Source organism: Megachile rotundata, chromosome 4 (assembly GCF_050947335.1).
Source record: "Megachile rotundata isolate GNS110a chromosome 4, iyMegRotu1, whole genome shotgun sequence".
Classification (NCBI taxonomy): Eukaryota; Metazoa; Arthropoda; class Insecta; order Hymenoptera; family Megachilidae; genus Megachile; species Megachile rotundata.
The window spans coordinates 12,586,755-13,117,646 of record NC_134986.1 but is presented as its reverse complement, the minus strand read 5'-3'; the positions used below and the strand labels follow the sequence as shown (position 1 = coordinate 13,117,646).

Genomic DNA, 530,892 nt, shown 5'->3' with positions numbered 1-530,892 from the left:
TTTTGTATCATCACGCGTGGTATTACTACGCGTCGAATTTCCACGCATAGTATCGTTAACGCGTAGTATCACTACTCTCTATATTTCCACGCGTGATACTGTCACGCTCTGTACTTTCACGCGTGATACCTTCAGTCCTATATACTATTTTGCTCCTCCTGAGTACCTGTATACTTTCAAGCTAATATTGAAGAGCCCACTTGTGAAGTACTCGGTCCGCCATTATTCATAAACCGTGACAATGATCCTAAATAAATGACATCCTAAATTTTCAAGGAACTATCAAAAAGAATTCAACGAAGACGATGAAAGGGAATCCCTGACGATGAGTCGTTCATCTAAAAAAGAAATTGCAGAAGGTGTCCGCATAAAATCGATTCGCGACCAACATCCTCTGCGGTCGTCTTCGTGTGAGGCACGAAGATCCGCTCATTGTTTCTCTAATGCATATTGACTATTAACAGCGAGCCGGTGTTCCTTATACGCGAGGATATAACTACGTCACGTCCTTATTCGATGAACGTCGTCTGATCGGCTACGTTCATCTTCGAGCTGTGTCCATATTCGGCTGTCCCACCCACAGGACAATGCCAGCCGCATTCATAAAGCGGCTTACCAGTTTGGTGATCAATCGAATCGAATCGAGGCAATTGATACGCGTCGCGGACGCGAAATCGGAATCTAGTTGTCGGTATTCAACGGCCTTATCCAGTCCGGTAACGTTAGCCGAGATACTTAAAATAGATCCTCTACGATACTCCTTGGAAACGTAATTAGCCGTCTACAGAGTCTCTTCGGATGTTCTTCTCTTTTTCTTTTCTTTTTTGTTTATCTTATTGGAGACTATTGTGGTTTATTTATGTAACGTTGATAGATTACATTGTAGACTTGATTATACTTGGATTATTTTTGGAGTTAACCTATGACACTTCAGAGGTGACTCACACTTGTCATTTGGTTTAATACAATAATTTAAAGTAAAGATTTCAACTAAATATATTATACTCAGATTATATTAGAAATTAACCTATGGTACGCCAGAGGTGACTCGTCATTTAATTTAATACAACAATTTGAAATAGAGATTTCAACTAAATCGGTAGATTGAATAAATATCAGGTGAATTCCATGAACTTGTCTGCATAGGGGTTTCTCCGCTTTGGAATAGGAATGGGAAATCGGTTGTTTTATTGGAATTCTTGTATTCCCTAGAAATTGATTTCTCACTACTCGGTATAGACTTCTCTTCCTCATTTTATTTAGCAAGGAATGTGAATATAATGTATAAATACAATGGTGCTGCAACGTTCTCCGACTTACTATGTATACATTAGATAGGGTTATTTTAGTGCAAGTTTTAGTTCATCAAGTTTGTTGTATTTTATACATTTTGTTAAATGTTCAACTTCATACATTTAGTTCAATGTTCAGGTTCATACGTCTTGTTGAATCTTCAACTTCATATGTTTTGTCGAATGTCCAGCTTCATAGGTTTTGCTGAATGTCCAACTTCATACATTTTATTGAATGTTCAACTTCATACATTTTATTGTATGCCTAGCTTCATACATTTTGTTGTATGTTCAACTTCATATGGTTTGTTAAATATCCAGCTTCATAGGTTTTGCTGAACATGTAACTTCATACATTTTGTTTAATATCCAGCTTCATACATTTTGTTGAATGTCCAGCTTCATGCATTTTATTGAATGTTTAACTTCATATGGTTCTTTAAATGTCCAGCTACATATGGTTTATTTAATGTACAGCTTCATAGGTTTTGCTGAATGTCCAACTTCATACATTTTATTGAATGTTCAACTTCATACATTTTATTGTATGTCCAGCTTCATACATTTTATTGAATGTCCAGCTTCATACATTTTATTGAATGTCCAACTTCATACATTTTGTTGAATGTTCAACTTCATAGGTTTTGTTGTATGTCCAGCTTCAAACATTTTGTTGAATGTTCAACTTCATAGGTTTTGTTGTATGTCCAGCTTCAAACATTTTGTTGAACGTTCAACTTCATAGGTTTTGTTGAATCTTCAACTTCATAGATTTTGTTGAACATTCAACTTCATTGATTTAATCGAACGTAACTACATGTATCGAGCCCATCAAGCAAAGAAATGATGGAGGTCAGACTATCGTCTGATCACTTTTCACCTGGAAAACCTCGAATCGTATGGAGACAGAACGATTGGAATGTTCGTCGCGAAAGCCTGGAGCTCTCCTATTCACCGGCCCGATAATTTGGACGTTGCACAGCGTGTCGTGGCGAAGTAACTGGCACATACACACCGCCACCGAAATACCGGCGTACAAGAGAGCCACCAGAGGAACGTGTACGGGGACACGAAGAGTACGTGTTCTGCGAGTGAGAGGCGATCGAGGGATAAATGCTCGCGAGCGTATGGCTCTGCTTCCGCGTCGACGGGCAATCGCCTTTGACGAACGCTCGCGCGAGCACCGACTCCTTTACCAATACAAATTTCTCTTCTTCGTCCTGTGTACTTACATGTAACCCTATTGCGTATCTTTAGCTCGCTGGACGTACACTGTCGTTCATAAGTACTTTTGGACTTCTATTTTTGTGAGGTTACGCTTCAGGATCTTTGCGATGTCGAACCTTCATATCTCACCCTTGAGGTTTTGGATCTGGACATATTATCTTTGAGTTTTGGGACCTTGGTACTTTCTCTTAGAAAGTCAAATCGACTTTTTTTTCTGTGGGTTCATATGTTATATTACTGCACATTGTATTCTTATGGGTGGATAATACGTGTTTTATTTCCACGCGTGGTATTGTCATGTGTAGTATCCGTACACGTTGAATTTGCACGAGTAGTATTACTGATGCATAGTAACACCATGCTCTGTAATTCCACGCGTGGTATCGGCACGCTCTGTATTTCCACGCGTGGTATCGGCACGTTCTATACTTCCACGCGTGGTATCGGCACGTTCCATACTTCCACGCGTGGTATTGGGATGTTCCATACTTCCACGCGTGGTATTGGGACGCTCCGTATTTCCACGCGTGGTATCGGCACGTTCCGTACTTCCACGCTTAGTATTGGGACGCTCCGTATTTTCACGCGTGGTATCGGCACGTTCCGTACTTTCACGCGTGGTATTGGAACACTCCCTATTTCCACACATGGTATCGGCACGTTCCGTACTTCCACGCGTGGTATTGGGACGCTCCGTATTTCCATGCGTGGTACCGTAACGCGTTCAATTCCAACACGTGGTATCATCACGACTAGTATTACCATATTTTGTATCACCACGCGTGGTATTACTACGCGTTGAATTTCCACGCATTGTATTTCTACGCATGGTATCCCTAACGCGTGGTATCACCACGTTTTGTATTTCCACGCGTGATACCGTCACACGTGGTATCGCTTCACGCTACGTCTTCCAGCGCGGTACCGTCACGCGCTATATCTCCACGCATGATACCGTCACGCACCACATTTCCTCGCAAGATATCATCATCCACCCTACTTCCACGCGTGATATGCTCAGCCATTACATCTTCCACGTACTCTAACATCGAAGAAGCAAATATCCGTAAAATTTGCCCATGATAAGTCCCTACATTTTTTCCATTCCGAATGTAACCAATCCGGATACTTATGAACGGTAGTGTATTACGCGTCGAGGAAAGCTGTCCGCTCGAGCCACGCCACGGAACTCTCTCAGTCTTCTCCTCTCGTCTCTGGATGACCGCGGCCGATACACGCATGAGCATTCGAATCACGACGACGAAGCGGGCACGTAACAATTTCTGTTCTTGGGACTGGAGCCACTGGATGGATCGAGTCGATCCTTCCAGTTGGCCGTGTTGCACATCCGTGCTGCTGTCCCGTCTCGGACACGCACGTTTCTAATCTTCCTTGTTGCTCGAGCCACCTTGGGTCAACTTTCTTCTTCATCTTCCACCCTTGTTCCATCGACAATTTCATCATGTTTGATCTTGAACTTTCTATTTGGAACATTTACAAGTCAGCTGCGAGTAGGTGGGTCAACTGCTTCATTTACAGAGGATGAAAAGGGTATTTGAAAGGAGTCGAGGACGAATTGACTCTTAAGATCCATAACGAGCGTAATAGAGATGCAAGCATTTACTGTACGCGAGAAGCGAAATTTATGCGAATATTCAACCAGACATTAATTTATCGCGGTTCTACGTGACTGTTGGGAGAATGTCGAGCTTTCAGCTTCTTCGGGAATTTATCTTCGTAACGCAGACTCCAAAGGTTGACTGCCTGGGTCAGGAAGTTCAGAATTTTACGTCTCTTCTGGGTAATAGACTATTTACGAAGAAGATGAAGTTAACTCCATATGAAGATACAATTAACTAGAACACCACCCTTCATCACTTTTAGCAAGAACACTAATGTGTCCATTGTAATCCACATCGTTAACAATTAATTTCTCCGAAACAAGACCTAATTCACAAAAACTGGAACCAATATCTCACACGTCCCTCACGTGTCCTCGAAATGTCAAAGTTACACCTGCACATTACCAAATAACAAGTGACTAAAAATAGAAAGAGCCTCTCATCCGTAAGAAGAAGAGATGCGGCAATAGATGTATCAATTTCTCGGACACGTTTCGCAACAAGGTTCGCCGTTCCCAGAAAAGCAGCGGTCGGTTCCCCGTTAGGTCTCCCGGGTCCCGTGTCCCGTCGGGTCAACGTGTCCCAGGTTTCAATCGTCGATGACGATATTTCACCATTCGAGCGTCGCGGTGATCATGGTGCAAGATTTAAGTCTTGATTCACCGGGACGGCCATTGATACGCGGATCATGTACACGCTGAATTCTTATGCTAATGCGAGAAAGGAGCCGAGAAGACAATACATCCACATCCACACGGTGGTACGCTCTCCCGCATCTGTATACACTCTGCGTCCCGTATTCTGTATTCTGTCAAGTGAATTAATACAATCACGAGGACCGCCGGGTGATTTTAGATGCGGTGAGATCGTGATCGTCGCTCCGCGCCACTCTTTATTGAGCTTTCTCAATCGGGAAAAACGGAGATGTGACCTTGGAAAATTACGTTCCAGGAAAACTGGCTCGAGGTCTATTGGGTTCTTTAGACGAGGACTGGTTATTTAACCAATGACGGAATTATGTAACGAGGTAAGTCAGTTGCGGTGAGATACCACGCATGGAGATACGAGTGATGATATTACGGGTGGAGATTCAGCGACAAATTCAGATTCAGTGATAAACGTAAGGTTATACCTGACAAACTTTATGTATGGATGTATAGCAATACTGTGAGTGAAAATATAGGGCGTGGAATTACAGAGAATAGTGGTGCTACTCGTAGAAATACAATATTTGAAAATTCAACGCGTAGTGATACTTTACGTAACCATACATCGTTTAGTAATATCATTTATGTTGGTATCGTGTGTGGAGATACCACGCGTCGAAATATAGCGCACGGCAATACTTCGTGTAGAAGTAGTACTCATTGAATTATAACGCATGGAGATACGACGTGTGCAAATATAGCGCGTGGTAATACCATATGTGATAGTATCACGCGTGGAAATATAGCACAGGTGAATACAGCGCGTGGTGGTACCTAGCGTGGAAATAGTATGCGTCGAATTACAACGCGTGGAGATACCATGCGTGGAAATATCGGTGCGTGGAGATACCATGCGTAGAGATATCGGTGCGTGGATATATCACGCGTGGAGAAACCATGCGTGAAAATACCATGCATGGAGATATCGGTGCGTTGATATACCACGCGTGGAGATACCATGCGTGGAAATATCAGTGCGTGGAGATACCATGCGTGGAAATATTGGCGCGTAGAGATACCATGCGTGGAAATATCGGTGCGTGGAGATACCATGCGTGGAAATATTGGCGCGTGGAAATACCATGCGTGGAAATATCGGTGCGTGGAGATACCATGCGTGGAAATATCGGTGCGTGGAAATACCACGCGCAAAGATACCATGCGTGGAAATACAGTGCGTGGCAATACCACATGTGACAGTACCACGCGTGGAAATATAGCGCGTAGCGATATCACATATGACGAGATACGATGCGTCGAAATTTGAGGTATGGTAATACCACGCGTGGAAATACGTAGCGTAGAAAAATGACGCATGGTAATACAATACTAATATTCAAAATAAATACTAAATATTCAAAGTGTCCCTTTAAATGTAATATCCTCTCGTAACACATACTACAGCTAAAATACAAACTCTCCTCCACGAATCTCATTTTTGAAACAACAAGTATTCTGCAGCCGAACCATCTGTTTCTTCTTGCGTGATTCAATGAGTTGTCCATAAAACGTTGTTAATCTTTCGAAACCGGCTTCTTCTTCGTGCAAATTAATCGTCATTGGCCCGAGAGTCCTTTAATAACTCATCATACATATGCGAAAAACATTGCGCATAAGTTTCTTTTACGTGATTGATTTATTGAGTCGTTCGTTAAGAAAGCCATCGTACAGGCAACAGTCTCCGTTGCCCCTTCCCGTTGTTTCTCCTGTAGCACACGTGGAACCTGCTTCCGGTTCGCCTGGTACCCGAACATTACGGTATCGACAACTTCCGGTCATCACTGCGAATCACCAAGCCGTCAGGTGATCTTTTGAACCGAATACATATCTACGTGACGCGTATGTATTTAGATAACGTGTGCTCTTTTCCGTTTTTTTGTTCTTTGAGCCTCGCTGATAATGGAAGCGGTTGGTGCAGGAAAAGCGTTCCTGTTTTTTTTTTATCAGAACACCTTTCATCCACTCTAAGAAAATATTCTGAATTCCTCTAACTATTATTAATATTACTATTGTTAATTACTACTGTATTGTTGCACTATTACTACTTATTAATATTATTGGTAGTTTGTAAAGGAGGAGCTTATTTCACAAGATTCGACGCATTCTTCTTAATTTTACTTCTGATGAAGAAATTCAATGTCCATATTGATGAAGTCCTCCTAAAATCCGAATATATGCTAATAAAATGCAAGTTGAAGAAAATTGCAAATAAATATGTCACCTATGGTTTTACAAATTCTTAATTTGAGAAAGTAATTCAACGTCCACATAGTCTCTCTAAAATCTGAATATATGGACAAGTTGATGAAAAGTTGCGCAAAAGGAACGAAAGGAAATATCTGAGAGTTGATCGTCGGATCTGCTCGGTTCACAGAAAAATTACTGGTATCTGGAGTAGCTTTTCTTTTTCCACGATTGACCATTGACGCAGAAGAGAGAACAGCAGTTAAGAGCACACGATGTAACGGTCGTTCTGCCTGGCCAGGGTAGATGAGTGTAGCATTTCCCGTATTGCCATCGTAACTCGCGACTACCATCCGCGAAATGACAACTGCTAAACAACGGATAGAGGTTCTCGACCATTGACTCGAGGAATTTCGACTTTCTATCGATTTCGATGCCAGTTTCCTTCGCTGTTCGAACCTGGATTTTCCTGCTATTTACACAATTTAATTTTCGCCCGCTAATTTCGTTAATACACCCATCTTTTTGGGGGATTTTTTTCAAGTCTTTTTGCAAAACTTAAGGAGATTTTTAGATACTTTATTAGATTAGATAAAGTTTATTAGATACTTTAACAGTATTTTAAAAATATGAAATTATGGAGGACTGTAGTAAAGAATGTTATTGAATCATTTTTGAGAAATTTTAAGTTATGGAGAACCACTGTTATTCTGAGAATCAAGATGGTAAAGTTACCAATAATGCCACGTTAATCAGAGTATATAAAATGATATATTTCTCGTCGAGAAACAGGCACGGAGAAAATTATGAATTGCACTGTAACGGAGCTGTACTTCGATTTCGTAACGATTCGTGAAATTGGAAAATCTTCGATGATATTTTTTAAACAATTTGCACAAAAAAGTTTCCTTCAATCATCTAAATTCTAGTATGTTATTTTGAGAGTATTCTTCACTATTATTATAGTAAAAATATTTTTACAAACATTACTTGAAGGTAATGTGTAACTCTAGACTGAATCAAGTTTTTCATAAACAAAAATTATCAAACAAATATTCTAACACTAACGTATTGTATAATAGGATATATTAAATTAAACAAAGGTACTAAATTGAAGATATCAGACTAAAGATATTAAAAAAGATACAATAGAAAGATATCAAGCTTTCAACAATAAATTAAGTCTTTATTTTATTATAAACTTAAAATATCTTCATAAAATATTTCAGTGTATTTTTCATAATGTTTAACATGAAATAATAATTGTATAATAAATTGTAGAATATTTGCAAATCGGACAATTGATTATAAAAGGTAGAAAAATGAAAGAATCGAATTTATCAGCCAAGTTTTCCGCCATTTTGCCGTCGCGCCGGCAGATGTCGCGGAGTTTCCTTAAATTCTCGCCTTTTATCGGAAAACGTTTGAAAAGTGTTGTTAATAAACATAAGCGCATACGTGTCCGCAAACTTCTGACTCAGGAACGATTTATATTCACCACTCGACGTCATATTGTCCGAGTCCATTATCTCGTCATCGATTTCGTTTGATGTTACATCCTAGCGTTACAAGACCGATAACGCTGCACGCTCGCGTTACTCCAGAGTTATCAATAATTTCTGCAAGATCCAATAAGACACAGATATCCATTGCAGCGTAATAAAAATTCCTTTCAGTTATTCGAAAACGTAATTTCCAACGAGCTTCCTTCTTCAATTACAAATATTGTGTAACGCCTTTATCCTTGCTAGTTTTCTTATCAATTCACGCTCGAAGGTGCTTACGGAAAATTGTCGCAAATTGTTATATTTAAATTTCTGTATAGTTTCAGTAATTTGAAACTTTTTTAGATTTCTCAATTTGAGGGAAGTGATTTGCAGATTTATTGTTAAAGAAAATCTATAATTATGGCTTCTTAAAATTTATATGTATATGAAATTCATGTATGATTCATTCATGTATGAACATATCTACACAAAAATTAATTTTTAGCTGTTATAAGAGGGAACATAAGTATGGGATATAAGAGTGGTATTATATTATACATTTTTTTAAACAAAGTCTTATGTAAAGAATTTTATTTTATAATTCCTATAATGAATACATATTCATATTCAGTAAAGAACTATTAGCTCTATTATAAAGAATTACTGCTTGTTCACAAAAGGATCGAACCCATCACTACCACACGTGACACCCCTAACACAAACGCTAACATAACACTACAAACATGTCATATTAAATTAAAGTTTCATTGCAATAAATTTTCTATTGTCGGCTACTGTAAAATAAAAAATAGAGAACATGGATTATGTACAAAATAATAAAAATGGAGAATGTAGAAATTCTGAGAATAGCCAAGTTCAGACCGAATTCTTGAAACTCGAACGAGTCATACGTTTAATGGAGCAATCGGTAACGAAATGATTATCATCTCGACCGAACGGTCGGCAGACGAGTGGCCGTCGTGCTGTCTAGAAGAGGGAAACCGTAGAAGGTGGGAAACCTCTCGGGTTCTTCCAACTCGAAGCTAGGAATTAGCATTGCTTCTCTGGCATCTCTTCTCCGTCTGTCTCCTCCCCGTCTTTTGCTCCGCTTCCTCTTCTCCTCGAGCGGAAAAAACGTTCCCTCTCGGAAAAAACGGCCCGCTTCCCGCGATTCTATCTCTCCTCTTTCGACCCGCTTACCTCAGCCTTCATCACGCTTATTCGTTGAAAGCTGAGTAATTTTCCTCGTACGTCGCGTCGTGCGTGTTATCCCTTTTTCATTTTTAATTGCAAATACGCTTCGTCCCATTTTTACAAACTTTTTTACCCTACTCGTTTACTTGCTTTGTTTATTCGGTTTTTTACGTCGTTAACTCCTTCGTGAGTCAGCTAATTTTTAATTAAAATATGCATAGATATTTTTAGATATACTCATACAGTTGAGATATACTTTAAATATTTTGTAATTCTGTTTAGTGTAAGGGTATATTTTTTTGTTATTTGAGAAAATATGTAAGCACCTTTGTTTGTAATTTTAAGTTAATTTGAAGTCAATGATATTTATAGCGAATCTTCATGTAGTGTACATACGACACACCCATTTTGTAATTCAGGGTTGAAATATCGTTGCAGTGTATAGGTTATGGTGCATCATAGTATACTTGGTACATGATACAGCACGCTCTTTATTTTTCAATAAATACAGTCATCATTCTATGACAGTTATTGTATTGTAATATTTATAATATTGTAACAGTCATAATAATGTGAGAGTCATATTGTAACATGCATGATATTATAACGATCATCATATTGTAACATTCCTCGTACTGTAACATTCATGATATTATAACGATCATCATATTGTAACAGTCATCATATTGTAACAGTCATGGTATTATAACGATCATCATATTGTAACAGTCATCATATTATAACATTCGTGATATTATAACGATATTGTAACAGTCATCATATCGTAACATACATCACATTATAACCTTCATCACATTATCAGTCATCACATGACAAACAGCAAATTCACTCATCAGAAAGATTCACCAACTCACAACATAAAGAAAAAACAAAATGGAAGAATCTATATGGAGAAATAGAAAGTAAAATATGCAACATGAAAACTGAGCAAGTTGATAGTTTCTTAGGGGCAATCTTTCTGATCGATACGAGAAATATCGCTGCAAGCATTGGACATAAGTAACGAAATTAGCTGGCGTATACTGCACGTTTTTGTGCCGCATAAGTCGATGCTTCTAAAGCTGAAGAGGACGTCCAGTTTGTCGGTCTCTTCATCCGATTAAGCCCCACCAGACCAACTATTCCACACCACTAATCCATCTCCGATGCTCTTTCGTTTCTCACAGCTATTCCATTTTCTCGATTTCTTTTCCAGACTAAAATCTTGCATTCACATTGTACTTTAAATAACTGAAAAGTGAGGTGATCAGAAAATGAAATGATGAAAGTTCATGTCACATCTTCAAACTCCATTGCATCAGACAATGAAGTGTTTCACAATCCATAACGAACTTATGCTGGAAAATTGAAGACTGAAGAATGTAACAAAGATAGAACTTTAGAAGTTCAACCCCTTCAGTGTTGATTAAAAAAAGACCTAATTTTAGAAACTCTAGAAATTTATCGGAGTTTGAGAAAAAGTTATGAAACAAAATAATGAGACTACAAAATTCAAAGAGGATATTACGAAATAAATAAAGAAATAAATGAATGTCAATTTTTGCAAATGTAGCCAACAAAGACAGACCCCAAAAGCGATACCAGATAAAATCTCCCAGTATTTGTCGAAAGATCGAAATTTGGAGAGTGTTATCTTGGTCAAAGATTTATTATTTGCACTCATCGAGTCAGAAGCGACAGAAGTTTGCGAAATTGGAGGAAATTTACCTTTCGAGCGGTCACGTAGACCGGCTTACTTGGTCTTGCGTGTAAATAAATGCGTGAAACGCGTCTAATCGTGTAACCGTCGATCACTTGGTTTAGCTCGTACACCTGCACGCGGCACGTTACCTTTCGAAGACGCATCGGATTCATCGCTATGTAATACGTAATGCGAATTTCACCGAGTTTCGTGTCCCCTTTGTGCTTGTTTTCTTGCCCGAGACAGCGACATGCCACGCATTGGGAGCAGAAAGCTGGACGATCGAGTCTCGAAGAGACTCCATCTTCGTCTGAGGCTTGTCTAACGCTAACTTCACTGCACTTCACGGCATTGCGTGATACAAGGATCAGTATTGCAAATTTTTACTATTTCTAGTTTTCTATAGCAAAAGGTTATTCATCTCGAAAAGTTAGCAATTTTATTAATTTTTGTGATGTAAGATGAGAAATTTAGGATTCAGTGTGAAGGGTTGCTTCAATGGGGTGTCAAGAGATTCGTTGAGAAATTTAGATTTGAAAATTTATTTTTATTTTATATTAGGTTAAAGGTTAAGATTACTTTAATATCGCGATATATATTGTAACGAGAGGAATCGAACAGTTAGGCCGGTGTGCATAGCAGGTGGTGCACACATTGTGTTGCTGTACGTTACCGACTTTCTTTTCACCAAGATAGAATTCGGTGTGTTCGTTTCGAATCGATTCTAAATCTCTATTAAAATATCCTAATATACAATTATATCAAATGGAATTGAAACTGCTACACTACAGCAGAATATCAAATTTGAGGTAATTCAAACTGCGGTGTTTTCACAGAACTGAAATGAACGTTCAATAATCCACAATGAAGGTGCATGAAACCAAGGCCGTACATTAATATTGAAAAGGTCAAAATCATCAGTCTTATCGTAGAAAAATATCAGTACCCACAAATTACGTTATCTTCACAGAACTCGATGGATCGTTCAAATAATCCGCAACGAAAGTGCATAAAACTACAATAGTATATTAATATGAGAAGGATTAAAATCGTCAGCCTCATCGCAGAAAAATATCAAAACCCTCAAACTACGATATTTTAATAAAACTTAATTCAAATATTCCGCAACAAAACTACATAAAACTACAATAGTACACTAATGCCAAAAAGATCAAAATCGTCAGCCCCATCGAAGCAAGATATCAATACCCTCAAACCACAAAACTTCCACAAACCTCGATTGATGCAAATAATCCGAAACAAAGGTGCATAAAAATAAAGTTGTATATTAATATGAAAATGATTAAAATCATCACCGCAGCAAACTACGAAAAGCCTGAAACCGGTGTCTCGACAAAAGCGATCGTTCAAATAATCCGCAGCGAAAGTGCATGTAAAGGCAACGTTATCAGGGTGTCCCCACACGTAACGATCGTGTGCCACGTGCACGGTGTAGCTCCGGAAATTCTCGCAAGGGATCAGAGCAGTTTGGTCGATACGAATTGGTAGGATCGAAATTTCGGTTAATCGAGCGACCGTACGCGTCTGTCGGTGTAGTCCGGAGAGGTGTACGCATGCACGCACGCACGCACGCGGGCACGCATGCACGCACGGTGGTACGGGCGAGGGGACAGACCGACAGAGATAAAGAGCACTTCCGGAGGCACACGGGGAGACCAAGGTCCGCGTATCTGTTGCTGCTGGCAAGGAGAGGCAGGAGAACCCGCGGGAGAGTCACACCTGAGTGCCCACGCTTCCTCTTATCCATGCCCTCCCCGTCTCTCCCTCGTTCTCCAGTTGTCTCTCCCGCTCGTTGCCCCTCCGAGCCGCAGGTCTTATCGAAGCCCGCTCGGGCCCTCTTGCTCGTTTCACGGGCTACTCCCCGTCCCTGGGGTACATTATCTCTCCTTTTTTTCCTTTTTTTCACCCTCCCCTCTCCTTCCTTCTGCTTCCCCTCGCAAATGCCGCACTCCATCTCGTTCTACTCGGTAACCCGGACTACGTACACGTTCGAATTGGTCACGATCACGGGATTATCTTCGAGAACACAGGGCGTGGCTCCTATTTACGTTATTGACACCGTCACGAAATGTCGCTGCAAATTTTCGCCTTAACACGGTCTTCATCGACCGCGAGTTAATTCGCTTCCAACGATGACACAAATCACGAGCTTACTCAAATTACCTGCTTCAACTTTTTAACGAACCGCTCTAAGACACTAGCTTTCTTCATCACCTTTCTTCGTCATCGTAGAAGCTTCGTAGTTCTTCGTCGATATCGTAGATAAAGTTTAACTTCGTTCCAGAAAATTTTCATTAACAAAAACTCCCAGGCCTCATTACTCGGTAAAGCGTGTGTGATCGACGATACGTCACTCCGCGCGTTGTAACGCTTCAATATAATCAACGTAGATAGCAAGATAAAGGTGCTAGGCGTCGGGGCAAGGTTAGCTATCGATAGTCGATCCAGGGAAGCATGTGCTCGATCATCTCTTGCTAATCGTCCTATGACAGGGGGGCAGCTTGTAACAACTGAATTAATACGAGGCGAGCTATTGCGTGGCATGTTCGGATGCTTTTGCGTATATCACGCAATCTTATCGAGTTGATAACGACTCGTATTTTGGCACCGTTCACACCACGGCGATCGATCTTCTTCGACGAATTGTTGAACGCTCAGGAGAGAAATTACTCTCCATTCTGATAATTGTACGTGTACTTGTAAATTGCAATTGTACTTGTACTTGTACTTGTAAATTGTAATTGTAAACTGTACTTCTAAATTTGTACTTGTAAGCGTAATTGTCGACGTTGGTCTCTCTATCTTTAAACCTAAGAGACAATATCAGTCGGAGACAAAATTTTGTACCAGATGTTCAAATTCATAGAAAGTTTATAGCAGCACGAGTCTGCTCGGAGCATCCAATAATAATATACTTAAAATACAGAATAATTGTAGAGTGGCCTATATCCTCGGTCCTGTATGAAACGCGAGGATGGTACAAATATTGTGCCATTTATTGCGGGCAAAACTAAGAGGGAACCGTAACATTTCCATGATTCGTCACGGTTACTTCTCACGATTCACTTTCTACGCTCTTCTCACGCCCTGACACGTTTGAAATTCCGGCTGGCCGTCGCGGCGTCTCGATCCCGAAAAAGTATTCCCCTTTCGAAAGATAATCATTAAAGAGACCCAGGAAAATTCAGCGCGGCATACATATGCATGTGTCCGGATCGATCGTTCCGGGAAACGTGATGTTGGTCGATTCCCGATTCCGAATCCGTCGCCGAAGGAGGAAAGGTCGAAACAAAGACGAAGGAACTGGCGAGCGTGTAACAACCGATGAAGGGACAGACAGACAGGTTGTTACGGCAGGGGAAAACATAGGAGAATTTGATGGAATATAAACTTCTCATCCTCCGTTCTCCAACGTCTCCGGACGTAGTTCTCCTTAATCGAAGGAGGATGTGGAGTCGGTTAAGCCGAAGTCAGTCAGTCAGTTTCATTTGAACGTCAGCTGCCCGGATGTCTCCCCCATCTGTGGGACTCGTGTTGCAGGGAACAGAGGCACCCATGTGAGACACCTTCTCCTCCGTGCTCACTCACTCGTCTGCTCGCTCAGGTGGACCTACACACCGGCCTGCACGTGTGTGCGGCTTTAATGCGCGCCTATCTCCACGGACGTGGATACATCTGGACGGAGAAACGCATCTGCGAATCCTATGCTTCTGCCTCGCGAAAATTCCCTAGATCAATTCGTTACCGATACCGTCGATTTCAACCACCCAACCCTAATGCACACCTAATGCTTTGTAATTTCTTTCTTCTACCGGTATACTTGGTCTCTGTTCTTTTCTACCTATTCGTGGGTATTCGATCAAGTCTGTTATGGTTTTGTCTAACATGATTATAAGAGGTTACATATAGGCAATCTTGGTAACTTAGCAGAAATTTGGAACATTGAGTTAGCATAAAATATTGTAGGACTGGTTTGAGTTTAATTTTCTGCACTGGTCCAGGTGTTGAATTTAAAGGAAGCTTACCACGAATATATTTGTGAATTTTATGGTTCATCTAATAATACCAACCCCTTGGGTCTGGTGAGCAAGAGAAGGTCCAGATAACTTTAGCTTCTAACTTTTACCAGAATCAATTTGCAACACTGAAATGGCATATACTGTTGCAAGAGTGAAGTACAAGTCTGACATTTTGAATTCATCAAGGTACTGTACTTGGAATAATTTGGACCTCAACATATGAGTCTTGTGAACTTGTGATTTGCGAATATGTAAATTTGTGAATATCATACTTCATCTATTCACAATCTATTACCAGTCTATCTACAAACCAGTAAAGTAGCAAACTAGTCACCTCCCAAACTAGTCATCACCCAAACACCTACCTCCCTAATCAATAAGAGTTCAAAGTCAGTCAAAAAATCCGAAAGTCCTCTAACCTTGCGTCTCTAACAAAGAGAGCGTCTCGTCCAAAGAAGCAATAAAGTCGCAATAAACGATAAAATTGCACCGAGCTCGAACCTCATCTTCTAAGGCTTCAAACACTTTCCCGAGTGCTTGCATCACCTGTCGGTCGACAATTAACTTTTTAACGCTGCTTGTTCGATCGACGGAAACTTTTGAAAATTCCGAAACAGAAATGTACATCGTCCGTTTCCGAGCACCGTAAAGGAAGCGCGTTTCTCCCATCGTGGCCCTCGTTTCGTATTCATTAACGCGACCATTCGAGAAGACCCGGTCCGTTGATGAGTTTTTAGGATGGGCGTTAAAGAGGATGAATAATTCACGCGTGGCCGGTATAGGTGAAAAGGTCAGTAATCAAGGGTCATCCAGCGCATAATCAGGCCCCTTGTTTATTCGATCTCGAGACCGTATCAGCCGGCTAGAACGATCGAATACATATGCATTTTAATTCGACGAACGTGCACAACCCATCAACGACATAAACCGGGGTTGTTCGCGTATTTCGCGCGTGTTTTCATCATCGTGGTTCGATGCAACCGTGGAGGGTGTTCGCAGGCGGTTCTGCATCGGTTTTTCCCTGCGTTCCTTTAATTATTCATACCTAAGATTACAGTGCATTAAGAAGATCAGGATACCTTTATTTCGATACTTTGCATTTTTTATGCGCTTACGTGCGTGTACTGTGAGGTTAGGTACGGAGGTACAAGAATAATCTTGCGCTGTACGTTTCATTTCTTATGGACTTTAGATTTGAAAACTTATAGATTTCAATGAACTTTGAGATTTAAAAATATTTAGTCCGCTTAAGAATTTCGATAAAATATACACAGGGAAATAATGGAGTTTACAGAGAAGCCAAGATGTAAAATATTGCTTTGCAGTAAAATAAAGTTTGTTAAAATCCATAACTTGGACGAAAACTTTGTGTTAACCCAGTTGGATATTTTGTGGAATTACGAATTAAATGTAAAATTTCGAGAAACATGGAAATTCGGAACAATAAATAAAAGGTAACGGTACAATAAATTTTACCGAAACTTGCGGGCAATAATTATGCAGCAGTTGCGTTGTCGATCGTTTGACAAATGCATTTTCAGTTTCCTTACAAGTATCTTTATTACTTTCTCCAATAACTCACAAGGTTCCTGCAGCATTTGACAAAATTTCATCCTGTTATTGTGCATATTAAAACGGCTATTTACATTGTAACTCCACGTGTTAGACAGCCGGTGAATTTATGACCGTTTCGAACGGCCATTATCGTGGACACCGTTTATTACCCTTTACGTTAATTGCCACCATTTGTTACTTTGACTAAAGGCACGACGAAATACAGAGACATTATTTTAATAACACTAGACTAGTCATTTCGCTCTTTCGAATCGACGATTCGCTACGTAATTATGCAATTTTAGTTAATCCTCTGCACCGTTGCAAATATATAAAGTATTGCCAAAAGCAATTAATTTGTGTTTCCAAAATTTTATATACGAACAATTCGTAAATATTTCTTAAAATTGAGAGACTACATAAAGTGTAGCAAATGGTACATAAATATTTCTTCAGGAACGAGAAAGTACTCTTAAATTTCTGTAATTGGCTCAACATTGCTGTTGCAGAAATGCTACATAAAGTTGCATTGCCGAAAGCGATTATAATTGCATTTCCAATATGTTGTATATTAAGACAAATTTTATTAATTTCGTTTATTTTTTGAGCAGCAAAAATGAAGAAGTCTTAATACATTTTAGTGCTGATTATTTTATATCAATGTCAAAGGTGCAACATAAAGTAGCATTATCAAAGAAGACTACTATTAACAATATTTCTAAAATGTTATACATTAAGAAAAATTTCATGAATGTTGTTTATTTCTTGAGCAGCAAAAATGAGGAAGTCTTCATACATTTTAGTGTTGATTACTTTATATTAGTGTCGAAGGTGCAACATATAATAGTATTGTCAAAGAAGGTTACTATTAGAATATTTCTAAAATGTGACACAATAAAAAAATTTCTAAATATCGTTTACTTCATGAGGAATAAAAATGAGAGTCTCTATAAATTTAAATATTTATTATTTTATATTACTGTCGCTAAAATGCAACATAAGGTAGCATTAGCCAAGAAGACTGCTATTAACAATATTTCTTATATGTGACACATTGAAAAAAAATTTGTAAATATTTACACCTTGAACAACAAAAATTAGTCTCCATAAAAATCTCTATATTTATTATTTTATACCACTGCATAGATGTAACCTAGACAAACAAAATAACTATGAAAATTATTTCCAAAATGTGTCTCAAAATGAAAATATCATTTCCTCGAAAGTGAGAAAGTCTCCTAAAGTAAAACTGTCGATTTAACGTAATAAAAATTTCGCTCCGTCACAGTTGTTAATGGAACAACGTCAAGACTATAGTATGTTAATTTCCGTAATTACGAAAATGCGTGGATGGTTGCGCCGACGTATATGCTTGTCGAAGAGTACACAAAAGGCAGAAAAGAAGCGAGCGCGCGCATCTGTCGGTGTTCTAGAGAAAATTTCGCGGGTTTGGCGATTTTTTCGAACGTGCGTGTTATACACGTGGCACGGAAATATTAGCGCCGCATCCGTTTTCTCAGAAGCGTTCTCGTATTATAACGGCGACAACTTGCTTCGATGACACCGGTGCAAATATAGCAGATCGCGTATCACAAAAGGCAGTTGATAAAACGAGAAGCATAACTTCTCCACGGAAGATATTCATCGTCTGCTAACGTTATCGCGTTTGAAATTCTTCGACGTTCTTTACTGCAAAAAAATCGTTACCTTCAATTATACTCGTTTATAGATATCATTAAATATTTATCAGTTAAATCACAAATTTCGTTTATTTTTGTTGTTATCTTTTACTTGTCGTTTATTAGTAAATTTTGTTAATATTGTATGATGTTGTGAAATATGAAAATTGTATGTAGTTGTGTGAATTATAGGCACATGTGACCATATGTGATCATATGTGAATTATATGTATCAGTATATTCGTACAATATACGTATACATACACACAACATATGTGTATACACATACATGTATGTGTCAGTGTATGATCATATGTGATCATATGTGATCATATGTGATCATATGTGAACCACATGCATCAGTATATCAATACAATATACATATACATACACACAACATATGTGTATATACATGTATGTGTCAGTGTATGATCATATGTGATAATATGTGATCATATGTGATCATATGTGATCATATGTGAACCACATGCATCAGTATATTAATACAATATACTTATACATACACACAACATATGTGTATATACATGTATGTGTCAGTGTATGATCATATGTGATCATATGTGATCATATGTGATCATATGTGAACCACATGCATCAGTATATTAATACAATATATATATACACATACAACATATGTGTATATACCTGTATTTATCAGTGTATGATCATACGTGTTCACACGATCATATGTGACTCACATATGCTCACATATGATCTTTCAAATTTTTAAACGATGTAGCAACGACAGATAAAAATTAATTTTATCCAAAAACATCCTGCTTCATTGTACATTTAAAAGTTCAAAAACATCTTTATCTTCGAATGTTTTAAAATATTTAAAAAAATGAATAAGTGTCAACTACATTTTACCTAACGAAGATCTCAAAGATTTCATCAAAATCGATCGCACGAATTAATTAATCAAAACCTGACTATTCAACCATATTGTGTTTGAGTAAAAAAGAAACGTTTAAAAACGATGTTTTATCAAGAAAGATCTAAGCAAGTCAAAGTTGCAACGAATCAGAAAAACAGTAGCGACAGAAGTTTTTGTATCTCACTTTGGCGCTGAAAAGTTCACGTTCGCACCCTAAAGTGTTCGCATAAAATGCGCGATTAATCATCATCACCCCGTACACCAGAACAAACGTATCTACGTCCGAATCAGCGTTGCAACATCGTCTGAAAATGATCGGCAAATGGCTGACGGCAAAAACGAGAAGTCCGAGGCAGGCAACGCGCGCTATGTTGCATTGAATGTTAATTAATGAGAAATGCGATCGACGTGGTTCGTTTCGGAAGAAATCGAGAATATAGAAAGTAACCGACAGAGAGAGAGAGAAGCGACTGTACTGCTGGGAAATTGTAGCTAGAGCTATCCGGAGGCTAAGAAAACTTTTGTCTTCTGTCAGACTGCATTTCGAGTTCAATGTTCCCGGATGATATCACGCGATACAGACGCCATCATTCTATAGTTTCCGTGAAAAACCGAACTCGATTGTCGCTCAATTATTTATGTGTACTCGGTGTACACCTTCTGTTATCATTTTTGTAGCTAACACTTTCTAACAAAATGCGGTTAGCTAATTCGTGGAACGAGTAATAGCTTTGAGGGTGGACGACGAGGTGCAAGAAATTCTACCCCTTGAAATTATTTTATCGTGGGTTTTACGGACCCTTCTGACGTAACTTTTGTGATTACGGTATCGCTTTCAGTTTCTTTTACCTCTTAGGATTCATATTTTGTGGTGTGGGAGCTGTTTTGGTTGTCATTCATCTTATTAGATTTTTAACTTTAGGGACACTTAAATTTAAGGGACAAAGTTAGGTTGGGTTAATAACACTTATCAGATAATATTATTTCTTTTGGGAGACTAAATTTAAGGTCTCACAAAATTATTTATTATTGTTGGACTAATAACTCTTTTCAGACATAACCTCTTCTATTAGATTGTCGTCTAAACTCACGCCCTTAAGTTGCATAAATTTATTCATTCAAGTAGGACATCTAAGTTTTCATTTAGTATAACATCTTTTATAAGACTGTGAACTAAATTCATGACCTTAAATAGTAAAAACTTATTCATTTCAGTTGGACTAATAATTCTCTTCATTTAACATAACCTCTTTCATTAGACAGTCATCGAAATTCGTAACCTTAAGTTGCATAAATTTATTCATTCAAGTAGGACATCCAACAATTTTCATTTAGTATAATCTCTTTTATTAGACTGTGAACTAAATTCATGACCTTAAATAGTACAAACTTATTCCTTCAACTAGAACTAATTAAATAAATGTACTATTCAAGTTGAAGAAACAAAAGAAATATTTATTGAGGTTAAAGTACATTTCAGTAACTGTACCATGTCAGTAATCGATTTAATGACATAAACAATAATTCGGTGAAACTTCGCAAAAGCGCTAAAGCTTCTCGCACGATGTTCAACCGAGCTTGACGAGTCTATAACTCGATCCAAGTCAGAATAAAACACACGTCGGTGTTGTCAAGCGGTAGGAAGCCAACATTTCCATAGCTTCTCAGCGAACGCACGAATGCGTTAAGTCGGTTATCTCGCCACGAGAATTGATCAAGATTAGAATTCCCACATCCGGAAGCGTTTCTTATAAAGTTTCCCTCTTTCTTTCATCTTCTGCGACTGTTCAACAATCTGTACTCTCCCGTTGAGAAACGCTTCATCACATATAGATTCGTTAACCATTCAGACTCTTTTCTTTTCCTCGCACAATAAAAACAAGATCTTCATTAAAAAATATTATGTTTCATAAATTATTTCGAAGCTTCATTTTTGGTATAATTTAGACAAGTTTGAGGTAATTGTAAAAAATTTACAACGCGAGAAATGAGGGAGACAGCCATTTTATCAAGTCACTCATTCAATGGTTTATTTTTAATGACTGAAATTGAAGAAGATTTTTCTTGAAGTCTGTATTGATTTTTTATGGAGATGAATTAATGTGTACGTTCAATTATGTTTTATCGTTTGTTCATCTACAACTGTATTTTTTATTTCAGAGCATGTGTGTCAATGTCTGTTATTGAATAAATGTAGTCATTACTATAATTTAAGCTTAATCAGTCAGTCTTCATAAAATGATTAATGTAGAACATTGAAGTATAATACAGTGAACTTATTTGATAACAAAAACACACATAACAGCATGTATTACAAGCAACAAAAATTAACATGCTATATATAATTCAATAATTTAATAAGATTAAATACAATCAATAACTAAATTCATTAATTAAAAATATTTATAGTCTTCATAATAAACAAGCAATGTCCTAATTCTTTACCAATATCCTAAAACAATTTCTCAAAAAAAAAATTGCCTCAAAAATAAATAAAAACGAAGTATCTCGGAAACAGTCAGGAATCGATCCACACGTTTATGATTCCATATAACGTAACAAACGCTCGTTCGCCGTATTACGGTTTAAAAGCGTGCAGAGGAAAAATCTCCATATACGACGCACGGCGAAAGAGTAGTCCCCTCGACGATGGCGCAATCGTGTCTGTCTAATCGTTAATGTGGGAGCTGGAGAACGTTGAGAAACTTTGTGATGTTTAAATGGTCGCCACAAAGTGGATCGTACGCATTCAGCATCGCCCACGTTGGGGTAAGGAAAGTGAACGGAAGACAGGTGAACGCAGGTGAGCAACCAGACTGTGGAGAGGATGTACACGCGGCTGAAACTGAGGAACCGACTTGCCTGCGGGTAGATTACTTGACTCTGTGGATCAGGGCCTTTTCAAAGATGCCTCAACAACTCTATGACTGTGCTGTATATCTTTATCGATCGGTGAACTTCGTGAGAAGGATGTTGCTCATTCTTTGTGGATTAACACGCGATTATTGAACTTTCGTAATTTTTCTCTGGTGAGATTCAACCTTGGATTTTGAAGGACTTTTGAGATTTTTATGGGAAAGCTGATGAAGTGAGCTTCAAAGAATGAAAACCTTATTTTGAAATATTTTAGAAAAAGCGATTTGATGAGCCTCTACTTTGGTTTCTTCCAAAGGTGGATAAAATGAGCATCAAAGGGTAACAATTTTACATTGAAATATTTTAGAAAAAGCAATTTGAAGAATCTCTATTTTGGTTCTTTCCAAAGGTAGACAAAATGAATATCAAAGAGTAACAATTTCACATTGAAATATTTTTAAAAAAGCAATTTGAAGAGTCTCTACTTTGGTTTCTTCCAAAGGTGCATAAAATGAGCATCAAAGGGTAACAATTTCACATTGAAATATTTTAGAAAAGTCAATTTGATGAGCCTCTACTTTGGTTCTTTCCAAAGGTAGACAAAATGAATATCAAAGAGTAACAATTTCACATTGAAATATTTTAGAAAAAGCAATTTGAAGAGTCTCTACTTCAGTTCCCTCCAAAGGTAGACAAAATGAGCATCAAAGAAAGAAAATCTCACCTTGAAACATTTAACAAATAGCAATTTGAAAAACGTACCCAATCTAAGCACTATTAAGTACTAAAACAACATCCAGTTTTCGAATTTCTTCTGAAAAGATTATATCTAGAAAGTGATGAAGTAAATAATAATAGCAATAATCTATATAGAATGCTCTTACGAGAGGTTAATAGTGTGAGATTGTACATCCTGACGATTTTCTGATAAAATCAACTCGTTAAGAGGAGTAATCAAGCTTTCTAACCGAAATGTTAAGACACTAGGAGTTAAAGAGCTTCTAATGAACCCTATGGAGGCAATAATGCTTAGCTCGCAAACGAGCCATTAACAGATACTTCAAATGTCGTCTAAGATATTCTCGTTCCTCAAAGTATCAGGAAAATTTGGAGAAATTGCTATCTCTGTGTTTAACCTAATAGGCAATTAACTTCATCACAAATATTCTTACATTTTCTGTTATGAAATTTTTATCGTGGATCTTGGTCTTTGGGTACATTATTGGAATTCTTATGGATCTTGTTATTAGTCATTCTTTTAAACTAGATTACTATGTCTTCCGAATTTTAATTAGATGACGAGCAACTTTCGTTGTGGATGCTATTTACGAATTTATTTAGAAGTTTTGTATGGGGATATCAGATACGATGTAGAATAGATGAAACTAAAGTTTTCTTGAATTTTAACTTACACTACTTTCATCGTCTATGTCATAACACTTATTTATTTTCAGTGTAAATGTCTTTATATATAAAAGAAGAATGTGATGTAGCTGAAGAAGATTGTGTATGTCTTACAATTTTACAAGCACTTGGTGCAGACAAAAACACTAAAGTTCAAACTTAAGTTCAATATGATATATAACACATGTAACATACATCGACAGAAAAATAAAAAACACCTATGTATCAAAAGAAAAATATAACACATAAATAATAAAAATGCATCAGGTCGACGTTTCTAAAACGGACATTTGATGCGCAACAGCGCGATCTAGAATGGTAGGTAAAATATCGAGTGGCACGGAATATACGGCAGTGGGTACGTCACGTGGAGACAAACCGCAAGGAACCGCAACGAAATACACACTTGGTCATGCAGGGAGTGTTCCCGGTAATAGAGGCGACCTTTTAGCAACGAAAGGAAGGCTTCGTCCGAAAGTAACGTTGTCATCGGGTCGAAAAATGGCGGAGAGGAAGCGGCCGCAAGAAGCGTTCGCCCTCCATCGGCCAGGGGATGCATCAGCACACACCTACACACGTACACACGGAGAGAAAAGAGTTGCGTGTTTGCGGGTGGTGCAGAGCAACGAGAGGGAGAGAAATAGAGCACCCTTTCGCTCGTCCCTGGGGCTTCTCGGGGCAAGGGGTGCCCCATGGCTGCGGTTCCCGGAAATGGGTGGCTGGCTGGGACGCCACGAAAGGAACACGCGTGAACACGAGTACTCGCGAACTCGGATATCGTTCTTCTTCGAACATTCTCCGTCGATCTCTTTCATTCAAGGATGAAACTCGTATTATACCTAATTGTCGAGGACGTTATTTATTCATGGGCTAAGTGACGTTCGTGAAACTTCCTCTTCGACGAGCGCATGCGACGTCAAAGTCAACTCTGCAAATATATGGGCTAACGGAAAAAGGGTCTGCTTTGGTACACCTAGATGACTGCTTGTACTTAGGTACGGTAGCTAGCAAGATGTACTATGTACCTACGTAAGATATAACTTTAAAGACGTACTCTATGTACCTACGTAAGATATACCTACAAAGATGCAGTCTATGTACCTATACAATGTGTACCCAGAAAGATGTAGTCTATGTAGCTAGACAAGGTGTACCTAGAAAGATGTAGTCTATGTAGCTAGACAAGGTGTACCCAGAAAGATGTACTATATGTACTTATCTAAACTATACCTATAAAGATATACTTGTGAAGATATACTATATGTACCTAAGTAAAATATACCTATAAAGATGTACTCATGAAGATGTCCTATATGAACCTACGTATTTAAGATGTACCTAGAAAGACGCAAAAATTTAGATAAATAAATAATTTTGCCAGTAGAAGTATTTGAGCAAGGCCGACCATTTGGTTTTCGAAGATAAAATATGCAAAGGCGGCCAACAAGCGGTCTCCAAGTTCGCCAGTGTGGCGACGAGGATCCTCGGTAGGTTGGTTTGGTAGCCTGGCAACCTGGGCTAGTTCCAGCGGTAACCACACCCTCGATTGACCAATTTATTACTCATCCAGCGACCCGTCGTCGGCTACTGCGCGCATTGTGTGATTCTGATGCCGGTCGATCCCCGGTATCCCGTATCGTGGCTTGGATAACCTAGATTTCGATGCTCTCCCTCTCCCACTTTCAATTAGCCTCTGATAATCCTCCGTCTGGTCGGATCGATAACGCGAATGGTTCCAAAAATTAAGAGGACCACAATGATGACGTTGCTGATATTGATGGTACTGTCTCGCGTTGAGTCTCGATCGTAAATCGACAGATCTAAAAATCTATCAGGGATGGACAGTCTATTCGTGACGCGAGGATGATTCCACGGTGGTAATAACCATCTGGCCTCCCTTGTGGTCGGGGATTCGTGACGTGGGCGGAGGTACGAATGCGAGAACTTGCGAGGAAGCCTTAATGATCGAGCGTTCGCTTCTTCCACGAACCCGGGGAATCTGATTCAAGGGGGAGAAAGAGGTGGCCGCGTGGGTGGACGGGTGGCCCGTAGGCTAAAGTCAGATCTCCAAGGTTTCATAGGTGTGTTGGCTACAAACGGTTGCTAGGCTACCGCTAGGGAGGCAACCGGTCAATACCTCGCCTCTGCTGCTGCCGCCTTTACCTCCGCATGAGCTAAAACGTCACCGGTGGAGAGTTGCTCTCCACCTGTCCCACCCTTCCTACCGACCCTCCCCGGACGCCACCGACGCGACGCCAGCAGCAGCACCACCAGGACACCATCCCCTCTTTGCCCCTCCTTTACGGTCACGCCACCATCATCCAACCGCTTTTTTTCCCGACAACCACCACCGGGACACCAACCCCTCATCCGCTTCACGGTATCTCCCTTTTTTACGCTACTTCTGCTGCGATCTGCAATATTCCTGATGAGGGAATCTGACTACCTTTCATGAGACGTGTACTTCTTGTATTATACGCTGCTAGTAAATTGTAAGTTTACTTCATTTTTATCTTACTGTTATGAACAGTACTTATGAACAGTAATTCTTATTTTTGGATATTCAAAATTATATCGATAATAATAAATCAATAATAAGCATGTTGTAAAGCAAACCATCTTAACAAGGTAACTCAAAATGAGGAACTTGTTAAACTGTCATGTTCACCGCTTAAGTTTAATATCAATTATACATACTAGAAAACAGAATCAGAGAAAAAGAAAGAATATCAAATTTTGTACTATATGTACAGTTATACAGAAGTGGTAATGTATCAATGTACACTTGAAGTGTACTATAAAGTTTAAAGCGTGAATAATTGGCTACTTTATGCTCTCGTTAAAAAGAGAAACAATCAGTCGTTGAATTTCCGAAACGAAGCCATTGCTCACCGAATCAGCTTCCAGAGTAATCGAAACCCTACGAGAGGAGACCTAATCTTCGCTAAGAGAATAAGAACATAAGCTGTTGGTTGGACGTCAGGCTTGTAGCCAAATTTCCAGAACGTAATATTCCGTCGAATCATCCCTGCAATCGGTATCTGCGCCGTTCCCTCGTGCAGCCACGATGGTCTACGTGTAGCACGACGAGGCAGGTGTGGGTGTACCACGTAGGTATAGGCGACCATTATCCATACCACATCCAGTATGGTCCTCCTCGTGCTGGGAGTAAAATCAACCAGCCAGTCAGCCAGCCAGCCAGCCAGGCGATCAATAACCGGGGACCTCGCCAGCTCCACGAGCTGTCTTCCGTGGAGTACACACCTTTCATGGAAATTGCGTTAACGTGCCTCACCTGAGAAATCCGCCGGATTGTCTGCGAAGACCATCGTCGTAATCGTGGCCATTGTTTCGACCGCGAGATGACGACGGGAACAGGAATCGAGGCTAGCCAACGATGTATGGGGGACCAATTGGCATTTGCGTAACGGGGCAAAACTGCTCTTAAGGTCTTATTGAATTAACGACGTTGAGAAACCATCTCCGACCGAGTCTTTTTGGTCAGGCAGTTTGGTAATTCGTTTAGTACATTGTTTTCTCTCGGGCAGATGTTGGTTCGATAAAAAACTATTAGCATTAGGAGAGATACGAGTATCGCTAAGGCTGATTTAGAAGTTTATGCTCGCATTATATAAGTTCGAAAGCCTGTTTGCTGGAATGGTATAGTAAGGAAAAATGGAACGTTAAATATAATAGCGAGATAGTAAAATGAAGTAAAACACTCTGCTAATAATATCAAGGTAATTAAGAACGGAATTCACCCAATTAATTGAAAACTTACAGAAGATATCAAGTATCCATCGGAAATTCTCAGCATAGTATTAGGAAGGTGTATCGTCTTGTATCGCGATAATGATCAAGGATCCAGGGTCTCTTCCTCTGTCTGGAGATCACGTAATCCTGTACACACAATTATGATTTCATTAGCAACGATGAACGGCGGAGAAGCGCGGAGGACGACGAGGATACAAGGGGACGCCTTAGTCATCGGAAAGTGACAAAGCTACACTTTAGAACAGTAGCTGAGGCTGCTGATGATCTTGGAAGCAGCAATGCGAAACGGCCACCGACAGTCCTGTGCATTGTTCCGCCTGTTGAATAAACACTAATACTGCTAACCCACGCTCTTGAAAGATACTACACCAGTTCCCACGATTCGCGAACACGCGAATTCAAGGTACCAGGCCGCCACCGCCGCCGTTCTCCGTTGTGTGTGATTACAGGCATCTTGCATGACGTTACCACATCCGAGATACGAGACGCTTGATGAGCCTTCGAAAAAGAAAAATACGTTTTTCCCTAATTCCAAGCCGGACGCGACGCGACGGCTCGAGAATAGGTCGCCATTAAACGTTTCGTGCAATTCATTCGGGTGCACTGTGTCATTCTCGGGCTTGTCCCGCGGTTGCATGCGGATATTTAATTGCACGATACGGGAGTCCTGCAATTTATTTAGGAGCCGCGATCAATCTGCCTTTTCTTCTTTTAACGAGGAAAACTTTGATATACATCTTTCTGTTCCGCGTATTTTCATCATCGAGGAATGTTTCACGCTATTTGCAATCTTTTATTTTTACGCTTTTATGTTTTCATCCCTATACTTTTGTTTAACCATTTGTTATTAACCATTTATTAATTTAATCATTTGATTTAACCATCAAGTCCTTCGTTTAGATTAAGTCCTCCGTTTACGTTACATGATATGTAATGATCAATTCACAGCATCTTCACAGAGAATGTTTATTCATAAAATAAGAGTATCCACATTATTCGAAAATTTCTAACTGTATCTTATTATAGCTCTTTCTTTTACAGTCTGATGATAGTTGTAATATTAATTATTTACCCTCCATCTCCAACAAAGATATAGGAGTTTCGACTCGGTGACCGGTACGACTCGTTAACGACATTCCGCATTGTTGTCTGACTCATCCAATACCTTAGGCCCATACAACTCTGCATACCTGAACACAGAAGCTGATATTGTGATTTCGATTTCACAGAGCCGATAATCGCCCTTGGACAACGGTAATAATATTGCCACTTAATGTACCTCCTTACACATTTTCTGTATAACATAATATAGCACTTGTCAGGTACAAGAGTTTGAACATGACATGCTATCTTTAGAAGCTTGTATTGTGGCTGTATGAGGAGGATTTATTGAAAGCAAGTTTGATTGAAGTTATTAAAAAGATCAGATCTGAGGGTGTAAACCCTTGTAAACTCTTCTCATTCAATTTAAATGAGAGGTCCATAAAGAGTTTACCTTTGTTGTTTGAAGTCACTTATTTTAGTATTAATTACTAAATAAAAGAGTTTGCAGAATATTCGAGTTCATCAGAAGCTCCAATATTTTAGGTCCATATTTTTTCGCTATTCGCACTGTAGTAGGCCGAATAACAGGATATACGGTGTCCGATGAACATCCTACAGTCTGCGACGTCTCTACCCGTTATCGACCAACCAGTGGACACGTTTGCACGCCGATAGCTGCACGCTCCGTTTCGATACACTCCGCGATCGTGTGGGTGGCCACCTCCACACACGAGGAAAAATGTGACACTCGAATATGTGTGTTGTCTCTTCGCTCTGGGAACACATTCGAACTAGAGAACGACTACGACTTCCGAGTCGAAGATTTTTATCGAGCTGTGATCTACGATTCCATTATTAGACTTATGTTTGCGTTAGAACGAAGCCTGGAGAATGAAGTTGACATAAATCATTTGATGGGCTGAATGTAAATTCATGTAAATTTATCATGGAGATTATGTACACGTTGCAGATCTTGTCGTTATAGTTTGTCAAATATTTTGTTATTTTAATTGTTTATATTTAGTCTTACTTTAAGTATAGCTATTTTAGCATCGCTGTCTGAGTTTGTTATGTTTTCATATTTTTATGCGATTCGAAATATTTGATGTCGAAGAAATTGAGAAACTCATTAAGCGGATTATCAGTGAAGGAATTCCTCGAGCTCAGGAAAAATCTCCGTTTCTAATATTGTATAATCGTTTGGACGTCTCGTCATCGAGGAAAGTTGCCGTTTCACGGTACAGCAACGTAGCAGAAAGAACAAAGGAACAGTTTGCGAACAGAACGAATGCTCGCGGGCCCCCGTTGGTTTTCTCTCTTCTTGAAATTAAAAAGCATCTTCGAACCGTGACAGAACGCGGCCTGAGCGAGCTCGAAAACAAAGATTTCTAAGTTTCAACAACGCGTTCGTGCGCCTGCCTATTCGTTTGCACGCGTCAAAACACCGGAATCATCTTGTAACTCGCACGCAACGGCCACTATGTAACTTGATAAACCTGGAAACTGTTCTTATCCCGCAGCGATCTAAAATCGATAGCCAGTCTCTTTTTCAACTTTCTCTGTGATTGAATTATTAATTTCGGGAAACGGCCGGTTTCACTATCGGTAAGTTCTGTGCGAAACGTTTCGGTTTCCCGTTGCTTTCTATTTCGCACTTTTCATTACATGTAAAATGTTGGTAAAATGATACACGGAAGTCTGCGAAATTTATTTGTAGAGATAACTTCATAATGAATCGCTTTTTTATACATGTTAGAACTGTTTTAAAAACTTGGGTTTTAAACTTGAATGTCTGAATGAATAAATAGTTGAATATCAGTTTAAGTTTCTTATAATTCAGACATGAATATTCGAATGCTCGATGGCGGCCATTTTGAGGTTAGGTTACGGCGCACCGCCATTTAATCATCTCACGTTTTCAATTCTATTCAACAAATATTATTCTAGTTTCTAGATATAATTAGGTATAATTATATTTATAATAGAATTGAACAAAGTTGTAGATTAAATATGAAGAACGAATTAACAACTAATTAATTAAAATTCTGCGAGTAATTCTATTGTACCATAATTTTTTGCAAGTTCGATAACATTGAGCCAAAAAATCATTTTTAAAACTTCATTTTTAAAATCAGTTTTAAAATAAAGAATGTATTTATTGAATATACGTTTTATTTGATATAATCCTATTGCAAGTGCTAAAAAAAATATATATAAAATTTTGAACTTAACCTATTTGCCACCGTAAACAAAATCGTCTTGAATATTTGAACTTCCCAAAATGCAGTCCTACAAAAAAAGGAAGAGAAAAAGTGTATCTCACGAATCTCCCCTCCCGACAGCTCCAAACCGTGACAAAGTGACTTGATGAACTATATAGCCCGACAATAGGTCGGCAGAGTGGTACCGGCCTAATAGAGGGATGCTGTTCTGACATTTTAACAGCGTGGCATTTTGGCCTCTCCCTTCGCAACCTCGTTAAACATCCCCATACAATTTCCTATCTGATCATCGTAGGCCAATATTAGAACATTTCCCGCCTTTCCGGACGGCATAATACCGTCATCTCTGTTCCCCCGTGTGCGTGTGTGTGCTCTTCCCACACTCGGTTTCGGTGGCACACGCGTGCCAAAAACCACCGTCTCGAAACTCTGTCCCCTGGATAGAATTGCACTTCGACCACGTCCAGCTTGTCATTTTCATCGTTGTATCAAATATTTGCCGTGTATCTGGTGGCCGCAAGTATATTAATTGCTCGTCAGGGGTAATCGTTTTCGTGGTCCAATTTGGTGGAGTACTGTGCTTTTGGTGATCATTCAATTATGGAGGGAGTAGATTTGGGAAGATGAAATTGGAGTTTTGTCAAGGTTATACTTGTACACTTTTTCATTTATACTTGTACATTTGCTTGTGGCCTCTACTTTTATTCAAATACAGTTCAGTACATTTTGTAATTGTGTTTGAAGCATTGAAAAATATGGCGGTACATATTAACAGAGTAGGTTATGTTTGTATGAATTATTCTTATTATTTGTTGAGGTGGTGACATAATTTCTGAGTTCACCGTCATTTGTGTCTAAATAGTTGAATAATAATTTAATCCTAGAAAAAGCTCATGAAATTGTCACTTCTTAAAAGTTTATTTAATACAATTTATAAAATACCTAAATTTAGTAAATTACATTTCTTGATCCTCTACAGTTATTTTATCGAACTACATCATAGATCATCTTCATTAAATCTTAAGTACTGACCAAATCATTCTTAAATAACGAATTGAATAAATAGTTCAATCAGCAGTGTTCATAAACCACAGATATTGTTCCAAACGGAAGAAGAAACAAGGTACGATAATGTCCGCATCATCCGCTGATCAGCGCTCTTCTCCGAGTCAGCTGTCTTCTGAGTAGCCACCTTCGATGACGATAATAAATATCCATTAATGCGGTCGTGAAGGGGGAATAGTTATCGCATCGCGAGCTACACAGGCAGATGACTCGAGGAAGGTCCAGCTGCCTTCGATCAGTAGGTTATTGTCAGTTCCATCCGTTAACCAAAGATGCGAACACATATGGGTTGCCGAGCCTTAAAAAAACACGCATCAGATATGTCCTTCAAATTATCGGCTTTATATCGCGTAATTATTCACCTGTAATTGACGCGAGGTGCTGGAGCATCGATCATAAGAAAATAGCATCTTAGGCGGAGGGTGAGTTTCTACCAAATATGTGAATTTAATTTGATATAAATACGACTTTAGGTGAGAAATTTTTGAGCAGTTTCAAATTCTTAGCTTCTGTATCAAACCTTTAAATTCTTAGTTAGTTCTTCAAATCTCTGCATCCCCAAATTTCCTAAACCACCCCCAGAAACCTCAAATACACTCGATCTCAATTACACCTAAGAATAACCAGCGCTCTCGTACGCCCATAAGATATTCCTATTTCATTTTTAAAATATCCCTTTTCTACTCGTATCCTAAGGATCAGATAAAATACTTAAGAAATTCAACAATGCTGCAACCGGACGTCATAAATCTTTCAAAGCAACACACGAGTGAAGTAAATTATAAAAAAACATAGCATAAAAGTAGGTGATCGTTTTTAATTGGATCAGCATGTTACGCGGAGCATTATCACGACCGGAAAACGCGCGAGCGGGGATGATGGACGATGCGGCGGGAAATTCGAAACGAATCGAAACTAAAACATCCTGTCGTCGATCGTCGATATGCATCTTGTGTATTGCGCGGCCCAACTAAAAACCAGCACCCATCGTTCTTGAAGCAGCAGGTGACATCCATGAATTTAAACGGACCTTCGCTGCCCCATGAAAGGAACAGATGAGAGATGCGATCTTTATCTCGGCGCCTCAACGAGATCTTGATGTTACACGATGAAGACGCGGTTAGAGGTCACTGGCGGATATCGTTCTCTGTTCAGAATTTTAAGTACTAATTATACACAAGTTGTGTATAATTGCTGTGGACGATTTCTTTGGGTGCAATATTGTTAGATGGAGAAGTAGATTCACATGTGAAAATAGGTTAGGTTTGGATACAGGAATATGGAAGGTTTTCAGGTTTATAGGTCAAGTTTTTAACTTCTGAGATTTTCGTATTTTCTAAATTTCTAATTTTTAGATTCTGAAATTTTTTAATATTAATGTTCTCAAATTTTTACTCTTTAAAATTTCCAAATTCTCAAATTCTTAAATTTCGAAATTTCAGTGATTTCAAAAGTTCTCAAACTTTTCAACGTCTCAAGTTCTCAAGTTTCTACATTTTCGAATTCTCAAAGCCACAAATTTTCATATCCTTAAATTTCCACATTTTTAAGTTTTAATTTGCAGCTCCTCAAGTTTCCAAATCCTTAAATCTCAAACTTCTAATATTTTCATCTTCTCAAATCTTCAAGTTCTCATATATCTAAATTTCTCAATATAGTCAAGCTTTTTTTTGTGAAATATTCATATTCAGCAGTCTGACAAAAATGTGACAAACGACAATATAAACAAGAATCTCAATAAACGTTCTAATAAATCGAACACCTATTATCATTTATAATTTTGATATTTTTATTTCATTTACAATTATGATGTTTTTATTTCATTTACAATTTTGATGTTTTTATTTCATTTACAATTTTGATGTTTTTATTTCATTTACAATTTTGATATTTTTATTTCATTTATAATTTTGATATTTTTATTTCACTTACAATTTTGATGTTTTTATTTCATTTATAATTTTGATATTTTTATTTCATTTATAATTTCGATATTTTTATTTCATTTATAATTTTGATGTTTTTATTTCATTTATAATTTTGATATTTTTATTTCATTCATAATTTTGACATTTTAATTTCATTTATAATTTTGACATTTTAATTTCATCTATAATTTATGCAATGATACACTTGCATACTTGATATACTTAAAAAAGATCCACCAATCACGAAGCAAGTATCCCGCGCTATCTCACATTACGAAACCGCCGAACAATAAAAGATTAAGCATCCATTCGAATCGAGAGTCCATTAGCAAGAGTGCGTTTAGCAAAAGGCTCGGTGTGAAAGTAAAAGTGAAAAATTGTCTGAAAATATCTGCGGACGTATCTGGGTTAAGGGAACGCCGAGGAGTTCACGAGAAGGAGAAGAAGAAGAAGTTAGCCTTCTTCTCCCGTCTGCTCGTGCAACGGTGATAAAAAATTTTATGCAAGGATCTTCGTCCGAGCAAGCATTGTTGGCTCAGCTGGCAGGTGCTACCCTTCATGCAACGGGATGAATACTGCGATATATACAACTCGAGAGAGCTGACTTACAACACAAGCAAACACCGCTCCCCGCATCTGCAAGATGGTCGCGATCTTATGCCGCGTTCGCAGATGCAACGTTTCCCTGTTGACATCCCTACTTGCGACTTTTTTAAACTCTCATTGTCTTTCTCTTTGCGTTACTCGATTATGCAATGCACTCGTGCAATGGCTGTCGATGTGGTATTACTCATAGGAATGTCATTTTTCAAGTTGGATCATTTGCTTTGAGAGGTGACTGGTGGAAGGTGACTGGTCAGAGACTTTGGAGGATTGAGATTTGGATCAACGATGAGAAGTCTTCTTTTGGAGTCATTGTGTATTATTTTGCATCACTGTTTAAGTTGACCATTTAGAAATAGGTTATTCTTCAATAAGGAGCTTTCTTGTCTGAAAAGCTTCAGCAAATTCACCAGGCAGAATCTCAATAACTTTGCAAAGAAGTCCCACATGCATGACATCTCACATACTTAAACCTCTCACATATTTAACAGTCCCACATGTTACTTTGCACATGAATTCTGAACTATCTATGAGAAGAGCATGAAGAAAATCCTTTCGAGTCCTAGTGACTAACCCGGAAGAAAGAAACCGCGATTTCCGCGGTATGCCATAAGTAGCGAGTAAATTTCACCGGGTCCGATTCCGGGAGATAAAAGGCAAGGAGGGCAACGGCCAGACACACGAAGGATCTCGGTATTCACATCTTGAAGGCTGCCGGCACGCGTCTGCAGCAAGGTGTGCCTCTCACTTTATTCATCCAGCTCCGGTGTTCGGGCACAAGAGCAGCTGTTGCCGAGCGGGCGCGTGCCACCAGGTACCTATATAATAAACCGGCAGATAATGTCAGGGTGCGTGGCACCACGCTACCAAAGGGCCTTCGACTCCGGTCAGAAGTGGCGAGAAACCGGCCGAGGAAGTTTCTTCTTCTTTTTTTCTTTACGTTTTCTCTCCCTCTTTGGGCAAAGAGAGAGACTCGTTTATCCTTCTCTTCGCGTCTACGTAGGTGGACCTATTCGTCCTTCTTGATGTTCCTGGCCCCTCGATCGATCATTCGCTTTTTCTTCTAATTGGCTTTCAGGGAATCGATCTTGTGCTTGTTTCGCTGGGATCGTTCGCGAAACGTTTGAGGGATTAAAGGGATGTTTTGGGGTCGATTTGGATTTCTAGATTTATGTGGACTTTTTAATGTATGAGGATTTGGATTGATATGGAGTTGAGTTAATATTTGTAGGTCTATGGACTTTTTAGTATATGTGGATTTGCATTGATATGGAGATGTCAATGTGGAGTTTGATCGATATAGATTTGAATACCCACATGGACCTTTGAGTCCTACTATAATTGAATCAATATAGATTTGGATCAATGTGGATGTGATCGATGTAGATTTGCATCAAAATAAATTTGAAGCAATGTAAGTTTGGGTTGTTATGAATTTGTAGATCTATACAGACTCTTGAATCCATGTGTGTTTGCATCGACCTGAATTTAAATCAATGTGTATTTGGGTCAATATAGTTTTGTAGATCTATGTAGAGTGTTACATTTACTGTTTTGAATCCATGTGAATTTGGGTGAACCTATATTTTGGTCCATGTGGATTGATACAGCTTTGGGTCCAAGCGAATGTAACTCAATGTGGATTTCCTTCATCTGAATTTATCTCTAGCTGGATTTTTGAGTCCACATAGACTTATTGTTAGATCAATGTGGATGTCGATGTTGATTCAACTCATGGATTTTTGGTCCACGTAGATTTGAATTGATGTGAAGCTTCGCATAATAGTTTCATTTCAAACTTCATCAATGAAGTTTCATATAATAGTTTCATTTCAAATTTCATTAACGAAGTTTCATATGATAGTTTCATTTCAAACTTCATTAATGAAGCTTCATATAATAGTTTCATTTCAAACTTCATTAATGAAGTTTCATATAATAGTTTCATTTCAAACTTTATTAATGAAGCTTCATATAATAGTTTCATTTCAAACTTTATTAATGAAGCTTCATATAATAGTTTTATTTCAAACTTCATTAATGAAGTTTCATGTAATAGTTTCATTTCAAACTTCATTAATGAAGTTTCATGAAATAGTTTCATTTCAAACTTCATTAATGAAGTTTCATATAATAGTTTCATTTCAAACTTCATTTTGAAGCTTCATATAATAACAAAGACAATATCTTTTATTCCATTTTTCATCTTTCACCAAAAAGTCCCTTCATCCCAAACTGTTTACATTTCACAGGGTTCTCGATTAAATTCAGTTATCCGGGGTTGAGCCGAAATCACAGGGGTTCCGAAAGGTCAGTAGAAGTCAGAAGGTTAGATTCGCCCCCATCCCTAATAAAACTAAACAGTCGATAATCATCCCTCCACGCCCGTCATTCGGGATCCTCGTCCGATTAATTATCTAATGCGGCTGCAACATCTGTCATCGCTTTATCGTGGTGGGTGCAGCTTCATTCAAGCTGCGAACTCTACACTTTTTTTTTCCTCTTTGCCAAAGCTATTAATGCGGAAATTATTGTTCGAATATTAACCATCCACGATTATATCTCGCGTACTTGTTTACAGCTATCTTGTTTAAACTATCTGTCTCAAACACCTTTGCAAATTTGACTTCACCAAACATACTCTGCAAAAATACCCCAGATAGACTTCGCAAGTCTGATGAGTGTAGTCGCGTTAATTTCATTTTTGCGGTCATCGAGCATCGCGGTCGAATTTATTAAATTGACTTGTCTCCGTCACATTACATACTTGATATAAATTCAAGGCTCGATGATCGCAGTAATGAAGTTTTCACAAGTGCCACTTGGACAGCAACGCCAAATTTGAAAGATGCGACAGATGTAAACAAACAAGATGGCCGTAAACAAACAACTCCACTCCGCAACTGCAGCTCGTATCGGATCGATTAATCGCGACTCTCTCCTCGTCGTGCTTTTTATTATTAATTAATTACCATTACTTATTTCGAGACACCGTGTTATTGTTAATTTAACCACGTACTCGTGAGTTATTTATTTGATTGTATCACGTCCTTCTGTTTGCCTGACTGGTTCCTTCTTGAATAGTTATCGATCGAACAGCTCGATCGATTAATCGAGAAATTTGCGGAATAGAGGGAAGAATTCGGGTTCGGTGAAAGATCGAGTGCAGAATCAATGATGCACGCGGAAAGTCGATTAATCGGCAAGCTGACCATCCACGATTATATCTCGGGGCAATAAATTTCAGGCAAGCACCCCGCATGCGATTTGTAAGACAGCCACGCGAGCACGTGTTAAGAACGTTAACAGTTTATTTTCGGTCGGCGTGCACGCATAGTTCGTTGACGACGCCTAATATATCCGATGCGTCGCCGAACGTCGGCGCCCGCATAAGCAAGCGTGGCACGCGTCACGACGCCTCTACCCGTAAACAAGGCGGTGCTAACGAAAAATAACGGGATTTAAAAACCGAGCGGAGATCTGGACTCTTTTTTTCTCTGATTTTTATCTTACTGGATTATTTGCTTTTGGGGGATTGGGTATTTGGGATTTGGGAATTTCGGAATTTGGGGATGGGAAATTATAGAGTTAGGGAATTAGAAGATTGGGAAATTAGAGAATTGGGGAGTAGGAAAATTGGGAATTATGAAATTGGAGAATTATGGAATTAGAGAAGCATGGAATTGGGAGATAAGGGAATTGGGTGATGAGGAAATTGGAGAAGCATGGAATTAGGGAATTATGGAATTGGGGAATTATGGAATTGGGGATTTATGGAATTGGGGAATTATGGAATTGGGGAATTATGGAATTGGGGAGTTATGGAATTGGGGAGTTAAGGAATTGGGGAATTATGGAATTGGGGAATTATGGAATTGGGGAGTTATGGAATTGGGGAATTATGGAATTGGGGAGTTATGGAATTGGGGAATTATGGAATTGGGGAATTATGGAATTGGGGAGTTATGGAATTGGAGAATTATGGAATTCGAGAAATTTGGAATTTGAGAATTTGGGAATTTGGAATTTGGGAAATTTGGAATTCGAAAAATTATAATTTAGGAATTTGGAATTTGGGAAATTTGGAATTCGAGATCTTCAGCACATTACAAGTTACACATTACTTTTAAAAATTTGGAAATTAAAAGTTTTGAAACTTTGAGATCCCAAAACTCCGCAACATTGACATCAACTATTTCCAAACATTCTGTATTTTTGCAGCTTTCAAACCTAGAATTTCAAACGTTACTTTGAATCGTAATTCTTTAGAATTATCAAACATAACATAAAAATTTACAAATTAATTTTAAGCTGTGAGATCACTTCCCGCCATTTTGAAATAGTTCTCCACCGACAAATAACAGTGATGAATAATCTATTCGTTATTTAGAAATCGAAGAAAGTATTAAATTAGAAGGGAATCTGTTAGTTCATTGAAGTATCGATATTTAATAGTGATCGACATTAATTTTCCCTTCCATTTGATCCGACTGACCCGTTGACCAAGAATCGACGGATTGATTGGTCAAGAGACTTCCGTTACCGCCATGAAGTAGGCCTTACAGTGACAGCGTTCGCCTTCTAAGTCGCGATTCTTATTACCCACTCTCTTCTCCATAAAAATCCATCATCTATCGATATCCGTGATCGAAACCTTCAACTTCGAGACACCCATAATTATGGGACATTTTTTAAGTACCCAATTGACGACATAATTAACGACGTCTTTATTATACTATGTCACATGCACCTCATATATTTGTGTTCCTGAATTACCATAAAATTCTTATCTTTTAATTAAAAATATTTTAGACTTCTACGTTTTTAAATTTTAAAATCAAATTATGATATTCGAAATTTTCAAAAAATTTGCATTATTAACAATCCTAAAATTCCTAATTATCAAAAATGCCGAAATCCACAAATCCCCAAAATTCCCAAAATTCCCAAAATTCCCAAAATTCCTAAAATTCCCAAAATTCCCAAAATTCCAAATTACCAAAAATGCCAAAATCCCAAAATCCCAAAATCCCAAAATCCTAACATCCCAAAATCCCAAAATCCCAAAATTCCAAAATCCCAAAATTCCAAAATTCCAAAATTCTAAATCTCTGAAACTCGCAAAACTCCAAATTTCCAAAAATGCCAAAATCCTAAAATTCCAAACCCCTAAAACTTCAAAAATTCCAAATTTCCAAAACCCCCAAACTTCCAAAATTTCAAATTACCAAAAACGCCAAAATCGCCAAAATCCCAAAATTCCAAAAATTCCCAACCTTCAAAACCCTAAAACTTCCAAAAGTCCCAGCCATCCAAAACCCCATAATTCACAAAAGTTCCAACTCCCAAATATCCCTTGAAGGCACGCACGAACGCCAAAAACGCTTCCTCCCAAAAATTGTTTTAAACCGCAATGGAGAATTGTCTAGAGTCACGCTAAGGTTCTCATCGAGTTTATTACTCGTCGTAGCGATCCGATCATAGAGGTTAGGTTAATAAATTGCCGCCACAGAAGCAACCGAGGCGAACGTACCTGCATCGGCGTGTCTCTATTACCGGAATCTAAGTAACGAGGTATTTTCTCATATTATATAGCATGCGTACATCTCGTATTATATGCGGGAGCAACAACAAGCCTGTTGTTTAGAGCTAACTGTAACGTCTCTTTCGCTTTACAATTCACTAGCTGTTGTCCGCTTCTCAGACTCGCTCGAATGTGACCCGTGTCGTGTTGGCGCTTTCTTTTCGGCTTCATCTAATTTGCTGCATACAATTTTTATGTTTCATTTGTTCTTTTGTGAAAATTTAGGAAGTTTTCTAGGCTGTTGTGTCGCTTAGTTAATTTACTCTTAGTTACTTAATCAATTTACTCTTAGTCAACTTTTATTACAAGGTTAAGATCTTGAGGTTATTATTTTCAAGTGAATGTGGTTCAAATTTTAGATATATTTTGTATATGATCTTTGTGGATAGTCTTTGGTTATGAAGGTTTTAAACTTGAATTGAAAGTTCAATTGTGGTCAAAATACAAGTCTTTTATTACACTCAAATTATAGTGTCACGTGTCACGAGTGTTACGTGTATGAAAAGATTTCATATGGTAAGGTATTAAGCTTCGGACCTAACCATGTCAATTTTACTGTCAGACATGTATGATGACAACTTGAAAGCAACGAGCATATTGATTTATATTAAAATGAATATAGACGTATTCATATGGATCACGACACATATTAGTATTACTTTTATGATTGGTACTATAAGAAAAATATTATGTGTCTTCAGAATTATTGGCAGCGTTATTAACATTTTACAAGTCCTTTGCTATTAAGATCGCTTTCTTTCTTTTAAGATTATTTGTGAGTTCTTATGTATCGAATGTATCTTCAAGTTTTTTGCTTTTATGATCATGTAAGTCCTTTGTCACCAAACACACCTTCAAACTCAAAAGACCATATACAGTCAAGCAATTAATCCAATATCCTCAAGCTAATAGCTTCATCTGCATCATCTTTCCAAAAGATACATAGAAAGAGTCTAACTGAGTGAGTTTAAAACACTTTCAAATGCAAAGAATCATCAGTAACCAAATACTCAATCCAGACTCTCTAATCTAACAGCTTCAAATGCATTAACCTCCTAAACTACATCCACAAAGAACCTAAATGAGTCTAAAACTCTTTCAAATGCAAAAGACCATCATTACTCAAGTATTCAATCCAAACTCCCTAATATAACAGCTTCATTTGGATCACCTCGCCAAAGTACACCTACAAAGAGTCTAACTGAGTTTAAAGACACCTTCAGATGCAAAAGACCATCAGTACCCAAATTTCAACTCAAACCTCCCAATCTAACAGCCCCATCTGCATCTTCCCAAAATACACCCAAAAATGTCTTAACTGATCTTAAAAACACCTTCAGATGCAAAAGACCATCATCACCCAGTAATCCCACCTCCATAAGCTTCATTTGCATCTCCCCAAAGTACACCCAGAAATATCCTAACTGTGCCTAAAAACACCTCCAAATGCAAAAGACCATCACCCAGTAATCCCACCTCTCCACCTCCCACCCCACTTCATTTGCATCTCCCCAAAGTACATCCAGTATCCTAACTATCAGAAAATACCCTATCAGAAAAATCCTGACTACCGTTCCCAGACTATCCACCAGCATCCACATTCGCAATCCAAAAGCGATGAACTCTAAAAGTCCAGAGATCAGTCACCTAATAAAAGCGGATCGAGGTAGGTGGATAGGTTGTAATAGGGCAGGCAAGCAGGCAAGCGGGCAAAAGCGAGCAAGCAGGCAGACGAACAAACAAGCAAGAAAGCAAGCGAGCTAGCAAGCAGGCAGGCAGGCAAGAAGGCAGGTGCAACGCTGATGTTGCCTGAGGACTGAAACAGCTGTCGTCTTGCCCTGCCCTACTGCAGGCGCACGCGCCAACCGCATCCACATTTACATTACGTTGCGTTACCTTTCTCCCCGTTTCTCGTTCGTTTTTAATCGCTATCTTCTCCGTGTAACGGTCAACGATCCCTCGCGCAGATGAAAATGTCCCCTGGAAACGGGCCAATGGCAGAACCGCGCGCGGAACAAACCCGTTGACGCACTTGTCGCGATGTCGCGTGGACACGCGGCTACGAATTCGTGTCACTTCGAAATAATCGACGATCACCTTTGTTTAATGGAAAGGGAAAGCGAGGGACTTTTGATCGCTGAGATAGTGTTATGCTCGTTTTTAATAATTTCCTTTATGACCGCGTTCGATTAAACGGGTTAATTTAGACGGGATAATAAAATTCGTTTAACGGGATACGGACTTAAATCCCAAATTTATTAATGTTCGAGATGCGGGGCGTGGCTGGGTTATGCGCGGTAATTTGATGGGTGACAGGCGTGTAAGGCGGAAGATTTTGAAATTTCGGAATTTTTATTATGATGGACTTGGGGAAACTTAAGCAGAAATTCTTGAATTCACAAATTCCCAAATTTTTAACTTTGCAACTTCTCAACTCCCCAACTTCTCAAATCCTTAAATTTACAAATTCCCAAATTTTCAACTTTCCAACTTCTCAACTCCCTAACTCCTTAAATCCTTCAATTCACAAATTTCCAAATTTTCAACTTTCCAACTTCTCAAATCCTTAAATTCACAAATTTCCAAATTTTCAACTTTCCAACTCCTCAACTCCCCAATTTCTCAAATTCTTAAATTCACAAATTCCCAAATTTTCAATGTCCCAACTTCTCAACACCCCCAACTCCTTAAATCCTTAAATTCCCAAATTTCCAAATTTTCAACTTTCCAACTTCTCAAATCCTAAAATTCCCAAATTCCCAAATTTTCAACTTTCCAACTCCCCAACTCCCCAACTTCTCAATTCCTTAAATTCACAAATTTCCAAATTTTCAGTGTCCCAACTTCTCAACACCCCCAACCTCTCAAAATCCCTAAATTCAGAAATTCTCAATTCCCCAATTCCCCAATTCCCAAAATTTCAAATCACCTAAATATCTAAATCCCAAAATCCCCAAATTTCCCATCTTCCTACATCCCTAAATTCCCAAACCCCCGTCCCCAAACCCCCAATGCCCAAATCCCTAAAAATCTTCATTCCATTTAAAATAAATCAGGTTCAAAAAGCAAATAAATAAAAAATAATTGAACAAACATCGCTTATTCACGAACAGCCCTAATAAAGATGTTTTCGTGTCTATTAGTCGCTATCGCATCTTCCTCGATTTATTGCTGCTTTACTCGCTCGATAGAGCCGTGCAAGGACATTTTATCGTTTATGTACGCTCGTAAAATTTGACGATCAACTTCGATTTCAAATGCACACTTCGTCCACCATTAACGTGTCAATAGTGGTACTGTAAAAAAAAAATAAATCGCAGGGAACATTTTTTTTCTTCTACTAATATGTTGACTGGTATAATCAAACACTGTGGTGCAGTCAAACATGGTATAGTTTGAGATTATGAAGGGTTGATAAGGTTATGAAGGTTAATTTTTCAATTTTTATTTTTTGATTTGGTAGTGTATATTGTGGTTTCAATATTAAGAGCTTTTGAACATTACTTTTGTTTGTTTTACTGTAAATAATTAATTTAACTGGATTTTTAGTGCTGACCATACATGTCACATATGATGTGAGAACAAGAGTACTTTAATTTTTCAATTTTATCTTTTAATATGTTACTGTATACTACTGTCTCAATATTAAGAACAAGACAAAATTATTTCTGATTGCTTTTACTGTAAATAATTAATTTAACTGGATTTTTAGTGCTGACCATACATGTCACATATGATGTGAGAACAAGAGTACTTTAATTTTTCAATTATATCTTTTAATATGTTACTGTATACTACTATTTTAATATTAAGAACAAGACAAAATTACTTCGGATTGCTTTTACTGTAAATAATTAATTTAACTGGATTTTTAGTGCTGATCACATACGTCACACATGATGTGAGAACAAGAGTACCAATCTTCTTTTATATAAAATATACAATTTTTTGAAATAGAAGTAGTTCACTTGTTCGCCATTAGATAACCTGTTACTTGGTCGTCAGAGAAAATCTCATGGAAATGATTCATTGGTCACAGAGAATTCCATCCCATCCAATGTGAGCCATAGTAGACGAGGGTGCTGGTGAAAAGGCAGACCCTTTCAAGGACTTTTGGGCAAAAGTAGGGGCGTAGATGCGTCGAAGCACGCTATTGGTCGTAATTTGTACTGCCAGGGCAGGAAATGATTTCCTGGCCACTTTGACTGCCACCTTAAATCAAACGAATTTCCATTTGAATTGTAATAGACGTTTCTATGTTTCTTTCATAATATCTCATTTTTCTTTTTATATTTATTATAACTTAACTATTAATTTTTAGAGCACTGTAACATTGAGGTATCATTTCTATATTTACTATTAACTGAATTAAGGTTTATATAAGTTATAATAATTACTATAACATATATAAGTTATGTAGCTTAGAATAATTACTGTGACAGGTACTTGTATAATTTATAAACTATTTTAATAATTTATATAATTTGTATAACTTGTAATAATATACTATAACTTACATTATTTATTACTACTGAAACATTAACAACTTGTGCAATTTCTAAGTTACTCCAATAACTATTATAATTTCTATAACTTGTATTATTTATAATAATGTACAATAACTTACTACCTACTCTTTCAAATAATTAGAATTCACAATTTATTTAATTACACTCAAGATTTATTACAAAATATATTTTATGTTATTAGAAAGCTTCTGTCAAAAAAGAGCTATTATCAAAGCATTGTGTTCAGATAAATAATTCTCCACTTCGAGCAGAGTACATTATAGAATGTTATCAATTTCGTACACTTACGTTCTATACACAAACTATATTGAAAGACGCATATTATCAACCTTGTGACAAATACTTTCGCTTACATTTCGCATCGAATTTGCATGGATTACAAAATCAATAGCTACATTCATTTCCGTGTTTTCTTTTTTTAGAAAACAAACGGAGTCAAAGTTTAAATGATCGAATGGTCTAGTAACATTTCTTAGAACAAAGTTGTTGTATGATGCAATAATGAAGAGTTGTTGCTGGGGGACGAATGAACGAAAAGAAAATGAGGGACGAACCAATAGCAGTCATTTATCGTTATCAGCGTCTTTTCTGCGTCGTTCTTCCGCGGCCATCTTCTGGTCAGTTCTTGCCAACTTATGGAACAAAGCTTTCAATTATTCAAAACTATAGAAATTTTATATAAAAAAGGGTACTTCTTAATTTACCTTGTACATCTTGTTCACCTTAATCTCAATTAATTTGATATCTTGTGGACCCAGCAATTTTGGGAAGTGATAGTTTGACTGTCACCGAATTCGACAACCAGCCAATATAAAAATTAAAAACCACAAATTAGGATATTAAAAATTGTCATCTTCATATACTCGCATACATGTATCCTTCTTCAAAGCCTAAATTTCATCCGACAAAACCTACACAAACTAAAGAACTGAAAAATTATCGAACGATCTGAACTTTCGTTCAGCGAAATCGAAACGGCCGATGCACCGCGAATTTTCGCAATCGTGCGCAATAAATAATGGTTGATGAACGTCCCTGCATCTTATTGGCCACGCCAATCGTTAACTAACGCGAATCTAACCGTGTTCTGTTACTTGCACTTTCACTCGTGCCACGTGATATCTCTGTTTTCTTTTTTCACCGTGTAAGGGAATGCTCGTCCTTTTTCTAATGCTGATTTCTAGCCCCTCGTCATCTGCGAACCCATAAATCATGAATCAGATCGCACACGAATTTCGAGCGAACAAAAATCACGTAACGCTTCTCGATCGGTTTGGAAATTATAGACCATTACTCGTTCGAAACGTTCGTTAGTATAATCATTTAACTATTCTGTACTGGCATGTTTCAAACATTTGACAGGAAAAAATTCTTCTTAAATAATAGGTATGCTTGTTCAACTTTATCTCGCGAATAATTTTTGTTCAGAAACGAAATTATTAATTTTTGTTGGAAAGCTTGAGTAAGTCGAGAGAATTTCATTTTTTAATTCATTGAAAATTTCATTGTTTTAGTTACTTGAAAAGTTTATTATAGTTAAAGTTAAAGCATCAAGGTTTACAGGTGAGAGATTGATTTTTAATTCATTGTTATCGATTTATTGACTACCTGGATCTTATTAAATTTTTTGTACAGCTTGACCAATTTTAATCAACTTCGTTTCATACCAAAATTCATCACTTCTTTCTACATTCGCAGAAAATATTTTTATTAATTTTCATTCTCGAAAAAAATTTTTCCTCAAAATTATCTTCAATCATCCATCTTCGGACATTCGAAGATTCATTAAAAAAAAAATGAAGATAAATAATATATTATATTGTACATAGACAAAGAATTATTATATATTTTAAATAAAAGTGTTTTAAACATTGTCTTTTACTAACATTGTCTTTTCCTCAACATTAACCTCAATCATCCATCTTCGGACATTCGAAGATTCATTAAAAAAAATGATAAAGATAAATAATATATTATATTGTACTTAGACAAAGAATTATTATATACTTTAAATAAAAGTGTTTTAAACATTGTCTTTTACTAAACCTATATACATATTTTAAATAAGAAAAGAAACTAATAATATTGAACCCAATACCACATCAATTTTCGCCATTTTGAAAGAATGCGTTTTCCGCATACGAGCTGTCGATAAACATCCGTGACGAAACCTAGTGATGAAATCTCGATAATTAAAATGAAGCAAGGCGTTTCGTTAGCGTCGAGAAAAACCTCCGATTCCGCGGTCGGAAAATCGTGAGGAGAAATGGAAAACCGGGGAAAAACGACGCGGCGCTTGGCGTCCGTATTTACATAACAATCGGAGATCACGTAACGCAACGCGTTCGCGTGTGTGTTCGCCTTTATTCGTGGTTTGTCTTTAATAGCCAATGCTCGGCTTGTGTGCACATCGCAACGAGGAAAGTCGCGCGAACGCCTTCTCTTGCGATAGCTTGGCTTTCCATCAAAATTATCCAAATTTGCACCTCAATTATCTTCTTTCTTTTTGACTTAAATTCTTAGAATCATATTTTTTTATTTGTACAAATGAATTCTACACTAGAACAAATTATCAAGTTTTTGTCTATTTTTATGTTTGTGTCATAAGTTGTAGTTACTCATGGATCAGACTTGTGTCAAGCTTTAATTCATCTTTGGTTTATTGACATAGAATTGACAGTTGTAATAATCTATAATTTGTAATGGTATAGTGGAGGAAGATTTTTGATATGTCAAATTAAAACTTTGTACTGGATGTACATATACACATAACTTTTACCCTAAAGTAGTAACACAAACAATATTACAAGAACAGTTTAAAAAATTTTTATTTTTACAAATTATAATAGTCTGTCTCTTCAAATATTATTTTGTTAACATTTACCTTTACCTTCAGTTTCAGTACTAATTTTGAAAAAGTGTATACACAATCTCATTTAAACTTGCATACTCTTATAACATTTTTAAAATGTGTTTATACAATCTCTCATTTAAACTTGCATACTCTAATAACATTTTTAAAATGCGTTTCCACAATGTCTTATTACATTTAAACTTGCATACTCTAATAATATTTTTCCTCACCTACATGTATACAGTATGATAAATGCAAAGTGCGAAATCATCTTCAAATGAGAATAATGAAGACAATTTGTAGTGAGAAGAATTTCAATTATATTTGAATATTTGTCGAAACAGAGCGGAAGAGGAAAAGAAACTTCACCGCAAGCAGTTTTCGACTTTATCGAAGAAAATAGAACCGCAACGGCCGTGTGGCGTGTGAGCTTGAACTTGAGATCGTTATACTTAAATGCACACGGTAGCAACGCCTAAATACCTAAATACTCGTATATGACGCAGTGGCTTATGCGTTTGTTGCACGAACATCGGCGTCCATAGGTATATGTACAGCTGGCCAAACGGAGCCATTGATCCGAGCCACAATTCACTTGACGAAACGTAAATTATCGACAACTTGGTAAGCAGAATCGAGAGAGAAATGCTCGTTACGAGAAGGCCAGGAAAAAGATAAGTTACGGAGATACGTATGCAAAAGAGGTACAAATTAACGTAGATAAGATAGCATTTAAAAAGGAAGACTGTTAATCGAAGTATTTCGCTGACTGTTTCATCACGGAATTTTGATATTTTTGGAGAACAATAAATGTGCGTTTATCGTTCTTCAAATAAACAACTATTTCGAACTTTTAAATGACTCATCTCCTACAATGACACTATTTAAAATTTTATTGAATGCTTAGAATCAAAGGAACTGATAATGAGTACCTGTGTGAACCGTCAGAAATAATTTCGTCAATGATGAAAACAAAAAGAAACCATGAAGAAATTAAGCTGAGATGCTGAGAATAATAAACAGTCAAAGTAGGAATGTTGAAATCTGACTTCAATCTCACCTACCAGAGTAAACTATCAAGCTATAAAAATTCGATAATGAATACTTGTGTGAACTGTCAGAAATAATTTCGTCAATGATGAAAACAAAAAGAAACCACGAAGAAATTAAGCTGAGATGATCAGAATAATAAACAGTCAAACTAGAAATACTCAAATGTGACTTCAATCTCACCTACCAAAATAAACCTTCAATTCACATAAAAATTCGAAAGAACATCTCTAAATGTCCTCCAAGCTCAGACACTCAGATATGCACAGACGTAGAGTACATAAAGAAATAAATAAAACAGATGATCGTATTTTCAGCAATAGTCTGAGACCACACCTGTGCAGACCTAACAGTAATCTAAAATAACCCAACTAATTTTAGTTTCACTAACAAGAATTTGTAAGCGAAGATAAAGAATGAAATCCAAGTCCAAGAAAATTGAAAAACAGTAGCCCAAAGTATAGCAGCTCGAAAGTGAATTCTTGAAGGAAAAGTAAACGGTGCCTCGTCATCGGCGTCGCCATTAAAAGGGATTACACGAGGCTGGTGGAAGGAATTCATTTCCATGCGAGAAGCAGGGCAGACATGAAAGGGTGACTCAGGAGCAAGTCAGCGGTCGTGTAAGGATATTAAGCTCGAAAATGAAGTATCCATAGGATAATTCATGGCGGGTAAAAACGAGACAGGCGAACGTTCGGCGAAGAGGGTGGACGAAGGGTGAAATTGATTCTCGTGTGGCATCAATGGCCCGAAACAAATCGTCAAAGTGGCGATTTTATGTTGTGGCCGGGTATCGCGATGGCAACCGGCCCGGTGGCCATGGTAACGTTGCTAGCTCATTCGGGCTTTAATTCACAAACGTAGAGACGGCTGGCTGGCTGGTTCTCCGTTTTGCGAGATATTCCGCTTCGGTGAAAGAGGTCGAGCGCGGTGAAAAAGCACGAGCCAGAAAGAGGAGAACCGGGGGTGGCAGCCGGAGGGCGGAGAGGGTTGAAAAGAGACGGAGAGGAAAAAACGGGAGCGAGCTACTACAACCCCACGTGTGTTTCTCCACGGGTCGCTATGGTGACGCTTTGGTGTTCGTTATAGTAATGGGTTGGGAGTTGCGCCGGGAGCCGCTCCACTCTCCCACGCTCGTCGGGGACACCTGCTTTAACGATTATCCGCTCGAAAGAGAAGAAAATGGGGAAAAATGGACGGGGTTATCGTAGACCACCGATTTCACCTCCCCCGAGTTTTTACCAATTTTTTTCGTTCGGGGTTTCGAGGGTTGAACTTCGATACTCATCAACTGCAATACAAAGTTTTCTTGCATAAATTGCCAGTGTCGAGTGGGATTAAACAGAAACAATAAATGGTGGATGCTTGGGGTTTTCTTATAAATATATAAATTATAGCTTAATTTACTGATTATGATTGTTAGAATATTAGAATATCTAGCTGTTGAAGAATTTTACGCAATATTTTGTCACGTAGATTTCTATTTTTCGTGATAAAAGACAGACACGTGACGCGTTTGGACACAGGTTCTGATTACTCAGTTGTTCCTCCATCTTTGACGCTAGAAGTTTCTATTTAACACCATGACACGTGATTCGTGACATTTCATGTCCTTCGCCCTATTTACATATTCTCTATTACATACACACATCACTATTGACAAAAATTGAATATGACTCTCACATTCAATATTAAATCTATCAAATTGACCAAAGTGATCACTACAGAAGTTCCTCATTTTAAATAATAAAATTAAAGAAGCTTCTCTTGAAGTTACGTTTAATATCTACCTTCATTTATCTTCTATATTTACTCTTCACCATAACTTGATCATATTCGAATATTTTCTGTGTCGTCGTCGAGTAAATCGAACGCAAATATTCCAAACGAAACGTAGGAAAATTCGCCGAGCATCTAACGACAGTTAATTGGTCGGTTCTGTTAATGGTCGCGCAATTAACCGCGATAACGGGGACGTTAATGTTTTGTCCCAGCGTTTATTGCAGATACGTAAATCGTAACAAGAAAAACAGGAACCAAATAGCTGTGTACGCCAGCGATATATGCTCGCATAATGCCGGCCATTGGTTATATTTGGCATATCTAGAGCTGGAAACGCGTGACTCACTCTTTCGTATCTGCGGTGAGCTCGTCGAAAAGAATTCCCCTGTTCTCGTTGAAAGCATGATGACAATTGTGTTGGGGAAAAATGATTATTGATTGCTTTCGAGGTTATGAAAAATTAGGGAACGTTATGGTTTATGTTACGTTCTTTGTATTATGCATAAGTCTCATTTCTTTTTTTGAGGTTGCTGAATGTTTTAACATCTTTGGATTCAAATAGGTGAATCATGATAATGATTGTGAGATGTAGGTTTATGATAATGATTATGATATGTAGGTTCATGATAATGGTTATGACATGTAGGTTCAAGAAGATGATTATGACGTGTAGGATCATGACAATGATTATGACATGTAGGTTTATGACAATGATTATGACATGTAGGTTCATGATAATGATTATGACATGTAGGTTTATGACAATGATTATGTTATGTGGGTTCATGATAATGATTATGACATGTAGGTTTATGACAATGATTATGATATGAAGGTTCATGACAATGATTATGTTATGAAGGTTCATGACAATGATTATGACATGTAGGTTTATGACAATGATTATGATATGAAGGTTCATGACAATGATTATGTTATGAAGGTTCATGACAATGATTATGTTATGAAGGTTCATGAGAGTGATTATGACATATAGGTTCATAACAATGTTAACATTTAAAATTCTATCATTTCATCAATTTATATTTTTCACTTCTTACTTGCAGCTGACATTGTTAAACATTTTTTGATACTTTCATTCTCAGATCAAGTTGTATCAGATTCATGATGATATCAACACCTAAAATTGTAGATGGCGCTGCATCAATTTATATTTTTCATTTTCCACCTTGATGTTGTTAAACATTTTTTGATATTTCTGTATCTAGATCAATTTATATCAGCTTCATGACAATGTCAACATCTAAAATTGTGTTCATGTATTGACTTATATGTCTCAAGTTCTTGAGTTGATGTTGCTAAATATTTTTTAGTACTTCTATATTCACATCAAGTTGTATCAGCTTCATGACAATGTCAACTAAAATTGTAGATGACATTGTGTTACATTAATTGCATCAATGTCCCCTATGTTCTACCTTGACTTAACCTTGCTGAACATCTTAAGAAATTCATACCCAAATCAAGTTGTATAAAATTGTCCCTCAAAATTGTACATTATGATACATTAATTGCATCAATGTCTCTAATGTTCTACCTACAGTTAACCTTACTAACCTTACTATTTTAACAAACCTATCCACACCTAAATAGTATCAAACTCAGCTCGTCTCACCAGAATAGTTCTAACACAACATTTAAGAAAAAGATTCCTACTCTCAATTGTGCCATTCATTTCCTCGATCTCCATAGTGGTCTGGTTTCCGCGAGGCCATGACGGCTGTCGTTACTGTCACGAGTACGAAATTCCTGTGTTCCCACATGAAGGATTGTTTGCAACGACCTGTGACCCGCGGTATACGCGTCGCAACATCATCGTAACATTCACGCAAATGAGCCAGTCGATTCTCGAGGCTAAAGCGTCGAGACGTCGAGCTTCTTCGTCGTTGTTCCTCTGCCCCTGGCTCATGAATCCGCCATGAATATGGATCGATCAGGCTCGTTGTCGATCACTCATTGATCCTCAGGTCAGAAGGATGCTCTAACTTCTGCCCGATATCATGGCCTACGTCACCGATTGTTTATCGTATCACTTCGATCTGACATCTTTTTCTGGCCGCTTGGAAATCGACGGACAATCCTTTCGCGTCGTTTCATTGAATGCAAATCAAGAACGACGCGACGATGCCATCCGAATTGTCACGAAATTATGGTTCGGTGATGGTGGAGCTGCTCAGATTTGTATGTTTGGAAAGATATGGATGTTATGAGACTTTGGAGTATGTTAAAAATATATATTCTTAATTTTCTACATCTGATTAGATTTTTTTGTGGAAAATTTATTCGAACTAACTCAGAAATAATTTCTAATTTTTGCGTTAACTATGACTTTGAAAAAATTAAAATCTTTAAATTTAAGAATCATGCCAAGTTTGTAAAAAAATATAGAAAATAGACTTCCATGAAATTAAACACATCTATAGAGAAAACGAAGAGTAATTAGTATTTACATTTTGAGGTTAGTGCATGAAAATATACGATGCTCTTCTCGAATATTGTTGTTGAAATATTGCACGTGTACAGCGTTTAAAATATCGTAATATCAGCGTGAAATATGTTACAGTTTTTTCCTCTTATTCTCTGTTTACGAACTCGTACAATGGATCCATAGAAATAAATAACGCTTAGGGATTAAGTATATGCAAAGCAGACGGTTACCACGCTGATAGCCAGTCGCAGGCCAGTACACCGGACGTTCCGTCTGTAAATTTATGTTAATCGCGATGTATCAGTAGTTCTAGAAGCTCAAACCGACCGACACCGGTATACTTTAGAAATGAGACACGATACGGAGACCTGTTAACACGACCTGAATAAGTAAATCCTTCTTAAATGAATTTTATTTGCAATAATATAAGCGTTTGAGGATCATTCTGAAATGGAACGATCAAGTAAGGCTTTTTATATGATTTGGAGTTTGATACTATTCTGAATTCATTGCATTTTTAAATTTTTATTGTTTCAAATGTACAGATGATCAGGTTTTTTAGCTGATTGAAATTTTCAAGTTTGTAAATTTTTTTATTTTTTACAATTTGGAATTCTCTGGTTCTCAGATCTTCAAGGTCCCATATTCTCAAGGGTTCAAGTTTTTCTCTAAGTTTCCGAGTTTCTAAATTTTTAAATTTTCAATTTTTCAATCTCTATAACTTCCAAATTTCCAATCTTCCAATCCCCTAAATTTCCAATCCCCAAATTTCCAAATTTCCAATTTTCCCAAATTTCCAATTTTCCAACGCCCCAAATTTCCAATCTTCCAACCCCCCAAATTTCCAATCTTCCAATCCCCCAAATTTCCAATCTTCCAATCCCCCAAATTTCCAATCTTCCAACCCCCCAAATTTCCAATTTCCCAATTTTCCAACCCCCCAAATTACCAAATTTCCAATTTTCCAACCCTCCAAATTTCCAACTTTCCAATCTCCCAATCCCCCAAATTTCCAACCCCCCAAATTTCCAAATTTCCAATTTTCCAATCCCCCAAATTTCCAAATTTCCAATCTTCTAATCCCCCAAATTTCCAATCTTCCAACCCCCCAAATTTCCAACTTTCCAATCTCCCAATCCCCCAAATTTCCAACCCCCCAAATTTCCAAATTTCCAATTTTCCAATCCCCCAAATTTCCAAATTTCCAATCTTCTAATCCCCCAAATTTCCAATCTTCCAACCCCCCAAATTTCCAACTTTCCAATCTCCCAATCCCCCAAATTTCCAACCCCCCAAATTTCCAAATTTCCAATTTTCCAATCCCCCAAATTTCCAAATTTCCAATCTTCTAATCCCCCAAATTTCCAATCTTCCAACCCCTCAAATTTCCAAATTTCCAATCTTGCAACTCCCCAAATTTCCAAATTTCCTCTTCCTAAACTTCACCAAACTTCCCAACATCCCAATCTCCCCAAGAGCACATTTCCCACATCTGTAATCAAGTACGATAACCCCAGTTTCCCATGAGACCCCATGGACCAACCTTCTTCCAAAGAGTTGCATCCTGAAAAGGTTCATCCTCTGTCCTCTCAAGGGTATATTCTAATTTCTAGATCGACTGACCTATGCGAATGGTCAGTCGGCCTAGATTCCCATGGATTTCGTCTACCTGGATGGTGGTTGATTTCGTCCCGTGAAAAAGGACGCGGTCATCGAATTTTACCTGGACACCCGTGGTCGCCATTTCACCAGTCTTTCACCATCACCACGACGGATAGATAGGCCGCGTTCCTATTTAAATCAGGTCGAAAAGATCCGTTGGCTGACCTTCCTCGTGTCCAGCACCGATATCTTTCGACGATGGGAAAAAAGCTAATATGGCAGACCGTTAAGGGATGCGGGGTGCACCTGGACTGCTCGATATTAACGTCGTTGTCTTCCGTTCTATTTTTTTTTGTGCTTTCTTCTGTCCATTTCGTTAACTGGAGCAACGGACGAAATTTTGCCCCACCACGACATGGTTTTGACTGGTCAGATTCGACCGTTGGTTTGGGGGTTGACCGGTGCCTCGATTTTATGTGGAGCGACGGATTTGGGGGTTGATTGATCGAGCTTTGCTTTTTCCGTTGGATAGGCGACCCTCTGGCACCTTGTGAAGGTGTTTGAATATGTGTTAGGACACATAGGGTAGGACACACGTGAAATTTAAGGTTGAATTTTATGGAGCAAGTTTCTTTTTAAATTTCACTTTAGAGTCTCACTATAGACTTCTGTGTATTGGACTATGGATGTCTGATTATTCATGATGCATCAGACTTGTGGATTTATAGAATGTGGATTTATAGGAAAAATGTGACTTGTAGGTTAGAATATGTACGTCATGATATTCGAACTGAACGACACCTCTTAGCAGCCTTATGAGAAGAATGAAATAAAACCAGGGACTTTTGAGTATGATTGAACTGTGGCTCATACTTTTATAATACATTGAAGTTTGCAGAATATATATAAATTATGAGATCTGTAGAAAGAATATAATGTTGCATGTCAGAATATGTGAAACGTCACAAAATTTGATCTGAACGGCAGCAGTCTTAGCAGTCTCTCAGGAATGAAATGAAACCAGACACTTTAGAGTATGATTGAACTGTGGTTCATGCTTGTATTATACATTAAAGTTTGCAGAATATACGTAAATTATGAGATCTGTAGAAAGAATATAACTTTATACGTCAGAATATGTGAAACCTCACAAAATTTAAACTGAACCACAGCAGTCTTAGCAGTCCTTCAAAAAGATAGAGATATAACCACAGACTTTTAAGAATAATTGAACCTTGGTTTATGAATTCATGATACATTGAAGTTTGCAAAATACAATAACAAATTTTGAGACCGCAGTAAATTATTATAAAAATTAGCTTTGTACAGAATATGTGAAACGCAGAAATATTCAAAGTAACTCTTAGCAGCCAACGTTTTCCATCAATTCCACGTGTCCTCAGCTATGAACCTTGAAAAAGCATATTGGTAAAAGTTTATCACCTGTTATCGGGACCACTGTACCGTATTCTTTACATTATTCAACAGATACTCTGAGGTTATATTCTCGAGAATCGTATCTCGTCACGAATATTCATATAAAACGTCGTAAAGCGATAAAAGATGGACGCAGTAAAGTTCGTAAATGTTTTATGAAGATACACGTTGGAAGACAAAGAGAATCGCAAGCTTCTGAAAAAAACGCTTTATCGTGACGGGTTTATACGGTCTCCATTGTTCTTGCACCTATTTTATCTTTATTTATTTATTACGACCCGACTGACGACTTGTTTCTGTCATTCTTTTAGAAATCTGGAAATATTGTTGCTTTAGAAATTTGTTATTTTTCTAGAAGCTTTCATCTCTTCAAATTTTGCTCTTTGTAATTATAATGTATCTCTATATTAATAGCATACGTTATACATTTTCATATCATATACTTTTAATTAGCAAGATTAAATAATTTGTTGGATTGGCAGATTTGCTCAGAGACTTTTATATAAACTTGTAATTTGCCCCACATAAATTTGGCTTTTTTCCTAAATTACTCTCTTTTGAAAGATGATTTTATTCTTCAAATTTTAGGGGTTGTTCATGAAAACATACGTTGCTATGAGTTTGTATAAATTGATAGATCGTCGCTCAAGATGGACTAGTTTTATATGAAACAGCCTGTAATACTTGTGACAAAATATGAACAACCACACAAAACATATGCTCCATGCGTTTATACAAAATGATATCATCGTTCAAGATGAGTTAGCTTCATATGAAACACCCTGTAATACTTGCGATAGAATATGAACAATCACATAAAACATATGCTTCATGTGTTTATACAAAATGATATCATTATTCAAGATGGGCTAGCTTTACATGAAACACTCTGTAATACTTGTGTTAGAATATGAACAATCACACAAAACATATATTACCATGTGTTTATATAAAATGATAGATGATCGTTCAAGCTGAGCTAGTCTTATATGAAACAGCCTATAGTACATACGTCAAATATGAACAATCACATAAACAATATTTACTAAAAATTTACAGAAATCATTAAATATTTCATATTTATCAGTTCGTTAACGAATAACCAACATCATTCAATGAAGTCTATTATTCAATTACCACTACAAGCTCTATATCAGTATCAGGTTTTCAATTTTATAAAACACAGCTCCTAATTCATTAATAATACATTTTTTAACATCTTCAAATTAGTCAGCAATAAAATCGTTGCAGAACCAGTAATCGTTAATCAACCCCTGTCATCCGAGACCCACTAGATCATTCCAACGGTTCCATCTTCCTCGAAAACGGTTTCAAACAACTGGACAGTCCCTTCCATTCACTTCTGTCCACGTGGAATCGTCCAATCGCAACCAAGAAGAAGTTTTTATCAGAGGTATTTTCTAACACCCTGTCCGAGAAAGGGTTTGCGTGAAACGAGGACATTTAAACGGACCCCCGAAAGGGTTATCTACCTGCGTGACCCGTACCGTTTCACCCTCGGGTCCATTTTGACCTGCGAACCTGACGGTTCCCCTTGGTATGGCCCCTGGATCGAATTTGATCCCTCGGGAAACAGGTTTTTCCACACGCAGCGATCGAACAGGTAGTGGATGTCCCCGAGGAGCGTGCAGGTATATGATCCTGTGACCCCTGTGTCCTGGTCCACTTCTTATTGATTTCCGGTTGTTCCTGCTCTCTGGATGACCCTGTTAGGCTTTTTTTCAGAAGTTATCTGTAGATCTGATTATAGGAAGTACTCTTGAGGAATGCGTTTATGGCTGTCGATGGTGGATTTTTCAAATCATAGCTCTGTTGGTTTAAGCATGTTGGATTTTAAGTATGTTCGGTTGGATCAAGTTCAAGGGACAATTAAATTGGATCAGTTTCAAGGAACAATTCGGTTAGATTGCAATTTGATTTATGCATTTTTCCAATTTCCTAAGTTTCCACTCTCTCAAACTTCCAAATTCCCAAGTTCTCAATTTCTCAAACCCTCAAATTCGCAAGTTTCCACTCTCTCAAACTCCCAAATTCCCAAGTTCTCAATTTCTCAAACCCCCAAATTACCAAGTTCCCACTTTCTCAAATCCCCAATTTCCCAAGTTTCCACTCTCTCAAACTCCCAAATACCTAAATTCCCACTTTCTCAAACCCCCAAATTCGCAAGTTTCCACTCTCTCAAATTCCCAAATTCCTAAATTCCCACTTTCTCAAACCCCCAAATTCGCAAGTTTCCACTCTCTCAAACTTCCAAATTCCTAAATTCCCACTTTCTCAAACCCCCAAATTCGCAAGTTTCCACTCTCTCAAACTTCCAAATTCCCAAGTTCTCAATTTCTCAAATCCCCAAATTCGCAAGTTTCCACTCTCTCAAACTTCCAAATTCCCAAGTTCCCACTTTCTCAAACCCCCAAATTCGCAAGTTTCCACTCTCTCAAACTCCCAAATTCCTAAATTCCGACTTTCTCAAACCCCCAAATTCGCAAGTTTCCACTCTCTCAAACCCCCAAAGTCCCAAATTCCCACATTCTCAAACCCCCAAATTCGCAAGTTTCCACTCTCTCAAACTCCCATTAACTGTGATCGTCGTGTACTTAGTGTTTACTTCAAATCAGTTGTGCTGATCGAGTCACTGAACAGTGCACAGTAATTCAGTTGCACAGTAGTTCAATTTCGTTGTATAAAGTTTATTGTATAATGTAATACTATTTACTAGAAATGTCAGTGATGTTCTATAAAATTAATTGGACCTTCATGTATAATAATTAGTGAAAGTTTGGTATATGAGTCGAGAGAGTACAGAGATGAACGAGGAGATGGGATGCTGCGCAAGCGTGATCTTCCGGCTCCCCATTGGCCCGTGGACCAGAACCAATCCGAAAGCAGATCTCCCCACTTTCAGAGTGGTCCAGCCCCTCGTGCAGTTATCAGAATCATTCCCTACGTGACTATTTATCATCTCTTCTCCTTAACCAGCCTTCTTCAATTTATTACCCTTAACTTGATTTTAAGAAAGTAAACATTTTATTTGTTCAAAATAAATATATACAGTTACAATAATTTAATATATCTTGAAAAAGATATGGAACTACTTTTCACGAATTTATTAGAAATTACAATATCTATATTTATTAAAAACTTTAATATTGTATTAAACTTTAATACTGTATTAAAAATTGTAATATCTGTATATTTATTCAACGTTATAATATTTGTAAATTTATCAAAAATTGTAATATCTACAAACTTGTTAAAATTAATAATATTTATAAATACGTTGAATATCACTGTTTGTAAAAAAAATAGAGAAATACAGTAAGTTAAAAGGAGAAGGTAACAACAGAGAAATTTTCCTTCAATGATTTGAAAACGAGCACAAGTTTTGCATACGGAGCAACACGGTGTCTTTTCTGCCTCATAATCGTTGCGCAAGCAAGCAGCGAACGCGAGTTATCGTCGATGATAAAATGAACGCGGCGAGTTGTTCGATACCGATTTGTAACCGGTTTCTTTGAGAATAGTTCAACGCAGAAAAACTTGCCTTCTAAACATCGCCTACGTTCACATTCAGCGATGGAATCAAGATGGTCGCGTATTAAACCATTTTATGAATAATTTGTAAATTTTATCGCGTTTTAATAATTAAGTAGAAATGTTTTGTCATGTTTTAGTTGTTATTATTAGAACTTTTGGGATATAGTTGTATTGTAGTAATAAATTAGAACTTTTATTTTATGCTAATAATAAATTAGAACTCTTATGGCATCCTAATAATGATTAACAGAATTTCTATCTTGTTCTAAAAATTAATTAGAATATTTGTCATATTGTAATAATAAATTAGAACTCTTATTGCATCCTAATAATAATTATCAAAATTTGTATCTTGTTCTAAAAATTAATTACAATGTTTGTCATTTTCTAATAATAATTATAAACGCTTATCGTATCCTAAAAGTACTTATTAAAATCCTACTCTAATAATAAATGAGTACTTTTAATTTATCCCAACAATAACTATTAGAATTATAAATAAACTTTCATTGAAATGTACAGTATTGAACAGTATACAAATAATAAGCAAAAAATACATGAATCATTATTTCTGTTAACATAGCATGTTCAGTTTCTTACATAAAAGAGTTAACAGATTCGAATCTAGCCGGTAATGTTCTCGAGCCGATTACTAATTCAAACATCGATGTAAGTGGGACGTCTACTTCGTTTGTATGTAATTAATTAATTAACGAAACGTTAGGAACGCGTCTTATACACGCGTTTTACGCGTGCTTTCTACAAGTAAAACCTACAGAATATTCTACAATTAGAATATTAAGAGAAAGTATTTGATTTTCTTCCGCTGGTAATTAAATTGTTATCGATGGATAATTTTCAAATTTAACGAAGGCTGTTGAAATTTTTAGATCCATCAAGATTTATGTTTCTGCATGAAAATCTATATAGTCGGTTTTTTAAGAAATACGAATGTCAGCTTGCTATTAATATCGATATTAATATTAAGAAAGCTATTATATCGATTTTCGATGCATTTGTTAAGATGTACGTAGGAGATTCCTTGAAATGAATTATTTCTGGAGGGTTGAAATATAGATTTGTGGATTGTATCTAACCTTTATTTAGAGAAAAATTATATAAAGTTATCTACACTTTTACTGACTTGATGATTGTTTTTTCTTCACTTTCTCAAATTTCCAAATTTCTAAGCTTTCACTTACTCAAATTTTCAAATTTTCAAGTTTCCATTTTCTCAAACCCCCAAATTCTCAAATTCCCACTTTGACAAATTCCCAAAATTCCAAGTTCCCACTTTGTCAAACCCCCAAATTCTCAAATCCCCAATTTCCCAAGTTTCCACTCTCTCAAACTCCCAAATTCCCAAGTTCCCACTTTCTCAAACCCTCAAATTCTCAAGTTTTCACTTTCTCAAACCCCCAAATTCCCAAGTTCCCACTTTTTCGAGCCCACAAATTTTCAAATCCCCCAATTTCCCAAGTTTCCACTCGCTCAAACCCCAAATTCCCAAGTTTCCACTTTCTCAAACCCCCAAATTCTCAAGTTTTCACTTTCTCAAACCCCCAAATTCTCAAATCCCCAATTTCCCAAGTTTCCACTCTCTCAAACCCCAAATTCCCAAGTTCCCACTTTCTCGAAGCCCCAAAATCTCAAATTCCCAAATTCCCAAGTTCCCACTTTCACAAATCCCCAAATTCTCAAATCCCCAAACTCTCAAACCCCCAAATTCTCAAGCTTCCACCTTCTCATCCCCTCAAATTCTCAACCTCCCAATTCCCAAATCCCCAAACCCTCAAACCACCTCCTAAATTCCAAAACCATCATCTACCCTCATCGCATCCCCAAATTCTCAACCTCTCCACCTTCCTTCACCACCACCTCTTTCCATCCACAAACGGTTATAAAATTCCAGTCTGCAAATTCGTTTCCTCTACCTCAAGTTTAAATCTTAAGGTACGGTTTCAATCCTTCCTCACAAGGGTAGTAACCCTTCCAAAGGTGACCTAACGAAAACTCGAGCATCCCTAAACGTAAACTGGAGCATACAATAAAAAGGGTGGTCCGTCAGCATGGCGGGAGAAGGGTTTGGTCTTCGTTCATATCGCGTTTGCCTTCAGCTCGATGACGGTCTTTTCGTCTTCTGCCTTCAGATCGGTTCTGAACGTGGTCCAGGAACGTGGCTCTAGTTTATTTTTTTCTCTTGGACATCTTGACGTAAAAGTATGTCTTGAACATTTTAACATTAAATCATATCTTGAATATTTTAAAATAAAGTCATTTATATAACATTTTAAAATAAAATCATCTTTTGGACATCTTTACATAAAATCATATTTTGAATATTTCAAAATAAAATCATTTCTATAACATTTTAAAATAAAATCATCTCTTGAACATCTTTACATAAAATCATTTCTTGAATATTTTAAAATAAAGTCATTTCTATAACATTTTAAAATAAAATCATCTCTTGAACATCTTGACATAAAATCATTTCTTGAATATTTTAAAATAAAGTCATTTCTATAACATTTTAAAATAAAATCATCTCTTGAACATCTTGACATAAAATCATATCTTGAATATTTTAAAATAAAGTCATTTCTATAACATTTTAAAATAAAATCATCTCTTGAACATCTTGAAATAAAATCATTTCTTGAACACTTTAAAATAAAATCGTCTTGAGTAAAAATCACCTTCGATAAAATTTGTAAAATCGTGTGTACACTCCTGGTCCAGCTTCTCTGTTTTAACGGAACGTGTCGCGAATTATTTCGATTCACAACTATGTAATTGATCGATCAACGGTTTGGTCGATTGACAGAAGACGATCGGCGTATGAGACGCGCCAGAGGACTCGACGCTGCCGAGAGAGCAGAGAGGTTAACTCGCCCGCCGGAAATCCACTCGACAAAATGGGTAAGTAATTATTTTACTCGTTATTATTAAAGAAAAGGAGCTGTATCATAGTTGTAGAAACATGCGATACTTTGGAATGCAGAAGTTTATTTGATTTGAGAATAGATTGCTTTGTTTGTGAGGAGGGGCTTGATCTGAGAGGATTTTTTTCGCGTTTTTCATTGCGTTTCGATTATTTGCACTCCATAAGAAGTCAAGAATCCATAAATACAGAGAACCATTTCGACTGTATTTATCATAACATTACGTGGTAGTTTCTCTGACTCTGCAATTGAGAATCCTCCCTGACAAAAATTTCATGAAATGATAAATTTTAAGATCCAAGAGTAAATAATTGTCTCTTAAAAATGCAGACTCAATGGAGCTCTCAACTCTATTATTTTTATAGTAACAAATTTATGCGAATTATAGGTTAGTTGATTTTCTTGCTATTCCTAATGCAAATAGCTTGCACATATCACACCCTTGTGTAAACTTTCTGAAATCCAAATTACGCAACGCGATAAAAATTCTATTACGATAACAATAGCAATCTGTGTATCTGTGTGTCCCTCAATGATAACGATTGAAAAGTTCGTTGTCAAGGATGAAACATCAACAAAGATGAAAAAACACGAGTGTGTTCTCTTGTTACTTTGTAACTCTTCAGAAATTTATGTGACTTACAATTAAACCCCTTACCAATTTGTCAGATGCGTTTCAACTCTTCATAGCTATAATATTTAAACAAAATTGAAATGTTGCTAGAAAAGAAAATTAAAATGTATTTCATATTCAGTGACCCTTGGTTGTGCAAATTATAGTTAGATCTAAATTTCAAGAGTATTAAAAATTTAATTAAATTTCGTCACATCTATACGTCCCAAATGAAACAACTAGAAAATACATCAAATTTTATCTCGTTACATAAAAAGATCTTTGTAATCATCTTGCAGAAAATAGCAACATGATTAAGCCTTACAGGGACAATTTACAGGGTTATTTGAAAATCATAGTTCGAATTAATAACCCCAGCACAATTTTCTCGAAGAAATAGGTTCAAGATCATGTGTCACGCTATACCAAAGTCACGTGTCGACGTTACATTTCTGTACAACACTTTTATCGTTACTATTTACCTGTGCTCTCCAATGATCGGAAAAAAATACGAAACTGCCAAGGTGCCTCGTGTTTATATCCACTCCTTGTTGATCGTTTACGAAGATACTCGTAAATGCGACTGATAACCGCGTTGCACGATATCAATCGACAATTTCCATGGTCTTTTCCTCGAACCGTGTAATACCACCGATCGATAAATAATTTCCCGGTAAACATCGAAATGGTGCCTAGGCTCGCGTATAACCTTGACATTGCTCAGCTTGGAAATTCTTCACGTTTGTTCTTTTAATGGTTTTATGTAGGGACAATTTTGAGATCAATTTTAGAATAGAAGTCTCAGATCAAAATTTAAAATTGATGAAAAATACTGTGAGGTTACAAACAAGTTTTATAAAAGAAGTTTGAGATGAAAATTAAAAATGGTGGAAGGTATTGTATGGTTAGATTCAAGTTTAATAAAAGAAGTATAAAATCAAATTTAAACTTTTTAAAAGAAATTGAAGATCAAACTTGAATGTAGTAAAAGATGTTTGAGATCAAATTTAAAAATGGTGAAGGGTATTGTAAGGATAGATTCAAGTTTAATAAAAGAAGTATAAAATCAAATTTAAACTTGTTAAAAGAAATTGAAGATCAAGTTCAAATATAAGAAAATAAGTTTGAGATGAAATTTAAAAATGAAGAAGGGTATTGTAAGGTTAGATTCAAGTTTAATAAAAGAAATATAAAATCAAATTTAAACTTGTTAAAAGAAATTGAAGATCAAATTCAAATATAATAAAAGAAGTTTGAGATCAAATTTAAAAATGGTGGAGGGTATTGTAAGGTTAGATTCAAGTTTAATAAAAGAAGTATAAAATCAAATTTAAACTTGTTAAAAGAAATTGAAGATCAAACTTGAATATAGTAAAAGAAGTTTGAGATCAAATTTAAAAATGATGAAGGGTATTGTAAGGTTAGGTTCAAGTTTAATAAAAGAAGTACAAAATCAATTTTAAATTCAATAAAAGAAACGTAAGGTTAAATTCAAATTCAACAAAAGAACTTTAAAGATACATTTTTATTTCCTTTTCAAACATCGCCCAATAATTTTTGCATTCGCCATAAAAATTCCCCACGTGCGTTCCGTCAGAAACATCCTCGAACTTTATTGGCAACGGAAGCTCCGATCGTAAATCATAATCCGATGACGAATATCGATGCCCCTGTGTTAAAAGATGAAAACAAGTAGTCTCCGAGTGGATTTTGAAGGTGGGCCACGGGTCACGAAGAAGACTCAGGATCCAAAGTATGAGTCACAAGGAGGCCCCTGCTGTCAACGCGTGCCTCGATATGCGTGCGGACACGCATTCACTCCGGAAAGCACGTGATTCATCGGCCTCACAATCGGCCAATCTGCATTAACAACGTGCTTCGTGATTCTGAAGCGGCTTTTCCTATCCCCTGTACCCTTGCTGTTTTCTCGTTACATGCTCCAGGTATACATATTGTATGGTGTACCGTTAGGCGATTACGTTAGTGACATTGAGTGGAAAACTGGAAATTGTGGTAGTTGTTTTGAGGAAGTTTGGATGAGTTTCATTGTGGTTATTTATCTGAAGTAAGTTTTTGGGTTTATATTAACACTTGTGGAAGACATGTTGGCTTTAGGTGTTGTTTTTCTTTTTTATTTTGATCTGAGATCTTATTAAATTTTTTTAGATACTTGTAAGTTTGGTATTCTTTGAGGAGAGTTCTTTTGATCGGTACATAGAGGGTTGAAAGAGGACGTAAGAGGAATCTCCAGTACTCTAGTTTGATAGTAAAATTTAATGTGTGGATGTGATTCATATGTGGTTAGAATTCATATATGGACAATTCATATATGATTAGAATTTATACATATATGAATATGACAATTTATATGTTGTTAGAATTTACGTATCAATACGATAATTCATATGTTAGAATTTATATACAATGAATGTGACAGTTCATATGTTGTTAGAATTTACATATCGATATGATAATTCATGTGTGATTAGAATTTACACATATGTGGATGTGACAGTTCCTATATGGTTAAAATTGATACATAGGTATGTTAATTCATATATGGTTAGAATTTATATACTAACATGATAATTCATATGTGATCAAACATGATAATACATATGTGGTGAGAATTGATATATTAATATGATTAAACATATGTGGTCAGAATTGATACATCAATATGATAATACATATGTGGTAAAAATTTATAAATCACCACGAAAATTCATATGTGATCAGAAATAGTATATCAACATAAAAAATCATATGTGGTCAAAATTGATATATCAGTATAATAATTGATGTAACATACTTAATCGATAAGAAACAGATACCCAAGGTACCTGTCTGTCCAGACAAGGGTTAAATCAAAACAGTTGTTTCCAACGCGTGTATCAGGAACATCCTGTGTTCTTATGAATCCAACATGGATAACACAGCTAGTATTCAGATGATACGAATGTATAACGTTACAGAGATTACACGTGCCACACGATTCATAATCCCTGACCTTTTCTTGTATCACCCCCATATCCAAACATCCTCCAACTATCTTCTAAAGTATCGTTTAACCAAAATCATCCTTGTTTTGACACTCTATCCTCTGTCTCAGGAAGCTCTAAATATTACTGGTAATCAACCTACTCGGAGATACATTTAATTAAATATTGACAAATGATTTGAAAATTTCAAAATATAAATTGAAGACTTTTTAAATAATTTAAATTCATGAAATTTTAAATACTTTAAATTGATGAAATTTTAAATGTCTTAAATTAATGACATTTTAAATGCTTTGAATTCATGAAATTTTACAAGCCTTAAATTCATGAAATTTAATTGGTAATGCTTATTTATTCGAACAATTAGGACAATTCAAACTCCATTCTTAATTAACTTATTATTTAATGTATTACACTGAAGTGAAATAAAATTCTGAAGGTTAATTTTACAACTAAACATTAAAGATCAATTTTGCACAAAAATTTTGAAGTTTAATTTAAAAAAAAAGAAACGAAGCTCATGATGAGATCTGCAATTAATAATTGTGCATATACTGCTCGCAATTTATTAAATGAGAAGACTATCCAGACGAGAAGGTTGAAATCCAAGTAAGAAGGCAGCGAATGGAAATCAGATTCCAATGTAATTGATCAATTAGCGTCGCACGAGCAAATCTTGCAGCGTTATGTTCGTTCTCTTCCTGCAACAATCTCGAGTGACTCGATGGGATCAGCATTCTCGAAGACATCCTACACATCAAGATCTAGCGATAAGAAAACGAACAATCGCGAGATGGGACAGCTCGTATCCTTGTCGTCTCGCGACGTATATACACGTCTATACCATTTCGATGTGTTATCACTTGATACGTGGGGGGTATGGGTACGTGTATACACATCATCTCCGGTTAAACGGCACAGTGTCTCGTTGCCACGTGCTGAAATAACTCACCAGTTCGGTTTGCATGTGTGATTACAGTCACGATCAAAAGTATGTATCTACATCTTGTGATATCGTTTCGTTTATCATATATGTTCATGCATGTGTTCATATGTGTGCATGTGTGTTCGTATATGTACATGGATATTAGATGGAAAGTATTGTTATAGTGGAAATTATATTGGATTCAGAAATTTTTAGACTTTTAGGGTGCTTTTGGGGATTTAGCAAGTTTTTACTGGAACAAATTTCTACAGGAGCAAATTCTTGAATTTTCAAATTTCTAAATTTTCAAATTTTAACAATTCCAAACTCTCAAATTTGCAATTTTCCAAATTCCAAATTCCAAATTCTTACAATTCCAAATTCTCAAGTTTGCAACTTTCCAAATTCCAAATTCTCAAATTTGCAACTTTCCAAATTCCACATTCCTGCAATTCCAAATTCTTACAATTCTAAATTCTTGCAATTCCAAATTCTTACAATTCCAAATTCTTGCAATTCCAAATTCTTACAATTCCAAATTCTTGCAATTCCAAATCTTTACAATTCCAAATTCTTGCAATTCCAAATCCTTACAATTCCAAATTCTTGCAATTCCAAATTCTTGCAATTCCAAATTCTTACAATTCCAAATTCTTGCAATGCCAAATTCTTGCAATTCCAAATCCTTACAATTCCAAATTCTTGCAATTCCACATTCCTGCAATTCCAAATTCTTACAATTCTAAATTCTTGCAATTCCAAATTCCTAAATTTCCAAATTCTGACAGGTCCAAATTCTCAAATTAGGAACATTTCAAATTCAACAAATTTGCAACTTCTCAAATTCCAAATTCTTATATTTCCAGAGTCTCAAATTAGCAACTTTCTAAATTTCCAAATTTCCATATGCAATTAATTAAATCACCAAGTACCTGAACTTCTAAATTACAAAATTCCCAAACTTGAAAATTTTTCTAATTAGAGGAGCAAACAAATTTTTAAACTTGGAACCTTGAAAACTTCAAGAACTAAATTTACAAAAAGCCTTCCTTCTTCAAAAAGGAAAAACAACCTACAACTAAAAAAAATCCCAAAAATTCACTCTTTCCAAATCTCCAAACTCCCAAATAATAAAACTTAATAATATTTCAACAAAATTGCAAATATATCTCTAAAATGATACTTCTTTGAGACTTCTTATTTATTTTAAATATACTCTTCATGAAGCGTCACAGCGGTCACGTAAAAGGGGAAACTGTTGATATCTGCGGGGTGATCAGGCATTTCCATGGTGTCATCCAAGAGATGTCCCATGGCTATGAAGTTTCTTTATAGTCGAACGGCGTTTCCACCTAAAACTGGTAGTCCACAACAGCTGGACAAAAAAAGAAAGAAAGAGAACAGCAATGGTTCTGGAACGTCATATAACGTTCAACGGTCTGAAGCTTTATGGGATTTATGGGGTTGGGTGTAGCAAGACTCGTTTAATAGCTCTAGTTCTCCTGTAAGATGACTGCGTCGCTTGTAACCCCGTGCACTGTTTCGAAAGAAGTCGGACTTTTGTTCTAACGCTGCGCAACGTTTTTTCATCTTTTGAATTTGGAGACCTACTTCTCTTTTTTCTTTGAATTTTGTTTTAAGAGGGAGAGATATAATTAGGATTATAATATGGGTTTTGTAGGTATTGGTATAATAATAAGGTAGTAGGTTCTAGTATAATATATTTAGGTTTTTAATGTTTTTTAATGGGAATTGTTATGTTGACATTTTGAAATATATTTATTATTGATGAAGAGGTTTTCTTTTCATCTTGAAGATTTTGTGGACCTTCTCTTTTATCTTAGATTTTTTTTTAGAAGGAAGAGGTATAATTAGGATAATAATATAGGTTTTAGGTATTGATATAATATTGCATCTATTAAATTCTAGTATAATAATTTAGGATCTTTACGTTCTTTAATGTACATTCTTATGTTGTCATTTTGAAATATATTTATTATTGGTGAAGAGGTGAACTAAATGAACATCAATACTGTAAATCATTAATGCAAAAAATAATTTCATTTCTTAAACAATATTTTGTCGAACGAATATAGTTTTATACTGTTTACAATTTTGAGGTTATACCATTAATTCTACATATATCAAGGTTAAGCTAACGAATGAGATCTAACCTCTTCAAAGATACACATATGTGTTTAATTTGCTTTTAAGTTGATCAAGCAAAGGTCACATATGTGGATATTATCACAACGTTTGTGTATTAAACTTCCTGTATCTTTAGGTTTATGAAATGTACTTTAGATTTATTATGTCAATCTTCATCAAGATAAAGAATCATTATATAAACTAGTTTATTATCCACGATTTATTTATTTGTATAACTTACTTCCATTTTAAATATATTAGTAAACATTAAACATCTGTAAACTTAGGTTCAAAACGAAGAATGTAAAAGTTTCTATTTCTAACCTTAATAAAAACATCTCTGTAGAGGTTAGGTTAGGTTGATCACGATCAAGAAGAATAATCAAAACGATTCGGTAGCCTTTGCCCTGGAACCTGTTGAAAATCGCCTTGTCAGGTATCTGTCGCTATTGGAATGTCACAGCTGGTGTCAGGAGCCACGTTACAGGTAGGGTTACACGTGCTCGTTATTCGACTTCTGTTCGTGGCCTTCGAAAAGAATCATTAGAACAGTTTAGACACGTTTCCATTTAAAGAGAATCGTATTTCTCTCTCAACTAACTTAACAAGATCAAGAGAACAAGTTAAGTGTGAAAAATATTGAATTGGATCGAAAATTTTCTCACTCAAATTTCACTTATTTCCTAGCTCTAAATTCTTACAATTTTTAATTCTTAGGTGCTCAAAACCTTAGGGTACTAAATTTCTATGTCTTCAAATTTCTATATTCTCAAACTCCTAATTTGTCAAATCCCTAGATCTCAAATCCCTATATTTCCGAATTCTCACGTCCCCAAATCCCTAAATTTCCAAATTTTCACGTCTCCAAATCCCTAAATTTCCAAATTCTCACGTCTCCAAATCCCTAAATTTCCAAATCCTTAAATTCCCAAATCCCTATATTTCCAAATTCTCATGTCCCCAAATCCCTAAATTTCCAAATTCTCACATCTCCAAATTCCTAAATTTCCAAATTCTCACGTCTCCAAATCCCTAAATTCCCAAATCCCTATATTTCCAAATTCTTACGTTCCCAAATCCCTATGTCCCTAAATTTCTACACATCCCAACTCCTAATCTGCCAAATCCCTAAATCTCCAAATCCCCAAATCCCTAAATCCCTAAATCCCCAAATCCCTAAATCCCCAAATCCTTAAATTCCCATCTCCCCAAACCCCAACGTCTCCCTAAACTTCTCAAAATCCCCCAAATACCCCAACCTAAACCTAACCTAACCTAACCTCCACCATCTATGCATCCATCAAACAGAACCTCCCCATTAACACATAAATTGAATAAACATCAAACATTAACAAAAACCAACTATCTTTTTCCACACTCCAATAAAAGAAAACACAAAGTTCGCATCGATGTATGCTTATGGTCGCAGCTATCCTCCACGAGAAACTTTCATTTCGTCCAAATCGAAAGAAACGTTTCGCCAATCGCGAAGAATGATGCAGAGCACGAAGAATGTCTAATTGCAGAAACCATCGCTCTTCTGTAACGATAATTGCATAAGTTTTTCGATTTCCATTAGAACCGCTGAAAAAGGTGTACATACGGTTTCCTTATAGCCTTCGTGGTACACTATTTTCCATACGTTTTTCACCATTATCGTATTTGCCATCTCTAAATACACCAAGCTTTATTCCGGACTTTCTGCATCAGAAGGTTTTCAGCATCTGATAGGTTGCGTATCTTGGATGTCAATCGATGTTTGCAATAAATTGTAGATAAACTTTGCGATTTATTTTTTACTTTCTAAACTTGGGTTAATTGAATTGTTTACAGATAGGATTCACGCAATATTGTAATTTGTTTTGAGGTTGTTTGGTTTTGTGAATCGGTTTGAGAATGGTGGAGTGTTGTAGGTGTTTGGGGGATGTTAATGGCGTATGTTAGGTTTCGTATGTTAATGGAGTTTAAGGGACTGTATTTTATATGATGTTTTGTTATATGGTCATTATATTCTCAATTTTCATGAGTTTATAAATACTTAAAAATTAGAATTTGCAAGTTTTTGAACTAAGATATTCGCAAGTTCTACATTTCCAGATTGTCAAATCCCTAAAAGCTGAATCTCTAAATCCACAACTTTCCAAATTCTTTGATTCACAAATTTTTAATTTCCAAATACACATGTCCAAATTCTTAAATTTCCAAATCCATGAATTCCAAAACTTACAAGTCCCCAAATTCTCAAAACCTCAAATTTTCAACCCCCTAAATTTTCAAACTCTCGAATTCAATGACCTCCAAATTCTCAAACCCTCAAATTCTCAAACCCCCAAATTCTCGAACTCCCAAATTCCATAACCTCCAAATTCTCAAGCTCCCAAATTCCATAACCTCTAAATTCTCAAGTTCCCAAATTCCATAACCTCCAAATTCTCAAGCTCCCAAATTCCATAACCTCTAAATTCTCAAGTTCCCAAATTCCATAACCTCCAAATTCTCAAGCTCCCAAATTCCATAACCTCCAAATTCTCAAACTCCCAAATTCCATAACCTCCAAATTCTCAAGCTCCCAAATTCCATAACCTTCAAATTCTCAAACCTCCAAAACTCTCAACCCTCCAAGTCCCCAAAATCCCCAAATTCTCACATTTACAACTTCCTAAATCTTCAAATCTCCACTACCTCTAACTCTCCATATATTTTCAAAGTCCACCGTTATTAAGGAACTTGAGCTAACTTCCACTCTCCTCAAATTATTCCTCCCTCCACCCTCAAGATTCAAGATCCTTATCCGCAATAAAAATCCGTGAGCCAGATGAAATCGGTGAAAGCGAGCAACAAAGAGGGAAGTGAAGATTGCCGACTCGATACCGTCTGAACGTAACATTTTTCTAACTACACTAACTAAATTTGACATGGACTTAACGTCCTATAAATTATCGAAGCAAAAATCCTCATGTCGACTAATTGACTGCACTAAATGTGACATGGAATATAAATCCTGATTATGCAACCAAATCGCTCAAATACAAGAATGATAACCAAATGCAAATGTCTACTAATTATTACAAAATAAACTTGAAGAGTCTAAATTCTAGCGCCATCCACAAACACATCGTCTGACTACACTAAACTTGACAAAGAGTAAATTCTAGCTATATTCAGAAATACATCGATTCATTTTCCCGAATTCCAAATTTTGCAAATTCCACATTTCCCGAATTCTAAATTTCCCAAATTCCACATTTCTCGAATTCTATATTTCACAAATCCCAAATTTCCTAAATTCCAATTCTTCCAAATTCCAAATTCTCCAAATTCCAAATTTCCTAAATTCTACGTTACCCAAATTCTAAATTTTCCAAATTCCAAATTTCCTAAATTCTACATTACCCAAATTCCAAATTTTCTGAATTCTAAATTTCCCAAATTCCACATTTCCCGAATTCTATATTTCCCAAATTCCAATTCTTCCAAATTCCAAATCCTCCAAATTCTAAATTTCCCAAATCACAAAATTCCCGAATCCCAAATTTCTCGAATCCCTAATCTCCCGAATCCCAAATTTCTCGAATCCCTAATCTCCCGAATCCCAAATTTCCCGAATCCCAAATCTCCCGAATCCCAAATTTCCCGAATCCCAAATTTCCCACCAACAATAAACTTGAATATAAATCCCAACAATAACCCGTCGACTAATTAATCACAATGTTACTCCACAGTAAAAAGAGAATTTCGATTGAAAATGCGTAAACCAGAAGATCGATCATCAAAGCGTTAAAAGCTCCTGATGATGCTCGCTAATGATGATTTCAGCTTAACGAGGCGACATGAATTATTAAAGAGCAGGGATTATTTATCTGTCTGGCTCTGCCGAAATGCTTCCCGATAGAACGAGACCAAACCATGTATCTCCGGATGCGTTACACGCGTGCAGAATGTACAGCTGATAGTCCGTTCTCTCTTTTCCGCGTTAACCGGCTCGCTCGCTCACGAAATTCATTTCACGGTTCTTAATTATTTTTAATTATCATTGACCGGGCCCGTTCGCTCTAACGATCCAACATCGTCCGATAATACTGCTCCTCTCTCTTTCTTTCTTGCTACAGTAGCGTTACACGCGGCTACTCAGAATCGAGCTAGACGTGCGAACCCGTGAAACGAGCCTGTGTCAACTGATCCAAGCTCGTAGAACAGGATCCAGGAAGTCTGTCTGATGATGAAACATGATTTTTAGCGGAGTTTCGAGGGTCACGAAAGCGTTAAGTTTCTTATATCGCTGCTGGAAACGGCTGGAGCGTTTCGTCGCTGAATTAACATTCGATTCGGTGATTAACATTTTTCTTGCGGATTTTATGTACGATTTCGTTGTGTAGTTGTTATTGTGTACCATATGGAATTTCAGATAACTTGTGTGTTGTTGAGGTTATTTTAATTTTTGGTTATGAAAGGAATTTTTTAGGTTAGTGATGTCATTTTTTTAGGTTAGGAAGTCTTTGGGTTAGTTTTTGTTAGTTTAGTTAGTGATTTTTGCGAGTTAGATGTTGGTTTTTTTAGGTCAGTGATTGTGTTAGGGATGTAGGTATTGGGAAACCTGGGAATTTGGGAATTTAGGTAGTTGGGGATGGGGGAAGTTGCAGAGGTGGGGATTTGGGAATTTAGCTATTTGGTAATGTGGGAATTTGGGGATATAAGGATTTGGGGTGTGGGAATTTGGGGACGTAGAGATTTGGGAACGTGGAGATTTGGATATGTAGGAATTTGGAAACGTGGAGATTTGGATATGTAGGAATTTGGGGACGTAGGAATTTAAAGAACGTGGAGATTTGGGGACGTAGGAATTTAGGGAACGTGGAAGTTTAGGGACGTAGGAATTTAGGGAACGTGGAGATTTGGATATATAGGGATTTAGAAACTTGGAGAGTTAGATATGTAGGGATTTGGAGACGTAGCAATTTAGGGAACGTGGAGATTTAGGGATGTCGGGACTTGGGGACGTAGAATTTTGGGGATGTGGGTATTTGGGGACGAAGGAATTTGGGGACGTGGGGATTTGGCGACGAAGAAATTTGGGGACGTGGTGATTTGGGGACCTAGGGATTTGGGAACGTGCAAATTTGGGGACGTAGGAATTTGAGGACGTAGAGATTTGGGAATGTGGGGATTTGGAGACATGGGAATTTGGAGACGTAAGGATGTAAGGATCTGATTTTTTTAGGTTAGTTAATGATTCTTTTAGGTTGCATGTGATTTTTTTAGGTTACTTAGTGATTTTTTAGATTACATATGATTTTTTTAGATTCATAAGTGATTCTTTCAAGGTACATATTATTTTTTAGGTTAGTGATTCTTTCAAGCGACATGTGTTTTTTTTAGGTTAGCACACTAAGGTATAAGGTTAGAAATTAGTTAGGTTTCATTACGTAAAATTATGCCTCGAGCTTCAGTCTCGTTGCGTAAATTGCATGAATGTTTTATCAATCTACAAACTATTTTTAGCAACTATTTCTCAGATAAAACTGAGGGGAATTTTACTACATTGTAAGAACATACTCCTTTGAGAATAGTCATTTTTCATCGCATCAGCAATGTCATCATACAATATTTATCCCTTTAAGTTTATGACTAAGTCCATTCATTTTATGCATTGAATTTCTGTTATTATATCATTAATTACATATTTTTGTAAATTTTAACAATATTCAAAATACAAAATTGATACAGCTTTACATCTTACCTAGTACATATTTAATTTTGTAGATGTATCTTCTTTTCAACCAAAAAGAATTCAACCAAATTAATCATGTACTAATTGTTTTTTAATAAGAGCTCACCTAAAAAAGCACTGAAGACGACAAACTTTTTTTAAAGAAAATAATAATATAGAAAATGATATATTGTACTTATTCTAACATAGAAAACATACTCTAAAATAGTTGAAATAATCGTAAAACCTTTCATTAAAAAATTTGAAGACTCGAAGCTATTAATTGGCTGTGAAGCTATTTGTCTATTGTTAATTGTCTGTGAAGCCATTATTTCTCTATTGTTATAAATTGCCACTATTACCCGTTCGTGTTTATACATCACACTGTGATGTACAGCGCAATCCCTTCACGCTTATACAACACTACCCGAATAACTATTAAACAAACCGAATTACCTCGCCTTTCGCAAGCCTCCAATAATTCGATCAGCGTAAATTTTCTAAAATAAACACACCTCGTGTGAAATAATCTCTGTATACCTCGCAAAAGTTGCCAAACTCATGCATAATTCAACGAAATGATGGATCATTTTAATAACTCATGATTTTATCTAACTGCCCCACTGCGCTGCTTCCGTTCACTGACCCGCTCGATACTCGAAGAGGTTTCTTCGAATCTTCAAGTTGGATCTTTGTTAGAGCCGATCGGCGATTTCGAAAAGTGACTTTCGAAAAAGGCGAGCATCGATTCCCCTTCGTAATCCGACAATTTTCTGCATTTCCCGTGTTGAACCAATTAAGTAACTACATCGTTCGGATCCACGCGTAACGGCCGAGAGTTCGCCGTAAACAACTCGACCGATCGGAGATTGGGACCGGTGAAAATTGCCTTTCGAATAAACATGAGGCTTCTTCCTTTCGAAACTTTTGCAATCGATTATTAACCGTTTAGACTGGAGATTTAGATCAAGTCGGGAGAATTTTTATATTTGGCGTGATTACGTATGGTTGGGAATATTAAAAATTATGAGTTAAGGGTAATTTTCTGTAATCAGAGTGTGATGGTTAGGTTTGGTTAGGTTAGGTCTTCCAAACTTCCCGAATTCTGAATTTTCCTAATCGAAAAATTCTCAAATTCCAAATTTCCCAAATTCTAAATTTCTCAAATTCTAAATTTTCCGAATTCTGAATTTTCTGAATTCCAAATTTTCCGAATTCCAAATTTCCCAAATTCCAAATTTTCCGAATTCTAAATTTCCAAAATTCCAAATTTTCCCAATTCTAAATTTTCCGAATTCTGAATTTTCTGAATTCCAAATTTTCCGAATTCCAAATTTTCCGAATTCTAAATTTCCAAAATTCCAAATTTTCCAAATTCTAAATTTTCCGAATTCTGAATTTCCCAAATACCAAATTTCCTAAATTCTAAATTTCCCAAATTCCAATTCTCCCGAATTCTAAATTTCCCAAATTTCAATTTTCCCGAGTTCCAAATTTCCCAATTCCTAAATTTCCTAAATCCCAAGTTTCCCAAATTCTAAATTTCCCAAATACGAAACTACCCAAATCCTAAATTTCCCAAATCCCAAGTTTCCCAAATTCTAAATTTCCCTAATTCTAAATTTTCCATATTCTAAACTTCCCTAATTCTAAATTTCCCAAATTCCATTTCTTCCGAATTCCAATGTTCTCAAATTCTAAATTCGCCAAATCCCAAATTTCCGAACTTCTCAACACGAAAAATTAAATTTCTCTGCTCAAAATTGTTAATCTTTGTTGCACCCGACAAAAATAGATGCTAGAAGATAAATGTAAGCAGAAATATGAATACCTAAAAAAATATTTGCTCTACAATGTAATAATAATAATTATTGATTAAATTAAATAAATATTATAATATTAAATAAATTATTAATATTTTGTACTAATAATTTATACTGATAATTTGTACTAATAATTCATTCTAATTTATACTAATAATTTGTACTAATAATTCATACTAATTTATACTAATAATTTGTACTAATAGTTTATACTAATTTGTACTTAATAATTTATACTAATTTATACTAATAATTTGCACTAATAATTCATACTAATTTATCCTAATAATTTGTAGTAATAATTTATTCTAATTTATACTAATAATTTGTACTAATAATTCATACTAATTTATACTAATAATTTGTACTAATAGTTTATACTAATTTGTACTAATAATTCATACTAATTTATACTAATAATTTGTACTAATAGTTTATACTAATTTGTACTAATAATTTATACTAATTTATACTAATAATTTATACTAATTTATCCTAATAATTTGTACTAATAATTTATACTAATTTACACTAATAATTTACACTAATTTATATAATAATTTAAGATTGAATAAAATTCTTACAATTTCATCCAACTTTCCGTTCGTATAATTTCTTTTTGACGGTGTTCCGAGCACGAAGACGTAATCTCGCAGGCTTTCTCCGTGCAGCTCGGAAAGTCGGGTATCGCGATTTATTTCCGCGGATGGTACGCGAGCAAAACTCGCTGCTAATCCGCTCGCAACGGGCACGAATCAGCAATTGTCCAGGTCGGATTACGTAAAACTGGACGCGTTTATTGCACAGCGAACTTTTGCTAATTAGCGCGGGAGAAACCGGCGGTCAGCCAGCCGAGATAGCCGCTCACACGCTTCTATTTTGCGCGCGTGTTGCGTGCGCGTGCGTTAGAACACGCCGAGGCGGATACGATGTTCGTTGCCGCCTCGTAATCGCGCCGAGCTGTTCGCGTCGTCCAAATTGTTCCATAGAAATCCGCATCTCTCAATTATATTTTTCTGTTAATTAACTTTTTCGTTCTTACGCAAACGTAGGTGGGTGTTCAAGGTTTATAGATGGACATAACGATATCAAAATTTAGGGATCTAGAGATTCGGGGATATAGGGAAAATCTGGAATTATAGAAAATTTAGAAATTTAAAAATTTGAGTAGCTTTCTTTAAATTTAGAAATTGTACGAAATTTGGAATTCGGGAGAATTGGAATTTGGGAAATTTAGAATTCGGGAAATATAGAATTTGGGAAATTTGGAATTCGGGAAATTTAGAATTCGGGAAATTTAGAATTTGGGAAATTTGGAATTCGGGAAATTTAGAATTTGAGAAATTTGGAATTCGGGAGAATTGGAATTTGGGAAATTTAGAATTCGATAAATGTGGAATTTGGAAAATTTAGAATTTGGGAAATTTGGAATTCGGGAAATTTAGAATTTGAGAAATTTGGAATTCGAGAGAATTGGAATTTGGGAAATTTAGAATTCGATAAATGTGGAATTTGGAATTCGGGAGAATTGGAATTTGGAAAGCTTGAGATTTGAAAAATTTAGAATTCGGGAAATTTAGTAATTTGAGAATTTGAAAATTCAAAATTTTAGGACCTTCCAAAATTTCATCGAGAATTGAATTTAAATTCCCAGTGAAGGAATTGAAATTGAAGATAACGAACTAAAATTGAAGAGAATGAAGAAGTAAAGAAACTTGCAGGAATGAAGAAATAAACTTGTATAGGAATTCGATAGATTTCCGATTGATCGACACTTTGGTAACACGAAATTATAGCGTCGGATGCAATATAAAAAGAGGGCGATCGAGAAGAAACAGGAAAAGCAGAGAAGTCGAGGAAGCGAGAGTTAGATTGGCTGTTCAGGCTAGTGAAGGCTCGCGTTATGCTTTTGATCACGCGATAAGATGAAATCACGTGCTCCAAAACGAGACGAAGAAAGAGGAAATCCCCGTACAGACCGACTCTTCCGCCTTCTTCAACATCCAACCTTTGTTTCTCCGTAATTTATACGAATTCGAACCATCCTATATATTATTTTACGCTTTACGGAGAAAATAACTGATAATTATAATCGACGCTTAAGCGAAATTGAGGATAATTAAAAATTCGCGCTATTTATAATTGCATTGAATATCATTCACTGTAACTGTGTTATTATTTACGTTCGGTTGTTGCAACACTGGCTCGCGTTTTCTCACTTTTCCTTCATTATGCATATAGAAAGGAAATTCTTTCCCTTTCGAGATCTAGTTAATTGACCGACAATCATTCTGGTGTAATGGAAGTAGAGGTGCATCGTTTTCAAAATTTTATATTACAAATTTTTTCAAATTCTAAATTTCCCGAATTCTAAACTTTTCAAATTTTAAATTTTCCAAATTCCAATTCTCCCGCATTCCAAATTTTCCAAATTCCAATTCTCCCGAATTCCAAATTTCTCAAATTCTAAATTTCCCGAATTCCAATTCGTCCTAATTCCAAATTTCCCAACATCTAAATTTCCCGAATTCTAAATTTCCCGAATTCCAAATTTCCCAAATTCTACATTTCTCGAATTCCAAATTCTTCTAATTCTAAATTTCCCGAATTTCCAATTTTTCAAATTCTAAATTTCCCAAATCCCAAGTTTTCCAAATTCCAAGTGTCCGAAATTCCACATTTTCCGAATTCTAAATTTCCCGAATTCCAAATTTCCCAAATTCTAAATTTCCCGAATTCCAAATTTCCCAAATTCTACATTTCCCGAATTCTAAATTTCCCAAATCCCAAGTTTTCCAAATTCCAAGTGTCCGAAATTCCACATTTTCCGAATTCTAAATTTCCCGAATTCCAAATTTCCCAAATTAAATTTCCCTGCACAAAATTACTCAAAAAACTTTTCCATGTAAACTTCCAATTTTCCGTTTAAAGTCGACGCAAAGAATTTCCTCGATCGATCAATCGAGCGGTGGAGAACGTAAGCTGTACGCGTTCGAGCGTCGATTTAGAAGGGAAGCGTCCGCGTTTTTGGGATTCGAGCACCGTCTTCCGGTACGGAAAAGAAAACGTGGCTCTGATTTATCCGCGAACGGCTAACTCATTTCACTCTCTCGCCTTCTTTAAAGCGCTTTACATTCGGATTCTCGTTGCTCGTTGGCATCGTGATTAATCGCACTGGAAAGGCAACGCGATTTAACTCGCCTTGATTACCTCTACACACACGTGCCCAGGAAACGAAAGAACATTTTATTATCGATCAAACGGTTGATTCTATCGGGAATAAAAATTTTCCACAGCAATTACTTCTCCTTATTTCAATAATATATATTTATTTTTTCTTTATACACTTCCTTTGCCTTTCGGAATTTATTAAAAAGGCAGAAGTTTTATGAAAATTCAAATAGTTATTTGCTCGATGAAGTTTTGAAGTGAAATTAGTTTTAGAAGTTTGTAAATCCTCACCAAACAAAGAAATAAATAAACATTCAAATTTTATTACTTTCGTCTTGATCATTCGGGTTAAAATTGATTTGTTTTACCAGAAGGCGCCATTGCGTTTCGATCAAGTCCCTCGCGTTCTCGCGTTTCTCATCGCCGTTGAAACGGAGCAATTTGTAAGCGTTTCGCAAGACGAGCCGGCAGAAAATGGGCTTTTAAGCGTCCCTGGTCCCACGCCACGAAGATCTGACACCGGACCCGCAAAACGGCCAACTTACGTACGTGATTACGCGCGTACGTGCGACGCAACGCGCCGTTACGCGCGGCCACACGCTCCACAATAGAACGTGCTACGTGTATGTACACTCCGCCGCAAATCTGCCTATCTTACGAAAAATCGGGGATGTACGTATTTAGACACCTGGGAATTAGAGGATTTAGGTAGTTGGGGAGGTAGGAAGTTGCTGAGGTGGGAATTTGGGAAGTTAGGTATTTGAGGATGGAGGAATTGGGAGTTCAAGTATTTGGAGATGGAAGAATTTGGGAATATGAAGATTTAGGGATGGAGAAATTTGGGAAAATGGAGATTTGAGGACGTGAGAGATTTAGGGACGCAGGAATTTAGGGAACGTGGAGATTTAGGGATGTAATTTGGGGACGTGGAATATGGATATGTAGGGATTTGGGGATGTGGGGATTTGGGGACGTGGAAATTTGGATATGTGGGGATTTGGGGATGTGGAAATTTGGATATGTAGGGATTTGGGGACGTAGGAATTTGGGAATGTGGGGATTTGGGAACGTGGAGATTTGGGAACGTGGAGATTTGGGAACGTGGAGATTTAGGGACGTGAAAATTTGGATATGTAGGGATTTGGGGATGTGGGGATTTGGGGACGTGGAAATTTGGATATGTAGGGATTTGGGAACGTGGAGATTTGGGAACGTGGAGATTTGGGAACGTGGAGATTTGGGGACGTAGGGATTTCGGAACGTGGAGATTTGGGAATGTGGAGATTTGGGGACGTAGGGATTTCGGAACGTGGAGATTTGGGAACGTCGAGATTTGGGAACGTGGAGATTTGGGAACGTGGAGATTTAGGGACGTGGAGATTTGGATATGTAGGAATTTGGGGATGTAGGGATTTGAAGACGTAGGATTTTGGGGACGTAGGAATTTGGAGACATAGGGACTTGGGGATGTGTGGAATTTGGGGACATGGAGATTTGGGGATGTGAGGATTTGGAAATGTGGATATTTGTACATGTAGGGATTTGGAGACGTCTGAAGATTTGGAGATTCAAGGATTTGAAGATCTAGCGCTATAAGTACAATAAAAACTTGAAGGCCCAGCGATTTGGGGTTGCAAGGATTGCTACCAAAAGTATTCTTTCATCTACAAATTTCTAAACATAAGAGCTTTATTATCCACCACCTTGCAAGTCTAAAACCCCTAACCTATAAAACTAACCTATAAAACTTGAAAATCTTAACATTCTCCAATATAATAAAGAATTCTAGCCTTTCAAAATTTGAAAAAATTCTTCAACAACAAATAATTAATTCCCAGTAAAAAAGAAGAAATAACAAAGACAAAAATAAAAGAATCGAAGATAACTGTAAGACAAGACACAAAGTTAAGAACATAAAGCCGAGCATCAAAATGAAGTATTTTGTATACACGTGTACGATGCTACGGTCGTGATCTTGTGGTCGTCGTTGCACTTGACCCCTCATTTTTCGACGAGCCCTTCTGTCCCGTTTCAGGACACACTCTGGACACACTCTGGACTCTCCAGAACGGAGCAGGTTCCGGACAATGGCACCGACGTTCAACACGTGCCGTTTCTTCTTCTCCTTCTTCTCCGGATCGTTTCCTCGTTCGCGACCAGAGAAGCATCGTAGAAGGAAACGACGTATCGTGCATGGTAAATCGATGAATCGTTCCTTGGAGATTACGATCGAAGCTACGAAAACTATGCAACCTACATTTTTCTTAAATATAAGGAAGGGGTTTAAATATTATCGGAATTGTAACTTCGATCTTGTCGTTCGGTTCATCATTACGAATTCTCATTTTATTTTGTATTATTTTATTTGCTGTTTACTTGTATTATTTTATTTATATTTTACTTGTATTATTTAGTTTATTATTTACTTGTTTTATTTCATTTATTATTTACTTGTACTATTTTATTTATATTTTACTTGTATTATTCTATTTATTATTTACTTGTTTTATTTAATTTATAATTTATTTGTTTTCTTTTATTTATTATTTACTTGCATTATTTTATTTATTATTTACTTATATTATTTTATTTATCAGTTACTTGTATTATTTCATTTACCAGTTACTTATATTATTTTATTTATCATTTACGTACATTATTTCGTATTACAACTTCACATTACATTAAAGGTCCTGTTACACGAAGGACCCCACTCTAATAACACGAATCCTGCATTCTTTGAACCATTTCATCAGAATCGACGTCATGTAGGTATACGACACCCCCCAGCAAAGTTTCAATCCCCGAAAACTAAGGGAGACTACTACCCTTTTGTTCACGTTACGGTGCACGGAGGGTACCGTTTATGATTTTACCTGTGACCATAAAACCGCGGCCAACGCTCGTTACCGATTTTTAATCTCACTGGCGACAGCTGTTAGCAAATTCCAGAAAAGAACATCCGGAGATCTGTATGGCTCAGCCATTTTACTGTCGTTTTACGAGAGATTATTGTTCTACCATTTGTACTCTTCTTTACTCTTATACTCTTCTTTAGACTTACATTCATTTGTTCGCCATTTGTAATGTATGTTTGGACATTTTGGGTATGAATATTGTTTGTGTCTTCCAACTATTTTTCTACAATTTATATCTTCCTACAATTGCAGTTAGTCTGAAAATTTTTATGAAACATTTTGGGTATATATGTTCTTTATGCGACTCATAATTATTTTTCCATAATTTGTATTTCATGTTTGAGATGTTGGATAGAGGATTTCAGATATAAATAGTGTTCATAGGTCTTACAATTATTTTTCTGCAATTTGTACTCCTCGTTTGAAATTTTTCATTGACTATTTTGCTTGTACATCTTCATTAAGTGTCTTACAATTATTGTCCTGCTACTTGTTCCTTACATTTGAGATTTTTTATTGAACATATTGAATATAAATATTCTTTAAATGTCTTACAATTATTATCTTACAATTTGTACTCTTCATTTGAATTTTCTCATTGAATGTGTTGGATGTACATGTGTCTTACAATTATGTAGCATGTTTAAAATTATTCAGTGAACATTTTGTATGTATATATTCTTTATGTGTCTTACAATTATGTAGCATGTTTAAAATTATTCATTGAACATTTTGGATGTACATATTCTTTATGTGCCTTACAATTATATTTCACGTTTAAAATTATTCATTGAATATTTTGTATATACATATTCTTCTGAGTGAGTCTGAAAAAAAAGTTGGTCCACAAGGCTATGCATCCTAACAACACACTTGTCCTAAAACATAAGTTAACCTAAAACAGAAGTTTAAAGCGAAGTCACCAAGTGTGAAGTTAGATCGAAATAGCGACAATGTGGAGGTTAATGGGTTAACCCAGAAGGTCTCCGAACCCCGTATCCTGTCCGAAAAACAAAACGGTAGAAAAATCGTTTGAACCGGAAAGAGAGAAGAGGATGGTCGTTTCACACGAAAGACGGGACGTCGAAACGAGGCCAGCTTTCGACAATTTCGTGGCGTGCCCGTTGAATCGCAGCTGTTCTGTCGCGCGTCGTTCTTCGTCGTTTCTCCTCTTCTCACGAAGCCCACGAGAAGGAAATGATGCCCCTCGCATAACAAACCGACGATACCCGGTGTTCCAGCCACTCTTCTCCTCGAGTTGTAACGTGTAACGCGTAACTTATTACGTAATGGCCGATCGCGTGGAGTCGCGTTCCGTCTTTCGATGCTTTGACGTGCTTCTACTTTTACCCGAAACCACAATCATGCTTTCGATTGTAGTACGACGAAAGTCTCGTTTTTCTCTTTTCTTCGAGACGGTCGTATTTAAGAAAAAATAGGATACTGCATCAAACGATCAATGTCGAATATGTAGACTTTGATGACAATATACTTGATTTGATTATACTATGATTTAGAGGTTGAAGTTTAACAAAAATATCTATATTAAAGATTGATGGTTTTCTTAATATACAATGGCCTATCAAGTATAATGTATATTGTCAAATATTGCAAACAATGTCTAAATTCAAAAGGTACAGAGTCTCTTGCAAATTCATGACATAAAAGTATCCCCAACTAGCACTTGTAATATATCAATCTAAAGCTTGAAGTTCAACGAAAATAATGGTATAAACACTTTAGTGATATTCTTAATACAAAATGGCTGAATCGCAATCACAGTGAACGATGTCCAAATTTGAAACCTGTAGAGTCTCTTACAATTTCATGACATAAAAGTATCACCAAATACCACTTATAATATATCAATGTAAAGCTTAAAGCTTGCCGAAAATGACTACATAAATGCCCCGGTTGATATTCGTGGTGTAAACTACTTTATTCTTCATTGAAACAGTGTAACTCTCAAGCAAGTCAATACTGACCACCAGCAAGTATCACTCACTTTAATAATTTTTTAATATAATGTATTATTTGAAATAATTCAATATAGAATGTTTGCACAGTGTTTCCTTTAAGCCTCAAGCAATAAATCGATGTGTCGTAAGTAACATTTTATACTCGTATCTGCCGTTTTTAAGTTTGAAGCTCAACGACGTGTGGGGTTGTGAAAAAGGCGAAGGGAGTCGGAAACTGTGCTTACAAATCTTGCTCCCAATTGACAGTGTTCCTTCTTCCCCGTCGTTTCTTGAAGAGACTCACGATGGAAGAAGGAAATGACGCCCCTTGCATAACAAAATGACGATACGTCAGACCGTAGCACCGTTGCTTTCCTCCAGCGACGTGTGACACGCATTACGCGACAGATTCCTCGCGCGCGCGAGCGAGCCTTCAAAAGAGATTCGAAATGCTAGCGAGAAGTATTAAGAACCAGGAACAATTCCTTACTAGGAAGAACCGTCGAATTAAACTTTAGAACGTAACAGGGGATTTCTGGGTTTTGTTATTTCAAATTATCCTTGTTTTCACTTTCTGAATTCTTTGTGGTGCGAGTATACGAATTTTTTATTTTTTGAATTTCCTGTGTGTCAGATTTTTTAAAATGTTCTTGATTTTACAGTCTTCAAATTTTTCAGCTGTTTGGTTTTTCGATTTTTCAGTTTTTCATTTTCTCAAGGTTTCAATTTTTCAATTTTTTAATATGCAATTTTTCAAGATTTCAATTTTTTAATATGCAATTTTTCAAGATTTCAATTTTTCGAGGTTTCAATTCTTCAAGGTTCCAATTTCTCAAGGTTTCAATTCTTCAAGGTTCCAATTTCTCAAGGTTTCAATAATTTTCCAATTTCTCAAGGTTTCAATTTCTCAAGATTTCAATTCTTCAAGGTTCCAATTTCTCAAGGTTTCAATTTCTCAAGGTTCCAATTTCTCAAGGTTTCAATTTCTCAAGGTTCCAATTTCTCAAGGTTTCAATTTCTCAAGGTTTCAATTCTTCAAGGTTCCAATTTCTCAAGGTTCCAATTTCTCAAGGTTCCAATTTTTCAAGATTTGAATTTTTCAATTATTCAATTTTTTTATTTTTCAATTCTCTAATTTTTCAATTCTCCACACCCCATATTTTCAACTTTCCAACCTTCCTACCTCTTCAATTTTTCAAGTCTTCATCCGTCTCCAAGCACGTGCAACTCTCCGAGACTCCAAAAACTCCATCTACGGCAATATAACGAGGATCTACTACACAACCACCGCATTTTCGCTGCAATATTCAACGCGATAATTCACCTTCTTTATAGCATCCTTATTATACTAAACTGACATACTGGATTTCTGCCTTGAATACAAGCTTCTCTTCGCGAACATTTTTAGTAGGATAATGAACCAGAAAAATGAAATGTATCTACATACCTGTTTCAAAGTCATTTCTGCGGCAAGTTGTCGAGGAATTTGCTTACGCGAAATGATCGTTTCGAGACCAAACAAAAGAGCAGAATGAACGAGTGTATGTACGAGTGGATCTTTATTCGCGAATTCGTGAAACATACACACATGTGTGTACATATATATGCGCATACACACAATGTATATATAACGCATCGTTGCTATGGACAAAAGTGTTTCGAAATTGCGCAAACTTCGTCTCGTGTGACATCGCAGAAACGGGACGCCCGTTATTGACTCATCGATCAGATTCAGCTAAAGACTCATTGCAAATCTTTTCAATTAAATACGCTTCGATTTTTTTTTGTATTTACATCGTTTCCCTTTTTGATAAGTATCAGCTTTCATTAACAATCGTTCCTTTAAATCTTCCAATTGTCATTATCTTTCTTCTTTAATTATACTTTCATTGTGGAACAAAGGATGATTCACTTTCTTTGATCTTTATTTGTCCAATTTAGGTAATTTGTTATGATGTGCGAATATTCGATAATTTGTTGTGATGTTGTCTAAAAGTCTGTAGGAGGGATATAGGACTCTACATATGAGTATAGAGATCTATGCGTATAGGGATGTATGTAGGAATATGGGGTTTAGGTAGTTAGGGACTTTGCCTCTGTCAGACTATACCTCTGTCCCCTACAGAGATATAGGAACTTTCGTAGTATAGGAATTCAAGATTGATTGATTGATTGATTTTATATGGGCCTCGACTGCTATGATCATTGGCCCAATGAGAAATTCAAAAGTGACTTTTTTTAAAGATTTTTTGATACAGAGTTTTGCAGAGATTTGGTACAGATCCTTTTGGTACAGATTTTCTTGTAAAGTAAGTAACATAATTAGATTTTCATCCGACGATGAAAGGATCGTTTCAAAGGTATCTGAAGGTTCGCTCGAATAGTCGATCGATTTCGCTCGCTCTGCGGAATAAGAGAAACGCGCGTTCCTGAAGCCGGGTACAGAGTTTCGTCGTGACGGCTTCCAGCTAAAACGGTATCGCGATCTCATCGATTTTTTTTTCCACACGCCGTGACACATAAGCGAATTCCATCGAACCGTTCCGTCCAAGTCGTTTCCGATTCGCCGGCCTTGCTCCGGAGCATCTTGAAAGACGAGGCAAAGCTGGAGACAGAAACGCAACATCGACGTGATTTGATCCGGCTCGGACGAGATCTCTATACTTTTGCAATTCGTCTGACGATATTTCTCTTATATTTCGCATCTCGCTAAGCTTACACGTGCAATTAGTCTTTTATCTTTCTATTCTGAAAAATTAGGTGGAGATCTTCATATGGGTAGTTTATGAAAATTCTTTATTTTCTTATTTTTCTTCAGTGTGGGTTCAAGATAGGAGCACTCTAAGATTTATTATGTTAAAATTTGACAGTGGTTACAGCTTTTATTTTTTTTCAGTTCAAGTTTCTTCAGTTTTTCAGGAAATTCAAGTTAGGGAGACTCTGAGATGACCAAATTTTGCAGTGATCACATTTCTTATTTCTTTTCAGTGTAAGTTCAAGTTAGAAACACTTTTAAGATTTATTATGTCAAAATTTTACAGTGGCCATATTTTTTAATTTTCTTCAGTTCAAGTTTCTTCAATTCAGTTCTTCAGTATATTCAAGTTAGGGAGACTCTGAGATGACCAAAATTTGCAGTGATCATATTTCTTATTTTTCTTCAGTATAAGTTCAAGTAAGAAACACATTAAGATGTACCGTGTCAAAATTTTGCAGTGTCCACATTTTTTATTTTTCTTCGGTGTAAGTTCAAGTTGGAAAGAGTCTAAGATGTACCATGACCAAAATGTACAATGTCCACATTTTTTATTTTTCTTCATTGTGACTTCAAGTTGGAAAGAGTCTAAGATGCACCATGTTCAAAATGCCCAATGTCCACATTTTTTATTTTTCTTCAATGTAACTTCAAGGTGGAAAGAATCTAAGGTGTACCATGTGCAAAATGTTCAATGTCCACATTTTTTTAATTTTCTTCAATGTAACTTCAAGTTAGAAAGACTTTTTAAGATTTACCATGACCAAAATGTTCAATGTCCACATTTTTTAAATTTTCTTCAATGTAACTTCAAGTTAGAAAGACTTTTTAAGATTTACCATGACCAAAATGTTCAATGTCCACATTTTTTAATTCTCTTCAATGTAAGTTCAAGTTAGAACTTCATGTCCCAAGATGAACCGAAAAATGATTTTTGATCGAGACAAAATTGTCGATGTTTCATTCAGCACGCGTTAAGGGCATAAACGAAAGGAAGGAAGAGAATGATTGAAAATTCGGAGTTCCATTTGGGATGCAAGTCAGTGGCCGTTTGCAACAGGGGGTCATTGAACGCATACGATTTCCTGGACAAACTTTCGAAGCTGCGTTTCCGTAAGGCTCTTCCTCTCTTCTTCAATGTCCCTCTCTCCTCTTAATATTTCAATTTAGCCCTTTAAAAATATCTCCAACGATATTGTCAACATTGTTAACTAAACATCAGTTGACACATCAAATTTAATTATTCCATTTCCTCCAAAATGTATCTATCAAATTCCCAACTCTTATAAATTAGCAATTGAATTAAATTTTTGAGCTGCCTTTGAAAGGTAAAACGATGAACAAATACTGTCCATAAATTAATTAAGAAAAAAGTATTTGCATTAAAAAAAATACCGTTGCTACTTTCTAATTAATCCGAAGCACGCTAATAATATCGCTAAATGCAGTGAAGAATCTATGACAAATCCAATAAAAAGATATGAGACCAATAAGAGAAAAATGTGATAACTCGATAAAGATTTCGATTGCCCATAAAATTCTCCAATCTTTACCTAATTACGATAAAAGATTGCAAAAAAGAATGCTGTTATTAAGCTGGTTTATTTGTATTTCGCGGTTAGATTGGCTCGTTAGTCGTGCGATCGCATAAGCCAGATAGCCGAGGCTAATAGTTTTCTAGCTAGGAGAGGATGCACGCGAAGCTTTACAAGAAACATCCGCAAATTTTATCTGGACGTCCATTACCGTGACGTTGCCCGTGAACAATCCACATTGCAACAATCACCGATTCTACCTGATCTACTCTCCGAGCTAATCTACTCGCTTCTTGGAACAGTTACACACAGTTGTATCCATCTTTTGTCAACATTTACCGCCTTGATAACGCGATGCCTGATTAATCTGCGGCTGTGTTGGTCTCTCGCTTTAGAATCATTTGGTAGATTCGGAGTGTGTGGACTTATGTTTGACGTGTGTAGAATCATGTGAGAGTACTGAAGATGATTTTTTGGATCGTATAGGAGGATTTTCGAGGAAGGTGCATTAGGTTATAGATATATGGAGTTATTGTTGGTAAATGGAATTATGGATAGAGTTATTGGAATAGGGGAAGTCTAAAGCAGAATTTTTTTGGGAAATTCATCCTTGGGTACAGGACGATTTTTAGAGAAATTGGTTTGTTAGCTGTGCAGGAGTATACGATGGAATTTTGGAAGTGGTTGATTTTATTGGATATTCAGAATTATTTAGTAAAAGGTTTAAAGTGGTGTATTTATTAAATCTTCAGAATTGTTCAGTAGAAATTTTGAAGAAGTTGACTTGCTACATCATCAAGTTTATATAACAGATCTTTTTTAACAAATTTATTTATTAAATCTTCAAAATTATACAGAAGAAATTTTGAAGAATTTAATTTACTATATCATCAAGTTTATATAACAGATTCTTTTAACAAATTTATTTATTAAATCTTCAAAATTATACAGAAGAAATTTTGAAGAAGTTGACTTACTATATCATCAAGTTTATATAACAGATTTTTTTTAACAAATTTATTTATTAAATCTTCAAAATCGTACAGAAGAGATTTTGAAGAAATTGACTTATTATTTCATCAGGTTTATACAGTATATTCTTTTAACAAGTTGATTTATAAAATTTTCAGAATCATGCAATAAAAATTTTGAAGTATAATAAGATTGTTAAAATTATTAAGTAAAATTGTACAAATGTAATTGAACAGTAAAATACTATATTTAGTATATACAGTATAAAAGTTACAATGTAGAATGTAGAGTAAGTTGAGAGAGTCAGAAGTTTCCTCGACACCATGAACGCGCAACAAAGCGAACCATGAGAAGCCATTAGACTCGGCTACACAATCTTTCGTCGCAAATACCGAGCGACTGAAATTGTCGACGCTGAAGAAGGAAATCTCGATAATTTGGTCGTACAATCCGGTGTACTGCTTCCTGTTATGATCGTCGTCGTCGTCGTCGATTTTCTTCTTCTTCTTCTTCTTCTTCTTCTCGGAGGCCACTTTCGGACGTGGCATAACTAAACGCACAGCCTCGTGCAACAGACCGCGAAGATGTAATAATTCTTTGCGCTCATGCGAGTTACTCGCGCTTCAAACTCAAGTTTAACTCTTAGAAGATGCGTTCACGGTCATTGACGTAACTGGCTTGGTATTTCACCTATTGTTTGGAATTATTTACTGCTTTTTGGAGTTTGAGGCTTTTGGAATGTTGATGTTTACTTCGATGATTTGGAGATTTGGTAGGGATTTGTGGTCTTTAAAATTACATAACATTGGAACCTTGCAAGTTTTAAAATTGAGAATCTTGGAATTTTTAGAATTTACAGGTTTGGGACTTTAGGTCTTTCAGATCTTACAAATTGTTGAAAATTTGTTTAAAAATTTGGGATTTACTCTTTTAATTTTAAAACTTCTTCTCTTCAGAACTTATGTTTCTGACAATATAAGGATCCTAGCAATATAAGAGTTTGAAAATATGAGTCCACAAAAATTAAAACTTTTCTTCCTCATTATTTGAATATTTACAAATTTAGTTCAACTCTATAAACTTGCAGTACCTTCATTTACAATACACTTTATCACCTTTGAATATTTGAATCTTCGCACCTAAATCTTCCTCAAAATCTTTATACTGGTTCCTCTTAACCTTGCGGGACTTTCTATAATAACTATTACGAAGTGATTAAATATCTCTACAAACGAAGTATAATATCAAAGATGATTCAAAAGGTATGAGACATCGAGTTCGATATCCGCTCGTCCAGCACCGTCTCTTGTGATCAGACGCAGCATCTGCGTGGCCTCCTCTTGCCACCTGTGTACACGAACAGCATTATCTTCTCCGGCGAAAGAACACGGCTTTGTCATCCGCTCGACAAACTTGTAAGTCAGTATATGTGTATCTTCGACGTATCTTTTTCCTACGACGTGGAAGATGTTTGCACCGTCGCGAGCTGGCTGCAGAGGGGCAAGGACGGAATATTCCGCTTCCAAAATTTTCTCGTTCCAACTCTCCTTTTCACGAATCGAACGATTCGGATATTATATCGAACACCGGTGTCCGGATAGATTCCGTTCGATATCGAAGATCTTGACGATGTCATATATTCGCTTATTTGAAGAGCGTTTAAGTGCGATTAGCTTTTTGGACTTGACACTTCTCTGTTTATCTAAGCTCTTTTAGAGTTTTGGTAGATTTGGGAGATTTTACTGACATTAACTGATATTTATTGGGTTGCAAAGTGAAGAGACTTTCGAGTACAATTTTAGTTGATTTGTATTCTTAAATTGAGGGTACAATGTTTATAATTATTTTTGTATATATTATAAAGATAATTTAGAAGAATTCTTGATAATAATTTAGAAATAATAGTTGTTGTTTATGGAAATAGTGCTATAAACTAATATACGACAATAAGGAATAGTATTTGATAAATAATTATTGGCTACGAATCGCAGAAACGATTTCCCGCCATAATTCAAAACGACGCCATATTGGAAAGCAGCTCCATTCTGTTCTAATAGCAATCAGACCTTATTCTACATGAAATAACAGTAAAATAGTATAAAATTAACATTAGAATATATTTATAATTATACTTAAAACGAAATATGATAGGTAATGACTATTTTTCAAGCTAAATACAGAATATTAAAATATATTGCAGATATATTAAAATTGTTCATAGACAATTCAAAATTAATAAACTGAATTAATAATCTTTGTTAGAAATAAACTAAAATTTTTACACAATTGAAGAAGTAATTTTATCACTCCATGAGCTTCACAGAAAAATTAAATATAAAAAATGGGAGATTTTTTTATAGATACAGATTATATTATTGAGATACTTGGTGATTCATAGAATCTCTAAAACCTATTGCAAACATACAGATATAGATTATATTTCTATGTACATATTGTATTAACGAGAGTATTTAATAATTAATAGAATCATTTATAAATAAATCTAGTATAAAATATCATTAGTTTATTGTAAAACGATTCAAATGTCACATCATAGTAAATAAAATCACGGTGTCAGAATTCCAGCTTCCACAAAATTCCCGAATCGATCTTCAGAGTTCCGAAGTACATCAGATAATTGATAAGAGTCGAATGATCGGAGACAACCGAAATCCACGTATTGAACTGCGCAAATCTTGAACGAAAAAAAATTCCATCCGTCCTCTCCGGGACTTTATCAGAGCCGTATTGATATCAAATCCGTAGATCGAAATCTGAACGCGGATGAAGCAGATTCCGTGTCGTCCAAAAGTCTGATCACCTGACGGATCATTTAAATTTCCCGCTGTAACCTTCATTAATATTTATAAACAAATCGAAGAGAAAATTCGTGGACTTTCAACGAGAGTTTTTATCGTGAAATATGAAAGACACTTCTCTTCTTAAACGTTGAGTCGTATGAATCGATTAAAATCGAAGATCACGTTTGCACGCGAAACTTGTCCCGTGACACTCGTGGATTTTATCAACGCTATCGAAGCCCCGATAAAATTATTTCTGAGCTGACGAACCTGTCACAAAACGGTTTATCGTTCTTCTGAGTTTGCAGCCTCGTTCACCGGAAGTACACGTTTGATGGATTAATTTCTTAATCGGAGAAATGGTTCGGAGAAATGTGGAAAATTTATTGACTAAAGGTTGAACGAGATATGTACCAGAATTTTTTTATTTACTTTATTTATCTTTGATTGAAAATAATTGGGAACAATCATAACAAAATTTTAAAAAGACTACTTCTAATTTTAATAATCCATAAATATGTTATCGTTACTTTTTAGAGAAAAAATTCTACTCTTCAAAGAAGAAAAAATTATTAAAATTCATTAAAGGAGTATTTCTGACTCGTCAAGCGTTCTGTTATCCAAATTACCAATAATCTTTGCTAGCACTAAAATAACACAAACACAGTGTACGAGATATTGTTCGTAACAAAACGCTTCTTTTCGAAGAAAAATGATTCTCGGAATATTACCACATATGCATACAATTAACGTAGAAGAGCTACGATTCTATTGTACCGATAGAATTAACTTAACCCACATATGGACCTTGCCACTTGTTAGTCACAGTGTTAATTAAAACATTGATCGACGCGTTTTACCCTGACTCGTGTGCATTACGTTCAACAGCCGCTAATCTCGAGAGAACATCTCTTGGAGATCTAGCAAAAATAACTGAATAGTTATTATCGTATGCTGGAATCACTTAAATAATTATCTTGGTGAAGTATTCGATTCTTGGAGATGGATATTATCGATACGAGGAATTACAAATTGGAAATTGGGAGATTGGAGAATTTGGGCAATTTTTGAGTACTTAGAGAATTTGGGGAATTTGGGATTTTTAGACAATTTGGAAAATTTAAAGAATTTGGGATTTTTAGGGATTTTGAGAATTTGGGATTTTTAGGGATTTGGGGAATTTGGTGAATTTGGGATTTTTAGGGATTTGGGGAATTTGGAGAATTTAGGATTTTTAGAGAATTTGGGAAATTTGGGATTTTTAGACAATTTGGGGAATTTAGAGAATTTGGGATTTTTAGGGATTTGGGAAATTTGGACAATTTGGGATTTTTAGAGAATTTGGGGAATTTGGGATTTTTAGACAATTTGGGGAATTTAGAGAATTTGGGATTTTTAGGGATTTGGGGAATTTGGACAATTTGGGATTTTTAGAGAATTTAGAGAATTTGGGATTTTTAGACAATTTGGGGAATTTAGAGAATTTGGGATTTGTAGGGATTTGGGGAATTTGGAGAATTTGGAGAATTTGGGATTTTTAGAGAATTTGGGAAATTTGGGATTTTTAGACAATTTGGGGAATTTAGAGAATTTGGGATTTTTAGGGATTTGGGGAATTTGGGATTTTTAGAGAATTTGGGGAATTTAGTGAATTTGGGATTTTTAGAGAATTTGGTGAATTCGGGAAATTTAGTGAATTTGAGGAGTTTGGTGAATTTGGGATATTTGAATGTAAAGGATTTGATAATTTGGAAACTTAAAAATATTGGAAATTCGAAAATTAAGAAATTTGCAAAATTGAAACCTTGCAAATAGACAAATTAAAAAAATCACACCTTGAAAAATCCGAAAATTATCAAAATAGAAATTAGAAAAATTAAAAAATTTGTAACTGACTTCCAACTTCCCCAGAACCAGAAACAAATCGAAAACGCCACTCAAACTTCACTAAAAAGCGAACTTCACTAAAAGAGTCCTAAGCCGCACGCAACTTGATACACGCGAGCCTGTACCACTCTCCCTTTCTTCTTTTTTTTCATTTAGTTCTTTCAGCCGATATGTAAAACAAGCGAGGAAGTATATTTCTAAAGGCGCCACGTCGTTTCAAGAAGGTTTCCTGTTAGAGGCGCGATAATGGCCTCCCCCTACAGATTTCTTCGACCGATACACCTACAGGGACGTCAATTGTTCGGACCTCTTATTAGATCTACCGAACACATCACGGATAATTAACGATATTCCGATTGATCATTTTTTATTGTTTCCCCGGTTGCATATTGTAAGACCTCATTAATCCATCGTTCACGTCGCTCGACCAACAATAAAAGCCTAGCATCGGGAATTTGTTCATGCAAATCAACTCTGTGAACCACGCTCCTTTCACCGATGACCCTTTCCTCGCTATGTTACATGAAAATCAGTTCCCTACGGAAAACTGGTACAACTTTCTTTTTTTTCCTTTTTCCTTCATTGTTCTTTTCTAACTTACTTTGGAGTGTGTTTTCTGAGAGTACAATTTAAGGGAATTCATTTCTAGATTGTCTTATTAGTGACGCACTCGTGACGCATCTTATAGGTCACATGTGAGAAGTCAGACTCGTAATTTCATTGTTATTGAATTTTGGGTGCATTTCTAATTATGATGTTTATAATCAAGGACTGAAAACCTAACTTTTCAATTTTCTTTATTTATCCTCACATTATAGCAATGTCTCATATGACCTCACATGACACAACTGTAGAAAATTGTAGGTTAAGGTTAACCTCAAATTGAAGTTGTCTTAGCATCAAATATGAGAGCTAATTATTTCACAATTATTTCTCTCAGATTGAGTTGATTAGTTGATTAGGATGCACTCAATTGACTCTCTTCAAATTTCATGATGGTTAAAATATTTTTGTGTATAGAATTAACTGAACCTTATCTAGCATGTCTGAATCTAGCTCCTGTGTTGAAGAGAATTAATTATTGCAACCAATTCTTGATTTCAGAACTACTTCTGTATATTAAACCATCTACTAAATCTTGTCTACCATGTCTTCATCTATTCCTAAGCTAAAGAAACCTAATTATTGCACAAAATATTGCACTCATCCTCTCTCTCGAGATGATCAATTCATCAGAAGCTTGATTTCATCACGACTTTATTATTAAACCACTGCATAAACTTCTGTAAATCAGAAGTAAACTTTTCCATCAGAAATAATCTTTATCCAGCTGCAACTCGAAGAGAACTAATTATTGCACAACAAGTTCTCTCGAAACGAGTTGATCAATTAATCGGATGCCCCGAGCGTTTTCCACATTTCCATATTATAAACAGCTTTCACGTGGCAGAGTAGCGTTCTCACGTGGAATAATACCGTGGCGGTCTTAACGACGAAACAATAAAAAAAAATCTATTCGATGAATACAAACTAATCTTGGTTCGCTGGTTGGGAGGCTGCATCGCGCACGTGGGAGACAGGTAGCTCACTTCCGGTCGGCCCAGACCATTGTACAGGGCACACGGAGTCAACGCGTTCTTCACACACTGTGGTCCAACTTCTTTTGTGGCAGGTTCATCTCGCTGGAGATGATACGTGACGATATTACACGTGTGTGTTTTCGACACTTTTAACTATTTTTAGGTTAGACAGCTTTAATGTGTCATGATTCTCTTTTTGTGCGTGGTAACATATTTTTTATACATGATGACATGTTCACTTTTTGTACTTGATGATGTATTAACTTTTTTGTACTTGATGATATGTTAACTTTTTAAACTTGATAATATATTAACTTTTTGTATTTGATGATATATTAACTTTTTGTACTTGATGATATATTAACTTTTTGTACTTGATGATATATTAACTTTTTGTACTTGATGATGTATTAGCTTTTTGTACTTGATGATGTATTAACTTGTTGTACTTGATGATATATTAACTTTTTGTACTTGATGACATATTAACTTTTTTTGTATTTGATGATATATTAACTTTTTGTACTTGATGATATATTGACTTTTTGTACTTGATGATATATGAACTTTTTGTACTTGATGACATATTAACTTTTCGTATTTGATGACATATTAATTTTTTATACATGATAGTTAATTCAACTTTTTATGTATGATGGTAAATTAACATTTTATGTATGATGGCAAATTAACTTTTTATGTATAATGGTGAATTAACATTTTGTGTATAATGACGAGTTAACAATAATGTTGAAATAATTTTTTATTTGCATGATGGCAAAATTGATACAAATTTAAGGGTTGAAAATATGAGAAATTAGGAGATGAATAAACTTATCGATTGGGAAATTGGAAATGTGGAAAATTAGAAAATTAAATTAGAAATTTGAAAGATTGAGTAATTAAGAAATTGGGGAACTGAAGAATTAAAAAATTTGAAAGAACAATCATGAATTTAGGAACTGAAGAATTAAAAACTTGAAAAATTAGAAAATTGCAAACCTTGAGAACTGAAAAGTTGAAAACTTGAAAATGAAAAATTTGAAAACTTGAAATTAAAAAATTTGAAAGCTAAAAAAGTGGAAAAACAAGAAAATAAAATAAGAAAACTAAAAAAGTAGAAAAACGAGAAATCAAAATAAGAAAATTGAAAGAATGAGATACAGAAAGCCCCAAAATTAAAAAGCTTGAAAATAAAAAAATTGTCAAGAACCTTTGAAAAACCCTAAAGGCAGAGATGAAGAACGAAAGGTATCCTAAAGGATGAAACCTTGAGGAAGGATTTCGCGCGTCGATGCTTCGGAAGGAAGCTGAGAATCACACGATATATCCCGTGCTGCAACACATACGTATGTAAGTAATATAGGATGTTTGAAGGTATCGTGTGGTGGGTCTGCGCATTTCGTGCATCCCGTATAATGGTCTCCGTCGACCGGAAGTGAGCTACCTGTCTCCCACGTGTGCGATGCAGCCAGCCTCCCAACGTGATGCAACGCAACACGACTTGAGGTCGTGCGTGCACACACCATGCGAGGACAAAAGATACCTGTCACACTCTCAACTTGTTTTCGATATACGACATTGTGAAACAAATCAGAATACACTGTCGGGTATTTGTTACTATTTGATGAAGATGACTTGTTCTATAAGATGACTAATGTTATAAGAAACACTTTATGATAAGAAACTCTTTACTACAAGAAATGAAGATATTGTTGAAGATGATATGGAAGATGTTCCACACATGTATTACTGAAGATGTAGAAAATACTATTAATTTTGAAGACATTGTTACTGAAAATATTATTAGAAATATTGTTAATATTGAAGACAAGGAAGATACAATAAATACTGCAAATATTGCTGAAGCTATACTAAAGATACAATACTGATGATATTGTTGAAGACACAATAGTATAAATGCTTCTAAAAACGCAATTAACATTGAAGATATTATTAAAGACCCAAAATGAAGTTTAGAGTTTAGACTAGTTTAGAGGTTATGAACATCCAGTCTAACTGTAACCTTGATTTGAAGATTGATCCTTGATGACAGAATTTTTTGGCTCCACAAATATCTGTGACCGAAAGGATCTGAAGGAAACCTGTGCAAGGATGCATCTTCGTTCATGCGAGTGGATGAACGGGAAACCATACGGGAGAAAGCAGTGCATACCATCTGTTCGAAATGCTTCCTTCACGAAAATATTTGCACTCGCATCTCGTTGCAATTCATACCGAATCTGACTTCTGTACTTGATACTTTTAATCTGATGTTGAAGATGTATATTCTTATTTGCAATTGACTGAGGATATTTAAAATTGAACATCGAGTACTTCACAATTTTATTCTTGCTTTATTTTTTGTAATTGAATTGTTCTTCATAACCTCAATTATACTTTGTCTTAATATAGTATACTTTTATCTTGATTCATGATTTTTTAACTTTTTTTATCATGTCTGAACAAATTTTTTTTATAATAAACTAATGTATGCATCTTAAATTTTATTCTTAAACAGCAGTAGTTCGAATAAAATTTGCAAAGAATAAATATAAATATAAACGTATGTGTATCAGTTAATCACACGTGTTATAACACCCAAGAGAATAATGGTTAACAAATAGAGAATCTCCCAACAAAGGTTCATTTATCTCTGAAAACAGCTCGTGACTGGTTAAACGTTTGGAAAATACTCGTAACAGGAGTGTCGGTTCTATCGCGATGCCAGAAGAATAGATGAGATTCCATAGGATTGAGCGATGGAGAGAAAAAAAAAGGAAAGAGGAAAAAAAAAAGGAACGTTCTATAGGAATCTTCTCGCTGGCTTCGATGTCGGAGAATAAAAACACGCGAGGAGACACGAGAGAAGAAGAAGAGAAGAGAAACGGACCAATGGCCGCTTCTCATTCGTAATTCAAACAACGTTCTGTTCACAGATGAATGAGACTTCGGCAACACGGGAAGCATAAAAAGCTCGCGAGACGATCTGTAATCTGCTCCTCATCTACGTGGAGGTGCGTGTAAATACGTCCCTTCGATTCTCTTTCGAAGAGATCTAGGGATTTTGGATTTCAAACTCGATTTATTGAATTGAGTTGATCTGTTTGGAGATGTTTGTTGGGGATGCAATTTACTATTTGGGAAAGGTGACTTATTCATCGAGGAACACTAGGTTTAATACTGGGTTTAGTACTGGGTTTAATAGTAGGTTTAATGCTAGGTTATATGGAACACAAAATGGCGGACAAACAGCATACACTTCTTACGTTCAATTACAAAAATTATTAAAAAGTTTTCGTCCACATACATAACCTTCATCAAGATTAAAAAAGAAAAACTCTGTCATTAAAAATAGCGAATGTGGAATTAATACAATGTAAACTTGAAGACAATTAATAATAAAAAAATCATAACCTCAAAGGTAATGAACTCCTCAAAACTTGTCAAGAATACTTGCTATCTACTAATAATAAAATTCTTCCAATTCTAAAGCTCTTCCAAGTGTACTTTCGCTATGAAAAACACTGTCATTAAAATATAATATTTTAACATATTGAACATCGCAATCGTAGTAAATCACTCATGACACCATTATTAAAAATCGCAATTAAGGAGCAAAGAGAAGTAATTAGAAAAAAAGCAAGGGGTGTTTTCCATGCGTGTTGCGCGTTAATGACACACATGGTACATGTTCGCAACCCCATGGAACGTAGTGGTTGATGAGCATATAATGGCGAGTTGAGGCTGAACGGAGAGTAGGGTGAGGCTAGACAGGTACTTATATTTACACAAGTCGTACCGACATCTGTTGTGTACAGGTACTACAGGTATACATAAAACTATACGCACACAAGTATACATACAATTATACACGCTTTCTGTCACACGTGTCAGAGATTTTGAATGTTGCTTTAGGTCGCTGAGGATTTTCAATGAGAGATAGGTCTTACGGTGGACTTAAGTTCTTTAGGTTTAGGGATTTTTAGGTACTGAAATCTTCTTTCATCTGTTTTTTGATTTCTCGTTTGCTAATTTTTAAATATTGCTTGGGGAACATTTCCACGATTCCTGATTTCTTGTTCCTTAATTCATTGTTACCTAATTTTTAAGTATTGCACGTGGGACGTTTCTTCGTTCCCTAATTCCTCACTTCTTAATTCCACGTTCCTTAATTCCTCGCTCTCTGACTTTTAAATATTGCACGTGAAATATTTGGAGAGTGACAAACTATAGAATTTGAGTGACTAGGAATTGGGAAATTGAGAAATTGAGGAATTGAGAAATTGAGAAATTGAGAAATTGAGAAATTGAGAAATTGAGAAATTGAGAAATTGAAAAATTGAGAAATTGGGAAATTGGGAAATTGAGAAATTGAGAAATTGGGAAATTGGGAAATTGAAAAATTGAAAAATTGAAAAATTAAGAAATTAAAAAATTGAGAAACTATAAAATTAACAAATTGAAAAATTGAGAAACTATAAAATTAGAAAATTAAAAAATTGTAAAAATCCCAAAACTGAGAAAAATCTTGAAAATCTCCAAACCTCCATGAAACTCCAACCTTGAAACCCTGAAAATATTAATGACAAATTTTAATCCAAGACCCTAACCACCCACATCCCCTCACAAAAAGTGAATATTCTAAGACATGACATAAGCCTCCGTTTCCAGAATGACCACATAATCCTCTCGAATAATCGATCAATAATTTAGCTCTGTTGCATCTACGTCGTTGAAACGTTGCTTCCAATTGCTGGTCATATTCTAACGGATAACCTACATTCGCTTTGAACTGATACGCTCACGGCCGTGTCCACGTGGATTAGCCAGGGTCCCTTTCGTATGCAACTTTCGTCGCTTCTTTTCCTCGTCCACCTCTTTATTCACGTGTATCTCTCTACCACACGAGAACGTATCGCGTCCATATACTTGGGTCAGATATGGCACGTAAGTACATGTAAGTAAGTGGGTCTCGTACCGTTGTCTCGAGTTTCAGTCAAACCCGAAGGGGAAACATAGAATTGTCCGCGAATAAAAGCCTCCCGAACAACTATATACCTGCTGCGACCATCCATTCTAATTTTGATTGATTTATTGCCGATTTCTTTTTTTTCTTGGGTCTTGTTCCCTTCGAGGCTTTCAATGGTTAATCGGTTTGGTGTTCTTGATGATGGACTCGAGTCTCATTTCTTACATCTTCGACCTTTCGAATTTCTCTTGTTTGCAAACTTTGGTAACTTTTAGCACTTTAATAAATTGTCACGGAAATTACAGAACAGAAATTACAATATAAATGTCCGAATTATGACATCTTTTTACTGCAGGTGGTTGTTCAGCCACGAAGTTGAAATTAAAATTAAATTATTTTCAGTCACACTTGCACATCGAGACTTTAGTAACATTTCAAACTTCTATAAAATTGTTGATACTTGTCAACATTTTAATAGTAAATGAATTGAAAATATTAAGAATATATTCAAAATTGATGAAAACTGAAAAGATGTCTCTTTTAAATTTCTTTCTAGCTTGTAATTAAATATGTTTCATAATATGATGCAAGAAGACGATGAATCAAATCCAACTTCAATTACAGAAACGAGATCTCGAGATGTTCGCAAAGCACGATTTTATTGAATACAGCGATTTAATCAGATTTTCTGGGGCCCGATACGAAGAAGGATATGACTATTCGTTACTTAGACACCGAGATATAGTACTTTATCTGGTGACGAGACACTGGTGATTCCAAAGTCTCGAAGACTGCTCTCGATTTTTTGCGAACGATAAACGATCCGAGAAACGCACCCGCGATGACGTATCGATTTTTCAGAATTTTTTGTACAAATAAGGCGTCGGTAAATATTGAACAGTGATTTCGTGATGCTGAGCTCTCGATTTGAACAGCGACGATATTTCAAGAAAGATCGAATTTTGAGGAAAGACGTCTCGAGGATAGTGGTTTGCGGAAATATTTTGTGGGAAGCATAATTTTTATCGAATGTTACGCTGGCCTTCTTTGGAGCGGTAATCTAGTTTGATAAGGAGTCAAATTTATACATGGTATTAAGTCATTATCGAACTGAAATTGGCGATCGAGTGACAAATGTTATTCTGATTTGGTGTTGTGAGCTATTTTATGTTTTGATTAAGTAACAGAGCAAACTTGAGGAAATTCTTTAAATGTCTACTTGATTACATTTTTAATTTTTGTTAAATTTAAAAAATATCATAAATATCAAAAATATCAAAAATATCAAAAAAGTCAAAAATAATAAATATTTAGAAAATAAACTTAGAATAAATATTTAAAATCGATACATAAAATCACATGAACATGTTACAAAACATTTTTGTTTTAAACTTAAAATATTGAACATTTCACAACAACAAAAAATGTTGAACTTCTAAACTCGGTGATCTACATTGTACTTTAAACTAGCCTGAATATAAAAAGTATTAGTAATTGCAGTAAAAACTAGGTACAATAGCTGAGAGAGGAAACAGATCACTAATATTTCACCAAGTGAAAGAAAAAACATTAGCACATATATATTAGCATTGCATCTACTGTTTACAATGTATAGAAAACGTTTCAAAACCAGGTGAAAAACAAACTACAATTTCCTTAAGCTAAAGCAGCAGTTTTTAATCTTTCACATCGTCTATACGTTTCACAAAAGAATATGATTTCGATAAGGAAATACTTCAGTAATTAATACAATTATCTCTGAATGAACTCTTTACTAATCGGGACACCGCTTGTTTCGTTACGAGAGTAACATAAATTTTCTTGCAAAATAAAAACTGATTCAGAATAATTTTCACACTACTCCATTCAAGTCAGAATGTTTCACCCCCGGTCTTCAATATTCAATAAAACCTCCATGAAATATTTTGAGAGAGAAAAATCGTGAAGGTTGTACAAAAGGAAAAGTGACAGAAAAGAATGGTGTCCTTTCAATATTTCGTTCAAAAAAAGAAATTGTACATTAACACGTTGACTGCCACATCATCCACATATAAGTGACACTTATGTTGCTAAACTGTTCTAACATGAGTATTATTAAAAATTTGTCCCCTTTCCTCAAAAAAAAATTCTCGAATTAATTCCATAGATCTATGCAAAATAAATGTAACAAGACCTTGTGAAAATATTTGGAAAAATTTATTAAAAATTAAAACACTACTTCATGCAATTTTCAGTTGTTTCATTGTGGCAGTCACTGTGTCAATATTCGATTTTCCCGAAATATTTTTATAAAGAAAAGAAGTCGTCAAAGCTGAATTTTGACAAATAAAAAAAGTCGTCAAGGTTGAATTTTGATAAACAAAAAAAGTCGTCAAGGTTGAATTTTAATAAACAAAAAAAGTCGTCAAGGTTGAATTTTGATAAATAAAAAAAGAACCATCAAAGTTGAATAAAAGAAACGTAACAGAAAGGTGTGGTACATATTGGGAGCATTTTCCCCCGATATATCGTTCAGAGAAAGAAGTTGCCGGTTAATGTTCGATTTTTATCAGTGTCGAGACTTTGACCTAATCCCGGACCGGATGGACCAACGGTGACATCACCGTTCAAACATGGGCGAGGAGAAGCAAACAAGAGCGATCTAATCGCGTGCGTCACTTATCAGCTGCGAGGCTGAAAGAGAAGTTATTGACGATGCAGCATCACTATACCGATTCCGGGACTTTCCTGTGGGAACAGCTTATCAACCACGGGAACGTCCGCGTCGGTCACGAGAACACGCGGTTGCCATCGACAGGTTTCCGTCCCGGAAATCGTGGTCGATGTTCTCCGTCTCGCTTGCTCTTTTGAGTCGTCTCTCGATTCGGTTGTAACAAGAGGAAATCGATCGGTCTAGGAAGTGGAAGGAATCGGTTGTAGGAAGTGGAAGAATAATTATTTGGTTATTGTTAATACTTTGTGGTGTAAGATTTTTAGGTTGAGAGGAATGTGGGTTTGTTGTGTTGATGATGGTGGAGGGGAAGGATTGTTGTTGGGGAATTTGGGGATTTTGGAAGTTGGGGATTTGGGGATTTGGGGATTTAGGGATTTGAAGGTCATAGAATTAGGGACTTTGAGAATTTGGAAATTTGAGAGTTTAGGTGTTAGAGAATTTGGGGATTTGGGAATTTGGGGGTTATGGAATTCGGGAAATTAGAATTTAGAAATTTGAGAATTTGGGAATTTAGAAGTTGGGGATGTGGAATTTGGAAACTTAGGAGTTGGAAAATGTGAAATTTGGAAATTTAGACATTGGGGAACGTGGAAGTTGGGAATGTGGAATTTGGGAATTTAGGAAATTGGGAAATGTGGAATTTGGAAAATGTGAAATTTGGAAATTTAGAAATTGGGGAACGTGGAAGTTGGGAATATGGAATTTGAGAATTTAGGAAATTGGGAAATGTGAAATTTGAAAGTTTGGAAATTGGGGAGCATGGAATTTGAGAATGTGGAATTTGGAAATTTAGGAATTGGGAAATGTGAAATTTGGAAATTTAGAAATTGGGGATCGTGGAACTTGGGAATGTGGAATTTAGGAAATTGGGAAATTAACAGTGAAAATTTGGGAATTTAGAAATTTGTAAATTTGTGCATTTGAAGAAATGTTTCGCTAAAAATTAAATATTTCCCATACTTAGAATTTATAACATCCCTCAATAATTACCATCACCGAATGCTTATGACACTATAGAAACTTCGTGGCAGGTCCTCTTATTCACTCAACCAGAAACAGTATGGAAAATTTCTAGGAAAATGGCTAACCGTAATAATAGGGCAATTTCTATAGAAGAAACCTTCGGATGTTCATGGCTAAGCCATTAAGGGTATCTCGTCTGTAATCGCGACCCTCTAAGCAGTAAACGATGACTTTCGTTCGCTAATCTCGAAGCGTTTCTTAAACGAAGGCAATTAGTATCGTACTATTGTGTTGGCTAACAAATATTGTTATTATGAAATAACATGTCTGTGTATGACACAGATGATATTGAATAATTCAATTGCAAATCTTGTGAATGTAAGACAAATTTTATTATATAATGTATTGATTATTTTTGAAGCGTAAAAGGGGTAATACGTAATAGGTCGAGTTCTATTAAAACATCAATATTTTCAGAAATAACATTCTATGAAAATATAAAAAAATTTTCAACAGAACATCGTAATTATCATAATCGCGATTGTTTGATTTGCCTATCTGTTGTGTGTTTTGGCTTAATTAGCTTGCCTCGCAAACAACGATACACGAGGTGCCACTAAATTTTGTTTCTTAAAATCGTAGAGGAATCTTATTTGCCATCTTGCATTCATCTTACGGAAATTAATGATCGAACAAAATTCTCAAAATTTATAAACAAGAATTCAAAACAATAAAGACTCAAAATTAACGAAGCAGTGTTGAAACGTTAGGGGATGAAGATGAGGACAAGGTTTCTTAAAATTATGTAGAAACCTTGTGTATTATCTTGCATTCGTCTTACTGAAACCAACAATCGAACAAAATCTTCAAAATTCCCGAACAATAAAAATTGAGAACAATAAAGACTCAGACGTATAAGAATAAGGGAGACGCAGTGTCGAGACGTTAGGGGATGAAGATGGTGCCGAGGTGTCGTCAACATCGTCCGTAAGACGTCATTAGCTGCAGGGAGATGACCCCTGGGTCTCGAGAACCTTCATTTATGGCATACTAATAACGCGATTGCAGATTGAAGGAGCTTTTCACTGACTTATTCAACTGGAGTCGTTGGCCAGAAACTTGTTAATCCCTTTTATTACGGTATCCATTTTACACCGCTGCAACCCCTGAAACAGGGAAATACCGAGGCTTTCCAGATTCTTCTCTTTCACCTTTGGTGACATTGTGAACATGTACTTTCTCATCACTTTTGAGAACATTTTTAACAATTTATGAATTTTCTTTTCAAAATATATTCTTTCTGTTATTTCTTTTTTTAAAGAATGTTTAAAAATTTATGGGTGATTGTAATTATTTTTTGTCAGGTATTTAGGTTAACATAAAAGGTGTGCAGATTAATATAAAACATAACATGTGTAGATTAATATGAAACATCATATGTACAGATTAATATAAAACATAACATGTGCAGTTTAATATAAAACATAACATGTGCAATTTAATATAGAACATAACATATGCAGATTAATATAAAACATAACATGTACAAATTAATATAAAAAGTTAACGTCTGTCACATTTTACAAAATCTTTCTCCTCTTCTTTCTTCTCAAAACAAAATATTCATACTTCTTCTTGTGTCATACTTTTTGAACCTGTTTAAAAATTTACAAATGAAGGTAATCATTTCCTTGTACCATACAATATAACAATTTATCATAAAAGTATATAAATTAATGTAAAAGTTTAACAGTGCTTTTGAACACAGTTCCCAATGATTTAGCAAGTTGGTCCACAAGTTTGAAGCAAACCTAAATTTTGCAAATATTATGGGAAGATCTCGTCCTCTCGATAAGAGTTATTTGTTTCCAAAGCATTATCACTCGTTTCGTCCTCTTCATTTTTGCAAATACGATTCAAAAGCATTTGCTCAACGAGAAGTGGTAATCTGTGATTTTACTGCTTTTGTAAACATTGAATTCGTGTGATGTTTGTTCTTTTCGGAGATGCTATAAAATCTTATTATCAGATTTTAGAAAGAAAATTTTTCTTCCTAAATTTGAGATTGGATTTCAATATTTAAGATTGGAAATTAACTTTTCTAAGAAATTAATTGAGATAACAAATTTTCAAGTCGAAGAGGGAAAATTTGAATACGTTGAAGCTCTAATTTTTCGAGAATCTTACAGAACGTTGCATACGAGTCCCCGAAGTGGGTCAGGTATAGAAACAGGTATGAGCCCGTAATTCCCCGTCGAAGCCAATCCACGTTCAACGCGTTAATTACACAGACGTCACCAATTTTCCGAATAACCAACCCGTAATTCTGCTCCTTTGTATTTTACTTTCTCACCCAACCGTCTTTAAATCCTTTTGTTTCTTCGTTTTTATTAAGCACATTGTTCCTCTCAAACTGTACGGATTTACTGGACACGTTTGCACTTGCGTTAATTTTATTTTGTTAACGGTACTAAATATAGACTAATGTTGTCATGTTATTGTTCGCTTTGTTATAAAATATTTCTTTTTTTTTATATTTAAATTTGTTTAACAACTGATATCATGACAATGACCATTTAACCATGTCATTGACACATGACAATATGTTTCACATATGAATTTTTCAGTGAAACATACTGCATCTTATTTTGAAATACTCAACCTGATTTTGAGTATGAATTGTTACATTCAATAATTATGTAAAAGTAAACAAGTCGTTTGTTTTTTGGGACACCCTATAATTTGCCCACCTATTATATATTATATTATAACGATTTTAAAGTTTGTATTTTACTGTAAAAAAATTGTGAAGTCTGATATAGAAAGTGATTTCGAACAGTGACTTCAAAATTTCAAAATAACATAAGCTCAACCTCAAAGAATTATTAATTTCAATTTCAACAACAAGATAATAGCCATTAATAATAATAGAATATTTCAATAAAATAGTCCATCAACATACTTATATTTGATCCTCAAGTTCTTTAAGAAGAAATAATGTCTGGTTTTGAAAGTCGTTGACGCAAAAGACCCTCTGACTTTCAGGTAGAAAAGGAAACGGTTAAAAGTCAAATACAATCCTGATTTTTTCATCACGAGATGCAATTTGACTTCCGCCAGGTCCAAGCGCGAGATATAAATGACGAGGGTTGCTCTACCCTTTCCACCCCTTTCTTCTTCTTTCCGGCTCCAGGTCACGATGGACCATCTGGACATCGCGGTCAATCTCTTTACCCAACGTTTTTGTATTTCGTGTTACGTGTCGAAATTGAAGGGATGAATTCTAATGAACGATAAAGGGATAGAGGTAACGTCGAGAATAGTGACTCTTACAAAAAATTTTTTAATTTATAGGTGCTCGAGTTTCAGCCTTTTATATTTCTCAATCATTAGATTTTATGAATTGTCAAACTCCAGGTCTCAATTTTTCAAAGTTCCAAATTTGCAAATTCTAAATTCTTCAATTCCCAAATTGCCAAATCTCAATTTTTCCAACCCCCAAATTTTAAATATCAAAATTTCAACTCTCTAATTTCCAGATCTCCCAAATTTCCACTCTGTCAAATATTCCATCTCTCAAATTTCCACTCCCTCAAATATTCCATCTCTCCAGTTTCCAGATCCCCCAAATTTTTACTCCCTCAAATATTCCATCTCTCCAATTTCCAGATCCCCCAAATTTCCACTCCCTCAAATATTTCATCTCTCCAATTTCCAGATCCCCCAAATTTCCACTCTCTCAAATTTCCACTCCCTCAAATATTCCATCTCTCCAATTTCCAGATCCCCCAAATTTCCACTCCCTCAAATATTCCATCTCTCCAGTTTCCAGATCCCCCAAATTTCCACTCCCTCAAGTATTCCATCTCTCCAATTTCCAGATCCCTCAAATTTCCACTCCCTCAAATATTTCATCTCTCCAATTTCCAGATCCCCCAAATTTCCACTCCCTCAAATATTCCATCTCTCCAATTTCCAGATCCCCCAAATTTCCAAATTCCAAATTTCCAACTCCCCAATTTCCAACACTCGAATTTCCAACTCCCCAATTTCCACTCTCCCAAATTTTCCACCTCCCCAATTCCTGAATTCCCCAAATTTCCAAATCTCAAACTTCCAACTCCCCAAGTTTCCACTCTCCCAAATTTCCCATCTCCCAATTTTGCCAAATCCCAAACTTCCAATTCCCCAAACTTCTCAACCCCCAATTTCCAAATCTTTCAAATTTCCCATATTCCCACTTTCCCGCTACAAAATACACTACCACCAAAACTAAAATCAGAAACGTTACAAGAAACGTTTACAGTAGCAGATCGCAAGTACCTGGCACAAGAAAGAATGACAAAAGGTTAAATCGCACAACATCGTTTCAGGTAAGCGATATTAACATACGGTCAGCCTGGACACCTTTCGCTAAACGTTACAGGGTAGATTCTCGTTGTTTCGTGGAATGGTCCTAATGTCTCGGGGTTACAATAATAGCCAGAGTTAACTATTGTCCTGCATTATTTTATTGGGTCGTAAGATGCAGCTGTATGACCAACAGACTTTGAAGATTTCTTCGTACGTTTTGTTTGAACGCAGGTATACGATAAAGGGACGCTACGGTGGCTTGAAAGTGGTTGACGAAAGGGGGTGGTTCGTTTCAGTTTTAACAATTAACCTGTACTGAAAATTTACCTGTTAAATTTCTGATAATTTTAGTCACACTTTTCGTATCAGTGTCATGTATTATTGTTTCATTAGTGTGGTCGTATAATTTAATTTCTATAATGTTTTATGACTTTTGTAATGTTTTCTAGCTGAGGCAATAAAATAATGTGCTGGTGAGTCGATAGGAAGTCTTTCGAATTTGTAGTGGAACGTCTCCCAAATTTTCCATCTCCTCAATTTCCACTCCCCAAAATTTTACATCTCTCCAATTTTCACTCATTTAAATTTTCCATCTTCCCAATTTCCACTTCCTCGAATTTTCCATCTCTCCAATTTCCACTCCCTCAAATTTTCCATCTCTCCAATTTCCACGCCCTCAAATTTTCCATCTCTCCAATTTCCAGTTCCTCAAATTTTCCATCTCTCCAATTTCCACTCTCTCAAATTTTCCATCTCTCCAATTTCCACTCCCTCAAATTTTCCATCTCTCCAATTTCCAGTTCCTCAAATTTTCCATCTCTCCAATTTCCAACTCTCAAATTTTTCATTTCTCCAATTTTCACTCCTTCAAATTTTCCATCTTCCTAATTTCCAACTCTCAAATTTTCCATCTCTCCAATTTCCACTCCCTCAAATTTTCCATCTCTCCAATTTCCACTCCCTCAAATTTTCCATCTCTCCAATTTCCACTCCCTCAAATTTTCCATCTTCCCAATTTCCACTTCCTCAAATTTTCCATCTCCCCAATTTCCACTCCCTCAAATTTTCCATGTCTCCAATTTCCACTCCCTCAAATTTTCCATCTCCCCAATTTCCACGCCCTCAAATTTTCCATCTCTCCAATTTCCAACTCTCAAATTTTCCATTTCTCCAATTTCCAACTCTCAAATTTTCCATCTCTCCAATTTCCACTCCCTCAAATTTTCCATCTCTTCAATTTCCGCGCCCTCAAATTTTCCATCTCTCCAATTTTCACTCCTTCAAATTTTCCATCTTCCCAATTTCCAACTCTCAAATTTTCCATCTCTCCAATTTCCACTCCCTCAAATTTTCCATCTCTCCAATTTCCACTCCCTCAAATTTTCCATCTCTCCAATTTCCACTCCCTTAAATTTTCCATCTCTCCAATTTCCACTCCCTCAAATTTTCCATCTCTCCAATTTCCACTCCCTCAAATTTTCCATCTCTCCAATTTCCACTCCCTCAAATTTTCCATCTTCCCAATTTCCAACTCTCAAATTACCGCTCCCCCAAATCTTCCATCTCCCCAATTCTCAACTCCGCAATTTCTACATCCCCCAAATTTTGAAATCCCAAATTTCCAACTCCCCATTTCCTAATTCCCCAATTTCTACATCCTTCAAATTTCCAAATCCCCCAAACTTCCACTCCATCAAATTTCACATCATTCCCATCAAATCCTCACATGCATTAAACTGTAAGATCCAGGTAAGAAATTCAAGTATCAAATCACTCGAAACAACTCGTGATATCGCTGTCAGTATCAGTTACCAACCCCAAGTTCAAGTATTCCCTCGAATTTCGCCACATGTTGTAATAACAGCAATAATATTGAAGCGGTAGCATAGGGCCCCGTGCCTGGGCCGCAGTTGAACCACCGTCAACACCCCTTTTATTGGCGGCAATAATTGTTCCCTCGAATTTATTACCTATCGATTGTACCGGTGTTTCTCGTGGACAAGGCGGCGGACATTATTACCAAAATTACCAACTGATCCCTTTCCTATTCAACTCGTTGTGTTTAAATTCGTACGAGCAAACTATTCGGTAAACTCTTTTGAAATAGTGACAGCGTGTGTCCGTTGGAGGTGCTTGTCTTACCTGCAATAAAACAGAATAGCAGAACAGTGCTCTTTGTGTTGAAAGGACATTTTATATTTTGATGTTTAACGTTGATAATTGGATTTCCCGTGAACCGGTGTTATATATATAATGCAGTATGATTGTAGTTATAAATGTTTATACAGTTTTATTTTGCTGGAAGATATTGGTGTTCTTCGAATGAAAATTTGTGATTGAAATAGTAATTGTTCAATGATTAAAATGTTGATTATTTAGTTATCAAAATGCTAATAATTTTATAATCAAAATAATTAAAATTATTATTTTAGTAGATTCATTAATTAAAATAATGATCAGAATGTTAATTATTCAGTGATGAAAAAATAATCCTGTGAAAAGATGATGAAAATCGTCCAATAAAAGAAATGTTGATCCAATAATCAAAATATAAATAATTCAATAATAAAAAAAATTAATGATGTTAACAATCCAATAATCAATTCAATGAACAAAGTAAAAATAATACAATAATCAAGATACTAATAATTCACTGATTAAATAATAAAAAATAATAATGATCCAACAAAGAAAATGTTGATAATGCAATCATGAAAATGTTAACAATCTAATAATAAAAAAAATTAATGTTAACAATCCAATAATCAATTCAATGAACAAACTAAAAATAATCCAACAATCAAAATGCTAATAATTCACTGATTAAATAATAAAAATAATAATAATCCAACAAAGAAAATATCAATAATACAATCATCAAAATATTAACAATCCAATAATCAAAAAGTGCCTCAATAAACAAACCACAAATCCAACGATCAAAATGCAGGTAATTCAACAATACAAACAACAGCAATGATCAAAATGCTAATAACAAAAATGTCAGCGACAAACAAAATGTTAATGACATAATGATCAAAATGCCAAGAGAAACTAATGATCTTTTGCCACCGGTTTCATACGTATTCATTATTATTCTAGCCGAGGTGACGCAAAAGCACGAGCAAGTACATTATCTAACGAAACTTTAATGCTCGGTCATCCATCCAATGACGGTGACCTTGCACCTTATCGACACGAGCTATCGTCGCAATTTTCGCGATTCGAGGCTAGTGCAGGCTCCGCTATTTTCCACGAAAGGAAGTCTCTTTTTCCTTTTTCAACTTCGACCAATCGATGCTACTTGTAATGGCTTCGTAATTGGAGGATAAATACGTGGTTATACAGAGAAATTATCAGGGTAAAAAATTTTCAATTGTCATATAGTGAGTTAGAGATATTCTATACATTACTATTCTATTGTTCCACTGTTCGACTTATTCTAAATAAAAAATGAGTATAAGCGTTTTAGGTTGACAGATATGTGTGTTTGTTGTGTTGATGATGGTAGAGGGGAAGATTGTTGTTGGAGAATTTGAGAATTTTGAAAGTTGGGGAATTGGGAGGTGAGACCTTTGGGAAGGTGGGGATTTAGGGAGGGGTAAGTTTGGGAATTTGGGAATTTGGAGGTTATAGAATTAGGGACTTTGAGAATTTGGAGGTTATGGAATTCAGGAAATTAAAATTTAGAAATTTGAGAATTTGGGAATTTTAGAATTTGGGGATTTGACAATTTGGGAACTTAGGAGTTGGGGATGTGGAATTTGGAAATTTAGGAGTTGGGAAATGTGGAATTTGGAAATTTAGGAATTGGAAAATATAAAATTGGAGAATGTGGAATTTGGAAATTTAGGAATTGGAGAATGTGAAATTGGCGAATGTGGAATTTGGAAATTTAGGAATTGGAAAATGTGAAATTGGGGAATGTGGAATTTGGAAATTTAGGAATTGGAGAATGTGAAATTGGCGAATGTGGAATTTGGAAATTTAGGAATTGAAGAATGTGGAATTTGAAAATTTAGAAATTAAAGAATGTGGAAGTTGGGAATGTGAAATTTGAAAATTTAGAAATTGGAAAACGTGGAAGTTGGGAATGTGAAATTTGGAAATTTAAAAATTGCGGAATGTGGAATTTGAGAATTTGAAAATAAAAAATGAGGAAACGCTAAAAATTTCAAATTGTCACATATCGAGGGGGTTACAAGGATTATTCTATACATTACTATTCTATTATTCCAATACTCGTTGTTCCATTATTATCCTAAATAAAAAATAAAAAAATCACAATGGAAGTGTTGAAATCATTTTGGTACATTTCGATCCAGTAAAACGTTTGTAATGTTACGGTAGCATTAACCCCCGTTTACGTAATTCCCGTTGCATCGAATGCACCGTTCCACGGGATCGAAAGAGGGAAAATATCGGGTCCGGAGAATCCCGGCTATCCTCCCGTCCGTACTAGGCGGGTGTGTTCGCGCGCGCCTGCGATCACGTATACATACGGAACCGAACGTATCCGAAGTTGCACGAGTCGCGATGCTACACCACGTTGGCATAGGTACAGATTACGCGGGGGTGGGGATAGATAGAGCGGAGAGAAAGAGAAAGGCCGTCGCCAAAGAGCGGAGGGAGGGGTTGATAGTCGCGTGGGAGGGGCGGCAACAGCAGGAGCCGAGGAGAACGATCACAATCGGAAACGGAGAACACCGAATGCAACAAGGATGACGAGAGAATGATTTAGAGTAGGGGCAGACATACTGAAAGGAGGGGGGGTACAGTATGTCCGGTTTTACCGTCTAATCATTATTTTATTTATTTTATCGTTAACACGTCCGATAGGGATTATTGAATTCCTTCCTGAATTATCAATTTCTTTTGTAATTAGATAATCGGGTTTACTCCGGTTTTTATAAATTTGCTTATCTTTTATTTTGGATGCTAGGGTTTATCATTTTTGGGAAAGCAAATATTTACACCCTGTGCAGGTTTCATCTATAGGTATACGATAGGTGTTGCACATATATTATAGAGATTTGTTAGTAGTAAATTATGTAACACTCATCTAATTATTTTTTACGATCATTTGTCTAATTGTTCGTGTAATTATCTAATCAGACAGTTTGGATGATTTCCAAAATCAAAAAGATTTTATCATTTCTATTGAAACAGTATGTACAGGGTGATTAATCAATATGTATATTATATTATACTCACATTGTCTCACCTTTTATACATTTATTTATCCAGTCATTTTAGATGATTTTCAAGATCAAAAGAATTTTATCATTTTCATTAAAAAAGCATATACAGTGTGGCCAAATAAAACACATATGTGTCGTCCTCACTTTATATGTCAACATCAAATTATTCATGTCATTGTTTATCTAATATTTACATAATTCTCCAACCAATTATTTATATCATTCTTTATCTGATTATTCGTTCAATTGTTCATCTAATTGTCTCCTTAATTGTTCACCTAATTATCATTATACATTTTGAATAATGTTCACAAGTAAAACTGATGTACTATTTTTATAAGAGCATGTGGTTAAAATGTATACAAACTCTACATAGTTTGAATGTTAATATCTAACTATCTATGTAATTGTCTTATGATTCATATAATTCTTCCTCTAATTATTTGTGTCATTAAATGTACTCGTTTTTGGTGCCTGAAATTTTCGACATTCTTTATAATTTATGATGATGAATCATAAGTGTGAGATTAAAACTTTTACTGCTAAATATTTATAGTGACTATGAAACACACTTTTGAATTTTCAAATTATTTATTTAATTGAGGTACCTTGAACTTTTGGGTGACGTTTGTAAAACATTTACTGACAGAAAAACGTAGAGGGTGGACGTACTTTTATGTGGACGTACACGTTCAATAGTATTAAATTTACTGTTAATGAGATTCGATTTTAGACAAATATTGTAACATTATTATATAACATTATAATCGATTATATAATTACAATTGATATTTCCTAAACCTTATACCCAAAAAATTTGACTTATACCCAACAAATTTCCCTCGTGCACCCCCAGTGCACCCTTCACATCGCGAAACAGAGAAAATTCAGTTCCACAATCTAAACATAAAAATTCCTATTACAAACGCTCGCAATCAGTTCTCGCTATAAACATATCCGGCTTAATCGTCATGGCGTCGAGGACCAAAAGAAGAAAATCTCTCCTAGACATTTAGCACGTTATGATCCACGGCGAAACCTGGCACACGGTGTATACTCCGGTGTAGAGACCACGTAGGAGCCCGATATGCAGCCAAGGCGGGAGAAGCGTCTAGGTGGGGATGACCGCAAGAGACTCAGCGAGAGCAAAAGAGGACAGCGAAACGGGGCTTAACAGTTGATAAAGCGAGATGGTACGAAGGGAGAGCCGTGGTACCCGGAGGAGATCCACGGGAGTACGCTCGCGCGAGCGTCACGGCAGTGGCAGAAGGGTGTAGAACAGGAAAAGGGGAAGAGGAAGCGGAGAAGAAGCGGTTGAAGGGTTTGCCGGTAGTGGGAGCAGCCACGCACCGTAGACCTCTCCAGAGAGCAGAGAGGGAGGGATGAGGACAGGTAGGAGGGATGATGAGGCTCGGGCGCAGGCTGGAGAGAAGTTGTCAGAAGCACCGTGTCACTTGTCCGTGGTGAGTCGGCCCGTTGTGACCTCTCTTGCTGGACCTTGCTTGCCGCGTTGTATTTTCCCCACCCTGTCGTCCTTTTCCCTCTCACGGGACACCGACGACCCCTTCGAGTTTTCGTCGCCTCCTTTTTTACTCGTCCGTGGTCCTTCGTCGAGCGAACACGCGTTTCGTGATCAAGTGCTGCGACGTGGTGATGGTGAGACAAGTGTAGAGCCACGGAGGCTGACTCGGAGGACTTGGCCTCTGGCTCTGAAACGACTGTTGTTACGGCTGTGTGACGTTTCGAGAGAGATTCACCGGTTCGCGAGTGACCCCATGACCCACCGTGATCAGTGCGATATCTATGGATGTTAAGTGCCCGGACCACGTAACTCCCTGCTCTATGAGTGTACGACGCTGACGAGGGAAGCATGGATTGCTCCACGAAAGGTACGTCTCTTCGAGAACTACTGCTACATGGCGCTGGGTGGTAGCTTCTGGATTTAAAGATGGGCGTGCTGGAGAACTCTGCTCGATTTAACCCTTCCATCGTTACATTTTCATATTACACCTTCAATTTTCAAATCAACTTGATAACCTTGAATCTTCAAATTCATTTACAAATTTAAAAATCATAAGCTCATATTGTTACTGCAGTTTCTCATTTGCATACGAGCACATAGTCCATCAAGGGTTGCAACCCTGTTGGAAAGGTACATCGAGTTAGATAATATTTGAGTATCTTCCCTCTTCCTCGTCCGTTAGACGCAAAAACAGATGAGAGTCAAAGAAAAAATTTTTGGATGTTTCTTTCGGTTGTTTTTAACGAGACACATTGTTTCGGAGTCTCCGCTGATGATGGCTAAGGTCGATTTATCCGAGGCCTGGGAATATTTGGGCACAGACAACGGGATACTCTGAAACGACCGAAATTCGATGGCTAATGAGTCGAGAGTTTGAACGAATCAGCAGAGCTGATTATTATCGTACGAGGCTCCGTTGTCTCGCGCGTCTTTCGATTAGCACACAAAATATCGATGCCTATCGGTATCTCCATTAACCTAGCGTAATGGGATTTCAAGACCGCGTTCTTCAGTGAAATATTTCTACGATGTTGGATTTTCGATTTGTTTTCGATACATCAATGTTTGTCTGGCGTTTGAGAATTTCCTCTTAGATAAATTCAAGATTTTTAAAAGGATCTCGGGAGTCCTTGTAGCTGATAACGTGAGCTGGAAACGAGAAAACCACAAATCCCTGAATCATCGCGATATCGTGCTCTCAAGATCTAATTACTGCAAATTTTATTTAATATTGCTGAATAGGATGTTCGGAATACGAATACTCGAAAAATTGCGGCATCCGCGAAATACTGAGTCATCGAGATGACTCTTCAAACAGATAACTCTCCTCTTCCAGTTACCTACTCCAATTTTTACGTCAAGATCGATACGAATTCGATAATGTCTCTGTACTCTTGATAGACAATTTAAAGACCCAGGTTTTTGTGTGCTAAAAGTTGTATATTTAGTTTGAAATTAGCATATAATCATTTTTTATCTGAAACGTATACGTTGAGCCATGATAAAATGGGTTGGTTATTAATTATATTGGAAATTCAGCTTTTAGCACAATTCTTTAGGTCATTCTGTATCATTAGAATAACTTGAACTTCTTAATTTTTATTTTCTTTGTTTCTTAATAATTTAAAGATGTTTTATATGAACATTGATTTAACGTCTCTACTTGTTCACTAAAATAGAATTATTTCAAAGATGCTGATACATTTAATCTTTAAAAACTAACTTATCTCACGTGATGCAGTCACCGCCATTTTGCAGCCACTCTTTTATTAAATATTAATTGGACCTTCAACTGTCTTCATTCTAAACTAAATAAGAAATATAAGTAATAGTTTAGCTATTAAATCTTTAAAAAAGGTTTCGAATCGTGAAAGGATTTCAACCCTGATAAACTGATGAAACGTTCAGAGTCCAACGATCGGTTCCAACATGGCGTCCAAAGACTAAAATTCGCCACGGAACGAAAGCTTACGAGATAACGAGATTACATATCGATTTTTTCCGTTGTCGTTCGATAGACGGAAACGGAGCTTATCCTACATGTCTCGTATCATCAGTTACGAGAAGCGAAGAAAAGGCGAGCCCGGAGATTCGAGGCTGACGTGTCCGAATTCTAATCTATCGACGTGGGTACATCGAGAAAAGAGACTCGACCGTTCAACTGTAGATAAGGACCTCTTCTCTTATCTGTAAAATTATCTTTCGAGGTGTTCTCGTAAAAAGGGCCTGAGGATCGTGGAAACTTTTAAAATGTACCTTTGTCGCATTTTTAACGTTGGTCCAGTTAACTGAACTTACAATAATTTTAAGGGTTGCAATTCATTCAGGGGTTGTGATTTTAATATTTATTTTTTTCACGTGAAAGGACTACTTTTTTATTTCGTCTCATCAGAAGATACAGTCTTTGCTAATTATTATTTTTGTGTGTTTTGTAATTATTATTTTTGAGTTAGAACTCTAACTAGGGGGTGGGTTTTACATTCTAGTATTCACAATTTATTTAAATTTGAAATAATTATTCATGAGTATGTCTTTCTATGTAAGCACTGTACTTGCCACAAGGTGTTTGGATTTCTGGTACGAGTTGGCACGTAGGTTGCTACCTAGGTGTTCTAAGTACCTAGGTATTTTGGGAAACTGCATGGTGCAGGTTTTGAAAGGATACCGAGGGTTTTCGATGGAGGGTAATAAGCTAGGAAAGCACGTTTTCATGGTGAAGGGTCGGTTAAAGGCGAATCAGGGCGTGGCGTGGAAAGCCAACCGCTCCCTTTTCTCGCCCCTTGACGATCTCACCCTCTGAACGAGACGTCCTAATTAACGCAGACCACCACAAAGATGTACATTTTACTCCCTATTCTTATTTTGAGCTCCCTAAATTCATCTTTAATTGCAACACATTAAGAACTAAACGTTTATGTTTAGACTATTGAGTGGGTGGATCAACGTGGATAACAACTTTATTTATTCTGTTACAAATATGTTTATTTTATGCTAGATTTAAATATTAGTATAAGCATTTAAATATTGGTATGAACAATTGAATATATGGACCCACTAGTTTAATTTTTTTCGATTAAAAGAAACTTTGATCAAGGGGGTTGATCATCATGTTTGATACTGAATAACAATTTTATTTATTTTGCTACAAATTTATTTATTTTATGCTAGATTTAACAAACAGATATTGGTATGAACAACTAGATATAAGGACTCAATACTTAAATTTTATTAAATTGAAAAAAACTTTGATCGAGGGGGTTGATCGACAACGAAGAAAATTTTACACTTTTCGTTCAAACTCTACATAAAAATAAATCTGGCAGTTAGTACCCTTTGTAAACAATGAAATACTCAATTTTATTAAACCGAAAGACACTTTCATCAGTAACGAAGAAAATCTTAAACTTTTTATTTAAATTAAACATGACATCTCACAATCGGTTTAGAAAATTTTGTTCAACGACAATTACTTAACTTACTGAACTTTTTATTTAAACTGCAGCTAAAAATGCATCTCAACATTCTCTACAAACATTCAAATTTATCAAACTAGAAAGAGTATTTAATTAAAATCTTGCACTTTTAGTTGCAATTACAAATGCCAATAAAATGTTACGTTATTTAAAAAGAGCAACGTCAAAATGTAAGAAGCGGTTGTTAGCGTATTTAACTCGAACTGCTTATTAATTCTAAGTATCTGCTCGTGGAAAAAAGCTACAGCTAGTCCCAGGTGTTAGAATCAGTCTGTACATAAGCCGGGGGTGGATATAACCGACAATCGTGTCCGGGTATATGCGGAAACACTCGGTTGGGCCACGTATACGAAGATTTCTTTACGTGACATCCTTTACCGTGGATATAGATGGACAGTTGGCCCCGTTGGTCAATAGCAACGGTCGAGAGCAACTTAATGGGCCAAACTGTCGTCCTATAATTTCTTTCCGCGACCATGTTGGATCGATGGCTTGAGAATTCATTTAAATTGAAAACTATCTTTTTTCTTTCACGTATCTTCCACTAGAAGCTAACATATTTTCATTTTTAACAAGGTTTATTATTTTTTTTAATACTTGATTGAAAGCTAAGGGGTTTTTTCTGAAGGGAGGTTTTTGAAGGAATTTCTTTTTGAAGAGAGTTCTAAAACGAGTCAGTTTCTGCACTTGATAATGCGAAGCAAGTTAATTTCAACTCCTTGTAATGAAGCTTGATAAGCTTCAAATTTTGTATTCGACAATCAACCCCTTTGCACCTAACAATTTTCAGTTCTTTGCATTTCTAAATTTTAAGTAGAAGTCATAAATAACGATAATCAAAGCAACTGAAAAATAAGCACTTTTAGTAAAAATTTCAGAATGCAATATATTCACAAATTTTAAGTAACAAAAATTACGAATAATGATGATCGAAATAAATTAAAAATGAGCAACTACAGAAGAGGTTTTAGACTGCAAGTTACTCATAAATTTTAAGTAACAAAAATTGTAAATAATGATGATCGAAATAAACTAAAAATAAGCAACTACAGAAAAGATTTTATACTTCAACTTAATTATAAATTTTCAGTAGCAAAAATTATAAATAACGATAATCGAGATCCATAAAAAATAAGCAATTTAACCCCACACTTTAAAGTGTAAACTTACAAATTTTAATCACTAAAAATTGTAAGTAACGACGATAAAAATAAATAAATAAATAAATAAGCAGTATAAAGAATTTAGAGTGTAAAAGTCAGGCATTGGAAAGAGATGCGCGAGCATCGGACTGTTAAATCAGATAAAGAGGAAATCCTCTGTTTTCTCGGAAAGTTTACGGCACGTGGAATTGTAATGAAATGGAAAAGAAAAGCTCGCTTTGTTCCACGGACGATAATCCTAATATACGAACGAGGAAAATAAGAGCAAAATAAGAAGTTAGCCGACGAGGTTTCACGGTATCGAAACGGAGAAAACGGTACGGAATTCGAACATATCGCGATCGTCCATTCGTTCTGGTTCCGCGTGGCCTGAGAAACCATTTTCCCCGCTTCGATCCGCGCGCGGAACGTTGCCTCCTTTCATTTTCCGCGTGCTGGATCCGGTGGTTCCCAAGAAAATCCTGAAAACGTGAGAATCGTTGCCCCCTTGCCTTGTTAGGGATATTCTCCCATTACGAACGCCATGTTACTACTCTCGATCGTGATTTACACGTTCAATTGCTGTGATCGATACTTAGAATTGTATTGGTAATAGCTGTTATAGGTATGGTTCGTGGTTTATTTGGGGACTTAGTGAAATTTCAGTTTTAGTAGGTTTATGGAGGTTGGGAGATTGGGGGTGTAGTGGGAGTTTTTGGAGAAGAGGGTGATGAACATGAGGGGGTTTGAGGGGGTTTGAGTTGAGAACTTGAGGATTTAGAAATTTGAGAGCTTGGGGGTGAGGATATGTGGGAGGTCAGAAGTTTGGGATTTGTTAGTTTGGGTATTGGAAGAGTTGGAATTTGGAAATTTGGAATTCGAAAGATTTGGAATATGAAATTTGAGGAATTGGACAAATTAGTATTTGGAAATTTGGGTGTTGGAAATTTGGGAGTTGGAAATTTGGGATTTGGAAAATTGGAATTTAGAAAATTTGGAAGTTGGAAAAATTAGCACTTGAAAATTTGGAATTTGGAAAATTTGGAAGTTGAAAAAATTAAAATCTGGAAATTTGGGAATTGGAAAACTTGGAATTTGGAAAATTTGGGAGTTGAAAAATTTGGAGTTTGGAAAATTTAGAAGTTGAAAAAATTAAAATTTGGAAATTTGGGAATTGGAAAACTTGTAATTTGGAAAATTTGGGAGTTGAAAAATTTGGAATTTGGAAAATTTAGAAATTGCAAAAATTACCATTCAGAAATTTGAAAATTGCAAAATTTGGAATTTGAAAACTCAAGACTTGAAAAGTTTGAATTACTAAATTACAAACTTGAAAATTTAGAAAATTGAAGAATTTAAAAATCTAGAAATTGAAAAAGTCGAAAACTGATCAAACAGTCCAACAACTGACCTCCGCAAAATTTATAAACTTGAACCCCCAAAATCTGAAAAAAGTCCTATACCAGAATTTACTCCATAAAAATGATCCATTAGCAGCGTTTACGTCGTACTTTTTCGTTCTGCTTGAAGCAAGAGCGATCTTATTGTTGGCAAGTGCTCAGACTGTTTGCTATCACGATCTAGAGGTCATTTCTTCTGTTTACACTCAGACAGATCAGCGTTTTCGAAGAAAGCAAGTCTCTGTCGAGATAATACTATGTTTCGAAATCGTTAGAACTGTTGTCGTACGTTCAAAACAATGATCCTTTAAAATTCTCTTACGAAATGTTCCAATGGTATGTTCAAAAGTAAGTCAAGTTTTCTGTAGAAGGTCAGGTATAAACATTTTTAGCATTCATTTTTAAAACCAGTAAATTACAGAACTTAGAACGATAACACAAGGTTTATGTAAGAATGTATGTATATGTACGTACATATTTTATATAGGAAGAGGTAAAAATCTCGTCACTGAATCATTCGAAAGATTTAATCGAATCAATGATTCGCATTGGAGATGCTACCTTGATCCGTTACGTTGCAGATAAAGACGATAAATAACACGGAGCACATCCGTTAGAAGATGAATTTATATCTACAGAACTTAGGAATCCTTGAATCTTTGCGCTATTTCCCTCAATTTATAGACTGTATTCACTTGAGCTTCACAAGAAATAACTTCGCAAGAAGTAACTTTACTTCGTGAAGACTGTTCTAATGGCGTGGAGTCGCACTTACGGCCATCTTGAGATGAGAAGATGAAATAGTTCACGAGTGAATATTAGGAATAGTAGATTAATATTAAGAGACAGATGCTGAAGATAACCATAAACAAGTACAACTTTATGTTAAATAAAATAGTTCTAAGAATGATGTGTTTGAGAAGATGAAATAGTTTAAAGCTGAATATAAACTGTAGTCTTAATAATATGAAGACATGTTACTGAAGATGGTCATAAACAAGTGTGACTCCACGTTAAATAAAATAGTTCCAAGAATGATGTGTGTGAGAGGATAAAATAGTTCACTGATGAATATTAATAGTTGAAGTGCATTACATTAGGGTTAATATTAAGGGTAGTAGAGTAATATTAAGAGACAGATGCTGAAGTCAGTCATAAACAAGTGGGACTCTACGTTAAATAAAATAATACCAAGAATGATGTGTGTTAGAGGATGAAATGATTCACTGATAAATATTGGTAGTCGAAGCTCATTACATTAGGGCTAATATTAAGGGTAGTGGAGTAATTATTTATTAAGAGACTGATACTAAAGTCAGCCATACACAAGTGCAACCCTACGTTAAATAAAATAATTCCAAGAGTGATGTGTATGAGAGGATGAAATAGTTCAAAGCTGAATATAAAGAGTAGTAGAATAATTTCAAGAGCTATGCTAATGTAAAAATAGCCATAAAGAAGTGACTCCACGTTAAATAAAATAATTCTAAGAATGCCATGTATGAGAAAATGAAACACTTCACAGGTGAATCTAAAGAGTAGTAGAATAATATGAAGAGCTATGCTAATACAACAACAGCCATAAACAACTGCCTCCACATTAAATAAAATAATTCCAAAAATGATCTATAAGAAGTTGAAATAGTTTACAACTAAATATTAGTAGTCAAAGTAACAAATTCAAACCGACAGATTATTTTATCTCCCTCCCGATCGTGTACCAACGGCCCTGTCTGTCCTTTCTCCGTTCTGCATCAGGTGTGTCCCCTGTAACAGACGAAAAAGGAAGAAAAAAAAGCGTGTCACCCACGAGTAAGAGCACCGGAGGGTCAGCAGAGAGGGTGGCAGGGTGTCACGGCTGGGTAAGTCCAAGGTTGTCAGGGCTACGACTCTCGAAACACACTAACCGACCGCCATCTTTGCTTCTCCTGCGTGCTGCGTGGGTGTAACCGAGCGTGGCGAGAGCGGGGCGAGGGAGACACCGAGGAGATGGAGAAAGAAAGCCGACGTTGGACACGCTCGAAAGAACGAGATGAAAGGAAGAAAGAGAAAGAGTAATGAGAATGGTGGGAGATAGGGGAAGATCAGAGAGAGCCGAACGTGAAAATTCAATGAGAGAACAGGGTGATGGAATATTTTATTTTGGGAGTCGACATTTTTGGTTTGGAGGGCTAGGTTTGAGAAGTTTGGGGTTTGGAGGGCTCGGAGTTTTGGGAATTTGGAATTTGAGGATTTGGGGAGGTTAGGCTTGAGATTTAAGAATTTTAGGATTTGGGGATTTGAGAAATTGGGAATTTAAGGGTTGGAAACTCTGAGAAATTGGGAATTTGAGGGTTTGGAACTCTGAGAAATTGGGAATTTGAGAGTTTGGAATTTTGAGGGTTTGGAACTCTGAGAAATTGGGAATTTGAGGGTATGGAACTCTGAGAAATTGGGAATTTGAGAGTTTGGAAATTTGAGAAATTGGGAATTTTAGAGTTTGGAAATTTGAGGGTTTGGAACTCTGAGAAATTGGAAATTTGAGAGTATGGAACTCTGAGAAATTGGGAATTTGAGAGTTTGGAAATTTAAGGGTTTGGAACTCTGAGAAATTGAGAATTTGAGAGTATGGAACTCTGAGAAATTGGGAATTTGAGAGTTTGGAAATTTGGGGGTTTGGAACTCTGAAAAATTGGGAATTTGAAAGTTTGGAAATTTGGGGGTTTGGGACTCTGAGAAATTGGGAATTTGAGACTATGGAACTCTGAGAAATTGGGAATTTGAGAGTTTGGAAATTTGAGAGTTTGGAACTCTGAGAAATTGGGAATTTGAGGGTTTGAAAATCTGAGAATCCAGAAATTTTAGGAATTGCAAATTTGAAAAACTGTCCGACTAAAGTCTCTCCACAACCCCAAATCTCCCAACTCCAATTCCCCTTATCACAAAAAACTTTCAATTTTCGCTCACGTAATTTACCAAGAAAAGGCGGTGTAAAAGCAAGATAAGTGCGCATAGTGGTAAAAAGAGACGGCGAATGAGGAGTAGGAGGGGTAGGAGGAGGTATCGCGCGAGAACGGTGGGGGAAGTAGTTAGAAGGATGGAGAGGGAAACGAGATAAAAGCTCGGACAGATGAGAGGCGACCAATGGGTGAGCATCTCCCCACCAATGATCGAATCGCAGCATCCAATGATTCGTAGGAGGCACGGGTTGGAAGAAGTGCGCATGTACGCCCTCGATGAACTGACACTGCTCCCTTTTCCGTGCTTCTCTGCGACGCGAAAGCTACCCCAAGGGGTGCATTGCAGATACAGGGCGTGGCGTTTGGCCCTTCGCAATGTCGCCCTTCGCCCTCGAGCTTTTACCCTTCTTTTTTACCTATCGATATTACAACTTCTTCTTGCAATTTTTATGTAGACATTTTTTATTATTAACTACGACAGAGAGTCGTAGTTTTTCTTTTATGTTGTTAGTATATGTACACAGTATTGTTAGTTTCATATATTTGGATGTGGTATTTAATTTTTATGCACTTAAATGTGGCGTTCGGTGTTTATGCATTTAGATGTGGCTTTTTATAAAATTAATTTTTCAATTTTATCGGTGAAGGTTTTTTATTTTTATTTTATTGAATTTGAAGACGTAGTTCATTTTTTACAAGATTAGTTTATAGAGTTTGTTCATAGACAGAATCTTTCATTTTTATTTTATTGAATTTAGAGTAGTGGTTCACTTTTTACAAAATTATTAGTTTCGATGTATAGAGTCTTTCATTTTTATTTTATTGAATAATTTCAGCTTATTGTAGGATGGAAGTTATGAGAATTAATAGTGTTTTGTAAATTTATGTTCCTATAATATATTGTTTTACAAAATGTTATCTACATATAACGTTTTATAAATGTTCTTTAAAATGTTATATAAATATAACGTTTTGTAGATAATGATTTACGAATATTGTACCATGAAGTGTCATATGAACACAATGTTTTATAAAATGCTGCATAAATATTTAGTCATAAATGTTTCATTACAAAGTCATGATAAAAATACCCAAAGTATGAAAGTATAGTTAGTCATGTTCACTAAACTTCTTACTGAAATTCACAGTCAGAGAAAGATACATAAATTCATTTTAAAATAACAATATAAAGAATGTCATTTTTAATTTATCTAAAGGGGATGTAACTGTAGGACCTTGAAACAGTTATACAAATAATTTACACATAAATTAAATGATTTCGAGTTGCATTCGATTCGAATCTTCTCGCTTGATCGCAGTTGAAAGTCCACTACCATGGAAACGCGTCAACGTCGACTGACGCCGAAGGAAAAAAAATAGAAATCGGTTTTTGTGGTTCGCAGAGCCTCGTAACCATCGGTCTCAAACCATCAGCGATCGTTAGAAATGGAAAGCAAGATTTCCACTTTGTCGCGACGGAAGAATCTGTTTCAAATTTCACCGGAATCTCCGCTCTTTTCATCGAAGGAATTCTGAATGTCTCGAAGATAATATCGAATTTCTTATCGAAACCTCCGGTTCAGCAGGTGTCGCTGTTACGAAAATCTGACTCAGCGGTATCTCAAGTTTCAGAATTCTGAATTGGCAGCAAAGTTTTAGCGAGATGTTGAAATTTTTGTTTGGTACTGATTTTTTATATTTTGAGTCATGCAGAATCTTCACTTTGATACAAATTGTAAAATTCAAGTTTTTAAAAATTTTAGATACTTCAGTTGTTAATAATTTTGATAAAAATGAAGTCTTCTGTAAGTTAAAAAATTGCAAATGTATATTTTGAATAAAAATATTGAAGTTGAATCTCAAGTTTGTCTCGAGACAAACATTTAATAATTTCAAAGATTATTTAATAATCTTTCTAATCACTTATCTGAATAATCTGAATCATACAATTTAATAATTGAAGTACAATAAATATTTCAGAAATTAAAATTTATTTTTTCAGTCAGTCTTATACTAAATAAAGAAATCGTAACAATTTTAACTGTATATATATTTCTTGAAAATTTCAGTATTAAATTGTTTCGAAGTTAACAAAGTTTTCAGATGAAAATTCCTGATAATTCTAAACGGAAGTTAATTCTCGAGTTAGTTCATCATATTTCTCGTATGCGATCATCACGATCGCGCCTTTCGATGATCGAGATAATATTTTAAAAACAAAATTTCTCGAAATCCAGATAAGGTTAGTCAGCTACGTTGCAGATAAGTAGTTTTTTTATCTGCTCGTTAGATAAATGTTTATTTGCTCTCCGTTGCGAAATTATCAGCCGGGGAACTTTTGCGAATTTCTTGTAACTCCGAAGTAATCTGTGCATCAGGCGCCGCGAGTCCTGATAATCTTCGAACAATTTTTAAAAATGTTACATTTCTTCAACATCGCACTTCACTTTATGTACTTTGTGATTTCATACTATATCGCTTATTATAACATTTCTGCGTTTTAAAAACGACTCAGCATCTCGGTGTTTGAAGTTGAAACTTTTATTTGGAAAATGGAATTTTAAGTGGTTGCTGAAGGAGAAGGGGAGGTTTTATCTCAACCTTAACGTTATGTAATGATCAGCTTAAATGCATGATTATACATTTTAATTTCATATGATAATATACTATAATTTCATATGATAATGCAAGTTAACTTTAATGTTATATAATAATATATTTTAACGTCATATAATAATACATTTTAATGTCATGTGATATTTTTATGTTATATAATAACAGACTTTAATGTTAGTTAATATTTTAGTGTTCAACCTATTCACTATATTAAATATTTTTTATACTATACGATACTTATTCACACATATTAAATATTTTTAAAAAAACTGCATGAACGATTAAAAATAACAAAATGTACAACACTGATGATCAACAGTAAAAAGTAATTTTACCAAATTTCATCAACTTTTCCATACAAGAATGCTTTTCACATCAAAAACTAACTTGCACATCATTACTAAAGATGCTTAATACAAAAAGTAACGAATTTAATTAAAGGGTCAGAAAAACACCTGTAGATATTTCGCAAAAGGGTTATCGTATTTCGTTGTCCACAGAAAATATATCCGGGGAACGTTAACCCCGTGAATTCGTATAAATCGTGCATTCTAAAACCCAGCCACGTGACGGATCCTCGGCAAGCGAAAAACGAGTCCTCGACTGTCGGTAAATCATTCGTATCGAATTTATTCGCGCGCTTAGCGCGAAGCGGCTCGCTAAACGCGGACGCGAACCGCAAGCTAAGTCGTAGTTAAACGACCGAAAACCCGTTTCGTCCGCGTGATTTACGTGCATGAATAAAGTCACCTGTGTGCAGCCAGTGCCACCAGTTACTATACGTACGTTTGTCACCGGAGAACGCACACGACCGCGGGTTTAATCGAGTTCATTCGCTCGCACCTGTCTTCCCCTCGTCAACTTGTCGACGACCTGTCCTTTGCAATACAATTAATTCTTTTTCGTTCTTTATTTAGGAGAATTTTACTCCACTTGGAAGTTAATGCTGATGTTATAGAGACAGCTTCAAGCTTTTGTAAATTAAATTGGTTACATAATATCGTTCTTATTTAACATTTTGCTTCTTCAAAATATTCTTCAGGTCTGAAATTGAAGCTGATGTTGTAGAGACTGTAACTTCACTTTTTATTGTGTATTAAGATGGTTACAAAATGTTGTCTTTATTTAACATTTTTCTTCTTCAAAATATTCTTCAGGTTTGAAGTTGAAGCTGATGTAACAGACTGCAGCGTCATTTCACCCCCTTCGTAGATTAAAATGATTACAAACTATCATTCTTATTTAACGTTAATTTCTTCAAGGTTAAAATTGAGGTTGTTATAACAATTACAAGTTTGCAGCTTCATTTCTCACCCCCTCATAAATTAACACAGTGGTTGCAAAGTTATCCTTCTTATTTATTTTTGAGGTTAGAAAGAATGATTTGATGTTTTTGTAAAATTGTAGCTTTCTCTTTTAACATCACATAAATTATGAATATGTCACTAGTAAAAATAATGGCAATGTCCATGTGCTTAGTTGATTTTAATTTAAAGACAAACTAAACGTCCACATATGTATAACTATCCTTGAAGGAAATTAAAAAGTGGTTGCCAAAAATGTATATCTACCTCTCACTATCTGTAGAGTTCTTAATTTTTGTATTTAATGTGCTACATGAAAAAACAAAGATCGCAGAAAAGTTGCTCATGTGCATCGAGTTTGAAGATAATTTACCGTTAAAAATGAAACGTACGGAGAATTTGTGTACAGAAGAGATTTTCGTAAAAATTCGAGTTGTGATTCCAAAGTAAATGAGAGCCAGTAAAAATTGAACGATGTTTCTCAACGCTAACTCGCTCGGACGACAATGATCTTAAGGTCAGCTAACCGTAGATCGTTGATAACACGGCGAGATGTTTTGTCTGCTTCCTGCTACGGGTCGATAATGCGGATCGACGCTGCACGATTGTCAATAGCACTTAATCTACTTGGATGAAAAGAACGCTGGAGATAAAGGCCAATGCCTAAGATCACGTATGCATTTCTGTGACGATGTGGACTATACCAAATCACTCGATAGTTTGAAATGATCGTACTTAAATAATTTATACTATAAAGTCACTTCATATATTAAATTATAACAGGGTTCAAACTCATCTCTCATATAAAATTTCATGGTACCTCAAACATAAAGACAATTTTTATAAATATCTTATTGAAAATTACACACAGCTCATACTGAATTAATTTGTCCCACGAATTTCCTAGAATACACGAATCTTTCCTAGTCACGAATCTTAGAGGCATAACGAACAAAGTAAGCTGTTATCAGCGGAATCGCAAAGGAACGCGATGGCACGTTATCGCGCGATTGACTGTTCTTGTCCTATCACCGACCCATTTTTTTTCGTTCTCTGGTATCGTTCTCGGAAGCGTGATCCAGCGGTGCAGGATCCACGTGGTACGGCATCGAAAAGCGGCGTAAATAAGGACGAGTGTGGTCAAACTCTCTGATAAGTGTCATTGTCCCGCCTTGTTCTTTGCGGTCTTGTATCAGCAGTTTCCGGAATATGCGTGTACAGCTTTCTGGCAACCTCGCTATTAATTAAAAACAATTTATAATAAGTCGAAAGAGAGTTATTTTTGAGAAACAGCTTCTTGAATTCTCCGGATCGTCGATTCTTATGAACTTCCTGCTAATGATAGTCTTCGGTTTCGTTTCAGTTACCGTCAAGAGCGGATCCGATCAGGGACACGAGAGCGAAACGCAAGCCGATGCTGCATCGTCTCCGTCGAGCGTAAGTTAATTCAAGTTCGTTGACACATAATTATTAAGAGATCCTCCATGTTGTAATCGCCCTTACAGATTGCGAACGGTAGATACATTGTATCTAAATAAGAATGTTCTTACTGCGCATTAGAGAGCAGACTTAATTACTTCTTCATGCTTTATGCCATATTTCACTTTCTGACAAACTAATCTGTCCATCATAACAAACTTGCCCACCAGAAACAAAATTCAAATTAATTTACAATTAAAGTTAAACTTAGAATGAACCCACATCATCAATCTTTCCGAACGATCTGCAGGTTCAAAATGTATTTCCCTTCCAGGTGGAGCTACCAGAAAGCGCGCATCCTTGTCCCGCGTGTCCAACGATCCTGCCAAGTTGCAGGGAGCTGACAAACCACCTGCGTGGTCACAATTCTCCCCGCAGCACGGATTGCAGCGGCGAGGAGGACTACTGCTGCGGAGTGTGCAACAAGGTTCTCAGCTCGGCTAGTTCCCTGGACAGACACGTGTTGGTCCACTCCGGAGAGCGGCCGTTCAAGTGCAAATACTGCGAGATGGCGTTCACCACGAACGGGAACATGAACAGACACCTGAGGACAGCGCACCGAGGCGCGTCGTTGAACAGCTGCACCGATTCCGAGGGCAGCAGCGACTCCGAGAAGCCGCCGAAGAGGAAGCACATCGAGGAGTACAACAACAACGATATCACGAAGAGGAATTCGCCGGATATTATCGACAGACAGGACAGATCACCCAGTCTGACGAACAAGAGAAAGTGTACCGACTATCTAAGCGACAACGAGAATCAGAAGAGGCACAAGATCTTGATGAACAACACCAGGACCGAGATCAAGTCGTCGCCGGATGATAGCCAGAACGTGTACAATTGTCCCGTGTGCGGCAGACAGGACTTCGCGACTAGCGCCCTTCTGGAAGCGCATCTGGAAAGAAGCCATCCTGAATTTCCTGCGAAATGCGAGTCCTGTAACCTGTCCTTCAAGAACCACCGAGTGCTGAATCTGCACCGATTCATGATCCACTTCGCGGACCACTCGATAGGCAACACTGCTAGGAACCTGAGGAACTCCGTGGTAGGCTTCAACGATCTGACCTTCGTCGACTTCTCGTCGGACAAGTTCCCTGCGATTGCCAGGGCGATGTGCGAACAATCCCTGCACAGACCAGCCTCCGGAGAGGTCGCGAAGTTCCAGTGTTCCAAGTGTCTGCGAGCGTTTCCCTGCAGATCGGCGTTGGATGCCCACGAAGTCGACTGTGGTACGGCTAACTCTCACACGAGAGCAACAGATGATAGTCAATCTAGACGAGATAACTTTTTCGCAGGCCTGGATTTACAAAACAAGGCTGCTTTGACGGAAGCCAAGGAGGGAAAAGATCTGGCTGACATTCAGAGTATTATATCGGTCACGTCCGGTCCGATACTGCAGAACTTTCCTCGGTCGGATGCCAGTACTCCTGAGAACAACATCAAGTATAACTCCAGTTTAAATTCGTCCGGTTCTTCGGGCGCGTTCTCCTCCGAGTACCACGAAGAGGAGGCTCAAGACGCGTTCGCGGCCGAGTTCAGAAAAATGAAGCTGAAGGGAGAGTTCCCCTGCAGACTCTGCTCGGCGATATTCCCGAACCTGAGGGCGCTGAAGGGTCATAACAGGGCGCACATGGGCGTGGGACCCGGCATGCCGTATCCCTGTAACATGTGCCCGTACACCAGCACCGACAAAGCCACCCTGGTCAGACATTTGAGGTCTCACAACGGCGACAGGCCGTACGAATGCTCTCTCTGCAATTACGCTTTCACCACGAAGGCGAACTGCGAGCGTCACGTGAGGAACAGACACGGTAAACTGACCAGGGAAGACATCAAGAGCGTGCTGATCTATCATCCGAACGAGGACTCGACGAACGAGAACGTGGAGAGGAGTTCGCCGAGAGTGATGAAGGAGAGCGACGCTAGGAAGAGTTTAGTTTACCCCAATGAACGCTCCGAGTTCCAACATCAGGCTCAGGTGCACTATCCTCCGTCCATGGAGGTCAGAGGGGACATCAGAATAATAGAGGAGGCCAAGTTGCACAATTCCGCGATATCGATGCACAACGCTGCGGCGAATCACTTCGAGAAGAGCGACGCATTCTCGAGACCCAGCCAGCCGATCGAGCTGACGCAGCGGAGCTTCGAGGACACGAAGTCCACGCAGGACACCAAGTCGGACTACTCGAAGCTGGACGAGGATCTGGAGTCGAGGTCGTCGGAGGGCAGCGTGTCCCTAGTCAGTGATACCAAATCAGATTCGCACCAAAGAATACAAGCTAGTCCGATGAACCTGAAGAAGGGTTTGAACGTGTCGGAGAACGCTGCCGGGGAGGATGGCCCCTTGGACCTCTCCATGGACGTCCTTGACCTCAGCAAGAAGTCGAAGGACAAGGACGAGGGCGACTTCGCCGCGTCGCACGAGCAGTTCGGAAAGAACCAGAAGGACTTGTACAACGCCACTAGTCAACTGTTGCTAACCGAGGCCCTTTTGAAAGCCGGCCAGGGTACCTCTCAGCCCACGTCGCTGGAGGCCCTGTACGCGAACGCGATTTACAGAAACTTTGGGACGTTCGGCGCCAGCGTGGGGGCGGGAATTTTGCCACCGTACATGTTCAACCCCCACGTGTTCGGCCAGGATTTCTCGATGAAGGAGAGACTGCAGAAGGAGTTGGTCAGAGGACTGCAGTTGACCAGCGGCGGCACTCTGGTCGAGCCGGCTATCGGTGCCACGGGATTCTCGGCCTTCGCTCAAAGGGACATAAACTCGCAATCGTCGAGCGATCAGAACGACTACGCGAAGCTGATCTCCGCGAAGATGGCGAACAAAGCTCTATCGAATCGCGACAAACCCGACATCCCCTCCTCAAACTCGGTAAAGATGGTGATCAAGAACGGGGTACTGATGCCCAAACAGAAGCAGAGACGATACAGAACCGAGAGGCCGTTCACTTGCGAGCACTGTTCGGCGAGGTTCACTTTGAGAAGCAACATGGAGAGACACATCAAACAACAGCATCCGCAGCACTGGAGCCAGAGACCCAGAGGAGGACACTCCACCAGAGGAAGACCTCCTTCAAGTCATCCCACGTTGCTGCAGAATCTTGGACAGCCTGCTTCGTCTCAGGTGCCTCAATCGTACACGAAAATCCTGCCAAAGGTCGAGCCGTCTGCTAACTCGGACTTCGCGAAGCATCCCATTTCCGATCAGGTGAAGTACGCGATCCTGGCACAGCAGCTGAAGGCCAACAAGGTGGAGGAGAACGATTCTGAAGAGGAGCTCGTGATCGACGAGGATCCTCAGGATAAGGACGGTCAAGAATCTCAGGATCAGAAGGAGAAGAGCTTGCTGAGAGGGCAGTTGGAAGGTGCAGAGCCTTCCAAGGACAGCGTGATACGGGACGAGGCTGAAGAGTCGACGAAAGACGCCTCGGAAACGGGAAATACCGAATCGGCGAACAACGAGAACGCCGATGCCGATGACGCGAAGGCGTCGGATTCCGAGAGGCCCGCTGACAGCGAGAACTCGCAGGAACAGGTGCAGAATCGACCGTTCAAGATGGAGACCGAAGACAAAAGCGAGAAGGCGGAAGACGGCGTGACAGACCTCGCGAGCGTTTCCGAGCTGCTGGATAACGCTTCTCAACAGTACCAACAGTTTCAGCCTCAATATCTGAGCGACGAAGAAGGACTGGTAGCTTCTCACAGCGACTGCAACAACTCCGGCAGCGACGACAAGTCTGACTCCGTGAACTCGCTGAATTCCGTCAGCATCTCGTCCAAAAAGAAGAAGAAGAAAAAGAAGAAGAAGAAGAAGTCCGCGTACTCGATGGCTCCAAACCGTGTTATATGTCCGTACTGCGAACGACCTTTCCCCTGGACATCGTCCCTCAGGAGACACATCCTCACGCACACGGGACAGAAACCATACCAGTGCATGCACTGCTCGCTGCTGTTCACCACCAAGTCGAACTGCGATCGCCATCTGTTGAGGAAGCACAAGGCGAACCCCAACAAGGTTCGTCGCGCCAGGAACTCCTCTTCTCCAGACTCCCAGGCGGTCATCAGTAACAACAACTCCTTCTCCATGAGAAACGTGCCCGAGAGGCCGTACAAGTGCAACCAGTGTCCCAGCTCGACCTTTTCCACGCTGGGCAACTTGAAAAAGCACCGTTCGACGAAACACGCTCGCAAAATGAAGTCGAGGTCAGACACTCCGTCCAGCGAGCCCCAGAACAGTCCTCAGGAGTGCACGAAACAGAACGAGCAGACCGATTACGACAGCCAGTCGTCCAGCGTGTCTGAGAGCATGGAGACTTCCTCCGTTCCAGGACTTGCAAAATCGAACTCCAACACTTCACCGTCCACCAACGATACGTCAAGATCGAGGAGACCCTCGCCGAGATCCTCGCCCGGACCCAGCGACGTTCCCTTCAAGTGTCACTTGTGCGATTGCGGGTTCGCAGAGCGACAAGACTGCTTAGAGCATATCAAGGCGAACCATAAACGGTCCTACGAGATGCTGGTGGCGAAAGGTGCGCTGGATATGGACATCGACACGGTGGAAGACCAGCAGCAACCTCCACCGCAACAACAGACCAGCGACGGAGAGGAGAAGAGGGGACGTTTCCCGGACTATAGTAACAGAAAGGTAATTTGTTTAGTTACGTTTGAACGTAAATTGTAGATGTACTTGGTGGAAATATATACTTTTCATCCTTGGTCATTTTTGTTGCTATCAGGGATGTGGTGAGGTGGTTTGTGAATCGTTTGGCAGCCATTTAGAAATTTAGAAATTTACAAATTGTGAGATATCCAATCATCTAAGATTGCCAGTTCTATCAAGTAGACCTATCAATTTACCCTCCCCACGTCTCTATGGTCAGGTCCATTTCAATCAGTATACTCGTTCTGTAACAGATCACGAATTAGCGAAGAACGCCAACTAAAAGAGCCAACATTTCCAGGTGGTCTGCGCATTCTGCATGAGGCGATTCTGGTCCGCGGAGGACCTTCGACGTCACATGAGGACACACACCGGCGAGAGGCCGTTCTCGTGCGATATCTGCTGCAGAAGGTTCACCCTGAAGCACAGCATGCTGCGTCACCGGAAGAAGCACGAGTCCATCGACTCGACGATGTACGTTGGCACCAGTGGCGACGAGGAGAACTCGCCCACTCAACCACCTACGATCACGCCTAGAACGCAACAGCAAACGCCGGTATTACTAGGGGCAAATGCGGGAAATCCCCAGATTCCTGATCGAATCTCGTTGTCGAGCATCGCTCCAGTCGCTACCGGTGATGCGACACCCAGTGGACTGATAAGATTGAATCCGTACAAGAAGCTGACAACTCTGACCGGGAAACTGGCGAGTATCCCGCAGAACGTGAATCCAGACGCGACCGAGAGCACGGATAACGATTTAATTTCGAATCTTCTTGGGATAAGAGACAAGAGCTTCATCGACCGGGTGTTGCAAGCGTCCGCCGACGATGCTGCTAAACTGTTGGGAGTGAAACGCAGCCACGAATAAAGCAACCTGCATCTTGTTGGTTTTCGAATATTTCACATTTGTGCCTTAGGTTCCTCCCCCTTCGTCTAAACCAGTGAGTCAATCTGTGCAAAATAGAGTTAGTCAAAATTACTGTAGTCAACTGCTTGGATCTTGAGAGCTAGCCTTTTCGATTAGCATCGATGGGCCTCGTAGAAATGTTGACGCATCGATGAATGTCCACTGTACAAAAACGGTTGTTACGACCACTCTTTATAAGGTCATTGAGTTGTTATAACAATTCCTATCAAAGTACGTGAACATTCATTCGATGACGACAGGTCTGCCACTCCGAGTAGTTTGATGAACTAAAAAAAACGATTTGTTGTGTTTTATTTATTAAATATTTATATTTGTGTCTAATTTTGTTTTAACTGAAAGCATAGTATTTTGTCGATGAATTGTTAAAATTTGGTCATTTTAATATTACTTTTTTAACTGGATATCATAGATCAAGTTAAGAGAAACACTTCGTTTCGGACTCTCCGTACTAATTCAATAGTTCGACGTTGGTAATCATTTTCAAGATATCGTTTTATGACATTGTTCGAAGAAGTCGGGAGGAACATGTTGTATGTGGGTTACGAAAGAGCCACTTTTGCTTTTCTACATCTTCATCCGTAAGACCAGAGGGTCGCTGTTCGTTCTTTCCGTCGATTACGTGCCTACCTTTCGCATCTTTTTTTTCCTACACGAAGCGCCAGGACTGTGCGTATTTTGTATTATGTACATACATGTAACCTTGCCAATACAAGGATGAGCGAACACAGAGGGAAAAAATTATACGAATGAGCCCGTCGAGTATGGGAGAACGTCGTCAATGATGAAGTATTAACAGCGTTCTCCGTTAATCGATCGGACCGTACTGAAACCCAAAGATACATTTTACACAACGAATTAAGTTAGCCATATATAATACGTACTTCTATTTATTGTTTGTCACGGTATTTAGCAGCCGAGGAAGAAATGACACTTTCCCGTCGAAATATATATATATATTTTTTTTTCACTGACGAGAATAAAGTCTCGAAACGACCGACAGGATCGAGCAACGGTACATTACCGACCAAGCTCTCGGCCGATAATCGTCTCCGTTCTTGTCGGTAAACGTGCAAAATCGAAAAATACGCAAGTAGAGCAATATAGTAAAAAAAAAGTTTATCATGACTATTATATATATAAAAATATATATATATGTAATAATCGATTTTTATTCCGTCGCGTAAAGATTACTTGTATATAGATAGTCTAATTGAACACTTTTGGTAGGCGTTAATGAGTTTTCCGAACAAGGAGACGATATTTAAAATGCAATTATACCAAATAAATCGGCATCGGTTCGCGCGTTGAAATCGACGTCGCTTAATCGATCGCTGCGATGCGAACCGACCGATAAAAGATTTATATCTCCTGATCGTGATATGTACTTTTCCTTTCCAATTTCTTCTCTTCTTTGCGGCTCTTGTTTTCTCGTTCACCGTATGATCTCTCTTGCATCACACGAGTACACGAATAATTTAACGTACTTCTATCTTTGTCCCTATACAGAAAATCTCTGACCCATTTCTATTGCGTCTCTCTCTTTTTAAGCTCACTGTATTTATTCTTTTATAGAAACGAACGACTTGCGTGAGTCGACGCGCGCTCATCGAGAAGCCGACGATACGAATTTGCTCGGGGTGCTTTCCGTTTCATTTTTAAAGTGCCGTCGATAGTATTTGGGGTATCTCCTCGATGTTGCGTTATGCATTCGTCGTGCGTAACATATTTATTGCGAATAAATTGCGTGTGTATAATTTTTGCCGAAATCGCGACGATATCGGATCATTGTACGATTCGTTGCGCGACGATTACACCGTCGAACGGGAGTGGTAGTTAAACCCTCATAATTTTTAGGATAGGAAAGTCAAATATAGTTATATATATACATATATATATACGAACGTGTTCAATGAAAATTCTTGTTAATCCCGCGAACATCGAGAATAATGCGACCTAATTGCGAACCATGTAAACCGTACGCGTGTAAATATAGAAGTATCGAATCGAGTTTGCGATTACGCTCGAAGTTTAAGGTATATCAACGATTTGTATATGTCTCTTGTGTCAACGGTGTATTTAATATAAATACCGCAACTGACCGTAACTTTAGGAAAATCAAAACGTATAATATTAGCTTTGTTCTTTGTACAATTGCACGGAAAACACCCCGTAGTGATTCGTTTGCTCTGAACCGGTGTTTCTTCGGCGCTGCAGGAAGGGGCAAATCTAGATATTATTCGACCTTTTCAAATTTAATCGGTAGAATTTAAGGGGACTTTGACGCTATTGGACGCTACGGTTGGGGCTGTAGCAGTTGACAATATAGTGGGTCTTGCATGGAAACATTGTAAATTCGAAAATTTAGTTTCTACAACTGTGAAAATATTTAGTCATAATTCATTTAGTGATACTTAGTATTAAAATCTGATACTAGTTGAAATAATTTTAGTTTACATATATCTTTAGATTTCATAACATTTGGATCTGCCACTTGCGCAAAGGTACTTCTCAAGGATACATGAAAAGTTTTTCTTTCTCATAGTTTTCTTAAAGAGAATTCGATCTAGATTATTGGAAATTATCTTTGGAAGAAAAGAGGAAACACCGTTTCAGATCTTATTCACACGTTTCCACGTCGGTGTAGCGCAACATGTCGGTTAAGTCTGCGTGCAAAATAAGAGTATGGAAACATGTAAATGATAAAGATCTATTTATTAAAGAGGCGAAATATGTTTGAATCCTTGGAGTGATGTTTTTCTTGATTCGTTTAAGAAGAATTTAAGCTATGGAGTAATTATTGTAACGCACGTGTACAAGATTTTATGTTGTATCCTTGTTTAAACTTGGCTATGAATAAGAATATAGCATATCAAAATGACGACTCGTTTTTTCAATCAAAACCCCGTTACATTTATATCTAATAATACGAAAACGGGAAATAACGATTGAAGACAAGATCCTTTCCACGATTTTATTTCCTGTCAAATACTATATAATATTTCACTAATAGTAACGTCCAGTAAATAATATCAATTAAAGTAATAAATTATTAAGAGCAACCAAGCATATATTGCGCTATTTACATATAAATATTACACATTTCGCTAAACTGCGTCCTACTTTAAAAACGCTATCGACAAAATAGCGTTGAATGCCGATATAAGAAAGACTTGCTTACATTTTGTATATTTTTTTTTTTCTCTCTCTCTAACTTTTGCACTTTCGCATTCTATACCGTTTCTGGAGACATATTGTCAAGGATATAACCTCACGGTCCCACTGTTCGTTTCAACATCTGTCATTGACACTTCTTCGTTTATCCTTTCATGATTATACAAACGTGTGCGTTTCAACGAGAGACACTTAACTATTAGATGATCAAACAACACCGACTCGCTCGTATGGAGCGTCCTATTAAAGATTTCAATCATAAACGTTCAAAGTAGCAACGATTATTCACTATTCCGGTGCATTAAAACATCTTCATATATATCTTCCTTAATCGCTTCGTGAGTTACAAACAGTTTTATATAGAAGATCTTGGTCATGTATCGAGAGAACACTATAGCAGAGGTTCCCAAAGTGTGGGTCAAACGTCGTATATTAAAATATACTAAATTTTTAAGTAGTAAAATAACGTTTCGTTATTCGCGAAAAACTTTGGAATTTTGTATGTAATGGGTTACAAGTAAGTGGGTCGTGAAAAGTTACAATTTTCGGAAGTAAAATTCAACCCAGAGAAGTTTGGGAAACTCTGCACTAGAGATGTGCGGGTAACCCAATATGTCGGGTACCCGATCCTGTCCGAAGTTCTCCGAACCGAACCGAGTCTATCACCCCGAGTACCCGCACATTCCTAGAAAACACGAATAGCACAGAGATTGGCGCCACTAATATTTTTATCTGCAATAGATCGGATCCCCTAATAAGCTATGTATTGCATTTTTAGCCAATATTTATTTTGATTAAGATACAATTGCACTTTACCGTCTTTTCAATTTTTACTTTCTTATGAGGAGAGTCCAATTTTTGCAAACCAGGTCCATCCCTGCTTAGTTACGCCAATGATGACAGATACTTAATGAAACGCTCTCAAACGTAAAATACTAACTCACACCCTTCTCGAACCCTTATACGGTCGACGTGTTACTACTATAAAATCTCTCTGTCAGTACGTTAAAAACGATCCTAAATAAACCATCTTAAGTACTTAATGTTAATGTATCATAGTGGGAGAAAAAACATGGGGCATGCAATATACGTGTATGCTTAAGAGTATGATACACATTAGTCCCTTGAACTCTGATCTTGGAATAAGAACTACAGACGAGTAATGAAAAAGCAGACATAACATGGAAGCGATTACGAAAGTACTACTACATATACTTATGTATGTACACGTATTGCAGCGATTTCTGATTTGACGATAAAAGCAGTTTACCGGTCGGTAAACTCATCTTACTTTTCAATTTCTGTTCTTCCTTTTTTTTTTTTGCCTTTTCTCGTGTTTTTGTATAAACAAATCAATAGCACTTTAGGCATTCTTCACATACAGATAACATCCATTCTATATGCACTCATAAATAAATTTAACAGAGATTGAGATTAATAAGAGTATTAGGTCGTTAGATCACTGTATGCCGAAATCATGCTACAGTATGTCATTTAGTGACAAACCAGGAACTGGTTGAGTCATGTCATTCGTCGAGAAATCAAACGGTTCCACGTCTTTAATTTCATCCTCGATTTTTACCACGTTGCTGCTCATGTCGCTGACTACCGCGTTACTGCAAACTATGTTTGACGCGTTCAACGTGTCTTCCGCTTTTATATCTTGCTTTATCATGAAAGCCTGCTTCTTCGGTTTTGTCTCCCGCTTTGTATCCGTTCTTTCTCTCTCGTACATGAAGGTTTTTCGTTTCCTTCTCATAGGCTTGCATACCTTCTTGTAGAGTACGTTCATCTCTTTTATTCTGCTGGTCGGTATCGTCCAATCCATTTCCTTACACGTCGTGTCAGGATTGCGTGTGGGATCCATTGTACTCTCGTATTCTGGGATCTCTAGTCCCAACTTTTTCATGACACTGATCATTATCTCGTCAACGTTACCGTTAATTATTAAATCTGCTTTCTTATCCTAAAAATGATATCTCTTATTTTTCAAGGTTACCTAATTAGGAACTAACTACCATATTGGTCACTCTATACGTTATGCTACGAATAATACATTATTAAATCTCTCAAATTGCTACAAAAGCAAAAAGAAATTTTCTTACGTGTTTTGTAGGTTGTAGATTACATATAACGAGTCGACCACCATACTTTTTTGTGTACAGAGGTAAATTACCACTCGGTATAATTTGCAACGTCGTCCCAAGACATATACTTAAATCCGCAACGCTATAAACATATATTTGTATACAGTATTAACTACAATAAAATAAATTCGTCAAATGACCATATCTGCAAATATTTATCTATTACCTAGAATGTAAATCGGATAAAGTTAGATCACTGTCTGGCAAGTTGTGTTCCCAATCAAGGATGGTGTCATGCATGCGTCCACGACATGGACGACCGCCTATTTGTTCAGATCTACACACAGTATCCAGAGATTTCTTGCCAACACTTTTAGTAGCGAAATTTCGAATAAATTGCCTACAAAAGATATTATAATACATTAAAGTTAATGATAAACAATTTAAATTCAACAGAATAGTACCAACCTTCCACATTTATCACATTGTTCAGTAAACATGTTTCCATGTAACTCTGCAAGGTACTGTCTCTGCACTCCAGACCGGAGGTGCAAACCATCAATGTTCTGACTTATAATAAATTTAACTTTTTCTGCAGAAAATCAAATAGATATTGGTAGATTCTTATGGCTAGTTATTACATAGCTAGCTAAGACTGTACTTACTAGCATCTAATAATTTTTTCAATGCCATATGTGTCTTTGTAGGAATCGCTTCATCAAAGGAAATATTCATGGTAGGCTTTAAACCTTTTTGTTCCAGTGTCCACACACCATTTGTACCTCTATGATCATTAGATTGGTATATAGGAAATGTCATTTTTTAAAATATTTTAAGAATATGTAGTTTCTTAAAAATATCTAATTCTTCATGCTTTTTCTAACAATTAACAGTAATGTTAGCTATTAAATTTTGCAAAATAACAGTTTTTACAGTTATATCATTTTTTAAATGATACATAAATTTTTTAGCATTTATTTTTGCATAATTACTGTACTATGCATGTTTATGTTTTTATGGGATATGAGAAGTCCTATATTTAAATATTTCTAAATTTATAAACTTTAAAAAATAATGACTTGAAAATTCGTAAATTCCTAAATTTTGAAATTTGCAAAAGCCTAAATTTGCAGGTTCTCATATTTCTAAATTTCCAAATATCCGAAATCTCAATTTCCAAGTCTCAGAATTTTTATCCACAATAAATGCATAAGTTTCATATATAATGAGCGTGGAAACAAGGCACGCAATTTTTTTTAATCGTATCAATATTTCACACATCTATTCAAGTTTCTAATGATTTGATCGTTTTTTGTCTAACTATAGAACGTTCAGCTATCAAGGTTTCCAGGAATCATCACCACCATTGTCGCCGCGCAACAATGGTGGACGGCGTCGATCAAAGGAATTTCGCTTCTTTCTTCGCGGCTCCATTTCCCGCTTGATTAATTTGAAAGAATTGACCAGTGGCGCTTTCGAACGCACAACAGATCGGAAACAGGGGGTATCGGGGTGTCGGGGAGAGAAGGGACGGAAGTACATCGAAGTAGGGTGGGGATTTGAGGGAAAAATTACAAATGATAATCACCGAAAGTCCGGAATGCCCGCAGCGGTGCTGATACCAGCACCAGTGTGAACGACAACGTGCCGTGCCGCTTGTATCCACTCGGCTAGAAGGCCACATTTCAGTCGCAACGCCTCGACGCTGTCGTATCTCTAAAAAAAGAAAAAAAAAAGAAAAATTGACGCATCAAACAAACGAACGGAACGCGTTCGAGGATGGCCGACTCCCGCCACAAACAGAACGCATAGAAACAATGCTTTTTACCTCCTCCAAACCGAGCACTCCTTTGTTTTCGTACTGCGAAAGCCCGTCCGCGTAGCTGCATGACATTTTGCCCGCACGATCGTTCGAAAATTCGATCCAGGAACCCGTGGACGACGCTAACAATGGCACGATCGTGTTTTTTATTGCGCGAACGCCAGCATTTCCGCGGCCGATATCAACGGGTTCCCATGTGCCAGACGACACGTAAACAATTTGTAAGTTAATGACCGCGTGCTGTTATGTTTATACGCTACGAATGACGATAAGTGATAGGAAACTCGAGATCCACTGAGAACGCATTCTGTTTTATAGACTGCACTGCATGCAATGAAATGGCACTTGAACAGAAAGAAGATAATAAACGTGCGGCGCGTGCGCGTTTAGCGCACCTGGGAGAGCTGGCTTGAGCGTTGCGGACGCTTGAGTTTCTCGCGTCCATTCAATTCATGCCGCGGAGAGTTAGCGCCACCCGATGCCGCCACGAAACACTAAACCACGTCCGCGGTAACATTCGAAACAATTACCGTTCGTTGAACCCTCCGGGGATAACGCGCGGTTTCGTTCTTGCATGCTTTCATATTCTTATCGATTTACCAGCCACACATTTGGTACAATGTTTTATGTATAACTCATTATTTCGCTCTTAAGTTGTACTTTCATGGACGTGGGCGGTTATTATGAATGTCGAAATTTGAATTTTTAGACTATAAATTTGTTGTCTTTAAAAATTACATACTGCTCGTAATAATGTCGCAACCTCTCAAACTCTTGTACTTCCATATTCTCAAATCTTCAAATTTCTTACTTTTAATCGAAAATCGTTGTTCGCGGGACATTAATAAATATTTCGGTGCACCAGGTGAAATACGAAGTATTAGTATAATCCTTCCGAATCACCTGAATTAAATAACTTTGCACAAGGAAATAGTTAAAAAATGTAATAAAACCATATTTTGCATGTAATAAATAATTATATTTGGTTTTCTTGGTACAATAAGGTTGCTGCATTTGAAATTTCCGCCCTGGGATGCGCTATGATGCAGCGACTAAAGAGGGTACGCTTACACGACACGTTCGGGACCAGGGTAGGAATATCACATCATTCCTTAATTCGAGATTCAAACGGACTTCGCCCTTCGCCCACGACTTTCTCCCGTGGCTTCGCCTCCTAGCAAATTTTTCTACACATGGTTCGATTCGTCTCGGCTACGTAGAGGCGTACGATTAAACAAACAAATAGGGAGGAAAATGAGGGGTGTCAGGAAAAAAAAGAAACAAAGTTGTTGAACACCACGGAACATCTACGTCGTTGGTATTCACGTTGTACGTTTCTAGAAAAGCAACACCCTCCTAGAGAGCGGCTTGGGATGCTACCGTCAAATGCTACAGATCGTCAACAATACATTCGTCTGACCTAACCTCGAACCCTCTGGGATTCTCATTACGTTTCAACAGCGTCGCAGCATTAACGTCACCTGTGCCGAATGTGCAAAACAGGATTTTCATCGTCACAGTGGATGCTTAGAAATTTTCAAAGCTTTTTTCTGCACGTAAGTTGTAAACATGCTTCTTTTTTTTTGTTATTGTGCTTACTCGTCACTGAATGATTATTTGTTTTGAAACTTTCTACTTTCTTTTTTTTCTCGTGTTTCTTCTAGTGTGATGCATGGAAACGTGACATTTGAATGACGATTCCTCTAAAAATTTTTTGTTTATATTCTGTAAGTGTGAATGAACATGTAATTATACTGCACAGTAGTGATACAACCAAAGTATATTTCAAGCATTAATTTGACTGTATGATTTTCAATGATTTACAGGTGCATACAATGCAGAATGTGTAATTATACTTGAACTTTGGTTAGCTTGGTTAGGACCTTTTATTTCAAGGAACATAGTTTATGTTAAGAAGTGAACTTTGTTCAATTTGTTTCCCTCTCTATAGAATGTACATAATGTTCTATTAATATATGCATTAATTGATACACTGTTGAATTAATTATTTATGACATTGTTAAAAATAGACAATAGAGATAATTAGGATTATTAAAGGCAGAGTAAGATTTGCATTTATGACTTATTAAAAATGTAAAGCAATCCTATACCACTAATACTTTTCTCACGATCAAAAAGAAATAGTATGGAAAGAAAAAGTTTTTAGTATGGAATCAGTTTGAAAACAGTAAATATAAATCCTTTTAGACATACCAAGATGTAAATGTTTTACTGTTATACTTGAAGCAACATTCTAAATATTATATATATGGTGCAGCTAAGTATAATGCAGCATTCTATTGCTTTCTTTAAAACCATATTGACCGTTCATTTTCATTTTCGTAAAGAATGATTAAAATTGATACTGAACATTCATTATAGAATTATAATTAATTGCTTTAATTAAGAATAATCTATAATGGTCCAAAATTATGTTATTTTATCACGTGTTATGTTATATTAATGAAAATGATAAATAATAATTATTACTCAGAAAGTGATTTATGATGAACAAATTTGCATCTGAATGCTGGTGATGAACGTGTTAATCAAAGAAGCTTAATTTAGTAGAGAGAGATTATCAAGAGACTGACATTATCAATGGGTTAAAATTTATCGGTTGTATCCCCAGTAGAACACTCTTGCACTAAATGTTTTCAAACAAAATATTACATTGACCTTATTGCAATAAGCATGTCTCGTTACTTATCCATTTTATTGTTTATCAATATCCACAGTACAATACACCACAGAATAATCTTTTCAGCTGTATTTATCTTGGGATAAGAGAAACAGTTGATTATCACCTTCTTTTATTTTAAGTAATTTTCAGTTGCAGAGCACAATTATTTCACTTTTTACTTTTTAAGCTGGATGTCTGTTTCACGCAGCCGAGTTCCGCGAATTCGTTTCTAGTACGTTTGCCTTTGACTGTACATAAACTGCGTCGATGCCTCGTGAATCTTCAAGCGATAAAAGCTAAATAAACACAATTGCACCTGCTATTCCAAACTCTGGAAATTCTACGGAAAGAAAAAAATCGTTCGTCTTACTTCGAGTACCATGGAACACTGCCACGTCAAGGCGATCGTTGATAATCCGATAAGGAGCGCATACGTAATTCTCTGATAAGCGTTTTTTATTCTCTCCGAGTTTATGATTACTCCTGCTGAAAAGCGGGAAAATTTCAAAAGTGAAATGAACAATTTATTAGCAGTTAAACGATCATTAATGGAATTCATTGATATTAATTAAAAAAACTTACAAAACTTATATTTTTGAACGTTGAACTTTCCGAGCGTTACCGATAATCGGTATCGCAGATTAAAGTGCACGATAAAAAGAGATTATTCCGAGTAGCTTCACTATACAAACAATGCAAGATAGCAAATTGAAGGCAACTATCGTTCTCGTTAAAAAGCATCAATTAAAGAAACGTTACATTATTATGTATGTTTACATAAATTATATAAACGTACATTATTTTATAACAAACGTTCTACGAATTTTCAACTAAGTACTCGTTCAACTATGTTGATACACGATGATAAAAATGGTCTATTAATTCTATAGGTACGCATAGATAAGGATAATAAGGTACACACGTGTGTTTTCAAACTTTCCAAGGTTAGTACTCGAGTTATTATTTGAAGAAGTCCATATGCAGTCTGTCATAATATCTGAATATTTTCAACGTGAGAACGCAAAAAAGTGGATGGTTAAATTGTACCGCGTTGTATCTTTTATTCATAAAGTATTTGATCCGTCACCGACAGGTGTTCAGTGCGATAGATAATTCAAAAATTAACTACTCAAATGCAGATGCAGTCTAATTGCCTTCTTCGATAAGAGGGATATAAACGACCTCACAGTCTCATCTAGATTGTTCTAGACACTTGAACAATTCTAGTAGTTTTCCCTTTGCGCTCGGATTAAATTTGGAGATGGGTATCGTAATTTTTTTGTGAACTTTAAATATATCTTTATTCAATACACTCATCTAGTGATATGTTTTTGTATAAAAATTATGTTTTATAATTCTCCATCGTGTGGTATTTTTCAAAACACCTTTCTTTCTTTTTGCCATTTTGGAGAATTATTTTGAAATATTTTAAGAAGAGAGAATGTCTAATTACTGTTAAATACAATTTATAAAATGTTCTTTGGAATCCATTGCCGAACGTTGTCGATTTCATTAGGTTCAAAAGAGGACTGACTCGTCGCTGCGTTTTGCATGACGAACGCTGGGTGGCAACATTTGTTTAGATTGGATTTCGTTATCTCCAGTCGATGGAGCACTGTATTAGTTCGTGAATAGGTTCCTTAGGCATTGAGGTTCGTATAGGAAAAGTGAAATCTGATACATGAATGCATACGATTCGTATAGTTCCTTGCTGTGCTGGCTGAGAGCAGACATACGAGCGGACCGGTAAAAAGGCTTTGATGACTGAGAGTGGACATACGAGTGCAAAGGGTTAAATTGTTATAATCGTGATATGTGAAACCAGTTTGTAGAAATAATTGCGTGGAGACGCGTGGAAAACTATGTAACGCGTGGTAAAATAAAAATACCGTTAATTAGGCGTACCAGTATGTTAGAAAATCCCAGTGACCCACCCTAATAAAGCAGGGACGACGGGCACATGGCCGTCTTACGACGACCATCGCGGGGTAGAGGCCTGACGTCCGGGCCATAAAACAACCCTAGGGCCTCAAGTTTCGCGGGGACTAGGAAACCTCGCGGAACGGGAAGAGGGCATTCGTTTGGAGACCTTTGGAAAAGGCATTCGTCCACAGACCTTGGAAAGGCATCCTTCTCTTGAGGACATTACTTCGCCCACGGAATCTGTTTATATAATATATATAGTATTTTTGAAACCGAACTCAGTTAGCGTGTCAATCATTTTTCTACCTCGTCTTACAAGTACAAAACATTGCAATCTCCATTTTTGTGTCATTGGGCGCTCATGAGAGTTCATCTGAGAACCGCAACATACCAAAAAAGGCTTGCCGGGCCATTCGTTTTGACGTGCGTTTTAGAATATTTTCAATGGCGTCAGTGATTCATGCAAACGATAAACAAATGTTTCCTTAGTTTTATCGTAGTTCCGTGACCTTGCAACAATAGGGTTCATGAAGTCTTCTTGCGTTAGTAAATGTACAACTAACGCTAGACGATAGTTCAAGGTACTTAGAATATCAATAATCAACTGTCTGTGTAATACTTTCACCGAAGACATATGTGCGTTGACCACTGTTGTAATATGGTGTTATCTTGAAATCTTTCGAGATTTCTATCGTATTCTAATGCTGTGATTCATTTATTACAAGTTTGTCGTGGCAAATGTGTACATGAAATGTGTCTGTTTATAAAGGTCCATTAGAATGAATTTATTGCGGAAAATCCAGAATCGACGAGTTCTTTCCTTGTTCAGACCTGTGTGTATCACATGTGAATAGATTAGGTGGGGAAACCGTGTAAGAAAAGTAATGTGACTATATAAACTGTCTCAAATTGTCAAGCTTCCTACTCGAGGTACTTTGCATTCGGAAATGTTTGCTATCAGCGTCATAAAGATGAGATACGAATTTCGGTTGTAACACATGTCTAATCCGGTTTTCGGGTTCTTTACGAACGAAACACGACGGTACTAGAGTCAAGTGCTTAATCTACGATCAATTTTGATTTAATTAATTATAAAAGCAAGAATTCGTGGAAAGTTCAATCACAGGTAGACAGCAACACTTTCATTATCTTATCAACTTTTATCGGTCACTTTAATCTCATCGATGCAGTCGGTTCTCAGCATTTATACAAGTGCAACTTTTGTAATGTGTCTGAAGATGGCTTATATTGGCACTATGTCATAACTGTATCGGTATGAGGTCCAAATTGTTAATTCTTAAGTTCCAAGTCACTTAAATTTTTAAGTTCTGTTATCAAAGTTCAAAAATTTCGAAGTCTATTTTGAAATTCTAGATTCAAACTTTTTAGTTTTCAAAGTTTTATAATGGTACTCTCGGTTGACAAATTCTCAAAATTCCAAATTACAAATTCCAAATTCTCCAAATTCCAAATTCTCCAAATTCCAAATTCTCCAAATTCCAAATTCTCCAAATTCCAAATTCTCCAAATTCCAAATTCTCCAAATTCCAAATTCTCCAAATTCCAAATTCTCCAAATTCCAAATTCTCCAAATTCCAAATTCTCCAAATTCCAAATTCTCCAAATTCTAAATTCTCCAAATTCCAAATTCTCAAAATTGCAAATTCCCAAAATTCCAAATTCTTAAAATTCCATATTCCCAAAATTCCAAGCTCTCCAAATTCCAAATTCTCCAAATTCCAAATTCTCCAAATTCCAAATTCTCCAAATTCCAAATTCTCCAAATTCCAAATTCTCCAAATTCCAAATTCTCAAAATTACAAATTCCCAAAATTCCAAATTCTTAAAATTCCATATTCCCAAAATTCCAAACTCTCAAAATTCCAAATTCTCCAAATTCCAAATTCTCCAAATTCCAAATTCTCAAAATTACAAATTCCCAAAATTACAAATTCTTAAAATTCCATATTCCCAAAATTCCAAGCTCTCAAAATTCCAAACTCTCAAAATTCCAAATTCTCCAAATTCCAAATTCCCAAAATACCAAATTCTCAAATTTCCAAATTCCCAAAATTCCAAGTCTCCAAATTTTTAAACAAACAAAGTTCCAAAATCACCCCCTCTGAAATGTGAAAGTCAAACACTAAATTTCACTGTATACTTTCAGCCAAGCTCGGACGTGTATGATGTAAGGGGTTCGTTAGTATGCTGGAAAAGCGGCGGCTTCATGCCTTCGGTTCGCCACCATGCACCCTGATTTTTGTGGTCGCTTTGGCACTGACTGGATGCTTCTCCTTTTGGCTTCACATCGACGGATCCGGATCCCCGACACCTTACAGTGTCGGTGGCGGTTCGGCACCCGGATACCTGCTGATCCTTCCCGGAAACGCGACGCCCTCTCCACAGCCATACTTACTGCACGAACTTCCGTTCGGTGACAGGTCCACCCTGATCGATATAAAGGACTTCAAGTTCACGATCAACCACGATCCGTGCAATCGGACGCATCCGTTGCTGTTGATGCTGGTTCATTCGGCGCCCGAGAATTTTGTTAAGAGGAACGTCGTCAGGGAGACCTGGGGTCAACAGTCACCGGATATAACTCTGCTCTTTCTCGTTGGCTGGTCAGATGAATATCAAACCAAACTGGAAGAGGAGAACAGGAGATTCAAAGATTTGATACAAGGCAACTTTCTCGATGCTTACAGAAACATGACTTATAAGCATGTGATGGCATTGAAATGGGCTACGTATCATTGTCCAAGTAAGGGAATGATTACTGGACATGTATACTAGGGTGCTATGTTGGCTTCCTTATGTTTAAATGTTAGAGGAGGAATCTGTAGCTTATGTTTCTCCTGAAGAGTAAATTATAAAATATAAACTTTAGCTAAGATCTAAGGTATTTCCTGATTGTAGATTATCTTGGATCTCTCAGAGCGTAGGTTTTCTTTAGGGACTAAATTTCCCTCTAGAATTGATGTCTTTCTCAGTGTGGAAAAACTATAGACTTCTGCTAAGTTCTCCTTATGACCTAGGTTTTTCCTAGTGTCTATATACCCTTGAGTTCTGAAGCATGTACTTATTCTTACCAGAAGGAAGCCTACACTGCATCAGAGTATACAATAACCTTGAAATACTAACTGCACAAGACTCTTGTTTGGACTATGTAAAACATCTGTATTTTGTTTCAGGTGCCAAGTATGTACTAAAGTTAGACGATGATGTTTTTGTTCACATACCCGCCATGATGGATTTCTTGACGCATGGTCTGTCACCGTGGGGGGCCAGACGGTTGATCCTGTGCGATCTTCTGTCAGCAGGCACCGTGAAGAGATCCTGGCGTTCCAAATGGAGGGTTTCGCCTCAAGAGTACCCTGGTAGACATTATCCTGCGTACTGTGCCGGATGGGCTATACTGTACTCCCCCGATAGCGTATTCCTTTTGTATCGCGAGGCGCAGAAAGAGCCTTATTTCTGGATCGACGATGTTCATATTACCGGGACGTTAGCTAGGAAAGTTAATATAACTCAGACCTCTCTGCATTATCTGGTGCTAACCAACGAGAACATGCAGGACCTTCTGTCCAATCCGAGTTCTCGTAGGGAGTTTCTATTTGGACCTCCGAATCTCAATGAGAATGAGATAAGAGCCTTACAAAGTCTGGTCATCAAACCACGGCCTAGCAGCGAAAGCCTATTGAATTGAGACATTCGTTGGGTCCTTACGAATGTCTCGTTCAACAACATTTTTGGTGTCTGATGTATTTCTCTTTTTTTTTTGCTATTTTCAAACCACCTTGATTCTGTATACACAAGAAGTGTTCAAGTTCGTGCACAGTATGGTTTATGTACCTACGAAGCGTTACAAATGTAAGTTACGCACTTATCTCATGGAATGTTTTTAATAGGTTACGACCTCTTTTGTGGATCTTAATTACAGTCAAAGCACTATATATATATATTTTTTTGTATATACATTATTTATATGTGTATTTATGATTAAGTTTTTTGTACTTAGTTAGTAACAGTTTAAAGATGCTTATTTGAAGACTCACATAATTGTAAGACGAGACGAAGCGCTCGTACCAGTATTAACACCTCATAGGAACAATTTTCTGTATAAATCGATCAATGTGTCACGAAAGTAAATAACGTAATTTGAAGGTTTTTCGAGATTAAGCTCGCGAGAGATGATATTTATAGATATGATATTACATATACCAAAATTTAAAGTATCGGATTATTATATGAAAATCTCAGACGAGTTAACGTTTGTTAGATAGCAATGAGAGTACAACCCGAAATGAAGGGTCCATTTGCAGGTCAAAAACACGTAAACTGTAATGATTCTTGTATCATGATAACGTTCTTTAAGCGATTCCGTGGAAATTCTAAGTTCCTTAATATTTAAGCGACTACAGTAAAATCGTCAAGCACTTTCTTTTTACAATTTACCGTTAATGTAATATACCTCAGTATACATATATGTAACCAATTTATATTCCTCTTTCGTTCTCTTTTAAGTATAGAATACAACGAATACGATTTACAAAAGGAATACATGAATTTCCGCGAGAAAAACGAAGAGAAAGAGAGAATATGTTTAAAGAAAAGAATGTTTATCTTAATGTAAAAAAATTAACACGCTTTATCGTTGCTTTAAATGAAATGAGTATACATTTTTCGATCGATCAGTATGTACTTATCGCATATACGTACAAATCGTTGGTGACTATTAGTTAGCGAATTGTCTTCTCTATCATTGTCTAACGTGGGATATATACAGTTTTTACTTATTTATTTAATGTACTTTAACTATAATGTAACATTTACGTCGCATCGTGTGAGAAATGAAATGTTTCTATTGTGTATTGCCGAATATGTCCATATAGCGGTGGAATAAAATCTCGTCTGTGTCATTAAATTCGATCAGTGTTTCTTTTATTGAGATTTTTTGTCTTTTATTAAAGACAGAGAAACAATAGTGCAGTTATGGACTAAAAAATTGGCGTCCATCTAGCGGCGAAACGGGTGAACTAAACCTAAAAAATGAGGGTCCGAACACGCAAATAAGGAAAATAAAAAAATGAATATTTCGGCACTTTGGCGACGTAGTATGGTTCCTGATGCATTTAGAAACAAATTTCTATTAGAGTTTGATGCCTTTTGATGCCTAATAAAGTCAGGAAATCAATTTTTGTCGAATTTGGTCCAAAACGATACAGGTGGCGCCATCTAGCGGCGAGCGGCAGAACTACGAAAAAGTAAAATTTCGATTTTCTTCGAAATTAGGCAATTTTATTTATTTCTGAGGGTCAGAAATTGTTCTGTGACATCTCTAGGACCTATATAATGCCACAAGAATCTCCTCAGAACGCTAGAAAAGAAAATAGAAAAATAGTCCAAAACATGGACTAAAAAATTGGCGTCCATCTAGCGGTGAAAGTTGGAACTACAAAAATATAAAAATGCGATTTTCTCGAAAATTAGCGAACTTTGAGTACTTCTGAGGCTCAGAAAGTGTTATGTGATCGCATTAGAAGCATTATAAAGCAATTAAAATTTCCTGAAGGCTTTAATAAAGAAAATAAAAAAAATGTCATTTTATGGAGAAAACTAGTGGCGCCATCTAGCGGCGAAACCGCGAACTAAACTGAAAAAACGTATGTCCGAAAACGCAGTAAAGGGGTCAAATAGAAATTGATTTTTTGGGCTTAATTGGCGAAAAAATGAATAACATATTTAACAAATATTGCTTTAAAATGTCTAAAGAAGCATACTACGTCGCCGAAGTTGCGGAATATTACTTTTTATATTTTTCCTTAACGCGTGTTCGGACATTCGTTTTTTCAGTTTAGTTCGCAGTTTCGCAGCTAGATGGCGCCACTAGGTTTCTCCATAAAATGCCATTTTTTTTATTTTCTTTATTAAAGCTTTCAGGAAATTTTTATTGCTTTATGATGCTTCTAATGCGATCACATAACACTTTCTGAGCCTCAGAAGTACTCAAAGTTCGCTAATTTTCGAGAAAATCGCATTTTTATATTTTTGTAGTTCCAACTTTCACCGCTAGATGGACGCCAATTTTTTAGTCCACGTTTTGGCCTATTTATTAATTTTCTTTTCTAGCGTTCTGAGGAGGTTCTTGTGGCATTATATAGATTCTAGAGATGTCACAGAACAATTTCTGACCCTTAGAAATACATAAAATTGCCTAATTTCGGAGAAAATCGAAATTTTAGTTTTTCGTAGTTCCACCGCTCGCCGCTAGATGGCGCCACCTGTACCGTTTTGGACCGAATTCTACAAAAATTGATTTCCTGGCTTTATTAGGCATCAAAACGCATCAAACCCTAATAGAAATTTGTTTCTAAATGCATCAAGAACCATACTACGTCGTCAAAGTGCCGAAATATTGCACTTTACATGCGCAGTAGAATTGACATAGGCGGCTCATGTACGCATCGCAATGCTGACACAAAGTAATTAATTACTAGTTACCTAAACATTATTTATGAACTTTTATGACTGGACCACGTTAATAATGCATTGCTGACCATTCTTCAATCATAAAAGTGCACAAAGTATATCCACAAAATGTGTAATTAATTATTCAAAGTGACCTCGTATGTACTGCTTGTCACAGTGGCTGGCCTTAGGTTATTAGTTAATAACTAATTAATTTCATTAAAAATCTGAACAAAGATGATACGACAAAGTAGCTGAGGGATCACTAAACATTCTCTTATATTAAAAGTGCATAAATTGTGTTTAGAAAATGTATTATTAATTATTTCAAATTAGCTCATGCGTACGATGTATTCCGCTGACATCGTGTTGGATATTAATTAATAACTAATTATTTACAATAAAAATGTAAACATATGTGATAAGAGAAAGTGGCTAGAGAATCACTGAACATTCTTTAATCATAAAAGTTCATAGACTCTGCTCAGAAAGTGAGTAATTAACGATTTTGCATACTCATTATCGTGTATACATATATGTATATTATAAGTAAAATTACAACTTAAATTCTAATCGTAGCTCTTAGCTCGATATCGTTTTCTAAAAATTATTCTTTAAAACATTTTTAGAAAACAATATCGATTACCAGGTCACACCACGTGGAGGTGGCTACGATAGTAACCCACCCTAACTCCAAATCCCTTCCACCCTCCAAATGCAACCTCATTTATCGGAAGGATAAATGAGTTTTGACTCTACTTAGCTCACAGGCTCGCATATACAAGCTCTTTACCACAATCCAGCAAAGAACTTGTATCACACACACACACACACACACATACATTAACTTAATACAAATCGCATGGGATCCCACACACGCACGCTTAACTTATTCTAAACGCCGCACGGTACCTCTCATTCTAAGATTGCACTCAAATAATCTACGACGAAGTAAAAAAGCAAAGGGGCAAAAAAGAAAGTTAGAAGAACTTTCTACTAGAAGCTAAGAAAGTTAGAAGAACTTTCTACTAAAAAAAAAAAGAAAGTTAGAAGAACTTTCTACTAAAAGAAAAGAAAGTTAGAAGAACTTTCTGTGAAAAAAGGGGACCATTATTTTTCGCCAAGTGAACCTTGCTTTCCATGGGTCAAAGGGCAGTCCATAGTGGCTTACGTGAACCACGACGGCAAAGATGAACCGAAGATACCTTTGGCAAGAACGAGTGATACACCCCAGTTGGCGGAGGGTTCCCATTTCCCCCAGCGCTCTCGCGTCTTACCACAGAGAGGATACCCAGACCGTGATGCCCCTTGGCAGAATGGCGGCGGGTCGGGGAGGCACATCAGAGTATGAGAGGTGCCAACCCCGATCCGCCCCGCCGGGCAAAGAATATCACTCGCGCTACACCGGCACTTGCAGCTCACCTCTACCGCGTGTTCACAGCGCTATGAACCCCCAATGATCCACTTGGGCGCAGAACAATTGACAAAAAATAAGTGGGTATGCTACAAGCTAACGCGTACAAAGTTTGAGAATTGTGAAGATGAGTGCAAGTTGGAATGAGAGGTACTTACAGGGACCCACCCGCCCTGCCCACGAGCACACTTAACTTAAAACTAACGCACGCGTACAATTAACTTAAAACTAACGCACGCATCCCTCGATGGTCCCTCGATGATCCCTCGATGATCCCTCGATGATCCCTCGATGATCCCTCGATGGATGTCTTCAATGATGACCTATTCATTAACTACAGAATAATTAGACGTAACAATAAAAAGAGAAAACGGAAAAACAAATGCAATATTAGTAACATTATAATGTTTAGGCATGCACAATTCGTGTCGACTCAATAAAAATACACCTGTAAAATATACAATATACTTGAGAAATATTCAATTACTTAATTAAAATAAGGACCTGAAACATCCGAATAAAATTAAGACACATATGAATAAATAAACTGCTACATAAAATTAAAACCTGAAACATACAAAAATGATTAAGACAAATATGAAACATTGAAAATTACTTACATAAAATTAAAACCCTAAATGTGCCTTTTATTCTAAAATTGCACTCGTATAATGTAAAAGTAAGTAAAGAAAAGAGTAAAAGAAGAAAGTTGGAAGAACTTTCTTTTAATTTTAAAGCAACTGTTGATAAAAATGATAGGCTACTATTACAAACTAATATCTAACAAGTTAAAAAATTGTCGTCAAGATGAGTGCAAGTTAGAATAAAAGGCACAATTTGCGTAAGTTTTTCGTCACCATTTGTGACGAAAAACTTACGCCCGAGCCCACCCTTCCTCCCACAGCTCGGAATTAACTTAAAACTAATGCACTGAACATAACTTACCAAGAATTAAATTCTGAAACAGACAAAAATTTATTAACATAGAAATTTGAGAAGAGAGAACATGTTAACTTACCAAGAAATAAAATTTGAAACATACAAAATTTTATTAACCGATAAAATTGTACGAGAAGAAGTGAAACAACCCTATCGAGAAACAAAAAACACAATGAAAAATACGAATTTACAATCAATCAACAATAAAACAATTTATTCAAAATCAATTCCTGAAACAGAGAAAAATAATTAACATATAAAATTCAGGGAAATTAAAATCGCGAAGGGGTATACAAATCTCGAAGCTCGAGATAAAATCGCGAAGGGATATAAAAATTTTTAATTTCGTAATTTAATCGCGAAGGGATACAAAAATTTTTAATTTCGTAATTTAATCGCGAAGGGATACAAACATTTTTAATTTCGTAATTTAATCGCGAAGGGATACAAAAATCTCTAATCTCGAAATGTAATCGCGAAAAGATGCAAAAATTTCTAATTTCGTACTGTAATCGCGAAGGGATGCAAAGATCTCTAATTTCGAAATGTAATCGCGAAGGGATGCAAAAATCTGTAATCTCAAAATTTAATCGCGAAGTTATGCAAAAATTTTTAATCTCGAAATTTAATTGGGAGGGCATAAAAATCGCGGGTGGCTTTGCTCGTAAAAATTCGAGCAAAACGATACATTTTGTATCGTTTAAAAAAATACCTGTAAAACACAAGAAAATAATAGCGAGCATAGTGACAAAATGACTGTCCATCCTAAGATGGACAGCCATTAATAGTTCCCCTCTTCTTTGGCAATTTTGCCGGGGCTCTTCGGCATATAGCCTCTTCTCTCTTCGGCACAGCCTCACAAAAATCACTCGCGAAATTTTACGGTAACTCGGACATTCTTAGTTTTCACAATTACATAAATTTTCAATTTCGGTATCAATCTCCACAAACAGATAGCCTACAATTTTATAGAAATAAAATTGCAATACTATCCATTTATTTCGATCGATAACAAAATCGAAATTTTATATAATATGTGTAATAAGTTAGAAAGAAAAATTACTCAAAATAAAAATACGACCAGCGATTCTTAGAATGCGCTGTCCGTAAAAGAATGTCCGAGCAGAATATTTTATTTCACTCACTTCACTTCACTTTATACTTCATTTTTGCAGTCGGATCTAGAATCCGACTGCGACTTACAAACTAAAAGGCCTGGCCTGAACGAACAATCGAGTTCAAGAGATATTAAATATATTCATATGTAATTTTTCTCTTCTCGATTTTTCGTGAACCCCCCAGATGCAAGCATCTCACGTGTGAGAGAGGAGGAGAGAGAAACGTGAAAGCTTGCTCTGGCCCTACCTACTTAAAACTAACTCATTCACACCAGAAGTAAGCTACCTGCCTACCTATCGCTATATTTAAAAAATTGCAAAGTCCATTCACACAAAAACACACTCCACGGTTCTCACACATACCACCCGGGTGCAAAAAAGCCTAATCCTAGGGAGTACGTCCCGGGACGTCTCCGACACCCGAGTTCAATACTACATTCACACTCTAAGTTCATACCTTTTTGCTGAAATCGATCGACAATCGACAGTGAATATACATATTTCATTTTCGTACTCTTTCGAATATTCAATGTAATATGCACATGTAATAATTTTAACTACTCATACAATTTTCTAACTTAATTAATTTATAAAATTTTCAAATGACTCTACTTGCATTTTGTATGCATTTTCAAATGACTCTACTTGCATTTTGTATGCATTCTCAAATGACTCGACTTGCATTTTGTGTGCATTTTCAAATAGAATTTTGCAAAATTTAAAAAATAAATCTATAGTTTAATCGACACAAGGTCCACGACCTAACCACACACACACGTGTAACTTGTGTCGATAATTCACTGTCAATTTGTCGATCGCCAAAACATCTTAAAACTAAACCGTGTCCACCTGCCCTAACTCATGCGAGTAGCAACTAAGCACGCGCATGAATTTAGAGCATAAAAATGAACACGGCCACATGTATTTTGACCTACCAGTTTTCTTCATGTGTGCTGAAAATCCTGAGCTAAAAAACATGATTAGAAACATGCTAATAAAGTGTCTTCCAGTAAAAAATTGACTCTAACTTTAAAAAATGTTCAAAATGGAAAATGGGAGATCACTTTGCAAAAATCTAAGTATATCGGTAGTTTCATTTTTAACAGATTTGTGATATCAAAGTAAATTTCTAAATGACTCAAACATTCGTAAATAACTTTGATATCGAAATCTGTTTCTCGCGATACTTTCTTGTACATTTATTTAACAAATTTTCAAGCGTACGTAAAAATTGAAAGTGACTCTATAACTTTATAAAAGTGACTCGACAACTACTGTGAAATCGGAGGGTCATCCGACTTCTATGTACTAATTTTAATTTTAAATTGAAAAGAAGTTAAAACGCGATGTACAAGAAAACCCTGACCTGATCTAATAAATGAAATAAACAGTGTGTACGAATTTTGCACGATCGTACAGTCGTGGTCACTATGCTCGCTCAAAAATATAAAATACAACCAGTTCCCGTGTCGATTCGGACCATTCGTCCTACGACATGATGGGAACCGGAGGAATCGTAAAGCATGCGACTCACCGATCGCTGACTTGCGCCACTGAGATCGTTTTATCGGTAAGGCATCTGAGACTGCACATCTGGTAGGCATTGCATCTTAGAGATTAATTTGCTGCTTGGCTAATTGGCTGCTTGATTGATTGGCTGTTTGGCTGCTTTTATCAGATTCGGACGTGGTGGTGTGGCAGCTGCCCTTCTGTAATCATAACAGAATCACAACGATTAATTAACTGTATTTATCGATTTGCATTTTGGTAACATAAATGTTTTCTAACTTCTACTCGTGCAAACATGTAATAAGCTTTTGATTTTGAGATGTACAAACACATAGAGGCATGCAGGAGTCGGTATAAATTCACAAACGTTCATGTCACAACGTGAAATATCGTAAAATATTTGAAAATGTATGTCAAAACTCTTGGATAATTACTTTAGAAAGCATGTTAGAACGTTTGCAAAAATATACCGGAACACGTAGGTAACTACACATTAAACACCAGTAACAGTTTGTCAAAACATTTAAATAATCATTATATAAAGTACACTAAAACACTATCAACCGTTTGTAAAAACAATCAAATAATCATTCTATTAAGTATACTACAACACCAGTAATTGTTTGTCAAAACACTTAAATAACATAACCATAAAGCACACTAAAACACCAGTAACAGTTTGTCAAAATATTTAAATGACCATTGCATAAAGTACACTAAAACACCAGTTACAATTTGTCAAAATATTTAAATAATAATTGCATAAAATACACTAAAGCACCAGTAACAGTATGTCAAAACACTTAAATAACCGTTGCATAAAGTGCACTAATACCCAGTAACGATTTGTAAAAACACTTAAATAATCACTCCACAAAATATATTAAAGCAGTAAAAAATTAATAAAACATTTAAATAACCGCACCATAAAACACACTAATATATCCGTATACACGTGCACAATCAGTTAAGAAAACACACTAGTAAAGTCACTGACACTTGTAAAACAACACCATAAAATTTGTTAATACACCCCCACAATTAATAAAAAATATTTATTAAAGCACACTAAACACTTGTATTAGTACACTAGGTACATTTATATATCCATATATGCATGCAGGAAACACACCGGTAAAGTCACTGACACTTATTGAATCACACCATAAAATTTATTAATACACCCGCATATTTATTAAAAAATATTTATTAAAACACACTAAGCACTTATTAAACCACAGTAGGTAATACAGGGACAAGCACAATATCGGTAAAGTAAACCCTTGACTCGTACCGGTAAGTGTTGACAGGACCGATCCGACCGCCTCGACTTCCAAAACAAAACTGAGCACCGGCGACCTCTTCAAGTGTAAGTGCGATTGGTAGTTTACAGTAGCCAATTAGACATCATGTAATCGACCAATAGCGTGCAACCACTATGATTGCTTGTTGTATAACTATTTAACATTAATTTTTTTATAATTTTATACTTCTCGATTGTTTATTAACAAATTTATTGTTATAATTAAATAAATTTATTATTTTTTTTAACTTACTTTTGCAGATATGTTGCAAAATGATTTTTAACAAATATATGACGATATGTTTTATTGTAATTAATAATTTTTTAGTCATTTATTTATAAAATTATTGTTGTAACTATTCAAATTCATCGTTTTTATTAACTTACTCTAACAGATATGTTGTAAAATTATTGTTAATTAATATATTACGAGATATTTTGTTGTAACTCATTATTATATAAATTAATTATTGCAATTCATTATTTTAATAACCTTCCCGCGCGAATACCTTGTAAATTCATATCTTGTATTCGAATGTATTTTTATTTAATTTTTTATAACTATTTATTACCGAAGAGATTCAGTATAATGTGCGAACTATTTTGAACACATAAGTTTCATGTTTTTTAAAAAGTTTCATTTTTATATGTTGTTAAAAATTCATTTACGCGCGGTTTTTTAAAAAGTGACGTCATCAACGAAAATGGAACCAACCGCCATCTCTCCGGCGAACAGGGTGAACTACACGTTTTTGAAACTGTAGTTTCATTAGTTCTCCACACTGCCACAGGACGGCACCACTTGTCTTTTCCGTTAAATTCAATTAATATAGTTGATTTTATTAGTATAATTAATTAAGTAATAATTAAAACAGAATCATTTTTAAGATAATATACTTGAAGAAGTATAAGAACACTTAGGAGGAATAAGACGTACCTGTAACGAGATCCCTCGATGTTAACCATTAAATGACTATTTCAGCAGCATGAACCATATTGAAGTAAACAGTAGGTTCAACTTAAAATTCTTCGAAAAACTTTTAAAAAAGCCATCACGATCATTTATTTTTCATTCCGTTTACGAATAAAATTTTGTAATTTTTGACTTCGTAAAAAATAGTACAAATAAGTGCCAAAATCAAGTGAGTAAATTAGCAGGAATGTTATAATCGTAATTAATCATAATGCTTTTCGATTTTCTTATAATTTTTAATAATTCCTTATAAAAGCTTTATTTACAGTAAACTTATATACGCATAGAGGAAGAATGACAATCGAAAGAAATATACGTTCGGGAAATGATCAGGTTTTTTATTTTTTATTGCTATAATACAATTTGATTGTTGTGTAAAATCTGTTGTAATATACTTAAAAAAAAAGAAGAAAAAGAGAGAAAGGTATCTATGCTTACATTATTAAGGAATAAAACGCGGAAGCATAGCACAATAGAACAGAACAACAACCCTATTGTGAACGTTAGATTATCTTTATTATTACATCTGTTTAAAAAGACATAACTTATAAAAAATATGAGGATCGGGTACCGGAAGTAATGGGACGATAGGGAAGGGACAGGGGAAAGAAGTGGCAGGATACACATAGGACCGAAACAAATCCTTAGCTTATGGAATAGTTAATACTAATAAAACTCAGTACTTTTTACAAGTTACAAGGAATAACAAAGATCTATCATAATAATTGGGAGTTTTCTAACTTATCATTTAGATAACTGTAGATTGGAGGGGTGTAACTTATCCGTTGTCTTTTTTCGCTTTTACAATTCCTTATTTTTTGCTTCCTCTTATAGCTGTAAAAACATCTCTGTTTGCCACAATTTTGAACACATTGATCATCCTTAATTACACCTGTTCAACAATCTCTAAATTTACGTACACATTTTACGTACCGATTACAATGTTCGATGTTCGACGATCGTACACGACGGAAAATATCAAATTCGTATGTGTCTTTCAACAACAGCTATCGAGAACCTTAACCGCGTTATTTATTGTCGAATCTCGTATCAGATCTATCGCAATATACTATCGTAGAAAAAAGTATAAAGAAGGAAAAGTATCAACACGTGTCTTGATATTTTCGTCGTTCGCTATTTGGCAGACTTTTCGTGGCTTTAACAATTACAAAGGCAGTCGCGTGAAAAATACACTTAATTCGTTACAAAATTTCTATGTATATGTATATATATATATTTATATATAAATAAAAAATATTTCTCCTTAGGAGCATACAGGTTCGTGAAATAGTCGTGGAAATTGCGTTGGACCCTCGTGTTCCATCGATCGGAAAACTCCTCGCACATCTCTAAAAGTAATTCAGAATTGCATGAAGGACACCTGAGCGCGACGATTCCTCGATGCAACAGTCAATTACACACGCGTGTGCGCGCGACAAACAAAAAATATATATATATATTTATTCAATTACGATTATTTAAAAAACTGTCTATCGGTTCTTCACACTGTGGCAAGTCGAAGGCACCATTGTTCGTTGAGCCGCGTGTTACCACGAGCAAGCGGGGGAAGTAATATTATCCGGAAGAAGGCACAATCGTTGAACGAGCACGTTAAAACGGCGTGTGTTTCCGATCCAAAGAGAACAGAACATCTCCTCGCGTACATATACATATATAAAATTACTCGTCTATATTTATATTTATAAATATATATATATATATAGCAGCCGTAGTAGTGTACGCATTTCGTGAACGCTCCGTCGAGGACGAAGTACGTCGTCCTCGTTCGCATTTTTATCCTCACAGGAAAAAAAGGAGACAAAGTAGAGATAGAGCGTTACGAACGGTCGCACCCGCGGATCCCTACGCAAAGATACCAACAACAAGACGCTACGAGAAAAAACCATAGGCGACGATCACCCTCGAACTCGACGAGTCAATCACAGGCAGTTCATGTGCGCTTTTCACGGCTCACGATCTACTCGTGCGAGCAAGAGAGCATCGCCGGCTTCATATGTAGATCGCCTCGGAGCCTTTGTTGCTTTGGTGGGCAGCCCCGGCGCCGTACGCGTTCGGCGATGCCATGCACTCGGACCAGTCGCTGTTCGAATGTGGGGAACTGGAAGACCAGTGTCCTGGACTGTCGGGCGACGGTGTCGGAAAACTTTCGGGCGCCTGCATCAGGTGTTGCGGTGTGACGTCGGGTCCGGAGTGATGAGACGGTGGCGTCAAGTACTGGTAGTACTGTTGCGTCTGTTGTTGCGGCTGTGGTTGTTGCTGCTGCTGTTGCGTGCTCTGCTGCTGCTGCTGCTGTTGCTGCTGCTGTTGTTGTTGCTGCTGCTGCTGTTGAATTTGCTGCTGCGTCTGCTGCATTTGCTGCTGCTGCTGCTGTTGTTGCTGTTGTTGCTGCTGCTGTTGTTGACTCGACGAGTAAGGAAGATTCTCGAAGTCAAAACCTACCGGTGGCATTCCACCGTGTTTCTGATGTGTCGCCTGTCGCATGGCGGCGATGTGCGTAGGTGAAGTCGGTAACGACGGCCTGCTTTTCGCCGGAGACGGTGAACCCATGTAACTCGCCTGTGGCGACAAGGTCATGTTCGACTGCACTGAGTGTGGCGGAGATTGATTACTGTATGGTGGTGACAACGTGTTCACCATGCCTTGAGCTTGCCGTTGGTGCGGCGCTAACAGTTGGTCGTGAAAATTAGGCAGACCGTAGTTAGTCGTGAACGTGTCTAACCCCAACTGCTGAAGACCCTGCATGGATTGACCCTTTATGCAATCCTCGTACGGTGGTGGCTGTTTTGCCGTGACCGTGTGACCCACTAGAGGTTGGGCGTTGCTGTACAGGCTCGCACTGTCGTATGGGCTCGGTAAATTCCCTTCCGCGCCCTCTGCTCCCTGAGGAATTTCTTGATTCGGCGGCTGAGCACCGCGCTTCGCCGGTGGCTTCTTCACCGACGGCTTTCGCCTCACCACTACAACTCCTCCTTCCGAGTCGGGACTGTTTGGGTTTCCCGCTGTCCCTGTTTTCGGTCGTTTCTTCGATTTCGCCTGCTTCGGGGCGGAACCGATCACCGTTGGATGCGTGATGAGTTGTGGGTGATTTGGAGATCCTGAAAAAAGCATTGCATATTTTAAAATCGTTGAATATTTTTAAATACACGCGTATATAAATAATACATTAACAGTATAACACTTACCCATAAGAGGACCGTTTGGTATCATGGTGACCATCTGCGGGGATCGAGGCACGTGTTCGTCGAGCAATCTAACGATGTCGTGATGCAATCTCTCGCTGGCTACGTCCCTTGGTAATCGATCCATGTGATCGGTGATCTCTCTGTTGGCGAATGTATCTAACAATGCCTTGCAAGCTTCGAAGCTGCCTTCTCTAGCAGCAAGGAACAACGGTGTCTCGTCCTTGTCGTCCTGGGCGTCTCTGTTCGCGCCGTGAACGAGGAGTATGTTTACAGCGTCAACATTGTTAACAGCTGCTGCCCAGTGCAGAGCCGTTTTACCGCTGTTATCGGCTGCGTTGATGTCCGCATCTGCGTTAATGAGATCCTCCACCATTCCCTCGGTGGCTAAACGCGCGGCTAGAATTAACGGTGTGGTGCCGTCGTGCATACGGGCGTTGAGATTCGTTGCCCTGTTCCTTAGCAATATCTGGAACACTCCCATCGCGTCTGCAGCGACAGCAGAGTGAAGAGGTGTTCTACCAGTATTGTCCTGGGAATTGGCGTCGGCTCCAGCGTCGAGGAGCCTCTTCGCGGCATCGGCTCTGGCGTATCTGGCCGCCAGGTGAAGAGACGTCTCTCCGCTCTTGTCCGTAGTAGCGTTTAGGTCAGCACCTTGAGCGACCAAATCGGCGATCACAGCAGCTGTACCGTCACTCTCATCCTCTTCTTCTCCGGTGTCCAACCCTCCGCCACGAACCGCAGCCACCATCAATGGCGTCATTCCACAGGGTCCTCTGGCATCCACATCTTGACCGTGTTCGAGACTAGGTGGTGTCAATACTCCAGCGTCGGGTCTACGTATCTCTGCAGCATCCAAGTGTTGCTGAGTCCACATGCGAGGTTCCGTTTCTTCGTAGTCGGTGATGGCTGTATGATCGCTGGCGTATCCAGGCTCTATCGCTCTCATTCTCTTGGACGGTGGTAAGTCTGATTCATCGTCGGACCACTGTTGTGCTCTTCCGTTTCCTACATCCAGGTCCATGCAGTTCACTGACGGTTGTTTGTTCAGATTTCTCATCTCTTGGCCATCCGGACCTCGTCTTCTGGATCTTCGACGCTGCCCACTTCCGCTGCTGGTGCGAAGGAAACCTTCTGGGAACCATGTGACTCCCACAGCCCGTTTCCTCTGTGCCGTGACCAGGACACCGACGAGCATTCCTCCGAGTACCACGATGACCACACCGATGAAGACATACTTGTAGTTGGTTGGCGTGTCCGGGTATTCTGGACCCTGCGGACCAACCACACCTCGAACTTGTTCGATGGGGAAGTTTCGAGACAAGGAATGCTTGGACGCGGTTGCTGCCAGGTACTCTGCCGCCTCGTTGGCTGAAGGGAAACATACTGCTCCTTGCGTTACTGTACATTTCCTGTTGTCGATCTCCAGATAAGCGATCACACCGCTCTGGGTGTTGGTGTAAACCGTTGTTGGTCTGCCGAAGAAGTTCGTTTGGAGACTTGGTTCTTTTTCTCTTTTCCAGGGATATATCATATCATTGCCCAGTTCGTCTTGCTTCACTCTCAACGTTGTTCTCAACTCGTGGCCGATGTCCCTCAGGAAAGCGACAACGTTCGAGCGGAAAGTTTGCATGTCCATTCTCACCACCACGGAAATCACTCCTTCAGCTAAGGAGGGTGGTTCTCTGTCGCAGTCGAGACCGTCCCAGTTGCACTCTTCATTATTACAGCCGTAATCGCAGTGTCCATTGGCATAGTGTTTGCGGCAGTAGGCGTCGTAAATGGGACTGAAAACGTGAAAATTCGCATTAAGTAAAAATGTTCATATCGAAATATAAATTGCAATAATTAGATTATTAAATTACTATAATTATTCAAGTTTAAAGTACTTACTTGCACGGTGCTAATTTTCTTTCGCAGTCCCTTCCATCGAACAGACACTGAGCGTTGTTGCAAACCTCGTCGCAGACATCGTTCATGAAGACATCCCAGCAGTTGATCGGAGCTGTGCAATTGCGCCACGGATTGATCCCCAAAGAACAATCGTTTCCATCAAAGTTGCAGGCGTATCTGTTGCACTCTTCGTCGCAATGATGATTGCCGGACTTCTCTTCGCACCTGTTCTTTATACACTTCTTCCGTTCCATCTCAAGATCAAGATCGTACTCGTTCATTGCTTTCGGAACATGCGAGCTAGGATTGCCAAAGATGCCACCTCCATAATTAGGGTCGTAAATTTCGCAGTTCTTGCCGGTCCATTTAGGCGGGCAGTCGCAAGCGTAATCGCCAATAAGATTCTTGCAGACGGTGTTGGACTGTTGGCAAGGGTTGCTGGCGCATTCGTCTCTAGCATCCAATTCGCAGTGGGTTCCAGTGGTTCCAGGAGGACAATAGCATCTGTACCCAACTTCGGTTTCCGCAACTCTGCAAGTACCGCCATTCAAACAGGGCTCTCTGTCGCAATAGGACCCCGCGAACTCGCAGTTGCTTCCATAATAATCGCTCTGGCACAGACACGTGTGTCCAGCTTGTTTGGCCGTGCAAACTCCACCGTTCTGACATGGCGAACTGTCACAGAAGTTCACCTTGACTTCACAGTGTCGTCCCATGTAGCCAGGTTTGCAGTTGCAGTGATAGTTGTTGACGAGTTGCACGCAGTCCTGCGTTCCTGGCGACGCACACGGATTGGACAAGCATTCGTTGATGTCGCCTTCGCATCTAGGACCAACGAAACCCGGTGGACACTTGCACTCGAACCCGCCAACCTTGTCCGTGCAGGTTCCATTGTTGTGACAAGTGCCCACAGCGCAGTCGTCGACGTTGAGTTCGCAGATGAAGCCCAAAGTTCCAGGTGGGCAAGAGCAGCTGAAGTTGCTGATGAGATCGTGGCAAGTACCACCGTTCTGACAAGGATTCGGCCTACAGTCGTCCACGTTGAGTTCACAGTTTTGACCTTGGAAACCTTTGGTGCACTGGCACTGATAGGACCCGACCAAATCCTTGCAGGTAGCGCCATTCTGGCAAGGAGCAGAGTCACACTCGTTGACTTCTTCTTGACAGTAGGAGCCGGTGTATCCCTCCAAACAGTGGCAACGATGACTGTTACCGATATCCTCGCAACTGCCATTGTTACACAGGTTCTTCTCGGGTACTCCCTTTCTGATCGCAGCGTCTTTACACGAAACCATCTCCACGTCGCAAACTTTGCCCGTCCAACCGGGCGAGCAATTACAGTGGTACTTGTTCTTGTGCTGCACGCACGTGGCCTGGTTCTCGCAAGGATTATCCGCGCACCAATCGACATACTGGTCGCATCTGGCTCCCGTGTAGCCGTACGGACAGTGACAAGTGTAATACTGAATATGATCATGGCACGTGGCTCCGTTCAAGCAGGGCGAACTATCACACTCGTTGATACGATACTGGCAGTTCGATCCTGTATAGCCCGGTTTGCAAACGCAGGTATAGTTGTTGATACCGTCGATACACTTCCCGCCGTTCATGCAGCTGCTGTCCGTGCAATCCTCGTCGTTCGTTTGACAATTTATCCCAGAGAATCCGAGCTGACACTGACACGTGTACGAGTTCACGTACTCCTTGCAGATAGCACCGTTCTGACAAGGTTGCGACAGACACTCGTCCACGTCGATTTCGCAGTGCTTGCCGCTGAAACCATCCACGCAGAGACAAGTGTAGTCGCCGATACCGTCTAGGCAGGTGCCACCATTCTGACAGGGAACTGTAAGAAATTCATTGTGGTTAAATTACATTGAAGAAATAGTGAACCGAAGTGTTGATTTCAAGTATGTACTTACAGGAGGCGCAATCGTCGGTGTTGATGATGCAGTCTCGTCCTTCGTATCCTTTCGCGCAGAGACACTGATAAGATCCGTTGGTGTTTCTGCAGGTAGCACCGTTTCTGCACGGAGATGTCATCACGCACTCGTCAACGTCCTCGTCGCAGAGTCTGCCGGTGTAACCGACCGAACAGGTGCAGGCGAAGTCGAGGAAGTTGGATGACGGTGAACACTTGGCGCCATGAAGACATCTGCAATCGTAAAATGATGTTAGGTCAAGTTTGACATATTAATGGATTATTTTACTCCGGATAGAGCTAGCTGTGATACTGGCGAATTTATTAGTCTCTGACTTATTCTTACAACTAACAACTTGATTGCTGACTAGTGTAGAAATCAGGGCAGGATTGGTTTGGGTAGAAGTTGGAGTCAGGAGTATTTCTGTATTTCTATATTTTAATTCCTAAATTTTCCACGTTTCCAAATTCTTAAATTTTGTAACTTTCAACTTTGTAAATCAATTTTTTAATTTTTGAGATATTCTTAAATTTTTTAAATCTTGAATTTCACAATTACTAAATTATCAATTTCTTAGATTTCTTAATTCTTTAGTCTATATTTCTTATATTACTCAATATACAAAATTGTTAATTCTTCAATTTTTCAAACGCTAACAAATCTCTAACTTCAATATTTAAACCTCATTCCTAAATTTTCATATCCTCAAATTTCCAAATTCCCAAATCTTCAAACTTCTAAATTTAACCACTCGAAATCTCTACATCTCCCTTGATAGCTCTACAAGAGCATCGGAATTTAGGTTCTCCCTTCCGGTCTCCAAACCAAAACCTCACCCTCTGCAGCCAAAAAAAGTAAAACCTCCATTAAAAATGTTACAAGGTTTAAAGGCTACAAAGTTGCTCTAATCCAAAGAACTCCTCTGCGAAATAGCTCAGTATGGTCTGAGGCTAAAACACAGCTAGCTACATCGGGGTCCACGTTACTTATCCATAACCGTTGAAGCCCATACTTGTTTGGTGAACAAGGATCTAGTTTATCCTCGCAGTTTCTGCCCGTGTGAGGCAGCTCGCACACGCATTTGTAATCGTTGACAAGATCGATGCAGGAGCCGCCATTCTGGCAAGGATTGTTAGCGCAATCGTCGATGTTCGTCTCGCAGTTCGTTCCCGCGTAACCAGGCAGACATTTGCAGCTGTAGCCGTTGAGGTGATCGTTGCAAGTGCCGCCATGTTGGCAAGGATTCGAGCCGCACTCGTCGATGTCCGCCTCGCATCTTTTGCCCCCGTAACCGGGCAAACAGTGGCAGATGAACTGATTCACCCCGTCCTCGCAGGTGCCGCCATTCACGCAAGGATTGCTCGCGCATTCGTCCACGTCGCTCAAACATCTAGCGTCGTAGTAACCACGTGGACATTCGCACCGGAAGCCGTTTATCAGGTCTATGCAACGACCACCGTTGGCACAAGGGTTGCTGGCGCACTCGTTGATATCCGTCTCACAATGCTGACCCGTGAAACCTGGCTCGCACTCGCAGGAGTACCTACAAGATCATGTGAGAATGCAGTAACAGCGAGGACTTTAAACTCACTGTTGCGGGGGTTATTAAGATAGTGCCAGCAGATCTGGATTTTCTAGGAAATAGTTGTACTCAAGGTAATGGACCATTTGGACATTTGAACATTTGAAAGCCAGAAAGGGTGTAAATATAGACTGAGCTAGAAATTTAAGAATGCACAGTTAGACGTTTGGGAACTTGGGGATGTAAACATCTTTAAACTCAATTTGAAAATTAGAAAATTCGGAAATGTAGAGATTAAAAAACATGGAAGAAGCTCAAAGAAGAACATGAAAATTTTAGGATGTCACATTCTGGGAATCTGAAAATTTGGAAACTTAACGAATGCTTGAAAATTTAGGAATTTCAAGAATATCGAAAATGACTAAACCTTAACCAGAAATAAAATTATTTACCTGTTGATACCGTCGATGCACCTGGCTCCATTTCTACAGGGATTGCTGTAGCACTCGTTGACGTTCACCTCGCAGTTGATACCGGAAGTCCCCGGTCTGCAAATGCACTGATATCCGTTTATCCTGTCCTCGCATCTTCCTCCGAACTGGCAGGGGTTACTCTCGCACTCGTCGATCTGCGTTTGACACAGTTTGCCGGTGAATCCAGGGAAACAATTGCAGCTGAAACTGTTCTCTCCGTCGATGCAGGTCCCGCTGTGGCAGGGATTCGATTGGCAGTCGTTGATGTTCGTCTCACAGGAGGCTCCTGTGAATCCTGGAGGACACTCGCAGGTGTATTTCGCGATGGAGTCCTGGCAAATTCCGCCGTTTTTGCAGGGTGAGGAGGCACAGTCGTCTATGTTGATTTGGCAGTGGGAGCCGGCGAAACCGTTCGCACAGGTGCATTTGAAGGAGTTTATCAGGTCGGTGCAGACTCCTCCATTCAGACATGGCTTTGCGGCGCATTCGTCTATGTCGATCTCGCATTGGGTTCCGGTGAAACCTGCAAAAAGAATTTTCATGTTTACTTCATCTGCTGTTGATGCTAACTATAATCATCCAAATTGTTTCAAGTTTATAAAAAGTTACAATTTTTTGAAATTTAAAAATGTTCAATTTGCTTGGAATTTATAAAAATGTACAGATTGTCTCATATCTATAAAAAAGTACATATTGTTTCATATTTATAAGACAGTTTATAAAAAGTTCAGATTGCCTCAAATTTATAAGAAAGGTCAGATTGTTTCAAATTTATAAAAAAATACAGATTGTCTCAAATTTAGACGAAAGAACAGACAGTCTCAAAATTATAAATACATTGTCTTCACAACGAACGAAACAAACAGTATAAAGTAAATTGTAAAACACGTCAACGATAATCGTTAACAAAGTGCATAACTGTATTTACCCGCCGTTGCACCTGAATTGCATCGCGCTAAATTTTGGAACGACGAAACGATCAAAAAGTGTTTAATCGCGTCGATTCAATTATCCTTGATGATTCAGGAAGTACAGCATCGTAATCATAAGTTCGTAACATGCTCGTTAGCAGACTCGAAACGAGTCATCGCAATTCGATCAATCATACAGTGGTTGTTAAGTGGAAGTGGTACGAAGAAAATTGTAACAGAAGGATGAATTTTGTGATTATGACGATACGTTACTGTTGAAACATTTTGTGAATTCGTTGATTTGAAAGTTAATCAGAAAGTTAAGTTAATTTTGTTTCAAATGAAGTCAATCTTAATTCAAAGTTGGGGTTAGATGTTAATATGTGATTTATATGATGAGGGTGTATCAGTATTTTGTAGAATAACCTATTTCATTTGAACAATGATAAATATTAGATTTTGATCGATTATGTAGCATAGAATAATAGCAGTAATTTTACATAATTATTTTTACTGTGACCTATGATTTTAATGTCATTGTTATTTAAAGAAGATTGGGATAAACAAAAAAGTTTCCTAAGATCTTAATCAATTTTTGGTTAGTCCTTAACATTTAAACCAATCTTAGGTTGCTTCCTCATATTTTCACGAACCTCAAATTTTCATTCGACAAAATCCGAATTCTTCCAAAAACGTTAAACTCTCAATAAGTACAACTCTTCTGAATTCTCCCAAAAATGTTAAACTCTCAAGTACAACTCCAAAATTACAAAGTATTAAAATCTCATCACGGTACCAAAACACGCAGCACATCAGTTTCTTTCGGTCTCCAGGAATAATCCACCGCGTTCCACGATTCGGTATACTTTTCAACAGTTCCCCGCAATTATTCAGAATTAAAAGAGACCGAAAAAGCAGCAACAAGCCAGCCTTTAGATGTAACTACAAGGAGCGAACCATCCCCGGTCTGCTTCTTTCCGCGTTAAAAGTAATTCGGGAAATTACAAACATCCTCGAGGGGCGAATAAAGTCGTCAGTCGGCCTTGAGGCGTAATTAGCCTCAATTAAACGCGCACCAAGCTGCGAACGAGCGAGACTGGTTCGGATGGACCGGATCGCATGGCTGGCAACTGCTAATTGTATCTTTGATCGATCGACTGTTTGCGCTTTGTTTCTCTTTTTTTTTTCTTTTCTTTGACTCTTCGACGCGTTCTTAGCCGTCGAACGGTGAGCGTCGATGATCTTGCCAATTATCGGTCGCAATTAGTGCCAGATGACTATCGTTCTGTCGATTCGGGGACCGGTGGATCATTGTGCGCTGTTTGGTTTCTTGGTTTTTTATGAGGAACATTTATTAACTTTGTTAAATTACTTTAGTTTATTTACTGAAGTTACTTAGAATGTTTATATTGAAATTTCGAGAGAACTTGATACAACTATAGGGTGTTTCATAAGTCATCTTCCATGCGAGGAAGGTTTTTTCTATAGTTTCTATTATACAACTTTTTGGGCATTTTTATATCAGATTTTGAAGTATTATTACTTGGAGATTCATTGAGAACAATTTCTATTACTACAGATAGAAGTAATGAAATTTTATTTTCAAATTTAGTGTTTTCTTCTTTTTATGTGGGCTGAGTGATTGTTTTATGCAATTAGAAATCAATTGTTCTGCACTAAGAATATCGATAGAACAATTATGTAGACTTTTTTATGAAGCTTCAAACTTTAAATTGATATATCATAAGTGCCATTTTGTGATACTTTTCTGTCATGATATTATATCTGAAGTTAAATGTTTCAAAACCGATGTGCATTATGTTGATTGTTTCTTATAATTGGAAATCAGGAAGTTTGTACTAAAAATACCAATAAAACGTTTATGTAGGGTTCTTGACGAATCTTCAAGCTTTAAATTCATGTATCATAAGCGCCATTTTGTGATACTTTTCTGTCATGAATTTTTGTGTCAGAATTTAAATGTTCCTAAATCGATGTAATTTAAAGTTGATTCTTTCATGTAATTACACAGCAGCCATTTTATGTTAAAAATATCATTAAAATGCTTATGTAGGGTTATTTATGAAGCTTCAAGCTTTAAATTCATGTACTACAAGTGCCATTTTATGAAACTTTTCTGTCATGAAATTGCATCAGAATGAAAACGATTGAATCTCCCTTGGCAAGCATAATAAACTAATTATTCGAAGAAAATCAATGAATCGCCTTAACATTGTTTCCAATCGAGTAAGCATTAAGTTGCCCTCAGAAATATCAACATCGACAGCCAACCGGATGACGCGTGGATTTTTATCGTATTTACATTGGTTCGATATTTCTTCGCCTTTTTTCCCCATTCAAACAATGACCACGGCTAATTCAGTTGTGAACGCACGTACACCGCGGCGGATCCTCGTCGTTTCCTCTCGAATCTTAAAGTCTCCAAGCAACCAGGCAGCATGAATCATTGAGCAGCGTGCACTGATTTTTCTTGGCGAGGAAATTTGTATGTTTAATTATACATTGTTGCTGTAAGAACTGCCGGAGGAATAAATAACATCAAACATTACAAAATAAACCTACCCTCATTTCACGACTCTACAACAATATTTTAACCAAAGTTAAAAATTAAAGTTAAAGTTAAAAATCCTCGATTTTAACTAAAATTAAAAATTCTCGTTCTTCAAGAAAATTTCCATGATTACGATTTTCATAATCATATAAAAACTTTCGCAAAAAGTCGACGATAATGCAAAAGTCATCACGTAGAAAGTAGCAGTTAAAGAAGCAATAACGTCTGATTGAAGAAGAGTCGCTAATTTCTGCAGACTCCACAAAGTCCTACCGGAATTCTTTCGCATTGTTCCGCAATCTTCAGTACCGTTAGTCCCTGCCGTGATTCGATTTCTGCTTGATTCGTTTCCGTATCGCGGAAACGATCCCAAGACAAAGGTCTACGAAAGCTACGATCATCTTCATCATCCCATACACATGATCCCCTTGAACGTACCTCCGACTTATGCTAAACCAACCTCGACGTCGCAAATAACCATTCAGATTAGGTCCAGAATTAAATCTGTACCGATTTCAGATACATGACCTGGGAGTTTCGAATGAAAACTTGATATATCGCCAGCGATTGTTCAGTCGAACGATTTCCTTCTTATTTTTGTTCACCAAAGAGGAAACAACGCTGATATGAAAATCGAGGAGAGACAATGGCGTGTTAACTCAGCGCTGAAAAATGTTTCTTTCAACCCCGCCTCGTATGTCCCGGGACGTCTTTAATAATTCAAATGCTGCGTGTTTCTGCGGACGTATTCGTATGGAAATACGCGGTCTGGCTTCTGACATTAACAAAATGTTTGCATAAAGAGTAAATTCTGAAAAAGTAGTGTGAATTCCTGGACCTTATTTTGTCAGTTTAACACAATTTTATTGTCAATATTTGTAAGCGAATTGTGGTATTATTTTTTCTATTCAAATTTTCTTCAGATTCCCAAACACAACTCTTTGGAGAACCAAAAACAAACTTGACAGTCAAAAGGCACAAATTAGAGTCCTTTCGCCTAACTAAACTCTCACCTCACATAATCAAAAATTGTCCTTCCACATTGAAAACAGATTGTAGTTGAAAAGTATTAGAAAACAATGAATAGCAAGTTTCGACTCCCCGGTTATTTCATCGTCTTAAGGATGAACGAATAAGGCAAGAAACAGAAGAGGCGAGAATTCGATCTATGGTGGCCGTTGATCGTGGCAGCACCGTTTACTCCCACGTTTGGCCAGGCGTGTTCGGATAATTGTAATCTATTGCCTCGCCGGTGTTCTCGAAGCAGCCTACGCGCATTGATAAACTATGCGAAACCCAACACACGGTTCGTTGATGCACTCTCGGTTGTCCGTCCTCGTTTAGCCCCGGCTTCAGCATCGGGAGTGCCTCTCACCTGAACCTGTCCGCTTCTTTCGCTAGCGCTTCTGCAGCCAGCTAACGAGGCACAACCACGTGTGCGTACTTCTACGACGAAATTTGAATACGGCTTGTGTTTTCAGCTGTTTCGACGACTGATAAAAATCCGTGTGATTTCTGACTGTCGACAATGGCCTTTCAGGTTGTTTGTAGTTTGAGTTCAAGTTTAAGTGCATGTACTTGGGGAATAATAGGTCGGGTGAACTTTAATCACTCTTCACTTTCACCACCCTTTATTTTCATGCTTTGACTATGAGGGTGAGGACTTTTTGTTACGTTTATGGTCAGCATACAGATATGATGAAGATTGTTAAGAATAATATTGCAATTTCGTCTTTTAATCTGTTAGGTTATATGTACACGTATGTACACATATGTACATATACTACGTACTATATTATTACTTATATTATAGTGCATATACTATGTACTTTACTATTATAGTACTTCATGTATTATTCTACACATATGTACATATATATAGAACAATCCCTAAAGTACTATAATAATATTTACACATATGACACATATTGTACAATTTCAACGACGTTCATTCTTTGCTGTCCAATTTATTCTTCAAGTTCTGTAATTTATTCTTAAACCCAATAGATTCTAATCGATTCTTAAATCCAATTGACTCTTCAGGTATCAAATAAGGTCCTGTAATATTTGTAGCATAAGAAAATTCATGTCTGAAATAATTTAATGATACTCATAAAATATACAGTACTTTGATTTTCAATCTTTCGCTTCAACCTTCAATTTTTCAAGGAATGTCGTAGCTTGTTCCACAAACAAGGTTGTACATTTGAGAACAGCTTCACTGTCATTAAATTCTTCGAGATTTAATTGAACATCAACCCAGAACGAGTTACTTGGCAGAAAAGAATCTCGTTAATGCGTGGATTTCGTGACGTGGTCTTTTTTGTCGAGAAACAAGCCAGCCTAAAAGAGCCACGAAATCGGTTAAATGCGACGAATGAAGTCATCCACGCCGCTACAAGCATGCACGAACCACAGATTCGATCTTTCCTCGATCCACGTAAACCGAATGTTGCCTCGTCTCGATTCGAATCGATACAAGAGCCGAGTTTGTTCCTGGCGAATCACGTAAGCATCCTCAAAGGGTTCCGCAACCGCATCGTACCGCCAACGATGTGTTTGATGGCCGTCGTCAATTTCGTCGATGCTGAAGAAATCATACGGAAGAAGAAATTGCGTTCGTTTCTCTTGATATCCTTCCATTTTGTTTTCTTCTTTCCCTCGCGAGAACCGGTAGTTTTCGAGATCGAAATGCCGCAACCAAACGACCGTATCTTGCACATGCGCCGGGAGAACACGGTATGTTTTCAAGAAAATGGCGGTGTGGTAAAAAGAGTGTACTTCGTACATTTCTATTTCGTTGGTAAATATTGAGACAGGTTTCAGTTTGGAGATTTGGAGATATGGGGATGAAGGGATTTGCTATTGGTGTATAGACAGTACAGTTATTTAAGATATGTGGATTTAGAAGGATAACTTCACTACACTGAATATCACTATAACGTTTGTATAGAAACTCAACGAGTTGAGCAAGTAAGTCACAATTTCATAGGTCAATTAAAAGGTCCACTCCCAAGTATGTTGTAATACCAAGGATAATAAGAAGAATGTTACGAGCGATCAAAGCTCTGGGTCCATAGTCAGAGGTGAAAGGTCGAGCCATGGGGAAGAAGACGAAGGTGAGACTCGAAGCACCTGTGGCCAGATGATCTTCGCGATTAACGGTCGCAGCTCGGCAAACTTGGCTACCTGAACGTTCATCTTGCTGGAACGTCCCTTCGACGACGTTAATGCACGACGACACGTAATGACGAGTCGCAGGTTGAATCGCCACGGTGGCAGCTCTGGGTTATTCACCGAATCGAATGAAAAAGAGGGGTCTCATCAGGTACCTCATCAACGAAACGAGGAGACACCATGACGCTCGAGCTTTCGTCTCTCTTTGATTTGAGCGAAAAAAACACTCGTAATGCGCCGAATAAATTCGGTGCTAGAGGTGATTTCGGTAATTACGGTGGACCGTGATGTCTTAACAATCGCTCGGATTGCAAGAAACGTTTGCTTTGTGAAAAAGGTGGCTTTTGGTCTATTAGGCTAAGTGGATGATTTTGAAATATTTGGCAGGATTTGGTGGTGTACTTAGTAAATGACATTTATGGTACATTAGGCTTGAGGTTTAATCTTCACTAATTCTTATAGTAAACCCGATTGTTCGTAACATCAAAATGACTCATTTTAAAGTCAGATAAAAGATATCACAAAATGATAGCTTCAAAGTATCAACGTTTCTACATCCTTGACACTAGATAGGTAGTTTTTCAGTGGATTAATAAATTTGCATAATTATGTATGATACATGTATGCAAATTTGACAAAAAGTTTGGACTTATAACTGCAAAAACATCTTCCAATAACATTCATTAATAAAACCTCAATTTTCTCAACAACAAAGTCTCAGATCAGGAAATGTACTTATATAGAAAGGGTGACCACATACGCCGTCACTTCCATCGTTACGACCACGCCAGCATACACAGTTAGGATTAAAAGCACCATACAAGAGTTTTCTAATTCCTAGTAATTTTTCGTTTGTGACCAGAGGTCATGGCACGCCTCGAACAAGCTACGGTCATCGGATTTTCGACGCGGTTCTCTGTCTGCAATTAGTTATTTATTCCGCCGTTATATCGACGATCGACGTATTAACATGTATAAATCCCGCGTTAAGTCCACGCTGAGAGACACCGGGTTAGGCTCCTTCGTAAGAGGATTTACAGTTAACTTCGACAGATATACGGCTACTTGGACTTTTTATGGGAAGATAGGCGTGGGTAATCGCCATTTTCGTTATGACGAGTCCTTGAGGTCTCTGCAGGTGCTTTTGCGGCATTATTCTTTAATCCTTTTCCATGTGGGAAAATATTAGTATCGACAGTAACAAGATTTATGAAGTTAAGGTTGGGTGACGTTCTATAAAACTGTAATTCTTTTGGAGTTAAGGTCTTTTAAAAATGACTGCATGTACACGTTACTGCTTTTGACATAAAATGTCTGATCCTTCATTTTGTAATGTGAACTAAGTTACTGTATCCTCAAAACGTCCTACACTACTAAAATACCTCAAATCCCAAAATCAACTACCAAATCAACTTAATACAGATCTTATAAAAAAGAACCAACTAGTCTTTAAAAAGAACAGACAATAAACCCACATAACATAACCTTAAAAAAATTTCCAAGGACCTAACAGTTAGAAATTATTGCTGTGACTCCAATGTAATAAATTCAATACCACGGTCGTTATTTCATCGCAAGTCTCAAGCATATGTCTTATGCACGAATAAGGCCGTACGTGTTGAAATAAAAGAAAAAGGAACATCATTCCATCATTTTTCCTTTGAAAGAATCACCTTTAGCCCGATCGCAGCCACACCCTGTATATCTCGGGGTCTAACTGTAAACCGGTGGCGGCAGAACGGGCAGCCACGACGATGATTCGCCGGAAGGAATAGAAAAATTCCGGAAGTTCGAGGCGCTCGTAAAGTCGACTGCGTTTCTGCGGAGCCGTTGGAATTCCCCGTTGAATTCCTGGTACGCGATTCCAGGGGAATCCACCGGATCGCGAATGGCGTCCCGCAGCTTTCGACGCCGATTCCACTTTGCGGGAAATTTATCGGCGAATGGGCGTACCACGACCCCAGGCGGGATGGGTCGTATTTGTCCCGGCGAACCGTTCGGAAGACCTATTAGATCGATTTACACGGACGGTGAATGCTTGATGGAATTCTAGCCTCTGAATTGCTGCGTGATGAGAATATTTTTTAATCAAGGTACTGGTTTAAAAAATAAAATGTAATTAATATAGACTTGGAGTGACTGGATTATTTTATGATCATAATAGCTATGATCTTTATTTAAAATTATACAAGCTTTTTCTAAATAATTCACATTATACTTTTATTTAAAAAATAAAATGTAATTAGTAAAGACTTGGAGTGACTGGATTTATTTAAGATCACAACAGCTTGTATGATTTTTGTTTAAGATCGTACAAGTTTTTCCTTAATAATTCATATTATACTCTTGTATGATTAAATTTCATTTTAAGACTCTTACAGTGAATGCCAGCAAATGTATCTGTCAAATGCTAAATGTTAGTAAATGCTTTTCTTGTATATGTTAAGCGACATGTAGTGAATTTTTGTGTTGTTCTTTTTGAAATACGAGAATTATGTAAATTTCATAGGCGAGCGACCACCTTAATGACTGACAATCGTCTATTTAAAAATATTCAAGAAGATTAATAATAAATTAGATCGGCGTGCAAATACAGGTCTGGAAGACGTCATTATCATTGCTTTCATTTCTTTCGAAACCAGATCTGTCACACGATTCGCAGGAACATCCATGACAAGCGAGTAGGTAATTAGCCAACCTGATCTCTCGATTTGCATAAGAAGATTCCTCCGTGTCGCGCGGTAGAACAATTTTCTTCCGCGTACAAGCGACAGCTGGCGAACCGGAAAAACCACGAACCAAACCCGATACAGACGACAATCATCGTTGGATTTTCTTCGACCGAGTCCTTTCCAGTCACGCAACCCAGCCTGGCCAATTACGACCGATTAATCGAGTCGTCCGCCGGCGAAAAAACGCGAGAGCTGGGGAACTCGTCCGCGTTGCACGAACCACCGCCTTGGGAATCGTCAGCCAACCGCTGGATTTCATTTTATCTGTGTTTCAGACTCGTTCTCGGCCTTATTCAGACTTTCAGGAAGCTAGGAACTGAGTTGTAAAAGGAACAACGTTGATTGTCTCGTTTAGTCGTATTTGATGTTGGTGATGATTTGATGACTGTTAAAATTGGGTAGGGAAATTAATTTGGGGATGGTGGATGTTTGTCAGAATCAGAACACGCACATGATTATATGGGATTATATATAGTAGGTTATATAGGGTCTTAGAGAAATAGTTTCGAAACCTACAATACGAAACACATGCGCAGTTGCGAATAATAGAGCTTGTGCGCAGCGACGTCCTGCGCAGTGCAATTTCATTGTCGACTGCGCATGACCAATGTCAGAGTTAAGTTCGTCCCCAAATTTTTTACTCTTTAAGTGTAAAATCAGCTAATTTATAATGTTTGAACAATAGTTTATATTATACTTGTATTATATTATATTATACAAATTACATTTTATAATACAACATAGAACTTAACTAAATCTTTGAGCTATAATTAATGACACGAATTGAAAGAAAAATCAAATAAAAATTAAACAGCTGGATATTTCAAAGATTCGAAATGGTTCTCCCGACGATTTATACCAGGTAGGAAAATTCCTCGCGGTGTAATCAAAAGGATTCAAGTGATGAGTATTTCCCTCGACGATTCGATACGATTTCAGTGAACGAAGACCGGATGATCTCGTAAGAAATTCTAATTGCCTTCATACCAGTTGTTAACGTGTGATCGATTGATGGAACCATTTTTTATTAAAGCCTGTCTTTCGATAGCAAGATCTTCTCATTTGCTCGCAAGAAATCGATTAATCGTGCGCAATATGTTCCAGCCCCGGAGTTGTGTAATTATATTCCTTAGAAAGGATACTATGTTTAAAACGTTCCTTTTTTACGAAACCGATCTCGAGCGTTTGACGAAATGATTTTAGAAAGTATCATGCCGGCGGAAGTAGAAAAAGAGACGAATTCCTTGGTTCTTCTGCTCGCTTGATCGAGAGACTTAATATTTTCGTGCCAGTTTTATGATAGTCGCAAAGTTTCACTTTTATGATGAAGTTTCTTTTTGGGGAGACATAATGTGGTTGTTCAAAAATAGGTACTTTTTAATATTATGTAAAGACTTGTACGAAACACTGATTGCACAAAATACTGTTTTCTTTAATTTTTTCCTAAGTCATTTTTTAGGAGTTGTATGAAAATTTACAGAAAGAGATAATTAATAAATATTACATTTACTCTAATGTTCTTTCTGTTGATCTATCAACTTTCAACAGGACTATAAGTCAAAACAGATGTTTTCTCTTTATCTCATTAATTTCAACGTTGTTATATAAAATATATTTGTCTTGCAAATAAAAAAATTTTACGTTTACACATTAACTATATTCCTCAATAAATAAATGTTTTACTAAAAGAGTAATTCATGAAACAGCAGACTAACTGATTGGGTTGAATGTCCTCTCTTAAATTTTTATTAAAATATCTTTTTATATGACCACTCTAAATAATTGATACAAAAATTGATTACCTTGAAAAGCACATAAAGTACGTTTGTATTCGTTGAATCACTTACCCGCAAAAAATTATCAAACGATCGCGTGAAATGCTCAACACATAATTTGCACGTCGTGTTTCGGCTAACCGGAAATCGATGAAAGATTTCACGCGATGTCGGTAAGAACCAGGTTAATGCAACAAGTTCGAAATTTTCCCGTTACCCAAAATCGTTTGAACCGCCGCAAAAAAGCGGAAATTACAACACTGTTAAGTATGCACGAATTACATCCACGTTATTCGCAAGAGAATTTCGCGAATCCTACACGAACTTTGACCCTCGTACGACTGCTGTATAATCGACCTTAAACTCGCGCCGTACAAATTACCTCTCGCCGACTCAATCATCGGCAATCATTGAACATAAAGATCGGTCAGAATCTACAATTGATGGGTGGGTAGCATGTTCCCTAAAATGCTGGCCTCAAACGTGGCCAAAAATGTCGGACTTTCAAAACGTTATGTAAATGTTATGTAAAATGTGAAAATTTGAATATTCAGCGATAAAGACATTAAAATTTTCTTATGACAAGTGTGCTTTATTGTCTGACTTTCACCGAAACAAAGTTTCAACTAATTACTCGGATCCTTTCGAGCGTACACTCGTAAATATTGTATGGCTCACAAAATTTGATGGCTTACATAAATCGTAAAGAGATAAATATTACTATTTTGACTGGACTTTCAAATTTATTTGCCAATAAATTGAAGATTATACTTTTACTGGAAAGAAAGCAGATCCTATCGAGCGAGACAAATTTTATATTTATGCAAATGTTACATAAACTGTGACGAATTATGTGGAGTGTTTTATAAACGAAACTTTCGGATTTTTCTTAGGGAGATGTTTTATTAGGAAACTTTCACTCGAAAGGAATTTTAAATAATTAGTGTATTTGCAAGTGTTATGTTGCGTGAAATGCGAAGATGACACAGAAAATTCTGAGGTTTCTATTGGATCTAAAAGTACTATCAAACTTTCACCGCAGAGAGATTTCAATTAATTTGCATAAATTACGGAAGATGATAAGGGAACGGCAAAAATATGAGTAGCGTAAGAAGTGGACTTCTTTTAAATTACTTCTCTTGGTAGGCCATAAAATATTTGGTAGAGGCAAAGCTTTGTAGACAAACGATTTTCTAAACTTTTTTAATATATCTGTGTATGATAGAATTATGTCTAAGGCAAAAAGATGTTTATGTCTCTTGGCAATTTTAATCGAAAATTTGATACTTTCATTAACAACAAATTTATTTTGAAGTGCAAATTCAGTTAACTGCATTTAAAATACAGTCTTATACATTTGACTAAATTTTAAACATTAATCAAATTTTAATTTTTGATGTTTTGACATCAAAAGTTTATGTTAAGACATAAACTTGAGAATCCATATACTTAAATAAAAAATGTAAGAATCTACCAATCTGTTTGCCCACGATCGGATAAAATCCAGTGGAGATCGAAGCAGGATTGTTCGCGCGTAATTAACCGGATTATGCAAATGCACTTGAATTTTTTCGCCGATCATCTAATTATCGCAGTATCCCGGCTTCCACGATCTTTTCCACGGTTTTACGATTACTGCGCTCTCGATTCCAGTTCGCGATTCCAACGTTTTCGCTGGAGAATGTTTTCTAATACAAATATAGAACGATGATCACCGACTGGTTTTCCTTTCGTTCATTTTCTGCAATTCTTTTTTCGTTACGCGATTATCGAATCGCTGCAGGCCTCTTTTTACCTTGCTTAAGTTTCTCGTTCAGACTCATATTTTTATTTCCCGTGATCCGAAGGACGCTTTGAAAACTTGTTTCGATATTCCATCAACTTTGAATACCTGTATCGCGGCTTCCACTTCTTAATTTTGATGACTTGTTCAATTTCCATTCAGATTTATTGCCATGTCAAAAGTTTTGTTTTGTAAATTTAAATCGACGAAATTTATATGTTGTACATTTTTGTACGAGGAAGAAACATTCGTATTTTTGAGACACGTAACAATTTATGTAAAATTAATGAGTTTAGTAAAATAATTAAAATTCTTCAACCTCTTGACAGTCGCTTGAATGGACACAGTAAATGATAACTTATATTAGATCAAAAAAAGAAAAATATCTTCTCTCCTTGTATCAAAAAAACTTCCAAATATTTTTAATAGTATTTAGTCATTTTTGAACTTGAAACTCGAGTTCTAAAATTAAACGGAACAATTTCGTTGGTACCCGATGAAAATAACGGAGTACGCTATAAATCACGTTCGTCCCTGCGAGATTAACTAACTCCGAGAAAAATAAATCACGACGAAGCAACGACCCGAAGTTCTCGGATATTAAAACACATATCCAGAAAAAATCTCGAGGACACGAAAAGTGTCTGACAAATTCGTGTTGCACGCGATGTATAATCTGAACTGGAAACTTCATAAGTTATCGCTGGAAGCGATCGATCGTTCGACACAATTTATTGGCCTCCAGTAGCGAGATTCGTGGAAAGAGTCGTCGCGATTTACATTTTGAAAAGAAAAAAGAAAATGTAAGCAAGTCCAATTAAAGGATGAAAAAGAAGGTCTTGTGTCACATCAACGATAGCCTTCGAGCCGGGTTAACGATGAAATATCGGCAACGTTCGATCGGACGAATCGGATCGTACGATCGGAAGCGATTCGCAGGATATCGCGTGCGTGAGTAATATTCATTAAAACGTGGCATCTCTCACCAGGAAGCCGACGAACCGGCTACCACCAACGGCAACCGAGGGGACATGGCTTTTTCTCAAAGCGAAACAGCAGTTACAGAGGACAGATCCGGTGTGGCTTGAAGGAACGATGAAATGAGAGGCGATTAACCAGAAAACTGATGACTCATGGAGAATAATTATACTGAATTATATAATGTTTTGTTGTTCAATTTTATATTTTATAGGGAGGTCTGGATCATAATTTAATATTGCATGACTTCCGTCGTTTCAATTTCGAACTTCTATAATATAAAATGGAATTTTTAATTTTTATTGAAAGTTTGTTTCAGCATATGTTGACTAAACTTGGATCTTATTAAAAAATTTTCAAGTTTACCAATTTTTAAATTTCTATTTGAACTATAATTATAAACCAAATCCTATAACCCAAAGTCCCTAAACACTTCCTGCACTATAAAATCCCCATACCAATCTGCAAATCCCCTTATCATCACTCAAACCTCGTGAAATATGAAAATGATTGTACGTCCGCGTAAATTGCACGGTTGTTAACAGCAAGAAATTGTACAGGTAACTTTCCATCGTGCCGAAACGAAAAATTCTTTGTCTTTCACCCGTCAAACAGTACCAAGATGGCGGTAGCGAGAGATAGCGTATCAGCGGTTCTGCAGAGCGGAAAAAAAAATATTCTACCGGTGGTGTTGTGACCTGGGTGTGGCACAGAGAACTCTCGCATATGTGTAACCGTTCGAACGGCTCGGCGAGAGAGCTCCGGGAGTGTGGAACCGGGCGAAAGCACAGCCATACGAACCGAACGTTAGCACGGCTTATGGGTATCCATGAGAAATACGGATAAACGTTATGCAATCGTCGTGTATCCCCTTTCTTTTTTCTCAGCCACTGTGTGTGCGTGTTGTGGGAGTGTGTAACGAGACCGGTTAACGCGCCGCTTAGACGAAAACGAACGGGATCACGGTTCAAAGGGGCAATTAACACGTTCGCTGTCATCATCGAAATCGACGTTTCTCGTCAACGGGTTCCACCTATATTATACTTAGCATGGAACGCTACAAAAGTTACGGTATTATAAGGTTACGGTATAAAAGATCGGTAGAAAATTTATGGGTTTATGAAATATGCAACTCATGTTGCGAAAAGAACCTCATGACCGAAAACCTCGTTCTTTATGAACCTTATGAACGAGACGATATCCTTTAGAAGAGAGCATACATTCATGATAAAATGCTTTCGGTAAAAATTGAGAAACAGGGTCCGGACCGAAATTCATTTTGTGGGTGGACGTATATCTTCATTATCTTCCAACGGAACTGCGAGTTCAATTTACCGTGCGACCATCGATCATCATTTTCAGATTGTTTGTTCTGACGAGCGTTTCGACATTAGTCCACCTTTCGTCAAGGGAATATGTTTATTAATGTCCGGGCCATCGATCACCAATCCTTTCGACCGGACTTCAGCACTGCTCAAAAACTGTCGAGTTAAATTACTCGGGAGAAGACGATTTAACGAACTCTTTTTTTGGTGATGCAAATTACTATTACTGTTTATGTCTGCTGCTGATAGAATACAACTCATGTTTTTTAATTTTCTCAAACTTTAAATTAATTTCGTCAATTCTTTTTATTTAGGAAAGAAATAACCTTCGTTAAGTCTTATTGGAGATTTGGATGGTATTTGTAGCATTAGAAATATTTTATTGTTTATTTTTCATGAGTTGTTTAGGTATATGCCTAGGGTGCAACGCTGATCAAGGCTTCCGCCATATTAATTTAAGGCGTCACGTGACTGGCGCTAAAATTCAAATCTACATGAAGACGAATTGTAATAAAGTATCATAATGAATTTTACCATGGACTTGATATGAAGTGCTACAATTTATCTTTACTTAATGACTGTTAATTTTCATAAAGATCTAAATGTTATCATTTTTATTTAATTAAATAATCTCTCCTTCTTTCAAGTTTAATATGAAGATGACCAATCAAAGGAACACAGGTTTCCTATTAATCAATGTAGTATTATTAGAGGAATTACTGTGAGATAAGGACCTTTAAGCACCTTAAGTACTTGAAATGTTTTGAGGTCAGTTCATTCAAGATTTCTCACATACTTCCAAATAGTTTTCAACTAAAGTTTAATAAATAAATTTTTAACAAGTTACAAATTGCAATACTTGAAACTGACTGTTCTCTTAGCTTAGTCCCTGATTTTTCTAAACAACTTATCTGTGATTTCATAGACATGATTAATATATCCAGATGAATTGAACGATAACCTAATAATAAATCAAAAGTTTTCGAAAGATCCGAAAGATCAGAAAATTCCTGCTTAGTTATCTGATGCCCCAAGAGCGTTTATTCAGCTTATTGGTAAATCCAGCATCGAGAACAGCGTTCGGTTTCGCCCGTTCTTATTTCGCGGTGACTCAGCCGCGAGCGTGACTTTCGGTTTATTGAAATGAAGCCGGCGGGCGTATATGTCGGGATCCCCGACGACGTGGTCGAATCCACGAGATATATATCGATATAAGTCGACGGCATTCACGCGTGGGAGATCGCCGTGATGCCGGTAACACACAGCCCGCCACGCCCCGAACAATTACCAACAAGTCGAGGCGGTAAATCAGCCGTGAAACCGAACGTACGGGAACGGGACACCGGGACGCGTATCCCAGGGATAGCTCATTCTTGCTACTAGTAAAAAACTGAGTGACGGATTGTTACGTCGATACACATTTGTTTTTGCTTTGCTCGTGAAAGGAACGATGGTCAATGATTACCGTGACATTTACGTCATATCGAAGGCAAACATTGCAGAACTATATCTAATCAAATGGTGTATCAATCAGTACACGTATAATATGCATAATAGTGTATGTACGTATATGTACATGTACATGCAGACATATATGTGATGTCAATGTATGTAGACATTATGTGATGATAATGTATGTAGACATATATGTGATGACAATGTATGTAGACATTATGTGATGTCCGTATATGTAGACATATATGTGATGTCAATGTATGTAGACACATATGTGATCTCAATGTATGTAAATATATGTGTGATGTCAATGTATGTAGACACATATGTGATGTCAATGTACGTAGACATATATGTGATGTCAATGTATGTAGCCACATATGTGATGACAATGTATGTAGACATATGTGTGATGTCAATGTATGTAGACATATGTGATGTCAATGTACGTAGACATATATGTGACGTCAATGTATGTTTTATAAAATATTAACTATATATGATGTTGTCTATGAATGTCAATATACTTTTAACAAAATATGAAGTACATATGTATGTTGTCTATAAATGTCACATGTTTAATACAGTATCAACTATGTATGATGCCCATGAACATCATACGTGTTCAATAAAATATTGACTAAATATGTTACCTATGAATGTCATGTGTTAAATGAGACATCAAGTATATATGATGCCTATGAACATTTTGGTTATGTCAGCGATGTGAAAAATGGGATAATTTGAGACTGAAAGATTTGCTCCATTTAATCGAAAATAATCGTCAGAGAGAATGAACAAGATACGAATCTCGGCATTATCTGTTTCGCCGCGACTTTCTCGCGAATCGACGATCGTAAATAGTCCTCTCGTAACGGGCGTCTCCGAAGGATAAACTTTACCACGGCTCTAGCATTTCGACGCGGTGTTTCACACATTGAGACGTGGTTCAAAGAGCGTGAATCCTACTCTAACGTGGCGTGAAAAACGCGATTGCGTGTTCCGTCTCTGTTTCGTCTGGTTCGCTGATAGAATCATTCAATAATCGAAGGAGCGATACTAAAAGCATAAGTTGGAATCCTTACGACACATAAACACATAGAACAGAATCGACACTCATAGAGTCATTTAATAATTAAAAATGAAAGTTGTTATCAAACGAGGTCAAAAGTACAAAATATGACACAAAAATGATTGCATAATTAAACAGCTGTAGATTTAGGTAGCTAGACAACAAATTAATATTTTTGTTACGATACAAAAATTTCACCAAGTACAAAGTATTCTTGTTATCAATAAATAACCTGATTAATGTTAAAAAATCCTCTTCCGTTCAATTAATACAAGAGTAATGTTGATAAATGATAGAAAGTACGATGATAAATAGATAATAGAAAGTAAATTAGTATAATCCGCGTTATCTCGATGAAAGTCGGCATAGAATGATTTCGAAGCGCTTTAACGTTTCTTTTAGCTTTTGGTTTTCTACTTTTTCCTAATACCACGTTTCTCTATAACGTCCGTGATTTTTCTGTCGCCCGATACAATACGGGAGGCATTTTTCAAGCCGCCCGAGGGAAAGCCGATAATTTTCACTGGAACTTACAGTATCTCGCTCGTTTACGATCAATATCCGGTTAGTGGATGCAAGCTGGAATTGCATGGTATATGCGAACGAAGAAAGTAATGAGTTTCTGGCCTTACATTAAGCGTTCCCCGACGTCCGAGGGAGAGAAAAGTGTTTTCCGTGCTGCTTCAACGGATACAAACTCGAGCGGTATTATAGTCGCTTTAATACCGAAAGAAGCGTTTATGGCCGACGGGGCTAGTAATTTTTGTACAAGGTACGATCGTTCAAGGAACATCCTATTTTTCTCCTGATTCTCTTTCTAGTAAAATAATTCAGTTTAATGATCTCTTATACTGAAGATGAGCTGAGATCGATGCATTATAAAAAGGGTGTATACCAATTTTATATCTCGATTATTTTGTGAGAATTTCCGATACTGATCTTAATAAACTGTATAATGTTTTTTACTGTCTCTGCTTTACATAAGTGTAATTGCTAATTTTTTACTGATCTTGTTCATATATTTAAGAGATGAAGTTTTAAGAAAAGTACGAAATAACCAACACTCCAAAATTCAGTAATTCTCCCAGAACAAAAGAAGATATTTGAAACAAAGAAACAAACATGGTGGAACGAAATTGTTCACTCGTCCTTTGTCCCTGATGCTAATTCTTTCGGCAGCAAGTGGAGCAAACGTGGATGCAAATGCGCCGGAGTCGATCCACCCGGTGCAGCACCGTGATACCTGAGAACCCAGACCGTTTCTCCATGGAGAGCGTTTCCTCTCTCCGAAAGAGAGCTAAAGGAGAGCGCGAAGATGGGTGTGGTCGAAGATATCGGGCTTCGCGAGCAATACACTCTTGCATCCGCCGCGCGCTTTCCTGCGCTTCGTAACCTCTATACGAGGCCCCAGGCGTGCTGCTGAACACTCCAAGACCCCTTTTGCTCCTTCCTATCCTAACGGTTCGAATCTTTTCTAAGGTATCGACCGAGAGAGCTCGACCATCTGGAATCTCGATTGACCGCGTGTGGCCGTTCTATTGCTGGCGATTGTCCTCGCCGTTCATCGGGAATTGACGACCCGACGTCTCCATGGTTATTTAACTCCTTGATTAAGACGCTTACGACCGGTGTTTTTTTCTGGACTTTAATTTACGATACGATGGTCAGGTTTTTGAAGTCGTCGAGGTTTACTTGAGTTTAAGATTGAGCAAAGTAGTTCATAGTGTAGTCGTGCTGCGTAAACTTTCATTGATTATGGAGAACCAAAAATTAGAAAATAGTGTAGCCTTTATGTACTAAAATTCCTAAGACAAGAAATTAAAAAATTAATCTTAAAGTGTCAAAGTAAGAAAAATTAAAAAATTGTTCGTCTTGAAACTTTAAAATTCCTAAGTTCAAAATTTAAAAAATCCTAAAGTTTTTGAATCCCAAAGTTCCTAGTCCCCAAAGTCTCTAAACCATAAAGTCCTTAAATCCTTAAATCCCCAATTCCCTAAAATTCTAAAATCCCAAAATCCCAAAATCTCTAAATTCCAAAATCCTAAAATTCCTAAATCAGAATCGCAGAATTGTCATCCTGTAATACCATAACAAAAAATGAGAAGACGCGACACAAAATATATCTTGCTGTTAGTTTGGACAGCGGTGATTCGGGTCGCCATGTCATTACCGGTTGAGAAACGCTGTCAGAAGGTACGTATGCTCGAAACGATGGAGCAGATAGTCATTTTGGCTCATCCAACGTGTCCGCCGCGTTAAAAGAATCAAAAGGATTCGACCGGCTGGTGATTTGTTGCTGACGGCGCCGACAGGTCCGATTTAATGTGGGGTCCTCTTCAACTTCCATCTCCGTTGGCTCCAGGGGCTTCGTCGCTGGTTATGAATCACTTTCCGACTCGAATCAAGCCGAGGTTCTTCTTTTTTACACTCGTGAAAATCGCGAATCCAAACTGTCCAAATACATAAATAACTTCATACCTAAATGACCTAATACCTGTGGAACTTGACATGTGGATGCTCTAATACTTAATTTGATGCATGGATGACCTAATATGTGTATTGCCTAATATCTGAATGATCTAATTCCTGAATCACTGTTATAAATCAATATCAAAACTGACTAATACTTGAATAATTAAATACCTAACTAGGTAGGTACCTACATGACCCAGTATGTAAATGAATTAACAGTTAACACCTCAACAGTTCAATGTCTAAATGGACTCAGACTTGAATAGCTTAAAACCTAAATAAGCAAGTACCTGTATAATCCAGTACCTAAATGATTTAATATCTGGACTGCCAGATACCTGAAGGACATAATCATTGAATCACTGGATATCTCAATAACTGAATATCTTAATTAACTGATACCTGAATAATTTAATATCTAAACAAAGCAAGTATTTACATGATCCAGTACCTAAATGACTTAATACCTGAACTGCCTAATATCTGAATGATCGAATATCTGAACCACCGAATATCTTAATAACTCAGCATCTAAATTACCCGATACCTGAATAATTTAATACCTAAATGAGGAAGTACCTACATAACCAAGTATCTAAATGACTTAATACCTGAACTGCCTAATATCTGAATGACCTAATCCCTGAATGATTGAATACCTCAAAAACTTAATACTTAAACCAACTGATACCTAAAGAATTTAATATTTAAATGACCAAGTATCCACCCAATATCGAAATGACGGATACATAAATTATCTAATACCCAAATAACCTAAACAGTCCAAAAAACCTAAATAACCCGATACCTAAATAACCTAACCCAAATAGTCCAATATCCAAATCTTTTCGATCGCTCACATGATTGTGCAAAAGTGTCCACCACCGTTCCCATTAGATCCAAATGGCTGAACTATCAAAATGGCAACCAACATGAATCGGCGAACCTAAGAGAAAAAAAGAGAAAAGAAGGGACTCGAACGATGACGAATGGAAAATAGAGACGAAGCCTAATCCAATTAGATCGGAATCCCGAGTTTAATCAACACAGAGTGGCGCGCTGACGCCAGAGGTTCTCGAACTGGGTCCTGGAACAACCATAATTGGCTGCCCCCGGTGCGATATTATCGACGAATCAAACTCGAATCATCCTTTTTCACGGTGACTATCTTGCGGCCGGGTACCGTTACCCAGGTTTCAAGTTTCTCGATCGAGATGCTGCGTTCCGAATTGTCATTCCGATCTTGACGTGTTACGTAACACGACGGTCAAACCGGATTTTGACCGTATCTCCGTGTGTACGAGCCGTCGCGTGGAATTGGCATAATCAATTGACATCTTCTCTGACCTGTGATTGTCCATCGTGGATCGTTGAGAATGCTCGTGTACCACGCTCGGATCGACCGAAGATAAATGAAGAGACACACAGATATTTTTCGAACGATACCCGTGTACCCGGCTTGAACTTTCGTCTTCTCAACTTTTAATGATATATGATCCTCTTTGTTACCCGGTAACACGAAGTTTATCAGTTTTGAGGTATTCAGATTTCCTGCCTCTATATTTCATCCGCCATGGAATCGGGTTTTAAATTTATTAAGGTGTTTTTGTGAAATGAATATTCAAGGTGAAGGATAATTGTCACGAATGATGGATATAAAAGTGGACAAACTGTAATCGATGATAATGATATAATTATTTCATATAAGATAAATAATTCATCCAGATATTACTTCATCGTTTAACGTTGTCGATCCGGCAAAAAGATCCATTAAATCAGTAATTAGTACACGTTAAGGCCACTTTAATATTCAATGTCGAATTGATTCGATCATTCCGAAGCAAGTACCTGGCCTCTGAATTAATTACACGCGTATACATATACGAATACGAGACGTTGTATATAGGTGTTTGCAATTTAAAGTAGCCACGGGAGGGTAGAGGTCTTGCCGGGTGTAATTGACCGACGCGTCGACTCGGTCCAGCTTTCGATTATGAAGTCAGATCGAGGGCAAAAGGTGGTTAAAGTTGATTTACTCGCTCCACGACCGCGTTCTGACACGCTTCTTTGCATCATAATCACGCCGACGAAACGAGGACGATGTGTAACATCGTTACCGTCGCTCACATTTCAAACACCAGTCATCGCGAATTAAAAATTTCGTTTCAATTGAAAAACTAATATATTGTTACGATTTGATAAAAGCATCACAAAATGGCACTTATGATACATGATTTTCAAGCTTGAAGCTTCATAAAGAACCACATATAAACGTTTCGTCGAGATTCTTAGTACAAAATGGCTGCTTTTTAATTACATGAAAGAATTAATTTAAACTACATCAACTTTGGAACATTTAAATTTTGACACAAAAATTCATAACAGAAAAATATCACAAAATAGCACTTATGATACATGAATTTAAAGCTTGAAGCTTCATAAAGAACCACATATAAACGTTTCGTCGAGATTCTTAGTATAAAATGGCTACTTTTTAATTACATAAAAGAATCAATTTAATCCACACTGACTTTGGAACATTTAAATTTTGACACAAAAATTCATGACAGAAAAGTATCACAAAATGACGCTTATGATACATGAATTTCAAGCTTGAAGCCTACCAAAAATGACTGCATAAGCGCTTCTCTAATATTTTTAATACAAAATGGCTGACAGTCAATTATAGCATGCGATGGACATTTTTGAAGCGTTACAGAGGCTAACAAGATTTGATGACAGAAAAGTATCACAAAATGGCGCTTATGATACATGAATTTCAAGCTTGAAGCCTACCAAAAATGACTGCATAAGCGCTTCTCTAATATTTTTAATACAAAATGGCTGACAGTCAATTATAGCATGCGATGGACAATTTTGAAGCGTTACAGAGGCTAACAAGATTTGATGACATAAAAGTATCACAAAATGGCGCTTACGATATACGAATTTCAAGCTTGAAGCCTACCAAAAATGACTGCATAAGTGTTTCACTAATATCTTTATTCTTCCATGACTAATTATTAATCATAGCGATCAATAATATTTGTTGATCAAATAAATGTGAAGCTTAAGAGTATGGCATAATTTAAGAGATAACTGCAAAAAGGCACTAACATCAACGTTGAACATAAAGTTAACAATTACCGCATAAAGTTATTGAACTGTAATTAACACGTGATGGTACCGATGTATCAAAAGTCAAGTTTTAATTTAAGTAACGAGACTGAAGTTCATTTTAACACCATAAGAAGCGCTAAAATCAATCGACAAGACGTATTTCACGACTCAAATGGATTTCCCGATAAGCGCAGTAAGTCATTAAAACGGGAAGTCTCGCGAACAGAGCCGTTTCTCAAGCAAATTTATCAATATATCTCGCCCTAAGTGCGTCGTACACGCGGAGAAATTAGCAGCGATAGAAAGGCGTGATTAAAGGTACAATCTAACTTTCCCGGGTGTTATTCGACCCCTGTCAAATCATTTGTCTGAATTCCATTAACTCTTGATCAGAAAATTTCGAGGAAACTTTCAATGCTGTTAAAATTAAGATTCTGACAATTATCAGAGCTTTATAACTCATGAGCTATTTTATCAAACTCAAAATAATATAATTTGAATCATTGAATTAATAAATCTGATCTTAAAATATCTGACCTTAATGAAGACTTTAGTCTGACCTTAATGTACAGTGTTCGAAACAGCGACTTACCTGTAACAGAAAAAAATGGAACATGGTTAGAATGATGTAAAGCATAGTTTTTATTTTTTTGTAAAAGTTAACCTAGGGAACGTGACATTACGTGATTCTCGGACGGAGAACAGGAAGCTGTGTGAAATGAAGGAGAAACTTAAGCTGTCCTTGGCATTTAGTCGAGGTATTGTGCCATCGGTGGATAAACTTCGTATAAACTGTTGTTAGAAGTTCTTTACACGAGCTCAATCGCTATTTTTTATCACCATTTTCTCACATCGTTCATGAATGCATATCTAACAATGGCTAGAAAATGTTAATGGAAATATTTTCCAAGAATATCTACTTTGTGCTAAGAGTATTTTTCGGAATAAAAAATTGACAAGAGGACATTAGTTCGTTAATAGAAATTAGTGAAGAATGAAATAAGTACAAATGTATTTTATGAAATAAGGCGATGAACAAAAGGAGGAATAAAAAAAATGGTAGGATATTTTATGTGTGACATTATGTTTGAATATTATACTTATTTTGTATTAGTTTACTTAATATAATATACCAAGCTTGATAAATATATCAAGTTATCAAGTTGTTTCTGTTAGTCAAATGTTTCTAACACTTAACTTTCTCTATTCTTATTTTCTGAATGTAGGTGTATTTCTACATAAGCATTCCGGAAGCAGATCCGAGGCGGAAGATCTCTTAAATGGAGAACACATAAACTTGAAACTAGTCCACAACCTGGTTTACACAAAAGAGAAACGTCTAATAGTAGGATACAGTTTGTTATCCTAATCAGCTCTCAACAAGGCTTAATTTTCTTTCTAACATATTTGATGCGATTTATCATCACATCAACATTCTCTGCTGTAGAGCATACATGACTAGAGATTGCACCTATACATACGTGTACATATACTAGAAATACCAGTAATTGAATGTATGAGACAAATACATTAAAATGTTCAAGTATATATTCAGACTTGTTATGTTCTCCACTCTTGATCAAATACTTCACTATTTTTGTTACGAAATATAAAACGTCCATGTATATATTCAGACTTGTTATGTTCTCTATCCTTGATCAAATACTTCACTATTTTTGTTACGAAATATAAAACGTCCAAGTATATATTCAGACTTGTTATGTTCTCCATCCTTGATCAAGTACTTTACTATTTTTGTTACGAAACATAAAACGTCCAAATATATATTCAGACTTGTTATGTTCTTCATCCTTGATCAAATACTTCACTATTTTTGTTACAAAATATAAAACGTCCAAGTATATATTCAGACTTGTTATGTTCTCCATCCTTGATCAAATACTTCACTATTTTTGTTACGAAATATAAAACGTCCAAGTATATATTCAGACTTGTTATGTTCTCCATCCTTGATCAAGTACTTTACTATTTTTGTTACGAAACATAAAACGTCCAAATATATATTCAGACTTGTTATGTTCTTCATCCTTGATCAAATACTTCACTATTTTTGTTACGAAATATAAAACGTCCATGTATATATTCAGACTTGTTATGTACTCCATCCTTGATCAAATACTTCACTATTTTTGTTACAAAATATAAAACGTCCAACCACATATTTAGACTTGTTCTCCTTCATCAAATATTTCAATAATTTTGTTATGAAATATGTGCTTGAAAAACCACAAAAATGACATAACCATAAAGCTTCAAAAAGACATTGATAGTGCATAAAAAAAAACTAATATTTAGAAGTCCATAATAAAAACTAAAATTTGGAATTAGTATAATTCCTTGCATCAATTAGAACGAAATAGTTGGTAGATCACAAGTCTTCTCACGATCTACCCGTCCCACGAAATCTTGAAGAACATTACGTAGGCGACAAAGAAAAGTAAATTGCGATAGTACATTTGTTTTTGCGTAACATCTCATCAGAAGGTGAGCTGATTCGAGCGTAGCACCACCCGTTGGAGTAGCGATTCCAGACAAGCGTCAGGATGATCAACGTACTCTAATGATTCTGGTTCCGCGATCCTGGTCAACGAGATCATCGTACGATCTAGCTGGTACCGCGTGTGCCCGTTTGCTACCGCTTATCTCGTTGCTTAGTTGGCCACCGATGTGTCCCAGCAATTTACTTTGCATAACGTCGCGACCAGGGTCAAAGGAAATTACGCCAGGCTTATCGTACGAGTCGAGATCGAACTATCGCCGTGCTACGAACGTTTGCTTTACGGATCACTAATTCCGCTTCGTGTCTCTTGGTGTTATGAGCGCGGATAGCGGTACAGGAACACTTCCAGTATGCGAGAGAAATGTGTATGGTCGTATGGGGGATATTTATAAGTATTGGATTTGTGGAGGTAATTGAAAGGTAATTGCTGTAATTGCTTTCGAATGTGTTATTCTCAAATTTCTAAATTGACTGAATTTTTCAAATTCTCAATTTCTCAAATTTTCTAATTTCTCCAAATTCCCTAAATCCCCAAAAATTCCAAATTCCCCAAATTCATCAAATTCCAAGCCCCCCAAATTCCAAATCCCCCAAATTTCTAATTTCCCAAATTCCCAAAATCCCCCAAATCTCACAAATTCTAAATTCTCTAAATTCCAAATTTCCCAAATTTTAAATTCTCCAAATTCTCCAAATCCCCAAATCCCCAAATTTCTCAAATTCTCCAAATTCCCCAATTCTCCAAATTTCTCCAATTCCAAATTTCCCTAATTCCATATTCCAAATCCCCAAATTCCCAAATCCCCAAATCCCTAAATCCCCAAATCCCCAAATCCTCGAATCCCCGAATCCCCAAATCCCCAAATCCCCAAATCCCCAAATCCCCAAATCCCCAAATCCTCAAATTCCTCAAATTCCCCAAATTCCCCATTCTCCAAATTTCTCCAATTCCAAATTTCCCTAATTCCATATTCCAAATCCCCAAATTCCCAAATTCCCAAATTCCCAAATCCCCAAATCCCCAAATCCCTAAATCCCCAAATCCCCGAATCCCCGAATCCCCAAATCCCCAAATCCCCAAATCCCCAAATCCCCAAATCCCCAAATCCCCAAATCCCCAAATCCTCAAATTCCTCAAATTCCCCAAATTCCCCATTCTCCAAATTTCTCCAATTCCAAATTTCCCTAATTCCATATTCCAAATCCCCAAATCCCCAAATCCCAAATTCCCAAATCCCCAAATCCCCAAATCCCCAAATTCTCTAAATTTCCCAAAATTCTAAAACCTCAAAATCCTAAATTTCCAAATGATCAGCACCTAAAATTCCAAAATATCCGCTTTCATATTCCTAAATAGCCGCCATCGAAAATAATTTTTCCTGCAGCACCCGTGTAGCGCGTCCACTGCGGTATGTAGGGTAGCAATGCCATTTTACCGAAGGCGTACTAGGCAGAAGGGAACCGTAGATAGCGGTACCGTAGATCCAGTCCAGCCAGCAACAGCACCAGCCTCGTAGGAGAGGGCGAAGGTCGCGTCGGACATGAACACGCCCGAGTGCGACCTACCTCGCGTCGATTCCCTCCCGTGTATCTGTTTTATCCTTCCTGATCTCGTGCTGTATGTGGCCAGGCCCGTCATCCTGTGCTACGGCTATACCGGCGAACGTCGATCGCCAACAGATTCCATCGCTTCCTGCGTCGTGCCGCGTACGCTGGCTGGTAATTAAGTTAACTGTCCGGCTGAAATCGGACTCGGGACACGGGATGGTTCCGTTCGTAGACACGTGAGGCCGCTTTCAACGGCGGGATCGTTGAACAGGGTGTGTGCCGTGCCGATTGCAGCCACGGTAATTAGCTAGCGGACCGTGAAAACAGCAACACGAGGATGATATCGATTGGATTACAGTTAAGGAACGAGCGTGGGATGTGTTGTGCCATGAGTGGACGCTCCTTTCCATCTTCTGTTGCTTTGTATAGATTTTTTAAATCGTGAGGGAATGAAAGGGGTATGGTTGTTGTATTCTTTTCTTATGGGTCAAGTTTTGGAGTTGATGTGCTGATGGATTGTCGGTTATGTCAGCGAAGTCTTTGAGCGAAAGATTTGGTCTTTGACGAAATCGGTATTTGGGTATTTGGAGTTTTCACATATTCTGATGATTAGGGATGTGTGGACATTTGAATATCTAGGTATTTCTGGTTATAGGAAGATGTGTAGACATTTGAGTCTTTGGGTACATTGATATTTACATATGGAGACATTTGAATGTTTGGATACTCTAACATTTAGATACTCAAACATTTAGATATTGAATAATTAGGCATTCTGAAATGTGGGCATGTGTACACTTGGATAGCCTAATCTCTTGTTCCTCAAGGACCTAGAGCTCCTAAAATTAAGTAGCTATTACATCAAATAATTTTCCAAATTATGAATTCTAAATCCGTGTCCGCATCCACAATTACAGTTACATGCACTTCAGACCTATCATCAATTTACAGTTAAACAGATACACAAAATTAGAACAGTAGGAAGCATGTGAGTTTTCTAAGGATTCAAGGTTCATGTTCTTGGTCGCTTTCATTTTGCCACCTGGCTACATTTAGTTGCATGTGTCGTTAGAAAGGGAAGCATGTACTTAGAGTGTATATACATTTGCTACCTAGTCAAGCCTTCCACACTACCGTAACAGTGAAAGAGGAGTGGGAAAAAGGAAAGGAGAGCGTTTCGTACAGGACCTGTTAGTGCATCGTTAAGGTTACCTAGCAGCGCCTTAACCCGTTAACTGGGGGGATGAGTAAACTCGTTGCTGTGATTGACATTTAGCGAGAAGCTTTGAGTTTAATGAGTTAGGGAGATGGATGAATAACTTCCACGTTTTTTGCGCTAAATACTTCCATCATTAGTGCCTTTATGTCCTGCTATATTTTGCTAAAAACGTTTTGTCTGCGGGTAAAACTGAACTTGTGTATAAGGTTTCTTATGTGGTTCAGGGTATTTCTGAAACAGTACTAATGTGGTTCAAATTAATTTTGAAACATTTCTAATGTGGTTCAAACTATTTCTGAAACATTCCCAGCTTCGTGAAGAACTACGTATAAACGTTTCGCCGATATTTTTAGTATAAAATGCCTGCTATTTAATTATATGAAAGAATCAACTTAATCCACAACAATTTTGGAACATTTAAATTTTGACACAAAAATTCATGACATAAAAGTATCACAAAATGGCACTTATGATACATGAATATTAAGCTTGAAGTCTACCAAACATGACTGCATAGGCACTTCTTTAATATTTTTAGTACAAAATGGCTGACAGTCAATTATAGCATGCGATGGATAATTTTGAAGCGTTACAGAGGCTGATAAGATTTGATGACATAAAAGTATGACAAAATGGCACTTATAATACATGAATTTTAAGCTTGAAGTCTACCAAAAATGACCGCATAAGCGCTTCTTTAATATTTTTAATACAAAATGGCTGACAGTCAATTATAACACGCGATCGACAATTTTGCAGCGTTCAATTGAATTCTATCAATCAATGACTACAAAAGTATTTCATCTGACCGCCAATTTGTATTTTTCTACAAAGAACCTGTTCTTGAAGTACCATTTTCAAATTGATGCAATTAGCTTCCGAATAAAACTTGAAATTTTTGCTTGGAAAGAATGACCATAATTACAAGTCTCAGACAACGTTCAGTCATTAACATCTTACCCAACTTGTCTTTGTACAAAAGTTTTGCGTGAGAAATCGTTTAAAATGCAATTAAACATTTAGCAAGTTCAAATAAATTTTGAAGTCGCTAAATACCTGAGCCATTAACACCTTCGTCTCACGGTGTACAAAAGAATTTCGTAAACCTTCATTCCATTCTTCAAACTGACCTCGCTAAATCATTTCCGAGATCCAAATACCCAGGAAATTAGACAAAAACTAGAATTTTAGGAGGATTAGGTTTGTGAAGGTTGCGAAAACGGACAACACATAAATTTGGGATAACCAGCTATCTAGGAGGGAGTGATATCCAGCTATTAAGAAGTGTTCGCCAACACTCGGTATAATGGTGTTTCTATGGGAGGGATAATTACACCTCCACCCATTCTCTAACTCTTTCTCGTGGACCCTGCTAACAACTATCCTCGTAAATTATAGTCCGTTTATATAATTGCGACCTTCCACGCATCACGAGGTGTCATTTACAATTCTCGCATCTCGCTGCTTTCGAATTCAATTGATTAATTAGCCGCGTTAATTAACACCTCGCTGCGGGTGGTAATTAACGCTCGCAACCATTGCAATTTCTATCGGATACGCGTTCGCGTGTCTCGAAAGAGTGGCTCTTTTTGAAACCTAGTTGAAGCTTTACCTTGTACGAAGTTTCATGTAGCATATTTCTGTCTTTTCTATTTTTATCTGTTGGACTTAATTATTTATTGCTGGCGAGGAGGTTGCGAACGTGAGTTTATAACTTGTTAGGGAAGATTATAGGGCGTTCACATTAATTTCTCAATTTTTTCTTTTTTATTATTAACTGATTTTTAAGGAATTGTCTCGGAAGAACTGTTAACACATTTCTTATGAATGGACGGTATGGAGATAAAAATGATATGGAAATTTTTTAACTGAGATATTTGAGGATTCAGGGATTTGTGAGTATGGGAGCTTGGAAATTGGGGATCTGAGAATCTGGGAATTTTGAGATATGAGAACTTGAGATCTAGGGATTGTTTGAAATTGAGATGAGGTGATTTAGAAATTTGGAAATTTTGTGATTTGGAGATTTGATGATTTGGAAATTTGGAATTTGGGGAGTTTATAATTTTGGGGAGTTTGGAATTTGGGGAGTTTAGAATTTGGAGAAATTGGAATTTGGGAAATTTCGAATTTGGGGAGTTTGGAATTCGGAGAATCTGGAATTTGGAGAAATTGGAATTTGAGAAATTTGGAATTTGGGGAGTTTGGAATTTGGAGAATTTGCAATTTGGGGAAATTGGAATTTCAGAAATTTGGAATTTGGGGAGTTTGGAATTTGGGGAATTTGAAATTTGGGGAAATTGGAATTTGGGGAAATTGGAATTTGGGGAATTTGGAATTTGGGGAAATTTGAATTTAGGGAAATTGGGAAATTTGGATGTGAAATACCTAAATTTTGAAATTAGGGATGCATAAATCTGAAAATTACCAGCAAAATATTCTTTTACAACAATTCGAAAAAAAGCCCGAACCCAAGTTCCCCGAAAGAGGAAGCATCAGATGCAAAATGGAAGGTGATACATTCTCTCCTTTTTAAAGGTGCTATATCGCTTTCCATTACAGTTATCGAAGGCTACATTTGACGCAGAAGTCCTTTTATTGCCTAACCTCTCCTCCGGCTTATGCTGTTTCTCAGAACCACGTTTTACGAACTTGTATCCACCCACGTGGATGTTCGTGAAGCTGCCATTGAAATGGTCTTAGATATTATCGATGGCAATGATCGCTGCAATGAATATTCAATATGATCCTCTAAAAGGAAATTGATAAATCTTTGTTACCGTGTGCGTCTGACTTTTTGCATTTCATTTAAAAAAAATTACTCCAACGCGTTACTGGGGTTAGAGATCAGCTATCAATCTGTATATTATATAGCCACATACATCTGATACGCGTATAAGTACCTATTTGGTACATGTGTTTCTACACATATGTGATACATGTTTAGATGTACTGATAGATGTACAGGTACACGTGTGTGGTACATGTATACATGTACATATGTGGTGCGTGTTGAGGTGCATATATGTGGTTCATGTGTGGGTGTACGTATGTGGTTCATGTTGAGGTACATGTATGGGTGCACTGTGTAAATGGTACATATGTGGTACATGTTGAGGTACATGTTGAGGTACATGTAAAGATACATGTATAGGTGTACTGTGTATATGGTACATATGTGGTACATGTTGAGGTACACGTATAGGTGCATTGTGTACATGGTACATGTTGATGTACACATGTGGAACATATATTGTGTTACACATATGTAGAACATATATAGGTGCACACATGTGTTACATATATTGTGTTACACATATGTGGAGCATATATGGGTGCACACATGTGGTACATATATTGTGTTACACATATGTAGAACATATTTAGGTGCACACATGTAGTGCATACGTTGTGTTACACATATGTAGAACATATACAGGCGCAGACATATGGAATATATTGTGTAGGTTCATATATATACTACATGTTGAGGTACATATATGTAGAATATATTATATAGGTGCATGTATGTAGTGCATGTTGAAGTACACATATGTGGTACATGTGTAGACGCACATACATGATACATATACACAATATTTCTTCATCCCAAATGATTTACTAGCTAGTAGTGATATTTTTAGCTCCATTCACACAGTCTACCTCATACAGGAAGTACAGTTGGGTTTTACTCTATTCAGCAGTAATTAATGGGGCAGTCGAGATAGAAAATGATCGTAAATAGTAAGAAAAGGGGTCAAAGACCAACGTAAGATATTAGCGAGAATGATTCGGCGAGATCCAAATGTTCGACACGTTCATCGTCAAGAAGAGTCACGTAAAAGGCAGAAGTGACCTGACCCGACCCCCAGAAAGGCGGTACACCTTCGCCAAAACCAATCAAGCACGGTTTGGAATGCCGTTTTGCTCTCTCGGGGTCTTCGACTTCCATTTGCGGCATGAACTCGAAGAACCTTCCACGGTCCGCTCGTTGTACAGTTCGGTTCGCCATCTTTCTCGGTACCCTACACGGAGACCTGTTCACACTCTATTTTCTCGCAGCGTGGGGGGCAATTTAGCCTTAATTGAGATTTCTACCGAACCGCGTCCTTGATGAGTTCATCTACACCTCGATCGAGTCAACTTGTTGCTTCCATTTCACGCTTCGACAATGTTTCCATCGTAGACTCGTTGGTTTTCGTGACAAACAGCGAACACGGAATAGCTATTACTTTAATAGATTGAGGCTACCAGTGAAAATAAAATTGGATGAAACTCGATATTTCTTTTTAAGGAAATAAAATTAATGACTTATATGGACTTATTGTGTAATTGAGTTTATATTAAAAGAGTGTGGAATTCTTATCTCAAATTCCACATTTCCCAAATTCCAAAGTCCCCTAATTCCAAGCTCCCTAGATTCTAAATTTCCTAAATTCCAAATTCCTTCATTCCAAGCTCTCCAAATTCCAAATTTCTCAAATTCCAAATTTCCCCAATTCCAAGCTCCCCAAATTTCAAATTCCCCAAATTCCAAATTCCCCCAATTCCAAGCTCCCCAAAATCCAAATTTCCTAAATTCCAAATTCCCCCAATTCCAAATTTCCCAAATTCCAAATTCCCCCAATTTCAAATTCTTCAAACTTCAATTCCCCCAAATTCCAATTTCCCCAAATTCCAATTCCCCCAAATTTTAAATTTCCCCAAATCCCAACTTCCCTAAATTCCCTAAACTTCCCAAATTTCTCAAATTCCAAATTTCCCAACTTGCAAATTCCTAATTTCTCACATTTCAAATTTTTCACCTAAACAACCTAAATTCCTAATATTCCAACAATTCCAAAGTCCCCATTTCCAATACTTCTTCTCTCTCCTTATCATCCGATTCTTCATTCTCCACGAAACTTCACCAAGCAATTTCACAAACCCCCTATCTTTTATTCCAATAATTAACGAATAAATACGTCCAATATTTCCCGTTAACGAGCGCCCTTCGGATCCATTAGCAACAAGGTTGCGCATTCGCAGGAATTTCGATCAGTCGCTATCTGCTATTCCGGTCGCAATGGTCTTCAGAGTCGCATCACCGGAGACGAAGACGAAGAAATGCAACGAGACAATTTCAACGGGACAAGTTCGAAACCGTTGGCTGACTTTTTCGAGAAAAGAAGCATACTGACGTGGAGAGGTAGGGTGTACGCCGGCCAATTAAATAATTGGCTCATTAAGGAGGCGGCTCGTTTCACGATCGAGGCTGATGCTCGCTCGAGAGGAAAACGACTCCTCTGGACAGATAACGAGAACTCGAAGAAATGAGCTGACGAATCGCGTATCTTGCGGAGTCAATTAGTCAGCAGGCAATAAATCGGTCGGGAGGTCCGCAGCTGGGCTATCAAAATTGCCCTTCGAATGCGGAACTCGGTTCACCGTGACACGAGTTCAAATTCCGCCAACTTTAATTTTTAGTCTTGGTGGGCAAATTCTGATCAAAGCATTTGATGCTGAGGCACTGATGAATAATATATGCAGCCGTTTGAATCAAATTTTAAACTAAATTCTACATTGATATGTTGTTATTATACATGTCCTCATATGTGGACTCATATGCAGTCATTTAAATCAAATTTTAAACTAAATTTTACGTTGATATGTTGTTACTATATATGTCCTCATATGTGGACTCATATGCAGTCATTTAAATCAAATTTTAAATTAAATTCTACATTGATATGTTGCTACTATATATGTCCTCATATGTGGACTCATATGCAGTTATTTAAATCAAATTTTAAACTAAATTTTACATTGATACGTTGTTACTATATATGTCCTCATATGTGGACTCATATGCAGTCATTTAAATCAAATTTTAAACTAAATTCTACATTGATATGTTGTTACTATATATGTCCTCACATGTGGACTCATATGTGAATATACGAACATCATTCAATGTTAAATCCAGTATGAAGTATTAATGTATTCGTATTGATACTTAAGAGAAAATTATGAACACAATTTTATGATTATATGAATCGGCTAAGATACAAGTTTAATTATATTCATATCTAATTACCAATGAAGTAAAAGCTAATTGCAACGCATGACGACAAAACGGTGATTGAAATGCTCTGATTGGTGATTTGCGTCCTGAAGCCTCATGCAGCCAGTGAATCGATCTTTTCAGCAACTGGTGCTCAACCGCTGTTTATCGATCATTAGTCGATGAGCGTTAATTAATCGATTCGTCGAATAATGAAAGTCGCTGGTGGTAGATAGCAGCTGGCGAACGACCACGCCTCGGACCGTTGTTCGCGATAAAGCGAGGACAACGCCGGCTCTTTCAGTCATTACGCCGCGAACCGGTGATAATGATCGGTTGATTAAGTCGAGCTGACCCCTGGCTTGCCCCGAGACGTCGGTGAATCGCCATACGTGCTCGATGAAACGGTGAACTCTCCTGGCATTGAGCGGTTTATTATGAATCATCGAGCGGTACACTTTGGCCACACTGCCCGCCAAATGATGAACGCCATGCGGAAGAGAACCTCGATTGTTTTCGTGCTCGTAACTGACCACATTCTAGTCTTGAATTTTATTAACATTCGAGACGAGGTTTCGTTTGGATTTTATAGATTCGTTTATGGTTCGTTAGATTTATTTAGGATTTGTTGACTGTGTTTGGGATTTATTATGAGATTTATTTAGGAGTTGTTATGAGATTTATTTCAGATGGGATTTCTTATCGGGTTTATTTGGGATTCGGTATGAATTTATTTAGGATTTCTTATGAGACTTATTTACAATTTATCATGAAATTTATTTAGGATTTGTTATGGAACTTATTTACAATTTATCACGAAATTTATTTAGGATTTGTTATGAGATTTATTTACAGTTTATTATGAGATCTATTTAGTTTGTATTAGGAGTAGATTTATGCACCACTCATTAAAAGAAGTAAAGTTTATAATTAGTTATTAGAAGATTGATCTGTAATTTTGTATTGAGCAAACTTATCTACAATCCGTTACGAGTAAATGTATTCATCATTTACTACTAAGAATTCTCAGCTTTGTTTCGTTACGAGTTTCCTTGAAGATCTACCATGAGTAAATTCACTGATGTCCAGCTGTAACGTGACACTTAATCCTACGACATCATAATGAAACCACGAACTCAATCATGTAAATAACGATATACAAAATCATATATTTGTGTCAATATATGACATTGAAGTCAATATGTGATATTAAAGTCAATTGGCATAAAAAATGTATGTGCAGTGAGGAAGTCCTCCAAAAACACCTCGATCCGGATCAGTCGCGGGTCGATCGTGAGTCTCACGGTAACTCCGATCGCGAAGATTAGTCACGACTTAAGGGAACGAAAGTAAATCAGGCCCTCGCCCGTTGACACGTTTAGCCGCGTCCAGGATTCTCTCCGTGGCCGTTGAGGATGATGGCGGTGCCGATAGCGATGCTTATGCCGCCGGTAATGGTGATCCTGGCCAGTCGACGATGCCGGTGGTTCTTCCTCGCGTTGGCCCCGTGATAAATCACCGGTCTCTACCGTCGTCACAATCCTGCGGCCATTAATCTCGATAATTGAATCAATATCTGTGATATCTGCCTGTGTATCCGGCCCTGGCCTCATGGTAATTAGCCGGCCTCGTCATAAATCATGCCCTACGGGGGTCGGAGTGCGCCGGCAACGCAAAAGGGCCTCGCGGTATCGCCTCTCTATATATGGCAACACTTTAGCCTCGCCAATCTCGCAACTGAGACGGCTATACCTTTGTCACCTTACTATCCATTCTTGTTCCTTACGAGCTTTTTACGTCTCTGTCAGGATTCAAACGTCCTGTTTGTGGGATGCAGAGTTTGCATAAGGCTGCAAGAATCGCTTCAAACATAGCTGCTTGTCCTTGTCATAGTTGCTGGGACTTGTGTAATAGTGTCGTAAAACGTTCCTTTTACAGCTAATTTCAGTTTTGAAAAATGGAAGTAATCACATGAAGTCAGGCGAATTTCGAGAATGTTGGAGAATACAAACTTGTTAACTCGATTACGCGAAAACCTGCGATGTTGTTCGATAAAATATGAATATCGATGTCGTGAAATTCCCACGAGGTAAACGGGACCTCTATAAGGTGAAATAACCGGGAACGAGGAAAAGGAAGCGGTTCAAAAAGCGACGCCTAACGAACGGTGTATTTGCGCTAATGAGAAGAAGTGCCACCGTTCGACCCGTTTCGAGCGAAAAAAAAACTGGACCCTCATTATCGTCGAACTAATTACCTTTTACGTTTCTGCTCACCTCTCCCTCATTTTCTCGTCATGTTGATCGCCTCCCTTTTCTGGGCCTCCTTCGCGGCCTGCTTTGCTTTTTACGCAATCGTTTCGCGTATAATTTCTTCGCGGCAAAAAATCGAAGGGCAATTAATTGATACGTTCGCTCGTTATACCCGTCCGTATCGTTACCCGAGCTTGCCCCGAAGATATTCCTTGATATCGTGATACTTTAACTGACCGGAAATGAGTTTCGAATTTTTGGGGTGGTCCCCTTACCAGAATCTTAATATTTCTTTCCTGTAACGGAGATGCTTATAACTGTTTCTCTTAACGAACGATACGTGATCGCAATTACAATTTCATACTTTTACGGAATTTAACAATTTCATTATCTTCAAATACCTGATCCAGAAATTAGTAAATACTTTGTTAATTTTTCAAATTGTATGCGCATAGAAAGGCATATATGTGTAGTTACGTGTATGCGTAGATGTTTCAATAGATATATAAATTCTATACTGCATATAAATTATAAGTGACCCTACAGACTTTTTATAGTATCACTCTAAAAATTGCAGAGTTAAGAAGAAACCGAAAATATGAATACTGCGATATAAATTGGAGAGGATCACGCACAAAGTGTCGTTACGTAATAAAATATGTCCGCTCCTTTCCGTGCGGAAAGAAGAAAAAAGAAACGATAAGGTTCATTAGCATACGAGTACGGCTTTTCGTAGCCCGTGGGATTTTTGACAGTTGCCCGTTTCCTTTTATCTCATCCGCTTTCTCTTCCTTCCCTTCATTTTTTTTATAGGTGCCAGGATGACCCAAAGCGTCCATTTGGTTGCACCTCGGAGAGTATCGGCCGATCATCCGACAGCTGTTCGAAGGAAACGCGTTTCGAGCGGCCAGGGATTAGCCTGACAATGAGAGTCGCGAAAAAAAATCATCGTACGTTCAAATTCTACGTCAGTCTGGCTATACAATTGCGATTCGAGGATCATCGTTCCTTCTATTGTACGATATTGGTTGGTTAAATGCGCCCTGATGCAGCTAATTCATGCTGAGCCTGACACGACGTACACAATATCGAACAATCGGTGATTAAGGTGATTTGTTTGGTAAGAAGATCGTTTTTGAATACGTGATGTGTGGTCTTTTATCATGCGGCTATTTCTCTTTTCTTCTGTAGAGCATTATTGCAAATGACATTGGACAACACAAGTATGACAAATATAATAAATTTTATCATTTTAATTGGATTCGATTTGGATCATTTTTGTTCACTGTGCAAAAGTGTAGATAAAAAAGATTGGATTGTCAGAATTTCTTGGTACAGTATTTTACGTATTTAATTATTTTTTCATACTGAACATTTAAATTTATTTCTGAGTGCAAATAATGTATTAAGTAATTTGCTAAATTTAGAGAGTAAATTATGACAAGGTTGAAATGGATGAAGTGCCCGCTCTCATAAGAAAGGTCTTCATTAAGGGAAAAAAGAATGCTATTAAAATTGAACAATCTCCACTTTAACTTGAACCTGCTACAAATGGAAAATGATTAAAAATCCTGTACCAATTCTCGAATAATACAACATCTAAATATTAAATTTTCTAAGTATTTTCTAGTATTTCTGCATAAGCTTAATTGACGACCGTCGCAGTCTGACAAAGACACATCACCCGGTTGCTAACGAGCATTCGATACCTGTTCCGCGTTCGATTCATTGCAAGCCGATAATTTCGTCGTCTTTACGGTAAATTCAAGATACTTTTCATTTGACCGATGAGTAGTATCCTATCGCACTCAGAGGACAAAAAAGGACCGCGACGATAGTCCCCCGGATTCTTCTCTGGCAGGAAAAAAGATTGGACGACCCTTTGCGACAAACGTTCAATAATTTTAACGAGCGGCTCTTGAACGCTAGACCGAGATTCGGCTCTGTAACTTTAATTGGTGCCCAAATATTTGCATGCCGACCCGACTCCCTCCTTTCTCGACTTGCTCTTTTTTATTCACCGTCGATCACGTACGGTTCGTAACTTTTTCTCTTGTTCGGAGCCGAACGATAACGTTCCGGGCATTTCGACGCGATGGATAATTTGTAAGGTGTCGAACACGCAGGACTGCTTCGATTATTCGTCGCGATTCGTTCAACGTGTCCATTTTTTACCTTTTGGTTCTTTTCCTTCTTTTTTATTGGAATGTTCAAGGAGGCATTTTCACTGTTTCAATCAGTCTACGATTTATGTTTACGCATTTATATCGTGCTAGAGTCGAGTGTTAATTATATGGTACATATAAGAAATGAAATATAGTGCATCATAAAAGTGCTGGCACACCTTATATTTTGCAATCACTTATTTCAGTGAAAGGGATATTTCGTTACGTTTGTTATATATTACATTATAGTCAGTGGTTATTAATATCGTGATATGTTTTAGTATTTCAATTTTTAGATATGATAATATAAGTATTTTGCACTGTACAAAGTATATTCTGTATGTACTGTAAGTATACGCTGTAAGTATGCACTGTATGTATACATTAGCAAGCATACATCATATGTGTGCACTACTACATGTATGCACTATACGTATGTATTATAAATATACAGTGTAAGTGTACGTTGTAAGTACACACTGCAAGTATGCACTGCAAGTATGCACTGTAAGTATGCACTGTAAGTATGCACTGTATGTATACATTAGCAAGCATACATCATATGTGTGCACTACTACATGTATGCACTACACATATGTATTATAAATATACAGTGTAAGTGTGCGTTGTAAGTACACACTGCAAGTATGCACTGTAAGTATGCATTGCAAGTGTACACTGTAAGTAAACACAGTGACTATACATTATACGTATACGTTCTAAGAACAAGATCTGAAAAACGTGTCAACTGGGGACACCGCAGTTGCATGGTTAACTTCGAAACAGGACAATTAAACATTAAATACCTCTCCAAATAATAAGTATCAACGAAAAGAACTAAATATACGTCACCATACTTTGATCAAACTTTTTTTGGATTAAGAGCAAAAATATTCTCTAAGTGTCTGATCGATTTGATCAAAGTGACTCAGCGATTTGATCAAACTTCATGTTGTATCACGATGTCCCTCCTGAATGAACTTATAAATGAAAATATTAAGAGTGCAAACCCACAAAAAATAACCTAACCAATTATTTTGGAGATCAGGTTACTTTGTATGTGAAAAGCGTTGGCTAAGGGTTAATATCGATCACCAGTAATGATCGTGGGGTCGCAGTTGTCTCAGATCGCGAGAAATATCGCGGGATCGCGTTCATCACGAAAATCCACGTTTCCCCGCGAGCGTGGTATCAATTGTGAGCGTGGCCGATACGTTCCCGACCGGTTCCCTTGGCTGACTGGCGGCTAGTTTTCTCGGGGTCACGAGAGAGTAAATAAATTCAACGAATAATTCCGTCGGTGACCGGTCTGGGCGTGTTTAGAGTCGCTGCTATCCGAGCGAGTCCGCGGTAGCCTCGGGACATCACGAGCTGAAAAGCACGAGCTCTTTTTCCCTTCATCTTCTAGGATCTCTTCCCTTCGTTCCTCTTTATATATCGTTAGCTTCGTTGTTCGTGCGTTTCGATTGCTTCGCGTGTGTTGCATCGAAAGCTCCTTTTCGAGAGATGCTTATCGTTCGACAGTCGATTTACGGGAATCGAGATTTCTTGCCGATCTTGATGACGGTTCTGCGCTTATTAGGGAGAAACTTTGCAACGCAATGTTGGTTCTAAGGATCTTCTATAAAATGATAACGCGTTGGTTAGGTAGTCGATACTTCTAACTTTGAAGGCATAATTCTAAATATCAAGACTTCATGTACATTTCTAATAGTTATTCGAGACATAGTCATTAAAATTATACGTTTAGTCCTTTAAGTTATATATTTATATAGTCACTAAAGTCATATGTGTACACATTCATTTAAGTCATATGTGCACACACTCATTTAAGGCATACATATACACAGTCATGTTTAAGTCATATGTGTACACACTCATTCAAGGCATATATGTATACAGTCATGTTTAAGTCATATGTGTACACATTTATTTAAGTCATACATGTATACAGTCATGTTTAAGTCATATGTGTAGCCACTCATTTAAGTCATACATGTACACACTCATTTAAGTCATACATGTACACAGTCATGTTTAAGTCATATGTGCACACACTCATTTAAAGCATACATATACACAGTCATGTTTAAGTCATATGTGTAGACATTCATTTAAGTTATACATGTACACAGTCGTGTTTAAGTCATATGTGTACACTCTCATTTAAATCACACATGTACACAGTCGTAAAGTTTAATATTAAAACCTTGTATAAAATTTTGATACAACAGTATGCAGTATACAGTACCACGACAGTAAAATATTACATTAATAACTACATAAAAATTGTAAAACAAATTATTAATTTTTCAAAAAATAAGTCTCCAAGTGTCATCAACCCCAAGTCAGATGCTGCGCGTCTCCCCAGATTCGTGTTGCACGGCTATCGATCCTCGAATCGAGAGACGATCTCGCGAGCACGAGGATATCGGCCGTCAAAAGTTCCATAAACGACCCGACTATCGCTACCAAGCCGGAATTCAAGCGAATAGAATGATAGGATCTCATGAATCCGTGCGAATCCCGTAGATACCAGCGGTATTCGCTCGGAGAAAACGATATGAACGATGAAAGAGCGGCGTTCAAAGCGGAAGAAAACTCGATCTGCTTCAAAGTTTCAAACGTTTGATACTGCTATGATAGTTCGATCCATTGAGTCTGAACTGCTATGCTGTTAACCTTTCAGTTATGGGAGTTAAGTGAAAATCATCTTCGTATCTCAGGGACTGTAATTTGATCTGCAAATTGTGTATTCATTTAATTTTTGTGGGAAATATTTTTATTTACTGTCGAATATTATAATCTGATTATGAATTCTTTCTCATACTCATTTAGTGTTCTTAATATACCAATTTGAAAAATAATTTTTCACCTGAATTTACATATACATATATGCAGATGTACACATATGTAGGCATATATGTATATGTCGTATAATAAATATGTACAAACATAGTGTCCTTAGTACACCAATTTGAAAACAAAATTTTCACCTGAATCTACATATACATATATGCAGACATACATATATGTATATGTTGTATGATACATATGTACAAACATAGTGAAGCAGACGTCTCTTAACAAAGAAATAATAATTTTAAATGAATTCAACAAACTTCCTAACCAAAAATTTCCAAGATTTCTGGCAACAGTAAAAATACCTCCGAGTGAATTAATTCTAATATACGTCACAGAAATAATCGTTCTCACCGCGGTAGCCGACGCGTAACTAATCGCCACGTGTGATTCACGTGGTCCGTAACGCCTCGATTCGTATCGTATTCATTAATCGACACGACGTATCGATACGTCATTGTTAGCAAGCAAAGATGTCGAGCCGAGACAGCCAGAGCAAACATCCCGATACGATCGCGCTCATGCGAACCCGCGAAACGAAGAAGCGCGGAAGCGAAGTAGGATGAAGCGCGAGATAAAAGTTTAAAGCTGTTACGCGCCGACAAAAGCGTCCCTTTTCGCCGTTCGTTGTTCTGCACCAGCTTCTTTTCTTTTCGCCCGGGTCACGTACCTTTCTTACCGAGCTGCATTATTGCTACCCATCCGGAGGAACCGGTGCATAGGTGACTGCTCGATTACATACCGGTTTCTCCCTGGTCCTCGCGTTGCCGCGAGAGGATAAGGATCTTTCGCTCTTCCTTCGACCGAGTATCACGCCCTTTCATCTCCTTTCGACTTACCCTTATTTATTCCAAAAATTAATTTTCCTGACGTGTACCATCGATAGGACGTCCAATTTATCTGGCCATCTTAAGACTTCTTTTTGCATTAATGCAAAAGGTGTAGTTACACTTTTTTATTATCAAGATTGTAAACTTGATTTTCTTGCGTGAAAATATTGTGAACAATTATTATTATAATGATGTTTCATGTCTAATGATCATGTTTGATTTTCATTGAATGCTGTACATATCAAGTTTGAAGTGAAGACGTAAATGAATATTATTGTTCCTTTAACTTTTTTGTAACTATTAATGTTCCTTTTCAATTTGTACTAAAAATGACCCTGCACTTTATTAAAATTTTTGTAGCAATTTATTTAAAATAATATAGCATAATTGTATTTTTTATATAATAGCACTTTATAGTGTTACAGAAATTTTCATCCCTTACATGAATATAATAATTTTTTTCAACGACCAACAAAAATGCAAGAAATAATAAAAAACACTTTACAAACTCTGTAAAATGACTACAAAGTTTAATATTAATATTCTAACACGTTGTCCATTGAAATAAAAATATTCATCCACCAAGTCAGAAGAATAAAATGAAGTTATTGAACGACTCATCCCCCAAAATTCATATCCTAACAAGCCCCCAATTAAAATACATAAACCTTCACGAAGTAAGAAGAATAAAAAGAAGTCAGTGAACAATTCAGCCCCCAAAATTAACATCCTAACACGTCGCTAATTAAAATACATAAACCTTAACGAAGTAAGAAGAATGAAATGAAGTCACTGAACAACTCATCCCCCAAAATTAATATCCTAATGTGACCCCAATTAAAATACATAAACCTTCACGAAGTAAGAAGAATAAAAAGAAGTCACTGAACAATTCATCCCCCAAACTTGACATCCTAACATGCCCCCAATTAAAATACATAAACCTTCACGAAGTAACAACAACAAAATAAAGTCACTGAACAATTCATCCCCCAAAAATTAATGTCGTATGAACTTGCATATTGCAAAGTGCATTCCCTTCAGCACACAACAAAGTTGCAGCGAAATTAGAGAAATCTTCCGAAACGCGATACGCGAGAAGAGTCGACATCCTGGCGCCTTCCACGAAAAAAGAATGTTCAAACGTCCGGGCCGTGAAACGCGAGTAACAGTCGAAACGCGAGATCGACTGTGTACTGGATGGCATAATGCGATTACGTTTTACAAATGATTCGGGGACGATAGTTTGGTGGGTAGATTAAGGCCACCGGAGTTGAAACGCGATATCGAGCCAGGGTCGTTGCTCGTCAACGGTGCTCTCCGCTCGAGAAGCCAGATAACGCTTCGAGTAACGTCAGGATGATCCGAAGCGAGTGGATTTGCGAGTAACGGCGGACTCTATCGAGACTTTTCGTGCAGTGACATTGTCAATGACATTACACGGCCGTTGATCGCGTGCAGGGAATTTCTAAGTGATAGGGGTGCCTTTGTTTTTAAGTGAGACGGTGCAGACTTGGTTAGAGACGGAAGATTTGGACTTTAGGGAGGTAGGGAGGATATTAGGAGGTTGGGAGTTAGGGAGATTGGGAATTTGAGGGATTGGAAGTTTGAGAGATTGGAATTTTGAGAGATGAGGATTTGGAGAGATTCGGAATTTGGGAGATTGGAAAATTGATAGATTGCTATTTGGAGAGATTGGGAACTTGAGAGATTGGGGATTTAGGAGATTTGGAACTAGCGAAATTGGGAATTTGAGAGATTGGAAACTTGGAAGATTACTATTCTGAGAGATTGGAAATTTGAATGATTGGAATTTTGGGAGATGGGACACTTGGGAGTTTGGGAACTTGAGAGATTTGGAACTTGGGAGATTTGGAACTTGAGAGATTTGGAATTTGAGAGATTTGGAATTTGAGAGATTTGGAACTTGAGAGATTTGGAACTTGAGAAATTTGGAACTTGAGAGATTTGGATCTTGAGAGATTTGGAATTTGAGAGATTTGGAATTTGAGAAATTTGGAACTTGAGAGATTTGGCACTTGGGAGATTTGGAACTTGAGAAATTTAGTACTTGAGAGATTTGGAACTTGAGAGATTGGGTGTTTGGAAGATTGGAAACTTGGGAATTTGGGAACTTGAGAGATTTGGCACTTAGGAGATTTGGAACTTGTGAGATTTGAAACTTGAGAGATTGGGTGTTTGGGAGATTGGAAACTTGGGAGTTTGGGAACTTGAGAGATTTGACACTTAGGAGATTTGGAACTTGGAAGATTTGGAACTTGAGAGATTTGGAAACATGGGAAATTGAAAACTTGAGAGATTAGGGACTTGTGAGATTTGGAATTTAGGAGATAGAGAGTTTGCGAAATTAGCAACTAGGGTATTTAAGAACTTGGGAGATTTCACACCAAAGTACCCCATGTATGTAGTTAGTGCTAGTTTATTCTGCTACCAGCGTCGTATTGACATAACCTCAAAAGAATAATAGTAAACTTCACAATCAAGTCTATAGACGTTTATATAAACATTTATATGAACAGTAAATATGGGTAGTTAGATATAGACAGTAAATGACTTGGTTGTTTTTCTGTTTCTCACGACAGATCGAATATTCGCGCTCAAGGTGATCCTGAAAATGGCTGACAATGACATACCGGTCGCACGAAGCGAATAATAGGCGGGCATCTCAACACTCCTTTCCATGAAGTTCTATCTATATCGGCCTACCGGGAAAAGATACGAGAGGAATGTCTACCTGATCTTCTTCTCGTCCATTTCGTTTCGAAAGGGGTGCTCGTTAAGTTGCAATGAAATTGCGCGGGGAATTCGATTTAGAGTAACAATTATCTGTTCTGTTGAATTGGAAGGTGTATTGCTAGCTCTGTATCTTGCTGATTAAATAAAATTGGAATCAATATATAAAGATGTTTTCTTAAGTAAAATTTTTTAAGACAATCTCATTGAGAGCTGTCTTTAATTCTGTAACGGAGAACAGAAAATTTGGAACCTTGTCTATAAAACATTCGAGTCGTATTGAACTTCATATCTTTTAACTACCTTTCCAAACTCCGAATCTTTTCCTAATCTTTCAAGTCCCCCACATCAAGTCTCTCAAATCCCCAACATTCCGAGTTTCCAAATCTAAAATACATATACCCTTAAACGTCCCACAAATTCAATTTATCGCACTTATGCAACGAGCTCGCAAATTCTGCGAACCCAAAGAGAAAAAGGGTTCTTTTAAGTTTGTTACGATCTCGGCTGGACACCTGCTGTCCACTTGAGCGTATCCTGATTCTAATCCTTGCGTAATACGAACGCCGGTACCATCTCGAGATGGTTTATGGAGTCCATAAAATTGCCTTTAAGTCGACGACTTTAATGGTTCACGACTTTTGCCTATGCAGATTTCGTGGTTGATAATCCTTTGCCCTGGTGCTCCGACCTCTCGATCGAGAGTATCCTTTCGGTAGGCGGACAAGGGATACTGTCTTTCCACGAACTGTCCTCTTCTTTCTCCCTCGGGATCTCATCGATGTCGCGAGACGGAATTAATATACTCGATAAGTTTACAATGGTACTTTTTGCACGAGATTGCCGGATTTTTGTAATAGGCTCTGTAACGTGTACTTTCGTTTTGCTTTGCGGGTCATAACATATTTCATTCATTTTCTTGTTTCAGAAATATGAAGAGAATCTTTGCGAAGTTGACTAGCTTTTTTCTTGTAATTTTATTTTTTAATGGACAAGTATGTTTTCATTATTTCTGATACTTTGAATGTAATTTTTCGGAATGAATGCTGTATGTGGAAGTTTGGTACGACATAAGTAACATTTAGCAATAATTTTATCAGATTATGACAGCAATGTTATAAAATCGTTGGAGATATTAGAAACTTGGGGGAGTTTGAGAGATGGGAATTTTGGGAGATTGGGAAATTAGGAGATGGGAATTTTGGAAGATTGAAAACTTGGAGAAATTGGGATTTTGAGAGATGGGAATTGGGAGAGATTGGGATTTTGGGAGATTGGGTACTTAAGACATTCAAAATTTGGAAGATTGGAAATTTGGACGATTGGGAACTTGCGAAATTAGGAATTTGGGAGATTGAAAATTTGGGAGATTGCTATCTTGATCGATTTGGATCTTGAGAGATTTGGCACTTGAGAGATTTGGAATTTGAGAGATCTGGAACTGAGAGATTTGGAGTTTGAGAGATTTGGAACTTGAGAGATTTGGATCTTGAGAGATTGGAACTTGAGAGATTTGGAACTTGAGAAATTTGCAACTTGAGAGATTTGAAACTTGAGATATTTGGCACTTGAGAGATTTGGAATTTGAGACATTGGCAACTTGAGAGATTGGGACTTGGAGAGATTAGAATTTTGAAAGATGGGGCTTGGAGAGATTGGGATTTTGGTAGGTTGAGAACTTGTGAGATTGGGACTTGGAGACATTGGAAACTTGCAAGATTTGGAACTTGGGTGATTGGGAACTTGAGATATTGGAAATTTTAAGATATTGGAACTTCAAGAGTTTAGAACTTACTGTCATCAATATTCAGAATTCCAGTAACTAATATTTTGAGAAATCTCAACCTTGAATTACAAGAAGTTCCAAGAAGTTAAAAATGAAAGAAATATGAAGTTTCTATAGCTACGTGTACATACAACTACTACCTGGGCTCAATAAAAGATTCCAAACTACGAAGCTTCAAATATTTGCAACGAATCTTACATAAAGATCTTCCAACACAAAGTGGAAGTCCCTGGTGGAAATAATCGAGGGCGGTAAAGTGAATCGTTGGCCACTAAACGCGATAAAACCATAGTCCAGGATAATTCGATAAGAAATCCGGTCTGTGGAGTTAGCCATCGAGAAAACTGTTTTCGCCGCAGATGGAACCGGCTCGAAGGACGAGGCCGCAAAAACTGCCAGTGAGCGAAGCACCGGAGGAAACGAGAAGGAAGAAGCAAAGGACGAGAACGATCTGCAAAGGAAATCGAATATCGTTGTTCGAAGCTTCGGGGGATCGGATCGTGGCCCGATACTCGCAGCTCGTGGCGTGAATCCTGGCTGATTTATATTTCCAGGAAATAAAGGGGGGTGATTTAGAGGTGTCGGCGTGCTATTGTGAATCGACCAGGCACAGGTGCTTCCGCTTTCGTAAAGGAACAAATGGAAAAATAAAATTATCGACACATTTTCGTTTTTTTTGTACGGGCTGACTGATGAGAAAGTTGAACGGTATGTACTCGCACAATCGTGATAATGAATCGTAAGAGCGGGAGCATTACGCTTGTTCGCGTTTATTGCGCCTCATTCGATTCAACGAGCTGCCTCGTGAAATCGATTCATTGAAACGAGCGTTTTTGGTGTTAGCAGTCGTTGCTGATTTTATGGGCCGGGTTTGAGGAATTGAGAAGTGGGCTTGATTTGATTAACTTTGGGTTTTGTGTTTTTTTGGATATTTTGTCGGAATTCATGTTTAAATTATTTTATTCGCGGACAGTCGGATTTCATGATTGTAGTGTCAGCTTCCTGCATATGAAGTGTCGGACTTGGTTACATAAAATCACTATAAAATAGTACTTAGAGTACAGACATATCGAACTTGAAATTTGATGTAAATTATTGCTTTGGTCAATTTTGCATAAATGGTTTTGAAGAGATTTTTAAGTTATTTGATGCAAATGCCTTTAAGAAAATAATTTATTCGGTAAATAGATTTAATCAAATAATTTATTTCAAACATTTATTCCGAACATTTATTTCCAACATTCGTTTCAAACATTTTTACTAAAATAAATTATTTTGTAAAATATCCTTAATCAAATAATTTATTTCATAAGCAACTTTACAAAAATAAATTATTTCGTAAATTTCTTTGAATAAGTAATTTATTTCATGAATGTTTTCAATAAACCCAAAAATAACTAGGACAAATAAAATAATTTTCCAAAGTTTTAGACATTGTGCAAACTTATATTAAAGTTTGATTTTTTAACACGTAAGTTTCAAGCAATTTTGAATAAAAGCTGTCTTAAACTAAACTGAAATTCTTCCATGCAATTGACAGTGAGAAACGAGGTCAAGTAACGACGATAATAATTAAGAGAGTGACCAGCTTTCTCACTCTTAACAAATACGAAACTACATGGAAACTGATCATTGACTTACGAACTGACTTCCTGTGCGAAATATCACGCTCCACTGGGCCCTCGTTGATCGAAGACCCGTTTCAATTTAAACGAACAGAGAAATCGGACTTACCTGAAACACAAAAACGATAATTGACATTAATACTGGGATACGTAATGAATACGCGTGTTTCGATGAAGTTTCATTCGATTTAACGATTCCATGAACATCGAAAATTTAAACCCAAGAAATAATTTATTCAGTGGCAAAATTGGTAACATTTTTATAAATATAAAATGTATTAAATTTACAAATTTTGTGTAATTGCAAATGTTTGTTATTGTAATGATAAGAAGTTTCAAAATTCGTTTTCAAACTCGTGTTAGAAATGACAGACAGTAATTGCAAGATATGAAAGTTATTTTTGATAGAAAACTTACAATATTTTACAGTAATTTGTATGTGAAAACAATTTTCAAAGATAAGTTAATAAATAGTAAATCATCTCTTCTAATTTACAGAGGCCATAGTATTTTGTAGATCATACAGGGTGTCTCACAACTAGTGCAGCTCCCTAGGGAGAATTACTTGTGAGACACCCTGTATGTTACAGAATATTTTGAAATAATTATTTACAAATAGGTTCATTCAAATTTGCAACAACCCCAAATCAACACGAATCTCTAGAACTACACCTAAATATCAACATCAGTTCTCAGTCGTTAAAAATCCAATCACGCGATATCGCGTCCGCAATCATCACCTTCCAACAATTTGGCACTTGCAGAACATCGAAAAGCATACAAGGCACGCGTGACTTCTTGCACAATTTACTCGAAATGCGAGCACAATCTTCGTATCACCATTCACCGCCATCATTTAAAGTAAATCAGTTCAAGTTTCGAGTCCTTTTTGTCGTTCAAGCATCAGAAAAGACTCCCACGTTCGTATAATCGTTTGTATGTTTGAGCGGTCACGTATCCGAATTAAGACAATTCGCTAGTTTCTTGTTCCGCTCGGTCCGCACTCGATTTGGTAAGGCTTGCATGCGATTCGTTCGGTGCGTGCAAGAAAATCGGTTCGTTAGCTCGCGACAAGGAGAGCGCAGACTTCCGGACGTGCTTTCGAAAACTCCGGCAAAAAGCCGTTTTGCGTAAAGCCAAACGATGATCGCTTTTTACCGGGTTCCCTTCGCGACGATTCGACACGGTCAACGTATAAGAAATTACCGGGCTGTATGCGAGCTGCGTCGATCCGATAGTTGTCCCGGTCAAGTTCGAAGGCGATCTTGAACCACGGTATTCAGCTCGACCGTTGAAAATCGCGGCGAAGAAGAGTCGACTTTCGATCGAATCAGCCCGCCCAGTATTCGTCGCGCTTCCTCCACGAACAAATCGCTGGGATCAACCACCGCTTTTCACGATCTTATGGGATATTTATAGAGTGGACGTGCTTTCATGCTGCGTTCGACTGACGTCTTTGTCTTCCGTGCAAATGGTTGGAAACATTGTTGTTCGAATTTGTTTAAATTTTGGAATTTTTGGATTTTGGGGTTCAGGAATTTTGAGGTTGTTATATTTCTTAGTTTCTAGGTTTGTGTACTTAAATTTACAAGTTTTCTTCAGATGTTCCTAGATTCTTATAGTCATAGATACTAATAGTCACCTCCACATCCTAACGTCCCAAGTACCCTTATTTCTAAGTCCTCAGATCCCTAGTTTTTCAAATTCTTGAATCCTACATTTCCAGATCTTCAAATATCTAGTTTCTTCCCCCTCGAAACTCCAAAATTCCAAGATTCCCAAATCACTAAATCCCATAACTTCAAATTCCCCAAATACCAAGATCTTACAACTTCTAACCCCCCAAATCTCCAGATTCCTAAATTCCCAAGTCCAATATCCACAAATACCTATCTCCCCAAAGTCCTAACTCTTCAAACTCCTCCACCTTATCTCATTCCCAAACAAATCCCCAAAAATTTAATACTCAAGTTACCAACAAACACAAGTGAACACCACAAGTCCCATCAGGAAAAACCGTTACCAATTTTTAAAACTGGAACGAAAATTCCTTCCAAGTGACTCGGGCGAAAATTCCGATCCGAACCGCAAGTATGAGGATGACGGGGCGGAACTCATGCATTATTAACATTCGTCCAAGTATATTAGTAAATGGTCTTGGGCGATTTCGATGCGGTTCCGTCACGGGCGGCAACCTTTTTTGGCTACCGATATCTCGCTCTCCCTTAGCGAAAACGAGCCGAACTTGGCATTCCCACTCGCGTACGAATCGTTTATGCGCCTTCTTAATAAGATGCCTCGCGACGAGAAGAACGGGCCAACCCTCGTCCGCTTTTAGAGAGCGGATACTTCGGAGAGAGATCGAGCGGAATGAAGAAGCTTCGCATACGTGGGCCACATCCACGATGATCGGCTTCCCGAACGAGAAACCGGGAAGAACCACCGCGTCGCGATGTGCATTTGCATTTTAAATACGCCCGACATCCTCGCGACCCACCAAATTGTCCGCTGCCTCACCCTACCGTACATCCTTCTTCTTATTCGCCTCTCGTATTCCTCTTCTTCTTTTGCTGAACTCTTATCTCGCCACTTGCTTGTTTCTTTGCCACGAAACCGGTGGACGGGGCAGATTTGAATAATGGCGATTTTAATATCGTATCGTGTACACCGCTTCTGTTTGTCTCGCACTGAACCAGAATCCTCTTTGGTTAGTTTATATTTCTGCTCTTTTTACGGCGCGCTTTATCGTGTATGACTTGTTTATGTCGTTTAGCGTCCGGATTTCATTTAGCGTACGCAAATACAAGCTAATTGGTTTTGTTTTGTGATTTAGGGGACATTATTCGGGACTGTGTAATAATTTTAGTATTATTCTCTTTAGTATTATTATCTTTAGGGGTGCTTATATGAAATGCTATGTTAGACATGGATGATAAAATTATGATGAGTCAGGGTGTCTTGTTTGTTGAATGACTCTATTAAATTATTGCATAAAATATATTCACTGAACAATAATATTCTGACAGACAGAAAGTATTTTCTTAATGATGGAACCTACACATTTATTTATTTTCATTGTTCATATATGGAGGATCTTCAAATATTGGTAAAATTGGGGTGTATCGAATGTGTCTCTTCAAATATCATTCAATTACAAAAACTAAACAGCTGCTTCATGTATAATTTTAATTATGTTAAAACGACGTCTGATGCATAATGAATATTTGACATCATAAGCAACGTTTCTAAGCCTCGTTCCAAAGGATCGTTAAAGTCATCGTCAGAAGAACTTGAAAGTACGATTTCTCGAAATGAATTTGAAACAAGAAGTCGAATCTCGATTGAAATACGACGAACGATGAAAATTACGAAGATTTCCGATCGGTCACGGTTTCCTAGCATCAACGAGATATTTCATTCGCGTTATGGAGGTTGTCCGATTTCCACTGAATTATCGCCGCGAAAGAATAGCGAAAGGCTTAATTTAATGATGGCCATTAAACGTCAAAATCGTGGTACGCGGAGCTAACGATACAGGAATTAAGTTTAGAGGGAACACACTTTTCAGTCTGATTTTATTGGAATAGTAAATGTAACGATATCGCGATCCATAAATTTTGAAGTCTACTTTTACGATTTGCTTGTTGAACGGGCATATATCCCTTGTGATATCTCGGATGTTATAATGTGGATTGACATGTTAATTGTAGCACACTTTTGTGCAAAGAAATCTGAAAAATCTTGTTTTATGTCTGAGGAATCTTGTTTTATATCTTGCTGATAGTGATCAAAAGGTGGAGTAAAAGTTTGTCATAAACGTTAGTAGATAGTTTATTGCAGTGGAAATACGTACCAGAGATAGGAATAATTAAATTTCAGTGTGTTAAATACAACGCTGGGCACGCTCACACAACGTTAGCATAGATTTTTTTATGTCGTTTTGTGGAATCGGTTCAAACACCCATATCACAGCTACTTGGACTTGTGTGTCATAAAACGTTCCTATTACAACAAATTTCAGTTTTGGAAAAAAGAAGTAATCACATGGAAATAAGTCAGAATTTGAAGGATGTTGAAACAGACTTGTTTTTTCGTAAAAATTCACGAACAGCGACAGTTCACATGGTGCGTTATCATGCAATAGAAACCAACTTCCCGGCGCTCGATATTCGAGCCTCACACGAACGATCCTCTTCCACAAATGTTCCATAACACCCAGATAATATTCGCCATTAACATTTTGTCCCTGTGGAACGAATTCCCGAAGTATAATTCCTTTAGAATCGTAAAAGCAAATTAACATTGTCTTCTCTCGAGACTTCTGGAATCGCAATACTTTGATTTTGGAGAGCCTGGATTTCCACGTAGCACTTTGGCGCTTTGTTCGAGGTTCATACTTGAAGCACCAAGTCTCATCACTAGTTACAATTGATTCCAGGAATGTACAGTTTCGTCTGGCTGTTTTGATAAGATCCTCGCAATATTTAACGCGAGCAATTTGTTGCGCTTGCCTGTGATTTTGTGACACGGTGACGAAAGGTTCTGTCGCATTAAACGCCATAAGTTTACAATTCGTTGCTCGATTCCAATAATGATTGTTGTGTTTTGTAGGGGAGGTATACTGTTTTCAGATAACATGTTTTAATAGATACCAAGTTCTGTCACCAACAAAGTACTTCTAATTTTACATATTCCTAACAGAGTCTTTACATAAAATTTTGCAGTCATTCGTTAGAGGAACATGATATTAGCGAAGAATGTATTAACAAGAGTCAATTTCCAGGAAGGTAAACAGAAATGATGGTTACAAATCATGGTATCCTTGGCCAAACCATCGTCTCTCAGACCACGTCCTCTCGAGGACCAAGGTATTTTTTTTCCATTTAAATCGAACCCTCGATCAAACCCATCGAATAAACATATATGCACTCGGGTTCGAGGGTCTACGGATGGAAGGCTCTCAAGATTCATGGATTCACCGCGAACGATGGATCGAAAGGGTCCTACACATTATACGACTCCTAGGCGAGCCACGATCGAGATCCATCGGGATCTACATGATCGAATCCTGTCGATCCTTGCGGTCCCGACAAAGCGACACCGCTCGACTAGACACGTTGCATGCGTTGCATACTGCATGCACGGCTGCATCATTGCACTCGAGAGGAAACAGATTGCCAGTGTCTGGGGAATACGGTATATAAATCGTACGACCAGACTGAAACTGGGGATACCTTGTTAGACGTTTTAACTTTTTTTTGGTGGGGGATGAATGGCGGCTTCTTTTTTGCTTTGGATAATTCTTTTATTTTTTTGTTGCTTGGGGGATTGGTGGAATGGTGAGTTGGGTTGTTTGAATAGGGATGGGTTGTTGGTACTGATGCGATTGGGATTAGGATTGTTTAAATTTCTAAATTTCCAAATTTCCAAATTTCCAATTTCCCAAATTCCCAAATTCCCAAATTCTCGAATTCCCAATTTCTCAAATCCCCAATTTCTTAAAATTTCCAAATTCTTAAAATCCCCAAATTCTCAAATTCCCAATTTCCCAAATTCCCAAATTCTCGAATTCCCAATTTCCCAAATCCCCAAATTCTCAAAATTCCAAATTCTCGAATTCCCAATTTCCCAAATTCCCAAATTCTCGAATTCCCAATTTCCCGAATCTCCAATTTCTTAAAATTCCCAAATTCTCAAAATCCCCAAATTCTCAAATTCCCAATTTCCCAAATTCCCAAATTCTCGAATTCCCAATTTCCCAAATCCCCAAATTCTCAAAATTCCAAATTCTCGAATTCCCAATTTCCCAAATTCCCAAATTCTCGAATTCCCAATTTCCCAAATCCCCAAATTCTCAAAATTCCAAATTCTCGAATTCCCAATTTCCCAAATTCCCAAATTCTCGAATTCCCAATTTCCTAAATCCCCAAATTCTCAAAATTTCCAAATTCTCGAATTCCCAATTTCCCAAATTCCCAAATTCTCGAATTCCCAATTTCCCAAATCCCCAAATCCCCAAATTCTCAAAATTCCCAAATTCTCGAATTCCCAATTTCCCAAATCCCCAATTTCGCAAAATTTCCAAATTCTCGAATTCCCAATTTCCCAAATCCCCAAATTCTCAAAATCCTCAAATTCACAAATCCCCAAATCCCCAAATCCCCAAATTCCCAAATTCCCAAATCCCCAAACTCCACAAAAACACAAACTCCTCACATTCTCAACTTCTCAAAATCTCCAAATCCCAAAATTTCCCATTTTCCACAAAGTAATTACAAAAAACTAGAAGCAACTATAAGCATGAATCGATATCGAATAATACTTGCTAAAAAAAGAGCCACAGCATCGAACGATGAATTCACGATATAATAACCTGTCGATTTTTGCAAGCATGCCGGAAGAAAGCGGCTACGGTGTACAATTTAACAATTGAACGATACATTAATCACCTTAATTACACACCAGCCAGTGACTGGCAATGAATAATAAATACCATGATATCATCGATCAGTCGTACCCGACGTGCACCATAACTGTTCAGGCCCACACATTATTCGTTCTTCTTTAATAGACTGTGAATTAACGAAACCTTATTGACACCTTCTCGTCATACATCAATGCACTCTTCTTCTTTTTGATCAACATACTTACAAAGTTGCCCTAAATATTTTGCATTTATAAAACTTAATATTCTTTCTTTGACGCATGGGTTTAATATTAATTCACTTACACTAATATGAATGATAACTTTTGGTGGATTCATTATTCGTAATTGCAGGTCCTCAGTAATTTACATATTAAATTACAAACGTGTTCATTAAGGAAAGTTGTTCGCAATTTTTGAGGACATTATTTTTGTTATTTTTTATTTTTTGGTTAATGGAGAAAGTGTTGCTTGAAACATTCGACTTTTGTATATAATAGTTCTTGCTGTTTAAAAATTATTTTAGAGTGTACTGATTTATTGCATTGAATTTATTAATCTATTTAAGAATGTACCAATTCTTAAAATTACATGGAAGAATTAATCAATCATATAACAATTGAAATAAGCAAATAATATCTTCAGTATAAATACAAAGATGCAATAAAAACTACTAAATCCTTAAATAAATTAATAAATACAGTTAACTCCAGTAAATCAACTCTAAAATAATCCTCGAATCCTTCGACCTCCAACCTCTCCAGCTACTTCAAATCTGCATCAATTAGCAATTTTAAAAGCTATGTTGCTTAATTGGCGCAACAAATCAAAGCAAAAGGCTCTCAGCCGATTTCCATTTTCGTACCCTTTAGTTCGTAGACTTTAGAATAGTATCCTCGATTGGAAAATCGAAACAGAAGGAATTCTATTATTGTTTTACGGTAACGAGGTGAGTAATGAAACATGTTCCAGTAGATCGAAACAGCGACCAAGGCAAAGAGAGACTACGGGGAGAGAGGGCGTTACACGATCCTTACACCTTCGATTCTGGTTCTACGTTTGCTCTCGTTACTGCAGGCTCGCCATTAAGCCAGGAATGGATCAGTTGTACCGGGAATGAGGGGAAAAAACGGGAGAACGATTGGTTCGACAAATCGAATGAAACGAACGGTGAAGTTGATCGACAGTAGTGATCCTAAGAAAATCGATCGGCAAGGAGAAACAACCTTGAAAGATCCGACAAAGAACAGTCATTACAGATGGTTACACTTTGAGTCTGAGATTAGTAGTGATGTCTAGTATAGTCGAGACCAAATGTGGAAGAGGAGTGACGTCTGTTATATTTTAGGGACTTTTGAATGTACAAAAATTGGGGTGGGTTAGGAATTTTTTGGGATATGGGGTTTTGCAAAATTTGGGAATTTAGGAAGTATGAAATGTGGTTTGTAAGTTTAGGCATTTGGTGATGTAGGAATTTGGTAATATGGGGAATTTGGGACTGTAGATTCTATAGATTTGAAATATGAGGAATTTGGGGAATTTGGAATTTAGGGAATTTGGAATTTGGGAAAATTGGAATTTGGGAAAATTGGAATTTGGGAAATTTGGAATTTGGAGAATTTGGAATTTGGGAAATTTGGAATTTGGGAAAATTGGAATTTGGGAGGAATTGGAATTTGGGGGAATTGGAATTTGGGGAATTTGGAATTTGGGAAATTTGGAACTTGGGAGGAATTGGAATTTGGGGGAATTGGAATTTAGGAAATTTGGAATTTGGGGAATTTGGAATTTGGGAAAATTGGAATTTGGTAAATTTGGAATTTGGGGGAATTGGAATTTGGGAGAATTGGAATTTGGGAAAATTGGAATTTGGTAAATTTGGAATTTGGGGGAATTGGAATTTGGAAGAATTGGAATTTGGGGAATTTGGAATTTGGGAAAATTGGAATTTGGGAGAATTGGAATTTGAGAAATTTGGAATTTGGAGAATATGGAATTTGGGGAATTTGGAATTTGGAGAATTTGGAATTTGGGAAATTTGGAATTTGCGAAATTTGAAATTTGGGGAATTTGGGGAATAAATATAATTACTTAGAAATATAGGAATCTTTCTCAGTTCAGAAATGTCATTTATTTATAACGAAATTAAAAAAGTCCAAGTTTATAATGAAATTGAGAAATTCAACTTTATAATGAAATTCAGAAACGAAGTTTAATAATCTACAGATTGGCCGATGCATAGACACTTGAATTCCGATCTCACAATGAACTCTCATTATATCGCCGTCCGCTATAGAAGCATAGAATTCTACAATAAGCAACGTATTCAATCGAACAAAAAGTCATCTCGATACCCAAGTAGCCTTCCTACGGTGCAGGATCTCCGTTCACGTTTTTCCACGGTGCAAAAAGCATTAGTGTGCACAAAAGTCCACGCAAAGCGATATAATGAGACGATTCTTGTATTATCGATACGGTAGTAATACTTTCACAAATTTCTCTTACGTTTTTCATAATCATCCGATTATATTGAACATACGGTGCAAGTCATCGGGTGACCCGATAATAATCAACGCGTTAATTCGGAGAGCGATTGGTGGATATTTCGATGCGTTTGCGAAACGGCAATCGAGCGTTTCCACCGATAAAAGCGGCAATGAAAAGATTGTTCCGCACAGGTGCCGTTTCTTCCCGGTGTTCGTTAAATTCGCGAAGGAATCGCGCAAAAAACCTATCAACGCGCCGGTCGATCGATCAGAGACGAAACGGGCAGAGGAGCTGTCGTTATCGCGCCGAGGAAATTAATTTGAACGACGAAACAAGCCGCCGCTTTATTGGCGGCAGTTAATTACCGGGTGAAGTTCAATGGGTCCTCGCATCCTCTCCTCTCGTTTTCCATTAAAGGCGCGTGTAAAAGTCTCCCGTTTGTATTTCGCCGGTGGGCTTAATTAAAAAGTAAGCGTTACTCCCCGTTGCGTCACCAGTATATTCTTCAATTTTCTTACAACATTTTTTCGGTAATAAGACTGGACTTTATTTTTTACTTTTTCAATGTTTATCGAGGAAATATTCATTCTTCAAATATTCGTTAAGGAAAAACACGGATTAATCAGAGCACGAGGATTATTACACGTTGGATTATGCATTGGATTACTACGCGTTGGTTAACTACGCGTTAGATTACCACGCGTTAGATTCCTACGCTTAGAATTACCACGCGTCGCATTACTACACGTTGGAATAATACGCGTTGAATATCCACGCGCTGGATTACTATGCGTTAGATATCCACACGCTGGATTACTACGCGTTAGATTCCTACGCTTAGAATTACCACGTGTTGCATTATTACACGTTGGATTACTACGCGTTGAATATGTACGCGCTAGATTACTACGCGTTGGATATCCACACGCTGTATTACTATGCGTTGTATTACTACGCGTTGGTTAACTACGCGTTAGATTACCACGCGTTAGATTCCTACGCTCAGAATTACCACGCGTTGCATTACTACGCGTTGGACTAATACGCGTTGAATATCCACGCGCTGGATTACTATACGTTAGATATCCACACGCTGGATTACTACGCGTAAGATTCTTACGCTTAGAATTACCACGCGTTGCATTATTACACGTTGGATTACTACGTGTTGAATATGTACGCGCTAGATTACTACGCGTTGGATATCCACACGCTGTATTACTACGCGTTGGATAACTACGCGTTATTCGAAGCTGCCGCTCTCGCGTCTGCGCATGCGTAATCCTCGCGCTCTGATTGATCCGTGTTTTTCCTTAATAATTCAAAAACGAAGCTTCAAATCCCATTTTTGCAAAGGGAAATCTTATTCAAAGTCCCGTCAGCTATTTCAAGGAGCTGTACTACAATTCAGAATCACGTCAGCTATTTCAAGGAGCTACACTACAATTCAGAATCACGTCAGTTATTTCAAGGAGCTACGAATTACAATTTTCGATTGAAAGCCGTTTGAATGAAACAACGTTTCACGAAACCTTAAGCATCGACCCTATCGTAAATCTCATTATATCTGTTACATAAAAGATTCCATCATGTTTTCATGTAGCAGCACGAAGTTTATTTACAGACTCGAAAACTCGGAAGTTCCTTGCACGCGGTTGCAATTGTCGATATCTCGGAGAGTTCAAAGATCCTGGATATCTGTCAGGACGCGAGTCGATGAGTGTCCTTCGGGAAGGGCGATATATCATGAGCCGGCAACGGCGGATACCGTTAGGCAGATCGGACGTGTGACGAGGCCGCAAAAGGATCGAGACAATCCCAGATCCTCGAAGATAGGATGACGAGTCCGCTCGGTAGAAAAGAGCGTTTGACGAATAGACAAGTTCGTATAAACACGAGAGTATATATTGAGTTCGTTTTGCTACCTACAAGATAAGCCTCTTTGTTTCCGTCTTCTTCCTTTTCGAAGTTTTGTATGCTTTTTTATTATGGGATAGCTTTTAACGTAACCCTTGTCACTTGCCGAAGAATTCGATCTCGAGTGGTCCATGTTCGATTTAAGCCGCATCGGAAGTCGACGAAGACCCGAACACCGATAAAACCCACCTTCGCTCCTCGCCTTTTTTTCTGATGCTCGATTTTTGCAGACCCGACATATTTATAATTCAATCCGCTTATCCGACACACGATTCGATGACACCGACAAGTTGCCACGGGGCCCTCTTTGAAATCTCAATTTGATTTACGGCCTACGAATGACGAGAGCTCGAGATCTGTTTCGCATCGAAAGGACCGAATACATAAACGAAGAATGATGAGACGCAATTTTCGGGACACGTACCATTGGATAGCGATATGCACGAATTATAATGTGACATTAATTAATAAATGGAACTGAGAGCTTATATGAAATTCATTTTTTAAACGTACACATGCATACATGTACCCATACATACATGTATACGTATACATGCATATACATATATTCACATGTATGATTACTTACATGTGTGTACATATACATACATGTGTATGTACGCACATGTAAGTGACATATAATATACATGTATGTATATGTACAAACATGTAAATAATCATACATGTGAATATGTAATCAACTTGCTTGCTCTTCAATTTTACATATGGTGCAAAATATGAATATAATTAACCTTATAAATTTAATTTTATTATTAACATCGCAACAAAAGATACTCACGTTGAAAAAACTATTAAATTCAAAAATTATGTAAATAGTCTTTAACAACTCTATTTACAATACATACATATATGTACATGTTTCATCGAACACACATACATGCTTCAACATTAATTTTCTTTTTATAAATTTCTATTATGAAGAATGTATATGTATGAAGTGAAATGAAATAATAAAATGAAATTGTATGAAGTGAAGTGAAGAAGTAAAATTGTATAAATGAAAGTAAAGAAGTAAAATTGTACGAATTGAAGTAAAGAAGTAAAACTGTCTAAAGAAATGATAATAAAAGAAATCGATAACGAAAAGCAAAGTAATGTCAACAATTTGCCGAGCAACAGCGTCCATATTCATGTAAATCAGCATAGAAAACGCGAACGGATCTAAAGGCGAGCTGGAACAATCCTTTCGCTCTTTCCTCGGCTTCATAACTTCTTCTGATTCTTTTTCGAGCTGTGCACGCTCGACTGAAACGATGGGCGTAGAAACTCGGCGACAGTTCGAGATAAATAACGCCCCGAGACAGGACAATGTGTCCGGCCTCTCGTTTCGCCCTCGCCTTCGCTATCGTGCGAATCCGGCTTAAGGGCGTCTTCTCTTAGCAAATGCGTTAACCTTTTCCGCGAGAGGACCGCCGTGCGATGTTGAGGCAAACCGCTTCGTTACATAATACGGCTGTTCTCAATCGTACCGAGAATTTACAGAATTTTACTATTTCTATGTACAAATTAGCGTTGCTACAGAATTTGATGGATTTAATACTTTACGTGTTTTATTACAGATTTTATATTAATTTGCAGATGACTGTAAGAAGTAACAATTTTTTTAGGGCAATTTTTTCGTTTTTGTTTATGAGGCTTTTGGATGTGTAAAAAATAGGGTTGATGAAGAAGAAAAGAGGGTAGAATTTGGTGAAGTAATAATGGGATTGAAAAATAGAAAAATATATAAATGAGAAAATTGGAAATTTAAGAAAAATAAACTTTGATAAATAAAAATATTAATTTCTAAAAACTTTCAAAAGACCTTTTGACTGTCCTCTGACTTTTGAAGAAGAAAGTCTTTTGATTTTCAGTTTTAAACAAAAAAAAAAAATAAATAATTCTAATGAGCGTTGAAATTACATGTCCATCAATCAATGATCGTAAAATATTTAGATTTATGTATCAAACTAGTAAAGTCAATAAAAAGCACTCAATTAAATAGATATTAAAAAGAATAAATTTCACGATCGCTCGCGTGAACGTCGTATCGTTTGAATTTAAATCGAATTAAGATTTGTCTCTCTTTACCAGAGCGTTTAATCACGTTCCTGTATCAAAGATAATGAATTCCACGGTTCCGTGTTGAAAGGGGACACCTACTCTCTCGAGACCAGCCTTTGCATGAAACGAAGAATTACAAAATCACTCCTGAACAGAGGTATTCCGACCTACCGCGAGTTACTTAATTAATGTACCTGTAAATTTAAATTCATCGTACGGAACATTTATGCGAATAGCCGAAGGTATTCATTAAAATAAGTATTACATCTTGTTTCTCATAACGAGCTTCGATGTTTAACCTTTTGTCCAATTTATCAGATATTCGGAACAATCAGAATTTTAAATAATTTTCTTATATTTTATAGAACTACATCGATTATTATTTCAGTATCGATTCACTATAGATTTTCAAGGAACAAAAATAATTTTAATAATTTAATAATTTTGTCAATTATCTATTCTTGTTACATGTACTATTACTTAAAATGTAGAATATTTAATGTATCATGTCCCTATTTATAACTTATAAATTCACTATACATTGGTAATTTTAAATTCTTCTATTGGAATCCAATCGAAAAAATCAAACAGCAAAGAGCTAATTTTTTCAAATCATAAAAATACACAAGAAAGGATTAATTCTTTAAAATTGAAAAAAATAATGTAACAAAAGGTTAATTTTTACAGATACCAAGTTAAGTTCACAAGCCAACAAAAGCAAATAAAAGAACAGTGGTCTGAAATTGCTTTTGCAGCCGGAAATTACCGTCCATTGATGGCAGAGTATTCCTAGAAACCCAGTTGAAGGAACAAAGTGAAATGAAATCGTCGCGAGAGCACGTCTGGAAGGCGCGCCGCTCCAAATGCAAGCAGACGTGAAACGAAATCGAAGAAATGGTTGAAAGCACTTTCGATTCGTTCTGGATTCGCGACCGGCTCTGCTTTACGACCGGGACTGTCGTCCAGGTGAGAACAGGTCACCGATTTGACCCAGGCTTGAAAGCGAGCGCGCAGAAAGCTAACCAGCTTCCCGGAGAATGGGACATACGTTTAACGCTGCATTCGCATGCGACCTCGCGATATTCTCGATTCCGATGTTTAAACTGTTTGATTCAACGAATAGGAGACGGTCAATGGAAACAGGCATTTAGTAGCTTTTTCTGATTTCAGAGAAATGGAGGTAATGCTTTTTTGATAGGAGATATAGTTTTTCGAGTTTTCAATTCTTCAATTCTTCAGTTATACCATTTTTCAATTTTTCATTTTTTTATTTTTCAACTTTGTAGTTTTTCAGTCTGTCAGTTTTTTAATTTTTTAATTCTTCAATTTTCCAATTCGTCAGATTCTCAGTTCTTTAATTTTCCAATTCTTTAATTTCTTAGTTCTTCAATTTTCCAATTCCTCAATTTTCCAAATCTTCAATTTTTCAATTCTTTATTTTTTTCAATTCATCAATTCTTCACTTCTCCAAATTTTAATTCTTCAATTTTCCAATTTCTCAATTCTTCAATTCTTTAATTTTTCAATTTTTCAAGTCATCAATTTTTCAATTTTTCTATCTTTCAATTCTAAGATTCTACAATTACTCAGTCATTCAATTTTGTAACTTTTCAATTCCTCAATTTTTCAATTCTTCAATTTTTCCACCTTTCACTGCTTCACTTGTTCAATTTTTCAGTTCTTCCATTTCTCTACTTTTCAATTTCCCAATTGTTCAGTTATTCACTTTTTCAATTCTTGTATTCTCTAATTTTTTAATTTCGAAATTCTTCCCACTCTCAAACCTTCAAGTAGCTATCTCAAAAATCTCTGACAGTGTATTAAAAATTTTCCATCTCATAAATTGTCCTATTAACATGTCTAATAATAAAAGCAAGTTGTAAAACACTTATGAAAAAGAAGAATAAAAAAAAATGATATATACAATTTCCCTTTCCAGCGTTTAAGTCTCAAATAAAAAGTCTTCAATTTTATACCTTAAAAAAACTTTTCAAATATTCACTCCAACATAGTTAATTCCTCTATAATCCCAGTAATATGCAACTGAATGACTCGAACTTATTCTTTTAACATTCGAAGCAGCCACATTTCGAATATTCCTTATTCTCGGTATCCCCGGGGAGTTGATCAGCGAGTATCCATCAAACTGGTAAAGGACATATCCCCAACAGGGACAGTCGGAAAACACGGTCCGCCACGAAACAAAGAGAAACCAGCCGGGAAAAATGAACGAGCAGGACGACCACCTTTAGCGAGCTGATTGCTAACGAGCCGCGTTGTCGCTCAGCATGGCGCCCGCCTTTCTCTAACGCGCCTTCTTTTTCGCGACATCAGTCACTCCTGAAATTGTCCGGTACCCGGATGACGTTATAGTTCCGTGGACTCGTTTTTAGCCGCGTTTTCATGTAGGCGTATCGCATGCTGCTCGTGATGTATGACCATCGAGAACAACGCACCACGCCTCGCGAGTAACGTATTTCCTCTCCGTCCACCTCTTCGTGACTCCTCGGTTCTTGATGTCCTTCCGAGCCGTAAACTGGACCGATTCGACTCTTCTTGCCGGCTTGAGAAATAAAGATTCCTTCGCTTCGAGAAAAAGCGTTATTTGCTTCGGAACTGTGCGCTCCTGCGGCGCACACGCGGCTTTCGGTGGTGGTGGTTTCGACCGAGATGGGGAAAGCGGTTGTGGAATGATTGCAAGTTAATTGGTTACGTTTTTTGCTACTTGCGAACATAATCATTTTGTTCAACGGACTCTGACAGATGAACTTCTGACAATTAATTTGTCTTCATCTGTGAATTATATTGTCTTCGTTTTTTGTGCAAGGTTCATTTATTCGAAAGGTTTTTGTGTTTTGTCGCTTCGTATTCGTACGCACATCGTGTGCTACTTGTGTGCAGTCGGTGCAAAGCACTGAGGTAGTCAAGTTTATGGACTGAAAATTAAAGGAACTTCTTTCGTGAAAAATCAGGAAAATTGATTTGATCTGAACGATCAAAGCTGATGAATATTCTTTGTGTGATGTGCGAAAAGTGAGGATGTGGTTGATTGTACAGTTTGAGAATAAAAAACAATCTTCTTGAAAACTGACAGAATATTAAAATACTTGAAGTTGACCATCTGAACGATCAAATCTGATGAATATTCTTTGTGTGATGTGCGAAAAGTGCAGATGAGGTTGACTGTACAGCTTGAGAACAAAAAACAATCTTCTTGAAAACTGATAAAATATTAAAATACTTGGAGTTTACCATTTGAACGATCAAAACTGATGAATATTCTTTGTATGATATATAAAAAGTGAGGATATGGTTGATTGTACAGCTTGAGAATAAAAAACAATCTTCTCGAAAACTGACAAAACATGAGGAAGTTTAAAGTTTGCCATCTGTCAAACGAAGTTAAAGAACCTAGCAGTGTACAAGAATAAAAAGGCGACCACGGATGTGGTCAATCGTTCAGTGCAGAAACCAAACAGGTCTTTCTTGAAAACTGACAAAACATTAACCTTACCGAATCGAGAACAAAGTCGAAGAATATTCGTAACTTTGCTATATGATAAAAAGATGAACCCGAATGTGAACTGTCCACTTCACGAATGAAAAAGACCCCATATTGAAATCTGACAAAACATCAACCTTGGCGAATCCAGAACGAAGTCAAGAACATTCATCCAGTTAACTCAAAACATTCCTGAAAACTGACAAAGCATCAAAAAGCTCGGAGAATCTCAGCAGATAAAGGTTTCATAATGGAGATAAGGGTTGAAAAGTGTTACGAGCTACGAGAAACGCGAACAATTCGCGAGGGTAGATGGAAAGATTCCAGGAAATCCCGGCAAAAGTTGCACGTGGTGCAAGGTGGAAGGGGTAGGTGGCTTCCCGCGGGACACTTACATAAATACGAAGAGGTAGGTAAAGCGTCGACGGGCCAGCAAGATTCTATCTACGTTTACCCAACACGCCCGCTAAGTCTTCTAGCGGACTTTATCCGCTCGGATCTGCGCTCGCGAGTCTCTGTTTCTGCCTCCGCTTATCCGCCCCTATCTCTCCTCTCTCTTCGTGGTCGCTCGCGTACGAGAAGTCGGACGGGCAGCTCTAGAAAGGCGGCATCTAAATTGGTTCAGATCACCGTCCGCTGATTGCGTCCGCCTAGACCAATGGGAAAAAGAGAGACAGCTCGAAAAAGTCCACAACGTGCACACGGTTTTTCCCTCTGTCCATGAATCCTCGTGCTGAGAATTCTTTCGAGTGCAACCATATTTCACTCTTTGTCTTTTTTATGGCGCTGTGCTATTTTATGATCCGTACTGGTTAACCCCTTGTGTTATTTCACAAAAATTTTCAGGTTGTATGGATACATTCACAATTGTTAAATTATAGAATCTTTAAACCTTTGGATTATTTTGACGAGTCTGACGCACTCGTACTTCGGCCGTGATCAATTTTACTCGGATTTTTAATACACTTCAATTTGGAGTTCAAGTCCAATTGTAATTTGCATAGTCAAAGATTGCATAATAACATATTGACATAACATTTTTCATTTTTCTTGTCCATTTTAATATTGTAGCTGTAATTAGTTCTGACTGACGCACCAAACAAGTAAATCATAAGGGGTTAAGCTTTTATACTGGAAAATTGTTCAGACTACGAATCCTAAAATTTTTAAGCTTTTATGTTTTGTGAATGATCAAATTTTCAAGTCTTTAGATTCTGAAATTTTTAAATAGTGAAATTGAACTTCGAATCCTCGGGTTTCAAATTATGAGATCTTCAAGATCTTAGGTCATGAATTTACATATCCCAAATTCTTGTATTTGCTAATTTCTATATCATCAAATCCCCAAGTGCTCAAACTTCTATATCATCAAATTCCCAAATGTCCAAACTTCTACACCCTCAAATTTCCAAGTGTCCAAACTTCTCTATACCCAAATTCCCGAAACTTCTACATCCCCAAATTCTCAAATGTCCAAACTTCTGCATCCCCAAATGCTCAAGTGTCCAAACTTCTACATCCCCCAATTCCCAAGTGTCCAAACTTGTACATCTCCAAATTTCCGAGTGTTCAAATTTCTACCTCCCCAAATTTCCAAGTGTCCAAATTTCTACCTCCCCAAATTCCCAAGTGTCTAAACTTCTACATCCCCCCATTCCCAAGTGTTCAAATTTCTACCTCTCCAAATTTCCAAGTGTTCAAATTTCTACCTCCCCAAATTTCCAAGTGTTCAAATTTTTACCTCCCCAAATTTCCAAGTGTCCAAATTTCTACCTCCCCAAATTCCCAAGTGTCTAAACTTCTACATCCCCCCATTCCCAAATGTCCAAACTTCAACAACCCCAAATTCGCAAGTGTCCAAACTTTTACATCCCCAAATTCCCAAATATCCAAACTCCTACATCCCCAAATTTTCCAAATGTCCAAACTTCCATCCCCAAATTGCTAAAATTTCAACCCACAAAACTGATACTCTTCTGTCCCCCGCCGTTCAACCCCCAGCATCGAATCATCAGCATTTCAATTTATGCAACTTCCCCGACGGGATATTTCTTGGCACGATCCTATAACGGAAGAAGGATGGAAGAGAAAGAGAATCGAGTCGCGAAATCGATCAAGAGACCGGTTCGATTCTCGGACAATAAATGCTCGCGTCTCCTTTCTCCGGAGGGTGCCGTCATTCTTGACAGTCGCCCTCAGCCTTCTTCTCTTCGACAGTGCGGGTCCTCTTTGTCCGAACCGATCGTTTCTTGGATCAGTCGATGAAGAAACAAAAGCATAATTTATAATAAAGGGAAAAGAAGGGGTAATGGACTGGCACAACCGTGGCAGCGTCTCGAACAGGAAGGGATATGTCAATCGAGCTTCCTTGACCGATGAGAATAATATCGGTATTGTTCTGATAAATTATTCGTGAGGGTATACTATCGACGATATTCTGCTGCGTGTATGCGATATGTCAGATTGACAAGAGCAATAGGACTCTGTTGGAGACTTTTCTGATTGATTGTAGTGTATTAAAAATTGTGATATGTTAAAGATATTTACTTATGGGTTTTGTTATAATAGGTAGTGTTAATTAGTTTTCTTATGATACGTAAGAAGTTACATAAGAAATATCTTTTCAGAGTCTATTACTTATTGTCTCCGAGTAAATATTCTAGCTCACACACTGATTATCATGTCATTCAATTGTTCCCGAATTCCCACAAAAAAGTATTCTTCACCAAATAACATCTAGTCAGGAATCGTTCAATTAATCATAGACACTCGACAAAAATAAATACGAAAACACCGTGATCATTAAAATCCTAGAAAAATAGCTAAGAGTCGAATAATTACAATTCACATGCCCAACGATAAATAATCGCAAGAAGCATCAACAGAAGCTGAAGAGCGACAACGAAGCCCCATTCGTCTTCCTCTCGCAAAAAATCCATGAATTGAGATAACAAAGAAGGAGGAACACGGTCTGTCTGCAATCGGCGCAATTGTGCGATAACTATGCTGATTCTTCGTTGAAGATTTTCTACGTGCAGTCTAGTAGCTCGCAGAAGCGAGCAGAGGCTGAAGAAAGGAAAGCAGAAGGGGGAAGTCGAATAAGGGCTAACAGAATACCGCCGGCCATTGTCCAGCGTGGACAATGCAAGGCTGCTGGATTATGCTACACGCAATCTACATCTTCAGTAATGTATCATAGACGCGCGTGTTATGCGCCCTGAAGACGAGGAGCTTCTCGCGAGCGTGTTTGTATAACGCTCGACGGCGTTATAAGGCTCGCTTTATTCTTACTCCTCAACGGAATATTGAGATATCTGCTGCGCTCGCTTCTTCTATGAAAACATTGATGCTGAACGAATCAGTAATGGAAATTATGCAGAGACCAATTGTTCAATGTTTGATAAATGAGTGACTGAATGACTTTTTCTATAAAGTTTTAATTTCATGATTTAAAGGAAGTTTTGGATTTTTGAGATTAGGGACTTGTGCAAGTAGAAATGTGGGAACGTAGGAAACTGTGAATGTATGCTTTTAGGAATGTAGGAAATAGAAATGTAGAAATCGAGGAATCTAGGTACTTAGGAATGTATGAGTCCAGGAATCTGAGAACCTAGGAATCTAGGAATCTCTGAATGGAGTTTTTGCGAATGTAGGAATTTGTTAATCAAAGAATCTAGAAATCTAAAAATCTAAAAATCAAAAACACTAGAAATCTCAAAATTTAGAAATCAGAAAACCTAGAAATCTAAAAATCTCCAAATCCCCAAATCTAAAAATCTAAAAATCTAAAAATCTAAAAATCTAAAAATCTAAAAATCTCCAAATCTCCTAATCTAAAAATCTAAAAATCTCCAAATCTCTAAACCTCCAACCTCCAAATCTACAAATCTCCAAACCTCCAAACCTCCAAACCTCCAAATCTAAAAATCCCCAAATGTCCAAATTTCCAAATCTCCAAATCTCCAAATCTCCAAATCCCCAAATCTCCAAATCTAAAAATCCCCAAATGTCCAAATTTCCAAACCTCCAAATCTCCAAATCCCCAAATCTCAAAATCCCTAAACCTAAAAATCTAGGCACCTTGAAAGCTATCAGATATCTCTTATGAACCTAAGTATTAAAAAAAAAACAGTGAAAATTAGCGAACCCCTTTTCCCACACCTTCCACATGCACCGTCACGCCTTCCAATTTGCATACAGATATATCGGACACGACCCATGCATAAATGGAAATTTCGTTGAAATTCAATAACGCCCTGCGAAATTTGATATATCAAGTACTATTTCAGCGACAGTTCAGGAAGAGTGCTGGACATAGTAAGTTGCGGATTCCCGTTCCGTGTGAACACCTGGACGTACACCTGAGAAGATGGCGTCGTAGATAACATTGTTTCGCCTTTTGTTGGACCGCTGATCGGGACGATCTATGGCAGCTTTCGTGCGATGCCACCTTTATATCATCATTGTGGTCAGGTAGCAACTATACACATCGGCGAAAGGATGCCTGTGATTCACGTCTGACTTTCATCGATTTAAATGTCTGACGATTCATTCGATGACGATCGAATGTATCGATTAAAACACAATAGCTACTACTCAATTCTGTATTGCTGACTTCGCAAATTGATGACATGTTTCGTGAAATTATTTCAAGAAATGATAAATTGTAAATGAATGTAATCAATGACAATTTTTAGCTGGAGAAAATTTTCTTTCGTATTTTTCAAACTTTAAGATTTTTAGACCTTCATGTTTTTAAATTAATGAATGTCCAGATTCTCACATTGTCGATTATCAAACTTCTAAATTTCCAAATGATGAAAGCCCAGTTCCTGAATTTTCAAGTACTCACATTACAAATTCATCAATTTCTAAGTTCCCAAAGGTCCAATATTTTCATTGTGAAAATTGGAAATTGCAGAACTTAGAACAGTGCTTAGAGTAATTACCTGAAATGGTAAATTGTGGAGTTGGGAATTGTGGAAGTAGGAATTGTAGAATTGGGAATTGGGAATCTTGGAATTGCTAAATGTGGAATTGAGAATTTTGGAACCTGGGAATTGTGGAATTGCTAATCGTGAAATTGAGAATTGTGGAATTAGGAATTGTGAGAATTGGAAATAGTGGAATTGGGAATTGTGGGAACTGAGAATTATGAGAATGGGGAATTGTGGAATTGGGAATTGTGAGAACTCGGAATTATGGAATTGGGAGTTGTGAGAACTCGGAATTGTGGAATTGGGAGTTGTGAATACTTGGGAAAAGTGGGTCTTAGGAATTGGGGATTGTGAATTGTAAATTGTGGGTATTGGAAATTGTAGGAATTGAAAATTGTGGAATTCAAACATCAACTTCTAAATTCTGAAAATTCCAAATGGCCAAACGATCAAATCCTTAAATTCTATCAAATGAAATTTCAAAACGACCAAATTCGTAAACGATCAGTCAGGTGATCCAGTAATCGTTTCACGCATCGTGTTTCATCGAATCGTGGTTTTGGCAAAGGATTCGTGATCGCAAAAAACGGATCTCATTACAGCGAGCAATTACAAAGAGCGCTGTAAGATGGCGGTGCACCCGCGCTTGTGCGAAATCCTGAATGCTCGAGTATCCTCTTTCCTCGAACCGCTTAGCGCTATTTAGCGGATCCTTTTACGGGACAGCAGGTCCCGACAAGAAAGGAAATCGTGGCAAACGGGCCGACGACGAAGCCTCGAAACAACAGCAGGAAAAAGAGACGAGTTTCAGAGAGAGACCAAAGAAGAAGAAGAAAACGAAGGTGGAGTACCAAAATGGCGGCACGGTTGGCCAGTCCAGGGACAAGATAAGCCTTTGTGCCCGTACTGGGGGCTCCGGGCAAAAGGATCCCCTTCGTTTCGGTCTCATATTTCGCGAATCTCGCTATCATATTTTACTCGTTGCCCCCTTCCTCCTCTTCACCCTTTTCCTACCTTCCAGGACCCTTTCGGCTCGTCTCTCATTTTTTGCTCGCCAACTTTTCGGGGCCCTTCGAATCTGCTCTACCTTTTCGATCCTCTAACCCCCTTCGTCCCCTTCGATCTCCCCTCGATTGTTCGTCGCTCTAGCTCCATTCCACCTCCCAATATGCGACCATCTTTTTAGTCCTTCTGTATACGAATATTATTGTCCACCCTGTTTTCCAACCAGCTACGGTACTTATTATATTTGCGACCTGGTCCTCTGCGGAGGAATAAATTATGCAAATAACGTCTCGAAGGGGCGAAAGATTCCCGGTTTCGCGGCACACTGTGGACATTTAATGCCAAGCTTTCGGCTACTTTCGGGTAGTTAGGCCACTTTTGGGACGCCATGCGATTCTTATCGCGCGCTCGATTATACGGCTGGAGATTTCGATATGTGGGAATTTCAGCTTCGGTATTTTGGGAGCTCGAGTCAGAATTTTAAGATTGAGGCTTTTGAAAATTTTTAATTATGAACATTTTGGGAATGTGAAGATTCAAAGTCTTAAATCTTTGCATTATAATTCATTTATAGCGCGTCAGGTGCTTCAGAAGTAACTAAACACAGCTACAATACTAAGTCAGACAAAGAAAGGTGAAATAACATATCAATGTGATATACAATCATTGACTATGTAAATGGACTTGAATTCAAACATAAAGTGTGTTAAAAGTTCCAGCAAAATTGATCACAGCCGAAGAATGCGTCACAAGTCAGATTCGTAAAAAAATATCAAAAATTTGAAAATTCTAAAATTAAAAAATGTATAAAATTCCTAACTCTCGTATTTAGGAGAAAGGGACGACAATCTACTTAAAGAAGAAACATTAATTAAAAAATTCGAGGTAGAAAGATGTAATGAAACTTTCGAAAATCCTTTCATAAAGCTGCTGTCAAAGCACGAGCAAATGAGGAATGATAAGTAAGTAATTATTTTCCGCAAGAAACAATCATCGAACATAATTATCCGGCGAGGCTTTACGCCTCGAGAAACCCGGTCAAATGAAATCTGTCAGTTTTTACATAATCAAGCGACGGTTCGTGAAATTTCAGCAGGAGACGAGATCGTCAGGAAGCGAGGGCTCAGCGGGGTTCGGATAAAACAAGACACCAAACGTCGCCGGCGACAATAATTTAATCTTGCTCGCGTCCTCTTTTCTTGGTTGCTTTTCGAAACCGGTTGGACCGTGTCCATCTTCCTCGAGAAATTCGTCTGGCGAGGATCGAAACGGGAGGGAGCGAATCGAGTTAATAAGACGACGAATTAAATTCAGAATCTGGCAGCCGTATACGTAAATGAAACTTCGAAAAAAAAATTGAATGATAACTACGGTAACGGAAAAATATGCGGGAGAAATATGCAGAAAGAATGTCAAGCGCGTAAGAAAATCAAAAAGGCGCTGTCACGTTGAGAAACATTAATCGTGGAAAGTTTTATAGAAAAAAGAATTTAAAGGCTTTCCCGGATCTCCGAGACGGGATGTCAGACGTGTTTCCTTAATTGCTCGACATGTTTCGTCGCTGACCATGCCATTTATCGTGTCGGCGAATATTCGTTAAATGGCGTGCACATCGGGGCGTAACAACGACGTTTGAGGAGGGACATTGGCGTAACTCGCAGACAGGTAATCTTGCAAGATGTGGGTAGAGGCACTATATGAATTTTTGTTGCAGAATTTAAAAATTTTTTAATATCGAAACATTTTTATTCCTCAATTTCTCACAATTCCCAATTCCATAGTAAGCAATTCCAAGATTCCCTATTCCACAATTTCCAACTCCACAATAAGCAATTCCATAATTCCCAATTCCATAGTAAGCAATTCCAAGATTCCCTATTCCATAATTCCTAATTCCACAATAGACAATTCCACGTTTGGCAATTCCAAGATTCCCAATTCCGACAACTCTCAATTCCAAGGTTCCTAATTCCCACAACTCCCAATTCCAGGATTCTCAATTCCCACAACTCCCAATTCCACAATTCCTAATTCCAGAATTCTGAATTCCACAATTCCCAATTCCACATTTAGCAATTCCACAATTCCCAATGTCACAATTCCTAATTCCAGAATTCCGAATTCTCACAATTTTCAAAATTCCACAATTTCCACTTCTCAATTCTCACAATCACCAATCCTCAAGATTCCAAATTTTTGAAATTTCGGATTCCCCAAATTTCCACTTCCAAATACCCAATGCCATTTTCCAAATTGTCCAGAATTTCCAATTACAAGAATTTCCAATGTTTGAAATTTTTAAATCTCAAATTTCCGCATCTCAATATTGAAACTTCAAAATTCCACTATTACCAAAGTATCAAACTCCCAATATTGAATTCCCAATTCTTAACATCTTAATTCTGCATTTTCAATTTCCAAATTTCTTGTAATCCCTTATTTTCAAACTCCTCAAACTTCTAAACTTGAAACGTATAAACCTCAAACCATTCGCTCAAACCCGGTGTCTAAGAACAGTATTATTGATGTTAGGGATTCTAGCTACGCCAATGGGGAGGAGACCGACGGCGACGACGATGTTGCATCGTGGCGCGGCAAAGGTCGCGCGAATTGTAAATCGCGGCCATAAATCGAGACTCCGCGGCGGGAAGAAAGGAAGAAGGGAACGGGGAATAAAGAGACGGGGAAATAACGTTCGAACGGTCGTAATCGATGGCCGGCGTTTCGAACTCGATTCGCGTTCGATCTTAACGCTCTATTTGTTGCGAGAGAACGCTTGCGAGAACGTTCTGTTCTTGTGCCAAGGGACGAGGCACGGGAATGGTAATTCTACGGGGTGATTTGAATGGTATACCATAGAACTCTGCGCGAGGAATTGTATCGTGGAATTGTGCTGCCCCAGGGATATCGTGATGTTACTAAATGGGAGTAGGTGAGCTTCAACGACGAACGCTGTCGAAACGTTTGAATTATTGAAATCGAAACTGTTCGAAACTGGTTTCCCTCTGCAATTTGCTAAATGCGAGTCTTGCGATGCACCTCAATTTCGGTCATCATTCATTTTACATGTAGTCGAATATTATAATCATATCTGTTTATAATCAAACGACTTCGACTGAGTTTTTACTGAAAACAAGTTCATTTAACTTGCATCACATATGGTGTCTCACATGTGAAAATTTCACACATGAAATATGTTTCCAAAAATCACTATGTGGAATGATAAAGTATACCATTTATCTCAAATTTTTATTGACTTCGACTGATTTTTTACTGAAAACATGTTCATTTAATTTGCATCACATATGGTGTCTCACATGTGAAAATTTCACACATGAAATATGTTTCCAAAAATCACTATGTGGAATGATAAAGTATACCATTTATCTCAAATTTTTATTGACTTCGACTGATTTTTTACTGAAAACATGTTCATTTAATTTGCATCACATATGGTGTCTCACATGTAAAAATTTCACACATGATATATGTTTTCAAAAATCGCTATGCGGAATGATAAAGTATATCATTTATTTCAAATTCTTATTCACTTCGACTAATTTCTTACTGAAAACATGTTCATTTAACTTGCATCACATATGGTGTCTCACATGTGAAAATTTCACACATAACATATGTTTTCAAAAATCGCTATGTGGAAATATAATGTATATCATTTATTTCAAATTCATATTGGGACACATTAAGTGCAAAATAATTTTCCCCCTTTAACAATCCTATAATGATACTTAAATTTCATACTCAAATTCATCAAGTGTTATTTGCACCATCAAAAATGGATTTATGTCAATAATTTCCTGCACCATCGAGCAAGATCCGTGCCATGAGAATCTGCGAAGGTTTCCAAGGCGTTTACGCGATTCCCAGCGATATCGAGCGTGCTCGCTCATTCTCCGATTATATCGGTTATCGATCGGCAGAATCTCGGATTGGAGGCTCTATGCTAGGCCCTTAGAAGGCCGGTTAGTGAGGAAGACGGGCGTACGCCGTGTCAAACAATTAAGGTTGACTTACGCGTCTCGAACCGCGTTAAAAGAGGGAACGAGTTACTGGCTGACATCCTTCCGCGGCTGCTGCCATCAGATAATGCAAACCGTGGCCCTGTCATCTCCGAGGAATTTACCGACGACACCGCAACACCGGCCAGAAGTTACCGGAGAACTCGCGAGTTCCTTGCTATCGTACACGTGGGATCTTGATTTCGCTGCGCTCGCGAAGCGTGGCGAGTTCGCGCCAACCGCTAGCTTTTCCGCGAAAACGCGATCGGAACTTTGATCGCGAGAGATGTTGGAGAAGGAAATTCGAGATCGGTTGGTGATTAAGGTTTCAAAAGGAATTGAGCGATTTGAGTAATTTCTGAACTCCTAATTTACCAAATTCTCAATTTTCCAAATTCCGTCATTTCTAAATTTCTAATCTCCCAAATTTCTGTTTTTCCAAATTCCAAATTCTCCCAATTCCAAACACCACAAATTCCAAATTTCCCAAATTTCGAATTCTTCCAATTCCAAATTTCTCAAATTCCAAATTCCCCAAATTCCACATTTTCTAAATTCCAAATTCTCCCAATTCCAAACTCCCCAAATTCCAAATTTCCCAAATTTCAAATTCTTCCAATTCCAAATTTCTCAAATTCCGAATTCCCCAAATTCCACATTTCCTAAATTCCAAATTTTCCCAATTCCAAATTCCCCAAATTCCAAATTCCCCAAATTCCAAATTCCCCAATTTCTACATTTCCCAAATTCCAAATTTCCCAAATTACAAATTCTCCAAATTCCCCAAATTCCAAATTCCCCAAATTCCAAATTCCCCAAATTCCAAATTCCCCAAATTCCAAATTCCCCAAATTCCAAATTCCCCAAATTCCAAATTCCCCAATTTCTACATTTCCCAAATTCCAAATTTCCCAAATTTAAAATTTTCCAAATTCCAAAATTCCAATATTTGAAAATCCTACTCCCTAAAATTCCCCAAATCTCCAATTCTCCAAACATCTCAACAAAAGTCACTATTCACAACTATTCGTGTTACAACTACGCTCGCGATAATTATGAACGATATTTCCGTTCAAAGATGTCGATTTCGAAAAATAGAAAAAGCTAACTCACCAGGCATGCAGACACACCGGAACGTCCCAGGATCATCGAGACAGGAACCATCGTTCTGACAAGGGTGGGATTCGCACTCGTTCACGTTCGTTTCGCATCTGGGTCCAGTGAATCCTTGTGTGCAATTACATGCGAACGAACCGGGTGTGTTCACACAGATACCGTCGTGTTCGCATGGGGATCCTGAAAAATGCAACAATAAATCGTCAGATTATAAATATTATATAGCCTTTAAACTGCAATTCAAAATATGTATTCAGCTTGTTTAAATTTGATATCACTTTAAACATTGTTAAAATGGGGATTTAGACATTCTTTTCAATTTTATTTAAATCGTACTCATTGGTAGATAGATGATGTATTTGGATAGTAAACTTTCTCGAGAGTGTATTCATTTTTTGGTATGAATAAAGCGGACTTAGTTTGAGACAGTGAGATCGACAGTGAGTTACATTAAGGTGGAGTAGTAATGTAAATAGTAAAAATGATGTACTAGAGATGCATATAGGGTAAATGATGTAATTTATAGTATATGTATAAGTATAGAATAAGTATATACAGTGTATACAGTATAGTATAAGAATGACTAACAATAGCAGCAAGTGTGCTACAGTAATAAGAATATTAATAGCAGGTATAATAATCTGAATACAATGAAACATGTAGTCTTCTACCCCCTCAAAACCTTTCAATTTTCACTATCCTTCATCCACATTAAATTCCGTATTCTTCCTTCACTTTATGAATTATAACATCTAACAAATTCGCAACCAAATAAAATATCTAATAAAAATGTCTCCACCATCGAAAATCATAAAAATTCCACCAACGTCCTTTCACCCACAACCATTCGAACTTTTTCGGCCCAAAGTCAAGAAGTCTACCATTGTTTGCTAAAAACTGATCAGATACAGCAGAACAAGCAGAAAATAGCGGAGACCCGATCTCCGCTTAGCCAGGAAGAAAGCCCCTTTAGAGCGGTCGTGCAAGGATCGATAATTAAAACAGCCGCAAACCGGTGAACACGTGGTGCATAATAATTAATAGCCATGCTCTAGTCGAAGTGCAGCATGCAGGTGCATCCCCCGTGGGATGCGACACATGCACGATAGTGAGCCTTAATTGGCCAACTTAGCCGCGCTTTTTAGAGGAGTCGCCATTAGGGGAAGAAGAGAAGTTGAACAGACACGACGACCATAAGAAGGAAGCTGCAGTACAGATTCCAGGGGTACCGTGTGCCAACATCCCTGGACAAGAATCCATTTCATGGGCACCGTTTTCGCGGAGTTACGCTAATTGCAATAAGATAATTACGGCTGTCAGCTGTCAGATGCTCGGGGAACGAACGGTTCATTAGGGATCGTATAGGTATGGATTTTCAGAGGTTTTGGGGTTTGAAGGTGAGTTGCACTTTTGGGGATTTGGAGATTTGGAAATTTGGAAGTTTGGGAATTTGGGGATTTGGAGATTTGGAAATTTAGAAGTTTGGGAATTTCAGGTAGTGCAATTTTGGGAACTTGGAGGATTCTGGGATTTGACATTTGGGAAGCTGAGGACTTAGGAATTTGGAGATTTGGAAATTGGGGGATTTAGGGATTTGGAAATTTGTGAATTGGGGGACTTAGGGATTTGGACATTTGTGAATTAGGGGATTTAGGGATTTGGACATTTGTGAATTAGGGGATTTAGGGATTTGGACATTTGTGAATTGGGGGATTTAGGGATTTAGTGATTTGGGAATGGGATGATTTAGAGATTTGGACATTTGGGGAATAGGGGATTTGGAGACATTGGTATCGGGAGGTTTAAGGATTTGGAGATTTGGGAATTTAAGAATTTGGGAGTTTGAGAATTTGGTAATTTGAGGATTTGGTAATTTAAGAATTAGGAAATTTGAGAATTTGGCAATTTGACACTTTGGAGACTTAGAGATTTGGGAATTTGAGAGTTTGGCCATTTAGAAATTTGGTAATTTGAGAATTAGGAAATTTGAGAATTTGGCAATTTGACAACCTGAAGACTTAGAGATTTGGAAATTTGAAAGTTTGGCAATTTGACAATTTCTAAACTTAAGGATTTGGGAATTTGAGAATTTGGCCATTTAAAAATTTGGTAATTTGAGAATTAGGAAATTTAAGGATTTGGACACTCAGTAATATGCAAATGTATAAAATCCAAGAACTTGTAAATAAAAAAGTGTTGAAATCTAATAACTCATGAACCTCAAAATATATAAAAGAAATGATAGAATATATAAATTTGAATATTCTAACAATTCAGAAATCCAACGCCATGACCAAAGGAATCCACTGGCTGTCCATATCTCTGCGTGATCCAACATAGTTAGATTAGAATAGAGGCAAACCAGGTGGTTTTATGCGAATTATATGCTTCGTATAGCGAGTACAGTTTGTTTTTCGTTTCGAGTGCCGATGGGCAAGAGAAAGTGCTTGATGGGGAATGAAAGAATCTTGAAAATCACACGGTGTCGTGTTCCACTCGACCGGCTCTCGTATGAGCTTCTTCCTATTTAGGAATCTTTAATATTCGAGATATTAAAAATGGTTCGTTTATAATCTTTCGTCGTGTCACATAAATATTTTTCTTTATATTAAAAAATTTCGAAAATTCGTGTCGTTTGCTATTAATCATTGTGTATATTCCTGAGCAAAGTATAAAAATTTATAACACGTTATAGGATCTATAAAATGTAAAATGTAAAATGTAGAATGTAAAATGTAAAATATAAAATATAAAATATAAGATATAGAACATGAAATATAAAATATGAAATATAAAATATAAAATATAAAATACAAGATATAAAATACGAAATATAAAATATAAAATATAAAATACAAGATATAAAATATAAAATACAAAATACAAAATATACAATATAAAATATAAGTGTAATGTAAGTTAATGTATAAAGTCTAATACACATAAACTGTTAAAAAACAAAATACATTTTGAAAGAAATAATATAAAAAACCCCTCACATAAATTTGAGTGACCCAACATTTTTTATCGAACATCATCACCTAATTAGGAAGAAAAATAATTCTTCATTATTCGACGTAAATTGCACTAATGAACCAAAAACTTCATATGGACTTGTTACATCTACAGTACAACAGTACTGTACGATGTTATCATTGAAATTACACGGAATCAACATTTACACCTAGTTAATTGTCTGCTGGAATTACATATCTGCCAAGCAGCGAATTCTATGTGATTCAACCAGATTTTTCAAGTAGCACGCCTCTCCCTGCTTTCACTAAAAGTCGAGGAAGTTCACACACCTTCTGTCTACGCATTTGTTGTACATGCAACGCTTCACCAGTGAAAGTTTCTATATACTAGTAATTAGAATGACTGCAGCAAAATAAACTACGTTTCACTGCAATTTCATTAAGTCTGTTGCATGGAGGAGACAATCGTATGTCACCTACTTGTAATAACTTGTTGTGTTGTCTAGTAAACTTGTTTATATGAAACATATTATGTAATCATATTTGTGATTTATGGATGTGTTTGATTAAGTTTATCAATGCCTTTGAGTAAGTCAGAACATTATGGAGAGCTTTGTTAATTTGTATTTTATTTATTGGGAATGAATATTTATATTTGATATATGCAATTGCTAATGAAAGAGATGAAGTGTGTAGCACAATTAATATTATTATGATTTTATTATTATGTTATTAATTTTGCATTGGGGAATATAAAGACACTTGGGAATCTAGAAATTTGTGCACTTGAAAATTTAATAATTTGAGAATTTCGAAATTTGCAAAGGGGACTTGGAAATTTAATAGCTTGAGAATTTGGAAATTTATAAAGAGGAGTTGGAAATTTCATAACTTGAGAAATTTGGAAATGTAGAAATTTAACTTGAGAACTTGGGAATCTACAAATTTGGGGCCTTGGTAATTTAATAGCTTGAGAAATTTGGAAATCTAGAAATTTAACTTGAGAACTTGGAAATCTACAAATTTGGAGCCTTGGTAATTTAATAGCTTGAGAAATTTGGAAATTTAGAAATTTGGGGACTTGGAAATTTAATAGCTTGAGAAATTTGGAAATCTAGAAATTTGACTTGAGAACTTGGAAATCTACTCATTCCAAAATACCAGAACTTAAAAATCTAAAAACTAGAAAATTCGAACCTTTGACAATTCATAAATCTGCCAATATGAATGTTTAAAAAATCCTAAATCCGAAAAGTGTATCTCGACATCCAACACTGGACAATTTGGAAACTCGACATCCAAAAATTGAAACATATGAAATCTGAAATACCTGAAATCTAAAATAACCAAAATCCGAAATATCCAAAATTGAAATATCATATCCAAAGTCCTGCACCGAGTGTCTTGATCTCTTAAAAATCCCAAGGAATGTTGTTCCGTTAGAAACGGAATTCTCTGTTCGCCGCTCAGGGCGACGATTCGACATCGTTCCCCAGCGCACAATGCTAATGTGATCGAAAAACAAGCGGTTCTTCATGACCAACACGAACGCGTATCGTTTCCCAGGACAACGCGCGATTACACCGTAACCGATATTTCGAAAAAATGTTCAAAGAGCGTTCGCTATCGCGATGGCCGTTTCATAAAATATAGCGCGCGTGTTCGGTTCTGGCACGTTCGCATACCGGTCTCGTGTAATTCGCCGGAGCACGGTTTTTCCGACCTGGTCAGGTAATTGCTGTCGCCATGCGCGACGTTTGACCGAGCCCTGAAGAAACCGGGTAGAAAAGAGGAGCAAGGGTGCACGCGTGTTTACACGGTAGCAAGAAACGCATTGCTCCGTCGTGTTCGCGATCGAGCAACGTGGATGACGAATCGGTCGGCGAGTTCGAGACGACAAGGTCGAGACGCGATGACAAGAACAGATTATGAAAAAGGTTGCGCGAAGAGTGCTGTTTTGGCTGCCTTTCTTTTTGTAGAATGCATGGAAAGTTTTGTCGCCGTATTTTCAAGCTTGACTTTGTTGATTTGATTTTTTTTAGGTAATTATTAGGTAATTAGTTTTACTTATTTTTAATTCGTAATAATTTTATACGGCAGCCTGGGAAGGAAACAGTGGTAATATGAATGTGATTGGTTGATGAACATAACCTCTTAACCTATAAATTTCTAGGCAGTTATGTCATTCACAGCTTCCTAATTATTTTTACGATGTTAAGACAGCTAAAGAATGTCAACATGTTAGGTACGTTGTCATCACAAATTGTAGGCACAAAGAGGTTAAAAGCAAACTACATATCCACATACGGAAGTATTCTAAAGATGCTCTAGCAAGACAACTAAAGAATGTCAAAATGTTAGGTACGTTTTCATCACAAATTGTAGGAACAAATTGTATCACATTAATACATATTATTATTAGAATTGAACCCCAAAAACAATTCCAGTGAAAATACGAGTCTGTCATATTCCATCTGCAGTGTCCCGTATGTGACACGTAAGATGTTAAAAGCCAACTACATGTCCACATACAGAAGCACCTTATATGCTCTAAGAAGACAACTGTAGAATATTAAAATGTTAGGGTTTTCATCATAAATTGTAGGCACAAATTGTATCACCTTGATGAATATTATCATTAGAATTGCACGCAAAATTCAATTGCAGTCAACATACGAGTCTATCACATTCCAACTGTACCTCACATATGTGACACATACGAGGTTAAAAGCAAACATGTCCACATACGGAAGTATAAAGATCCTCCAAGAGCTCACAAGGTTTTGTTAGCAGTCTGAAGAAATGCAAAGAAGAAGCTTTCGACAAGAAATCGATTAGACCTAGCAAAATTCATATCTGATTTAATCGCTGTCTGCTTTAATACAGAAATTTCTGTACACCATTATCCATAGCTGTTGGATCGCGCTTGATTCCGTAATACAGCCTGCGTCCTCGAATATAATATCGCGGATAATCGATCAATCGTACTCGCTGCAAGGCGTAGTTTGCGAGTTTCGCTGTAGCCGGTAGCGAGATAACTCGTCCCGCGCTTCTTGCGCCGGGTTGCTCTTAAGAGACTTAATCTACCAGAAAATATGCAATCTAGATAATAACAGAGCACAGCCCGGAGCACGAGGTCATTATGGTTGTTATTAAACTTAAAATAACAATTTAACGTTTAATTAGATTCGTGCGCCACCGGAGTGCTCGCATGAGAACTGACCGGACCAGAAGAACCTAAGCCTCCACTTCCGGCAAAAGCTTATTAACAATATTATGTCTGTCCTGCAACGTACTTGAAAAACTTTCTGATCCTCTTTCCGTTTGCTTTTGAATTTAGAGAATACTCGAGTGACTCTTGAAAGTTTGCTCGAGTGGAATTTACTTGAATTGTAAACGTTTTGAAATTGGGAGGGAATGTTTACGTTGCAGAAGTAGTCTGTAGTGCTCTTGCTGTAGTAAGGTTCTAAAATTTGTATACCTTTACATTAAATATGAAAATGTTCATTGGAAAGTAATTTTAAGTTTTTAATCCAATAATATCAAACTGATTAGAAAAATTTATTTGAGGGTTTTGAAGGATTTTTGAAAATTAACTGAAATTTCTTTAATTGAAAATTGGAAATAATTATATGGAAAATAATTATATGTTAAATAAGTACTGTCACATAATTACTTGTCATATAATCACCTGCTAAATAATTGCATGCCATACAATTAGCTGTCAAATACTTGTCCTACAAGTTGAAGATCAATTTAGTTCAACTTTGAGTAACCTAAATTCTCAAATTTTTTAATTTTAATCTTGAAAATTTGTGCGTTCCCTAAATACAGGATACGTCTGTAATCAAGTAACAATAAAATACCCTAATTCCTTCTCTTATAAAACACCTCATGAAACTATCAACTAGCTAACTCTGAAGCTAGCAAAGTCTAAACGTAATGCAATTGAGAAAAATTTTCCATGTCACGTTCCGTCGATAATTTCCAGCGTTAGCCTGGATTCTGAAGGTGCCTACAGGTATGCTGGATCCAGCCAGGTATACGAACTACCTTAGCTCGTATCGGTTTACCATTGTCAGAGCGACGTTGCCGAATTTCGGTGTAACAATGGGTCTTTGTTTAGCCTGCAGGTAGCGAACGGAGCCCCGGTTCCTCTCCATGGAGATCCGGCCGAGTCAACCTCGCCGCGAAAACGAAGAAGAAGGCCCGAATCCTGAGGAACACGGAGCTCCGACACGAAACAACAGGGATTTCGTTACGCGTTTACCACGTTGTTTGCATTGGCACGCAATGAACGAGCTTGCGGAACTCACACGAAGCCCGTTATGTGCCGCACGTAAAGAGCAACTTGATCCACGGACCAATTTCTTCTTTTTTTTTCAAGCCTTTTTCTTCTTTCTGTATTTCGCATGTGCAGACGAAAGAGATTATTCAACAAATTACGTTCTTTCGTACTTGTTCAGCAAGTACTGTGTTAGACTCATTTTTTGAGATTTTCATTCGACGTTGTAGAAATCAAATTTGTTGATTAATTCATCTTCTTGGTTTAAGTTGATGTTCCTTATTGGTTCAAGCACATGTATAGTGTAATATTACGGTCTCTCTTTATTTAGAAATTTATTCAAATATCTTTGGTAGTCTACATTGTTATTAATCTATTTTTGTTTAAGAATGACTGTTTCATTATCGTGTAAGTTTAAAAAAATTTATTCAAAGAATCCATTTCCTGATCTTCAAAGTCCTTACTCATTTATTCATTTCCTTAACGGAGAGAGATTTTTCATAATATTTTTTTTTATGAACATTTTATTTCATGTTTCGTCAGGATTGTTTCGTGGAGAAATACTTTTCACAAACGAACCGCTATTTTATTATATACAGAAAATCAAATACGTTCTATTCAGTTTCTTATGAAAGATGAATTTCTGTTATCTTGTTATCATTGTGCTCCTCGTGAAAGATTACTTTACATTTCCTTTCACGTCATCTAGCTTTCATGTTATCTGATTTTCAGATTATATCGTAATATTGTAAACTACCGCAGCTCTCACGGGATGCCAACAGTACAGTGTGTTAACTCACGATAGAATACCGATTAAATTAAATAGAACGTGAGACAATGAGCGGTATTCAACAAAATGATTCTTTTTAATAACCTTTATAATGTGATAACGTAACTTCGCAACCGCTTATCTTCCTTGTAATCGCAAGAATTATTCAGGAGAATTATGAGAACTTCGATGCACTATAAATATGTAACACAGACGGATCTTCGTTATTGTCGGTATAATTCGCCGGATAATACGTGCAACCGTGATGAGAAATGAACAGAAAGTAACTGCAAACTATCTTTTAAGTTCTGTTAGTTTAAGTTCCGTTCGAAATTTTGCAAAATTTCGGTTTTGAAGAAATTCATTTTGTCAAATTTGTTTTATTAATATTTGCAATATTTCTCTCTTAAATTTAGGTAGTCTACTAGTATTATTTTATGTAATATTGACGTACATAAAATAGCCATGAAACATAATACTGTGGTACTCATTTTACTTTAAAAATATAAGGCTACTATATTAAATTTGCCTGACTGACCACAATATTGAGATATTCATTTTACTTTAAAAGTATAAAGATATATTAAACTTTCTGCTGTGATACTATAACAAAATATATAACACTTAATTTTGGAAATTTGTGATTCAAAGAGTAGGAGTCCAAATCTATTTCCAGTCAGGATTTGTGAAACAAGAATTCCAGTAATAAGTTCTCCAACAAGTAGTTCTGGTGTATCGACATAAAAGTTATGTTACGTACCAAAATGTATGCCAATAGAAGCAAACCCAACCCGCGTGTATAAAAATTTTTATCGAAAATGTATGATTTCATCCATCCACCCACGAGGCTAAAAGTCGGAGAGTTATTAATTCAAGGTAAACTCTGTCAAGAATTATGACGTCTGGACGGTGTCACCTTCGTGGCACAAGAGAATTTCAGGTCCCGGTCGAAAAGATGGCCGAGCATGTAATTCAACACCGAACGACGCGGTTGGCGGTGGTCCTCCGCTGCAAATGGACCGACGTTTTCAAGAATTCCAGCGTAAATATTTATAAGCCGCGGGCACACAGGGAAAAGTCCGGAGAACAGTCTTTCTACTTCGCGATTCAACGATCCCCGCCGGACGAATTGCAAGAAACGAGCCGCGGCGAAATAAGACGAGCTTATCTCGGGACAGGCGTCCCTCTTGGGAACAACGACGAATAAATTAACCCGTTCCCTGAAATTAGTCGACCCGGTGTCCACCGGGGATGGATGATGCTTTTCCTTTGTGGGAATCGCGGTCGAAAAACACGCGACCCGAACGACATGCTCGAATGGAAATGATAGGATTTTCATGAATCACCTTAATCGGCTGAATAAAATTGCAATCAACGGTGAAAGGAGATATTGATGGCATGTTTTGTTTCGGATGCTGTTACTGAGGTTCCCAGACTGGTGAATTTTTATCTGGGTCATTAACTGTACGAACGCAGAGTGCAAATTGTCAACTCGTTTCTTATGTGGAGTATTTTGGGACTGTTGATGTAGCAATGTACACAGGTGCTTTTTCACGGGACATGACTTTTAACTCACGCACTTTCAGCTTAAGATTAAAAATTTCACTTTGAAATACAAATTTCTGGCACATGTCTTTGAAGTAAATTAACGAAGCAATTTTAACATTTCTGGAATTTCGAAAGAAAATAGGAAAAGGGGCCACGAACCGAACCCGAGGAATTCACATGCGATTTAAAGATATTTACCATACAATTTATTCATACCGTTGACTGACAATTTGTTTTGCAGAAGCAGGTAATAGCTCGTTCCGAAACGAAGCCGCGAGCCATCAAGGAGGACGAGGAACAAGAAGAAAATAAAGACGGATAGGAAGAATCGTCCCCAGGGGGAAAGAGGCCCTCTTTGAGTAATGTCTTCCTAATTACAATCCTCGCGTTCGAAGCATGACACACGGGTACTGTCTACCGGGCCAAAGGAACGGGTTCTCGAATGGGTCCAGAAAAACTCGGATCCTTCATTCATTATGCGGTCATAAAAAAGTTTAACGGCCGAAATCTGGCGCAGAGTAGTCGACCCAACCTGCAGAAATGCTTTCTCCGTGGAACTATCACGAGGACTATCCGGTAGCCCGTCAATCTTACCGATTGAAAAACACGGTGCTGATCTTCCGAAATAAAAGCACGTGGGTTCAATACTTTGCGGTGTACGTTGCGTGATACTTGCAAATTCATCGTTCAAGGGATGTCAAAGTATAAGAGTCAAAATGTAAGGATGTGCTTTAAGGGACAGGTGGATGTTTGATAATTTCTGGGTAAATGAAGGTGGATAACATTTCATATTGGACTTTGAGTATTGATGATGTCTTTCTGAGATGTTAGGAGGATCAGAGATTGAAATGAATTTTCATGGAAGATGGGTAAAAGGTGTCCATCAAGTTGTAAACATTCATGTTTAGATTAAAATTAAATGTATTCTCATAGCAAAAGATCCTAGTGTCTCATAAGAATCTATGTGTCCCACACGAACCCTACTTCCTATTTGATCCCACATCTTCCACTCTAACTTCAAAGCACATGTAACGAGCCATTTGCAAAAATACCTTCGCAAAAACAGTGGGTAGAAATTCACCGTTGGTTTTCCCGTAGGTTCAGAAGTAACCGGGTAAGTAATTAACCTGTAGACAGGCAGTAGTCGCGGTTTAATTAATAGTCCGTCGACGAATCGAGGCCCAGCGAGGCCCACACACCTCGAAGCTTTTATCTCGCCGCATTATCGGCCGGAATTCGATTTATGACGTACGAGGAACATAACAGTGTCGATCGTTGACGTGGAAATAAATAGAGTGGCCGTGCTCGATCACCCGTGAACCGGGAAAAATGGTAATGGCTACGGGGTAAGGTAACAAGACGATTCACCGTTAACGCAAAACGAAATCGATGCTGTTTCTCGCTACGTTACCGACTCATTTTTTGTCCTCCGTTCTGTTTTAATATTAGCGGTTTGCTTTTTACCACGGTCGTAATAGAACTGGATAGAAATAGCGTTTAACGTTTTTATAAGGTGCACCATTCTTTCAACAGGATATGCCTGCAACAGTTTCTTCGGGTTGCGTGTTACTTGTATCCTGTACAGATTAATACTTCGGTATCGTCGGTCAGTTTATTTCTTTTGATAGACTGGATTGACGCTGTTGCAAGTTTTATTGGGTCTAGGTGGTTCAGGTGGTTTTAGCTTGAACTTTTATGAAATTCTAAAAATTTTAATCTTATGGTACTTGTTTGATTATTTCAGTAAAATAGTGTTGGTATCTGGGTGACGTATCCACATCCAAATTCTGAGAAATTCACATCTGCGTGTAGATCGATTTGTACAATTGCAACAAATATTTGCTTGAACTTCCTCAGATTTTTCGTTCTTATACTTCACTACTAATGACCAACACTGACATGAGACACTCTCTGCAAGCTTTCCTCAGATTTTCGTAGGATTTACTCAGAAACTGTACTCATAAAAGGCTTATTTCAAATATGTAGCCTGATATTTTTATCCGAGTTGGATCATTAGGTGCATCCAACAACAGCATGAAATAAAGTCTAACGAAGTCCAACAAAGTAAAATCAGCGAACAAGAGGCTCGAACGAAGATCGTTTCAGCCTCGTTTAGAAAAGGAAACCGTGAACCATATAAAGAAGGCGAAGAGGAAGAATAAGGAGAAGCAGTTGAAAATGCATCTAAGTAAATCCCTTTCATTCGTTGGGTCTGATAATAAATACGCACCGCCTGCCGTAGGTGAACGCACCGGTTAATACGTTTCGTTCCAGACAAAGACACTTCATTAATAATCGGAAACTCTCCTTTTGTAACCGTACGTGTTCGCTGGTCCCCTCTTTGAGGCTTGCTTTCTCGCATTAGCGAGTCGCGTTAATCAACCGGCACCGAGGATTAATTGGATTTCGGGGGTGAACGCGTTAACAATCTTGCTCGTTTGGAGGGACACTTTACTCGCTATCATTACACTCTTGTTTCGATGCATTAATAACGCCAACTAATTAAAGCTATTACGATTCGAATGAGATATTTCAGCATGATTGGTCGAGCTTATCTTTTTATACAATCATGAACCTTGGATTCTTCAGATCCAAGGCTGTTTCGAAACCAAAATTTGTTGCGAAACTACATTTGTTCAATTATGAACTTTTTTATGTGTTTATTGATCTTTTAAGTAAATTTATAATGTTTATTATTTAGTTTAAGTTAGGTAAACATCTTTGACTTGCTTAAAAAGTTTCATGATTCAAGGTTTAAATAAAGTTTGAATATATGTTTGTGTTTAAAAATTGTGATTAAAAAATTATCCAAGGTTTGCAATTATAAAATGATTCTTAAGGAAGGTGGCTAAATGAAATGGTTCCGAGACAACTGTCGATCGATGGATATCGGTCGTTTGAAACACACATCCTCGACAGACCATCAATTATACCCGGAATTATTAATAATGGTAGCTGTCCTAACAGAGGGACTGGCACCCTTCTAATCGCGAGCTGCGCATCGCAAAATACGATGCGGACGAGAGGGAGAAAGCTTTTACGAATGACAAGTTTGCCTCGCAGCATACGAAAGGGAAATAAGAGAAAGAAAGGAAACGGAGTCCTCGAAGGATACTTATTAAGGTGCACTGCACCCTACAGGTGTTCGCGTGGAATGCTTTGAGAACGAGATCGCGAACGAGCCGAGATATGTATGTTTCAAAAGAACCTGCGTGCTCTTCGATATCTTTCTTCTTTCTTGCTTTCGAGAATTTGCTCAGGAATTTTTATTCAAAACGCTATTTGAATTTTTATTCGCTAATCTCTATGATTGCAAGATTAGTAATGGTTTGAAGATGCTGCAATATTTAACATTTTTTTTTCTTTTATTTTTTATTTTTATATTTTGTATAAATTCTTCGAGCGAATTTATTTTTCATTTTTTTTGTTATTTTCATTCTTTTATATTTCTTATAAAGAATTCTTATTGATACCTGTTGACTCTGATTCTTTTATATTTCTTCTTATTACATTATTTATTTATTTTTGACTTAAAAGACGTAGCACAGAGATTAAATATTAATCAACCTAATTTTCATAACAAAAATGTTTAATGAATATTTCGCGATTATTTACCCTCGTCAAAAATTGACAACTAGCAGCTTTTTTAAACAATATAAGTTTGATTAAAGCAAAAAAGAATCAGTGGCGTAATATTCATCGAAATGAACGTTTTCTCCAGACGTCAAAAGTCAATGATTTATTTTGAGACTCGCACATCGTGTATCAAACTTAACGAGATATTGTGCCGCTCGGACGATCTTTTTAATCTCGATCTTTATTCGACTAATCGAAAGGGGTCAAGAATATTCGGCTGTCTGATCAAGATCATTGAAACTCCATTTCAAACTTTCAACGATGTTAACACTTTGATATCATTAAAAAATCATAGAAAATCTTTTCAGTTAAAAATTTTACCGTTACTACTTATCAATGTTTACAATATTTTTCTTTTTATTGAACAAGCTTTTACAATTTGGGAAATTCTCGTTGGAGTAAGTGGTAGATCTGTATAATAAATCGTACAAATCAGACTTGTGGATTTATGTGACACAACACTGAGTATTATTTGACTGTTAGGAAATAAACATTTAAGAATGTGAAATAATGAAATGCAAATAATGAAATGATTATATAATTCATATATTATCCAAGTATTTATCGTATGAAACTCAAAATGTTATTCGATTATTATTCAATTTTTAAAGTATTCAAAATGTATACATAAATTTATAGTATCAAAAATGTATATAAATTTAAAGTATCAAAAATGAATATAAATTTAAAGTATCAAAAATGAATATAAATTTAAAATATCAAAAATAAATAGTAATTTAAAATATCAAAAGTGAATATAAATTTAAAGTATCAAAAATGAACATAAATTTAAAATATCAAAAATAAATATAAATTTAAAATATCAAAAATGAATATAAATTTAAAGTATCAAAAATGAATATAAATTTAAAATATCAAAAATGAATATAAATTTAAAATATCAAAAATGAATATAAATTTAAAATATCAAAAATGAATATAAATTTAAAGTATCAAAAATGAATATAAATTTAAAGTATCAAAAATAAATATAAATTTAAAGTATCAAAAATGTATATATATAAATACAAAAAATATCGAAACAAATATAATAAATTAGTTGTAATGAACGCAATATAGTTCATTTATAATTCTCGGACAGTGTTTTGAAACAGAGACCATCCGGTGCCGATAAAATCTATCAGGTGAGATGTTCGAGAGATTTTTCTTGTCCGTTCATGCGCGAAATCATCATCGAGCATTTTTAGATCAGACGAATCATTAATAACTGTGCTGGATGGGGCACCGCGAGGCGAGGAGCACTCATTACTTTCGTCTCGAAGCGAGATTGCTTTCGCAATTTTTCGAGATTACATATTTAGTCGGTTTATCTTTTAGATCAATATTACCCGTAGACGTATCACCGAATTAATAACAGCCGTGAACAATATATTTTACGTCCGCTTTATTCATTTGCTGGGTAGTCATATTTACACTCACGAGAATGTTTATCATGTGAGATGATAAATTTTCTTGGCAAAAATTCATGTAAGGTAAAATCAATTCATAAATTTGTATTTTTGGAAAGTGTAAATAAAATTTTGTCAAATGTAAATTTTGGTGTTTTAAAGGCTAATTATTATTGTGGAGTAAATAATCAAAATTAATGAGGTGAAAAAAGAACGTTGAAATTTTAGGTATATTTCTGATTTAGCTATGTTCGATTATATAAATTACGATTGGTATTGAACTTCAAGTTTATACGAATATGATTTAGGTTTCTCACATTTTAACTGTAACGTGCGTCACGGCTTGATGTTATAGGCCAAGGGGTTAATTCGTAAGTGACTTACGTCGTCGTACAATTGTATCGAGACATTTACGTGTACGAATTTATGAACTGAGTACATGTTCTCAGTTGCAATGCAAACGTGTATGAATTTATGAATCTTCTCAAATATAATATTTTGTCAAACAGAAAAGTGGATGAGAAATCTCAAATCGATAGGAAATTCGTACAAAGAATAAAGGATTAGTCTTGCGAACATGTTAATTCGAATATGACAAATATAAAATAAAGTAATAAAAGTTGTACAATTACTCACCCTGCTCGCACTCGTCGATGTCCTCCGAGCAGTCTGCCCCCTTGTACCCAGTGGCACAGGAACAAGTGAACGATCCATTGATGGGACTGGTATCACAAATCGCACCCTCGTGACAAGGATTCGATGTACACGCGTCGTCCAAGTGACACAGCAGTCCTGAAAACCGGAATACAACGATTTATCCTTCGATTGTATACACAAGATAGCGTGTCGTTCACCCTTTACTCAATGGACTTCATTGCAACATACATTCCTACGATCTACCTCGGAATTTCAAAATACGACACTATACTTCAAAATACGACACTTTGTAATTGTATCAAAAGATTACTGAAAGAGATATATTGATCAGAGAGTTCAAGACCAGAGGGGTTATTTAAATATATTTTCTACAAAATTTGTACTTTTTTATTACAAAATGCAACTTCGACTTTATCTTTTGTCTGAATTTCAGTTCAGTTAGTTCTACTCAAATTTTATTTCTATTTGATTTGATCAATTTTAGTTGAGTCCGTTTGATTGTAATTTTATTTCAGTCAACTTGGTTTAAATTTTATTTCAGTCAATTTTAGTGTAAATTTATTTATGTCTATTTGGTTGTAATTTTATTTCTATTAATTTGATTTAAGTTTCATTTCAACCAGTTTGATACAAATTCAACTTCAGTCAATTTGATTGCAACTTTACATATTTCAGTCCATTTTATTGAAATTTTGTTTCAGTCAGTTTGATGCAAATTTTATTTCAGTCAGTTTGATTGCAACTTTACATATTTCAGTCCATTTTATTGAAATTTTGTTTCAGTCAGTTTGATGCAAATTTTACTTCAGTCAGTTTGATTGCAACTTTACTTATTTCAGTCAATTTCATTGAAATTTTGTTTCAGTCAGTTTGATGCAAATTTTACTTCAGTCAGTTTGATTGCAACTTTACATATTTCAGTCCATTTTATTGAAATTTTGTTTCAGTCAGTTTGATGCAAATTTTACTTCAGTCAGTTTGATTGAAATTTTACATATTTCAGTCAATTTGACTTAAACTTTATTTCACTCAATTTTATTGAAATTTTTTTTCAGTCAGTTTGATGCAAATTTTACTTCAGTCAGTTTGATACCAATCTTACATCAGTTAATTTGATTGAAATTACATTTCAGTGAATTTGATTAAAGTTTCACTTCAGAAAGTTTGACTAAAATTTTGTTCCAAAGAAATTGCACTAAGTGAACTGTACATAATAATATTAAAAAATGCTTTGAGTACAAAGGGTTAAAAATGAACGCAACAACGGTCGGCCATTTTGAAGGGGGCCTGTTAATGGACCGTTGCGTGCGTTTCTAGGACAAAAGTGTCGATCGTCGAGCACCAAACACGGCGGCAACCACCAAAGATGGACATCATTAAGGTCTGTATTGCTTGGTGGTTCGCATAACCTGGCCAGAAAAGTTCTACAAGAGGATCGTTGAACATGAAACGAGTGGAAGAGAGAGAAGTGACAAATCCCAACGGCTCTCGATCGTTCAATACGGATTCCTATTCAGTAAATTGTTGGAAATGCTAGCCAACTTACACGATAAGTCGGCCTAATTGCTTCCTAACATGTGGAAATCTAAGGAATTCCTATCTGAATTGCGTGGAAGAAGCTTGCCGTGGATTCTTAATTTATTTATTGCGTAATGGTTTTAGCTTATTGTCTGCTAAAGATTACTGTTACGCGCAATTAGACTTTTTTGGATCGGAATTCATGTTTCGGGAAATACTTGTTTGAGGTCGGTAAATTTAGAGACTTTCTAATGTTTAGATTTTTAGAGTTCTGAAAGTTCAAAGTTTCTGGGTTCTTTTTACTGATTTCTATAATTTTGAACTTTGACTTATTTTTAAATTGTCAAATGACTGAATTCCTAAACTTGGAAGTATTTCAATTTTCAATTTTCAATTTTAAAATTACTCACATTTCCTAATACCTCGATTCATAACATTTCCAATTCCTTAAATTTCGAAGTATTCAAATTTTCAAATTCCTCAGATGTCCAATTTCTAAAGCTTCCGAATTCCTAAAACCCATAATTTCTAAATTATACAAATTCCTAAAATACTGAATTACTAAATCCATCAAGTTCCTCAAACCCCCAATTTTTATATTCTCGGATTTCTAAGATCCCTAATTTCACAATTCCTCAAATTCCTCAAACCCCCAATTTCTAAATCTATCAAATTCCTAAAACCCCCAATTTCTATATTCTCCAATTCCTAAAATCCCCAATTTCACAAGTCCTCAAATTCCTCAAATCCCCAATTTCTAAATCTATCAAATTCCTAAAACCCCCAATTTCTCAATCCTCCAAATTCCTAACACCCCCAATTTTTCAATCCTCCAAATTTCTAAAACTTCCAATTTCACAATTTCCCAAATTCCTCAGATCTCCAATTTCTCAATTGTCCAAATTCCTCAAATCCCCCATTTCTACATTCTCCAAATTCCTCAAACCCCAAATATCAAAATTGCCAAAATAACTAACTCAACCCTCAAATTCCCAAATCTCAAAATTCTCCAATCCCTAAATCCCTAAATCCCCAAACTTACAAATCCTAAATGACACCATAGAAACCCTCCACGACCAAATAGCTCCACCACATTTCCTCCCACATAAAAATCACAAGGCGCAAATGGCATAGATCGGTATCCATCTCCAACTATTCCGAGACACAAGAAGTCGTTTGTTGGTCATCGGCAACAATGCCACTCGAACGCGGGTATCTCGCTAACGGGACACGGATGTCTAAGATGTTCGCATATAAACCAGAGTGAACAAGATGCACGATTACACGTGCGTATACGTGCTATAAACCCGTTAGTTTGTACGCGTTGCTTAAACCGTTTCAAAATAATGAGATCGTAAATCGTTGACAACTAGTATGATGTAGCCCGTAACGGGAAACGATCGATGTTACGGACTGTTTCAACACTTAACGCGATACGGAGGCTAAGAAAAAATTACGGTAATTGTGTTCCTGTTTCTGCTGGGACACTTTTCTCCTCGAAAGAGTAATCGTTCGAGTCTTCGTCGTTCAATCTTGAAAACAAATTTTTAAGTCATGTGTGAAAAATGTACTTTTTTAATGTTTATGAAAGATGTTGTAGGTAGAACTTGATGAATATTGATACTTGTTCTTGTGATTAATATTAGAGAACATACTTCTGAATATATTGTATATTGTTATATACAAGGATAGTTAACCCCTTGGGTAGTGATGTATTTAAGAGGATTTTTGTCTATGGAACAAATTTAGTTTCTTCGTCCAGATCCAAAAAGTACTAAGTAACAAGATGATAGCTCATATGTGAAGCAGAAAATGGAGATGCACCTGTTTCTAATAATTGATTCAATCATTTGATCATTCAGAATTTGAAAAAGTCTTTTGATCTTAAAAGTACTAGATAACAAAATGGTTCCTGAATAACAGAAACTACAGGTAGAGCTATTCCTAGTACAGAATTGAATCACCCGACCACTCAGAATCTAAAAAACAGTGTATACCCTAAAACTGCTAGACCAGATTGCTCATCCATGGATCAGAAAGTGCCTCTTCCTAGTATCCGCTTCAATCAACCATTTAAAACAAACCGACACGTCAGCATCCCGCGTTTCAATCCACAAAAAGATGTTAGAAGAAGCGTTTCGTTCAAAAGCCCGTTCGAAGGCTTCCCTTAAACGTCCCTTCGCGTAGGAACGCCGATCGCGCGCGAATTCCTTCATTTAAGATTTCCCGAGGTTCCGCCGGTGAAAAAGTCGCCGGTCGAGGTATAAGGTCGTGGTTCTATCGCAAGAATCGCAATAATGCCGAGACGAAAGAAGGATGCCTGTATTTGGCGATCGCTGTCGGTACGATCGATCTGAAAACCGTCCTCTCGGCCTCGAGGGCAGGCAAGTAAGGACAGAAACTCGTTTTCAGTCCTCAAGGTCGTCGCTCGGTAAGGCTAGCCTGGAGCCTCCGGAATCTTGGGATTCCGAGGCCTCCCTTCAGGGTCCGCGGGGAAACATCATATTGTTGCACGTGCAGATACACCTGCCCGGTGCGCTCGAGATGCATAACGCGTCATAAGCCTTCTTATCGGGTTCGAAGTCTCATAAGACACAATTCCAGGATCAATTATCATGTATTATCGTATTGTTCATTACCACATTCGACCTTCCTCTTTCAAATCTCATTGTACTTCAAAAATAAACTTACTTAAGCTCGAAAATTGTGAACAACATTTATCAAAATTTTGTATAATTTTCTCAGTAATCTTGTCACTCTACTTTATCGCAAAACTACTACCTTATCGCAAGAGTTGTCTAATCCCTTAACCCAAAAGTGTCTTTACAACTCAGCACTTTACAACACCTGTCTCTCTCTTTCTATCTCTATGCTCTCCTCTGTCTTTGCTCTACCCATACTCTGTCTATCTCTACCTCTGATCTATCTCTTCCTCTCTGTATCCATATTTTCTCTCTCTGCGTCCGTGTCCCTCTCTGTCTCTTTCCCTATCTGATCTCTCTCTCTGAGCAATTTTCATGTAAATCATGATGTACTTACCAGTCTTTCCATAGGTGCATTGACAGTAGAAGCTGCCGACGCGGTCGATGCAGGTAGCGCCGTTAAAACAGGCGGCTCCTGCACAATCGTCGATGTTGACGCTGCAATCGGGTCCGGTCCATCCGTTCACGCATATGCACGAATAACTGCCAGGAGAATTGGTGCACGTGGCACCGTTGTGGCACAAGGATGGCCGGACCGAGCACTCGTCCACATCGAGCTCGCATTGTGTGCCCGTGTACGATGGCGGGCACAGACAGGAGTATTCGTTTATCCTGTCCATGCAGGTTGCACCGTTCTGACAGAGATTCCCTGGACAATCGTCGATGTTCTCCTCGCATTGATCGCCACGAAATCCTGGAACAAAAGAAACGCGTCTGGTTAGAAAGATTCATATGGGATCGATAAAAATGGGAATATGTTTCATCCTGTTTTTGAACAGGTGTTGGGGATTGAATAGGGTTCGGTGAGAAATGTTGGGTTTGGTTTTAACAGTTTTGTTGGTGAGGGTAACTGATTTAACATTCGTACGTTAGTAATATGAACATAATGTAAAATATTAATAATATGAACATTATGTATGAAATTATTAATATGAACATAATATATGTCATCAATAATATGAACATAATGTATGACATCAATAATATGAACATAATGTATGACATCAATAATATGAACATAATGTATGAAATCAATAATATGAACATAATGTGTGACATCAATAATATAAACATAATGTATGACATTAATAATATGTACATAATGTATGACATTACTAATATGCACATAATGTATGACATTACTAATATGCACATACTGTATAACATTAATAATATGATCATAATGTGTGACATTACTAATATGCACATAATGTAAAACATTAATAATATGACCATAATGTATGACATTACTAATATGCACATAATGTAAAACATTAATAACATGATCATAATGTATGACATTACTAATATGTACATAATGTATGACATTAATAATATCTACATAATGTATAACATTAATAACATGAACATAATGTATGACATTACTAATGTGTACATACTGTATAACATTAATAAGATGAACATAATGTATGATATTATCAATATGTACATAATGTATGGCATCAATAATATGAACATAATGTATGACGTCACTAATATGCACATCATGTGTAACATTAGTAACATGAACATACTACATAACATAAGTATGATGAACAAAAATAATATCAATAATATGAAACATCTTAATACGACAATAATATATGACACGAACAAACTACATAAAATTAGAATTATATCTAACATAATGTAATGAACTAGAACAATTTTAAAAGTTAAACGAGCTATACTTGACGAACTATGTAGTGTCTATAGATGTAATGTCTGACTATAAACATCTATTTCTACTGCTGCAACCATGTTCCCCCTATTAAAAATTAACTTTTAAGCCACAGCTTCTTTGCTACTTCACCGCGGCATTTTTAACGAAGTTATTACGTTGTTTCTTCAGTAGAATTTATGGTAGATTAGAGAAAAGGACGATGCAGGAAGAAGACGTAGATAAAACGATAAACCTTGATAACTGTGAAATCGATCAATCGATACGGTATCGAGTAGCGTGTATATAAACGGTAAGCAAATAGCGTTACGATGATGGGCGAAAATTTCTAAGTGTTCGAAGTTAAGCAAGGGAGAAACATAGAAGAAAAGTGATCGATATGATAGCAAGAAACGAACGGTGTTTAATTAAACGAAAATCGCTGTGGTGTAAGGCTTGGAAAGCGCAAAAAGCGGTGCATAGAAAGGATCGATAGGATCGACGTAGCATGACGCGCGATTATTCACAAGCGAACTGAAAACCCCTTTGGCTTTTTCAACGAGTCGTCTTTTCTGGACCTTATCTAGTCGCAAGTAAGATAAATATTCAGTCTATGGTAAATGGATTCGAGGCGGTCTGTGATCGTGCAGATCACGAACGGAAGCAAAGAAGTATTTGACAATTTAGATTTGCTCATTTTTTGATGGTTGTTTATTTTTTGAGCGAGGTCAGTGATCTTCGTTTGTGAAGTTCAGGTACTTGCGATTGGAGACTGATGTGTAATTTCACAAGTCGACAATTTTTAATTTTTGAGTTTGTGGATTGTTACATATCTAAATTTCTAAATTTCTAGATTTCTAGATTTCTAGATTTCTAGATTCCTAGATTTCTAGATCCCTGGATTCCTAGATTCTTAGATTTCTGAATTCCTAGATTTCTAGATCCCTGGATTCCTAGATTTCTAGATTTCTGAATTCCTAGATTTCTAGATCCCTGGATTCCTAGATTCCTAGATTTCTGAATTCCTAGATTTCTAGATTCCCAGATTTCTAAATTTCTAAATCTCTAAATCTGTAATTTTCGCATTTCAATTTTTTTACATTTCCATATCTACAAATTTCAAAATTTCTAAATTTCTAAATTTGCAAATTTCCACACTTCCAATCTCCCATATTTCAAAATTTCAAAATATCTATACCCCAAAATTTCACCCTAAATGACACCCTAAATCTAACGACCCACAAATCCATAATAAATCACTATCTGATGAAACGCTTTCTGATACATTTCGAGATCTTCTTTTCTGCGTATAAATAAAAATTATATAGAACAATACACACCACGTTCTTCCGCGTTTATCTATCCGTATCACTGGTTGTCCAGCGATGCAAACTTGGTCATGAACCACGGTTACCGACTCTAATGGCGTGCATAATTTATGCTCGGTAAAGCGGTTAACTAAACTTCCTGTGCATCCTCACCGACACGAGAGTCCATAGTTTCGTTCGAGAGCAAAAAAAATGTGGATCCTATACGTATGTATGGGCCACGACGTTATTATACCAGGTTGCAAACATTAATATTAAAGCGATGCAAAAGTAAATCGGTCGAGGAACCTCATGGGGGTTCATCGCCCCTTACAATCTTATAATCTACCTTCTATTATCCAATATTATTAATTCATAATGAACGGAAAATATTTAAATATCTCATTCATTCAGAAAATATATTCAAAATAATCTGAACATCTATTTTGAATTCTACTATAAATTAGCATTTAGTATGTGGATAATATTTATTATTAAAAAATGATGGAAAATGGTGTCAAATCATTCAGTCAATTTATTATGTTGGTTGTCATACTGAAGAACTTATTAAACAGTTCAAGAAAACAGTTTAAGAAAAATCTTATTAAACAGTATTTTTATTTTTAATAGTTACCAAAATTGTACAAAATATTTTGTTATAGTTTTTGTCCATAGTTTCGAGTAGTTAATATGAGTATTTCCAGTTATGTAACTGAACAAATTATTAATAATATAGGTGTTGGATTCGCAAGGTTTAAGTACACATACATGTATGTGTAATAATATACATGTATACATATATGTGTAATAACATGCATGTCCACATGTATACATATATGTGTAATATAAACATATATGTATATGGTACAAGGTAGTTAAAGTGATAAGTTGGTCAATAAATGACTTACATGTTCACATATTAAAAATTACATATGTCCATCAAAATTGAACACTCACACTCACGAATAACTACAAGCTTCCGAACCTAACAAGAGAGGTAAAATTCATGTCGTGTTACTATGTATCAGTTATAAGACTTCTTTCCTGAATTTTTTTCGAGTTCGACACGAAATTGCTGCAGAGCAATTTGGCGAAGCAACAAATGGTTCCCCAGCAAGGCTTCCGTCAGTAAATTTCGGCAGAGATTCGAAACTGGAATTTCAAGGAGGTTTCCCTTCTTGAGTTACCGGATTACGGAGGGAGCGGTTTACACGCTACCGTGAGACTGTTACACCGTAAAATTCAGATTATAATACCCTTTCCTGGCCACGAATTTACATGGCAGCGTTACGCGAAACGTAGATTTCACCTTTCCTCGTTAAATTGAACTTTTACGAGCTGTACTCTACGCGTCCAGACATCATCGTTTTCTCTTAAATTGCAACAGCGGAATAAAAAAAAGGAATTTTTAAAGAACCCGTGTTGGAGGATGAGGACAACACGGCATAAAGAAGAAGAACCTACGTCACGGGTTCAGAACGAATCGATTGCCTCTAATATCGATACGGCCGAGGGCAGACAGCCAGACCATTGATGCTCGTTGAAAAATGCACGTATTTGCAACGGCTTTCGTTCCCTGTCCTTTCAATGCTTTTCTGACCTTTTTTCTGCAGTAATAAGGGGGATATAAAAAGCTCACCCTCTATGGCTAAGTTGGGTTTATTTAGGGTGTGCACGTTATTTTTGTCTTTTGTGACGATGTGATACAAAATTGCTGTTTATGAAATACAAAATCATATGTACATGTGTATTTAATAATTACTGATTTTGTGATGTGATGTCAATGTGTTTGTAATGTGAAGTCAAGGTGTATGTAACGTGATAATCAACGTATATGTGATGTGAAGTCGACATATGTGTAATACAAAATCAACACATATGTAGTATGAAATCAAAGTACATGTAATATAATATCAATGTATGTATAATACAAAAATCAACGTATATGTAATATATCAATGTATGTATATATAATATAGAATCAACGTATGTGATATAAAATCAACATATGTGTAATACAAAATTAACATACACATGTATGATATGAAACCAACATATATGTAATATGAAATCAACATATATGTAATACAAAATAAACATATATATCATATGAAATCAACATATGTGTAACATAAAATCAACACATATGTGATATAAAATTAACACATACGCAACACAAAATCACAAGTTTTCAGTCAAAAGTAATAATAAGGATATCAAACTTTATTTGAGTATCTGAATATTTGGAGAAAAATAAATATACAATCAATATCACTAAAATTTCGAGTTCTTGTAATGCTACCATTTCCCTAGGAAACAGAGTGGTTACATTATACGAATCGGAAGGACACTTCCTAGTTACGGAGGAAACAAAATGATGGGTATCCTCGTGGTAAAAGAAGCCACGACGATGCAACGCGGGGTCAAAGGGTTTCGAGAAGGCTTTTTCAACGTGAGAACCCTGCGATTTCAAGAGAAACGCGACCATCTACATACTTTTCATGATGGAACACGAGTCGAAATTCGTAAATTCCTCTGAAACGATTATGGACGAATAACTCGCTGCTTTCTTCTCTCTCGGGTCATTGGCGTAAACAGTGAATTCCGCGTGCATGCGGAATATTTTATTTATGGTAGAGATTATTTGATTAAAAATTTGATGATTGCTAAATTGCTAGATTCTTTTATTTTCAAGCTTATATATTTAGACTTTTTAATTTTTAAAATATGTTATCAGAGTTCTACATTTGTAAATTACTGAATGTCTGTGTTTTTAAAACTTTAATTTCGAAATTTTCTAATTTCCAAATCTAAGAATCTACAAATCATTTTCTGATCTCCCAAGTTTCTAAATTTCCATTTTTCTAATTTTTCAATTTCTCAGTTTCCTAATTTTCAACTTCCCAGAATTTCAGATTTGTAAATTTCCGACATAATCCTTCGAATCTCCAAAATTTTCATATGCACCAATTTCTAAATTTCCAAGTCAAAATGTTCAAAAGTCCCTGCCCCTAATAACTGAGGCGTCTCCTTGAGTCTGTAAGAGTTGATAGCCCGCGAGAGAAATGCTAGTTACGCCACTGCGTTTCGTGGGTGAATGAAATCATCCGCTACCCCGAATCAGCGACTAATTGCCCGTCGTTTTACAGGATTCCCGAAATTCCGGCCTTGCTCGCTATCCTCTTCATCCACAATTAGTCGTGCCGCCTTCAGATTTCAGGAAACTAACGACTACTTTAATTCTCTAAATGATAGAATTCCTAGTCTCGTAATTTACCGTGTCCGTTAACGTACATAAAAAAAAATAAAGAATTCAAGAAAGGGAGAGGTGTATTCGGGGGTAGCAATATTCGAGCGTGTTCGAATCGCCGAAAAAGAACAGACGGAGAAAAGGAACAGAGTACGTTGAATTTATACCGGTGTTCCGCTCGTTACGGCCCTGCATCTGTAACGAAGTAACGGATACGTATCCTTGGTCGAATAGGGTCTGCTCTGCACCCATCGTACACGTACACACGCACACACATGTGCGCACACGTACACGTGGCGGTTGATCGTTCCGATCTGGGGTGAGGCTCATGGACAATTGCAATTATGGGCCTCCGTCCAGGTTGATTTATAAGTGCTGGAGCTATTTCATCCTTCTCCAACGCACCCACGCCGCTCGCATCTCGCGTGAGCTTTTTTCTTTAGTTTTGCGCTCGCGAATCATCGCACGCTCCATTTGTCTGCGCTTTCGCCAACGGCTACTTCCATTATGAACTCGCCTCCATTTGACAGAATTCCGGGAACTTTATGGAAATGAGTCCTTGTAATTAGGACCTGGATTTTTGAGTGTACAAGGGTGCCTTGCAAAGTGTAGGTACAGGGAGCAATTTGCATTTTTGACAAATAATTATAACCTGTTTCGAAGTATACATTATTAGGATAGAATGTCCATTACAAGAATATGAGCAAAGTCATTTTGACTAAATTCATAGCAGAATGAAAGCAGGGAAAAATTTCATGTCCGACTCTCTAAATCCACCAACTTTTTCTAGGGAGTATCCCGTGTATCTTTCTTTAGCCAATACGTCTCTGTTTTCACCTTTCTCCAAGCACCTTGTTCCTGCTCGCCACAAACCGTCTCTGTTTCTCCTCTCTGGTCTTCATCTTTTCTCCTTCGCTCTGTCACTGATCCAACCCCCCACCCCTTCATCCTCATTCACTCATTCCTTTCTCAGATCTCTCTACGGATCTTTCTCCTCTCTCGATACGATCCGTTCTCTCGTTCCCTCCGTTTGCAGCCCCTATCTATCCTCTCTGTCTCCCTTTCCCGCGCACTTCTGACTAGCAACACAGTGCCTCTCAGCCTGGCCGAAGGTGTGGCAACGTCGCGAGAGCGGGTGTGCGTCGGCCGCAGGCCACGTGGTGGGGACTGTGGGAAAATTCTCATGCCGCCGACTGTGGCGACGCCAGTGACGCTCAACCCACGATGTTTAAGAGCCCCCAGGAGTCCTGATCGACTTCCTGCTTTCACGCTCCAAGAACGTTTCACCGACCACGCAAAAAAAACACTATCATTAGGGGCGTCGCGAGAAAATCCGGCCACTCGACGACACGCCACCCGGCGTCGCCTTCAATTTGCTTTACGACAAAATGGAGATCGTGTCGAATAGGAAGCAGATGGACAAATGATGCAGATGATATAGATTATAGTTCGCTTGTTAGAACATTTTTTATTTTAAAGAAACTCAATGTTTGTATTTCGGTTTTGGAACAGGGGGTGGAGGTCCATAAAACTGGCAGATCCTGGAGATCTAAGGATCCTGGAGATCTAAGGATGATAGTGGAGATCTATAACTAGCTTATAATTTTTAAAGTTCTAAATTACAAAGTTCCAATGTTGCAAAGTTACGAACTCCAAGATTTCACGTGTCAAAATAATTTATAAATTTCAAAATTTTAGTGTCCGAAAACTAACAGAGGCTAATGTTCAAACTAAGCAGTAGCATCACAAGTGTACAACGATCTTATAAGTCAAAGACTTGCTATACAGATATCGCTTCTAAGTATCGATAGCGTTAATATTAAAAAACTCATACACTTTCCAGGAACAGTACTTCAATATCAATATTACTAACTCTCCACAAATATAACTACGTAATTTTCACCTGGCAGATCCAAGCTGTCCACATTAAAAAAACAAGTGAATTGCCCATTCAAATCACCAAAAAATTGACAGCAAATACTTAACAGGACGGTTCTGAAAAAATGAACAAAGAAGCATACCGGAAAAGCGATTCTCTTTTCAAGAGAAAGTCTCGAAGAAAAGAAAACAAGAGAAGGACACGGAAGTGACGCGTCTCGTTTCACCATATGGTGCCTCGGAATTTTGGTTGATCTTGTGGGGTTTGGGTTGAGAGCTACTGAGGCCCCATTGGGGCCCACGAAGCGAGGAAGGTTAACACAGCGGCCCGTGCCTCCCCACCAAAAAGCCATGGCTGGCACCGGGTAGCCACGAGCACGCCACGGGGGTGCCCATGGAAAAATTATTTGTCCGTCGCCATAAGTGCACGCTCGGTGGAACGTTATAATTATTTGGGCCACGTGGTTGCGCCATGGATGCACCTGTCGCGAATCGAATCGCGAAAATGATCGAGAACGTACGTTTGCGAATCAAGACATCGCTATGGAACTATGGACGTTTCCTATAGACATTTTGCATCCTTTGGTATACAAGATAAATCTAATGGCGACGCAGGAGGCTTAATTTTCGCCACGGGAGTGTACCGTTACTCTGCAAATTGTAGAGTTGCATCAGATATGGGGTGGACAACCCCATATAGCAGACCCCTGTCGCATACGACTTTTTATGTTATACGTTATACTAGTCTTATGTTGATTATTTTTACGGGGCTTGATTTATACACTCACTTAAAATATCTTGTGTTAATAATGATCAGATGTTTTCATGAACATAAGGTAGAATCCTTGCTAAGTGACAGTTGTAGTCTTTTTTCAAATCATCAAAAAACATTGAATAAATCAATCAATTTGCTGAATGATTCTTTAAATTCTTTTGCAACTTTCAATCCAGTTCATATGATGATCCCAATGGATTTAATAGAGCAAATTATCATTAAGAGAATGTGTAAATAATTTTTGAAGAGTCGATATAAAAAGAGTATATACTTCTTGTCAAAGATAGAAAATGTCAATCATGTTAATTCGAAATGTTGACCAAAACTCCAATTACCCGTGGTTTCAACAAATCTTATATAAGTTAATCGATTAACACGTGACTTATCCCGAGAGGAATGAAGTCCACAGATGTCGAAAACAATCGCGATACAGATCGCCGCTTATTAGCGGATTAACGCTACTTTACAAAATGAACGTCGATCGCCATCCATCTCGAACAAACGGACAAGCGGTGCACGTTCATGCCCTTGTAAGGAGTAATTATTGCAATGCGATTCGCCCCTCGTTAGACCTCTAACGAACCAATGCGAGCCAAGCCTTTTAAAAGCTGCTTTGCACGCTTGTTAGAATTCCCAGACAGTTGGAAAGAGGGTAATGATTCGAGAGAGCCCTTAGAGACCCGTATGCCGCTGCAATTCCCAGCGAGTGCATCGTTCCATTAAAAGAATCCTGTGTGTGCTCGTTTCAACCGAGCCACCGATATTCCGCTTCTAGTAAAAACCAACTTAGCATATCGCTACGTAATACTATCGGATCCTTTCGGGGTTCGCACGAAATTCCTACGAATCGTTTCGCTCGAATTGAAATCGATCTTTGCGGTTAGTTGCTAGACTCTCCTCGTGATCTTGAACATTTAGATTTATGCGGTTCTAAATTCTCCACTGTGAAATTTTCTGGTGGTGATTGACTTTCAAGGATGATCGAATTCATTCTACCTTAGGAATTTTATTTTTGAAGCTGGACATTTTCAGATCATGCGTATAGGTAATTAAGTTTTGGCAAAATATTTGCTTAAATTGTAAGAAACACATGAAGTGTGTATTAGCGTTAATGAAGTATTTGGCATACCATGTTAATGTTATTAAACTTGATAACTAATAACTTAAAAATCTTGTGAATGAATAGATATTGATTTGCATACATCTACATCAAACTACAAGTTCATGTCAAACTCTATCTCCAAAACTCTACAATACTCAATAAATTTTGTGACCATTAAAAAACACGTGTGACATATTGTCCATCAGAAGATGTATAAATTCTTCCAACAGCAAAGTGCTCATCCCTGCCTAATGCTAGATGTTGTTTATCTCAGGTTCTTGCGTTGAAGAGAATAATTGAAAAGCGACAAAAGAAGGGGTTAAGAAGCGTTATCTACGAGGAGCGAATCCACGAATGGACAGCAATAATGCACAGCCGATGCACAGCGCGCGATTTGTACACCGGTTCTGCGTGTCTTAATACCCTCTTCCACCCTTTTTTTTCTGCCGTCCACCCCATCAGACTCTCCCTTTGTCCATTTTCTGGGACCTTAAAAGGCGCGCGTACTCGAGAAAGGACCCACCGATAAGCGTAATTTGAATGGGTAATGGCTTCAGCAAGAGAGGAGGGTCCCCGGTTAATGACGGGTCCACAGCGGGAGGAGACTTCGGGATGAAAGAGGAAAGAGAAGAAAGATCCGGGCGCCGAGATGGTGCTCCATGGACCTTAATGCACTCTCGGACTCGATCTCGATTGGGGGACGTTTTCGGCCACGAAACCGCGGACCGAGTTGCCTTATCGTTGCCAAAACCGGATTCACTTTTCCACACCAGACCTCTCCGTCTTTGCTGAACGCCATTACGCGATGCAATCGAACGCCATTCGACAGCGATTTCCGACACGCTCGTTCGGCCTGTCGCGAGCAGGACTCTTTAAATGTCTCCATTAAACGGGGAGAAGCTTAATCGGAGGACCGAGAGGTTCGGAGTACGGTACTGTTGATAGTGTTTCCTTATGGATATGCTGAGGGAGGATTAAATCGCTTTCAAAGGGTGTCTATTAGGAATGTTTTGAAATTTTTAAGATTGAAAATTTACAAATTATTAACTGCAGATATTCAAATTACTGAAGTTTGAAGAATATTTACAACGTTCCTAAAGTTCTTAAATTCTCAAGGTGTCTAATTTAATAAAGTCCCAAATTTCCTAATCCCCAAATTCTCGTATTCCTCAGTTTGCATACAGACTAAATTTTCAAGCATGTAAATTTTGAAACTCCCTTTAAACTTCGAAATGTCCAAAGTTCTAATTACCTAAGTCCTTAAATCTTCAGATCTCCAAATATTCAAACCCTGAAATCTCCAAGTCCCTAAACATTCAAATCCTGAAATCTCCAAGTCTCCAAATGTTCAAATCCTCAAACCTCCAAAGTTCCAAAATACCTAACTTCTCTAATCTCCAAATCTCCAAACATTCAAACCCTGAAATCTCCAAGTCCCGAATATTCGAATCCTCAAACCCCCAAAGTCCTAAGTAACCAAATTCCCCAATCCCCAAAAACCAGAACCAGTCTCTCATCTGAATATCGCAATTTCCCCAAAGAAAAGAACGCCGGGAAGTGTAGACGAAGGCGCAGGTAATTGAAGAATCCTCCACTCTCACAGGAGGCTTCGAAACACCCTTGGCACAAAATTTATGCGGAGCCCATTGAAGAGCCATGAATAATGCATACGCGGAACACGCTCCCGAAGTGTCTAATTTGAGAATATCCTTGGGAATGGAAGAACGTTCCGGCATCGAGGAATATTGCCGGAATGTCTTTTCGGGATTTCGAGTGGTTGCTCGAACACAAACGACAAGGAGAACGAGTGAAAAGCAGCTGGATATCATAACAGCTCGAAGACGAATCACGTATGACGAGAGATTCTCCAGACGCGTTGGCTCAATGGACCGATACGAGCCTTCTATAAATAAACGCTCGAGGGACTGTGAACGAGCTTCTTCAACTTCTCCATGATCTTGTTAATGTCTTTTCCTTTCGTTATTGCGGTGTTCGACAGGCACATATGTAATAGTATGGGTCGATGGATATGTGTGCTTTTAACAATTCATTCGTGAATTTTCAAGTTTTATTTTTTCGTATTTTCTGGGTGGTTGGATACTTGTTAAATTACTTAGAATGTAGGAAACTAAATTTCTGCATTACTACACACACAGTTCACTAATGACATGGTCTTCATAGACGTCTCTGTTCCCTAATTTCTAGGTCTTCAAATTTCTGGACCTCCAAATTTCTACATCCTCAGAATTCTAGGCACCCAAATTCCTAAATATCTACATCTCACAGTGCAATTGCAAGGTCTTCAAATATCTACGTTCCTAAATTTCTAGACCTGCAATTAGACCTATGAGTCTTCAAGTTCCTGCTTCAAATTCCTGGACCACCAAATACCTATTTCTTAATATTTGAACTTGGATATCGTTACATCACATCACATCATGACAAATTTATGATAAAATGACAGTGTAATACACTTGGTAAACAGACACTTGAGTATTTGGTACACAGAAGTGATCGAAAGCAATCAAAACATTAAAGGTAGAGCCCTAAGTCCTGTGTCCATTACTGAAGTGTCAAAGATGAATATCTAATCAAACACCAAAAAATCATACCAACCATACCAGTATTAACAATCGATCTCCATTCGTATGAAATTAATTTGACTATAAACGATGCGTGTAAACGTTCAAACATATTAGTTTGGTCCACGAATAGCCGCTCGTTAAAAAGAATAATGAAAACGGTGTCTAACACCAGAAAGGCGGTTAAAAGAACTGCCCTCGGTATGCGTGCGATGAAAGAAGCCAGCTTTGTGCAACAGGTAGCTACAAAACGATCAACAAGTAGCCTCAGGCTTACTGAGTGCTTTAGCTGGTAGCACGCTATCTTCGGAAACCGGCGAAAAGAAAAAAAAAGAGAGAAGAAAACGCGGCTATACAAAAGGGGGGCTGCTGAATTACACGTGAAATCCGCGGGACTGCAATTAGATCGCAAGAAAGAGAAAAATAAAGGAACGCGACTCGAAGGGGACGCGAAATCTTACGCAACAGGTGTGCGCCATTCAACAGGTGGTTCTCTTGTTCGCGTCAAATCACAGTCCCCGATAGAAAGTAGGATAAGAGACGGTTATTGTTCCACCTTAGATCGAACGAGATCGCAGTAAATTTTAACCATAACTACACCCTGCGTCCCTGTAAATGTATAGAATAGCCGGGCGAATCGATTGCTTGGAAATTTGCCGCCCCAGGGAAGATTTGGCGAAAGTGGACAGTGATTATGGCAGAATTTGCGCAGGCTATCAGAATTTTAGATTGGAGGTCGCTGGGAATTTATTGTGATCAGTTGTGGAATTTTAATTTACACCAATTTAATGTCAATTTTACTTATTTAGGAAATTTATTGCGTTCAACTAGGGGGAGGGTTGAAAGATACTTTAAGGAATATTTATATAGTGTTAATTTGAAGACGTTGGGAATTTACTGCGATCAATTAGGGGACTGTTGTGGAATTTTTATTTATACTGATTTCATAGAAATTTTATTATACACTTAGGGAAATTATTACATTCAAGTATGGGAATCATGCTAATTCTATTAATGACGTGGCGAGAGTTGTAGAATTTTAATGTTAATTTAGCACTTAACATTAATTTTCCAATCTACTCATTTAATATATTCACCTCAAATCAATAGTTCAGTTTCCCTAAAAAAAACTGAAGATTCTTTAAACAATATTGCACTAATTTCCAGTGGGATTTTATTGTAATCGCTGAAAAAAAATTAAGAATTTAAAGTAATATTTGTATTATATTACTTTGAAAAGTAATATCAGAATTTATTAAAATCAACCGAAGGAAAAGCTGAGGCATTTTAAATAACATTGATATTATATTAATTTTGTAAGGTAGTAAGTGGAAAGTTTTAATTGGAAGGTGAAATAATTATATTCCGGAAAATTATAAATTTTAATTATAGTGCGCCGTTACTACTTAAAGCTATTTTCAATGCGGCATTCAACGTGTTATTAAACTTTTGCATGCTTATAAATCATGTAATTATGAATCTCCACATAAATAGTTTTACGAAGAACAGGAGGAAATTAGTGTATTTATAATTGAGGTAATTTCTTATTCACTGATGATTTTATTTTAATTTTAGCTGAGATTCTTGATTGGAAATAACATGATTTATTAATATGCGAAAACTCGTTTATCGGGACTTCTGGAATCGCAATTTTTTGATTTTGGAGAGCCTGGATTTCCACGTAGCACTTTGGCGCTTTGTTCGAGGTTCATACTTGAAGCACCAAGTCTCATCACTAGTTGCAATTGATTCCAGGAATGTACAGTTTCGTCTGGCTGTTTTGATAAGACCCTCGCAATATTCAACGCGAGCAATTTGTTGCTTGCCCGTGATTTTGTGACACGGTGACGAAAGGTTCTTTCGCATTAAACGCTATAAGTTTACAATTCGTTGCTTGATGCCAATAATGATTCTTGTGTTTTGTAGGGGAGGTACTGTTTTCAGATAACATGTTTTAATAGATGACGCTAGTTCTCCTTAAATTTAAAAAGTTCCATTACTTTTTCAACATACTGATACATTTAGGAATGTCGAAACGTATGCAGTAATTCTACCAATTCTAACGATCGAAGAAAAAGCGCCAGATATAGAGAATCAGGTCCGCAGCTAAAAGAACAGACGATAAAGTGGAAGGGAGTGGACGCGATACGCGGATACTAAAACTCCCTTCTTATCCCGCTCGCAAATACAGACCTGTCGAGTGCGTGCACACACACGCATGCACACGTGTACACGTTGCGGGCATATACAGGTACCGGGCACTCGAACAATGGGACCGTCATGCGGCTACCATTCTTTCGGGACAATCAGTGGGGGCCCCTTTCTCGAAGGGCTGCCCCCACCCTGCTTCAGCACGCGGGGACCTGGCCCCATGCCGCTTAAAAGGACAATCGCCTTCTTATTTACGATTTGGCCAGCTCTCCCTTTCTTCTTCTTTCTCCTGACCCTCCTCTTTCTTTCGCTTTTTCTACCCGGGACTTAACATTGGCGTAACTCTCCCTCGAAATACGCACATTTCTGTAGTGCGTAGGGGATACTTGGTGATGCAGTTTTGGAGGTATGGATTTATTGATTTTTTTAATTTATTGGGGGGTATCGATAGATAGTTAAGGGAGTTTGTGAATAGATACATAGGAAACTCCTAAATTCCCAAATTCTCAAGTTTGTGAATTTCTAAATTCTCAAATTCCTAAATCCCCACTTCTCAAGTTTCAATTCCTAAATTTTCAAATTCTCAAATTAGCAAATTTCTAAATTCTCAAATTCCTAAGTCCCCACTTCTCAAACCTCCAATTCCTAAATTTTCAATTCCCAACCCCTCAATTCCTAAATTTCTAATTCTCAAACCCCCAATTCCTAAATTTTCCAAACTCTCAAATCTCCAATCTCTGAACCTCCAAATTCTCAATTTCCCAATTCCCAAATTTCCAAATTCTCAACATAGCAAATTTCAAAATTCTCAAATTCGTAAATACTCACTTCTCAACCCCCCAATTCCTGAAGTTCTAATTCTCAAACCCCCAATTCCTAAATTTCCCAAACTCTCAAATACCCAATCCCTGAATCTCCAAATTCTCAATTTCCCAATTCTCTAAATTTTCCAAGCTTCCATTTCTCAAACTCTCAACCCTCAACCCTCACTCCACCCCAGATACCCAACTTCCCAAATTCTCAAAACACCCCAAATCGAACTACACATCCCATAAAACAATATATTTCTATCAATATTAAAAGACAGTCCAAATCGTCCATTTCACACGATGTCGATTTATGTCTTCCCAGATTAGAGTCCATTACGTAATATTGACGATCGAGCCGTATAATTTATGCGTCCTAAAACCGGGAGGGCCGATCGATGGTACTTTATGTCATCGAGTAGAATTCTGCTGGCACAAGTCAAAACACGTATTCAGCTTCAGTTAATCGCTCGAGTGAATCTCTCCTAGACCCGACAGCCTCTGATCCTCTTCGTAATTAATTCCGTAGGTAGCCAACGTTCGATTATAATAACGACGCGTATCGCGGGGTCCCATGAAAATTTATGTTTCCCTCGAATAAGGGGAAATTCCATGAAAAATTGAGAGGTGGGCGTGTGCTCTTCTAGCCGTCCAATGGGATAACCACCGCCGTCCAAATGGTCTCTTGGGATTTTCGAAGGGTCTTGTCTCCAAATGCAGGCTCAGTGGCGTAACTATTAGGGTTTTTAGGGTTTAGGTCAAGGTCTCAAGGAAATACTGACATGTAGCATGATATTTCATTTGACTATGACATTTCAGAAATTTTGAGATCTGATCATTTTTATGTATTTTTCATTTGAACAATAACAGAGTTCTATTATTTTGTTAGCGTGTCTAAAGCATGTTTAAAATATCGTTTCTTAATAACTAAATCTAACCAAAATAATTTCAATTGATAAGTAAAAAAATTTCATGTATATTTTGTTGAACAAAATGTTTATTATTGGAAATATCTATGGTCTCCCAGGAAAAAATGTCTGCAATAAATTAATGAGTATAATGACTGTTACATATGATGATTCTTACACATACATTATTATACACATTACAAGGCTTGTTAGATATAGACGTCTGTACTTAATATATTCAAACATGAAAATCTTGAAGTCCTCTTTCAAAATTTACACTTTGAGTCCCCTTACGCAATATACGATTGAGCAATAGCACAATCAAAGGAGCTATATGTATTTTACTAAGCTCCACCCACAAAACAATATCACTCAATAAAATCCGTCAAAAACTGCACCAGTCTATCAGAATCGAAGTTCTCTAGAAACACGTGCTTCCATCTAGGAAACCAGAAAGTAAAAATCCGTAGAAAAAAGGCAGTGAAGTGTCGAGGGTGGAATGAGGCGAGCATGCTGGTATCACGGTTGCTTTATCTCAATGCCGAGGAGACTGCAGAGAAGTTGAAGAGCACTCTGAACGCACATGAACACCGAGTGAAGGGTATTGTGTATAGAAACCGAGCCACCTTCGTGCACGCACCTTCTTCTTCTTCAGCTACCCTTCTTCGTCCAACCACCTCTTGAGAGGTTTATGAAGAAGGAAGAGAGAAGGGGGCGAAACCAGACACGAACACAGGGTGGCTGAAGAAGAAAGGAACGAAGGCCAACGACGATGAAGAAGAAGGGAAGGAGGAGACAGAGTTGGCTGAGTAAGGAGGCGTGGGTGCGCCCTTCGTGATTTACATATGCGTATTCTATACCTTATTTACTGCGTCGATCATCCTCCACTTTATCTCTTCGCGTGTGGGTCGAACCGAGGCAAGACGGCCGAAGGCAGAAAAGAGAGAAAACAAAGGGCGTCGGGAAGCGAGAGGGACGCGTTTCCTCGTCTATTAGCCCGAAGCTGCCATCGCGCCGGTACCGTAAATATTGCACGTAGGTAGATAACCTTAACCTCTTAATTGCACCTCGACTCGGCTCGACAAGAAAAAATTTCATCTTTACCTGTTCCCTTATTTTCGATACGGTTCGATTTTGATGCTGTGTCCATCCTAGGTCGTGACCTTTGACACATCGATTTCGTTCAAACTTCAATTGTAAAACAAATCGAAAGTAATACTTTTGTACAACCATCGCAACTTTCCAATATGGGGTCAACTTAGCGTACTATCCTCGTTTAAAAAGAACCTACACCCAAGTGTCACAAATCCACAAAAAACAAATTGAAATCCCATAAAGCTTGACGAGTACCCAGTGAACTGAATTTCATCTGTGATTATCGCAACGGTCGTTGCATAAAACCGTATCGACCGTTCGGTCTCTTTTGAGTCTCGAAAAGGAGTGAAACTCCTTGAGGACAGGTAAAAAATGGAGAGCGACGTATAATTGAGAACTGTCAGCCTTTTATGAAGTCCGACTTTTGAGAATACGTCTACGCAATAACGCACGGTCGTCTCGGTTAATTGTCGTGACTGGCTGGGTCGAGTGTCTAAGAGACAAAGAGTATCGAAAATTACGGGCGTCTTTTTCAACGCTCGACGTGTACGATGACAGTACGACAAATTGCCTTTGGCTCCAGATAATCGACTCCTAGTGCCGCGAGCGGTTCATAATTGAAACGATGACTGACACGAGCAATAATTAATAAGTCAGATAGGACAATTACGCGGGTAGACGAACAACGAAGAAAGGAATCAATTACCGATGCGGAAGAGAGCCTTAAAATCTTGTGTCTGTATTTTTGCTTCTTACGTAATCGTTCAAATTTGAATAGTAGATAAATTGTTCAACATAAATCATACGTAAAGAGTAGGGAAATATTCGACGCGGAGATTGATGAAATTTAGGTGCAATTTGTAATGTGTATTTGGCTGATTATTTGTGAATGACATATGTGGGTCATGTGGAGATATGTGCTTTTGAAGTCGTAGGTCTTGACATGTGTAGATTCTTAAATTTTTATATTCCTATATTCCTAGGTGAGTATATTCCTATATTCCCTAAGTCAGTATATCAGATTTCTGCATCTCTTGAGCTACACATATTTGCATTTCTATATGTCCCAGATTCCTACATCCACACATTCCTACATACTTAGGTCTCTGTATCCATGCATCCCTCTATTCATGGATACTTAAATGTACATTGAGAGTCCTATATTCTCAAATTCCTATATTCCCAACTCTCTTTATATCTACATACATCGCCATACCTACATAGACCAACATAAGGGTAAATTCAGAAGAATATCCCAAAAACAAGAATACCCTTCAGCATCAGTTTTACTTCAAGAAAAATCAGCAGAAAGAGCCTCGACGAAGGAAGCTACCCAGGTAAAAAAGTCTGTAGGAAAACGTTCGATTCTCGAAACTCTCTCCGATCGCAGGCTCCGAGGCAATTATTCAATTGGTATCGCCGAAAAGCATCAGGGGGCCGACGACTTCTTCTAGGCCGGCTAGAGAGCATTTCCTATTCGAAACCGCGAAGATTCCGCCAACGAGATATACACCGGAGTAAAGGCAAGCGAGGCTCGGCAAAAAGATGCTTCTCCGTTTCGAGACGCGCGAGTAAATCATGGGAAGAGTATTCGTGAGAGCCACGCGGGATGGCTATGTCCGCGAGGGCAACGGGAGAGGAGGAGGCACGGAGGGGTCCACGGGAACCGTGGATGATCGGTGGTGGAGAGAGAGAAAGAGGAGGAGAGAACGAGGGACCACGGATGAGAGAACGAGAGGGATGCGAACCAAGAAGAAACCAAGGGTTTCGGTTCGACATATCAGCCCGAGGTGGTCACGAGTCCTGAACTCCGAGGGCCACTAGTGGGTGGGACCCTCCACTTCGTGCATCTACCTTCTCCTTTGCCTCTTTCTATCCACCTTTTACACGAGAGTTCCTTTCGTGCAACGACACTAGCAGATTCGATACTCGTGTCTTACTTTGATGATGCTCCTTTAGGTGTCAGAACCGGACCGAAATTATACTTTGAAATTGATGACGCGCCACTTGCTAGATGCTAAGGGTCTATATCATTCTGACTACTCATTTATAAATATCGGGTTAGTTAAACTATCCACTAGTGATCAACTATTCTTCAACCTTTGTGATACACAATCCATAAAAATTTCGTGTGGTGCACATAGGGTGTGACATGACCTAACAACTTTGAATTGTCACGGTTAAACCTCGTAGTTGACACCCCAAAAATTACTGGTTATTCTTTATACATTCTAAGGCTCAACAGCATTTTTTCAAACATACTTTACATATAGCAAAACATGGAAGGACTGGTGATATCAAATCTAGTAATCAAATCTAGGCGGACTAGTAATATCAAACAAAATGAACCTCAGCTTTTATTAAGATGTCGATGTTCCAATGTATAAAATTTAAAATCGATAATATCAGAAGTGAACTTTCTCCTGCACTGGGAGTATCTTTTCGAAAAAGCAGTCACACCAGTATCGAGGTACAGAGATTTCGAAGATTCGAAGAGGGGTTCCATATCTGCGAGAGGATCGAGGCTTATAGATGGCTATTGATCCCGATCTGATTCTCAGTGATTTGCATGTTGCTCGTGCTCCCTTTGAGAAGCAAGAAACCAGGAGCAGCAATTACAAGAGTGGTTCTCGATCGGAGATACGAATACGATGTTTTGATAAAACTGATCCAGAAAGAAATTCAAGAACTAAGGCAACAAATTTCATCGGGTAAGTATACGTAACTCGAACCGTAGTCAAATTTATTCAAATATTAATTTGTTCAATAAATTCTGTGATCTGTTATCACTCTTCAGGGTGATTTCTTTGCAGTGAGAAAAAGGGACCCAACTTTTTCATTCAGTTATGTTCTACTTGATTTATTTGGAATTCATAGCATGACTAACTTCATAATTGAGTAAAAAGAAAATCCAGAAGTACTAATAATATAGAGGACGAAAAGATGATCCTATTATACGATCACAGATGAATTAAAAAAATTAAACATATACTCATCCTTGAAGAAATTAAAGGAAGTTAATTTTGCCGAAGAAATGAATGCATATCGGATATGCAGAATCTAGTAATTTGTGAGTGCCAACGGCACCCGAAGCAATTATGATTTTTCTCGATCCGATCGTGACACGAAATCGAATCTGTCGGTGGACGTTCGCACACACGCGAAGGTCATAGAGGACGCGTAGAGGGAAGCTTGAGAAAGGCGAAGAAGGAGGCAAAGAAAGAAAGAAAGAAAGAAAGAAAGAGCTAGTGGACGGTTCTCCTCCAACGCGTGGCGTGGTTCTTTGCTCTTGTTGCTCCGTGAACGTCCCTTCTTCTCTCGACGCCAACAAAACCCCCGTGACTTGCACAAGTTGCTCGGGGACGGAACAAAAACCACTTTGTTCTAAGGTAAACCAACCTTAGGCCATATGTGCGTTCCATCGGGGCCTACAAGTCCTCTGACAAAGAAGGCGTACCAGACGACGAGACCACCACCCCTCGACGATACCGGGGATAAGGGAGGGAGGGAAAAAGCGTGTCGAATCGGCCGGAAATTGTCTACGTTGATTTTTCTTCCTTTCTCCTCCACCTTCATATCTCTTCTTCGCTTCTCTTTGCTGTTCGATATGCACCGTCAAACCGTGCAACGTATTTGCGCTAGGTAATTCGTTCGGAGTGAATCGTACACGGGGAGCCGACAAAGGCGAAAAAACCGGAATTGCCGGCCACGGTGTCCGCGTTACCGGATTTATTGAAATTATGATGACGGAGGCATTATTGTTTCGCGTAATGATCTTTCTTTTACGTCCCCGTAATGATCGTACCGGCGCGACGTTATATTGCGCACACCTTCCGCGCACGCGAGGAGGGTTCATCGAATCACGCTTTTTTTAATAGGGAATTTCTCATTTTCAGATGGCATATGGAACCGTATTTTTAAACCGTAGTCACTAGGAATGCATCGCGTTATTCGACTTTCTATTTGAGGCTGTCACAAAGTATGTTACCATAATGAAGTCTAAAAACCTGACGTTATATAAAGTTATACGACCTAACGATACACGCAAAGTTGGCGCAATGTCATATAAATTGGTGCTGACCAAGATCCTCTAGTGACACTCTGTACGAACTACCTTCCTAAATTATCAAATTCTTCAATATCAAAACTTCAAATAAGTTGAACACCCATCAGACTCGAAGATATTTGCACCCAGGTCCCCAACGCGAAATCCACTTAATGCGGCACTGGTCACATTATACCCAACAAATGCACGCAAGCTCGATCGTGCCGTAGGAAAGCGATCGGTCTATTTTCCCGTAGAGATTTGAAATTCAACAATGCCTGTTGCACGCGGAACGGAGTACGAGTTCCACTTTCAGAGGCATGCGATTTAACGCGGGGAACCGAGGACACTCGTGTATCCGATAACCCAATATTCGAGCGGGTTGTCTCGGTGCCTTCTCCAGGGAGATGCAGAAACTTCGAGCCGCATAAATTTGCATAGAACCGACGCGCCACTCGTATCCTTCTGAACACGATACACGCACAGAAAACGGCCAACTGCTCCTTTCTCGCGTTTCTCGTTTTTCGTCGCAGTGTTTCGAGGCACGTGGACCAGGTCTGCCCTTAATAAGGAGCGCGAAGGTCTCGAGGTAGGCGTGGATTTGTCTCGTTCGAGTATCGAAGGATCCTAACGCCGACGCTTTTTACCTACTCATCGTACCCTTTTCGTTTGACGGTTTGACTGAGGATTTTCGAAGGATACGTTGACTCTTGTGGGATTCGAGTTAAGTCAGTGTATTCTACTCTTTTGTAGTAGGACTAGGATAGGATAAGGTAGAGGGAATCTTGAGATTTATTTAAAGGAAGTATTTCACATTATTGACACGTAGTTTTATACTCAAACTATTAAACCTCTCGAATGATTGATTGGCAAACTTCTCATTTTAAATTACAAACCCTACTGTACCCTACTAGGACACATCTTGAAGCAATGTATTATTTTACCTATTCATTCTGGTCAGAAGTATAGTTTGAAGCAGTAGAATGAATACATAGAAAATGATCTCAAATGTTGTTAACATAGTCCACCTTTCTACTCATAAGAAGAACTCAAGATCATTTGATGTACCTTTAGATAAATGAAGCCTATAAAATTTAAGTACCATAAGAAACAGCCGAACGAAGTCAGAGTTATAAAATTGAGTTAATTTCACAAGGTTGTAAGATAGGTAAAAATGATGCACGTATCAGAGACACGCGTAGCACGAAAAGGTTCGTAGAGGGGTGCATTAATCACGGAGCCGGCTGACAGGGAGAACCACGGTGTATAATGCGTTGCATAGATTTATTTATCATGCGCGAACGCGTAAGTCACTGGTAAATGCCCGCGGGCGGCGCCATTAAGTTCCTTTGTGGGTGGAACCATCGTACACCACCCATTACACACGCAGCTTGTACGGCTTCGGCCCTTTTATTTTTTCCTGGTTCCCTTAATCGACCGACGCTGCCCGGGACGAACTTCCTTAAATGTCCCGGCGAGAGAGCGGCACCGAACAAAACCTCAATGACAAAAGGCAGCCGAGAATCCTTTTACGACTTCGTCCACGTATGACGGAATGCGCGCACCATTTGCCAACTTTTATTTTATTTCTGGCAACCAGGAGCTCTCGCGCGAGTTTAAATTGCCGAGCGTGGGCGATCGAGCTCGTTAAGTGTGCTTATGCAAGTTGCAGCGTAACGGGGTCTCATGTAACGGATGATGAAACGATTTTTGGGAATGACGGATTAAATGAGCGAACCGATGATGCAAATGATGGTACACTAAAATAATTTCGAGACGTTAACGGTCTTCGAGATTGACAGGCCACCCGATTATTTCAGACATTGAACACAGAATGAAGTCGAGTTAATCTCGGATGTCCAAAATGGTCATAAGATCCGCGGGAAAGTAGCTGGACACTGTTCGACCCAATCCGAGGGCACACGGTTTCCTCGAGAGAGTCGGTGCACAGTTGGCATCCCCCGCCATTCCGCGGACTTGTAAACCAAACCGCGGATCGCAAATCGAGAAACAGAAAATGCCGCTACGAGTAGGAAGCCCATATACGCGGTAACCCTTCGGTCAAGCCTTTCTGCTTCGCCTCTGTCCCAGCTCGTTTCCCCCGGCACGGTCTAACTACGAAAAAACGCACGGTAATTAAGGAAGATAGGAATCGCCTCTTAAATCGCTCTTTAACCGCCGCGAGTCCACCTCCGCCGTGGGTAACCTCTTGCTGGATAACTACCTACTCCTCCCCTCGCTCTCCCCATGCACATCTTCGAGGTTACTCACGCCGCTACTAGAGATATCTGCATCTCGGAAGTGGTTACCTTGTCCCCCGGTGCGGCAAATGAATCAGATCGTCGCATGGACCGTCGCCCGCTGGTCTTATTTATACAACCGGGCACAGCGTGTATCGCCTTGTACGGTAAAATCTGTTCATACGCTAGCTCCAGGCTCTACCATCGCTTACCATGCCTATTACGATGTCCAACAAATTTCAACTTTATCCTCGCGAGGTTCACCGTTAATCTTGTAAAAGGAAAGCAGAAGCTAGGAACCTATTTAGCTAGGAACTTATAAGATTTAGCTAGGAACCTATACAAAAATTACCCTCCCAAGGTTAAAAAATCCCGAAGATGCAAAGAACGATGAGTATTTTTTCGCAATAACGAGCTACAATCTCTCCCATCAACAATATCCGAATACCACATCTTCGCAGTGTTCATCCACTTTTCCAGATTCCAAGTAACAGATGCGATCTATCCGTATGGCCCCGTTGTCGGCTTCGCCCAAAGGCTCAACAAGCGCGAACGCGTCGGTAGAAGCTTGGCATCTTCGCGGATAAAATCTCCGCTTCGCACGAGCTAGAGGGCAGGAACGCGCACGCGGGCTGACGCGTCAATTATAGGCAGAGGGTCCTCTTCCGTAGGGACCCGTATTTCACGCGGGACCCTTAACGAGATTCTGGTCGTCTATGGTCAGTTGCCTTATTTTTTTCGCGGGAGAGAAGAGGAAACAGGAGAGCAGGAGAATATTCCCCTATCTTGGGTTTCAGGGTCAGAATCGTGTTCCAATTAGATGCCACGACCAGAGTCCGGACATTTTTCACCTGGACCGTACACCCCTGTCCTCGCAACCCTCTAACAAGGAGTTTCATCGCCAATTTTACGTTTTCGGAAAATATTACGTCTTCTTATAAATCACTCTTGGTATACAAGAAAAATTTTTCAACTATTTGCTCTTTTAAAATTCTTTTGTATTTGAACAGAATTTGTGAGTTTATGAATTTGTGAGACTATGAATTTGTGAGTCTATGATTTTGTGAGTCTATGAATTTGTGAATCTATGAATATGTAATCACTGAAAATTTCGAACGAAGTTGAGATTCTTCCCTGCGAGTTTGCGGATTTTAATGGGGGCTGTAAGGACCCGTGCACGAGTCTATAAAACGAGATACGTGTCTTGTACACACAGGTTATATAATGCATTGTGTGGCGGGAAATACGTGAGCATGCATTTCAGTAGCCATACGGTCATTAGGAGCGTGCCTTCAAGCCGTGCTATGGGACTGACCCTTACCACGAACAAGGGAAAATAAAAGAGCAGCCACGTAATTAGCCTGGTAATATTAATTTCGTAACGCTTATCGGGACGATCAATTCCAACGTCGTGTGACCTAACACTGCCTCAGGTGGAACTTCTAACGAAAGCATAGTGTTTAGTGTTTCAACCCTTCGCATACAATTACCCATAATACATTTTAGAATTTGTAAGTATGAATTATTAATTAATTCGTTAATTCAATTAACGAAGCGCACTCGTAACTTTTCTCACAAATATTTTGAAGAATTTTTAAATTCAATTTTCCCGATTTTTTAATGCCAGTTCAATTTTGGTTTTTTGGAAGTTGTTTCTGGATATGATTTTTGGGAAATAGACTGTTAATTTTATCGAGTGCATTAGAGTTGAGGGGATCGTGTGAAAAGATGCAACACGTAATCGACAATGGGTGTTCATTAAACTGAAACCCATAACGATTTTGTTAATTAGTTCAGTCATAATTCTAACTTCACTTCCGGTCGTCCACACGGTGAACTATATTTTTCGCAGTTCCCATGTGAAATTAATTCTTGATTCTGTTCGAGACTGTGGTAATAGCTGTTTTGAGAATATAAGTGATTTTTATCCCCCTTGCTACTCACGTTACCTATACTAACCCTTATGTATGCATAGGTTCAGTGCGATCATTTCTAAAGAACTCTTGAGGGTATTGGGTCAATAGCGGTACAAATTTATAAAACGTGGTACTTTTACCAGGACAAGAAAACGAACTAATAAATTTTTAACCGAAGAGGTATTTTATATTAAATAAAAAGAAGAAGTTGGTAATAAAATATATAAATTTGCAATTAATATTTTGAATCCTTAAAAAAAAAATACATAAATTCATACGAACATCAAATCTAATCGCAACCATAAAAATAAACAGAATTAATGAATTTATTGAATAAAATAAAAACGTTCTTAATAAAATAACATTCGCAAGAATCATAATGAAACATTGTTTCATACACACAATCAATAACACTACTTCGCAATTATTTTTCTATTAGTTGCAATTTCCCAGATGCATCCCAATGTTACGTACAGTCTGAGAATTTTACGAAACCAGGTTGAGAATGTTACAAACACTCGTAGCCAGTGTTTTCATCGGTGTCGTTACATGACGTGTTTCTCTTGTTATAATGAAAACTGGTCGGTCGATACACGATTAATTAGTAAAATTATTGCCCGTGTGAATTGAGTCTTTGAGAACGAACTATCGCAACAGATGTGGGAAGAGGATTCTTGTAATTGGCGAGTAGAGCGCTCGTCTATGAGAAAAAGTTCGATGCGGCCACTAATTGGCGGATCGCGAACGTTGAAAATTGCTCGCGATAATTACAAATGGGGGAAAAAAATCGGGTGCAGTATCGTAACTCGACTCGTGGCGACACGTTCGTTTCTTTTATTGTATTTATGGACGATTATTACGGATTTCATTACTGTTCACTTTCGATCGAGATTAAGAGGCTTGAATCGAGAGGCTTGAAGATCAGAGGTGGATTGATTGATTTTTGTGTGGGCCTCGATTGCTATGATTATTGGTTCGAGAGATGTTTGAAAACAAAAATTCATTTTTTGCAAAAAAATTAAAGTTAAAAATTAAAAAATTAAAGCAGGGATATGTACTTATTATTGTTAGCTGTACTCTTTTGTAATTATATTGTAAATTTTAAGTCTGTAGGTGAATTTGTAAATTTTAAATAGTGGACACATGTGATTGTACTGAAATGACCAAATCTTCACGTCCTTAAATTCCTAAATCCTCAAATTCCATAATTTCTAAATTTTTATATTGTCAAACCTGCAAACTCTCAAATCTCTAAATTCTGCAATTTTTATATCATTAAACCTTCGAACTCTCAAATCTCTAAATTCTGCAATGTCTAAATCACCAAATTATCAAATCCCTAAATTCCTAAGTCATCAAATGCTGAAATTCCACAATTTCCAAATCCCCAAATCTCCAGCTTACCAAATCCACGAATCTCTAAATCCCTAAATTCTCAAATTATACAACTTCCAAATTACCAAACCCTCAAACCTTAAAATCCACAAATTCTAAAATTTCCAAATTACCAAATTTTCAAAACCCTAAATTCCTAAATCACCAAGTCTTGAAACTCCCCAATTTCGAAATCCCCAACTTATCAAACCTCCAAATCCCTAAACCCCTAAATCTGCAAATTTCCCAATTCTCAAATAACCAAACCCTCAAACCCCCAAATCTCCAAATCCACAAATCTTAAAATTTTCAACTCTCCAACTCACCAAATCCCCAAACCCCAAATTCCTGAACTCCTACCTCCCAAATTCCCCAGCATCCAAACCTCCCCACCCCAAATTAAAAAATAACAGAATTCCACAATCTCCACCTTCTCAAACTTCCAAAAACCAAATCTACCAATTAATAAATTCGAAATCTAGTGCCAGTAAGCCGACACCCGCAACCTTTTCGAGCAGTTGATCTGCCCATCGCTGTTATAGCAAATAGGGAGAGAAAAGACGAGCGAATCTATTCATCCGAAATCTTCCCTGTTCATTCCATTCAACGACCTCTGTCCTTTCTTTCTCGTCTGTCCGTGTATGGTCGGCCTTAACGAGTCGTCGGCCGTGACCACCACGCGATTAGACGCCGAGACTCTTCTAGACGGCAGGAAATCGCTCGTTGCCGCCATCTAATCCACTGACAGAGAGTACAGGTTGATGACGATTAACATCCCACTGCACTTAACATCCGTAGCCCAACATTTCTCCCCTTAATCCTTTCACGGTTCCCTCTGAGGAAGATTTGTTAAGTGCGAAACCGTTTTACCTGCCTCACCTTAGTGACGATTGTTAACGTCACTCAGATTCTGTCATGCAAAATGTAGTAGGTTCATTGGTTGAAGTGATACGAGGTTCATTGATTGAATTGATGCAAGGTTCATTGATTGAACTGACACAAAGTTGTTTGCAGGAAAATTAATTTAATAGATGTGTTATTAGTTTTACGACTAAATTTGACGAATAATTTTTTATTTAATATGACACTGTTCATATTTTGTTCAACTCTGGGGTCAGGTGGTTTAAAGCTTCTTATGGTGGGATATATTTTAACTCGTCTCGAAAAGCACCAGAAGGTTGCTTATATCAGAAAGTCTCTCACATGAACTTAGCCATGAAGTTTATTAAAATTAAATTATTAATACTATAGTTAGTTTAGTTTATTCTAAAATGTGACTCGAAACGGTTAAAAAGCTAGCTGATCAAAAATCCATCAGAAACGTACATCAAACAGAACCCCTCTAAAAAAATTCAGAACAAAAGAACTCATTTTCATTGAAAAATATTAAAAGTGTTTCGTTGATAAAAATTGAATAAACTCCGGTATATTTAGAGTCGTCCAAAGAGGTTTAATTCCACAAAAGTCCCACCATCAGCAAAGACACAGTTAGCATGTCTAATGCATGGTAGCCGTAGGTGTTCAGTGTCCGTTTTTCAGCAAGTTCGAAAGAAAGCTCTCTTGTAAGATGTCTACGCGTGTGTAGGTCGAATTTACGAGCAGGAAGCATACCGATGGAATGTGTTTAGCCTCAAGATTGCGTAAGTGAACGATAGCATTTGATTGCGACGCGATAAACTGTCACTATGCATCAACCTGCGATTATCATCTATTCCAACATCGACGATTCTGTAATTGGATACATTAGACCCGTGTAATCTGTGCGAAATACAACGATTCATTAACGGAAATTATTTTTTGAGAACATTGCTTAAACATTGCCGCGCTGAAAGGAGCAGGGGTATTTTTAATGAAGACCATTTTTTAATTCGTGTAACGCTTTGTGCACGTATAAAGTGCATACTATACGATCACTATGGCGTATCATAACGAGTCGAGTTTGATTTCTTGGAACTATTATACTTGATATCTTCGGGGAACCTGAGATACGGACTTTTTGCAAGCACTTTGCTTTATCAAAGTATTCACAGTTTATACACCTTGTAATTTAGTGACGGTCTGAGTCAGATGTAGGAAGTATTAATTATTTTTTACGATAAAGTTCAACTACTTAGAAAACCATACGATTTCAATAGAAGTAATTCAATAGAAGTAATGTAACGTAATGTAAAGTTTCAGATTAATATTCAGTATTGTAATGTTAAAATAAAAGAAAGATACTGATCCTAGTAATTAGTACTTAATATCTGTGCATATATTACATATGTGCTTGTACGAGCAAACGTTAACCTGCAATTTAATACGTATCAGATATAATGTATCCACATTTGTATTTGTCCACAAGCAAGAAAAATGACCGACCCTTAATTCGTCAGACGTATGCATTGACTCAGCATTAAATGTAGAGAGAATTCCTAGAAACGCGGAAGATCGATGCCATCTCGATAAATAATTATTTTTACGCCATTAGAGTTGGAATCCGAAAGGAAGAATTTGGAGGATTCGAAAAGGAATGCCAAGCAACGGGATGTATTAGAATCGAACGCAATAACCGCGAATTTGTAACGAGCCGCCCTGTGCATACAACACGGACGCAATTAAAGAGAATTACGATTCAGCCGACCATTCCGGCAAGCACACGCGCGCGGATGAATCACGCGTTTCGAGCAACGACGATTTGTTAAACCGTCCAGGCTCCCATCTTCAGCTGGCGAACCAACGAATCCACTGATTAACAGTCGCGAGCCGTATAATGTGCGATCGCTGCTGTTCGCTTTGAACGTGCTTACCTGTGTTCTACAGAAATCCCAGCGAATTCCTCTTTTCATACGAGCGCTGATAATGCCGCGGATAAGAATTTCAACTGACTTATGAGCGTTTTCTCCTATCAGGAAGAGGTCGCGACGAGAAAGTTCAACGGTATCAGCCGTTTCTGCGATCTTGGAATCCTTATTAGATTCTAAATGGGATTCGTACGTGTCTCATACACTCTCGCATTTCAGTTCACTTGCGAATTTTTAGGTTGACTTTTTGCTTGGAACTTTTTATGAAGATCTTGAAGTTAGACACATATGAGCATATGGGCACACATGAGGAAATTGATATTAATATTGATTGCAATGATTTTTCTTGGAGACTGTAGAAAATTAGAATTTGCAATTATGAACACATTGATGCTTGCTAGGATTAATTTACATATACGTTTGATGTACATACTGTCTTGGTCTCTTTTTAGTTCCATCGTGTCTACGTATATGTAGTCACACATGTGCACTCAGGTGCAACATACATTTTCTTTGCATAAGATCTTTGCATCCTGACAATTCTTGAAATTTTCCACATTGTCAAATTTTCAGTTCATGTTAACTCCCTCAGACCATAAATATTGACCTTTATTTTTCAGAAAAAAATTCCAAAAAAATGTTTCTTAGAGAAACATCATCGATGACAATCTCAACATAATAGAAGCCCTCAAAGTGCATATCATCAGTGACTTAATTTTCAAAGAACCCACATAACCCATCAGACTAAAATCCACCTGACACTACAAATTTACCTACACAACGAATTTCAAATGTCTCCAATCCGAAGTAGTCCACGAATCGTCCCGAATTTCTCCAGCATAAATTATCCAGCACGAATTCGACCAATTAATTTCGTTGATCTTCCGGCTGGAACGATGCAGTAAGGATAAAAAAAGAAGGAGGGTGGATGGCGGTCACGTTTGGAGGACGATATCGAAACGGCGGATCGTTCGAGATGCGCTCGTGCACATGTTCCTCTCTAATCTTTGCAACTCGCGACTTCCTCAGGTTGGTGGCTTCTCGTATCTGGCTGAGCCTTGGATTCCACCTCCACCTCCACCTCTTCTTTTTCCTGCTTATACTCTTACTGTCCAGCTAACGACCCCTATCTCGTGCATCGCGAAATAATGAAATTACGCGAAAAAGGGACGAGCATCGGGGACCATGCTCGAGAGCTTTTTGCGAGCTCACGGATGCTAACGACGTTCGTGTTCATAGAAATGGATCTGGCACGAGGCTTTATGCCGGGAACGAGCGTGTACCCTTCGTATCTACGGTCTTTCGCATCCTTGCAATCTTTAACGCATATTTTTCTGATTTGAGGATTTTTGAAGGATTTCCGGGAAGTTTCGGTCATTTGAAAAATGTTGAGGTGGATAGAATATCAGTAGCTGTTAAGTATTGACCATTTTGTGGAAGCAACTTAGATTTTATAAAAATTGCAGAAATTTAAATTTGAACAAATCTTAAAGGTTCTTGCCTTGATATTACACTTGTATATACAAATTTAATATTCCTTATAAGTATCACTTTGGTCGATAGAAAAAATTATTCTCACTATCTACGAAAAGCTTGAAATCTTATATTACCTTTCTTCCCCGTATTTTAACATTTTCTCAATTTTCATAAATTCGAAGTCTAATCGATGCACGTACAAGATGTTATGCAACCTTGTGAAACACATAAATGATACAAATAATCTTACAAGGAATCTTCTACTACTAACAATAATACAGTGATTGGTTTAACTGGTGCCACCATATAAGATTAAAGTACGAACAAGATATAAAAAAATATTAAAAATATTACAGAATGATAAAAGCCCCGAAATGAAAGAAGGCAGTCTTGTGCGACCAAAGAGTCCTTCCCAACTGTCATCACGAAAGATTACATTCCACGATGCAGAGGATAATCACGATGTTGCTCGAAACTGCGGAGTTTCTGTTTCATCGTTTCTGGTAGCACCAGAAAGATCTTCCTCGTTGCGATACGATTTTAATAGCGAGTCGAGTCTTTCCAAGGAGTAACCTTATCCTTTTTATTGCTCGTTTTACGATTAATACCACAGGCAATTCACAACGGATATGCCATTTCGCCAAAGCACCATCTTTTTTCCAAATGGAACACTGACCGAATTTGTTCGTTAATTGGGGGCAGTATACGAATAATGTCCGCCGTAAAACGGATTCATTAAACTCGGGTTAAGTACTTATCGATCTTAACTGAGTGGTCGATCGCGTTAAAAAATTTATTTATATTGTCTTAATGAGACAAATCCTTTGAACGACTGGATTACGATCGCAGAAAGTGGTTCCAGTAATGAAATTCGGTTTAATGAAGTTTATTGGATTTGGTAGAAAGTCTTAATCTAGAAAGTGAATCGTAAATGATATTTATTGGTTATGAAAGTCTTCGTGCAAATGATTATTTTAAACTGGTTAATTCACTTATGGGCAGTTGGGATTGTATTCAAATTTCCAACTCTTCACATTCTGAAATTCCTGAATCCTCAAATTCCTAAATTTTGAGATTCCACAATTACCAAATTTCTAAATTCCCTAATCCTCAAATTCTGCGATTCCCAAATTTCCATATGACCGAAACCTCAAACCCCTAAATCCACAAATTCCACAATTTCAAAGTTGCCAAATTATCAAATCTCTAAATCCTAAAATTTCCAAACTTCCAAATTCCCAAGTCCTTAAATCCCTAAATTCTCAAATTCCACAATTCCCAAATTTTCATACGACCGAATCTTCAATCCCCTAAATCCACAAATTCCACAATTTCAAAGTTGCCAAATTATCAAATCTCTAAATCCCAAAATTTCCAAATTACCAACTTCCCAAATTTCCAAATTCCCAAAATTCCTAAATTCTCAAATTCCAAAATTCCCAAATTTCCACCTGCCAAAACTCTCAAACCCCTAACTCCACAATTTCCAAATCTCCAACCTTCCAAATCCCCAACTCCCCAAACTCCCAACCCCTCTTCATGAAATATTAACGTACAATATAAATAAAGCTATAAAAAATTCTTGTCTCAAAATACCGTATACCATCTCTATTACAAAATAATATTACTAACTTAATAAATGATCTCTACGAGGTGCACGTAGGGTGGCCACACGCGTTCAAGAATGTAGACAATCTAGTAATAAGACAATAAAATAGCCAAGTCCCGAAGAAAGATGGAACCGAGGTGAAACAAAGTGGAAAGTTAAACACGATACGTCGAGGGTGAACACACGCGGCAGGCGGGGCATAAAGTAACCCTGTGGCCACCTTTATGGGAACACGGAGGCGCCCGCGGGCAAAGGTCAAGCGACTTCTACCGGCTATGACCTTAGGGAAACAACGCTGGTACCCCATCACCACCACCTCTCGAGTTTACTGAACTTTTTACGCGTGCATCTCCTTATTGCGTATGCATATTCCTGGTGCGAACAATTTTGCGGCTTCCAGAGACCAACTTCTGGAAAGAATTCATGACCACAAGGGTCTACGGTGATTTCTATGGCGTGAAGTTATTCTTACCAGATATTTTTACTGGGTTTTATGTGGTGTTGGAATTTATTTTGAAATTTGTGGACGTGAAATATTCTGTGTGAATAATAGGTGAAATATTTAACTGTGTGAATAATAGGTGAAAAATATAACTGTGTAAATAATAGGTGAAATATATAATTGTGTGAATAATAGGTGAAAAATATAACTGTGCGAATAATAGATGGAATACATAATTTCACATGTGTTGATTGTTCAGTACATTTAAATTAATATTGAGGCAATATGTGGATATCTCGTGTAATTATATTTTTTGTGTCGATTGGGAAGAGTGGATATGATTGATAGAGTAATGACTATAATCGCGTGCCTTTTGATCTGTTGATTGTGATACTGCTTGATCTTATGATACGTGATGCTTCCTATATGTTTGTACTTTCCTGACATCGACTTGTATAAACATTGTGATTGCGTGCTTGGACTGAAGTTTCAATATTACCATCAGACGTTAATACAAACACGCTTCGTTTTAAGATTAAAGAATGTGTACTAATATTTCTTTACATGCATACTAAAAACAAATGACCTAAAGCTTGATTGAAAATGAAGGAAAATATGATCAAAAGAAAGTTTCAAGAGGAACTTGTTTTTGCTCCAAATAGCCGGTTACTGAATCAATCGATAAAGAAACAAGAATTAAGAAAATAAAGCAAGGCGCCTCGAATACATGTAATCAGCCCTGATTATTACAAAAACCTAAATGACGCAACGTGGACAAATCACTGACTTCTAATAAACACATATTTACTACCCACAGAATAATAGAAAAACGTACAAATGACTGGAACTACATTACAATCTATGAAGATTGCAACGCGTTAAGAAACTTTATTACAAACTGTACACTTGATCGTCGGTCGCATTAACCATCGAACGGTGGCGTTAGTCGTTCATGGACATAATTTTTATTTTGTCGGGCAGTTTGGTTGATTGAATTACGTAAATATATGAGCAAAGTAAGAAGGTTATTGCGTTGTTTGAGAATTTGGGGATTTGGGAAGATGAGGATTTGGAGATTTGAGGGTTTGGGGATTTGAGAATTTGGAGATTTAAGGGTTTGAGAATTTGGGAGTCCAAAGATATCAGAATTTGAAGGTTTGGGGATTTTCGAGGGTTTGGAAATTTGAGAATTTGGGAATTTGAGGGTTTGGGCATTTGAGGATTTGTGGATTTGAAGATTTGGGTATTTGAGGGTTTGAGAATTTGGAGATTTAAGGGTTTGAGAATTTGGGAGTCCAAAGATATCAGAATTTGAAGGTTTGGGAATTTTCAAGGGTTTGTGAATTTGAGAATTTGGGGATTTGAGGGTTTGGAAATTTTGGAGTCTGAAAATATAAAAATTTTAAGATTTGGGAATTTTTAAGGGTTTGTGAATTTGAGAATTTAAGGGTTTAAGAATTCAAAGATATAGGGTTTGATTACCTGTCGATTTGGAGCTCGAGGTTTTGTATTTAGTAATTCCCAGATCTGCACAGTATAAAAACTAACCAATTTGAAAATCGTAGAACTCCATCGCGAGATCGCGAAAGAAGAGCCATCGACTCCGATAATCGAAGCTGCGATCACCTCATCTCCGTGGAAATCGTACTCGAGGGCGAGCTTATAGAAATCATCAGGGTAGATCAAGGGTGTGTAGCATCGGTACGTGAGCGTATCTACGTAACTATATTTAATAAGGTACCGGATAGAGAAGGTAGGTGAAGAGGGCCGAAGAAGAAGAACCTGATATGGTAATGGTAAAATATGAAGAGTACGAGCTAGAGGGGGTTGGCGAGAGTTCGTAGATGGTATCGAAAAGCGAGGGAATAAGAACCGATGGAAAAAGGTCAGACGAGGAGGGGCCCGTAGGAAGAAAAGGAAGGACGAGGAAACAAGAATAAGGCACTGGCACAGCACGGCTTTACGACCGAGTCAATGACTCTGTGTACGTTCTGTCTTTGTGGTTCCATGGAACAACTTCCAGTCCAGGTTAGACGTTCCTAGCTCGATCTCCTTCTATGGGGTGTGGTCCCCTTTCTATGGAGATCACCTACCCGTTGCACCCCCATTGTATCGATCGGACCCATTGTTTCCAGGGAATCTTTTGCATCTGCTTGATTCGACCGAATGTTTCATCACTGCGAATCGTGACATGGAACGAGGGAATTCGCTTACAAACCTACTCTCCTTTGTGTTCTTACTCTCTAACTTTTCTGGTCTAGTTTCCTAATTTGAGCAGCTGACTTTCTTCGGTTGCTATTATTGCTCTGTTGCGCTCAGAAATTTACTATTTCTTTCAAATGCATATGTATGAATCGATTTTTGACGTGTAATTTTGAAGCTACACATGAGTATACATACATTGACACTGCATTTGATGACTCACAAAAATTCATCAAAAACACCCTCATAAAAGACTTGTCATGAAATACTAAAATTAATATAATGTGGATAGACAATGCAAGTCTATGTATTTATGATACATCCAAGTCCACTTAATCTACAAGAGTCACGTTCAATAAAATAGTAACCCAGTGGAAGAATAGGGCAGTAGAACAGCAGAGTGGCATAATAATACTCAACCTTTTAAAATAACAACAGAAGAAAAAAATATAATATCTACCCTCCTGAATGAACTACATCTGATCTACAAATCTAACCTGGACCAACTAAATAATTAATAACAAAATAAAGAGTCCATAACAGTAAAAAATTTCACAAGATATCAAAACACATCAGCACAGCCTTCTCGACCAGCTTGCAACAAATTAGCCAGACAGATCTACACTCGCCAGTATCATTTTATTTCAACGATCAGATCGCTTCTGCTCGGATCGAATCGGGTCCTGTATGCAAATCCGTCATGTCCGGCGCCGATCGTTATTGAGATTCAACGGACGCATTAAATTAATCCAGATTTATATCCCTGTAGCACGGGTATACAAAGCGTTCGTACATACACGATTGCGTGGTGTCGGGTGCGGTTGATTCTCCGGGCGACTGCTACCACACCAACGTATCCAGAGAGCTCGGTTTACACAGCGTGGGTGTGGATTTATCGCTGTTCTCTCCGGAGAGAGAGAAAGAAAGATCCTGACAAAAGGGACCACGATTCAGCTCATTTTCTCTCGAGGGCCTCCGCGAGGCTTCCGAGTGGCACTCGTGGATACGGCCCTGTCACGACTCACCTTCCTCGACATAATGGAGCTGCTTATGCTTTACGACTGATATGTACACTTGGCTGATGCGTTCTTTCAATTAAACTAATTCTTTCTTTTTTCACATTTTCTGATTTGCACTTTGTCAAATTTCTTAGATTCGCAAATTTGATAATGTTTAAGTTTACATATGTGTAATTGTTTAGAGGGATATGTTAGATCGCTGAAGTGTACTTCCACATTTTTCACATCCACATACTCAAATTCTTATATCTTCCAAATTCTAGACCCCAAGTTCCTAGGTTTCCAAATTTGTGTGTTGTCAAATTCGTAGATTCACAAGTCCCTAAATTCCCAAATACCTGGGCCACCAAATTCCTACATTTCCATATCAGTAAATCCCCAAATCCCAAAATTGACTTATCTGTGTATCCCCAAATTTCTGTGTCCTCAAATCCCTAAATCTCCAAATTTCTATGTCCTCAAATCCCTAAATCCCCAAATTTCTATGTCTTCAAATCCTCAGATCCCCAAATTTCTATGTTCTCAAATCCTTAAACCCCCAAATTCCTATGTCCTCAAATCCTCAGATCCCCAAATTCCTATGTCCTCAAATCCCTACACTCCTAAATTCCCATGTCCTCAAATCTCTAAGTCCCTAAACTCCCCATTCTCCAAATTCCCACATTTCCTTATTAATCCATTCTCAAATTCCAAGGTCCCAAACTACTATCTATCTAAATTTACCCCACCACAATTTACTATCCATCTAATTTTTCAAATTGCAAAAAATCCTTAAGAATCAATGAGTGGGAGACCTGTTCTCTCATCACCATTTCAACACTTTCCCCAGGGAAGACAGATTTGCACTTCAGAATAGGCATGCACTACATTATGCATCGCTCGCCCTGATTTTCGGTCAATTCCCCAGAGAGTAGAACCTTGCGATGTATACAATGTAACCCTCTATTTCGAACGCAAAGGGTTCGCTGTTGCATCTGTGCGATTCGTTGGATTCGTGGGAAATGTGGGTTGTCGAGATATTTTGGAACGGCGGTGACACATCGTACACTGTATGGATTAGAGTGGATGGTAGGTGCATAATCTGTCTCTTGATGTCCCATGTGTTTTGTAGAAAGTTTTGGAAAGACATAATTGAAAATGTGGTAGTGTGGTATCAAATATAGGACTTGTTATGTATGGTAGATTAATATTTGCAATTGATACATTTAAATTTGAAAAAAGTCCATAAGTTGTTGAACTTCAAAGATGCATTTAGCAAATGGAACCATACAGCAAATTACACTATTAAAATCCAAACAGATCACACAAAAATTATTAAAAACTATTGTGTTGCTTTCAAACAAGTTGTAAGTAAACTCCTATAAAACTAAAATTATAGCTTTCATAAACAATTAGCCAAATAATAAGAATAACCTCACAGTCTAAGAACCTCAAAGTCTAAGAACCTCACATCCGACGTACCAGAACAATTACAATATTCCCTCCGGTGTCTACATCGCAGTTTAACGACGCATTTAAAATTTCAATAAACATTATCTAAGGAAGAATCTACGAGCAAATTCAATTCTCTTTAGCAACAACTGATTCAATGATTAGCAGTCGGATCAAGTTTATACAGCATCCGAAGGGTCCCTGGAGGGTACGGATTACTCGGAAATTTGATAGCTTTCTGCGGGAAATAGTTCTATTACGTTCGCAAAGTCGGGTACAGAGACTCGAATAACAGACGCGAGACTTTCAAGCTGGAAGCTCTAGCTTGCCTAGTTCCATGCCTCGGACTCATTTATCGTGCCCACGCCAGCTTTTATGAGAACGAAATGCCACCAGTATACCGATACCCTCGGCCTCTAAGCAGCCATGGACAACAATGACCGGTATATGTCACTGTCTCCGGTCAGTGTGAGCGGCCCGACGTGATACGTGTCCCGAGGAAACCCTTTCAAAATTGCCGCGGTCAAATAACAGGGATATAACACTTCCAAACATTCGTACTTACAATTGCTTTTCAAGACACTCAGAATGTTCAATCTGGAGTAGTATGTTAATACTTTGTGTAGGTTATTAGGTTAACGACAGTGGTTCTCACATGTGTTGCAACACTGCATATAGGTATGGTACCACATAAAGCTTACCAAACTTTTATGAAACTGGACATCAAATTAAAAAGATAGAATTAATTTCTTGTCACAACATTTCACAATTCTAAAATTGTGAATTTATAATGTTTCCAAAATTTGCGAGTACCAAAGTTCAGAAGAAGAAGAACCAAGTATACCATGTACCAAAGTCATGAAATCCTAAAATTCACACATTCTAAAGTCCTGAAAACTCTAAAATCTCACATTTTAAAACCTAAACGACCAGAATCCCAAAGTCCTAAATTCTGAAAACTTCCAAGACTTGAAGATACCCTAAACCTAAACTTCCAACATTCAAAAATCTGAAACTCCCAAAAATCCTATGAATAAAAGTGTAAACTCACAAGCCCTATATCCCACACCCAAAGGAACCAAACTAACCATCTAACAATCCCACGTAACAGTTCGGCTCCGTCGCCTCAAACGGATCTAACAATCGTACAAAGCGAAGAAAACTCAGAACCGACCACGCAAAATACGAACGCAATCCGTACACCTGCATCGAGACCGGTTAATAGGTCGATAGAAAGAATCAGAGAAAGGACGTTTGTTCGAATCCGGCTAGGGAAAAGTAGATTACGACAGACAAAGGCATTCCTGGGTATTCGCGGGCACCTACGTGTCACACCACCTACGAAGAAGACAAGTTGAAGAGCAGGAAGAACGGACGCGAGGCAAAGTGTCGAGAATGGAGCGACGACACACGTCGGAATAGAGTTAGAGGCTTGACAATGCGCCAGAATAGAGGCACGCCGCGAGGACACTTGTTAGATGTCGTCGTACGCGCTTCCTTTGTGTCCAGATGTTCCTGCCTATTAATTATTCGACGCGACAACACGGCCAGCTTTCGCGACGGGAGAGGAGCACACTTTTAATTAAACCATCCAACACTTCAACGGGAACAATGTAACGCGGAGGTGTCGATAAATCTTCGATTGGACGTAGGCTGCACGCTTCGGTAAAATTCGTGTACCGTTCGCCGGGTATGTCTTTTTACTGTGGTCATTCCCGTTATTTACAATTCTGGGCGGACATTTTCTTTGGGACTTATGCATATTTCACAATATTTTCTCATTTCCAGGTTCTCAAGTCTTCAGACATTGAGGTCTCAATTTTTCAAATTTTGTAATTTTCATATTTATAAATTCTGAGGTCTCTGAACTCCTGGAGTCTCTCAGTTCTAAATTGTCAAATTTAAGATCCTCAACTGCGTATGTCCCCAAATTCGTGTTCAACAATATGTAATTTTTGTCATTTGTATGAGTGAAAAATTTGATACAAATATCATGCAGAATGTCTTTCCTTAAAATAGTAAACTTTGCCTCTAAATATCTGATTATAGTTTCAAGAAGTTATAGTTTAACTTTAATTATTCTCGACAGAAATCTTTAATAAGATTTAACAGAAAGATCAACTGAAATCTTCAGTTGCATTCTTCCCAACTGCCCGACTAATAACTTTAGTTCTAAGGATTAATTAAATAATTTCTTGTTTGATTATAATAACATACTCGTGTAATCTAGAAGAATAATTAAAAATCGAGTGACCGTAAATCACCGTGTAAACACAGTTCGAGCAAAGATTGAGAAGACGCATTTCTGGGCCCTGATCGTCCCCAGGTTCCTCGGGGCTACGCACTTTATGCCCGAGCGTTGGCATAAATCAGCCGGAACGCGTATAACACTGTCTCGCTGGCTCTTCCTCGACGTGTTTCGCCGCTCGTTCGAGCCACGATACACGCGCGAACCGAGCGTTTTCCGCGTCGAAAGCCGCGCGTGTGCGTGTACTCTCGATCCTTCCGACACGATCGCCGTAAAATCGATCCTAGCTCGATCGGACGCAACTACTACCCGCAGGATCGCGAGCGTTTTAATTGAATCGTGAAGATAGAAACAGGAATTAAGCAAGAGTACACGAGCCTTGATCGAGCATGCTCTGACTCGGCGCATTTACGAATCGCTTCCTATACAACCCCATAAAAGCGAGGAATACTTATTCAGTCGATCGTGGAGAGAAAAATGTCTCTATGCACCGAGTAGGTTCGAGTAGGTGCAGAGAAAATGCCAGCGTGGAGAAAGGATTTGCGTTCATTAGTGATTATTGCTAACGATTATCATTAATTATTGTGAAATTATTTTTGGAGTTGATTTGAAATATTTACTGCTGTAGAATGCTGTAAAGTGTCGATGAGTGGATAGCCTTTCGAAATTTCAGGACTTGAAAATATGGTAACTAGGGTATGGATTTTGGAAAGTTAGAAATTTGAAAGATTGCAAATATAGAGATTTGGAAGTTTCAGAATTGAAAAATAGAGATGTTGAGAATTTTAATATTTGGAAATTCGAAGACTTAGAAATTCATTTAATTGATAACCCAGAATAGGGGTTTGATTATATACGAATATCCCACATCCCTCTAAGTGTAATTCCTATTTATGTGTCCCATCAAGCCCACCCTGCTCCCAGCTAGTTTACGAATGATGTGGATTCAATTTAAAGGATAAGAGGAAAAACAGAAGTTACAGGGATAAATCCAGTGAGAACCTGCTGTTGGTCTCCCTTTACCCCGGGTATCTCGGTCGCCTGGACGATTAATCTATGGGCGTGCGGTTAATCGCTTAACCGGTGCTCGCTCGATAGAACGGTTTCTAATTAGCGGAATGGAATGGAGGAGGCGTGATCGGATCGTCGAGCAGAGAAATCTGTTGCTCGTCCTCGGCTAAAGGGACGAGAGGTTGTGTTGCACGAGCCAGAAAACGTGGAGGGTGTGGGAGAGGAGCAACAGGCGAAAGCAAGGTGGCTCGTGCTCGGCCAGGGAATAAAGGAGCCGAGAAAGCGGGATGCTGCAAATTGAACCATTACGACTACCTACGCGACCAAATCGACCAGAGCGGCTAGGCTAGGATCCTTGCAACTGAAAAGAACATTCTTTCGAGGAAAATAACCACTTGTCCGGCAAAAACGATTTAACCGGTCCATCGAAGTACGAGTCAACGGCCTAGAGACAAAAAGAAAATGGACGGAGAGCATCTAGGCTCTGGGTGCTGCAAATTGAACCATTACGACTAACTACACGAGCAGATCGCTCGAACGCTCTCCGAGGAGAATAGTTACGAGCTCGTTGTAAATACCTTGCAGATTAGCTCGAGTTTTAACCCCTTGCAATAAAATAATTTCAAGTTACGTATACACCTTCTTACATCTTATTAGTAGTTAAAAATTTTAGTATCATATAACAAGGAATATTATACTGCGATACTCTTTTAATCCTTTAGCCAATGTACGCATTTTAAAATAGTGTGCTGTACTCTGTTAAAACATGCAAAGGGTTAGTACAATGAATAGAAATGTAGCGAAGTATTTATTCTATCTAACTGACCAAATGTGGATTTCATCTAACTGCATTTCAACGTAAAAATAAGCTATTGTTGGACAAAGTCGAATACTTAGGATACAACAGAAATTCTGAAACATTCCTTAGAGTTCATATCATGATCTTGAAAATTCGAAACCGTATTATCATTAGACAATGTAGTCTCTAATCTACTGGTAGTCATTTTAATTTCTTCCTATTATCTCCTTCAAGAAATAAAAGAAACAGACCTACTTAAGGAAATCCCAAAAATGGAACTGAAGAGGAGTGTCAAACCAGTGGCAACAAATGGAGCAATCGATGACAAATTTATGGAAGGCTAGATTCTGAAATACTCGTCCTAAAGGCAGGGTTTCCATAAGGAGCAGCTCGAACGAGTTCTCGAACGTCTACCATTAGGAGCACGCGATCGAGACACGCCTTTTACGAGTTTCGATTTTCACCACCAAGCTGACAGCATATGAACCGCGTCCCTTTGAAAGAATCAACGGTGGCCTCGCAACAAATAGCCTGGCCAGAAACGGTCGCCCAGAGCGGCAATATAATAATTGCAGGCGAGTCGAACGCGGCCTCGTTAAACGAGAAGCGCGAGGCCAACCTGCGTGTTCTTTCGAACTTCAACTATGCTTGGCGAACGCGACATAATGTGGTAATTTGTACCGATGAGAGGTCATAAAACTCGCGGATACCATATTCTAACACATCGACCCTTTAATCTCGATTTTCACCGGCCATCGTTAATTGACAGCGTTATACATGCAAATTGTTGCGTGTGCAATTTTGAGAAGTTTAATTGCTACTTTGTGTTACCAACTTTCTGAGAGTATAGATTTTTAATTCGTAATTCGTGAATTTTTTAAGTGGTTGATGTAGATATAGATGCAGATGTAGACTTTCAAATTGCTAAAGATGGAAATCACACTACCAAACTTCAGACGATGAATTTATAAATCTATGATATTTTTAGTTTGTAGTCATTTTATGGTGAATATGTAGATCATGGAATACATTCATTTCCAAATTTTCAAACCCAATTCCTTAATTTATGAATTTATAAATTTTGGAGTTCCTCAGTTCCTAAATGACCTCATTTCCTAATTTTCAAATTCTGATCTAACTTCAAAGACTTACTTCAACTTCTCACATCTACCAATGCATGACTGTACTGATTTTCTAATGTCCAGGTCCTGAAACTTCTTAACTTCCACTTTCCCACATACCTAAACCCCTGACTCTCCATATTCCTAACTCTCCACATGTCTGAATCGAAAAGTACATATCAAGACAGTAAAGCAATGAAAAACCAAGTAGTGATCTTCTTCCCCAACTTTACCATCCATGTAAAACCTCCATCCTCCATCACTCTATCTACCTCATCAATCAATAGCACCCTAACAGTCATTCAATTTGACTTACACCCTTAAGGATAGGTCACGATATAATGTTAAGTGTTAAAGTCGTCGAACCGATGAAAACTGTTGGTGCAAGAAGCCGGGCGGTTTAACGGGAAAAAGGCGCGCGACCAAGAGCAAAGCAGCGTAAAAGAGAAGAAAGAGGGACGAAACGAAGGAAGAGCGAAGAAGGTGGGGTCGCCATGGTTGTGGTCCGCCTGGGAACGACAGGACCACGCATTGTGATCCGAGCTGCGAGAAGGCCACGCTAGGCTGACCCCAGGCTTTACATTAACCATCCACCGTGTACGTACGCACGTAAATGGCCACCCACCCCCTTGCCCTTAAGTCGTACCTGTTGCACAGGCTAATCACTGGCCCACGGACACGCTCTTTTGTCTTCCTTCCTCTTCCCTCGGACAAGGTTGCGCAACGGGCTAAACCAGGACTTTCTTACCGCCGTAAACAGAGTGGAACGTGGAACGCGGGATTATTCGAAAAAACTTCGACAACAAACGTACGAGTTACGATCTCGCATTCCAGCCGATAAACGGTTCAAGGTGACGAACTTGTCGATCTTCGCGATTCGTGAGAAACCACGGTCTTCGCGGTTCCACGACTTGGGAACTTTCTGCGGGAAAATGGGCGAAGGACACCTTGTGACCGTGGTTGGGGTAATGAGACAAAGTTGGAGCTCTTTGGAGGGAGAGAGGATTAGGTAATTAGGAACTTCAATGTCTGAGATTTGGAATTTCAAGAGTTTCAAAGGCTTAAGTGTTCGAAGTTTTGAGTCTAAGATTTTTAAACCTGTAGATCTTCAAATTACCAAATACTCAAATTATCAAGTTTCATAGATCATAGAGTATTCAAATTTTCAAATTTACAAATCCCAAATCTCTAATTTTCCAAACCTTCAAATTTGATATCCCAAACTTCACAAATCTTCAAATTTCACATTTCCACATGTATGAATCCCTAAATTCCTAACTTCCTAACTTTCTAACTCCCTAAATCCCTAAATCTCTAAATTACTGACTTCCTAACTCCCCAACTCTCTAAATCCCCAACTCCCTAAATCCCCAACTCCCTAAACCCCCAGCTCCCTAAATCCCTAAATTCCTAAATTCCTCCATCCCTAAATCCCTAAATCCCTGAATCTCCAAAGTCACAAATTAGCATTACCTAATTCTGAAGCCTCCTTCACAAATTTAAGAATTTCCTCAAATCCTGTAAAGTACCATTCACTTCTACCCTTGTTTCGAACGTCCATTCAACAGAAGAATGTACCTTACGCAAGAACCAAGGCTCGTTTACGACTGAACGCAATTATTTTTGCAAAATACTCGCAGCAAATTACCCCCACATTATCATTCTTGAGTACAAGTTCTTATCAATAGAATGCCATTCACTTTGTCTACAAATATCTGAGCTACCTAAGTATATCTAAAGCCATTTCACATTCCGATCATAGAAGTCATTTTCTATGAGACTTGATTTTAATATTAAAGAAAGGAAAAGTGGTTTCAGACTCACCCTCTGGACAATTGCACTCGTACTCCAGATCGTCGATTTGATGACACGTGCCTCCATTTTTACATGGCGATGGATCACAGGGAATATATTCGTTCTCGCAATTCTGGCCAGTGTAGCCGCTCGAGCACATGCATCTGTAACAAAAATTTAATTACATAAACATATGTAGAAAAGAAATTCTTTTGACAGGAAAAATAAAGCTATTACATAATCTAATTATAATACTCTTGTTATTTGGAGAATAACAAATGTCTGTCACACACGGAAATGTCTGAACAAAAAATTCTTGGAAAAATACTAAATTGGCCACAAGGTTAATTTCATTGATATTCGGATAATTTGTAGGACATACCTGAATCTCTACATACTGTATACATATATAAAAATAAATTAGTATATATAAAAATACATACTAATGTATTGAACTATAAAAATACATACTAATGTATTTTTATATATAATGTAAAAATTTTAATATGTAATGTAAAAATATTTTTATATGTAATCTTTTATATATAATTATATTTGTATAGTAGTATAAACAAAGCCACTTTATTTGTAAAATATAACAAGAATATGATAATATAACAAGAGTATAGTGTACCAAGGGTATTCAAGAATAGTTAAAAGGTTTTACACAGATACAGTTAAGATTATCTGTTTCGATCAGATCGATTACACGGTCTAACGAAACCGTAATCGACAAAGAGTGGATGAATAATTATAAGTTAATGAACGTGTATCCTGTATATCTCAAGCGTTAATTATAAGGCAAGTCTTGAATGCGAATTTGCCGGTGAGAGTAAACCGCAGGTCAGACACTCTAGGACATCGAATGAAACGCAAACAGGCGATTTTATTCGCGATGATGTCAGCAAGATTTAATATGATACGCAGAACTGCGAAAACTGTGTCGATTACGCTTATCATTTGCATCATATCTATGTCTCTAGTATACGAATATTTAATTACCGAAGTGTGGTGCAAATTTTATTTTTTTGTTATGTTAACAGGGTTACACTAGGTTTATTTCTAGGTCTCAATATTTAGTACTTTCTACAATTTTTTATTAGTACATTTCTAGATTTCTATGATTCTAGATCCACGTGTACTTAGAACCTCTATATTTCTAGAGTTCAATATTACAATGTTAGAGGCATCTATGGATTCTTATCTCCATAAATGCCTATAACACTCGGAACTACTATACTATATCTTTACAACCTCCAAATCTCGTTTCCAATGTCCCTAGATCCCGATAACTCTGAATTTCTATATCTCTGAATATCTGAACCATTTGGAGCCACGTGTCTCAAGAATCTCCACATCTCTAAAGCCTCATCTCCAAATTCCAATAACCCTAAATCCCTACATCTCTACTCCCACATTCCCAAATCCCTATATCCCCAAATCCCTATATCCCCAAATCCCTATATCCCCAAATCCCTATATCCCCAAATCCCTATATCCCCAAATCCCTATATCCCCAAATCCCTATATCCCCAAATCCCTATATCCCCAAATCCCTATATCCCCAAATCCCTATATCCCCAAATCCCTATATCCCCAAATCCCTATATCCCCAAATCCACGTATCCCCAAATCCCTATACCCCCAAATTTATATATCTATAAAATCTATAAAATCCTATACCTCCACACCCTGTGAGTTAAATTGAAATATGGATGAAATTGCTACCACCCAAAGATTCACACATCTAATTATGATCCTCTACTTCCAATAAATTCCTAAAAGTTTCACAATTCCGAAGACGTGCAATTTTTTATTCTATTAACGTGAAAGCATCGGTAAGTAATGTGAACGTCGGATAATGGAAATACGATTCATTTCGATCGATTTCTCACAGTTCTCCCATTCGTTGACTCTCATCGAGGCAACACGAGACCAACGAACCGCGTTAACCACTCGAACAATCAATATTTATAATACCGGTTTCTGGCTTCATAACATCAAGTTTTTGCGTCTAATGCGACACTTTTTATGCACATATTTATGCTCATCGCGATAGCACGTATTAGTATACAGGTTGTTGCTCCGACGGAGATGGAATAAAATTTTTTTCGATATGCAAAGATTCTTTCGAAAACCTCTGTTATTAGAAAAAAATCCTTGGGTAGTTTTTGTTCAGTTGTTAAATGACAAATGTATTTTTAAATTTCAGCGAACGATTTCGAAAGACTTTGTTAAATAAAAATTCATTAGATTTGAAACAAACCAGTGAAAATAATAAAACATGATCACCTTTCACCAAATACAGAAATTATAGTATCTTTCAAAACATGAATCTCTGTGTTCATTAATTTTTCAGTCTATTTTCAATGTTACTAATAGGTGCTCTAACAATAATGAAATGCCTTAATTAACGTTACGATTTCCCTTTGATTGTACACTGGATTGCCACAACCAGACATTAAGTTAATTAAAATCAATGTTATGCGGGTTAGTCTTATTACAATTAATTAACAAAGCTGTCTATTATGAGGTATTGTTTCAGATTGATAGGTACACGAGTACTTTCTACATTCGCTATAATTCTAGTGTAATCGTAAAAGCAAAGTATCAATGATTAACGTTCCACATTCAGAATCGTGTCAATTACAGAAAGGTTTGAAAGTGGCCATTTCCCTTCTCCTAAAGGCCAACTTTATTTCAATGTTATTTTCTACGTGACCTATGCGAAAGTACCATTCACAATGTGAACGTAAACATTAAGCGTTACGTGTATCATTCGCGAAGATATCCTTTATATTAGGTTATCTAGTAATAGTAAATACAGATATCTACGATTATCCCTTTTTTTCGATGTATCATTCATTCCAACGGATATGTGGATCTATTTTATTCCTTATAGTTACCGTAAAATATTTCTACATTTACACACGAAAATTTACACATTTAAAATTAAAAAATTTACACACTCAACATTTTAGAATTTTTATTTTAGAATTATTTCAGAATTATTTCAGAACTATTTTAGAATTATTATAGAATTATTTTAGAGTTATTTTAAAATTATTCAGAATTATTTTAGAATTTAAAAATTGTTAAGATTCAAAGATTGGGATATTTGAATATTTAGACACTTGTAGAATTGTTGTCAGAATTATTATCATATTGTTACTTGTCAGAATTATTGTAGAATTTAAAAATTGTTAAGATTCAAAGATTGGGATATTTGAATATTTAGACACTTGTAGAATTGTTGTCAGAATTATTGTCATATTGTAACTTGTCAGAATTATTTTAGAATTTAAAAATTGTTAAGATTCAAAGATTGGAATATTTGAGTATTTAGATACTTGTAGAATTATTGTCATATTGTAACTTGTCAGAATTATTTTAGAATTTAAAAATTGTTAAGATCCAAAGATTGGGATATTTCAATATTTCGACACTTGTAATCGCGATACATATAACTTAGATCAACATTTTGGCGCGGAATTTCTATACGACACAATGGCGCGCAAATTCAAATAAACAAAAACGCACCTCGAGCTGGCAGCCAGTAGAAGAACCAAGAAGACGCGTGTGAGATACATTTTCTCTGAAAACTGATTCCCTCGGGTCGCAAAAGGACGCTGTCCTCATATTTTGACGAACACACGCCGTGCTACTCCATTCCCAGCGATCACCATCGTCATTAACTCAAACTAACCTCTGTTATCCTCAAATCCTCACTTTCAATATGCATATACAACACATCCACGTACACCTTCACACTGACACACGGTACAAGTAAAATAAAATGCACAAGTTCACACGCCGATTGCACTATTATTCTTATCACAAACTTGAACAGTCGTTGAGCAATGAATATCGAAAACGATCGTGAAAGCACAGTATCTCGGAAGAAAAAAAAATGGCGTCGGTATGTCCTTTTGCAGCGCGTAATCCAAGATTTATCACCGATTCAATTCCGTCACTGGCGTACGCTGTTTCTCTTCCTGATACACGAAGCACCTTTCCCGCAACTCCATTTTGAAATATCAGCCTTTTTGTAGCCGAGAGACGGATTAAAATCGGAGCCGTCGGTACATGGTGTTCCAAACGATTGCACGTAATTGTCCAAACGACCCGTAACACTGTTTCGAAAGTCAAATAAACTATATACGAATTGTACAACAAACTACGATAAATTCTATTGCGTCAAGGTTAAAAACGGAAGAGTAACGAGAAGTGTATGACGGGACGCGGAGAAAGCATAGCGATCGGAGTTTCAGCGGCAAATCCACGGCCGCGCTGTTCTTTTTCTCACGCTCGTTCGCGTCACTTTTGAACGCGGTTCACTCACAATCGTCCGCGTATAATCCGTGCACGATGTCGATTCGATTCGCTTCGCGTGACAGCGCGTACTTTAAACTCTCTTAAATTCGCTCAAATTGCCTCTATCCTGTGTTACGTCGGGTCGACGAGTTGCCATGACGGTTGGGGTGCGGGGCGTAGCCGAATCTCCGCGCCTTTATCGCGCTTCTGTCATCTCGGCCATGTGCCAATACATCCTTACGATTATCAACCCCCGATACACTTTTGCGCGATAATTTTCCGGTCAAACACAAACGGGAGCGAACAACACAGGGTGCGAGACGCGGTACGCAACAACGCTTGCCGGTCTCTTACGAACGCGACGCGCCACTGTGAAAATCCCACGGTAACCGGAAAAAAACCAAATATCGTAGTAACTGCAGTCACTTGACGCAAACACTGTCGGGAAACACGGTGTAATGTCACATCACGTTGCCACCTGTTTCCGCGCGAATCGTACGCGCTCGGTGATGGACCGGAAGGGTGAAATCGACAGAGACGCGCGTAGAACGTGTATCGTTCTTGAACGGCTGGCGACAGACTAACCTTACTTTCAGTTGTGGGCCGCCCAGAGGGCGCCGTGGTCGTAGATGACCCCTCTGCTGGCGTCACAGCCGATCTCCTACCCCCACCAGTTATCGTTTGGGCCGTCGTGACTTTGTTTTCCTTCTCGTTTCGCCTCACCACCCTCTCGCTTCTGCTCGCGCTCGTTAACCAAAAGGCCCCATCGGCTCGTTCCGTCACCCTTCGTTAATCTTCGACTATGTCTCGCGGCGTCCCGCTCGTACGCGTCGCAACCTCGTAAGGTGCTCTCTTTTCAACCTATCTCGTAGGGCCCTAGCTCGTAGAAACGATGCGGAATCGTTGCGTGCATCTCGGGTCTCTGCCCCTATATACCTCCAGCTTCGTTGATAGTATGCAAGAATTTTGCTAATTCGATAGTTACACGATATTCCGCCGAGCATGTGTACCCGAGGCATGGCGGACAACCAAATTTGTCACGCGTTCCCAGCATTTTTGTCACGGCACGCTAATTGCGTGCATTTTCATGCAGCGACGGAATCCTGCGAACTGTACACACTCGTCGTCGATACTGCATTTTACTTCAACATTTTTAACACGATTAGTTCGTTTAAGTTCTCTTATTAGTTTGTCACGTTTCATTGAATTTGGACATTTATAATAATTATCGAGATTATTCTTAAACTTTGTTGAAAGACACTTATACCCTTTTCTTTAAGAAGACACAAAATTTAATAGTTGATATTTGTCTCTAATACTTGATTTAAACACTCATATCATAAAAGATATCATAAAAGACCACAATAAGTGTTTACTAGACCACAGATTATACATTCATGACATATCTATAAAATGCAAATAAATTATATAAAGTATGCGATCATCTTTGAATTCAATGATTTATCTTTATTTTGCAGACTGCGATATGTCATAAATGCATAAACATTCGATTACATCAATGATCGTATAAATACAAATGAGCACATTGTATCGATGAAAGAATATTAAAGAACTTTATATAAACAATCTTTTAAACTGCGCAAAACGTTTCATAACGTCATGCAAAATGAATTCTCAAATTTTCCGTATAAATGCTAGCGAAAATTTACACCTCCAGGAAAGAGTTCCGATTAATCCGTTCTTATGAATATTTATGCACCCTTGGAGCAAACAGGCCGGAAGGCAGAAGCGTGCCGGAAACACGAAAATTCTGATTAGAGCGTGTTGACCAGCTTAGGAGCATCGGCCGACAGTAGACGGGTAATTTGAAAAATTTAATTTTCACTTGTTTACACGCATTGTGCGAATGGCTTGCGGGCATCCTACAGGCCGGACGATGGGGTTCCGAACGAGGGGATCATCCCGGATTTCCCCTACCTACCCAGCAACCCTACGAGTTTCCTGACCCGACCCACGTTCTCTGCTCTCCCTCGTCCGATCCATTATCACGCATCGGTGGCTTCGAATGATTTTTCGATACATTCGATTTTCGAGAGTCTCCGATCACACGTAGATTACCGTGATCTCTAGGTTCAATTGCTCCGGCGAGAATTCGCTCCACTTGCTTTATGGTAAATACCGTGCATTGAAATACACGGTGCCTTCAGATATTTAAATTATGGAATGCTATGAAAGGCTTCGATCGTAAAACCGAATTATCGACTCTGAGTTGCACTGCTGAAATAGGACGTGCTATTTTATTGAACGGTTCTAATAATGATGACGGTATTTTAATGATGGTATTATATACAATACGAAGATGTTGATATAAATATTTTTAATTTATTTAATCTATGATAAATTGTATAATATAAGACTACGCTATGAAAACTCATCGGATTTTGCTCAGTATATTCTTCGAAGAAGATACAGAAAGTGATTCTCGTGCGACAGTAGGTGTTTCTGTTACTGTCGAACCAGTCCACAGGTATCGAAAAAGACAAGCACGACCCCGAAGCGGTTCGATTTCAGCGTCGAATCGAAGGGTGGGTTAGGCACGTCGATGTTTATGTGTCTCTGTTATATGATTCATATTGGGATGCCATGGAGGCGGACCACGACAAGAGGAAGTTTCAGCATGGGTCTCGAGCAGTCAAAGGTAGAAAATATGTCAGAAATGATCCGGGAACCAGTTGGGATGCCGATTTTCGAGCGGCCGACGCACGCAGAGCTTCCCTGTGGTTAAAAGAAGGAAAAAAATGAAACGATCGAAGAAGAAACAAGTCACCGGCAGTTTTACTTCTTTGCTCGACCATTCAAATTCGAATTTTTACCGAGAAATATAAAAGTGCAACAAACACGATCGTATATTTCGCAGGTCGAGTTTATCTGACATTTGACACTGTCCGGTTACAGAAATATAAATGCAGAGATACGTAAACATACAAACAATTCGAGCACATAGATGGGATCTTCCAACAAAATATCGAAGAAGATGTTATATTAAGGGCGGCCATAAACGTTTTATTGCCGAGTTAAGAGCAATCCGACCAGTTCTTTTGTTCTTTCGTCCGACTTTATTTCTCTCGATTTGTACGCTGCAGAAAATGTAAAATAAAAGGTTTACGATGCTCAAGTAATTTCGTTGAGGAACGGGTGCAAAAAATTATCCTTTGGAACGAGTTTTGTGAACGAACTTGTTTCAATTTGGGAATTTAGCAAATTTATTGTGGGTTCTCAAACAAACCAGTTTCAATTTGGGAATTTAGTAAATTCCAGGTTCTCAAATTATTTAATTTGATTTAATAATTAGAAAATTTAAAAGAAACAAAAATTCTCAAACATAAATCACTGAGTAAACGCAAAGTAATTTATTTATACCGTGTAAACTGTTACATGTACAAAGAAATCATCAGAAAAAGGGGGTCGTTTTAAAATTGGTAATATTTTACACAGTCGACAACAAAATCAATTTCCATCGAAAGCAAGTTCGAAAGGATCAGTCACGGTGAGAGGTTATATTTCAACGATTTCTTTTCTCCTGTGCGACAATAACATTGCAAAATGAAGTCATTTGGGTTCGAAGCAACGCACAAGCATCCCTGCAAAACCGTGGATAAGAACGGGGCGTCTCGTGTGGACGACAAATGCAAAAAGGCTGCGAAACTAATGGGACAGGATTCGAGGGGACGAATCGATCGCAGTTTGTCACGATCGATCTCTGACTTATCATGAACTTCTTTCTTTGCTCGTACGCTTTTAAGATGGCTTTACATATTCCTGCGATTAAAGTTTTATTTTTTTACATGAATTTTTATGGTCTCTTGATTTACTGTTTTGTTCTTGTAAGGTTTAGACGTTGCTTAAATGATAGTAGCTGTATAATGAAGCAAAGTATTGTTTTGTTAGGACAATTTTATAAAAGCTTAAAAATAGTACAATGTTATAGTAACATAATATATAACAAATATAGTTGAACATAATATTTACTTCTTTTTAAGAAAGTGAGTATATCTAAAGAAAATACTCTAATCTGTTTTTAAACTGTGTATGAATTAACCTTTTGCCATCAAATTTATTTGTCAGGTGCGTCAGTTAAAATGAACTCATAGCTATAATGTTTAAACAAACAATAAAAATTACAATGTTTTAAATATTTTATATTCAGTGATCCTTATAGTTGGACTTAAATTTGAAGTTCAAGAATATTAAAAATATAAGTAAAATTTGTAATATTTGAACTGTGAGTGCGTCACGAGTGCGTCTTGTCAAAGTACAACAAGGGGTTAAATAAAATTAATCAAAAGCTTAAAAAGCTGTGTAAACTGAATATATAAATAAAATTAGTTTGTCTAATTGGTAAAATTATTTCAGCTAATTACATGTCAGGTTTAGATCTGACATAATCTTGTTTCTATAAAAATAATAATTGCAGGTTCGACCGAACGTACAGAATAATTCAGTCATTCGTCCATTTGGTGCAAAACCAGCACCAAATAAAAGGCAAAAGGAACCAGCAGGAAGAAGAAGCCCAAGAAGAGAAACACCGAGAAAAAGTCAAAACGCTGACCAGGTACGATCAAGATCGAGCATCCTGCGAGGAATTAATCGAATCTAAAGCGATATCTCGACCCGTTTTGTCATTAGCAGTCCCGAAAATCGATACGAGCCATTACATGGTTACCTGGTCGATTTATTTGACAGGAAATTGGAACGCGAGGAGATTGAAATCGAGTTTCGAAAGAGACGACATGCTTTGAATCTCGTTCTTGATCATATTTACGAGCCTATCAAGCGGTCAAGATGAAAACATTCTCGCGAGGAATATTAAGTGCACTCTGGGTTTAATGATAACCCGACTTTAGCTATTGATATGGTTGATCGTTATAGCTTCATAATGCTTTATACAGAAATGATATTATTAAATAGACGTGCTCTGTTTTATAGATAGATGGGTATTTGTAAATTGTGCATATCTAAGTGGATTATTGAAACTTTGGATCAGTAGGTTCTTTATATGACTTTCTTTAGGTTCTTTATGTTATTAGATCGCTACTGTTGTATCTAGGTTTTTGTATTCGTAGATTGTTGTATTCTTGAATTTTTAGATGCGTGGTTTTCTGTGTTTGAAGGTGTGTTTATTGTGGAGACTTTGTGTCCACAGATTTGTACATCGTCAGATCCCTACATTTGGAGATCCCTACATTTTCAGATCCCTACATTATCAAATCTCTATATTCTCAAATCCTTACTTTTCTAAATCTCTGCATCCTCAAATCCCTACACCCCTAGATCTCTACATGCCCAGATCCCCACATCCTAAGATACTTACATTTCCAGATCTCCACAGTTTCATATCCCTACATTTCTAGATCTCTACATATGCAGAATCCACATCCTAGGATCCCTACACTTCCACATTTCTACATCCTAGGATTCCCACATCCCTGAATCCCTACATTTGCAGATCTCTACATCTGCAGAATCCCTGCATCCCCTTAATTCTACATCCTCAAACACCTATGTCTACATTCCCAAATAGCCCCAAATCCATAAATCATCACATCTCTATTCTCCCAAATGCCTACATTCTGTGTCCACATCTCCAAATCCCTACATGTACCTAAATCCCTATATTTGTATCCCAGAATCTGTGTACTTCTACATCTCTCTATTTCTACATCCCTACTTCCTATAACCTCTATTTCTACACCCTAAGTTCCCAAATCCCTACCTTCCTATTTCCCCACATAAAAGTTTAGGATCGTACACCATCAAAAATAGAAAATAATAAAATTTGATAAAAACTCAAACTACATCCTAAAATCAATAGTTTCTTTCATCACAGTGAAAATGGCGGGAAAACGATAAACATAACGGTGTCGCAAGAATATCTTGGTTCCCGCGCATTCTTTTTCGCACGGAACGGAATATTGTTCTAAACCGGAGAAATCTAGATCATCTCATTGATTATGCATCAGAGTGTCCGTTATATCTCAACGTTTCAGAAACGAAACTGTTCTATGTAAGTACGTAAGGGTCTGTTTGTATGAATTTATGATGAACGTTATGATTCTATTCGTAGACATAGAACACTGAAGATATACCAGAAAAGTCATTTTAATAATTTTTAGACCGTTTGAAAGCTACTATGGTAATTTTAAACTTCGTACATGACTTTTGTATATTTTCTAAAAAGTAGTTTTCAAACTGTTTGTCATTGCTAGTTATTCTATACAGGGTGTCCCTTTAAAGCGTATACACACTTTGAATATTAATATCAAAGATAAAAACGGTAACAAAACAGTTACGTTTGCAGCAGTTATTTCGAATATTCCTACCAAATTATTAAGAGATTGTAGTCACGATAAAATCCAAGTTTACCAAAATAATCGTCACACTCTTAATCGGATACGTTTTGTCCGCGTGACGTAAACGGATGCACTGCACGTAAAGTAAGGAGCATAACGGCGGATTAACACGGCTAATGGAACGCCAGCACAGGGCGCTTTCCCACCGTGGTAATTGCCTGAATTGGTTGGACTCGATAATCGTTACGTCAGACGATTCTCGACGATCAACTTCCCCGTTGGGCACTTTGTCACTTGCAAAATTTCGCTGCAGACTTTCGCTTGGTCCAAAGAAAAAATCGAGACACATTCTTTTTCTTTTCTTGAAGCTGTAATATTTATTATGGTAACACTTTTTGTCGATAATATTCTTCTTAATGTTAACACTTTTTGTCGATATTATAATTCTTTATCTTGACATTTTATGTCGATAATATACTTCTTTTTGTTGACACTTTTTGTCGATATTATACTTCTTTATGTTAACACTTTACGTCGACAATAAATTTTTCTTCTTGACAATACTTTTTCATAATAAAGGAGACAGTATACACCAAACGAAATTATCGACAAAAATACAGAAACATGCTACTAATGATAACAGTGAAAGAATCATCAAAAGTAAAGAAAAGATTGTTCATTAGAATTCTATATTAAAATTTTTTCTCTGACAACCATGTGATTTTTTTTTTTCAAATAAATTTATATAATAGAAAGTTCGTTCGATACTTTATTATAATGTTGCAACACGTCCAAAGATTTTCCTTTTAAAGCAGATAAAATCACGCAAGGGTTAACCATGTAATACGTGTATTTGACACGAAGGAGCCTGTGTATAAGCGTACTAACGTAACTAGAAGCGTACAATCAAATTTACAGTATACTAGTAAATTAATATACACGAAGTGTGCAAATCGAAAGAGTTATCATTACAAAGACTCCAATTCCCTTTCACTGGTTGCTCCATTCTTGGTACAACCGTATATTAATATCTCACCTTTAGGCGATTATTGGAAATACGTAATACATTATCGAGCTATTGGTACCGTAACGTAATAGGGATATTTCTTGAACACTTTATTGCAACTACTTCACTAATCCAAACATGGGTAAATATATTTTTATTCGAACGTTATCATCTTCGTGATATACTGTCGATGTTTAACTTCGAGTAAAATATTGAAGTTACAAAAGTTCACAAAGAATCGCAGTATTTTATCGACAACCGATTGTATCATTTCGAATCGAAAACGACTTATTCTTCTTGCAATACACCCATTGCTTATTGTTAGCCAAGGAATTAAAATACCTTCGATTATCTGAGGTGCGAATATTGCGATAGATTGAAAAACCTGGCAGACCTTCGGTTCAACGAATCGAATTATCCTTCGCCTACGACATTCTTCAAAATTATAAATAGTGGACAAACGTATTCCGTAGCGATAATTAAACGTCGAGGAATGATACACTGTGCCATCGACAATTTCCTTCAACGACAGCCACCAGCAGGATTATTAATGATCGTAGATCGTGGAACTTACTTGCACTTTCCTGTATCGTCCATGGAAATGTGGAGCAACAGTGGACACATTTACATAGTCGATTGGCTGGAAAAGTGTAGCGGAATGTAACCTTGACAGCTCGATCCCGATCGATTTTACACGATTAATCATTCATGTCTCTCGTGGGATCAACCTCGTGTGTCGCCTGCCTCACAAGAGAAATGGTGGAGATTGGAACGACAAATTAATCATCTTGCATTCTTATGTTATACTTCAAAATTCTCTGGTTATTTAAATAAGACGTGGATGAAATTATTCTTAAAGACATTTAATTCACAAGCAAACATGCTTAACTCAATAATTTTGAATAAATTGTATACATATCTTTGCAGTAGTCTCTGAAGTGATATCAAAGAAATCTAGATCTTTCACGTACTTAATTCCTCGTCCACCCCATACTGATTCAATTAAAATTTTTTCTGCGGTGTTCTCGATCTCCGATTACGTTTATCAAACTTTCAGACGAGGATATGTGAGGACTAATCGCGACACGTAAGCGTGTAACTCGAACGTCATCCTCGCGACAAACTGTAGATCGTTACTTTGACCCGTCCAGCAAGTCGCGTGACAATCGTTCTTCTTAATCCCATCTCTTGAAAACGTAACTCTTACTCGTAACACGGTGAGATATCAAGGATCAGTAGCAAGTCCGGTTGCAGCCTCATCAGACGTTCACCGATGGTAACCAACCCGCGACAATTAATCTGACACGGCAATGCATCGAATTCTCAGATTGAAAACCTCCGTTAAGATTCGTTTTTGCACCACAATCAATTTGCAATTGCGAAAACGTTAATGAAAACGTCTACGAGCACGAACTTTTAACGAAGCTGTGTCAGTCGCAATCACGGGTGAAACGTTATTTATGAGCGCGTAGAGGAAGTGGCAGACCTGATGAAGCAATAACAACTCCGGATAAGATTGATGCGATTGGCAATCATAGTGCTGTTGTTCCCGCTTTATTTAAGCTCCCAATGACCCATAGAGGGACTTTCGAGAAATGGTCAGTGTTCCTCGGTTATTAAATCACGCGGTTGTGCATGCGAAAATTCTTAACCTTTGATCTGGCATTCCTGCAGCTTCCAGTGACCTACTGCTTCAAATTCTATCGTGTTTTATATATAGTACTGTTTTATAGGACTGTTTCATAGCGCTATAGAATTGTACTATAGTATTGCGTATGTAGAATATGTATTGCATGCAGTTTTGAGAATGATATACTGATGTCAACCTATGAGTTGGTGCATGAGGAGGTCCCAAAGTGAAGCAAGCTACGCCTATCACCACCTTGAACACTTCCAGCGTTACCACTTTTCCATTGTATCATTCCCTTTATCGTACTATTTTATAGCGCAATAGAATTGTACTATGGTATTGCGTATGTAGAATATGTATTGCATGCAGTTTTAAGAATGATATACTGATGTCAACCCACTAGTTGGTGCATGAGGAGGTCCCAAAGTGAAGGAGGCTACGCCTATCACCACCTTGAACACTTCCAGCGTTACCACTTTTCCATTGTATCATTCCCTTTATCGTACTATTTCATAGCGCAATAGAATTGTACTATAGTATTGCGTATGTAGAATATGTATTGCATGCAGTTTTAAGAATGATATACTGATGTCAACCCATGAGTTGGTGCATGAGGAGGTCCCAAAGTGAAGGAAGCTACGCCTATCACTACCTTGAACACTTCCAGCGTTACCACTTTTCCATTGTATCATTCCCTTTATCGTACTATTTTATAGCGCAATAGAATTGTACTATGGTATTGCGTATGTAGAATATGTATTGCATGCAGTTTTAAGAATGATATACTGATGTCAGCCCATGAGTTGGTGCATGAGGAGGTCCCAAAGCGAAAAAAGCTACGCCTATCCCCATGAACACTTCCAACGTTACTATTTTACCACGTTATCATTTTTTCGTCTACCATATTTCTATCGTGACCAATTGTAGCCATAGCTCTCTTAAACACATACAGTCTCTTCAACTCATGGGTTGACATCGGTACTTGTAATATCCAACTTGTAATCCAAATTCTAATGAACCCATTTCATATTTCCGTGTTATGAAATTTCCTAATCCTTACAGCCCCAATTCTGAAACTTCTCTAACTTTGACCATCGATTCAAAACTCGGCCAGGATCCCTACGTTATCAAGATCGTAACGTAACTGCAGTTAACCTTGACGCCGAAGAGTAATCTTTGAGCGCATCGTTGTTCTCATAACCTTGTCGCCGCAGTGACTTGACGTGTCTCTCACAATATAATATTTGTACGCGTCGAGGTGTGCCCGGTGAGATCACGTAATCCGTAGATCGTACCGCTCGAGTTTAACGAGTCGTTTCCACGCAATAAGGGTAGCCTAGACGAGGTCAACCAGGTCGACGAAGACGGTCGTGAAGCTTGGCCCGTTTCTTCCGAGAAGAAAAGGGATCTCGAGCGATTCGAGGAACCCGTTTTCTACGGCACCGAGTGACCGATAACTACGTGCCGCGAATACCGGACGACAATTTTCGAATTTCGCCGGATGAACACGCGTGTCTAGCGACACCAAACTCGTCGCCTATTCTTCACCGGGAATACAGAAACACGGAATCGAGCTGCTTTCGATGGTGATACGCATCGCGGACAATCCTGTTTCTGTTGATGGTGGTCCAGTGGACGTGTTTTGAATAGGATGTGGAAATTTAGGGAGATGGAAAAAGTTTGGGGAATTTCCAGGTTTGGAGATTTTGGAACTTGGGAGGATTAGAAGTTTGAAGCTTGAGAATATTGGAGATTGAGAGTCGAGAGATTCAATTTGAAAATTATGGATTTGAGAATTTGGGGATTTGAGAAATTGGAGATTTGAGAAGTTGGAGATTTAGATATTAGGGGACTTGGGAGTTTGGGAATTTGAGAAATTGCGGACTAGAGAATTTAAGCATTTGAGGGATTAGAGATTTGAGAATTTGGAATTTTGAGAAGTTGAGGTTTTGAGAAATTGACGATGTAAGAATTTGGAAATTTGAGAAGTTGGGGTTTTGAGAAATTGACGATGTAAGAATTTGGAAATTTGAGAAATTGGGGTTTTAAGAAATTGGTGCTGTAAGAATTTGGGACTTGAAAATGCAATAAGATCATAATCAGAATTAAAAAATTCGAGAATTTGCAAATTAAAAAGCTGAGAACAGTATCCTCACATTATAACTTAAACCGTACCACCGTTATAATTTTCTGATCGTTGATATCGAAACGATTCCGCGAATCGTTTATTCGCTACATTATCATTAACACTTTTGTGAAAGCATGCAATTTTATGGAAATTTGTAGTTACCTCCTCTTTTACGCCTGCTTTGCCGTCAAAGTACGTCGCCTGATTTAATCTTATAATAATGATAATTATCGTGTACATTTTTCGAAAATATCAGGTTGTAAGCATGTACTGTTAAATTCTCGTAGTCAAATGTAACGTACGAAGTCTTTTGAAAGTGTTATATAGCGAATGGTGTCGCGATGTCTCATATTTTTTATCACCGACATAACGATTCTCTGAATCGATCGTAACACTTTCCAGTACATAATTTCATGTAAATTTTCTTGTGAAGAGTTATTTCAAATCATTAAGTTAGGTAACTTCTCGTGTAGCAATGACATCAAGTTAAATGTATATAAAATGTAATATAATGTAATGTAAAATATAATATATATAAAATAAAATGTATTCCGACACAAAATCGTTCCTCACATAATTCAACATTTTACATGTTACATAATTTACAGAACACTTCAGAACCTTCTAAATTTTTAATAAAACAAAAATTTCTAAATTTGTAGATTTTTCAAAAAAGACATCTCAAGTACAAAGCATCAATTTTTCTTAAATCTGAACAAATATTTCAAATAAAATCATCAGAGGAATAAAATGATGTTGCACAAGAATTATAAAAATTACATAGCAGAGTAAAAAATATTAAATCCAGGAGAAATTGATTTTAAAAATACCAGGCAGAAATTTCGAGTGTGAAAGCATGCTCGGCTCGCGATCGAAGCCGTATCGTTGATGAGAACAAGCCGAAGGGAACAGGTGTGGACACATTCCGGGACACTGTGTGGCTAAACCAGGTGCGAGTTTCAGCTAGAACCCCAAAAGAATTTGACCTAACGGGGTCGGCCCTTGCAACGTTGAAAATTACTGCGGAGGCCACGCTTTATCAAGATTCGGTGCGGATTCATCGGGCCGGGGGTTAAGAACATCGAGCGTTCCTTTTTGCCTCGCCTTCGCTCAATTAAATTCTACTTCGCGAGGATCATTTCATAAATCACACTACCTGTCCCGAGCACGCGCGAGGGTGCTTTTCGCACGGATATTCGCGAATGGTGTCATTTTGATCGCATTATTTAAATGAACGTTCAATAAATTATGTGTTTGATGTTTCAAAATCTAGATAAATGCCTACGTGCATTATTAGAAACATTTAATGAGCATTAAATAGAGAAAGCATTTAGATTACAGTCTTATTCCATGTAAACACAATTTTGTTAATAAAACTTGAGACATGGAATGTTATATAAAAAAACAAGTTTATACTTTATTTTTGCAAATGAAAATTATATGTATAATGCACATAGTGAGTATACAAATATAATTTAGAATTTCACAAACAAATAAACATCAATATACATCCAGTTACTATGAAATAGCATAATGTTATACCTTAAAATATTGCTCAAGCAACAAGTAGTTCAATAAATAATTGCAGGAATAAATCAAAGAGTGCCTTGTATTCTAGAAGGAAAATAGGTACCTCACAAACACAACAAAGCTAATAAAAGATGAAAAAGTTACCCTATCCACAAGAGATACGCGAGTGGCTACAATTATACCGAGTATCAAGGCTACGCTGTCGATACGGAATATTTCACAGTAAAGATTCGATTAATTATCCCGGTATCACGGAGCCACCCAATCAAGTGTGTCCTCGGTATAGGCGCGCCTTGTTCGAGCACCGATTCAACCTAACTATTTAATAACATAGTAGCTCCTAGCTGCACCACCTGGCGGTCAGGCATGCCGCATCAAAGTCTTTATTAGAGCCAATTGAACGTTATTGCTTCTCGAGCCTCGTAAAGGGGAGAAAGAGAGAAGATGGTGAAAGAGAAGAGATTAGCGAGGCTCGCGTTGACGAGATGGTTGCATGGCGAGTGCACGTATCGAGACAGGTGAAGAAAGCTGCCTCTTCTACCTAGGGACTTTAATGCTGAACCCAAATGGGATGCGTATACGTGGATGCATAGGCGAATTAACCGGGAAGAGGTTACAGGGTCTACCAGCCAGTGGATTAACTGCGTTAAAAGGGAATTATTGGGTAGCGGCTCGATTAACCCCTCGTCGATATTTATTAGCCGGCTAAAGCTCGATTATTCCTATCTGACTACAAGTTTGCATCGTACGCGTTAACCAGATACCGTTCAATTAAGGCACCGCCTGTAACGCCGCCTTCTCTTTTTTCTCTTAACCTCAGGGAAATATTGAACCGATTAGGTTAGCAGCAAATGAGCAGGTGACGCCTGGGTTCATTGTCGCACTGATGGAAAATCGATTTTCTAATTCCAATATTTAAAAGTTCGCTATTTCTGTGTTTATTTCTCTGGCAAATTTAAAGCAGATATTAAAGATTTCAATTTTCGTTTCATATCAGGGCTGCAATTTTGACGACATTCATCGCAACACGGCACTAAATAAAAGGCTCTTGCACCGCTATTTTGCATCCCTTTCCTTCAGTTTTAAATTACAGATAAAGTTCACTTAACAAACATGAATCTTTAATATTTTCTCAGAAAGCCTATCATTTAGAAACCATCAAAGTGACGTAACTACAAGAATGAACATCCTATAAGAATGAGTATCCTTCAAGAATGTTCACAAGGTAGATTTTTCGACATCTCCTATTCCACAATCTCGAAGAGCATTAAAACAAGATGTTTATGATTTTGAGAGGTATAAAATTACTTTTATCAGCGTGTTATTCGAACGGATAGTGAGAAGCAGAAAGTGTGTATGGTCAGAGCCGCGACCTCTCGAAATATCGTCGCGGATCAACGAATGCGGCGATGAGGGCTCAGAGAATCGCGTCAGTGTCGTTCGTCTTTGCCGCAATTACCGATTGAGCACGGACGTGGAGCGCATAATGACGTCGAACAACGAGGATCCATCCAGTCGATCCCACGGCCCATTACGAATTTGCTCGTAATTCGACGTTGCGTCGATTCGAAAATCGCCTCTGTCCTCGCCCCGAGCTGCCTTTTCCTATCGATCCTTCTCGAACTGCGTTTCGAAAAGCGAGTTGTGAAAAGTCACGGAATTCACACTCTGGGCATCATTTCTCTGGGTACCAAATATGTATCATGTTTTCTATTTGATATTTCATTTTTTTCTCCCCTGATTATGGCTGAACTTTGTTTTGAGGAATCTGACACATGATGCACTAGCACTTTGACTTTGGTAAATTTTACTCGAACTTTTAGTATGCTTTAATTGGGAGTTCAAGCTCAGTTATATTTTGCATTATCAAGGATTGAATAAAAAATAGATATAACATTTCATCTTTCATCTATAATATTGTAACTGTGATTACTTCTGACTGACGCACCTAACATGAGACAAGAGGTTAAGTTTGATGGACCATTGCTTATTTAGTAGAATGTTAAGATACATGTTACACTATCACTAACTTCTTTCTTTTTATAATAATCTTGTTTAGCTAAACTTTGTCCCTACACTTGTGGGCTAAAGCATTATATAAAATTGATTTTCTGTCAAAAATTTTGCAACATCTTCTATATTCTTCATTTTCAGTTTTCACATCCTCTCAGACTTCTACCAAAAACATTCCTCCCCATGTTTTATTAAAACAATCTTCATTAAATGTATTATATATTAAATAATAAAATTAAAACAATAAACAGGTTTATTAAAACAATCAACAAACTGTCAGGTTTTTTATGACATTCTCAACAAATTGCTTCATCCAACACTCTTAACAAATTCTTTTTCATACAACACTCAACAAATTGTGTATCATACAAGCTGTAAAAATCAATTACACCAACAATGAACCGAAACGAGACTACGAGGGTCTTGCAGAGCTAGTTTCGAAAAGAGCAGAGTATCGGAGGGTCAGCGAAAAAGACGAAGGGGGTTGGGTTCGAAAAAAACGAAGTGAAAAGGGAAAAAGAAAAACGAGAGGGTATCGCGGAAAAGAAACGAGCTCGCCAAAAACTGGTTCCAGCGGGGGACTCGAAGCCGGGCGGCGTGGAGAACATAAATCCGCGCTTTGTTGAGATCGAGTCGAGATTAATCGGGGCCCGAGCCGAGCTGACTGCACGAGAGCAGATAATGTCGCTGGGCCCTACATTATATTGAATTATATCGGCTCGACGCTGGTGGCTGTGTGCGCGTACACGTACGCCCTTCCTTTTTCTTCCCTTCGTCAGCAGCCACCAAGAGAAAGCTTTGTCGGCTGGACGAAATCCTTCTTCTCGAATCCGCGGAACATCTTCATTTTTCTATCTTTTGCTTTTCGATGTCATATAATTTTGAGAACGGATGAACTCTTGTTCGAGTCTATCTACCGCACAAGAGTTGATGACCGAAGAATTTGTTATTATTGACAATTAGTCTTGTATCAAAAATATTAGCAAAGTATCCTTTGTCGCTGGGAGAAAGTTCTGATATGTGCTATTTAACGACACTGTTGCGTTTCAATGTCATATAATTATGTGAACGGATCAACCCTCTTGAACGAATCTATCTACCGCTCAAAGAGTCGATGACCGAATTTGTTATTATTGACAATCCTATATTAAAAATATTAGCAAAGTGTCTTTTTGTCACCGGTTCCGATATGTGCTACTTAACGGTGTTTTTACGTCCTCAAACTTTTTTATTTTCACAACCGATCATTTGACATGCAAGAACCCAATAGTTACGTCAATGAGCAGTCGTAACGTAAATTTAATCGTAGCATAAATTATTCGCAAAGTGCATTACCCGTTAAAAGTGTCGAATTACAATACCGATACCGCGATGCAAAAATTTATGCAGAAGATTGAAAATTAGAGCTCCGGGTCGATAAGAATCGACAGCGGTGATGAAAATTGATGTTAAGCTTAAAGCAGGAGCGATGATCGTAGGAGAGATAAAGATAAAAGGACAACGTTATCGACGAAATCTTAGCCAGACGAAATTGAATCGCATTCGGGCTTCATCGTAAAAGCCGAAAACGGCGTGAGAGCGCAATTTACGTATAAAGATGGTATGTAAAGTACCGTAGAAGGACCGTTAACGATGTCGTTCGACTTACTTGTAAGATCCGTGAATGTTCTTGCAGGAGCCGTGTCTGCACGGGTTCCTGTCGCATTCGTCGATGTCGTCCGCGCAATTCGGACCCGTAAAGCCGGGTGCACACGTGCACTTGTAGCTGTCCTCCAACGAACGACACTCGGCCCCGTTTCGACAGGGCGACGAGGCGCAGTGGTCTTGCCGTTCGCAGTGCTCGCCTGTAACAGAAGCAACAAGAGAAATGCGTGCCGGGTGTCTTTCGCTTTAACGGAGAAAACCGTTTACCTACAATATTCGAATTACGTTTATAAATCGGGTCAAAAATTCTTTTATACTAAATTACTATTTTGGAGTTTTAAAAGGTGAATATCGGAATTCAAGATAGGTACACTTTGTGATCACTATAAGGCTTCGCAAATTTCTTTTGAGGAGGCTATTTAAGATTACTCAAGAATTCCAGGTTTCTCAAATTTACAAATTCTCAAGTTTTAAAATTCTTAAGCTTTCAAATTCCTAATTCCCCAAATTCTCAAATCCCCAAATCTTCAAATTTAAAAATTTCTGTGTCACTAAATTCTCAAATTACCAAACTCCTAAATCACCGAATTCTCAAATTTGCGAATACCTAATTTCCCAAATTCTCAAATCCCCAAATCCTCAAATTTACAGATTTCAGCGTCGCCAAATTCTCAAATTACCAAACTCCTAAATCACCGAATTCCCAATTCCCCAAATTCTCAAATCCCCAAATCCTTGAATTTCCAAATTCCCAAATCCCCAAATTCTCAAATTTCCAAACTCCACAACCCCCAAATTCTGAAATTTCCGAATTCCCAATTCCTCAAATTCTCAAATTTCCGAATTCCCAATTCCCCAAATTCTCAAATCCCCAAATCCTTAAATTTCCAAATTCCCAAATCCCCAAATTCTCAAATTTCCAAACTCCACAACCCCCGAATTCTCAAATCCCCAAATTCCCCAAATTTCCAAATCCTCCACTTCCCAAATTATCAAACTCCCAAAAATAAAAATAACCAAACCTCTCCAAGTCCATAAATACACAACGATAAAAATTTCTGAATCTAAAACGCAATTTAAAAATTGCTATGCAAATGCAAAGAGTGTAGTCCCCTGCAGTCTCCGGTTCACCCCCCCTGGTCGCAACACTTCAAAAATGAGCCACGTATAGGAACCCTATCCTTGAGTCGTTCGTTAAAGCAGATAAATGAAGATTCAGCAGCTGGTGCTGAAGAGGTTGCAAGGAGAATAGAAGGGGAGCAAAAGGAAGGAAGAAGAATGATAGGGGTGAGTTTTGCCCTCGATCCGTTGCTGGACTTGTTACCGAGGGCAGCCAGAACTCGCCCTGTTTATTCGCAGGACATTTGGGGCTAAGAATCATATGTGCCGCAATTGAACAGATGTTTAAATGCTTAAAAAGGAAGTCGCAAAAAAACGTACAGATGTCGATTTAAAATTGCATCATTACAATTGAAAGCTACACTTTAAAACTGCAAAAAGTGAAGATGAAAATGTCAGATTACTGTTAAATATATTTTCTCTTTTGCCGAGCACCAAGTGCTGCCAATTACGAGAACAAATAAATAAATCAATCTTTGTCGATCACAGTGACGAAGATCGACGTGGGAGAGGTACAAATGTCCTGCGGTTTTTAACCAATCTTATCAAGGGAGATCATGGAGAAGATTTGTTTCTTTCCTTGAAGAGATATCGTTTAAGATGGCGCTGACCATCCTACAGTCTACCAAACCATCGCTTTCTTTAGCGTCACTGATTAGTGGAACTAATTACCAGAGTTACTCGTTCCGTGGATCTGACATGTCTTTGCTCCTTGATCCTGTGCTCTCGTGTAGCTATGACCCAGTGGTGCTTACACCATTTTATATCTCATAATCAAGTCACATTGTTTCCATGAATTTTTAAGTGCACTTCAATTTATTCAATTTCAGTCTAACACGGTTGAAATTTAATTTCAATCTAACCTCTGACAAACGATTTAAGAGTCAAATTATAAAAAATATTCAGAGTGAAATACTTGGTTAGCTATCAAGTTATAAAATTTGAACGGATCAAGGTTATATCTCGAAGCATCTGCAGTTAAAAATATCGATACGATCCGCAGTGATGAATTTGCATGATAAAAGTATGCAAACGCGAAGATTGAAAAGAAAGATTGAATCGCAAGGGTGAGAACCACTGGGCCAAAGGTACCGCCACAGCGAAATGCCGCATTGCTCTCCGCCAATTATCCAGCTGGCACAAACTTCTCTCTTTCTTAGCCGATTCCCTTCCATTTCGTTCTTTCTTTCGTTATCTCCTCTTTCCCTTCGAATTCCCGTTGCCCTTCGATTTATTTGTCAAGGGAGCACGTGCTACCTCTCGTTTAAACGCGATCCTTAAAAATATCCTCGTTTAGATTCATCAACGACTTCCGCGAGCCAAACAAATTCGTGCATACCAATCTTTCGGGGACATTAGGTGGTGTTAAAGCTCTGAGATATCGATACAAATTTTAGACATTTTAGACACAACTTATAAAACCTTCATTTTCAAATTTTTATACCAGGACTATTTTATATTTTCTTGCAAGTCTTTGTCAGACTTACATTTCGAAATTAGTTATGCTGTGATTCAGAAGATTTCCCTTTGTAAAAATGGGGTTTGAAGCTTCGTTTGTGAATTATTAAGGAAAAACACGGACCAAGCAGAGCGCGAGGGTTACGCATGCACGAGAGTGGCAGCTTTGGATAACGCGTATTTATCCAACGCGTGGTAATCCAACGCGTAGTAATGCAACGCGTGGTAATGCAACGGGTGGTAATTCTACGCGTAGTAACCCAACGCGAAGTAATACAACGCGTAGTAATACAGCGTGTGGATATCCAACGCGTAGTAATCCAGCGCGTGGATATTCAACGCGTAGTAATCCAACGCGTAATAATGCAACGCGTGGTAATTCTAAGCGTAGGTATCTAACGCGTGGTAATCTAACGCGTAGTAATTCAGCGTGTGGATATCTAACGCGTAGTAATTCAGCGCGTGGATATTCAACGCGTATTAGTCCAACGCATAGTAATGTAACGCGTGGTAATTCTAAGCGTAGGAATCTAATGCGTGGTAGTCCTACGCGTAGTAATCCAACGCATAGTAATACAGAGTGTGGATATCCAACGTGTAGTAATCTAACGCGTGCATATTCAACGCGTAGTAATCCAACACGTAATAATGCAACGCGTGGTAATTCTAAGCGTAGGTATCTAACGCGTGGTAATCTAACGCGTAGTAATTCAGCGTGTGGATATCTAACGCGTAGTAATTCAGCGCGTGGATATCTAACGCGTAGTAATTCAGCGCGTGGATATTCAACGCGTGGTAATTCTAAGCGTAGGAATCTAATGCCTGGTAGTCGTACGCGTAGGAATCTAACGCGTGGTAATCTAACATGTAGTTAACCAACGCGTAGTAATCCAACGCGTAATAATCCAACGCGTAATAATCCTCGCGCTCTGATTGGTCCGTGCTTTTCCTTAATAATTCAAAAACGAAGCTTCGAATCCCATTTTTGCAAAGGGAAATCTTATTCTGAATCACGTCAGTCAATAATGAAATATCGCGCGAACGGAACCGGTATGTTAAATCTATCCTCGCTATTCACGTTATCGTATCCTGTTAGCGCACAAAACAATGAGAACTAGCATGATTACCACACGGTTTTTTATCTTTATATCTATCGTAGCCTTGCCACCGAGCCCACGTGAATCTATGGAACTTGTTACCTCGATGACTAAAATGTCAGTCATTTATGAACCGATTTAATATCGCACTCATAAACTCACGTACGTCCTCCTTCTTTTTTCTTTGTTCGGTTATTAAGTTCCGTGAGTATGGTATGCGTTTTACGAGCAAAAAATTTACTGTGCAGTCTATGCAACCAGATCGGATCGTTAAACGATGCTGAAAAGAATTATTTTCTTATATAAGACTTGCTAACGTTGAACATTAAAATTTTCAATGCGTGGGTCGTTTTAGAGGTCATAAAGGATAATTAGTACAGTTTCGATTTTTGTAGGTACAAAATTTAATTTCAAACGTTTTTAGTAATATTTGTTTTTACTCATTCCACTGGTAATTTTAATAATGATTTATTTATACAAGAAATTTTGAAAAGAGGTTGCAAGCTTTTATATTATTAAAGCAGACATTTGCAATGATCATTCGAAATATTCTTTTTCTTATGGAATTTATAAAAGTCTGATAAATAATTTTCATTTGAAGAAAATTTTCTATTTTTAATTGAAGTCTCAAAAGATTTTTGTATGCTGCTAATAAAACGTTTATTTATATTTTTCTCACAATTGCACAATTTCCAAATTAACAATTTTTTTTTGCCCAAGTTTATCGATCCTTTCAATACAACCTAAATACATCTTGCCACATATTTATCACGTGTATCCGATACGAACAGGAGATAAAAATGAAATTATACCACATACACTGTAACTGGTTATGCCAAGATCCTCGAACTCGACCTATAAAATTCGTAACCGTATATTCGCAGAATCCGCGTAAACGCGGAATAACGTTAATCGGATGTTGGCAAAATATTTTAGATTCTCCTACGTCGAACAAGTCGGTATCTCCTCGTAAAAAGAATCGCGCAAGATATCGCAACGGGTCAACGACTCAATTATACCCGCGACTCTTTGCCCGATAAAATCTCGCATTTCGGTACTTCGAGATTTAGCGACTTCATTTAAGAACGGATAAGGATCCTCTCGTTAATCGATGATTTTTATCTTGAGCAAGTTTCTTCCTCAACCCTTTACCGCGGACGGAGAACATAGGGTGTCCGATAATATAAGCATACGTAACAAGCAAGAGTTTTTGGTTCTCTTTCTCAGGAAATTGAATTTGAAATTTGAAAATTGAATTCTTAACAAAATTTGTAGAATTTGTTTGTGACAAATAAATGATACTTTTAACAATTTCTACTTTAATTTAATAATTAACAAACATAATAAATTGACCAAACAATAAAGTATTTTTGATATTGCTGAAGTACAATGTCGATACAAAGTGCTACCTTAATAAGAATTAGAAAGGACGTGAGCAAATAAATCAGACATCAAGCAAGTACATAAGTAAGTAAATAAGTCAGTAAGTAGATACATAAAGTTAATTAATAAGATAATATGACTGATGTCTAAAAATGAAAAAATGATAAAAATGTTCGCATAGCACATAAATTGAAATTGAATGCAAAAAAGTAGCTCATATAAAAGAGAAGCGTGACACAAGACCTGTATGTCCAATATTATTGTATAACGAATGTGTTGAAGTAACAAATGTCTTAAAATAACTGTCTTTTATATTTTGATTAAACATTCGAGTTTACTCGTTGAATAAGAAATGTTCAAGTTTACTTGTTAAATAAAAAATGTTCAAGTTTACTCGTTAAATAAAAAATGTTCAAGTTTACTCGTTGAATAAGAAATGTTCAAGTTTACTCGTTGAATAAGAAATGTTCAAGTTTACTTGTTAAATAAAAAACGTTCAAGTTTACTCGTTGAATAAGAAATGTTCAAGTTTACTTGTTGTATAAAAAATATTCAAGTTTACTCGTTGTAGAAATTGTGGCTGTTTAGGAACTGAATTAGGGAAAATGTTACCTGTATATCCGGTGGCACAGGTGCAGACGTACTCGCGCAACGATTTCAGATTACAAGTGGCACCATTCAAGCACGGCGATGAGTCGCATGCATTTTCGATCGGTATCTCGCACAGGCTTGCAGTGAATCCGACGAGGCAGGAACAAGTGAACGACGGTGTTCCACCCCCGACGCTTTCCTTCACCCTGCACGAACCACCGTTCTGACAACGTGGACCCGTGTGACAGGGGTTCAAGTGCTGACAATACTCCCCCACGTATTTCGACGTGCAGCTGCAACAAACAGAAATTCAACGCATTAGCAGAGTCGCATGAATTAAACATTCAAACTGAGTCTTAATGGTTTAGATTCCTTTTAACCCTCTTATGAATTTAACACTAGAAAGTTTAATGGCTACTTTTAAATTGAAGCAAAATATGAATTAGGGTAAACTACCTAATACAAGAATTCATCGTAAAGGATTCATCTTAAAGTCTTTCTTTACAAAAATTCTTTACAAAATTTTTTATAAAAAAATCATTAGAAAAATGTCTTAATAACCTATGCAATTTATAATAAGAAATCTAAGGTCCTTCATTTTAACACGTTCTGTAAATCTAATATTAAACATCATGATAGTAAAAGAACGATAAAGATGTTAATCCTTGAACTGCAGGTACTTGTACTTTTTTAAATAATATTTAATTTAACCTTAACTAATTTCAATCTACTATTATTACTGAAGTGATATTCTAGTTAAAAAAATTTTTTTTTGTATTTATTTTTAGTGGTACAGAAACCACAGTTAATTTAATAATATCAAAAATATTACCATGTTTCTGGCTACAATTTTAGTATGTCATTTATTAGCAACCCCAGTTAAAGAGTTAAAAATTGAAACCAAAAAGGGCTTGAAACAAAAAAGAGTTATTTTAAGAGACATCTCCAACTCGTTAAATTTCTACAACACAAAACAGTATACTGCTTGTAAATTCTTGCTCTATCTGGGCGGTCTCCAACGGACCTTTAATGCGTTCTTGCGAAATAGAACGATGATCGCGTTGCGGTCAAGGCTTCCACGAAAGGTCCGGAAAACGGAAGACCTCGATCCTTTGTGGCGGTTTGCTAACACGTGTTATTACATTCTCTTCGAGCGTACATCTAAAAATGGCGTATCTCATGGAATTACGAGAAACCGGACCATTTTTCGGGGCACGTCTAGGTTTCGAAACGGTCCATTCAAGGAAACGCTTCACCCTTGCGAATTGCACCTTTCTCTCGAGCTTCTAATTAAACCGCTTCTTTAGTATCTCGTAATCGCCTGTTTCCGTCCGCTTCGAGTAACTGTCCGAGTGGAGTGTCCTATAAAATGTTATAAAATCTTGCGAAGGAAACCGCAAAATGAGAGCTGCGAGGTCGCTGACCGGTGCTTTGAAATGATAGAAGCTGAAGAAAACTTTCTGATGCTTTCTAATCGGTTGCCAATAACACACCCTTTGCTTTTGAAGAAATGAGAAAGTTCAATGCGTTTGAAATCGATGGTATAGTATTCTCTATGCAAGTGTAAGTGATGGTAAAGGAAATGATACGATATTGAACTACTTTGGATTAAAGTTTAATATCTGCTTACTGTGAGGAGAAGAACAGTGTATTACGTTGAGAGGGTCAAACTTTTTTATTAGTGATACCAGAGTGCAAGAAAGGTTATGATCACTGTAAGGATAAAAATTTCAAGGTTTCTTCCTTGAAATTCTTAAATTTTCACCTTCCCAAATCCCTAAACTCTCAAATTTCCAAATTCCTAAATTTTCACCTTCTCAAATCCTTAAATTCTCAAATTTCCAAATTTTTAAATTTTCGCCTTCTGAAATCCTTAAATTTTCAAATTTCCAAATTCCCAAATTTCCACTTTCCCAAATCCCCAAACACTCAAATTTCCACCTTCTCTAATCCCTAAACACTCAAATTTCCAAATTCCTAAATTTCCACCTTCCCAAATCCATAACCTCTCAAATTTCCAAATTCCTAAATTTCCACCTTCCCAACTCCTTAACCTTTCAAATTCCCAAATTCCCAAATTTCCACTTTCCCAAATCCCTAAACTCTCAAATCCCCAAATTCCCAAATTTCCACCTTCTCAAATCCCCAAGCACTCAAATTCCCAAATTCCTAAATTTCCACCTTCCTAAATCCCTAAACTCTCAAATCCCCAAATTCCCAAATTTCCATCTTCTCAAATCCCCAAGCACTCAAATTCCCAAATTCCCAAATTTCCACTTTCCCAAATCCCTAAACTCTCAAATCCCCAAATTCCCAAATTTCCACCTTCTCAAATCCCCAAGCACTCAAATTCCCAAATTCCTAAATTTCCACCTTCCCAAATCCCTAAACACTCAAATTCCCAAATTCTCAAATTTGCACCTTCTCAAATCCCCAATCCCCCAAATTTCCATATTCCTAAATTTCCACCTTTCCAAATCTCCAACCACTCAAATCCCCAAATTCCCAAATTTCCACCTTCCCATATCCCCAAACACTCAAATTCCCAAATTCTCAAATTCCTACCTCCCCAAATCCCCAATTTCTCAAATTTCTAAATTCTGTACCTGCATCTTTCACTACCTCAGCATACAAGTGAAATCCCCTTTCATCAACTAAAGACATAAAATTCCCGGAAAATCTCATCTACCATGTCTCATCTACCCCACAGTTTCCCATTTCCACACAAGACACCATGAATCGGAATAAAAATCCGACAACGATGGCCGCGGCCGCAACGAGCTAAAGACAAGAACGTATCGGCGTCCATTGTCGAAGGCACAGCTGGTTTCCGAGTTACTTTACGCAGCTCCATTCCGGCTTCTTCTTCTTCTTCTTCTTCGGGCAAGGATATCGCGGTGCACATGCGAGCGCATAGAAAGCTGCAGCCGGTATCTCTATAAACGGAAGCGACGATTCCACGGCCATTATTTGCCGGCAGCGAGTTTCTTCTCGACTACCGGTGTCCGGCCCGCGTTGAGCACCATTGGCTGGATTTATTGACTTCTATCTGTGAATATTCCCTTCTAAGCAAACCAGGGACGTAACGAGCACCACGTGGTGCCACAGAGTGTCGCGTGGAGTACATGTACCTCCTGCGAGGATACATTATTTCGGAAGGCGTATTGTCAGGAGTCGTTCAGCTTTCTGGTACACGTGTTCTTCGTGATAGGTTTCTTATTATTTGATTGTGGGAATTAGTCTTACTCTGGGGGAAATTAGTCTTGTATTATGGGGATTAGTGACATTTGAGAGTAAAAGTAAGGAAAGGAATTATTGTCATTCTTGTATCTTATTGTATGCACTTGGAGGACATGGAGGACGTCCATGTGTGATCTTGGAGAGCGAGATACGTAGATTCGAAGTCTTGAGATCCGCAAATTACCAAAAGCATAAATTTACAAATTCCCAAATTACCAAATTTTCGCGTCCTCAAATCTCTAAATTTGCAAGTCCCCAAATCTCCAAATCTCCAATTTTCCAAAAATCAAACCTACCACTTTTCCGAGTCCAATATTTAATTAAAAATAAACGGAAGGTTATTTCAGTTAACGACATAATAAAACGGCACTTTATGTAACATCTCGAATGTTTCTGTGCTATTCTGTTAACCAGTATAGTCGTCCCGCTATGATACCGTGTCAAGTACACTGTAATTACAGCAACGCGTCCATGTTGCACCATGAAGCGCGGTGATATTATTAACGAATGTGGCAAATAAAATGATTGTACTCTAAGTTATTACAATATACATGTACTGATCACAAGAATTCTGAAATATTATCAATCCTTTGTCCCCATTATACAGAACTCGATTAACATACAAAACCAGTTTTCAGTAATTTCTCATCAAACACCGATCACCCGTTGAATCATTAAGTCAATTATTAAACATCTCCTCCAGTCGATTATTAAACATCACATTATGTCTTAATTAAGCCACCTAGTTTGCTAATAACGATTATTAAATTTCTCGATTAAATAGGTTAATAAAAGACTTAATCATGTAAGCAGGTTAATGGAACCGTACATTCCGTACAAGAAAATGATCAGCAAAAATCAAGGACCACCAAGGTACAACGAAGGACCAACAAGGGTTACAAGCAACTACGCTACTGCAGTTGGTTCGCGTGTATTCATCAGCACACGCGAATATGATTGCATCAAAGAGTGGTGTGTATGCGCAGCATGTATCAATCAGAGGCTTCACGGACAGTAAAGTTCCGTCCAGTAGCGTCATCATTCTGCTTTGTTGGCTGGCCAGGATCAACATTGTTTAAAAGAAGACGAAACGAAAGCCACTTTATGGCTGACCATTTTCTCTGGTAATGGGCGGCCACGAGGCGGCTCCAAGACACGCTTCAACATTTATTCCGCTCCGCGTGCGTGCACGTAACGCGTATCAATCGCGATCTACGAGGCCCGAATGCTCCTTAAGTTTTATCTTATCGAAATCATGCTGGTAGATCTGATGAGGTTTATTAAATGTCGAAGCAATTTTAACGGAGCCTTCGATGACTTTGAACTTTACAGTAAGAGATTCTGACATCACCACGTGATTCTGAATAAGATTTCCCTTTGCAAAAATGGGATTTGAAGCTTCGTTTTTTAATTATTAAGGAAAAACACTTATTATTAATAATAGGATTATTCTATTATTCCATAGTAAAGTTGTGGCATATCTCTACTGTTTCGTCGCGAATATTTTCCTTTGAGAGTTGTAAAGATGTCTCCCCGCCACATTCTTTAGAAAAGATACAACGAAGTCCTTTTCGTACTTGTCGAATTGCCAGCTTCTATGACTTTATTGCCTCGTCGTAAACTCTTTGGAAAAGAAGTTGCCGATCATGTTCTTTTTGTCTGAAGTATCCTGTTTGGGGTGTTTGAAATAGTAATAGAATATTGTCTTATCGCGGTCTGTACAGAAAAAGCGACTCAACTTTATAGCCTGTCGTTCGGGATAAATGGTTCTCATAATGTTATGATCATTTGGGAATTTCGGAGTTTATTGTCTTGGAAGTTTGGCTGTTTTGAAGTTTTTCATTTTAGGAATTTGAGAACTTGAAGATCTAAAAATTTGATGATTGGAAAAAGAATTTATAAAAATGTGTGTATTTAACCAATTTAACACTCGAACACTTAAAAAACATTCAATTCTGAGAATATAGAAGGTACGAAAATTGACTAATGTAAAATAATCCATCATCCCATAAATTCTCCAAACAAACAGACTTAAACCATGTAACATCTCAAAAACAGCAAGTCGACTGCAACAGTGCCATGTCGAACACGATCACGCACATACGCTTGTAAACATGTAGCAATCTTTTTGCAGCGTGTACATACGCGCCTCTCGTTGATTTTTGCGTAAACCTCGAAGGTAAAATCGTCTATCGAGTGCTATTGAACGTGTCCCCGGCATAATTCACCGCACTCTTTGTTCGCGAACGACAGCGATACATCGCGTCGGTTCGTCACATTCCGGGCGAATGTTTACAGACCGATCATCCAGAGTCCTGGCAACGATCCTGCGGCAAAATACAAGTCGTCCTTTGGCGAGATTTTCTTGCCCGCCGCATACAATCGATTCTTACAGACTGCACCGCGTCTCGCCACATATAGAAACTCGAACAGGAGAATCCAGCTAGAAACGAGCTGGAAGAACACCTGGATGTGCTCGCCATCCTTTACGGTCGAGATATATTTTTTCGCGGCTTTCAGGGGCATAAAGGCGTTCGCAAGGAAGTGATTACGGATTTTTAGCGTAGATTGACTCTTAAGGAGTTGTAGATATACTTCGATCGAAAGTAGATTATTGGAAATTTTTGCCAAGTATATAGAGAGACCACAATAAATTTTAATAGCAGTAATTTGACAAAAATTACGGTATTTTCTGAAATAATGAATGTGACATTTATTTTCTTTGGAGAATTATTTTCCTTCTAGAGAAGACACGTTTTGATTTATCTGTGCAATTATTTAACTACTTGTTTTTTGAACAATATTTTATGGTAAAACATATGCTATTTCAGGGTATCTGGACTTATACGAAATTATTGTTCATTTGTTTGTAATATTATACAGGGTGTCTTACGACTAGTGTAGATCCTTGAAATGGGGAGTAGCTGATGTGATACTGAACAATATTTCCTGAGTAATAGAAATTCAGGATCTTCACAGGGGAATTTCATAAGCTATCGAAAGTCGCGCAATTTCAATCATCGTTTGTTATTGTCAGTGATGAGCACGGTTAGGCTCGAAGTTTGATAAATCGATCGGCATACACACGATCGAGATCTCGAATCGACGATGCACATCGAGTGCCAGGCGTATTTGCAGAGCTGCATTCGCAGACCCTCGTATCGAATCGCATTTCGATGCAAATTGCTCGCAACTAATTCCATCATAGCATGGGTCTTTCTCGCATCGTTGTTCATTCTGTTTCTTCTCCGTAAAAAAAGATTAGATGAAATAAGCTGGGAAATATTCGTCTGGAGAAGTATTTGATCAATCATAAAATGTTCACATCATGTTTCAATTTGATATTTGTAATTATGAAGTTATACAAATTATCAAATAAGTTACATAAATTATGAAAATTAAGATAATAAAAGTACATACCACACATAGTGTTATATATGCTTAAAAGATATAAAAAGCAAGAGATAAATTATGAATGTAAAATGATGATCAGTAATTGTTAAAATGATGTATCAGGGTATTCAAAGAGAAAAATAAGCAAAAATTCTAACAAGTTATGAGGATGATTTAAATTATGGAAACGAGCAGAGCACCAAAGGAGAAAAATAAAGTAAACCAGCTAGAAAATTATATTTGCAATTCAATAAAAACGAGCAGAACACCCAGAGGAGAAAAATAGAGTAAACAAGCTTGGAAATTATATTTGCAATTCAATGAAAACGAGCACATCCATTAATAATAAACCGAAAATTACAGTTTTATTCGTAATAAATGTTAATCTCATTCCCGGATGATTTCTTGAAAAATTACGACACATTAGATCGCGCAACTCGTTAAGGTTTTTATCGCGCTAATTTAAAAGAGACGGATACAATTTCGTGGCGTTCCTCTACGCAAAATGGTCCCAAAGCCACACGCATAGTGAATGTGTTTCGTTTCACGAAGCAGCTCCCTTAATGTCGCTAGTTAATTGCGACAGTGTTCGGTTACAAAGTTAGTTAACGTTTAAATGTTCTAAACCTGGCGTTTAGGGTTTCACTGAGCCTTATTACATCCGAACGTTGCTCGTTAGAATACTAACTAATCGCGATGCTCGTAAATGTACGAAATGTACGAAATATTTCATGGGACACGAAATATGATATCCTATAAATCGAAACAAATATGGTGCATGAATGGGAATATTTCTTTTCAAAAATTAAAGAGTATAATTGTTTAAAAATATCGTTATTCATTTTTAGAATGACATTCAGGGACACTTAACGAAATTTTCATTAAAGAAATTTCAACATTTTTATATTTTCTTTTTCATGGAGGAAGATGATACTTTAAAAATGCATTATAAACTGCACAAATATTTTATTTGAATAAATTGTATAAAAACTAGACATCGTCTAAACTTTTGGTACTTCAAGTTATTTTAATGTATGAAACTGTTCCATTAAATAATTATTAATTCCCAAAGACTTAAAAGCTATATTAAAGAAAATTTTAAGGCATCTACATATACAGGGTGTCACAAATAGTGTAGGTCCCTGAAATGTAGCTGATGTGATTCTGAATAAGATTTCCCTTTGCAAAAATGGGGTTTGAAGCTTCGTTTTTGAATTAATAAGGAAAAACATGGACCAAACAGAGCGCGAGGATTACGCATGCGTAAACGCGAGAGCAGCAGCTTCGGATAACGGGTAGTTATCCAACGCGAGGTAATTCAACGCGTAGTAATGCAACGCGTGGTAATGCAGCGCGTGGTAATCCTACGCGTAGTTATCCAACGCGTAGTAATACAACGCGTAGTAATACAGCGTGTGGATATCCAACGCGTAATAATCTAACGCGTGCATATTCAACGCGTAGTAATCCAACGCGTAATAATGCAACGCATGGTAATTCTAAGCGTAGGAATTCTAAGCGTGGTAATCTAACGCGTAGTAATCCAGCGAGTGGATATCTAACGCGTAGTAATCCAGCGCGTGGATATTCAACGCGTATTAGTCCAACGCGTAGTAATGTAACGTGTGGTAATTCTAAGCGTAGGAATCTAATGCGTGGTAATCTAACGCGTAGTTAACCAACGCGTAATAATCCAACGAAGCTTCTTAAAAATTTTCTCTTAACACGAAGACAGTAGCTCCCACTTAACTACCGTATATTGTATACCTACAACCCTTTTGACAAAAGTAGGTGTTAAGGCGTTAGACCCGCTAATTCATAACTCAAATAAACCTTCATGGGTTGTTCAACCGATTCATTTTTAGGATCTAATGCGTTATGATATCCCATAGGCAGGTTCTAACTGGTCGGTAAAATATGAACCTGGAAAATCCTCTGGACAAATACAAAGATTCAACTAAAGACGACAGGTGCCTATATGTATGTATAGTGGAGAGAATAGAGAATGACACGTAACGAATATCGATGAAAGATTTCATAATTAACGATAGAATTTTTGCGACTTTCGCGAAACGAGACAATTAAGACGATGTCTATGAATCATCTCGTTACGTGGGAGTGCAAACTGTGCGCCGGTTCCATGTCAATTTCTCTTCCTAGTTCGTCGCTTCTCGTTCACACGATAAATTGGACGGAAAACACTGTTCACAGATATTTTGTTCATTACCGTTCGTGAGGGATCATGTGTCGGATAGAAGAAACAATTTGTTGATGAATAATTTGGGGAGGGTGTTTGGGAAGATGGAGTGGGATTTTGGGAGAGGAGGGATCCGGATGGTGGACATTTAGAAGTTTGGGAATTTGGGGATTTGAGAATTTGGGGATTTGAGAATTCGGTGATTTAGACATTTGCAAACTTGAGAATTTGGGGGTTTTAAAATTTAGAGAATTAAGAATTTAGAAATTTGAGAATTTGGCGAATTGAGAATTCGATGATCTAGGAATTTGGAAATTTGAGAATTTGGGGATTTGAGAATTTGGGGATTTGAGAATTTGAGAATTTGAGAATTTGAGAATTTAGAAATTTGGAAATTTAAGAATTTGGAGATTTGAGTATTCGGTGATCTAGGAATTTGCAAGCTTGAGAATTTGGAAATTTGAGAATTTGAGAATTTAGAAATTTGGAAATTTAAGAATTTGGAGATTTGAGTATTCGGTGATCTAGGAATTTGCAAGCTTGAGAATTTGGAAATTTGAGAATTTGAAAACTTGAGAATTTTCAAACTTAAGAATTTGAATACTTGAGAATTTAGAATGTTTGAAATTTGTCACACTTCAGTTCAAATTTGAGACAATTTAATGATATCAAGCTTAGGAGATTTGAACATTTTTTAATTATGAAATTAAGAATGCACGACGACTAATTAACATACCGCAATAATGATTACTTGCATAAAAATTTCATTACACCGCTGAAAGTACATAAGAGTTGAGCTCGCAACCAATTAATAAGACACGTTCGACCAACCGAGGGCTTCGGAAAGGGGTCTCAGGAAAAAGATCGATATCCGCGATTTTTGCGAATTTATCGCGATGCATCGCCCGGAAATTAACGGATACCTTGCCGAAATTGCCTCGTAAATCGACAATACTCCTCCTGCCTTTCTTCTTACGGGACATGACGAATGGCCTCAAGATTTCTGAGGTACGCTATCTAAACGAGCATCTGAAATTGTGCGAAGTGTTAAGGACAAGCTTCTGCTGATCGTTCGATGTTTAATTAGATAAAAATACTGGTCAAAATCTTGAAAACTCCGGAAATAATACATAAACTTTTACGACCTTTAATCAAATTTGATACAATTTTTGCTTACTTTAAGAAGAAAAATTATTTCCTAATAAATTAATTTATTTCACATGTCAGATGGAATTTAGATTTCATGTCTAGTTTGAGAAGTGTATTATATGTTCAAAATCTTTGTTGAATACTCCTTTAGAAAAATAGCGGAATACAACGTGAGTACGATAAAATGGTGACCACCTAAATACTTAGTTGCATTTCTCAGACTTAGTAGCACTATAGTGAAATTTGATGAATAAAGTTCGACCGGTGGATCACAAGTTCGATAAAATCGTCCAGTCCCCTAGAGGCAGGGAGAAATAAGGGACAGGGAAGGGGTAAAAAAGGAAAATACAAAATGGACTACCGTCATCCCTCGCCGATAATGCGCGGCACTTAGCGCTAAAATGGCAGCCTCCGGTGTCATTACGAATCGTCCACTTAGCCGGTAATAACATCGCCAGTCACAGACGAACGGAAAACGAAGCGCGAGCAAAACGAGCACTGCCATCGCAAATTGAGGATCTTGCGGAGAGAAAGATCCTGTTGCCGATTGTTTCTCGACAATTTCGCGACGATTTCTGAAATTGTGATCGCCAATCGTCCGAAACCTCGATTCTGCAATTTTCTTCCACCTATAATAACGCGCCATTTTTCCAATGACTTCTGCTTTAAGCAATTAAACCTTCTTAGAAACTCCACCGATAGGTTCAAAGGATCAAATAGGTTCTTCATCGAGGTGTCACACTTTATTATATTATTTTGATATATTTTGTTAGTGAACATTTTTTAATGTTTGGACATGTTGAATATTTGGTGAATGAAGTTTAAATGCAATTAAATTATTATAATTATTGAAAGAGTTTACAGAATATTATACGAAATAATTTTTGCTTCATGCATTTTTTTCTGTGAGCAATAGTAGCCAAGTTATTCTGGTGACCACATTTAAGTGCTTCACCCTGCACAGGCTAATCCTCAACAATTTTGACAAGCAAAATATTCCTAATTTTATCACATACATCTCATTTGCATTGTATGTACTATACATCTACTATATGTACATTAATGAAAGTCGAATTTTTTTCTAGCTTCAAGAGAATGTTAGACGACAGCGAAGACAATAGTTCCAATCAGAAAATCCCTATCTCCCGCACACAGTCATTATCCAAAGAGTTCCGCGTTCGAAAAGAAAATGGCGGCAAAATGACGACGCTGAAGATTAATATAAGAAACGAGGGAGAACAAACAATGGTAACGACGTCTCTGTCCCTTGACCGTCTGGATTTGGGACCGGAACCATCAAATTTGAGCGCGTTCGGCCGCAGCGAATTCCCCGACTTCTTTTGGCACGAGCTCGAATTACTTGAAGGCCGGCAGAAAAAAGTGGAAGAGCGCAAGAACGCAGAGGCGGGATCCCGAAGAGGAGGTCGACGAAAAGGAAGGAACGCGATGGAACGACGAGGAAACGAACAGAGAGAAAGAGGTAAAGGCAGCTGTTATTGCTGGCTCTTAGGCCAGCAACGCTTGGTCGCTCGCATTAACCACTCGTCCGCTCTGGATATCGATGCTTCTTCCCTTTTTTTATCGCCGCACCACGAAAGTTTTTCCAACCACTATGGCCAATTGCGTTCCTTGTCCGAACCATTCTTGGCCATTTCGGTGAAACCGCGACAATTTTTCGGCACCGCTGTCGATCACGAGAGGTAGCGATAACGCGGTCGAATTTATGTGACCGGTCGTGTCTGGTGAATCGATTCGACCTTCCTCGAAATCGTACAGACCTGCTCAGTGGGCTGTGACATTTTTTTGGTGATGAGGATTCACATTGTTAGGTGGAGTTTGGTGGATGGTTTCGTCATCAGTCATTTGGAGACATGGAGACTTTGGTATGTGGTCATTTAGAAATTTAGAAATTTAGGTATTTGATCATTTAGAAGTTTTGAAGTTCAGGTATTTGGTCATTTAGAAGTTTTGAAATTTAGTCATTTGCTCACTTAGGAATTTGGAGATTTAGGCATTTGGCCATTTAAAACTTTGGAGATTTGGGTATTTGATCATTTACAAATTTAAAAATTTAGATATTTAATCATTTAGAACTTTGAGGATGTCGGAATTTGTTCATCTACAAACTTGAAGATGTGGATATTTGATCATTCAGAACTTTTTAGATTTAGATACTTGCTCATTTTGAAACTTGGAGAGGAACACTTGGTTTAAAAATCTTGAAAAGGTATTTGATCATTCAGAAATCAATTTAAGTATTTACTTACTTAAAAATCACGAAACAAGAAACCTGACTCAAACATTTGAGAATATTCAAAATCTAAACGTTCAAGAATTAGGAAACTTTTAAATATGATTTCTACTACTTGTCCAAATAATCTTAATATAAGCAAGAATGATTGACACAAAATCCAGCAGCAGAGTTGTAAATCCACGTACGCGTAAGCGCAAAGCACGGATAATCAAGATGTCGCAATTAGTCGGACTCTGAACGACGTGTGAAAATGCGTTCACTCGCAGCGGTTGATTTTCAGCTTTCGATTCTTGGTCATGAAGCAATCGGCCAGTTGTTTACGAGATTAAATCGGTGGACAGGTTCTCGGTTAACTCGATGCGTAACTGAAATTGCAAAACCTTACTTACGAACCGGTCACTTATTTAATATGCAAATGAATAAATTACACTGGGTCATAAATTAACGTTCGAACGACGTATCGAAATCAACGTTATACCGTGAAAATCCTGCCTCTGTATCGACAGGCTACAATCATGTACCCGATGTCCAGATTTCAACCCTTTTATTATGCGACGTATGGCTGTAGAATTACCAATCTTAATTTCAAATTACACGAAACGAGGGTTGCATACTTCTTCTAAATATACCAAATGTCTGCAATTTGCAAACATCTGCAAAATTCCCGCTAAAAATGCACTCATGTCGATTTTAACACTAAACCTACCCACATACAATGTATACTTATCTTGAAATTAAAACTGAAGTTATAAAGCAAATGAACAAACGATGATACATAAAATAGTACACACATTTGTTCTTCATCTTGATGAAAGTCAATGCTGATTTTAAGAAATGTACTTTAACAAAATGTGTACCTTATAATAAGAAACCTAAGGAGCGGTCATTTGACCGGTTTGGTAGTTTCAGTGTTAAAATCGTGACGAGATCATCTCTTATTTCAATCAGGGGTGTTATTTGTTTTTATATTTCGCACTTCTCTTCGAAATGCAAATAGAGTGTATTCGCTTTGAGCAAAGAGAAAGCTATTTATCATACATTTGATCGCCCATCGCCGAAAGAATAAAGCCAGTGAAAGGATAAAAATGAAAGAAGTGTAAAAATAAAGGACTATCGATGGACGAAATCTGTCTGTCCACGCTATCACGGAAACTCATCTCCATGTCCGGCAAAATGATAGAGAAGAGACAGTGGTACCGGCATCACGAGTGCCAGCAGCACCATCAGCATCTCGCCATCACCACCCACCATCAATGGACCGAGGACCGCCCGTACTGGGTCCATTAGTGTCTCGGCTTGTAATTTGCCGCGCCGAATGTTAATGGACTCTCTCTCTCTCTTACTTCCTCTTCAAAGCTTATTTTTTTGCTCCCTCGAAAACGTAACTTCTCGAGCCGTCATCGACGAACCATCGCGTTCGCCAACGACAGAGCCCCGTCGCCGTTGAAAAGGATACCTAACCGACGGAAGCGAGTACCGTCCTCGAAGATCTAGAAGCGTGTAATTAGCCCGGGACACTGATCGCAGCCGACGCTCGTGAGGACTGCTAATTAAGAAACGGCACCGTAATACGGTCGTCGAATTAGCATCCATTAAGAGCGCGACCGTCACCGACAGAAAACCGTGCACCGTCCACGGGGCAAGGTGTAGGAGGAGGTTCATGCAGTGGCGTAAACTTGGGGTCAAGAAGGACCTAAATGCAGTTATTCAACGAACGGTGATATAATAGACTGTGTTCTAGCGATGATACAACGCGTTGCAATCTAACTTGACCGTGCACTATGTTTGATTAATACCTTCAAAGACATCAAATACTTGAACAAATTTTTGATACCTGTATATCTAGTTATACGTACACAATGCATATGTACATATAATATTTTATTTTCTGAAATAGGACTCGGCACTGTTTTTAAATTTTAAGACTTTGGGATTTAGATTTGATACATGGGTGTAAAGGTCCAATGACAAAAATCCTAATTACGCCAATGGATAAAGCGTGGAGGGGAGCCGAAGATGGAGGGAGCAGAGGGTCATTCCAGTCGGATCGTCGAATAATTAAGGGTCAACGGACGCGATCAATTAAGGGACGAGATAAGAATCCGAGAGAGTCGAAAGATGTCGCGATTCGATCGTGACCGCTCGTTGACCAACGTGTAAGGGACGATCGGGCCCTGGCGATCCGGGCATACTTCTTGATTGAGCAATCGACGCTGCGTGTTAATTGAACTTGTTGCTGATTCATAGACACCTTCTTCCTTTTTTTCGCGGAGAATTCCTTTGAGCTTACATTAAATGGCTTTAACGCTATTAGCATTCTGAGCTCTGTTAAATTATTCAATTTTTTTTATAATATCAAAGCACAGCTGTTCAGTGAAGTCAAACCTGTACATCTAAAAGAAACGTGTCACCGTGCAATATTAACGACAAGCAAACACTTAAATGTTCCAAGCACGTGTCACTGTATGATCGATTCGTTACACAACCAAAAAGAACAAAAGAACAGGCGTCCGATTTCGTTGACAGGATCGATGTCCATTCGGTATTCAAAACAAGGACGATGGAGAGAATCCATTGAGGAAAAGAGGCGGATAAGGCAGTGAAGAGGCTTTCATGAATGAGAAGGTGGTAACACCCGAGTAGAGCTTCCCACGTGGATAAAATGACTGCGGGCTTAGGGGTTGATCGCTTCAACGAGGGAGACTGTGGTCCATAAACAGCGGAGCTGGAGGACAACCCTTGTTTGTCTAAATATCGTGTTACACGAAAGGCCAACCTTCATTACCTTCTAATTAAAATTCAACTACAGTGCCATTTCGACGCGATTCTTTATTATTTACTAATCAACTATAATGTAGTTATTAAGACTGACATAGTTATTGGTAGACTAGGAACTTTTATTAATTGCTTATTTATTATATTATCTGATGTATTGTCAGACTAGCTAATACATATTTGAAGAGGATACTTAATAGCATTGAAGAGGATACATAATATTATTGTTTCAGTCCATGAATTTTTTAAACAGTAATGAAGAATGTTCACATTTAGGTAATACTAATATCACACAATAAATACAAATTATTTCTAGCAACAATATGAATCTTTCAAACACCTCAATACCCAATAATCCTATCAATTCTGTAAATCCCAAAATAACTCCACACTTTTAAAACCACCTGTGAATCTAACCTTAAACAAAACTAATCTCAGCATTCTGACAAAGCCGTTCCAAGAATATCAATATCTTTCGAACAACCAATGGCTAATAATCGAAATAACTCAATAAGTACATATTCTGGATCATTTATCACGAGACAAAAAGCCCATCTCCCAACAAAATCAAAATGACCCGCAAGATGTCTCCTGAACATTTCCGATGAGATACTTGCCGCGATATTTTTTCGAGCAGTTGGCGGCTGGAAGCCAAACAGAGGAAAAGGAAGAAGCGATATTCCCATGAGCGTCGAACGACGTGTCAATGTGCTCTGCGGTTTTCGAAATGCAACACCCCTTCTTGGCTGGCCCGTGCGGTCGTCGATCGTAAATGCGAGCTCGTCGACGTTCACCGCGATCGCGACTATCTTCCTTCGAAAAAAAAGAACACACGCCCATGCTGTTGACGGGGCCATCCTTCTTTAACACGCGATTTGCGGTGACGTGGTGGACGACCGCAGCGACCGTAGGTGCCCTCGCAGCTGCACACGCGTGCATGCTCACGAAACTGGAAAACCGGCGACTTGCGTCATCACGAGTCGCGTGGAACCTGTTGATACGTTGCCTTAGGGAAGAAAATAAGTCCAAGCTATTCTAGATATCAGATCAACTTTACACAACATTATTATATTAACAGAAAGTTGGTAAACGAAAAGTTTATAACAATGACTAAATCCAAAAATTCTTACCATAAAAGATACATCACAGAAGAGTTCAGTATCATGAAAGACCTCACCTAACCTAACGAAAGATATACTCATGAAAGAGTACAAAATTTTACGATGAAACTTCATGCACCCAAGTTAGGTAACTACATGTTAAGTTAGATAACTAAACGTATAGAAACGTTTCCCACCAGAGACGCCCATATCAAAAGAGTTAAACACTCTTTGTTTGTTTTAACAATAAACATCATACGCAACGCGTTACGCGCGGTTTTTCGAGTAACACGTTTTTGTCGTTCGTCCTTGCCGTCAACGACGATCGGTGCCACATGTACCGCGATGTGTGTCTGCTCCGAACGTAGTCAAGTGTGAGAAGGTATGTAACCGAGAGAAAAATGAAGCATGGAAAGGTGGGCGAGTTCTCACGGGGGTCCACGGTTTATTTTTGTGCTCCCCCATACTCAAGGGGTTGCTCATTGATAAGCTAATAGGCTCATGATACGTCGTTAAGTATAACATTCTGAGAGCGGACCGCTAATGGATGTGGAGTCCAAACCATTTGACATAATAGCATAAACGTGAGAGGAAAATTTCGTGTGAAAATCGAGATACGCTCTGTGACTTTTAACACTTGGAACACTGTGATGTTCTCCAGATTGTATAATGGTAGCACTGCCACATGGTGGTTTAGTTAATTCTTCTGTGGTTGGGGTACAGTTAGGCGCAAAGCCTTCAGGTATAGGAATAAAAGGAGAGGACTATTATTAAAATGTGATCAGAGTATGACACACGGTGAACGCGTATTTATCTAACGAGTAGTAATCTAACGTGCGGTAGTGCAACGCATGGTAATCCTACGCGTAGACAAAAATGATGATACTTTCTGAAATAATGATGACATTTATTTTAGAGAATGCAAAGCAAGTTTTGATTCATTTGAGCAAGAAGAACTACTTGTTCTTTTAATAATATTTTATGTAGCTGACGTGATTCTGAATAAGATTTTCCTTTGCAGAAATGGGGTTTGAAGCTTCGTTTTTGAATTATTAAGGAAAAACATGGACCTATCAGAGCGTGAGGATTACGCATGCGCAGACGCGAGAGCGGCAGCTTCGGATAACGCGTAGTTATCCAATGCGTAGTAATCCTACGCGTAATACTACAACGCGTAATAATACAGCGTGTGGATATCCAACGCATAGTAATCTAGCGCTTGCATATTCAACGCGTAGTAATCCAACGCGTAATAATGCAACGCGTGGTAATTCTAAGCGTAGGAATCTGATGCGTGGTAATCTAACGCGTAGTAATCCAACGTGTGGATATCTAACGCGTAGTAATCCAGCGCGTACTAGTCCAACGCGTAGAAATGAAACGCGTGGTAATTCTAAGTGTAGTTATCCAACGCGTGGTAATGCAACGCGTGGTTATCCAACGCGTGGATATCCAACGCGTGGTTATCCAACGCGTGGTTATCCAACGCGTGGTAATGCAACGCGTGGTAATCCTACGCGCGGTAATGCAACGCGTGGTAATCCTACGCGTGGTAATGCAACGCGTGGTAATCCTACGCGTGGTAATGCAACGCGTGGTAATACAACGCGTAGTAATACAACGTGTGGATATCCAACGCGTAGTAATCTAGCGCGTGCATATTCAACGCGTAGTAATACAACGCGTAATAATGCAACGCGTGGTAATTCCAGGCGTAGGAATCTAATGCGTGGTAATCTAACGCGTAGTAATCCAGCGTGTGGATATCTAACGCGTAGTAATCCAACGCGTGGATATTCAACGCGTATTAGTCCAACGCGTGGTAATTCTAAGCATAGGAATCTATCGCGTGGTAATCTCACGTACCTGGTAATGTGCGGTAATTTAATATGTACTAACTTAACGCGAAACTACACAATACATAATGTGTAAAATAGAAAAAGCATCCGTAACCTAATTGTACCTTACACAATAATAATTGTAGTTTCTAAAAATAATTTGATCATTTAAGAACCGTTTCAACATTTCATACTTCTATTAAGGATCTAAAGGCACACCGACACGGTACCATGCTATTAAATACGGATTCAATTTTTTCGATTCGGAGGGTCTCTTATTTCTCAATCTGCAGCCGATGCCTAAATAGTTCCATTAATTTCGAATGATGCGGGTTAGATTCAAGGGAATCAAGGGTGGAGGCGTGGACGAGGGACAGAGATAAAAGTTCGATCGATTCGAGGAGAGGACCAAACGAGGATAATGATCGAAAAATTGAAGGGGATCTGGGTCGATCGACGAAAAAATAGTCAAAGAGGTTTCGAGGGGCCAATTAGACCGGAACTTAGCTTGGTCGACACTGAGACCAGCGTCTGTCGGCCACGTGTGGCCATTTATGAAAAAGAAAATATCTGACCCTATATTTTCTTGGAGATATACGACCCTTTATTTTTGTTGGTCCATAAAAGGACGCGGATTTTTAAGTAGGACATTTATGATCAACTTATATCTGCACAGTCTGTTCAAAATAAAATTTGTTCTTTTTCAACAAACTTTTTTTAATTCATCACTGATTTCAGTTTAATGACAACACGCTCTTATTAAAAATTAATTTATAATCGCATGAAAGGACTAGGTACCCAAATATTACACGAAAAAAAAAGAAAGGTACATTTACAATGACATTGATTAATACGAAAGCAGCCAACATTTAATACAAACTGAAAATTTGTCATTCTTGTGCCATAATTCAAGCACTATAATTCGCGCCTGCCAGACGAGAGGCATCATAAGGCTGTCAACCATCAGCAAATTTGTCAGAACCGGAAACGTGATCGCCAGTGTAATTGTGTATTCCAGAACAGGGTCGAGCTGCAATAATCGTCTCGAAGACGCGAAAAACGTGACAGAGAATTATTACGGCAACAAAACGAGGAAGGAACCAAGTGGTTGCCACTCGGTCGCCGCGAGTTCCGCGTGAACACGAAAATATTATCGAGTCAGCGTCGCGTCGAATAGAAGATTGTCGCCAGTTTGGCGAGCACATGTCTTTCTCCATTTTATACGAAAGAGTTTAGTGCATTGGCGTAAGCGACGAGTGCGTTGCGACATACTGTGTGAGTATATGTGATGATTCTATGCATTGTGATGCATGCGTAGATGTTCTATACATGGCTAGGCAACATGTGGTTACTCTACATGTGATCATTTCATGTGTGGTGATGGAACACGTGGGTTATCTATATGTGATAATTCCATGCGTGGTGATGGAATACGTGGTTACTCTATATGCGATAATTTCATGTGTGGTGATGGCATACGTGGTTATTCTATATGTGATAGTTCCATGCGTGGTGATAGAACACGTGGTTATTCTACAGATCACAATTCCATTCGTGGTAATACGACGCGTAGCTATTCCACGCGTGGTGGTACAACACGTGATTATCTCACACGTGATAGTTCCACATGTAGTAAAACAACGCGTAGCTGTACTATGCGTAGTTATCCTTCAAGTGACAATTCCACTCATGGTGATATAACGCGTAGCTATTCCACGCGTGGTGGTACAACACGTGGTTATCTCACACGTGATAGTTCCACATGTGGTGAAACAACGCGTAGCTATACTATGCGTGGTTATCCTACAAGTGACAATTCCACTCATGCTGATATAACGCGTAGCTATTCCACGCGTGGTGGTACAACATGTGGTTATCCTACACATGACAATTCCACATGTGGTGATACAATGCATGGTTATTCTACGAATGACAATTCCACATGTGGTGATACAACGCATGGTTATTCTACGCATGACAACTCCACATGTGGTGATACAACGCATGGTTATCCTACACATGACAATTCCACATGTGGTGATACAACGCATGGTTATCCTACACATGACAATTCCACATGTGGTGATACAACGCATGGTTATTCTACGCATGACAATTCCACATGTGGTGATACAACGCATGGTTATCCTACACATGACAATTCCACATGTGGTGATACAACGCATGGTTATTCTACGCATGACAATTCCACATGTGGTAATATAACGCATAGTTATCCTATACGTAACTATTCCACATGTGATGATAGAACGCATAAGTATTCCACGTGAGACGATACAATGCATAGCTACTCTACTTGTGGATATACAATGCATAATTACTCCATATGTGGCAATGTAACATATGATCATTTTATATATGTACATATATGGTAATTCTACGCATGGTGAATCAAGAAGTAATCCATTGTATCAAGTAATCTAGGTATTCAAGAAGCTAATCCATATATGACAATACAAAATGTAATCCATATGTGGAAATACAAACGCCACACTACTCTACGTGTGATGATACAATTTTTGACTATTTTATAGACTGTTCTATAAACGTGTGGTAATTTAATGCCTAGTACTTGAAAACGAATCTAAACCAAAACAACATCCGACCCCTTTCAGCCAAAAATCCTAGTTACGCCAATGCCTCCGCTTAAAACCTCGCAAGAAAAAAAACGCCGAGAAAAGGAGACAAGAAGAAGCAGAAAAACGGGAAGAAGAAAAGGAGGAGGAGGAATGTCTCTCGCTAACAGGACACAAGCTGTATCGCTGACAGTTTACGACGGTGGCGTTTGCATAGCGCCATGTGGCCGCTGCCCTCTTCTTTTTTCTTCGTTCCCTACTGTATCCCTCTTTCTTTCTCTCCCATCACGGTGTCTCTTTTGTAAAAAACCACCCTCTCGACTGCTTTACGCCGGAGCGTGGCAATGACATTTCCGTTTAGTCCGCTTTAACATCGCCAGCTTCCCCGACAAACAGGTCGCCCAAGTGTTTTTCTTCACCCTTCTATGTTTTTTATTCGACGCCATTCATACGAGGACCGTACACCGACTTCGGCTTTTTCTGAGGACGATGAAAATACTACGGGATATTTATTTCTTTTGGAAGGCGACTAATTTATGGACTTGCTATATTTGCTGTGTAGCGTTTACAGGTAGAATTTTTAAGTAGAGACGTGTGAGATCGATGACGATCTATTGGTATGTTTTATGAATGTGTACAAAACTGAATAGTCGTTAATATACAATAGAATTTTGCTACAAATTAATCTGTAAATTAATTCATCCTCAAGTTGAGCTACAAGTTAATTCATCTTCTATTTCCTTATAATTCATTACAAAAAATTTAATGAAATTTATACACATAATAATTTTCAAAGCATCCTAAACTTTATACAGATATATCACAAATACATGTGGTACCTTCATGTCATTGAACCCTGTTAAATTTACCAAATTTCAAAATCGTCAATTTTGAAAGTGACCATCCACTGACTATCCATTAAACCGAATCCATTAAACTAAAAAGGATCCCATTTTCGAAGTAATTGTCTCGCCTTAAAGCAACCGTTCGTTTATGAATGTAGAGAGCTGACAGCAATATTCTCGACTTAGGTGACTTAGCGTAATGCATGAATGACTGTACGCTAATCATCGATCGCTAATGCCGTCAGCGTTCCTCGGCTGTGACTGTAGAAAATCATACGGTGTCCGGTTCTGTGCGCAAGAAAAGTGGTTCTAGACAAAGAAAACGGTATAATGAAATAATTACACGGCCGGACTATATTATTACCAACACCTCTTCGCTTTCTTTCTTCGCTCGATTATTATTCGACTACATTATATCACGAGTTCATTAGTTGCGATACTTTTATCCTATTTACGCAACGCACGCCGAGATTGCCCCGGCTGAATGGTATTCTTCATTCTTCCAGCAATCATTCGAGCCCCCGCAAAAACTGTAATACGCTAGATTGTACTCTGATAGGAATTGGCAAAAAAGGATACTAAACACAGGTTCGAAGACAATGATTGATCTGTCGATAATTAAAATTTCTCGGATGGAAAAATTATTCTTCCTTTGTACGTGGAACGATAGGATATGATGATTTTTAAAACCGTTAATTAAACGATGTATTACAGGATTCTATTTTTTATCTCAAGTTTTTTATTTGAGGTTGAATTTACTATTCAAAGGTACGCGATTGTGATTGAATCAATGTGAGACATATTGGATTAAATCAAGATAATGCAATGATATAATTGATTCCCAAATTTGTTGATTAAACGATGAATTACAAGGTTGTATTTCACATTTCAAATTTTTTGTTCAAGGTTGTATTTACTGATCCAAAAATACATGATAGTGTTTGAATTAATATGAGACATGATATTGGATTAAATCAAGATAATGCAATGATATAATTGATTCCCAAATTTGTTGATTAAACGATGAATTACAAGGTTGTATTTCACAGCTCATATTTTTTATTCAAGATTGAATTTACTTATCCAGAGATACACGATAGGGTTTCAATTAATATGAGACATGTTATTGCATTAAACCAAGATAATGCAATAACATAATTGATTCCCAAATTTGTTGATTAAACGATGAATTACAAGGTTGTATTTCACATCTCAAATTTTTTATTTAACTCTGAGTTCATAAAGGAAGCTAATAAATTTAATAAAAATTAAATTTAATACCCATGCAATGTACATTAAATATTTCAGCAAACATCGTGGTCATTAAATATTAAAAAGCGATGAGGCTAGCGTACCTCGTATACGACAAGTAATTTGTTGAAATTAAAACCCCCGTAGAAATTATTACGCACCATTACCCTGTAATGGGGTAATCGCAGAACGGATTGAAATTATGAACGATTTCCCGTTGCCTCGGGATCGCTTTTTCCGTCTGACTCGGAAAAATGATTGGAGCCGGAGCAAAAAGCGTGAGCCGTCAGGCCACTTAATTTTCCGCTGAAAGAACGGCTCTTATTTGAAAATTGAACACGAACATCCGTTACAGGGAGTAGGCTTCGGTCACGCTTTAACGGAAAATACCGCGCTACGCGAAACCGCAGCAAGGAGATTACGCGGTGAGGCCGCTTATTCGCGTTTACACCGATGTAAAACTCCCTCGAGTCGGAGCTTCGTGTCCCACCGATGTGGATCAAGGTGGGACTCCTTTTCCATCACCGTTCCCAGATACCTTTTCTATGAACTGGAGACACGCTTGCTTGAATCGTAACTTCCAGATACTACACTTTTTAATCGCGATCTTTATACTGATTTTGTATATTCATATCATTCTTTGATTCATAACACTGATTCACCTTTGTCTATTCTTTTTCGTCAGGAATAATATTTGGCAAAATCTAAAGAGGAAGGAGAATAGCTCTTTTATTTATATGTAAATAAAGCAATACATTATTAATTATGTATAGAAAAGAAATTTAATTTTTTTTATAGAAAAACTATATTATATTTTTATCGTGTATTTCTTTTGTATATTTCTTATTGTATATGTTAGTCTATATTTATTATGTACTTAATATTTTAACTTCATATGATATACAATGTATATGTATGTATAAGTCACAGAAGATTAAAAAATTATTATAAAATCAGAGTTCTTTAATAATCATTTCTTTCATATTTATGTTTTGTTGCATAAAAGAATATACTCAATAATCCATAATATTTAAAAAATTGCAATGTACTCGAAGCTATACTTCTACAACTTTTTACCGCAATTTTAATTAAAATCATTACAAAGCTTAGCGTGAGAGACTTTCTAAGTTCGAAAACTAATTAAACTCGTTTGGAGCCGTATATTCTGTGCGGTAAATGAGTTGAAATTATACCACGTAGAAACTTAGTCACTCGTGGATTTTGCATATTCGATTCGCGTCCGCGATAAACATCGACGTCTACGCCGATAGAAATAGACGCGTATGAATATTAATTGTCGGCATTCCGTCTGAGCTAGCATCGATACCGCACGTTGCATTTTTATTGCCATTATGTCGTGCGAATTTTCATATTTACCCGATCGATCAAGCATCTATCGAAAATACCTTGATGCCGGTATTTCGATCGTAATTGCGTCGATGATTCACTCGGACATAACGCGAATGACAAACGACATTCCTGTATAACATTCGTTGGAAAATCGCTTATAGAATTCAAAGCGATAACTGCGCTATGATTGTTCGACATTCTTTTGCTCGATAAATATTCCGCTTCCATTTATTATCCGTCGATCTTTTTCTTGTAGATCATAGAAACAACCTTTAGACCTTTTACAAGATTACCATTTAATCTTGTTACTCGAAGTTACAATACTTTTTTACTCAAAGTATTATATAATTTGAAGTTTGTTATATGATTTAAAGTTCTGTATAAATGTCTCTTATCTGCCTATCTTAGGACATCAAAGCTACCTCATACTTTACCAAAAAAGATGATACGTTAGCTACGTATAAAAAAATAACAAAATAACGAATTTAAACTTCATAAGACACGAAGAGCATACCAGTTAAGATAACAGTTTTCATAATTTGGAAAAGGTATTTCATAAATACATATGTATGCATATGTATATGTGTATAAAGGACCACAGTCTACCAATAACAAATTGACACCAGAAACATCATTTAACATCTTCATAAAGTATGATGCTTCATAATGAGCAATAATTAGAGATAATCAACAAATTTTGACAGTACGTTCATTGGGGTGTTTTACAATTTGCTAACAATGCATCTGAAGAAGATAACATAGTTATGCAAATAAACACGGTAATAGCGACGAAACAACTAGTCGATCCGGGGTACATGACCCAAACGATGCAAGTCGACGCGTACTCTCGATAGTCGAGAGAAACGAGCAGTAAGTGAGTGGCTAAGTACGAAAGTAAGATCGGTGGGAATCGAACTCTGGTTGGCTGACCTCACGAGTGCGATGTCAACGAGCTTAACTCCTTGCTCCGTCGAGCTTCACGGTGCTCGTTCTTTTCCTTTTCTAGCGATCGTCCCGTCGAATAAACGCCGTTTCTTTCCGCTCGCAAGAAGCGTCTCGTGCTCGATTATTGGATCGTTAACAAGACACACCGGGATCCCGTCAACCTTCTTCCAAAATGACGAAACAATTTCAGTTATCCTGGGCGTCGTAGCAGAAAATCTTTAGATTACCCTCATTACCCCCTTTGACGGTCGTTAAACAAGAGTCCGATGTGGAGCAAGATGCAAAAGAAATTCATTTTCTGCGAAGAGAGGTAGTTAATGACGTAAATTAGATTTTTTAAGAGAAGTTAGATCGCTATTGCCATACGACGAATATTTACATGGTAAATTGCCATGTGTGGAATCGCCATGTGTCAAATACGTGTGTTATAATCTTGAGATGAAGTGCTGCAATACCTATGCATCAGAGAATTATACGTCAACTTGCTACACGTTGAATTACCACATATTCAATCGCCACGCGTCAAGTATACATATGTGGCGATTATTTATGAACCGAATAACTATGCCCGTGTTACCTATGCGTTAGATCACCATGTACTGAATCACTACACAGCGTATATCTAGACGTTGAACATCTATGTGCTGAATACCTGCGAGTAGAGTATCTACGCATGGAGTATCTGCGCGCCGAATACCTGCGCATCGAGTATCTATGCGTGAATATCTGCGCACCGAATATCTGCGCATTGAGTACGCATGCGCCGAATACCTGCACATCGCGTACCTATGCGCCAAATACCTGTGCACCGAGTATCCATGCGCCGACTATCTGCGCGTCGAATACCTTTGCGCCGACTATCTGCGCGTCGAGTACCTATGCGCCGAATACCAGCGCGTCGAGTACCTATGCGCCGAATACCAGCGCACCGAATATCTGTGCACCGAGGACCCATGTGCCGAATACCTACGCGTCAAGTACCTATACGCCGAATATCTGCGCGTCGAGTACCTATGCGTCGAATATCTGCGCGTTGAGTACCTATGCGCCGAATATCTGCGCACCCAGTACCCATACGTCGAATACCTGCGCATCGAGTATGCATGTTCCGAATACCTGCGCGTCGAGTACCTATGCGCCGAATACCTGCGCATCGAGTATCCGCGCGCCGAGTACCTATGCGCCGAATACCTGCGCGCCGAGTACCTATGCACCGAATATCTGCGCGTGGAGTACCTACGCGCCAAATATCTACTCATCGAATTTCTACGCTCCAAATACCCACGTATCGAGTACCTATACTCCAATAACCTACGCACCGAATACCCAAGCTGAACTACCACGTAATAGATCGCTATATGATTCCTCCCTCGCGATACATCATCACGTATTTAATCTCCGTATTCACAATAAACCAGGTTCCTACATATTCACGACAATGTACACCGTCAGCATGTCACAGGCGGTCGTGACGAATCTCGAAAGATGAGAGGATCGTCTGATAAGCAAAGACGAGAAGAATGAAGAGGACGAAAGATGAAAGGGGTCGAAAATTGGTGTGGAACAAGCGAAAGGCTGCGGGGGAGACGATGTAAATAAAGGACCGCAGATTCTATTAGCGAGAGTCTTTCTTCTCCTACTGAAGGTATAAGATGACGAAGCTGATGGAGAGGACGGGAGTCGAAAGAAAAGAAAGCCGAGGAAAAAGAAGACGAGGAACGCGGTAACAATCAGGGTTGTCCGCTAATATTCTTTCGGCTCATCCTTCCCGTTTGGTCGAGGCGGATCGTGCTTTGTCTTTGCGGTTTCAGTTAGCGGACCCCGTTTTTCGCTAAAGTATATAGATACACCTCGTCGCGGGACTTTAGGAACCCTTTTGTTGGAGGGGTAATTATCGAGGGTGTTTGCTTGTTAAGGTTAACGATTTTCGTTGTGATCTGATGCAGTATTGTATCTTGCAGTTCGACAACCCTATGCATGACTCTCAATTTTATAAATATGAAGGTTTTGAAATAAAATGGACGTAGAGGAGGTGTGTGACAGAAAATATATTTAGTCAAAAACACCATTGGCACATTGGCAATATTATAGTACAATGAAGAATAAAACTAAACATAAAAATAAAATTGAACATAGCTAAAAGCATAGATCAACTCTCCACCATGGTTTTCATATTACATTCTCATCCAATCAGAAAACAAAAGAAAATAATGGTAAACTACTTCGATAAAAAAAAAATCTTTCAAGTCTCTGATAAAAATAAAAACACAACTTGAAATTACAACATTACCTCAGCACAAAGCAGAAATTGTTTTTTAAGATTTCGAGCCAGGTTTTTTAAGATTTTGTGCCGGGTTTTTTAATAATGGAAGGCAAAATGTTGAAAGTAAAAAAAGCAGTTTATGTTCGCGAGTGGAGCAAGACGTCGATGGGAGGATTTTCATGGAATTTACAAATTCGCTGGTCGTGTTGAACTTACTGGCGCGAATCGACGCGATAATCGTTTCGACCGTGAGCTATTGACACTTTGATGCATTCCACTCGCGTGTGTGCAATCGGATTACGGTGTCGGATTAAATTCGATGTTGCTGAATGGAAGCAAATGAACACCTGAGGTGGCTTAAAGCGGTTCAAAACACGATCTTTTTTCTTCGCCTCGTTATTTACTCGCGCCATCTTTGATAATCACAGTGATCCGTTCCGAGGATGCCGTGTGAACAATGCGAGATATGTGTGAAATTCACGATAATTCCGAATCAATTCTAGGAATCCATAATTTAGTTGGACAGTCTATCGGAGATTATTAGATACCTCATCGCGGGGTCATTTGAATTTATGGGTATCACGATCTCTTACGTCCGAAAAGCACCTGATTTCTGATTACATGCTTCTTCGGAGAAATTGAAACTTGCCTATGTTGAATGTCTTCTGCCATTTTTATCGCGATGGAAATGACAGAGGCTGGAAAATTACCGCATGATGATCTCGTGCAAACACCATATAGCAGGAAATAGAGAAAACATACAGAAATTAAAAGCATAAACTCTGGAGTTGTTGCAGTAATCGCAAGGGACTTAAACGAAATTGAATGAAGAAAATTGCACATGAAGTACACTCATATCGTTTCTTTTTATAAAAATTTTATGTTCGAGTTAATATAAAAGCAGAAGACAAATGGGTAGCATTAATGTTATATTATAATGTAAACAATTTTAATTCAGATACAAATTTAAAAACTGGTACTATTCATGAATATCTGACTACGTATGTCTACTTCCATTGAACCAATCAACTTGCTCCTCTAATAAGAACAATTGCAACATTATTTCTCAAGGATTTAATCACTGTAAAATGTAATAAGTTCACAAGTGTCTGACTACGTATATCTGCTTCTACTGAACCAATCAACTTGCTCTTCTAATAAGAACAATTGCAATATTATTTCTCAAAGATTATTCACTGCAAAGTATAACCAGCTACTACATTACATTTGTACATATTTTTTACATAAATCTAACCTTATAATAATAAGTCCAAAATTACCTAATCATATCCTACCATTTCAAAGTCCTTTATGAAAAATTTCAACGTGACTCCCGTAAGCGCTAATTACGTTTAATTTGCAGCGCTTCGACCGTATAACAAGAATCATCACGCGTGTCAACGCGAGTAAAGATATCAACAAAGTCCCGGAGCGATTAAAGTAAAAGAAAGAAACGTGGTAAAAAGTAGTTGTGTACTGTTGGAACGGCTAATCACGGGTCAGGCAAAAATCGAGCGAAATAACAAATGCTCGACCTACCGAGAAAAGTCCGAGCGACGGCCGCAGAATTTCTGCAGTTCGCAAGAACGTCAGTCGAGCGTGGTCGGTCCACGATCGTCCGTTGTCCGCAATTTAGTTAACGTCATTAGAGCGACAAAAATGCGCGATTGGATTGCAGATGCCGCGGCGAAAGCCGCGTTCCCCCTTATAATGGCAGAAGCGGATTCTACGGACGTGGAATTCAAACAGGCATGCGGTAGAACTCTGGCTTAATGCTTCGAACGGTTCTTCTGAGGCCGTTTCGTACACGCGTAAGCGAAATGCAACTTCGTCGCGGTCTAACGTATATTACTGCTTTTGACGTATTAGAGACCACTGATGGCCGACTGTGACCACCACGATACGTGGACGTTTAAGTGGCGTGCATTTACGAGTACTGATCAGTAGGCAACTTTTAAGGTTTAAAACTATTTCTACATTTTGACGCTTTTAGGTTTATAAATTACTGAATTTGACAATTTTAGTAATTTATACTGAACATTTCTTAAGTTTGTAGATTTGGAATTTTTTGAAGTAAATTTCCAAATAATTTATTTCCATATTTTTTGAGATTCCTAAGTTTTTGTAATGAATTAGAAAATATTGCACGTTCTCAAATTTTCAAATTATAAATTCTATGAAATAAAAATTTCCCAAATTCCAAATTCTCCAAATTCCAAATTCTTCAAATTCCAAATTCTCCAAATTCCAAATTCTCCAAATTCCAAATTCTCCAAATTCCAAATTCTCCAAATTCCAAATTCTCCAAATTCCAAATTCTCCAAATTCCAAATTCTCCAAATTCCAAATTCTCCAAATTTCAAATTATCCAAATTCCAAATTATCCAAATTCCAAATTATCCAAATTCCAAATTATCCAAATTTCAAATTCTCCAAATTCCAAATTCTCCAAATTCCAAATTCTCCAGATTCCAAATTTCCTAAATTCCAAATTCACTAAATCCCAAATTCATCAAATCCCAAATTCACTAAATCCCAAATTCCCCAAATCCTAAATTCCTCAAATCCCAAATTCCCCAAATCCCAAATTCCCCAAATCCCAAATTTCCCAAATCCCAAATTCCCCAAATCCCAAATTCCTCAGATTCCAAATTCCCTAAATTAAAAATTTCCCAAATTACAAATTTTCCAAATCCAAAATTCCAAAATGATCATATCCTAATAATCCCAAATTCTACATAAGCTTTCAAATTTCCCAGTACTAAAATTTTCTAAATTCCCCAAATCATTTTCTCATAGAAAAAAAAACAGATCAACTTAACCTTAATAACCTTAATAAGTATCTCAAACCTAATAATTGACGTATACTACTTTATGGAAATTACTTCCATCCACCCCGAGTAAAGAATGACCGAATGTTAGAAGGACATAAATACTATTAACCCTCTGCACTCCGGAAGTTTATTTCACCATTCAAAGTGTCCTCACAGAGAGGACAGAGTGTTAAAATACTCGCATAAGTTGCAGTGAATTTTGTTGCAACGAAAGCACACGTGGGGACAGGAAAAGCCATCGAGCGTGGAGAAAACGGTGCGGCGGCTTCCTAAGACGAGCGGGATTTATCGAGTCACGCGTTTCGAAGCGGTGATGCATGATGCCGATACCGTTGACAGAAACGTATGTTCACAGCGCACTTTCATGCTCTAACAAGCGCAAAAATAATGGCCACGGACGAACACCTACGACCCTACGACAGACTAAATCCATGAAGTAACGCGCGAGAAATTTGCACGATGTGCTCGCTGAGCGCTCAATGGCACAAAGAATAATCGCGTACGCCGACCGAGCGAACGCATCGACGTGTAAAAACGTCGTTAGCGATGCTTTAACCATTGATCACTATGTAATTACGTTTTCTACACTGTTACAATGGTCAACGCGGTTCTCTAGATCCGCCGTTTTCTTCAAACGTAGATTTATTGTAAAAATCGTTGCTTACAAATTGCTGTGTGATAGCCTCGTGTATAAAGAGAGGTCAAGTAGAGAAACTGCATCTTGAACTAATTTATGGACATTCGGATACGTGAGGAAAAATCAATAGATGAATAGAAAATAGATGATAGATTCTGACATTCAGTTTGATATCAACAGTTTGAATAAAGCTCAAGGAATTCCAATTACATTCGTCTGACTGTTAAAGTTCAATACCTTATAAATTGCAATATTTAACCTTGCTACGTTCAAGTATCATGTAAAGAAAATTCCCTTCGTGAAACTGAATAAATATCTCAACTAATACATATACACTACTATTCATATTAAGCATCAAAAGCTAATGAGACACATTAAATCTAAATAATGAAGATCCAAGTGTTATTCAAAATTTTGCCCACATAATCTAACTACTCACGGCAACGACAAAAGTATGCTGAAAGAGCGTAAGAAAATGTTAAATAGCTAAACTAGATTCTTGTGTTACCACTTCAAGTTGTGGCAAGATGTGGTGCCCTAAATCAGCAGGGTATCGCGATACCGATCGTAAAAACGAAAGAGCTCAGGAAATATTCAAAATTCCAGAGAAATAATAAAGAAGCTCGTTTGAACTCCGGGATAAGAGGAACGAACGCGCAGGTATTAGGATGCCAGAAGAACGGAAGCGAAAGAGAGGAAGATCCAAGGGTAAGGATAGTCGGAGATGCAAAGGCGCGCTAAATCGTCGGCAGATACTCGTCTTCTTCCTGCGCGCTCGTCGTCCACGTAGTCGTTGTTCCACCCTTACTAACGATCTTGTACGTGGCCACATATAAAGGCTATCCTCTGCCCTCGCGAGTCCTCTTTACACTCTCCTCGTCCGATATGTACGCCGTGGTTGCTTCACGATGATTACGACTCCGATTGCGATGTAAATCGCGAGCCCACGTTCAATCACGTACACGCGGGTGTAACTCTTCCCTGTGGCCTTTGACTGTGTGTCTAGAAAGCATATCCCTCTACACCCTCGTTGATGCTGATCGAATGTGTACATTCAAAATCGATACCGAAGGGTTTCGATAATACGCGCCAGTAAATACGGTACTGACGCTCGAAAAAGATTGTAATCTTGATAGAATACGTTCTGTGCGTGAGCTGGTGCTACAATGTATTCGTATATTCGGTTTTCTACCGAACCCTTATTGAAACATAATTTATTTCGTTATTCGGAGGGCCTTACAAAGGTGGGATGATTGCTGGGAGATAACGAGGATTTATTTTTAGCAGTTGGTCATTTCTGATCGAAATATGATTTCTATGTAATGACGTGAAAATATACACATGTGTGTACATGAGTGTGTGAGACCTACCTAGAAGACGTATGACGCCTATGATACCTAGGATTTTACCTAAATACTAATGCATTATATTTAATATTATAAATAATATAGATTTCTCAGTTTCAATAAGCAGAGACTTTTATATTTCCAGTTCCATATAGCTTCCTATTCTTATACACATAAGGATACACATGTATGTGTACCTACATCTCTGTGTTCTCTAAGATCCTATATGACCAAGATGCCTGCACTTCCACATCTTTATACTCGCAGATTTCAACATTCTCAGATACCTACACACCCCAGATCCCTGCATCCTTCAGATCATTCAGGTCCACATATCTCTCATATGTCTACATGACCTCTACATCCTCCAAGTCCCTACATCCCTCAAATCCCTACATCCCCCAAATGATTACATCCTTCATATTCCTATATCCCCTCCTTCTCTACATCCCCAGAGTCCTACATCTCCACATCCTCACATTCCTGCGTCCCTATACCTAGACACCCAGTCGCTAGTTAACTTTAAAACATACAACCGCAAAGAGTCTCGGCAGAATTTTTCCAATCGAGCTTTCAGTACGAAGGTTACGAATCGAATGGTTTTTACGATCCTCGAAGCTCGATCGATCGTCGGATCCTTACGGAATCCCGAGGACATAACAAGACGTAATTTCACCTCGTTACTTCATCCAGTTTTTCGCGTGATGTATTCCCGAGGCTGTTCCGTGAAACAGGTCCGACGTTCTCCGCTCGATACAACAAAGTGCAGCAACAGTGCACCGACTGCGAACCGGCACGCTGCTGTACGGTTCTTGCGGCGTGCTGTTTTCCAGGTACCTTCCTGACTCAGCCTACATAAGGCTACTTACTAGCTCCGTCTCGAGAGGATTCCACTTTTTGCGGAAACTTCTCCTTCATCGACGTACCGAACGACCAGTTGCACGCTACTGGTTCCCGGAGCACGCTATCGGTAGGATGTTCCAGTTTATCGTTTCCTGTCCTCTTAGGGTTTCCTTTGGTTTCGCCGTCTCTACCCTTTGTCCGCGAACGACAACAATGGCTGGTGCAGCCGAGGAACAAGCTTGTATCGCGTTGTTGCATATTAAATACCTGATACAGCAAGATTCTCTAACTGGCTCGTGACAAAAATTTCACTGATTCATTTATGTTGTTATTTTTGAAACCATGACTTAAGTTTCAAACTATGATTTATGTTTGCATAGAATAAATTTTTAAGTTAGTTACTGTATCAAACTTTTGATTAAAATTGCTTCCTATAACCTAGCTAATTAATATATAATAAATGTTACTTTACAGTATATACTTTTATCATTGAATCTTGTTAGATTGCTGATGGTATCAGTGGTTATTTAATAGACAAGAACTTAATCCTAGATATTATACCAACTTTGCGAAACAACAGGTGGGCGTCAATACCTGGACATAAGAATGTTAATCCCAAGAGGTGGCCTAAAAAAGGCAAGGTTAAACCCAGAGGAAAATTAGCCAATTATCGCGCCGACGTGCGGTGATTTTTATGATTCCAGAAAGTGGAAGGTCGGTAGCAGAAGTCAACTTTCATCGTATTATGTTGTTAAGTCCACCTTGAGTGTCGTGTCGATAATTTCGTAATTAACAAGATATCTCGGATCACGGGGTCGTTAATGATCGTTTCTGTACAATGCCGGTTAAGCCGGATGATCGATGGATCGATCGCTTTCACGAGTCAAATTTGCCGGAACGAGGCGACGTTCGTTGCACTTTTTCGCTTTGGTCACCTCGATGGAAAAGGTAAACCCAGTCTTGCTAATGCTACCACGTTTACCGGGTGACGTTAATAAACCGCTTGTCAACCGGAAACTAATGGCGGTCCGTGATTGCGGCTAAATGCGAGCTTCGCGTAATGCTAATGCGAACGTTTTTACGAGGAAAGAAATAGGAAATTAGGTACACACCTCTGTCGATACTTTATCTTCCGAATCGATCTATCACTGTTGCGGCGAAACAAAAAGCCAAGTGGAAAGTGGCGATCTGGAAAGATTAGGTCCGGAACCGGCATTTCGTGTCTTTTAAACATCTGGGATTAAAATCTAGAGGTCTAGGCATACTGAGCATGGTATGCATATATCTCTCGTTTCTATAGTACATACATATATGTATGTATATTTAGGTACTTGTATATTTCATACGCTGTTGCTTGTTTGAGATGATGACTTTGACACGATGAATAATAATTTAAAATTTACAACAGAATTTCCACCAAAGTTGAACTAATTTTTCCGAAGATCCTATAACATTCTCGAGTCTATAGTTGGCTAGTTAATTTGCTGTATAATGTAAGAAAGTATTCGAAACCGTAGAAAAATAAATCAGCAAGTTTCTCCAGTGAGGTTCCTAAAGAAGCAGAATTCAAATCGTGTCACGGTTAGCCATGACCCTGAAAGGAGCCCGGGACGTGTCACAATGTCTTCTATGGTCATCGACGTTTCTATGCAACATCTAGAACGTGCCGATTATCGCCGAAGAAGGCTCAAAGGTGGATTCCCGTCCGCATCGTGCAAAAGTACACGCGCGCGTTACCCTTTATAGTAAATCGAAACGACACGGCGTGCGTAGATATGAAAAAAAGAAACGGAGTGAAAAGAACGGTTGTTGAAAGGTATTGCCGTTTGAAGAGGTTCCGTTACGACTACGATCTACTTGATCCCCGATGGCAATAACGTCGAACGATACAGGATCGAGGAAAAAGACGATCGATCACCGGCGACCAACACGAAGAAGATTCTCTGGAAATCGAAGAGTCTTGAACCGGCCCAGACGGCAAGTCGCTGCCAACAACCAAGACAAGAGAAAAACACTGTTATGGGAGTCGAGGCACGCGTGGGAAACTCGATGGTGGGAGACGTGTCGGTGTGGAGTCAAGTGGAAACAATTTGTTCGATCATTATGCTAGGTTTTAACAAGGTAATTAGAAAAACTCCAAGGAATCGCGACCACTTTTGTATTAAATATTTTAGGATGCAGTTTAAGCATTTTAATGGGGACAGGAAAGTCGCCGGTAATTGGTACCATAAAGTTCTATAACCGGTATCTGTTTTTAAGCTGGAAATAAATTGAGAAAATGAATAAGCAATCTCGGAGAAAAAGATATGAACTCCTGGATATTCTGGAGTTGATAAAATTGGATAAACGAGAGGAAATTAGGTACATAAATTTTAAGTAGTATGGACACGAAATTGAGTAGCCAAGATGGTAAGAAAATTTAGAAGCTGTGAATGTAGAATTGCAATTCTAGCAGATGACTATCCAAATCCCTATATTTGTACATTACCCATATAGTCAAATTTCTGAAGATCACTTGTCACATGATTTTTTAAAGTATTCAAAAATCCAGATCCCTATATTTCTATATTAGCCACATTCTCAATCCTCTGAAGATCACTTGATCACATGTAGAACGTTTGTCAAAGAGACTTGACCCATCCGAGGTAAAAATGCTCTTATAATTACGGCAATGTATGTAACTCTAATTAATAGTCAGTTAAGAGTACAGCTACCGTTCGCTGTCCATTTAATTAATTATGTAGTGGCCAGTCGGTGTTAGAAGCGTGCTTTTTGCAGACGGCGACACCGTCAGGAAGGCGTCGCGACCAGAGCAATCGGCGACAAAGACAATAGCCTCGTTACGGATTCGTTGACCAACTCTACTCGATCAATTGCTCGTGCCATTGCTGCCACCGTGATAGAAATCAGTTGGCAAGAGCGCAATGGTTAAATCGAATCACGAATCTGAACGTGCCGAAGATCGCAATATTTTTTGGATGATTTCCTGGACTTTTACTTGTTTACAAATCTTGTAAGAAAGTTCTGGGTTAAGTCAGATTACTAAATTCCATTATAAGCAGTGTATTTTAACAAGTGTATTTCAAGCTTCACGTCTGCATGGGTGAATTTTATGCAAAGCGGATGCCACCTTTAATAAACGGAAACTCTGACAACCTGGACATGTGGCGATAAGGAAGGAATACATCAATAACATTAATTAACAACTTTCACTGGTATTTGCATACTCGTGCAATTATTTGATGTCTTCTTGGAATGGCGAAGATGCTGAATCTAGTTTATGCAGATGTACATACAAACCCACACGCACATACACACACATATATTCACACACATATGTATATTTAGACATGTACGTCTGCATGTATGTTAAGTGGATACATTAGGTCTGACCTTGAATAGAATCGATCCACACGGAAGTCTGATCAGACACTGTCATGTATCACTTACCTGAAACAGAAAAATAGAACACAATTATTAAGGGAACATAACAAAATTTCATGTGAACTTAAATAATCATCAAATTCATTATCACACGAAAATGAGTACATACAGAACTTATTACAAACGTAATGATTACATTTTTATTAGAAATGTAACTTGTTTTTCTTTCAAGTTTTTGATGTCATTAAAATTAAACTGCTGGTCTTCAGTAAAAGGTAGTCAATGTGTTAATTGTTATTCGACCGATGATTAAACCTGATACAAAGTGACAAACAATGGTTGTAACACGCGTGCTATCAGTTTTCGGTAATGCATGAATACATTGAACCGTGGCTCGGTTAAATACACGAACATTGTTGATCGACGGTGAGATCACTCACGAAAGAAGTGGTCAAGAGACATTAACAGTCGGTAGCCAGCACGGATCGCCATTACAATGTTTGCTCACGTTTTCGAGGCGCCCACGAGCGAAAAAGAATAGTTCCCTCAGGCATCCCTTCTAACCGTATTCGGTTCTCAAATATATCAATGATAACCAACAGACCATACCCGAAACATGTCAAATATGGACACTGCACTCCAACGACGACTAAGCATAGGAACCAGCGAAATGGTCCATATGCATATGCTGAACAACTTCGAAGTGTCCTTCAGTTTTTTGGTCAAAATCTTTTGTGGTGTGGACACTTTCTAGGAATTGAACAATGGATAGAGAAAGAAGTTGGGGAATAGTTTGAGAAGTGTTGAGAAAATGAAGGTAGGTTGAAAATTCAAATTAAGGTTGGATTTGAAAGTATTCAAATCTTGAAATTTCTAAATTCTTAAGCTTACGAATACTTCAATTTTTAAATTACTAAATAAATGGAACTTTGAGTTTTTAATCTTTAAGTTAAGTGATCCACAAATTCCTAGATTCCTAAGGTTACAGATTCAAATTCTAACAAATTCTAAAATTTTCAAAGACCAAGATCACCCAATTCTCAGATCACCAAATTCCAAGATCGCCAAATTCCAAGATCACCAAATTCCAAAATCCCCAAATTCTCAGATCTCCAAATCCCAAGATCCCCAAATTCCAAAATCCCTCAACCCCAAGATCACCAAATTCCAAGATCCCCAAATTCTCAGATCTCCAAATCCCAAGATCCCCAAATTCCAAAATCCCCCAACTCCAAGATCCCCATATTCCAAGATCTCCAAATTCCAAGGTCCCCCAATTCCCAGATCCCCAAATCCCAAGATCCCCCAACTCCCAGATCCACAAATTCCAAGATTCCCAAATTCCAAAATCCCCAAATTCCCAGATCCTCAAATTTCAAGGTCCCCCAAATCCCAAATCCCCTAATTCCTAGATCTCCAAATTCCTAGATCCCCAAATCCCAAGATCCTCCAATTCTTAGATCCCCAAGTTCCCACAGGTTTTAGTTCTCACATCCCCAAGTTCCCATATCCCCAACTTCTTAAATTCCCAAATTTCCAACTTCACAAACCCCCAAATGTCCAAACTTCTAAATCCTCAAGTTCTCAAATCCCCAAACTCCTACATTCTCTAATCCTTAAATTTCCAACTCTCCAACTCCTTAAACTCTCCAATCCCTAAATCTCTAAATTCCCAAATTTCCACCTATTAAATTCACCAAACATAAACATATCAAGCTTCAAAACGACTACACAGAAAACTAAAAATTTCTTCCAAAAGAATCTTTTCTCTATCTTCTCACACGCTTACCCACCCCAGCAATAAATTTCCTCTCAGACATTTAAAGTTTATTCCAACGCACACAATTTTCGTAGAGAAGCGCTTAAACGGCCAGACCGTACACGCGAATTTCTGTAAGCTGAAGTTGGCCAGTAAATCGGGAAAGAGACATTAACACGAACGGTTTGCACGAGTATGCTAAGAAAGGGACTTGTTCCGGACAGGTGACGACCCACGTGTGATAAGACCGTACACACTTATGTATCGTCCCTTACAAGACGGGGTGTGTCGATACACTATCTTCATGCATTAATGCATGGAACACACCAGTCCATGATACGTTTGTCCTATTCTCTCGCAAGGAAACCCGGTTTGCGTTCTTGGTAGCTGGCGTAAATCGATCGAATCTGTCGATAGATACTTGTCCGATCAGGTATCTGTCAGTGCGATGGCTGCACCAGCTGCAGAGAGAATCATTCGGTGATTATTTACTTTTTATTCGCTGCGTTTTTTAATTCGACGATGAGTGATGTGACAGAAGAATTCAAGATCTGATCGCATAACATTTTATAAAATTTCAGATTTATCTGATAGGATGCTTGTAACATTTAGCTCGCTGATTGCTACAGGGTGTGATAAGATAAATTGTAATAGAGAGTTATTCAGAGTAGAGGCGATTTATTCTTCTCCAAACTTACGTATTGTTTCGTATGCTGTAACACAGTTTCGAGCAATGCTTCGACTTTTTTGTGGGCAAAAAAAAATTGCGGTAAAATTTATCGATTAAATTAAAATGATCTCGTGTCGATTATACAACGACTGGTCCGCTTATCTCGAGCAATTAATCGAAAGAGAATGCAAATTAATTTCCGGGGACAGGTGATATATCACTGTACATCACTCTCTACAAAGAATTTCTTTTTACAAAAATTAATTATTAACCAAAATTAAAACATAATGTTATTTTTGTTAAATATTTAAAAGTAAATTATTTATTAATTAATAAGTACTTAAAGCGACCATTGAATCACTTAAGAAAGTGAATAATTTAATCTTGGGTTGTGCATGGAAATTTAATTTAAGAAATATGGATGCAACGTGGAAAGAAAGCGAAACGATGCAAAAGCTTCACGTAGAAGAAACGCGGCAGGGCGAGGAGGAACATGACTTTCCAGAAGCTGGTAGAAAGGTACGAGGATGGTTAGAGGTCATCAGCATCGCAACACCATCGTGTTTCTGACCTCGTTGACTGAGCACGCCAGATGACTCGGTAAACAGAGGGACGCGTACGATTCTGGCGTAAAGTTGCCATGTTTTCGCGCGATTCTGTTCCACGCCAATTTTATGCTTATCTGAACTCGACAAACTCGAAAAAGTGAAATTGAATGATACTACAACTTGAATGACCGAATGGAAATTAAAATGAAGGTCTCTGGTCATGGAATTATTTAAGAATTTCTAGGGAAATTTATTGTTTTGGAAATTGGAGAATTTGGTAATTAGGGAATTGGGAAGATAGTGAATTGGGAAATTAGGGAATAGGAAAAATGAGAAATCGAGAAATTGTAAAATTGGTAAATTGGTAAATGGGAAAATTGGAAAATTGGAAAATGAGAATATGAGAAAATGGGAAAATTAGGAAACTGGAAAAATAGAGGAAATTAGAGAAATTGAGAAAATTGGGAAACTGAAAAATGGGGAAATGGGAAAATAGAGAAATCGGAAAATTGGGAAATGGGGAAATTGGGAAATGAGACACTTAAGAAATTGAAAAATAGGGAAATTGAGGAAAAGGAGAATTGGTGAATTAGGAAATTGAGAAATTGGGAAATTGGGAAATTGAGAAATTGAGAAATTGGGAAATTGAAAAATTGGAAAATTGGAAAATTGGGAAATTGGGAAATTGGGAAATTGAGAAATTGAGAAATTGAGAAATTCCGAAATTATCGAAGTGACTATTTAGGAATCCAGAAACGTGAAAATAAAAATATAGTTCTCAGCTCCCGTATCAAATCAAAAATCCCCAATGAAATCCCTCATTTCACCACACTCAACCATAGTGTGAAATTTCCATTACAATCTTCCAGCACAGTATTTCTGAATGACAAATCAAAACGCCAACCGTATACGGAACTAATTATTATTTATGACTAAGCGAATATATCGCAGCGAGAATTCGCAGTTCTAAACGAGAGCAGCGACTCAAAGGCAATCGAGGATGAATATAATCATCAACCGAATAACAGCTTGAAATGACAAACAAGAGATGATCAGCGTGGTGCAACCTTATTCAACCGTACCCTCTAGACTTCTCAATTAAGAAAATCGTTTTGAACGTCGAATACGAACTGCAAGTCACTTACGCATACCTCGCTTCCGATTTTCTTTACACGTTCTTGCAACTCGATAACTTCCCCTTCTGCTCCCTTTATTTCTCCCAGTTAGCATAATTGCGTCTAATAACACCTTTATACGCGGGCGCGAACTTAATAGCGCTTTAATGAAACCAGCTAAGATTTTTTCATCGAGTATCGTAACTCGAACGGACTTTAACGACCCGCGTTTCTTACGCGTCGCCGTTTAAGGCAACCCATTACGCGTCCAGTGTCGTTTAATTATTTTCCATCAGAAACGGCTAATAAACTGCTTCACCGTCGATTATTTAATCGACTGGGATGGAACCATTCTGGGATTCATGAAGACGTTATTTTCAAATTCTAAATAAATATTATCTGCATCTATACTGAAATTTTTATACTCGCTGGATTAATTTTTTGTAGAATATTGTGTAATCGTTGTGCCATCATACAGGGTGCCTCACAACTAGAGTAGGTCTATGAAATGTAGCTGACTGAATAAGATTTTTCTTTGCAAAAATGGGGTTTAAAACTTCGTTTTTGAATTATTAAGGAAAAACATGAATCAATCAGAGCGCGAGGATTACGCACGCGCAGACGCGAGAGCGGCAGCTTCGGATAATGCGTAGTTATCCAACGCGTGGTAATCCAACGCGTAGTAATGCAACGCGTGGTAATGCAATGCGTGGTAATCTTACGCGTAGTGATCCAACGCGTATAGTAATCTAGCGCGTGCATATTCAATGCGTAGTAATCCAACGCGTAATAATGCAACGCGTGGTAATTCTAAGCGTAGGAATCTGATGCGTGGTAATCTAACGCGTAGTAATTCAGCGTGTGGATATCTAACGCGTAGTAATCCAACGCGTAATAATGCAACGCGTGGTAATTCTAAGCGTAGGAATCTGATGCGTGGTAATCTAACGCGTAGTAATCCAGCGTGTGGATATCTAACGCGTAGTAATCCAACGCGTAATAATGCAACGCGTGGTAATTCTAAGCGTAGGAATCTGATGCGTGGTAATCTAACGCGTAGTAATCCAGCGTGTGAATATCTAACGCGTAGTGATCCAGCGCGTAGATATTCAACGCATATTAGTCCAACGCGTAGTAATGCAACCCGTGGTAATTCTAAGCGTAGGAATCTAACGCGTGGTAATCTAACGCGTAGTTAACCAACGCGCAGTAATCGAACACGTAATAATCAAACTTCAACTAAATTCTAAAATTGCTGCCAGCAAAAATACCTTCGATAGGTTGAATTTTGACTATAAATGAAAACAGTATTTAAAACAGAATTAACTAAAAATATGATGGTAAAGAATAAGAGGATACAAAGCGGCCTTTAATCAGTGAAAAGAGGCAATGATAGAAACGGTTCGACAAAATGTATGACTTCCTTGATCGACTTTTTCGCAACACGAGAAATAGATCAACGTTTAATTGACTGTAGTCGATCCCATGTTTGTCGATCGCGTTTTCACGTCGTAAAGCGTCTATCCCGGCGTTTGATCGATTGCAAATAAATACGTGTACTCGCACGTTCTGGAAGATTAACGGACGTCGGTCACTTTGTGTCGCGATCGTGGAACACGCTGCCAAAAGCGGTGCTATGAAAGTACAGGTTTACTAGCGAGGTTCTCGGTTTCAGCTCAGTTTTCTGACGAAAAAGGCAACTCTCGAGAAAGGAAACTATCCGCTCGGCTTGGAATATGTAAAACATGCTTTACATTCGAGCGACGGTCGTAGAAACGCTTAGTTACGACGACAACTCCAAACTGTGGATGCAACGATTGACTGTAATTGTACTCGGCATGAGGCAATTTTCACGCATAAATCTGACGTCTTGAAGGATATTAGTGGCATATTGGGAGGAAATTGTAAATCTCACTTTTCGAAGTTTACAAGAGAGGGAATTAGAGATACGAGTTTGTTGTATAACTGTTCTTGGTGATATGGCTTTTGGGTGAGGAGGTTTCAAGTTGAAGGATGAGGGTTTGGGAATTTGGAAATTTGGGAGTTTGGAGGTTGAGGGTTTGGGGGATTTAGGGATTAGGAAATTAGGGAATGGGGAAATTAAGGAACTGGGAAACTAGGGGATTGGGGATTTGGGAATTAGGGAATTAGGGAATTAGGGAATTGGGAAATTAGGGATTTGGGAAATTAGGGAATTGGAAAATTAGGGAATGGGGAAATTAAGGAGTGTGGAAATTAGGGAATTGGGAAATTAGAAAATTGGGAAATTAGGGAGTGTGGAAATTAGAAAATTGGGAAATTAGGGAGTGTGGAAATTAGAAAATTGGGAAATTAGGGAGTGCGGAAATTAGAGAATTGGGAAATTGAGGTATTGCGAAATTAGAGAATTAAGAATTTAAGCGATGGAAAAATTAGCGAATTGGGAATTAGAGAATCGAACATTTGAAGTTTACCTATCCCACCCATCAAAAGCAAAGTTCAATACCTCGATACAATCCATTTCCGCATTAGCAATAAACTTCCCAGAAAAAAATGCAAGAACAAGTATGACCCTGAGAGAAATGCCCTTCAACATGCATTGAACAGGTGGTCATTCGGAATATATCGAAAGATAACTGTATTGCAACATGGCAACGATTAAACGACATCGGTCCACGTTTTAATTGATCCGCTACATCGACTTTTATCAGATACAAAATTTATGGCACTAGTATATAAGTAAGTACAAGCGTGCTCGATCAGGCAACCTGTTATCCTTCAATAACGGCTTGAAATTTCTATTCGTTGGCAGAATAAAAGTAAAAGAAGCGGCAAAAGGAAACTTGATGCTGCTGTTCCCCGACGGTAACACGTTTCTGCTCGATCATTAATCGGCCAGATATATAGGAGCGCGGCATTTCGACGAGCAGTCCGCTCTACATATTTCTCGATTTAACAACGCCGGATAAGCCCGTCTAACTCGATGTCCGGCCAAGTTTCTCAAACTTTCACCGACTCGCCCAGTGGCTCGATTATCGATAAGAATACGCAGTTAAGAAAATCGTGACTCCGGCTTGTAGCTCCGATTTTTGCGATGCAGCCATGCGAGAAGTGACATCGAGCGGCGCGTTTCACCGCGCGATTACGCCTCGAACGCCACTTGTATCGCGCCGCGGATCTTTCCGGCGAGAAAGGGAGACTTTTTCTTCGGATACATCGATTTTTATGTTGCTACGGGCCTTTCGAAAATTACTGTACACGCAATTTCGAAATGGGTCTTTGGCAGTGACGAAGGTGAATGTGATGGTTTTATTGTAATATAGGGTGGTGAAGCAAAATGTGATGGTTTGATTTTAGGAGGACTTAAATTGCAATATTGGGAAATTTTGAATTCGAGAAGGTCAGAGTTTGCAAATTTGAAAGTTGCAGAAATTGAGAAATTGGGGAGTTAAGGAATTGCAAAATTAGGGAATTATGGAATTGGGGATTTAGGAAATTGGCAGACTGAGGAATTAGGAAATTGGAAAATTGCAAAATTAAGGAATTGGGAAATTAGGGAATGGGCAAGTTGGGGGATTGAGAAATTAGGGAATTGGGGAATTAGGGAATGGGGAAATTAAGGAATTGGGAAATTAGGAAATTGGGGAATTAGGGAACGGGGAAATTAGGGAACGGGGAAATTAGGGAATTGGGAAATTAGGGAATTAGAAAATTAGGGAAATGGGAAATTAGGAAATTTGGGAATTAGGGAATTGGGAAATTAAGGAATTGGGAAATTAAGGAATTGGGAAATTAAGGAATTAGGAAATTAGGAAATTAGGAAATTGGGGAATTAGGGAATTGAGAAATTAGGGAATTGGGAAATTAGGGAATTAGGAAAGTGAGGAATAAGAGAATTGGAAATTTGAAAAATTGTGGAATTGGGAAACTGGGAAATTGGAAAATTGAGGAATTAATAAATTAGAAATTAAAAAATTTGGAAATATAAAAACTTGAAAATTCGAAGATATGTCAATATAGCAAGCTTGAGAATTTTCAAATAGAACATTAAATTCAGTAAATGTGAAAATTTGAGAAAATTCCAAAATGAAATTTGCAATACTAAACTAAAACAAATACAAGGTCGGAAATTCGCTAATTTTTTTGCATAAAAAAAGGAATGTAAAATTTATCATTTTATGTTTGCCTTCATCGCAATTAGGTTACCGTGTCAACAAATTACCACCTTGATAACTGATACATTCCTGAGTTTCTTCACTATAATTCGCGTGATTAGGATAAAATAAAAGGCCACAGAGGATACGTTCAGGTATCACGATTGCAAAACTCGGATAGATTCACGAAGGTTGATCAGAACTGATGAGATCTAGAAATGATGGACAAATTATCTCTTCTATAAGGTTTCTTATAGAATTTCGTAATTATTTATTTCAATGTATATTGTACGGCTACCCGTGAAACACACTGCTACATGCATTTACACCTCTTCTTCATATTACAATTGCATATTTTATCGAGTAACATCTTTCTCCTCTTTTAATAAACTATTCTTTAATTAACCATTAATGTGTAACTCTGTCAGTAGGCTGAGGATTCCTCTAATATGCCCGACAATTAGCTGATCAGCCATGGTGCATTAATTAAATTTAATCTCGGCTTGATGTATGCGCTAACTGATACATTATGCCGCGTAACAAGGAACAAAGGTTTCAGCGCAGATACTTCTGGATAGATACTCTAATCGCCAGGAGGATTAATGGTGCACGCGACGCTAGTTTTTCAGGTGACTTCGTGCGAGAGCCATTACGAAAGCGTGAGAAGGGTGAGTCGGTACAGGTAGCCCTTGGACCAAGGGCTCGCGCTAATTACGTCATTATGCGGAACAGGGTGGATAGCTCTAACGAAGCTGTAGCTTCGAACGTGCTCGTCCTATGAATAGTGATGAGTATATACAACCGCCAATCACGTGCTATTATAATACTGAACCCGGTTTGCATAGTAATTAAACATCCTAAAACTCTTTCCTGCAAGATTTAACTAAATATTTTATGAAAACTTTCTACACGAGCCAACACAATTTGACTATGGTTTATAACACGTTTTTAACAGGACTTTTAATGTAAATTTTAAGAAAACTTTTTCAATGCAATTATTTAACTACTTGTTTTTTCAACAATATTTTAGGGTAAAACATATGCTATTTTAGAGTACCTGGATCTACACGAAATTGCTGTTCGTTTGTTTGTAATATTATATTTGTATACTAACTGCTATGTGTATTATACAGGGTGTCTCGCAACTAATGTAAACCCCTGAATACGGGGTAGCTGATTCTGAATAATATTTCCGACTTGAATTTCCCTTTTTCTTACACTTCTCGCGACTTTCTCCTTCCTTCTAATTCTTTGCTCGATTATTTAAATACTTCCTACTTTATTCGAAATACTTCGATTAGCAAGTCTCACTAGCGAAAGTGAATACGTGATTGAAATTCGAAATATTTCTGTGCTTCGTCAAATTAATTGCCTCTAATGAACGGATCATTCTGAGATTGATCGGAGAAATCCTGATTTTGGTAATTACATGCTGTACGCGTAGGGGAAGTTGGCAGGAGAACCTGTGGTATACACGCTGCTTCCGGCTACCGGACGTGCATGCGGTTTCATATTTGGTTAGCAAAATTACAATTTTGGGATTTTCTATTAAATTTCTGATATTCCATTTTTCTATGAATTCTAAATTCCAAGTACTATGTTTTCAAATTGTAACGCCCCAAAATTTCAAGATTCCAAATTTTAACCCATCAAAATTTCAAAATTTCAAATTCTAAGCTCTTATTATTTCAAAATTCCAAATCCCACCCTCCCAAAATTTCCAAATTCCAAATCCCACCCTCCCAAAATTTCCAAAATTCCAAATCTTAACATCCCAAAATTTTCAAATTCCAAATCCAACCCTCCCAAAATTTCCAAATTCCAAATCCCACCCTCCCAAAATTTCCAAATTTCAAATCCCACCCTCCCAAAATTTCCAAATTCCAAATCCCACCCTTCCAAAATTTCCAAATTCCAAATCCCACCCTTCCAAAATTTTCAAATTCCAAATCCCACCCTCCCAAAATTTCCAAATTCCAAATCCCACCCTCCCAAAATTTCCAAATTCCAAATCCCACCCTCCCAAAATTTCAAAATTCTAAATCCCACCCTCCCAAAATTTCCAAATTCCAAATCCCACCCTTCCAAAATTTCCAAATTCTAAATCCCATCCTCCCAAAATTTCCAAATTCCAAATCCCACCCTTCCAAAATTTTCAAAATTCCAAACCTTAACATCCCAAATTTCCAAATTGCAAACTTCCAAATTTTCCAAACCCCATAATTCCAAACTCCCAAATTTCCTAAACTACAAAATTCCAAACTCCCAAATTTCCCAAACTCCTAAATTTCCTGAACTACAAACCCCCAAATTTCTCAAACCCCAAAATACCAAACTCCCAACTTCCAACCCCAAGATCCCAGCTCCACCAGTCATTTATCCCAAAAAGATTGAGATTTCGTGTAGCACGAAATATGTTAAAGAGAGTCATTAATCGCTGAAACCCGAGGGATCAGGAAAGATTGCGACACACATTTGGGTCTTAGAACATAGAAGACAATGCCCTTTACGGAATCCACGGGGCAACATAACCTGGTGCCGGTATCTGTATCATTGTTGCAAGCTGCGATACGCGCAAACGTATTATTACCATAATCGTCAGCAGCGCAGCATATGGGAGATGGTAGGCGGGGGAATCGAAGGCACGGGCGATCCAACGGACCCCGGAGGCTTAATCGCGATAATGGCCCGGAATCGGCTCGTGACCGCAGAAACGGAAAACGTCTCGATTCGAGACGATCGAGCGCTTATGCTTGCCACGAATCGGTTGATCATCGATCGTTGCCAGCCTCGTGTTGGGCAATGGCTCCTCGACGATTATCATAGCGAAAGGAAAATTGCGATAAACCTTTCCCTCGAAAAAAATACGACCGATTTCGTCCTGTCTGGAAAGATTGTTCGCATTCGTTACAACAATTTTCCTGTAATTTTCGACTTTTTAACACCGTAATCTAATACTTAACCTAACCGTATCCGCCGCACGAGGTTTGACGGAAGTCTATGTGATGTAACTTCGACTATATTTTATTGAATAAAGTATCATAATTGGACTGCGTATGTTTTTGCATTGACATACGAACTCTGCGTAAAATCTGATAAGATATACAGGTTGTCTCACAGCTAGTGGTCCATAAAATGGGAGGTAGCTGACGTGGTTCTGAATAAAACTATAAAAATATAAGTTTGGACCATAAGACACAGTATTTAGGTTGCAGGATTTATTCACACATTCAAGATGAAGTGAAGTAACCCCTTAGCCCATGATTTTTTCGATAGTTGCCACATCTAATTATTACTGAAAAACAAATAAGAAAACTTGAAATGATAAGGAACCTGAAACTTCAAGTTTAAGGAAGTATTGAACTCCAACCTTAGTCATCTTACAAATGTTTGGATTTGTATTTTTACTATAATATCCACATGACTCGATATGGACCAAAGGGTTAAAAATGTTAACTGCAACTAATTTTAACTGAATATATAAACAAAAATACTTACACATAGTAATGATTAAACATTTGCCATTGGTCATAAAATATACAGGTAATGTTAAGGTACCTAATATGTAATTATATTATAAATGCAAATAAAATTGCCAGTGGTCGTGTTTCTATCGCAGAAGTAAGACAGATTTTGCAAATCCATCAGCCATCAACGTCCACGCGAAAGTACGAGGCAGAAAATAATAATCTATAATGGAGGAGATAAAAAAATAAGATTCGCGGTATAGAATTGTACGCTTCAACACAGAGAAGCATCAACAGCACGGAACGATACGGTAGGAGAAGAAGAGGAGCAAGAGGAAGAAGCGGAGACCCTCCGGTTCTTTAATAACACGGCGGGGCCGCAGGTTCTTCTTCAGGTATGCGAGACAGAGCCTGAGGCGAATACACCGTGTACAGTCTCGAAAACCTGCTTCTTTCAACGTGATTCACGCCATACAATCATGGATCTCGATACACTCTAGATACCTTTCAGTCTCTATGCATCGACACGTATACTTGCATCTTCTAACACTCGTTGGTAACAAATTTATTATCAGAAAACAAAATTTCGTTTATCAATTTTATTAGGTCTTTTAAATAAAAATGATAATAATTCAAGTAAATAATTGACAACATTCATTCAAATACATGAAGTGCCGTTCAATTTCTTTGCCACAAAATTAAAATCAGTAAACTTTGCAATTTAAGCAAAACGGGGAATAAAGAATTAAAATCAAATACACCAAATGAAAAAGCGGTTTATTTTTACTGAAACAAAGGAAAAGGCACGAACCGTTAAGAGGGTAAACGGGCCGAGCTAGTCACGAAAGATGAATGAAGGGTTTCCTGGAATTTCAGTCCGGTCTATAACCTTGTAACTTTGTGCGAACCCGTTGATTTCGAATATTGCTCCCGATAGAACGAGTCTGGTAATCGAGGAATTTTTCCTAATTAAAGCAACGCGCTTATCGCGACGACTTGTAGAACAATCTCGGAGGAAACTCGGTATCTCTTTGGCTTCTTAATTGCGGGTGTGATCGCGCCACAATACTTGATCATAGATACGCATTATCTGGTTCGATTTGCTTCAGCCACGGTGGTGTTAATTTTACTTGAACAGATACCGAGCTAGTTTCGTCCGCGGTGTAATCAACTGGTCGGACAAGAGAAAATTAATTTACAAGCTACCATTCCGTATACAGTGTTACCACGCGATGTCCGTGACCAGAAGAAGATGATAACCCCGTGTAATTACCGGTCGGATATGGCGTAAGGACTCGTCGCTCGTTATCGGTGATTTAACGTATGCAGAGAACAAAACAATGTGCGCAATAAAACAAAACACAGAGGAACGCGTTCATTAATTTATATCCACCAAGGGTCTCGCAAATGAATATCATTACGAGCGGGGTTAGACGTTGCTTTTTGCGCTAAAGGTCCGAGCTACAGCGGAGAGGAAGAAAAACACGACTCAAAGAGAGACCCTAGCTATGTATGCAGCTGAAGAAAAGCTGCTCTCGACCAGGGGCGGAATAACAAATGGACTTTGCAGACCCTCGGCTACGATTCTCGTTCCAAGTCGATGAAAGTAACCCTCGGACCGACTGTTGCGTGTGTCTTGCTCTCGATCCTTCTTCGACGTGAAAGCGCTAATATCGGATCGTTTGTTAAGTCTCCCTCGACTACACAGTATTAATAACGAATGTCAGCTCAAAACAATCACCTCTAACATTAACGAAGTCAAAATCATTAGCATGTCTCGAGAAAAGTAGCGTTCGATAAAAACTATAATAGCACATGTCGCGGGAAACAAAAAGAATTATTACAGGTAAGATCTGCCGTCTCATGAGGCTGAAGCAAAAAGGAAACGGGAGACAGGCCATCGAATAGACAAAAGCAACAGGATACACGATCAGGGTCGTAGGTTCGAAAAGAAAGAGAAAGAATGGCCAGGGAGATCGTCCCTAATCATGGGAGGTGCGGGAGAAGGAGGCTTAACATGCAGGCCGTAGCTGGAGGCGTTAGAGCCGTATAATCAGCGTTCCTTCGCTCTTAAACACCACCGTGGCACACGGTGCTCTTGTGCCATGCGAGTGGAACACAACTATGCGCATGAATACATAAAGGTGGGTAGTTCGATGAGCGGCCCATCCTCGGTTGGCATACATAGAAACCGGTGATCCCTGATCTTGGGGGTCCTCGGTTGAGCATTTGCCACCACTATGAACGCGTGGAAGCTGTGCCCCTGCCGGATCTACGCAGCTGCGCACAGGGCACTTTGCCCGACGGTGTCAAGATATTACCGACGGAGAAGAGGGAGCAACGGGAGGCTGCTATTACATCGCAGGTGGTTGCGGATCGTAAGGACTTTGGGGGACTACCTAACTGGAGCATCAAGAAACATGTGGTGATTAGTAGGATAGCTTGCGCGAGATGGTGGCTCTCGCCGAGAAAATCGGCACTGTTTATCGACCGCCGGTAATTATTACCCGTCGAGCGTCGCCAGCAACCAATTGCCTTCGATGTCGTTCACCGATCGCGTTCGGACTTGCTTTCTAAACTGGTTTACGAGCAGACATTGGCGTAACTCCGATTTTTCTATGCGATACTTTGAATTTATCTACGTCGGGATGACCAAGTGACTCTTTGGAGATTCAAGAATTTAATCAATTTGAAATTTGGAAATTTTAACACTTCAGAATTAGAGAATTTGGAAATCTAAAAATACCGATCGTGAATTTGTAAATTTAAAAACATGGGAATCTTGAAGAAGTAAAATTTAAAAATTCATCTGATGAAATATAGCTCAGAAATAAAAATATGTAAAATCTGCATCGATACATTGAATTTCACTGCTATCATGACAAGAATTGTTATAAAAGTAGCAATCGACAAACCTTGCACGCGTACAATAGCATAACTGGTTATTCGACAAATATTTCCTAGCTTACTCAAAACGCGACTAAGGAAATATCGTCTCAAGTGTTTTCGAAACGACTGCACTCCATTTCACTTTCCCATTGCTTCAAGGTATACCGGATCACCAACTATGCGTAATTTACAGTTTCCTTGATTAATTTTTTCTTGCCGCTCATTCAGCTAAGAATTTCATGCTCGCAATGCCACACGATGCAAATCTACGTTCAAAGAAGAATATATCGTTGTTATCATCGGTAAATTTTATCACTACGCTGCCTAGACACGACAGGTATAATTACAACCCCATACTGGGACTCTAATTGACCCTCATGACCAGTCAACGCCAAGGCTAGTTAAATACTCGATATTAGCAAAGCTATATTCGAGATCATTACTTTTATTTGATTCAAGATTTTCTGAGGTATTTCGTTGGGAGTTATCAAAGTTATATATAGGAACGAAGAATTTGTATGGTTTATAATTCATGTCATAAGCAGTAACCAGTGTATAAACGAAGATAACAGGCATAAAATAAAATCATAGCAATTAGTGACTACTTTCATCGTGACAAAGTTTGAAGATTTTGTGTACATGTATTTTATTCACCAACTGATAAAGAGTCTGACAATGAATTTTTTAGGATTGTGTTTAAAAAGAAATGTATGTACTATTTCGTTATGGAGCAAACCATATATTTTCATGTTAATATAAGAAATCAAAAGTCGCTTTAGACACTAAAACATCACCTAAAGAAATTTCGTTTGATCCGCACAACTTTAATTCATTTTTCCTACAAATAACATTTACATAAGTAAAAACCTACCCCTATCCAACATGTATAAATAGAATAAGGAGTAAATGTTTTATCCCAAGAATTCGCTGAAATTTTCTATCCTATTAAATCGGCGAGAGTGAGTAATACTGTGAAGAATTGAATGCTCAGGCAGGTACTGAAAGTTTGATTATGGTTGAAAATGGGTGTTGCATCAACCGCCCGCGACGCTGTTCGGTGGTTGATCGTTCAGGAGTTAATACGGTGCTTAATCATTCATTCATATCGTCCAGTAATTAATCGAACGATTAAACCGCTTAATCTCTGGTTTCGTTGTACCTATGAGGAACCGATGCAGAAGTTGCCGGCACATCGATATATCTTAACGCGGGTCATTAATAGCGCGCGTGTATGCGCGCACGACGACAGGAATAAAATTCGCGTGGCTCGCCAGAAAGGAGAGGCACTAGTTATTTTTCTCGTTCGGGTCTGTTGAACACGCGCGCACCGATCGTAATTAAAAGCCGATCCTTTAGCTCGCCCTCGCCTTCGTCCTCTTTCTCTATCGGCGCGCGATTTCTGCGCGCTCGGAAACCGTTCCGTATCCACGGCATAAAGATCGCGTATGTTCAAGGTAAAAAGCTTGTAAATACATACTGACCGCGTGTACGAAGACGTGTAACGGACATTTCAAGATGTAGGGCGTGCAGATTTATAAAACGCGGCAAGAGGAGAACGTTGCTACCGCAGGCCTTGCACAGACGAAGAGAACGGGTGTGACTACAGGCGTACGGGGAAGAAATTTATCTTCGCGAAGCGATACTTTCTTGTTAACCGAGTAATCACCAGCTCAAGTTGAGGCAATCGTTGAACGCCGACCAACGGGACTTCAACACCCGGCTCGGGTTCAACGGAAATTTTAACGTATTAGATCTACCGGAAGGTACCGAGCTTAGCTTATATCCGCTCGTATGATTATACATTTTGAACGCTTGCTCGCAGGTTCTAATTTATAAATGCAATCGAGACTTATAGGGAATATTGAAATCTTACTTATCGTCTTACAAGTTAAAATTTCATATATGCTATGTATATACAATAGCATGTATGGAACACATATGTAAGTGTTGTATTGAGATGTATCTCTACATTTTTACATTCCTATGTCCCTAAATCTCCACATTTCTGGATTCATATATCCTGAAACTCCCATGTCCTCAATTTACAAAAACTCGAAGATACTCCAGTTGAATTGTTACATTTCTGATCCTTGTTTTGAAGACCTATCAATTTGGAAATCTGGGAATTTATGAACTCGGACTTCCAGACACCTGATTTATTACAATAGACAGAATATACCAATACTAATCGAACACACGCCAACATGAAAAAGTAACGCAATTAGTATGCACAATGTTTCCCGAACGTTAACCCTCCACGTCTGTACACAGAACTCTGCGCGAAGATAAATAACGAGTCACGTCCCTAGTCAACTTCGACAGAGTTGGTTATTCAGTTCCATCGAGTCAAAGTTGTACGATCCGTTGTCCAGGAAGACGAACGCTCGCATCGGGAATACGGTGGTCATACGATAGAAAAACAAAAGGGAGGATTACACCGGTCGTTCGAATCGTTAGGCGTCCGCTTCTAATTGGCGCTAAATAATCATTTTTTCCTTCGACGATTCTACTGTCCACGTTTCTACGAACAAACCCATTACTGTACGACAATATTCGCGTTGGTAATCAGCATGTCGGTGCGAGACCGCAACGGTTCCGTTTGCAGGAGCTTCATTATACGTCGACGACGACGTCGAATGTCTAACGACGAGACTGTGTGACGGGTAACTTGTATCGGACTGTTCGAAACGCTACTGTGACATGGAGCTATCAATGGTTAACAACGGACATTCTAGTACTTCACATTTTTGTATGAGGATGAGAGTGGGCTAAGATGGCATTTCTTGTTTCTGTTGCTGACACAGAATGGTCCTTGGTTCTTCATTTGTGCATATGAATCAGTAATGCAGTTAATGTAATAATTATACGCCCTTTCACGTGTTCTACTTATGAGAATTTGACATCTTTAACGAGTAGAAGCTTAAACAATGATATATTCTTCGTGGGTAATTAACGTTGTTATTCATAGAAGTGCAAAATATCACACAGTAGTTTGAAATATAATTCTGATCTTAACTTGCCATGAAACCTACATATAATCACGATCAATGATAGCTAATCCAACAATAAACTGTTTCACAAAAAAGTAACAAATTGAAGCAGATTGTTCATTTTTCTCCCTGCACCACTTCGCATCCCAAAGCGCAGGACTCGGTCCATTGGTTCAAAATGAATTAGGTTTATTGACGACTTGAAGGTAATGTACAGAGTAAATGGACCACGAAAAGTAAAGTTCAACAACCGCAAGAAGAAACTGATGTGGATCTGAAGCAATAAACGAGACGAGTCGAAAGGAATAAAGGCTTCGGACGAGCGGAACTTATCTTTGTGAACAGACAAGTGATTACCCGCGAAATAGCAGTATCTTCCGGTGGAACTAATGCTTTCGTGAATTTGAGCCATGATCATTTAATTGCTTGTTGCGCTAAAACAAACAGGCCTCCGGGCTTCGATGATTCGACACGAGGGAGTGAGTCAGAACCACCCGCAGGCCTATCGACATTGGCGTAACTAGGATTTTTGTCTGAGAATCTATATCGCCGTACGTTGTATGGCCATGCGTTACGTCACGCGCTGGATTGTTGGATCACCACGCGTTGTAATTACTGCGCGTTGAATCACCACGTGTGGGATAAGCATGCGTTAAATTTCCTCACGTTGGATCACGATACATTAGATTACCACGTGTCAGATTTTTACGTGTGAAATAATGCATTAGACTTCCACGCGTTATATCACCACGCATCGAGTCGCCACGTGTTGGATCTCCACATGTTGGATCTTCATGTGTGGAATAACTAAGCGTTGAATTGTTGTGCGTTAGATTTCCACGCATGGAACAGTCATGCGTTAGATTTCTACGCTTTGAATATCCACGCGATAGATCTTCACGCGTTGAAACTCCAAGCTTTAGATATCCACGCATTAGATGTCGACGCGTTAGATTCCCATGCGTTAGATATCGACACGTTAGATTTCTACGAGTTAGATATCCACGCGTTAGATATCCACGCGTTAGGTATCCACGCGTTAGATACCCACGCGTTATATTTCTATGCGTTGGAACTCTAAACGTTAGATATCCACGCGTTAGATATCGACGCGTTAGTTATCCACGCGTTTGACATCCACGCGTTAGATTTCTAAGCGTTAGATACCCACGCGTTATAGTTCTACGCGTTGGAACTCCAAGCGTTAGATATCCACGCGTTAGATTTCTATGCATTAAATATCCACCCGTTAGATTTCTACGCGTTAGATATCCACATGCTAGATTTCTATGCGTTAGATATCCACGCGTTAGATTTCTACACGTTAGATACCCACGCGTTAGAACTCCATGCATTAGATCTCCACACGATAAAATTCTACACGTTAGATCTTTACACATTAAATCTCAACGCATTAGATCTTTACGTGTTGTATCACCAAGCATTAGATCTCCACACGTTGTCACCACGCATTACATCACTACCCGTAAAGTCTCCTCTCCTTATATCGCCACCAGTTAAATCACCAAACATTAAATCTCTACGAAATAGCCACGCGTCGAATATTCTTGAAGGAGATCAGTACCGAGACTAGTTACGCCAATGTCTATCGGTTTGATTGGGCACTTCTGACTCTTGTTACCTTTCTGCTAGGAATAGTTGCAAGCTCCGTAAGCTCGTCTTCTCACGAGAACAAGTCAAACCGTCTTGTAGGTATTCGCAAATAACACGTTCCGAAGGGTTCTGGAGGTTCTGCAAACATCTCGCGTACCGCTCTCTTATTCTGCTCCGTGGTCTCGCGTTTCTTTTAAATTTGCCTTCCTAAACACTCTGGGCTCCTTTGCTTCCACGGACCGCAATCTTTGCGTTCTCCTCTGCAAACATTTCTTCGATTGTTTCTTACTTGAAGCACCTTTTCTAGGAATCATCCATCAGTACCGTTTCCTTCCGTAGAAAGTTTCGAAATGCAACAGCTTCTCGTCGCGAAAAATGACCAAATTTTACATTTAAATACTTTCTCTTGTTAAATTCTTTATATAATAAAAAAGTAATTACATTTCTCATAAAATGATTGGGAAAGTAAAAATTATTAGCACGGAGAAAAAAGCGTGAAAAATCGGTTGTCAATTACCGATGGAATTACGCTACACTTTTTTATGTAATAGCCGTGAAAGTAAAACGCATATATTATTTTTGAAAGGACATACCACCTACAACCTACCACCGCGAAAAGAAGAGCAAAAAAGGCGACGGACAAAGGGACGCGGCGCGTTCAATCGGGACCGATGTCACTTTACATCGGCGGCATCCGCTGACAAACAGGTCGAAGATAATTAGAGCAGCTTATTGCTAAGCGAAAGAAGTGGAAGGAGAAGGTGAACGTTGCGGCCGAGGGAGCCGACCGCTGTCGAGACAAGTGGTGGAAACGAATATTGTTTGCGGACGAGGTGTACGGAGAAAGAACGTGGCGGAGAGAAAGAGCGGCAGACGTCCGCACTTGAATCTATGCGGATGTCTGGAGGGAGAGAGAGAGAGAGAAAGAACGAGGGAGAAAGGAAGAACGAAGAAGAGAGAGGGAAGAACGAAACGAGAAACAGAGTCAGAATGACCGATGCGGGAGAAGGAGGTACGTGGTCGCAGAAGGACGAAGAGGGCAGCACGTCGACATCCCGCTGGAAAGAGAGAGGAGTGGAAGTGCAAGAGAACCGATTACTCCCGGAGGGAGCCGAGGGGTCCCCGAGGGGCCAGGATACTCGGCGCATGCGCGGCGGGCGTGGGAACGCGCGCTCGCGTTCAGACACTGTCCCCTCTTTCTCTGTTGCTCCACGAAGCCCAGCCCTTCTCTATGCTCGTTCTTTCTCGCTTTCCTGAACGTTCTCTGATTTGCCTCTTCTTTCTTCGCACACGCGCACGCGAGAAAAGAAGCCTCGCTCCTGGGCCCAAATCGTTTCTCTTCGTCCCTCTTGCGACGTCTGGGCGAGGATCCCCGATCACGGCCGAGCGCGCACGATCCAAGGCCCCGCGGCACGGAGTTATTCCTTCAGGGGTGCTCAATATCTGGGTGATCGGCCATGCAAATAGAGAGGTGACGCTAGCGAAACGCCTCTAGCCCCGCTCGAAAAGGCTCTAATTTGGGCTCGTTAATTATAGGCCAGGCACTGGAGCTCAAATGTGAAAGTTTCGGATGGAATTTGGTTATGGGAATGGGTAACAACCTTGTCTTCCACTTGCCTCCAATTCTGCAATTTCCGAATCTTCCATAGAAATTCTATAGAAATTTGAGAATTACTAATATAAGATATACTATTCAATGTCCATCGCTATTGAAAAAGTATCGGTCCCTTTCTACTCGCACGAACCGTTCATAGTTTTTAGGGTGCGCGAACAAGTCAAGGGTGAATATTTCTTTTTCGCGCGTTCTCGGTTGGAATTTAAATAGAAATACTTCCGTCGACTTTCGACGTCACAAATCTTCCCGTGGTTCCTACCATTCGTCCAACGAGCGGCTTCCAAGTGCCCGAGCACGCCGCGAATTGATGGCCACCATTAGCGGCAATCATTGCCATCTGTTCTGTCGCGAAATGTTTCACGTTCGCTTTGCAAAGTTATCCGTCCGACACGTTACGTCGAACGATGCAATAAAAATCCGATCAACCGTACACGATATTATTCAGAATTAAAGGGAAGGTTTCTCCTCGTACGAAGATAAATCACGAAGTCGAAGCGTGATGGCCTTTGTTCTATAAGTGAACGAACTTGGCGGAGACACGACACGACGATCGACGCAGGATGACGAAGGTTGCTGGGCACTGTCAAAATATCTCTTCTTTTTCTTCGTGGGCATCCTGTGGTGACCGCATCACGGTGCGTTGTCGTACGCTCCGAAAGCATTTCGTTCTTCGCCTATCCGTGTGCACACACGTACACCTTGTGGATGCATGTGGAAGAACAATTTGGCCGAGATCGACGCGATTCGAGACTCCCTATCATTGGCGTTCATCGACCACTGTGTACAGTAGGTTGTAACGTAGGTTTCTTTTGAACAAGAACAATGTAGAGCATCTAATCTGATTTGATCACGGGAGATGTGAACTCGAAAATTTTTCCAAATTTACCTTCACAAATCATTCGGTAAGCTGACTATTAATAAAAGGAGTCTAAATTCCTTCAACAATGCTGTTAACATTTGTGCACTAAATATAACATTGACTTAACTTATCGCAGAATAACACCTATATTAAATTTTGAAGACAATTTTAAGTAAATTATTTGAACTGCGATCAACAGCTGCGGAATGAAATGCAGGTACAAGGTTAAATTAGTTCTACGTCTGCCGATGACCACCCCTTTCGAGGAGGGACAACATGGATGACACGCAAACGTGCGATAATTGTAACAAGGGTACAACGTGAATTTCTTGTACTTGCATGCACGAACGACCCTTCGTCGGTCAGGGTTAAAATAATTCTTTGAAAGAAACCGTCAACCCGTGCAAGATACAAACGCACACGCTCGTACAAAAGCACCCTATGACTCGGAGGGGATGCGTGCACGTTGTCGTCCATAATCCTGCATATGCTGCTCCGTTCGACGAACCCTTGCACGATACGAGTCTACAGGGGTGGTGAGGTTTCCGGGGTTGGTCACAGCTGTGCACAAACGGAAAGAGTTCCCTGGATACTTTAACCGAAAACCTTCCCCTAATCGACTGCAAAAAACTGGAAACCTCGTGACTTTTACTCCGATGTCGTAAATATCGAGAATCGCCATTAAAGCACGCTGATAATAAAAAGTTTGAAAAATACAGAATACTGGAAAAAATCGATAGGAACTAGAGAGGAAAATATCGAAATGGAAAAACAATATTATTTTTCTGCGTGAAAGAACCCTTCCCGCATGAAGAGGTGTTCGGTTCCGATCCGAAATCTATGGGGGTCACGTGCTGGCACACGTGACCTGTCTACGCGCGATGCATTTGAACGCACGGCATAAACGCATCCACGTAAACATGTAACTGTGCAAGTGCATATCCCGTGTGCGATGGCCGCGAGGGACACGTGTGTGTCTTTAGTGGACACACGAGCACGCGTACGTGCGCGAGCGTGATCACCCGAGGGGTGGTTTCTGCTTCATTGTGCAGGATCCATCATCCGTTAGCGGCAGCTTTAATTCACCGTATTGTCAAGTGGCACTAGCCAAATTTGTTATTGTATTGGATTATGGTCATTTTATGCGGGGGCTCAGAATATGAACACCGAAATTGTATGCTCGATGTGACGAACGTGCTCGACTATTGTTGTGATAACTTTGGGAAATATGCAAAAAGTGGGCTATGAATCTGTAAGTATCGGATACAAAAGATTTTGTCTGTTATCGTGGTGTCAAAGAAATGATTAAAATAAAGTCTAGACAGCAACTACGGAATTAAAGTTTGCCAAAATAATTTCATTGAGAAAAATTTATACAAAAATTTTTTAAATTGTTCTTAACATTAAAGATAAAAAAATTAAATTAATTTTATTTAAATTTGACTCGTAAAATACAGAGAAGTCTTTTAGACATTTTTCTATGATTACATTGAATAATTATAATTAGTTATAAAAAACAACAAAGGGTTCAGACATATCGTGTAATAGAGAAAGTAGGAATATGGCTGAACACGTCTAGTTCCTAAATTTTCGGAAAGTACGATTTGCATAACTATGGTCAGTGCTAACGGAGGTGTCGAACTGATTGATGCAAAAGTGAAACCTACGAGAGTCGGAGATAAAGGTAATTTAGATGCGTCGCCGGGTCACGACTGATGACTATTACCGCTATTACCGGATCCCGGCCCATCTCGTTCCATCCCATTCCGGTACCATCCCACGCCATTCTGTTGGTATTACGTCCTATGGATGCGAGTTCGAGCCTCGAAATCAGAAACGCGTTATTTATGCCCATAAATAAGGAGACGACCAGCAGTCTAAACCGGCGTAAGACAACTTTGCCCGCGGACAATACATGGACGTACCAACGAATGTTTAAAATTCCAATATTTATAGATTTCTACATATAAAAAATTCTGAATTTCTACATCGCTTAATGACACAAATATTAATACCATGTTCAACTACTACTCTTTCTGTGTTATTCATTTGTTCTCTAAGATTTGAAAAATGTGTTTTAAATTAAGTACACACTACCTTAGTGTGCTAATACTAATACTAATACTTTTTTCAATAAAAGATATTAAACAGTGAAATAAATATACCATAATCATACCCCAAAAGAACAATTCCTATCAAACTAAAATTGTGCCAAGAAGAAAAATTAGCTAAGAAGATACTTTTTTCCCCATTTGCAAATGAGAATATCTCAAGTAAACTTCCTCTCTTTTCCCGGTATTTTCCTGTATTTCTTATCCTGTACGCGTGGGAGGCAACGGAACGTCCGGTTCTCTCGCATTTACCTTTTCCCTCTTTCATCCCCCCGATTTGTCTCTCTCCCGTTTTAACCCCTTTTCCCCCTTCTTAGCGGTCGATCACCAAGAAGGCGAAATAATAACTCGGTTGGTCGTTTGCAGAGCAGCTGAACCCGGTCGTTTCGCGCGCAATCCCATGACACGCACGTCAAACAACGGCTGATCCGTGAAACGGCGACCAGGATACAACAACGCCGTAATTACGATAATGAGAACGGAATGGAATGCATTTGCTACTCACTTGCAATGCGACTCGCCGCGCGGTGACGACACGCAGACTCCTCCGTTCTTGCAGGGACTCGGCGAGCACGACACGAAACCTGTAACAATCACAAAATCGAACGAGTTAATTTTATGTTCAATAGAAAACTATACTTTTTTGAGAATATGGGATTTGGGATATTTGGGATTTGAAGAATTTGGAATTTGGGGAAATTGGGATTTAGGGAATTTGGAATTTAGGGAATTTGGAGAATTCAGGAATCGGAGAATTTGTGGAATTTGGGATTTGGGGAAATTGGAATTTGGGGAAATTGGAATTTGGGGAAATTGGGATTTGGGGAAATTGGGATTTGGGGAAATTGGGATTTGGGCAAAATTGAGATTTGGGGAATTTGGAATTTGGGGGATTTGAAGAATTCGGGAATTGAGGAATTTGGGGAATTTGGGATTTGGGAAATTTTGGACCTGGAGAATTTGGAATTTGGGGAATTTGGGGAATTTGGTGAATTCGGAAATTGGGAAATTTGGGGAATTAGAGATTGGAAAACTTGAGATTTGAGGAATTTGGAATTTGAGAAATTTGGAAACCTGGAAAATCAAAGAAAATTCAGAAATTTGAATATTCAAAAATTAAGAATTTGAGAATTTATTACTCTCATATTATAAAAATACAGAAATTCGAAAATCCCTAATACAACAGTATGTGCTGATACAACATCCCTGACACAACATGAGTCAATAAGGGTTGCATCTACCCTACCCAGGGTGCATATTTCCAAAGAATTTACAAACGTCGAAAATCTACGATTTCCGTTTCTCGGACGAACATAACTTGAAAAGGGTAAACCCGAGGATCGTTTATCGTGCTAGCAATTAAAGTTGGAGAACTGAGAAGGCAGCGGGTTACGGTGAATCCCGGGGGAACCTTTGACACGCCGTGCAAAGTGAACTTTCGTGTATCCCCCCTTGAAGGTATACAGAGAGATAAGGATAGGACGAGGGAGAGAAAAAGGTGGCACCTTTAAGGGAGCGAAAATATCGAAGACCCTTAGCACTTCGGGTGTAAGCGCGACCTAACTAGAGATCAGACGATCGACTGAACCACCCGCGCACATCCTGCTTAACCATTGCCGGAACCTTGGCTTGAATAATTTCACACGAGTCGAACGCTTGCACGTGCAAGTGACGCACGTGCAAGACAGAGAACCCTCAAGTAAACAAGGGACCTTTGCTAATATAACAGCCATCGAAAAACCTTCCGAGTTTATACCACATCGCATTTCATTCCAGCTCGATACTTCCTCTACTCTGATTTTCATTTTCATGCTATATATTCCATCGCATAGACGCTTTTTGTATAATAGGATATTAAGAGATTGCAAACGTTTAGGTATGATGTACAATGTATGTGGATTATGTATAATGTACAGGGTGGCGATCAGAGCGCGGGGATTTTTACGTGTTGGATTACTACGCGTTGGTTAACTACACGTTAGATTACCACGCGTTAGATTCCTACGCTTAGAATTACCACACGTTGCATTACTATGCGTTAGACTACTACGCGTTGAATATCCACGCGCTGGATTACTACGCGTTGGATATCCACAAGCTAGATTACTACGTGTTAGATTACTACGCTTAGAATTACCACGCGCTGCATTATTACGCGTTGAATTACCACGCGTTGCATTATTACGCGTTGAATTCCTACGCGTTAAATATCCACGCGCTGGATTACAACGCGTTGGATATCCACACGCTGGATTACTACGCGTTAGATTACGACGCATTAGATTCCTACGCTTAGAATTACCACGCGCTGCATTATTACGCGTTGAATTACCACGCGTTGCATTATTACGCGTTGAATATGCACGCGCTAGATTACTACGCGTTGGATATCCACACGCTGTATTACTACGCGTTGGATTACTACGCGTAGGATTACCACGCGTTACATTACTACGCGTTGGATTACCACACGTTGGATAACTACGCGTTATCCGAAGCTGCCGCTCTCGCGTCTGCGCATGTGTAATCCTCGCGCTCTGATCGGTCCGTATTTTTCCTTAATAATTCATAAACGAAGCTTCAAACCCCATTTTTGCAAAGGGAAATCTTATTCAAAATCACGTCAACTACCCCCCATTTCAGGGAGCTACACTAATTACGAGACACTCTGTATTTAATTCCGAGTGATGGTGAATACATTTCTGAGACGGATTCACAGAATTTTATTGATACGAGTGACTTTCAAAATGCTTATGAATGTTTTCAAGATTTGTAGCTTCTATGGTTAGGTGAACAGTCAAGGGTGATAACTGGGAAAATTTATTTTTACTGAGCCAGTTAGCTTATAACAGGTTCCGCTGACTAGTTGAGATTGAGGCATTTGATGTGGTAATGAGTCCATGACGTTTGTTCTTTTATAAATAATAATGGGTCATCCAATATCGACACCTGATACACCTTCGTAACATGAAATGTAATTATACTTTTGTTAATCGTATTACAAAATCGTGTTACGCTATTTTTGTATTCGCCATGAGTATACTTAAACTCCTTGAAATATGTATTTATCCAGCATTTGATAAGACGAAGTACCTATCTTCCGCAAGTAAGTTTAAATTATAAACATTCGCGCAGTGTAACTCCAGTGTTCAATCGGTTAAAGCCGATAAAATCTTCCTGCAATAATGAGATCTGACATTAAAATAAATGGAACTAATACGATTATCCGGGTATCGTTGCTTTAGTTAAGTGCTTCGTATGTATGTTCCTTCCTGCATAAGGACCTGCACGATATCCTATCCGTGCATACATTTGTATACCTTACCTTTAATATATTCCTTTTCGTCGGAATCATTAATGTCGAACCACGAATAACATTCCCGCTAAATCACACACTTAGAAAACGTGTGTTTAAAACTCGATTAACGTGCCCTGCTAGGCATAAACTACACACCGAGCAACTAACGCGCACACCAGCGTAGATGTAATAACGTAGCAAATAACTGTTTAACATAGAGAGAAAAGGAGGGGGCAACAAGACCAGCTTAATGTACCTGATAGTTTATCAGAGTACTTTGAAACACAACTCTACCTTGTCGCGACCTTCGTTCCTGCAATTCTATGCGATATTAAGTTGTTGCATATCGAATGAAGGATTTTGAAACATACAGGAAGTCTGGCATGATTCGATGACAGGAAAGTTCCGGTTAATGACGCTAATGGTGTAACTCAAAGCTTATGGTCTGAATTGCTGGGTGATTCATTGATGTTGGGAGTTGAATTATTGTTAGACTTGATAAGTTTTAGAATTTCAAAGTTCTGAGATTTTTATGATGACAAAGTTTATGGATTTTAAGGTTCGAAAATTCAGTAACTTTGATGTCAAAATGTTTTGAAATTCTAAATCTTGGAAGTCTAGAAGTAATGATAAAAAATGTTAAATTGTAAAAATTCTAAAGGTCCAACGTTCTAAAATCCTCAAAGTTTTGAAGTCTGAACAATGCTAACTCTCAAGGTCCGGAAGTCTCAACATCTTTAATTTTTAAAGGTTCTAAAGTACCAAAATTCTGAAATCCCAAATTTTTGGAGTCGCAAATTCACAAATTCCCAAAGTCCTGAAACCTCAAAACCCCAAATTGTAAAATTCCTAAAATTCCAAAACCCCAAATTACCAAAGGTTCCAAAGTGGCAAAATTCTAGAATTCCACATTCTCAAAGTTCCAAAACCCAGAAATCCTAAAACTTCCTAAAATCCCCACATTCTCAAAGACCCCAAGTTCTCCTTGCTCTACCTTACAAATAACAACCTTCTACAACACAATACATAATCACAAAGAAATCTCATCCCACAAAGAAATGACTCTCCATATGAACAAAAATCCTCTCAACTCCAATTACCTTTTCTCCGCCATAACCTAACACGTTAAAACAGGCTAGAAGTTTCGTAACACACGACACAAGGATGTATCGATCAGCATAACGCCCATAATTAATACCGGCACGCATATAAAAAAAGGATGTTACCAGAATAAAGCACGTGACATAACGATCAGAACTCTGTATGGTGTCGCGTGGGACGCAGAAAGTCGTTCTAACGTTTGTAAATGTCATCTTAATGGCACACATTTCTCGACTTACAGACATCAACACGCAACGATGTGTCGTGTCGCTCGTGACATGCGTGTGCACTTAGAATTCATAGGGTTCGTTGTACATTCGAAGCAATCGTGAACGAGAACACCAGTTATACTTTCGAAATTTTCGCAAGGCTAAATACGTCAGAATGGGAGACCATGAGTTAGCTGCGAAGTTAATGCCTATCGATGGCTCATAAATATTAACTTGTATCGCTGTTCAGAGCGAGATGAATTTCACATATTTGTGTGATTTGTTGGATAGAATTAATTTGTAGGGAAATTTGATATTGTAGACTGATGTTGTAGGGTGTTTTTATATATTTTATAGTTGGATTTCTACATATTAAAATTTCTTAATTATTTACGACTTAGTAGACCTTCAACTTTCGAAGTCTCAAACTTCAACTTTCTGTGAAATCTCAAATTTTCAAATTTCTAAATTGCAAATTATCAAATTTCCAAATACTCACACTCTCCCAAGTTACCAAGCTCCCAAATCCTCACATCCCCTAATTCTCACACCCCCAAATTCTCAAGCTTCAGAATTCGCACTCTTCCAAATTACCAAGCTCCCAAATTCTCACACCCTCCAAATTCTTACACCCCCAAATTCTCAAGCTTCCAAATTCTCACTCTCCCAAGTTACCAAGCTCCCAAATTCTCACATTCCTAAATTCTTATACTCCCAAATTCTCAAGCTTCCAAATTCTCACTCTCCCAAGTCACCAAGCTCCCAAATTCTCACATTCCTAAATTCTTATACTCCCAAATTCTCAAGCTTCCAAATTTTCACTCTCCCAATTCACCAAGCTCCCAAATTCTCACATTCCTAAATTCTTATACTCCCAAATTCTCAAGCTTCCAAATTTTCACTCTCCCAAGTCACCAAGCTCCCAAATTCTCAAGCTTCAGAATTCTCACTCTCTCAAGTTGCAAAGCTCCCAAATTCTCACACTCCCAAATCCTCAAATCTCCAAATTCTAAATTTCTCCAAACTCTAAATCTCCTCAAATCATCAAACAACCAAATCTCCACATTTCCTAAACCCCCAAATCTCCACATCTCTAAACTTGTAACACCATAAATTTCAAAATAGTTCAACCAATCCCAATACCATCATTTTTCCCCAAAAAGACCTACCAGCCCATATCCACCTCACCAGATCACAATTAACTCAAAATTGGAGAATGACCCAGCATTCAATATTCGCACGTTAAACCAAAAAAGGTACAAGTTACACTTCTGTAACATTGAAACATTTAAGTGTCATTGGACAGTCAGCATCAGCAAGACGATTCAATCCACAGCGAGAAGGAGGGATGAATCGAGTCGTCGCACACAACGAACCACGACGCTTCGTTGTCGACGACAACGACGAAGACAAGTACCAGAGCGTCGCAACGTCCGCGACAAGACGGATGAGATCAGTTAAACCAAACTGCCTTCGTGACAAATCCTCCGTTTCCTCTGTCGGTTCGCGACTTCGTTTCACTTCGTTGTCGTGTTGACGTGGTTGCGTGTACACTCGTGCACGCACACGCCTCGTCTTCGACCACCGTCGTAATTTCTATGTAGGACGAACGGTTTTAGTGTGATTCCTCAGGATTTCCGTCGAATTGGTTAGTTTGATTAGAGACAAGCACTGTTAATCTGATGCTGAGGAAGGATGCTATCAGAGTTAAATTTTGAGCGGAAATATCTGCGTTTATGTTTCTATTTAATGCATGAATTATAGGACCCTTGTTATATAAAAGCACATGGGTCATTCCACGCCAAACCGATTACTTTTGGACGTCATCCATCATTTATCTATCCATCATTTATTCATACATTTGGACATCTCCGATTTTGCTCTAATCAAAATATGTTGTAGTCCATGTGAAATTAGGGGGGGTTTAAGTCATCATTTTACCGGTTTCGAATTTGTTAAGAAATAACAAGCCATCAAAGTTTGCAATTTTTGCCTATTCTTGTGAAAATAGGCTTCACTTACAAATTTTTTTCTCAGTAACTACTCGACCGATTTAGCTAAATTCTTTTTTGTTTTATTCACGAAGGATTGGGCTATTTTAAAATATTTTTTTTAGTCCCGTCAATTTGTTATTAAATATCGAACAATTTAAACAAATTATTTTTTTGCGTTTCTTTCAATGAGGGGCGTATAGGGTTTAAACTAAAAAAAAAAATATGGTCATATTCCTTGAAGTTTTTCCTTCAAATTGATCCCTTCAGATGAAGACTAGAGAACTGACGTCACTACAATCTGGAAAAGACGGGCTACCTTCGTTTTAAGTTGGCGAGTCGCAAATCATTTTTAAATAATATTCTAAAGAATTTACAAGCAGTTACAACGAATAAATTATTAAGTTTATGTATAAGCATGATTAAAAATGGGAGGTACATGATTTATCCGCATGATATATTTTATCCAGTTCTACACGTCACAAACTAATTCCATCTTGCGAGCGAAATGACGACAAAAAGATGATTTGTCCGGATACAAGTGTTTAAGAGAAGAAGATGATTGATGCGTAGAAAAAGAAGAAATCGAAAGTAATGGTAATTGTGACAATGCGTGGAAGCGAATCCCGCTTAAAAACAGATTCTAGTAGAATTCAATGAAATTTTAGTTATTAGGATGTCGTAACCAGTCAAGCATTTCCTCTTCGGGCTAAAATTGAACAGAACCCTAGAGGCGTACGTATTCGCACAATAAACCGCGGCGTTCGAGGGGGAAAAAAACAGATATAGCTTTAATTGTTTCAATTCCAGAGTAAATTGCATCGCCAGTAGAAAGCCACGTTGAATTACGCCTTCCTTCCTGCTTGTCCGCGAAATTAATTCGCGCCCGCGCTAATAATGGAACCTCCGTGCAAATTGTCGCGAAAGCAGAAACAGAATGGACTCTTACGTCATCTCTCGGATCATAAGGATATTAAAGGGGAAGGGTCGGGTTACAGCAAGTTTGCGATATGAGCATTTCGGAATTTGGGAATTGGGTATGTGGAGATTTGGGGACTTAGGAATTTGAGAATTTGGAGATTTGGGGATTTGAGGATTTGAGGATTTTGGGGATTTGAGGATTTGAGGGTTTGAGAAGATTGGAAATTTGAGGATTTGGGGATTTGAGAAGATTGGAGATTTGAGGATTTGGGGATTTGAGAAGATTGGAGATTTGAGGATTTGGGGATTTGAGAAGATTGGAGATTTGAGGATTTGGGGATTTGAGAAGATTGGAGATTTGAGGATTTGGGGATTTGAGAAGATTGGAGATTTGAGGATTTGGGGATTTGAGAAGATTGGAAATTTGAGGATTTGGGAATATGAGAAGATTGAAAATTTGAGGATTTGGGGATATGAGATGATTGGAGATTTGAGAAGATTGGAAATTTGAGGATTTGAGGATTTGGGGATTTGAGAAGATTGGAAATTTGAGGATTTGGGAATATGAGAAGATTGGAAATTTGAGGATTTGGGAATTTGAGAAGATTGGAGATTTTGAGAATATAATTAATTCACCAGAATTTGCAGAGTTCCATTCTAACGGTCACCGTGTTAATTTATTCGATATCATCACTACCGATCAGTAACAAAGTCCCGTTGGTCATTTCAGTGCCAAAAAAGGAATAGAGCCTCGCCTATCTCCCTAATCGCTCAATCATTTTCTAGGAACAGAACGCGAGGCTACTCGACTACTCCTTAATGAATACCGAGCCAAACATCATCGTGGTCTAACGAGGCGTCGAATCCTACGAAGCCGCATTACCACGCGATAACGTGATAATAAATGTGTGGTATATAATCAGAGATTCGAATCAACTGTGTGCGGGTGCGTGCCATCACGCTTGTTGTCGGAATTGCGTGTAGTTATGCTACGCCGTTGCTGGATCTCGCGAATGTCGGCAACGAGTTTGCATCGCGATTCCATTGATATCGAACGCGCGACAAGATTCATAGATTCGCGTAAATGCAACATTACAGCCACAATCGCTGCTGAAAGTGCATCATAGGCCACCGATGAATGATTTCGCAGCTGGATATCCTGGTGCTCAGTACTAGCTTTTAAATTGTCATTTATCTTATTTCGCTTTTTCTGTCGTTTCTCTATTTTATTGTAGTACTGTTTGACCGGTTCATTTTACCATTTCACTAGCTTTGATTACTGTTTCACTGTCTTTGATTACTATTATTTTATTTTTTAATATCTTACTGATTTATTGTAATGTTATGTTATCACTCGATGTTTACCATTCTACTATCTTGCTGCTTCATTATTTTATTCTGCAAATGTATCAGTATATTATAGTATCATTTTACTATTTTGTTACTTCACTACTTTATTCTCCAAGCACACAAATATACTGTTTACCATTCTACTATCTCGCTGCTCGTTATTTTACCCTCTCAATGCATCAGTATATTACAGTATCATTTTACTATTTTGTTACATCGCTATTTTATTCTCTAAACATATCAACATACTCTATTATCATTCTCCTATTTTGCTACTTCACACTACCATTACAAGCTAAAAGCCCCTCCGCCGATAAAACCCAAGAGTAAGAAGGATAAAAGCACGTAATTGAAATCTAAAATCCAATCTTTCGCCGAACTAACGACGGTGTCAATGCCGTCAGGCCATTGCTATCTCGAGTCCTCTCCAAGCACAACACGAACAATATTTCCTTCTCCTTCTGCACGCAGCCTTGTATTTCGTTCCCTCTTCGAGGATGAGCTTCGACAAAGAGGGATGTACTCTCAATCAGCGTGGGCGACGATTTCTCGCTACGGCAACGCTTGCGATACCTCGCGAAACGCCCACGTATAAATCAGGAGCGATGCGGGCGTGCCTTTAACGCTATTCTAAGAACCAAAGTTTAAGTCCCTGAACCCATACATACGCTCGTATCGATTAGTTAGATCGTTGTCGGGTTACTGGCCAATAATTGTTTAACCCTTTCGTGACCAATGAGACAGACACTGCCGTTTCGAAACATTCCACGCCTACTACCAAATGCATCGATCGGTGCATAATCGACTGTTACAGGATCTAACAATTTCGGGATCAGGTATTTCGAATACAGATGCTGAACCAAGGGTTCTCAAACGTTCTTGAATGGAGATTCAGTTTTGAAGCACTTTTTTGTTTACTTTTAGTGTACCATTTTTCATGGTCTCAAATTTGAACTAATTTCAAGATCATGAAGTAATGTGATGTAGCTTAAAGATGCTGAAATTCAAAAGCTGTGAAAATCCTTAGGTCGATAAGTCCTAAGTACCAAAATTATAAAACTTCAAGATCTTCAAATCCTAAAATTGAAAATTTACAAAGGTCCAAAACCTCCCAAACCTCAAAGTCCTCAGATTCTTAAAATCCTGAAGTTGCAAACCTTAAAAATTCCAAATTTCTAAGTTTTTGAAGGCTCAATAACCTAAACCCCCAAATTCCAAAAATCCAAAGCCTTAAAATCCTTAATCCCCAAAATTGTAAAGTGCCAATAATTTAATCTTAAAAATTCGAAAGCTCTAAAATCCTCCAATGCCCAAAATCCTCATATCTCCAAATCCCCTAATCTTCAAAATCCAAAAGTTCCAAAACCTTAAAAATTCAAATTTCAAAAATTTCAAAGTGTCAAAATCCTAACTAACAATATTCCAAATTCCCCAAATCCCTAAAATTTCAAATTCTCAAACTCCCAACATACTAACATCCCAAAATTGCAAAATCCTAAAAACCCAAAATTCCACAGACCCAACCGAACAATTCAAGAATTCCATAGTCCCAAAGAATGTCCGTTTCGAACAAAGTTTCAGTGCGCATACAGCTGCAGTACATTAACCGTAGGTACACCTAACAGAGTGCATTAATGGAGGTGGGTAGTGCGAGTCACGATCTCTCGGATTACGTAATCGGTTGCAACGTGCGAGCATATCAGAACACCGGCCAGATACCAGCGCGATTTACAGCGATTCAGTCCTGCAGAATTATGAACGACCCCCTTCTCGAGAAAGGATTCTCCAGGTGCGAAGTAGCCACCCTTGACAAGTTGAAGATCCACTTTTACTATTCGTGACCTCACATTTCAAAAGGCCACTGCTCCGAGGTCGGGGGTTAGATTTTACTTAGGTGTACTTATACAATCATTATCGCACCTTCGATTCGTATAATCTTCCGTTTTTGCGTTAAAACATACACCTTCTGCCACGTGTTAGAAAGGTGAAACAACCGATCAATTTCATCCGGGCTACATTACGAAACCAGCGTAACAAATGGTAAACGAGAATGTTTGGAGTTACCATATACGCGTTAAATATTTACGGGAATAAGGTGGAGTAACATTTATTAATGTCGGACTAAGTCAGGGTCTTTCTAAGTTTTCTGAGTTCTACGTCTTTCTTATGCTTTTCGGATCTTCTCAAAATTGGAAGCAAACGATTGTTGTTAATTTAAGAAAATATAAATTTGTATAGAAGTATACTTGTTCACCTATTTTCTGAAAAACAAAATTTACTCCGCAATGAACGTTAAAAGTGTACATCATCATTACTACCTTAGTTCATTCATTATATCCCAACAGAACGTAGAATAAACCTGACAAGAAAATCTGAGGAGACTCGATATATCCAGTCCGACTTATGTTAATTCGTATTTTGGTCGTGTACAGATTAATTACTTCCTGAAACTAATGTTTGAGAATACGGAGAATTAATTCACGAACGTTGCGCAAACACTTGATTAAAGATAAATGAAATGTACCAAATGCAGTGGACATTCAGCGGTCATAAATTAGACTAAAGTAACGTTAACTGATTTATGACACTTAGCTCGGCATAAGCTAGTGGACACTCGAAATGATGATAAATCATTAATCCGTTATTCGGTAACCTCGGGAAATTATTGCACGGTTAATCAAGCCGATGCAACATCCAGGTGAGTTAATGCAGCTTGCATTATCCGTCGCAAATATTAACGTCGTCCAAGGAACGAACGTGCACGAGTACTTGTTTTTCTTCCTGTTAAATTAATAGTTCGCCGTAAATCATACGACGCGACACAAAATTCGCTGACCACAAATCTATCCTTCAGAATATTTTCTACATATAAATTGGATAATTTCATCTTCGTAAATTTTCTTGTACTACTAAAAGCATACAGTAAATCGAATCTACTAATTTATTAATTAAACATTGATACCAACGAAACAGGAGCATTAATCAGTATGGAACGTGTAAAGATACTTTAAAATTATTAAAAATTCGTAGTTTAATTATTAACATCTTGCAGTTATTCTGAAACATTATGGAGGATATTGACTTTAATGATTGCACATTTGCCCCAACTTTTAACTAGCAATTCTGCATAAAAATTGACTATGTTAAAAAGTTGAGTTAAAAATTTAATATGTTCTTAAAGTGTTAAGTAATTTTACTTCGTAATAAATCTGAACATGACAAAGGTTAAATTCCTGAAATTGAAAAAGACTGTACTAGATGTTCAGGTTTTCTTCAATGCATGAGAGTAAAATGCAAATGTGCGCGATTAATTCATCAATCACTGTTATCCACTCAAATCAGGATAGATTTAATGAAACATTTACAGCCACGATGGTATTTATCCTTATTTATAAGGCAATATTTTAAGAATCGATACGTTCAGGCAACGCGCGCACAGGTGCTTCATCACTTAGGCTTCGATAAATTAACGGCGATCAGTCGACGGCTAAGCAACGCAAAATATGGAACGCGATAAATGATAACCCATTAAGGCACACAGTCGACCCCGGTGTATCGCTGCCAACAAATCAGAGCACCTAGACACAAGTACAAGCACCGGTGTGTAATCCTGGCCCGTTACCTTGCTCATACTTTAGCATTAGAGGGAAAGCCGCTTCTCAGCTAATCCCACACCGACTTCACCGATAACGCGGATCCCACATTGCTAATTTCACACTCGTCAAAATATTGCCCGACTCATTACGTCTCGCCACATTGTCGGTCATTATCAATCTTTGCTTCGAACAATGAAACTCTTATCGCTAGACACCGGATATTTATGCAAATCCTTTATAACACATCTTACAGGCGAGCTTAAGTGTTATTTTGATGAAGCTTATCTTAAATTATTCATTGAATTTTCTCGGTCTACCTCTTTCTGTTGCAAATATGCGACATAAACATGATATATCTTTTATACCGAAACATAGATACGTAATCAATGAAGTGTATTTCTTGCCCAACGTAATTTTTACCTAAAGTTCAGTTTAATTTTTCCTCGAATAAAACAATGAATTTTACTGCAACCATGCGTTCTCTATTCGCGATATCGTGCACGGCTAATCAAGATCGTTTATTACTGCACGCTTGTTAGAACCAGTTAATGCATCATAGTGAGCGAAGAGGTGCGCGAAAGATTTCTCGTAATTTCGTTGAATTAACCGAGCAATTCCAACGCGATGAGATATCGGCTAGCAGGATTCGGAAAACACGTGGTAACCGGAGACGATCGTAAGAAAGTGTCCCCATTGCAATGCAAATGAGCACCGTGTCTTGCCGTGCGCGATTGTGATTGCTTCGCTCACTCACCCTTCCATGTGCAAACGCAGAATGCGAAAGATTACGTGCTCGACCCGCGATTTTATTCTCTGAAAGCTGGACGTGCCTAAGCTGCACGCTCAGGATATACTCCCACGCCGATTCCTGCGGACGTGCGACTCTCCCTCGTGAGAAAAGGGTTTCGGAGAGTTGCGACGATCAATACGAATCACCGATACCCGATCGATTCCGTTACTTAACGGATAATTTTCGAAATATTACATTTCGGAAATTTCAAAGCTGGATCTCCTGGATTTTTAATACCATTCCTTGTACATTGGTGAGTGGCCTCCTTTGGAGAAATCAGCGACTGGATTGGATTGATCAAGAGTTAAATTTAAACTTAGAGGAAATACTGGACATGTCGAAATTCTGAAATTAGTTATTGGGACTGTGGCTGTTTCACCCTGTAACCTTCTCCCCTGTACTTATCTTGACCCGAAAGAAATTGCACCCTAGTGTACACCTAGGGATTTGACAAATTCCTCTATGAAAGAATAAATAAAATAGTCGAAAAAAAGAATGAAAATATTCCGAATAGTTCATGCATCGAAATTGGTTGAGTAATTTTATTCATCGATGCGCTGGAGCACATATCATGATCGAAAGCAGCATCGAAACGCAAGAAGAGGATCGACTGACAAGCGAAGCGTTAAAAAATGAACTTTAAAACACGCCGCGACAATTCAAACGCCTACCACGTGGCTTTCGCCACGTCACCGACAAGAAAACAAATCGTCTTTCGTAGTTATCGGCCGCGTCAATCGGTGCGCTGCCACCGGGTAGACACGTAAATTTCGTCGACTGTGTGGGAGACGATCCTTTCGTCTGCCTTGCAGGAATCTTGACAGTGGAATCGAGAAGTCGAGGAGGACGTCGACTTGCGTCTCGTCGTTCCGATAACGCGAAAAGTAATCGCACGGGATCCCCGGGCTAACTTTTACGAGCATCGCGAGACGTACAATTTACCGCTATCGAAAATCCTCTAAATAATTCATCATCGTAATAACACGTTCAAACATTTTTTGGTAATTGTACCAAGTATAGTACACCTCGTCAATGACTTTGATATACAAGTTAGGGTGAAAGTCGTAGATCTTATGGTTTTAGTCATGACCTTTAATTATGATGAAGTACACCCTCTATACGTAGAGCATTCAGGTATAGAGGCAATTAATATTCTACTATTTCACTGTTCTATTCTTTCACTTTATATGCACTCTTTCAGGTACCATACATTATAGTACTCTTTCAGTAAGCTAGTATACTATCCTAATCATTGTTATAATACTGTACTATGCAATTGTACTACTATTTTATTAGTACACTGTTTCACTCCAATATACTATGATACTGCTATACCTATACTCTGTTATTTCATTATTCCTCTGTTTCACTAGTTAGCAGTACAGTCACGCTAATTCTAATCATCTGTACAACAGTATTAATATTCCATTACCCAACTATACTAATATTACTATTTCACATATCTGTCTCAGATATATGTTTCACATATATTATTGTCTAAGTATAATATTATACAACCCGACTGAATGAGTACCCGTTAAGTTTGGTTCATTAACCCTTATCAGATTAAACTGAGCACTCATACCTTTGTTAAAAATTTTTGAATGTCACTACCAAAAATAGACTACATCAGACTGGAGCATATATTACAATAAAATCTGGTCATGGTAATATAAATAGCCGGTCGGAATAGGGGTTAATCGAAGCGTACCCAAGAGCAGCTCGGAGATATATCTAAAGATATTTTCAACAGCATCCTCCGTAACATATATCAAGATCAGTGAAATCGGTAAGACGAGCCCTATTCTATATAATTACCAAGTTTTTTCCCGCAGCCGATTATTTCGGAATCACGTCGAAGCGACTCGAAAATCGTTCCACGTCATTGCCAGGTCGGTCCGAGGCGGCCGGCTCGCATTAGCGGCTCCATTAATCACAATTACGTGAATTCAGATCCTTCGAGGACGCGTGCACGCGCGTGCATGTGTGCGTACGTGGGCACACGGGTCGGAGAATCACGGAGGACGCGCGAGCACCGCGGACGAGCAAAAATACCGCCCACTGGGCCGATGCCCGGCCAACAAACCCCTCTTGTCGTCGTACACGCAGCGGGTGGATAATCCTCGACCACCGTGGAATTTCGATGGGACAGGAAGACACCGTGAACGCGACACGACGCCGTGATCGTTCACGGAATTCTACCGGGCCAACGAAATAATTCTCATGGTCCCGTTCTCGCGTTCTGCCACACAAGGCTTCTTCTGGCATTCCACCATCCCTCTTTCTGCTTTATCGAGCACGCTGTTTCCTTTAAATTAACCGAATACCCGACGAGCATCGCGCGTTTTTCTCCCCAATCGGGACTCTAGCCAAACTACGCGTACAACAGGTTTCTACCGGGCAAACTTGTTCGTTGCTCATCGAGCGATATGCTATCTCGCTCGATACGTTGCCACCACGTACGTTGTTATACTGTATAGAAATTTTACATATGCGAGTCGATTAATCTCTCCGTGAGCTTTGCTATTTGACAGTGAGATTCGAAACCATTCCATTGAGTAATGTGGACTGCAAAACTGGCTATCAAACATATCAGACGAAAGTTTTGATCACCATCGAAACTTCTAAGAACGAAAAGCGAATGTACGAAGAATTATTTACAGAAAGTAGTAGTAACTTTAAATTTAAATGGCCTTGCCGCTCCACAACATGGAAGATCTTGATACTCCACACGCTAAGCCGAGTGAAGAGTAACAATGCACAATGACGCATCCCGAGAACGAACGATTCCCTTCGGCTGAATGAAAGTTCTCAATGAACAGTTCAACGATCGCGTTGCCGCATGATAAATGTTCCCGGTGTATAAACGCACATAAATATCGACGTAAATGTGCTCGGCTGAAGGATGCTATCGAACGGTCACCGATTGCACGTGCACATTCATGCTTTTTACTCGATGCCAGGCCATCGTTCTTAATGTCGTTTAAATGGAATCGCCTCGGTGGCACGAAGTAGCACAACCTCCAACGGACAGCAGAAAAATTATCGTACGTAATGGACGCCGTTGTTAATTTACAGTAACGCGGTAGTCGAGTTTTGAAATCGACAAGATGCTGGAGGATAAACTCGATATGGAAAAACTCGTTTAAGAGTTTCGTGGATCTCACCGGATTTTTCTACCCTTTTTAGCATGGAACGTGTCGTGCACGTTGATCGCCGATGCAACAATTCAAGACAGCTCAGAAAACGTGGCCACCGAGGCCAAATATGGCGCTAACGAGCGCGACTTCTTATGAAACAGGAGAAACGAACAGCGCCCGAGGATCGACACGATAATTTCCTGTGCTTGATCGATTCATCGTATCATCGCAACACTTTCCCGCATCAAAATTCCGTCGACGGTAAAGGAAACGAACCATTAAGCGGTTATTTTGTTATATCATCGACGATGTTGATTGACATACCAGTAGCGTAACTATGTAGGGTGCAAAAATAATCTAAAATTGGAACTGACTCTTTTCTTAGAGATGAAGGTGAAATTGGGTAAATTTCGAATCTCTCAAGTTTCTAAGCTTTACCCTTTTCTAGACTTCTAAATTTGCAAGTTTTCACATTTCTAGAAGACCAGATTTAAAAATCAAATTCCTAAGTTTCGACCTTCTAAATTTCCAAACTCTCAAATTCCCAGATACCCAAACTCCAAAACGTTCAAACTTTTAAATCTTGTTCAAACTTGTACATTCTCAAACCCTTCACTTCCAAACTTGCCCAACACCCAAATATCCAAATTTCAAAATTCCCAAATTGCTCAAAATCTCGACTGAAGTACACATCACAAAGAAGTACAAAATTGATCTGTGTGCGAAATTCATCTCTACGCAAAATTCAGTAAAAATAGAAGTAACAAGAATAATAATAATAATAGTACAAAAATTAGTTAAATTGTGTGATGCGTAAATCGGAGGGTTAAGACAGTCGAAGGCCAAGATTTGCAGGCAAAGTGCACCCTATCTCGACAAGTCCGACCTCGAAGAAGCGAAAGCAAGAACGGGCGTCGAAGACGCGTGTAGTATTTGCTTGTCGAGAGAACTTTTACGATCGAACAGGAGCGTACGAGTTCAACAACGGATCTCCGCTATCTTCCAGGTTGCACGTGCTACGTGTGCCGAGTTTCTTCGAGCAACTTGCACGGAGCATACAATGCGAGGCATTCCATTGTGTACTTGTACACAATATACGTCGCCACGAATTTGCCTTTTCCTTTATTACATGCCGCGCTGCACCGACTTACGCCGGTAGTCCTTCGTGATGTTTACTTTGACGAGCGCAGTCGTAAAGTGTAAACCAACGATTACGTTTTTCTTCCATTTTCCTTTTTGTTCCTTTTATCTTCAACGTCTTGGACGTCCCTGATTCGACCAATCGAAAGCCGGGCTCGATGCACGGGTAAATACAGGTGAGATCTGACCCTAAGAAACGGGGGCAAACTTTTCTCTTGGTCACCTGTTATTTACCACTTAAAGATAAGCAGTTTTATTATACGTTTCGGTGTCGCCCATTAAGGTGCGTTTGGAAGATAGAAAATTTGAGATAAGACATTTTTAAGGGGAATTTCGAATTTTTTGAATTTGAGATATTTTGCAGCAAATATACAGATTTCCACATGTTGAGATTCAAATATCAAAATTTATTCAAATTTATTCAAATTCCCCAAATTTCAAATTTCCCAAATCTCAAATCCTCAAATTCTAAATTTTCCAAATTCTAAATTCCCCAAATCCCAAATTCCCCAAATTCTAAATTCCCCAAAATCCCAAATTTTCCAAATCCCAAATTCTCCAAATACCAAATTTCCCAAATCCCAAATTCCCCAAATTAAAAATTCCCCAAATCTCAATTTCTCAAGATCCCAAATTCCTCAAATCCCAAATTCCCCAAATCCCAAATTCCCCAAATCCCAAATTCCCCAAATCCCAAATTCCCCAAATCCCAAATTCCCCAAATCCCAAATTCCCCAATTCCCAAATTCCCCAAATCCCAAATTCCCCAAATCCCAAATTCCCCAAATCCCAAATTCCCCAAATCCCAAATTCCCCAAATCCCAAATTCCCCAAATCCCAAATTCCCCAAATCCCAAATTCCCCAAATCCCAAATTCCCCAAATCCCAAATTCCCCAAATCCCAAATTCCCCAAATCCCAAATTCCCCAAATCCCAAATTCCCCAAATCCCAAATTCCTCAAATCCCAAATTTCCCAAATCTCCAAATTCTCCATATTCCCCAAATCCCAAATTCCCCGAATTCCCCAAATTTCCCAAATCCCCAAATTCCCCATATTCCAATATTCCCCAAATCCCAATTTCCAGATCCCAAAATCCCCCAATCTCCAAAATTTCTCAACTTCGAAATCTCTAAATTGCCAAACTGGCAAGTTCACGGTTGCTTTCCCGTGACAGGCGATAAATGAAATAGCAAGAGCATATTCGCATCCATAAAATTTATCACTCGCAGAAACACGTCAGAGCGAACTTTCTGTTATCCTTCATGGGCGGCGTCATGCCGCGACGCTTCATAATATTTTGCGAAATGAATTCGCTTTCATTTTTAAACGTCATTTGACTATGATTTATAGAATAGCTTTAATGTCACCTCTTGATCCCTAACCGCGTTCACGACCAGATTTCATGCACCGAACATTCGGCCAGGCTTCTTCAAACGTTTTTTTAACCGGTCGATAGGCTGCTCTTTCAGACTCGACTAGTTCGGTCTGGTGAACCGTTTGTTAAATTGTCGTGAAATTCCGTTGGCAGCCAGCGTGATTACGATTTATGAACCGGTCTCAGGATATTTGTCCTTTTTTACACCGATTCGTTAACTCTTTCGGCTTTGCTTCAATCTCGGTTAACCTTGTGATCGGTATAATCAATGAATCCGTGTCTGGACGTTTCGATGATCGTTTATGCGTGAAATGATACCTAAGTTATCGTGACGTATCTTACAACTCGATGAGTTAAACAAGTCCTTTAATATGCACAAAGAGATACGATTTCATTTCTTAAAAGAGAAAAAGGCTCATATTTCACGCCCCAAAGCATTACTCAAAACTGAACACATGCAAAGTAACATCTTTGTGACTTACACGCTGTTCTAATAATTTTCATTTAAAACTTTGATCATTTGAACCTTAAGCTTTAATCTGATATTCCATATTTTACTCCTATATTTGCTCGTAATTTTATTTGATTAAATCTTGTTTCTGTATTACGAAATGTAGCACTCTTGGTATACAGGTGTTACGGTTATTTCGAATTGTTCTATATTTGAAGATAAATTAATTTCGCGGTAAGTTAAACAATAGATTGCTCGATAAGAGTCTGATACAGCTACTTTCACTTCACATTTCCGTGCATGTGTCTGAACGTTTTCGCAAAAGGAGCTCGAACAATGGGTAGAAGAATTCTACCCTGCATCGATACTCTTTTTTCCCTCAATCTCCAGCCACGCCGTTCTGTTTCATTATTCCGGAATTCTAGCTACGGTGCATGATATTCGCAACCTCGACCGGTTCTCCGGCCGTTTTCCGCAACGCAAAAACTTATATGGGTGAGGTCTGCGGATCTTTCTGCCGCCAGCGAACATAAAATTAACATAATTTCGATATATTATCCCCTTGCCGTCGAGGAACCGCAAAATCCTGTGTGCATAACGAACATATTCGAAAGTATGACTTTATCGAAAATAAACTTGTCTCCTGGCGTATAATTATACGAAACTGGCCACTTATGAATTAACTAAATATAATTATTATCCCTTTAAACTAACGAGTGTGTGGCGAATTGTCACATAACCTAAATCGACTCCTCCTTTTTCATATCCACGTATAATCCTCTTTCTTATTTCAATTTCATTTACCCTCAAGCTATATATTCTTAAGAGCAGTTAAAAATAATTCTTCCAATATTGATATCAAATTTTTCCAATTCAAAAATACTGAAATTCCTCATCAATTTATGCAACACTGCATTAGAAAGGAACTGAATGCAACAAAAATGCTATTAACTTGATGTATTTAATTTTGTAACATGACTTGAAACATCTTGCGAAAGAAACGCACTAAGAAATCATCAGCATTAGTCACAGTCGAATTAATAAGACCAAAGTAGCTCGAATACTCGTTTAAAAAAATTACCCGCAGAAGTTGCACTTGGTAAAAAAGCTTACGTAAGCCTGGCGGAAATGACGAAAGAATCGAAGATTCCCATTTGAAGCCATCTTGAATATCAGCGAAGAATCTTGAAACATAAACCAGCCAACAATTTCTCGTGATTCAAAAGTCTGACCACACTGCGTGCATCCTTCATCGATAAAAGTCTTGCCAGCCTTCAAAAGGATGATCTTCGGAACGCATCGAAATGGAGTGTTGGTTGCGACTCGTGTAGACGTATCCTCTTCGATATTCGATACCTGCTTCGACACTCAATACTTAACTGGCTCGGACGTCCACCTCTGCTACCCTGTCCAAAGACCACAAAGCGACCTTTTTCTATTTTTCATACAACATTGTCGACCACTTGTCTTATCGCATCATCCTCTGAGAACGATGTTGCGTGCGAAATGGCGAGAAAAAGGAAAATAAAGTCGAAACCACCGGAGGGATACCGGAATGACCGAACGAAGGGGAATAAGATTAAACAAGATCTTGATTCTTTGGAACGCGCATGTGGCCGCTGAAAATACCATCAACTCTCTCAAAAAACCGTGACAGCGATGCTTGAGTTATCTGTTACATCAAATGTACCTTCCTCTGCAAATATTACATTGAAAAGCTGCTAACGGCTGCTTGTCACTTAAATAAATTATCTTGACAATATCTTGAAGAGCAATTTCTATAATCACCCTGATTTATCAGAATTCAGGGGTTCGAATATCAGAGGTTTGATTTACGAATACAAAGTGTAGTAGTGTTAAACATTTCAATGTGCCGTATTTATCAAATACATCAAACTATCTTTTAAATATTTTATCTTGAACCTGATCGTGTAATTTATGTCCGAATTTGCAGGTTTTTATTTCACACGATTAAGGTCTACCCGGACGAATGTTAAAACGTTCTTGTTTTTGGGATGAAAGAAAAGCACGTCCTCGTTCGCCTTATAGATAGCTTGAAAACAGTATTTTTGATACTTTCAACAGCTGGGTGGAACAGAAGAATTCGACCGTTCCGAACGAGGATCATACGAACAAGTTTCACCACATGCGAGCAAGAAATTCGCTGCTCTTCAAAAGGGATGCCATTATCGTTGGCACGTAGCACCCACCGTAATTGCGTCTTGTCAAATGGTGCCGACGATCCTTAAAACCGATCCAACCATGTCCTTACACCACCAAATCCCCCTACTTCGAGCCCCACTTTTACGATAAACGCTTAGAGTGTGCAGAAGGTTAACTACGGTTAATTAATCGATAGCGGATATAGTACCAAACGTGTCAAATTGAATTAATAGTTAACTTTATGTTATCCAAATTGTTTTTGTATTAAACACTCTATACAGCAATTAAATTGCTAGATTAAATCCTGAGATATTTTTACAAAAGACCTACTCTAACTGTATACTTATCTAACTACATCGTACATTGCCAAGTGTTCTAAAATTAACATAACAGTTAGAGTCCATAAATCAAAGTCATTCTCATTGTTGAAAATTCATGCGTTAAAAAAGTGGATAAATTGAGGCTGAATAACAGGTAACAACTCGAATCCCCGAAAAAGGTTCACGGTTCCAGGTATGTAGGACCAAGTCACGAGGTCGTATATCTGGCTTTTGTTTTGATTTCTCTCGTTGGTGCCTTCGGGTCCATTCTGGGTCCCGTTTCGGCAGCCTGCGAAGCCAAACGACACGCGTTGTTCGGAACATTGGTGGAACGAAGAAGATCGGGTCGCCATTGTTTTTGGGAATTGAGAGGAGCCAGCCAGAAAAAGAGAAGGAGACAGCGGACTTGGGTCCCCTATTGTATTATAATGGGCATTACGGATATTCGCCTAAGTGGCTCGTACCCGGGCCCTATTGCGCAATTTATGGCTGTTCGTTAGCCGTCCATATTGTTTTCCGTGGTACCCTGCGAGAGTAAAAGCCCACGTTTTCGGAAACGATTTACACGGGAACCTTTTAAAACCCTTTATGTACTGAACAACTTTTAAATGGAGATTGTGTAACATTTATCTTGCTTTAAATAGCATACCCTAATCTTTGGAAATGATACTTTTCATTCTTTTTACCGTTTACGCTCAAATATGGAGTCTATGATATCGGAACTGTTATCGAGTTTCTCGTGATTCTAGCTTGACAAAAATTTTATAAAATAAACATGTTGAAGATATGAAATACTAGATAGTTACGCAAGATGTGTAAAATTGAAAATGTGATAGAAGGGTATGGCTGGAGTGATTTTCAAACTAGAGTCGAGTACGAAACAGATACTGTCTGAATAAAAAATTTTGTTCGAATTATTCAAAATATTAAATTATCAGTTGAAATATTATTTCAGTAATTTTTACCATTTATTGTATTATTTATTTATTTATTATAAAGCAAACTTTTGTACCACGTGTCCTAACTCCACAAGGGTGCGTCTTCCCTTCTGAAAATCATTAGAGAAAAATCTCAACGAATCGTATAAAGAAAAAAAACTTCTTGAAGGACGATCGAGAGAAAAATGCAGCTGCTCTCTTCGATATTATCGATTCCTTCGCATGTGACGACGCCCCGTATGTACCCGTAACTTTGTATAGCCCTGCGAGGGGCCCACGTAGCGGGCGGCAGGGTGAATGGAACATCTGCCGATGGCCGAGGCCCTTCTCCAAACACCACCACCTTGCACTACATTACAGGGAAGGGAATAACGACATACTAACTGTGTCGATAACATTGACTTTCCTCGATAACATTCCGAGATATCGAGACTTGTTTGTCAACGGTTTCTTGCGGTAGTTGCTAACTCTTCACACCTGAGAACCATCTTTGATATGATACTGTTCATTGTTCGAGATTCGCCGATCATCTCTCAATAATAAAATTAATAATTCTGAACATATTAAGCTTTTGCATTTGAAGGTATTTTTACCGCAACCTTCCGTTTGAATTTCATGAATTTTCTTAAAGTTATTCCTCTGCTAACAATGACACTACTATCTGTTTCACTGTACATCACATGTGCGTCTGTTACTCGGTATATAATAAATAAATGTTTCGAATAAATTACTGCTACGCAGTATGCACAGATTCACGGAATATTGTACATAATATGTCTGAGAATGCAACATCACACACACACCTGCAATGTTGCTAAGAAATAATAAACTTTTATAGTAAGGAACTACGCGTGGCAACAGACTACGATTTACTCTCGTCACGACGACAGAAAGTATCGTACGTGCTGGCATTCAAATCACCGGGAAAAGAGGTCGTTTCGATACTGCGGGAAGGTAAAGTAATCGATGTTGAAAAATTATTATTGGCCGCTGTATTGCTTTTCCTTCACCACAATGTAGCGAATATTTTATGATTACTGGTCACGCATAACCACTCACCGAACAAACAAACGCGATTCGATTGATTCGAATACCAACTTGATTTGTTAAACCAACTTTATATGTTAAAGTGAAATAAAAAAATTAATTGTATCAAAAAATCTTTAGGCAAAATTCTGTAAGAATTTTAAAGTATAATTGTCTTATAATATTTTGTAAACATTGTCAAAATATTCGATGTAATGTAACACAATTTCTATGAAGTCGTGTTTCTGTTTACGGTAGAATTGAAAATTATCTTGAAAGTAATTTTCTGTCGTGACAGGAAATTAATGGCATCGAAACAGGTATGCAAATACCGTTGAGCTCGCCAGAAAAGAAAGAGTTAATGATGTCTCGAAGCAGTCTTATCGTAAACCAGTATTGTCATAGAATCGTTAGACTTTCAGCCGTACAAATTGTAATGGAACCCACAGAACCGCGACGGCGTTAACGTTCAGATATAAAAGTCACGCAGAATCTTTGAAATCGTTCCTGAAATTTTCAACATTCATTTGAAACTATCTACGTGGCTAATTTCTAAAGTATCCGCGCCTCTGGAATCGTCTAACACACCCTATGAAACTCTGTTGCAAATTTATCGTTCATCGAATATTACAAAATTGCGGTATGCGAGAAAAAATCATTCCTCTCTTAATAATTCATGTCCATGTTGAACGAACACACCTGTAATTATTTCTTTTCCATTTCAATTGATACGAAGTAAATAACAGAACCTAAACGGTATATTCATTTACAAATCACCGGCTAGCACGAGGGTCGGTTTAATAAACGCCTGTAACTTATGTATTGCGGTACAAGAATACTATTCGCGACTGAGAATCGGTGGAGCGTTAAAAGTATCTTCGGAGATCTTAGAAGGAAAGTACAGTTACACGTGACTCGCGCAGGTTTTATCCCAAGGTGCATCCGCCTCGACAATTACTCAAAAACGCACTCATTTCATAATAATTGAAAACCTGTCAACAACAAAAACTTGGTGACTAAAAAAATGACTAAACTCGACATACAAATTCTCATTAAAATAAACATTCTACAAATTGAAGCAATTTATCAACTTTTTAGTTATCACATCAGAGGAGACAAATCTTGCTCAAACATTAAAATTAAATATTTTTCAAACTATTAACCAATCAAAACATAAAGTAGGCTCGCAATGATCTATCGAAGTGAAAAGCTTGTTAAATTTTAGAATTACACAATTTTCATACACTTGATTGTCATAAGTACACAAAAAGCTAAAATTCGTTAAAGAAAACATCAGTTAATCGATCGTAAAATTTGCAAAGCTCGGATCAACCTGTTGACCCGCGAGATAAAGCCCGCTATGTATCAAATGTTACAAAAAAGAAGCAAGTTTTAAAACGACCGATGGCACTCGATAGGCTGGACACAGTTCATCGAGCGTCGTCGAGTTGCTTGAAATTCCGGTCACGTAGCGAAGTGACATGAACCGTAGAGAGGATGACATGGCTCTGACCATTTCGTTCGTAACGATCCACCGACGTGCTATTATGCAAGCGTAACCTCAACTTCGACCATGTCCCGAGATTACGTGCGCAACTATAGCGTGAGTTACTTTTCAGGTCCGCTTGTATCTACGGACATTGAACGTGCCAGACGCGACAAATGCTCTTTAATCCTTTTATGAACACCTGGAAATTTTAGAAGATGCTTACAAATGTCCATGTTGCATTATGAAATCAAAAATAATCTATTTATAGAAGTACCAAGTCTATTAGTCATGTGACAACTATTGTCATATAAGTCTGGTCCAGGTGAAGATGTGAAGTTTCATAGGATTCTTCAAATTTTTTTTAGTGAAAGGTTCTGCTTTTGTGTAAGACTCTTCTGAATATTTTTTGTAAAATAGTATGAGGGTAATAGAAAAGTTCACTAGTCTTGAGAAGTAATTTAATTAATTTGCCTAGCAACATGTTTTTCTTCGTATTGCAAGGTGGTTCGAACGATAAGGTATAAATTCAGTAAACCAGAGCATGAGATCCAGGATATAAAGTGCGGTTAATAAATTATCAAAGTGCATACTGAGATCTCGAAACGATAGCAAGGTGCAACTCTCTCGCAACTATCGCGTCAATGAAACAGTTGCTGTTCCAATAACAATATTAGGTTATTGAATATCAAACATGTTTCGAAACTCAAATTGGCTAATCATTCGATAATAGATATTTAATATCAACGAAATTCGCTATCAGACATGCAAAATCCAACTAATGAAGGGAGTGAAGGTAAATTGAGATGACATCACAGCACCTTTTGGAGATCGTTATTAAGCGACTTGCGATCAAACGATATGGTAATGAAATGACACAGCAAACCACCATGCAAAGGGAAATACGTGTTCGAGCGTCATGAACGAGCCTGTTAACTTCAGCCATGGTCAAATAGATTCAGCGCAAGTACCTTCGAACTACCAGCCAATATCTGGACGATCAATTGCTTAATTGAACCGTAATTCCATGTTCAAACATCGATACTCTCCCATACTCGAAGAAATCTTCCTTATCAAGATATTAGTTACACGAAATATTCTGTGCATGGAAAGGCGGACATTCTGAACATTCCTGGTACATGCAGAAATCTTAGAGGTTACTTGGAATATTGTTCCTAATTAAAACTAGCATTTTGTTCTACTATTTGAATTCAGAATTAATAATCTACAAAACTAGTGATCTACAAAACTCATTTCGATCAATTCGAAGAAAAATGATACTGTGAAGGTCATGGACTTAATCAACGATTTGATACTTTGAAGAGTGAAAAGAAACAGATTAACAATTGAATAATTGATGACAATTTTCAAGACGTTATTCCAGATCCCTAGCGTTTGCACTTTAACCTCATCGTAGCAGGAAGGTATGCCAGGTAATGTATCTTAACCAGGATATGCCCTGAAGTACAATGGGTGCACCCTTCGCCTGAAATTCGTTTGGTGAGAAGAGGTAGGTTATCCGGTTTCATCTTCGCGAACCTTATCTCTTTAGGATCGTGCTACTGTCCTCCACGTGGAGGCCCTTTTCGTGCCAGCCATTCTCCCTCGTATTCCTCCATCGTTTGCCACAATTCTCGTCCACCCACACTCCCTTCGAATTCATACAATTTTCTATAGACCATATAGTTTACAGACCTTCCTATTAAAACTTATATCCCTTTTCGTAAAATTCAATTATTATTTTGCTTCATTTTATTGTCATCCATCTTACACTTTGATTACCACATGAACCTTGAATTTTTCACAGAACCAGTTATTCATATTATTGTAACCTTGTTTATCTAAAAACAAAGCACTATGCACTTCATGTGCACTCTAACGGTGTACCGTATAATAAATACAAATACGAAAATAATGAGTGAGATTAGTAATTTGAACGCAGCACTCGAGTTAAAAGAACTTCCGTCAAGATGCAACAGCAGAATATATTGCTTTCAAACAAGATATTCTTTACACAAGTAAATACGTGTTACAAGATAATTGGATAAGAAACACAAGCAGGTTTCAAACACTCGTGTTAAAAGTCTTTGTTTAATTTTGCGAGGATTGTCGGCGCCCAGGCGACAGATCTCTCTCACATCCGGAGGAATTTCCTGGGAACTCAAAGGAGCAAATACAAAAGGCGATATGTGGGTACATTCGTAATACCACTATTGTCAAATATCGCCGCGCCTTATCTCTGTCACGTTTCTGTATGACGACAGGAATGGACATTGCCTTTCGACTATGCGGAAGAGAGCAAATGGAGACGAACGAAAGGCTGTGTCGTGTGTGATGGAGGTACGTGTGCGGAGGATAGAAAGGAACCGCAGTGTGGAGCTGGAGAAGTGCATCACTGACACCGGAAACTAGGGGAGTCTGCCTGCGTAACAGCCCCCATAACGCCCTAACTATTAAATACCGACGCTGGACAGTGTTTCTCAACTCTCATTTTCTTTCTTTCATAGTTTCAGTACGAGTTTAGTTTTTCTGGCATTTAGCTCTGCTGGCAATTTGGAAAATTTGGTAATTAGCGAGTTGGAGACTTTAGAGATCTTAATTTAGTATTTTGGATATTTGGGAATTTGGTATTTTGGTAAATTGGTCATTTGAGAGTTTGAGAATTGGGGAGTGTGAGAATTTGGGAGTTTCAGGATTAGGGGATTTGAGAATGGGGGGTTTTGAGAAATTGGAGATTTGAGAAATTAGGGTCTTGAGAATTTGGGGATGTGAGAATTTGGGGGTGTGAGAATTTGGGAGCTTGGTAACTTGGGAGGGTGAGAATTTGGAAGCTTGAGAATTCGGGAGTATAAAAATTTGGGGGTGTGAGAGTTTGAAAGCTTGGTAACTTGGGAGAGTGAGAATTTGGAAGCTTGAGAATTTGAGGGTGTGAGAATTTGGGAGCTTGGTAATTTGGAAGAGTGCGAATTCTGAAGCTTGAGAATTTGGGAGCGTAAGAATTTGGAGGTGTGAGAGTTTGAAAGCTTGGTAAATTGGGAGGGTGAGAATTTGGGGATGTGAGAATTTGGGGGTGTGAGAATTTGGGAGTTTGGTAATTTGGGAGAGTGAGAATTTGGAAGGCTGAGAATTTGGGGGTGTGAGAGTTTGGAAGCTTGGTAAATTGGAAGGGTGAGAATTTGGAACCTTGAGAATTTGGGGGTGTGAAAATTTGGAAGCTTGCTAACCTAGAAGAGTGAAAATTTGGAAGCTTAACAATTTGCAAAATTGTAAATTTGGAAACTTGATAATTTAAGACTTTAACAATTTAAAACTTTGCAAATTTGTAAAATTTGAAAAACACAACCCTATTTCTCCCACCCCCAAAACTGCAATTATCAACTGAAGCCGTAACATGTAAACGAGTCTATTCCAAACAATACCTAAAACACGTTCCACAAGAGAAAGTCCCGACACAAGAATGATCCACTACGAAGCTAATTTCCGATGAAGATCCGCAGTGCCGCGAGTTGATTTATGAGGTATAATTAAAATAGAGCACGGTAATTTCGCATCGTCGATGTTCGTAGCCGTGTACACGTCAAATTATTTATTTTCGAGGGATTTAGTTCATCAATTGTCTGATTCTTTCTTGCCAATTTACTAACATAATAACGAGTAGCACTTATCATGTTCGAAAATTGTCACCCATAAATTTCGTCTAATTATGCGAGTAATGATACCTCTCGTACATTCATGGCTTTCGATACCTGTGGCGTAATCGATAAGCTGGCAAGTTTTGCTTAATGCAACACTCGTTTAAAGAATTCGTTATGCTTATGGAGTGTCGATTGCTTGAACGATAGAGTACATCAGAAAGAGGATACAGACGAGTGATTCAAAAGTTGCGGGATTTATCTCCTTACATGTCTATTTAACACTTTCTCTGATACGTATAAAAGGTTAACACTCTCCATCACTGAAGCTGTCAAAACAGAAGATCAATGGCGATTTTCACCGTGTTCAAAGAGCGAATAATTCTCTGATTGATTTAAGTGTCCTTTGTACTTTCTACTTGTCAAAGCGACACAATGCAAATTTCTGATACAAATGATCTCTAAGTTTTTATCGAAATTGACACCGATTCAAGGAAACTTTGATTATCTTTGATTTATTGTATTCAAAATATTATTATAAGCGTTTCACCACGCTGGGAGATCATCAATTGCAATATCGATGACGTATCGATTAAGTGGCACAATACAACCAATTTCAAATAAAATTAACATAAGACATAAATAGCGACTGCAGTGTAAAACAACATTTCAATTCGTTAAACCGATAAAGATTTCGACCGAATAAGGATTCCAGAAGCAAATCGACACGGAATTATCGATCATAATTCAAGGACCGTTACCGTTGGCTTTCATCGAAGCTCGTTGAAAATCAATCGACGTCGCGATCTCCATTTCCCATTTATTACCATCGACAAAGTTGTCATTAATCAAACCTGCGAAAAGCACATTCGAAATAAGTCTCAAATTAAAATTCAAGAGAAATTGACTGAATGAAAGTTTACAAACATCGATATGAAAAAAAATGACTGGGATAAATAATTTCAACCGTAAAGTCGAAAATAATTCCAAATATAAGTCGCGTATTTCAAAGTTAAATAACACGATACCGGGTAATATTAAATTAGTAAATTATTTCCAGCCCCCAAAGAAAATCGACGACCATTGAAAAATAGAAAACGAATGATTAATTGAAAGTACGCGTAGTTACAGAAGAAACGGCCATAGGGGAGGCAGCCATAGGGAGGTAATCGATGGCAAACGTTTCTTGACACTTAATCTCGAACTCGAAGGGAGGCGGCAAGAAGAGATATCGTGACTTTGTCTGTGCTAAGAGAACGGATAATTATTATCACAGGCGCTTCGGGATCAGGAAGAGGAGGAAGAAATCAACACCGAGAAAAAGAAGAAAAAGTAAAAGGATGCTGGAGAAATGTGTTGGAGGCACGTTGATCCAAGATAGACGGTTCAAGGATCGATACCTGTGTACGTGTACTCGCTGCTATCGGACCTTCCTTTCTCTCCTTTTTTTTTTATTCTACTCCTTTTCTCTGCCGGTCTTCTGTCTCGTTGACCCCAAATACCGACGCACGATTAAATGCTCGACGATTCTCTCGTGACCGACGAACACGGAGAACCGCGCGATATAAATGTTCACGTTATACACAAATGAAGATGGCAAGCAATTACGTCGACAAAACAGAAAGAGCAGCTGTATATTTCTTGTGGACTGTTGTGAATGAAAACAGGGGTTCGTTAACCTTTCCGGTTGAAAATTACTATTACTACTTCATGATGTTATTAGGTACAAAATTTGTCTAGAGTGAACCTATTTGAAGTGTAATTTTATTTAACAAAGCAATTTTTAATATTTGTTATCCACGTTTGTAAAAATAGTCTTTGTAGTAATAAAGTTTAAAAAATCACAATCTGATAAAGTAGAAATAATTTTGAAGTAAATTTTATATATTCCAATTTAACTTAACACTTACATTTGGTCTCTAATTACGAGTATAGAGGTTTGTACAGGGAGTCATATTCTAGACTCGATTAAAGTCCGCATATAGAGAGCATGGCACGAGTCTGCTACTCCGATTGCTTTATCAAATGTCTCCCTGATACCACTTCGATTAAAAACTGACGACATCGAACACCAAAGTACTCCAGTTCTATTGAGTTTCAGCTTTACGAACAGCAAATACTGAGAATAATTTATGGCATGATTTATTTAAACTTTGACAATTTTTCTCAAGTTGTCAAGATTCCAAATTTTCAAGATTCTACATTTCCAAGTCCCCAAATTTCTATATTTTCAAATTCTGAAGCTCCCCTAATTCCTACACTTAATTCCCAAATTTCCAAATCTCCACATTCCCTTATCACCAAATCCCCGAATCCCCAAATCCCCAAATTCCCAAATTCCAAAATCCCCAAATCCCCAAATCCCCAAATCCTCAAACCCCCAAATCCCCAAATCTCCAAATCCCCAAATCCCCAAATCCCCAAATCCTCAAACCCCCAAATTTCCAAATTTCCAAATCTCCACATTCCCTTATCTCCAAATCCCCAAATCCCCAAATCCCCAAGTCTCCAAATCCTCAAACCCCCAAATCCCCAAATCCCCAAATTCCCAAATTTCCAAATCTCCACATTCCCTTATCTCCAAATCCCCAAATCTCCAAATCCTCAAACCCCCAAATCCTCAAACCCCCAAATTTCCAAACTCCCAAATTCGTCAAGTAGTACAAAATATCAGCAACTGTATCCGAATCGAATGGCACATTTTCTGAAGGGAAATCAGACTCACAATCGTGAGGATCGCCTCGACATCTCAGCAGTTTCCGTACACCTACCTCTACAGCATCTCGCATCGAATATCAAAGCACGCACGTTATCCGAAGGAACGAGTCACGGTGAAAACGTTGTCGACTACCTTCGTATCTCGCACCTGCCGCTGCCAGGACGCCAAGGTATTCTCCGGCGATGGCAGCCAGGCAGCTTCGTTTTTGTACTGCATCGTTCGGTGCAACCCATCGAGAGTGCATCCAGTCACCGCACCGTTCCAACGGTAGAGAGTGTTGCCGCAATAATTCGTCGGCTGACCATATATGCAGTTTCGAGGAACGGTCGGTAATAATGGGAGTGGGACAAATTATCAAAATAATGAGAACAAGAAACGAAGAAAAATGTTACTGATTCGGACAAGTATTAGTGAATATCCATTCTATAGGACTATTATTACCATAATTAATATTTTATAGTATTGACACGTTAGCGATGCTGACCTCTGCTTCAAAATTTGCATATGCAACGATTGATATAACATTTGACAAATTGACATAACATTTCAACTTTCTACATTTACTTTAATATTTTAGCTGTATTTCTGACTGACGCACCTGATGAGTAAATCATAGTGCAAGGGGTTAATGGGTCATTCGAGTGGCTACAAACACACGACCTCAATGCATTAATGAAACAATCATATAGTCATTTTAAACTTGATATAACTGTTATATTGATTGAATTGATATAATGCTAGTTTCAAAGTTTTATGTCATTGGTATTATTACACTTGATATACTCTAAAATGTGTGGCTTTATATGTGATAATCAGATGAGTTAAGTAACAACACTGATGGTGTATTTATTTAATTACGTCCATCAAATCGTTTCTAATGAATATATCGTGAGAGTTATTTTATAGTACTTTCACCTGATCATATGATGTCAGACTTAACACATGTGTAAGAAAATTAGTCATTGTAACTAGTAACCAGTTAATATAAATAATGTAGAAAAATGACCAATGCATATTTTAAAAATAAATTAATTTAGAAGTTAAAAGGAAATTCCAGATTATATCCCTTTCTACCCATGCACTAGAACTCGCGAAGGTAAATTAAAATGAGAAGATCGTTTCCTGCTGGTAATTCGGTTTTTACGGTAACGAATCGTAAGTTCGCCTCTTTGGCGAGCACCCCGGTAATAAAGGGAAGTTGGGAGAGATTACCGTGCGCGGACTAACAAAAAGAAAAAGGAAGAAACAGTGAAAAAAAAGACCGATCCATATCGGTTCGAGGCGAACGTGCTTTCGTATTACGTTAGGCAGGATGCAAGGGGGTTCGATGATAAAACAGAAACGGTGAGAAATAAACGCACCGCAGGAATCTCGGATGCAAGCGCAGGTATGCACTGAAATACTGACGCGTGAAAATAGCGTAGCCCGCATCCTGGATACGACAATAAAAAATGCACTACTTCAAGTTTCCTTCGGGAACTTCGAGAATCTGTGTACCGAGAACTTCCTCCTTGAGAATTACGACGGCCAATTATACCTTCACACTTCCTCCTTCGAGGAAAGCTGGAAATTCGCGAGCGAATATATGTTCACAATTAACACCCTCCGTCGCGATGGATCGAGCTATTTGAACGGGAAATTTCAAACATTTATCGTTTTAACGCTTCGAGCCTTTTGCTTTCTTTTTAAACAATTGCGAACCCGTGGACGCAATATCTTTCTACATTAATTGGAAGCACTTCGAATTACGTTTATCGATTTTTGATATCATGTTCACGGCTAGGAGAATATATTTCACGGACGTATACTGAACACATGGTCTGATAGTTCTACAATTCTAACATTTCATTTTGTATCACAAGACGGATCATTTTGTCATCACAAGGATGGGTACATGCAAGGAGAAAGGTCTTTAATTTTGGGGGAAGGTAACCAAAATTCTCCAAATTCCCGCACACCCAAATTCCTAAACTTACAAATTTCTGAACCCCAAATTCCTTACGTCACATTACAAATTCCTGAATCCCCATTCTGAAATCTCGACCCCCTGATTCTCAAATTCCCGGATTCCTGAACATCGAATATTTTCAGAACGGACGCCATCACTTACATGCATGAGTCTCATTAATCTCAGATCACGCATTTCGAAACGATACACGCCAATCAGCTCAAATAACCGATACTAATTGCTCATAATTACGCCGAATTTAAGTGAGCGTACAAGGTGGATACCGTTGTGTGTACTTATATATTTCGAAACACTGATGCAGATTAATGTTCCCAGTCGAAAATTTCACAGAATTCGTATGATTTTATGGGCTAAATGGGAAAAAGAATGATGCGGTTCGACGTAATAAATTTACTCCGTGCTTCCTTGATGGCACGGACCCAAAGAAAGTTTCGAAACCGAATAACGCCTTAATTTTGCAGTTGCATTTTCGAGTCCCTTGTACTATCCACCCTGAAAACAGCCTACCACCCTTTTTCACCGCGTTCCGTCACGCTCAAAGACCTATCGGAGACGCACCTGGCAATCGATAATGGTACAAAGGTACCGTCGAAACGGACAAACGGGGATTTCGAAGGAGGGTAAAACTGCCATGAACGTGTCCAACATTCTACGAATGCTTCACGTTGCAATATCGACTATTTGACAGACCGTGGTGGTCCATCGGTGTTTCGCCTCAGATCTTATCTTTCCAAACTCAGCCTGCATGAACATTGGATAAATATGAATTTACGTGAAAAATTCAGTTGCTTGTAATTTTAGTCTTCATTGCAAATAGGACAATAAATAGGACAAGAACGATAATGAGGGAACAGTGAGACAGTGCAATAAAATGATTAATTAAGGTAGTACACCATCAGATGGCTCGTTACATCGTTATTCGATAATTAAGTTTCATATCGTTCTATCAGAAGATCATCTACAAATTTTAATTAATTTATAAGTGGGAGACATTTTGAAAAATTACGAAGAAATGAAAAGACATATCTGAGATATGAATCATACCTCATGAATAATCTTACAATAATACCTATAATAAATGAATAATTTCACAATTCATAGTTCATGAATAATTTTCAGAAAAAAAACAGTGAATTTTTTTATCTGTGAACCTAACAATGTTAAATAAAAGACCTAGTTAAATTATAAAAAAAAATTTGACGAATTCTAAAAATATTCTGACAATGAAGATTACAAACAAAATACGTCCATCACGTTACAGAAAGAAACATGGAGGAGCCAATCAACCAGAAAGCAGTTGGCGCCATTTTAAAAAAACCTACCAATCCGATTCGGAGTCAAAATTAAATTACGCCGTGCTAATTGGTGAGACATGCTTTCTCGAGCGATGGAAACCACTCTAATTGACGAGTACACAGAACTAACGGGCTCGGACTTCCTCAAGATCAGCCCACAAAAGTTGGAGAAACCAATCTGCAAAACGTTAATACCGAACCAGCTCACACGGTAGCGCTAATTTCTGGTGCAATTGCCAAAATCCGGTTCAAATCCAGTGAACAATATTTTGAACTCTTTGAAATAGAATTTAACAATGGAGGCTCTTTGGTGCTAAGTGGAGAGAAGACTGTGAGAACAGATTTAGGAGTGTAGCACATGAAATATGAATAATTCTTTAACAATTTTATTGAACGTTCATTTTTTTAGTAGGTAGTAATGTAACTTACGAACACTTATAAAAATTAGTATAACAAAAGCATCATCAACGAAAGAATAATAAAAGAGAATCATCACCCTTTGATCATCTTGAACTACCAGCCTGTGACACGTGAAAAGTCCGACATAATTTCATGACAGAAAAGTTTCACAGAATATCACTAATGATATATCAATTTAGAGCTAAAAGTTCATTGAAGATGAATACATAATCATTTCACCGATTTTTTCAATGCAAAATGTTGACTTTCTTCAAAATTGAGTCTCATTATATTGTAATTTTCTTTCATTTTCCATGGAGATTTGAAGAAATTTTTCAAATTCTCGGTAGGATTGATTTTCTACCTCCCACATCTTCATTGTAAATACCATTCTGTTACATGCATATAGCAAGAACGTGTTTACACGGTTCGACGCGTAAGCAAGCGCCGTTGAGATCAAACGGCGTAACGTGTTCCTATCGATGCAATTACACCAGCGATCGTCGATAGGAAGATTTAAAGGTTACATTTGTAAACAATCGAGAGCATGGTAGGCTGGTTTAGGAAAAATGGCGACGAGGTACTCTTTTCTAATCGGTTAATTTTCAAGTTTACACGCTTACAAATTTCACCTTACCTTAGCTAAAAAGCTTTACCTATTAATAAGACTAGTAGAAGTCTAATTTAAGGATTTAAAGATTGAAGTCTCTAAATTTATGAATTTGGACAATTGAAAGTTTGTAAGTCTGAGAATCTGTCCACATGAGAATTTAAAAATAAAAAAATTTGTAGGAGAATGAACTTAAACAATTCCGTAGCCACCAGGCTGGAAATGCACGAGTGGCTAAGATGATTGAACGTCGCGCACGATTATCATCGGGAAAATAAAACGGAATGTCTGGAAACCGTTTGCGGGAATTTCTTTGTCGTGTTGCTATTTCTACGCAATTTACATAAGTGTGTTGTATAACTCCGTTCGCTTAAAACCGTGAGGAAATTTATCGCAGAATATCCGCTCCTCAAGCTTATAAAATTCTATCGAAACTGTTCAAAAATTAAGTACGAAAAAAGCGAAAGGAAGTCGGAGGAAAGAAACAAGTTTCATTTTCTACGGTTCTAATCGGGATAACAGAAAATCGCGAACAAATTACTGCCACGCAAGCGTGTTAAATCCTGGGAATCCTGCGAAGGACTCGTGCCGTTTGGTAGCAGGGCGTGGGAGACCGTCGACCAGCTGCTGGTAGATGTTAGTTCAAGGACCATTACACAATGGGACTGTATACATGAACGTGCATGTTAGACGAGAAAGTCACGTTTTCTGTGGGTGACGAAAAACATACGGGAAATCGCGTTTACCGGAAAATACTAGGATCGTGTGCGTGTATCATGCGTTCGTTAATGGCGGACTTTTAATTAGTTCTTAGGGAAACACGGGTTGGGTGCAACTCTGGATATGAATGGATGAAACCTACCAGTTTTCAAATTATTCTATTTATCAAATTTTTTCTTAAATCACTGATTTGCAAGTATTCTGAACCTCTCGATTGATGGATCTCCGAATTTTTTAAAATTCTAATTCGCAAATTTTTTTATTGTCAAATCCACCAAATACCGAATCTTCAAATTCTCAGGTCCACCTGTTAGCAAATCTTCCAATTTCCAACACTCCCAATTCCCAAATCTCCGAAATCCCAAATCTCCCAATTCCCAGCACTCTCAAATCCCAACACTCCCAATTTCCAGATCTCCCAATTCCCAAATCTCCCAAATCCCAACACTCCCAATTCCCAAATCTCCCAAATTCCAAATCTCCCAACTCCCAGCACTCCCAAATCCCAAATCTCCCAATTCCCAAATCTCCCAATTCCCAAATCTCCCAATTCCCAACTCTCCCAAATCCCAACACTCCTAAATCCCAAATCTCCCAAATCCCAAATCTCCCAATTCCCAAATCTCCCAAATTCCAAATCTCCCAAATCCCAACTCTCCCAAATCCCAACTCTTCCAAATCCCCAATCTCCCAAATCCCAACCCTCTCAATTCCCAAATCTCCAAATTTTCAAACCTTCCAATCCCCAGTCTTCCAGATTCCTTACTCCCCAAATTCTCACAACAATCCCAAAATCCCAAAGTAAAATCCTAAAATTGTACTTCCGCGTCTAAAAATTGCAAAGTTCGATAAACTATTTCACCTGGTTACCGTAAATCAGCAAGTTTACCCGTGTGACGATCAGCGCGCACCCACGAAGTCTTTGAAACGAGTTCGCACCGAGTGCTGAGACCCGGTAAGACCGCAGTTTCTCACTTAGAAATTGCGAAAGGCTCTGTGTACCCAGGTACGGATTCTTCCTCGTTATACGAACGAAGAGTGGCAAATTCTCGCTTGTAAACTTGACGTAACTTCCGTAAAGTATTCGCGTTCTCGGTGGTCGTAATTCGAGGCACGAAAGTTGCCTTATCGATTCGTCGAATTGAAAGATACGGTGGGTAACGTTTATGAAAAAATAATACGGTTCGTTTAATGGAACGTTAGCCTTGTAAGCATGGCTTTCGATTGTTCCGTCGTGCGAGCATGTAATACGAATCAACAAGCGTGTCTACGAAGGGGTTCTTGCTTGCAGCCACACAAGCATCGCTGACCGCGTGAAAAATTAATCGAGCCAACGTTCCACAACGCTAATTGCGAAAATATTCCATCTATCCGCGAATCTCGGCTCGCTAACCGACTTTAATTACCAGTGGAAAAATACTAATAGCTAATTGGGTAACGATTATGTTAACAAACTTTACGATCATTCGAATTTATCAATTTTTGCGAGGTAGCCTACATTAATAAGATATTATAAAAAGACCGGATGGCAGTAAAACTCTATCTGTCGGGAGCGATGATTGGAACAAACCGGATGGCAGATATAATTCATCGCGCTGTTAAGCAATGACGATGACAACACTTGACGGTTCGTAAATGTCTACTGAATAAATATTCTTCCTTAACTGAATAAAATATTCTTCCTTACCTACGTTCAGATTAACTGCAAAAATGATTGAGAGAAATGGTGAAGAGAAAAATTATATTGTTTGAATTATAGCTAAATTACGATAATCAAATATAATGCAATATCCTTTCATATTATCCATTCAAGTTTTAACGAGGACTTTCACGAACACTTACGGTATATCTAAACTCTAAGACGCTTTATACAAAACAGTATCAAAGTGAGAAACTAAGGAATTTGAAATTTGAGAAACATATATAAAACAATTTTATAATTCGTAGCTCTAACTTTCTAATTAAAATCCTTTTCCCCCAATATTATATTTATATCTTCTTCTATGGTAATACCTGATGTATGTGTACATGTATAACTGATCCAGAAATTCCAACACAAGACTTCAAACACAAAAATTCACGGAAAACATGAAAATTTTGCAAGCATGTAACGCCCAGGTTCCCATGACCGTTCGCCGGGAGAAAAGTTATTAGTCAGTCGGCGATTAGGCTCGTGTAAAGCATTCGCTTTACTGTGGCGCTCATTGCCATTTATCAGGCAAAAGAGTGACTACGTACACGTTCCTACGGTCTACGAAAGAGAAGGACAGACAGAAAGAATCGAATGATTAATAGATACGATCGCATTGACCTAAGGTAAGAACGAGCCTCTCGTATCTTCGCGATCCCCGTTGCTCCTCTTGGGAAAAACAAAACGGCCATATCGACGGAAGAATTATCAGTAGCGTAACTAAGTAGAGATCGGGGTGGCCCCGGTGATATTCGTGGCAATTTATCGTGGATATCTGACGTTTGGGTATTTGCGAGATGATATAATATGATATAACATGTGGAAAATAGACGCGTGGAAATTACGTAGAAATTTAATTAATAGCGATTCAACGCAGGGCAATGGAATACGTGGTTATTCAACAGATGGCGACCTAATATGTGATGATTTAACGCGGGGCGATATAGTAGGTAATGAGCTAATAGGTAGGGATTTGACGCGTGGTAAACTAATGCATGGAAAGCTAACATTTGGGTATTCAACTCGTGATGGTCCAGCATGTGGTGATTTAATACACAGGAACTTAACGCGTTGCGATATAACGCGTGGTGTTCCAGCACGTGGTGATCTAACGCGTGGATATTTGATGCTTGGAAATCTGACGCGTGGCGATTTAACGCGTGGAAATCTAACGCGTGGTGACTCAACACATGGTGGTCTAACGCGTGGAAATTTAACGTGTAGTAATTCAATGCGTGGTGGTTCAATACGTGGAAGTCTAACGCGCGAAAATCTATCGCGTGGTAATTCAATGCATGGTGGTCTAACGCGTGGAAATTTAACGCGTAGCGATCTAACGCGTGGAAATCTATCGCGTAGTAATTCCACGCGTGGTGCTCTAACGTGTGGAAATTTGACGCGTGGCGATCTAACGCGTGGAAATCTATCACGTGGTGATTCAACGCGTGGTGGTCCAGTATGTGGAGGTCTAACGCGTGGAAATCTATCGCGTGATAATTCAACGCGTGGTGATCTAACGCGTGGAAATTTGACGCGTGGCGATCTAACGCGTGAAAATCTATCGCATGGTGATTCAACGCGTGGTGGTCCAGTACGTGATGATCCAACGCGTGGTAATCTATCGCGTAGTGATTCAACACATGGTGGTCCAACCCATAGCGACAGATTACTTGATCACCCAGCAAATGGCGACCTAACACATGTTGACCAACGCATGGCGCTACAATACGTGATCCAACACCTAGAAATCTAGCGCGTGGCAATATAACAGGTGTAAATCTAGCACGTGTAGATCTAACTGATTATTCACCACGTGGTCCAACGCATGGTAATACAATACCCAGTCATCCAACAGGTGGCCTAACGCGTGAAAAATCGATAACTATCTAAAACATAGTGATCTAATGACCCCCTTCAGAAACTAGTTACGCCAACGTGAATAATAATAAAGAAGCTTGTTCCTGCTCACACCACCGTCATAATCGATTAATTGAATTTGCAGTCGAATCGGAAGCCCGTGAAACTGTTTCCACGTGTCGAGAAAACAGCTTCAGGGTGGTCTTCTCACCAGGAAAAGAGCCGCGTCTCTTCGGTCTCGCTTTTTTCTCAGCGAGATTGCAACAGTTGGCGTATCTTTTTTTTCGTTAAGATTGTCGGGAACGATAGCGAATTAAAGCGCATCTTCTCCCGTATCGAAGGGAACGAACGCTTAATACTTGTGAGAAAACGCCAAGTGGCTGAATAATTCCACGCTCGTTCGCGAACTCGCGCGACGATTATGCCTCGCGGGCCGATGAAAGAAGCAGAACCATTCAGACGAAGCTATTCGAGCCGAGCGAACCCCTTTACGAACGTATTCTAAGTGAATTCATAATTGCCGCGGAACTAACACAATCGCCTTCGAGTCAAGACGAATCGATTGTTACTTCATTCATTCTAGCTGACTGGTATACACCTTTTGTCGTTCCTATTCCACCGTATCTGGCACCGTTCGTTTTGCGAAATTTATCCTCTTAAGAGTTATCCGATTATCAAATGCAACGATTCGTCAAATTCGAACGAAACATCAAACATATGGTGTACAAGCCTATTGTACCCCTCAACTTAATGAAACAGAAAGATTTAACCCCTTAACTTACAATTTTCTGAGCAGTTGATCAATCATAGCTAGCTAATTCCTACAACGTTAAGACAAGCGAAGAAAATCATTGGGAACATTATGCATTCAGCAATCCTAGATTAGAAGTAGAATTGATTCCAAAACTGAGCTGAATTGAAAATACGAGTCCAATTCATTAAAACTGTACTGTACGACACGAGTGTGTCATACGACAAGGCAGTTTGAAGCAAATGGCAGAATAATTAATGGAATAAGAAATAAAATAGATGTATTTGGATAAAGTTCGCGATAAGGCTGATCCAATTCATGCTTATCCGGGCATCGAACGACGGTGAAGGATATACGCGCATAAGCTCTCGGACGCTTCTTCCTGTTTCTCCTGGCCATCGAAAGATCCTTCTTTCTACGAGTCAGGCGAACTTCTTGGAATCTACATACTGCCACGCAGGATAGATCCTTTCGTGCTTTATAAGGACTCCCGGCTGTCCTGCCTCTGACTGACGGCACAATCCTCGATTCTTGCGCGATACTGAGTAGCACAACGTTGAATCTCAGGACGAGAGAGTAACTGGCAGAGAGGAACGTAAGAACGGAAGGAACGGATGGACGTACGGTAGCGAAGGTCCTTAATTATGCGGTTTTACGCTATGCGCCAACAACGAGAGGAGAAAAGGGACGACGGGGAAAGGGTTTAAAGACGAATGCAAATGGTCGTGTGGTGTATAGGCCGGGTCGGGACAACCGACCAAGAAGATCCTGCCCTTTTAGTTAACAGATGCCGCGAGATACCGACGAGATATCTCTCGTCTCTCTTCAATGTCCTAGCTCTGCAACTTGACGGAGAAAACGGAACGAAGAATAGGGGAAAAATATTGCTACCTGTCGAACCTCAAGACCGAGTGCTCTTCGAGGGAGTATTCTAAAGTTCGACGCATCCATTCTGCCTTTTTCTTCAAACGCATACTTTCTGAAGTATCATCTAAGTCTCCAGTTTTATCCATTTTGGATAACAATGATGTGAGATGTAACTCCATATGCTTACTTATTTATATGTATATGTATGTAGAGTTTGAGGAAGATAATGGAAGAACTGCTTCAATACATCCTGTCCAATTTGGACATTCTGAACAGTCATCTAAGTGGATGAGAGTTAAACTAGAGTTGTGGAATTATCTACCAAAAATGATAGGCTATTTCAGGATAATAATGCTTCTACAGAGGTGTTCATTCAAACAGAGGTGTTCGATCCTTCCGAAATTGGAAGAGAATGAAGATGAAGTCAACCTCTACCCTAACCAGACTAGTACCTAGACCTTAGACCAAACCTGTAATCTATTGTGGAATGTATCTCTTTGTAAAATTGAGCAAGTAACAAAACTTGTTTCCATCACTTATCAAGCCAACTAGGAAGCAAAAATTTCGACGATAACTTAATTAACCTTGGTGTCCATTTCCCTGCGACAGTCAACGTTAATAGCTTCACTTTCGATGTCTCAAACACATCCATTTTCACTGCGGCAGCCAACGCGCATGTGATGGAAAAGAGCAAGCCGGTTTACCTAGCAACAAACTCATCGAGTCTTATCGAGAAGAATATAAAGGAGCATGTCCCCGGAGCAAATTAACGTAGGCTTTTTATTCTGAAGAGTGAAACCTGTTGGATCGTCAAATTGTGACCTTTCCTGGCTCCGGAGTGAACGGCAGAAGACGTTCGCCAGACTTGAGTCTATCCTCGTGCACGCGTTCCTCGGAGTTGCATTCATGTGCATGCACGTGTGGCCCCCTGAATCGATGAAAGGGAACGAGGAACCGGTTGCGGCTCGATCGCACGTCGGATTCTAAGCTGTGCCGGTTTCGAGTGTCTCTACCAGGCTACCCGATACAGAACGATCGGATTCAAAGCCAGAAAATGTTAATCACACCACGAACCAAAAGCCACGAGAGATCTCCAACGGCCAAAGTGCCTTCCCGAGCGATATGCAAATTATGAATCAATATCGACGCCCTTCTCAGCGAAAATTACATCGTCATGCTTTCCTTCGGCCGATCTTCCGAAAGAGAGCAGAGATCCTGTACCGCCTACCATTATTATCATATTCATGAGAAGTATGCATGATATTTAAGACGAATACATTAGGTCCTGGCTATTTCTCAACTAACGTTTCGTAAAAATAACACGAAGGTGCTTACGAACTTTCTGTTCGTTACAACTTGAACAAGTTTATGTAAGTATGATATGTTGTGAATATGTGGTGCACAATATATCATAACTCTGATCGGACCTTCACATAATAGAAATTTCGTTAAGTGTAAATTGATACAAGTAAGATTCTTATAACATGGAACTGCAGGTTTATTGATTACGATGATGGTGCTATGTACCATCTCAAAGGGAAGACACTTTACTATAAATTTACTTAATTACTATAAACACGTATTAAAGGTTTCTATGTGAATCATATGGGCAAGAGAAAATTATCTGCAAGGGAACATAATTATCCCCGAAAATTCTCATCATTCAAAGGAACTATTAGTATACTATACATATGCATACTATGTACATTTTAAGGCTCTAACAATTATTCTGCACTTATGTACAAAATTTGAATCGCATGATTAGCAGGACTTCGATCGCGAGTTAGATCGCGAAAATGGAGGCGATAACTGTGTTGGCTCGCGGACGACGCGTGGTTTTGTGTGAAAGCCCGTTAAGTCTGGGCGAATCGTTCTCCTAAGGAGAGAGAGAAGAGAAAGCCTGAGAACGTAAGAACGGCGAACGTCTGGAGAATTGCCGCCATGCCGCATTCAGAGTATCTGAACGCAAAGCAACAGGCACGAGGCGAGGTCCTCGGTCCGCTCTCGGAAGCGACTGCCAACCCGACTCGATCGAACATTCCAGAATAAAATCCTTCTATATCGACGGATTTTCGATATTTATTGAATTACATTGCATGTTCATTTACTGTTACCGGTGGTGTAATTAAGGTTTTTGCTTGGAGTGGGTTTTGGCCCAAACTTTAATACCAATACGGTGTCGAGCATGACCAAGAGGATTCATTTGGGGAATTTATGGGTTGAGAGATTTAGGGATTTTGGGATTTAAAGATTTGAGAAAGTAGAAATTTGGGAATATAGGGATTTGGAGACTTAGGAATTTGGGAGTGAAAAGATTTCGAGACTTAGGGGTTTAGAAATTTAGGGATTTAGATATGTGAAGATTTGGGAGAGTAGAAACTTAAAAATTGAAGAATTTTTTAATACAGAAACTTGGGAGAGTAGGTATTTGGAAATGTAGAGATCCACGAATATAGAAATTCGGAAATATAGGGAGTTGGGGTCTTAGGGATTTGGAAATTTAGGGATTCGACCATGTAGATATTTGGGAGAGTAGAGGCTAAGAAATTTAAAGCATTCTAGTTACGGAAAAATGTTGATATTTGGTAACTGTACTCGATTTTGATTCTGATTACTGGGAACGAAAAAAGAGAGATTGAATTGTTGTAACGGGAAACTTGAAAGGCCTGGGTTTAATTATCAATCCTGATTGAATGTTGCAGTACAAATTCATTTATTATTTATTTCGTCAAGGTTCGTAGATTGCTGGCAATGTTCATTAATGTTTTAAAATTTTGATTTGGATTATTAAGAAAAATGTGAACAAAATTGAGAATATAACAGAAAATTTGAGGATTTCTGATGAATTCTTATTTTTGGCTGATTATTATTATGCATTCATTTATTCTTTATTACGTCAAGCTTTGTAAAATGTTTGGATCAACTTTTTTGAATCTTGATTCTGAATTGTAAATAAGAAAACATCAATAAAATTGAAATGCCATTTGAGAGATTCGAATATATTATTTTTTGGCTGCATATACATTTATTTTTGATCATGTTAATTTTCAAAACACTATAATTAAAAATTTTTTTTGCATTTGTTATGCAAAATTATTTATCAAAATTCTCAATAACATTAATCAAAATTTTAATAAGCAAACTAATATAAAATTAGGTCAATTGTAAATTGAAAAACACAAAATAAAAAAATGAATTTATTTGTCAACATAATAATTGTGTTATATTTGTTTGTATTAATAATATGTAACAACAAGCGCATTCGTAGCAAAAGCTTTGTTATACGCTGTCCTATTCTTACGACACTTTTTCCCGCCTAAGCGTTCATTGGTCCGCGTCGGCGTTACGTCACAAGTAAAAGATTTACGGGCTGTAGAAAAGTGAAAATGAAAATTCACGATCGTAAACGCTTAAAATAACTCTAGATACACCGGAAATGACCTGAAATAAACTTGAAATTACCCTGCATGTATTTTACGTAATTCAATTTCAGTACCCATAACTACTTATTTAATTTTCTGCATCGAATTATGTTCGATTATGCATCCATTTCTGTTAGGTAAGACCTCAAAGAAAAACGTTACAATCTACGCAAGAATTAATTTAATACTATTATTATATTACTATTTTATTTATATTTATTAATCCACCAGAAATAAATAAATATTATTCTATTTAGAGAGGCAAAATTTGACCCAACGTTTTATCAAGTTCTCCAACTCGTTTCTTATAAATACATTTGTGATCAGACGTACGATATTATGCACCATCTGACGAAACACGTTTACATGATAAAATTAATGAACACGTTCTTGCAGAATTTATGCGATTCAGGTTCCAATATTCCTAATGCAAAACAGCAAGATAAAGGAACAGCCAAGATTATGTTCGCGTTAAAAAGTTTCAGTCACAAAAACGGAGGTAATCTGTTATTTGTGAAGAAATATCGAAAAGAAACGAGGACGCGAAACGATGGTTCGGATGTTTACGTGTGCAAGAGGGAAGGAAGACTCGTTTCCTGGAAAGCGGGGTTGGGCACCTGTCCCTCAGGGACTACCAACCTAACCGTACTTGTTCGTCGAAGAGCATCGAAATTGAGCACCACTGTGACAGTAACATAACCACGTGTATTCGAGAAGGCTAAGACACACGTACAGCAGGAGTACGATGAAAATAAAATGCGAGAAAACTTTCTCTTCGAACATTGACAAAAGATAAACTCTATCATAGCACGATAGCTTTAATTTTATTGTCGATAGCATTTACTTGTTATTCGACGTTACGAACGTTGTATGAATTTATCAACGACAGAATGCGAGAAAAGAAAAATCTTTCGTAAAGCATTCGTTTTGGAGAAAGAAAGAAGCGTCAGTCAGCAGGAGCGAACTGACATGGTCAATATTTTCGAGACAGGTAGTAATTGAAAGCGAGCACCACGATCCTCGACATCACTCTAGAATACCAATTACACGAACGAAATCGTTTTCTGATCGTTCGGCGAGTCAATCTCGAACGATTTTTTAAATGTTTAACGAAGAAAACGTTCGAAAAAAACGTCAAATGTCACTTAAGATTGGAGCGTCTATTGCGCCGGCGCTTAGCGTTTGTTAGGTGACCTGTTGCCTAGCAGCGACATGTGGCGTACAACGACTTCAAATTGACTCACGAGAGAACGCGCACGGAATATATCGAGAAAAGATGCATTATTACACTCACCGGATACAGCAGGAAGAGAAACAAGCACGAGCAGGGGCAGTAGGAAACACGCCATCGATGTGTAATCCAATTTTCGTCGTGGCAACATGATGCCGTGAATTTTATCCACACACATCGAATAGACACACACTCATCGAGGCCCGGGCGCACACACTAAAGAGAACCAACACTTCGGCACACTTCAGTATTAAATTCGCGTACCGTCACTTGACCACGCACATTGTCCGTAATCTGTCACCTCCGGCTACGTCTAGCAAAAGTGTATGCACGTTTACGCGAGGCAATACGAGAAAAAAGCATACGGCAACCGTACACGAACACGACCGCGTCCGAAACACTTCTGGGATCCCTATTGTTCGCTTAACGCGCTGAAAGTAGTTCCCCGGTGCGCGCGCACCTGCCTCGAACCGCTGTATCACTACGCCGTCGTAGGATGGCGGACGACGCCAGCCAATAGGAACGCCGCTACACTGGAATCGGACCGTAGCGCACCTTTCAAACTATTCGCGCCAATGGAATTTATTAGATGTCTGAAATTCGCATTTTTTCAAATTTTAAATACGATATTTACCACTGCTATACAATACTCTTATATGAAATAGGGTTACTTTATATTGTATTTTGATTAAAATATAAATATTATTGCACGAAGAAAATATGATTCTTTCTTATTAAAATATTAAATAACAAACATTTTCACTATGTATCCCTCCAGAAGAATGATCTTAACTACCATATATAACCAAGTATAGAATAAAACTATTAAAAACGCTTAAAGAAAGCAATTGTAATTATTAACAATTCACTTTAAGTAAAAATTAAAAATGAATTAATGTTGCACTTTAATACTTAGAATAAAATAATAACTTTTTAAAAATCAGTATAGGAATATTCACTTCACTGGTAAGTTTAGGCTTCTTGCAGCTGTCGTCGATTGTTTATCACTCGAGCTTCGCGAAATCGAGGCGTAAATGCAAATCCGATCCCTGATTCTCCGTTGAATTGAAATCTAACGCCGTCGCGCGTGACGCTTTTCTAGAATTCAAGCGGCAAACGGAACGCAACGAACGTGGTCAGTTATAAAGTGGCAAGACGCCGATGTGTATGAGTCCCGTCGAGCACTGGCCGAGAATGTCTGATCATTAATTAACCTTCCAGCGGTTGATTGCGTGTAACGCGAAATTCATCGCCAGTATAGCCGCCGCCAGGCGCGGCTGCTGCCTTAACGAATACAAATGCGGAATTATAATTCGGTGCCCTCTCCTCTCTTAAGTCCATTCAACGAGGCGAAGTCTTACGAATTGCCTTCCCCTTTTGTCGTTTTGAAACGCACGAGATACGCGCACGAAACTGTAAATACAAGGCGGTCGTTAGTTTTTATTAATGGAACGATTAACCCTATCATCGAACCGCAAACATCTGCCCAAGCGATGCGTTGTCGCGCAAAATATTACGCCATCAACAGCGACGAAGTTTTCTTTCGCAGGATCGCGAACAGGCCATGTCTCAATTGAAGAACTTGTTTCCGAAGCTTTTTATGGTTATACTTGGAATCAGGATTATGTCTTTTAAAGTTTTTCATAATATGCGCAGGCATGTGTCGTTACCTTAATAAGATCACCAGATTTATTCCGAGAACCTTTGACGTCATAAATGTCCACGTGGATCGCTAATTTTTGTGGAAGTTAGTATTGCGAGACAAGTTACAGAATCTAATTAAAATACTCAGGACCGAAAATATTATTTTTGTAGTCTACGTCAAGAAGGTTAAAGTCAGTAAAGTAATGTAGTTTGAAAAAAAGCTTGTTTATAGTTTGAAGAAGTAGATAAATTGGGAAGTCACAAAACAGGCAAAGAATCATCAGAAATGTGAACACGATATAAAAATAGCAGACAAAGCAAGGAAACTCTTAAAGTTAATGCAAAGTTGGATGAAATGAAAGAAAATAATTTGATCGCTGTTATAAACCGCAGGTTTGCGCATGACAGAAGGAATTAGAATCTACATAATACCGTAGTCAAGACAACGCAAGGTATTGAGTCAATAAGTACCATGTGAATTTTCGAGTAATCTGCACGGCCATGTCCGATCCGTTGACGCCTACTATAGAGAATAAATTGAACGATTTAAACAAGAAAATTGCAGAGATTAAGAAAAAGATCCAGCTGTCAGGTAAAACCGTTCGTTAAACGACGCTATAATCAGTTTACTTAATCGCGGTTTAATATTCGTGTATTTGCCGCACTGTGGCTGTCATCCGTTTAATTTAGTCGCGAAAAAGAAAACAATTCGCTAACGTTTATTTCACATGCGAGTTCCTGATTGCATACGAAGATACATAAGAACACGTTTAACCGGAAAGACTAGAGTTCGGAAAGAAACGGTCGTGTCACATAAGTAGATCCCTGGTGAAAAAAATTAAATCACTACTGGCTTATCGATGCAGAGATATCCAAACGCTAATTATAAAATGGATATTCCAGTTAGCGTTTCTATTAGATGTAGCGGAGCAAGTCCAAGTATAATTTTAGTTCACGGTCTTGAGCATTGCTATAAAATATTATTTCCTATAACGATACAGTTGCCTTCCTTCTAAATTATTGTTACGCTAAAATGATCGTACATTTTTTATCTTAATCAGGACTTGATTTGCCAATCTCCGATAATTAGTTTTTTGTAACATATTTTACCCGTAACTTGATACAATGACTTGAGAAACTTTAATTACGAAATAATTTTACTTGTAAACGTGTTCGTGTGATTTTTGAATTTCTGAATTTTCAGAATTTGAACCTCAATGTAGGTCGCGTGAATAGTTCACGAAAGTGGGTCTTGACCCATCAAAATTTTTTAATCCCTGCCTTAAGGGAACTTTTAAGGAAAATCGTGACATCAATTTAGATAATCTAGGTAATTTACTTTTTCCAAAGTATGCATGCAAAATACGATGATTAGGGCATCGTAACCACCAGTTCAGTCACGACTTGCATTTGTTCGATCCTTTGGCTATTATTACGAGAACCGTCTTATCTTGATTTATAAGTTAATTATCTTAATTTATGTCCATGAAAACGTAAAAATAATGATTAAATTTTTGAAAAAGATTGTACAAGAAAGCATAACGGAACGTGGTCATACAAGTCGTAAATTATTTCGTAGTTTTCTCTAAAGCCTCGGAGACTTTCATTCCTCGCGAAGATCATTTTAATAATTTTTCGCGTGTTCGACATACATACGATGAACACTCATAACTCGTAGTCGGAGCTGTACGGCTGAAATTCAGCATATTGACAAATAGAGTTGCATCTCGATGAGAAACGACATTCCATAGCCGCGTAAATCCCATATAGAGAATAGGCAGAGACTTATTCATAAGTCTTCCCGACGAGGAATAGATGCTTATCAGGATTCGTGCACGAGGTGCGACGTGTTAATAAAGAAACGTGTAACAGAGGGACAAAGGAAAGCGAATTTCGAAGAATACGAAGTCAAGAAGCATGAGTACGCGGAGACCATCGCGGTCCTTAAACGGAGCATCAAGGAGCTTTACCAGGAGTACGCAAACTTGAAAAATGTAATATTACAAGAGATATGAAAGAACAAAATTTCGAAGAATCTATACGCCATATATGTTTCAGAATGAGGGAAAATCGGAAAGCATGGTTCACATGAGACGCAAGTCGTCGGCTCATGAGAAAAAACGCAATTTAAGCGAGACAATTGCTAAAGCGGAGGAGGACAATGTACGCTTAAGAAAGAGGCACGATCTAATTAAATATCAACGCCAGAGGGTAAGCAAACAGATAACAATCTCCCGAGGATTACTTCGCACGAACGTACAACTATAATTTCGTGTAAATATTTCTTAGAGACAGCAGAAATTACACCTGCTACTGGAGGAATATGGCCAATTGATGAACGATAAAATGCAGAAGTTGTTCAAGAAAAAAGTCGAGAACCCGTTGAAATCTGTAAGTCAGGAAAACGAAACAAAATATATCCTAATAAATATTTTACACACCTTTATTACCATCGATAATTTTTTACATTTCCATATATCTACACCATAAAAACAGAAAATTGTGAAACTAGAGGTACGTTTGGAGCACGTCAGAATGATGCAAATCAAGGCGAACATAGTACGAATGAAGTATCGTTCCATGCGTTCCGATTTGAAGGAAAAATCAGTCTTTTACGCGTCATCTCTAAAAAACTTAGAGGACGAAATCAAGGAGCAAGAAAATGAAATGAAACGTCTACAGGCAAGCCACGAGTTTGACAGAAATATTGCTTTACAAGATTTACATCGTAACACAAAATCAGCGTAAACATGTTCTGAGCAGAGAGTGAAGGAAGAAGCCATTACGTTAAGAGATAACACACAGGAGACGTTGATAAAGGAGGAAATTGAAGTTACAAACTGCAGCAAAGAACGAAATGCTGTACTCGAGGAATACAGGTTCGAGCGCTCAAATGGTATTAAAGTTTAATTCAAAAACAGATTACTCAAAATGTTTTTACTCCTACGTAGTTATTACCCCTATAACTTGATTATACACTTCCTTTATTTCTATGGACATTCGAAAGGTTAAATAATGAACAGCAATACATAAGTAACTTGTACAAAACTTTGTCTAAGTACAAAATTCATTGTTCTTTGAAAAATTATTCAAGTTTATAATCGAATGAATTTTTCTTTAATGGCTTAAAAATGTTTAACTTTTCTTGATACCGATATTTGACGTTAAAGTTCTTGAATCCAATAATTTGAATTTTTTTTAAGTAAGCATTTAATTTGATTTCCTATTCGTGAACTTTGCTGAATGGTAGACGACGCGTATTGGAACGAAAGATGGAACTCGAACGACTGGAAAAGATGATATTCCATTCGCGTTCCCGAGACGATTTCGACACACGTGGGAAAAGTCGCGTGGTACCCACAGAGGACATTACCAAGGACGAGGTGACACGACTGGAAGAGGCGTTCTCCAAGCTTCGCAGCGCCACCGGAGTGTCCAGGTCCGAGGACGTTCTGAACCGGTTTCTGGGTCAGCGGGCGACCAAGAATAATCTACAGAAAATGCGGTTGGCCACGGAGCAAGAGAAAATGGCGTTAGAAAAGCAAAGACAAGAACTGATCGCCGAGATGGAGACGAAAAAGTTCTCTGAAACAAAGAACGCGGAACAGTAAGAAACCTTTTCCTGCATATCCTTCACAGGGTGCATCCTATGTTTCTTAATCTTTTTGATTGCGCGCCGTGCATCTTAGAAACGCGGAAGAAGTGGAAACGTTGAACAGCCAGATCGATGAGCAACGAGCGCGTCAATTAAAGGCAGAAACGGAAAGACAAAGGGTCGAGGATCTTCTGCGAGAAATAACTACGACTTTGTGGAACGTGTGCAATAAGTTTCGAGTGAGTAACTTTTCGACGTACTTCGCCACGTCAGGTGTTCTTGACTCATCATCAATGAATGAAATGATCAACCGACTTAAAGGGGCATGTATGGTCAGAAAGACTGAAACTCAACCTTGGTATATTCCTCCCGTTTTCAGTTTAAAATGACTTGTAGATAAAAATTGAAAGTTTATATTCGGATAATTCAGAACCTCATTCACTTTCATATGCCTAGATAATTAAACAATCAGTAGCAATGTCTCTGAGCAAAATTAAGAAACTAAATTTTAATCTGAATTTTATTCGTAACGAAATCTTCAGCTGTTCAATCGAAAGTGAGTATCAGAAATTACTTTTATCTTTACGACAATCAGCAATCAGTGATTAGCTTTTGTAGTAACAAAAAGTGTTTAATTAACATACGTTCGTTCAATAAACGCGAAAGGATGTCGCGTCGAATTAACACTTTTCAAGGAAAGCATACAGAAAATCAAATCCCATCGGAATGGCCGTTGTGATGGTTAAAATGGTCGATGGAAATACCGTGTAAATTCCTAATTGAATTAGTAAAGCCGCCTTCGATGGCATTTACGGTAATGGAACCGCTTGGAGTTTCCGTACCAATTATATTGTCTCTGGCGATTTAACACCCCATCGACGTTCATCCTCCTCGCTCGTCATTCACCAATGAACTCTCTTCAACGATCTTTGCCTGTAATTCTCACCTGAGGAAGCCGCTGTCCTACGCATTAACACCTTCACGTTCGATCGAAAGTAAACACTTCGGTAGCACGTCTGACCGCGAGAAAATCAATTATTGATTCAATCGATCCCTAGAAATCTGTACGTGCCGCCCTAACTCGTTAACTCACCTTCCGATACTCTGTGTCTTCTTTCAATTCTCTGTTGGGCGTGTACAAACACGGAATAGTAATGGAGAAGAATTTGACTTTCTGAAAGAACATGGGAGGTTTCGGACATTGAAGAAACTTTTTCTTCTCGACAATAACACTGAACAAAAATTTTAACTTTTGAGTCACTTGCGATAGTTTGAAAGTGAAAGATTGGAACATTTTGGTAGCAGCAGTCGCCATCTTGTAATTCTTGTATTTAGTTCTGATTGCTTTCAAACAAAGTAGAAATGTTAACTCATCTGATAAGAGTGCATCGATCTTTACAAAGTACAAAGTATCCTTACAATACATTGCATTGTTTGTTTAAAATTATTTTTTTAAGGAACAAATTTCAGGATATTATTGACAATTTGCCTGAGGAGCCAAGTAAAATTGAAAATCCCTTGGAACTGATAGATTTGATGAACGAAAAATCGAAGAGCATAATCGAAACCTTAGGTGGACCCGACAAGTATCTGGAAGTATTGAACGAAATTGTAATCGATAAGGTAAAAAGCAATATTATTATTGTATAACATCTGAAAAGAAGAAAATGAAACATGTCATTGTAATTTTTATTCAAATAAAACTATTGTGTAAACGGTGTATCTTTAAATTTGATAATTTATCGAATTAGGTAGAAACAGTATCGATTACAACGACATCGGTAGAGGGAAAAGTGGCACGTTCGAATGGAGGACCGCTGTTTCCACGATTTCCGTCCTCTACAACACCAGCAACGATACTTTCGGAAGAAGAGGAAGAGATACCAACCAGAAATGCTCTTAAGAAACAGGCACAACAGCTGGTTGACATAAAGAGCCGTCGAAAAGGATTCACTTTTAGGAGATAAACCTGTCTGTTGGAAATCGAACATTTTTATTGTTGATTAGTTCATTGTTGAATTGTTGCTTTATCTTGTTTATTGATACTTTTTTTAGTGATATATCTGCAATTCCCGAAATGTTAAACTATGCTTGGTAACATCACAGTATAATTTATAGTTAATGTTTAATAATAATATTCATATTATCAGTATAAATATTAATACAGTCAATAAGATCAAATTACTTTTTCATGGAACACTTCTTTTTCCTGTATACTGTTCTATCCTAATTTCTAACTAAAATGTAAGAATGCCCAATTTCATATATTAGAACGACTAAAATATAGTATTCTTATAACATAATTTATTAAAGCTAAAAATATTTTGCAAAGATGTATATCCACATCATTGGACCCACGGAATATATTGCAAACAATATAAAATCGATATTAATAATCATATGATAAATATGTAGCACATTAATCAATAAAATCAGTATTAATTCAATTATTATAAAAAATGGAACAAGTGGCGCCATCTCTCCGGCAAACAGGGTGAACTACACACTTTTGAAGCAGTACTTTAATTAGTTCGCATCTTCTGTCGCTAGATGGCGGTATATAAAACAAAAATGTGGTGATCATCGGAGTCGTCGTCGGTCAAGTGGAATTCTATTTTCAAGCCGTCGATAAAGAAGAATTTTATTTAAAAACACTCTCCATATAAATGTGGTGATCATCGGAGTCGTCGTCGGTCAAGAGGAGTTTTATTTTCAAGCCGTCGATAAAGAAGAATTTTATTTGTATTTGATATTCAATTTTATTTATGTTCAATTATATCAAAACCACAAATTTTAAAATCAATTTCAATAAATTAGTTATTTTTGAAAATTATTATTAATTGGCTATTTTAAATATAGAAAAACAAACTCTATAGAAACCCTTAGGGTAATTAGAATTTGCCTAAGGATATCGTCGATGATATAGGGAATGACATAAGAATGATAATAAATTTTCTTTCGAATCACCAAAAACCATTTTCACAGATATCTTCTTTTGCGAAGAAGAACCTATTTGCAAAATTTGGTCAATATCGGAGCATGACGGTTTTCCGAAATTTTGCCTAAAACTAGTCGGTAATGTAACTGTACAGTATTGTCCTCTGACCGCAATTACTTGAACTACAATACTGTACAATGCCATGATAGCTCACGTGCAAGCTTGAATTGTGATTTTGTAATTTTAATAAATACAAAGAATGTCTCAAAAGCGCAAAAATCGTTCTGGGAAAGATGATTTTGAATATGACCCTGCTCCTAAACATCTTCAGATAGCACACATAAAACATCAGGAGAAGCGATTAATTGTTATTCTAGAGAAAGCTCAATTGGAATCTGTTAAAGTAAGGTTATATTTTGTTTATATTTAAGATAACATTTTGACATCCTGTGTAGTAAACTATGAAGTATTGAATTTATGTAAGTATAGTTTGTAACCTCTACTGAAAATTCAAATGGTTATAGGTTGGAAATAGTTTTGAATTACTCAACTGTGATGACCACGCCAGTATATTAAGGAAAAATAATCGTGATGCAGGCTCATGTAGACCAGATATTACTCATCAATGCCTATTAATGTTGATGGATAGTCCACTAAATAGAGCGGGACTTTTGCAGGTTTATGTTCATACAGAAAAAAATGTATTGATAGAAGTAAATCCTCAAACGAGGATACCAAGAACGTTCAAACGCTTTGCAGGCCTTATGGGTAAAAATTACACATAATTATGCCTTACAAGAAATTATATTATACTGGAAGATAATATATTTTATATTTATATTTTTTCAGTGCAGCTGTTGCATAAATTCAGTGTTCGTGCATCTGATGGACCAATGAAACTATTGAAAGTTATTAAAAATCCAGTTACAGATCATTTACCAGTTGGTTGTCGTAAGATTGCTATGTCATTTAGTGCAAAGAAAGTACAAAATCCAAGAGAATTAGTTCCTTCAGATGAACCAATTGCTATTGCAGTAGGTGCAATGGCTCATGGTCAAGTAAGTATATAGTATTTTAATTTAACAAAACGCATAATTATATATCATTATTTTAATTAAAATTACATAAATTATAGATAACGCCAGATTACACAGAAGATACTATATCTATTAGTAATTATCCTTTATCTGGAGCTTTAACTTGCAGTAAATTATGTACTGCATTTGAAGAAGTTTGGGGAATAATTTGAATGATAACTATACTATAACAACATATGCCGCCTACAAACGAATCGCGTCGCCCTTTTTATTTTATAATAAGTTAAATCGTTTTTATTACCAAATAAGAGAAAACAAATATTAAAAATGTAAATACAAGTAAAAATATGAAAGTAAGATATTTTATCATTTCTTATTACAACGAATCCATATTAAATATTCGTATTTATCGATTACGGTATTTTTATATTTTTAATTTAACGTTTGCGTATAGAGGAAAAATGAAACACGATTGCACAACTTTCAACGGAAAATCCTAAACAGGATGACTCATCAATATTGGTTTTGAAGCGATTGGTCTGCAGCAAAAGTTCTACAAATGTAAGCCAATCGCTGTCGAGAACGCGTAAAGCTGAATAGGAACCGGAAGGATATTACGTGTGCGCCGCCATCATTCTCGATATCTAGTTTCTTTCTTGACTTTCGTATTTCATTACGTCATCAAAGCAAAAATGGTCGTTAATGTTAAGTATTTGGAACACCCCTTTATCTTTACACAACTTACCTTTTAGAAATTGGACTGTTATTTTCTTACATATGAAAACTATTACATCTGTGATCAAGTACGAAAATTGGAAGTGAAACGTGCTAGAGACGCATACTGTTGAAAAGTGATCATGTTTGTCCGAGAGACGCCATTTTATAGTTTAGTGTCAATGTCGCTTGTGTTAATACATATGATAACAATTCTTTATAAATTCCAACTCGAATTGTAATAATATTTGTTTGACGTTGTATTTATCCAATTATGCAATTAGTGATGTGTTATAAATTATATAATAGTCAAATTGACCAGCGTAGTTAACATGATAAGTTTACTGTCTGTTATTGCGTTAGCATTTACTTTGTGAAATTGATAAGACTTTGTACGTTTAATAGGTTATACACGCGAATGATTTATTTAGAATATTCGTGTAATTTTATGTTTCTAAATCTTAGAGATTCCGTTGTATCGGAATTATGAAAACAAAGCAAAGGTCAATTGTTCATGTTTCGCCATTTTGGACATATAACGGAACTTGCTATGACGATGACGATGTACACGTCATAACAAAGTATCATTTAAATTACATGTAAAATTTGCTACGTATCAATTACTTATTTAAATATTGCGTTATTAATGTTATTATTTAAATTATTCAAAAATTAATAATGAAAGTAACATGTAATTATAGATTTTGCGCGTGTCCCAAAATGCATTGCAGTTATAGAATCGTGGAATTGGACCACGACTTGCGCGGTGATTAATAAATTTTAATGTTATATTTCATATAAGTAAATTAATGAATGTTTATATTCATAAAACTTATTTTGTTTCTTATTGTATTAATGTTTATCGATGTTTATATTTATAGGTCATGATTTCAGTGATCTAAAAATGCATTATGGGTGAACATGGAACGATGGAAATTAACCATTAATTTTTGGATTGGTTAATAAAGCATAATCTTATTTTATGAATAAAACTGTTTATTTATTATATACCCCCCCATTTATTTTTTTTCTAATATCTTCATTATTATTAAGTCTTTTAATCTTACAGGGAAATATTGTAAGAAGAAATGAATGATTCAGTCTATTCATTTAATATAATGTTACTGAAATAAGTTTACATTAAAAGAGGCAATAATGTAAAATTATTAATCATTGCTTGGAAGTATTTTGTCATATCGTAAGATCATCAAAATGTTCATTGATAGAATTAAATTTCTAAGAAAACACGTTTCCAAAGCATGTTTTACCTAGAAATTTTAAATTTGGCGCTTTTTCATTCGGGTTATTTCGGTCAAATCCGGAGCGGCAGAGTAGCGAAGGGAATGGATAGTCGAGTCGTGTTCGAGGAACGGCGGAACAGGACCATTCGGTACGTCGCGGAAGAATGCGTAGCCATTGTTGGTGCTGCGATCGTTAGTTTGTAGATCCGAGATCGTCATGGGCACGGAAAGCCATCCGATTGTACGAGACTCCAGGAAAATGTCGGTGGAGCTCGTTACGGGGCACTGATACGATATTAGTACGAGAGATCGACGTCCGCATTCGTAAGTGTGGAACTAGTTGGTCGGGCCGCGTCCGCGTTCGTCGCGTATGCGAACCGAGCGCTCGCGCTCGTACGAGTGAGAGTGAGTGAGTGATACGGTGGGGCACACTCGGCGGCGGCCATAACACCGACCAACCAAACTAGCAAGCAGGGAGAAAGCGTAGTGCGAGTGTCCAAGACGTAGTGGTAGTGTTTTTCGATAAAATTCCTGTGGAAAGTGGACTTCCATTGATCAGGTAAGTGATTACAAAGAATTTTCGAGTCTCTGGATCCGTTGATGATAAGTATAGCGCGTGGTGTGTGCCGTGGTGGTGCGTAAGTGGCGGCTGTAGCGGCGGGCCCTTGAGAGCTTTCTTTCCCGAGCGGCCATACCGCCATGTTGAAACCTACGCCAAATCGAGTGACCGAAAAGGCGGCTCGGGTATTCGCGCGCGCCAGAATTGTCCGATGTGAAAAACGTTGTGATTTCAGCGCCAGTCGAACGCTCGGCTAGATTCTCACACGGCGGCTTGCTCGTGTTTGTTGTGCGTCGGCTGGGTGCATCGGCTGGGCGCGGGTCTGCTACCCTTCCCCTCGCCATCCTCTCCTACTTGTCCTCCTCCTCTTTCCACTCCCGCATCCACCGCGTTTACTTCTCTCCCATCGTCTCTCGTGGATCTCACCTTTCTCCTTTCTTATTTTGTCGACTTTTAATCACTGAGCACCTGTTCGACCCGCGAACTCTTATCTCTGTCCTTGATACTCGGACCTCTGCGAATAGAACGTCTTCGCGGCATGGATTGTTCTGGCAATGCTCCTCTTCACCACGGTAGAAGCTCTTGCTTCCCATGGTCGAAATCTTATGATTGTCCGCGAGATCATTTTTTTCTTGTGTATTGTCAATTTTGTATTTTAATAGTCAGTTCACTTTCTACACCAGTGTACCAGTTATTTGTGCTACTTTTGTCAAACTTTCCATTTTGGCTTACACTGGTCTCGAACAACAGGGTATGCGTGTTGATTCTTGTACACGATTGAAAATATCATAGTACAGCAAAAGTGTTATGCTTTGAACACGCTGTTCTTGATTGATCCGTTCTATTTCTTAAAATTTTTGTACTTGTACATAATATTTACATGCATCTTCTTGATATTTCGTATCTTCGTTATAAGAAATTCTTTGCTCTTTTGCTATTTAGCTTTACATTTCGAAATTGTTGCGAAGGAATAATAGAAATATAAACTTTAGATTAATATATACATACTTTTAATTAAATTCATAAGAAGTTTACCACAAGGTTTAGGCCTATTCATTGTTTTTACTATGTATATCTCATAGTATCGTATGTTATTTATAGTAAATAATACAATGCTGTATAAAAGGCTATAAAAGTTATAGTTTAGCTGCTTTTGTTATATTTTTGTGAGTAAGGCAAAAATTTGATTGTTTATTTATGTTGTATACAAAAGACATTCTTTACAAAACATTCAAGTACAGATAACCATTATTTAATTTGATACATGCACTTCCTCTTATATTATGGTTGTTTCATTAAAAGTAGTTTCGAGTTATAAAATTTGCATAAATAATTTGCCAAAATGTTTAAAGGAGCAATTTGAACGTGTTTATAGTAGCAAACATATAATATCAGTCTATGTATAAAAAAGTGGAAAAATTTATATGTCAAGCATGTATCTTATACATTCAGTATTGCATGATATGTTAAATGATTTATGCAGATATACCTAATTTGAAAAGAAATCAATGTTTAACTTGCTCTAAAGCAATAAAACAATTTGGGGTTGTTACAATACGGGGTCCTGTTGTTATGTTATCCAGATGTTGCTAATGTCGCGAGTCTTGGCTGGAGGTACGGAGTCTCACAGCAGTGTACAGGGCTGACATTCAAAGTACTACCATTTGGTAGGCTTGAGTAGTGTTATGCCTCCACGGCACCAATCTCCCTGGTTGCAGCGCAATCATCTTGGCAAGCAATTAGTGAGCTACCATGCTCGATTCAGAATATATCCTTGCCATCTCGATTGTTGATGAAGCCTCATAGCGTCAAGCATCAACGTAAGGCAGTTACCTGCTGCATAGCATTTATGTACCATATATGTCGGAAAGGTAGGTGAAGCTCATTACGGTGGACACAATGAGCGTTACATTATAAAATATATCTAGTTATATCAAGACATGTGAAGCGTGATTGTATCAGTCAGAGTTTGACATTTCATACAATGAATCCTGCAATTTCAAGAAAAGGAAATAAGATATGATCAGTGATCTATAAAATGCATTACAAAATATGGTACTTTCTGAGTTCATAACATAATGTCAAAGTAAAATAGGTTATCCGCAAGTGAGTTTTGGAAATTAAATTATTGTATGCCCAGAATGTGATTTAAAATTTGATATCAATGATATTTTAATCTTCACTATATTTATTTATAAAAGTTGCTTACATATTTATATTTTTTTGTTGCAGAAACGAAGCCAAGATGCAGCAGGTGGACACTATCTCGCAAAATAATTCGGTGAGTAGTATACTGATATTATAATATGATAATATTAAATGCAACTTGCTTATTAATCTACTAATGCTATACATAAAAGCTGCAGTCAGCCATATATTCCCCTTATGTAATTCCCATGTAGTCCACACCTGTTAAACAGCATATAGAGATATATTGTTACCTTCTTTTTATTTTCAACATTGTGCAAAAGAGTAATTATATTCAATTTTATATTATTTATTTCTATAGCTGTCCTCCCTTAAAGATATGTTCAGTATTTATATACAAGGTCTTTTAACCCAAAGTTTGAAATACAAGCTCGTTATGCTTTTTAAACTAGATACATAATTTCTAATTAGTAATGATTTTTTAAAGCTGTAATTTATATTTGCTACTTATATCCAAATTGTTCACATTGTTCACCAGAGAACCAAAGTTTTTACAATTGTTCTGTTATGTATGTCCTTATTCCTGGTACTATGTTGAGCACAATTTTTTTATGTAATGAAACTCAGCGTTGTTTGATTGAATGGTATGTATGAATTACAGTTAGATGTGGAGGAGCGAGAAAGGCTGTGTAATATACCGAAGGTGAGGTTCCTCGTTGACTATTGTTTCAACTAGGATATATATGGTTAAAATTTTAAATGGCAGCTCCAAAATTACATTAAAAGCAATCTGTGATTTTGCTTCTCTAGTTTTATTGACATTATATGTATGGTACAAAAATTGAAATAAAGTGGGAGGACAAATTTAATAAATAAGATAATAGTTTCATCAATGATATTTGTGAAGCAAAATACTTCTTGCTTGATGCATTTAATTTTTGTTTTATACAAAATGTTAAAAAATATTAATATTTAAAGCTTGTGAGTCATTTCATACAAATATAAAATTTTTTTGTCTACATTAAAATATCTGTTATAGTTAACAAATTACAATTATCTTATTTTATCTCATTTTTTGTTTCATTTTACTTCATTTTATCTTGTTTCGCTTACTTTTTTTATGGTTTTGTGTTTGTTGCATGAATGTATGAAATGACTTAGAGTTGCCATTATGTTTCAGTTGGAAATATTTTTGTACTATATAAATATTTTGATTATATACTTGATTAGATATTTATTAAAATAAATTCTAAATTGCTTGCCTGTGGTTATGGAATTCAATATTTAGCAGCCTAATTCGCTCGTTGCATGAATGGGTTTATCTTGTTCCGTGTTGCATGAACCTTACTCGTGTTCCTAAAGTTGTATGATAATAAAATACAATGAAATTGTTATATAATCAATTAAATACCTTTATAATAATTTGTAAGGTACCCTGTAGTACAATTTGTATATATTATTTTTGGTGAAAATGATAACTTCTACTTTTTAAGAAACGTGATAGTGCATTTGAAATCATAACAAAGCATGCATTGTATAATATCCAATTCATAATCTTTAAACATTGATTTCATATAAAAAGGAAGTAGTGGCCTGAATTGTGCCTTGCGGAAAGAAATTTCAGTCTTATTTAATATTTTAGTGTTATATAATAACTGTAGTAATAGAATTCACTAACAAAAGCCAGTTGTATTGATGAGAAATATATGAATGAAACCTGGATAATGCAGACAAGTGCACCTGGTAAGACATCGGCTACACCAGCAACTCCCGCAAAGGAACCGCCACCACGCGATGAACCACCCGTGGAACCGGTAAACGGTGTAGTCCAACCACCTGTTGTGCCACCACCTAATCGCCCAGGGCGTGTTACCAACCAACTACAGTTTCTTCAGAAAGGTGTACTCAAGCCAGTATGGAAGCATCAATTTGCGTGGCCTTTTCAGCAACCTGTAGATGCCAAGAAACTCAATCTGCCAGTATGTGAACATAATGTTCATCTTCTAATCATTCATTTATATATAGATAATATATTTTATAACACTGCAAAATATTACAAGAATACAAAGTCATTTAATTTAATAGGATTATCACAAAATTATAAAACAACCAATGGATCTTGGCACAATCAAAAAGCGATTAGAAAATACATATTACTGGAGTGGGAAGGAATGTATCCAAGACTTCAATACAATGTTTACCAATTGCTATGTCTACAACAAACCTGGGGAAGATGTTGTGGTTATGGCACAAGCTCTCGAAAAATTGTTTCTTACAAAGGTAGTTATTTCCTCTAAATTAGTTCTTAACAATTTAATTAAGGAAGCAATATATATTGTTCCTGCGATCAGAAATTAGATGTGTTAAAAACATTAAATCATTAGGTTGCACAAATGCCAAAAGAAGAAGTGGAACTCGAACCCCCTGTTCCAAAGGGACCGAAAGGCAAAAAAGCTGGCAGAGTTGGAGCACCAGTTAGTGGTGTAGCAGGAGGCGCTGGAGGTACAGGTCGAGGTCGACCTTCGTCTGTTGCAGTTGCAGTTACCTCCAGTGTACCAAATAGTTTAACGCCTTCAGCTACATCTGCTGGAACAACAGGCGTAATACCTATGCCTCCTCTTGGCACCCAAGCACCTGCATCAGTACCTGGGAGCACTAATACAACTACTATTGCTCCTCCTTCGAGTATGGGTGTTACTCCTATGGCTACCCATAACTCTTTGCCTCAACAAGTGGTCCCTCCAACTAGCGGTTACCATGCACAACCAGCAATGGATCCGCAAGCAGCTTCTGCTGTACCTCCTCCTCCTCAAGTTCCCACTGCACCTACGGTAATGCCTCCATCCCAACCTGCAAAAGTTAAAAAGGGGGTGAAGAGAAAGGCTGATACTACAACTCCTACTGCGAATTCTTTCGAACCTTTATATAAAATGGATCCTAAAAATGCCAAAATACCCGCGAGACGAGAATCTGGCAGACAAATAAAGAAGGTAAATTTACATCCTCATATTTAATGGGATATTTATGCATCATGTTTTTTTATTTTTTTTTTTTCTAAAACATTCACGTGTGTGTCTTCATATGATCTTCATATTGAATATGCTGTATCATTTGATCGTGTACATGAAAAATGATCAGATCAAAACATCGGCACAGTAAAAGTGTTATTTGTGGAAAAGAATGTACATACAAATTTCTTTAAATTATTTAATATATACCAGTAAAATTCTAACAGTTCAACTTCAGATTTATCATTTTGCTCTACAGGAATTTTCAATGATCATTTCGATAAGTTTCGACATTATGTATGTTAAGCATTTTGTTCCTTGCACGCTATAATCATATCATTCATTAATACATTAACAAAGAGTTCGTAACGTGGCTGTTTCAGCCAACGAGGCAAGCGGAAGACGGCTTAGTGCCATTCCACCAGGCCAACATGCCCCTGATTGGGGCAATGGCCCAACAGGTACATTTATTACTACTCCTTCATGCTCCTTCCTTTCATTTGTGTTGTCTTATCATATCAAACAAAACTGTTTGAATAGAAAAATAAAACTAAAAACATTTTCTTCGAAAAACATATAGATATATAAATGTTATAGTTCCTTTCTATTCATTTCACGTTGTAGGTTATAGTCAGTATGCTTCTTTTCTTTTTCTTTTTTGTAAAACTGCTACTTTCTGCAATTTATAGTAAGATTTGAGGAACTTTTGTTTGTAATTGTTACTATTTTTAATTGTTTTACAGCCTCAGCATACTACTGGAAAGTCGAAAGAAAAACTCTCAGAAGCTTTAAAGTCCTGTAACGAAATTCTGAAAGAACTATTCTCGAAAAAACACTCGGTAATTATTTTAGTTTTAATCAATAGATGATAAACATAATTGAAACGATATTTATAATTTACGTCCCAATAATGTGCAGGGTTATGCATGGCCGTTTTACAAACCGGTTGATGCGGAACTCTTAGGTCTTCACGATTACCACGATATTATCAAAAAACCAATGGATCTTGGTACCGTGAAGGTAATAGTTTGTTTTTAATTTTCCAAGTTACGAACGTCTTTATGACATACTCGTATTTATTGTTTTAAAAAACAGGATGTGTTTAGTGTAATTGTTCTTTTCGCAGACGAAAATGGACAACCGTGAATATAAAACAGCACAAGAATTCGCTAGTGATGTGCGACTCATATTTACTAATTGTTATAAGTACAATCCTCCTGACCATGACGTCGTAGCAATGGCTAGGAAGCTCCAAGATGTGTTTGAAATGAGGTTCGTTGTTTACAAACCTCGAAGATACAACCTATTAGTTCTTTCATTTTTATTTGTCGAAATATAATTTTTGATAAACCAGGTATGCAAAAATTCCGGATGAACCGATGGGAAGTATGGTAGGCATAAAAGTTAGCAGTAGTAGTGCCAGTAGCTCGGGATCTGAAAGTTCTTCTGAGAGTGATGATTCGGACGAAGAACGTACCCAAAAATTGGTTGCTTTACAGCAAGAGGTACATTATTCCTCCTTTATTTTATTAACAATTTTTTTTGTTATTTGTCTAACATAAAAGTTTAACCTTGCCTGTAGCTGAAAGTTATGCAAGAACGAATGAGGAAATTGGTAGAAGAAAGTGGTAAAAAGAAGAGTAAAAAGAAGAAACCGGACAAGTCAAAATCAAGGCCATTGACTAGTAAGAGTAGTAGCCTTGTAGCCAGTCATACTGGTGCCATGAAAGAACTTATGAAACCAAGTGGTGGAATTCCAAGTGTCTCTGATAGTGTTGGTGCTAGTATAGCCAGTGTTGCAATGGGGGCAGGTGACTTGAAAATGCCGGGTGGGATGGGTGGTGATCTTCATCATCCAGCCATAGCAGTAGGACCTAATAAAACTCATGCGACAGGAAGTATGAGTCATCATCTGCCAACAACGGCAAATGCTAAGCCAAAGGGAAAAGGAAGAGGACCTGGAAAAGCTGCAACAACGAATGCTGCAACTAAAAGGCCAAAAGCAAATAGCAGATCAGCTGGAACTAAAAAGAAAAATGCCAGTAGTCAACCACCTCCGATCACATTTGATTCGGAGGATGAAGATAATGCTAAACCAATGTCTTATGACGAGAAAAGACAACTTAGTTTGGATATCAATAAATTACCCGGTAGGTTCTTGCTACTGAGATTGCAGTTTTCACATGCCGAAAATATTTCGATTGGTTTGTCGAAATGCATTGTTTATTTTTAATTTTACAGGAGATAAGTTAGGGCGTGTTGTGCATATAATACAATCTCGGGAGCCTTCGTTAAGGGATTCGAATCCAGATGAAATTGAAATTGACTTCGAAACGTTAAAACCATCCACACTGAGGGAATTAGAAAGCTATGTTGCTTCATGTCTTAGAAAAAAGCCACGTAAGCTTAATTCCATATCTTATTCAATAACTGAAACCGTAATATATGTGCTTCCTTTCATTTTCTATTTTCCATATTTTTACATCAAACTATATAATTATTACTGCATAATGAAGATTAAAAAAATAATAATATGCTTTAAACATCTATTAATTAGGTTATTTATGTTATCTATTCTTTGATATATTTTTAAATATTATTCGTCGGAACTATATATTTATTGTAGTACTATTTGGTTAAGTATTGGGGCTTTTAACATTTTTCACAGATAAGAAAGTCAGTGGTAAATCTAAGGATGAACAAATGGCAGAGAAGAAACAGGAGTTAGAAAAAAGGTTACAAGATGTTACAGGGCAGTTAGGCAATGTTAAGAAAACCGCTAAGAAGGGTTGGTACTTTATCTTTACTGTAAAATTGAATTTTTTAATAGTATAAGCGCCATTGTCATTTGTTCTAATTACAAAATTGTATAATTATTTTTAAATGCTTTTTACAGAGGACAGTAGTAAATCAGTTGATGTAGTTGGAACTGGAGGAGCTAGTGGGCCTTCGAGATTATCAGCGTCAAGTAGTAGTAGCAGTGATAGCGATTCCAGCAGTAGTTCACTTTCTTCGAGCTCCAGTGATTCGAGCGACAGTGAAGCAGGTTAGATATGAACCTCATGTAACTGTTGCTATTATTAGACCCTTACTTGGGAACAATGAACTACTTATAAATAAGTAGCTGTCGTGAAAATATGAACTAATTTTTCTGTGAGATTTAAAATTATGGGGTTATTTGCGACTGTTTCTCTTTCCGGGAGTCGACATTTTTAGTCAGCATTTTTCGTGAAATTTGTTACTGATAACTTTCCATAAAAAAGCACAGATTTCTATTCACGTTTATGCTCGAAACGTTAAAAAGACAATATATATTTATAAATCTTCAACAAGCACTCTATACGTACTATTTTCCTTTTTACTGAATACTTTACTTTTCTTCTCATACTAAAGCAATATATTTATATATTGTATTTCTATTATATTTGTAATAATACATATCTAGATGAAAAGTTTTTATGATTCATTGATTTCTCAAGTAAGAGTGTTTGTTTAAAAGAACAAAAGAACTGTTATTTTAAGTGAAGTATAAAAATCATAGACGTGAATCTCCTAGTTATTTTAAATAAAGTTATTCACCGTTTCATGTGGGTACTCGATATATAAATATATATATTATATATATTAATATAAAACAAAATTATTTGTTCCTTTTTTATTTTAATTTCTTTCATATCGCAAACAAGGAATGATACTGTTCATGCACTTTTCAATTTATCTTTGCGGATTTCATGTTCTATAAAATCATAACTTCTTTACAAATTTTGTTCGAGTATATTGTTCTTGTTTTAATACTATATGACTAGAAAGAATTTGCGTGCAATCCAACACATTTATGCAAATATATGAGAATGTTTCATGATTGGTATAAAAATTGTTCAAATGGAAATATACAATGAAGATAATATTACAGTGTCAGTTCTTAAAATATTGGTTATTGATTTGAATGAAATATATTAGAATAATTGCATCATTCACAGAATACAAGTTTAATGAAATTACTGTCTTGCATAAAAGAAATTAATACCCTGTGACTTGGTGATAACTTTGCATTTAAATGATAATACAAACTCTGTGCCTAACCAATTTTGTATTGGCAATTAAAACAATCGAAAATACCGGTGCAACATTATTGATGCAACATACACATTGTAACGAGGCGAAGTTAAAGAATAGATTTAAAGAAATTTTTCAAATGGGGGTTTGACTGCACAAATGCATCGCAAATATCTTCTTAAGCTGCTAAATCTTGCTTATTAATTGTATTTATTAGGACGGCGTTATTCGTGTAGCTTAAGTGCTGCGTTATATTAATGCAAGTACGAATATCGTGTCAAGTTTCATTACGATAGTTACAATGGATGCACTACTATTGTCACATTAACGAATTATTGTAAAGTTATCTACAGTTACATGGAAATTTTGAAACAGATATATCTCTAAAAGTTCCGTTTATCAGAATTGAAACTTGACACAATTAAACAATTTTTTATTTAATTTACAAGACAATATGCAATGGTAAGAAAGAAAAGGTGAGCTAGTGGAGTGCAGACTGTGTTTAGAGGATACCATATGCCATGCCAGCTTGTTTCACAAATTATATTATTGATTAAAAATGATTACTTATATTTTCTCTTGCCCTGTCGGTGTTGACAATACATTCTGTTGCTCGAAAGTCAAGTATAGTTTGCTATTCAAGGTTACTGAATTTTTCACTGCAGTCTCACATTTGACTAAATGTGCAAGGAAAACACTTTTTTGTTAAAGTGATCATTTGACAACGATTTGCTTTGATAAGGTTCAGTGAACGTCTAAAGAAGTTTTGTTATAGTTTCTACAGAGTAACACGATATATAGCAGGGACTGTAGTGTCAAATGTTAGTACCTTGGAAGATACATTGTAGCTTTTCCTGACGATTATATTGCCCTACGTAACCCAAGCAACATCATGCAATATATTAACTCTTGCAAATTTAATATTTATTTACATTAATCGATAAGCAGAGCATTACTTGTATCACTGTGTTTTTTAAATCATTAAGTTTGTTTCCTCGCATTGATTCATTCATGTCGTATCATTTCTTGGAATATAGTACAGTGATATATTAACAACGTCGTCAAGTGTGAATATACACTTATTACCTGAGTGACGTGAGAACTGTGTTTAGGCTTCTGAACACTATATTTGTTTCCACAGTTTAGACTGTGTGGACTTAAAATGGTGAACGTTTAAAGAGGAACAAATTAGGCAGTGATATATTATTACACACACGGGAAACAAATGCAGACAATGTGTATTGGTGGCTGGATTTGCAAATCCACATCCTAAGGTTATTATAATCCACAGCTTTCGCGTCAAATAGTGAATTTAATTAGATACACTCTCGTGTTAAATATTGTCTCCGCAAGAAAAATTTCAGAGTTCACATATTTTTTAAGATACGTAACCTGATATTACCTCATCTAACTATTTCTATTTCTTAATTAGGTTTACTTTTTATAAAGCCAAAGAAGTGGTGCTTCCTGTAAAAAGTCAATTATTAAGATTTATCATCTCATGAAAATGCTTTGGTACAATAGTACACCGCTATATATTATTTAGATGAAACGATGAAACTAAACTAAGATCTTAAATCTTCCTCCAAGTACATGGGTTCAAGTAAAAAATTTCTTACAAAACCAGACGTCATAGTGTGCGGAGAAAGTGATATGTGATGTGATGAACAATTTCCATTTATTTTGTTGTAAGATTAATGACTTTGAGCATACAAGGTTTATGTTAACATATCAGAGAAAGGCAAGTGTTTGAACAACACAGACAGTCAAGGGTAGAAATGTTGTTTGTAATAAATGGAGAGGATGAAAAGTGGTAGAAGAATTAGGAACGAGAGCAGGATAAGGAAATGGTCTACGATACAACCAAGGCACCCTAGCCTCCAAACACATTGTTTGCACTCCGCTAAGCTTTGCTAATCGTCGTTTCATTATTCTATTTACCACTAGTTCTTCATTGATAACCATTGTCAGTTTCTTCATTTTTGAAATTACTTGAACTTGAAAGTTAGTGCATTTTCATTCTACTAAATCGATATCATTCTGAACAGTGATAATAATTAATTATTTAAATCGGTGTGGTTTTACATACCTTGCTATACAAAGTAATATTTATCCTTGTTAAAAACGAATTTCATTTGATTCATTCTCAGCGATTAAATTCTGAAATATGCATAATATACATAAAACCGATTCAAAATATTCGCGTCGTGAAAAGTATCTCAGATAATATTAATTTTAACCCGTCCTATTAAAAATGTTTCTTTTTTTTTTTTAGAAAACCTTTTATACAAGTTTGAACAAGGTTAATTTTAGTGATATTTTGTTTTTATATTTCTATGTGTAAATGTCTGCTCCATGATAGCGTTTTTTGTTGAAATATCATGTAAATTTAGTTCTTATATATAGTAAAGTATATACATAAGAAGTTATGGACGTAATTGATATAAGATTTTAAGGTGCTTCTGAAAGCACTTTATGCTTCAAAATGTTGCATAACAAAGATTGAAAAAGAAAAAAAAGGTGATCAAATTCCCACTCAGTACAATTTAATGTTATCATTAATCGTATAGTCAGCAGCGTACTTACTGTTCCAGAAGAAAAATACAGTAGAAGACTTTAATTATTATTATTACTGACTTTACTGAAAGAAAGCATATGATCAATTGGAAAATTGTTTGTTGATTTTTAAGGAAATTATAATTATTAAGGTGTTGATCAGAAATGAAACTTATCATTTTGTGTTCTCCAGAAGAAGAATAAAAAAAAAAAGGAAAAATATTGAAAGTAAATAGAAAAATTCCAATTAATTAGTTAGACTATATGAAAACAAATTGACGGCGTGTGCTGAATTAGATAGAAACTGTGCATCTATTAAAATACAATCACCATTAGCTTGTAACACAAGATATAGGGCATTTTATAATAATATCGATATTGCCTTCCAAAATTTTTGTAGCATTTATTCCAATATACAAGCACGCGTCTGAATTTTTTCACATCTTTAGCCAGGCTGGAACGTCATTCTTCCTTCGACGTCGTTATACGCAAAAGCAGATTTAACGAGGTCGATATTTTCTTATAGTTTGAAGCGTTGTTTTCATTTGAAAGAAGAAAAAGAAACATTATTCATCGCTCTCAGGAGCTTATTCGTGCGTTCCATCTGTTTTCTGCGTATCACGGATTGGATAGCAACAGTAACACAAGCATACGCGTTTTGTACATAGTAAAAACTAATATATCATAAAATATTAATAATAGTTGTAAGTTACGAAAAAGAATTAAGCGACACACAGGAGACTTTTCTAAATGCATACACAAAAGTAGACGAGTGAAATAAGTTAAAAGAAAAGAAGAAGAAAATGAATCGATTCTTTTGAGGTCGTTCAGAGTCGGAGTTAGCTCATTTGGTGGTGGTCCAGTTAACTATATTATATAAATTAAGATACGCTGGAACTTCTACTCGATGTTCTTAGCTAGTTGTTATATTTCATTGCAATCGTTTTCTCCCGTTCTTTGTACATTTGACGAGTTTTAATCTAATATCGACCATTCCACTGATGAAGAGAATTGATTCATATTGGATATGAATCGCAATTAAATGTAGTATATAGAATCGCTGCTTGTAATTGATATATAAATATATATATTATATATATATATCAGTGACTATGAACATCGAGCAGGAGTGGTTTGCCACCGATCTCAATATTGTGCTAACTCCGACTTTAATCCATGTTTGAAACTACCTTTGTATGAGCGTGACACACTTGTATCTTTCATGTTTAAGTTGAGTCCATATTGTACTATTTACGTGACTTTTATTTGCATTAATTAATTCTATGATTACATTACGTTATTATATTATATTACATTATATTGTATGAAAATGAAAGAAAAGGCAGTTTGATGGTTTTTGTAGTCAGCATTTTGTAATCATCATTTTCGTCACTGTCACGATTCTTATATTGTAATAATCATTATTATGATTATATTATTATTTTATTATTATTATTATAATTAATATTATTATTATCATTATTATTATTATAATTATTATTATTATTCTCATGAGGTAGAAGGCGCATGTTCTCGCATACATATATATGTAATGTTATATATGTATGTGCGGCAATTTCGCAACACGTGAGCGTGTATTATGTATGTGCGCGCGCGTGTGATATGTATGTATGTATTTATGATGTGTATACATATATATATACATATACATCTTATGTATATATATGTATATATATGCACACGCGATTATTCATAAATAAATTGAATACAACTAACTTTATGTAGAATGAGAGAAAATGAATTGTTCTGCGCATTAAAAATTTTTTAATATAAAAAAACCATTAAGATGAAAGTCCACAAAAAAAAAAAAAAAAAATAAAAAAGAAATCATACAATTGAGATATTTAAATTAACATTGTTGTACACAGTGATACAATTATAATATAAGCATATGAATAAAATCTATTAGAAAATATACGCTGGAAGTTTTTTAATTTTGTTTCTGATAATGTATTTAACGTTTATTTCGCATCTTTTTTACTTGGCGAACACGACATTCATGGCTGGTATCCTCTGCACACTGCATTTCACTAAAACTCCAACGATCTCTCTCTTGTAACGAGAAAGTGATTGGTCGATTGCACGTATTCACAGTTAGATGCACATTACATTGAATTACAGGAAACTCTACGAATCGTCCCCCAAGAAAGAAAACAAAGAAGAATGCACAAAATGCAGGACCTCCACCAACCACAACAACTGTAACACCGGTAAGATAATATTTTTATGAGCAACATTTATTCATAGTTATTGTATACATTATTATTCATTCATGTATTATTGTAAAAATGTATTGTACATTTTCTATTGTAACCGAAATTGTTATATTATAATTGAAATTTGTTATATGTTATAATTTAATATTTTCTACATTATAAGTTTTAATATTATACAGAATATTCGATTTGTATTTCACCCTTTGATTGTGGATTCTTCTTAACATTTTTAAAATTAAAAATTTACTTTATTAAAAGTAAAAAAAGAAACAGTTTTTGATACTTGATTGATTACTTCTTTGATGTATTATTTACTGACTGTTATCTTATTATTTCATTGGCTGATACTCAATATGCTTGCATTAATATTAATGTGTACATACAATCAAAGGGTTAAAAATATTAAAGATTGATAGCGCAAGTCTTTGGTATTATAATGCATAATATACATTAGTAATTTATATTTAAAAGTAACATGAGCCTCCTGGTATACATAATAATACATTTTTTATGCAAAATATATTAAACAACAGTGCACTCTTTAGGCACCTACACTGAATCACACGGGAGGTCTTTTAATGAACAGTCAACCCCCAACAAATTCTACGGGACCAATAACTAAACCAGCTGTAACGCAACCTAGCAATATTTCTTCAGATCAAGGTGTGTGAAATTCATTCCAATACACCATAATATTATATGAGTAAGACATTGTATTGTACATGTATAAGATTTATTTGTATTAAGAGCTATTGAAAATGTACATATCTTGATATATCATTGTACATATCACTAACATAATTTTGTAACATCCTTCATTGTAGTATCATTTAATTGTACACAACTGTGACGTACAAATTCTTAAAAGTAGGATTTCCTACATTTTTATAGTCTGCGACCTATTTTTGGACACGGTAATTCCTCAATCGCCAAGTTTTCAAATGATTAAGTTTCTTATTTCAAGAGTCTCAAAATCTCACCTTTAAAAATCTTAATCTATAATACAATCCACCAGTGAGTCAGACCAACTTAAGGAATCTCTGCTTGAGTCAGCGCGAATCCCTGCGCCACGTATTATCTTAACGCGCGTTGAATGTTATGTTGTATATTTATTATTACTATATTGATAATTTTATTAGGTGGTAATGGTCAACAATCTGTAGCAGTAGCGGCTGTTACAGCTGGTCAAGGAATGCCTGTCGCGAGTCACGCATCTATGCCAGCGCAGCCGCCACGATCTACGTCCATGGCCACGGCTGCACCTGTAAAAAAGCCTACTCCACCACCACCAACTACTTCTAATCCACCAACTCCATCAGTGTCTGTACCAACTCCACCACCAAGTGTTACACCTACGAATACAAACTCTATAGTAGCTTCACCGGTTGTGCCTCAGCCACCACAGCCACCTACATCAGTTAGTTCCTTTTCAAATACAAACACACCAGTACCCACGGATGGGACAACTTTAAATCAACAGTCAGATCTGTTGCAACCGTATAATACTCTAGGTACATATTTAATTGCATGATGTAATTTAACTTTTTTATAATTACGTTCTTGCTTGAGTTTGCAATTAACCATGTGACGTATAGAAACTAGTTGAAAATGTTCTGAAAACTTTTCTTACAGCTCCTGTGCCTACTACACAGACATCGTTGGAACAAACGATGTCGATAAAAAAAGAACCGCACATACCAATGATACAAACACCGCATACAACCACCAATAACACCAATTTAAATTTAATGCCAGATGTAAAGGCACCAGTGAATATGATGCCTACGAGTATGGCATCTAATTTAAACTTGGGAAATATAACAATGGCCAACCTTAATATGAGTTTACAACCAGGATTGGCCACGCATATGTCGATGCACAATCAATTGGAAAACATGATAAATACCACTTCGCCATTGACCAGTATACAAAATTCCCATAATGCTACAATGTCACAACAGCATTCCAATGGATTTTCTAATATCAAACGCGAGAATTCTCCGCCTAACATGTTGAATAACAATGGTATACCTGGACTCAGTATGGGAATGAACATGGGCGGAATGGGCTCAATATTTGACCCTCTGTCTATGGTTTCTATGCCAATGCAAATATCTCAAATGCCAATAAAGAAAGAAGAAAAACCAGTACCTATTTCTCAACCACAAATGCCTCAAAAACCCATGGATGGTAGGTTTCATGATGACTTATGTTGCATGTATTCTGAGTGGTGCTGTGCAATTGTAGCGAACTTTTAATTTGTAAACTTACGTGTCTCATTACTTCAGCTATTAATGCATTTTACTCATTTCTAATTATTGGCAACTTGATATATTATAATCATTTGCTATTTCATTATATTCATGCTAAAATATATTAACATGACTGTGTTTATAACAAATGTACTTTACATTACATAACGCTTTCATATTGCTTTCTCGAATATTAACTTGCTTAGCTAATTACTGTGTGTACTTTCGTTACAAATTCAATATACATCTTCTTCCTCTGTGTTCATATTTTAGATCGCTACATTAACTGCTTACTAATCAAATATATAATACCATTGCTCTAGCCGGAGCTCTTTTTGCAGAAATGAATACAGGAATGCCACCGATGGGAAATCACTCAAGTTCACAGCTTATGCCTGAGAAAAAGATGACACCTCCGGATTCCAAAAATCCAGTGTCAAATTTCGCATCAGCTTTCAAGAATAAGGTAATAACGTAATGATAATATCTTCTGTAGCACGGATCTTTTCAAACTTTTATGGTTTGTGACCTACTTCCGAAAAGTGTCATTTTTCTCGACTCACTCCATACTTTCAAAACTGCTGCATTATATTGCTAACAATTTATTTCTTCCAAAATTCTTTGCTTTTGTACTATTCCTTTAGTCAACGAATATTTAATATGATTGTTAAATACATAGACTGTAGAACAAAATGTGAAAAATGCTTCGTCGTGGTCATCCCTGGCTCAAGCATCCAGTCCCCAGTCTGCAGCAGGGAGTAGCATGAAGAGTGCTGCACGGGATTCGTTCCAGGCGTTCAAGAAACAAGCAAAGGAAAAACAAGATAGGGTTAGTATGAATATTTTTGTCATAAACAATATAATGATTTCATTCTATTCTATTTGTTGCAATATGTAGATACCTATATTGTTTTCTATGTTCTCTTTGTATAACATGTATGGACTACATGTACAACAAATATCAATTTCTTTCATACAGCAAAGAGCTCTATTGGAGCAACAAGAGATGCGAAGACAACAAAAGGAACAAGCGGAACGGGAACGTTTGCGGCAAGAAAGTGAAAGAAGAAGAGAACGAGAAGAAGAGGACGCATTAGACAAAGTTAGGAAAACTGTTGGAGATCAACAAGGAAACGTCATGACTGCTACGTCGAGAGCGGAAGAAGTGAAAGCCATTGTCGATACCGACAGCAGTAGTCCAAGTCAAGACAAAGCCGCGGCAGAAAGAGAGCGTCAGAGGTTACGAGAACAGGAACGACGACGCCGCGAAGCGGTAAGTCCTAGCATAGTTTTTCTAGAGGAGTTTGATTTTTCTGTGACATACATTTTCAATTTGAGCTTCGTTTTATATGCGACAGAATTACAATCAAGAGAACAGATAATTAAACAGAGAACGATAATAAATTTTGCGCGTAGAGGTTATATTATTGAAGAGGAAATTAGTATTGATTAAAAAAAGAAACGTTCAGTTAGAAAAATAATATTCGCGAGTAGGTGTTTGACAGTCGTCTACAGTTGTTCGTAGGCGAATTTGCCAAGAATGGGTATATTTATTATTTCAGGCGGCTGGGCAAATTGACATCAACTTGCAAAGTGATTTGATGGCTGCGTTTGAGGAATCGTTATAATGTTATTTGCTGCTCATTATAAATCTACTGAAACCGGGCAGGACTTGGACGAATGTTTGGCGCTGGACGAAGAAACGTATTGATATATACGTCAGTCAATAAGAAACAATAATAAATAATAACAATAATATAACAATAAGCCGAACGTGAAGACGGCGTTATAGTAAAAATAAAAAAGGAAAAAAAAGAAAATGGTGGTGCGAGTTGGGACATTCCAACGGAAAACCCAAATTTCACGGCCCGGATTGGCCGGGCTACAAAGAAACAGTTTATCAAATCACGTAAAACTAATTGTGTGTAATCGACGGACACCCAAGTGTGACCATGTAATTAGATAAATACTTACACGACACTTTGAAAATGCTACACTGACTGTTGTGTTACATTTTTCCGGTTTTCATAAGTTTGTACTTTATGTAAATTTGGAAACAAAACAAAAAATATTACACAGAAGATAATGAAAGGAAGATATCGTATGAGAGGGAGAGAGAGAACGAGAGAGAGAGCGTGTACAGTGTGCGGTTAATTAACGAATGAATGAGTACAAAAGCGAGCGTGGAGAAGAGTAAAAGTCGTGTACATTTAGTTAAGTTTTATATTTTTCCACATTCAGTCATTAATCGTTGGTAGGATTACATAAACGAATGTTTCTGCCAATAATACATATATAATTATTAGCGATTACTAATAATTTCATTGCAGATTTCTTTCTTGATTATGAATATATACTATTTATAATCACGAAATAGGTAGGCTTGTTAAGTCAATAATAATAGAGAAATATACCTAATGCAAACATAACACACTGGTGAATTTAATCGTGTCTATCTTCGCGATTACGCCCGTACGACTATCAATTGAGAACCACATCGATTTCGATTGATTTTCAGGAGTTAAAACAGGGCCAATCGGTTGAATTGAAAAAAAAAATATTTATAAACTCACCTTAGAACAAAGTCGTCAATTATTACGAGTAACGGTAAGGTGATTATAGAATGATGTAGTTTCGATCCTACCAACCATTAGATCAGATCCGATGTACATACCTTAAATACTTGGTATGCTTCGAGGATCGCAGTAAAAAAAAGCGTGACACGGTATCGATTCGTAAGTGGGACATTATTTAGAGAATTATATTCGTTTGATCGCAAGTGGATTATTAAAAAAGGAAAATTTGCTAACATAATTCTAATATAATTTTATATAGATATAATTTCGAGACGTTGTTTTCGATGTGCATCGGGCGATCAGCATTTTACAATACGTAAATCGCTTTTGTGCAACGTGCACGAACACATCTCGAGTGAAAAACATTAAATCGGCAAAAAAAAAAAAGTACAAAAAGTCGATATTTAAATTGAAAATAACTATTAATCAAAATTTGGATTTATTACGTACTACTATTAACTTAACTGCTATTATTATTACAGTGGGATTCATTTTTTGAAAAGTATTGGAATTTGTAGAAGTTCTAGTAGTGGATATAGTGGTACACAACATTACTGATAACGAAAGTTATTATCGAGATATATTATTATTACGATTATTATTATTATTAATATTATTATTAAATTATTGCATTAAATGGAATTTTATTTTTTTAAGAGCCTTTTCAAACCTAGTAATGTCTTTCTTTAACGTAGCGCATTGAATGACATTTTTATTTAGAATCAGAGGAACGCTACGCTGGGCACGAATCGTTCGTGGCATTAATAGAACAGGCTTGATTTTATTTTTGCTTCATCAAACAGAGAATTTACGGTTCACGAGTACATGTTCCTTTCTACGTGATATTAGAACAAATATTTTGCAATTACGAACAACAATAGAGACACTAAATGATTATTCGGGAAAAACATATACATGCATTGAGAAATCGTCGAGAATTTACTTTGTCGTAGAGTAAAAGTTTTTCGTTCTATTTAAAAAGTAAAAAGAGCGTAAAACACGGATGTGCACGACGTTTTATTTTATTTATTATGCGTTTCTGTAACTTCATCTTTAATAGGTCCCGCAAAGTTCGACCTTTCCGATCGTGTCGTTATTCGATGTAAATGTTTGCAGTCAAATAATGTTACCCGAAAGACACGATCGATAAGAGGTAGGAAAAGAAATAAAGAAGAAAAATGATTGGAAAATCGCGAAAGATTTGACGTTGCGTTCAAATGCCAAAATACCCCTCGCCGAAAGATGACCGTGTTTAAACGACATTACAATATATACAGATGATTTATTATTATAATTATTATTATTAATATTATTATTACGATTATTATTATGATTAATTATGATTATTAAACTCGCGTTTAGACTCGATTCCGTCGCATTACATTTGTTCGGAATGATCGTTCAGGTTTCTCGAGCGTAACGAGATAGACGTGTCAGGATATAACGAACAGGAAATCGTGGGAGGCGTGTATCCGATATCGAGGATCGCGACGTTGGTGTCCACACTTGTACAGAATAAATATAAGTGTATGTGTGCGTGTGCGTGACTATTTATGTATAAAATGCGTTCAGCAAAGAGAAATGCAATTTTTTAAGTGCTAGTGTACCGTTGACTCGAACGTAACGATCGAACAAGTGATATATCCTGAATATATTATTATATATCACACGAAATATTCCTCCAGTGGCGATACAATTTAATCATGAGTCTTCGTTCGCGACCAATTTTAATAATGCGCACGGGAAAATAAGATATAATACAAAAATGAGAGAGGTAGAGGAAAGTTCGCGAGCATTCACGCCGTTATTCGCAATCCTGTTTTCGTTGTTAAAGTGCATCGGAGATGAACGAAAGAACCTCTGTTAAACAGGGCTGGCACGAAACCCGACACTGCGCTTTAAAAAGCTCTGCGATATATGAAACGCTCGTATATTTTTCGGGGCTCTATACAAATGTATTATATGCTTATGGGTACTTATCAAATTTGTAAGCGTTTTGAGCTCGAAGTGCTGGGAACTTCAAATCTAGGGCGTTCCAAATTTGAAGCATTACAAGTTTAAAGTATTCCGAATTTAGAGTCTTTGGAATTAATAGTCTTCAGAGTTTGGAGCGTTCCAAGTTTAAAACGTTTCGAACTTGAAACGCTCTAGATTTGAAGCGTTCCAAACTTGAAATACTTTCTTCTGTCCTCGCAAAATTTTCAAACCTGAATCCACAAATATTCGCGCCGGCCCTGCGACCAAATAATAAAACGTGAGCACCTATTTTTTGGGAATGCTCTTTATTCTCATATGTTGTGTGCGCTTTCATATCAACGCGATCTCGTCAACGATCGTGTACACTAATTCTAGCAATACACTAGACTATCCTGCGTCCTTTTATTTTAATGTACCGGGATCATCGTCCTCGGTCGTTCGTTAATCAAAATTCAAGATTTACGATTAATCTTGGCCCTCAACCTTTAGCAATCTATTCACTGCGATATCAACGTTCGCGCCTTTAGCATATACAATGATTTAGTCATCCGTATGGTTAATTGTTATCGTGTGCACTGAGGTGGGAGTAGGATGATTTCTCGCGAGAAGGATGTCGTTTGTAATATTAAAAAGGGGGAAAAATGAAGAATGGTAGATCGTGGTTTTATTTTTGATTTTCGCAAATTGTAAAATGTTCTTTCGGTATAGATGATACGTCGAACAAAAGTGTTCCGGACAAATAACGGAATTATTGTGCAGTAGAGATAAGTCGAATCAAGTTTCAGTGTGGCCTGTAACAATCGTCGATATTCAGACAAGATTTTAGAAAGTGCGTATACATAATATATTGGCATCTATAATATTTGCAAATTCGATATGTTTGATATTACGATGAGTAGGATAGAATATGATGCGACGAGATATTGTCGCGTCGGATTAAGGGGATCTCTTCTAACAAGAAATATCCTCCGAATGATCTTCCGCGAATGAGAGAATCATTTGCAACGATTCAAAGGTTTTCACACGAAGTCAGCACGCGTTTATTTTCTAGCCCGACGATGGGCAACTATGCCCGCGAGGTCACGGTGCATGAACCTGTAAACGATGCGGACATCGACGAGTAGTCAATTTCTTTAAAATTTGAAATTTCTGTGGATCTCTGACGTCTCGTCGGTGCCCGTGATGTCGGCGGGCATTCGATTTGCCCATCATTGTTCTAGCCTAATGCTTTTAACGACATTCTTTGTGGGAGCCGTTCTATTTGTTCAATTGTGTCTTAAGTGAGTTGTTACTAATACGGAAAATGCTTCGATCGATTCGTGACCAGAGATCGAGCGGATCGAATCAGACGATTCCGTCGTTTTAAAATTCATTTTAACACCGTTTTCGATCTATGTTGTACCGTTAGACTAATCAATCGCAAGTGTCCTAGAGAAAGAATCCCTTGGATTGTAAGATCGCGCCGGATTTAAAAAAGTAACCGAGCTCAATGGTGACACGAATTCTAAAATGAAGAAAAAAAAGAAAAAATTATAAAAGTGAACGAATTAACAAAGAGGGTGAGTTTGAGGGTGAGCGAGGGTAAGATGGATATATAGGAATGAGAGTGAGAATGAGTGTGTTAGGTATTATGATTGTATAATACGTGGTTTGTAATTGTAAATACGAGGAGAAATCATTGGCAGCGATTTAAACAGAATACAGATATCTATGTATAAAAAAAGTAACAAGTACTAATACACACACCTCTATATATGTGATAAGGTTTGTAATATTTAAGGGGAGGCCGATAGATTGTATAACCTACTAGATCTCAGTATAAGTTACTAGGTAAAGACGTAATAATTCGTAAGTAACACCAAAATCACTCCGCTGTATCAAACAACAACAACAAAAAAATAATAATTTTTTATATAAGTTCCCACGGGCGCACATCATCTCCAATGGCACATGAGTTTTAGTAGACTTATTACGACTAACTATAGCAAGACATTAAGCTGGTTGTACATAAATAATAATGAAAATGAAGAATAAATGGCTAAAATAAAGAAATGCTTGATGTTGTTAAGTAAGAGAGAACCGTTGTTTATTAGGTGAAATTTGTTCGCACGTTTACCCCTGACTTTCCACCGCACCATTATTATTCAGAAAAATACCTTACATTATTTCCTGTGTTCGCGTAATCCATGTCGTTTAAAAAACCAGTTAATTATTGAACCTTCTATACGATTTTTCTGTGCATGAGTGCATGGTAACATTAACGACGCATTTCAAGCGATCGTTTCTTCTATTTTGCTAGAACAGTTAAACTATTCATGTTTCGCAAAGAATTCTTTATTCGACTTTTATTCGATGATCACAAATCCGAGATGGTAGTACAGGTAAACAATTATGTTCGATTTCGAATCTCCATTTACTTAACAATGTCAAAATCAACTATGTTGTCTGTTCTATTTCTAAAAAAGAAAAATAAGAAAAAGAGACGTTGATTATGACGTTTAAATTAATGTTACAAGGCAATTGTGAATACAAGAGTTACTACAAGTTATTAATTACACATACATACAGAATTACCTTTCTTAGTTTGTAATTTTGCATGTTATATATAAATATACATATAAATAGGGAGGAAGCGAGGGAAAGAGCGAGTGAGATAGAATGAAAGAGAGTATTATATATAGTCATCGATAGGAGAGATACTAATTGAAATTATTATTGTCTCATGTTTGACGTTTTCTCTTATGTTGCGGATCTATTAGAAGAAGATAAGAAATATCATTGTGTATACTATTAATACAGATAAAAAAAATAATGCATATTATACGTTATTATAATCTCTACGAATTATGCTAATTATTCTAAGGTTTAATTATTAATAACTAATTGAAAGTAACCGTGCTGATAGTTTTTCATTGCAACCTCGTCCTGTCTTAAGATAATTCTGATTCGATCAAATGAAGTAGAAATACATTGAAATGATTACTCAACGTTTGAGAATAATTCATTTCAACCTTTTATTTTATCAATTATTCCATTTACAAATCCCTCATTTCTTTACTTTTTTACTTTCAAATTCTCAGCTTGAAATAATTAAATTTCATGTGATGAACTACTAGGTTGAAACCAGATTCTTTATAAAAAAATTTTTATGTTGATAATCAATATTTTCATATTCTCTCTATATAAATGATGAGTTAGTGTCTTGTACTACTATATTATACCAATATCGTGTAATTCAATTTTTACTGTAATTGATAGTTTTTCAAAATTTTATATTTACTGAACGTGGTGTGGTGTTCGTAAAAAAATAAACAAAATTGGAGTGAATTGTAGGCCTTTATAAGCAGAACATTTTGTTTAGACTACAATCTACATACATATATATATCCATATAATATATTATATAATAATCAATACCGTAAACTTTGTAATAATCTCGCCGCTAAGTAATCGCAATATTAACACACATTAATAATTATTACGATGATCAACAGACTCTAACTTCCATAGATCGAAAGTGATCTAGAATTGCTTTTTTGTACGTGCAATAGAAGTTTCAACGTGTAAGTACTTACAAATACGGTAAAGATATTACGTTTAATTAAACGAATATAAGTCTTTAGTTGTTGGACATTCTTTTAGATTTATGTAAATGCACGCTTCGACATAAGCAGCATTTTGCACTATGCACACTAAACATTTGTTTAGTAAACGAATAATACAAAGTATAATAAATAACTAAATATACATATATTCTTTTATTATACAATATAATCACTGGCGTAACTAGAACTTTTTCCTAGGATGAACCACGTCTCCTAGTTTTACTTAATGTCCATGTTCTCATATTGAGAAGTGGCTTTTGATAATTTAGGGATTTGGAAATTTCTAAATCTTTACTATTCCTACATTTCTACGTGGGAAGCTCATATTTCAAGAAGGCCAAGTCCACCCTGATTTCTATCTAGTTACGTCAATGAATATGATATTTAAATATTTGCATTTGTAAAGTAAGGATACTTAAACATCTGTGTAGACTTCAGAAAATAAATACTAATTTGACATCGTGTAGTCTTTCTTGACAGCGACGTAACTGAAGCACACACAACTGTATTCGATATTTATACTGTTCATGATGATTGCTAAGCGTTATTGATTCTGTGATTGAAACCGAAGACTGAATCTTCTCCACGATACCGATAACAGTCAACAATTTTTGAAGCGGGAGATAACGAAACATTAATAACGAGAAATTTACACGAATATCACGATCTTTCTCTACATTACATCAAATTCCATCGCTAAACTTGCCATTTATGGTTAACAAAAGAATAGTATGACAGTAGGATAACATACTATATCTGGGGCTAGATCATTCGTGAGCCTAAAGTACCATTAAGCATCTCCGTGTGATCTACATCCGTATTGCCAACATTTTTATTTAATCATTAACTTTTTATTCGCGCAGGCACTTAAATACCGGATATCTTTTTCTTCTGGCACCATTTGCAACTCGGCAAAATGATATTTATGATATGACATTTTCCAATTTTTGTCTTTTTCTTAGTCGCTAAATAACTGTGCGACTTGAACAATTGACTGGGCGTTTTACACTTTAATTATACAATCGAGATCATCCATGAAATTTCATAATTGATATTATTGAACGGAGCCGAAGCTAATGGCATATTAGGAATGCAGGAATGTGTCTTCGTTTTATTTATGACGAACAAATTTCTTTATACGTGAAGCTTGCTCAAATCATCTAAGAAAGATTTCGGCGTTATGATATGCGATGAACCTGAAGAAAGTAAATGAATATTAATATCAGTTTAAGCGTTCAATATATTTCAATATGTACGTACCAATTATTACTTCCCAATTTTTCAAAGCATTTGTAACTTCATAAGCGCATCGTATTTCAGAAAAACAAACACCGCCTACTACGAAAACGATTAAGCGTGGTACATTCTTGATGGTTTGTGAACCCTTATCCTTGTGCCAATGTCCATATCTTAAACTCAAAACGGATAATGATACAGTAATATAAATATGTAAGGATACTGTATTGCTTAAATAATTATTAGTTCAAAATCATAGTTACACGAATGAAAATACTATTATACCTAGTAGGTGCGTGATATCCCGAACTTGCTGCCCGTCCAGCCAAAAATGGAAAATGTTTTGAGTCCAATTTATCCTCGATAGCATCTTCCATGATATCTTTCATAACCGGAGTCCAACGACTCATTTGATAAGTTTGTTCCGTAATTCTCTCCTTACGTTGTACGGTGTACAATTTTCTTCGGTTACCACCCTAAGGATACATTACAAATAAAAATACGTGCACAATAACTTGTTATTGATTGACAGGTGAAACTACTTACGTCTACAACAATATTGATACCAAGATTAGCCATGTTTACTATGGTCTGTTTATCGTCCGGAGATATTTGAGCGTGGTGAACTAATCGGTTAAGGTTCTCTTCGGAGATACCGTTTTTACTAATAACGTACAATGCGATAATTCGTAATTTGTCTAAATGGTGTACGGTTTGGTCAAGCAAAATTGGGGTAATGTTCTTCATTTGATCTTTAATACGTTCACCCTCTGCGTCTGTACCCATTGCCAAGTCCTAATAACGTAATATGCAAAATTAGTTAGATTATTACAACAATACTTTATGTATTACGTACCTGTTCTACTTTACACAGCTTATCCACATTTCCCTGATAACGTTTCATACAATCTTCCGCTAACTGTAAATGCGTTGCATACTTGCTCAATTCTTTTTGATACTGTGGCATTTTCTTGATCATCTGTGAAAGATCCCTCATGCTCTGTTTGTCACCCTGCGGCATTCTCTTTGATTCTGTAAACTTCTTCAGATTTTTGGTAACGTTTCTGAAAACAAATACATATTCCAGTATAACTATAGTTTTATTATACAAGGGAGTGATTGTTAAATTACTTGAACTTACTGTGATACTACAGCAATATGCTGGTGTCTAAGCTCTACCCAGAGATCATCATTTTCATCCAATAATACTTCTTTTTGTACTCCCGCAGATGCTTCAAATCTTGCAAAAATATTTCATGTTAATATGTCATTGAGAAAATATAAGATTATAGATGAAATTATATTATTTACCTGTATACATCATTTTCAATGTCCAGCAAGTCATATGCCATAGCTTGCAGCGTCAGTTCATGCAACAGTGGAGAGACACAGTCAAATCCTCTGTCTAGAATAAGTAGCTGAGAACGTGCTTTCTCAGGACCTTCTCCCATCGTCGGTTCATCCGCTTTGTAAGCATCTAATTTTTGTTGAACCATGTGTGCTAGTTCCACGTTTCGATCAAAGTCGCTGTTGAAGTAAAAGAGGAATATTATAATGATCAGCTGAACTTAATTCCATTATACAATACAATACCTTCGATATCTAACTGATGGATATTCTCCAAGAGTGGCGCAAAGTGTCGCGATCTGTTCGGCTATTCTTTCCATATTGGCTGTTCTCAAGTTGGAGAAGGAAGGGTTATAAAAGCAAGGGAACGTTTCGCGCGAGTCCAAGGAGAACACCTGTTTAATTATGCATTCGCATTAGCGTTATCTTTGCACTGATGGTCATCATTGGTGTAACTAGGTAGCGATTAGGGGTCGACTTGGCCTCTTCAGAATATGACCTGGCTCTTCATACACCGCGACAAAAATAGGATACCTCTTTTAATAGAAATTATCAAAGCTATTTTCATATATCCAAATTTCCAAAAACCACTTGATCATGCTCGAAGCGTTGACGCTACCAGGAAAGTTAGAAGACTTGGTCACACCCCAGACAGTTCTAATTACGCCAATGGTTGTCGTATTATCGATTAAATAGTAATTCTATATTAAAAGCTGTGTTATTAATAGCGGATTACGTATGTACATCGAAAAAGAAAAGGAACAAACGGATAACAAAACCATGATTATAAATAACAGGATACAGACATGCATGCGTTAACGAAACGACAAACGAGAAACTAAAGAACGAAAATATAAACGCGAAAGGATAAAGGTAACATGTAAGGTATTTACAGAAGTCTTTCGCCTATGTTCTACTCTGTAAAATAAAGAACTGAAGAAGGCGGAGGAGTTCGCGTCCCGTTTAGTGAAACTCATAAAATCTAAAGTAACTGTTGCACTTTGCGACTACGACTAGCAGCTACGATTTTTCCTTTTCATATTCGTCACCTGCGACTCGTAAGGCAGGAAAGCGATGTTGATCTCTTTGAGGGTTTTGATCTTTTTAGCGGCGAGAGACTTGCAGAGTTCATTGAACAGCTCCTCCGGACACACTGGTCGCGTGCAAGCATGAATGCATTCCGTCGTTAGTACGTGCCGACATGTGAATATTGTACAAAATAAGGGAGAGTAAGGGGTGGGGAAAAGGTCAAACAATTGCGTTTAAATATCATTGTGATCGTTGGTCGAGAAATTGAAAAGTAGTAGTAGGTTCGTGACTGGAAATGCCATAAAGGGTGTAAGATCGATATGTGTAAAGGATGTTTGGTGTATCTTTGATGTGTATGACTGTGTGCCCGCCACCACGGAGAACGTAAAGTTATCAAACATTTGTTTTCTCGTTTCCGTTGCTTTACCTGCTCTTCATACGGTATGAAAGCGATGTTGATCTCTTTAAGTGTCTTTATGCTTTTAGCTACCAGCGAGTGACACAAGTCTTTGAACAACTCATCAGGACACGCTGTAAAGAGATATACTTAGAATTTCACTAGTGGGTCGTTGAAATTGAATGTACCGGTCTGCCCATTTTCAGTCTCTTTTCAATCATCTTAGGGTATGTTTAGACTTAAAGGTCTTTTGAAAAGATTTTCTGTTAGCTATAACTCAAGTTTAAAAATTGAAACTAGCCCCAAAATTTAACTCCCTTCAACTGACTTGAGAGCGGTCGTAGAAAAAAATACCTTGAAAACATAAACGTGTGCTCGCACAGTCTAAACGCACCCATACTATGTTTTGTCTATCAATCAGAGGGAAGATATAGTGATTAAGCAGAACAGGGTACGCATCGCCGATTTCAATGATTTTTACATATATTTAAATCATTGCAGTTTACCCTATTTTGCATAATTACTGATACATGACCCAAGAGTATCCGAAATTGTCCTAAGTTTTCATGACAACGTTTGGAGTTGGAACCAAAAATTCTGGAGCGTACATCGATCATCGGATAGTACCTTCCGTGAAATAAACGTGGGCGACTTTGTACGTTGTTCTGGCGGGATTGTTGAAATCTTCGATCAACTTTTGAACGGATGGATGGCACGGTGTGATTAGATAGATTGCCTCCATGGAGGGTATTGGTTCCCGTTTCTTATTGATGTCTTCAACCAGGGTAATCCCTTGAGCACTGATATCGTGCATTTTGCAGCATGCCGATACCATCCTCATCGCCAACTGATCCACCACTAAAATACGCCATTGTACTCCTGCAGTTCCTGTCTTCTTCTGTTTAATGACTTCATTCATAATCTCTGTAAAAAAAATGTAGAATCATTTCTTTTCTAAGCTATTAACACGTTATAATATTAATATTATTTGTCAGTGTTCACAGCCCTCTTATAATACACGTGTTAAGTGCCGGTTCATGCTAAATTTCTGACGCTGCTCACCGCATCGTTTTGAAAACGTTTTTATTTTCGCGCGCAAAAGAAGTGATCGCGATTATAATTGTTCAATTTAATTATAGTGTACATCAGGATAATAATGATATTTAACAATAAAATGTTTTAATTAAATTTTATAAAGATAAAGAAACTAAAATTGAACGACAAATCTTTTGGCGCTCTCAACACGTATTGATCGTCTTACAGAGCAATGACGTCACCCTCGGCAGGGTCGTATTTAAAAAACAAGGGGCCCACTTTAAAATAACGCAGGAAAATAAAATAGAGCGTATCGTGGTAGATATCTAGGACGGAAAAAGATTTTGTCAATCCGGCATTACGGGTGATTAGTTTTATCGTACCGCGGAAATCTTTTTATAGAAAGATAATGAAGTAATTGCATTATTTCACATGAACTACTGCGAATAATAGCTTTTTAAGATTCTGTAATGCGTGGTATTTATTAATGTTGAACATTAATTATTGATGATGAGTAAAAGGTACCGCGATGTGCAAGTAAAATTTTATTAAAAATGTACATATTAACGAACAGGTTTATAAATGCATTTTGTTTGTCTACTTCTAATTTTTTTAAATAAAGGGATTATTGAGATTACATAAATGTTATATCAAATAATATGCGTCGCGATTTTTTCAATCCTATCACACTTTGTTCTAGTAATTTCGCGTATAATTAAATTATCAATACACGGAAGAGATCGAATAGAAACACAAAAATAACATACATTTAAAAACTAATAACATGTCTGCAAAGCGTAGACACTATTGATTTTATATTTGTGACAAATCAAAATCACTATGTTGTACAAGGCTACTGCGACTAGCGAATGTTTATTAAGACAAAATATCAATAAAACGCGTTTACAATAGACAAACTAAAAATCTCAATAAATAAATCTACTGACAATCCATATTACTTCATGCAACGGTACCTATAAAATAATAAAAGTTAAATGCAATACGTTTCTAAAATATAGGTTTGACATTTCTATCTAGCAGCCGCTTCGTAAACGATGAAATCATCACAGCACATACGCCCATTTGGAGGTTACGGATTCTGACAGTGGTGTAGGGGATATATTTTTCGTACGAAAAGAATCCACGCGATTGCTTCGATACTACAGCACAAAAATGTTTTAGAATTTAGCTTTTACAGCGGATGATTAAATTATTTTTTATTACTCACTTTGACCAACTTGTCCCTTGAGCGCCATTTTGCCAGTGACTGACTAAACGTTTCGTTGCCAGGTGGCGCTTTGAGACGAACCAAGATAATTTGAAAATTATCTGACAGTTCAGTCATCTAGCGTAACGTTCCCTCGTTCGAATCGATGATGCCGAGCTACGTTTGATAACGTGAGTATTTAATAAATTACTTCGCTTTTAAGAATACTAGTCCAAGTCTTCTTTATCCATAAAAAGCAGGCGTCAGTTTTGTTCGAACAATATCACATAGAATATTCGCGAATACATAATACGATTACACGCATAGTGACAGTTAATAATTTTCATCATAAGCGAACAGTTTGGTATAATAAAGCCTATATTTATCAAATCGTTTGTCAGTTCATTAAAGCAATACAGCAATTTTTATATATAATAGTCACAAATTGTTGAGAAGAAACTGTATTAGTTAAACTTCAAAAAATAGTATTGAAATAAATGACAGGATTAAACGTTGAAAATAAATATGGTATCTTTACAAATTAAATAAGAATAATTTCTTATAGTTACTATGTTAACATAAAATTGAAGTTTAATTCAGTTTCAAAGTCATAATAACAATTATATCAAAGAACTTCGATCTGTTCTCCAACGATCATTGAAGTATTCAAAATGGCGGCGATTCGATTTTTCGATCGAAATTAAATACATCTTTTCCAACCAACAAATGTAACAATAATTCGTTATAGTTCCCATATTGAAGCAAAATTAAACTTTCATTGAGTTTGAAAGTAACAAAGGGAATACACTTTTATCGAATTCCGATATGTATTTCAACGATCATTGAAGTATTCAAAATGGCGGCAGTTCGATTTGAATTTTCGATAAATCGAACGCGTCTTTGCATCGAGTGGAAGTTCATCTTCAGTCCAAGAAGAAACTTCGTGACAGTAACATCTTTTCACCAAGTAAACGAAGCGATTGTTTCAGAAAAAGTATTCGAAATCAGGAAAAAGGAAAATAATATGCGGGATGAGCGCACCACCTGAAAATGAGAGGGGCTGGCAGCCAAGTCACGTGAGTGGGAGGGAGAAAGAAGATCGGCTCAACGAGGACGCGAGAGGGTTCGTTCAGTCAGTTCGGATTTGTTCGCCGGTGTGCGTGGTTCGCGTCGACGGTTTGCGCGCGCAACACGCCAGACAGTGTTTACGCTCGCGTTTGTACGAACGACACTTGATATATTCTGCGTTTACGTTGTCCGTGATTATTTCGTGTATCGTTTTCGTGCATTTTCGTTTAAAAGGGCTTAAAAATTCGTCCGGTGCTGGGTCAACCCGCGAGAGAATGTGTGCCGCGGATATTGTTTAACAGTGATAACACGTTGCATTCGTTTTCTTATGTGACAAGTGCAATTGTGTGATACGTCATTGGTATTTGGTGTTCAGCTGCAAGGGTCCACGATGAAGCTGGAGTATCCTTGTCGGGTCGAGGGTTGGCTGAACGTTTGTGGTGAGTCTTGCTTTTATCTGTCATTTACTTTTTTATTTTTATGGCTACGCGTGTCTTGTACGCGTTAATGAGCGAACCAGTGAAATCGAACGATTTGTTTGAACTGGGAGGAAGGTTATGTGCGTTTGTGTGTACAAAAGTGTCCGTACAGTGAACCTTCGAGATGCACGTGCGCTCTGAGCCACGAGAACGCTATTTCGCTCATTTCGCTAGCCGGCACTCGAGCCGGGTCCACACGCTTCGTTGCATAACAACAAGTGTAGGGGGAGTTTGTCATCGTTTGGTTGTAGGGAAACTATGAACATTGGCGTAACTGTGAGTGGTTAGAGGTTCTCCAAAAATATGAACTGTTCAAAAATGAGAATTGGCCTCTGAGACTTAGGCTCCAAAATATAAATTAAGCTCCAAAGCTAGGATTTGGTTTGTGAAATATTCCGTGTGTAAATACGAAGTACATAGGACGTAGGATACCTCATGTGTCTCATTAAAAACATACAAATTTTCAGTCTTCAAATTTCTGAAAGTAAATTAAAAAATTCTTAAAAATGTAAATTACCAGATTTCCGAATTAAAAGTTCCAAAGTTGATTCTATAATTTTCAAATCCAAAATTGATCGAGCCTAGTGTGACTGACATTGTTAATAAAATTATTGGACCTGACCCACCCCATACAAAATTCTACTTACGCCAATGGCCATGGACTGTATATCGTCCTAAGAATGTCATGCACGTTATATTTCATGATAATCCCCGAGTTTATCACTCCGTAAACAAACATTGAGAGACGAACTTATTTTCCTTCTTCACTGGCGAAGAATGTTTCCTTTGTATTAGCATTTGTTTATATTAACATTCGTACGAAAGTGTACGAAGGATTTAACTTCGTTCCACTTACTTTTATTTATGATATCAACTCTGAAAATCTTTCGATCGTGCTCTTATTCGAGTGAACTTGTGTCAAATACTTGCATGCTGCCGGTACGGCAAGCGTGACGGGTTACGTAATACTCCAACGCCCATTTCTAGGTCACAGGGTGAACAAAGTGCAAACGGGATACCAATGATAATTGTTTCTTTTTTCGACAGAGATTTACGGATATAATCAATGCAACGCGTAATCAAATCGGGGAAAGGTCATGGACGAAAGTTAATAATTTTAATAATACATATACTCTGATATTAAGATGCTAATATAAAGGCATTCATGAGACTCTTGAGATTTAAAGAAAATTATTTAGTTGCAGTAGTTAATAATTTAGTCATTGATAATTCGTATACGTTTGGCTATACTGTAAATGTTTTATGTTCACTGTATTAAAAATATAGGCTTAGAGGGTTTGTCTTATCACATACGACCGCTTCTACTGTGTCAATTACCGTATTCAAATGCGGACTGAAAGTGAACACATGTAAGATACATAAAACAAGTTACTAAAGATAATGCATTAAAACCAGTTTTAGCCTTAACAAGTTTACATATTATTAATATACCCAGCGACACAAGGGTTCTGTCCTCATAAAAATACAGTTACAACAGTAAAAAACGAATAGTCCATCACATTGTGATTTTTATGTGTAAGTGTTCAATTATCGGTACAGATCGAAATTGTCAAGTCCGTAGCAATCGAACGGGCGCACTCGTTTCGACAAATATAACTTTTCGACGTCTCGGCTGTCGAACACTCGAATGTTTCGAGCACTCCGTACAAATGTGCATCCAAATATCGAAGCGATTATTGCGGAGCCAGTTATTGCACGTTATCGATTACCAACGATCGTTTCGATTTCCTGTTCCTCATCTTCTTCGTCCCTTTTTCATTGGCCTTCCGGGAGCTTCAAAGTATCGAGAGGTTCGATCGCTTTGTTTTCCCTTTTTTCGCTTTTTGCCATTTGCATCGAAATGAAAACATAGGTTGTTCGATCGCCAAGATCTTTTGTCTTTGCTCGACACGGGAGAATGGACGTTCCTTGTACCACGAATTTGTACACATCCGGTGTTCACCGCGTATTTGCGTGTTCGTTTTCGGAGCACACTTTGCTCATTATTCGATTCCTTGTTCTCTTCGTGCCTTGAGAACCAAACTGAAAGACGCAGAAGCGGGAAAAACATTTCGAAATTGAATACCTTCGGAAACTTTGTTGTGTACTTTTCGATGCTGAAATTCTTTATTTTTTTTTACGCTCGTCATTCGAACTGCAGTTTTATGCTAATATTCGTGATCTCATCGTGGTTTGGACATTCTTTGGGAGAGGACAATTATTGTTTGAGCAGTTTTACTGTTTTTTCTACTATTATATTTTATTATTATTCTGTTCGCATTTCACTGTTTTACTATTTATGGGAATTGAGAAAAGAGTTGATTACCCATTAGTTAAATTAATACCAAGCTTATAATACATGGCTTATAATTGGAAGTTAAAAATAAAGCAAGAGAATAAATAAAGAGTTGAGTGATTTATTGAGAATAAATAAAGAATGATTAAATATAGGTGAAAACAACGCCTTATCTTGATGTCAACATTTCAAGAAAAATATCTTAACAAATTTTATAATTTAAAATAACTTGTGAACCAGTCATTCGGTTTGGCAGTTTCAGTGTTAAAGAAACTAATAATTATCCATGAACATATTAATAATATTCAGTCTTATTATTTACATCATTTACATTGTCGAAAAAGTAGTAAATTTCGGATTCAATCAGATTTGTTCGAAAATAGTTTTTCTACCGGCGAGACGTATGATGTTTTTTTCATTTCCCGTCGCGCCGGCAATTTGTTGTCGAAGGAAATTATCACCGGCGAAATCGCGCTTACTTTTTCCACGGTTGTTTATTTGGACGGGAAGCGGTTTAATAACCGGCATCATTGAATCGCGAGCACTTTCGCCATAGAGTGCTCGTATTTTATCCCGTTCGTTTGCATGCACACCTGCAAATAATAGAGAGCGTTCGGTTGGCGCGTGACAAGAAACGGGTTGCCCGCGTACGAGGCACACGGTTTGTCCCGAACGTGGTTCTCTGTTACAAAATGAGAACGGTACGAGTAAATCACGTAAAAGTGGAGAATGTTAACCTGTCTTGTACATCTTGGAAAATTACTCGACGCGTTTATATAACGTGTTTCTCGGCCATTGTGCTCGAACTGGAACTCTAAATTCTCCCCGGCTCGTGTGTACAACTTTGTACTCCCGAACGAACACCGAGCTAATAATGCGAAACTACACCGATGAACACGGGATTAGTCTGGCTTATGAAATATCTTCTCTCGTTTTAACAAATAGACTGTGTGAGAATCATTAACCCGTTTGCAACAGAATATCTATCGGTTTACTTGATCAGGCCATTGTCATGGAAACGGATATATTCCTTCGTAATTAAGCTTAGACATGAGAATATGCTAATATACCACAACTTCATCATTAGAATTTCTATGTAGATCAGACACCTCAATTTCAGTAGGTGTTGATATCGTTAGGTCTGATCAAGCTTTTCAAGATTTGGGTTTTTAGGATTTTAACATCTGATCATTAGAATTTCTATGTAGATCAAGTTTCTCAATTTCAGTCAGCGTTGATATCGTTCGACCTGATCAAGCTTTTCAAGATTTGGGTTTTTAAAATTTTATCAGCTGATAATTCATGACTTGTGGAATCGAGAAATTTGTTACACTTCCAGCGTCCTATAATGATTTTGATATTCCAAGCAGTATTGCTGAAAAGTATAAAAATTCAATACTATGGTTATTTTCTAAATATTCTAATAGTACAGGTGGGTTAACATGATAGTTATGGAAAAGGATATATTTATTTGTAAATAAGCCTATCTGGATAATAATTTTGTATAATTAGAATTTCTATCCAGACTTGGTCAGGTTCCTCGATTTCAGTAACTGTGTTAACATCTACAAACCTCATCAAACTTCTAAAAATTTCCAAATTAAAAATTTTAATATTCAACAATTCATAAATTTAAAAAATCGAAAAATCAGTTATAATACTTCCCGTATTCTACACATCTCCCTACAATAATTTTGATATTCCAACAAGTATCGCTGAAAAGTATGAAAATCCAATGGCACGATTCTTTCAAATATTCCAGTGATACAGGTGGGTTAACATCATCGATTCGCCATACTCCAATACGCTTTTATTACTATTTTCGATTTTTCCTTTCACCTCGCGCGGCTTATGATGATCCTAGTTATTCGAGCGATCGACTGCATTTCGATAATTCTCGTTTAATCCTCTTTGCACGTACCGCCGGTCATTAGCCGTTAAAGCAGGCAAATTGATCTACGGCACACGTAGCGTTCGTAGCCTTCGTTTGCATTCAACAGCTTGGCTTAAAAGATACAAACTGTACATTCTTGTCTGCCAGTTAACAGGACGAAATATAATCGCGTAAACTCGATCGCAAATTGCTTTATCGGGGCTCGGGACACTTGCGATCTTACAGGGTCATTTGGGTACTTTCTGATTTTGTGATCTTTGCGAGACTGTTGGACTTTCTATAATTCATTCGATTCTATAGGACTTTTAAGAATTTTAGGATTTTAGGAATTTTTTAACTAAGGAGAATTTCAGGACTTTAGGAATTTTTGAACTTTGGAGAATTTAGGACTTTAGGAATTTTTTAACTTTGGAGAATTTAGGACTTTAGGAATTTTTGACCTTTGGCGAATTTATGGATTTTAAGAATTTTTGAACTTTGAAGAATTTCGGCATTTTAAGGATTTTAGAATTTTGGGAGAATTTCAGCATTTTAAGAACTGTTGAATTTTGGAGAATTTTTACATTTTAAGAATTTTTGAACTTTGAAGAATTTCGACATTTTAAGGATTTTAGAATTTTGGGAGAATTTCAGCATTTTAAGAATTGTTGGACTTTGGTGAATTTTTACATTTTAAGAATTTTTGAACTTTGCAGAATTTCGAGGCTTTAAGAATTGTTGAACTTAGAAAAATTTCGACACTAAGAATTTTTGAATTTAGGAGAATTTCGACATTTTAAGTATTTCGGAGCTTTGAAGTTATTGAACTACCTTATTTTACATCTGGAGATAAAATTGTAAAACATAGAAATTTTGTAATTTTGTAAGGGGAAACTTTGGGTGTTTAAGTGTTTGAAACTCAGGGCATTATAAGACGAGTTTCAGGCAATTAAAAGTTAGGGAAGCCCCATAGAGTGCTGCGAGCGCACGTATACGCTCAGCAAAAACTTAGAGCGATACCCCATGATTTAATATCTAATATGTTCCTTCAATAATTTTCGTTATGATATACGTTCAAAAATTGTTCTTTGTCTTAATTTTTATGCAGAATTACGTCAGTTGTGTACCGAACAAAAAGTTCCACTTTTTGTGCTATGTACAAAAGTCATTATACACGGTGCACATCGTGCATGAATAAGGATTAGAGATGATTAGGTTGTAGTTAATCAAAGCCCGTAAATACGTTCTCAGTGACGTTTCCGTCTACTCCCACACGATCCCCGAGGAGCATGCAAATAATTGATTTATTGCTCGATTTATAACGATCCCAGTTCACTCGATACGTCCGAAGTTCATGCATACGCTCGGTTTCCGTCCGCATCAGGTTTATCGCAGTTATTGCCGTTTACTACTTCATTGTGTAATTGCATTGGTGTTCCTAGTAAACGATATCGCGGTGAATCCAGCTGTAAGCGCGATCGTAAAGCTTGAACCCGGGTTCATGGCGCTTCGACCGCTCCTCAGATACTCTTTTCTCTCGAATGCCAACAATCCAGAAACTCTTTTCGCCCTTCAGGGCCGTATTTTGCTCGTGATTAATATTCGGGATAAAAATAGATGAAAACGCTCGGTGATTTAATCGCGTGCATTTCAGTTCGGCGTATTTTGCGAACTGTCACGCCGTGAAAGGCAGGCACCGACGCGTTAATGATATTTGCATAATTTGTCGCGAAAATATATAAACTGGCGATGCAAAAATATAGGCGATAAACTGGATAATCCTGATTGGTCGAACGAAGAATTATTGCTTCATATACGCGTGACCAACCGAGCGCCCTTTTCGTTTACCGGTTTAGCGAGCCAGAGTTTCACTGACATTTGCAAAAGTCCGCATTAGCATGGATATCTACGCGTTAAGCCGCTGACAAAAAGTCCGTCCACGAAGACAACCGATTGAATTATTTCGTGGGATAACGAAGTTATCGCGCGAATTATCGCGTCATGTTCATCGCCAGAAATGGAAGGGTACTTGTTCTTCTTTGTCGATCAAGCTACTCTCGTTAAAGACAATCGGAAGGCTAAATTTATCGCTCCGAAGGATACCTTCAAGATGAGAGTTATTTATAAAATTGATAACATAGATGGTGCAAAGTGTTATTTTTCAAGTTTCTTGCTGGGTTGCAAGGAGCTAAGTATAGTAATAATTCTAACGAGGTACTTACGTCATTTTTACCTGTTTGCTGGAAACTGCGTAGCTTGTAGCAACATCAGACTTGATGTCACTTTTTCTTTATTTTTTATACTTTACAAAATTCACAACATAGTTAAGATCACGATAAAAATTTGTTGCAAGTTCATTATTATAACGTGCACTGTTTTAAACTTTTTTGAACTAAACGATTATGGAAAGATACAACGTGAATCACTTAAGAATTTGATTTGATGATTCATCGTACAAGTTTCAGACTTGTCTTAAGGCAAGTTTATTAGTTTGTATTCAATGTATTCAATGAGTATATCTTCAAGTATTAAAGCATCTTCAAGAATGTATCTTCTGTTTTGTATTAAAGAATCTTTTAGATATTTTAAAATACTGTATGTATATTGTATACGTATCATAACTTACTCACAATATACTGATAATATACACAATATACTCTTGAATCATAACAGTCAATCAAGATTACATTGTCACATTATCTCTCAACTTTCAACGATATAAATCTACTAATAATTCTAATTACCACAAGCACTAATTTCATCAGCAGTTTTAATCACAAAAAAGTGTGAATAAAGTACACATTCCTAAGATTGGCAAGCATTGGATAGCAAAAATGATAGACTAAACATTTACGATAGTCTAACGAACGAAGCAGTAATCAATGTGGAAATTGCAGTAGCAACGTTGCATACAAACGTACGATGGATTGACCGAATGAAAACAACTTTCTCGATCGAACTAGCGAACTCGTTTTATACACCAGTTTAATTGCCCGAACGCGATTTAATTGAACCGAGTAGATAAGAATTTAACGAGCTCGAGATGATAATTCGAAGTTGACACGGTCCTATCTGTTCGATTTAATGTTCTTATTCGAAATCTGCTTACTCTGTAATTATTAAAATTTGGACTCTTGTCAAAAAAATAAAGTGGTTATGTTAATTTTATTTTGTGAGGTTGATTCATTTCTTGTTGGCTTTTTGGAAGGTTGGTTATTTAGAACAGTGCGTCTGCTTTTGGCCTGGTGTAGTTCTTTGCAGGCTTAGCATAGTTCTTTGTAGGCTTAGTATAGTTCTTTGTAGGTTTAGTATAGTTCCTTGCAGCAAAGAATGATATTGGATTTGTGTCACAAACCCAACATTAACAATTGCTCATTTTGTACCATTAAGTACATATACATCTTCAATAAATTGTATAGCTTTAATTAAATAGCTAGATTATTGTGTTACATATACCTGAAGTTTATAAAAGAAACTTTGCTTCTCCATTATACTCTTGCATATTGTTCATGTAACCAAAATTCCAGCCCGTCACCTGCATATAATACCGCTAATTAGCTAGACGTTACACGTACAAATTTTAGACAGCAAGTTTTCAAAGATTTGCAGCTGTTTCAAAGTTCAGATTATCCGAGGCAAAGTTTTTATTGAAACGACATTGCATAATAAAGTTCAAAGTTCTCAGTGCATGTTGAATTAGTTGTAACATAGCTAAACAGTGGATCTCAGAATTTAATTTGAAATTTTAGAGAACGTTTTTTCAACAATTGCAGAATAAACAAACAATAAAGTAGACATGTTTCGTTGCAGAGATACGTGGGTACTTTAAGTGATGAGTTGGATTTGTTGGGGAATTTGGGGAATTTTGGACTTTGTCATTTTGGGAATTTAGGAGATTTGTGGTATTTGGAGAGTTTTGGTTGGGGAGTGGGGGATATTTGGGAAGGGGGGAATTAGGGAAGTGGTGAGTTAGAGAATTGAGAGATTAGGAGATTAGGAAGTTGGGAAAGTGGAAATTGGGGATTTGGGAATTAGGAAAATGTGGAGTTGGGATTTGAGAATTTGGAATATTGAGATTTTGGGGAATTGGGAATTGGGGATTGAGGATTTGAGAATTGGGGACGTGAGGAATTGTGGAATGTGGGAATTGGGGAATGTGGGAATTGGGGAATGTGGGAATTGGGGAATGTGGGAATTGGGGAATGTGGGAACTGGGGAATGTGGGAATTGGGGAATGTGGGAATTGGGGAATGTGGGAATTGGGGAATGTAGGAACTGGGGAATGTGGGAATTGGGGAATGTGGGAATTGGGGAATGTGGGAATTGGGAAATGTGGGAATTGGGGAATGTGGGAATTAGGGAATGTGGGAATTGGGGAATGTGGGAATTGGGAATATGGAACTAGGGAATGTGGGAATTGGGGATTTGAGAATTTGGTGATTGAAAATTCGGGACATGAGGAATTGGGGACTTGAGAATTTGGGAAATTGCAAATTTGGACAATTATGAATCGGGGATTTGAGAATTCGGTGAAAGTTCTCAGTGCATGTCGAATTAGTTGTACCATATCTAAACGCTAGATTTCATAATTGAATCCGAAATTTTAGAGAACGTTACCAACGATTTATGACAGTTTTTCGTTTCCGTAAACACGAAGATAAACGATGCGATAACAACGCGAATTTCTGAGTCTTACATTATCGGTAAACATTGTAATTAATGTGTTGCTCGTTGGCGCGTGGTCGAAGATACAGTTTGCATTGTAAACGGTTCGATGGGTCTTTGCAGTAACGCGAACACGATTCGTTCTGTAGGATCAATAATCAATATCGATACGCGTTACGTGAACGAGGAAGATGGTTTAAAGATGTAATTTCCAACCGTTCGATATCCAACTTCGAAGATAGCGGAATGGTTTTCCGGTTTCGGTGGCGTGGGTGTACATTGTACATCGATTGCGTTTACATTGCGAGTCGAATGTCTCGAGATTCGATAAACCATGTTCTATTTAAGATGAAAGCTTAAAATACATTCTTCTTTTTACTCTTATCTGGAACGGTCGAAAATAGAGATTCTGCTATTTCGTAGAACTTGCGGTTATTTTAAAATAATACTTTCAAGAAATAATTGCATTTCTTTCTGGTTATATTTAGCTGGATATCTGATAAATGCATAATTGCTTGCCTTTACTCAATTTTTACTGCAAATCGTTTGCAAACACTGCTAATGGATCTACTGTGGATTTAGCGTCAAGAGGTGTTTCGCAAGAACTTATAAAATCGTTAAAATCGTTCGTGTTACTGCATACATTTTCATATTAACCACAATCCTTTATAAGAGAAACCGATAGTTCAGAAAGTATGTTACATAAATACAAATCATGCATACTTTCTCAAAAATAAGGTCATAAGCGATTACAATTTTATTTTATTTTGTTTTATGTAGAATTTTGAATTTATCTACGTAGTCACATAACAGTGTATATTTTTTGTTTCACCAGTTTAAATCACGCAAGTACTTTCTCAAAAATAAGGACAGCGATCAAAATTCTATTTTATATTTTCATTTTGTCTTATGTAAAATTGTAACTTTATCTACATAATCATATAACACTGTATTTTTTGTCTGACCAGTTCAAATCATGCAAGGTGTAGTTTCTCAAAAATAACGTCACTGATTAAAATTCTATTTTATATTTTCATTTTGTCTTATATAAAATTGTAACTTTATCTACATAATCATGTAACAGTGTACATTTTTTATTTGGCCAGTTTAAATCATGCAAGGTGTAGTTTCTCAAAAATAAAATCAGTAACCAAAATTCTATTGTATATTTTCATCTTGTCTTAAGTAAAATTGTAAAAGCTACATGACACTATATTTTTGACTTGACTTTTAACATTAAAACAAGAGATTCTAATGAAGATCGTATGAAAGGATCTCCCTCTCGTAAAGTTTCACGCGAAGCACGATAGCATTCGATTTTCCGTTTGTCCCGAGCGACAACAGATGCACCGTTACTTCGAAACGAAGGGGAAAAGGAGATTTTGGACGGAACGATATCACAATGGTTCGTCTTCGGGAATTCCTGACGTTATCTCGCGGTCCTTCCTCCGTTATTTCATCAACGTGTGCTTCTGATGTATCTACAAAGGTACAAACGGAAGTCACGTCGCGACAGCGTACAATGAACTCTGCTGGTACCAGCTTCTGATTACGCCTACAAAAGATTCTGAAATTCTAACTGGACTTTACCGTTGTATGATACTGCACATTTATAATTTGTTCAAATCGATACGGAGAATACAATTAATCTCGTCGTTTGTATGCTGAGCTGTACTTCGATCTCAGTAATTTGAAATAATTTTAGCTAACGGCGATTTTATTAGTGAGGGCATAAGTAGAAAATTTGGGATGTGAGGAATTGGGGAATTGAGAATTTGGGGGATTACGGATTTGGGGAGTTGGATATTGGGGACTTGAGAATTCGATGATTGAGGATTTGGGATATGAGGCATTGAGATCTTGAGAATGTGGGGATGTGGGTATTTGGATGTGTAGAAATTTGGAAATGTAGGAATTTGGATATGTGAGAATTGGGTGATATAGGAATTTGGGGAATTGGGAATTCGGTGATTGAGAATTTGGAAAATTGGGATTTTGGGATATTGGGAATTGGGGATTTGAGAATTTGGGAGATGTGGAATTAGGGTCTTGAGAATTTGGAGAACTAGGAATTAGGGATTTGAGAATTCGGTGATTGAGAATTTGGAAAATTGAGATTTTGGGATATTGGGAATTGGGGATTTGAGAATTTGGGACATGTGGAATTGGGGTCTTAAGAATTTGGGGAACTAGGAATTAGGGATTTGAGAATTCGGTGATTGAGAATTTGGGGCATGAGGAATTGGGGATTTGAGAGTTCGGTGATTGAGAATTTTGGGACTTTGGGAAGTTAGGGAATTGAAAATTGGGGAATTGAGAATTTGGAAAAATAGAAAGTTGGCAAAGTATGAATTGAAGAATTGAAGATTCCATGATTAAGGATTTGGGAAAGTGAGAAATTTGAATTTCAGAAAAATTTAATTTTCTGCATTCAAATGCAGGTTATTTTGAAAAAAGGGTGAAAGATAAATTACTTATGCTTAAGTTTGCAGATTTAACCCCCTATGACGCACTCGAACTTCAGCTGTGATCAATTTTACTCGAATTTTTAATACAATCTTCAATTTGGAGTTGAAATAAAAATTTTGCATAGTCAACGATTGATACCATCGACATAACATTTCAACTTTCTCTGTCTATTTTAATATCGTAGCTGTGATTAGTTCTAACTGACGCACCTGACAAATCATTTCTACAAGGGATTGATTACCAAACATACAAACGAACAAAAAATTTAAAGATACTCTATAGTCAACACTGATATAAAGAACATTTTATCTCCGAGAGAATGTTGAAACGTTTCCTAGAGAACGGTCAAATATTTACCTCCATTTTGGCACGCCTTATTCCCCTATTCGTGAAGATCAAACACTAATTATCAGCCTCTGCCGGCGATAACCAATCCGCAAACTCCACCATCGATAAAAGGATTCTACGAACGTGAATATCGGATAAAATTATACATACAATCGATTGTAGGTGTTCCTCTCGAATTCAGCATTGCAACGACTCGTCCGTCGAAGCGCGAAGATTCATTTCACTTTCTCTTTCGTCAGGCTCTCTCAATGCGGTGTTTTAGAGTCGAAACACGAAAATCACGAACGAGGCTCTGCCAACGGATTGGAAAGTCTCCAACGTAAAAATAGGCTTGCGGAAATCCGAGTTATCTTCTCTTTTCCGTGTAAAACCGTTCGTTCTCGCAAGGTCGCGGATTAATTATTCGCCACGCAAATTTAACGACGGGGGATGGAATCGAGCCAGCATTAAAGCATCTCGTTGACGTTGTCTCGGGTAAACCCCTGCCAGACTTACCGGGATTTATGGTTATTACGGGATGCGTGTGTTTAATTTTTTTTTCAACAATTGTAGAATAAACAAACAATAAAGTAGACATGTTTCGTTGCAGAGATACGTGTGTGCTTTAAGCGATGAGTTGGATTTGTTGGGGGATTTGGGGATTTTTGGACTTTGTGATTTTGGGAATTTGAGGGAATTGAGGATTTGGGGAGGTTTAGCGTTAGGGAGTGGGGGATATTTGGGAAAGGGGGAATTAGGGAAGTGGTGAGTTAGGGAATTGAGAGATTAGGAAATTTGGAAGCTGGGAAAGTGGAAATTGAGGATTTGAGAATTTGCAAAATGGGGAGTTGGGGATTTGAGAATTTAAGAGATTGAGAATTTGGAATATTGAGATTTTGGGGAATTGAGAATTTGGGACGTGAGGAATTGGGGAATGTGGGAATTGGGAAATATGGGAATTGGGAAATATGGGAATTGGGGAATGTGAGAATTGGGGAATGTGGGAATTGGGGAATGTGGGAATTGGGGAAATTGGGAATTGGGGAAATTGGGAATTGGGGAATGTGGGAATTGGGGAATGTAGGAATTGGGAAATGTGGGAATTGGGGAATGTGGGAATTGGGGAATGTGGGAATTGGGAATATGGAACTAGGGAATGTGGGAATTGGGGATTTGAGAATTTGGTGATTGATAATTTGGGACATGAGGAATTGGGGATTTGAGAATTTGGGAAATTGAGGAGTTGGGAAATTGGGAATTGTGGTCTTGAGAATTTGGGAAATTGAGTATTTGGAAAATTGAGGAGTTGAAAGTTGGAAATTGGGGTCTTGATGATTACATGATTGCGAATTTGGGAAAGTGGGAAATTATGAAATTAGAAATTGGAAATTTAAGAATTAAAAATTAGTAATTTGAGAAAACAAAAACTTTGAAAAATATAAAATTTAGAACTTGGAAAATTCAGAATTTGAACTATTAAATTAGAAAATTATGAGATTACCTAAAATCAAGTACAGTAACATTAATTCCTCTGCAGTAATCCATATTCAAAGAATATTGCACCAAACTATACATTCGTACATCCTCGATTCGTCCTTCGGCACGTTGGAATTGTTTAATGCCTCGTCTGTTCCCAGCCTTGATACGTGTCCTTCAGTTTTCTTAATTTCACGAATCCCGATGCGACAAACGGCAAGGCCGTAAACGTTCGTAATATACGTTACGATTCGTGAACCAACGAGAAACGCGAAAAGAATCGCGCGTTTGTTATCGTAAAGTTTGGACCGGCGGTTTTGCTTGTGCGAAGAAAAGGCGTGGGCGATGATCAAGAAAAGGTGTTCAGCGATTATATTGGTATTTAAAAATAACTTTGTAATCTCGACGATTTTTCTACGAAATCGATGCCTTTCACTGGAAATTATCTTTCAAGAATTTATTTTAGCGAAGGTCCAACTGTTCAGTATCCAACTGTTTAGTTTATACAAACTACTTTTATTATACACAATGGCGAATATTTCAAAAAATTATTTGGGTTAAAATTATGTTACATTGTAGATATTGTATATTATTGTAAATTATGTTATATTCTTATATTGTATAATCTGTATAACGTTTAAGTTTCTTTCATGAAATCGAATGGTACAAAGAGACTAATTATATGTAGTGTAATTGACCTTCGATATGGTCTCAGTTTGCAAGTGCATCCAATTATCTGATTTCCTTTTGCTTAATTTAACACTAGGTTTACGAGACGATACATTACGATTTTTTTTAGGAAAATTACAAAAATTGTTTGCACTTTTATTTTATCTTGTACTGACTTATCCATTGAACGTAGTAAATATAGAAGTCTGTTTTCTTCAAAAGCTTTGAAATATTGAAATTTGCTATGTGGTATACCTATCTCTATGTGCGTCAATTTAACGCGATCGTAATGTAAATACAATTTTTAATAAATCAGTTTTTCCCACGCAAAAATTACAACAATAATAAATATGAATGCACCGACAATACCTTATAAACAACGGACTTCGCTAGTCCGGAGTCGTACGCGGCCGGCTGAGCAGGTATGCCGGGTTCGGATCCGGCGTCGCAGTACAAATCGCAGTTCGCAGGGTAGAGGGAAGTAAAAATATGAATGCAGAATATTGAAGTAATGTACTAAAATATTATTGAATAATACAAACTTTCTATAAATTATCTCAGATTTTCATTTCTTACTTGTAGTGTTTAATTACATTGTTTTCTAAGTGGTTGTTTTTCTTTAAATGTATTCCTTCATGCGTCAAATTGACGCTTATTCGTAGAGATAAGTATGTAAGAAATATCTTATCGTAGCGATAGGTATGTAAACCTAGTGTTAAATTAGAGAGTAAATCGATACCGGTTCTGGAGAAGACAGCATATAACTTTATATCCAACCCCTATTGTCTAGCTCAAAAATTAGTTCCAGTATTTGGTATTGGTCTCAAGGGGTTCGTTACGAAAGATGAAGTTAACTTCGGTGTTACTTCGCAGACAGTGGACCGGTTATAACGATCGTGATATATTAGTCTTTGGTGCACGGGTATCTATAATACGCAGACTTTACTCTTAAACAGAGAACACTGCAGGAATGTGCCGCAGGAATTTGAAGTTTTCGTTTAACTAAGGAACACGGTATCCGGCTCCCCTCGAAAATTTTCGCGACCGTATTGACGTTAGCGTATAAATTCATCTTAATAAGAACAACATTCCAGTGTTTCGACAAGTTTGCGTTGGAATCACGGAGGGAAGTCCGGCGAGAATTAAGAGGTGAATTCCATCTGGTTAAAACGGTTTCTCGAAACTTTTTTTGCGCAACGCTTCGACAAAGAGATCGCACGTAGTTCTGCGGTACGCGAGCGAAATACAGAAATAGGTGTTCCGTAAACAGAGGCTTTTTTAAAGCTGAAAATATGCACGGGTTTACTCGGAGGAAAGTGCAATCGTCGTTGCAAAAAACTGAACGAAACGGGCGGAGTCGGTATTCGCGAACTCAATTTTTCTACTTAAATTTTCTCGTTAACCTGCTTAACGACGGATGATCTCGTATTTTGTCCAATGATTCTCGTTTTGCCACGCAGGTTTAAATTGCGAATCTGGATTTTGAAATGAGGAAAGTAGACTACTGTAAAATAGCGGTATGTCACTCTGAAGCTTAATCCCGTAAACGACTGCATAATAAATTCTTCATTAACCTTTTTAACGCCATGTGGCTACTTGCCAAGTATAGTAAACAATGACGGCGTGAAAGTAAAATAGTAGTATGGTGTAGCATTTTGAAGCTTAAGGCTCGGTGAATATTGCCACATCGTTTCATCGATGTTTTAAATAGGGAAAGGTACTTTGGTAGAGTACTCAATTTTGTCGCTGTTAGCAAATATTCAATTTCCATCTGTACATCGAAACGATGTAGAAATTGTACATATTACACCAAAGCTATTCTAAGAGAAAGTATAATCTATAAACTGTTGATTCTCCACAGTATAGTACATTGAAAACTATTAAATTTACTATGAATTACTATGAAATTTAGTAACTTGAAAATTTGTGGACATAGAAATGAAAAATCTGAAGATACGAAAATTTAATAATAAAATACTGTGTTCCTATTTTTTCCATTTTAATTCAGTACAGAAATTCATTATCATGTAACGATTTAATTGAACAGTTTTCATTTGATTTGCCATTCGTTTTCGTGAGTCATAGATTCACTTAAGCAGCCTGTAACAATAGGAGAGACAGAATCCAGTCACGACGAGTAACTTATTAACGTTTCCGTTAGCCACGTATTACGTATCGTTCACGAGGAAGTACACGTTGCTCTCGGCTCCAAACATTCGCCGATGATTTATGAACGCACCTTATGCAAATCGCCGTGGCAGCAGGAAGATCCGGCCGCCAAACAATATTTGCCAGACTGGTTCTACTCGCGCATAAATATTATCATTCACGGCATAACGCGTGCGGGAATCTCGGCGTGAAAATGGAGCAGAACGACTCGATGTTTGCACAGTATGTTGCTTGAGTCTGTTAATCCTTACGTCAAATTGGGATCTGTGTCAAATCGAGAAGCTGGGATTAGTAATTATTCTGAGAGCAGGGATGAGGAACTATTTTGGAAGGTAGAATCTGCTGCTACTGTAGGAGGTGGGATTAGTATTCTAATTGTAAGAACTGAATTAGTAAATACTGTGAAGGGTAGATCATCGACTTAGCTCATAAGAGTTAAGATCACCAAATATTCTAATAGCTAGGATTATCAAATACTCTAACAGGTGGTTTCAATAACTACTGTAAGTGCTGGGACAACAATTAGTTTAAGAACTGAGATCATTAAATATGTCAAGGGCTAGAATTACCAGTCAGAGTAGCTGGTGCCTAAAGATAGAATCATTAGGCACTTTTATAAGTAGGTTCATCAACTACTCTAAGGATTATGATCCTCAACTACTTTATAAGTTAAGATCAGCGACTACTCCAAGAGCTAGGATCACCAGCTACTGTCAGAGCTAGGTTTATCAACTGATCTAAGAACTGTGATCATCAACTACTCTGGACGATAAGACCACCAGTTACTTTCAGAGTTAGGTTCACTAACTACTCTGAAAGCTAATATTACCAGCCACTTTCAGAGCTAGGTTCATCAATTACTCTATAAGTTAGGATCTCCAACTACTCCAAGAGCTAGGATCACCGGCTACTTTCAGAGCTAGGTTCACTAACTACTCTAAAAACAATGATTATTAGTTGCTTTAAGAACTATGATCATCAACTACTCTGAAAGTTAGGATAATAAAATACTCTAACGGTGATCATCGTCAGCTACTTAAATAAAAAATGTCAGAACAAATACAAGAAGTAACAAGTTGAAATCAAAAGGAAGAATGAATTTATGTTTGCCAAATTTTACAAAGTGACGTTCTTTAAAAAAGGCGTCTGTGAGCCGTAGAATCATCGATTTATTGTCCCTTTAATTTTGAAACAAGGCAAATGCGAACTACGTGACCGATTATCGCATTTTCTTGCCTAGCAGTTTAGCTCGAGGGAGCCGCACACATTTTCCTGCTCGCTCATCCTTTGGTCACGATTCCTCCTATCCACCTGCAACATCTTCTCAGTTCCCTCGAGAACCTGCAGATGATCGTTATGATAGACGAAAAGAGCAAGCGCGAGATGTACAGGTAAAGTGTCGTTAGGCGATGAAAAAAAGTGCAATCTCCATAGCGAAGTCGTGCTGGAGTTAAAAGGATGATGAGGACAGGTTAACGAGATCCTGATATTTTGAATAGTTTATTGACTATTCATTCGATATCGTTCGTTACTGTCACTGTCTTGACCCTTCGGATGATTTATCGATACATTCTTACACTTAACTCTAGGCTATATTTTTTTTTATCTTTTAAGCAAACTCTAAGATTATTTATGGTGTGAACTATGAGTATAGACTATGACTATAAACTGGGATAAAATGACTTATCATTTTTGATATTTGAACCGTTTGAAGAAATTCTGGTATATTTATCAAAGTACATCATAGTGATAAAAAGGAAGTCACATTCGACCCAAGTCAACAGGTCATCCACGAAGGGTTAACAGTATCATGAAGGTGTAAAATGAGTGTGTTCATTCAAATCGTACATCTCAAAGATTCTTCAAGTATGAATTTGATCATTTGCTCTGATGAGTATAAAAATATAAAAACTGGAAAGGGTGGCTCTATGAAGAGCAGAGGATATTACTTCATCAGCTGCCACGCGTCGGTAATCACTTAGCGATCAGTAATTTGTTGTCCATGGCGCAATTACCGTGATTCGTGTACACAAAAATTATTAAGCGAAACGAAGCGTATTAGTAGAATGAAATTAAAAAACGGGAAGATGGTTCCACATAATTGGTCACGTTCCGAGCATTCGTCGGCATCAGAAATTAGGTAAACGTTCAACACGTTGTCTCTCGATCGCAACAGCTTTCGAACGTGGTCGTGCGTTTTATCGAAAAGAGAAGAGTCGATCGTTTGTTCCATCGATGCCGGCTACGGTACACACGTACGCCGTAACGGCGATAATTATCCGAGTTTATTAGCTAATGAAGGCAAAGGATAGGCCTGGCTAATAGATACTTTGCATCCCGATACAAGAGAAGGCGAGCAGGGAAGGCGAACGTTAAACTTAATTAACGAGCCGGAGAACGCGTGTAGCAGATACGCGCGAGCCACCGCGACAAGAAATTAATTGAATATTTCGTGTTCGAAATTACGCGAAACTTATCTACGTCGCGGTTCACCTTTGGCTAGGATTCGTACGCTATGGGACATCATAGGGTTTTCTAGGAAAAATTATGACTTGGGAAAGTAGGAACTTTATTCGTTGGAAGATTTCTAAACTTTTTTTATTTGAGATTTATAGAGTTTGAGGACTTGGAGGTTTGAGTATTTAGGGAATTCGCAAGTTAGGGAAATAGGGCAATGAGATATTGAGAATTTGGGGATTTAGGAATTTAGAAACTGGGGTCATTAAAAATTTGGAACTTATGGAATTAGAGAATTAGAGAATTGGAAGATTAGGAAATTGGGATTAGGGAATTGGGGAATAAGGGAATTAGCGAATTAGCGAATTAGGAAATTAGGGAATCAGGGATTTAGGAAATTGGGGAATTAGGAAATTGGGAATTTGGTAACTGGAACTTGGAACCTAAGGAAATTGGAAATTTGTAAAATTGGGAATTTGAGAAATTGGAATCTAGGCAAATTGGGATCTAGGCAAATTAGGATCTAGGGAAATTGGAAATTTGTAAAATTGGGAATTTGGAGAAATTGGAATTTAGGGAAATTGGAATCTAAAGAAATTGGGATCTAGGGAAATTGGTAATTTGTAAAATTGGGAATTTGGGGAATTGGGGACTTGGGAAATTGGGATCTATGGAAATTGGAATCTAAGGAAATTGGGATCTAGGGAAATTGGAATCTAGGGAAGTTAGGATCTAGGGAAGTAGAATTTAGATTAATTGGAAATTTCTGAAATTTGTAGCTTGAGAAATTCGAAATTCATGAAATTGGGAATTTGAATAATTTGAGCAATTGTAAATTTGAAAATTTTTCAATTAGAAGCTGCAAAAATTTGACCATTCAACAACTTAAAAAATTGAAATCCCAACTATTTGGCAATTTAGAAATTTGAAAATTTAAAAGTTTGATAAACCCTAAATATAAATAACCTTCAAATTATAGCACCACACTACTCACCTTGAGTCTTATTCAGTCATACGAGTAAGCTTACATATTTAATAACCGAACACATGTACATATGTGGGCAGTATGAAATTTCGTGTACAATAGCTTCTCACTTCTCGCAAAGTAATTACAAATTCGATGGTGTCATGGTGCAAGTATACTAAAGGTTGCGAATGACCTTTATATCGGAATTAAATGTCAGAGGATGCACAGGACAAAGGTTAATAAGAGACTAAACTCGTGCTGGAATAATTGCGATAAACAGTGGAACTGTATTAGCTTCTTGCATATCAAATGAAGGATTTTTAAACGTAAACACTTTGACATAAAAATAACACATGTATTATATCAGTTTGAAACTTAAGGTTTATTGAATGTGATTACATTCTTAAGCAATGTTCTCAAGCAAAACTCAACAATGTTTTTAATACATTGAGTCAGTACACGAAATATGCAATAAATGTTACGTGGTTTCAGGAGCATGCGAGCATCTTGACACGTTTGTAGAGTAGATCGAGTTAACCTTCCACTGTTATTAATTAGTCATTGTGCATTAAGGGTAATTAGTCACGTAGTTGCGTACATCTGAGAACAATTGTTACAGTTACAAAGGAACTGTCTTTCATCTCGAACTAATATTGAAATAGTGGCCTTTAAAACTTCATCGTAATAAGAACGATCTGTAATAAAAAATTGTAATGAAACTTTTTTATAATGTTTAAAAAATTGTAACGTCACTAAGAATCAGTTCTCAGTCTATCCAGAGGACTAAACACGGAAAGCTGCATAATTTTTGCGATTACGGACATCCGTGATAAGTGTTCCTTGTTGCAAGCATACTTTTATCGTCGTAGTAACTGCATGATAAATTGGTCATACATTATCAATTGACATTAACAATAAGTAAAAAAAAGGAGCAGCGATAATGAATGAACTGTTGCATTCATTTACTCTAGTACAAAGTATACAATTCCTGCATGCATTCAATCATTTGAGTTTTATCTGCAGCATTTTCAAGTATAATGATCGCTCGTAAAATTCTGATATCACGATTATGAGAACATTACCCACTCTTTTTTCGTTCCTCCAGCACGGTTTTATGTCCAGATATACAGACGTATTGTTTTTTTTTTTTTTTTTAAGAAAAAATGTAAATTTAGTAGGAGGTGATCGCATGTGACTCACCGTGAGTTCGTACAAAGTAACGTAATCGTGAGTCATGCTAAAGTGAAATTGGAGTGTGAGCTCGGGTACACGAGCATCTTGACACATTTGCATATCAATCTACCAGGCTACAGGCGAACTTTACGCGCAATGAATACAATAACATTATTTTTTTATCATGCAGCGCACAACCGCCGTTTCTTAATGCCCAGAAAAATGTCGGGTCCTGCTTTTAAATTTTTGTCGCATTCCTTTTAAGCGAAAGGCGCATTTTGCTGTTTACTTGTTTAAAAAGATATACAAGTTTTTACATTTTTGAACTTTTTTAAATCCTTTCATTCTTAGATTTATATATTTTTAAGGTTGTATATTTCCTAGTTATCAAGTTCATGAAATAAAAAGTTTTCAAGTTTGATAATATACAATTTTAAATATGAATACTCATATAAGTGTATTGTGCACACATATGTACTCCACATGAGTGAAAAGATCTGTTTAATAACTTTCATTGCTATGAAAATGAATTTTCAAATTTTTAAGGTTGTATATTTCCTAGTTATCAATTTCATGAAATAACAAATTTTCAAGTTTGATTATGTACAATCTTAAATATCAATACTCATATGAGTGTATCGTGCACACATATGTGCTCCACATGAGTGAAGAAATCTGTTTAATAACTTTCATTGCTATGAAAATGAATTTTCAAATTGTTAAGGTTGTAAGCTTCACAATTATCAAGTTCATAAAATAAAAACTTTTCAAGCTTGATAACGTACAATCGTCTTAAATCTCAATCCTCACATAAGTGCATGTATCATGCACACACATATGTGTACATTCCATGAGTTAATTCTTTTCAGCATCACTGAAAGTCTGATTTTCATTGTACTTAAAAATCTAATAATTTAAGTAAAATGTATCTCCAAATGTTTATGGTTGTAAGTTAAAAAATAATCAAGCCATAATAACGATCCTCATAAATCTCGATCGGTGCATGATGCACAGATCTGTCCGTGACCTCACCAAGCACTCGAGCTCATCACCATTACCATGCAAAACCGTTATATCGTTCAATAGACTATTTTTGATCGATTTAACATTTCTTTTTTCCATGCATTCATTTATCAGTCGCTCGTTTGTAACTGTCCCACATGAAACGGTTAACAAGCTGTAATCAATACACGCGTGTAGCTGTCGATACCAGTTCAGTTGTAAACTGGTTTTCTGATTTTCTCTATGCGAGAAAGATCGTGTCCCAGATCGTCCCGTGTTCGTGTGTCAATTACCGTGCGGCACATGATTCGTCGCATGTTAATTTAGCCACGTGCAAACACGCGTGTGTACACATGTTTCGGACATTATGAGACAGGTGAGCATACTCGTGTGTATAAACTGTTAGCGGCGCACAGATGCTCGGGGTCGACGAAAGCGGGCCAAAATCAATTTAGCTAGCTCTAATTATGCCCCTGTGTTCCATCGAAGATCGAATGAAATTTGCTTCCGACGACTCGCTTAAAGAAAAATTTCTGCAGAAACTCTGCAATCGTGATCTAAGTCGTGAAGGTAGATTGATCGCTCAACGGAATGCAATTTAGAAATTTTTCGTTGCATAAAGTGTGCATAATCTGCACAAATGTATTGTGAGTTCCGTTACACGCCATAATGTTTGATTTATCTCGAGGTTTATTTGGGAAAAATGACTGGGAAGGTGGTGTTATAAACCAATACGACCTAGTTACACCAAGATCCGTTACCTCCAATTATTTAATAATTTACTGGCAATAAATTACCGCGGCACCGCGCCTTAATTGTTAGAATTGCGAAATAAGGCGTTGTTGATGATGCATATAAAACATTGTTTCCGTACGGATCGCTGAAACGCACGGTCTATTCTATTCACCGGCATTGTATTTACGATCGGGCAATTGGCTGATTTATTGCACGAGTATTTTAGTTTATAGCACGGTTTCTTTGGTGGTTTAAACAGAAACTTCCAGGTCACCCAGTTATCCGATACACGGCGACAGTCGATCGATATTATTTTCTATTCTTGATTTACATTCGCTTCGTACCTGGTAATTGGAAACCAGAAACTATCCCTTTGCGCGGGTGAAATTATTTGCAATCCGTATCATTTTGATTATCGTAATACGATTATAATAGCGATAATATTATTGGGTTATGGATTATCGAACAAATTAAGCTAATTAAACGTATGTAATTGCAGTAAATTATATGTGCAGCGAACTAAACTTAGGGCGAATAAATAACAAAGGAAAGAGAAATTGTTGATTATCGCGGGTATAATGTATGATAGCAATACTGATCCTTTTGTTTAAAAATAATGCTTATTACTGCACGATAATGCTTATTACTTCATCAGTAGCAGTCGAGCAGTAATTACATGCATTCAGGCAATAAAGATGTTTCAGTCAGATAAATCATTTCCGTTTACATGAAAGTTAAGGTAACCGTATTGCGGGAATAGAAGCTCCAGATCGAACATTGTATTGCGCATAGTTACCGGAATTGAATGTTTCGATGAGAGGCATCGAGTGTATGATGGCTTGTTTGCTGGAAAATCCTCTATCCTGGCAACGAACATGCCGAAAGGAGCAACCCAATTTCGCTTCCTTTGATGTCCCGTGTTACCTTTATTAGTTCATTAGTCGTCATAGTCCGGTTATCGTCCTTTACTCGCTGCCAGAATAATTATACGTACCATTGCAAACTCATTTATCAGATAGCCGTAAGGTCTCTGATTAAGTCTCTGCTGGCTAAATTGCAGAGGAGCACTTGTGCCATGATCACGGGTCTAGAATATAGAAAACAAGAAATTGCTGTAAACCAGATACTGAGAAATATTTCTCGCGATCTAGGTGATTCAGAATATTTGAATTTAGAGATATTGAAGTTGGGGATCTAGGGAAATGAGAATGTAGGGATGTTATGTGTGAGGATATGTGAAGATATGTGAGATGTGTTGATATGGGAATCTAGGGATACGGAAGTCTGTTGATAGAAATGTTGGATGTTTGAGATATATGGGAGATTAGAACGTGGGAGAGTGGAGATATATGCGATCTAGAGATATGGGGATGTTGGGAAATAGGGACGTTGGGATATGGGGATGTTCGAATATGTGGATGTTGGAATATGTGGATGTTGGAATATGCAAACTTTGGGATATGGAGACTTTGAGATATGTGGACGTTGAGATATGTGGACATTGGGATATGTGGACTTTGGGATACGTGGACTTTGGGATATGTGGACGTTGGAATATGTGGATGTTGGAATATGTGGATGTTGGAATATGGGGATGTTGGGATATGCAAACTTTGGGATATGGAGACTTCGGGATATGTGGACATTGGGATATGTGGACATTGGGATATGTGGACATTGGGATATGTGGATGTTAGGATATATGGAAATCTAGGATTGCAAGGATCTAAAGATACCGGTATTTGGGAATGTTTGGTTCTAGACAAACTTGGAACTATAGATACTTATATGTAAAATACTTATACCTAAATAAATTGAAGTCTAGTAACTTACAACAAAAATTATTATTCCCAAATGTGTATTTCATTCAATCAAGAATTACTTAAAATTCTAAACTTCAATAAATAATTCTGAAAACGTTTTCTTTCTCACAAAAGCAAAAAATTGCCAACTTAATTTTTTTGCAAGAATAGTTTTGTTTTATAACTTCTTGTCTATTAAATATCTGCAATATGCAACCGCAATATTTCGAGTAAAAATACTACTAGATCAAGCACACGCAGCAGAGTGTTCATTTCTCTTGATTTATCAAGCAACCCCGTTCTCTAATTGTTTCGAGTACGGTATTTACGTTTCCTCTAGTGTTTTCCTTTAATCAGTAAAAAAGTCTCGTTTTGGGGGCAGGTTTGTGCGAGCAATTGTTTAATCTTTCGCCGAATAGCTGGTGCGTCCTGCAAAAAAAGCCATCAAACAAACGACGTTGGGAGTAATTGAAATCACGGTAGGACCCTATGCACACCGGTGAAATGGCAATCGTTAATTGGCGAGCAAACGGCTACGAATTTAATACATACGCACACGCTGCTGTTACCTCGATTTGTGTACACGTAATAATACGTCTGTATTTACTGTCGATTTTAGCGGTATCCGTTCAATTGACATATTACAACGATATTTCGATCTCTTTTTTTTATTAAAACACGAAACAGTGAAAATTATTTAAGCTATGTTAACATTTGTTAGATATGTACAGGGTGTTTTCCGAGTTTTGGGAATTTGAGAATTTAGGTGGATTTTGATTTCAGGGGTTTGGAGATTTGGGGATTTGGGGGTTTAGGGTTTTAAGGATTTGGGGATTTGGAAATTTCGAATTTTAGAAATTTTGGGATTTGGTGTATTTTCATTTTAGGGATATAGGGATTTAGGGACTTAGGGATTTAGGAATTTAGGAATTTAGGAATTTAGGAATTTAGGGATTTAAGGATTTAGGGATTTAGGGATTCAGGAATTTATAAAGATAGATATTTAGAAATTTGGGGATTTAGGGATTTGGAAATTTAGATATTTAGGAATTTAAGGATTTAGGGGTTTGGAAAGTTGAATATTTAGGAATTTAAGGTTTTGGGAATTTGGAAAGTTAGATATTTAGGAGTTTAGGAATTTAGAAATTTAGATATTTATGAGTTTATAAATCTAGGAATTTAGAAATTTAATGATTTGTAAATTCACGTATTCATTGAATTAGGAATTTAACAATTTAGCAATTAAAAAATTTGAAGATTTAGGAAATTGGTCTTGGATGGTCTCGACTTTGAAATTTGTAAATCTAAAAGTTTGAAAAACTATCAAATTTGCAAATGAAGTTAAAAATTCTGAAAGAACATAGTTCTGAAAGCCAACAACGAAGAAACCCTATACTTTCCCCGAAAGAAGCTTACGTTACACCGACTTATACGGCCCAGTTAATATCCCCGTGGAGGCACATAATTAATTAATTAAGATAATGCGAACTTGAGTAAATGATACATGGTATCGCGATACCGACAGATGAGAGTCACGATATGATGATGTGGGCGCATCGGGTCATGCTGATCCCACACTCCGGGGAAGACTTTCATCGGGACACGAAGGAAAAATAATACCAGTTCCGGCATAATGCACCGCATAATAATTACGTATACACCGGTTCTTCGCCGGTTTCCTAACAATATCATGGCAGAAATTGCCCTCGCCTCGTTGCTGCACTCTGTTAAAGAATCCTATATCGTCGTAGTTCGTCCCGTCTTCGGTTACTGTATTTCCGTTGCCATTCTCTCGACAGTTTCTTGCTGCCATTATCCTTGCTTCTTCGTTCGCCTCTCTTTGTCCGTACAACGTTGATTAGATTCATTTTTCATGCGAGCATCTTCTCGAATGTCTCCGAGATACGCTCCGTTGCCGATTCCCTTCTTTTTCCGTTCCGTCACGTGGGTTCCGTTTGTTAACAGTACGTAGAATTACTCTTTTACGAGCAAATAGAATCATCTTGTACTCCCTGATTCATTCGACTTTAATGATTCGCTCGTTTAATCAGTTTTTTCAACTTCCTATTCTTCCGTCGAGTAATTGCGGTTCTTTTCTTCAGGCAGTCTTTGTTATTTATGAGGAACGCGCTGTTGCTTTTAAATACTGGATGATAATTATTTTCTTTATTCGAGTTTGTTGGTGTTTCAGAAAAATTCCTTGTCAGAACATTCTTTATTAGAGTGTACATTCTTTATTATATTTTATAAAAGCAATAAAAGGGTTAGAAATAGTTAACGCTGGAATCAGTCAGAATTTTCTCAGGTTTCATATTTTATATTAAAAAATTTCATTGCTGTGTTTTTGCCAAAATGTCCATCTCATTGAAACAAAACAAGGCATATGTTAGTCAATCCTTATTTATTTTTACAAATTATTTTCAATTTAAAAGCAAGCGAGCATTTAACGTCGTTCTGGTGAAAGAACCGAAACTGATGAAGTTTTGATGAATTATTTACACTTTGATTTCTAGTCGAGAATTAATAGCGAATTATTCGCACGAATTATTTCCGGTTAGGTTCGATTTCTTTCGACTCCACATATTGCTCTTTTCTTTCCCACATTTTTACGGGTTATATTTGAAGATATAAATCGGCGTCGAAGTTGGTTACCGTAATGCTCGGGTTTCGCCCACCTTCGTTTCCGCCGGCGATAAATCGCGATTGCTTCTATTCCCGTGGACAATTTATCGCGCTGTTAATCTCGCAACGCCGTCGTGGACCAACGTGTACCTGTGTTCCGGCATCGTACACGTGTATCTCTGTTAGGCCGCTTCATGAACGCGTTCTGCGCATTATTACTTCTGCCTGTGAACCGGTGCTATGCTCCCGAATCCTAATAAATCTTTGAAACATCGCTTTCCACCGCTTAAGGATATAGCCTTTCGCAACCGCCATTGATTGACGTGGCCGTTAAATCTGACGAGGTAGGCGCCTTTCATGGTGCACAGGTGATAATTTGAAGTATATTCTCACGATTCGTGTATTGCTGCAACACGAACCCTCCGCCACTAATGGCTACTTATTACGATTCTATTAGCTGAACATTTTTTTCAATTTTTGGCTGAGATTTGTGAGTAATATCTTCATGGTCGAGAGGAAATATTCAGAATTAAACTGTTAATTTAACAAGTTAATGTCAAAAGCTAAAGTTAGTTTTTATCCGTATAAGTACCATGTTATCCACATAAGTAGTCTAAGTGTCATGTTATCCACATCTCAATTAATTTCTAAATAACTTACTCTTTCTCTATATCTAACTTACTCTCTACATCCAACTTACACAGTCACAATTTAATTATCTACGACCTATATTTAAATGTGAAGAGTCTGTAACAGATCCGTCTCGTGACGCTTGATCTTTCAATATATTTCTGATAAAAACCTCAGTGACTCCGAATTTGCCAGGAAATCCTCGCAACATATTCGCCAGGGTAATAATGTAGCGATCCGCTGACAGCAGTGTCAACAGTGTTGTCGTCGATGCGCAGTTGTCTCTAATTTATCGCGTAAATAGTGTATTTTGTATGCAATGAGCAGGATTTGTACCGCGGGCACATAACACGGAAAAATAAATTACCCGATGACGCTTCGTAGCCGTCGAAGACCATAAACGCGTGTACGTGGTCGCCCACGTGTTTCTCTATTACCCGTCAAATATTTACGATCCGTGGTTTCTGTTGGTCTCAAACCGGTGGTATATCTTTGGTAGGAAGTTGCTCTTCGGAGCCATCCGTTCTACGCTCGAGTCATAAAGAGATGTTCGGTGTTTCGTGTCGACAGGGCATCATCTTATCGAATTATCCATCGTTCTTTCCCTTGTTTTTCCCGCTTTCGTGCCAAGTAGTAAATTATTTTCTACTGCAAGTTCGAGAGACTCAGCCCTCGGGTATCGTAAATTTACTCCCGTTCTTTGCTCTTACTCCAAGTTCCTCGGATTACCGTGACGACTTACCAGAACTAAATCTCTTCACCCTAGTTCACCTATATTTACTCGTGTATTTATCAGGTTGTTCAATGATCAATTTGGAAATATAGTTCCTGATTTGATGACATAAAATAGCATTTATTGCGCATCACGTCCGGGCTTCAGGTTTCAGCTACGTGAATGCTTCCCCAATTTGCACTATAAATTATTTAATTCCCAATGGATCCAATACGGTATATGTATATTTATGGCCTTATGTTTAGCAAATATTCAATTTGCAGTATGTCTGTAGTAATTAAATTTTTGATATATTTCTCTGTAAATAAATTGTGACCAGAGGCTATTTCATGTTAAGAACACTGACACCTAATACTTGAGGATTTCTGTACTTCTAATCAGACTTCAAGTTTTGATTTTGCTATGCCATAATTGTTATTTTGTAACACTTTCACGTGATCAATCCTACAGAAACTTGATCGTTTGATCCGCAATCTAAAAATTAAAACGGGAATTAAGACACGTTGCTTATCAGCGTCTACCACATCATTTACGAAGATGAGCGTAAGAAATGAGTTTTCTCTTTCGTGTTTGCACGTCGGAGCATATAAGTCTAGCTTTACGCTTAACTACATAGTTCCTTGTTCCTGCTCGTTCGCTGCCGAGAGTCGATAAATTTCCTGGCCTTTCTATTAACTTGTAATAAAGCGTAATAGTAGGCATAGCTGGGAAATTAACTTCTTGCTCGATATAATTTCTTAATTTATCGAAGTAGTGTGGGAAATGCATAGATACATATTTAGAGTAATACAGATCTTGCGGATAATAGTCGTTGTTCGAGATAATTAGAGTATCGCATACTCCACTAACACGGTTGTTCATCTTTTGTTATACAAAAGATATTATCGTGTACGATTTACAGTTCTACTTTGGAAACTATTCGTTTGGATAAGGAAATTAAAATATTCCCTTGCAAGTACTCACACTGCAATCAAATAGTTTGTCCAGAAAAATGTTGGCACCGTCCGCGAGAAAACAGGACGAGGGTGGAATGCTTTTGCTTCAGGTTTACTCGATCAAGTTTAATCGATAGAGATACAAGGGAACAACGAGTGATTTGCCATCGAACATAGCCCTCGACAACAGTAATTTCAGCGATCGCCGATGCTCGAGTAATCGTAATCTGGATTCACCTTAGGGTCGGACCGTCTGGATCGTTTAGTGGTGCATTGACCTAATCGTCTGTAAGGCTCGTAAATTATCGTGGCTGGATCTTCGATAATTGCTGTGCAAGCAATTAACGACGCAAGTTGTCCCGCGGAAGATTTCATCTACCGTGGACAAGGATGCGCGCAAGTTTATTAAAATATTATGTCGGTTGTCTTATCAATGGTGGCGATGTGCTTTTCTCCGAGCTTCCTAGCGATTTCACGAGAATAGACCATTGTGTGCAAATCGGCTGTTTTTAATCTCTTTGTCGCTTGTACGGCAAAGAAAACGGGCCCGAGTTGTATTAAATAAGATAAGATCGTCTGATGAAACGCGAACAATGCTGGAATAAACGGCAATTAATTAAACCAGAGATATAATACTCGATTTTTCCTACGATTCTAATTACGCGACGGTTTGCCCGTTTTTCGCTGCTGATTTGCTTTCAATATCATTGTCAGCCGATTTCTCACGATCGGCTGACGTATTATCGTGATCGTAGTACACCCTGTGAAATGCAAATTCTGCCTCGCATTTCCGTCATGCATTCGATTCTCATTAACGTAGTCGCGGGAAATTGGAGATCCAGATACGTGCGGGTCAGAAGATTAATTTGCTATCGGTGATAAAAAATTGTGATCTGATAACATAGATATTACGTCTCTGTCAAATATCAAAACAAATTTTTTTAACGTATTAACCGATATTTTCCAAAGTGTATCCACTATCGAAAAGACGTACATTTGACGTTTACGGATCGCTACAATTCCAATATGTCTTTCCATTACATTTCGATCGGTTTCCTCTAAGATTTCATTGGACATCTCGGACAACGAAACTGACGTTTCCCACGAAGAAAAGCCTTATCTCTTTCCGAACACGTAGTTCCATCTGCGAAGTGACTGAGGCTAAAGCGAAATAAAAAAGGGCGAATTCGGGATTGAATCCTCTTAACTGGAGAACCGTCTGAATCCAAGAATAAATGCATCCACTCATTTCCGTTCGGATGTGTCTACATTTATTTTCGGATGTAGAGTTGCACCACTTATTTCTGAAATTAGACTCCCTTCTTTCTTTGAATTCTCTCGGAGGGCTATCGAGCGTTTTCTATTTGAAGATTCATCAGGGGAATATAGGGCAAGCTTCGAATGTTTTTGTAGCGCTTCAACGTTACATTTTATCCTGATTCAATAAACAATGGGAGTGAATGATACTTTATTCATTTTATAATCGATGGAAGATGCTCTTAAGGATGGAGGATGTACATCAAGTATGTTGATTTATTTTTTGCAAGTGAGAGACAGAATCTGAGTGGCAATTTTATAATTTTCCAATTGTACTTCTCATTTAGATGTTTTCTGAGTTACACTCTATTATCTACAAAATCTTGATATAATTCCAAAATGGATTTTAATAGAAGGACTAGTTATTCTCAAGATCTTTCACTTTGCACATTAATAATAAGAAAGGACTTAACGAGTCTTCGGCAAAAAATGTTTGAAGAGTCAGAGAATTATCTTGTTTGGAGCCCGGGCGATAATGTTACAATTACCGGGATCAGCCACGAAACCAAGCAATTAGGCTTGCCAATCGGAAACGGGAAGATAGAGAGGGGAAGGCCACTGTTCGTGCAGGCATGCGAACGAAAGAATCGTGCACGCGTGCCCCTGACGATTGGATAAGTGCATTCCTGTACGGTGTCCCTGTGAATAACGACCGAAGCACTTTCACATTATCGTACGAACGCGCCTCGATGTCCTTTAAACGCATTTACACAATTGCAACAGAAAATTCCACCACATCGAGACTCGCTGCCCGAACGTTATTGTTAATGTTCTTAAATGTCGGATATCGAGCGGCGAACAATTTATGGTTTTAGAAATCGATCTTCCTTTGATATGCAATAGTTCATCTACTTTGTTCTAACTTTACTGGATATAGTAGCTCTTTGTTGAAGATTGAATTTAAAATTAATTCATAGAAAATTTTTTAGTAAATTCTTACTCCTCTATTTTTTGGTTCAGATATTTGTTGATCTGTGTTAAGTTAATTTAAAATTCTTAATAAGTTAGTTAAATTAAGTTGGTTAAAAGTTCTCAAGATTTTTCCAGCAGCGAGAGTAGTAAATAAAAGACCAGATGCAGTGTTTTATTACTTCAGCACATCCTTATTTTATTTGTTCTTTTCCATTACTGTATCTTGAATTGTAGACCAACCTACGTTTTCCAAATGCATATAAAAAGATATAATTGCATTGGTAAAAAGTGGTTGAAGAAATATGTTGAACTGTATATTATTTCGAGGGTTTGATCTCACGCACTAATTAGCGAGCTCGAATATATGTAAATTACAGTGACTCGATATTTTCTGAGAGGGATTCATTTTCATCGTACTTAACGAGTAAACGCTTTGAAAGAAAAATCACGCATGAATTATTTACCGCGGCGATGATTAACGAGCGACTTGCGTTATTATCGCGGAAACAACAAATTTCCTACCTCTCGAATATATAATCTGTGAATTCTCGCTACAGCATATACAATTATCTTTTGTTTTTATTACTTCTCCATCGATTCGTTCTTTCGCCACGTTTATTTTTGTACGTTCGCTGTCCGTTCTCTATTTCTTAAGAGGCCGCAAAACGCAACGAAGGAAACAGTCGGTGAGAGAAAATTGGAACCAGCGACAAGCCTTTAGGTCTCGCTTACGCAGCGATCTATTGAAATTGCAACAGATACAATTCACCGACCTAGAATTTAATTCTATTCATTCTTTGATACAGATACTTGTTTTCATTTAGCCACACAAGTATAGGTATTGAAAATTTTTGTTATGAATTTTGTAAAATTTGGAAATAGTTGTTGAGAGTGATTATTTGAGAGTATTTAATGTGGAGTGTTAGGATTATTTATACATTTTATAGTTTGAAAGATTCAGTGGAGAGTGAGATTTCGGGTTTTAGGGATTTAGGGATTTAGGGATTGGGAAATTGGTGATTTTGGGAATTTGCGAAATTTAGAATTTTAAACATTTATCAGTTTAGTAGTTTAGTAATTTAGTACTTTAGTTCTCTAGAAATTTAGTACTTCAATTATTCAGCTCTTTAGAAATTTAGTGCTTCAATATTTTAGAAATGTAATACTTTAAATCTTACGTATTTTAGAAAAGAGATTCAGAGATTCAGACATTTAGAGATTCACAGATTTAGAGAATTACAGATTTAGAAATTCACAGATTTAGAGATTTACACATTTAGAGATTCACAGATTTAAAGTTCATACATTTATAGATTTAGAAATTAAAAAACATGTCTATCTAAAACTTTGCTCATCTCAACCTAGCATGAAGTAGTTAAATTTCATTTCGTACAACTCTGACACAGTTTCATAAATCAAAGTACACCGTCCAAAAAGCACACAAAAACTGCCTAATTGTAAAAACATAACGCCTATCGCTGCAAAAGCTAATAACAAAACCCGAGTTCCCACCTAGTCACAAAAACCCCACCGCAGTAAATTGACACTAAAATACGGCGAGTATGACAAATGGACCGGGAACACCCTTTCGTATTTCAGTGTTTCTATCACGCCCTAATCGCGGTGTATTCGTCGAAATAGAAGAGGAGAGACGCGTGACTGCAGCGACGAAATAACAACCCCTGTCACGCAGTCAGATTTTCGTTGGTAGCAAAGGGGAGATGATGCACCCCATAGCGAACACGCTGGCTGCTGTGTTTCACGGTGAAACGGTATCCTCTCATGGAAGTTCGTACTGTACACCAAAACTCGCACGATTTCCACGTGTCGAACGATAAACGAGTGGTTCTCGACGCGTGGTCGAATTAGCTGCGTTACAGCGGACGACTGCAGTTTGTCTGTCGGATATTTGTGCGTGCTTTATCGAGCATCCTTTTTCGAACTGGTCGCGACAATAACGATGGATGTTAAATGGCCTTGCAATGTTGCGCAACGACAACGATGTTTTCGATGGTCCAACAATTTTCGACGCACACGTCATTCTGCTTTTCACTCACTGGGCTTGAATTCATCAAAAACTGCGGACATTTCGCTTCTTCTCTGTGGGGATTATTAATGCGTTGTCACTGGTAATCTATGAATTTCAGTTTGAGTGAATCAGCGGCGGGTTGTTTGGGCTTTGGTGAGGCACGAATTTGAGGATTTGCGATTTAGGGATTTGAGGGCTTAATTTGGGGATATTGGGGTTTGGGAGTTGGGGATTTGAGAATTTGGAGGTTTTAGAATTTGTGAAATTGTGAGTTGGGGAATTTGGGAATTTGAGAATTTGGGGTCTTGAGAATTTGGGTGCTTGGTAACTTGAGAGAGTGAGAATTTGGAAGCTTGAGAATTTGAGTGTGTGAGAGTTTGGAAGTTTGAGAATTTGGGGATGTGAGAGTTTGGAAGCTTGAGAATTTGGGGATGTGAGGGTTTGGCAGCTTGAGAATTTGGGGGTGTGAGATTGGGAGATTTAAAAATTTGCAAAATTGTGAGTTGGGGAATATGGGAATTTGAGAAATTGGGGTCTTGAGAATTTGGGTGCTTGGTAACTTGAGAGAGTGAGAATTTGGAAGCTTGAGAATTTGAGTGCGTGAGAGTTTGGAAGCTTGAGAATTTGGGGATGTGAGAGTTTAGCAGCTTGAGAATTTGGGGATGTGAGATTGGGAGATTTAAAAATTTGCAAAATTGAGAGTTGGAGAATATGGGAATTTGGGGTTAGAGGATTTGGGGGTTTGGGAGTTTGAGAATTAAGAGATTTAAAAATTTGCAAAATTGTGAGTTGGAGAATATGGAAATTTGGGAATTTAAGAATTTGAATGTCTGTTAGCATGCAAAATGTGTTTGTATGAAACTATGGAAAGTTGGGAATTTTAAATATTTGTGGAATTTAAGAATTGATGAATTTGAAGATTAAGTGATTTGAGAATTTATAAATTTGAGTATTCCATAACATAGACTTCCTCCATTCGACAATTTCAAGATTTAAAAGTTTGAAAAATCACAAGTTTGTGAACATGAAAATCTGAGAATATAAATATTTCGAATTCTAGAATACGAAATATGTTGATACATATTTCACAGCGTGAAAATATATCGACACCAAATGTGGCTCACGAGCGACCACTTGTTCATTCCTGTCGTACAGCCCCGATACCGCAGTTTATCATGCTGGAATAAGGTGTCATACTCTTTAAACACAGTCGATGGTATCCGATAGTTTGCGGAGTTAGTACAAGAGTCGAGTGTTTAGTTTCCATACGAATGAACCTAATTTTCTGCGGATGGAACGACCACTGCAGCACGGAAGTTTCTCTCCGCGGATATAATTTCCCCGTTCAAATCGTAGAATCTCGATGGGAGGCTCGTATCGATTCCTATTCAAGCTGGAACGTGCTAAAATCATTTCTATCCGAGCGTCGTTCGTAAGTTCATTTAATTACACGTTGCCAGTGGCTGTTTTGTCGGCCCTTTCAGGGACTCCGTATGTGGGAATGTTAATCATTCAAATGGAGGGAAGGTGACAGTCGAGAGTTCGTGCTTTCCGAGTCGATGACAAAGAGCTTTGACGACAGGTTATTAAAGCTCCAAAATTTCTTCTTATCACGGTGTCTTGTCAAGGCTGCGCCGAGGGAATACAGTGACGAGACACCTCTCTTTGTACCCTGTCTTACTAATTCTGCAAAGTTGTCTTTTGATGGCTGTAAAGAGACAGTCGGTTTCCATTGTCTTAAAAAAATTGTTGTCGGGTATTTTCTTGATGCAGAAATTAAATGAAATTAAAACATCTGTATTAAATATATTGCTACTTCAAAATTTTCTTTAATATCTTAGACTGAACTTTATACTTCTCTGTACAGCAGAGTTTGAATTACAAACAGCACAATGTATGACAATGCTGTTCTCAAAGGGAGTACATTGAAATGAAGCTTCTGATGATTAAATTATAATTTTTCCTAAAGATATTATACATATATCTCAACTCTGTTAATATACTTTTATAGAAAATTCACAAAATATGTAACTTCCAAATGTTAACAATATCATGTGTTAGTGCAAAGAACTTGCAAAACCTCCCTCAAAGGCAGTACATTGAAATGAAGTTTCTGATGATTAAATTATATTTTTTCCTAAAGATGTGATGCATACACTTCAACTCTGTTAATGTACTTTTATAGAAAATTCACAAAATATTTAATTTCCAAATGTTAACAATATCATGTATTAGTACAAAGAACTTGCAAAATTTCCATGGTGCCTGAAGTTGTTGTTACTTTTTATCGACATGGAATTTATTAATACTCTTATAAGACGAGGAAGGCAAAACAGTTTAAATTAAAACATATGGTCGTTCAATTGAAACGATGAGCAAATGTGTCCCTAGAGTGAGCGACTAAAGTGACGCTGTATAACCTACAACATTCTCGAAAGCCACTACAGTGGTCGTACAGAGAAATGGTAACCGTGAGCGCCATTATAGTGGTACCTAAGAGGCACCTAATGTCTATTGGTGCCTAATGTGTATGAGTTCGTATAACTGTCTATGCAAGAACCTTGTATGGTTCTCTTCAAAGAATTACGCCTATGCTACATGAACTTCGTCCGTTATTTACTGTCCCAGAATGCATGACATCGGTTAGAGCCGTGCTTCGTTTGTCAGCGAAAACGGTAAAACAATGGACGTCTTAATCGAGCATGAGCGCGAAGTGTCAGTCTGGCATACGGTTTGAACTGCAAGCTCGTCGAATGTCGGGTCAATAGATAGGTGCAACTGCAGACAGAGAATACCGGAAACGTGGTCGCCATGCATGACAAGCATCGCAGATAAGGGACACGCATCGACGACCGCGTTCGTGCGTGCGTTTTCAAACCGTTAAAAGCGGTCCCATGCTGCTCGAATAGCCGTACGTAAAAAAACCAGGGGAAAAGGTAAATTCGCGGTCCCTTTGCAGTGTGAAAATCATCGCGACTAGCTTTCAGTGAAATTCTTTGGGCTGATGGTTATGAACCGGTGGATAACAGACGGGTCTTTCAGCGATGAAAACTGACAATGTACGGGGGTAGCCGATTGGAAAATTGATGAAAGAAACGATGGTTTAGATCGGTGATGGACGGATCAAGTGCCTGTTCGAAAACTCGATGCGTATGGCGTGTATGGGGTGTATGGGATATAGTGAACTCGGGATTTTAAATGTTTGAATTTGGGAATTTGAGTGGGTGGAAATTTATTTATGTGGAAATTTGACAATTTAAAAAATTGAGAATGTTAGATGTTAAAAATGTAGAAATTGGTAATTTGAAAATTTGAGAACGTAGAAATTTGAGAATTTAGAAAGTTGAGAATGTAGAAATTTGGGAATTTAAAGGAATTTAGAAATGTAGAAATTTGATAATTTGCGAATTTGAGGGGGTGGAAATTTATTTATTTGGAAAGTTGGGAATGTGGAAATTGGAGAAATTAAAAATTGAGAATGTGACATTTTGACAAATGTAAAAATTGGTAATTTGGAAATTTGAGAAGGTAGAAATTCGACAATTTGAGAATCCGAGAGGGTTGAAATTTAACAATATAAAAATATGATAATATGAAAATTTGATGATAGAAAAATTACAGCTTTGAAAATTTGAAAATATAGAAATTTATAAGTCTAATAGTATACTCATTTGAAATCTTTAAATTACTCATTATTACCCCTGAGTGCAACCTCCGAGTGCAGTTACTCATCACTGTTTTAGATAATAAGAAAGATGCATCGAACAAAAGAAAATTATGTGCCAGGTAGTTGCATTCAAATTGCAGTTTTTAAAACATAGGAAGTCTAACACAATTCGATGATACAAAAGTACCGTAAATTAGTACCGTCGCAAACATTAATTTGAAGTTATAAGGTTTAATGAACAGAGCTACGTCAACATTTCATTAATATTTTCAATACAAAGTAGCAGTTCTATGCTTAAACAAACAATGAATGTACCAATTTAAAGTTTAATATTGTTCATTAGCAAATACGAGTGCAGTTCGTACTGCCAATTACCGTTGCAAACCTGTAATTTTATGATTCTTCCATGATTATTTGCGCAATAGGTAATCGTTTGCATATAGAAGTATCTCGTAAAAAACTTATTTCTTGAAATTATGTGAGAATCTCAAGTAAAATGGGATATAAAATCAAAATTAAGAAATATGCACTGGTTATCAAGTTAGAAGATTAGTAATAAAAAATAATGTAATATCTTAATTAACAGAACGGTAATTGAGAAATATTTATTAATTCTTTGCTTGAAAATGTTGTCGAAATGTAAGAGGTCTGATTTTATGATACAAAAATACCGCAAAGTTCATAGAACTTAGGCTCATAAGTTTATGTATCAGTTTGAAGTTTATGGTATCAATATATTTGAACGTTCGGACACTATAATATTTATTAACAAACAGAATAAAGTTTCATTACTGTTAATATTATTTTTGAACCTTAATTGACATCGAAAGTGCACAGCAATCAAGCTTCAGTTCTAGTAGCTCGAGTGATTTTCAGTAATTCAGGAGCGAGCGGAACTACTTATACATCTACTAATATTTTCATTTTTGCTTCCATAAATTAATTTTCCATCCGAGTTAATTAGAAGTTCTAATGTGAAAAATCTGTAAGTGAAACCTGTGCAGATTTATTGTCGATCTCAAGATACTGTTATGATACATACAGTAACATCGATTTTAATCGGTTTCTGCAATAAATTAGAAATTCGAGAGAACCAGCAGCAGCGCGTGAAAACTCAGAAAAATTCATTAAGTCGCGAAAAGAAAATTACGGAAAGAGTGTACGATTTAAAAGCATCCGTTTCGCATCGTGATTTAAAATCAATAATTTAACAAATAAAATTCAGCATACGTCCAAACGTGTTTGAGGTATTTTATTTAATTCTATTAATAATCGTCATCTGTAAAATGGAACGTTAAACCAAAAGGGTCATAAACTTCCACGAAGTGTGAAAGTGTTAAGAACCGGAAGTCACATTCAATTTCATGTGGGAAACATTAAACAAACTGTGAGAATAGTGAACAATTTCCTGTACTTTTTAATACTAGGGCATTTCTTATATACCTATCTCTACGAACACGCGTCACTTTAATGCATGAACGAATGCATTTAAAAAAAAACAACCACTTAGAAAGCAATATATTTAATTGTATCAACGCGACGTCCTTTCTGTTTATTCTTGTTTATAATAATCTAGCCCAATTTTCCTGCAAACAATTTCTGCGTCGTAATCAAATCCAGCCTCAGCTTTGTTCCGTAAAAGGATCGCAACCCTTTGGATTTATGCAAAAATTCAACGAGGCAATATCGAGAGCCAAAGAGGAGCCAACAGAAAGAAGAGAGACAGACGTGTTTCGGGAAAAATTTAGCCAGACTGGCGTACACACACCTACAACCACCTGGTACACATTTTCCACAGCCGGATGGAAACAATGATGGTATCTCTTTGACGTGTGCACCCTTTTTCCGTGAATTTCTCAAATGAAATTCCATTCTGGCGAGCATCCTACCAGAGACATATTCGCAAAAAAGATGCCAGAGTTAAGCCTACGAGGTCACGGTAAAAGTTGCCTTCCGACTTTTCTCTGGTTTTATTCAAATATTTATTCACCCCGAAAACCTCCCTTGCGACCCCTTCTTACTCCAAAAGTTGTCATACATTTCGTACGCTGGGTGCTCTTTTTTCACCTATTTAGCTACATTCCTTTCTCTGCGTCTACACATGTTCACGAGTGTACGCTTTCGCAAATGATGTAGGGGAAGATCATATCTATTGTAAGCGAAAATAAGTGTGAAAAAGCAGTGCGTGACGTGTTACATATTTTAGAAAGAATATTTACATACAAAACAATTTGATTGATTTTACTTTGTGTGAAATCTGGAGAGTAGCTCCTTGTACAGGATTTATATGCTGATTTACATGTTACATGATTTACAAGTCATACAAAAATTTGTAGGCAGCATGAGTCTTTTTGAAGAAGTTTTAAAATTTGATTCAAAGTGAAATTTCATTCGAGACGTTCATTCACATGTTACATGATTAATAAGTCATACAAAAATTTGTAGACAGAATGAGTCTTTTTGAAGAAGTTTTAAAATTTGATTCGAAGTGAAGTTTCATTCGACATGTTCATTCAGATGTTACATGATTTACAAGTCATAACAAAATTTATAGAAGTACGAGTCTTTTTGAAGAACTTCGAAAATTTGATTCGAAGTGAAATTTCATTCGACACGTTGATTCACACATCGCATGTTTTACAAGCCAAAAAAATTTGTAGAAAGTCTTTTCGGAGAACTTTGAAAATTTGATTCGAAGTGTCGGCCAAGTTGTCGAAGTGCTTTCAAAATCGTATTATTCGATCGATTCCTGGGAACTGCTATTTAAATTGCGACCAATGGCGTAGCGAGACCAAGCGATTCCAAAAGTGGCTCTCTTGGCGGCAACCAGGGAAGGGAGATCGGGTCCTCCTCGCATCCGTTCCAGAGAAGCATTTAATTGCGAATTGCCGTCTAGGCCCTTAATGGACCGTCCACACCGTGAACAATGCTCGTGGACGAAAGAAAGACAAGGGAACGACGCGACGAGAGGGAGAACAATCGTGTCGAGTAGAAAGACAGAAAGATCAGTGGCGGTGTGTGTTTTAAGGACGAGACGGAAAGGGATCGAGAACGACTACGTGAATCGACCAGTTACCCGCACCGGGTAAGAAACAATTGAGCATGAGTGCGACGAGTAACGAGCGAGAAATTGAACGTACAATACTATGGAACGTTCTATTAATTGTCATCGGGCTTCCAATAGCTCGGAGTGCAATTTTCAGCGAAACTGCATTTCGCGGTGCAATGATTTTTAGCCGATAATGGACGCATTTTTTTCGCATCGCTATTTTAAAATAAATTGAGTACATTTGTTATATGGTTCGATAAAATAGTGTCACATGTTCAAAATGATCGACATTAATTTCAATATCTCTGTTACTAGCTTTTGATATTAATATTCATATATACACTTTAGTGAGACATCAGGTACTGTTGATATATCTTCCATCTATTCGCTGTTATTAAGATCTTGATCATCATTAAGATCCTAACAATACACAATATTAATCATTCAAAAGGGTTATTGAATGAAACAGCAAATTTATAGATGAAAGAAACATCAAGAATACATACTGTTATTCACATAATGAATTATCATTAGTCAATCAAATATTAATTTGACTGAGACATTGACTGTTAAGAACGTAGGGAGAAGACCTACAGAAAATCCAGATAAGTGTAAAACTAAAGATTTAGGAAAAGGGAGAGTCCCAGGGAAAGTGTAGGAGAAATCCATTCGTTATATGAAAACGCTAAAGATTTGAATAACGCATGAAAGCTTACGGAAAGGTATGAATAATTTAAGATACTTCTTTTCTTTGATACTTAAAATACCTATAGAATTTGACGGTAGAAAATGTAGAAAGGTTCTGGGAAATGCAACGTTCATGAATAATCGAACAGGCTGTTCAATTCGAAATTTATTCTTGTCCAACGCTTATCGGATTGGCGATCGATTAAACGTCAACGTGTACAGCAGTGATAAATACACAGGCGACCAGCGACAATTCGATTAAATGTTTAATGTTGTCGCGAACCATCTGCTACATTACCGCAATTATCGCATGAATTCGCGAATACTTCATCCCATTCATCTCGATAAGAGGATTTGCAACGCGATACCTGAAATTTCGCACTTTCTGCCAATTACCATTTCCAATCGCGCAGAAATTATACGAATGATTTTTCCGACGAATGCAAAATTAATCGAGTCGGCACTTTATTATATTCCGTGCTTTCGGTCAAATAAATTTTTAACGGCTGAGATAAATCATTTACGTCCCTTTCGAATCTTGAAATAATAATGACGTCTTCCCCAAATTAAATGATTGAACTGCTGGTTAAACCCTTCCGACAAATTACCTCGAATCGTAGTAACCCTAAAGACAGTCATTTATTACTCAAGAATGCTCAAGTTTTCGACTTTGGGTAGTTATTCGGAACCAACTTTACGAACCATTAATTTTGGATAGGGGAAGTTCTTGCGGGAGACAGCCAATGACTCAAACGCACGCATTAAAACTACAAAGGCACGAATTCCACTGGGGAGCTTGGACAAACAGCTGTTAGGTAATTTCTATCAATTACAGGACTCGCAGGACTCCAGTGACGAGATCTAGATTACGTCCTACTTTCAGACATTTCAACCGTAAATTCGTTTGGGCTTTAAACGTGTAGAATTCTTGCAGTGATATGTAGTTGAGAATTTTGTATTTGAGAAATACAGAGATTTGTGATATAAGAATCTAATTAATACAAAGGTCTTGTACATATAAAAATATGAAGAATATAGAGATTTGAACATACAGACATTTGGTACATACAGAACTTTAAAAGTGTAAAAATCCAAGGATCTGAAAAAATAGAAACCCAGAAATTTATGAATACAGGAAACTAATGAATAGAAATGTAACATATGGCACATATTGTAAACTGATAATCTAATACTCGACAATCTAACGCGTGACAATGGACTAAACCGGCAATATAATGGAGCCGTACAGTATATTTCGAGGGTCCAGAAATCGCAACAGAGAGTTCATTATCTCCGTTATCAGTGAAATGCGAAATTCATGGTTCCGGCTGGCACGGTCCTGCCATGAAGCGAAGCGTAGAAGCAGCATGATGGCGAGAAAGCTTGATTAGGAGCTAATGAAACTTCGAATATCTTGGCAAAGTCTATCCAATCCGGGGCTCTCCTTCACCGCTGGGAGTTACGGCATAATTATGTCGTTGATAAAGCAACCCCTTCCCCCTCGTCGCTCCTCTTTCTCTTCGCAGCCGACGATACCCCGTCGTCGCGTGTACAACAACGTTTATTAAGTTTGGTTCGTCGATTACTCGTTGTCGATGGGCATTCACGATCAACGTACGTAACATGTTCTAGAAATTCCGGGATGATAAATCGCAAGTAACCGTGGGGGAGATGGAGCTTTGAAAATTCTCGCTGATAAATGATGGAATGCATTTCCACTGCGTCTGAAAGATACGAAATCGTATGGTGATCGATCTCTTTTATTCATCTTTTTCTTTTTTGGGAATTTATGGTTTTCTGTGGAATGAACGAGTTTTCTAGATAACTCTATGTATGCTAGAGCTTTTATATTTAAATACTCGACGAACTCGAATATTAAATGTTAGATGAATTGTGTTGTTTTTTATTAAATGGAATTTACGTACAGTCGTGAAAATACAGGGTGTCCCACAACTGGTGTAGGTCCCAAGCTTCATTTTTGAATTATTAAGGAAAAGTACGGACCAATTAGAGTGCAAGGATTACGCATGCGCAGACGCGAGAGCGGAAGCTTCTGATAACGCGTAGTTATCCAACGCGTGGTAATCCAACTTGTGGATAATCCAGCTTGTGGATATCCAACGCGTAGTAATCTAGCGCGTGCATATTCAACGCGTAGTAATCCAACGCGTAATAATGCAACGCATGGTAATTCTAAGCTTAGCAATCTAATGCGTAGTAATCTAACGCGTAGTAATTCAGCGTGCGGGTATCTAACGCGTAGTAATCCAGCGCGTGGATATTCAACGCGTATTAGTCCAATGCGTAGTAATGCAACGCGTGGTAATTCTAAGCGTAGGAATCTAACGCGTGGTAATCTAACGCGTAGTAATCCAGCGTGTGAATATCTAACGCGTATTAATCCAGCGCGTGGATATTCAACGCGTATTATTCCAACGCGTAGTAATGCAACGCGTGGATATTC

The 530,892-nt window shown here is 37.6% G+C and overlaps 8 protein-coding genes across 28 annotated transcripts; 5 read left to right on the top strand and 3 right to left on the bottom strand.

Annotated features, from left to right (window-relative positions):
* The first annotated feature begins 62,175 nt into the window (after positions 1-62,175).
* On the top strand, positions 62,176-138,616 carry LOC100881610 (uncharacterized). 4 transcript variants are annotated; one of them, XM_076531340.1, is made up of 5 exons: positions 115,469-116,155; positions 130,026-130,099; positions 130,416-131,370; positions 131,437-134,792; positions 135,109-138,616. In XM_076531340.1, exons 1-5 carry the CDS (start codon positions 116,137-116,139, stop codon positions 135,676-135,678), a joined length of 4,974 nt encoding a protein of 1,657 aa, XP_076387455.1. In that variant the 5' UTR covers positions 115,469-116,136; the 3' UTR covers positions 135,679-138,616. The 4 variants fall into 4 exon arrangements, with proteins under 4 accessions (XP_076387454.1, XP_012144628.2, XP_076387455.1 ...); XM_076531339.1 differs by lacking the exon at positions 115,469-116,155 and adding an exon at positions 62,176-62,246 and having other exon boundaries at positions 130,416-134,792; XM_012289238.2 differs by having other exon boundaries at positions 115,467-116,155; positions 130,416-134,792; positions 135,062-135,200.
* Positions 138,617-138,695: 79 nt separating this feature from the next.
* On the bottom strand, positions 138,696-143,258 carry Sirt6 (sirtuin 6). 2 transcript variants are annotated; one of them, XM_012289233.2, is made up of 7 exons: positions 142,825-143,258; positions 142,585-142,712; positions 141,662-141,780; positions 141,465-141,588; positions 141,223-141,396; positions 141,015-141,138; positions 138,696-140,875 (listed from the first exon to the last, which is right to left on the bottom strand). In XM_012289233.2, the coding sequence occupies exons 1-7, from the start codon at positions 142,888-142,890 to the stop codon at positions 140,390-140,392; spliced, it is 1,221 nt and encodes a 406-aa protein (XP_012144623.1). In that variant the 5' UTR covers positions 142,891-143,258; the 3' UTR covers positions 138,696-140,389. The 2 variants fall into 2 exon arrangements, with proteins under 2 accessions (XP_012144623.1, XP_012144624.1); XM_012289234.2 differs by lacking the exon at positions 142,825-143,258 and having other exon boundaries at positions 141,662-141,875; positions 142,585-142,714.
* Positions 143,259-143,785: 527 nt separating this feature from the next.
* Positions 143,786-152,351, top strand: LOC100881282 (beta-1,3-galactosyltransferase 5). Of its 6 annotated transcripts, XM_012289230.2 has the most exons (4): positions 143,786-144,374; positions 145,689-145,935; positions 149,592-150,188; positions 150,619-152,351. In XM_012289230.2, exons 3-4 carry the CDS (start codon positions 149,630-149,632, stop codon positions 151,131-151,133), a joined length of 1,074 nt encoding a protein of 357 aa, XP_012144620.2. In that variant the 5' UTR covers positions 143,786-144,374; positions 145,689-145,935; positions 149,592-149,629; the 3' UTR covers positions 151,134-152,351. The 6 variants fall into 6 exon arrangements, with proteins under 6 accessions (XP_012144620.2, XP_003705021.2, XP_076387458.1 ...); XM_003704973.3 differs by lacking the exon at positions 145,689-145,935 and having other exon boundaries at positions 143,787-144,374; XM_076531343.1 differs by lacking the exons at positions 143,786-144,374; positions 145,689-145,935 and adding an exon at positions 147,160-148,005.
* A 9,117-nt stretch (positions 152,352-161,468) lies between these two features.
* On the bottom strand, positions 161,469-444,264 carry N (neurogenic locus Notch protein). 3 transcript variants are annotated; one of them, XM_012289665.2, is made up of 14 exons: positions 443,890-444,264; positions 397,873-397,951; positions 337,378-337,649; positions 331,713-331,908; positions 311,163-311,296; positions 266,446-266,802; positions 261,868-262,023; positions 246,607-246,789; positions 170,141-170,684; positions 169,179-169,709; positions 168,167-168,399; positions 166,245-168,090; positions 164,355-166,138; positions 161,469-164,267 (listed from the first exon to the last, which is right to left on the bottom strand). In XM_012289665.2, the coding sequence occupies exons 1-14, from the start codon at positions 444,002-444,004 to the stop codon at positions 163,162-163,164; spliced, it is 7,536 nt and encodes a 2,511-aa protein (XP_012145055.1). In that variant the 5' UTR covers positions 444,005-444,264; the 3' UTR covers positions 161,469-163,161. The 3 variants fall into 3 exon arrangements, with proteins under 3 accessions (XP_012145055.1, XP_076387502.1, XP_012145058.1); XM_076531387.1 differs by lacking the exon at positions 169,179-169,709; XM_012289668.2 differs by lacking the exons at positions 331,713-331,908; positions 337,378-337,649; positions 397,873-397,951; positions 443,890-444,264 and adding an exon at positions 314,673-316,048.
* Positions 444,265-447,534: 3,270 nt separating this feature from the next.
* On the top strand, positions 447,535-451,170 carry LOC105663012 (Coiled-coil domain containing protein 151). Its single transcript, XM_012289664.2, has 8 exons — positions 447,535-447,681; positions 447,760-447,861; positions 447,967-448,152; positions 448,234-448,349; positions 448,721-449,077; positions 449,160-449,304; positions 450,536-450,688; positions 450,817-451,170. Exons 1-8 carry the CDS (start codon positions 447,550-447,552, stop codon positions 451,030-451,032), a joined length of 1,407 nt encoding a protein of 468 aa, XP_012145054.2. The 5' UTR covers positions 447,535-447,549; the 3' UTR covers positions 451,033-451,170.
* A 1,013-nt stretch (positions 451,171-452,183) lies between these two features.
* Positions 452,184-454,746, top strand: LOC100879857 (ribosomal RNA small subunit methyltransferase NEP1). 2 transcript variants are annotated; one of them, XR_013037966.1, is made up of 5 exons: positions 452,184-452,406; positions 452,528-452,771; positions 452,853-453,061; positions 453,139-453,393; positions 453,495-454,746. XR_013037966.1 is itself a non-coding variant. In XM_003705126.3 (4 exons), the coding sequence occupies exons 1-4, from the start codon at positions 452,263-452,265 to the stop codon at positions 453,250-453,252; spliced, it is 711 nt and encodes a 236-aa protein (XP_003705174.1). In that variant the 5' UTR covers positions 452,184-452,262; the 3' UTR covers positions 453,253-453,397. The 2 variants fall into 2 exon arrangements, 1 of the variants encoding a protein (XP_003705174.1); XM_003705126.3 differs by lacking the exon at positions 453,495-454,746 and having other exon boundaries at positions 453,139-453,397.
* A 217-nt stretch (positions 454,747-454,963) lies between these two features.
* Positions 454,964-479,257, top strand: LOC100879748 (homeotic protein female sterile). Of its 7 annotated transcripts, none has more exons than XM_012289642.2 (24): positions 454,964-455,554; positions 457,138-457,425; positions 457,787-457,835; positions 458,364-458,405; positions 459,433-459,681; positions 459,788-459,982; positions 460,087-460,692; positions 461,094-461,171; positions 461,454-461,549; positions 461,629-461,730; positions 461,837-461,982; positions 462,065-462,215; positions 462,293-462,860; positions 462,952-463,110; positions 463,379-463,498; positions 463,607-463,756; positions 469,465-469,553; positions 470,105-470,222; positions 470,699-471,070; positions 471,192-471,749; positions 472,153-472,277; positions 472,491-472,640; positions 472,791-473,084; positions 473,374-479,257. In XM_012289642.2, exons 2-24 carry the CDS (start codon positions 457,415-457,417, stop codon positions 473,437-473,439), a joined length of 4,494 nt encoding a protein of 1,497 aa, XP_012145032.1. In that variant the 5' UTR covers positions 454,964-455,554; positions 457,138-457,414; the 3' UTR covers positions 473,440-479,257. The 7 variants fall into 7 exon arrangements, with proteins under 7 accessions (XP_012145032.1, XP_076387122.1, XP_012145030.1 ...); XM_076531007.1 differs by having other exon boundaries at positions 454,965-455,554; positions 470,741-471,070; positions 472,135-472,277; XM_012289640.2 differs by having other exon boundaries at positions 454,965-455,554; positions 472,135-472,277.
* Positions 479,258-479,681: 424 nt separating this feature from the next.
* Positions 479,682-486,326, bottom strand: Rop (Syntaxin-binding protein Rop). Of its 3 annotated transcripts, XM_012289648.2 has the most exons (12): positions 486,242-486,324; positions 486,018-486,173; positions 484,606-484,902; positions 484,009-484,112; positions 482,799-482,947; positions 482,517-482,732; positions 482,347-482,445; positions 482,062-482,269; positions 481,752-482,000; positions 481,491-481,681; positions 481,230-481,384; positions 479,682-481,165 (listed from the first exon to the last, which is right to left on the bottom strand). In XM_012289648.2, the coding sequence occupies exons 3-12, from the start codon at positions 484,895-484,897 to the stop codon at positions 481,104-481,106; spliced, it is 1,725 nt and encodes a 574-aa protein (XP_012145038.1). In that variant the 5' UTR covers positions 484,898-484,902; positions 486,018-486,173; positions 486,242-486,324; the 3' UTR covers positions 479,682-481,103. The 3 variants fall into 3 exon arrangements, with proteins under 3 accessions (XP_012145038.1, XP_003705172.1, XP_076387131.1); XM_003705124.3 differs by lacking the exon at positions 486,018-486,173 and having other exon boundaries at positions 486,242-486,326; XM_076531016.1 differs by lacking the exons at positions 484,009-484,112; positions 486,018-486,173 and adding an exon at positions 483,602-483,705 and having other exon boundaries at positions 486,242-486,326.
* Between the last annotated feature and the right edge of the window lie 44,566 nt (positions 486,327-530,892).

Coding starts and splice junctions, on each gene's coding strand:
- LOC100881610 (XM_012289236.2), top strand. Junction 130,100..130,415: donor CTGCATCGTCTCCGTCGAGC/GTAAGTTAATTC, acceptor TTTCCCTTCCAG/GTGGAGCTACCAGAAAGCGC. Junction 134,793..135,108: donor CGGACTATAGTAACAGAAAG/GTAATTTGTTTA, acceptor CAACATTTCCAG/GTGGTCTGCGCATTCTGCAT.
- Sirt6 (XM_012289233.2), bottom strand. CDS start 142,890: ATGTCATGCAGCTACGCGGACGGGCTTTCGCAGTACGAAAACAAAGGA. Junction 141,781..142,584: donor GCGGGCATTCCGGACTTTCG/GTGATTATCATT, acceptor TAATGATCATAG/AGGTACAAATGGTGTGTGGA. Junction 141,139..141,222: donor TTATCCGATTTACATTCTAG/GTAATAGATAAA, acceptor ATATGTTTATAG/CGTTGCGGATTTAAGTATAT.
- LOC100881282 (XM_012289230.2), top strand. CDS start 149,630: ATGCTGGAAAAGCGGCGGCTTCATGCCTTCGGTTCGCCACCATGCACC. Junction 150,189..150,618: donor GGCTACGTATCATTGTCCAA/GTAAGGGAATGA, acceptor ATTTTGTTTCAG/GTGCCAAGTATGTACTAAAG.
- N (XM_012289665.2), bottom strand. CDS start 444,004: ATGTGTGTGGATAAAATTCACGGCATCATGTTGCCACGACGAAAATTG. Junction 337,650..397,872: donor CGCGGCGAGTCGCATTGCAA/GTGAGTAGCAAA, acceptor TGTTTGTTGCAG/CTGCACGTCGAAATACGTGG. Junction 169,710..170,140: donor TGCATCGACGGTATCAACAG/GTAAATAATTTT, acceptor ATGATCTTGTAG/GTACTCCTGCGAGTGCGAGC.
- LOC105663012 (XM_012289664.2), top strand. CDS start 447,550: ATGGTTCACATGAGACGCAAGTCGTCGGCTCATGAGAAAAAACGCAAT. Junction 447,682..447,759: donor TTAAATATCAACGCCAGAGG/GTAAGCAAACAG, acceptor AATATTTCTTAG/AGACAGCAGAAATTACACCT. Junction 450,689..450,816: donor ACGAAATTGTAATCGATAAG/GTAAAAAGCAAT, acceptor TTATCGAATTAG/GTAGAAACAGTATCGATTAC.
- LOC100879857 (XM_003705126.3), top strand. CDS start 452,263: ATGTCTCAAAAGCGCAAAAATCGTTCTGGGAAAGATGATTTTGAATAT. Junction 452,407..452,527: donor CTCAATTGGAATCTGTTAAA/GTAAGGTTATAT, acceptor AAATGGTTATAG/GTTGGAAATAGTTTTGAATT. Junction 453,062..453,138: donor GTGCAATGGCTCATGGTCAA/GTAAGTATATAG, acceptor CATAAATTATAG/ATAACGCCAGATTACACAGA.
- LOC100879748 (XM_012289640.2), top strand. Junction 461,731..461,836: donor TGGATCTTGGTACCGTGAAG/GTAATAGTTTGT, acceptor TTCTTTTCGCAG/ACGAAAATGGACAACCGTGA. Junction 470,223..470,698: donor CAATATTTCTTCAGATCAAG/GTGTGTGAAATT, acceptor TAATTTTATTAG/GTGGTAATGGTCAACAATCT.
- Rop (XM_003705124.3), bottom strand. CDS start 486,269: ATGGCGCTCAAGGGACAAGTTGGTCAAA. Junction 484,903..486,241: donor CAAGGGACAAGTTGGTCAAA/GTGAGTAATAAA, acceptor TTTTTTTTACAG/AGATTATGAATGAAGTCATT. Junction 481,166..481,229: donor AAATTGGGAAGTAATAATTG/GTACGTACATAT, acceptor TACTTTCTTCAG/GTTCATCGCATATCATAACG.